At 41.1% G+C, this 511,418-nt stretch overlaps 3 protein-coding genes, 4 long non-coding RNA genes and 1 pseudogene across 23 annotated transcripts; 4 read left to right on the top strand and 4 right to left on the bottom strand.

Annotated features, from left to right (window-relative positions):
• Positions 1-33,383: 33,383 nt before the first annotated feature.
• On the bottom strand, positions 33,384-34,168 carry LOC105470150 (MAF1 homolog, negative regulator of RNA polymerase III). Its single transcript, XM_071089728.1, is given in 6 exon segments — positions 33,384-33,421; positions 33,424-33,573; positions 33,576-33,840; positions 33,842-33,900; positions 33,903-33,985; positions 33,987-34,168. Coding segments are annotated over 6 exon segments (777 nt in total).
• Positions 34,169-43,659: 9,491 nt separating this feature from the next.
• LOC105469872 (uncharacterized) lies at positions 43,660-48,733 on the top strand. Of its 2 annotated transcripts, XR_980106.2 has the most exons (4): positions 43,660-43,792; positions 44,518-44,681; positions 46,533-46,668; positions 46,823-48,733. It is a non-coding gene; the product is annotated as an uncharacterized lncRNA (long non-coding RNA). The 2 variants fall into 2 exon arrangements; XR_980107.2 differs by lacking the exon at positions 44,518-44,681.
• A 245-nt stretch (positions 48,734-48,978) lies between these two features.
• LOC105469874 (beaded filament structural protein 2) lies at positions 48,979-116,033 on the bottom strand. Its single transcript, XM_011721428.3, has 7 exons — positions 115,316-116,033; positions 77,834-77,916; positions 76,505-76,661; positions 74,585-74,746; positions 57,147-57,278; positions 51,569-51,789; positions 48,979-49,217 (listed from the first exon to the last, which is right to left on the bottom strand). Exons 1-7 carry the CDS (start codon positions 115,802-115,804, stop codon positions 49,214-49,216), a joined length of 1,248 nt encoding a protein of 415 aa, XP_011719730.1. The 5' UTR covers positions 115,805-116,033; the 3' UTR covers positions 48,979-49,213.
• Positions 68,328-92,668, top strand: LOC105469873 (uncharacterized). Its single transcript, XR_011619696.1, has 7 exons — positions 68,328-68,992; positions 69,279-69,413; positions 74,520-74,771; positions 79,634-79,802; positions 91,568-91,650; positions 92,089-92,269; positions 92,489-92,668. It is a non-coding gene; the product is annotated as an uncharacterized lncRNA (long non-coding RNA).
• On the bottom strand, positions 104,963-112,252 carry LOC139360782 (AF4/FMR2 family member 4 pseudogene; annotated as a pseudogene).
• Positions 116,034-118,111: 2,078 nt separating the features above from the next.
• On the bottom strand, positions 118,112-461,187 carry LOC105469876 (transmembrane protein 108). 14 transcript variants are annotated; one of them, XM_071090926.1, is made up of 8 exons: positions 461,035-461,187; positions 453,108-453,226; positions 322,980-323,051; positions 269,112-269,197; positions 147,097-147,174; positions 130,912-132,321; positions 124,981-125,135; positions 118,112-120,005 (listed from the first exon to the last, which is right to left on the bottom strand). In XM_071090926.1, exons 4-8 carry the CDS (start codon positions 269,149-269,151, stop codon positions 119,883-119,885), a joined length of 1,806 nt encoding a protein of 601 aa, XP_070947027.1. In that variant the 5' UTR covers positions 269,152-269,197; positions 322,980-323,051; positions 453,108-453,226; positions 461,035-461,187; the 3' UTR covers positions 118,112-119,882. The 14 variants fall into 14 exon arrangements, with proteins under 14 accessions (XP_070947027.1, XP_070947028.1, XP_070947026.1 ...); XM_071090927.1 differs by having other exon boundaries at positions 269,112-269,193; XM_071090925.1 differs by lacking the exon at positions 322,980-323,051 and adding an exon at positions 271,627-271,704 and having other exon boundaries at positions 269,112-269,193.
• Positions 130,221-167,879, top strand: LOC105469875 (uncharacterized). 3 transcript variants are annotated; one of them, XR_011619698.1, is made up of 3 exons: positions 130,221-130,413; positions 152,248-152,322; positions 167,810-167,879. It is a non-coding gene; the product is annotated as an uncharacterized lncRNA (long non-coding RNA). The 3 variants fall into 3 exon arrangements; XR_011619700.1 differs by lacking the exon at positions 167,810-167,879 and adding an exon at positions 167,266-167,330; XR_011619699.1 differs by lacking the exons at positions 152,248-152,322; positions 167,810-167,879 and adding exons at positions 143,395-143,485; positions 145,360-146,230.
• On the top strand, positions 355,726-370,405 carry LOC139361871 (uncharacterized). Its single transcript, XR_011619697.1, has 4 exons — positions 355,726-355,867; positions 361,648-361,757; positions 369,969-370,055; positions 370,274-370,405. It is a non-coding gene; the product is annotated as an uncharacterized lncRNA (long non-coding RNA).
• Positions 461,188-511,418: the final 50,231 nt, after the last annotated feature.

Raw genomic sequence — 511,418 nt, 5'->3', positions numbered from 1 at the left:
AAGTAATGTCACCAGGCCTGTTTACTCCCAAGCTCTAGAGATTCTGACAACATTGACCAGCTCAGATCATATTCTAGGTCCGCTTTTCCAGGAAGTATCTGGGGGCAGTTTGAAATAGTGGGAAATCCGTAGCTTTTGGAGTGAGACAGACTTAAATTGAGAGTTTAGTTTTGCCATTCACTAGCTGTGAAGCTAGGGCAAGTTCCGAAAATTCTGTGAACTCTACTTTCCTCATTCAAAAAATGAGGATAATGAGACTACTTCACAGTGCTCTTGGGATGTTTAAATGAGATAATAGCACATGTCAAATTTGAGTGGATCTCAAAGTGTGGTCCTTGGACCAGCAGTATTACCATCACCTGGAAACTTATCAGAAATGCAAATTCTTTTTTTTGAGATAGGTTCTCGTTCTGTTGCCAGGGCTAGAGTGTAGTGATGAGATCACGACTTACTGCAACCTGGACCTCCTGGGTTCAAACAATCCTCCCACTTCAGCCTCTTAAGTAGCTGGGACTACATATGCATACCACCATACCCAGCTTATTTACTTATTTTTTTTTTTTTGTAGAAACAAGGTCTCACTACATTCCCAGGCTGGTCTTGAACTCCTGGGCTCAAGCAATCATCCTGCTTTGGCCTCCCAAAGTGCTGGGATTACAGGTGTGAGCCTCCACACCTAGTTAAAATGTAAATTCTTAAGGTCTACTCTAGACCTACTGAATCATAAATGTTGAGGGTAGGAGGCTAACAATCTATGTTTTGTTTATTTTGTTTTTGTTGTTTTATTTTTGGGGGACAGGGTTTTACTTTGTTGCTCAGGCTGGAGTGCAGTGGCACAATCAGAGCTCACTGCAACCTCAAACTCCTGGGTTCGAGTGATCCTTCCACCTCAGCCTTCACAGTAGCTGGAACCACAGGTGCGCACCACCACGCCTGGCTAATTTAAAAAAAATTTTAAAATTCAGATGAGGTCTCGCTGTGTTGCCTGGGTTGGTCTTAAATTCCTGGGCTCAAGCAATCTTCTCACCTCGGCCTCACAGCATGCTGAGATTACAGGCATGAGCCACTGCACCAGGCCAACAATCTATGTTTTAACAAGGCTGCTAGGTGATTCTGATGGTTGGTTAAGTTTGAGAACCAGTGGGTTAATATGTTTGGTTTTTGTTTTTGAGAGGGAGTCTTGCTGTGTCGCCAAGGCTGGAGTGCAGTGGCATGATCTTGGCTCACTGCAACCTCCGTCTCCCTGGTTCAAGCAATTCTCGTGCCTCAGCCTCCTGAGTAGCTGGAATTACAGGTGTGTGCCACCATGCCCAGCTAATTTTTGTATTTCTAGTAGAGATGGGGTTTCACCATGTTGCCCAGACTGGTCTCAAACTCCTGACCTCAAGTGATCCACCCACCTCATCCTTCCAAAGTGCTGGGATCTGGGATTATAGGCGTGAGCCACTGCGCCCAGGCAGGTATTTATATATATATTTTGATATCTATTCTTCCAGCTCGTTTTGACTCTTAAACTAATTACACTTTTCAAGAGTCAAGACCGTCTATCTCTCTCTTTCTTTCTCTGGCTAATCCTCTGTTTCCTGCCTTTTCCAAAGTTCTTGGGGAGTGTTAGCATTCAATAGGAACTCAGAAAAAGTTAACTACATTTCCATCTGCGAAATAAGGACAGAATTGCCCTTGGCTTTCCAGCGTTTTACTTATTTATTTGCCTTATATAGCACCTTGGCTCAGTTGGGCATCTGGAAGATGAAGTGTTCAGTGTGCACCTGGAGTGAATACCAATCTTGCTGTGACACCAGGGATGTTGGGAGTGTAATGTCTTCCTCCCGGTGTCAGCCAGGCACCACTTCAACCCCAATAAACATAAAAGCTTGAGCAAAGTCATAGACCATTTGGTCCTCAGTAGAGAAGAGATGCAATAAAACCTCATCAATTCGCAGCAACTGGAGTGAGTGAGAGGGGAGAGGGAAGGCCAATAAATAAATGAAAAACTTGAGTTGTATAGAAAAATCTTTGTTTGATAAAAATATAGTCTTACTTGCATAGCCCTTTATGGTTTAAGGAGCACCTAAAACAGGGACCAGTTAATAGTTACCTTACAGGACTCTTGTGAGAAATGAGTACGATTACCAGTAATAGTCTAAGCGTGGTGACCTTAACATTTATTTATTTATTTATTTATTTGAAATGGGTCTTGCTGTGTTGCCCAGGTTAAACTTGAACTCCTGGGCTCAAGCAATTCTCCCACTTCAACCTCCCATGCAGCAGGGGCCATAGATATGAGCCACCATGCCTGACATCATTTATTAAGCATTCCATAAATAATATTACTGAATTATTACTGGTATTAATAGCAGATGATAGGCAAATATTTAATTGATAAATGGCGAACTGAATGACTGATTGGTTGAATGAATGAATAATCAATTTGTTTAATCACAGAGCTTTTTTTTGCTTAGTGCAAAAGCAAACTTCAGGAAAAATTATTCATTCAGTAGTAAGTGAGCCCCATAACAGCTGTTGAGGCCTGAATAAGTACAGTTGAAACTCAAAAAAAAAAGCTCTATGATAATGGAATACTATTAAGCAATAAAAAGGATTTTTTTTTTTTTTTTTTTTTTTGAGACAGAATACCCAGGCTGGAGTACAGCTCACTGCAGCCTCTGCCCGCTGGGTTCAAGTGATTCTCATGCCTCAGCCTCCCGAGTAGCTGGGATTACAGGCATGCACCACCATGCCCAGCTAAGTTTTGTATTTTTAGTAGAGACAGGGTTTTACCATGTTGGCCAGGCTGGTCTTGAACTCCTGACCTCAAGTGATCCACCTGCCTCAGTCTCCCAAAGTGCTGGGATTACAGGCTTGAGCCACTGCATCTGGCCAAGCATGAGATTTTGATACACAAAACAACTTGAATAAATCTCAAAATCATCATGCTGAACAAAAGAAACCAACCACAAAAGGGTATATACTATATGATTTCATTTACATAATGTTTTAGAAAAGGCAAATCTAATCTATAGTGAGGCAGCACATTGGCAGTAACCTAAAACCAGGAGTGAGGGTTGGGATTAACTGCACGGAGACCTGTCGAAACATTTCAGGGGTATGAAGACGTTCTGTATATTGATTATGATGGCAGTTACAAGAGCATATACATTTATAAAACTCATTGAGCTGTACATTTTAAATGAATGAATTTTATTTTCTATAAATTATACATCAATAAAATTCATTTAAAAAATAAAATAGCCACAGTCTCTTCTACGAAGACCTGGAAGCCACTTGTGGTGGCAGTCTGGATTCTGAATCCAGAGGGAGATGGAGTGAAGGCCGTATGGTTTAGACTGCCTTTGCTGAAGACGCCAAGCCTTATCCACGCAGGTTCCATTTACTAGGACTGGTCACACAGAGGAAGCCAACGCATGGCTGGAATATTGCAGACTAAAATGAAATCACTGCTGCAAGCAGAGGAGATATTTCAGACTTGTTGCTCAGGTTCTCTCCTGTTTTGCTCTTAAACTAAATGTAACATCTAATTTCTGCACTGACCTGGCATGTGCCCAAATTGCATTTAAATTCCATGTTCCAGGACCCACAGGAACCCATCAGAGGGCTCCAAGGAATCTTCACACGTTATATCACCTTGAAAGGCTATCTTACACATTGCTTTCTGGACTCTGACAGTCGCAGACATTCTGTGTTGCCTCCAAGCCCACTGTAGTGCTTGTTGTAGTGAAGATTCACCACCAGACAATCTGGACCAAAGTCAGGGATGTGAGACCAAAGTTGGGGATGTGCTTCTACCTACCTGGCCACCTTTGGCGATTCATTCATCTACATATCTTCTCAAATAATATTTCACAATCTAGTTACAAAATCAAAATATGGCCATGTGGCTCGTTTGAAGCATAGAAAAAGATAAACAAAAATTAAAAATTACAATCAACAGGGATAACTACTGAATAACATTTTGGTCTATATTTTTTCAGGGGATACATCACACATACACACACGCACAGGTGTGCATTTATTTAAAACAGAAATATGATCTTATTGTGCAAATTGGTTTGTTATTTGGTCTTCTACCACTTAATAATTTGTTGGGAACATTTCACCTCGTCATTAAGTAGCCTCAATCAACCTTCTATTAGTCAGTTATTGCTGCATAACAAACAACCTCAAAGTCTCGGAATATAAAACAATAAGCATGGAGGCCAGGCGCGGTGGCTCACACCTGTAATCCCAGCACTTTGGGAGGCCGAGGCGGGCGGATCACGAGGTCAGGAGATTGAAACCATCTTGGCTAACACGGTGAATCCCCGTCTCTACTAAAAATACAAAAAATTAGCCAGGCATGGTGGCGGGCGCCTGTAATCTCAGCTACTGGGGAGGCTGAGGCAGGAGAATGGTGTGAACCCTGGAGGCAGAGCTTGCAGTGAACTGAGATAGCACCACTGCACTCCAGCCTGAGCGATAGAGTGAGACTCCATCTCAAAAAAAAAAAAAAAAAAACAATAAGCATGGAGTTCTCACTTAGGTGTTTGTGGATCAGCTGCGGTGACTCTGGTCCCCATGTCTCTGTCCTGCTGCTAGGATCAGCAAGCTAGTTCTAGCATGATCCTAGGATGGTGAGGGAAGCACGAGGAGACACACCCAGCTACCACACCTCATACCTCTACTTATTTCACAGCTGCTAACAATCCACTGGCCAGAGCATGTCACATGGTGAGCTTAAAGTCAAGGGACAAAGAAGTAGACTTCACTATCTGTGGAGGAACTGCAGAGTTACACAGCAGAGGGCCTGGATACAGGGAGAGGTGACACTGGGGCCAATATTTCAAGCTACAGCAAACCTCATTTTCAGTGCCAGATTCACATGAATATTTGCAAATTTATTTATTTACCACTCATATAGGGCTATGTGCCAGCTACTGTTCCTAAAGCTTTACAAAAAATAGGTCTATGAGGTGAGTACTAGTATTAACCCCATTTTACAAATGAGGAAACTGAGGCACAGAGGTTAAATATCTTGCCCTTGATCACCCAGCTGGTAGGTGGGGGAGCGAGGAAGTCTGCCTCCAGAGTCCATGCCTACAAGCACCATGCTAGGCTGCCTCACTTATAATCTGTCCCCACTGCCACCACTAGACTGTGGAGAGGGACTCTGCATCCAGTGTAGTAGCTGGCCCTGTGAGTACACAGTATATATTTGTTGAATGAACTCAATCGTTATCCTATCATTAGATATCTAGGTTGGGTCTAGTGTGTTTGGCTATTATATACTGTTACAGGCTGAATGCTTTCCAGATTCATATGCTGAAGCCTTAACCCCCAGTACCTCAGAATGTGACTGTATCTGGAGATAGCATTTATATATGTTTTTTATTTCTTACAGGGACAGGGTCTTGCTTTATCGTCCAGGCTAGTCTCCAACTCTTAGGCCTTGAAAGAGGTGATTAGGTTAAAATGAGGCCATTAGAATGGGTCCTAATCCAATATGACTGGTGTCCTTATTAGAAGAGGAGATTAGGACATGCAGAGAGACATGAGGGAAGCCCACGAAAAGACAGATGACTTTGTGAAGAGGCAGCAAGAAGCCAGCCATTGGCAAGCCCAGGACAGGGACCTCAGAAGAGATCAACCCTGATGGCACCCTGATCTCAGACTTAGCCTCCAGAACTGGGAGGAAATAGTTTCTGTTGTTTAAGCCACTCCACCAGTGATACTTTGTTATGGCAGCCCTAGCAGTTTAATATATACACCATGTCATTACCAGCATCCTAGTTTTGTCTAAATTTATCTAATCTGTACATATATCCACCAGTACTTGGGGGATCTTTTAAAAATTCCATTTAGCCACCCCTCCTTTGTGGGGAAAGTATTGTTCTTAATTCAGTGGAAGTTGAATATCTGTTTTCTCCTTAAAACTATAATTCAGTGGAAGTCGAATATCTGTTTTCTCCTTAAAACTAAGTCATATGAAAACAAGGACTGTGGAATCCAAGGTTATCTTTCCAACAACTCCTGAATATGGGAGGCGCAGTGAGCATTCAGCAAACATCTACTATAGGAATTAATAGAATCATACTTTCTTCTTCCTTCTGCCTCAACCAGAGCCAAGGCAAAGAATTTACCAGGGGCTCCTGGTCAGAATGGATGGTGAGAGGTGGGACAAGAGAGGGTCAGGGCCCAGACTTGTCAGAAGGAAGAAGTGCAGGGGGAGAGAAAGAGAAGAAAAAGAGAGAAGACTTCCTCAGCAAGAAAGGCCAGGTACCGTCAGAGAAACAAACTCTTTCCCAAGGTGATGAAAGAAAGAGGAGGCGCAACAGCAGAGCTTCAGGGATGCCCTGCCTTGCTCAGGAGTGCAGTGATGCAAGCGGGAGTAGGACTAACCGGGGCCCCCCCACTATTGCTGAATGGCCACTTGATGTCCTTCTGTAGGTATTTGTAAAAAGGGATGAAGATAGTAGGGTAAGAGTTATGGATAGCATTTAGAAATCACCATCCACGGGCAAGGAGCTTCAGAAGTTTAGGACTTAGTTTTTAGCAGTCCAAACACCTCCTACTCACATATCTACTCCCTAACTCACTCATTCAACCCATGTTTATTGAGTGTCTGCCAGGCTGGGCGCTGTGCTGGGTGCTGCTCTCATGGTGCCTGTGTTCTCATTCTTATAAATAGTAGAAAAAACCGTTAAACCCACAGAGTTGAGTAAGAATCATTAAATAGTAGTCCAGTGATTTCCCAATTCATTAATTTACCATCCTACTGACTTACTCAGTAATATCCGCTTGGCTCCTATTAGGTATGAGGTGATGTTTTGGACATTAGGAGAAGAGGCTTGAATGGGACATTGTCATGTCATCTGAGGGCACAAATATAATAATAAGACAACGCCCTTGGGCCCAAGGGAAGCGAAGGCAGTATAACGGTGATAGTATGGTGTGAATGTGGTAGTCCAGGGTGCCTGTGGAAGAGAGTGGATGGTAATACGATGTGACTGTGGTATATAAGGTGAATGTGTCCCAGAGATTCTGGTATGTTGTGTCTTTGTTCTCATTGGTTTCAAAGAACATCTTTATTTCTGCCTTCATTTCGTTATGTACCCAGTAGTCATTCAGGAGCAGGTTGTTCAGTTTCCATGTAGTTGAGCGGTTTTTAATTGCCACCTCTCAGTTTCATTGATCTTTTCTGTTGTTTATATTGTCTCTCTGTCATTTATTTATGCTTTGGCCGTTATTATTTCCTTCCTTCTAACTTTGGGCTTTGTTTGTTCTTTTATTTCTATTTTGTTGATGTATGATGTTAGTTGGTTTATTTGAGATCTGCTTTTTTGATGAGGCTTTTATTGCTATACATTTTCCTCTTAGAACTGCTTTTGTTTTGTATCCTTTAAGCTTTGGTGTATTATGTGCTCATTTTCATTTGTCTCAAGATAATTTTTATTCTTCCATTTAATTCATTGTTTGGTTGCTCAGGGACATGTTGTTTAATTTCTAGTGTTCATGAATTTTCTGAAATTCTTCCTGTTACTGACTTTTAGTATTATACCATTGTGGTTGGAAAATATATCTCATATGATTTAGATTTCCTTAAACTTAAGACTTGTGTTATGTGTAGTCTGTCCTGGAAAATGTTTTATGTGTGCTCGAGAAGAATGTGTATTCTGCTGCTCTTAGGTGGAATGTTCTATATATGTCTGTCCCATTTGCTCTAAAATGTAGTTTAAGTCAATATTTCTTTCTTAGTCTTCTGTCTGGATAATCTGTCTGTTATTGAAAATGGAGCCTTGAAGTCCCCTGCTATTATTAAGAGTCTATCTATCCTTTCAGATCTATTAATATTTTTCATATATGTAGGTGCTCCAATGTTGGATGCATATGTATTTATAAGTGTTATATCCTCTTGATGAACTGAACCTTTCATCCTTATATAATGATTTTTTTTTTTTTTTTTACGGTTTTTGACTAAAAGTCTTTTTCATCTGACAAAAATATAGTTACCCTGCTCTCTTTTTACTTCTGTTTGCATGGATTATTTTTCCATCCCTTCACTTTCATTTCGTATGTGTCCTTAAAGGTGAAATGAGTCTCTTGTAAGCAGTATATAGTTGAGTCTTTTTTTTAAAATTACTCATTCAGTCATTTTTTTTAAAGAGGTGAAGTCTCACTGTGTTGACAAGGCTGGAGTGCAGCAGCATGATCATAGCTCATTGTAGTCTCAAACTCCTGGGCTCAAGTGATCTCCCTGCCTCAGCCTCCTGACTAGCTAGGACTATAGGCGTGCACCACCACGCCCAGCTTATGTTTCTTGATTTGATAATGTAATCCATTTATAATCAAGGTAATTATTGATAAGTAAGGACTTTTGAGAAGGAAAGAAGTTTATTCACTTCTTCTAGGTTATTCCACTTTTGAATTAAAAAATTATTCAAATAAATACATTTGAATAAATTTGTTTATTTCCCTTTACTCTCATACTACTCAACACTTCTGACACCAAATGTGTGAGGGTATTTCCCTACACATGAAGCAATTCTCCCATGGACACCAGCTGAGTATCCTATAATTCAATTCAATTCTGACAGTAGCTACGTGGAGATGGGATCGGATCCTACAGGTTAAGGGCTCAGTCCCATAAGACTGCTCCCCACTTTAGATGTCTTGCTTCCCAGGGATGAAGCCCACTTGATCATGGTGGATAAGCTTTTTGATGTGCTGCTGGATTCAATTTGCCAGTATTTTATTGAGGATTTTTGCATCGATGTTCATCAGGGATATTGGTCTAAAATTCTCTTTTTTGTTGTGTCTCTGCCAGGCTTTGGTATCGGGATGATGTTGGCCTCATATAATGAGTTAGGGAGGATTCCCTCTTTTTCTATTGATTGGAATAGTTTCAGAAGGAATGGTACCAGCTCCTCCTTGTACCTCTGGTAGAATTCAGCTGTGAATCCACCTGGTCCTGGACTTTTTTTGGTTGGTAGGCTATTAATTATTGCTTCAATTTCAGAGCCTACTAACCTTATGTAAATGACGAGTTAATGGGTGCAGCACACCAACATGGCACATGTATATACATATGTAACAAAGCTGCACATTGTGCACATGTACCCTAGAACTTAAAGTATATTAAAAAAAAGGTGCATGTGGTGGCATAGGATGACTGTGGTAGTACAGGGAAACTGCGATAGTGAGTGAATGGTAGCACAGTGTGATGCAGTAGTACTGGTGACTGTGATAGCATAAGGTGAATGTGGTAGTCTAATTGACTGGGGTAGCCCAGGATGAATGTGGTAACATAGGGTGACTGGTAGCACAGTGTGACTGTGGTAGCATTGGGTGATGACTGTGGTAGCGTAGCATGGAGGTAGTCATATAGGGTGATGGTGGTAGTATGGTGTGAATATGGTAGCATAGGATGAATTTGGTAGTTTTGGGTCTTGGGTAGAAAATGGCTTTTTCTGAAAGTGAGTGAGGGCTTCTCCAAGCAGGGGGCATTTGTGCTTGGACTTGAAGGATACACTTAGTGTACAAGAGGGGCAATGTGGGTCCTAGTGGAATGGGAGCTAGTTTAATAAAAGGAGGAGGTTTGGGCGCATACCAGGTTTTCCTGGAACCAGGCAATAGGGTCTCCTGAGGCCTGGGACCCGGAGCTGGACAGAATATGGGAAGGAAGGCAGAGCTTTCCTCTGACTCTTTGAAGCTGTGACATCTGTCTCTCCTCTGCCTGCGTGTCAGGTTCCTGCCTCTCCTGTAGAGCAGACTTCTAGACTTCCCTACCCCTGTGGAGGAAAGGCTCACTTGCAGCTCTTGAGCTGGCCCATCTATGAGTGAAGCAACCAGCAGAAACTGACTCATTCATTTTAGGACCAAATCCACATTCTTGGGAAAACACATTCTGACCGACCCTCTGGAGTCAGGTGTCCACCTGTTAATCACGCTTCTCCAGAGCACCAGTAGGATATAGGTACGTGGGTAGGTAGGAGGTAGATAGAGATCTATGAGGCGGGATTTATGAGGGAATTTACTCATGTCATCACAAGGCTGAGTAGTCCCATGGTATGCCGTCTGTGAGCTGGTGAACCAAAGAAGCTGATAGCATGGCTTTGTCCCAAGTCAGAGGCTGAGAACAAGGAGACCCAATAGTCTAACTCTCAGTCAGAGGCTGAAGGCCTGAGAACCTGGAAAGCTGCTGGTATAAGGCCTGGAGGCCAAAGGCCAGAGAACCTAGAGTTCTAATATCCAAGGACAAGAGAAGATGGGTGTGCCAGCTCCAGAAGAGAGAGAGCAAATTGTCTTTCCTCTGCCTTTTTGTTCTATTTGGGCCCTCAACCAACTGGTTGGTGCTTGCATATTGGGTGAGGGCTGATCTTCCTTACTCAATCTACTGATTCAAGTGCCAGTCTTTTCCAGAAACATTCTTATAGACAGATTCAGAAATAATGCTTTATTAGCTATCTGGGTATCCCTTAATCCAGTCACATTAACACCTAAAACTAATCATCAAAAGTTCACACCTTGTCAACTTGGCACACTTACCCATCTTTTTTTTTTTCTTTTTTTTTTGAGACAGAGTCTCACTGTCTCCCCCAGGCTGGAGTACAGTGGCATGATTTCAGCTCACTGCAACCTCTGTCTCCTGGGTTCAAGCTATTCTTCTGCCTCAGCCTTCTGAGTAGCCGAGACTACAGGCAAGCACCATCACACCCGGCTAATTTTTGTATTTTTAGTAGAGACAGAGTTTCACCATATTGACCAGGCTGGTCTCGAACTCTTGACCTCGTGATCCACCCGCCTCGGCTTCCCAAAGTGCTGGGATTACAGGCATGAACCACTGCGACTGGCCACACTTACCCATCTTCTTAAACCCATGGTTCCACCTAACATGATACAACTATCCTACATGCAATAAAAGTGTATTAATTCCTTCCCCAGAAGAGAAGGTAAAGTCTTTGAGTGATGTTTACTCTTCTCCCAATATCCCATAAGTTAAATAATGTAAAATTAATGATACTTAACTGCTGATATAAAGTCAATACATCTTATGTTACATGATACAAAAATAAGAGAGGAAATAAAATAAATATGTCTGGGTCCCAGGTCTCAGGAGACCCTACTGCCTGGTTCCAGGAAACCCTGGTATGTGCCCAAACCTCCTCCTTTTATTAAACTAGCTCATATTTGACGAAAGAGGGAGTTCATATTTGACGAGGGAGTTCATAGCTCATATTTGACGAAATACTCATGGCAATTATGGCCCTCATTTCTGTAACTGGTCATACGGTCTTAGATAGTATTTATAACTATCATCTTCTACCACCCATCCTGTATTCTCTTTCCTTCCAGCAAGCACTTCAACTGGTCATGATTCTTTACCTAATGTGATGACTCAAAACTTATTCCTGAAGGCTCTGGGCCATTCATAGTCCTGGCTAGATTGGGTTGTCCTAGTTCCTCATTGACCTTAACCACAGGGCATGGTAATATTAAGAGATAGCCCAAGGACTTGCCTGTATTTCAGAAATACTTACCTCCTTACCTCCACTGTGGAGTAGTAGTCCAATTTCTCCTTGGTAGTTCAGATCAATCACTCCAGCCAACACCATAACTCCTCTGACGCAGAGGTGTGCAGAGCCCAAAGTGGCTAGGTGCGAGTCTCAACTTCCAGTTCAATGGAATCATTGTTGTGTCTTCTAGTAAAAGCATTCTTCCCTCTGGAAATAAGACTTCTATGGCAGCAGAGCATAAAGCTATGGGAACAGGAAGCAACAATTTTGCTAGTAAGTTATTAGGGGTAATGGTGAGTGGTGCCACTCCCATTTCCACCCCTTGATTCTTGGACCTCTACATCCTGGCAATGGGAGAAACAGTACCATGTGTTAGGTGCTGATTCAGAGCTTATACAGTCTTCTGGAGAACCTTGCCCCTACAAAGTATTATCACCTATCATACTATAACTGTGTCTTCAAAAGGCCATCCCACCATTCTATCAAGCCAGCTGCTTCAGGATGGTAGGGAACACGGAAAGACCAGCGAATTCCAGGAGCATGAGCCCATGGCTGTACTTTGGCTGTGAAGTGTGTTCCTTGGTCAAAAGCAATACTGTATGGAATACCATGATGGTAGATAAGACATTCTTTAAGTCTACGGGTGGTAGTTACGGCAGAAGCATTGTGTGCAGAGAAGGTAAAAATCCATATCTAGGCTGGGTGCCATGGCTCACACCTGTAATCCCAGAACTTTGGGAGGCTAAGGCAGGAGGATCACATGAGGTCAGGAGTTTGAGACCAGCCTGGCCAACATGGCAAAACCCCATCTCTACTAAAAATAAAAAACTAGCCAGGCATGGTGGTGTACGTCTGTAATCTTAGATACTTGGGAGGCTGAGGCATGAGAATCATTTGAACCCAGGAGGCAGACATTGCAGTGAGCCAGGATTGTGCCACTGCACTCCAGCCTGGGCAGCAGAGTGAGATCTGTATCCAAAAAAAAAAAAAAAAAAAAAAAAGAAATCCATATCTAGAGTGACTGTTGAAATAAGAAAAAACACGGCCCCTTTCATGATTGGAAGCTGTTAATCAACTTGCCACCCGGTAGCTGGCTGAGCATCCCTGGGAATGATGCCCTATCAGAGGCTCAGTGTTGGTTTCTGCTTCTGGCAGTTTGAGTACTCAGTCTCAAAGTGGCCATGGCCAGGTTGGCCTTGATGAGTGGAAATCCATGTTGCTCAGCCCGTGAATAATCTCCATCCCTGCCACCATGGCCATTTTGTTCATGAGCTTATTTGGTTTATTAAAGCAAACTGCTTCTAGTGGACCTTATGAACAGGTATAGAGGAAAGACATTTGCCATATCAGTAGCTGCATACCAGATACCAGGAGATGTATTGATTTGCTCAAGCAATGAAACCACATCTGATACAGCAGGTGCAATTAGAGTTTCCACTTGGTTAACCTTATGATAATCCATTGTCATTCTCCAAGATCCATCTGTCTTCTGCACAGGACAAATAGGAGAGTTGAATGCAGATGTGGTGGGAATAATTATACCTGCATCTTTCAAGTCCTTGACAGTGGCGCTAATATCTGCAATCCCCTCAGGAATGAAGTATTCCTTTGATGTATTATTTTCCTAGGTAGATGCAGCTCAATGGCATTCATTTGGCCTTTCCTAGAATAATGGCCTTCACTCCAAAGGTTAGGGAACTAGTGTGGGGATTCTGCCGGCTGCTAAGTACATCTATGTCAACTAAGCATTCAGAAGCTGGGGAAGTAACCACAGGATGATTTTAGGGACCCACTGGACCCACTGTAAGTCAGAGCTGAGCTAAAGCTCTGTTGATCACCTAACCTCTAGAAGCCCCTACTCTGGCTGGAGGGCCACAGTGAGGTTTGGGTCTCCTGGAATCAGTGTCAATTAGAGCCAGTATCTAGTAGTCCCTGAAATGTCTGTTTCCTTTTCCCCAATGCACAGTTACCCTGGTAAAATGCTATAGGTCCTTTAGGGGAAGCTGAGAGAAATATTAACAATATAAATTTTTGGTAGTGTACCAGGGTCCTTCCTCGAGGGGACGTGGCCTCGCCTTCATTGAAAGGTTTCTGGGTCTTTAAACTGGCTCAAATCTGGGAATTGATTGAGAGACCATGATTCTGTTTTTATGATTCAAGTTTGACTCTCATTGACTTGACCTGGAAGATTTCTACTTATACAAATCAAATAAGAATTTAGTAGGCAGGCCGGGCGCGGTGGCTCAAACCTGTAATCCCAGCACTTTGGGAGGCCGAGACGGGCGGATCACGAGGTCAGGAGATCGAGACCATCCTGGCTAACACGGTGAAACCCCGTCTCTACTAAAAAATACAAAAAACTAGCCGGGCGAGGTGGCGGGCGCCTGTAGTCCCAGCTACTCGGGAGGCTGAGGCAGGAGAATGGCGTAAGCCCGGGAGGCGGAGCTTGCAGTGAGCCGAGATCGCGCCACTGCACTCCAGCCTGGGTGACAGAGCCAGACTCTGTCTCAAAAAAAAAAAAAAAAAAAAAAAAAAAAAAGAATTTAGTAGGCTTCCTATTTTACTTCTAAAAACTCCTTGATTAACTGGCCAATGTCATAGTCTACACAAGTCAGACCATTCTTTTTTTTTTTTTTGAGACTTGTTGCCCAGTCTGTAGTGCAATGGTGCAATCTTGGCTCACTGCAACCTCTGCCTCCTGGGTTCAAGCGGTTCTCCCGCCTCAGCCTCTCGTGATGCTGGGATTACAGATTACAGGTGCCAACCACCACGCCTGGTTAATTTTTACATTTTTAGTAGAGACAGTGCTTCACCATGTTGGCCAGACTGGTCTTGAACTCCTGACCTCAGGTGATCTGCCCACCTCGGCCTCCCAAAGTGCTGGGATTACAGGCGTGAGCCTCTGCGCCTGGCCAAGCCAGACTATTCCAATTGCTGCTTTGACTTTCTGTCCATTATGGTGACTATGTGCACCTTGCCTTTGGTAGCTGAGTGTCACCACTTGGCTCCTGACATCCTAATTACTCCCACTGCATTTAAGTTTTCCAACTGAGTGACTGTGGTTTCTACTGTAATATCTGGCCTACAGAGAAGAGCAATCATGGCACTTTCAAGGGGTTTGAAAGTTGGGAGTAATCCTAGCACTTTGGGAGGACAAGGCAGGAGGATTACTTGAGCCTAGGAGTTCGAGACCAGCCTGGGCATCATAATGAAACTCTGTCTCTACAAAATAAAAGTAAAATAAATTAAAAAAAGAAATGCCAGTTTCACTTAAGAATATCTTGGATGAGCAGTAAAAATTATTGATGTTATTAAACTACTACTCTTGAATGCCCATGTTTTTGATATTCTGTGAACCAGAATGGGACATATGTACAAAGCACTGCTACTGCACACTGAAGTACTCAGTGGTTGTCTTGGGGGAAAGCACTTATGCAATTGAGGTGTGAGCTGAATGAACTAGATGCTTTTCCATGGAACTTTAGTTTTACTTGAAAGAATGACTGACAGCCCCACTGTCATTACTCAGGCTTGGGTATTGGGCAGACATTTTCTTGAACAAAGTGAGCCTGTCACTTTAAGGAAAACAAATGGACAATGTTTATTGCCAATAATAATATTCAAGCTTTCAGATGAAAATTAGAATTTTGGAAAACTGGTATCTACCATTATGAACTTTCCATCTTTCCACTATTTGAAGACTTCTGATACTGTTGATGGTGATATTAACAAATGTAGGTTTTTCAAATCCATATTGCATAATAAAATGTGTCAACATTCGGGAGATCTGTATAACTTAGTGAACTACTATTTTCCAGATGACCAAAGGATGATGTTACAAAATCATGTATGGGTAAAAGGTCCATTCAAAGTACAAGATAAACCAATGGATTTTGAGGTAATGCAATATGAAAAGTTCACTGATAATGGTTTCAGATTTCACATTGCAAAACTAACATTTAAGAAACCATCACTTGTCCAGTTTAGATGTAGTATCAAAGAAGAATATCCACAATTATCTGGAAAAAGCTTTTAAAATACTCCTCTTTTTCTACTATGTATATATAAGGCTGGAATTTTTTCCATGTACATAAACTAAAATTTATCTCACAGATTGAACATAGAAGCAGATGTGAGAACCTAGCTGTCTTCTATTTTAAGCCAGACATTAAACAGATTTGCAAAAATGTAATTTTTGGGGAAAAATATAGTGATTTTTCATAAAATATGTTATTTATGTCAATGTGTAATGGTTTATTATTCTTCTTTAATAAATTAATAAACATTTTTCAGTTTCATTTCTAGTACAGTAAATATCAATGGATATAGCCTATGTACACAAAACTTCTTAGGATCTCAATATGCTTTAAGAGTGCAAACAGGATATGCAAAGAGTGGTTGAAATTACTAGAAGTTTCTTTCAAGACAGAGTCTTGCTGTGTTGCCCAGGCTAGAGTGCAGCAGAGAGATTTTGGCTTACTGCAACCTCCGCCTTTCAGGCTCAGGCAATTCTCGTGCCTCAGCCTCCTGAGTAGCTGGAATTACAGGCGGGCGCCACCACACTCAGCTAATTTTTGTATTTTTTAGTAGAGACAGGGTATCTTCATGTTGGCCAGGCTGGCCTCAAACTCCTGGCCTCAAGTGAGCCTCCCACCTTGGCCACCCAAAGTGCTGGGATTATAAATGTGAGCCACCGTCCCCGGCCTATTTCTTGCCCATTCAACAGTCCGAGGTGGAAAGGTCACCAGGCAGCTCTCCCTCACACTCTGATCAGGCACTCGAGCTTCTTCGTTGTAGCTCTACCAATTCCTAGAACCTGGCAATCTTTTGTCTTCAGTTAGTGGGAAGGGAAAGAGCATGGAAGAAGGCACTTGAAAGGTTTTTACAGGCTAGGCCTGGAAATAGTACCCATTCACTCCCCACATTCTGTCGGTCAGAACTCAGCTATGTGGCCATTCTCAGTTCAAAGGAGGCTGAAAAATATAATCTAGCTGTGTGCCCAGGAAGAAGGGGAAATAGGTTGGGGTGAGGGGCTCATAGTTTCTGACATGACATCTCAGGTTCCTGGTACAAGTTTATTTGTTACATTATTCCAGATTTCTCAATCTCTGTCTATCTATCTATTTATATACTTTCAAAACTTGTTATTTAAAATAATAATAGACTCATAGAAAGTTGCCATAAATTATTCCATCTCTCCTTAATCTCTATTTATATATTTTTAAAAACTTGTTATTTGAAATAATAATAGACTCAGAGAGCTTCAAAAATAACATGAAAAGTTTCATATACACTAGACCCAGCTTTCCTGCAAAAAGACATCTTATACAGCCATAGTATGATAACAAACTAGGACATTGACATTGGTACATTACTCTTAACTAGACTACGAGTCTCATTTTGGTTTTGTGATTGTTTTAGGCCTACATTCATTTGTGTGTGTGTGTGTGTGTGTGTGTGTGTGTGTGTTTTAAATTTTAAAAACTGTCCTATATTATGAGTTTTAATATTTTCTTTTTCTTTTTTAAAGATGACACCCCACTCTATCGCCCAGGCTGGAGAGCAGTAGTGCAATCATAGCTCACTGCAGCCTCAAAGTTTTGGGTTCAAGCGATCCTCCCACTTTAGCCTCCTGAGTAGCTGTGACTATGGGTTCGTGTCACTACCCTTGGTGAATTTATTTTTATTTTTATTTTTTGTGGAGATGGGGGGTCTCACTATGTTGCTCAGGCTGGTCTCAAACTTCTGGGCTTAAGTGATCCTCCTGCCTTAACCTCCCAAAATGTGGAGATTATAGATGTGATCCACCATGCCCAGCTTGTTTTAATATTTTGAGGTGCCTCAGGTCCATTTTTGAAAGTAAATAGGCTATAAACTATAAAGAAATAAAAAGTGTCAAATGGGATGTATCATTAATCTTCCTGACACTTCTGTAAATGGGCAGGGTGGGAAGGGACTTGTTTTTGCAAACCTTGAGACTTGTGCAACCTGGTGCTATAGCAAGAGTGTGGAAATTGGAGACAAACAGAACTGGGGGTTCGAGTCCAACCTCTACGACTTCCCCACTGAACAATTTAGGATGTGTCACTTAATCTTTCTGAGCCCTCTCTACCCATCTGCAGCATAATACAGCATAATAAAGTATAGTCTACCTTGCAGGCTGCTGTAAGGACAAAATGAGATTACACACATACAGAATGTAGCACAATGCCTGGCACAATTGTAATTACAATTAGGAACATTATAGAAGTACAGAGGATGCTGAGGCTTCTCCTAGGGTAGCTGGCAAATTGGTGCAGGAAGTGGGATTCTGAAACCCAGCTCCAGAAAAGCAGTGCCTTCAGTGAAAATGTAAGGTGCCAACATCTTTGGGCTCGAGAAACCCTTTCTAAAATCAAAATTTCCAAGAGGCCCTCCTCCCTGCCTTCTACCTATAACTGTTGCCCTCATGGCCTGTGAGTTCATGATTCTATGGATTCTGTGATTCCGTGGATTCTGAAATTAAAGACTGAAAGGAGACTTTAATGTCATTGGGTAGACACCTCCATTTACAGTTGAGGAAACTGGGGCTCAGAAAAGTGAAGGCTATTGCCAAAATCACAGCAAGCTAGACATCAAGGTCAACAAAATGTAGGCTCCTGCCTGCTGGCCCTGGGCCCTTCCCATGACACCATGGCCCTTAACCTTTCCTTGCCCTTCCTCTTCTTGCCTTCCCTCCTTTTCTGAGCCCCACTTCAAACACTTGAGTTTTGTGTCTTCTTGGTCTGAACTTCCTTGACTTGAGATCTTCTCGCTAACGTTCATTCATTCCTTCAAGCAGCTCTTTTCCCAACCATCGTTTACCAACCGCCTTTTGGTGCCCAGGGCTAGTTTCAGTGTCAAATGTCCTGCTGGTTGTCAGAAGGTCCTAGTGAATGAAGGCTTTGCGCTACTTTCAGTATCGAGACTGGTCTCCAAACGTAGAAGGAAGTCACTCCCTCAGTGTTGCTTGAGAATAACTAATGATGTGTCAGCATCTTTGTCTAGGACTGTGAAGTCCTACAGACTTCAGAGTGATTTTAAATCAGCCAGAGAGCGTATTTACGTTGCTCGCTCTGCATTTGGGATCTAGTTTAGTAACCATTATTTATCTACCTAGTCAGCTCGAAAGTCACATTTTTCCCTAGGACACAGTTAAAGCAACCCAGTGAAAGGCTCATGTTTGATTAATCACGGAGAAAATACGCATGCACAGACCGAAGACTGAGCTGTGTCATTTTAGCCTCTGGCTTCATAAGTTTTCTTTTTTTTTTTTTTTTTTGAGACGGAGTCTTGCTCTGTCGCCCAGGCTGGAGTGCAGTGGCGCGATCTCGGCTCACTGCAAGCTCCGCCTCCCGGGTTCACGCCATTCTCCTGCCTCAGCCTCCCGAGTAGCTGGGACTACAGGCGCCCACAACCGCGCCCGGCTAATTTTTTGTATTTTTAGTAGAGACGGGGTTTCACCGTGGTCTCGATCTCCTGACCTTGTGATCCGCCCGCCTCGGCCTCCCAAAGTGCTGGGATTACAGGCATGAGCCACCGCGCCCGGCCATAAGTTTTCTTAAGGACCTTTTAATGCCCTGTCTTAAGAACTGCTGGAGAAAGATGGAATGTTAAGACTTCTTCAAGACAAACCAGTATAAAATAAAATCTCTCATCACATTCTTTCTGGGAAGCAGATTCTGTAAAATATTAAATCAACCATTGGCATTGTGTTTCTAAAATAACACACGTTTCCTTTTCATGTTATTTCAGTTGTTAAAGAGACAGATGAAACCGATAGTTATTTGGTTGAAAATATTTGTGTTGGGTGATGTCCCTACCCTGTCCTTGCACCCAAGAACTTTACTCAACAAGTATTTATTAAATGATATTATAGTGGAGTGTAGGATTTCTCAAGCTGTGGGTAACTATATATTGAAGGGTCATGAACTCAATATATTGGGCTGCAAGCAGCATTTTAAAAAATGAAATAGAATCAAATACAATAGAATAGAAAACATCAGTGCAAATTAGTGTAGCAAGGGTAAATATTGTTATACGAAACTTTTGATTGAGTTATCTATGCGTATTGTGTGTGTGCATATGAGTATTGCACTGTGCTGTAAGGTTTATTTTTTTAAATTATGGGTCAACATAAAAAATGTTTGGAAAACACTAAAGTAGCAGTTAAGAGTAGAGGCTCTTAACTGGAGTTAGACAGCATGAATTCAAATTCTAGCTCCATCATTTTCTAGATGAAGGATTATTGGCAGGTTGCTTAAGCTGTGAAATGGGGATTGTGACAGAACTAACACAGGGTCAATTCATCCACACAGGCACAATGACTAGGGCCCAAACTATTTTTAGGATCTATTAAATGATGTGATTTCTTTTAAAATCAGAAAAAAATGAACCTTTAGCATTGAAGAAAATGTTTCAATTTTTTCTCACGTCATACAAAATTAATTTTCTAGGGTACTCAAACATTTATGATGGTGTGAGGGGCTCATGGAGGCAAAAGTGTCTAGGGCTAATAAAAGTCACAATGCAAGCATGAACTAATCTAACAGGTAGGGTGACCAACTTGTCCCAGTTTTCAATGGAAAGTCCAGCATCCCAAAATCCCCACTCAGCCCCAGGCAAACCAGGATGATTAGTCACCCTATTAATAAGGTTGTTATGAGGATGAAATTAGATGATTGTTGACAAAATTAGGGGATTGCTTTGCACATTAGTGTTCAATACATGCATTAATATGTGTCAGGCACTGTGCCAGCCTTTGAGAATTTTAGGATGAATATGGCACAGGGTGACCTCAAAATACAGTGGAGGATGGTGGTTGAGAGTGTGAACTCAGGACCCAGACAAACCTGGTTCAAAGCCCAGTTCTACTACTTACTAGCTTTGTGATTTGGGGCATGTTACTCAACCTTGTCATGCCTCAAATTCCTTATGTATATGATGAGTGTGGTTATAATTGTACCCACTTCACTGGAAAAGTGTGGATTTCAATGAGTTGGTACTTTTAATGTACTTAGAACATGTCTAGCATATGGTAAGCAGTCAGTAAATAGTAGCTACTTAAGTATATACCAATTAGAGTCCGATTTTCATCAGCTTGGACTGCCATAACAAAATATAGACTGAGTGGCTTAAATACCAGAAATTTATTTCTCACAGTTCTGGAGATTGAAGTTCAGCATCAAGATCTGGAGGGTTCAGTTTGTGGTGAGGGCTCTTCTCCTGGCTTGCAGATAGTGGCCTTCTCATTGTGTCCTCACCTGAGAGAGAGAGAGGAAGCATCCTCTCTGGTGTCTCTTCTTATAAGGGTACTAATCCCATCATGAGGCGCCTACTCTTATGACCACATCTAACCCTGATTACCTCACAAAGCTCCATCTCCAGATATCACCACATTGGGGTTTAGGGCTTCAGCATGTGAATTTTTGGGGGATACAGTTCAACTCAAAGCAGGTCCCTTCAGGCTAGTCCTCTAAAGGTAGCATAAACCCTAAGAACATGTTTATATAAAAAAATGTCTAAAGGTATTTGTTTGATTTGCTCAGCTGTTCAAGAACTCAAGCTCTGGCCTGGTGTGGTGGCTCACACCTGTAATTCCAGCACTTTGGGAGGCTGACGCGGGTGGATCACCTAAGGTCAGCAGTTGGAGACCAACCTGGTCAACATGGTGAAACCCTATTTCTACTAAAAATACAAAAAATTAACAGGGCATGGTGGTAGGCACCTTTAATCCCAGCTACTTGGGAGGCTGAGGCAGGAGAATTTCTTGAAGCTGGGAGGCAGAGGTTGCAGTGAGCCAAGATTGTGCCATTGCACTCCAGCCTGGGTGAGAGAGCGCGAGACTCTGTCTTAAAAAAAAAAAGTGGAGCTCAAGTTCTTCCTATCCTTCCCTCTGCTCTACTTCTCTTTGCATAATATTTATCTCCTCATGATCACAAGACGGTTGCCACAACCCCAACCATCATACTACTATGTCCAGAGCAGGCGGCAAGGAATGCAATATTCAAAAGTGTCCTCTTTGATAAGACACTTCTCAAGGTATATTTCTGTTTTTAAGAAGTGAAATATTTCCCAGAAGCTTCTCAGCAGATTTCTCTGAGTCATGTGCTCAGCCTTATCACTCACTGGCAGAGGACAATGAGATTTCCATGACCGGTGTAGACTAGTCATGATTCCTCCAAATAACACTGGTCTTCTGTTAGCAAGGAAGAAGAGGGAATGGGGACGTTTCTGACAATATCTGCCACTGAGATGCTCACAGGTTACCTGGGAAGCCAGACAAAACACTAACAGGTAGTACAGCTTGCAAAGGTTGGCACTACTGGTGGCAATAAAGATTAATGGGGACAGAGGCCAGGCATGATGGCTCACGCCTGGGACGCTAAGGCAGGAGGATTGCTTGAGGCCAGGAGGTTGAGGCTGCAGTGAGCTATGATCATGCCACTGCACTGCAGCCTGGGTGACAGAGCGAGACCCTGTCTTTTAAACAAAATTTGCTTTTATACTAAACAAGCACACATATACTGTATTGCAAGGTAAGAGTCAAGATTTGCAGGACTAATGAAGATGGAACAGAAGACTTCAAAGAGATTACGAGTTCATGGGGGGGCTCCTCTGGCTATGAGCCTAGTCGTCCAGGGTCTACTAAAGGACACTTACTGTCCTCTATAATTAGGAGTTGGGTTTGTTGGTGGAAATGTTGCAAAACTCTGGAGCAAGTAAACTAGGGCACCAGGAAAATAACTCCCTGACCCATATTGGCCTGTCAGTGCCTGAGACCTGTTTGAACTAAAAACCTTCCTCTTTACTAGAAAGTGACCTTCTGAGGGGATTTCACAAAGAATATCATTTATTTGTAACTTAGTAGGAGTGTATCAAAACACACTATGCTGGATTGTTCTATTGTCAACTTGGTTAAACTGGGAACTACATTTCCAGAATCTTCCTTCTTTCTTCCTTTCTTTCTTTCTTTCTTTCTTTCTTTCTTTCTTTCTTTCTTTCTTTCTTTCTTTCTTTCTTTCTTTCTTTCTTTCTTTCTTTCTTTCTTTCTTTCTTTTCTCTTTCTTCCTTTCCTTTCCTTTCCTTTCTTTCCTTCCTTCCTTCCTTCCTTCCTTCCTTCCTTCCTTCCTTCCTTCCTTCCTTCCTTCTTTTTCTTTTCTTTTCTTTCTCTCCTGAGTCTTGTTCTTGTTGCCCAGGCTAGAGTGCAATGGCGTGATCTCAGTTCACTGAGATCCCCGGGTTCAAGCGATTCTGCCTCAGCCTCCTGAGAAGCTGGGATTACAGGTGCCTGCCACCACGCCCAGCTAATTTTTGCATTTATATTATTATTATTATTATTTTTAAGTAGAGATGGGGTTTCACTATGTTGGTCAGGCTGGTCTCGAACTCCTGACCTCAGGTGATCTGCCTGCATTGGCCTCCCAAAGTGCTGGGATTATAAGCATGAGCCACTGCGCCCGGCCCAGAATCCTCTTTTTTATATGGTCTCAGATTAGAGTTTGCTAAAAGAGTAGTTTGCACAAAATTTGGGAGGTGGAGGAGAAGTAGCAGCCACTCCTCTCAGAAGGTCATTGTGGTTAGGTGCAATGGCAGATGCAGAAGTGCCCAGCGGGTTCCAGCTTGTCCTTGCCCTCCACACTCTTTGACCAGCTTTCCTATCAAGCGCTGGCCCTGATAACCAGCAGCAGCCCCAGCCTTATCATGTGATGCTTGGTGTGGACCCATAGCCAATGCAGGCAGGTGCTTTTTGTAGACTTCTCTAGCAGCTTCTTGAATTTGGCAGTGGGATCTACTTCTCAGATCCAGATTGATGACTCTCTGATCTCACTTCTTTCCAGCCTTCACTTCCCAGCTCCCCGCATCATTGTGTAAGGTCTCATTCCAAATCCCTTATCCTAGAGCTCTTTGGTTTTTTATTTTTTTAGACGGAGTTTCACTCTTGTTGCCCAGGCTGGTATGCAATGGCATGATCTGGGCTCACTGAAAACCCCACCTCCCAGGTTCAAGTGATTCTCCTGCCTCAGCCTCCTGAGTAGCTGGGATTACAGGCTAATTTTTTGTATTTTTAGTAGAGATAGGGTTTCACCATGTTGGCCAGACTGGTCTCGAACTCCTGACCTCAGATCATCTGCCCACCTCAGCCTGCCAAAATGCTGGGATTATAGGCATGAGCCACAGCGCCTGGCCCCTTATCCCAGAATTCTTTGTAGTTCTGCTTCTCTGATTGAACTTGGATTGATAGACACAATTTCCTTTTGATGTTTCACTCAACCCAGAGGAAAGAGATTTGATAGAAAATAAAAAGAGGTAATTTTAAAGCTGTGGCAGTGTTTGAGAAGGTGAGCCTGGCTAGGACATGGCAGTGGGAAGTTTTATGCCCAGAGAGCAGTGGGGACCAACAAGTGGTGGCAACATCGAAAGGGCATGGAGAAGCGAAAGAATATCAAAGGGGAAATGGTGTCTGCTTCCTGCCTCCACCAGGACCTGCCTCTGAGGACAGCTCTCTCGTTCTCTTCTCACTGTCAGGATGGTTTGTTGAACGATGACATGTCACAGGTGATGCTTTCAGCCCCAAGAGAGAAGGAGAATCAGAGAAAAAGTACAAAGGCAGGAGCAGTGGAAAATAAAACACCAGGCAAGAGAAAATCACATGATGGATTTATTAATCTAGACAGGACTTTAGAGAATTTCTCTTGTGACACGACTTGATAGAACCACATCTTGTGTTATCATCTTCCTATTTGGGACCGTAGAAGAAACAGTAATAAATAAATAAATCTCTCCTTTTTTTTTTTTTTTTTTTGTTAAAACGATTACCAAGAATGTTGCCTATTCCGTTGTGCATGATCCTAAATATAAGGATTCATGTAAAAATTGTCCTTTCAGAGTTCAAAGGTAGATAGAAATGAGTCTTCCAACACTTTGGAACACAGTCATTTATAAGACAAAAAGAAGTATGACATCTCTTTCATTTTCTTCTCAGCCCTAGCTGCCAGGAAACCTAGAGATATGTTTTCTGCTCAGACGAAGGAATATTATTTAGCTCAAGCTAATATTATTGTTCCTTACCCCATTCCTTTGAGAGTCGGAAACATCCTTGGACAAGTTTCTTTGTGGTTGCCTAAGGCAACTTTGTCTTTAATGAATTAGCTAAAGGTCCTGCCTCTTGCCTTCCCTTTTTGTTTCAGAGACACCCTAGAGAGGAAATATTTTATTTCTGATAATTGACATCATTCCTTTCCATCTCACCCAAGAAACCAAAAAGGTTTTTGACCAAGAAGAAAATAAATGAGAAGGCAGAGGCCACATTTCCAATTTGAATATAAATAAAATTATGCTTGCACATGGGCACAAAAAATGAGATTATTTTTGTTATGAGATACAACTAAGATATGGATCACCTTCAGGATTGCTCGTTGGTGTTGAGCTGTTAGAAAAAGCCCCATAGTTTGCTTCTAAACAGTCAATAAAGAGTTTTCACAGTCATATGATGAATTTTCTTATAGGTTACCATAGAGACTATGGGCTAGCTCTATTGGACTCCTCAGCTTTTTTATTTTTAGATAATAGTCCAGTTACTCAAAAATAAATAAATAAATAAATAAAAACGGCTTTCCAATAGAATCATATATGGGTGATCTTATTCTTTTCCAATTTTTTGAAAATGTAGTTATATTGTTCGTCATCAAAATTAAATTTATAAAGAAAATATTGTTGTGACAACAAACTGAAATTCCATTTGTAAGGTTGAAGTCCATAAATTTAATCATAACAATTCTGTCCTCAGGCTACAGAAAAGTGGGTTAAAATCAACATGTAGAATTTAACCTGAAGCCCTGAAAAGAATTCAAACTGGTTCCAGATACCGTGAACACAGCGTCAAGGAGAATTCAGTCTTCACTTTGTTAGAGAAATGAAAGACCTAGGTAACACTGCCCAGTTTAACTGTGAGCAACGTGGCAAGAAACGTGTAGTAACCATGTAAACATATTATAGCAAACCCAAATACCTCCACAACACACACACTATGTACACACACCAGCATACACACACAGTATAAGCACCATGAAAATGAGGACTTTTTCTATTTTGTGGTATCACCAGAGCCCAAAAACTGTCTTACAGTAGTAGGTACTCAAATACATGTTGAATAAATGATTAGAATGCAAAAGGCATACAAAGATACCAGTACAGAAGAACATACCACTCTCTAACAAGGGCATGTTTTCCACAAATGCTTTGCACTATAACAACACATAGAACAGACCAGGCACGGTGGCTCACGCCTGTAATCCCAGCACTTAGGGTGAGGCGAGTGGATCAGCTGAGGTCAGGAGTTTGAGACCAGCTTGGCCAACATGGTGAAACCCTGTCTCTACTAAAAAATACAAAAATTAGCCAGGCATGGTGGCAGGTGCCTGTAATCCCAGCTACTTGGGAGGCTGAGGCAGGAGAATCGCTTGAACACAGGAGGTGGAGGTTGCAGTGAGCTGAGATTGTGCCACTGCACTCCGGCCTGGGCAATGAGAGCGAGATTCTGTCTCAAACAAAACAAAACAAAACAAAAAACAAAACAAAACAAAACAAAACAAAAACATAAAACAAAAAATCCAAAAAAACCCACACAGAATGTCATTTTAAAATAATAAGATCTATGAGATGATAAGCTAAGACAACAGAATGTGTTCAAGAGGATATTGCAGAGCTAAAGAAAAATTAACATTATTAGTTATGTAATAAACAATATAGTTAGAAACTGAATAGACATGGCTGGAAGTTAAATTTTGGGGGAGATACTTGAGACAACCACTTTTCTTTCCTTCCTTCCTTTTCTTTTCTTTTCCTTTTTTTCTTTTCTTCTCTTCTCTTCTCTTCTCTTCTCTTCTCTTCTCTTCTCTTCTCTTCTCTTCTCTTTTCTTTTCTTTCTGAGACAGGGTCTTGCTCTGTTGCCCAGGCTTGAGTGCAGTGGTGCAATCATAGTTCACTGCAGCCTGCAACTCCTGGGCTCAAGTGATCCTTCCCACTCAGCCTCCTGAGTAGCTGGGACTCTAGGTTGGTGCTACCATGCCTGGCTAATGTTTTTGTATTACTTTTTGTGGAGACAGGATCTTGTTACGTTGCCTAGGCTGGTTTTGAACTTATATCCTCAAGTAATCCTCCCACCTCCGCCTCCCAAAATGTTGAGATTACAGGTGTGAGCCACCATGCCTAGCTGGTAATCACAATTAATACAGAGAAAAGAGAGAGAAAAAAAATTTAATTTAAATTTATTTATTATTTTTTAAAATAGTTCCCTGGTTGGTTAGAAAAATTTATTTATTTATTTATTTATTTACTTATTTATTTGTTTTTTCAGATGGAGTTTTGCTCTTGTTGCCCAGGCTGGAGTGCAATGGCACGATCTCGGCTCACTGCAACCTTCACCTCCCAGGCTCAAGTGAGTCTCCTGCCTCAGCCTCCCAAGTAGCTGGGATTACAGGCGCCCACCACCACACCCAGATAATTTTTTGTATTTTTAGTAAAGATGGGATTTCACCATGTTGGCCAGGCTGGTCTTGAACTCCTGATTCACCCACCTTGGCCTCCCAAAGTGCTGGGATTACAGGCATGAGCCACCGCACCCGGCCAGAAAAAAAATTTTTAATATAGAAAGAAAATGATAGACATAAAAAAGGGCAAAGATAATCCTTTGGTGGCTTTGAAGTAGAGAGTCTGACAAATAAAACTAGAAAAATATATTCAGAGATATAATACAAAATAAGTGCCCCAAGAAGAAAAAAGAAGAGAATTTTCAGGCAGATAAAACATAGCATTTATTTGGAAGAATTGACTAAGAGTGATGCTAATCAGCCAGGCATGGCTGATTTTTGTTTTTTCAGTAGAGACGGGGTTTTCACCATGTTGACCAGGCTGGTCTCGAACTCCTGACCTCAGGTAATCTGCCCACCTCAGCCTCCCAAAGTGCTGAGATTACAGGTGTGAGCCACCACGTCGGGACTATAAAGCTTGATAAAGTAAAAATGATATGAGCAAAAAACAAGAGTGAAAGAGAAGGGAAAAGGAAAGAAATATACCTATGCCAATAATTACATGTTTTATAGTATAGAGACAATTGATACTATGTAAAACTGAAGCATGCACTTAAAAGTAACGTATAACATTCCAACCTCTTAACAGCTTTCTTCTTTTTTTTTTTTTAAAACCTATAGGAACAGAAGAATCCTATAACAACGAATGTTTCCTAAGGTGAAAAAAATGTATTTAATTTCATTTTTTTGTGTTAAATTCAAGTGAAATTAAACTGAAGTCTCAGTTTTCTTAAAAAGCAGCATAAGTTGGGCATGGTGGCTCATTTTCATAATCTCAGAACTTTGGGAGGCTGAGGTGGGAGGATTGCTTGAGCCCAGGACTTCAAGACTAGCCTGGACAACATAGTGAGACTCCGTCTGTGTTTAAAAATTAAGGCCAGATGTGGTGGCTCAAACCTGTAACCCCAGCACTTTGTGGAGCGGAGGTGGGTGGATCACTTAAATGCAGGAATTTGAGACCAGCCTGGGCAACATGGTGAAACTCCACCTCTCCAAAAAAAAAAAAAAAATTAGCCTGGTGTGGTGGGGCATACCTGTAGTCCCTACTTGAGAGTCTGAGATGGGAGGAAAAACTGAGCTGGGGAGGTCAAGGCTGCAGTGAGCTGAAATTGCACCGCTGCACTCTAGCCTGGGTGACAGAGCAAAACTCTGTTTCAGAAAAAAAAAAAAAATCAAAAACAACAACAACAACAAAAACAGCATTTGTAGCATGAGCCTAATCTTTTATACAGTTAGAAGAAAATTAGGAAATAAACATCGATACAATATTATTATCTAACTTACAGACCTTGTTTAAATTCCATCAGTTGTCCAAAATGTATCCTTTATAACAAAAGAAAATCATTTTCTGGTCCAGGATACAATCCAGACTCATGGTTTGCATCTAGTTGTCAGGTCTCTTTAGTTTTCTTTAATCCGCACAGTTCCTCAGTCTTTTCTTGTCTTTTATAAACTTGATGTTTTTTGGGTCGTGTAGGCCAATGATTTTGTAGACTGTCCCTCCGTTTGAGCTTGTCTGATGTTTTCTCAGGATTAGATTTGGATTACGCATTTTTGGTAGAAATATCACAGGAGTGATATTTTTTCCTCGGTTCATCATCAGAACTGGCCTGTGGTGATGCTGCAGGGAGGGGCAGGGCAATAAATACACTGACCTCACTCTCTTTCGCCCCTCATTCTCCTGCTGGTGCTCCCTATTGCTGGAATACACTGGCGTTCAGCAGGAGGAGCGCCCGTTCATAGCCCAGGTACAGAGCAGGTCCCGAAGCCAAGTGCTCAGTCCATGAGGTTTCAGGAGCTGCTTTTTAGTGGAGATTAACTGATAATAGAGGTGGACACAGCCTTTCTCAAATATTCTACGACTGTTATTCTCCTACTGTGGCGTGCCAAGGGTTCTATGTGTTACCTTTGTCTGCAACAGATACTTCCATGATTGTTGGGTATGCTGGTCATAGGTGCAGTGGCAGGCAGCTGGCTCCACACCTCAGCTTGCTACAGATGCCTTTTTGCTCTAGGCCCTGCTCAAAACTTGCAGCCCCTCCATGTGTTCGTGCTGATATAAACACACACACACACACACACACACACACACACACACAAATAGGGGAGAAAGAAAGGAACATTCTTTTTTTTTTTTTTTTTTTGAGATGGAGTTTCACTCTTGTGGCCTAGGCTGGAGTGCAATGATGCAATATCGGCTCACCACAACCTCCACCTCCCAGGTTCAAGCAATTCTCCTGCCTCAGCCTCCCGAGTAGCTGGGATTACAGGCATGTGCCACCATGCCCAGCTAATTTTGTATTTTTAGTAGAGACGGGGTTTCTCCATGTGGATCAGGCTGGTCTCAAACTCCCGACCTCAGGTGATCCTCCCGCCTCACTAGTCACCGTGCCCGGCCAGAACATTTTTTCTTATAGAAGAAAGCCAACTAAAAAATGTAGAAGAAATGATGGATGGAATTCGAAACTCACCATTTGGCAAACATAAAAGTAATAATTGACTTGGGCAGGAATCATCAATTGATGCTAAAACTAAAACTCCTGGGAGAGAAAGTTTGAGGAATAACAGTAGTTACTCAAGACAGACTAAAAGTATTTTTTCACAAGGTACTTACTAATTACAAATGGAAAAACAGTAACTCTATAGTGGAGAAGCTTGGCACACGTCACCTTAACCCGGTACACAAAATTAACATCACCAGGAGAGGGACATATTGATAGCACGTGCCTCCTGGTGAGTTTTACGGTATTCCAACCCAAAGTGTGCAACTTGAATCTAACCTGAGGAAATACAAGAACTCAAATTGAGGAGTATTTTATCAAATAACTGCTCTGTTGAGACGGCTTGTGACTCCCAAAAAAGATATGTTGAAGTTCGAATCCCCAGTATGTCAGAACATGACCTGATTTGGAAATAAGAGTTGTTGCAGGTGTAATTAATCTAAGATGAGGCCCTACTAGAGGAGAATGGGCCTTTAATCCAATATGACAGGTATCCTTATTAGAAGAGAAGACAAGACACAGAGACACAGACACACAAAGGGAGAATATCAAGTGAGGACAGAGGCAGGGGCTGCAGGGCTGCAGCTGCAAACCAAGGCACACCAGGGGCTGCCGGCAACCACCAGAAACTGGGAATAGGCAAGAAAAGATACCCCTACACGTTTCCGGGGGAGCACAGCCCTGTGGACACCTTGATTTTAGACTTCTAGCTATCAGAGCAGTGGGAAAATAACTTCGTGCTGTTTAAAGCCATCCAGTTTGTAATCATTTGTTACGGCCGGCCTAGGAAACTAATACGTTTGTGTTTGTCAGAATGCCAATGTCATGAAATGCAGATGGGAAGACTGAGGACTTCTGCAGTATCAAGTAGACTAAAGAGACATGGTAACTGAACGTTACTCGTGATCTAAAATGTTCTTTTGTTCTAAAGGACATTATGGAGCCATCTGGCAAAATCTGAATAGAATATTTAGAGTGGATAATAATATTATCACCAATGGTAATTTCTTGATTTATTTTTTATGTTTTATTTTTAGAGATAGGGTCTTTGTCACCACACAGTAATAGCGGGAGACTATTATAGTGGGAGTGTCTTTTCTTCGCTTCTGATAAGGAGTTCTGTAGTGTCTGTTAGGTCCATTTGGTTGTGTTAGTTCAGGTCCCGAACATCTTTACCAGTTTTCTGCCTTGATGATCTGTCTAATACTGTCAGTGGGGTGTTGAAGTCTCCCACTATTATTGTGTGGTTATCTGAATTTCTTCTTAGGTCTGCAAGAACTTTTTAAATGAATCTGGGTGCTCCTGTGTGGAGTGGATATGTATTTAGCATAGTTAGCTTTTCTTGTTGAATTGAAACCTTTACCATTATAGAATATTATATAAGGGTAACAAATTCCCTTAGTATTTACTTCTCTGAAAAGGACCTTATTTTTCCTTCACTTATGAGGCTTAGTTGGCTGAATATGAATTCTTGGTTGGAATTTCTTTTTTATTTTATTTATTTATGTTTTTTGAGATGGAGTCTCACTCTGTCACTCAGGCTGGAGTGCAATGGCGCTATCTTGGCTCACAGCAACCTCCACCTCGGGTTCAAGTAATTCTCCTGCCTCAGCCTCCCGAGTAGCTGGGATTACAGATGCCCACCACCATGCTTGGCTAATATTTGTATTTTTAGTAGAGATGGGGTTTTACTGTGTTAGTCAGGCGGTCTCAAACTCCTGACCTCAGGTGATCCACCTGCCTTGGCCTCCCAAAGTGCTGGGATTACAGGTGTGAATCACTGTGCCTGGCTGGAATTTCTTTAAAAAAAAAATGCTGAATATAGACCCCCCCATCTTTTCTGGCTGTACGGTTTCTACTGAAAGGCCTACTGTTAGCCTAATGGTGTTTCCTTTGTAGGTGACCTGCTATTTCTCTCCAGCTGCCTTTAAAACTTTTTCTTTCATTTTGACCTTAGAGAATCTGATGACTATGTGTCTTGGGGATAGTCATCTCGTTGAGTGTCTTGCAGGGGTTCTCTGCATTTCCTGCATTTAAATGTTGGCCTCTAGCAAGGTTAGGGAAATTTTCATGAGCAATATCCTCAGATATGTTTTCCGAGTAGCTTGCTTTCTCTCCTTCTCTTTCAGGGATGCCAGTGAACTGTAGATCTGGTCTCTTTACATAACCTATATTTCTTGGAGGTTTTGTTCATACTTTTAAATTCTTTTTTCTTTATTTTTGTCTGACTGAGTTATTTTGGAGAACTGGTCTTCAAGCTCTGAGAGTCTTTCCTCAGTTTGATCTATTCTGCTATTAATACTTGAGATTGTATTACTAAATTCTTGAAGTGAGTTTTTTAGGTCCATTAGATCAGTTTACTTTTTTCTTAAAATAACCATTTCATCTTTCATCTCCTGTAGCATCTTATTGGATTCCTTAGATTCCTTGGATGGGGTTTCAACTTTCTCCTGAATCTCAATGATCTTCATTCCTATCCATTTTCTGAATTCTATGTCTGTCATTTCAGCCATTTCAGCCTGGCTAGGGACGATTGCGAGGGAATTGGTGTGGTGCTTTGGAGGTAAGAAGATACTCTGGTTTTTGAGTTACCAGAGTTCTTGCACTAGTTCTTTCTCATCTGTGTGGGCTGATGTTCCTTCAATTTTTGAAGTTGTGTTTTGAATACATTTTCTGCTTTTATCTTCTTTGATGATCTTGGTTTGATTGTGGTTATATGGTGGGTTTGGTTGACTTGCTTCATTTCTGGAAGATTTTAGGGGGCCCAGGCTCCGCTCAGCACTCCTAGGCTGCGTGCTCTAACTCTGGGGGGCTGGTGCTGGGCACCTGGCTGTGTTCTCTGAACCCTCAAGGTTAGGAATCTGTTCTACTGGAGGGGCCGAGTTGTTCCCAGTCTGCTGGCCACAGCACTCTGATGGAAGGTGCTAGCCAAAGCGCTTGGTCAGGGTGGTGTCAGTGGGATCTGTGCTTACTGATGTCTGGCAGCAGCTGTAGCAGCATGGCGGGTGCACACGTGTTAGCTGGGGCGGGGTTCCAGCAGAACTGGAGAGGCGGTGTTCCTGTACGTGCTCATGCCGGTGGTGGCGGCGGTGCATTGGTGGGGGGGAAATGGGGGCTGGGGCACTGGCAACCGTGGGGTTGCTGGTGTTGTGTTTGCACTTGTACTGGCGGTGGTGGCAGCTGGGGTGGGGTGCTGGTGGAGGTGAGGTTGCCAGCATTCATGACCATGTTATAAAATTTTTAAATTTTTGTCTCAATTGTTTTTAAGTCACAGACATTTTTATTGGAAAGCAATGAGCTGCAGCGAAGTGACACTCACTGCATGCAACCAAGTGGGTGAGGTGGGGTACAGGTGGGCGCCGAGAGCTGGCCCAAGACTAGAGCTCATGACCTCTGGGGCCTCTGGTCATAAGCCCTTTGGGCTGGAGTGTGCAGGCCCAGCAGAAATACAAAAATAAACTCTGTGGTCTAGCTGTCCCCGCCTGTGGCAGTTTGTTTGGGCAAGGAGGTTACTCTTTGCAGGAGGTCCTGCACTGTCTAGTCCAGCCACAGCGTGGGCAGCAGAAGCCTATGGGGTTAAGTGGACACCAACAGGCTGGAGCCAAAGGGCTAGGCAGGTGTGGCCTTGGGCAGTGCTGAGACTCTGGCAGCACCAGGGTCTGGCCTGCAGCTGGGGAGGCCTCAGGGTCTCTCAGGTGGGCAGGTCCAGGCACTGGTTGAAGCTGGATGAAGCTGGATGAAGCTGGGGCCTGGGCTCCTCCTCATCACATACAAATCACTGGGACCCTGTCCTCCATGGTCTGGTCTCTTCAGCCCTACCCTCACTGCCTCTGCCTCCGCTTTCTTTCTCTTCCTCCTCCTGCCCCAGTTCCATGTCCATCTTGTTGCCTGCCTCTGAGGGTGTGTAGGTGGAGCTGCTAATGGAGTGGTGGCTGAAGAAGACAATTTGCTCCCTTTGTTGTAGAAGAAGTTGTCGAAGGACCAGAGGATATCTTCTTCCTTAAAGGGGTCTGGGTCTAAGTCTGGGTTATAGCTGTAGGTGTCCCATTAAGCCAGGCAGATCTCCTCATCCTATGTTCCACAGCTGTGTCTTAGGACCTTGATGTCCCCCCATGCAGCTGAGAACAGACTGCAGCTGACTGCATTCACCACCCAGCTGAAGCTGGGCTTCCAGCTGAACCCATGGCTGTGGGCTGTGCTGAGGTCATAGTCAGGCCTGAAAGGACTCACTGAGCATGACAATCAAGTGGAAGAGGATCTTGCAATTGCACTTGTCCCTGAGGGGCCCTCGTCCTTGCCACGTTGGTTCTTGCTCAGGCTGCTGGGGCTGAGGCCCGAGGTCTGGGATGGGGAGAGAGCCTTCAGTATGCAGGCTGCCCTCCTATCAGAACAGCTTGCACCAGTGTTTGTAGTCTCCTGCTATCTTACGTGAGTAGCTCTCAATCCTGCCGATAATGTGGGTATCTTTGCTCTCTACAGTTAGCTGCGAATTGATGGCTTCAAAGCTCCAGTTCTCCAACAGCTTCCTGTATGGGGGAGGGAGCTCCATGCTTGAGATGGGCCATTGCTGCCTGCCTGGTGGGGCTAAATCAGGCCTGGCTGGGTCATTGGCACCGGTGCATAGGCAGGGCAGGCTCTGCAAGTGTGGGCTCCTCAGTACCAGAGGGTTGCACCATGGCCTCCACCCAGGCCACACTGTATCTGGGGGAAGAAACTCCATGGCAGTGTCCCATTACACCTGGCCCTGCTGGCCCATCCAGGTGGTCACTATGACACACCCTTGCCCCACTGCACATCGCCTGCTTTAGCCACCACAGATCACCTTGGTCAGCCAGCAGTCAATGTCTATCAGTCAAAATTCCTAGAACTAAATAAGTAGAAAAGAAACTTAACTTCTTCAACTTAAAAAATTTGCTTCTATCTGCCTATGAAAATGTTAACATTTGTGGAAGGTATATGGCAATTCTTCAACTATTCTTTCAACTGTAAACCTGAAATTATGTCAAAATAAAAATTCAAAAACAAAAGCCAAAAACCTTGTACACTTAAGGGTTACTTGAGTTAGTGGTTTACAGCAACAGATACTCAAATCTGGTTTGTGTTACTTCTGAAAATCAAGCTTTGTATCTCTTTCTTCATGGCTCTTTCTGGTGTAAAGTACAACTTGAATCTCATGTTAGAAGCTCTATCCCAACAAAGCCCAGACCACTGGACTCTAGAGGCTTCACGCATGTGGCAGACTCCTGAATATTGTCAGGCTTTATCTCCCGTTTTCTGGCACGCAGGTACTTTACTAAGGCATTTAGGTGCTAGCTCTTTGGGGCTGTCCTGGTCCAATTAGCATGATAAAGACATGTAATGGATCAGTTTGGGCTTCTGGGTCCCTCCAGATTACATTCTGACCAAGTGCAGGCCAGCCGACATAGCCTGGAGGCAGGACAGGAAAAGTATACTGCTGTCCCTGCCACAACAGGGCAGGAGAGGATTAAGGTGGGGGTGGGCAGGATAAAGCAGTTGCCAGGTCAGTAGTGGCACACCAGCTGCCAGGGGCTGTGTGGATTTGCTCCAGTAAAAATACCACCTCTGCAATTCTGGTTGTGATTCACCTCACCACTGGATTAGTCTGTGATAATCTGTGGTCATTTTCCATGACCTACTTGATTTGTACTCTGATCAAACAAGTGAGTTAATTGTGGATTTGGTAGGAATCACCACCTTACATCTTTCAAGTCTTTGGTGGTGGCATTAAGCTCATGTGAGGAAAAGAAAAAAAGTTTGTGAGAAGGCAGGCACACTGTAGGAGCTTGATAAATGATAGCTATCATCGTTGTCGTTGTTGTTATTGTCTTAGCCAAGTCAGGGTCAGAATTTACATTATCTTTTTTCTTTTTGAAGTACCGTATTTCATTGCTCCTAAGAAGCATACTGTTGTGTACTTTAACACCTCTGAAGCCAGCATAAGATAATAGTTGATGGTATGTTATGATTCCTGTTGTCTAGATTAAAATTGTCTTCATTTTTAGAGGACTTTTCTTTGCTTCTGCCTGTCACTTGGGGCACAGACTGATTTACCAATGAGAGTAAAGCTTCAGGGCCTCTCATTTGCATGACCCTTCCAAGGCCCTGAAAGGGTTCTTCCTCACAGCTTCATGGGATCAAATTACATATATTTTTTTCTGAGACAGTCTCACTCTGTTGCCCAGGTTGGAGTGCAGTGTTGCTATCTCAGCTCGCTGCAACCTCTGCCTCCCAGGTTGAAGTGATTCTCATGCTTCAGACTCCAGAGTAGCTGGGATTACAGGCACACACCACCACACCCAGCTAATTTTTTTTGTATTTTTAGTAGAGAGATGCAGTTTAGCCATGTTGGCCAGGCTGGTCTCAAATTCCTGGCCTCAAGTGATCTGCCTGCCTCAGCCTCCCAAAGCACTGGGATCACAGATGTGAGCCAACACACTCAGCCTCATCATAGGTTTTTATAAAATTTGCAAGAGTAAGATATTTTGTATTTCTTTTTTAAAACAGGGCATCAAATTATATAAGCTTTGTGTTCTACCCTTGCCAAGGAACTCATAATAATGTGAAACTACAGATGGTCCCTGACTTACGATGTTTCAACTTATGATTTTCCAACTTCGTGATAGTGTGAAAACAATATGCATTCAGTGTGTGCCTCAACTTACAACTGGATAAAGTTCACTTATGATATAGTCACCTTCTGATGGTTTATCAGGACATAACATCATCATAAGCTGAGGTGCATTTGTACATTAAATAATATTCTCTGAGGTTTTTTTGATGGCACAAGTAGTACCAGAAAACTGCATGAGAACCAACTTTTGATTCAAATTATGAGGGCAGATATTTCACTTCCTCCGTCTATGGCAAAATTGAAACATGCAGCTTCTCTTGCTGTCCTACTGTGCATGTCCCTTTCTGTCTCTCTTTTTTCTGTATATTTCTCATGGACCCCCTCCACAGAGGCCTTTAGTGTCTCAGCTTTATCTGGGGTCTAATAGACTTCTATCTGGAGCAGTTTCATTTTTAGTGGCACATCCAGTAATGGTATCTCTTTTAATCAATGATGTCTTAGGTTCCATGAACATAGTACATAATAGGGTACTCAAGATGGGTCCCCCTGAGACCAGCAGGCTGGCCCGTGGAGTTTGGACAACACTGCCCCCTAGAGGTCTTTCTTGTAACCTGTGGAGATTAGCTCCCTAACAACTACTGACAGGGAGTTTCTTAAAAATCAGGAAGGATGCTCACTTTTATTTATTATTTATTTATTTATTATTATTATTTTTGAGACAGAGTCTCACTCTGTTGCCCAGGCTGGAATGCAGTGGTGCAATCTTGGCTCACTGCAACCTCCATCTCCAGGGTTCAAGCAATTCTCCTGCCTCAGCCTCCTGAGTAGCTGGAATGACAGGCGCCTGCCACCAAACCTGGCTAATTTTTGTATTTTAAGTAGAGATGGGGTTTTACCATGTTGGCCAGGCTGGTCTTGAACTCCTGACCTTGTGATCCACCCACTTCAGCCTCCCAAAGTGCTGGGATTACAGGCATGAGCCACTGTGCCTGGCCTTATTTATTTAAAAAAAACCAGGATTTCTCTCTGTCACCCAGGCTGGAGTGTAATGGCATGATCACGGCTCACTACAGTCCCCACCGCCGGGGCTCAAGCAATCTCTCCCACCTCAACCTTCCAAGTGATAACAGTGACAGCTTATCTGGTGCAGCCGCTGCAAAGATGCTGGCTGCAGTAGGGGAGGCGCACCAGGGCTGTGTACTCCAGGAAGCTGGCAGGAGCTGGTGGAAGTTGGGAACAGGAGGAAGCCAGGACTTATTCCTAGTTGGAGAGACAGGAGCCCCACCCTCACAAGTGCAGCTGCAACCACCCAGCTGCCCTGCGGACCTAGGCATTCCTGCACTCTCGGGGACTGGGAAGTCCCCCATGGCCCCACAGGCTTGGAAATGCCTGCTCCTGCTGCCTGGCCTCTCTCTGCTCCTGGCATCCACTCTGATTGTGGAGCAAAGTTGAGGCTGCCCAGCCGTGGCTGCAGACCTGGGCATTCCAGCAGTCTTGGGGACCAGGGAAGCCCCCATAGGCTTGGAAATGCCTGCTTCTGCTGCCTGGCCTCTCCCTACCCATGGTCACCCATGGACCAATCAGCATGCATTGCTGATCATTCCTCCCCTCTGAAGACCATAAGAACCCTGGACTCAGCCAGACTTGGGCAGACGTCAAGATGACCTGCCTGTGGAGAGGAGCTACCCACTGTGGGTCTCCTCTCTGCTAAGAGCTGGACTCTCATCAGGGTGACCTGTCTTCAGAGAAGAGCTACCCACTGTGGGTCTCCTCTGAGCTGTTCTGTGGCTCAGTAAAACACCATTTTGCCTTGCTCACCCTCCACTTACCCATGTACCTCATTCTTCCTGGACATGGCACAGAACTTGGGGTACTAGGGCTGAAAGAGCTGTAACACAAACAGGGCTGAAACACACCCATTGCTCACCACATTGCAGGTGATGAGAAGGAGAAAAGAGAGAAGGAGAGAAGAGCTGTGGCCCTTTGAGGAGCCCAGACCTAGGAGCTCCACGAACCGGGGCTGTGACACCCTATTTGGGGCTCTGCAGTTTCTGGCATCTCCAAGCTTCTGGGCACCACAGCGTTCCCTGGTGCCAGCTGTGGAAGCTGCTTGCAGTATGCCTGGTCCATCTGAAGACTCACAGGGAGCCAGCACCCGTGCCAGCACGTGGAACTGCCCACCCCACCACAGCCAATGTGCCTGGCTGTGAGCAGTGGCCAGATCCCACACTTGCTCACTCACACACCCCTTGACACTCCACGCCTGGCTCACCCTTGGCAGGCATGGGATTCAGGCCAGTAGTGTGAACTGAGCACAGCCTGCCAGGCTGAGTAGGTGGAATGAGCCCAGTGGGCCTGAGCAAAACTTGAGCAAAGGTGCCACTGACCGCAGAGATTTCTGGCCAGGAACGTGACACCCCATCTATGTGCATACCACCCTGAAGGGGCCTGATCTTGTCTGATCTTGGAAGCTAAGCAGAGTCAGGCCTGGTTAATACTTGGATGGGAGAAAAGCGATGCCCCAAGGATCCTGTGACACACAAGTAGCTGGAATCACAGGTGTGATCCACCACATCCAGTTAATTTTTTAAAATTTTATTTTATAGAGATGGGGTCTCCTTATGTTGCCCAGGCTGGTCTCAAACTCCTGTGCTCAAGCGATCCTCCTGCCTCAGCCTCCCAAAGTGCTGGTATTATAGGTGTGAGCCACTGTGCCTGGCTAGATGCCCACTTTTACTATGATTATTCACTGGAAATCCTGGCCAGAGCAGTTAGGTAAGAACATAAACTAAATGGCATCCAAACTGGAAAGAAATAAATAAAATTAGTCTTGTTCGTAGACGACTTGATTTTATACATAGAAATACCTAAAGGCCCTACCAAAAAAACTATTAGAACTGATAAACAAATTCAGTAAAGTTGCAGGATACAGAATTAACACACAAAAATCAGTACCATTTATATACACCAACAGCAAACAATCTGAAACAGAAATCAAGAAAGCAATCCCATTTACAAGGTACAAAAATATAAAATATCTAGAAATCAGTCTAACCAAAGTAAAAGATCTATATAAGGAAAACTATAAAACTCTGAAAAAAATAGAAGAGGACACAAAAAAAATGGAAAGATATTCCATGCTCATGGATTGGAAGAATTAATATCGTTAAAATAACAGTACTACCCAAAGCAATTTATAGGTTCAATGCAATCCCTATCAGAATAGTAATAACATTCTTCACAGAAATAGAAAAAAAGCTTAAAATATATATGAAACCACAAAAGACCCCAAATAACCAAGGCAATAGTGACCGAAAAGAACAAAGCTGGAGGCATCACACTACCTGACTTCAAAATTCACTACAAAGCTATAGTAATCAAAACAGCATGGCACTGGCAAAAAAAAAAAAAAAAAAGCAGACACACAAGTCAATAGAACAGAATAGAGAAACAAGGTATAAATTATTTACAACCAACTCATCTTTAAGAAAGGCACTAAGAATATACAATAGAGAGAGGACAGCCTCTTCAATAAATGGTGCTGAGAAAACTGGCTAACTATATGCCGAAGAATGAAACTAGACCACTGTCTCTTACCATAAGCAAAAATAAAATCAGATGGTTTAACAACTTAAATGAAAGACCTAAAACTATGAAAGTACTAGAAGAAAACACTGGGAAATGTTCCAGGACATTGATCTGGGCAAATATTTTTTGTGTAAGACTTCCAAAGCACAAGCATCCAAAGCAAAAATAAGACAATTGGGATTTCATGAAGCTAAAAGGCACAGCAAAGGAAACAATTAACAAAGTGAAGAGATAGCCCACAGAATGGGAGAAAATATTTGCAAACCATCCATCTGACAAGGGATTAACAACAAGAATATATAAGGAACTCAACTCAATAGCAGAAATACAAATCATCCAATTTAAAAATGGGCAAAAGATCTGAATAGATATTTCTCAAACGAATACATACAAATAGGTAACAGGTATATGAAAAAATACTCAACATCGCTAATCATCAGGGAAATGCAAATCAAAACCACAATGAGATATCACCTTAACCCAGTTAAAAGCTTGTATCTAAAGACAGGCAATAGCAAATACTGGAGAGGATGTGGACGCAAGGGAACCTGGTACACTGCTTGTGGGAATGTAAATTAGTACAGTCATTATGGAGAACAGTATGAAAGTTCTTCAAAAAACTAAAACTTGATCCGGCAATTCCACTGCTAGAGATATATACCCCAAAGGAAGGAAATCAGTGTATCAAAGAGATATATGCACTCTGTTTATTACAGTATCATTCACATTAGTCAAAATATGTAGTCAGGCTGGGTGTGGTGGCTCATGCCTGTAATCTCAGCACTTTGGGAGGCCAAGGAGGGTGGTTCACTTGAGATCAGGAGTTCGAGACCAGCCTGGCCAGCATGGTGAAAACCCATCTCCACTAAAAATACAAAAATTAGCTGGGCATGGTGGCACATGCCTGCCAGCTACATGGGAGGCTCAGGCAGGAGAATTGCTTGGACCTGGGAGGTAGAGGTTGCAGTGAGCTGAGATCACACCACTGCACTCCAGCCTGGGCAACAAAGTGCCACTCTGTCTCAAAAACAAACAAACAAACAAACAAAACCCAAAAAACCAAAAACCCTCCAAAAGATGTAGTCAACCTAAGTGTCCATCAGTGGATGAATGGATAAAGAAAATGTGATATATATGCAATGGAATATTATTCAGCCATAATAAGAATGAAATTTGCAACAGCATGGTTGGAAGTGGAAGATATTATGTTAAGTGAAATAAGCTAGGCACAGAAAGACAGACATGTCATGTTCTCACTCATATGTGGGAGCTAACAAGATGGGTCTCATGAAGATAGAGAATAGACTGGGGTTACCAGAGACCAAGAAGGGTACAGGAGAAGGGGAATGAAAGGAAAAAAGAGAATGCAAATGTATTTATTACCACTGAAGTGTACACTTAGAAATTGTAAAGATGGTAAATTATGTATGTGTATTTTATCTCAATTAAAACAATTTTTAAAAAATTATTTAAGTTCTAAAGTACATGTGCACAATGTGCAGGTTTGTTACATAGGTATACAAACATGGTGGTTTGCTGCACCCATCAACTCGTCATTTACATTAGGTATTTCTCCTAATGCTATCCCTCTCCCATTCCCCCATCCCCCAACAGGCCCTGGTGTGTGATGTTTCCTGCCCTGTGCCCAAGTGTTCTTATTGTTCAATTCCCACCTATGAGTGAGAACATGCAGTGTTTGGTTTTCTGTCCTTGTCATAGTTTGCTGAGAATGATGTCCCTGCAAAGGACATGAAGTCATCCTTTTTTATGGCTGCATAGTATTCCATAGTGTATATGTGCCACATTTTCTTAATCCAGTCTATCACTGATAGACATTTGGGTTGGTTCCAAGTCTTTGCTATTGTGAATAGTGCCACAATAAACATAAGTGTGCATGTGTCTTTATAATAGCATGATTTATAATCCTTTGGGTATATACCCAGTAATGGAATCACTGGGTCAAATGGTATTTCTAGTTCTAGATCCTTGAGGAATTGCCACACTGTCTTCCACAATGGTTGAACCAATTTACACTCCCACCAACAGTGTAAAAGCATTGCTATTTCTCCACATCCTCTCCAGCTTCTGTTGTTTCCTGACTTTTTAATGATCCCCATTCTAACTCGCGTGATATGGTATCTCATTGTGGTTTTGATTTGCATTTCTCTGATGACCAGTGATGATGGGCATTTTTTCATATGTCTGTTGGCCGCATAAATGTCTTCTTTTGAGAAATGTCTGTTCATATCCTTTGCCCACTTTTTGATGGGGTTTTTTTGTTTTTTGTTTTTTGTTTTTTTGTAAATTTGTTTAAGTTCTTTGTAGATTCTGGATATTAGCCCTTTGTCAGATGGGTAGATTGCAAAAATTTTCTCCCATTCTGTAGGTTGCCTGTTCACTCTGGTGGTAGTTTCTTTTGCCATGCAGAAGCTCTTTAGTTTAATTAGATCCCATTTGTCAATTTTGTTGCCATTGCGTTTGGTGTTTTAGTCATGAAGTCCTTGCCCATGCCTATGTCCTGAATGGTATTGTGTAGGTGTTCTTCTAGAGTTTTTATGGTTTTAGGCCTAACATTTAAGTCTTTAGTCCATTTTGAATTAATTTTTGTATAAGGTGTAAGGAAGGGATCTAGTTTCAGCTTTCTGCATACAGCTAGCCAGTTTGCCCAGCACCATTTATTAAACAGGGAATCCTTTCCTCATTTCTTGTTTGTCAGGTTTGTCAAAGGTCAGATGGTTGTAGATGTGTGGTGTTACTTCTGAGGCCTTTGTTCTGTTCCATTGGTCTATATCTCTGTTTTGGTACCAGTACCATGCTGTTTTGGTTACTGTAGCCTTGTAGTATAGTTTGAAGTCAGGTAGCGTGATGCCTCCAGCTTTGTTCTTTTGGCTTAGGATTGTCTTGGCAATGTGGGCTCTTTTTTGGTTCCATATGAGCTTCAAAGTAGGTTTTTGCAATGCTGTGAAGAAAGTCATTGGTAGCTTGATGGGGATGGCATTGAATCTATAAATTACCTTGGGCAGCATGGCCATTTTCATGATATTGATTCTTCCTATCTGTGAGCATGGAATGTTCTTCCATTTGTTTGTGTCCTCTTTTATTTCGTTGAGCAGTGGTTTGTAGTTCTCCTTGAAGAAGTCCTTCACATCCCTTATAAGTTTTATTCCTAGGTATTTTATTCTCTTTGAAGCAATTGTGAATGGGAGTTAACTCATGATTTGGCTCTCTGTTTGTCCGTTATTGGTGTATAGGAATGCTTGTGATTTTTGCACATTCATTTTGTATCCTGAGACTTTGCTGAAGTTGCTTATCAGCTTAAGGACATTTTGGGCTGAGATGATGGGGTCTTCTAAATATACAATCATGTCATCTGCAAACAGGGACAATTTGACTTCTTCTTTTCCTAATTGGATACCCTTTATTTCTTTCTCTTGCCTGACTTCCCTGGCCAGAACTTCCAACCCTATGTTGAGTAGGAGTGGTGAGAGAGGGCATCCTTGTCTTGTGCTGGTTTTCAAAGGGAATGCTTCCAGTTTTGGCCCGTTCAGTATGATGTTGGCTGTGGATTTGTCATAAATAGCTCTTATTATTTTGAGATACATTCCATCAATACCTAGTTTATTGAGAGTTTTTATCATGAAGGGCTGTTGAATTTTGTCTAAGGCCTTTTCTACATCGATTGAGATAATCATGTGGTTTTTGTCGTTGGTTCCGTTTATGTGATGGATTACATTTATTGATTTGTGTATGTTTTTTAAAAAAGCTCAGAAAGTGTCTGGGGATGTTGAAACAGATGCTTGGTCACTTGCCTTGATTTGCATGGGGCTGAAACAGGAACGAGAATTCAGTCCAGAGACAGGGTTCAGAGCTGTCAGAAGAACTGAAGTAATTTGAGGTGGGTCCTGAAGCTAGATGAGAAACAGGCTATGAGACCTTGGAGAGAAAATCACCATGAGGGAGAGAAGAGAACAGCAAAGCGGTCTGACTGAGCAGGTGGGGGCTGACTGTTCGGCCATGCTAGCCTCTTTGATTCAGCTCACTCCTCCCAGGGCTCATGTGGTTAGGGGATTAAGGAAAGGAGAGGGGTATGGAAGAAAACAGATGGCCTGTGTCCGGGGAGGCTCAAGATCCTGGTAGAGGAAACTCCCTCCAAAAGACCTAGTTATGAGAAGCAGTGCAGTGCAGTAGAAGGATTACTTGGGCCAAGTAGGAGGCCAACATTCCAACTGTTGGAATGTAGCCACTCTGTTTCTAGGTGGGACACTCACCTGCCAGGAATTTCTGATGTATTTGGTGAGGTAAATTTGTGAGAAAGCAGGACTTCTCACAAATTATCGTGCAAATATGACCTGGATTGTTTTCACAAACTGGTCAAATCCATTGTAGATCCCACCCACCTCTACTCAACTTTAATCTGTGCTGTCCAATGTGGTAGCCACTGGCCACATGTGGCTATTGAGCTCTTGAAATATGACTAGTGTGACTGAAGAGCTGAATTTTAAATGTTATTTAATTTTAATTAATTAAAAATTTAATTTAAAAACTTAAGCTGTGTAAAATATTTGTCCTGTAAAACTTATAAGAAAAATTTGAAACGGGATTTTTTTATGTTGATAAATTTCGACTTGATTCTTAATATATGTAATACCTCCTTGAACATGATGTTAATAAATACTGAATGAGATGGAAGAGTTAATGAATTTACTTAACTTGGACAGGTGGGATTTTGAAACTGATGTGCTTTTGCTTCAAAGTCACATTAACTCTTCTGAAAAAGATGAACCATTTATGTCAAGGTGGATGTGAAGATCAAAGGAAAACAAATTTTGTGATCTTAAATTCAGTTATTGGAAAACTTTTAAGTGTGTTTGGAACAGCTTGGGTACGTCAATCTACTTTTTCAACTATCAATTTTATGAAATCTAAATATAGCTCAAGTATTTCTGATGAAGATTTAATATCTGAATTGAGATGGGCTATCAAGGTAAAACATAAGCCAGATTTCAAACTTAGTACCAAAAATATAAAACTCTCATTAATAATTTAAAATATGATTACATTATGAAATAATAGAATTTTGGACATAACAAGATATTAAGATATATTAAAATTAATTTTACCTGTTTATTTTTCCCTGTTTAAAATATGGCTATTAGAAAAATTAACATTACATATGTAGCTTGCATTCTGTTTCTATTGGACAGTGCTAATCTAGATTATTTAAGGGCAGGTTCACATTTTGTACGTCTTCATATTCTTGGCACCTAACATGGCATTGACATATAACAGGGGCTGAATAAATATTTATTGAGGAAGAGGATTTAGTTTTGGAGGGAGCTTTCCACTACTCAGCATGATTGTTGCTCTGGTGAACTGCTAAGACTGAATTCCCAAAATAATGTGTAAACCCACTATTTCACTTCCTCAGGACAATTTATTACCCTACATGTTTCTCTTGCTTCTTTTCTTTTGGTTGCTGGTACTAAACAATGAGGGGCTGAACCTACCACTAGTCTATTGATTTCCTGTCCCCTCTCCTTTTGTTTTCTTCTCAAAGCAACCACAACACCATTAATTATCATTCAGGAAGTTAGTGACAACTTGTCTTAATCATCTTGTCAGGTTTGCCTTTGTCTTTTTAGTTTAAAGTTGTGAACCCCATTTATACATCTTTCCTGTCTAGGATATCGATAAGAACTTTAGCTGCAGATAAAAACAAAACAAAAACAAAGTAGCCATGACTTGTCCAAAGAAATTTAGTAGCTTGTTGCTCATCCATTTTGCAAAGCCCTTTCTTTAAGCTGCAACGTGGTTTTTTGTCCAGTCCCAGAATTGCACTGAAAACTGGACTCCCTGTGGTGCAAATTACCTTCCGCTCTCAGGAGGAGCAGGAGAAAATGGAGTATTTTCTCTTGGGCATGATAGTGAACATTCTGTCGACTCTGCAGCACTGCATGTCTATGCTGGGATCTATTCTGTTCCTGCTCAACCTTTTGTCCAAAATAACCAGTCGATATGATCCAGTCAAACCAGTTACTTCAGCTGAGAAAACAGTTTGCTGTATTTCTTCACTAAACTAGCAGACTAATTTCTCAAACACAATGGTGCTTTTGTGTCAGGGGACTGAGTTTCCAATCAAGAATGGGTAAAGACACAGCCTGGGCCATCCTTTCCCCTTCTTGTGTATTGGGGTGTCCCAACTGGAAGTGCTAGGCAAACCTTTATGAATGGCTTGAGGTCAGATAACTATGTGGGGAATACGAAGTATGGAGTGCTTCTGTCTGATATTATTAGAGCTGTCAGATAATGTTTTAGCATAAGTATGTCTCATGCAACATGTGGGACATACTTATACTAAAAACTTATTCATTTTTTTATCTGAAATTTAAATTAAACTGGGCATTCTATATATTTTTATTTGCTAAGTCTGGCAATCCCAGATAAGATTCTAGATTTGTCTCCAAAGAAACAACCCATCCTTTTCTCAAAACAAGCAAGACAATGTAAGGGTTTATAAAATAATATCTATGGGGTGTGTGGAGACAATCAGAGACAGGCATGGTGCTTGATGGTTCTTGCTAAATCATCTTGCTGAAAACCAAGTGCGGTCAGACTCAGATGTCTATTTTCATACCTTTGATGACAAAATGAATCTATGAAGGGGCTGTGAAAACTGTGACGTGCTGCTCTGTCTGCTTTGCTTTACTTATCCTTTGCATTGTTGATCCTCCAGGGAGCACACCTGCACTCACCAAGGCTGTAAACCCATGAGGGCAGAAACTGGGTCTTCTTTTTATTGGTATCCCCAAAATGCACCGAAATGTCTGGGCACCAGTACATGCTAAGAAGTGTTACAGATGATCATGAAGGTAAGATTTAAGGATCTTGATCTAAAAGAATGTTGAATCTGAAAGCCAATGGATCCTCTAGCAATCCCATTGGGAGTTAACACAGCCCTCCAGAAGCCAGGCCAGAGGCCAGTGGAGTTGCCTGGTGTGGAAATAGCGCTCGGTTGTGTTTCAGGAGGTGTCTATTGGGAGCCCTGCTGTGGTCTGCTCCAGAACAAATGCTCTGTCCTTGACACCAATACAAGCAGCAGCCTCCCCTGCCACCTGTCAGTGAACCACCGCCAAAGCATAATTGTACCGGGATGTCGTGAGAGGAAGCCTGATTTAAACAAGGCCCTGGCAGAGTTGGGGGGCCAGCAGCGCCTTCTCATACCTGTTAATGAAGCCTCATTAGAAACAGCAAGAGCCTGTGCTGGGAACTGGAAGCACCAGTCTGCCATGGCTCTCCCTGCCAAAGGGTGATTAACTGAATGATTTACGGCAGCTGCTCTTTCAGATGATGGTGTGGAGGAGACCGAGCGTGTGCAACCCTGCACAGTGTGCTGTCTGGTGGAAACTCAGGAGTATGCGCAGATTCCTTCTCCCCTCTTTCCAGCGGCCGAAACGACTTCCAGGTTCTAAAAACTGCATGGCCATTCAGTCATAGAAGTACCTCCCTTTGATAGCTGACCTTTCGGGGACTCTCACCTTTGAAGCCTCCAGCTACCTTTAGGTTAGGAATTTAGGTCTTGCCTGAGGGGCCAAAAATTAATAGTAACGAGAAAGAAAGCAAAGAAACAGACCTCAGTGTCTTGTGCATCCAACATAGCAAGGCCAGCCACACACTTTGTTTTCTGGCAGGACTCTTGTATCAAGGTGGTTCAATTATGGGCAGCCCCATAGTGTGCAGCTATGGAGGAGATGGATACTTTGCTAAAATGTAGTTTTAGGGCGTCTTGCCTATTTCCATGTCTCGAACAACAAACTGACCTATGTCAAGGTTCTATGCACATTGTAAATAGCTGTTCTGCTCATGTGATCTTTAATACAATTCCTTTGCTCCTGTAGGCCAAAAAGGAAAACCAGTTGTAGCAATTCCAACAAGGATACCACATATCTTGCCTTTTTTTTTTCTTTTTTGAGACAGTCTTGCTCTGTTGCCTAGGTTGGAGTGTAGTGGCGCAATCTCGGCTCACTGCAACCTCCGCCTCCAGGGTTCAAGCAATTCTCCTGCTTCAGCTTCCTGAGTAGCTGGGACTACAGGTGCCCGCCACCCAAGCCTGGCTAATTTCTGTATTTTCAGTAGAGACGGGGTTTCACCATATTGGCCAGGCTGGTCTCGAACTCCTGACCTTGTGATCTGCCCACCTTGGCCTCCCAAAGTGCTGGGATTACAGGCATGAGCCACCGCACCCAGCCACCTTGCTTCTCTTATAAGCAATCCTTAAGGATAAATAAATGTTCTTTTGTTTGTGTGGGCCTTGGCTATTCGGACCCTCAGGTATGGGGGTTTTCAAATGTACCCGTGTTGGATACACTCCCCTGTCTGGATTAGCAGCTCAGAAACACAAAGACTCAGCTTGGATATTTTGGTCCGTAATTCTGTGTGATAGGTAGACCGACAGAAGTTTGAGGGAAGAATGATGAAATTAAGGTTGGGTTTTTTTTTTTTTTTTTTTTTTGGTTGTTTGGTTTTTTTTTTTCCTTTCAGTTTTAGAGACACTGAGAACCTGTGGTAGGACACAGGTGGTGGTTTCAATTTTAATCAGAAGGCAAGAGAGTCTTGGCTGGGTAGGTGGCAGATGCATGAACTATATTTGGCCGGCTTAGGCCCTGAGAGAACTGGGGAAAGGACCCTGGAAGAAAATTCTGAGGCTGTAAGTGGGGTGAGCAACCACAGTGTAATTAATCCCCCACTTAGATTGAATGGGTTTAGATTGGGCTGAGACTGAAGTTCCCTTTTAACTGATTGAGAGGTGCTCTGCCAATAGCAAGTGAAATGTGTGTGTCTGCACATGAATATGCATGCAGAGTATATTAAAGAGGTCTGAATGCTCCATGATGCCTGTAATTATGAAACATGCAATAAAGCACCACATTAATCCCCTCTCGAGCAAGAGCGTTGTTTTTTGTCCCAGACTGCGGCAATCCTGCATGCCACGAGCACTGCTTTTGCCTCCACAGCACTTTTATGTTGACAAACCCAAGAGCAGGTGACCCTAGGGAGGCAGATGGCGTCACACTCAAGGGAATCCTTCCAGAAGCCTTCAAGCATAGCTCTGCGAGCAAAGGCCAGGCAGGTAAAGTGATATCCATCTTGAACCTATAGTGAGTTGAACAAGGTGGGCAAACTGGACGCTGCGCACAAAGCATTTATTTGAAGGAGGACAAGGGAGGCTGCTCAAGCTACAGACTACTCAGATTAAAGCAGAAGGACCCTCTCCACTTCCAAGAAGCTTTTCAGCTCAAGCTGAATTAACCAGGGAATCCAGCAGGGACTGGAACTCAGGAGAAAGCTCCTCAAGCAACTTCACGGGTCAGCTGATGAGGAAGGGTGTTTTCTTCATGAAAGGAGGAAGTTTCTCCATCAGCTGAAAGGAAACACATAGGAGTCAGAGGCCATGGGCGAGGAAAATGGGTCATTCTGTCACAACAGGATTACGAGAAAGGGGGCTGTCTCATGAAAGCATCTGGCCTTTGGAACAAGATAGTTTTGGATTTTAAATCATTACTCCATGGTTATTTGCTGTGAGACCCTGGGCCATGACTTAAGCTCTCTGAGGCTTTGTTTCCTGTCTGTAAAAGAGGGATCACGATGTTGTTTTGGCAGGGTTTGGGGGATAAATGAAAATAATCAAGAGTCAGGTCTGCGCTGGCACTCACTAAATGAATGTAGCACATAAATTCTTAGCAAGTAACGCAGCCTAACTCACTGCTCTTGGTGTTTGTTTAAACTGACTTTGTGTGTTTATTCAGATGCTCATAGGCATCTGAAAAAAAATTAGGAACATCTGGCTTTTATAATCAACAAAAATCAATTCAATAAAAGACAGTTGGAGAGGAGCTGGATGACATATTTTCCATTTGAAAGCAGGGCGTGGTTAGGTCGCTTCCTTGAGTCTCTCCCGCCTGCTGAATAAAGAGAGATTACACTGTTGGAGAGAGCAGGAGACCTGGGCTCCCGTCCCAGTGCTGTCTCCGCCTCCTGTGTGATCATGTGCAAATCTTTTTCTGTTCTGGGTCTTTGTGTTCTCTCTTGAATCAGGAGGGATTGAATGATACGATCACCAAGCTGTCTCTATTCCTTACTCAACATATGTCAGAGAAGGGGCCTTGGAGGGAAATAAGAAGGCAGAGAACTATGATACAAAATCAGGGCCTGGGTTTCTGGAAAGAGTTGGCAAGGCAACTAAGGCCCAAGGCTGATGTACATGCCTCCAGAATCCTTATCTATTAAAAAAAGAGTGAGTGCAAGTGTGTGTGTGTAATTATGGCAGACTAACTCAACTGCTATTCCCAACCCCTTGCCTGCCTCCACTATGGAGTCTGGAAAAGCTAAAGAGTTGCTTTCTCAGCCTCCCTTGAAGATGGATATGGCCAGTATAAGCAGGTTCTGGTCTATGAGATATAAGGGACAGTCCACTGCAAGCCTCCAAATGTCTTTCCTTCACTGATTAAAGGAGAGGGCCACTCAAGAAAAAGCCTTTTTTTTTTTTTTTTGCTGCTGCCTCTTCTCTCCCACTTCTGGCCATGAATGAGGATGTGATATTTGGATCTGTGGCTGGCATGTGGTAACAAAGATAAAAAGCCAATGTTATCATGGTATGTTAGAAAGATGAAAAAAGCTTGAGTCCTTACCGAAATCTTTGAACAGCCTAGATCACCTATATCTGGGACTCTTAAATAAATGGTTTACACATCTTTGCTAGTCAGAGTGTGGTCTGTGGAGCAGCAGTATAGTCACCCCCTGGGAGCTTGTTAGAAAGGAAGACTCTCAAGGCCGGGCGCGGTGGCTCAAGCCTGTAATCCCAGCACTTTGGGAGGCCGAGACGGGCGGATCACGAGGTCAGGAGATCGAGACCATCCTGGTTAACACGGTGAAACCCCGTCTCTACTAAAAAATACAAAAAAAAAAAAAAAATTAGCCGGGCGCGGTGGTGGGCGCCTGTAGTCCCAGCTACTCGGGAGGCTGAGGCAGGAGAATGGCGTGAACCCGGGAGGCGGAGCTTGCAGTGAGCTGAGATCCGGCCACTGCACTCCAGCCCGGGCGACAGAGCGAGACTCTGTCTCAAAAAAAAAAAAAAAAAAAAAAAAAAAAAGAAAGGAAGACTCTCAGACCCCACCGCAGATGTACTGAAGCAGAATCTGCATTTTAAAAAGATGCCCAGCCGGGGTGTCACGGCTCACACCTGTAATCCCAGCTATTCTGGAGGCTTAGGTGAGAGGATCACTTGAGCCCAGGGGTTTGAGTCGAGACCAGCCTGGGCAACACAGCGAGACGAGACCCTGTATCCCCGCACCCCACCCCCCCAAAAAAAAAGATGCCCAGGGTTTTGAGTGCACATTAGTTTCAGGAGCACTGGTTTATAGCCTCATTAATTAGGTTCTATTACAAACAACTGAAACATTCCTAACAGCTATTATGTACATCCTAGGTATACACATGTGTGTGAATGTATGTGTGTATATATGTACGCATACGTGTGTATATATACATACATAAATATGCATACATATAGAAAATGTATTAGTATGTGAATATATATTATATATATAATTTGTATGTGGATAGGAAAGGAAGGACACAGCTAGGCTGTGGGAATGGGTGCCTATGTGAGAGGAAGTCTGGGGTGATTTCTTAAATACTTCTACAGTGTTTGGAAAATAATTATTTTTAAAGCCATGAATATGCATCCCTTATTGACGCAGAAGCGAGGCTTACCCGCTCTCCTCCCTGTCCAGCAGGGCGTGGTAGGACGCCACGTCCTTCTGCAGCTGGCACTTGCGGGCCAGCAGATGCGCGCGCTCCTGTTGCTGCTGCTCCGCCTCCGCGCGGATCTCGCTGAGCTCCGCCTCCAGCCTGCCGACCACAGCGCCCAGGTTCTGGAGCTCCATGTCATGCCAGTGCTTGGCATCGTGCAAGGTGTTCTCCAGGCCTCGTTTCTGCAAAAGAGCGAACCTGGTCCAAACCCGAGGACGACAGGCCGGGCCCTTGAAGAGAGAGGTGTGCAGAGCAGTGGCAGGGGCTGGTGGTAGCCTGGACTATTCCCCCTGTGGCAGGGACCTTGCCAGTTACGGAGGCTGACGGGGGTTATTATTCTTAGTGGCTCCGTGGGAAAAATAAGGAATCCCACTCAGGTCAGACTGTCGATTAGTCTGATTGAATGACCTTTTTGATGGGAGAGAGGGAGGCGAAAAAGAGAAGGAGAGAGGGAGGGAGAAAAGAAAGGGGGTGTGAGAGAGGAGTGGAGCAAGAGGGAGAGGGATTGAGAAAGACAAATGGGAGGCAGCTTGCAGGTGTTTCTTCAAAGAAATCTTGTTCTCCGGGGCTTTTTCTTCTGATTTTTTCACTCCCCGGGGGACCCCTTCTCCCTGTGCTGCGGAAACCCCATCCATCATTTGGCTAGAATCTCCTCCAGCATTCTTTCCCAGATCACTGTCCTCAGAATGAATGTCTCTGGCCTTTATATACTCAGCATTTTCCCCTTTGGTGTTTTAGTAGCACATTTTTGCCTATCCCTTTTCCTCTGCCGTCCCCTCACTGTGGGCTCCCCAGTGCCCATCCTGAGCCTGCTTTTTTTCCAAGCAGTGCGTCCTGGGTCTATGTTGGTCTCCATCATACTCATGATTTGAACAGTCGTCTCCAGGCCACGTCCTGCGTTGGTAATTCCACCACCAATCTTTCCTTCAGTAGCTATGGACCTGCCACTGAACTTCTTACTGGAAATATATATTCAGACTTCACATCAAGGTGTCCAAAATGAAGCCACTGGCTGCCTCCTGAACCTGCTGGCTCCTCCTAGTCTAAGCTTCAACTGGTGAACCCATGTGAGCTAGAAACTGGGGAAAGATGTGTTCCTGCTTTCCTTCGTTCTCTTCTTCCAAATGCAACCATCACGGCTTCCTGTATATTATGAGTCCTGCTTCTTGTACCTCTTGAGAAGTTTTCACATTATGCAGCCACCATGGCCTGGGATTGGAAGCTTGTCACCTCTCACCTGTGGTACCCTCAGTGGCCTCTTAGCTCATCTCCCCACCTCTAGTTCCTCCTCTTCCTGAGTTCCACACACAAATAGCCACAGTGCTCTGTCGAAAGCCTAAACCTGGGCCTGTATCTCCTCTGCTTAAACTCCATTGATGGCTCCCCAGGGCCCCTAATACGGCTCACACAGCTGGCCCAGTATCTTTCCATCTTTATCCCCACCCTACGGCAGCATCAACACTTCCAGTCTTGGAGTTTATTTGGTCTGTGTTGTTTCCTCCACCTGCACCATGCTCCTCCATTCCTTCCAGCATCCTCACCTCACTCACTCCTACTCATCCCCAAGTCCAAGCTCAGAGGTAATCTGCCCCAGGAAGCTGTCTTTGAAACTCCTCTGCTGCTACCATCACCAAGCTAGGTTAGGAGACCCTCTGTATTTCCATGGCTCCCCAAGCTCATGCATGCTCTTAAACTTACCACAGTGGGCTAAGCTTGCTTATGGGCATGTCTCTTCCACCAGATGGTGAGACTTGGAAGGAACCAAGTCTCTTTAGTCCCAGCACACAAGTCAGGGCCTGGCACAGAATAGGTTCTTGGTATGTGTAGGTTGCCCTGGATGATAGCACTTGTATTATGGTTACACTTATTGCAATACCTGTGTCTCCCCATTAGACTGGAAACTTCGCTCTTCTCATCTTCCCATGCACCATGTCCTGAAGACTACAGAGCTGATCAATAAACCCCTTTAAAAAGCTATGTCTGTGTTTAACATTTTCTAATAGTTTCATTTATGGTTCGCCTATCCTTTAGCATCTGGCTTTTTAATATAACACACACAAAAAAAACTTTCTAAATTGGATTGAATTAAATTTTGATGAAACGAGATTCTGTACCCTGCCCTCCAGGAGGAGATTTTTTATACCCTTATGACCACTGTGGATGAAATAGAAAATTCTTTGTCATGACACCATCTTAAATCATGACTGCTATTAGCAGGTATCACCATATTACCTTATTTAAATCTTCTTAATTCCACAGGATATGAGAATGTTGAGTCAGATTCTCATCTACCTGAGGCATATTTGTAAGAGGCAAAATGTGATCACTAGAGAATAAATCTAGATCAGTGTCTGGTCTAGGGTTATTATTTAATAGAATCTGAAAACCTTTCTATAGCAGTGAGGATGCAGAAATGGCCACCTTCACTTTGAGCATCATTTGTTCCAACCTCCCTGGGTTTTCTTTCTTTGTTTATACATGAAAGTACTTAATTTGTGACTAGTTATTGTTGACATTGGATTTGTAACATCTGTGATTTGGGAACATGCTTCACAGAATCATGGTTGGATCATCTGTCTGTAGTTTTTCTCCATCTTCTAGATGAGTTCTTCATGTGGCCTGAGGTTTTTCCTTGGTGACTTAGGACCCACTGCCAACAGGGCATTCACTGGAACCCCAGCCAAAGGTTATATGTGTCTTCCATCTTAACCTTAAAGTCCAAATCCAGCTTCCCTACCTAAGTCCCTGATACTCTGGCAGAAAGAGAATGCCTGGTTCTCCCGGAGATGCTTGAGCTTGAGCGACTATGACCAGGCTACTGCTGCAGGCAGCACGCGGGCTCGGTCAGCCACACAGACAGCACCAGCAAACAAACTGAGGTCACAGAAGCACGCTTACTCTGCAGGTCTCTAGAGATTTGAAGGACTTTCTAGAATTGCAAAACCCTCCAGAAAGTAAAAGAGTGACCTTCTGTGATTTCTGGCCTTGAATTTCATTCCTGATTTGAGTTGACTGGACACAGAGTTCAGCAGGTCTCAAGTACCATTATTCGTGCCTAGCTTCCAATGCAAATAGTGCCTTATCGGCAAAGGGGGCCGAAAGTCTCGCCAGCTTGGCTGTCTGAAGTTTATATAAGCTGTGGGGGCCTTTTGTGTGCACAGATCGCTCTGACTGAGAATAACAGGAATGGCTGGATGAACTTCCTGTATCTGAAAACTGTAGGAGAGTTTGTTACCTATTTTGTCCCAGTGTGTGCTCCTCACCGTGGCTGCAAGGCCCTGTGACCAGAACAGTAATCTACCAGAACCAGCAGGGAACAGAGCAGCCTGTTCTGGGCCATGGGCATAGAAAGAATGCCACTACTCTGAAGCTTTCTGGTTGAGAGTGTAAATTCTTTTTCCATTTTTTCCCAATAGTTAGGACCATGGGTTTAAGTGAGGTGACCAGGTGGCTGGTGATGCCAACTTGGAGTTACTATTCTAGTAGTTAGTATAGCAATTTTATATGATAATTAATAATAGATGGCATTTATTGACTGCTCACTAAGTGCCAGGCACTGTGCTGAGGGCTTGACATACATTATCAATCATCTCAATGACATTATGAGGTAAATTCTATTACTGTCCTGACGTGGCTCACACTTGCATTGGCAGCTGCAACAATTATCTCCACTCCACAATCGCTTTCTCAATGTGACCTTGCCATTGTCTCATCAAGAGGTTGAGTTTATTTCTCTCCCCGTTGAATCTAGGATAGTCTGGTGACGCTTTGACCACTAGAATGTGGTGTAAGTGATGTGCAGAGACTTTCAAGCCCAGGTGTTAAGAGGCCTGGTAGCTTCTGTGCTCACTCAGGTGCTATATCAGAAGTTTGACTATGTCAGGCTGTCATGGTATGAGGAGGTCTAAGCCGGCTACATGGAGTGGTCACAGGGAGAGAGAAAGGAGATGCACAATGGAGTCACCAGACAAGCTAAGTGAAGAAGTCATTTTTGGGTGTCCAGCCCCAGCAGAGGCCACATGATACAGAGGAGTTATCCCTGCTGAACTCTGCCTAAATCACAGAATGAGAGAAGAAGTGATTCACTGTCGTTTTAAGCTACTGAGACAGTAAAAGGTATGACAGTCAAAATAGATCCTCACTTTACAAGTGAGAAAATGAAAGCTCTGCTCGGTCACACAGCTAGTGAGTGAGTAGAGCACCCACCACGAAGTCTACCCCCTGACTCCCTGACACCCACAGCAGGGGTGCTGTCTCCCACCTGCCACGCCCTCACATTTATATCAGCTCCTCCCCGGAAGCCACATTAACTCCTTGGAGGCAGGGACCATATCTAATTCATTTCATGTTCCCAAAGCACTTGGCACAGTTCCAGGAACTAGCAAGTTCTCAAAGTAATGCCAAAAGTCAGAAGAGTGTGCTCATGTGCATCCACACCTTGGATCCTCCTAGAATCACTGAGAAGTGGGCTGGGCTGTGACTGTCATACCCATTTTGCAGAAGAGTAAACTGTGGTTCAGGGATTTGCCTATTTACCCAAGGGATAAATGGAGGAGCTGAGCCCTTCTGACTCTATTACTCTTGATTTTCCTCCCCTCAAATCCCCAGATCTATTTCTCCTACATGCTTGCGCTGACCTACATCCTATCATGCGCCTCATTGACTCCAGGCCATCTCAGCTGCACAAGGATTACATGGGCCAACCTTTGATTTGCACCAACAAAGCTGTAGTTAGAATAGTGCAAATGACCTCCTGGAGGGGACATCTAAGAAGAGCTGTGTTTAACACCCAAATAGAACTTCAGTCCATCCCAGAGGTCAGAGGGTGGATTGCTTCATTATTAATACATTTTATTGATTATTTTAACAATATTTTAATCAATAATAATTAATGATAAAAGAGATGTGCTTGCAAATCACAGTGAGTCTGAGAGCTTACTAGCTGTCTCAGGTTGGGTTCTCCAGAAGCAGAGCCTGAGTTAGGGATCCTGGAACTCGCAAATCATTAAGGAGTACTCTCAGGAAAAGGGGGAGTGAGGAAAGCAGGACAGGGCAGAGGAAGGCACTAAGCGAGGATGTGGTCTCCAGAATCTGGCTACAGGCTGGTCCTATGGAGAGCTCTACAGAATGGAGCTAGTTCCATGTTGAAGCAAGAGGGCTGGGCTTTTAAAACCCCCTCTCAGTCAGAGCTGAGGGCTGTGGGGGCAGGGCCTAACTTCCTGGGCCAGGTGTCCTCAGTGTGGGTAAGGGCAGGTCTCTGGAGCAGTGGGGCAGCTGAAAAGGGGCGGCTGTGGATGTTAACAGCCAACATTTATAGCAGCAGCCTGGTAAGAGAGATTTCAGGGGGGCACTACAGTGTCTATTGCACGTGCTGTGGTTCAGTATCTGATGATCCTTGAGAGTCAGAAGACATTTCAGGCCTCAAAACTCATGCTGTGAGATGGGAATCCCCTGGAAACTATGGTCCATAATACTGGAATTTGACAGTAGAGAGTTAAAATTAGCACAGGGATGCCAGGTCTTTCCTTGGCCCACTTACCAGGGCACGTAAGGATTCTGTCTCAGCCTGGAGGCTCTGGACTTGGCACGAAGTGTTGTGTAACTCCACCCTGAGGGCAGCTGCCAGCTTCTCTTCCTGGGTCTGGGACATGTGGGCCACCTCCGCCTGTTGCTGTGGAGAGTCAGGTCTCAGTATGAGCGGGGAAGATCAGGAGCTGAGCCCATCCTTCCTTCCTAGCCTTTCTAATCACCACTCCACTGCCTCAAACCAGAGGAAACACAGCTGTCACATGGAAACATCTTTTTTTTTTTTTTTTTTTTTTTGAGATGAAGTCTCGCTCTATAGCCCAGGCTGGAGTGCAGTGGTGCGATCTCAGCTCACCGCAACTTCCTCCTTCTGGGTTCAAGCAATTCTCCAGCCTCGAGTAGCTGGGATTACAGGTGCCTGCCACCATGCCTGGCTAATTTTTTTTTTTTTTTAAATATTTTTAGTAGAGACAGGTTTCACCATGTTGGCCAGGGTGGTCCTGAACGCCTGACCTCAGGTAATCCGCCCGCCTTGGCCTCCCAAAGTGCTAGGATCACAGGCATGAGCCACTGCGCCTAGCTGGAAACATCTTTTTTTTTAAACAGGTCCCTTCACCAACTTGTATACAAAAATGCATTTATTTTGAACATACGATGCGTGCAAATGAAATACAATTCAAAAGATTTCCTACAGACTATATAGAAAGTCTCCTTTTCTCCCATGTCCTAATTACCCAGTTCTCTTATTTCTAGTTTCTTATTCCTCTTTCCAGAAATAGTTTATATGTTTATAAATATGTATTATCCCCTCTTGCTTTGGTACTTAATATATCTTAGAAATTATTCTATATCAGTATATATTAGGTTGGTGCAAAAGTGATTGCAGTTTTTGCCACTACTTTCAATGGCTGAGACGGCAATTAATTTTGCACCAACCTAATAGAAATCGAGTACATTGTTTTTAGTGGCTGCACAGTGTTGTCTTGTTTGGAAGGGCTGCAATTTATTTAGAAGTCTCTGCTGGTGGACACTCAGATTGTTTCTAGTCTTTCTTTCCCTATTACAAACAATGGTGCAAAGAAACAGCTTAGATCCCTTATTTTTCATACAAGAGCATGTCTTTGAGAAAGTAGTTCTTGTAGTAGAGCTGCTGATTAGAAAGGGTATATGTTTTTAATTTCGGTGAATAGTGGCAAGTTTCCCTTCGGAAAACTTGAAATCCGTTTCAGCATTGTAAGACAGTGCCAGTTGTCCCATACCGCCCTCCAACAAGGAGCTATCCGACTTGATCTCTGTCAATCTGACAGTCCCTGTTTCCTTGTGAAAACCATACGTCTAGCCACAACTGTGAAACTGTGACCCAGACATAGGGAAGCTCTGTGCTTTTAACCTTCTCCCCAGAGCAAGATGGACAGAGTCAGATCCCTTCCTATATATTCAGGGGAGCAGGTCATTGTCACTCCTCTTTTGTGGGGAAAAGATGAAAAATAGGAGATCATCCCCAGTTTCTTTGATGCAGTCTGATGGAATGCCACCTAGCCAAGAATGTAGGAGGGAAAAAACTCTACTTTCCTAGGTTATGGTTTTCTGGAATTACCATTTTTACCACATATGAATATTTATTTACAGAATAATCCAAAGATAATCCAATCTAATGAACTGGCTAGAAACCCCAAGTCAAGGCGGGGTACAGTGGCTCACGCCTGTAATCCCAGCACTTTGGGAGGCCGAGGTGGGTGGATCACCTGAGGTCAGGAGTTTGAGACCAGACTGACCAATATGTTGAAAACCCATCCCTACTAAAAATACAAAAATCAGCCGGGTGTGGTAGCGTGAGCCTATAGTCCCAGCTACTCGGGAGGCTGAGACAGAGAATTCTTGAACCCAGGAGGCAGAGGTTGCAGTGAGCCGAGATGGCACCACTGCACTCCAGCCTGGGTGACAGTGAGACTCTGTCTCAAAAAAAAAAAAAAAAGAAACCCCAAGTCAAGAGGCTCATAGCTTAGTAGTAGCACCTCCAATTCTTACTGTTTGAAGTCTTTACAGAGCCCATAGAATGACCATTAAAGGCTTTGAAGCAGCTGAAGGAGAACAGAAGCCTTGGACCCAGCTCTGACTGGTTAGCCAACAGCTTGTGGCCCTAGGCCATCATTCAGCCTCTCAGAGTCTCAGTTTTGCCCACGGAACACAGACCACAATGAATGGAGAATCATACTCATAATCATATAATGACTCTGTCCTGTGGTCACTATGAGGCTTCCAGCAGATTAAGCATGCTGAAGCCTTTAGAACCCTAAAAGCATGAAAACACTGGCTGTATATATTTTCCAAATGTAAAAAGTAATAGTAGCCAACAAACGACGTTTATTATTTAATAGTTAAATAACAAAATGGTAATAGTTAAATGCTACTATGAAGAGTTAAATATTTAGTAACAGTTAAATAGTAATAAATACGACTACTAATAACGAATATGTATTAGGCACTTACTCTGTGCCAAGCACCATGTTAAAAGTTTTAATCGATTATCTAATTTAATGTTTACAACCCTATGAAGCAGATGTCATTATTATCCTCATAGGAAACTGAGGCACAGGGAGATTGAGTTGTTTGCTGAAGATTATATGGCCAATGAGAGACAGAAACAGGATTCAAGCCCAGCAGCAGACCCAGAAATGTGCTCCCAACCAGTATTTAATGCTGTCATCTCCACCAATCTACCAATTTAAGATCCCTAAAATTGGAGGTATCTTCCCCCAAACTCAGGTGGATCATTCTGAAGTATACTCCTTATCTTCCACATTCTTAAGATCAGTACCCCAGTTTTTCTCCCCTGTTTGGGGTTGGGGTCCTGGTCACATGGGCTGTGTAGGTGGGTGGGAGGCAGGAGGTGGGGCATCCTGGAAGGCAAATGGAGTCAGGTAATGTAGCTACAGAGGGTGGCGGGGAGCAGTAGTGAACTCGAACTGGCTCCTAACAGCTCACAGGAGCTGATTTTTAAATTTCCAGGCATGTTGTAAGCTGACGGCTAAACACAGCCATCATTAGAAATTAAATTATATTGCTACTGGCCAGGCGCGGTGGCTCACGCCTGTAATCCTAGCACTTTGGGAGGCTGAGGCGGGCGGATCACGAGGTCAGGAGATCGAGACCATCCTGGCTAACCCGGTGAAACCCCGTCTCTACTAAAAATACAAAAAATTAGCCGGGCGTGGTGGCAGGCGCCTGTGGTCCCAGCTACTCGGGAGGCTGAGGCAAGAGAATGGCGTGAACCTGGGAGGCGGAGGTTGCGGTGAGCCGAGATCGGGCCACTGCACTCCAGCCTGGGCGACAGAGCGAGACTCCGTCTCGGGGGAAAGAAAAATTATATTATTACTGGTAACTGTAACATAGGTGGCTAATAGGTAGCCAGTCAGACATGAACAGGGCAGGAGAGGCACCCCCGCAACCAACTAAGAATGTCAGGCGACCATCAGGTGATGGTCAGGTGGTTGTTAACTGTCTCTCTAAAATAGTAACTTGTCACAGCTGGCAGGGAAAAGCAGTCTCCCTAAAGATAGAAAAAAACCTGAAACTGGTGATCAGCAATTTCCTGATAAGATCTCAGGAGCTAGGCAAGTGAGCTCAAGCATGCACACTAAGAGGCAAAATGGCAGAGTTAAACTGGTATATGACCTCCTAGGGGCATTCAGCTGGTAAGAGAAGAATGCCTCAAATGAGCATGTGTACAACTCCAGTAAACACACTGCGCATGCTCCCCTCCAAAGTGCTAGCAGGCCATCGCCCATGCGGACACCCCGCCCCAAGGGTGGAATCAGGGGAGAAGGTACACAAGATCCCAGAAGCATGCCAACGTTTAAATCCCCAAGTCAAAAGGTCAAACCGCACACTTGTCTTTCAAGTTGCCTGCTGGGCCCTCTTCCAAGTGTATTTCCTTCCTTTGGTTTCTGCTCTAGAGTTTTTTGTTTTGTTTTGTTTTGTTTTGAGACGAAGTCTTGCTCTTGTCCCCCAGGCTGGAGTGGGATGGCGTGATCTCAGCTCACTGCAACCTCTGCCTCCCAGGTTTAAGCAATTCTCCTGCCTCAGCCTTCCGAGTAGCTGAGATTACAGGCGCCTGCCACCGCACCTGGCTGATTTTTGTATTTTTAGTAGAGAAAGGGTTTCTCCATGTTGGCCAGGCTGGTCTCGAACTCCTTAACTCAGGTGATCCTCCGGCTTCAGCTTCCCAAAGTGCTGGGATTACAGGTGTGAGCCACCGTGCCCAGTCTCTGCTCTAGAGTTTTTAAATAAACTTTCACACCTGTTCTAAAACTTGCCTCAGTCTCTTCTGCTTTATGCCCCTCAGTCGAATTCTTTCTTCTGAGGAGGCAAGAATTGAGGTTGCTGCAGACCCCCTACAGATTTGCCACCGGTAACAAATAAGTGAGTGACTTTTTGCTTAATCGGAAATTAGTAATCAAGCTTTTTTTTTTTTTTTTTTTTTTTTTTTTTTTTTTTTTTTGAGACAGAGTCTCGCTCTGTCACCCAGGCTGGAGTGCTGTGGCCGGATCTCAGCTCACTGCAAGCTCCGCCTCCCGGGTTCCCGCCATTCTCCTGCCTCAGCCTCCCGAGTAGCCGGGACTACAGGCGCCCGCCACCTCGCCCGGCTAGTTTTTTTTTGTATTTTTTAGTAGAGACGGGGTTTCACCGTGTTAGCCAGGATGGTCTCGATCTCCTGACCTCGTGATCCGCCCGTCTCGGCCTCCCAAAGTGCTGGGATTACAGGCTTGAGCCACCGCGCCCGGCCTCAAGCATTTTTTGTAGTCTGATTTTGTGATACTATTGTTGATGATAGAATTATAAAAAAATGGTTGGTGATTTTTCCAAGAAATAGCAAGTCATGCTGAAGTTATGGGTGTAATTGAAATAGCAAAGTATTTTGTCTTAAAATTTGTGTTACCTCTAAAATTATATATAAAAAAATCAACGGAAATTGTTACATTACCCTTTAGTAGTACTGTGAATTTGATTGGCACATATATACATATACATATATTTCACCCAGAAAGCAGCTGTGAAACATTTACCATCACTCCATGGGGAAGAGCCAGGGAAGGAATGGAGGCAACTTTCAAAGCCTTGGTGGGCAGGTCTGGTGTAAAGCTGCTGGCCAAGGCTATAGCCACAGTCCCTCACATGATTTGTCCCCTCTCAATCCAGTGAATGGCTTCCGTGATACTTACTGATCTCTTGGCTGAAACACTATGTCTTAGTTTCATTAGCAAAAATACTGTATTTAAGTGTTTCTCAAATGTTCTTGGACCACCGACCGACATGGTTTTTCACACTATCTTAATACTCATTCATGCTATTTTTATTTAAACCAATTCACTCTTTCTTTACAAATAAATGTGTTTAAAATGGAAACGGTAGGTTAGTTATCTGCAAAATGTAGGTTAGTTTAAAATGGAAACTGTAGTTTAAATGAGCATCAGCATCACCTGAGGATCTTGTGAAAATGTGGGCTGTGATGCAGGGGATCCTGAGTACGGCTCAGAAATCTGCACTCCCAGGTGATGCCTGGTCCATGGAAGCAAAATTCTAGATCTCTACAGAAACCAATGAAACAGTATCCCTTGCAGTGCGTAGAGGATAACTAAAAAATTAACAAAATTATAACAAACCACTGTTATTAAATTCCAGCTACTATTGATTGCCAAGCTGCTAAGTCCTGAGTCCTGTTTTCTCTTTGTGGAAAGGGGAGATAAATAAGTACAACAGAGGTGTTAAAGACCTTCCAGCACCTAACAAAGGCTTTCTTCTAGTTTAAGACTGAAAGGGCAAAAGAATGTAATTTGATCACTACAAGTTTTAATGTCACTGTGTTCCTTCTCAAATCATCTCACCGCAAGAGATACTTCCCACTTAATTGCTTTAACACACCTCGAGTAACCACTACTAAAAGTAATTCACCTAAAAGTATTACACATTTTCATCCAATGGCTTTTTAGATTTGTGCTTTCTGGTTATTATAATTCTATTTCTGTTTCCATTTCAACCCTGTGCCTCCAGATTTCTTCTCATAGACCAAATAGTAGGTGTGTCATCCAGCCCCTGAGGATAGGAAGGTGGGGCTGTGTTTTGTTGCCCAGTGTAGTTGTTAGGGGGTGTGATGAAATTCAGATATGTTGATCCCCAGGCTTTGAAACTGCACAGGACCTGAGCTGCCCATGTTTGCACTCCAGCTGCGTGGGAGTGCAATTACTTCTGGGGCAGGACAGCATGTCCACATTTTGAAACATAATAAAGATTTTCAAATTTCAAAAATTTCAAATTAAATTAGCATGTTTTTGCACATGAAGGATGTAAGAAGAGAAAAGCAATGTGTTCTGAGTAAGTAATAATTAACTATTTGAGGGTCTGACTCTTGAAGATAGAAATGAGGACTGGGAAAGAGGAAAAGGACCATCTTCAAGTCCAAGCCTGACCCACTTTGCTGATTAGGATGGCCATTCCTAAACACGCCCTTGGCAATGACCCAGAACTGAGAGAAAGGCTACCTTGCAATGTGAGGGGAAGGTGAGTGTTTAGGAGAGAGAGTGAGGGGAGAGGATGATGATACTTCCTGGTCTTTGAAATTGCAAGTGCATTCTCAGCAGATCATGGATCCAAATGAGCTGTCTGCCTCGTGTGTCTTCTGCCTTTCACTGAGCAGTTGCTGTGCAGGTTTGAGCAAGTCACTCCAGCACTCTGGTTTTTGCAACTGGTAATCAATTGCTTTATATGAGCCTTGTTCTACTGCAGAATGCAGCTACCTGCCTTGGCTCTTAAGCACTTTTCAGATTTCATGAGATCATGCTAATCTCATCGTGCTGTTCATGGAGAAAGGTCAACAATGGTCCCGTGGGAATACAGAGGTTCCCTATCTTGTTTCATAGAATAATCCCGCAAGGAGGGCACAGACCCTTGGTTTGAAAAGCTCCCAACAGAAGTCTGGCATAACTTTTAGCCCCTCAGGACAAAGGCCTCTCCAACCTCACATTCCACAAGATGTCACTTATTTATTCTTGAAAAAGAAATCAGCTGGGCATGGTGGCTCACATCTGCAATCCCAGCACTTTGGGAGGCCAAAGCAGAAGGATCGATTGAGGCCGGTAGTTCAAGACCAGCCTGGGCAACATAGTGAAACCCTGTTTCTGCAAAAAAATCTTTTTAAAAAACCAAATTAAGGTCTCCCCATTCATGTGGTCTGTCCAGTTCAAACTGGCAGTTAAGAGTGTGGATTCTGGAGTCAGATGTGTAATTTGAATCCCGGTGTTGCCACTTTCTAAGTGTGTAATTTTGGGCAAATTACCTAACCTCTCTGTGCTTCAGTTTCCTCCTCTATAAAATGCTAAAATCACAATACCTCTCTCATGTTGGGAAGATTAAATGAGAACATACTTGTCAGGTGCTTAGAACCCTTGGTAGGTGCTCCATAAAAGCTTGGCTGGCTCTGCTTTTGTGGAAAATTTCATCCTGCCTTGTAGAAGAGTAGCCTTTCTACCCATTTCTTGCCTCCCACAGGTACACCAGCCAACATCCACACTGGACTGTGGGTTCCTTGTTTACAGGAACAACTTCTTACACACCCCTCTGCCCCTTTTGGGGACCTAACATAGCTTTTTACACCTAGAACGTGCTCAATAATATTTATTGAAGGTCTACAATATAGGCCAGGCACATGCTAGGAACTAGGGAAGAAGAGAAGGATCTACCAGGAATAGAAAGAGATCAAATCTCCTTTTCATTAAGAGGATCAGCTATCGTTATTATAACAGTTGTAAGTCATTTTACAGTTATGTGGTGTCATTTGTTATTTAGCTAAGGCTAGCTTTTGACAGGCAGCACACACTCCCGAACTTCCTCAGCCAGATGTAGGATTTATTTGGGAGAAGGCTGGATGCCATCCAATCTACACTAGCGACATGGGCTCTCCTCAGCAGGGATTAAAAAGAAGTGCACGCCTCACTCAATGAAACTTCAACACTGGCAGAGAAGCTGGCCCGGCTAGGCTGCAACAAGTTTCTCCGTGAGTTTATACAAGAACTGCCCAGCTATTGAAGCTGCTGTTTGAGTGTAGGACCAATTCCCAGCCTCTGTTGAAGCTGCCAAACAAAACACAGAGGAGCAAATGGCTTTGTGACCTTGCTGCCTCCTTGGTAATAAGTAAACTCATCCTCTTGATAAAATCAGCCGAAAAGGCTCAGCAATGAGTCTAATTCTAAAGAGAAAAATAGATTTTTCTATTATTTTATTTTGAGACAGGGTCTCACTCTGTTGCCCAGGTTGGAGTGCAGTGATAAGATCATAGCTCACTGCAGCCTTGACCTCCTGAGTTCAAGCAATTCTCCTGCCTCAGCCTCCTGAGTAGCTAGGACTATAGTTGCATGCTTTCACACCTGACCAATTAAGAAATTTTTTTTTTTTACAGATGGCGTGTTGATGTGCTGCCCAGGCTGGTCTCAAGCTCCTGACCTCAAGGGATCCTCCTGCCTCAGCCTTCCAAAGCAGCAGGATTACAGGCATAAGCCACTGTGCCTGGCCAGTCCTTACACTTTTTATGGGAAAGATCTATTTAAAAATATCTAAGATATACTTTGAGATCAGCACAATCTGGTAGCCTGGGATGAGCGTTCTTAGAAGTCAGGGACTTCAGGAACCATAGCATCAAGTCAGGGCCTTGTACCTGGTTTGTCCTTGACAAATGGATTTTGAATGAATGAGTGAGTAGAGATTCCTTGGTAGAAGATGTAAGAAAGAGGTTGCAATGTTGGGTGATCCCCTATGTAGGTACCCAGATACTGGTAGTCAACCTGTTGTGAGTTTAAACACACTCTATAAGAAGATAAGGGCCTGGGAGAACCCTCTACAATGTCTGTGTTTTTTTGTTTGTTGTTTTGAGACAGAGTCTCACTCTGTCACCCAGGCTGGAGTGCAGTGGAGTGTTCTCAGCTCACTGCAATCCTCCACCTCCCGGGTTCAAGTGATTCTCATGCCTCAGCCTCCCCAGTGGCTGGGATTACATGTGTGCCCCACCACACCCGGTTAATTTTTTGTATTTTTAGTGGAGACGCAGTTTCACCATGTTGGCCAGGCTGGTCTTGAACTCCTGACCTTAAGTGATCTGCCTGCCTTGGCTTCCCAAAGTGCTGGGATTACAGGAGTGAGTCACCACACCCAGCCTGTGTGTTGTCTTAACTAGAGAAAAGAATAGGCAGAGTAGGCAGTACCTACCTCAACGAGACAGTCTTTTGGTTTTTCCTTTTAAAATCTACTCTGATTCTTGATTCTCCCCATTCTCTTTGCAGCCGCACCAACTGGTATATGCAACTATAGCATACAACTACAGTAACCAAAATGGGCAAAAGATATGATCTGCTAGTACACACAAAAGCAATTTGTAAGAAATGCATTTTAACCCGTAGTATTAGCAAAGATCACAAAGTATTGGTGAAGATATGGGGAAATGGACACTGTCAAATATTTCTGATAGAAATGTAAATTGTTATAATCTTTGTAGAGAGTAATTGGCAGTATTTATCAAAACTACCAATGCACACACTTTTGGGGCCAGCAATTCCATGTCTGTAAGTTCATTTAACAGATACAGATACATTTCTATGTTTGGAAATGAGAGGTATACCATGTTAGTGACTAATTTCTTCTAATAGCAAAAGATTGGAAGCCACCCTCAATGCCCAGCAGCAGGGAACAGGCTAAACAAATTCTGAGGCATCTGTTAGCTAGAACAGAGGTTACAACTTTTTCTGTGACTAGCTAGATAGTAAATGTTTTAGGCTCAGCAGGCCATATGGTCTCTGTTGCAACTATTGAACCCCGCTGGTGTAGTGCAAATGCAGCCATAGACCATATGTAAATGAATGTGATGGTCATGTTCCAATAAAACTTTATTTGTAAACAGAGGCAATGGGTCAGATTTGACTTGTGGGCCAGAGTTTGCTGCCCCCTGTGGTATGATATCATACAGTCATAAAGCAGTATGTTCTGAATACTACTTGTGTAAAAAGACAGGAAAGAATAGGTACATATTTCTTTGTATACGGGTAAAATGTTTCTGAAACGATATACAAGAAAAGGATAACATTGATTGACTCCCATAGAAAAAAATGGTGGCTAGCACATGGGTTGGGTAGAACTTTTCATTGTATATCATTTTGTATGTTTTGAATTTTGAACTAAGTGAGTATATTATCTATTATACATGTTGAAATAAAAGTAAATTTAAAAAGACATAAAAGCAAACAGGGACGCTTTTGTGAAGCTCTCTGTGAGATACAGAGATATAAAGATGCTTGGGGATCCCCGTTCAGTGTTTGCCTCCAGCACACTGGGCTACAGCCATGGCTTATTTCACTGAAGAGGCCTCAGGGAGTCCAGCCAGCTCAGCACCCAGGAGCCTCTGGATCACAGATGCTGTCAGGCATCCTGCTTTTGCTGTTCCCCTGGAAAGGAACTTCCCCAGGTGGTTAACATGGCAATATCACAACAGGTCATCTTATAGTCTAGAGTCAGAGTGGCAGTGCCTGTTTTAATCCAGCTTCGTATATCTTAGAAAATATTGACTCTTGTTGGCAAAAGCAAGAATAGAAAAAGTCTAGACAGAGTAGCCTGTATAAAATGTCTGTTTACAGGGAAAATTATTGTTTGTAGGTGTAGATGACATGGAGACATGCTATTCAAGCTTTCCAGTCTCCTCGTGGGTAAATCTAGACCTATGCTGTGTCATAGAGTAGTCACTAGTCATCTGTAGCTGCTTAAATAAAAATGAAATAGAATTAAAAGTTAGTTCCTCAGCCTTATTTATTTATTTATTTTTGAGACAGAGTCTCATTCTGTTGTCCAGACTGGAGTGCAGTGGTGCAATCATAGCTCATTGTAACCTCGACCTCCTAGGCTCAGGTGATCCTCCCATGTCAGCTTCCCAAGTAGTTCCCGTGGGACTACAGGCACATGTCACCATACCTGGCTAATTTTTGTATTTTTGTGAAGACAGCGTTTTGTCATGTTGTTTAGGCTGATCTTGAACTCCTAGGCCCAAGCGATCTGCCCACCTTGACCTCCCAAAGTGCTGGGAATATAGGCATGAGCCACTGCTCCTGTATAACCCCTTGTGGCCAGTAGCTACCATACCGGATTGCTGCGTGGATCATAGAATATGCCCATCATGGCGCTATTTCAGTTAGATGGCTCTGCGTTAGACGATCTTGAATGTTTCTTTTGGCCCTAAGACTATCAACAACCAGAAACCTCACAATTCATTTCAATCTATTCACTTCTCTTCATTCTTAATAGTTTGCACAATCTGTCATCCTGACTGTTGAAGGCATGATGGTTACAGCTCAGATAAAGTTCCTGACCGCAGATGCCTCAGACTGACCTGCGGCAAGTGCAGACCTACTGTCAGAGAAGATAGCATGGGTGCAGTCCATTTGTTCCTGGCCCTGGGGACTGTTAAGACAGACTGAGTTCTCTCACATCCGGGCAACCATCAGCTTGTGCTGGTGATTGATTAAGCCTTTGGATATGGTATACATCATCCAGTGGCAGCAGGCAAGGGATGGAGAAAGGAGGCCTCTGGGAATGAGCGTGTGGAGTCAGCTTTGGGCAAATAGAAATTGAATGGAAGGAGCATCTCGGGAAGAAGGCTAAGAAGGCAAAGCAGAGCTTGCATTGCAGGAGGCAGACTTCAGATCAGGCTTAGGGTATGGGAACAAAGACGTCTCAGTGCCCCGGCTGAGAAATTGGACAAGAAAGATGGGACCTGTGTTCCCCCAGAGGAGGTGGACTGAGGGCAGAGCTGTTTGCCTGGCAGAGGAGGTGAGATGGCGGAGGTTTGGGGAGGGGCACAGTTTTAGTTCTCTGCTCAACCCTCAGGGGCCCGGTGCAGCAGGCAGAATTCTAAGATGGCCTCCACGACCTCTGCTCTCTGCTGTTATACCCAATGATTAAATTATGTTAGATGACAAGGATGAAGGGATTTTGACACGTAATTATGGTTCCAAATCAGTTAAATTTGAGCTAATCAAAAGAGGAGTATCTGAGTGGGCCAGACTTAATCAGATTAAAGGCTTAACATGGTAATGCTTTTCTTTTGGCCCTGAAGGAGCAAACAGCCACGTTGTAAATGGCCTCTGAGGAGGACTGGCCTCTAGGAGTTGAGGACCTCAATCTGACATCTGCAAGGGATTGAATCGTGCCAAGAACCCAAATAAACTCTGAAGATGAGAATGCAGCCCTGGTGGGTACCTTGACTGCAGCTTTGTGAGACCTTGTGGTGATGCAGTGTAAACAAACCTATTGCACTGCCAGTCATATAAAAGTCTAGCACATACAATTATGTGCAGTGCATCGCACTTGGCAATAATAGTAAATGTTATTGGTTTATGTATTGACTATATCTATACTTTTTATCATTAGTATACTCCTACTTATTAAAAAATTAAAGTAGTTAACTGTAAAACAGCCTCAGGCAGGTCCTTCAGGAGGAATTCCAGAAGAAGGCATTGTTGTTACAGAAGATGACAGCTCCATGCGTGTTACTGCCCCTGAAGACCTTTCAGTGGGACAAGATGTGGAGGTGGAAGATAGTGATATTGACGATCCTGACCCTGTGGAGGTCTAGGCTAATGTGTATGTATGTGTCTCAGTTTTGAACAAAATAATGTTTAAAAGGTTAAAAAAACCCTCTTAAAAATAGAAAACAACCTTATAGAATAAGGATAAAAGAAAAAATATTTTTGTATAGCTGTATGACATGCTTGCATTTTAAGCCAAGTGTTATTATAATAGAGTCATAAAACTGGAATTGGGGGCTCTGTGCCTCTTCTCACATACATTGCCTTAAGCATCTCTTCCATTTGACTGTTCCTTTATAATAAGCTGGCAAAAATATGTAAAGTGTTTCCCTGAGTTCTGGGCACTGTTCTAACAAACTATCTACTTATCCCTCTGCAGAGGAGGTCGTGGGAACCCCTAATTTATAGCAGTTCATCAGTAGTATGGGAAGGCCAGACTTGTCATCTGAAGTGAGGGCCATCTTATGGGACTGAGTCCTTACCCTGTGGGATCGGATGCTAATTCCAGGCAGGTAGTGTCAGGATTGAATTGAATTATAGGACACCCAGTTGGTGTTTGGAGGGCTGCTTGGTGTGGAACAAACCTACATATTTGGTGTCAGAAGCATTTTGTGAGAGTATAGGGGACAAAAAGGATTTTTTTAAAAAAGAGATGGGGTCTCACCATGTTGCCCAGGCTGAAGTACAGTGGCTATTCATAGGAATGATCATAGTGTACTTCTCCTTTGAACTCTTGGCCTCAAGCAATCCTCCTGCCTCAGCCTCTAGAATAGCTAGGACTACAGGCACATGCCACAGTGCCCAACTTAAAAAAAAAAGTTGTTTTATTTTACATGACTAATTAGGAGGTCTGGAGTGTGGTATGGCATGTTGTCTGAGGTTCCTGAAGCATCCCTGAATACCTTGCATTAGGTAACCACAGCAAATAGACAAAGAAGAGCCAGACTTTGAGACCTTCCAGAAATTCTCTGGACCAATCTGATTCTGTCATCACTAAATCATACAACTTCAGAAGCTCCAAAAACTGGACCATGAGGTTCCTGACATTCATAACACCATGGCTGGAAAGAATATGATTACTGCACTGACCTTAGCAAGAACCCCTTAATAAGTTTTTTTATGTCTCTATTTTATTAAGCTTTTAATGACTGAAAAAATAAACAGAATTGGCAGATAAGTTCTAGCAGATGCTGATGGTTCCGCCTTTATCCCTTAGGCTTTCACAGTTTAGTGCTCTCCTGTTCTCCCTGCCAGATTTTGCGTCTTTTTCCCTGAGAGTTTCTCTGAAGCCTTTGGAAGTCCACTCTGATAGCAGATGGCAGAAGACTGTTGGGAGATGGTATTAACATCTCAGCTCCCTCGCCTTTCCCCTCTCCCGTATTCTATACCATTTCTCACAATTCTTCTTGGTTTACACATCAGTGTCCCACAGTGGTAACTGGTTTGATTATGCATTCTTTGTTGGTTCCCTTCTTTGCTTCTCCTCTACTGGTATCTTGTTGGTTTTTAACTCTCCAATTTCCAAGTAAACTACCTTAACTCCAATATTTGTTTCGGGATCTGCTTCTGAAGGAACTTAAACTAAGATATAAATTAATCATGTTAATTAATTTTCAGCCTCTCTAGTCTAATGAAATGCATGCTTGCATTTTCTTTACAAAAGCTTTTGAAAGCTGTGTGTGTTAAGCCATTTCACATTTATGCTTTGCCGCCAAGAAACGGACAAGAGATGCTCACGATGGGCAAATGTCAGCCCCCGAGGGCACAACTGCAACTGACAAAACTATTTATTGGAGGAATTCTGGCTGTCAGTTCAGATCTCTGTTGATGATCAGAGGAATTCACTCATTCTGCAAATATTTTCTGAGCTCTGCCTCTCTGTAAGAGGCCCAGGCAGCATTGGCCAAGCTAAAACAAATACTGTCTGTTTTCTCTGAGACGTAGCTTTCAGATTACTCTATTAAAAAAAACACTAATGAATCTGTTCGGAATTAATGTTTGAGTTACTGTTGGGCTAGTGATGATTCTCCAAGGGGTGAGGAGGAGATAATAATGACCTTTTTTTTTTTCTTTTTTAAACTATGAAGGATTTATTTCTGATAATTATAATGGTCTGTCCTTTCCCAAAGAAACAGTCACCACAGTGTGGTGCACATCCCAGGAGGACTGGCACAGAAGCAAAGTTTGCAAACTGCTAGGCCTCTGAGGTTTAGCTTTGGGAGCAGAGCCAGGGGAGAAACGATGCAGCCCAATGCAGAGATAAGGTCCCTGGACCAAGAACAGGAGAGCTGAACTATGGAGCTCTCAACCAGCCGTGTGATCTCGGGAAGTCACCTGCACTCTCTGGGTCGCAGTTTCCTCACCCCTAAAATTAGGGACTGGGATCAGATGGTCTCTAGGACCATTAATGATCTGTTATCAGTCATGAGTCTGTTAAAAAAGGCAATGGACCCAAGTCAAATCTATGGCTTCACTTTACCTCTGTGTTGCTCCACTTCTCATCAGGTTGGGTGGGGTGAGGGGAAGTCGTTTTTTGAATAACTAGGCACTATTTGCCCTAAAAAGTGTTTGTAGTGACCTGGCTCAAGGATTGGTGGTTAGAAAGAAAGGAAGCTACTGAGACGGGGTAGGAGTTGGAGAAATGGGTGAGTGAAAGGATGTTTTCCAGGCTGGAGAACATTTGGGGGTTCCAGAATTGATGAAGACCCTGCTGGAAAGGTTCCTGTTGATACTTGGGGGATAGAGGGAGTATGGTGGGAGGAAGCACAGAAAAGGCTCTCCCATTTTTCTTTTTTTTTTGTTTGTTTGTTTGTTTTTGAGACGGAGTCTCGCGCTGTCGCTCAGGCTGGAGTGCAGTGGCCGGATCTCAGCTCACTGCAAGCTCCGCCTCCCGGGTTTGCGCCATTCTCCTGCCTCAGCCTCCCGAGTAGCTGGGACTACAGGCGCCCGCCACCTCGCCCAGCTAGTTTTTTGTATTTTTTAGTAGAGACGGGGTTTCACTGCGTTAGCCAGGATGGTCTCGATCTCCTGACCTCATGATCCGCCCGCCTCGGCCTCCCAAAGTGCTGGGATTACAGGCTTGAGCCACCGCGCCCGGCCCCATTTTTCTTTTCATAGCTTTTTATAATTCTTATGGTTCTCAAATCTGGCTGCATATTAGAATCATTCAGAGGGCTTTAAAAATCACAAAGTCCCTCTCCTCCTTCTGATTTAATTGGTCTGGGATGGCAAGTTTTGAAAATGCTCTGAAATAATTCAGCTGCATAGCCAGGATCAAGAACTACTAAATGGTAACCAAGAGCTCAGACATAGCCTTTGTCTTCGCTCAGACATCTACCTTATTTTCTCTACCTTTTCACATTTTCCTTCCTCTTCACCTTTCATCCTCTGTCTCAAGATTACAAAGTCAGAAACAGGTGGGAGACGGAGAAGGGAAGAACAAATCCTATGCATCCTATTTTCTGGTTAATTCCTGTATTATTTATGAGGTTTAATAAAAGTTGTTTTTCTTCCATGAATATAATGTATACTATTTAGCAAAAACTTGAGAAATACTCAAAAACAAAAAAGAAAAAACATCTCAAAGTGTCAGACTGATCCATCACTCAAAGGCAAATACTGCTAATGCCATTTTAGTCTTTTCTTTCTAAAATTTTTTTCTCAATGCCTAGTTTCTTTGTTTGAATGCTTTACCCTATTGTATATACCAGGAAGTGGCAAACTGCAGTCCACAGGCCAAATCCATCTCACCTCTTATTTTTGTAAATAAAGTTTTATTGGAACATAGTTATGCTCATTTGCTACCTATTGGGTACAGCTGCTTTCACACTGCAGTGGCAGAGCTGAGGAGTTGCAACAGAGACCATCTGACCCATGAAGCCTGAAATATTTACTGTCTGGTCCTTTACAGAAAATATTTTTTGGCTTCTGGCATATACTATTCTGTACTCTCATTTTCTCCTCATTGTACCTTATATTATGAGCATGTTCCTATTTTATAAATGCTTCATAAGCATTAATTCTAATAACTGCCTGATATTTTACGGCACACAGGTAGGTTGTGGCTTACACTTTCTTCTATTAGTACATGTGTATGTTTTTTCACTCTTATAATGCTTCAGTGAGTATATTTGGACATAGATGATTTGTTTTTTCAATTATTCCTTTTTTTTTTTTTTTTTTTTTTGAGACAGAGTCTCACTCTGTTGCCCAGGCTGGAATGCAGTGGCCCAATCTCGCTCACTGCAACCTCCGCCTCCCAGGTTCACGCCATTCCCCTGCCTCAGCCTCCCGAGTAGCTGGGACTACAGGCGCCCGCCACCACGCCCGGCTAATTTTTTGTATTTTTAGTAGAGACAGGGTTTCACCGTGTTAGCCAGGATAGTCTCAATCTCCTGACCTTGTGATCCACCTGCCTCGACCTCCCAAAGTGCTGGGATTACAGGCGTGAGGCACCGCGCCCGGCCTCAATTATTCTTTTGGGATTGTATTCAGATTATTCAGTTGGTAGCTAGGGGCATTTTAACACCCCTCCTGGTACATATTACTATATTTCTTATTCAAAGGCAGTGCGCTAGTTTGTACTTTTCAGTAATACAGTAGAGAAACTACTTCTCCACATGCTTGCCAGCATTATTACCATTTTAAACATTTTCTACTTTTAGATAGGTAAACAAAAAGCTATTATTTTAATTTTCATTTCTCCTGTTTCTAATGCGGTTGAACTTGTTACTAAACCATTGTTATTTCTTCTTCTGCACATCGACCAGTTTTCAGCTCAGCGTGGCCTCCTTCTGCGCAGGGCAGAGTGGAGGATGCTGGTCTTGCGTCTCACCTTAGCTTGGAGCAGGGCTCCTGCCTCCACCCGGTTCTTTTCAACATCTCTCTCCCACTGAATTCTGATCATCTCAAGGATGTCGTCCAGACCAGTGCCAATGGGCACATCCATGTGTTCCAGCTCACACCCTGCCAACTGTTTGTGCAGCACCTTCACATCCTGAAAACGACAAGATACATCTTAGGTGAGTTACAGGGGGAGATAAATGGCATAGCACTCTAGCCAGCGAAAACCAGCTCTGTGGGCAATTCTGTCATCTTTCCACAACTGCCAGACACAGGCTTCACAGAGACTGGGAAAGTCCCTGACCTTCTTCCCAGCATAAGTGTAATTTCTCTTTTCCCAAGGATGCATTTCTCTCTCTTTCTTTCTTTCTTTCCTTCCTTCCTTCCTTCCTTCCTTCCTTCCTTCCTTCCTTCCTTCCTTCCTTCCTTCCTTCCTTCCTTCCTTCCTTCTTTCTTTCTTTCTTTCTTTCTTTCTTTCTTTCTTTCTTTCTTTCTTTCTCTTTCTTTCTTTCTCTCTTTCTTTTTCTCTCTTTCTCTCTTTCTTTCTTTCTTTTTCTTTCCTTCCTTCCTTCCTTCCTCCCTCCTCCCTCCCTTTTCTCTCTCTTTCTTTCTTTCTTTCTTTCTTTCTTTCTTTCTTTCTTTCTTTCTTTCTTTCTTTCTTTCTTTCTTTCTTTCTCTTTTTCTTTCTCTCTCCCTCCCTCCCTCCCTCCCTCTTTTTCTCTTTCTTCTCTTTCTTTCTCTCTCTCTCTTTTTTCTCTCTCTCTCTCTCTCTTTCTTTTGACAGGGTCTCACTCTGTCACCCAGGTTGGAGTACAGTGACATGATCTCAGCTCATTGCAGCCTCCACCTCTTGGGCTCAAACAATCCTCCTACCTGAGCCTCCTGAGTAGCTGAGACTACAGGCACGGCACACACCACCACGCTCGGCTAATTTTTGTTTTTAGTGGATACAGGGTTTCACCATGTTGCCCAGGCTGATCTTGAACTCCTGGGCTCAAGTGATCTGCCTGCCTTGGCCTCTCAAAGTGCTGGGATTATAGGCTTGAGCCACCATGCCTAGCACCAAGGATGCATTTCTTAGGTTGGTCTCCCCAAGCCCAGGCCCAACGCAGAAATAAAAATAAATAAACAAAAACAAAGTAAGCAACAACAGCAAAGCGAATTTAGGCGAATTTAGGCGTAAAGTCAGAAAGAGACTTAAAAGATAACTTTGGCATCTCTAAAGGGTTACTGTTGGAGAGTAGTCTTAAATCACTGAGCTAAGAACAAGAAGAAATGGGCTTGCAGTTGCTGGTTAGCTTAAGTTGGACTCAAGAAAGAACTTCCCAATGTGAGCATTGTTAAGTGGGTTTTGACTCTTCCAACTTGACGCAGCCTAAATCTCGGATCAGACAATAATATGTGTGAGGTGGTTTGGAATCACTGAAGTCTTGCAGGGAACTAGACCCCATAACTGTTGGAGGTCCTCTTCAGTTCTGTCATTCAATGATCTGACCCAATTTTGTTAATGAGTAGATGTCAACCACAGCTTGGATCTACCTTCAGAGTTATTTTGTTTGTATAATAGGGTGTTAAAAAAAAAAACAAAAAACAAAACCTGACATAGAATGTATTGAGGGGGGTTGCTCCCTCTAATTTAACCCAAGTTCCCTCATTTGCTAGTGCCAAGACCGGCTGCCTTCCCCTGTTTCTGCACCACACTGGTTCCTGAAGCTATTTGAGTCTGAGACTGCTGGGGTAATCTGACGCACTAGAAGGATCTGAAAGTATTTTACAGGCATGTTCCCTGCAGTCCTGGGCACGCAATGCAGAGGGTCAGAGATGAGCTACTGTGGCCTTGTTTTGAAGCACAGGCAGACAGGTCTGCACTTCTGGTCTTGTGGCCAACCCAGCAACCCCAGTCCCTTCCTACCTCTTCATAGTTTCTTGATAGAGAGCCAAGTTCTTCTTTCAGACTTTCTATTTGACTCTCCAGGTCCATTTTAGTCAAATTAGCTTCATCAATGACTTTATACAGAGAGTTAATTTCCTCTTCTGCCGCCTTTCGAAATGGCAGCTCATTTTCATATCTGCAGATAAAGGAACTTAATCAGCATAACTGGGTAGCCCAAAAGGAAAAGAATAGGATTATAAATGTTACCAACAGGCCAATTATGTGATGGTTAGACAATGAATGGTACAAGTCACTGTTTCAATAGATTTGAGGGCACTGTTAGTGCAATTGTCATACATTGATTTATTAAAATGATGGCAACTGTAGCCAACTTCTGATAACCTGGCTTCACGGGCTACCAGCCTCATGGGAGTGTTGAAGCACAGAGCTCCAGGGAAAACTCAGGAGTTCAGATCCAGGTTAGGGGATCCGGCATCTTCATCGCTATCCTGATGGTCCTCCTTTTCAACCAAGGCTCCTTTAACAAACATTACTGACAACCTGTTAAGCACCAGGCTGGGGACCCAAAGCACCCATGTTAAAAGTGTCCATCTGCAGGACAGTGGCTGCCAATCCAGATGCCTTCAGGGACTGAGTGGGAGGTGTAGCGGAGCATGGTTCTCAAGCCTGGATGCACATTAAGTCACCTAGTGAGCTCTAAAACTGCTGAAGCCTGGATCCCACCCCTGGGGACTCTGATTTAATTAGTCTATAGCTTGTGCACTGCACTGACGTTTTTCTGATATTAGTCTATATCTGATATCTATATCTATATCTATATCTGATATATCTGATATATATATCTATATCTGACATACGTTTTTCTGATATTAGTCTATAGCTTGTGCACTACACTGATGTAATTCTGATCTGCAGCCAGGATTGAGAATCATTACTCTAAACTAGTAGTTCTCAAGGTATTTGAGTCCCAGGACCAGCAGGATCAGCATCCCTGGGAACTTGCTAGGAATATAAATTTGGGGCCCCTCTCCAGACCCATTAAATCAGAAACTCAACAGGGTGGGGCGCAGCAATCTGTGTTTTCTATATGGCCCCTGGGTGATTCTGAGCATTGCAGAGTTTGAGAACCCTGCTCTAAACCAACTGACAGTGGGCACAATCTTTGAGCCCTTGGGGCCTAGTTTGTGTCTACAAGGAGGGGTGTGAGCTGGATAATCATGGCGCTGTTATCCTGCCAGCCTCCCCTGAGGTAGAAGGTGGATGATGCAGGCTCCAGAGCAGCATTATCCACATTGCCCAGGAGCCTAGGGACGTGGAGGGACGGTCCCCTCTGCTGTAAGGCATTACCTCTCTTTAAAGTCATCTGCTCCCGCCTGGATAGTTTCTGTCTGTAGCATGAGCCGGGCATTTTCCAAGACTGCCTCGCCTACCTGGAGCGATCACAGACACCAAAGGAGACAAAGTCACTGACAGCATCAAGATCACTCACCACCATGACTTGTCTTAGGCACAGAGGCTCTGGGGGACCTCAGAGAACCTTTCTTACAGCAAATATTTGTGGAATTAAGGTGTCCCTCTCTTTGGGACAATGGTCAAGGTGGTGGGATATAAATAATACGGTATAAAATCTGGATATGTTCTAAGAGTTTTCAGAGTGGGGTTTTTGGCATAAAAAGACTATTCGAAGGCAGACTTGTTCACAGCCTCTGTCACAGAGACGAGCTTTCATATCTCCAGGGCAGAGTCTGGCTCCTTAGATGAAGTTTCACTGGCTTTGCCTAGCAGCTCTTAAAATTTCTGGTCATGGATGCCTTTGGAGGGCTGGTGAAAGCTCTAGATGAGTGCCGAGAGAGCTTCCTGTGATGGTGGAAATGTGTCTGCACTGTCCAGTGTCTGCACTGTCCAGCACGGTGGCCGCCCGTGGCTACTGTATTGGGCAGTGTGGCTCTAGAGTTTCATCTCCCCCAAAATGGACACATCAACATAAACATTGTGCATATAGTTTAGGGGTTCATGGAGTCTTGAGGAGTGGTTTTTCAAACTTGAATCCCTAAGCCTCTCAGGATTTCCCACAGGTAGGGATTGGGGGATGTCCTGCCTTCAACCTGAGAAACTCCTTTATGTATATATACATGGTGAGCTGAAGGCTTTGATAGGGGAAGCCCGTGGGGTGGAGCCAAGTCCCAGCTATGGGAAGAAAGTAACTGCGCTCTCCCTTTGCTCCAGTGTGACTGTCTTATTTTGTTTCATTTCATTGAATTTCTTTTTTCTTTCTTTCTTTTTTTTTTTTTTGAGACAGTGTCTTCTTGCTTTATTGCCCAGGCTTGAGTGCAGTGGTACAATATCTGCTCACTGCAAGCTCCGCCTCCCAGGTTCAAGCAATTCTCGTGCCTCAGCCTCCTGAGTAGCTGGGATTACAGGCATGTGCCACTGTGCCCGGCTAATTTTTGTATTTTTAATAGAGACAGGGTTTCACCATGTTGGCGAGGCTGGTCTCGAACTCCTGACCTCAAATGATCCACCCACCTCGGCCTCCCAGAGTGCTGGGGTTACAGGTGTGAGCCACCACACCCTGCCATTTTCATTGAATTTCCCACTAGCAAAGCTAATCTTTTCTGTTCCAGCCTGGCCCTGGGGCACACTGGGGAGCAGGCAGACTAGGGTCTCTCCCTTTCCTAGTTCTTAATCACTCCTGTCTCTCACCTCTGGTGCCTGGAGTTCTCCTTCTGGTTGATAAAGAATTTGCAACTCATTCACATTTAAGTATCAAAGGACTAATAATGACTTAAAATAGCGATTTATATCCTTCTTTTAAGGTAATAATTCCCACCCTCAAAAATTACAGCTTATAGAAAACCCATATATATGTACAGATGTCCTTTGGTATCTGTGGGGGCTTGGTTCCAGTGCCCCATGGATGCTCAAGTCCCTTATATAAAATGATGTAGTATTTGCATATAACCTACACACATATCCTTCCATATACTTTAAATCATCTCACGATTACTTGTGATACCCAATACAATGGAAATGCTATGTACATAGTTGTTATTTACTGTGTTATTTAGAAAATAATGACAAGAAAAAAGCCCACATGTTCAGTAGAAATGCAGTCATCTATTTTTTAAAAAACATTTTGATCCACAGTTGGTTGAATTCATGGATGTGGAACCCATGGATGTGAAGGACCAACTGTACTTTGCACCAGTGGTTCTCAGTGTGGGCCCTGGACCAGCGGCAGCAGCATCACCTGGGAACTTGTGAGAAATGCACATTTCAGCCCCTGTTTCAGATGGACCTATCAGAATCTCTGGAGGTGGGTCCTAACAATTTGCATCTCAGCAAACTTTCCAGGGGCTTACGATGCATACTCAACCTTGAGAACCCTGGTTTCACGTGGCCCTGCCCCCAGGCCTGCTCAGGCTGCTTCCCTGCTGCACCCAGAATCCCTCTGTGCCTTTGCACCTGCTGCCTCCATGGAGAACAACTTGTTTCACTGCCTCCCCCCTCCCAGCCCTCACTGTCTGAGAAAGCCTGCTCCGGTATAATGCTCATTTCAAACACGGCTTCCCCACGGAGCTTTTCTATTTCTTTACTCATTGATTCTTGCCTTAATTTCTTCAGCACATAATTACTGTTTATGCCAGGCTCTGTCCTGTTTGTTGAGAAACCAGCAGCTATTGTAGGAGATGAGGTTAAAAAGGTAGACAAGACCAGATCATAGAGGGAAGGCCTTGGACAAAATGGAAAGGAGTTGAGATTTCCTGGGAAGCCTTTGACAGGGTTTAAGCAGGGTACAGAGGTGATCTGTGTACTAAGCGGAACCTCTGACTACTGTGGGAAGGGAGGATTGGAGGAGGATTGGAGGAGGCAGGAGAAGATGCCAAAGGACCAGTCGGGAGGCTCTTGCAATGGTCCAGGGAGCCCATCTTATTAATGATGGTGGCCTTGATGAATGATGTAATCATAGGATAGGTGGAGAAAGGTGGACTGGTTTAAGATGCATTTGGGGGATAGAACAGTCGGTTCTTGGTGGTGCAGTAGTTGTGGGGAGAGTGAGGGAAAACAATCAGGGGTGACCCCTCCGTTGCATCCTGAGCCGTCGAGAGCATGGTGGGGCCTTTGCTGATTCTCTTCCTCCCTGCTTGGCTGGTTCCTGCATCAGAGTCACAGCCCACCCCTGTGGCACATTATCCCTCTCTTACCACATTTCGTACAAACACTTTGTAGACAATGATAGTGTTTTCTTATTCTGGAACCTGGCTCCTCCATTCACTAGCATGGGCCAATTGCTTAGAGTAAGTAACTCTAAGATTTGGTTTCCGCCCCCATAAAATGAAGATAATAATACTCCCCTCCCCCTGGGAGAATGAAATGAGCCAAGGTGTGTGAGACTTAATGTATGTGTGACTCAGCAGACTGCCTGGCACAGAGTAAGTATTGCATGAATTGTAGCCATTATCATCATTGTTACTTGTCTTTGTACAAAGCAGTTGTTCAATGAATGTCGAATGAATTTGATGGGTTTGTGCAGTCTGGCACTGATCCCGCTTTACTTTTCTGAATATGCACAGGCAGTTGAATGAAGACTTCCATCTAGTGGCTTGATACATATATATATATATATTTTTTTTTCTTTTGTTTTTCCTGTCCATAGTCATTTGAAAAGTCCTAGTCATTTGTACTATGATGGTGAGGACTTTATCCCTTTCTATAATACTACTCCTGTTTTCATTGTGGATGTAGTTATTAAAATAAACGAGCTGGTGGTGGTAGATGAGAGATTCGACCATCATCGTGTTAAAGAAAAGGCAAAGACAAGCAGCGTTTTTAAAAAGGTTGTCATTTGGGTCCAAGGGTACAATTAATGGTTTGTTTGGAGTTAAAGATATTGGCATCCTGGCAGCCAGAGCTGCAGGCATGGGGAGGAGGTGGGTAAGACTGGGCTCCTGGGAAATTAAACTCAGCTGGTGCAGTGGCAAGGTGCAAGATTCCCTTGGAAACCCTTCTCACATTTATTTGACTTTCAAGTTTAGGATGGATGTTCAGCATAACTTGCTTCTAGCAATCAAGGAATGAGAAATAATTCTCAGTCCCTAGCACCCCAGTGATACTGCTCCTAATAACAAGGCACAGGCCGCTGCATTACCAAGCCCGGCAGATGCTTCTCTGCACTCATCTCGACCTGCCGCTTGCATTTGTCACAGATGTACTTTCCTGACTCAGCTTCCATGACACCACTCTCTCTGGGCTTCCTCCTACTTCATTGACCATTCTTTCTCATTATTCTCTGCTTCACCAGGTTTTTCGTCCTTATCTGACCTCTAAATGTTAAAGTTTTTCAGGATTGGGTCTTGGTGCTTCTTTTTTTTTTAATCACTAAGTGGTCTGATCTGTCCACATAGATTTAAATGGTATTGTATGTGCTAATGATTTCACATTTAAATGTCTATCTCAGAACTTCCTGCTCAGCTCCAGACTTGCATACTCACCCTGTCTTTGAGGTCTTCACTTGGCTATTTCTCAGACATCTCAAACTTAACATGTCTCCAAATGAAAATCTAGATAATTTCGGCCGGGCACGGTGGCTCACACCTGGAATCCCAGCACTTTGGGAGGCTGAGGTGGGTGGATCACCTGAGGTCAGTTGTTCAAGACCAGCCTGGCCAACATGGTGAAACCCCTGTCTCTACTAAAAATACAAAAAAGTAGCCAGGCGTGGTGGCATGCACCTGTAATTCCAGCTACTTGGCAGGCTGAGGCAGGACAATCGCTTGAACCCAGGAGGCGGAGGTAGCAGTGAGCTGAGATCGTGCCACTGCACTCCAGCCTGGGCCACAAGAGCGAAAACCCATCCAAAAGAAAGAAAGAAAGAAAGAAAATCTAGACAATTTCCCCTCTGATCTTCCCTTTCCCCACTGCCCCTTGATCCTCTTCATCTCAGTAAACAACCCCAGTGTCTACCTGGAAACCAAGAGGTCATCTTGATCTCTCACTTTTTGTCGTTTCCACATCTCATTTATTCTGAGTCTAGTCAATTCTACCCCCACAATGTATCTCAAATCCGTTTACTTCTCTCTACCTCTCTTGACATCACCCCAGTGCAAGTCACCATCATGCTATCCTATCCCATTCATTGTAATATCCTTCCAAATCCCTGATCTCTCCTCCAATGCATTCTACATCCTGCTCCCAGAGTGGGCTTTTTAAACTCTTAAAATCATATCATGTCACTCTGATTAAACTAAATTAAAACTCTTCAGAGGGGCTAGGTGTGGTGGTTCATGCCTGTAATCCCAGCACTTTGGGAGGACAAGGGGGGTGGATTGCTTGAGCCTAGGAGCTTGAGACCAGCCTGGGCAACATAGCAAAATCCTAGCTCTCAAAAAACAACAACAACAACAAAACAACAACAACAACAAACAGAATTTATCCAGGTGTCGTGATGTGCACCCACAGTCCCAGCTACTTGGGAGACTGATGTGGGAGGATCTCTTGAGGCCAGCAGGTCGAGGCTGCAGCCTGAGAGACAGAGTGAAAGCGAAAGCCTGTCTCAAAACAAAAACAACACATAAAACAAAACAAAACCCTTTAGAATTGTCTCTTATACTTGGAGTAAAACCCAATCTTCTGAAGTGGCCTTCAAGGCCCTGCATGCTTGTCACTCTTCCATCGCTCCCAAGGCTCCCGCCATGTGGGTCTTGGTCTTTCTGGACCATACCAGTTCCTTTTCTGCTCGAGGCCCTAGCACTCGCCGACTCCTCTGCCTGGCCCACTCCTCCCCTCCTCTTTGCATGAATAGCTCCCTCGTTCTGGTCACCTGACTGCAAGCAGTGCTTCCCTTTACTCAGCCCCTTTCTGCTTGTTAGTTTTCTTTAAAACACTTACCACAGCTTGTGTTATCAACGTTATGGTTTTTAAATTATTTTCTCTGTATTTTCTGCTAAAATAGAACCTCCTCGAGGTCAGGCACTGCCTTTTTGTCCTGTTTGCTGTTCCATCCCTAGCACAGTGTCTGGCACAGCGGGTATTAGTTGAATTAATGAACCCAGCAGTAGTGCTGCCTCTTTATGGAGAACCCAAGCAGGGAAGACCCAGTGCCTACGCTCAGGGAACAGCCAGGTTCTTACCCAGTTCCAACCTGAGAATCACCTTAAACATCTCTCCCTTCCGCATTTCCCAAGTCAAAAACCGTCAATTCCCCATGTAGATGTGCCCAAATCCATTCCCACTCCATTATCCAGCTTGTTTCAAGTCCTAATCATCTCTTTTCTGGTTTAACCTGATAGTTGTTACCCAGGGACAAAACCTAAGAAGCCCACGCACAGTGAGTTAAGATTGCATCTGAGGCCAGGTGCAGTGGCTCACGCCCGTGGCTCACGCCCGTGGCTCACGGGGATTACAAAGTGTAATCCCAGCACTGTGGGAGGCCCTGACAGATGGATCACCTGAGGTCAGGAGTTCGAGACCAGCCTGGCCAACATGGTAAAACCCTGTCTCTACTAAAAATACAAAAATTAGCCCAGCATGGTGGTGCATGTCTGTAATCTCAGCTACTCAGGAGGCTGAGGCAGGAGAATTGCTTGAACCCACCGCCTCCTTTCCCCACCGCGGGGGAGGAGGAGGTTGCAGTGAGCCGAGATGGCGCCATTGCACTCTAGTTTGTGCAACAAGAGCAAAACTCCATCAAAAAAAAAAAGATTGCATCTGAAAGTGAACTTAGGGGGAAATGTCAACAAGTAATGGAGAAGTCCAGCCATCTCTTGAGACAGTTCACCCCCAAGCACAGTCACAGCCATTGGGTGTCCAAGGAGAATGAGCGACATCTGAGGGCTAAGGTTGAATTTCACTCTGGAAGCCACAATACACTTCTGAGCCTGTATTGCAAATGAACGCTGACTTCATCAGACTCTGCTCTGGCTGGAATGTCTAAAGGAATGTCATTGTAGAGGGGCCAGATGAGCATGCAGTGAGAAGCTAGAACTGGTGGCCAGGGTTTATTTGCCATTATTGGGCAAACAGGATCACCTTGGCCACTAGAAGTTGCCCTCTGTCATGCTGAGCACAAAGTTCTTTAGGCTACTCTTTCCCTGGAAGCCTCTCTGTCCCTCCAAGTTCTGGTTCTGGACCCACCTAGACTTCCACCTCCAGCAACCTCAGAAATCTGAGGGCTTGCTTTGGATAGTAGGCACGCGTGCTGGTCACTAAAGAGGTTTAACTCCTACCATATATAGGGTTTAGCCCCTACCACTTATAACACAGTCCTGGGTGTTTATGTCAGATGAGTTTGTTGTGAGACAACAAACTCATTTCTCCAGATGCCCCAACGAAATTGAATTTTGAGCCCCAGGCACATCTAGATACAGTGATTCTGAGGGGCTCTATTTAGACAGCCAGCATCTCCTGCTGCTGATACGGTTTGGCTGTGTCCCCACCCAAATCTCGTCTTGAATTGTAGCTCCCATAATCCCCACGTGTTGTGGGAGGGATCTGGTGGGAGGTAATTGAATCATGGGGGTAGGTTTTCCTATGCTATTCTCATGATAGTAAGATAGTCTCACGAGAGCTGATGGCTCTATAAAGGGAAGCTCCCCTGCACACGGTTTCTTGCCTGCCACATGTAAGATGTGCCTTTGCTCCTCCTTCACCTTCTGCCATGATTGTGAGGCCTCCCCAGCCATGGGGAACTGTGAGTTCATTAAACCTCTTTTCTTTATGAATTACCCAGTCTCAGATATTTCCTCATAGCAGTATGAAAATGAACTTACACATCCTCTGTGATATTGCTCGCGTGCTCTCTTTCTCTCTGTCTCTCTCTCTGCTTTCTAACCTCCCACCCTCCCCCTTTCTACTGGAATGAACTTATTCAGATGCAGATTGGAACTCACGTTTTATTTGAAGGTGTGCTCAGGAATGAACCCTGCCATGTCCCCTTGTCCTGTGAAGTCTGTAGCCTGGGGCACAATTTGGACCTTGCTCTTCAGTCTAGTTTTATTTTTCCCTCACTCCCCAACCATGAACCGAGGTATTTTTCTGAACAGACTCAGGCCTTTCCAGCTTCCAGACCTTGACTCCTGCTGCTACCTCTGCATGTCACGGCAGACTGCCTCATACTTTCCTTTGTCTGGTGAACTTCTATCCATCCTTCAAAACCTGGCTCAAGCTGTGCTAGGTATCCTTAGTACGCCCCGTACCCACTGTGGTGTATCAATCTCTGCAGTTGTCATGCTGCATGTGATTCTGGTTTTTTCCTGCCTTTCTTCACTGATTTGTGTGGCCTTGGATCAGGGAGAGTCTCTTGTCTCTGCTTCCTTAGCTCCCAGTTCAGTGCCTGGCACATAGGTGCTCAATAAATGTTTGTTAACAGAATAGACTAAGGAAGCTAGCTAAGGAGAGAAGTCTAACACAAAACAACAGCAAACACATAAGGCAGAAAATATTAGAGGTACAGAACAAATGTAAGATGCCTGAGAAGCAGAATTCACATTTTGGAGACAAAGCCTTCTTTATAAAACCCCCACATAGAAGCAACAAAACAGACCAAACCAAAATATTTTTTAAAGCACTTACTACACTTTATGCCACAGTCAGCCCTTCACAGGCCTAATCTCATTTCATCCCTCTGATGTGAGTGGCCACACAAAGTGGGTGAACAGCAGTTGTTTCCATTATGTGATGAGGAAACTCAGGCCCAGAGAGTTTAAGTAAATTGCCGACATGGCTAAGTGGCTCAGCTAGAACTTAATTCACAGACTGTGTTTGTTTTTAAAAACATCCTTTTTACTGTGGGAAATTTCAACTATGTACAACTATATATAAAGGTAGAAAGAGTCTCGAATAATGACCCCCCATCCCTCCACTTCAGCAATTGAAATATCATGGCTAAATTTTACAATCTCTACCCACCAACTTCCACCCCATCTCGGAGGCTATTATACACATATCACTTGGAATATCTGTAAATATTTCAGTAGTCCTTGCTCTATTTCATATTTATTGTATTTTAATTTTAAAATTATTCAAGTGATAATTTAATTGTCACCTGATTTAAAAAGTTAAACAGCACTGAAGACCTTCTAGAGACCAACATTTCCCTGTCCTGCACTTTCCTCTCCCCACACCCTGCTTGCAGCACTTTCACCTTTTCTTTTTTCTTTTTTTTTTTGAGATGGAGTCCCCCTCTGTCACCCAGGCTGGAGTGCAGTGGTGTGATCTCGGCTCACTGCAACCTCTGCCTCAGCAGGTTGCAGAGATTCTCCTGCCTCAGCCTCTTGAGTAGCTGGGATTAAAGGCATGCACCACCACACCTGGCTAATTTTTGTGATTTTTTATTTTTAGTAGAGATGGGGTTTCACCATGTTGGCCAGGCTGGTCTCAAACTCCCGACCTCAGGTGATCCACCTGCCTCGGCCTCCCAAAGTGCTGGGATTACAGGCATCAGCCACCATGCCTGGCCTCACTGTTTCTTTCATCCAGAGCCTGCCCCCATGTTTCTTGATTGCTCAAGTTATCAGCCACAGACATCGTTCACTGACTTCTAGCTGACAAATGAATATTTAACTTACTCATCCTCCACCTCCCTTTCCCTTTACTGGCTGTTTTGACCACTTTAAATAATAAAGCTCTATTTCTTGTATCAACTATAGACAGTTTCCTCCTCATACTCACACTTTCTCTCTTATAATTTGAGATGTTTTATTTTCGAAGGTCAAAAGGGAAGACAAAGAATCAGTTTAATTACTCAGCTACCCCACTGACGCCTCTGTGAATTACAGGTCCTTTCTGTGAAGAATTACGATGTAGGTGCCCTGGCTGTCAGAAGCTATGGGCGGGTAGCCAAATCATTGTTTTACTTCCCCACTGAGCATTCTCAGGCCTGCAGAATAATGCCAGCTATTTGATTTTTTTTCATGGGGCTCCCTCTCCAGGGCAGGCCTGTAAAACCCATGCTCAGCCATCTTGCGTTACTCCCATGTTTGAATCATGGTTCTAATGTTAAATAGTTCAGTTCTCTTTCTTCCCTTTCTTTCTTTCCTTCCTTTTATTTCTTTCCTTCCTTTTCTTTCCCTTCCTTCCTTCCTACCTTCCTTCCTACCTTCCTTCCTTCCTTTTCTTTCTTTCTTTCTTTCTTTCTTTCTTTCTTTCTTTCTTTCTTTCTTTCTTTCTTTCTTTCTTTCTTTCTTTCTTTTCCTTCCTTCCTTCTTTCATTTTTTCTTTCTTTTCTTCTTTCTTTCCTTTCTTTCCTTCCTTCCTTCCCTCCCTCCTTCCTTCCTTCCTTCCTTCCTTCCTTCCTTCCTTCCTTCCTTCCTTCCTTTCTTTCTTTCTTTCTTTCTTTCTTTCTTTTCCTTCCTTCTTTCATTTTTTCTTTCTTTTCTTCTTTCTTTCCTTTCTTTCCTTCCTTCCTTCCCTCCTTCCTTCCTTCCTTCCTTCCTTCCTTCCTTCCTTCCTTCCTTCCTTCCTTCCTTCCTTCCTTCCTTTCTTTCTTTCTTTCTTTCTTTCTTTCTTTCTTTCTTTCTTTCTTTCTTTCTTTCTCTCTCTCGGTCTTCCTTCCTTCCATCCTTCTTTCCTTCCTTCCTTCCTTCTTTCTTTTGTTTGTTCATTTTTATTTTTATTTTATTTTATTTTGAGACTGAGTTTTGCTCTTTTTGCCCAGGCTGGAGTGTAATGGTATGGTCTCGGCTCACCACAACCTCCACCTCCTGGGTTCAAGTGATTCTCCTGCCTCAGCCTCCTGAGTAGCTGGGATTACAGGCATGTGCCACCACACCTGGCTAATTTTGTATTTTTAGTAGAGATGAGGTTTCTCCATGTTGGTCAGGTTGGTCTCGAACTTCCAACCTCAGGTGATCTGCCGCCTTGGCCTCCTAAAGTGCTGGGATTACAGGTGTGAGCCACCGTGCCCAGCCCTCAGTTCCTTTTCTTATAAAATTGAGCTGCTTTGTCTTCACAGTACCAGGTACATAGTAAGCCAAACAAGTCAAACCCAAACACTTTTTAAGCACTTGCTATGTATTATGCCATGGCAGTTCCTTACTCGAGAGAGTTTATGCTCTCTCCTGTTTGTGATACAAAAATTGGAAGCAACCTATGCCTATCAACAGAAAAAGTCATAACCTATCATATAGACAAGGAGCCTTAAACAAATTCATGGAAAAATATGTATTATGAGAAAACAATGCATATATATATATATATTTTTATTTTGAGACAGAGTCTTTCTCTGTCACTCTGGCTGGAGTGCAGTGAAGAGATCTCGGCTCACTGCCACCTCCACCTCCTGGGTTCAAGGTATTGTCATGCTTCAGTCTCCCAGTAGCTGGGACTACAGGCAAATGACACTGCGCCCAGCAAATTTTTTGTATTTTTTGTAGAGATGGCCTCAAGTGATCCACCTGCCTCAGCCTCCAAAAGTGCTGGGATTACAGGCATGAGCCACCGTGCCCAGCCTAAATTTCAAATTTTTTTGCACCAAAACAAACTCATACTAAGTTCTTATATCTGAACAGAATCAGATATAAGAGGCACTAAGAAGTATAAGACATCAGTTTGCAAAGAGCCCGTATCATAGCAACATGAATTCTGGAAAAATTAAAGCAAGAGAAAACATAAAATTTATGGTGAAGCTTGGGTGGAAAAATAATGAAATCATTGGAGCTTTAAGAAAAGTTTATGGGGACAATGCCCTAAAGAAATCAGCAGTTTACAAATGGATCATTTGTTTAAGAAGGAATAAAATGATGTTGAAGATGAAGGCCACAGCAGCAGACAATTTGCAAGGAAAAAATTCATCTTGTACATGCCCTAATTGATTGCAGAAAGAATAGCTGACACCGTAGACATCTCCATTGGTTCAGCTTACACAATTCTGACTGAAAAATTAAAGTTCAGCAAACTTTCCACTCAATGGGTGCCAAAACTGTTTTGCCCAGATCAGCTGCAGACAAGAGCAGAGTTTCAATGAAAATTTTAAAAATGTGAGACCAAGATCCTGAAGCATTTCTTCAAGGAATTGTAATAGGAGGTGACACATGGCTTTACCAGTACAATCCTGAAGACAAAGCACAATCAAAGCAATGGCTAGCAAGTGGTCACAGCAAAGGGAAATGGGTCAAGAGCAAAGGTCATGGCAACAGTTTGTGATGCTTAAGGCATTTTGCTTGTGGACTTTCTGGAAGGCAAAGAATGACAACCTCTGCTTATTAGAAGAGTGTTTTGAGAAACTTAGTTAAAACATTAGCAGAAAAATACCTGAAAAAGTTTCACTAGAGAGTCCTTCTCCAGCATGACAAATGCTCCTGCCCATTCCTCTTATTGAATAATGGCAATTTGGCAAGAGTTTCAGTGGGAAATCATTGGACAGCCACCTCACAGTCCTGATTTGGCTCCTTCTGGCTTCTTTTTGTTTCCTCCTCTTAAAACATCTTTAAAGGGCACCGAGTTTTCTTCAGTTAATAATGTAAAAAGACTGCACTAACATTGCTAAATTCCCAGGATCCTCGGTTCTTTAGGGAGGAACTAAATGGCTGGTATCATTGCTTACAAAAGTGTCTTGAACTTGATGGAGCTGCTATTCAGGAATAAAGTTTACATTTTGTATTTTTATCTCTTAATTCCATTTTTTTTCTAGGAACATTTTGAAGTCCTTTCATATACAATGAAATGATAGATTTATCAACACAGATAAATCTCAAAAACACAATAACTGAAGAAAGCAAGTGACAGATGGAAATAGTATGTGATGGTCAAACAATCTAGATGTTTCTCTGAAGGTGTTTTTGGATGAGACTAACATTGACATTGGTGGACTTTGAGTAAAGCAGGTTGCCTGCGCTCCATAATGTGGGTATTCTCATCCAATCAGTTGCAGGATTTGATAGAGCAAAGACTGAGGTCCCCTGAGAAAATGGGGTTCCACCAGCAGACAGCCTTCAGCCTTGAACTGCAGCATCACCTCTTCCCTAGGTCTCCAACCTGCTGGCACTTTGATCTTGGACTTCTAGCCTCCATAACTGTGTGAGCCAATTCCCTCAAATCTCTCTCTCTCTGTACACATTCTACTGGTTATGTTTCCCTGCAGAACCCTGACCAGTACACAGCATAACACAATTTAACATAGAGTTTAAAATAATGCGAAATAGTCCTCTGAAAGGTTTTACACATGTGTAGTCAAACTTTCATGGGAGTGGTAAGAACCAAATTTAGGGCAGCAGTGGCCTCTGGGGGGAGTGGGGGTAGAATTCAATCAGGACAGAGTATAAGCAGAATTTCAGTTGTATCTAAAATCTTTGATTTCACGTTTTAAAAAAGGTTTTTAACAAATAACACTGAGTTGACAATGCTGAGTATTAGGTGCCTTTTTGTGTGTTAAAAATATTTCATTATTAAGAACAAAGTGAGATGGTATAAATAAAATCACCTTGGAAAAGAAGACGAGCGCAGTGGCTGACACGTCCTGGGTCCCTGACAGACACAGGGAGAAACTGGCTGGGGCAGGTTTGATGGAGAAGGCAGGTCAGAGCGAGGGCAGGCGGTGTGCAAGTGTGGCCTCAGGGAACAGTGGGCGGGGTGACTGCAGAGGTCAAGTGAAGGCAGTCACAGTCACCCGGGGGGCTCTCCAACAGGCCCTGCGTGTTTACCTGAAGGTGGCCCTGCACAGACAGTTATCCCCGACTTTCCTCTGACAAGATGTTTCCTGGGCACTTGCCAACAACAGAGGAATCTAAGTTCTTCAGAAATTCGCTTGAGACTTGTTGAGGCTTAGGGCAGATCACAGGCGCTCCTTTCCTATCCCAGGCGTGGCTGCTGCGGCAGGCACTGTCACTGCTCTGACAGATCCTCTTTTGTTTTTTTTTTTCTGGAACCATTTTTTTTTGTCCCCATGTTCCTGTGCATTCACTCCCCACAGCCAGGCCCTGTGGCTCATTTGTGGAGCAGTGCCCTAGGGCCCCAGTGCCTGGCTTTCTGGCTCTGCCTGACAGCTGGGGGCATGAAAGCCCAGTCCCTGGCTTGGGGGTGGGGCAGTCCTGAGGTGGCTCCCTTGCTTGCTCCTCCCTCCGTGTCCTGCCTCCCTGCCTCTTGCAGGTTTCTCCAGGAGCACTTCCATAGTACGTGGCCCACAAGAGAATCCCGGACTTGGGCTTTGCTTCTCAGGAATCCAATCTAACGTAAGTGTTCTCCTCAGTCTCATGCTTTTCCTTCTGGAAAACCTCAAGGTCAGATTAGCATGAGCTTTAGTCTGTCGAGAGTGGATCTGGGCACACAGACTCTGGAATCCGACTACCCAAGTTAAAGGTTTTGTCTCGATCACTTCTAGCTGTGAACCTTGGAAAAGTTATTTAACTGGTGCTGTGCATCAGTTTCCTCATCTATAAAAAGGAATCATACAAGGAATGGCCTCATAGGGTTGTTGAGAGGTTGAATGAATCAAGATGAGCAAAACCCTCAGAACAAATTCTGGCATGTAGTATATGCTCAATAAATGTCAGTTTTCTTAATCTCCACTGGAACTAAGGGACACTTATGGGCAATAAAGAGATAGATATGCTTTACCCCTTGGCCCAGGCTAATGTAATGAAGGGAACAAACCATTCTCTGTCATGCAGAAACATAACCTCAGTTGACTCCAGTGGGACATAATGGACAGTTTAGTGTGCTGTTGCCAGGATGGATGTGGCTGATGTCCTTTTGGAAGAATCATGGAAGAATCCTCACCCTTACACTGCCTGAGATGCCACCCCATTCTCCAACCCCAGGCCGGCTGAGGAGCAGGGCGGTGGGATTCTGGTAAGTAGAAGATTAGGAACGGCAGGGAAATGCTTACTCGATCTTGTGTGAACATCAGCAAAAAGAAGGTACAGGACTCAAAGTGTTAGACTTGGATTGGGAAACCAAGGTTCAAGTTCTGGCTCTGCTTTTCACCAGACGTCATAGTTATCACTTCTGAGCTTCAGTTTCTTTATCTGTAAAAAGGAGGTAATGACACCTGTTCTGCTTATTCTGCAGGGAGGCTGTGAGGATCTAGAGGATACAGCCATGGAGAACATGCTGGCTTCCTTGAGCTGCTAAGCATTGAAGTCCCACCAATGGTGGCGAGGGTTTAAGGAGAACATTGCAATTGCACAGTCAGAATGATCCTTGGAAATTCTTTAGAAGGGTGCCATCTTGGAGACCCACAGTCAATAAAACCAGCCCGGCTGGGAGTTTTCTCCAGCATTTGAATAACTTGTTGTTTCTTTGGTTGAACCATGATGAGATAATTGGCTTAAACCAGGAGTCATGCATGGTGTCTGGAAACTGCCTCATTGAAACACCAGTATCATGCTCTGCATGCATAATCCTCTCATCATGAGAGGCACACGGGAAACGAGCCAGCCTGTCTGGAAAGGAAGCAAATGCATGCCTTCCATCTCCCGCTCCGTACTGGGCATATCCTCCTGGAGGAGCAGAAATGCCAGCACCACTTAAATGATGTTTCTCTCTCTCTGCCCTGTACTTGCTGGAGGCACATGCCCACATCATGTAGAGTGTCAGGGCAGAGAGCTCTTGGGAAGAGCTGAGCTGTGGGGACCTCCTCCCGCGCGGAAGAGGGAGGCCTCTGCAGAATTCTCTGCCATGTGCTTCTAGGCTTCCTCAACTCAGAAATTTTATTATAGCGTTTTAGAATGTGAAGAGCTCTTGGGAATCATGAAAGATGAAGAATCAAGATGGAGGTTTGATGGCTTGTCCCAGGCCCCAGAGTGAGCCCTTTGCTTTTTGGAATCCAACAGCAAGGACTCATGGGAATATCGTGGGCTTTGACTTGGAGAGACAGGGCTCAAACCTCGTCTTTGTCACTTAGTGATTGTGTAATTCTCTAAAAGTCTCCCTATTTGTAGAAAGGGGATAAGGGAACTTTCTCTCCTGGATTGCAAGGTGATTAGAAGAGATGTATGTGTAACGGGATGTTCAGCTGTCTGAGCTGAGATGACTGCAAAGTCACTGCACTCCTTTTACAATGCCTGACAGCTGCTTCCATCTCTGGGAGACGTGGAGCCCTTGGCAAGCATGTCAGCGGGGGGTCATTTGGGAGGGCGGCCTGCGAGGGTGAGGGGATGCCAGTGGGCCATACTGCAGGGGCAGAAGTTTGGGAGGAGGGGTCACAGGCCGTCAGCTGAAGAAGGGGCTTGTGCCTGCAGATGCTCCAGCAGGGGAGTCTCAGAGGAATCCAGAAAAGTGTCCCCAAGAGAAAGAATCTTACTTAAACGTTAGCCAGACCCAGACACTGTGACACCAACTTACAACAACATCTGACAAGGAAGAGCTTTCCCCCTTCCCTTCGCTTCCCTTCCCTTATTTCCCCTCCCTTCATCCTGCTTAGATTTCAACTGGGCTAGAAACAGCCACAGGGAAGTGGGAGTGAGGAGAATCGCAGGAAAGAGAGACAAAGCTGACCTCAGCACCCCCACTAGGTGCTTGGCCCTACCTGGGCAGGGGAGAAAATGAAGGTTGATGTGTTGAATAATATATCAATTAGACATTCTGTTTCCTGAGTTGAGACTGTTTTGTGGCTTAAAACGAGTATGGTATTTTTAGTTTCCTGCAAGTGATCAGAAAAATCATGGGACCGTCCATGTTTTCGCCCAGGGGCTGGGAAGAATGTCTACCACCCACTGAGCAAATTGAAAGGGATCTTGGGCGGGTCCCTATCAAACCAAAGCTGCGTTTGTAACTGTACTTCATGAGTCCTTCCTGTTCGATCTACAGTTGACATTCATCACGTGCCCAGCACAGTGCTTGGCACATAACAGGGATGGACCAATGTGTGGATTTGTTTACACTTCATCCCTCCTAGACCTCCAGGTCCCAAAGTCCAAGAATGTTGGCTCTAATATTTGAATTCCCATAATGCCTGGTGCATAGTAAGCCCTCATTAAATATCTCATGAATGACCATAATAAAACTGAAACCTGTACCAGCCTTATAGTAGCTACCATGACAATGTCACACTAAGAGGCTGCTGGTGAGGAAGAAGTCAAGGCCAATGCAGGAAACCATCACCCAAGATTCTGTATTTACACGTGACACTAGTTACACCCACAGGCTAAGAAGTTGTAGCCTTATCTGTGACACTGACAAAGCCTTTTCCCACTGATTTCATTCTCCTTTAAGTTTCAAAAGGATCAGGACCAGGCCAGGCACAGTGGCTCATACCTGTAATCCCAGCACTTTAGGGGACTGAGCCAGGCGGATCACCTGAGGTCAGGAGTTTGAGACCAGCCTGGCCAACATGGCGAAAAGCAGTCTCTACTAAAAATACAAAAATTAGTGGGGTGTGGTGATGTGCACCTGTAATCCTAGCTACTTGAGAAGCTGAGGCATGAGAATTGCTTGAATCCGGGAGGCAGAGGTTGCACTGAGCCGAGATTGTGCCACTGCACTCCAGCCTGGGTGACAGAGTGAGACTCTGTCTCAAAAACAATAACAACAACAACAATAAAAAGACAAATGAACAAAAAACACCAAAGGATCAGGACCATGATGGCAGGTGGAATGATAACCCTCCTTTTCCAGATAAAGCAGCTGGAGGTGGGAGAGATTAGGGACCTGGGCAAAAGTGTTTGGTGGGCTGAGACTGGAACTTCAGACCCTTGACTCTAAACTAAAGGTTGACCTAAGCTCCAAAACAACCCAGAATGCACCTGAAAAAGGAAAGAAAGGAGGTTTCTTCTGCCATGAATAGAAGCAGAAGAGAAGGCTGGGCGCTGTGGCTCACGCCTGTAATCCCAGCACTTTGAGAGGCCGAGGCGGGTGGATCACGAGGTCAGGAGTTCGAGACCAGACTGACCAAGATGGCAAAACCCCGTCTGTACTAAAAATACAAAGAAAAAAAAAATTAGCCGGACGCAGTGGCAGGCGCCTGTAATCCCAGCTACTTCTGAGGCAGGAGAATCGCTTGAACCTGGGTGGCGGAGGTTGCAGGGAGCCGAGATCGCGCCACTGCACTCCAGCCTGGGAGACAAGGTGAGACTCCATTCCTTGCCGCACCCCGCCCTGGCAAAAAAAAAAAAAAGCAGAAGAGAATAGAAACAGACTAGCTGGTTAATATATGCAAAGTCTCAGGGCAAAATGAAATTTTATGGGGTTGATTTGTAATCCTCAGGAAATCGGGAGTTGTCCTGGAAATTCTGTCATGACCCGGATGACTGCAGGACAGTATGAATTGCGTGACTGGCTTCCCAGGATCAAGGTTGCTTTGGCAGTCAGGAGGTGATTATAGGAATCCAGGACTTAACACAAATAACATTTTGCAGTTGGGTGACTAGGTATGCAAGACAGTTCCTGGAGCAGCCAGCAGGTGGCGCCACTTGCCAAGAGAACGAGGTCAGAGGCGGTAGCCCGGGACACCCCCATCTCAAAGGGGCTCTGGCAACTCTGATTTGGCCTCCAGGTCACTCCGAGATCGCTGCCATAAAGTGGAATGCTCCTGAGTCAGCGCGGCCGTCCCTGTGTACCGCTGCAAATGCTCATTCCTCCCCCGGCCCCCGCTCCCTCCAGGTACGGAAAAGTTGGCTGGGCAGATGATGTCAGAGGGCTATGCAGTCTATGTGGTTATTGTTGTTTTAACTACTAGAAATGATGACACAAATTACTACTACAGTTTGCCGAATGCTTACCATGGCCAAGCACTACGCTAAGTGTTCTAAGTGAGTTATGTAATTCCCACAACGACCCTGTGGAGTGAATAGTACCCTCATTTTCCAAATCAGGACGCTGGAATTCAGCAAGGTTAAACGATTTGCCTTGGGTCACAAAGCCAGTCAATGGCAAAACCAGAGTTTGAACTCAGTTCTTTTGCACTCTACAGCTTGCACCATTAGCCACTGTGATATTCTGTTGCAGTCTCCCTCTTTCCCTCTCTCCCTTTCTTCCTTCCTCTTCCATCCTTCCTACTTTCCTTATTGCCTTCCTGACTTCCTTGTCTTCTTTCTTTGTGCCTGGCATTGTGCTAGGTTTTAGGTTCAGAAATAATCAGACTATACCTCTGCTCTTAGGATTTTTGGTGTAACAAGGAAGCTCAGAATCACAGCAGTGGTTGTCTGGAACCATGACGGGGTGTGTCTGAGAAGGAGCAAGAAGGTTCACGTATTCAGTACCAGGTATAGGCAGGCACAATCCTGGGGGCTGTCCAAGTTAGAAATTCCAGCTGTTCATTGGTTTAATCTGGGCTTTTGTGAACTTGGGTGAGGTGTTGGCTTTGCTGTCTCTTGGCAACCCCCCTGTCCGGACAGTTTCTCCCTACACAGCCGTTTGGCAACACCTGGGCTATATTCTGGCAGGTGTTGGGCTGGGGGTAATATAACTGCTGCTTCATCAATGTTGGGGCATAGGCTACCACCTGAGCCTCAGGAATGCAGGAGGTGCCCAAATGTACTGAACGTTCTCATTTCCGGCCAGCCAACCAAAGGATGGAGGCAGTGAGCTCATCGGAGGCTGCCTCTCTTCTATAGGCTTCATCCACTGCTCAGAGATGATGGAGCAGTGACAGCCTCCTCTATGGCTGCTGGCTTGGGAGATCAGAACATTCTACCCTCTGATTTTACAGATGGGAAAGGGCTTCATCTCAGGGTACACAGAAGTGAAGAGAGAGGTAGGAGTCAGTGGCACCCGATCTCTGCATGTCCAGGGAAAGGATCCATCTCATCTGCCTACCGGAGTTCTAAAAGGGAATCTGGCCTATTCCCTGTGTGTCTTCAGGGAGATGTCAGTGAGATCCAGTGCCTTTACCTAACAGTTAAGAAAACTGAGGCTCAAAGAGGTGGAGTAACTTGTCCAAGGTCACACAGTAGCTTAGTGGCATTTACCGTGTTTCTACCATATGAATAGCATTCTCTTGGACTCTCTGTACAGCTTTCCTTTCTGGACCCTAGTAGCCCCCAAGTAGTTTGATAGGATGTGGTGGATTTTTTTTTTTTTTTTTTTTTTTTTGACAGAGTCTCGCTTTGTTGCTAGGCTGGAACAAAGTGGTTGGATCATGCAGTGGCGCAATCTTGGCTCACTGCAACCTCTGCCTCCCGGGTTCAAGCAGTTCTCCTGCCTCAGCCTCCCGAGTAGCTGGGGGTATAGGTGCGCACCACCATGCCCAGCTAATTTTTGTATTTTTAGTAGAGGTGGGTTTTCACCATGTTGGCCAGGATGGTCTCGATCTCTTGACCTTGTGATCCAGACCTTGGCCTCCCAAAGTGCTGGGATTACAGGCGTGAGCCACCACGCCTGGCCAGGATGTGGAATTTAATTTCAAGTACAAAAGGAAGAGAGGATGAAATGGGTTAGGTGCAGAAATACTGATATTTCTGGAACCTTTTTAAATGACAGTTGACAGGACAGGACAAAATGTTGGGAATCAGGACTATAATGTGAAAGGAACAATAGCCGGTGTTATGGATTTAATTGTGTACCATCCAAAAGATCAGTTGCAGTCCTGACCCCCAGTACCTGTGAAGGTGACTTTTTTTTTTTTGGAAATAAAGATGTCATCAAGTTGAGGTCATTAGGGTAGGCTCTCATCTAATGTAACTGGCATCCTTATGAAAAGAGGAAAATTTGGACACAGACATATGGGAGAATGAAGGTAGAGATGGGGGTGATGCACCTACGGGCCAAGGAAGGCTAAGGATTGCCCGCCATCACCAGAGCTGGGAGAGCAGCCTGGGACTGATTCTCTCTCACAGTCCTCACAAGGAGCTACCCCTGCTGACACCTTGGTTTTCAACCTCTAGTCTCCAGGTCTGTGAGAGAATAGCTTTCTGTTATTTTAAGCCACCCAGTTTGTAATACTTTGTTATGGCAGCTCTGGGAAACCAACATAGCTGCCTCTTATTAACTGATTACTTTGTGGGGCACTTCCATCTGTTGATTTAACCAATATTTATCATGCGTCTATGTGCTGGCCACCATCCTGGGTGATAGAAAAACAGCAGGAGCCAGAGAGGACAGGTTCCTCCCTTCCCGACGCATACTTTCTAGTTCACATGCATTATCTCCAGCCAGCATCCCCACAGCAATCCTGTGAAACAGGGATTATTTCCCTCAATGTACAGATAGGGAAATGGACTCTCAGGGGTTAGTAATGGGGCCAGGGCCTCTCTTGTGGGAAGGAGTCAGCTGGACTTGCTATGTTCTAACTCGGTTGATTGCGCAGATGCAGGACTGCGAAGATAGACTCTCGGGGAGAGATGGGTGAGATAGGCAGGAGCATGGGTTCTGCAGACACACCCTGCTCAGCATGTGGGAGGCAGAGTGGGCCCTGCTCCTAAAGTCACAGCACAGCCCAAGCAATTACCTCTCAGCCCCCAGCCTCATGGGGGCTACACAAGACACGTGAGACGAGAGGTCACTCGCACCTCGGTTCTGCCTCCGGGGTCCTTCCACCACTGTGGAGGAGGAGGCCGAGGCTGCCTTCTTGCTGTAAGGAAGTAAAACCATGGCCCTGACTGTTGGCAGCTGACAGCTAGACCACAGTATTCTCACTTATACGCACGAACATTTACAGAATATCAGCGATAATCAGACTAGCTCACTCTGTGATCATGGTGGAAGGAGATGGAGACAAGGGCACGCGGTGATTCTATCTGGACAGAGAGGCAAGGATGCTCTGCAGCCACAAAAACTCAACATCCCCTCTTCCAGCTGACTCGAGTGATGACTGCTGCTTCTTTACTAACAGCAGCTCTGTGCCTGCTTCATTCCTTCCACCTCCTGTGTAAAGATTATTAAGATCCCCAATCATCAAACTGCCCCTACGTCCTGACAGCATCAAATGCAGAACAAGCCTTTCTTAAACCTTTCCCCAACAACCTAACACGGGCCTAAACCTCATAACAAGCCCCTCCCAACGCCCTCTTCCTGAGATGTCCCGGGTTCTCCCGGTACATTTTTCTGTTGCTGCGGCATGCTAACACACCGTTTCCACCTAGGAGTATGTGCTCAGGGGTCTTTGGCTGGTGGGATTTAACAGAGCCATGCCTCACTCCATGGAGATTGGCATCTTGGCCCCTACCACTGGGCTAGGTGGTGGTGAGAGGTGATCACCCCTGTCGGGGGCAGGGGTCCCAGTCCAGCAGTCTGTGGAAACCCCTCATGCCAGGCCTCTCCCACCCGAGCAGGTGCTCACCTCCTGTGCTGGAGTGGCTTAGGGGAGCGGGAGTCACACACCGTGGGGAGTCTCTGAACTCTACTCAGATAAAGTCGTTCTGCCTTGAGTACTGACTGCTCAGCACATTTTTCTGAGTATTAAAATCACTGAAAAAGAAAACGAGAATCCCGAGGAGGGCTGGGCTATTCCCCAGCAGCAAAGCTATTAAACTTGCAAGCCTCAGTTCTGAGCTGTCTGATGGGTTGGAAGCCGCCCAGCTTCGTACGTCCTGGTTAAAGCAGTTAGTTCCAGTTAGAGATGGGCTTGCGGAAGGATCAATCACCCTTTCTGACAGTTTCTTCCAAATTAAAAGAGGCAGAGAAAGGCAGAAAAAGGAGGCACATCCCAGAGCCTGAACTCCTCACAGAGTGGGGCCTGTGCCGACTACAGCTCTATCTTATCAAACAGGGGCACTCTATGTAGACTGTGGGCCCGCCTACCCTTCAGGGTCCTGGGACAGGACTAACTCCGGTCTTATAAATGAATGTGACAGGAAGTTTTTAAACAGTATTTTAGGGGTAGAAGCAACACTGAATTGATCCTGGCTGGAATACTAACTGTGGCCTCAGTTTCTTTATCTGTAAAATGGGTATTACAGGCTGAATCGTGTTCTTCCTCCCCTGAATTCCTATGCTGAAATCCTAACCCCCAGTACCTCAGAATGTGACTGTATTTGGAGACAGGGTCTTTAAAGAGGAAATTTGGTTGAAATGAGGTCCTGACGGTGGCCCTACTCCAAGACGCCTGGTGCCCTTCTGAGAAGAGGAAGTTTGGACACAGATGTACAGAGGGAAGCCTGCGTGAGGACACAGGGTGAAGATGCCCTTCCATGAGCCAAGGAGAGAGGCCTCAGAAGAAACAGTCCTGCTGACAGCTTGATCTTGGACTTCTGGCCTCCAGAATAGGGAGAAAATGCATTTCTGTTGTTGAAGACACTTGGTCTATGGGCCTTTGTTCTGGCAGCCCAAGGCGATGAATACACTGCACACAATCCCATCTTCCTGGGTAGCCCCATATGTTATGGAGAGGCCCAAATTAAGACGGAGTAAAAGTTCTTGTTAAAGTTTGCAGATGTCATGCAAACACAAGGGTCATATCGGCGGCCCGCAGTTCAGTGAAGACTGTGGATGGTTTTATCCTCGTGAGTCTTGCGGAAGTAAATGATTTTGTTAGGGTAGGAACATGATTTTCTTAGGAAAATCACAGGTCTGTTCTCAGTGGTCTTTGGCTGGTGGGATTGAGCAGGTACATGCCTCACAGAAGGTGAACCCAGAGAACTCCCAGAGTACCTGTGCCCACTCCGGGGGTGGCTGGATCTAGGCCAACTGCACCCAGGAATTCAGGGGCCCACCCAAGGCTGTCCCCGGAGATGTTCCTGGCTGGGTGGGCTGGATGCCGCCATGAGCGCCTCATTTCCCAGGCAGTCTTCTCAGGGACGCTGGGTACCCACACCAAGTGAACTCCCATGACCTCCCGGGGCTTCTCCTCCTTGTCCCCGTTACTCCTCACGTGAGAGTGATGGTTTCATTGTCACTGGGCAGATGAACAAAACAAGGCCCATGTTTCCATGGTGGGTGAGTGACAATAAATCCCTCCATCACATAACCTTTCTCCTCAGAGCTGGAGAAAGGTTACCTGGTGGGTGGGAATGAAGATGATGAAAATGAAGTTGAAAGCTGGGAATGACACCTGGAAGCTCTGGGAATGACACCTGGAAGTTCTGTGGGCAGTAGGGCTAGGAGTAGGAGCTGGGGAGGCAGGAGGAGAGAGGAGAGAACAGAGGTGAGTAGAGGGGAGAGGACGGGGTGAGTAGAGGGGAGAGGGCAGGGGTGAGTAGAGGGGAGAGGGCAGGGGGTGACTACAGGGGTGAGTAGAGGGGAGAGGATAGGAGTGAGTAGAGGGGAGAGGACAGGAGTGAGTAGAAGGGAGAGGATAGGGTTGAGTAGAGGGGTGAGTAGAGGGGACATGACAGAGGTGAGTAGAGGGGAGAGGACAGGTGAGTAGAGGGGAGATGGCAGGAGTGAGTAGAGGGGAGAGGGTAGGGGTGACTAAAGGGGTGAGTAGAGGGGAGATGGCAGGGGTGAGTAGAGGGGAGAGGACGGGGGCGAGTAGAGGGGAGAGGACGGGGTGAGTGGACAGGGTGAGTAGACGGGAGAGGACAGGGATGAGTAGGGCGTGAGTAGAGGGACCAGGCAGGTGTGGGCAGTTACATTCAGTAGGGGACTTTGTCTTCTGCATAATTTTGCCCAGAGCCTGCTGAAAGTCGAGGGGGGTGGGGGGATGGAGGGGTGGTTTCTAACTTCACTATTTCTGTCTCCACACTGTAGTGTTATTTAGATAGCGCTTATTTAGATGGTTATTCATTGGTCCTGAAATAAACATGTAACTATAAAGGACAATTTGTTTTCCAGTGGTGGTCAGTTTGGTGGTGATTTCCACTCCTGTGCCCTGCGTTCACTGCCTCCTGAGGACTGCTGAAATCACTTCTCATTTCTGCTGAATAATGCATTTGTGACAGCCGGCTCTACTAGCTCGTTTACAACCAGATAAATGAGTCTTTATGTGCTTTTCCCCAGCCAGACGACAATAAACTAGGTTTTATTTGCCTAAATTGAGTCCTCAACTTCGGTGGATCAGCATAAACCCTCTGGGAGAGCGCTGGGGACGCCGCCTAACATTCTGCTTGGTTCAGCCATTCTTTCACTAATTCCCCGTAAAAAGCCACCACATTTGTCCTCAGCACTTGTGCCAGCTGCCTGGATTAGTTTTAATTTAGCTCTTCTGGAGAGTGTAGCCCTTTAGAACATCTTTCCTATCGCTCTTCTGTACGGATGTTTAATTTAGTTGGGTTTGTTTTGAGAGGAGCTGCGGAGATGGGTCTTCTGTCCCACCGGGACACGTCCCTAGAAGGGTTCTCTTGCTTCCGTGGAGTTCTGAAGGCTTCCCCTGCCCCAAGACCTGATAGGAATTACTGCTTCCCCCACCCCAAAAGCCACTGACAGGAGTTTTATTTATTACTGCATATTTTATTTAAGGTAAAACCTCCAAACAGTGCCAGAGTATGCACCCCAAAGTAAGCCTGCTCCTGCCCTGTCTCCAGCCCCAGCCCTCTCACCAGAAGCCCCCACTGTCCGCAGCCCCTGTGTGTGCTTCCTGAGAGGGTCTCCCCTCCACTTTGTAAGAAACACAAGTAGTAGCAGAGCACAGACGTGGTTACTCAGCGATACATCTTGGCGCCAGCTCCACGTCAGTATCTAACCAGCATCCTGGTTCTCTTCTCACAGCTGCAGAGGATTCCGCTGCGTTGTTTTGCTGTGTCAGACATTGCAGCCGCTTCCTGTCTCACTGCTGGTCGGGAATTTTAGAGAACCCTGATCTGGAGCTCTGATTTGAAGCCTGGAGCCTGTCTGGTTCCATATTCAACTTTCACTACCAGCCGTTTCTTGAACACCCGCTGTGTGTTGAGGTATGCCTCTCTGTGCCGGGCTCTGGAAGTGGAGAGGGAGGGAGACAGAGCAGTGGCCCCAGCAGAGCTGGCACTTGGTGGGAGGCCCGCCCCGCACCCAGACTGCCCTGCCCGGCTCCTATCTGGGTCCACGCTGGGTCCCGCTCTGAAGCGCCATCTTCTGGCATCTTCCGGGGGACCCACACTCAGTCCTCACTTCCTGGGGCACCCTCGCTGAGAACTAACCAATACCCTGATCTTTCCGGAAACTCCCACGGCATATGTCGGTGGATCAACGCGCACATGTAAGCAGCTGTTTGTGTTACTGCTCACTTAAGGTATGTCTTCAAGTTTATTCAATTCCACGAACTTAAATAAGGCATTGATTATGTGCCAGGCGATTTACACACATCATCTCATTTACATTCCTGCACCAACCCGATGAGGTAGGTCGTCTAGCTGCGTTTTTATGAAAATTTCAAACATAAGTCAAAAGAAACCTGCTATAATGGACCCCCATATATGCATCACCCAGCTTCCTTGATTGATTATAAGCACGTGGCCTATTTTGTTTTACTTGTATCCACACATCTTGCCACTCTGCCTGAGATTTTTTCCAACAAATCCCAGACATCATATTATTCTTCTTCAAATATTTCAGCCTGTATTGGCAAATTATAAGAATGCTTTAAAAAGAACACATGACTTCGCAACCATGATCACGTCTAAAAATTAGTAATACTTTCGTTATACTTTCTCAATTATCAAATATCTAGTCTTTTCTCAAGTGTCTAATATATTTTTTAATAGTTTGTTTGAATAGTGATCCAAATAAAGCCCATTTTGATGGGCTGATATGTCAATTTAGTCTCTTTTAATGTGTATGTTTCTCTTACCATCTTGCTTCTTTCCCTTGCAATTTTTATTTGTTAAAAAATTGGGCCTTTTGTCCTATAGTTTCCCAGAGTCTGGATTTTGCTGATTTAATAATTTATTTTCCTTATGACTATCTAGTTGTCTAAATATCACTTATTAAAAAGTCCACCCTTCCCTCTATTGGTTTCAAGTGCTGCCTTTATCAAAACTAAATTTCCAAACATAGTAGAGCTTACTACAGAATTAACCTGTTCATCTGACCCTTGTCTTTTCTGTAAATTAGTAGTTTTATCTTGAGGCTTAATCATATTCAGTTTTTTTGTTTATTTGCAAGACTACTTCATAGGTGGTGATGTGAACTCCACCAGGAGATACAGAATGGCTGCTGGTCGCATTTTGTGATGGTCATAGCCATTTAATTATTGTTATTGCCTAGAGTCATTGTTTTATTATAGATATAAATAAAATTAATAATAATTCTATTATTTTTCTTTATTAGCTGGAATACATCTATAAAAAGATAATTTCTCTCTTTAATTATTTATTTTTCTTACCGGATATACATATAGGTCTTACAAAAAAGGCAGGAAAATGCTTTATTTTCTCTCATTATTTACCAGTTTTAAAAATAATGAGTTGGTTCCTCAGTGGGCTCCAAAGATGATTAATTAGTGGGGTTTTTTTTGGTGTTATGCTGATATATTTGATGGGTTTCAATCTATTTCCGTTAATGTTCTTAATAATATTCTTTTAAAAATTGAGGGATCATGCTTTTATCCTATAACTGACTAATCATTTTAATATATGAAAACTGTAAATGACACTTTCTCTATTTCCCAAGAGGGGAGCTAACAGGTCTCTATGGATTCACTTGGGAGTCGCTCACAAGTCTTTAAACTTTTAAAACATCTCTAAACTTTTACATTCTTTACGATTAAGGCAAAAAGGCAGTTCAAGTTCAATCAGAATTTCATGTTCAATTGCTTCACATAGTCACAGTGTTAAAAACTCTGAATGTGTGACTTAGGTCTAGCGGTTGGAAAGGTATTTTCAGCCTGGCGAGATGTGCTTTGCTGCTGGGCTGCAGCTCATTTGTGCTGTCACCATGGGATTGACCACTGTAGCACTCAGAGGACAGCTTTGGTTCCACGGACTCCTGTCCACCCACAGACTCCTGTCCACCCATGGACTCCTGTCCACCCACAGATTCCTGTCCACCCACGGACTCCTGTCCACTCACAGACTCCTGTCCACCCACGGGCTGCACACATGCAGCAGGTTTCTGTAACATTGAACTGAACTTTAACATCAACGAAGGTGGGAAAGGCGTATTTGAGTGCTGCCCACTTGGAAACAGTACATGAGAGGGAGAATCCCTGTTTGCATTAGGGTCCCCAGGTGATTTGGTGCGCTGATACTCCTTGCTATGCTGATCACTCTCATGAGAGCTGGAACTACTGGAGCTTAATGAAGAGACAGCCTTGGGTTTTCCAAGGTTGTAAGAGCACGGCTTGGAGTGCTGTGATCCATGCTGGCATTTTTCTCTGGTCTTCTGCTCCCACTACTGCTATGTGAGTCACAGTCATGTCTCTGGCCACCACTGTTAGTGCCACTGCTGCCACCTGCACTGGTCTACTGGCTACTGTGTCCACTCTGTAAGCCTGAGGACTGTTTCTGAGACTGAGAAATGCTGGGTGCAGAGGTCCTACTGGGGTCCATTTTCATATGTTATAGATGGTACTGTAGGCTTGGAAATTGCAATAAGCCTTGATATAGATTTGTCTCCTATAAAATCCTTCATTTCACCATAGTTTCCAAGCCTACTCTGGATACAACTTGATAACTTATCTTCCTGGCTGGTAGCTTTGTATGGCTCAGCAAAGAGAAGAGAGCTAGGTGGGAAGGTGACTTCACCCTGTTGAATTTCCTGATCCCTCCTTTCTTGTTTTTTCACACACCGCACGCTCCTGTCATGGTTTGTGTTGCTTATCTTGACTTCTTTTTGTCCCCAGTGCAGCCTCGTTGGTGTCCATCCTTATGGCAGCTGGACCTCAGCTTTGCTGTTGCTTTAGATTCCACAGAATGAGGTGCAGAAGAGTCCTGAGCACAGGAGTTCTGTCCCCATGGAGTTGGGGTAGCCACCCTCCCAGCACGTGGATGTCTTCTTGTTCACCTTACTAGAAGCCCTGATAATATTCTTATTGATTCCAAACCATCTTTGGTTAGTGGGAGCTTATTTGAATTGACTCCTAAGTCTTCTGACATGACAGTAGTAGTTTTTCATAGCATCCTTGCTTTCTGGTATGACAAGGTGTTTCAGACTCATTTTGTATATTTCCTATCCTCAAACCTGGATTCAGCCATTTCTACAAGAAGCCCCCATTCTTTTAGCGAAAGATGGTTGTTAGAGACCCAAATCTGAAGCTAAAAATGTTCATTGTCACTAAGTTGGCCATTGCTTCTAGATCTTTTCAGTGGTCAGACTTGGAGATAGGCATATATTTATTTTTATGATCACATATATCATGACTTTATACTGATAATTCCAATTTAAATTCAAGACTAAAGAATTGTCACTAAATCTCATGCATCTTACAAGTGTATCTCCTTTCACTCATACTCAAGTCTCAGTTTTCAGTAACACAAATATAGTTACTCTCTTACTTACCCATGGTACACACACACACACACACACACACACACACACACCACTGTCAGAATAACAGTGTCAGTGCTACCACCACTAATATGATTACTGAAAACTTGTTGGTTTTTTTTTGTTATCTTTTGCATCTCCACTAGGAATGTACAGTTAAATTCCTGTGGTTTAAAGTCACTTGGAATAGTTCTTCTTTGTGTGACTATGCTATCAACTTGATACATAGTTGAATTCATTTGTTTCTTTTTATATTTGATTCTTAGAATTGGCTTTTTGAAATCTATTTTTTTTATACAATTCTGTAAAATATTTTCATGGTTCCAAAGTCATCTCCATATAACAAGATAAATTAAAAGAACTCTAGTGTCCTACCTTTCCCTGCTACTTTTTCCCTTCCACCCTCCTATAAGTAACATGTGAAAACACTTATGGTTTGTTTTATTCCATTGTTTTCAATGTAAACAGATATGTATGTATATATTCATATCCTTCCCTTTTCTTAGCTAGATGGTAGAATGAAATACACACTCTTTCCATCTTGCCTTTTAGCTCAATGACATATCCTGGAGATCATCACTCCATAGTAGTTATAGAGCTGTTCCTTGTTCCTTTGCAGATGCATCATCGTTTATTCAACTAGTCTCCTACTGGGAGGTATTTAGATTGTTTCCAGTACTTTGTATTACAGATAGGATTGCAGGGAACAGCTTTCTACATACTTCTTGTTCATATTCTTGGCAATGTGTCATTGGGAGTGAGTCCTAGAAACAGGACTGCTGGGTCAGATTATATGTATATAAATGCCTGTATAATTTGTCTAGATGTTGCCAAATTCTTCTCCACAGGGGTTATAACATTTTCTATTCCCATCAACACTGTATAAACTTGCCTGTTTCCCTAGAGCTTCACCAACAAAATAGTTTGACATACTTTAGAGTTTTGCTAATTGGATAGGTAAAAATGGTATCTCAGGTGGATTTTAAAAATTTCTCTTAGTATGAGTGCAGTTGAGACATTAGGAGCCATTTTCATCTTTTTTTTGTGTCAACTGTCTGTGCTTATCTCTAACATATTTAAAAATAAAAGAGTGCTATCGGCTTTTTTTTAACCTCAAATTTTAAATGCTGTGTATAGAATAGGGCTATTTTAACCTTTTGTGTCCTACATTGCAATTTTTTTTTCTTGTTTATCATTTATCTTTTAATTTTCCTCATGGCGATATTTCGAAATACAAAAATTTAAAATTTTTCTTAATCAAATTTATCAATATTTTCCTTTGTTGCTTTTGGATTTTGAATTGTAACAAGGAAAATTTTTCCCACATCCAGGTTATAAAGGAATTCACCTATATTTTCTACTTGTATGGTTTCATTTTTGACTTTATATCTAGGATACATTTAGAATTGACCCTAGGGTACAGCAAGAAATGGATCCAATTCTATTATTTTCCTTATGACTGTCTAGTTGTCTGAATATCACTTATTAAAAAGTCCAGCCTTCCCTCTATTGGTTTCAAATGCTGCCTTCATCAATACTCAATTTCCAAACACAGTAGAGCTTACTATAGGATTTTCTATTCTGTTCCATGGTTGTCTGATCTTTTTTGTGCCAACGCTAAACTATTTTAATTACAGAGACTTTATAATATGTTAATGTCTGGTGGGGCTGCTGGTCCCCTCCCCAACCTCCCCACCTCCACTCTTTCTTAGTTTTTCTCTCCCGGCCATTCTTGTCTTTCTGTTCTTACAAAGGGAATTTAAAAATCAACTCATCTAACTCTAGAAAAAAAAGATGGAATTTTAAAAATTAGGATTGCGTTAAACTGATACATTGACTTGGGAGAAGAGACATTTTTATGCTATTGAGTCTATTTGAGTGCATGGTGTTTCTTTCCATTTGTTCAAGACTATTTTGTGTGTTTCGGAAAGATTTGATTATTGTCTAACACAGATTTTGGATATTTCTGAAGTTTAGAGCTAATTCATCTTATGCTATCATGAATGAGATTTTCTCATCTCTTGTATCTTTTTTCTTTATACATAAATAGCATTGTTTGTTGTTGGTTCTGAGATGGCCCTTGCTTTGTTGCCCAGACTAGTCTTGAACTCCTGGGCTCAAGCAATCCTCCTGCCTCACCCTTTTGAATACCTGGGACTACAGGTTTGTACCATCATACCCAGCAGCATTTATTTATTTATTTTTCTTTTAGAGACAGGGTCTTGCTCTGTCACCCAGGCTGGAGTGCAGTGGTAGAATCATGGCTCACTGCAGCCTCAACCTCCCAGGCTCAAGTGATCCTCCTGCCTTGGCCTCACAATGTTCTTGGATTATAGGCATTCGCCCCCAAGCCCGGCCTCAGCATTGCTTTTTGATGTTGTTTTATAACGTGCTACTTCACTAAATCATCTTATTGTTTGTTGTATAGTTTTTACATGGTTCTTTCTGGGATTTCCAGAAAGATCAAAATTTTCCCTTTTTCTTTCCAATTCTTATACCAAGTACTTTCTCTTGTCTAATCACATTGACTGCTGCCTCTGACCAATGTTACAGAACAGTAGACAGCGGACATCTTTTTCTCATTCTTAATTTCTGTGGAAGGCCTAGTGTTTCCTTCTTAGAGATATTTTGTCATGTCAGAGGAAGTCTCTAATCATTCTCATTATTCAGATGAGAAACTGAGATGTAGAGATCAATGAAGACCTTGCTCAAGGTCATGCAGTTGGTAAGTGGCAAGTGGTAAGGCTAGGGGCTGTCTGGCTTCAAAATCCCCAGTCTGTGTATCACATCTAGTTTTCCCTAGTTTCCATGGAAAACTGACCCCACCCCCTGTCTTCCATTTCTCAACATGGAACTCACATTTTAAGAGATCTTAAGAGATTTAAGAGTGGCCGAGTGTGGTGTATGAGAGGGGCATGGAAAGAGGCCCTGAGTGCCAAGCCCTAGTCTCCCTCCGTTTTCTTCAGCAGTTCTCTTGCTTTCCAGACACATTCGACTTAGAAAATAGCCTCCCGGAAACCAGAAACCACCTTTCTTAGAAAGCAGCTTAGTGACTGGCCGGGCGCGGTGGCTCATGCCTGTAATCCCAATACTTTGGCAGGGCAAGGCGGGTGGATCAAGAGGTCAGGAGTTCGAGACCAGCCTGGCCAACATGGTGAAACCCTGTCTCTACTAAAAATACAAAAAAATTAGCTGGGTATGGTGGTGGGCACCTGTAATCCCAGTTACTTGGGAGGCTGAGGCAGGAGAATTGCTTGAACCCGGGAGGCGGAGGTTGCAGTGAGCCGAGATTGTGCCACAACCTGGGCAACAGAGTGAGACTCCATCTCAAAAAAACAAAACAAAACAAAACAACAAAGCAGCTTAGTGGCCACCTGTGTTATATGAACAAGACCCTTGAGAAGCAGGCTCATGCCTCCTTCTCCCCGTGTCCCATCAAAATACTTCTTCCGATCATCTACCTCACTCTTCCTAAGAGGAATGAATCTCTCTAATGGACTTTTCTCTGGTAGCTACATTTCTAACCATACTGTAGTGTCCCTTATAGCTTGGCTGACAGAGAAAATGCCCCACTAGCCCGCTCTGACCAAACAAATTGCATTTATTAAAAAACAGGCTGAGTGACTTTGTCTTGGGGAAATGTGTTCAGGCCTTTGCAGATTATGATTCTGCCCCCATTGCCTACTTTCAGGGATACCAGCTTGTGAATCATGAACGACAAACCCTGTTGCCTTTCTTTATACTCAGTGGAGAAGGATTAGTTCTTGTTTCTCTTTCTAAAAAGAAAGCCTTCTAGGACCACAAGTTCTGTGGGAGAGAAACCTGGCCCAGATCTGGATTGCCTGAGTTTCCAGCATGTTCTTCAAATAGGCAGATTCCCTGAGTGTGGGCTCTCTCTATGCAAGGGACAGAAAGAGGGGCTGTGAACAGCAGGAAAAAGAGTCAAATCAGGTCCATTTTAAACTCTAATCCTGTTGCCTTTCAACAATTTTGATTTCCCATTTCCTCCAGCTGACAGCCTTATCCTTTGGAGGTGTAAGCTGCAGTTTTCTCCCATGGAGACCTAGACTAATGTCCTGGCTCCTTAACTTAGAACCTCTGCGCTCCCCTTTCTTTCTTCCTCAGGCAGCTCCATTCTCCCCCTGGACTCAGCTGTTCCTTTTGTTTTGACACCCGGTCTCTGAGGGCTGCTCCTCTGTCCCCACTCTCCTTTCATCTGCAGCTCCGAGGCACAAGGCTGCCTCATCCCAAGCTTGTGTTTACCCTATCTGAGGATGAAAGGGCCTGATGTTGCCACCAGAGCCTACTGTCAGCATCCTTCACTTGGTAAGAAAAGTCAGGAGCACAGAGCAAGGCTGGAGAGGGAAATGGCCCAGGTCTTCCTCAGCCTCTGTAGTTGCCACCGGTTTTTCTGTCTGTTTTCACCACTTAGCAGAAGAGGCTTGGAGGTTCTAACCCAACCAAGGAGTGGGAAGAGAGAGGTTTGGAATTGAAATGGAACTTCATGTGCATGAACGCTAACCAGGACCAGCTGTATCATTTGTGGATCCCAGTGCAAAATGTGGGGCCCCCTGTTCAAAGAGCAGGAACAAAATGCGATTTAGGTTACTCAAATATAATGCTTTTTCCTTTCTTCTGTCATGTTTCAACTTGTTATGGTAATTTTTATCTGCTATTTAATTTTCCACTCCCTGGGGCATGGGGATGCTCATACAGATCTTTATAGGTATCCAGAGGCCTCGCGCCATGATTCTGGGCATGTGCGCACCCCACCAATGGCTGCGGCACCTTTCTTACTGGCCACTGGGCCGATGTGCCATGTCCTGCTGGTAGGGATGGGGTGATAACCCCCAAGGATATTACGACTTCAGTGCCACCTGAGGCTTGTCCTCTCCCTCCAGTTGCTGCCACCCAGGGGCATGGAGCAGGTGTCAGAAGGGCATCCCAGGGGCAGAAGGGTGGGCCAAAAACACGTTGTAGGGAGACAGAGGGAGGTAGGACCATTCAAGAGCCCCTGGTCCATGCTCCATTGTCCCACCAGACTTCACTTTCAAAACACAAATTCAAAGATAAAACTATTGGCTGGGCATGGTGCCTCATACCTATAATCCCAGCCCTTTGGAAGGCCCAGGCAGGAGGATCTCTTGAGGCCAGGAGCTTGAGGTTGCAGTGATCTCTGATGGCGTCGCTGCACTCCAGTGCAGGGCCCGATGAGACTTCACTGGTGGTGCACCCGTGGAGCCAACCCTGGCCGCAAACTTACATAGTGATAAGGATGGAGAAGATCCCCCTCCCCGGGACGGCCTTCCTGCTTCTGCCGTGGTGTGAGCCCTAGTTTTGTGTTGCTTTCCATGATGCGGCTCTCTGCACAGTGACAGCAATGGTTTACCTCCCCCGGGTTCTCTTCCTGGTTTTTCTGAAAACCTGTCTTTGTCTCCTCTTGGTGGGGATAAGACAGTCTGTGGGGAGATTCCAGGGGACAGGGGGCCCCCACTCCCCAGAATGGCCCCAGGAGCTTTCTGTGTCAGCTGGGGTGGTGGCGGTGGGGAGGAGAGCCCATCTCCTTTCCAACTCTTTCATCCGCCTCTGAAAAGCAGGGAAATGATGTTTCCCAAACATTTGTGGAAATTGTTGCTCTGAACCTTCCCCACTGCTTGCTCCAGCCTGATCCAAGAAAGTGCCACCGAAATGGACATACCCACCCTGCTCTTGAGTGACTGAGACCTCTCTTGGATTCTCTGTTTGGGGCCCAGGCTAAGGAAGTTGAATTTCTCTCTAGGTGCCAACTCGGGGCTCAGTTGCTGAGAGCTTGCTCTGAGGCCTCAGGCCCTGCATGAGGGCACCTGAGCATGGAAATGGGCTTCTGGACGAGGAGGAGTTCTACGGACAAGGTGGGGAAGAGGCGGCTGCAGGTGGAGAAACGGGAGGGATAAGGGGTGCTGTGAGGAGCACGGAACACCAGAGCCCAGAGTCTGGAAAGGTGGGCATGAAGCCCCAGCCAGAGAGGCCTAAGTGAGGGCAGAGGGAGAGAGCTCTGGATTTCTGGAGCCCAGGACCGCAGAGTGGCTGCCTCTGACCCCAGGTGAGACGAAGGCAGCACTTTGTGAAACGACTGGGCTGGGAGGTGGCATTTCCTCTAGGCCTGGAAAGGGGTGGGGGCCTAGTGGGGGCCTCCTGCAGTTCCGCGAGGCCAGATTGACTGAAAAAATAACTAGTGTTTCTCAATTATGGAGTTTTCTTTTGTTCTTCTTAATGGAATAGAGCTTAATATGGTTGAAAGGCTGGGCTGTGCAATATAGAAATAGTAACTCCAGGCCGGGCGTGGTGACTCACTCCTGTAATCCCAGCACTCTGGGAGGCAGAGGCGGGTGGATCACCTGAGGTCAGGAGTTCGAAACCAGCCTGGTCAACATGGTGCAACCCCATCTCCATTAAACGTTCACAAAAATTAGCTGGGCATGGTGGCATGCGCCTGTAATCCCAGCTACTTGGGAGGCTGAGGCAGGAGAATCGCTTGAACCTGGGAGGTGGAGGTTACAGTGAGTCAAGATCACACCACAGCACTCCAGCCTGGGTGACAGAACGAGACTCCATCTCAAAAAAAAAAAAAAAAAAAAAAAAAGAAAAAAAAAGAAATAATAACTCCATTTTATCAATTGGTCTAATTTCAAGGCCATGAATTTTTTAAAAAAGAAGAAAAAGAGAACTTTATTAATACCCAGGACCTCATTTACAATCACTGAAGAGGAAAGTGAGCCCATGTGGGACCCTGGCCCTCAGCTACAGAGGTCGCATGTCTTGGTGTGTGGCTGCGGCACTCACAGGATTTTAGAGCTTCCTAGTCTGTACTCTACCTGTAGGCAGGAGCCAGTCATCTTATTTGTCTGTGGATTTGCAGGAATATCTAAGCATTATTATACCCATTTTGTAGATAATGAAACTGAGGCCCAGAGAAGTCAGTACGTTGCAAGGGCTCTTGTAGCTATCTGGAGCCAGAGCAAGTCGGTATCTATTGAGTATAAACTAAGTTTTGTGGCCCTACTTTTTAACCTAGCCATTGGGACACCTGATTTCTCCTGACAAGTCTGTGTGGCATCTGAGTGCAAGCGATTGTCCAGCAGATGCTGACATATTGGAGTATCTAGGGATGTTCTGGTGGTTGTTATGGCACAATATTTGGACAGTTGTGAAGAATCCTGGAGGAATGGCTGCCTCTTAGATTTGACAGGCATTAAGGCCCTGGACTATTCTAAGATGGCTCTCCCTCGCAGCCCGGATGGATGCAAGCAGAACAGCAGCACCAGGGGGAGAGCCTGAGAGGATGGTGCTGCTCATCATGCACTCTGTGCTGTCAGTGGGCACTGAGAGCAGTGCAGGAGAAGCATCCTGGGACGAAATGGGAGGCAGGAAGGGCAAATGGGGAGTCCCTGTGTGCACCTGCTTAGCATCCCCCGGCTACACACAAATAAAATTTTGTGACTTCCTCTTGGGAGGCTGCATACTGGACTCCAGGGGGCCAAGGGTCTGAGTTGGCAGTCCCTGGTGGGTTAGAGACTGATTTTGCTCAGAGTGATCCCAAGACCAGCGTCTGGAGAGAAAGAGGAGGAGAGAAGCCAACCATCCACAGAGAGACCAGCTGAGAGGTGCAATGCTGGCTGGAGTCCCAGCATTAGAACTACAGGCTGCAGGCCAGACATGATGGATGAGCTCCAGACTCTGCAGAAATCACCCTGGAGAGTGGGAAACGCAGGGCTGACCAAGCAAGGGAGAAAGATGAAACCTCTGCATCCTTCCCTGTCCAATAAGACGGCCATTAGCTACCCATGGCTGTTTACATTTAAATTAATGAAAATTAGATAAAACAAAAACGCAATTCCTCAGTCTCATTAACCACATTTCAAGTGCTTGATAGCTATATCTGGCTAGTGGCTGCCAGATTGGACAGTGTAGATATAAGATATTAATATTTCCATCATGCAGAAAGTTCTACTTGAATGTAAATTATCTCATTCATATATTTTGTATTGATTATATGTTGAAATAACATTCTGGACATATAGAGTTAAGTAAGCTATACTATTAACTTCACCTGCTTCTTTTTACTTGTTTTACTGTGGGTAATAGAAACTTGTTGATTACCAATGTACCTCACATTTCTATTGAACAGGGTGATTATAGGTGGATACAGGAACACACCTCCATTTATTCATTGTTCTTAATACCACATCCATCCAATGGTATTTGACTGGATAATAACTGTAAAAATCCCTTCTCAACAGTAAAGGTGACTGAGGCAGCTCAGGGTAATGGGGCACATGCAACTTTGAAGGCACAAAAATTCAGATTCAAATCTCATCTTCATCCCTCTACTAGCTTTGAAGTCTTGGGAAAATTACATGCCTCAGTTTCTCATCTCAAAAGTGCAATCAATGAATGATCCGCTGCATAGCATGTCTTCGAATTGTAAAGAAGACAGTGGATAGTGCACGTATGGGGGCTAGCGTGGGCTCCTGGTAAACCTTGGTAAAAAGGAGCATTGTTGTTATCATGAACATTTTAAGTGTGAAAGTGTAGGGCATTATGGTCAGTTTCTCTGGCCTCAGCCTACTCACAACCTTACTCCTGCCCTCAGCAGCCCCTCCCAGCCCTCTGCAAAGCCCTTGGCACAGCCTGGACACTTACCTGCTGGCAGCTGCTGGCCCAGGAAGCCCGTAGGGCACCCCAATTTCCCGAGCGCGTGGCCTTGCTCTCCAGGTGCATCCGCAGTTGTGTTTCCAGCTCCTGACTGACTTGTTCAAGGGCATGCACTTTGGCCATATATTCCACCAGGCAGCCCCCTAGGTCCTCAACAGCACCATGGTCCCTCTCCAAACCTGGAGCCGGCACTGTGGCCAGGCCTGAGCTCCGCAGGCCCTGAAGGAAGACACTGCTGATGCCGAGGGCCCGGCGGGTCACACGGGCACCCAGGCCACCTATGCACCCACTGGGTGCTGTTCCTACATAGACCCCAGGTGCTCGGACAAGGCCACTCATGGCATTGGTCCTGGAGGCTGGGGGGCTATCCAGGGAGGATGATGACCGTGGCCCCCTGAAGGATGCCCTGCGCCTCTGGAGGGGCATGCTGGAGCTGGCACTGGGGGGCAAGTCCACTACTACTCGCCTCTCGCTCATCACCCCTTCTGCCTCTGTGGCGCCCAGTGGGTTTACAGAGTCCAGTGGCTTTTGGTTTACAGCCCCAGCATCCCTGTGGCCTGGTCACGGGCCTCTCTGGAATCTCCCCTATCCCCGGGGCTGCTTTGTCTGCTGTCTTCCATGAGTTTCCATCATTCACTGAGCTGAAAGAGAAGAGGGCACTGCCCAGGGCTGTGTGCAGAGAGGCACTCATGCATTCTTTGATGCAGGGTCATGTGCCCAACCTCCCAGATTATTCTGCTGGTGGTGGGGGAGGCTGGATCAGTGCAGGCTGTGGGGGTAGACCATTTGGGTTTGTACATTTTACTACCTAAGAGTGGGCAAGGCAGGCATCAGGCAACCCCATTTTACAGACGAGTAAACTGAGGCTCAAGGACCTCAGATCACAAGTGTGGTGATCACTTGCCCCAGACCTCAAATTACAAGCTAGGACTCAATCTAGCTATTTTGGGGCTTTCTACATCCCTATGTGTACTGGCACATGTGAATGTGAACACATGTCCACACAGGCAATGGAAGATGAAAAGTGTCAGGAGGCAGCTCCAGGGACCCAAGAGAAAAGACTTGCCTACGGTTTCCTCTCTCAGTCCTGACAGCAGCTTCAGGTCCTTGCCTCGCCTCTCTCCTTTCCTTCTCATCTCTGTCCTCTAATGCTCTGCTGTTCATCAGCTGCTTGCTGTTGGCCAGGATGCTTCCTCCCTCTGGACCTCACTGTTTGAACATTGGCATGAGCCTCCAACTCTCTGATGCACCAGATAAGGACGTTGGGCAGATTCAGGTCCCACACATTATGTTCCAGCCATTCCCTACACCTCTGCTTCTCCATCTGTTGGAAAACTGAGAAAAACAACAAAGACGGTGCTTTCTGGTAAGCTCTCCAAGGGTGCCCCAAGTTAGGATATGATGACACCCCTGGGTTTTAATTACTGACCTTGGCATCCACTAAACCATCAAGGGTCACACCTCAATCCATTCTCTAGGGTCAGAAAGGTTCCTCCAGTTCCAGGATGACAACATGGACCTAAAAACCGCTGTACATAAGTTTTACCCTGGAGAAACCAGGTCACCAAACCCCAGAGCTGGATATTTTTCCAAATGCTGTAATGTAGGAATGTACCTCAGGTGAGAGAAGGAGAAGGGAGCCAACCTCTAGTGAATGCCTGATCCAGCCTGGTGTGTGGATGAATCGTATAGTTTATTTCATGGAATTCTCAACTCAGCCTCAGGAGGAAGGAGGTCCAGGGTTGACAGGTACTGCCATATGGGCTGTGAACCTCACAGTTCCAAAAGTACCATATCATATGTTCTACAGTTGGCCACTATCCTCTTACGTGAGGAGGACCCTGAGAACTGCAATGACTTGCCCAAGGTCCCGTGTCCAGAAAGTAGCAGAGCTGGGAGCAGACACCCTCTTCCAACCTCTGGGCCAGTGACTTACTTAGGAGCCTCCTTGTTGCCCACCACCCAGAGAGCAGGGTACCTACCCGAGGTCACACAGGTAAAGGTAAAAAACCTGGTCGCCTACTAGAAGACTCTGTGTGCACTTCCTTCCTGCTGACCAGGACACTCCAACCCTTCCTTTCTTTATTGTCTTCCACTTTGTCTGTCTGAGATGGCCGGGAAGGTATTTTATAAATATCAGTGTTGGCTATTTGAGGAACAGATGAAGAACCAATCAGATTAAGTAAAGGACAGTAGTGTCCTTGTTTATTCAGACATAGCATTAATGCTGTGAACACCACCCGATGCACCCAGAAGGGGCAAGCGAGCCTGTGTTACAGTAACAGCCTCCTATACAGGTGACACTGACTTGGTTCTGAGGATCTGCATTATTGTGAATTCCAAGATGTATTGTCCAAGGCTGAATGAAAAGTTCAAGCTACTGATTAAGTTGTGCACAAATGTGTCATGTTTAGGTATTGTTATTCTCTACAGAATGGTGACACTCAATGGCCAGGTTAGCTTCAGACTTCTCTGGACTAAAGATATTTATATATAAATCCACTCAGCCCTGGAGGCGGGGAGAGTGAGGGGGGGATGTACTTTGACACCCTGCCTCCAAAGACCTGATGAAAGATGAGTCTACTTTGGAGAAACTGCAAACATGTTCAAAAAGATTTTATCAAATGATAAATTGCTAATCCTATTAGCTCGTCACATACATAAAACTCACCTTACTGTTAAATCAGATTGAAAAATACGGATGGATATAAAGTGGTGTTGGTACTGCTCAAGGAAGGCTTAGAGCTTATCTTGAAAAGAATGCAAAATGTATTAGCAACGGAATCCTCTGGCTAATAAAATAAGTTTATTTATATATACATGGTAGCTGAAATCTGTGGATAAGGAAAAATAAATCATACATCCACATATGTATATATAACATATGTATCTTTGATTACATATATTATATATAAATTTTACTTTACAGATTTTTCTCTGTATGCTCACACACATTGGTATATTAAATGTAACAGTTGACAGAAATATTATGGTAAGGTTAAAAAGGTAAGACAACAACACGCTAGAAAATTAACTTAGAGAAACATTTAGTTGCTTCTTTGTGGGCTGAAGAGTCTTTGAAGAGAGACAACAACCGAACTCATGTGAAGTAGGTTCATACAACATTGAGAACACACTTTCGAAGGCCATCTTTTTTTCTTTTTTCTTTTTTTAAGGAAAACGTAGAAAGAAAAAAGTCATGATAGACCACAGCAACAACACAAACATATGACCCAACATTCAAGTTCAATTCCCAATCCGACTATAAGAGCATCTATATTCAAAATATACTATCAAACTATTTTTCTTTTAGAGAAAGGAAGTGTCAAAGCAGTAATCATCTCTCTCAGCCACAATCAGGAAAAAAGAGAGAAGCAGCCACCTCTGGAAGCCCCTTGGGCATCTCTGAGGGTCTGACCCTGTTGGCCGTGCTGGACACAGCACGGGGAGGCAGCCAGCCAGCTGGGAACAAGGGGAGCAGTGGAAGCCGAGAGCTGGATGGCAAGTCCCCCGGCTGGTGCTGCGAGCAGGTTTGCAGTGCCAAGTAGGAGTATAATAATGTCTTCTCCCAAACAATTTGCTTGGATATTTTTTTTTTAAAGATTGCAGGAGGAAGGTTTCAAAAATTATCGCTCGACTACCTCAAAGCTTCTTAGATAAACGTATTCCTCAGGGGCACAATACCATGGCGTTTTGAGAAAACAAAGCTGAACCCCAATAAACATTTGATCCTTGAAGAAGGGCAAGCATTTTAAAGCTCCAGGGCCGGGATCAATCCTCTCCAAGAGAAAGGCACGGGTGTTTAATGCAGATGTGGGTGTTGGAGGGGATACAGGAATGGCCATAAAGGGAGCATTTTCCCACCAGGGAAAGGCAGTCCTGTTGTTAGCAGCGGAAGTAATGTTAGGGGGACACGGCCTTGGGATACCTTGATGTCCTCCATGGATTCCTGAGGGCTCCAAGCTCCTGCCTGCCGTCCACAACTTGGATGGAATTAAACATGACATCCAATGGTGCCGTCATAAGGCTCCAGGGCACTCATCCTCAGAGGTGATGAGATGTTCCCTTTTCCTGCTCTGTGCATGAGTCTGCCGTCTTCCCCGCAGGTGGCCCAGTTCCCTTTACAGGTGTGCATATGAGAAGGGAGGAAATGGGGTCATACCACATCAAGAAGAACCAGAGCTTTAAGAATCACTCAAAGAATCATGCGCTTGACCACTGTAACATTCAGCTTCTACAGGAGGTCAGTCTCTCACCTCACTTGACCAGGGTTCCTGGGATCCCCAAGTGCTCAAGAATGGTTATTAAGAGAAGCAATCGATGCAACTGCTTTGCTTAGAAATACCTTTATTTTATAAAGCCACAGATCATTCTGTAAAGTTTTTTTTTTTTAAACCACACTTGTAAAAAAGATGTTGACAATTCATAGGAAAAAAAGCTCAAAATGTTTCTCATTAAGTCAGGGTTACACAAAGGTTATATTTATAATATATATATTTGTATATTTATAATTTAGAGACGAAAAATAGGAATGGCAAAGCGATGCCTGCTGTAGTTAGATCTCAGATACTTGATCGTTTCCCACAAACAGTGTTTCTTGACAGAAGGGGTTAACAAGAACCATCCCAGTGTCTCTATAGTCGCCATTGGCTGGGGAGCGGGGCTCTGAGAGCTGGTCCTGGGAAGAGAGAGGGAGGAGATGGAGTGAGCTGGAGAAGGCTTAAGAGGTGGCCGTTCTTAAAGAAATGTACACATGGGAACATTTATTTCAGCATTGATGGCTTGGTGCACATTTTCATCATCCCTACTGCTAATGCTGAGGTGCAGAGCCCTCTGTGCCATTCTTTTAATTTGCGTGTGTGTGTGTGTGCACGCGTGTGTGTGTGTATGTATATGTGTATATTTTAATTTTTGTGCTGCTCCTTCAGATTTTTATAGCAGCTTTCAAAAAATGTTTCCTGCTTCTGGAATCACCCCAATCCCAGGCTGCCAGAGATGGTACTGCTTTCCTTGTCAAAGTCTGAGGGGGCTTGCCATGCATGACACACATACAGTGCATGGTTCACTGCATGGCAAAACTTGGTCCACTTGGACCCCAGACTACTTCCTGCCTCTTTCTCACAGACTTCTGGGAAACTCCTCCATTTTTCCTTCCTGAGTGCACCTAGATTCACTCACCTTTTTCCTGCTACCCACCTGTCAGGATCTAACAGACCTCTCGAGAGGCTTCAAGGGCCAGTTCCTTCCCCCTCTGAGTCCTTCCAGAGCCTGGTCAGAATTATTGCCCCATTTCTTATAGCACTAGCGATGCTGAGCTGAATGGATCTGCACTTCTGTGTGACTGCATAATAAGTGATGGATGAAAATTTCAGTCTGTATGTTGAGTTGCAGGAGCAGAAAAGCCTAGAAATAGGCAATCCACTGCCCAGAAGGTAATCTGTATGGCTTTGGCAGGGTTTTGGTTTCACTTACCAAGGAGAGCTAACATTTATGGGCTACTGAATGGCTGTACTTGGATTTGGGCCCTGGTACTAATTGAGAGAGAGAAAAAAGAAAGTCATAGCTTGTTCCAATTTAAAACAGCTAATGTCTCAGAACCTTCAAGCCATTTCCGGGCAAACACTCAACTATAGGCCTAGGTATACTGGCTCATACCAGATTTGCTTAGAAATATCTTCATTTTAAGTAGCCATAATTAAATCTCTGAAGTTTATTTTTAAACAAAACATATGTAACAGATACTTTCTGAGGAGTACTTACTGCTCTATGAATCATAAGGTAAGAAAGGAAGAAATGCCATTGTTGATAAAATGTCTTTTCAGAAGACAATAATTTCCTTCAGTGTCTGGAATTAGTTCAACACCTATCTAAGGGTGGATAGGCGGCCAGCTATTTAAGGAAAATAGTGGAGCACCTCAAAGACGAGACAAAAATCCTTTTCCTCCACCATGCTTTTGGGTTCAACTGTGGAGACTGAGCTTTGGCTTGTCATTTTATAGCTTTCACAAAGCAAGTATTCACCAAAGGCAAAACCATGTGGGTATGCTTTGCTGCATAAAAAAGAGAGAGTTATTCAGGAAACAACCAAAGGAGAAGAAAAAAGAGAGAAGGAGAGAAGGAGGGAGAAAAGAAGGAAGAAGAGAAAACAGGGAGAAGGAGAAGGAAGAGGAGGGAAAATAAAAAAGAATGGAAGTTTCCAAGCACCTTTTGGGCATCACAATTTTGTCTGTACAGCCCTGGATCTGAGTTTTGCTGCTTGCATCAACAGAGAAGTGGGGGCAGGACAACTGAGGAACTTGCTTAGGCAAAGCATGTGGCAGTCTCCAAAGGTAGCAGCTAAAGGGCAGGTGGTGAGTACATGTCCCGAGGACACGGAACATGGTGGAATATGAACTGGGACCTTACGATTGCTCTAGAGGTGGTTGGCAGTGTGTGTGTACTTGGCTGGCTTCATCCTGGCCCTAGGCTGCCTGCATTTGCCCTCAAATAGTGTGAGCCCAGAGAACCGGGACAAGTTGTAATATTACTCTAAATAAAGTAGAATAAGAGGAACTGCTTGCTGGGAGGGAAACAGCAAAATCCAATCCACTCTGAAGCCAAGCTGAGCTTTGTGCTGCAGGTCCTGTGGCGCCCTCCTGGTCTGGAGACCATGACTGGCTGGGCAGCCCTTTCTGCCAGAGCCTCTGGCTTGTGTTGGACGGCGGCCCTCGTGCTCTGTGCCAAATGACTAACTGGGATGTTCGAAAAGCAAGGGCCTTTTCTATAGTGCGTTCACGAGTATTGTCCTTTGGCTTTGGTTTTCATTTACCAATTTGCAAAAAGAATATGAGAAATTTAAAGTTCAGGGCTTCACAGCCCATACCTAAAGTAGGTCCAGCCCCTTTGTCAAGTTACACATTTTTTTCCACTTCCTGTAACAGATCTCAGGAACACCTTTTCCATGCAAAATGTACACAGGCCACACTAAAGGCCAATGCTGCAATGAAGCTGGCCCCTTGTTTGTCCTCTGGCTAAAAATTTCTCTTGGGCATTTACTGTGTGTTAGGCTCTGACTGGGTGATGGGTAAATTGTGGTGAACAACATTTATAGTTCATTAGCTTGATAAACATTTACTAAGAACCTACTGTGTGCCAGGCAGTGCTCTAGATGCTGGGAATAGAGCAGTGAGCACAACAAACAATGCTCCTGCCTCAGGCAGCAGGACAGCAAGACCACAAACCAATCAACAGGGAGAGAATGATGCAATGTCAACTCTGAAGGCAAATAAAGTAAGGAAGAGGGAACAGAATGAGGCTGGGGATTTAATTAATATAGAGTGGTCAGGGAGGGAGGGCCTCCCAGAGGAGGTGGCATTTGAATAGAGACCTGAAGGAATTCAGGGTTCAAGGTATCCAGGAGAAAAGCATTTCAGATAGGGTGCAACAGCAAAGCTCTAAGGTGGGGGCAAGCTTCCTCTGCAGGAGGAAGAGCAAAGAGGCCACTGAAGCTGGTGTGTGATCAATGGGAAGTGTGGTAGGGCTTCAGGTGGTGGGCAGGGGCCAACTTGTGAAGGGCATGGGAACAGGAGTCTGGATTTTATTCAAAATGTGGAGAAGAGCCACTTGAAAGTGGACGCTGTGGCGGACACGGGATCCTGCCTTGAAAAGATCATCTGGCTCTTGTGTGGAGGGCAGACTGCAGAAGGCAAGATGGTAGTGGGGATCCTAATTTAGAGGCCACTGCAGCACTCATGATGTGAGGGAGGAGAATGGCTTGGACCAGGGGCAGAGGTGCAGGCAATGAGAAGTCCTGGTGCTTAGGGAGAACCAATGGAATTTTCTGACAGATTAGAAGTGCGGTGTGCAGGAAGGAAAGGCAGCTGGCAGTACCATTTACGTAATGAGGAGCTGCAGGTGAGGTTTGGGTTTTGGGGTTGGGAGGGGGAAATCAAGGGTTCAATCTTGGGTATGTTGAGTTTGAGGTGCCTATTAGACATGTGCAGCAGGTAAATGGGTATGTGAGTCTGGGGCCGGGGGAGACATCAAGGTTACAGGTAGAAATTTGGACTCTATAGTGCAGAGATGGTATTTAAGTCATAGGACTAAGTAGAAACAGAAGAGAAGTGACTGGGTGCAGTGGCTCACACCTGTAATCCCAGCATGTTGGAAGGCTGAGGCAGCAGATCACTTGAGGTGAGGAGTTTGAGACCAGCCTGACCAACATGGTGAAACCCTGTCTCTACTAAAAATACAAAAATTAGCCGGGTGTGGTTGCATGTGCTTGTAGTCCCAGCTACTTGGGAGGCTGAGGCAGGAGAATCACTTGAACCTGGGAGGCGGAGGTTGCAGTGAGCTGAGATCACACCACTGCACTCCAGCCTGGGCAACAGAGTTGAGACTTCATCTCAAAAACAAAAGCAAAACAAAAAAACAAAAAACAAACAAACAAAAACAAAGAGAAGAGAAGTGGTGGCAGGACTGAGATGGGGTCCTATACAAGACTTTGAACTTTAACTTGAGAGAAATGGGAAGGTTTTAAGCATGTGAGCGATGTGACCACAGTTATGTTTACAAAAGCTCACCCTGGCTGCTCTGGGGAATGGACCCACACGGGAAGGAGGCGTGGGGTTGTACCTCCACAAGAACTCTTCTCAGCTCTCATTACCTTACTCAGATGTCTGTTATCTTTCTCCTGGCCATCTCAATTGCATCCTAGTTGAGCTACCTATTTTTAGCCTGTCTTTTTGTGTCATTCCATCCATTTACTCATCCACCAAGCCATTTTTTTCTTTCCTTATCCATTCACTGATCACATATAGGGTGTTTTCACCAGGCCATCGGCATAATCCTTCTAAAACTGGGTCACCCAAAGATCAAAACTTTCAGTGACTCTCTGTTGCCCCAAACTAAAGTCCCAATACCATAATACCCCATCAAGGCTGTGTCTAATTGGTCCTTTATCCTTCTTTCCTGTTATACTCTGGCCTCTACTCCACCCTCTGTGTGAGGATGGAAAGAGCATGGATTCTGCAGTTCAAGTCCTGGGTTCAAAACTCGGCTCTCTCACTGACCAGCCAGGTGTCTTGGGCAAATACCCTGACACAGTGTATTCTTCTCTCCCTTCAGATCCAGCACGTATCCCCACCTTTCCTCAGGCTACCTCCCCTGCTGGAATGCCTGTTGAAATCCATTGATCCTTCCTAGCATCTCCACTGGGAAGGCTTTCCTCCTTGGGCTCCCACAGCTCTTTGTCTATAACTCGTCTTGTTTCCCCTAATTGGCTTTGTTTTTGGGTGATGCTGGGGTTTGTCCCCCAGTCACATCTCAGAACCTGAGCCCCTTTGGGAGCAAGCTCTCATCTTCATAGTCCCCTGGGGGTGCTTGGCACAAAACAGGTCCTCACTGAGTATTTGTTCACTTGTTCCCAGAAACCAAAAGTCCCAGGAACAGTGCTTCCAAAATTTAATGTGCAGAAAGCACCTGGGGATTCTTGCTAAAACACTGATCCTGGCTCAGTAGGGCCGGGGTAGGGCCCACAACCTCTTGGGTGTTACTGATACTGCTGGTCCATGGGCCATACATTAAGGAGCAAGGCACTCAGAAATAAGCAGATGCCACGGCTCTCTTTGGGCCTGGTTTCCCTGCAGTGGGGCCAGCACTTTCAAGCTCATTACCTCAGAGGTTTCAAGGGACTGGATCTCCCTGGGCAGCTCCACTGCATGCCTGTTGAAGTAGTCCATGGTGATGGCGTTGTTCCAGTAGCTCAGGTTGTTCTCTGGGTTGGCGGTCTTCTTCTTCCTCTTCATGCAGCACACCGTCAGCAGGACAGCTGTGGAGAGAGTGCAAGTCAGAGAGGAGAGGGAGGCAGCAAGGATGGTGCCTGGGTGGCACCACCAAACTGATGAGGAGAGTTCCCAGCTGGAGGAAGTGTATGGTGGGAAAAGGGGCAGGGCACGGCGAACTGTACAAAGTGAGCCTTAATTCCTCAGAAGACCCTGACAGCAGAAGTTCACGGAGCAAATTCACGGGGCAGAAGTCTTGAATGCTGATAAAATAGCTTTTCTGGCACTATCATCATCATCATCATCAAAAAAAAACCTGTGCTAATAGTTATACAGGACTTATGGTTCCAAGCACATTAGAAATATTTATTAATTTAATCTTCCATTTAGCCCCATAAAGTCAGTACTATTAGGGTCCCCATTTTACAGATAGGAAAACTGAAGCTCAGAGAGATAAAGTGATAGGCCCAGGAGCAAACCCAGACATCTGGACTCCAAAGTCTATGTTTTTTTTTTTTTTTTTTTAAGATGGAGTCTAGCTCTGTTGCCCAGGCTGGAGTGCAGTGGTACAATCTTCGGCTCACTGCAACCTCTGTCTCCTGGGATCAAGTGATTCTCCTGCCTCAGCCTCCCAAGAAGCTGGGATTATAGGTGCCTGCCACCATGTCTGGCTAATTTTTGTATTTTCAGTAGAGACAGGGTTTTGCCATGTTGGTCAGCCTGGTCTTGATCTCCTGACCTCAGGTAATCCGCCTGCCTCAGCCTTCCAAAGTGCTGGGATTACAGGGGTGAGCCACCGCACCTGGCCAGTCTATGCTCTTAACCAGCTGATTCCTGCCTTAGACTGACGCAAAAGCCCACCTGCACAGATGGCCTGAGGTGGGCTCCACGCAGCTTGACTGAGCACAGTGTGACATGTGATCCTGTCTGTTCATCCCTGAGACTCCCAGGGCCCAGGAGGAAGAATTATGTCTGGATTTTGTTGATTAACCAGGTGTGAATTGAGTGGTTTGTGAGCAGGGAAGGCTTCTGAGGTCGGAGAGGTGGGATGGCCTGTCCAGATTCATTTACAGGTGTTTCCCCCAGTAATTCTCTTATATGCCTAAACCGATCTTGGTGCCTGCATCTTGAAGGAACTAACATAGTAGACAGGAGTCCCATTTTGCAGACAGGAAGACACTGGATCATGATTAAGTCATTTGTGTAAGTCCTACAGCCAACCAATGTTAAGAGCTGGGGTTGTGTGCAGGTATGTTGGATTCCATAAGCCAAGTCTTACAAGCACACCAGGCTTCCTCTCTAATGATCCATGCAGGCTTAAATGTGAGGACAGGGAGTGATGATACATTTCAGTTTGGCCCCTTTGTTTTGTAGATGAGAAACCCGAGACCAGTGAGGGAAAGGATTTGCCCACGGGTGCCAGTGGGAGGGGTGCACCTGGGCTGTGCACAGCCATTTCCCTCCTTTGGATGCTGAGGGAGAAGGTCACAGGGAGGCCTCAGGGTATGGAGGGAGGCCAGGTTGGGGGGCTTAGTGTCTGACCCACCAGCCTGGCAGGCGGGAATGTGCCTGTAGAAGCCCATGGCCCTCTTGTGGAGAAGCCATGAAGTGAGGACTGAGTGCTGGCTGGAGGTGCTGGCTGGGACGCACAGGGAAGAGCTGTCAGAGTGTGGGCCTAACACTGGAACAGCTGGAGGACATCCCCTGGTCATCCCTGCTTTGCCTTGAGGCTCTGCCATCCCTGTTTGATCCGTAAGCTCCAAGGAGACACGTTTCCCAGCCATAATGCCTTCTGATCCCAATCTCTTCTACTCTTTTCATTGGCAAGAGTCATTCTCACCTGGGTTTTCTTATATAACAATTATAAACTAATTTGGGGCCTGTGAGTGGAAAGGCACACATATACATCCAGGTCTACTATTCACTGAGCAACCATCGGCACAGTGTTATGTGATCTCTTTGAATGCTGCACTAATGCTCCAGTGTCTGGAAGGAGGCCAGACTGCTCTGGGGCCCAGGTGCAGAGGGTGCCCTCAAGTGTCTAGCATCAGAGAGAGGGGCTACTCCACTTTGGCCAGGGTGAACTTGAGTTGGTGATGACAAACATCTGCAGCTAGTCTTTTTTTCTAATCTCACCCTCCAAATGGCCCCATCTTCTTGCAGAGAGGATGGGTGAAGACATTCTCAAAAACGGACATCGCATGTGACAAATAGGCAAAGGACCCTGCCAGAGCCACAAAACTGACATGCTCATGAAAACTCAGGCACTGACAATGGTGAGCGCCGACCAATTCAGCGCCAGGCGTGGAGGCTTCTGGCGAGGGTGGTGGGCTCTGTGCGTCCTGATGGTGGCAGCAGAGACCAGCTCGGGAGCCACCTGGCTCCTCTGCCCTAGCCCATCATGGCCTGAATCCAATCAAATTCAGTTCTCAGCACTTCTGAAAATGTGCGTGGCTGAGAGTGTCTGGCAGGGCTCAGGAGAGAAAAGCATTTCTCAGCCCCAGGACACATGTATCCTTCCAGGCACTGGCTGCGACTTGCAATCTGGGAGGGCAGATGAACTGACACCCTCCCTCCTTGGGCAGGCCTGGGATCTGCCTTGCTTAACCCCCACTTCTACCAGGAGCAGAGGATCACCCCTGCCCAGCACCCAGCCCATCTGAATTCTGACTCTGGTGGCTTCAGAGAAGCAGGGCAGGGGCCAGTGCTGGTATGATAAGCCAGATGAGAGGAAGCTGATGCATGCACTTTGCTACTGACTCAGAGTGCCTGAAATATCTGGCAAACTGGCAAAGGATGAAACCCTTCTTTGAGGTCTGTAGAGTAGCTTTAGGATAAATGAAGCACCTGACAAGGTCCAAAACAAGGGGCCCTTAGACCTGGAAGAGGTCTGCTTTCCTGATAACTAGAGTGGTGCTGGGCTATGAAAACAGCCTAAATAGACGAGGATAGTACCTGAGAGCACAGGGTTCTGAAGCTGGACAAATATTCTTCCATCGTAATGTCCATCTCATTGGAGCCTTCACAGGGTTAATGATGGTCCCGTAGGAGTCGGGGCCATGACTGACGACATGGAGCTGATGTGGAGGCAGTCAGGGCCGAGGCAAGAGCCTCCTTGTGTATAGTGGAAATGCAAGACAAACATCAAAGGGAGTGGAGTGTGCGGTTCCCAACGGGCTACCAGAGTCCACTTTTATTAAAAGTTTGTGTCTTTCTTTAGAAAGTAATATGTTCCATCTCAAGCACCTGAAGGCTCCTTTCAGGGTGCCAGAAGAATCCTCAAGGGACAGTTCCAGGCTGTGTCCTTGCTCCTGTCTTGACTGACATTTTTATGCATGGTTTAGGCAGCCCATGGGCTTTCCAGCTTCGCAGCAAGATCTGATTTAATTTCAAGCTTATACATAATAGAAGGGCTGGGGGAGAAGTAGGAGTCCTTTTAGAATTGCAAAATCTAGGTGGGTGTAGCCTGTGGGGTTCAGGCTATCCAGCTCAAAGAGGGAGGCCCACATCTCAGATTCCCTAATGTTTGGCACAGTGTCTGGCACACAATGGGCACACAGGAAATCCTGCATTGAATAAAACAGATTTTGTACTACCAGATCTAGTCTGACTCACTGTGTGATCGGGACCTTGGGTCAATCACTTCACCTGGTGACTCACTCCCTACCTATAAGGTGTGGAGGATGGCTGGAGCCACTGTGGCACCTGTGTGTTTAGCAGTGTGTTTGCTTGTTTCTGCTTTTATTTCTCTGGCTGGTCTAAGAATGGAATGATAAAAAAAAAATAACGGAATGCACTTTGTAAACGAGAGCATCCTAGACACATGTAAAGACTGGAAAATCAGAAAGCTGTCCCTACTGTATTTACTTCTCAGATATGACCAACCATTATTAAGAATTCATTGGCTAATAGTGCTACATTTTCTCATAATCATTCTTCTGTTTTAGGAGTGGGCAACCACAGTTTTAAGAATAAATGTGTAAATGTGTGTTTCCAGGAGAGACAATAAAGCTGTTTTCATTAAGAATGAAATATGCAACTTGCAAACACTTTTGCTCTTCTTGAATTGGGTCCTTCAGCAGAAGCAGGTTGCCAGCCCTGACATGGAAAGTTTACTTTGCTCATCAACCTGAAGGAGACAGAAAGCTAGGAGAGGCAGCTCCTGAAAAGAATCTAGACTCCAGATATAAAAAGATCTTGCAACACAAGGCCAAGTGGAAATCATGGTTCACATTAAAGGCACAGACCTCCTGCACTAACCACCAGGGCGGGAGGAAAAGCTGGGAGACCTGGCTCAGCAGCCTTCCCTGAGGGAAGCCTTCGGGGCTTTGCTCCTCTTGAGATCAGGGCAAGCCTGGGTATGACCTGAAGCCAATACAACCAGTAGAGCTGATGCCCGTGCTGGCTGCCTGAGTGCTGCTAAAGGAAGAGTCCACCATTGGCTCCCTCTTCTGTAGCCAGACACAGGTGGAATGCTGTGCTTCCTTTTGGGAGACAAAGCAGAAGCCACCCCAGAGGGGCGGATGGGACACAGGCCCAGGCAATGCAGCCTACAAAGAAGACTTGCAGGGCCGGGGCTAAGCAGCTGGGATGAAGAGCAGCTGTCTCTCAGAGCTGTTTCAAATGCTTCAGGCGTTGCTAGACAAACTAGAGTTGTATGGCTTCAGATGGCATGGCTTAGGGCCATAGAGTGCGAACCACAAGAAGGCAAACTTCAGGCCCCCAGGAGAGCTGGGCAACAACCTGGAGGGTCAGAGGAGAGTGGGTTGTCTGAGGAGCGGGGATACGAGGGTGGGGCAGTGTGGCCATGCCTGAAAGGCGTCAGGGAGTGGCAGATGGTAACCATTTGGGGTGGGGTGTGGCTGAGGATTCCTGCAAGGCTATCCGAGAAACTCTAAGAATCGAAGCTCAAGTACACGAGGGAAGACATAATGAAATCCCTAAAGTTCTGAGAGGTTGTATCAGATTCTTTATGGAGATAGCAGAGAGAATACCTCCTGACTCCTCATTCACAGAGTGCCAGGCAGCAGCTAGGAGGAGCTGGTGGCCTTGGGAGGGCAAAAAATAAGGACAAGGTCCACACTGCAATCAGCTCACATCACCTACGAACAAATAAAGTGGGGTGGGGGTGGAGAGTTGCTAGAATTTACGTAACTCTCAAGCCTTAATTTAGCTGCAAGAACTAGGTTTTTGCCAAGGCTATAGAACTTCCCACCAGATGAAAGCTTTATCTCTTTTTCTTTCTTGGGAGAAGAGAGACAGAAGGAGAGGAGAGGGGCGAGAGGAGAGAAAACACAAGAAAGAGGATGGAAGATGAAGAAGAAGGTGAGGGGTTTGCTAGTTGGAGGCTGTACATTTTGAAGCATCAGCATTGACCAATGGTGTCTTGGTGCCAGGTTGCTAGGGGCATTGGCAGGCTACCTTGAGGCAGAGTGGTGTCATGACAAGGGCACTGGGCTGGAAGACAGCTGCTATAAGCTCTCAGCCCAGCCCTGCCTCTCCCTAATTCTGGGATCCTGGGTGAGTCACGTCACTGCTACTTGGCATTTTTTCTGTGGAGTGCGGGGTTGGATTAGACTGCCTGTGAGGTCCTCCGCCAGCTCCTGGGAGTTGTGGCTTTATGACCAGCGGGCATTCAAGCCATGGCCTGGCAGAGCTGAGGACTAGGGTCAGGGATAACCTGTCCTGCTCTCTAGTTTCCTGAGATTCTGGGAATTTTTGTAGTCCACTTGGCAAGGATGCCAAATCAGGGACAAACGAATGCTGGGGATGAGCTAGTGATGTGGGAGAGGGAGAGGATGGGTGGGAGAGGGCGGCACTTACAGCAGGAGGAGATGGGCACGCTGATGGCCAGGATCACCCAGGCGATATCCATCTTGCTCAGGCAGATGGTGGCTCTGTGCTGGGGTTTATCCCCCTCGGCCACATGGGAGATGTTCCCTGCTGTCCCAGGCTTCCAGGTCCCGGCGGGGACCAGGCGGTTGAGGAAGTTGCCTGTGGCTGTGGATACCACCGTGGAGAGAGGACTGGGCACCCTGTTGGTCATGGTGAGGGTGGCCGCAGTCTCCTCCTTGGCTCCAGAAATAGTGCTTTCTGAGACCCTGGGGGGATGGGTTGGAGCTTGTGGGGTTGTGGATGCTCCCTGAGGAATCCCCTGGGAAGGGGCTGAGACACTGGTATTGAAGGCAGCTGGGGTGGGCCCCGTGGCAGCTGTGAAGACCCCAGAGCTGGCAGACAGAGGTCTGTTGGTACCAGGAGTGACAGTAAGCCAAGAGTCACTATGGCTGGGGCCGTCCTGTGGGTCACCGCGGTGGGGGCGCTGAGAAGGCACTGGGGCAGGTTGTGGACTGACAAGGGCACCTGAGGCTGCTGTGGCATCTGGTGTCCCTCCTTGGCTGGTGAAGGTAGAACCACCCCCCTGGGCTGCTCTGCGAAGGCCTGGCTTGTCCTCTGCAGGCCCCAGGGAGGTGGTAGGGGGTGCCCATGAGGTATTGCTGGGCACTGTGGTCGCAGCCACTGTGTGGGGCTGTGGTGAAGTGGAGTTGCCCCAGAGTGGGGTCCTGGGGGTGAGGGTAGAGGGGTTTGGTTCCACAGACGCTGTGAAGTTGCCCTTGTATATCTGAAAGATTTTCCCCAGGGGCCGCTTCTGCCCCAGAGGTGTGGAACTTGGATTTCGTCCCCGCTGTCCTTCTTTACTCCTGGAGTGGCCACCAGGTACAGGCGGGACAGGGCGTGATGAATTACCAGCCCCTTTTCGGGAAGAGCCTGGGGGCCTGGGGGGCCTGCGTGTGGTAGTGCGGGCGGGCGCTGTGGTGGGGCGGCTGGTGGCCCCTGGAGGCTTTGTCAGCAGGATGGTGGGGGCAGCCTGGCCTGGAGAGCGGCCCTCCGGGTTGGAGGATGTGGTTGTCGTGGCCGCTGGAGCGGGCCTTGTGGACAGGGAGCTTTCAGAATGGGGGGCGGTTACTGTCGCAGCGATGCTGGAGATGGTGTGTGCAGGAGGGTGCCCCTCTGTCCGGGGTGTCGGTGTTGCCATGGGAGCTGCAGCCTGTGAGGGGGGTCCATCAGGATTGGGGGTCAGCATCACCACAGAAGTACGTCTGGTAGAGCTGTGGGGTGCTGTCACCATGGTTCCCGGGGGAGTGCCTGAAGGGAGGACCTGAAGAGATTCCCTGGGAGATGGCTCCTGGACGGCAAATGCCAGCGCTTCGGTCAGTGCCAAAATCAGCAGGAAACCTTGAGAGGGAGACAGAGAGAAGAGGTAAAATGCTTGGGGAGCAGCATATAGCCTGGGCCTTTCTTACCCGTGGCCTAGGACAGTGCTGGGAACTCAGGAAACATCAGGAGCATTCCCGAGCCCACACTAGTGCCCCAACACTGACAGAACTGTCTGTGGAGCTGGGGCAGGTCTATTAGGTAGGCGCTGCCTGGCACCTGCTGGAAAGAGAGACCAGCACCAGGGGAAGCAGAGCAGCTACCCTGGCCAGGCTCCTCCTTTCCCATATGCCTCGGAAACGCCATCAGCCCTCCCGACAAGGGCAACTTTTCAGAACAGGCTGGGGCTGGAGGGGCAGAAGGCTTGTGGCCTCCACATCTGCCTCTTCCTCTGCAGCCAGGAGTGGTCAAGGCCAGCTTGCCTATGGGGAAGCCTGTGTGAACTCTGTGTGAGCCACCCCAAACCAAATGAGGAAGGTCTGGGTGGCAGCATGCACCAAATCCTATGCCCTTTTCTGAATCTTCCACTTATAAACTATACAAAAGTATAAGCAAACAGACCTCTGTCCCTTCAGGACCATTCACCAAACAATTATGGAGGCTCAACCCTCTCCCTGACCCTGGAGGACACAAAAATGAACAGGGTAGTCTCTGACCCTGGATAAGCTCGCACATATCCACAAACAATCCTAAAATAAGACAAAGATGTCTCAGTGCCATAGAGGAGTGACAGGCAGAAGAGGACTGGGGTCTAGAGAAGGGCAACCAGACCTGGAGCCCATAAAAGCACTTAGCACAGCCTGGAACAGAAGGTGCCTTCTACAAATGCCAGCTGGTGTCATGGTTGTTATTAACTGCTTTTCCTATGGCATTCATGTGGCTGAACTCTGGAAAATTGTCATTGGTGATGCCCAGCCTTTTTGAGTAGAAGGAGCCCTTTTGAACATTAAAAAAAAAAAAAAAAAAAAAAAAAAAAGGATTTTGTATGATAGTGAATGTGCATACTTGCAGTTTGAGAAAATGCACAAGGACAAAAACGTATACATTTAAAACATTTCTAGTTATGTGTGGATTTTATTACTCACAATAGCATGTGTCTATTTTTAAAACCGGTGCCTCATGCAAGCATGAGATGTAGGAGCTGTTCCCTGACAACACATGGGTTGGGAAGAGCCTGTCTCTACGGCTGAGGAATGGCCAACAGTCCTCTGAGGCCTGATTCTGACCTGTTAGCATCTCCTGGTCCTGTTAGCACCTCCTTGTTCACGGATCCCCTTCTTTGTCACCCTCAGGCAGTTCCTTCAGCCCCTGCTAGGCTCTCCTGACTATGGAGGGAGATCTCTGTCTGTGTCTAATTACTCTCTCAGAGCCTCTATCCCCTATCAGATTCCGGCAGGACAAATGGCCGAAGCAGGGGCCCCAGCTGTGATTCCCAGGTGTCTGATGGAGAAGGCAGGGCCCTGGCGAGAAGCAGACATGGGGAGGAGATCTCCAGGCATGCCTTTGACACAAGGCCCAGGATCACCATTTGGTGTGTGGTGGAGCCTTGGTGTGGACCAGTGTCCTCCTCACCCTGCACTTCTAAATTGGTGGGGAGTGGAAGGCTGCAGGGGACTTTAGATTGCACTGAGACTCTAGCATCCACTAACTCTAGGGCCAAAAATTTGCCCTAAACAATCTATTTTTTTTCTAAACTTTCTTTCACAATCTAGACTAGTGGTCCCCAACCTTTTTGGCACCAGGGACAAATTGTCTTCCACTTGGTTTTGTGGAAGACAAGTTTTCCATGGATTGGAGTTGGTGGCGGGGGAGTATGGTTTTGGGATGAAACTCTTCCACCTCAGATCAGCAGGCATTCAATTCTCATAAGGAGCACGCAACCCAGATCCATTGCTTGCATGTGCAGTTCACAACAGGGTTTGTGCTCCTATGAGAATCTAATGGTGCCGCTGATCTGACAGGAGGCAGAGCTCTGGCGTTAATGCTGGCTCACCGGCCTCTCACCTCCTGCGGTGCAGCCTGGTTCCTAACAGGCCACGGATTGGTACTGGTCTGTGGCCCAGTGGTGACCACACACCAACAGTACATTCTGTGTATTCGAGTCAAACCTAAAACCTGTTTACTGAACATCTGCCCTGGCCCAGGCTTTCATGCTTTAATCCATATGACCACTCGGTGGGGCATGAAATTGAGGTTTGGGGAGAATAGGCAACATGTGGGAAGTCACACAGTAGCAGAAGTATGTGAAACAAGGGTTGTCTTTAAAGTGCATGCTTATCCTGGTCAACCACTATCAATGATGCAGAAGGAGGAAGAAGAGGACAGTATGTTGCATCCCAGAGGAACTAATGTGCTGTTATGCTCTGACCTGCTCAGGGTTATTCTGGGGCCCCTATCTTGCCCATGGCTTACCACCAGAGAGACAATCTATTCCTAGGGTAGTGGTGGTGACCTCCATGTTTTGATGGACATTCCCTTTCAAGCCTCTGTTTAGCTCACAAGGGTTAAGTGTTGTTAAGGACTGACTTATGCACCCCCAAAATCCCTATGTTGAATCCCTAACTCCCAGTACCTCAGAATGTGACTATATTTGGAGATGACGCCTTCAAAGAGGTAATTAAAGTAAAATGAGGCCAACAGAGTGGGCCCTAATTCGATCTGACTGGTGTCCTTCTTAAGAGGAGATTAGGACACACAGACATCTGGAGCACGTGTGCACAGAGGGATGACCATGTGAGAACACGGCAGCTAGAGGGCGCCATCTGCAAGCCAAGGAGAGAGGCCTCCCGGGACTCCAACCCTACTGGCACCTTGAGCTTGGACTTCCATCCTCCTCAACTGTGAGGAAATACATTTCTGTCTGTGGTACTGTGTTATGGAAGCCCTAGCAAACTAATATACATGCCTTATGTTAGAGATCCTCTGAAAAATGAGAGACAGAGACAGGGCTTTTGTGCAGGAAGTTTATACTGGAAAATGATCTGTGGGGTCAGCTGTGGGGGTCTGAGATGAGTGAAACAGGGAAAACCAATCTGAGGGCAGGTTATGAGCTGGTCCAAGTGGGCACCTCAAACTCACTGGGGACTTCCGTAGAGCTGACTAGGCTGCACCTCAAATTGTCTGCCTGAAAAGAACACTCACCCAGAGGCTCCCATATTCACTGATTAAGGGCTGTTCCTGGGGTGCTCATTGCTGCACTTCCTGACTGATGCCAGGTCTCCATTAGCTGGGTCAGAGAAACTCTGGGCCATGGGGCTCTCAGGTTCTGCCTGCACCCAGCTGGTGTTTGCTGCAACAGCTGGAGTTAAAATTAAGGGCCCGGGGAATCTCTGGGGCCAGGCACCAGATGTGTCAGATACAATAAAAGACCAGAGACCAAGGACACAGCAGTCTTTTGGAAGCAACACTGGCCGACCCCAGGGACTGGCCAGGTGGGAGAGGAGCCACCATGGCCTCTAGGAGAACTTTTGCAGCACTCCAGAGGCAGAGAGAGGGGTTAATACAGACTGGTCTTTAAAATACTCAGGGGAAAAAATTCCCGACTTTCCTGTTATTGGCACTCCAAGAACTTACATCCTCCTACCTGGGAAGCCTATGACTGGAATCCTTGGTGCTGTAAGATACACAGTCTAAGTAAATATGTTTGTCCTTGTTGTTGCTGCTGCCTATTTCCCCCACTCAGCTATCAGCATCCCCTGAAGTTGTTGCTCTCTCTAGAAGAACTGTAGAGTTACCTCTTAGCCCTTTCTTTGGACTTTAGAGTACATCCTTGGCACAATGAATGGATACTGCCACCCTAGGTGCCAAAGGATTTTTACCTGGAGGATGATGTTTAGATGTTACAGTGAGAGGGGATCTGGTGTTTCATCTAATCCAATCCCCTCATTTCACAGAGTGGGCAACAGAGGGAGGGAAGTGACTTGCCCAAGAACACATTGCTGGTTGGGGACACAGCCTGGACCACAACCATTATTTCAAAGTAACTTTTCATTTGTATAATAAAAATACCTACAATGTTGCGCTAGCCAAACACCACCTCCAACCTCTACTGTCACCTTCAATATGGAAATCAGATAAGCATTTACCTCTCTTCTTTGGCACAAAAGGTTAACAACTGAATGCTATGCATACTGTCACAATAAACATCTAAGGCCTTCAACCCAGGGCTTCCCTAACACATGCAAATTTTCATTCAAGGCCCTTTGTGCTGGACTACACACTCCCCCTCCCCACAATCTGGGGCTACTGCCTCTTTGCATATTATTTGCATGGATTTGCATAATGGACTCTAGAGGCTTTAATTCCAAATACGTAGTAGAGACTAAAGCTAAAACCTAGCTTGACATGCTTGAAATGTGGAACCGATTTTTAAAACGTGTCCGAATATGGACAAGTGTTGCAGGGTGGAATCTACATATTGATGGATGTCCAGATATCGCAAGAAGGTCTTCTCCTACTGAAAATTCCAATGCATACATGAGCTCAGGACCCAAGGGAAGGAAAGGCCCTCCTCCTTCTGTTTATTTGGTTGGCTGCCTGCAGTCCATATTGGGTATGACATTTGCATCTGGCAAAGGCAACAAGGGAACTGGTGAAAAGAGAAACGGCTAATATATACTATACACTGCTCAAAGGGCTAAGCCTGTACTGACACATTTAATTCTCACACAACCTGATGAAGCAGGTATTATTAGCTCCCTGTTGCAACTGAGGAAAAGAAGCACAGAGAGGTACAGGAACTTGCCCATAGCTGGGGAATGGCAAGCTGCAATTTGTTCCTAGGCAGCTTGGCTGCAGAGTCTACACTCTTAACTACTTTCATTTATTGTTCTGCTCTACCCATCTCCCCAGGGTGCTCTGCCATTCAAAGGCAATGATTCACATCTTTGGAGAACTGATTTTCTATTGTTGGTCTCTTGACTTCTCTTCCGTCTTGTTTTTTTTCCTATCTCTATTCCAGGGCTCTGTATGACACATTTGGTGTTCTTTTAGCAACCCAGTAAATTAACTTCATTTTGCAAGTAACTGGGGGAGCTTGTAGTACAATAAAAGGACTGGAAGCTCCTGATTTAATTCTCTCCTCTTCCCCAATCCTAACATCTCATACACTCCATCGTTTGGTGGAATAAAAATTATATATATAAAACCCACAAAATTATATATATATGTGTGTGTGTATATATATATATATAACAAAAAATTATATATACACACATATATACATACACATTTTTTCTTAAAATTGCTTATATACACACAAGGCATATTTGTTACACAGAAAATTCATAAAAATAGAATTTTGTCTTTTTTTTCATAATTTTAAGTTTCTTGTTTCTAAGTAGATCTTCCTTCCCCATTAAACTAGGTTTTCTACTGCAAGATATTTTGTGCACTGCTGTTTCAAACCCTTTTAACAGAGAATCACAGCAGTCTGAGAAATCTTCTGAACCATCCTGGACGCTTGATGTGATTTTAAATTGTGGCTACAAGTTCTCTGACATTCTTCCCACCAAGAGGTAGAGTCTGTTTCCCCTCCCCTTGAACCTAGGTATGCCTTTGTGACTGCCTTGATGAATATAATGAGGCAGAAGTGGCACCCTACATCCCTTCTGAGGCCAGAGCCAAAATGCTCATGCAACTTTTACAGGTTTCTCTTGGGGGCTTTGGCCCACTGTAAGAACTCCAGCTCCCTGGAGGTGGCCACATAAAGAAACCTTGCAGAGAGCGACAGGAATGCCTGAGGAGCCCAAGCTGTCCCAGCCCCAGCCAGGCATGGGACATGAAAGTGAAGAGCTTGCAAGATGACCCTGGCTACTGCTGGACTGCAGTCACCCAAGAGATCCCAAATGAGAGCTGCCTAGCTGAGCCCAGTCAACCCTAAGATTTTTGAATAAAATAAATGATTGTATTACTGCTTTAAGCCACTGTTTTGGTTTCTATTATCAATAGAAAACTGGAACACTTGGCAATTTAGCTTCTGCAATTGATGCTTCAACAACAAAAGAAAAGAGCATCTGAGCACACCAAGTCTGACCATCAGGGAGTTTGTTTTCTGCATGAGCAATAGCATACAACCTTGCCAGGAAATGGGCTTTTCTAATTTCAAGATTATTGTTCTTTAATTGGAAGGGATGTTGGGACTCTGGTATCAGCCCCTCCACTTTACAGATGAGAAAGCTGAGGACCAACAAAGTGAAATGATTTACCCTTTACCCTGGCCACACAGCCACACAGCCACACACAGGGTGAGGGGCAGGGAGGGACTCAGGTCAACTCATTGCCTGCCAATCCCATGAATGCGCCAAACTCACACTGTTTCTATCTCTCTCTCTCTCTCTCCCTCTTTCTCTCTTCATTTCTTTTCCCTTTTTTTTTTGAGACAAGGTCTCACTCTGTCACCCAGGCTGGAGTGCAGTGGTGTGATCACAGCTCACTGCAGCCTTGACTTCCTGGGCTCAAGTGATCCTTCCACCTCAGCCTCCCGAGTAGCTGGGACTACAGGCATACACCACTATGTCCAGCTAATTTTTGAAATGGGGTCTTGCCATGTTGCTGGTCTCCAACTCCTGGGCTCAAGCAATCTGCCTGCCTTGGCCTCTCAAAATTTTGGGATTACAGGCGTGAACCACTGTGCCTGGCCAGTGTTCTTTTTATACTCACTGTGGTTCCAGTGTTCTAGTATGGTCCATCTCTGAACTCCAATGATTCCTTTTATTAAAGATCAAATATAAACTTCTAATTCCTTGGAGCATGGTTTCCCTTAACCAAAAATAAATATGTATCACTGATTTCAGGGTGAGCTAGGTGACTGATCTTAAGAGGTAATCCATGCCTGTGACTTCACTTCTTTATGAAACCAAGGACTTTTGGGTGCAAATCTTTTCTGCTTCCCTCACTCTAGGTTGCCACATTTAAAATGTTCCCTCCTATAAAATTCTGCTGGGAACATGCCTCAGATAACAAGGCTGAAGAACAGAAAGTTCTGCTTAGAGCTAACTGGGACCAGTGTCTGGTAGATTACAGACATCTCTGAGATTACTGGTTCAACAGCTAGATTGATCAGGTCCATGACTTGTACTTTGGGAAACTACTTCCCAGAGTACAATCTCTTGAATACGTTCCAGCAAGAAAGCCATGTGAGACAGGACCTGTGTGCCCCAGACACACCTTTGGCCTCCAGCCAACATGAATTCACCTTGCGCTGAAGCTCTAGGGGGCTGACAGATCATGGCCTCCTAAAAAACATATGAATAAACACATGTGAACACACACTCACACAGAGTAAGCATAGGCCTTTTCCCAGGGGCGAGAAACAGGGAAGAATGACAAGTTTTCAGCTCAAGTCCCCCATCATCTCCACACTCACATATGGTTAAGTCATTTGTCTGAGGTCAAAACGACCACCATGTAGCAGTACCAGGATTTAAACCCAGGTTTCTCTGATCCTGACTGCCCAAGAAATCCTGAGAAATTTCTGATCCAGGAAAATGTCCTACGTGAGTAGAGGAATGCTTGATGAAGATAATAGTAACAGCTGTGATGACCATGACAAATCTTTCCCCAAGTGCAGCAACACTTGGGGGCAACTGTGCTGCCTTTAATCTTCAGCTTTAGCTTTTTTGCCTTAGTCATTTGATTCAACTTGGTACAAACATTTCTCACCTAGAACTCATCTGAGAATTCTTCTTGGGCCTTGAAACTGTTGTTAGGAATCCCTCCTTGTGTGCTGGTAACCTATAAGCTTATCTCTACTCCAGCTCTCACCTCTCTGAATGGAAATGGCCAGTGTTTTGTCTGTTTCCTTGTCTGAAGTGGAAGCTGCCAGGGCTGGGACCATGTCTGATTCAATGTTATATGCCCATGTCTAGTCCAGCACCTAGGCTACAACACATATTTGCTGAAGAATAAGAAACTCTCCTAAATCACTTACTAGCCACCTGTGGCAGCTGGTGTTTCCCGAGAATGACCAGTACATTGCAATCTGCTTACCCTTCCTAAATGTGACTTTGGCTCACCTGTTGAGAGGTAAGGTCTATGTTCCTTCCCTCAAATCTGGGTGGGTTTGTGACTGTGGCTGCAGTGATGCTACCTGACTTCTAAGGTCAGGTTTTAAAAGGTGGTATGGCTACTTCTTGGTTTTCTTGTGGTGCTTATTCCTGGGAGCCAGCTGCCATGCTGTGAGGAAGCCTGAGCAGCCCAGAGAGGGGCCCATGTGGAAAGGAACCGAGGTTCACGGCCTTCTGCCTCAGCCTCACTTCCAGATGATAGCAGTACAACTCGGCTGGCCATGTGAATGAGCCATCTTGAAAGTGGACCTTCCAGCCCATCAAGTTGACTTAGATTCAGCCCATGCAGCTGAGTCAGGGGAGAGCAGAGACAAGCGACTCCTCCCCAGCTACAGACTTATGAGCAAAATGAATGATTACTATTGATCTAAGCCACTAAGTTTCGGGTGGTTTGTTAGGCAGCAGCAGTAACTAGAATACCATCCATGTAGAAGTGAAATCAAAGCTCTTTCAGTGAGCATTCTGGATTTAGACATCAACGGCTTTTAAGTGCTGGAGCTCAACGGGCTGATTTTAACTTGGGTTTCCTTACTGTCCCACTTTCCTGACCAGGCTCAGAGAAAGGGAAACATCTCAATGCCAGGCTCTTTCTACAGCATCATGATTTCTCTGATCAACAGCCACAGGTTCCCTCAGGGAAGTAAGGAACAAATGCATACTAGGAGGGCCATGAAGCTTCCTGGTGCGCACACACACTGTGGGCTGGGGAAACAGATGGAATAAAGCTGGAGACTGTTATATGGTGTCTGCATATTGAGGACATAGCCATTTCCTGCAAGGAGCTAATAGTATAGAAGGAAATAAAATTTGCGGTGACAGGAGCATAAACTCACATACCAAAGGTGTTCTCTCAAAGACTTGCCTCAAATAAACAAAAATGAGAATCAAATCAGATGGATGAAAAGGTCAACTCAGCTTCTAATAAAATAACAAGATCATTAATATTCATGGAACATCTCTCTGACATCATGGGAAAGAACACAAATGCATCAGTCCAGACTGCCTTGTACTCTTCCAAACTAAAAGGAAGAAGTTCATAAAAACTGCTCCCTGCTTTACAGTAGAGAACCTGAGAAACACGACCTCAGCCAGGTGATCAAGGCGAACATCCACAGTGATAATGTCATGATGACAATATGTACCCTTGATATGAAAGAGGTGCTTTATATCTGTAGTTTTCCCCTCCCAAACCTATAATCCCAGTATAGTTATAAGAAAAACATCAGACAAATCCCAATTGAGGGAGTCTACGAAATAGCTGACCAGTACTCAAAACTGCAAAGGGCATCAGAAGCAAAGAAGGTCTGAGTAGCTGTCACAGCCAAAGGGAGCCTAAGGGGACATGAAGACTGAATGTAATGTGGTATCCCAGATGACATCCTGGAAGAGAAAAAGGACATTAGGCAAAAAAAAAGGGAGTCTGAACAAAGTGCTACCTCAGTTAATAATAATGTATCCATATAACTAACTGTGACAAATGTACTACAGTAATACAAGATGCTAATCACAGAGGAAAGTGCAAACAAGGCATCTAGGAACTCCGTACTACTGTTGCAACTTTTCTGTATATTTAAAACTATTCTAAATTTTAAAAATATATATTTTAAAATGGTGCATGGATGGCAGACAGCAGGGACAATGCAATGTGAAGGTTACCCCATGGGGTGGGCTCTAGAAGGGGACATAACTGAAGGGAGGCTTGTAGGCAACTTCCCCAGCACCCTGGTGTGAGATCATGCACCCACAGATGCGGGCATGTGGGTGGCGGAGTAGGCGCGGGGTGCTGAGATGCTCCCTGCCTTAATGCCAGCTTCTGGATCCTCGGATCTCTTTTAGCCTAGTTGATAGATTCTAGTCAAATGTATCTACTGATGTGCTTTGGAGTCCACTTAGAGAGAGGAGGGAAAATTCTAAGACTTTTGCTGTATCTGTCTGTATTGCCTGATTCTTACTTTTTAAAACATTCTAATTCAAAGTATGGAGTTAGGTGAAATGGTCAGGGAGACAACAACCTGAACATACAGTTTTTAACGTGTTCAAATTCCAACTGTGGAATCAGGGTAAACACCACCCATGTAATATAAACAGTCACTACTTTCCTGACCAAGCAGGCTGAATGAAAATCAAAGCTTATTTGTCAGTATCATGGGGCTAGGTTACCCTGTTGCTTAAATGTGGAAGCCACATAAGGTGCTGGACGTGGATATGTCCAGTCTCATTCACAATTTCTGCCCATACTCCCTTCCTGCTCGGTGATGATGTATTCGTCTCCAAAACCCAACTAGACTGTCATTTTGTCTTGGCAAGGTCAAGGTCCCTCAACTCTACAGGCAGAAATGGTGGCTCCCTGCCCAGTGCTCCCAGACACTCTGTTCCTGTTCCTATTGTGACTTTTCTCTGCAAAGAGACCTTCAGTAAAGGACATAGTGGGAAGGCCATGGGCATGGGGTCAGTGGGATTTGGGTTCAATGTTGACTTTGTAACTTTCTAGTTGTAGACTTCAGGCAAATTAGTTAAGCTTCATTTTTCTCAGCTGTATGACGAGGAAAATAACGCCTATCTGCAGGGTGCTTTTAGGGTGGGAATATGCGATTAAGATGCTTGGAAGGCCCCACACAGTGCCTCACATTAAATAGGTAGTAACTCTTGTTTTAGTTTCTAAACTAAACTTACACCCCTCCCCTGGGGCTGTGAGTTCTTGACCTGAGTCATCTGGAGCCTGAGAACTTAGTTCACTATCTGATACATAATAAGAGCACAATAATGCTTTTGAAACCATGTGAGAATGAAAGAATAATTCCACACATTTGAGTTATTTGCAGCTGAATGCTTACTACAAAATCATAGATGTTTATTTCTTTGAAGACAGTGTCAATGAAAGCAAGCAGTAAATAACATCAGTCCTGTGACACGCCAGTTCAGGGTGTGTGTGTGTGTGTGTGTGTGTGTGAGTGCATGTATTTATCTTTTTACTTTGCTTGCTTCTGTGATTAACATTAACTGCATCAAATGCACACACATCCCACAGGCCAGAGTGAGGCAGGAGAAGGCTGAGCTGGGACCTAACTCCTGTCGATCTGCTGCAGAGACTCTCTCGTCCCACCGTTGCTCCCCCCATGGTAAGCTCCATTCCTAATTACCTAGGCAAATTGGCCTGCATTTCTCTCCAGACTTCTAAAGGATGGTGTGAGAGTGTTTGTCAAGATTTGGATTTTACAGAGACAAGTCCCAGCCTTTGCTTTCTGGTTCAAGGCTTATGCTTTTGGAAGGCTGTGATGACAGCAGCAGGAAATAGGACAAATAGAAGTTTTTGTTAGAGGGGGCAGCTAATAGAACAGCCTCACGAAGAGCCTAGGCACTCCCTAGAGATGCAAGGGACAGGCCTGCAGTGATGTCTCCAGAACACTTGGCTCCTATAAACCCAGTGCACTGAATCCCCAGAGCTTGCAGCCCATGGCTTGGGGTCTGGTTCAGTGCACTCATCAGAGAGCATAACAGGACCTTTGGGACTCCTAGGGAACCTCTTGGAGAGTCCTGGGACCTGCCTAAAGGACCTGACTTGAGCACACCAGCATCTGTGTACCCTTAGCTTCAAATTCTCCAAAGCCAGAAAAGGAAAAAGATACAATGTCCTGGTCTGATCATGCCTGAGAATCACCTACCTAAAAAGAGCATTGGGGCTTTTGACCTGACATCCTCCCGGGCATGCTGATATCTCTCAGCACTTCTTCTCCCCTCACAAAAGAGCTTGTTGAGGAGGAAGGAGAAGAGACAGTGACTAGTGGTTAGCAGAGACAGTGGCCAAGTGTCCAGGAAGAGGGGATGGACAGGCCCACCCGAGGAGGGACTGATGTCTAAGAAGGGGGTCTGCCTCCTCTGCACGCAGCTTGCCTGCTCCTGAGCCCCTGTGGCTTCTCCTGGAGCCCTGTGCACAGCTGCTTGGTATTCTCACTGGGTTCTGTTGGATGGCTGCAAAGCTGTCTGGCCCTGCTCTCCTCAGTTGCCAAAGGTTCACTGCCTGCTCCAGTTTGCCTGGAACAAAACAGCTCAGGCAACACAGCTGTGCATCCTTGTGAGACTGCCCAATTTCCCATTTCAAGGCAGGATGCCATACCCCAAGGTGTAATTTGGGTTTTGGGCATAAGCTGAATTTCACAACTGAATTCCGAAACTCAGCCCTCCAGGCTGTGCATGTGTGGGAATTAAAAAGCTTTCTTCTCCTCTTCCCTCCTCCATTATCTACCACCCTCCCCAATACCAATACTGATACCATCACTAATGCTAAATTTCCATTTATTGAGTATCTACTATGTGCTAGGCACTTGTATGGCTGCACCTGACAGCCATGGCTTACCTTAAGCCTATCCTGAGAATGACCCTATGGTCTAAGAAGAATGTACGCTTAGAATTCCAAGCTAAGAAATCTGGGAGTGACCGATTAGGAGATTCATTCCTTACTTATGAGAAACATCTGAATCTGTGGCCCATTTCATGGAATGTAGGTCTACAGGGGACTGAAGCCGTTTATTTTGGGTTAAATGAAAGTTGACAGGTGGAGGTTGTTAAGGGTAGGGCGCTAAGTGCAAATGCTATATCAACTGCATGCTTTTTACCAGCAGATGCAGTTCTGTCCAGCTCATCACCACTGGACTCCTCCATATGTGAGTCCCCTCAATAAACCTCATGTCTCATTTGCTGGCTCCAGGTCTCTTTTTCAGCCTCTTGAACATGGTACCATCACTACTGAAGTCAACAAGGGTCCAGCATGACAACACTGTACGAATCAATTTCCATATATCATCTCAATCTTCACAAAACCCTATGAGGTAGAAAAGGACAAATCTTAACCCATGTGCTGTGTGATTATAAGGGTACTCACCCTCCACTTTTTTATTATTCTCTTTTGGGCTACAAATCTGTGGATTTGCATACCTGAATGATTCACTGTGGCTTTCTGGTGGAAAAACTAAAAACACCATTTGTCCATATCAAGCCAAGGAGACAAGCTCAACATACAAAGAACAAGGAGAGAATAATGGAAGATGGTCTATAATTCAGAAGCACATTGGATGGAGCATATTGTACATGTAGAAGCTTTTCAGGAACCCAAGAAAGCTGGAGGAACCTGGGAAGACTTCCTGGAAGAAGGGAAAGCTGAGTTCTCTTATCACCACTCCACTGTTTGTTCATTTCTTCATTTACATATCCAACAAACATTTATTGAGGGCTGAGTGTGGCTTTGTGTATCCCAGATAAACTAGTATCCTGATCATAGCCATGGATCTCAGCTGCTACTATCTCATTCCCCACCATGGGCAATAAGACGCATATTGGTAGGGAAAATTCCGGCAAATTATGTAAAGTTTATCCATAGGTAGAAACGCTTTACCCTGTGTTACGTTCAGAAGAGGAACACACATTTATTAAGCACCTACCACATCTGCAAATAACTTTACTCCCGAAAACCGATTTGATACTTAAGCAGCTTCTGTAAGGTGTGTTTCATTCCCTAAAACTAAAGTTCAGAGAGGTTAAAAGATTTATCCAAGGTCACACATTCAGGGTGGAGCCAAGATGCACAGCTAAGTCTATTACTGTTTTTTTCATACTCCCCCCCCCCCCACCCTGTTCTCTGTCTCCCTCTATTCTCAGCTGTAGACACTGCCAGCTGCAAACTTCTTTAGTAGTTATTCCTGATTACTTCTGCTCCTGGTGAGCTCACCACCTGATTAAAGGGCTCCTAGCTTCACCAGACCTTGGAGATGATAGGCAGATGACCCTGCAGAGTCAGGCTCTCTAGGGCTGTTCCATTTTGGTCTGGCCCCCATTCCAGCTAGGGATATAGTTCAAACCCTGCCTCTGAGTTGAACCCAAGAAAATAAGACCAAGATGAAAGCTTAAGTGCATCCCCTGAAAGGCTCTTATCTCCAGGCTAAGCTTGGAAGTGGGGAGACAGACTACCACAACCCAACCTGGGGATGTTGTCTCTTGTAGAAACACCCTCCTCAGTAACAGAAGGGTAGCTGCCCCATGTCCTAGGCAGGGGGAATAGGAGAAAGTGGCTCCTTGTCTCTGAGATTTGCTTAGCTGATCCTCTCTCACCCCAACCATAGCTCCTAACAAACCCAGGTACCCAGACACATAAATACCACCCTACGTGTATTTCCTGTGTCCTCCCTTTTCTTTTTCCTGAGGAGGTGTGGAGACAAACACCAGAATCACACAAAACTAGGTATAAATTTACTCACTAGCTTTATGGCCTTGCCTCAATTTCCCAGATAAGCTGGCAGGGTTGGGATTCTGTCTGGCTCTTTCCATTTATCATGATGTCCTCTTTTGGGTTCTTTCAGATTTTGCATTGGGTTGATGTAGTGGATGCTGTAGTCCACTACCCAGATTCCTCCCCCAACCCACAACAATGAGGTTCTCATTCCGGAGCTGCTAGGAGGGGTGCCAGATGACAGCACACAGCTGAACTTCTCTTCAGCTATTGCCCTTGGATTAAGAGAGCTGCCTTGCTCAAGGTTACACCCCTTTCCTGGGAAACCAGTATCCAATGACTGGTTCCCGTAAAAGGAATGGAGCTGCCTTAAAAGAGCGGCCTTGCTCCAATGTGGGAAGACTACGAAGAGCCATCCCAGCTCTGGAATTCCCCGTAGGGTTGGCTAAGGACTTGGCGTGGTTGTGTTGCAGCCCAACATCCCCCCTTGCTTGATCCGGCTTCTCTTACTTTCCTGAAGGTGTTGATTCTGGGAGTACTTCTGGAATACCTCCGGTATGCAAATTTCCTGCTTCCTGGGAACCAGATCTGCCACAGATGATACTCAATTAATGTTCATGATGAGGGAGACAATTCTTCCTTCTTGTCAATCATTTCCCATGTCTTTCTCCACAATATTCCTTTCATCCCATTTAACATCCCTTTAAGGATTCACCCCTTTCAGGTAGGCTTCCTTCATGTACTCCTTCCAGGTTCTGGTCATTCTAATCATGACTGCCACTCTAATAGATGGTATATAAGCCTTTTATTCCTGTCATTATGTATTTTCTCACATCTTTCCATTATCGTGGAAGCTCATTATGACTAGGTGATTTCAAATTTAATTTTAAAATATTTCCTCTCACTCAGTCATACACAGTGATGGTTGGAGGCATTTAATCCTGTTGGCAGAACATGTTTGACAAATCCCTTGTCAGTGCTTCACCTTCCTCTCACTCATTTAATTCATCCAGCACACACTTACTGGCCGTCCTGTCTGAGCTAAGCATTGCCTGTGCTATGGGACACACAAAGAAATAATGTTTCCTTTCTACTGTCCAGGGAGTTGCAGTTGAGCAGGAGAGGTTTGTGGTAAAGTGGCTGACCCTGAGGCCAGACTGCCAAGGTTCAAACTTCTCTCTCCCAATTTCTAGCTCAGTGGCCTGGGACAAGCTATTTAAGCTCTTTGTGCCTGTTTCCCCACCAGTAAAATGAGAATTACAACAGTAGCCACATCATTGGATTATTGTGAGGACGAAAAGAGTTAACATGTAAGGAGTCTGTGTCACTGTCTGGTACACAGTAAGCATTATTTAAGTCTGCCTTGCCCAATATGGTAGACACTAGTCACATGTGGCTATTAAGCACTCTAAATGTAGTTGTGTACTGTAAGTATAAAATAATATACATGCAGTTTTGAAGACTTAGTATGAAACAAGGTAGAATATTCCATTAATTTTTGTATTGACTACACGTTGAAATATTTTCGATATATTGGGTGAATTATTAATTTTCCACTTTAATTCATGTGATTGCTATACAAATTAAAATTATATATGTGGCTCGTATTATATTTCTATTGGACAGTACTGACCTAAATCTTTGCTATAAAAATAATAATGGGTTGGGAGCAGTGGCTTATGCTTATAACCCCAGCACTGTGGAAGGCCAAGGCAGACAGATTGCTTGAGCCCACTAGTTCAAGACAAGCTTGGGCAACATAGCAAAACCCTGTCTCTAAAAAAATACAAAAAATTAGCTGGGTGTGGTGGTGCGCACCTGTCGTCCCAGCTACTCAGGTGGCTGAGGTGGGAGGATTGCTTGAGCCTAAGAGGCTGCAGTGAACTGTGATCACGCTACTGCACTTCAGCTTGGATGACAGAGCAAGACCCTGTCTCAAGAAAAAAAAAAAAAAGAAAAGCAGAAATAAATACCATCATAAAGGTATATGTACTGCCAGAAAAACTATTCTAAGAGTGAACAACCAGCATCAGTATCACCTGGGAATTTGTTGGAACTACAGACTGTTGGGTCCCTGTTCCAGATGGACTGAATTAGAAACCCTGGGGAGAGGTCCAGCCAGCTATGTGTCCAGGTGATTCTGATCTGACCAAAGTATAAGAGGTACTTCTCTAAGGCAGTACAGAGGAATCAGTAACCAATTCAATTAGAGGGGAAGACCAAGTTGTTCATCACAATAGTATTGGAGAAAAGGCAGGGCAGGGAAGGCCACACAGAAATGGTCCACGCATGTAGTAAGTTTGACATAAAAGTAGGTGGCCTCTAGCAAATCTCTATCCCATTCTGCTTGGCTCCTTTAGATGCTGGTTTTTCTGGAAACAACACCCTCTGGCCTGGTTGGGTCCCCTGCCCTCTGCACCTTTTTAATCTAAAGAGAGCCAAGAACAAATTGGATCTAAACTGCGTGCCCTTAGTGAAAATAATTTGCATTTGTAAAGCATGACCCCAAAAGGTGTGTTTATTATTTCCTGTATTGTGCTAGCACCAGCTGGATGTGGGGCAGATGGACAACCCAGGTTCAGAGAGAGAGAGAGCAAGAGAGAAGCAGCAAGAGCTCAGGAGCCAGCTTGTGACAAGCGGGTCAGCCTCTAAATAGAGCTGCTTCCTGAGAGCACCATAAGCCAGGGGAGGATTAGAGGTGGCTGCAGAGATCCTTTTCCATTAGGAAAAGATTCTACACTAACTCCATGATTTTGCACTATGTATTTATAGCTTTTATTTTATTTTGGGCTCCTACCAAATGAATGCCTTACAGCTGATAAAGCCCACAATTTGTCCTTGGTCTTCAGTAGGGTCACAGACAGGGACATGAGTCCAAAGAAGCCCCTGCACCGTGGTGTGGGTATGACACATTGTGAATTAAAGGACTTGGTAAGCTCTGGCCACATTTGTTTCCCTGGGGGAGTGGGAGTGGAGGGCTGGAAAGAAGGGGCTCCGTGGGACATCATCACTGTGGAGGAGGCTGCAGGTTCAGAACAAACTCATCTTTCTACAAAAGCCTTTTTCACCCCACCTACAACCAGTTTCCTTTTTATTTTCAGCTTGTGTATTTGCAGCCATCTTTGCTCATAACAATGATATCATCTTCATGCACAGTGAATTAATGTTGTGGAACTTTCGGGCCAGCAGCAAAGTTTCTGTTACACCATTTCCTGGAAGTACCCTTGGGTCTGTGACCCTCATCTCCCCACAGCAGGAAGAGCAAGCATCACATCATCAGAACTGAAAGGTGCATCAGGTTTACTAGCAGTAGCACTAATAATGTTAATTATAGAAGTGATAGCGAGGTGGGGGTGGTGATAGGAATGGGCAAATACATATCATTTATTTGGTCCTACTTTTTCCAGGTGTTAAGCAGTTTGCTACTATGCCAGGTTATATTTTCCAAACATGACTGCACCAAAATATCTCATCCCACAGGTTCTTACAATGTGATTTGCTATGTACTGAGAAGTGGGGTCTGCATTCCCTCCTCTTTCATATGGGCAGCTTTTTGTGACTATGGCAGAAATGATTCCATAAGTTCCAAGCCCAGGTCAGGAAAGATAACGTGTAATAAATCTGGCTATCCTGAAGCTGCCATGCTCGAGAGACCACACACAGATGGAGAGAGATGCTTAGGAGTCCCAGGTGTCCAAGCCTCCAGCTATGTAAATCTTCCCAGCAGCAACTGCCAGACATGTGAGTGGGCAAACCTTCAGGTGATTTCAGCCCAGCTGATGCCAAGGGAAGCTGAGACAAGCTGTCCCCACTAAGTATTTTCCAGATTGCACACTTTCAAACAAAATGAATGGTGTCATTCTTTTAAGACGCTGATTTTTGGGGTGATTTTGTTGCTCAGCATTCGTAAATGGAACTCCTCTGCTACCTCATTAAACCCACATAATAACCTTTTAAACTAGGTATTATTATCACAGTTATCGTACAGATGAGGAAACATACAGATTAAGTAATTTGCCTAACACTTCACAGCTGGTATGTAGCAGAGCTGACCCACAGTCCAGGGCTGTCTTGCTTTCAGTGCAGGCTCTTTGAGTCACAGCTTACCTGGCTTGGCCACACTCTAATGCATGTGCTACAGTCCCTAGTGGGTCTGTTGCAATGCCTAGAAATGTCTGCTAGATTACACATGACTCTACATAGACAGCTAGTAAGCAGAAATAATTGCAAGGTTTAAAACTGTGTCATAGGAAAGACGACTTATCCTTAAAGGTCTGCAGGTAAGGTTGATTCCCATGTCCAGTATGAAGAGACACAACCTTGAAGTGGGAATAGGAACAAAGGATACAGGTGGTCTTGAGGTTACATGAGGGCTGTGATGTCCTAAAACTCTAGTGGCCTTTTAGAGATCAGCCTATTTTTTTGTTTGTTTTTACCATTCATAATAGTATTTTAATCAGGAAATGTGTTCTAAGAGTCAAATAGCTTCTTCACTGTCTCTTACTTTGGAGTTCGGTTGGTTTGTAAACTGGAGATAGCCCACTGGGGATAATCTTTCAAGGCTGCAGTGAGGTCCGATGCGCTGCTGACATTTTCACCACGTGGTAGACCCAAAATGACTTTGGGGCTACACTTGGAATTGGCAAGTTTCCAGAAAATGGAGGGACTATCATCAGAGACAGCGCACAAGTGGGAGAAAGGTCACCAGCCTCACTCATGGTGAGTGGGAACCTTCAATCAGGTGAAGCAGGTTTGCTTCTGCAGAACTGGTTTTCAGACCAGATCCCTCAGCTGGCTTGGACAAGAACAAATGCAGCCAGTTACGGGCTGCTCATTTCTATTTCTCTAGGGGTTCCAGAGAACGATCACCTAGAGAGTGACAGTAACCTTTTGCAATCAACTGCAGGGCTGCTTGACCCTATTTTAAAATTATTGAATATCCCTTACTCCTTCATTGCTCCCTTTTAAGAGACATTTCTTTTTAAAATTAACTTTATTGAGGTATGATTTACATACAATAAAATTCACCATTTTAAGTGTACAGACTGGCAAGTTTTGGCAAAAGTATACACATGTGTAGCCACTACCATAATCAAGACACAGAATGCTTCCATGTCTCCAAAAAGTTCCCTTGTGTCCCTTTCCAGTTAAATCTCCTCCCCAACCCTCACCCCAAGCAAATGATCTGCTTTCTATCACTGTAGGTTTCTTTTGTGTGTTCTAGATTTTTACAAAATTGAAATTAAACAGAATCTTTTGTGTCTGGCTTTCACCAAGCTTAACATCTGTGAAATTTCTCCATTTGCTGCAGGTATCCGTGGTTTGCTCCTTTTTTTGTTTTTAACGTTGAGTAGTATTCCATTACAGGGATATGACCAATTCGTGTATTTGTTCATCTGATGATACACAGCTGAATTGTTTCCAGTTTAGGGCTATTATGAATAAAGCTGCTATGAACATTTGTTTACAAATTCTTTGTAAGGACATATGTTTTCATTTATCTTGGGAAAATACCTAGAGATGGAACTCTGGGACATATGGTAAGTGTCTATTGAACTTGATTAAAAACTGCCAAACTGTTTTCCAAGTGCTTTACCATTTTACCTTTTGGTTTAAAAATTTAATTATGCTGACTGACAGATGGATTAATTGATTGTTTAGGTAATAAAGTATACTGGCATGATGCGGAAAATAACTACTGTGTGACGTCTCTCTCCCAGCTTTAACCCACCGAAGGTGAGTAGCATTACCAGTTCCTCATGGACCTTTCCAGAAACAATTAAAACGTCATAAGCAAACACTTACCTACATTTTCCCTCTCCCACTTTTCATACAGTTGAGTGTGTCCTGGACACACCTTGTTTTTCTCACTTAACAATATATCTTGGCTATTGTTAAAGAGCCATCTCATCTCCCAAAGTGTGTTCTCAGGAGCTCTATGCATCACTCTGTATTTGTAAGAAAAGGGTTCCCAAATAAACTTGGGAAAATGCTGCAAACTATGGCGACCTCTTAGAAATTCATAATGCACATTAACTTAATAAAAGCTCTAAGAAGTCCTGGGATTAAAAAGCAGGGTTTCCAAAATGATTTGACTGTAGAATTTTCTTGCCAGCAATACCTACTTAACATTTTGCAGAATGAGAATTCTGTAGAAGACTCTCAGCGAAGCACTTACGAAGACTAGGAGTCAACTTTACTTTCTGTAAATGATCAGATAGTAAACATTATAGGCTTGATGGATATGGTCCTGACCAAAATTACAGTACTCAATTTTGCCACTGTTGGGTGAAACCACAGACCTGATGTAAATGAACGGGTGTGGCTGTTTCAATATAACATTATTTATAAGAAGAGATGGCAGGCTGTAGTTTGCCAACTCCTGATCTAGAGACGGCAGGAGTTGAGTTGGGGAAGGTTCCCAGCAAGTTTTTAAAGTGTTTCCCCAAGGCCTGTTTGTGTTGCTTTCTCCCTACATGCTCCCATATCGTTCTCCACCCCAACTAATCTGCCACCACAAAGTTTAGAAGAGGGATGGGAAGGGAGGAGATGAGTGAACAGAAGCAAAAGAAGTAGCTGTGGGTTGGGGAAGAAGGGACAGGAGAGAGTGAACTGGAGGGAAGGTGTCCTGGAGCAGACGCTGGAGAAAATAAAAACTTCCCAAGAGCAGAATGAATAACTGCTCAAAGAGAAACCACTTCCCTACCCTCTTTTCCTCTTCTTCCTCTCTATTCCCCTTTATGCCCAGAGAGTCCACCTGGAGTACTGGACAAGGACGTCCACACAGCACATTCTCACGCTCTATGTGAATAAATAAATAATGAAGGCTTTTGGGCTTGGGCTTCAGCATCTCCATCTGTAAGACCATACACTTGGACAGGCGCGGTGACTCACATCTGTAATCCCAGGACTTTGGGAGGCTGAGGCGGGCAGATCATGAGGTCAGGAGTTCGAGACCAGTCTGGCCAACATGGTGAAACCCTGTCTCTACTAAAAATACAAAAATTAGCCAGGCTTGGTGGCGCATGCTTGTAATCTCAGCTATTTGGGAGGCTAAGGCAGGAGAACCACTTGAACCTGGGAGGCAGAGGTTGTAGTGAGTTGAGATCACACCACTGCACTCCAGCCTGGGTGACAGAGCAAGACTTCATCTCGAAAGGAAAAAAAAAAAAAAAAAAAAAAAAGACCATAGACTCCTGAATAGCTTCCTTCTTCAAGGATGCCATGAAATTTTTGTGAGCTTGTGGCCAGATAAGTGGTAGACATACGTGATTCTGGGAGTAAATTTTATGAGTTTTTTCATCTAACTGGGCAATAGGTATAACAGTTATCTAAGGAAACTATAGCTTGTCTTTTTTTCACTTTTCTATTATTAAGCTTTATTTTTTATTTCAATATTTTTGGGGTACAGGTGGTTTTTGGTTACATGGATGAGTTCTACAGTGGTGAATTCTCAGATTTTAGTGCACCTGCCACCTGAGAAGTGTACACTGCACCCACTATGTAGTCTTTTATCCCTCACCAGCCTCCCAATGCCCACCTACACTCTGAGTTCCCAAAGTCGATTATATCACTCTGTATGTCTCTGCATCATCATAGCTTAGCTGCCACTTATAAGTGATAACATACAGTGTTTGGTTTTGCATTCCTAAGTTATTTCACTTAGAATAATGGACTCCAGCTCCATCCAAGTTGCTGCAAATTATTTTGTTTCTTTTTATGGCTGAGTAGTATTCCATAGTGTATGTATACCACATTTTCTTTATCCATTCGTTGGTTGGTGGGCACTTAGGTTGGTTCCATATCTCTGTAATTGTGAATTGTGCTGCTATAAACATGCATGTGCTTGTATCTTTTTCATATAATGACTTCTTATTCTTTGATAGATACCCAGTAGTGGGATTGCTGGATCGAATGGTAGATCTACTTTTAGTTCTTTAAGGAATCTCCATACTGTTTTCCATAGTGGTTGTACTAATTTACATTTCCACCAACAGTGTAACAGTGTTCCCTTTTCACCACATCCATGCCAACGACTATTGATTTTTGACTTTTAAATTACGGCCGTTCTTGCAGGAGTAAGGTGGTATCTCATTGCAGTTTTAATTAGCATTTCCCTGATGATTGGTAATGTTGAACTTTTTTTCATTTTTAATGGCCATTTGTATATCTTCTTTTGAGAAATGTCTATTTATGTCCATTGCCCACTTTTTGATGGGATTGGTTTTGTCTTGCTGATTTAAGTTCCTTGTAGATTCTGGACACTAGTCCTGTGTTGGATGCACAGTTTGCAAATATTGTCTGTTTACACTGCCAATTTTACTATGTAGAAGCTTTTTAGTTTAATTAGGTCCCATTTATTTATTTTTATTTTTGTTGCATTTGCTTTTAGGTTCTTGGTCATAAATTCTTTGCCTAGGCCAATGTCCAGAGGAGTTTTTCCAATGTTATCTTCTAGAATTTTTATGGTTTCAGGTCTTAGATTTAAGTCTTTGATCCATCTTGAATTTATTTTTGTATAAGGTGAGGGATAGGGATTCAGTTTCATTCTTCTACATGTGGCTTGCCAGTTTTCCCAGTACCATTTATTAAATAGGGTGTCCTTTCCCCAGTTTATGTTTTTGCATGGTTTGTAGATCAGTTAGCTGTAGGTATTTGGTTTTATTTCTGGGTTCTCCATTCTGTCCCATTGGTCTAAGTGCCTATTTTTATATGAGTACCATGCTGTTTTGGTAACTATAGCCTTGTAGTATAATTTGAAGATTGGTAATGTGATGTCTCCAGATCTGTTCTGTTTGCTTACTATTTCTTTGGCTATGTGGGCTCTTTTTTGGTTCCATATGAATTTTAGAATTGTTTTTTTCTAGTTCTGTGAAAAATTATAATGGTATTTTGATAGGAATTGCATTGAATCTGTAGATTGCTTTTGGCAGTCTGGTCATTTTCACAATATTGATTCTTCCCATCCATGAGCAAAGGATGTGAATCCATTTGTTTGTGTTACCTATTATTTCTTTCAGCAGTGTTTTGTAGTTTTCCTTGTAGAGATCTTTCACCTGCTTGGTTAAGTATATTCCTAGGGTTTTCTTTTTTTTTCCCAGCTGTTGTAAAAGTGATCGAGTTCTTGATTTGATTCTCAGCTTGGTTGTTGTTGGTGTATAGCAGTACTACTGATTTGTGTACACTGATTTTGTAACTTGAGACTCTGCTGAATTTGTTTATCAGATCTAGGAGCCTTTTGGATAAGTCTTTAGGGTGTTCTATGTATATGATCGTATCATTGGAGAACATTGATTGTTTGATTTCCTGTTTTCCAATTTGGATGCCCTATATTTCTTTCTCTTGCCTGATTGCTCTGGGTAGGGCTTCCTAGTTCTTTTTTTTTAGGTCCCATATTTCATCAAATATAAGAAGCAATACACATTTTTTTGTGCCAGTTAGAAAGAAAAAAGCTGGCAATTAAACTATGTCACAATGGTTTCTTCCATTTACAATCTTTATTCTTTCCTTATTGAAAGAACTCCTTTAGACTTATCTAACCAGTTTATCATACATCCCTGCTACCTTCAGTTACAGTAAGTCGTGTGTAACTGCCAATCTTTTCGCAAGCATCTTAGCAACAAAATACCTAGTTTCAACTGCTTTGTGAGTGTCTTCTTTCCTTTGGTCCCATGTAGAACTCGGTTGTTGCTTTGTAACATGGAATGGAGAGCATTCTCACAATGATGACATTTGTTCCATGAATATCAAATTCCTGGCGTGCTGCTCTGCTTTGCCCTTCTGCACACAGAACAACTTTTTGTTTCAATTCTAAATCACAGTAAATTGTTGTGAAGGCTTTTAAAACAGCTGTTAAATACACATAGCACCAACGATGCATTTGCCTCAAATGGAGAGATGATGAGGTGAACAACTACAACCAACATTCACCCATCACGGGCAGTGGTAACTACATCATGAGTCCGGCTGACAGAGACCATAAGATGCATCCTGGTTTCAGAGATATTAAGATAAACAGGAGTTTCTTTAACATCATAAGCCTAGATGAAGATGTGTATTTAATTAAACGAAGTTCTAATTTTGAATTTTAGGAGGTAAAAACAAAAAAAGGAAAAAACCAGTGGCCTCAAAGCAGCATGTTGTATCATTTTTCTTCTTTATAACCATTCACAAATGCTCTGCAGTGACATTTAGATACATTCAGCTGAATATCTGTGCACTGGAAGTCATGTGGGTGGAAACAGGTCTCACTATGGAATTCTTGTAGGTGCGAACTCAGTATGACCCACAAAACTGTATCTTTACACTTGCCTACCCTTCCTCCCATGAGTTCAAAAAGGATCTTATGGTTTACATAATGAAATATGCATGAGTATGAAGTGACGATCATTTTAAAGTAAGAAAATCAGAAGTGAATTACAGCTAGTTTTTTTTTTTTTTTCCTAAACATGTGCTTAGTACATATGCCAAAGGAATGTGTAAAGGAAAAAGCCAAATTAGGAATTTATATCCATTTGAAAAAATGGTTTTATGACATTTAAAGTAGAATGTGACAAGCGCCTGCTACCAGTGAAAAAGTCTGCCTGGCTCCTTATGCCCCTCTCTGAGCTGGGCTTGAGGGGTTCTGTTTAATGCGGGAGGGGGGGCATGATGGGGTGGCAGGGAAAGTACCCTGCTATATGGCAGACCTCTTCTGTCACAGACCTTGTGTCCTTCTCCTGCTCGAGGTTCAGGTCTGTCTTACTCCAAACCTCTGTTCTTTCTATCTTATGCTAATTCACAGAGGTGCTGCAAGAATCAATGCCAATATTTCTGTTCTGTACAACTCACTGTAGCAAACAAGCTTCCTTGCAAAGCTCCCGTGGAGATGAGGCTGAGCGATTCAATGTTCTAGATGCCAGCTCACCATTCTGTGCCCCTGTAATGGGGCCAGAGTCTCAGATGCCTGACCATGTCTCTTGGGTGGCTCCACATGATCTGAATCTCCAATGTGCCCCAGCCAGGCAACATCCCCAGCTGACAGCTTTAGCAGCAGTCCCCTGATGTGGTGTACATCGTGCTCTCACCACAGACATGGAGGTCTGAGATGACACAGTAGGTCTGTGATGTATGTCTTTCACTTTTTCTAAAAGGCTTCAAGGTGGTTTACAACAGAACAGGCACAGACATAAGTTTTATAACATAAAAACTGACGTCAAGACTTAATAGAGAAATAGGAGTCTAAAATGAGCTGAAGCAGAGGTGGAATAAACTCAGCAGGAAGAAACAAGAGCCACGTGTGAAAGTCCATGCTGCTCACCCTGCCTCCTGCAGCCTTACTGCTAAGCAAGCTTAAAGGACACAAGCAAATCAATGGACACAAGCAAACTAATGCTTCTCCAGAATGTCAAGAAACAAAGTTTGGAAGAGATCATGTGCCTGCCTGGTGCTTATGAAGCAAAATTTGGGCAAATAGGCTGTATGATTAAATTGAACAGTAGGCAAGACACACTGTTCGTTTTCTGAAAGGGAGAGCCTGAACAAAGACTGGAAGATAAAAAGGTTCTTGGCAGGCTCCTAAACCATCTCTATGTGTAAGTTTAAGAAGTAATTACTTCCTCCCACTCGTACCACCTTTCTTTCCCCCAACTCAAATCTCAAATCCAGGACTTTCTTTGCCAGTCTACAAGCATACAGGTGATAGAGTTGAGGCAGACCATACACCCACTTCAAGTTAGAGTAAGATCCTAATTTATTGGGTCAGAGACATGTGACCACACAGGCAAAGGCAGATACAGCAATCCCTGGCATGGGGCCCCTCCTGGCATTCATTTCCCTGGTGGATAAGATGTTTAAGGTATATGAAGTCACAGTGGATTCTTGTTATGCCACTGCTCTTGCAGGCTTGAACTTAAATCTCCATTTTGGAAGAAGACCAGTCATATACTGCATATGCTTCCATTTAAGGAATTCTTACAAAGAAGGCTCTCCTGATGCTTAAGACAGAATCAACATTAGATTGTGCTCCATAGCTTCAACTTCATGGAGGTTGGAATGTGTGGGTAAGGGTGGCATTATTAATACCCTGACTGCCCTGAAAACATCTTTGTCTCTAGCTTTCCAGTATTCAGGAAAGGTTCTCCTGCACCCCCAGCATGTCATTCTTCTGTTCAAACATCACGCTGGCTTCTTTCAGTTTCAGGAGAAATTTCAAGGTCAAGATCACAAAGGTGGTTAAGCGGTTGTGACATAATAAGAAATATATATTTGGTCTCTGCCTGGTTTCCTGGCACACAGCTTCTTTTTGTATGCTAATGAGATGACTGGTGGCTGGGGGCTCCTGGAAAGCTTCCAGATGGGGGCTCGTTGCCAGGGGAACCAACCAAGTGATTAGAGGGTTAGAACTTTCAGCCGGAACCCCTGACCTTTGGGGAGGGGAGGAGAGGGGCTAGAAGTTGAGTTCATTGCTAATGGCCAGTGATTTAACCAAGCATGCCTTTGTAATGAAGCCTCCATAAAAACCCAGAATGATAGGGTTCAGAGAACCTCTGGATTGCTGAACACATGACAGTGCTAGGAGGGTGGGATGCCCAGAAAGGGCATGGAAGCTTTGCGCCCCTCCCATACACCTTGCCCTATGCATGTCTTCTTTCTGGCTGTTCTGTGTTGTATTCTTTTCTAATAAAGCAGTAAGCTACTAAGCATATGGTTTTCCTGAATTCTGCAAGCTGTTCAAACAAATTAGTAAACCAGAGGAAGGGGTTGTGGGAACCTCTGATTTACTGCCACTCAGTCAAAAGCAGAGGTGGTAACCTGGACTTAATGACTGGCATCTAAAGTGGGAGCAGTCTTGTGGGGCTGAGCTCTTGACTTGTGGGATCTGACGCTATTGCCAGGTAGATAGTATAAAAATGGAGTTAAATTGTAGAACACCCGGTTGGTATCTGGAAAGTTGGAGAATTGGCTAGTGTAGGAACCCACTGTCCCCCACATTTGATGTCAGAAGAGTTCTGTGTTGAGTGTGAGCACAAAGAAAAGCAGTTTGGTTTTTCCTATCTAGTAAAAGAGTTGAAACTTGAACCTGCGTTTTCCAACTCTTCGGAATTATGACTCCCTGCCACACATGGGCATGTATGGCAGCAGCTAGAATTCCCAAGTCCAATGAAGCTGCTATGTTCTGTGTTTTTGTTTAGTTACAATGCCTGTTAGCTTCATATGAAAATAAATTTGTAAATAAGATGCTCAGAGTAGTCATGAGATTACCCAATGGTGCAATCTTAAAGTTTAAGAATGAGGTTAACATTAGCTTTTAAGATGATACCAATTTTGTATTCTAGGGTTATGTGTGTGTATATGATAAGTAGTTCTCAATCTTGCTTCTCAATGGAATCAATGGGGTTTTAAAACTCCCCAAGTGGACATAATGTGAAGCCAAGACTGAAAGTTACTGATCTAACAACAGCTGTACACTAAGTCCTCTGCTGATGAGCTGCATAGCCTGTGAGGAACTAGAGGTGGTAGGGAGAGTGATGTCCTTGGAATGAGACAGACTTCGTTCACATCCAGGTGGCTCAGGAGAGGGCTTTCAGCTGTGTGATCTTGATCACTTTGCGCCTCTCTTTCCTCATTCATTAAATAGAGGCTTATGAAGACTTGGTGCGATAACATAGGAAAGTGCATCTCACAGTGTCTGGTACAGCCATCATGGCTGCTATGATCACGATTATTACTAATCCTGAGGGTGTCTTCCTCCTTCCTAGAGTATCATCATCTCATCCTCCCTCAGCCTTCCCAAGGGCTCAGAGCAATGTAGCAAGTGAGAACCTGGGACACCAAGAGAGCACCTCCAGAAAAAGCCTGTGCTTCATGTTCCGCAGCCCCTATGGCCTCAACTTTTTAAAACAGGCAAACAAAAGTGGGGAGAGGCCACCAGTATGTGCAAGTTGCAAGGAGAGGAAGGAGCTGGCGGGAGAATATTCCCTGGAGGCCATGCTCTCTTTACCACATGCTGGGTTTGAAGTAAGCAGGGCCATCAGGGTGATTGAAGATCAGCCTCTTCCCACCAGACACACAGGTGAAATAAATTTGAGGGTCTCACAAGAGCAAAGATCTCAGGCTGAAAACCTGAAAACCAAGACTGACATAGCCTGCTTTTAGGGCTTTGAGAAAAGCAGTGCTGGAATGAAAAGCCAGTCCTCAAAGGCAAGCAAGGTGACACTAGGACCACAGTGATGCTGGTGGCTTTTTTTTACTGTTTTCTTCTCCCAACTCAATAAAACCAATTGTCAAGATTCTTGTTTTACAACTCTTTAAATCTGATTTGGAGAATGTCACAACCTGGTGTGGTTGGAAAGAAACAGGCTTTGTAATATAACTTAGGGAATCTTGGATGTCAATGTCATGAGATCTTTCCTTTTAGTCTCCTGCCTGGAGGGTGTGGCTCTGGCTACTAATATTCTGCGAGTAAGCTAGGAAGAGGGCCAGGGTCTCAGCATTCAGTGTGTAAAGCTGCCTTCATACCCTATTTTTGTATACAATGCTTGGTGTTTCTGTGTGCCTGTGTTTTATGCCTGCAGAGAGTGGGGATTCTGCCGGGGTAAGACAAAGGCAGACCCCGAGCCGCATGGAATCTGGGAAGGCTCTGGAGCTTTAACTGCTTCTTATGTGGTCATTCAGTCAATTCTCTGACCTGTAGTTCCACCTCCACCTCTATTCCCAGGGGTTCCTGGAATTACTGCCAATTTTTAAGGTTTTGGGAGGTTCTACAGTTGGTTCTAGGTCTTCCTGACTCCTAGTTTAGGATTCAACTTCATCAGGTTTCTAAGAAGTTACCCTTTCTCCATTTGTTTTCTAGATTTTGTTTATTTTTTAATTGACACATTGGAATTGTACATATTTATAGACAACAATTTGATGTTTTGGTTAATATACACATTGTATAATGATCAAATCAGGGTATTTAGCATATCTATTACCTCATGCCTTTGTCATCTTTTTTTTGTGGTGAGAACCTTCACAAGCCTCTCTCTAGTATTAGTAATATACCATGTTTTACTATTAACCACAGTCACCCTACTGTTCAATAGAACACTAGAACCTATTTCTCCTAGTTGTAACCTTTCACCTATTAACCAACCTCTCCCCATTCTCTCCTTACTCCCCTCCCAGTCTCTAGTAATCACTGTTCTACTCTTTGCTTCTATATCACCTCTTTTTCTTTTCTTAGATTCCACATATGAGTGGTGAGATCACATAGTATTTGTCTTTCTGTGGCTGCCTTATTTCACTTAATGAAATGTCCTCCAGGCTCATCTGTGTTGTTGCAAATGACAGGATTTCCTTCATTTTTATGGCTGAATAATATTCCATTGTGTACATATACCACATTGTCTTTATTCATCCATTGTTGGATACTTAGGTTGATTCCATGTCTTCACTATCGTGAAGAGTGCTGCAATAAACATAATAGTGCAGATATCTTTTGACATACTGATTCCATTTCCTTTGGATATATATACAGTAATGGGATTGGTGGATTATGTGGCAGCTCTATTTTTAATTTTTTGAGGAACTTCCATACTGTTTTCCATAATGGCTGTACTAGTTTACAATCCTACCAAGAGTGTGCAAGTGTTTTCTTTTCTCCACATCCTCACCAGCACTTGTTTTCTTTTGTCTCTTTTAAAATAACAGTCACTCTAACTGGGCGAGATGGTATCTCATTGTGGTTTTGATTTGTATTTCCCTCACGGTTAGTAATGAGCATTTTTTCATGTATCTGTTGGCCATTTGTTTATCTTGAGAAATGTCTGTGAAGGTCTTTTGTTCATTTAAAAATCAGGTTAGTTTTTTTTTGCTATTAAGTTCCTTATAGATTCTGGATATTAACTCCTCATCAGATGTATAATTTGCAAATATTTTCTCCCATTCTTTAGGCCATCTCTTCACTCTGCTGTTTCCTTTGCTGTGCAAATGTTTATTAGTTTCATGTAATCCCATTTGTCTATTTTTGCTTTTGTTGCCTGTGCTTTTAACTTCTTAAATTATATTGCTGTGTTTGGTCTCCTGTTTTCTTTGTTCTTACGGTCTACTATTTTAAATAATCCCTTTACTATTTAATGAAGCTTTGATTACATGTGTTTATATTGTGCCACATTAAACTAGCATTCAACCCTAGATTTGAATGCCTCCTCTGTTATGTTCCTGTGGTGGGACTTTGAGGAAGTTACTGAAACTCTACAGGCCTCAGTTTTGGTCAATTTAAAGGGGGAAAAATAGTATTAAATTTGTATTCCTTTGGCTACTAATGAAATTGAACACTTTTCCAGAAGTTTATTGCTCACCTGTGTATTTTTTTTTTGCTCAAGAGCATTATCTGCTTCTTTCCTGTAATATTAGTCTTTAAAAATCTATTTGTAAGTATTTTTTAATATGTCAAGGCTATCAACTTGGTAACAATCGTGTTTACTGAAAATATTTTCCCCCAATAATTTGTCTGCCTTTGATTTTGTTGTGTTTTGTCTATGGAGTTTTGTTTTGTTTTTGACCAAAAAAAGTCCTTCCCAATCCTGTTTTGGAAGTATTTGCCAATATTTTCCTCTATTTGTTTTATAATTTCATCTTCTACACACATAGTGGATGTTGTGTGCCACTCGGGTCCCCTCTTGAAGACTTAGGCTCTCATTCCCGAATTTCTTGGAGTATTGGATGCTGATGGCTCATTGTTCAATCTCTCTCCCAGAAATCTCACTGAGCCAAAGGGAGCTGCCTCACCTTAGACTATGCCCCTCCAGGGTGAATCCCACATTCAACACCTGGTTGATGTTAGGGAACACAGGCCCTTGTCTCAATTTGGGACAGCTGTGATGGGCTAGCCCAGCTCCCCAGTTCCCTGTGGAGTCAGTTGAGCTCTTTGTATTAGCATGTATTAGAGGGACTGCCTGACTCCACTCTGCTTCACTCTATCTCCCAGTGCACTCTATACTAAATGCCCTATACTAAGACTTCTCCCCAAAGTTTCCTGAGAAATCAAAGACAAATAATTCAATCCATTTGTAATTTATCTTGATATACTGTGTGTGATGAAGCTCTAACTTATTTTTTCCAAGTAATTAATTCTCCCAATACCATTTGCTGACTTATCCTTTGCCCAGATTTTGAACTACCTTTACTATACTTAAATTTTAAAAACGTAATAAAACTGTTATAAACAAACTCTTTCAGGGTTACCTAATTTGTTACCCTAATCTGTTCTTTTATATTTGTAATACAATATTTTGATTAACATTACTTGATGACATGTTTTGATTTTTGGTAGAGCAAACCTGCCCCCCACCCCATTACTCTTGTTTTTCAAAAATATCTTTACTACTTTTTTTCTGTTTATATTTTTAGATCAATTTTGGACTCATTTTCCATAGGTTAATTAAGAATTCCATTATTAGAATTTTAATTTGGATTTCAATAAGGCTATTTATTATAACTAATTTGGGAAATTCTGGCAATATTAAATCTTCCTTTGAGATAGAATGTGTTCTCTCTCTTCATTAATTCAAATCTTCTTTTATGCTTCTCCTTGCAGTGAGGCTTTATAGTTTTCTTCATGTATTAGTTAAATATTACGTTTTTCTGTTGCAATTATGAAAAAAATTTCTTTACATTATATATTCTACATAGTCACTCCTGGTATACAGAGGAGGTATTAGGTTTTTATTAACTTATTTTAGTGAGGTATAATTTACATATAGATAAAGAACAAGACAAGAATGTTACCTGTCACCACTCCTATTCAATGTCACACTGGAAGCCCTAGCTAATGCAATAAAGCAAGAAAAGGAACTACAAGTGTACAGATTGAGAATTTAAAAATTTTGTTTGCAGATGACATGATTGCCAACATAGAAATTCCCAGAGAATTGACAAAAAAAAAAACAACAAAAATATTGGAACTAATAAGCAATATTAATATACAAAAGTCAGTTGGTTTTCTATATACCATCAATGAACAATTGGAATTTAAATTTAAAAACACAACACTATTTACACCAACACCAAAAAAAAAAAAAAAAAAAAAAGGAAGGAAATAAAACACTTAGGTATAAATTTAACAAAATATTTACAAGATCTGTATGCGGACAATGGCAAAACTCTGATGAAAGAAATCAAAGAAGGTCTAAAGAAATGGAGAGATATTCTATGTTCATGGATGAGAAGACTCAAGATTGTGAAGATGTCAGTTCTTCCCAACTTGATCTACAGATTCAATAAAATCTCAATCAAAATCCCAGAGCAAGTTATTTTGGATACTGACAAAGTGATTATAAAGTTTATATGGAAAGGCAAAAGACCAATGGCCAATGCAATACTGAAGGAGAACAAAATTGAAAGACTGACACTATCCAACTTCAAGACTTACGATAAAGGTTCAGTAATGAAGGCAGTGTAATATTGATGAAAGAACAGAGAAGCTGATCAACAGAACAGAATAGAGTCCAGAGACAGACTCAGGCAGATAAAGTCAACTGATCTTTGACAAAGGAGCTAAGGCATTCAATGGAGAAAGGACTGTTTGTTCAATAAATGGTGCCAGGACAACTGGACATCCACAAACAAAACATGAATCTAGACAAAGAGCTTACCTCATTCACAAAAATTAACTCAACATGGTAATAGACCTAAATGCAAAATGCAATACTATAAAACTTGTAGAAGATAACATAGGAGAAAATTTAGGTGACTTTGGGCTTCATGATGAGTTTTTAGATACAACACAAAAAGCAAAGCCTATGAAAGAAAACAATGATAAGCTGGACTTTATTAAATTTAAAACTTCTGCTCTGATAAATTCAAAGAATAAAAGACAAGCCATCAACTGGGAGAAAATATTTGCATACATTCAATAAAGGACTTGAATCCAAAATATACAAATCTCTCTTAAAATTTAATATAAGAAAACTCAATTAAAATTTGGGCAAAAGATCTGAACAGATACCTCACCAATGAAGATATACAGATAGCCAATAAGCATATGAAAAGATGTTCAATGTCATATGTCATTAGAGAACTGTCAATTAAAACAACAATGGCATACCACTACACACCTATTAGAATGGCTAAAATAAAAAAAAAAAGGCAAACCAAAAAAAACCAAAAACAAACTGATAATATCAAATGCTGTGAGGAAGTGAGGGAACAGGAACTCTCATTCAGTGCTGATAGGAATGCAAAATGGTACAGCCACCACGGGAGAAAGTTTGACAGTTTCTTACAAAGTTAATCATAGTCTTACTATATGATCTGGTAATTTTGCTCCTAGGTATTTACCTAAATGAGTTGAAAATTTAAGTTCACACACAATCCTAAACATGAATGCTTATAGCTACTTTATTCATAATTGTCAAAAACTAGAAGCAACCAAGATGTCTTTCAATAGGTGAATGAACACAGAAACTGTGGTACATCCATATGATGAAATACTATTCAGCAATAAAAAAATGAGTTATCAAAGCACAAAAAGACATGGAAGAGCCTTAAACACATATTGCTGAGTGAAAGAAGCCAGTCTGAAAAGGCTACATACTGTATGACTCCAATTTGCATACAGCAAAATTCATATATCTTAAATGTAGACTATATACCTGTTAATCAGCATTCTTTTAAAAATTTTTTAGTTTTTAATTTATTTTTTATTATACTTTATGTTTTAGGGTACATATGTACAACGTGCAGGTTTGCTACATATGTATACATGTGCCATATTGCTGTGTTGCACCCATTAACTCATCATTTACATTAGGTATATCTCCTAATGCTATCCCTCCCCACTCCCCACACCCCACAACAGGCCCTGGTGTGTGATGTTCCCCTTCCTGTGTCCAAGTGATCTCATTGTTCAGTTCCCACCTATAAGTGAGAACATGCGGTGTTTCGTTTTCTGTTCATGCGATAGTTTGCTGAGAATGATGGTTTCCAGCTTCGTCCATGTCCCTACAAAGGACATGAATTCATCCGTTTTTATGGCTGCATAGCATTTCATGGTGTATATGTGCCACATTTTCTTAATCCAGTCTATGATTGATGGACATTTGTGTCGGTTCCAAGTCTTTGCTATTGTGAATAGTGCCACAATAAACATACGTGTGCATGTGTCTTTATAGCAGCATGATTTATAATCCTTTGGGTGTATACCCAGTAATGGGATGGCTGGGTCAAATGGTATTTCTAGTTCTAGATCCTTGAAGAATCGTTGTATTGTTTTTATTTTGATGCTTCCTTATTTCTTCATTTTTAAAGTATATGTACTGCTATTTTCCTACCATAATTACATTTCTCTAATTACACATATGAAACTCTGAATCTCTTCCTTACCCTTACCAATTCTATACAACATAAGAAATTTATCAAGGTAGTGGGCTTGATAAAGGGCTTACCCATTCCTGCTTCTAAACAAACAATTATGCTTATTGAAACAATCTGTTCCAAACAACTACCAGCAAAAACGTGAACTGTTCTTCATAAGTCTACTAATTGAATTTTCTAACTATCCTGATGCCAGGAACACCATGTATCAGTTACACCTAAAATGTCATTTAAAAATAAAATTGCTTGAGGACAAATCAGAAATTAGTGTGTTTAACTATTTAATTACTATAAGGGCTCCTGGTCATAGTTTCCACATTGTACTTCCCTTCTCTGTTACAGACTTGAAAGCATGTGTCAGATCCCTTCACTATATCTTCAGACCTGCCCCAAGAAGTGAGGAAGGGTAACCACCAAGAACTTCTCTTCAAGGACCATAACCTGTGAACCCCATCTCACCTCCTCCTGCCAGATGGATACACTCATTGTCCTCCTGGCTGATCCCATGTCCATGTCTTGCTCTGGGTACTTTCATATACCCATAATGACATTTTCCATCTACTCAATTTTTTAAAAGCTCTGCTCAAAGCTCATGGATTTTCCTGACAATCTGCTTCTCTCAAAGGCCTTAATCTAAGTGAGGGTTGTCAGTCGGCTTACTGGGTCTCATTTTTTTGTCTTAAATAATAACTATTTATGGGTATCAAGTGTCTCCTCAATTTGGCTATGATCCTTCAGGGCAGAAATACTGTCTTGTCTTGTGATCATGGAGTCATAGGATTTCATGGCTAGGAAGATTCTTAAAATTAATCCTAGATTGAGGATCATCTGTCTGATTCTAACTCAACAACTTTCAGAAACTCACTTCTTTTTTTTTTCCCCCCAGGAGGGGCTACCATATTAACTGATGAAACTCACTTCATTTCTTTGGACCTGCAAAATGAGGATGGACTCTAAACCATCTCTAAAGTTAATATTCTGTGATTCCATGTTAAGGCTATTTGTCGTTGATTAAAAATAAGGAACTTCCACATCGCCCAGGGAAAGGAAATGACTTTTTCAAGTTTACAGAGGCAATTAATGGACAAAATATAATTTGGAATTCAATCTCCTGATCCCCAGTCTGCTGGGAGTTCTTTCAGAATGTGCCTTGACTCTCTTGCAAAGTGACAGCACGTACGAAACCTTAAGGATGGATGCTCAATGAAAATACTTAAACTCTCCAGAAAGATGCAGTTGACCCAAAACTCTGAGTATCTTTTATGTTTAAAACTTTATTTTTTGAACAAAATTGTACAGTTACTTCTCTATTTAAACTCTTAAGCCTTTTATGCCATGCCAAAGGTTAGCTCTCTGTTAATAAAATCTTATTCTTAACTTTGAAACTGTATGCCAAGCTATGGACTCCTTTATTTATATATTTTTTGATTCTCTACTTTTGATTCACACACCTTTTCCACAAGAAAGACAATTTATAGCAGGAGTACATTACTTTCTTTGGGCCTCTGTGTCCTTATCTATAGCCAAAAGGTGTGGAAATAAATGTTTTCTAAAGGTCTTTCTGGCTCTAAGTTTATTTGATTTTTTTTTTTTTTTTTGAAGAGCGGCCTGGGAATGGATAAGCAGAGTAAAGAAGGTGAAAAAAGTAGTCTGAGACATGGTTAAAATGTAGAGTTTATGTTGGAGAGTAATTTCAGAAAACAGGTATGGGGGACTGGAAAGAATGACAAGGTGATGGATAGAAAGAACATCCAAGGGGGTGTTGTCTTCATGAAAATTTAAATTTAATAGCCAGTGTATGCTTACTATACTGGACAGTGCAGGTCTAGAACTTTCATCGTACAACTAGAGGCATGGCTTCCCTCAAAAAATCCATAGGCTCCCACAGAAGAGAACTTCACCTTGCAAGGAAGGGTGCTGCACCCACATAGAGCTTGCTAGGGCCTTGCCACCATGGCCTCAGATGGGGTCATGGTGGATTCGTGTCAGGAACTGAGGAGATGGTCTAATTCTCTGACAAACCCTCAGGGATCTGACACTTGGAGCACTACAAGGGAGAAACTCTCTTTCCGTATGTCAATTTATCTTCCTGAAATAGTTTGTGAAAGTAACACAAATGGTCATTCACTTTCCTCATGGTTTCTTGGTTAAAGGAACATGCTGTGCAGTGTGAATAATCAGCTTAAAGGATAGGATGAAGACTGAATCTCACTGATTGAAAATGACTAAAATAGAATGGCTATAAGGTATAACTTCTGTTTCCCATTTTCAGAAAGGTCTTGAAATATACCAGCACCTGACTCTAGATTTAAGCTTGGGGCTATAAGCATTTTCTAATAAGGCCAATTACCACAGCATCAGAAGGATCTTGTTCTAACACTATTTTATGTACTTGCCTTTTTAAAGCCAGTGTCCACACTGAGATGGATCTCTCTGGTCCCTGTGTGTCACTGTTGGTATCTCCTGCCACATATTACAACTCTCCCAGCTTTCCCTGTTTAGTGAGCATGTTAACTAGCTTTCAGAACCAGACTTTAAGGTAGAAATACATGAAACCACTTTCCTCCCTCATACACTGTCCTTCCTAATATAAGGAGTGGCTGTTCCAGTGGCAAATTGGACACCTCAGGCCACTTTGGATCATGATCTGCCTGGATAAGTCAACTGAGGGACCCTGGGAGCTACAGGGAGCCATCCAGAGATTCACTGCACCATTTATCATCTTCTGCTCCTTGTGCATCCCTCCCCTATATGGCTTCAGATGATATTTTTATCCTCTTGGCTAATTAAATAGGGTGAGGTCCTTAAGCTAAACTTAGAGAGTGTCTAGGTAAGTGTGTGTGTGTGTATGCGTGCGTGCGCACGCATGCACACATGTGCACAAGTTTACTTCCAGCCAATATGTAACTCCATAAAAAGCACAAGAATGTGCTGTAGAAACTCAAGGTTGCAGTCCCCTAAGTGTGACTATGGTCTATATGTTCAGACCTGGCTATATCAGATCTGACTATAAGACCAGATCATGACCCAAACTCTGTAGCCAGAAAATTGAACTCAAAGTTTCAGCACATATTTTTGATGTAAGCTGACTTCTGGTCTGGTCTCTTGGGTCTTGAGGCCTCCCCATCCTCCATCACTAGAATTCCCCTGACAAATACTAATAAGATTGCTTCTTCTGAGTTCTTGAGGATGTGTATCATTGAACACGGAGGGCCATGCCTGGGAAAACCAGATGAGAAATGATAATCAGTATGGGTCCTTGGGGGTCTCAGTAGATATATAGCTTGTAGTCTATAAATGGTACTGTATAGTTGCTCAGGGCAGTTTCTATATGCCTTGTGCTCTACAGAGGGTTCTGATAGGCTAAGAAAGGCAATATTTAGGCTATTCAATCCATATACTGTAGTCTACACTGGATAGTTTGTCATTGGTTTTAGGAAATACAGTCATTTGTCTAGTTTCTCTGCTTCTATTAATGTTCCATCAGAGGAATGTTCTAATAGGATGCTAATGCTACGTTGTGCCATAAAGTAATCAACAATGGGAGAGACCTGTTAAGCCTGGATCAAATCCATATACTCACCCTTGAATATCATTTCCCTGCTGTGTAACCAGCATTTTTTCATTACAAATGAGACATTTGATGACAGCAAGCATCTCCACACCAATCAACCACCCACACCAAACGTCAGTATATTCCCTTTAGTAAAATGTTTTTCTAGCCTGCAGCCTGATTTTGTTGAGGCCTACCATGATTTCTTCCATATTTAAGAGCTGAGAGACACATGGACAACTGCTTCTTTTTACTTTATGACTTTTTGATTTTTTATTAGAGGTTTAAGTAAACCTCTATGTGGTATCATAAGCCTCCCATGCACCAAACATTATCAGCCCCCAGTGAGTCTAGTTTCATCTAAATCCCCATCCACGTCCCTCCTCTCCTATGTTGTTTTAAGGTAAATTCCATCAGATAAGTATAACTATTTTACATATTTTATTTATTTGATCCTCTTTCTCTGCTATGTTATGTTGTCTACTTATAACTTCTGACGCTTTGTTTTGAGGTAAATCTCAAACATCATACTTTTAAGAAATCCCTTTCTTCCTCTTAGCCTGATATACTCTGTTATAAAGTTATTTGTTCAACTAGTTTCTATAGAATTGAACACATTAAAAAAAACAGGTGCACCTTGGTCAGCATCAAAATATGAGTTAGAATCCATGAGTCCAACAAAGCTGGCTCCATTGTCTAGAAAAAGCTAAATATAATTGGAAGACACAAGCACTTTATTTTTGCTAAGCAACAGAACAAAGCAAATACATTATTACCACCACCACCAACAAAAACATAAACATAAGATATACTCTGTGTAATCAGACACTTTCTTGTAAAACCAGATGGTTTTACTAACCAAGACCTTCTCCTATGTCATTCTAGAAAAGGCTTTTCCCAAGAAAACTAACTATAACCCACATATCAAAATAATACATATTCTCATATTCTCTCTCTCTCTTACACTCACATATACACACACCCCACCTCCAAACCCACACCCATCCTTGAATATTGTTTCCTTCCCGCTTAACCTTTGCAGATGGAGAATCTGGATTTAGACAGGAGAGCTTACTCTCCACCTCTTTGCCTCTCCAGGAATCCCCTCCCCTGCAGCTGCTCTCCATAGCAACTGGCAGAGGAGTCTTAGCAGCGGCTACTGCACTGCAGGCTTCCGCAGGGGAAGCATGGGCAGCAGAGAGGAAGCTTCTTATCTATTGAAAGGAAACTTACTTTTTAAAAAGTTGTCTTCATCAAGGGAACTGATATAGCACATTTCAGGGTAGGTAAATAGCTAGAGGTATTTATGGCATTTTTAATGTTCCTTTTCCTCCTGTATGCTGTCACAGATTTTTTTTCCCCAAAAGCAAGAAACTGCCAGATGTAAAGCATAAAAAGACAGGTGGAAACTCATTCCTTAGAGAACCTGTATTGCATCTTTCCCAACATCAAGTTTCTTGATGCAGGAGATTTTAGACTTAATCCTCTCTAGGTAGAGGAAATATAACCACACTATCCTATAACCCTTCTCTTAGGGAATCTATATCACAGCCTAGAAACATGTTTAATCAGCAATTAAGTGTTCACCATGCAGTGCAATTTTGGGTGAAGGCTAAACAGAGGGTGCTGGGTCTTCACTTTGCAATTTGCTTTTTCTCCTGCTCTTGTGTGCCTGCAGGCGATGATAAGAATTGTTGAAACTTTTTCTTTGCCTTAAAAAAAAAATAAATGAAAGGAGGCTTTCTGAGGAAAGGAAAGGATGAGTAAAATCTCTCCCAAAAGACCTTCTTATGTGATTAGCGAATCTGCTCAGAGGTGAACCTGCAGGGAAAAGGAGCCACTGGAGGTTGGATTTCTGCCACTCCCAGGATTTTCTCCTTCCTTTTCACTGGAGCTTTTCTTTGAGGCCTGAAATCTTGACTGCTGAGACAAAACATGGCAAAATTCCGCCAGTCACCTGCCAGGCTGTCATAGGATCTAGGAGGCAATGAACTGAAGTTGTAAGGTGTCACCTGCTTAGGGAAAAATATTTTTCTCAGAAAAGAGACCCAAGCTCTTTCCCCAGATTTCATCTCTGATTCTAGTGAAGGCAACTTGGAAAATGGTCCCAGGCATTAGGCAATTTGGGGTGTTACTGTTTTTTTTAAAGCAGATACCCCCCTTCCCAATTGCAACTACCACACAAACCATATGCCTGAACTGAATAGAAATGTGATTTTCACAAAGTACTAGTGTTGCCACATACAGTCCTAGACATGTACATGTCACAATTTCTCAAACACTTATTATATTCCAGACATCACACTAGATTCTGAAAATGGTTAAAACAGTCCAGACACTCTTAGGCAGCCTGCAGGGGTTGGGGGTGGGTGTGAAGACATACAGATAAATAAATACTATCATGATGTAATAAGGTTTAAAACAGAGGCATGGATTTAGCACAATGAGACTGAAAAGAGAGCAGTGAATAATTACCTCTAACCATCTTCCTCCTTGATTCCTTCCAACCACTCCCAATTATTTGGGGGAACCTGTGGCATAGAAGGTTCAGAAAGCATTGTTCAGGGTTCATTCCTACATTACATCTAGCCTACTGCAAACTTGGAAACTAAAACTAAAATAAACATGTGGTTCCACTATCCACTGGTCTCTGGGGATGGACTCTGTCTGCAGCTGCATGACAGTCTGACAGCATGAGATGAGAGAGGGTGGGATGAGGTTAGGAAAATCCACCTCTGCTATCTGCCTGGAAATGTCTGTAACATTGTTCTCACCCTGCTTGAGTAGAAACAATCAAAGAGTCCCTCTGCTTCTCACAGAGTGATAGAGAGGGAAGAAACCCTGCTGAACCAGGCTGGGGCCACCATACAGTATAAAGGCCACTGAGTGCTCACGTACTTTTGTGACTTGCAGAAACAGAAAAAACTAATCAAATTACCAGGACTTTCATTTGTCATTACTAGGCTTTTTTGGTCTACCACCATGCCATCCTGAACATGCCTGATCTCACAAACCTGACTTTTACACCCAGGTGACAGGCTTAGAGTTTTTTCCAATGATAGCTCATATTCTTGTGATCGGAAGGTCATGATATGGTCTTATACTCAGGCACAAATGATTAATTCCCTATTAGGCGTACACCGTCATCTTAAACAGTTCCTTCTGACCTCATAACATTAGGATACAACATTTAAAATGATAAACAGAAGAGTCTCCTGTTGGGGAAAGCACACATTCAACAACTGTAGTTCTGAATGTAGGTCTGAATTTCCTTGGACCTGCGCTCTTAGACTCCAACACAACACACTGGCATGAGATCAGAGACAGATGAATGGAACTAAATAGTAAGCCCCCAAAAGATGAACAATTAGTCCACAACAAAGGTGGTATTAGAAAACAAGGAGAATAATAATTTCCCAACAAATGGCATTGGGGCTACCAGTTAAGCATACGGGGGAAAAAAAACTGAGATACATATTTCACTCCATACACTTGTTACACCTACCTCCCTCCTGCCTGCACTTTTTCCTTCACTGAATTTCACTGCTGCTTTTCACAACTTTCTTGACTCTTCTTTTGTCTTTGCTTGTCCTGACAGACTTTAGAATCTTTGACCCTGCCCCCCATCCACAGAAATGAGCCTTACCTCTGCTCTTTCCTTTCAGAATGGTGGGATCCCTGCCCCTGAGCCTCTGTAGCCTTGAACTTTTACAATGAAATAGCAAGACTGACAAGGGCAAAGAAGATGTAACTGCGCATCCACTCTGACCTTGACACCAGTCTGAGGTGGCGGCACCTCTTCAAACACTTCAACAGAAGCAATAGCCCTCAGGCCCTCCTGCCAATGGACATTTTCCCGGGGGGCTCCTATCACTATTCAGGATTTGCCTGGCATTAGTATGAACTGATGCTGCTCTGGCTGTGCAGAGTTGACTGGGACCTGAGGGCAGCCTGGGGAAAAGTCTATTTTAACATGCAGTCAGGCCTAGTTGGGTAACTGGTATTTACATACTTCTGTCTTCATAATAACCCTAATACCATGAGGCCCAGGCCAGGGACCTGAATTAACCACAAAGAAACTTTAACATGGTCAAAAAATGTGGCTTTCTTCAAAGAAAGCCCAGTGCTCTGACAATATCAGTTAGAATTATTTTTCCTCTTGACCTTGGCACTAGTCTCAATCATTCATTACAAATTCCTTTCTCTGGGTGACTGGCATTTTTCTTCTGAGCAGGGACGCGCTTGTCCACTCAGCATCCTTTACAAAGTAGACAAAGGCACCCTTCTTGTGGCAAACAGTCACACACACTCACAGCCTGGGGAGTCCACCTAGTTGCCTGTGTTCAGTGAAAAACCTGAATAGCTGTACCTGAAAGGCTTCGGAGGCATTCATGTTTCAAAGAAACATCTGTTAAACTCATTCATCCACCAAGTATCAAGAGAGCACCTAAGGGAGGTGGGAAAATAATACTTCCCAAGCCCCAGCTATACTGTGGGCACTTGAATGCCTTCTTTCATTAAATCCTCTAAGTGGACATTATTATTATTTCACAGATAAGGAGGCCAAAACATGTCAAAGGTTCCACAGTTAATAATCAATGAAGACAGAATTTGAACCCAGGACTTTCTGACACCAAGGCCATGTTTTTCCCATCTCACTATTTTGGGAACACCAAAAGCACAAAGTATGGTTCCTTGCTTTAGGAGATGTAGTCCAGTGGGGAAGATACATGCGATCTAGGAAAATGTCAGTCACTCCCACTATAGAGACCATTTCTTTATCTGATTCATTGTTAGGTCTTAGTAGACCAGTATATTTAGGAGCCTAGATTCTTGGGAAGAACCCTTGTTTATACTTTTCCATTTGATCATCACAACTCATAAAGGCCCAGTAAGGTAAAGGGCTTTACTCAATATTACATAGCTACTAAAGGGAAGGTGAGACTCCCAGTGAAGGTTGTTCTAATTCCAAAGGACTAACTTCTTTCATTATATCAAATTGCCTCCTGGGATCCCTGGGTGACATGTCCTCGGGGCTGGTTGCATAAAAGTCAGAGACCCAGAACAGGCGAGTCTACAGTGAGCAGGAAGTCCAATGTCTAGGTCAGCTCTATAAACCAGGGCAGGAAGGGGCACTAGTACATGTGTTTTGACCATTAGACTGGGGTGCGTGCCCAGGCTTGCCCCCAGTCCAGTGGAAGAGACAGCATTTATGAAAGTGGCAAGTGGTCAGTACAGTTAATTCCACATTCACCATGATGAAAATTTTTTTTTGTTTTGTTTTAATTTTTGTTATGGAAATTCTTACTCATCTATAAAATTGGGAATAAAAGTATAACCACCCTCACGAACCCAGCTACATCAGTGATCAACATGTAGTCAATCTTATTTATTTATACTCCCTTCAATGCATTATTCTAAAATTAATCCCAGACATCATATTTCTTCTGGAAATCTGTTAGTATGTACCTCTAAAATGACTCTCTTTTAAAATATAAACATAATGTTATAACACCTTAAAAACCCCAATTCTTCAATATTATCAAATGTTATTAGTATTCAAATTCCCAGACATATATCATATATTGATTTTACATATATATACACACATATACACACTTAAAAATTATATATATATATTTTTTATTTTTATTTTAAAATTTTTTTTAGAGATAGTCTCTCTGTTGCCCAGATTCACTGCAACCTTGAACTCCTGGGCTCCAGTGATCTTCCTGTCTCAGCCTCCCAAGTAGCTAGGACTACGGGCGCATGCCACTACATTTGGCTAACATGTATTGATTTTAAATAGTTTGTTTGAATCAAGATCCAAATAAGGTCCAAATATTGGTATTTGTTGTCTCTTAAGTAATTTTTATTTTTATTATTTATTTATTTATTTTTTGAGACAGAGTCTCACTCTGTCGCCCAGGCTGGAGTGCGGTGCTGTGATCTCAGCTCACTGCAAGCTCTGCCTCCTGGGTTGAAGCTATTCTCCTACCTCAGCCTCCCAAGCAGCTGGGACTACAAGCGCCCGCTAACACGCCCAGCTAATTTTTTTTTTTTTTTTTTTTTGTATTTTTAGTAGAGATGGGGTTTCACCATGCTAACCAGGATGGTCTTGGTCTCCTGACCTCATGATCCGCCCGCCTCAGCCTCCCAAACTGCTTGGATTACAGGCGTGAGCCACTGCACCCGGCCTATTCTTACTTTTAAAAAATTTCATGAGTTTTGGCAGAATAGACGGTGTTTGGTTGAATGGAAAAGTTCTTTAGTGATGATGTCTGAGATTTTGGTGCACTCATCACCTAAGCAGTGTAGTCAATGCACAGTTTTATCCCTCACCCACCTAACACCCTTTTTCTTGAATCCCCAAAATCCATTATATCATTCTTATGCCTTTACACCCTCATAGCTTAGCTACCGCTTATGAGAACATATGATGTCTAGTTTTCCATTCCTGAGTTACTTCACTTAGAATAATGGTCTCCAAGCTCCATCGAGCGTGCTTTGAATGCCATTATTTCATTCCTTGTTTATGGCTGAGTAGCATTCCGTGGTGTACATATACCACATTTCATCAAGCAACCACTTGTTGGTTGATGGGCATTTAGGCTGGTTCCATATCTTTGCAATTGTGAATTGTGATGCTATAAACATGCATGTGCTTGTATATTTTTCATATAATGACTTTTCTTTTTTTTTCTTTTTTTTCAGAAATGGAGTCTTGCTCTGTTGCCCAGGCTGGCGTGCAGTGGTGCAATCTCAGCTCACTGTAACCTCCATCTCCTAGGTTGAAGCAATTCTCTTGCCTCTGACTCCCAAATAGCTGGGATTACAGGTGCCTGCCACCATGTCCAGCTAATTTTTATATTTTTAGTAGACACAGGGTTTTACCATGTTGGCCAGGCTGGTCTTGATCTTGAACTCCTGATCTCATCATCCACCCACCTTGGCCTCCCAAAGTACTGGGATTACAGGCGTGAGGCACCGCATCCAGTCAATGAATTCTTATTCTTTGGGTAGATACCCAGTAGAGAGATTGCTGGATTAAATGGTAGTTCTACTTTTAGTTCTTTGAGGAATCTCCATCATCCATGTGAAGAATGATGATGGTATTTTGATGGGAGTTGCACTGAATCTGTAGATTGCTTTTGGCAGTATGGCCATTTTCACAATATTGATTGTACTCATCCATGAGCATGAGATATGTTCTCATTTGTTGGTGTCATCTATAATTTCTTTCAGTAATGTTTTGCAGTTTCCTTGTAGAGATCTTTCACCTTCCTGGTTAGATATATTCCTAAGTATTTTATTTTATTTTTTTTGCAGCTGTTGTAAAAGGGCTGAGTTCTTGATTTGACTCTCAGCTTGGTCACTGTTGGGGTATAGCAGTGCTACTGATTTGTGTACATTGATTTTGTATTCTGAAACTTTACTGAATTCATTTATCAGATCCAGGAGCTTTCTGAATGAATCTTTAGGGTTTTCTAGGTATTCAAACATATCATTGGGGAACAGTAACAGTTTGACTTACTTTTTACTGATTTGGATGCCCTTCATTTCTTTCTCTTGTCTGATTGCTCTGGCTGGTACTTTTAGCACTATGTTGAATAGAAGTGGAGAAAGTGGGTATCCTTGTCTTGCTCCAGTTCTCAGGGGGAATGCTTTCAACTTTTCACTATTCAGTATAATATTGGCTGTGGGTTTGTCATAGATGGCTTTTATTATCTTGAGCTATGCCCCATCTATGCTGATTTTGCTGAGGGTTTTAATCATAAAGGGATGCTGGATTTTGTCAAATGCTTTTCCGTGCCTATTGAGATGGTCATACGATATTTGTTTTTAATTCTGTTTATGTGATGTATCACATTTATCGATTTGCATATGTTAAACCATCCCTGCATCCTTGGTATAAAGCCCACTTGATCATGGTTTATTATCTTTTTGATATGTTGTTTGATTTGGTTAGCTAGTATTTTGTTGATGTTTTTTGCATCTATATTCACCAGGGATATTGGTCTGTAGTTTTCTTTTTTGTTATGTCCTTTCCTGGTTTTGGAATTAGGGTGATACTGACTTCACAGAATGATTTAGGGAGGTTTCCCTGTTTCTCTATCTTTTGGAATAGCGTCACTAAGATTGCTACCAATCCTTTGAATGCCTGATGGAATTCAGCTGTGAATCCATCTGGTCCTAGATTGTTTTGCTGTTAATTTTTTAAATTACTTTTTCAATTTCACTATTTGTTATTGGTCTGTTCCGAGTTTCTGTTTCTTCCTGATTTAATCTAAGAGGGTTGTGTATTTCCAGGAATTTATCCACCTCCTCTAGATTTTCTAGTTTGTGCATGTGAAGGTGTTCATAGTAGTGTTGAATGATCTTTTGTATTTCTGTGGTGTCAGTTGTAATATCTCTCGTTTCATTTCTAATTGAGCTTATTTCAATTTTCTCTCTTCTTTTCTTGGTTAATCTTGCTAATGGTCTATCAATTTTATTTATCTTTTCAAAGAACCAGCTTTTTGTTTCATTTATCTTTTGTATTTTTTTTTGTTTCAATTTTATTTAATTCTGCTCTGATCTTTGTTATTTCTTTTCTTCTGCTGGGTTTGGGTTTGGATTGTTCTTGTTTCTCTAGTAACCTTAGATTGTCTCTTTGTGCTCTTTCAGACTTTTTGATGTAGGCATTTAATGCTATGAACTTTCCTCTTAGTACCACTTTTCCTGTGTCCCAGAAGTTTTGATAAGCTGTGTCACAATTATCATTCAGTTCAAAGGATTTTTAATTTCCATCTTGATTTCACTGTTGATCCAAAGATCATTCAGGAGCAGATTATTTAATTTCCATGTATTTCTATAGTTTTGAGGGTTCCATTTGGAATTAATTTCCAGTTTTTTTCCACTGTGGTCTGAGAGGGCACTTGATATGATTTTGACTTTCTTAAATTCATTGAGATTTGTTTTGGGGCCTATCATGTGGTATATCTTGGAGAACATTCCATGTGATGATGAAAAGAAAGTATATTCTGCAGTTTTTGGGTAGAATGTTCTGTAAATATCTGTTAAGTCCATTCGTTCTAGGGCATAGTTTAAGTCCATTGTTTCTTGTTTGACTTCGTGTCTTGATAACCTGTCTGGTGCTGTCAGTGGAGTACTGAAGTCCCCTACTATTTTTGTGCTGCTATCTCATTTCTTATGTCTAGTAATAATTGCTTTATAAATTTGGAAGCTCCAATGTTAGGTGCATATATATTTAGGATTGTGATATTTTCCAGTTGAATTGATCCTTTTATCATTATCCTTATATCATCATATAATGTCTCTCTTTGTCTTTTCTAACTGTTGTTGCTTCACAGTTTGTTTTGTCTAATACAAGAATCACTACTCCTGCTCACTTTTGGTGACCATTTGCATGGAATATCTTTCCCTACCACTTTACCTTAAGTTTCTGTGAGTCACAATGTGTTAGGTGAGTCTCTTGAAGACAGCACATACTTGGTTGGTGGATTTTTATCTATTCTGCCATTCTCTAAAGTGGAACATTTAAGCCATTTTACATTCGATGTTATTGAGATGTGACATACTGTTTTATTCATTGTACTAGCTGTTGTCTGAATACCTTGTTTTTTTTTTTGTGTTATTGTTTTATGGGTCCTGTGAGATTTATGCTTTAAGAAGATTCTATTTTGGTGTATTTTAAGGTTTTGTGTCAAGATTTAGAATTATTTTTAGCATTTCTTGTAGTGCTGGCTTGATAGTGGCAAATTCTCTCACATTTGTTAGTCTGAAAAAGACTTTCTCCTTCATTTATGAAGCTTAGTTTTTGCTCAATACAAAATTCTTTTGCTTGAGGAGGTTAATGATAGAACTCCAATCCCTTCTGGCTTATAGGATTTCTGCTGAGAAATGATGTGCTGTTAATCTAATAGGTTTTCCTTTATAGGTTATCTGATGATTTTGCCTCACAGCTCTTAAGATTCTTTCCTTGTCTTTGGATAACCTGATGATTGTGTGCCTGGGTGATGACCTTTTTGTGTTGCATTTCCCAGGTGTTCTTTGTTGTATTTGGATGTCTAGATCTCTAGCAAGGCCAGGAAAGTTTTCCTTGATTATTCCCCCAAATATGTTTTCCCAACTTCTAGATTTTTATTCTTCCTCAAGAACACCAATTATTCTTACATTTGGGTATATAACATAATCCCAAATTTCTTGGAGGCTTTGTTCATTTTGTTTTGTTTTTGTCTTTTTCTCATTGGGTAACTTGAAAAACTTGTCTTCAAGCTCTGAAGTTCTTTCTTCTACTTGTTTGATTCTACTGTTGAAACTTTCCAGTACATTTTGTATTTCTCTAAGTGTGTCTTTCATTTCCAAAAGTTGTGATTTTTTTTTTTCTTTATGATAGCTATTTCTTTGGAGTATTTTTCATCCATATCCTGTATATATTTTTAAATTTCTTTAACTTGGTTTTTACCTTTCTCTGGTATTTCCTTGAGTCACTTAATAATCAACGTTCTGAATTCTTTATCTGGCAATTTAGATATTTCTTCTTGGTTTGAATCCACTGCTGGGAAGCTAGTATGGTCTTTTTGGAGTGTTATAGAACCTTGTTTTATTTAAATGTGGAGATGGAGTCTATGTTGCCCAGGCTGGTCTTGAACTCCTGGGCTCAAGAGATCTTCCCACCTCAGCCTCCCAAAATGCTGGGATTACAGGCATGAGCCACTGTGCCCAGCCAGAACCTTGTTTTGTCATATCACCTGAATTACTTTTCTGATTCCTTCTCATCTGGGTAGACTATTTCAGTGAAAAAATCTGGAACTCAAGGGCTGCTCTTCAGATTATTTTGTCTCATGAGGTGGCCTCATGAAGGACCCATAAAGGTCCCACGAAGGGTCCCCTTCATCTAGGGATGGGGCTTCCTGTGAACTAGACTGCAGTGATTGTTGTTGTTCTTCTGGGTCTAGCAACTCAGTGGGGCTACCAGGCTCTGGGTTGGTGCTAGGGAATGTCTGCAAAGAGTCCTGTGATGCAATCCATCTTCAGGTCTCCCAACCATGGATACCAGCACCTGCTCTGGTGGAGGTGACAGGGGAGTGAAGTAGACTCTGTTAGAGTCCTTGGTTGTAGATATGTTTAGTGTACTAGCTTTCCTGAATACTAGTTAAGTTAGCAGTGAAGTTGTCATGTGGACAGACTCAGGACCACTGGTTAGCCAGAATGTTGCATGCAATGGAATTAGATGTTTTCTCCTTCTTTGCAGCAGGGTTGTTCTGTCATGAGTTGCTGTAATGTCTTGAGTTGGTTGGCTGACAGCCAGGAGGTCGTGCTTTTAAGAAAGCATCAGCTGCAACAGAACGGGGATATAAGCATGCCCTAAGTTGGCCAGGATAAGTATTCAGGTTTCTGAGGCGATGGTCAGGTTCATAAAGCTCCCAAGAATTTATGTCTTTTGTGATTGGCTACCAGGACAGGTAGAGAAAAATCATCAGGCGGGGGCAGTGTTAGGCAGGTCCCAGCTCAGATTCTTCATGGGCAGGGCTTGCTGTTGCTACCATGGGGGATAAAGGGGTGGTTCTTGGGCCAAAGGGGTTATGTTCCAGAGGGGATTAGGGCGGCCTCTGTCACCAGGGAAGTGGGGGAAAGCCAGTTGTGATGGGCCTCACCCAGCTCCCATGCATTTGGTGAGGCCAGTCTCTCTCCCACTGTGGCCTGCAAACAGTGCTGAGTTTATCTCCAGGCAGCCTGTCCACAGGACTGAGACCTAGCCCCAGGCTATACATTTCCCTGAGGTTATTTATTTATTTATTTATTTACCTATCTCGCAGAATTTGCTGCTTCTTTCAAAGGATCTATTAATTATTTCTGTTTTCCTGGTACGCTCCTACAGCAGTTCCTGGAACAAAATTCCATGGTGTGAGTCTCCACATGCTCTTCTCTCCATCCAAGTGGGAGCTGCATGTCAGTCCTGTCTCCTATTCACCATCTTCCTGGAACTCCCCCTCTTAAGTAATTTTTAATCTATATGTTATTTTCCCTTTCTCTTTTTTTCTTATAATTTATTTGCTGAGAAAAACATTTGTCCTATATGGTGTCCCACTTCAGATTTTGCTGAGTGTACCCTCATCTGGGAGAGATTTTTAGAGTAAAAAATGAGGTACTTCTGAGAACATGGCTGGGTGTCATGGAAAGTTTATTGACTCTGGAATCAGAGAGATCTGGTTTTAAATTCTTGGACTGCAACTAGCTATATGAATTTCAGCAAGATACTTAATTTTTATTTTCCAATTACCCAATCTATAAAATGGGTTTGAAAAATGACAGTGCCTAACAGATGGTAATTCTAAGGGAAAAATGTTAAAAAGAAGCAATTATGAACCTATAATATCCTTGAGATGTAAAGTAGTTACTATCCCCAGTTTTCCTCCCCTATGCTGTCACTGGAATGGAAAATACCAGTGTACGGTCTTACAGGGCATTCACTCCAAGGCAGAAGTCTCCCTCTGGGCAATCTGTGGCTTTGTTTTACTGGCACAAAAGAACCCTACTTGATGTGTCACCTTTAAAGTTTGAAATCCAATGTGTTTCTTAATTTCCCTTGTGTCACACAGCAAAGCACCACCAGCAACCTGAGTTGTAAGAGCTTGTTTGTGACAAAGATCCCACAGTCTGCTCCACTTGATAGATAGGGAAATCCAGAGAGTGAAATGACTGGCCTCCTGCCTCCCACTTTGGAACCCATTTCTATTCCAAAATTAGACTACTGACTGAATTTTTCTCCTTTCCAACTGAAGCACCATCCTTCAATGCATATTCTCCTTTCTGGCTTTACATTTTTTTAATTGCATGTATCCCTATCTAACATACTATACATTTTACTTCTTTATTCCTATTCGCTAGTCTTTCCCCTCTGGAATATCATTACCATGAGGGAAAGAACTTGTTCAACCAGTTTTGTTTGCTGCTGTGTCCCTAACTCCTAGAATGGTGTCTGGAGTATAGAAAGTACTGAATTTGTATCTGCTGGATTGAGTTATATTGAAAATAAACCCTTTCGGTTCTTGTTATTTGGGGCATTCACACCAAATAACATCTCTAGCCAAGATGACATTAAAGGTTGCAAGTAATTACTATTTGTTAATGCTCATCACATTTCTATTCTGCTTATTTTCAAAATCAGGTCTGGTGTTTATGTTCCTGCCTATAATTTAAGTTCTGTTTCCAGTCTGTTATTCTGTAAGCCATCTGAGAAATGTGTAAATCTATTACCCACAATTTGTAGAATCTCATTTCTTATAAAAATCATAGTATTGATATGTGTCAAGGTCTTCAAGATTTGGCAAAAATTTCCCTTTTTCTCCCTTTGATATAGTGCCATTGCTTCCTTAGTAAAGGTGGTAAAAGCTCAGCATTTGCTGAGAGCCCATCAAATATCTTGTATCAAGAGAATGGTATACACAGTTTTTTAAAGGCCATCATAGTAATACAGTAACAGCAAGGCATATATTCCTTGGAGATACAAATCCCTTTCAATGTCCCTATCATTGAATTAGATGGGTAATAATAGGACTGTGGATACACAGAGGATGTTTATCAGTCCAGGAACTTGGAATGCTTTTCAATCACTCACAACAGCTGTAATTCACATTTGAATAAATCCTCACTTTGACAAGCACAAAGGTATCTACAAACCTTCCCATCCTGGCCATACCGGAATTTTCAGTAGCATTCTTCTCCCCATTTATGCTAAAAGAGGTTGCTGCAGATCCCTTTTACTTACAGAGGGAATTTTCTCCCACCCACAATTTGATTTCCCTAGGCTCTATCTTCTGGCTTGGTATCCAGATTTTACTGCTCTGTCAGTCAACTCACTTGGATGGCTGTCTGGCCTTTCAATTTGGCATCACCCAGACCCTGTTCTTCAGCTCACCCTGAGGTCTTGCCCACTGCAAACTGAGGACCAGTATGCTCACCTCGGGTCTGATTTAGCTCCCTGGGGACCTTGCCAGCTGGGATGTTTGGATGGGGGAAAGAATCCGACACTTTGGCTCACTCTTAAAACATTCCAGAGTTACCGATAAGGTATAGAGTTTGGCACACCTCTTTATCCACAAAGAAAAGATGTTTATACGTGTTTTTAAATCTTTCTCCTCTCCTTGCCTTATAACGGGAAGGTCTTCAGTATCTAAGGTTCAGACCTTTTTTGACAAGCACCAGACATAATGATGTTCAAGGGATAGTTCAGCACACTCTCACTGGGATAAACCTAATGACTGCACAGCTCCCTAAGTGATGATGCTAAAGATGTAGCCTCTTCAGTGTATACCCTTACCACTAGTACCCACTGGGTACCAACTTTCTTTTCAAGGTATTTTAAAAATGTACTTTTTTCAGTTTCCATTGTAAAATACGTTCTTATAATATGGAGGGTATCTATACAAAGAAGGGAACCAAACTGAGTGCCCATATTCTCACCACCCAAAGGGAATCACTCAACCTAATGATTTTTTTTTTTGCAAGAATGTGGGGTACATATTTCATTTGTTTTATTTCATTTTTATTTCTCTCCCTCTTCCCCATATGTGTGTTTCTATTTATTCTCCTTATTTTGTGTGATGAATGGAATACCTAATGAAACAGTGACTCCAGACCAGCTAATTACCAGAAGAAATGTTTGTCTTTTTATTAGTCTCTTTTTTCATTTTATTATTTGTGTGTGTTACAAGAAAGACTGCAGGGCTTTAAGTTGTCTCTGGATCTTAGTAGTGTGGAGATCTATTTTGAGGACATGTGCTAGCTAAAGCTGTAGAGTATGTATCCATGCTTTTTTTTGGCTTAATATAAATGTATAACACCAAAGTTTACTCAATTATGTATTCCTCATTCATTTAATGTTAATCTATAATATAAAATAAAGTGATTTTACAAACAAGTACTTGTAGGGGTTGTCCATTGCCAAAGTTGGGTTACCTTCAGTTTTCATTCCCTAAAGATCTAAAGTTACAAAATCCACCTCTCGGCTACTTCCTTGGTCTTTATTTCTGAGACAGACTTAACTACTTTTGCTACAGCCACTGTGGTTGTTGGGTTTGGTGAAACAGGCACATCTGCAAGACTTCCTGCTGGGGTAGCTGTGAGCCTGGAAGAGGCAGAGGCAGTGGAGATTCTGTTATTAGTGTCCCCATCTTGTCTGGCTCTTTATGGAATCTGTTTGGCTGCTACCACAGACCCAAGCTCTCGTGGGCCTGGGGGCTGGGGTGAGGGACCAAGCATTTCTATGGGGACACAGGCTGGTCCAGGCCTCCTTCCATAGATCCAGGTGTGGTCCTCAGGGCTTTCTGTGTTTCAAAGTCATTTAAGGTAATGAAATGTGCAAAAGATTGGAGGGAGGAGGGACCCTCCCCAGGGACCTAAAGCAGGACTCAAAAGCTCTGAGTGACTTCTCTTTGTTGTGGGTCACCTATCAATTACTATGTGATCTTAGACAAGTTATTGAGCCACTGGTTACTTCTTCAACCATAAAAACAGGATATTAATCCATGCCTTTACTTTCTTCAGTAGAATAATAGGATAAGGACAACAATACTTGACCTCTATTAAGCACTTCCTATATGCATTGCTCTAAGCACTTGATTGACATTATCTTTAGTTCTTACAACAACCTATTAACAGGGTTCCACTATTGTCTCCATATTACAGATAGGAAAACTGAGACAAAACAAGATCAAGTAACTTTATTTGAGATTATTCAGTCAGTGGATGGTGATGCCAAGTTTTAAACTAAGGCATTTTGGCTATATTGCCTGAAAAAAGATGTTTCCAAGAGTGTATGAAAAGGGCAAAGAGCTATGCAAATCCAGGTTGTCATTGTCATTGTTATTTCTTTCAGAGAGCTATATCAATAGTAATGACCTTTTGGGGTTGGGATAAGCTATTTCTAAGGACTGGGCCATTTCAAAATCTGAACTAATGCTGCCTGTCCTTGACCCATAGACTTTTGGGCAAAGCTATCCATCCACCAATTATCAGGATGGATTCCATGCTACAAAGCATGAGCAGATCCCAGTCATAGACATCTGAGGGACTAGGTGGAGAAATGGCTTTAGTGTGCACATTACAGCTCTCAGGTGGCCTTGGCTGTAATATATAATGGGAATACTTACACTTTAGAGGCAAAAATGACTTGGAGAATGAGGGTTCTTAATGAGGACCAGCTATACAATCATTCTTTCCCAAAACATGCACGTTCCTAGGAAAATCATCACTCTAAGAATTGGAGTGGATCTGGAAATTGTGTTCCATCATTAAAATCACAGCTAATAACCTGAAAGTGCTTCTGAAGGCAACTGATCCTTCTATTTGGTTGTGCCATCAATTAGCATCTGCATGATTTAATAACAAAGCTGCCATCCTCTCCTATTAACTGGATGAGAGACACTGATGAGAGATTGCATACACTTTAGAATTATCATCATCCTTTTTATTTCCCCAAGCTATTAGAAATATTTTTTCCAAGTATTACTCTTTCCAGTAAAGTCTGAGCTACTTCTTTTCTTTCAAGATGTTCATTTATCTTCATTTGATGAAACAGAAAAAAATAAACTCTTAAAAATTCCTGCAGGAACACAGCTCCATCCATTTATTCATGAACAAGCATGGCAGGAATCAAATCAGAGAAGTTTTTTTGACTAGAGATATTAATAAGACAGCAGAAAGGAGTTATTTTTGTACTAGATTACAGTGGATAAGAAAACTGTCATCCAACTGGTAGCAGCCTTCTCTAATTCTAATCATCCATGCATTAGGGAAAATCCTTAAATACACATTAAAAAGGTCTTCAGGCATTAATGCCATTATAAACGCTCTCTTCACAGGGGTTAGCAATTACTGTGTTGCAAGCAGAAGAGCAGTTCCCCTCTTTGCCAGGGACACTGAGACAAATCTAAATGTGCTGGTCCAAAAAAGAAGTCCAAGCACTTACTAAATGCAAGGGGAAAATAATAATTACACAGTGGGGAAATTGAACAACATCTTGATTGGGTGATGAAAATTAACATCAACTTAACATCAACGAAGGGCAGATGGACATTGTTTGTGCCCAGAAAGGGTACACTAGAAGGATATGTCATCACCTAAGTGGTATTCCAACTTGGGAGACACAGCACGAATGGAATCAGGAGGAAACGTCAGACAAAGAAAAGAGAAATGATATTTATCTAAAAATGTATCTTAAAGCAAATTCTAAATTATTAAAAAATTTGGCCAGGCATGGTGGCTCAAGCCTGTAATCCTAGCACTTTGGGAGGCCGAGGTGGGTAGATCATGAGGTCAGGAGATCGAGACTACGGTGAAACCTTGTCTCTACTAAAAATACAAAAAATTAGCTGGGCGCGGTGGCAGGCATCTGTAGTCCCAGCTACTCGGGAGGCTGAGGCAGAAGAATGGCGTGAACCTGGGAGGCGGAGCTTGCAGTGAGCTGAAATCGCATCACTGCACTCCAGCCTGGGTGACAGAGCAAGATTCCGTCTCAAAAAAAAAAAAAAATAAATAAATTACATATATGTATTTGCTGAAATTATCCAGAAATTTTGAAAATGTTTTCAAAACTGTTAATGTTATAAATGGCAAAGAAAGGCTAGACAAGTGTTCCAGATTAAAGAGAAATGAAAACTAAGTAAATTTCATGGTCCTAGACTGGATCTTGCTCAGGAAGAAAATATGTTATAAAGCACATTCTGATTGATAAAATTAGAATATGGATAATGGATTAGATGAAAGCCTTATAACAATGTTAGATATAGTAAAGATACAGTAAAGTTCGTAATTCTACTGTGGTTATGTAAGAGAACGTCATTCTTAAGACAATAAAATGAAGGAGGGAGGGTTCCATTCCAAGATGGCCCAATAGGAACAGCTCTGGTCTGCAGCCCTCAGCATGATTGACCCAGAAGATGGGTGATTTCTGCATTTCCAAGTGAGGTACTTGGTTCATCTCACTGGGACTGGTTGGACAGTAGGTGTAGCCCACAGAAGGCGAACCGAAGCAGGATGGGGCATTGCCTCACCGGGGAAGTGCAAGGGGTGAGGGATTTCCCTTTCCTAGCCAAGGGAAGCTGTGACAGACTGTAACTGGAAAAACGGGACACTCCACCCAAATACTGTGCTTTTCACACTGTCTTAGCAACCGGCAGACCAGGAGATTCTCTCCCATGGCTGGTGGGTCCAACACCCATGGAGCCTCGCTCACAGCTAGCACAGCAGTCTGAGATTGACCTGCGAGTCTGCAGCCTGGTGGGCAGAGGAGTGTCCTCCATTGCTAAGGCTTGAGTAGGTAAACAAAGTGGCCAGGAAGCTCGAACTGGGTGGAGCCCACCACAGCTCAGCAAGGCCTACTGACTTTAGGACTCCACCTCTGTGGGCAGGGCATAGCTGAATAAAAGGCAGCAGAAACTTCTGCAGACTTAAATGTCCCTGTCTGACGGCTCTGAAGAGAGCAGTGGTTCTGCCAGCACAGCGTTTGAGCACTGAGAATGGACAGACTGCCTCCTCAAATAGGTCCCTGACACTTGTGTAGACTAACTGGGAGATACCTCCCAGTAGGGGCTGACAGACACCTCATACAGGTGGGCACCCCTCTGGGATGAAGCTTCCAGAGGAAGGATCAGGCAGCAATATTTGTTGTTCTGCAATTATTTGCTGTTTTGCAGCCTCTGCTGGTGATACCCAGGCAAACAGGGTCTAGAGTGGACTTCCAGCAAACTTCAACAGACCTGCAGCTGAGGGACCTGACTGTTAAAAGGAAAACTAACAAACAGGAAGGAATAGCATAAACATCAACAAAAAGGACATCCACACCAAAACCCCATCTGTAGGTCACCATCATCAAAGACCAAAGGTAGATAAAACCACAAACATGGGTAGAAACCAGGGTAGAAAAGCTGAAAATTCTAAAAACCGGAGTGCTTCTTCTCCTCCAAAGGATCACAGCCCCTCGCCAGCAATGGAACAAAGCTGGACAGAGAATGACTCTGACAAGTTGACAGAAGTAGGCTTCGGAAGGTTGGTAATAATAAACTTCTCCGAGCTAAAGAAGCATGTTCTAACCCATCAGAAAGAAGCTAAAAACCTTGAAAAAAGGTTAGACGACTGGCTAACTAGAATAAACATTGTAGAGAAGACCCTAAATGACCTGATGGAGCTGAAAACCATGGCATGAGAACTTTGTGACACATGCACAAGCTTCAATAGCTGATTCGATCATGTGCAAGAAAGGGTATCAGTGACTGAGGATCAAATTAATGAAATAAAGCAAGAAGACAAGTTTAGAGAAAAAACAGTAAAAAGAAACGAACAAAGCCTCCAAGAAATATAGGACTAAGTGAAAAGTCTACATTTGATTGGTGTACCTGAAAGTGACAGGGAGAATGGAACCAAGTTGGAAAATACTCTTCAGGGTATTATCCAGGAGAACTTCCCCAACCTAGCAAGGTCAACATTCAAATTCAGGAAATACAGAGAACACCACAAAGATACTCCTCAAGAAGAGCAACCCCAAGACACATAATTGCCAGATTCACCAAGGTGGAAATGAAGGAAAAAATGTGAAGGGCAGCCGGAGAAAGGTCAGGTTACCCACAAAGGGAAGCCCATCAGACTAACAGTGAACCTCCCAGCAGAAACTCTACAAGCCACAAGAGAGTGGGGGCCAATATTCAACATTCTTGAAGAAAAGAATTTTCAACCCAGAATTTCATATCCAGCCAAACTAAGCTTTATAAGTGAAGGAGAACTAAAATGTTTTACAGACAGGCAAATGTTGAGAGATTTTGTCACCACCAGGCCTGCCTTACAAGAGCTCCTAAAGGAAGCCCTAAACATGGAAAGGAACAACCGGTACCAGCCACTGTAAAAACATGCCAAATTGTAAAGACCATCAATGCTATGAAGAAACTGCATCAATTAACAGGAAAAATAACCAGCTAACATCATGACAGCATCAAATTCACACATAACAATATAAACCCTAAGTGTAAATGGGCTAAATGCCCCAATTAAAAGACACAGACTGGCAAATTGGACAAAGAGTCAAGACCCATCAGTCTGCTGTATGCAGGAGACCCATCTCATGTGCAGAGACACACATAGGCTCAAAATAAAGGGATGGAGGTAGATCTATCAAGCAAATGGAAAGAAAAAAAAAAAAAGCAGGGGTTGCAATCCTAGTCTCTGATAAAACAGACTTTAAACCAACAAAGATCAAAAGAGACAAAGAAGGCCATTACATAATGGTAAATGGATCAATTCAACAAGAAGAGCTAACTATCCTAAATATATATGCAACCAACACAAGAGCAGCCGGATTCATAAAGCATGTCCTTAGAGACCTACAAAGAGAATCAGACTCCCACACAATAATAATGGGAGACTTTAACATCCCACTGTCAATATTAGACAGACCAACGAGACAGAAGGTTAACAAGGATATCCAGGACTTGAACTCAGCTTTGCACCAAGCAGACCTAATAGACTTCTACAGAACTCTCACCCCAAATCAACAGACTAAAGATTCTTCTCAGCACCACATTGCACTTATTCTAAAATTGATCACATAATTAGAAGTAAAGCACTCCTCTGCAAATGTAAAAGAACAGAAATCACAACAAACTGTCTCAGACCACAGTGCAATCAAATTAGAACTCAGGATTAAGAAACTCACTCAAACCCGCACAACTACACGGAAACTGAACAACCTGCTCCTGAATGACTACTGGGTAAATAACAAAATTAAAGTAGAAATAAATAATTTCTTTGAAACCAATGAGAACAAAGACATGACGTACCAGAATCTCTGGGGCACATTTAAAGCAGTGTGTAGAGGGAAATTTATAGCACTGAATGCCCACAAGAGAAAGCAAGAAAGATCTAAAATTGACACCCTAACATCACAATTAAAAGAACTGAGAAGCAAGGGTAAACAAATTCAAAAGCTAGCAGAAGGCAAGAAATAACTAAGATCACAGCAGAACTGAAAGAGATAGAGACACAAAAAAACCCTTCAAAAACTCAATGAATCCAGGAGCTGGATGTTTGAAAAGATTAACAAAATTGATAGGCTGCTAGCAAGACTAATAAAGAATAAAAGAGAGAAGGATCAAATAGACGCAATAAAAAATAATAAAGGGGACATCACCACTGATCCCACAGACATACAAACTACCATCAAAGAATACTACCAACACCTCTACATAAATACACTAGAAAATCTAGAAGAAACAGATAAATTCCTGGATACATACACCCTCCCAAGACCAAACCAGGAGGAAGCTGAATCTCTGAATAGACCAATAATAGACTCTGAAATTGAGGCAATAATTAATAGCCTACCAACCAAAAACAGTCCAGGACCAGATGAATTCACAGCCGAATTCTACCAGAGGTACAAACAGGAGCTGGTACCATTCCTTCTGAAACTATTCCAATCAATAGAAAAAGAGAGAATCCTCCCTAACTCATTTTATGAGGCTAGCATCATCCTGATACCAAAGCCTGGCAGAGACATAACAAAAAAAGAGAATTTTACACCAATATCCCTGATGAACACTGATGCGAAAATCCTCAATAAATACTGGCAAACCGAATCCAGCAGCATATCAAAAAGCTTATCCACCACAATCAAGTTGGCTTTGTCCCTGGGATGCAAGGCTGGTTCAACATAAGCAAATCAATAGACGTAATCCATCACATGAACAGAACCAATGACAAAACCACGTGATTATCTCAATAGATCCAGAAAAGGCCTTCGACAAAATTCAACACCCATTCACGCTAAAAACTCTCAATAAACTAGGTATTGATGGAACTTATCTCAAAACAATAAGAGCTATTTATGACAAACCCACAGCCAGTATCATACTGAATGGGCAAAAACTGGATGCATTCCCTTTGAAAACCAGCACAAGACAAGGATGCCCTCTCTCACCACTCCTATTCAACACAGTGTTGGAAGTTCTGGCCAAGGCAATCAGGCAAGAGAAAGAAATAAAGGGTATTCAATTAGGAAAAGAGGAATTCAAATTTTTTCTGCTTGCAGATGACAGGATTGTCTACTTAGAAAACCCCTTCGTCTAAGCCCAAAATCTCCTTAAGCTGATAAGCAACTTCGGCAAAGTCTCAGGATACAAAGTCAATGTGCAAACAACACAAGCGTTCCTAGACACCAAAACCAGACAAACAGAGAGCCAAATCGTGAGTGAACTTCTATTCACAATTGCTACAAAGAGAATAAAATACCTAGGAATCAAACTTACAAGGGCTGTGAAGGACCTCTGCAAGGAGAACTACAAACCACTGCTCAACGAAATAAAAGAAGACACAAACAAATGGGAGAACATTCCATGCTCATGGATAGGAAGAATCAGTATCGTGAAAATGGCCACACTGCCCAAGGTAATTTATAGATTCAATGCCATCCCCATCAAGCTACCAATGACTTTCTTCACAGAATTGGAAAAAACTACTTTAAAGTTCATATGAAACCAAAAAAGGGCCCACCAAGACAATCCTAAGCAAAAAGAACAAAGCTGGAGGCATCAGGCTACCTGACTTCAAACTATACTACAAGGCTATAGTAACCAAAACAGCATAGTACTGGTACCAAAACACAGATATAGACCAATGGAACAGAGCACAGCCCTCAGAAATAATACCACACATCTACAACCATCTGATCTTTGACAAACCTGTCAAAAACAAGAAATGGGGAAAGGATTCCCTATTTAATAAACAGTGCTGTGAAAACTGGCTAGCCATATGTAGAAAGCTGAAATTGGATCTTTTTCTTACACCTTATACAAAAATTAATTCAAGATGGACTAAAGACTTAAATGGTAGACCTAAAACCATAAAAACCCTAGAAGAAAACCTAGGCAATACCATTCAGGACATAGGCATGGGCAAGGACTTCACAACTAAAACACCAAAAGCAATGGCAACAAAAGCCAAAATAGACAAATGGGACATAATTAAACTAAAGAGCTTCTGCATGGCAAAAGAAACTACCCATCAGAGTGAACAGGCAACCTACAGAAAGGGAGAAAATTTTTGCAATCTGCCTATCTGACAAAGGGCTAATATCCAGAATCTAGAAATAACTTAAACAAATTCACAGGAAAGAAACAACCCCACCAAAAAGTGGGCAAAGGATATGAACAGATACTTCTCAAAAGAAGACATTTATGCAGCAAACAGACACATGAAAAAATGGTCACCATCACTGGCCATCAGACAAATGCAAATTGAAACCACAATGAGATACCAACTCACGCCAGTTAGAATGGCAATCATTAAAAAGTCAGGAAACAACAGATGCTGGAGAAGATGTGGAGAAATACGAACGCTTTTACACTGTTGGTGGGAGTGTAAGTTAGTTCAATCATTGTGGAAGACAAAGGGGTGATTCCTCAAGGATCCAGAACTAGAAATACCATTTGACCCAGTGATCTCATTACTGGGTATATACCCAAAGGGTTATAAATCATGCTACTACAAAGACACACACACACACGTATGTTTATTGTGGCACTATTCACAATATCAAAGACTTGGAACCAACCCAAATGTCCATCAATGATAGATTGGATTAAGAAAATGTGGCACATATACACCATGGAATACTATGCAGCCATAAAAATGGATGAGTTCATGTCCTTTGCAGGGACATGGATGAAGTTAGAAACCATCATTCTCAGCAAACTATCACAGGGACAGAAAAACCAAACACTGCATGTTCTCACTCATAGGTGGGAACTGAACAATGACAACACTTGGACACATGGCGGGGAACATCACACACTGGGGCCTGTCACAGGTTGGGGACTGGGGGAGGGATAGCATTAGGAGATATACCTAATGTAAATCATGAGTTGATGGGTGCAGCAAACCAACATGGCACATGTATACCTATGTAACAAACCTGCACGTTGTGCACATGTACCCTAGAACTTAAAGTATAAAAAAAAATGAAGGAGGGAAAAGTCTTTTCAACCAATGATGCTGGGATAACTAGAAAGCCATATGCAAAATTAATGAACTAGATTCTTACCTCACACCATATACCAAAATTAACACAATATGGTACTTATATGTAAGAGTTAAAATTATAAGACTTTTAGAAGTAAACTTGGGAGATAATCTTTGTGACTTTGTATTGGGCAGAGAGTTGTCAAAAATGAGAACAAATGCATAAGCCATTAATGAAAAAAACTCAATAAATCGAACTTCATCAATAAAAATTAAAAAGTTTTGTGCTTCGAAAAATACTATTAAGAAAATAAAGATATAAGCCACAGACAGAAAATATAAGTCACAGGAGAAAATATCTGCATAACATAGGTTTGCTAAACACCTATATCTAGAATATATATAATGAACTGTTACAACTCAATAAAAAATTGGGCTCTTACACCCCAATCAAAAATGGGCAAAATATATGAATAGACATGTCACCAAAGAAGACATATGGATGGCAAATAAATACACTGAAAAATGTTCAATATTATTAGTCATTAGGGAAACGTAAATTAAAACCATAATGAATATCACTTCATATTCACTAGAATGGCTATAACAAAAAAGACAATACAAGTATTGGTGCTGATGGGGAGAAACTGTAATATTTACATATTGTTTATGGGAATGTAAAATGGTACAGCCACTTTGGAAAACAATTTGTCAGTTTTAAAGAGTTAAACATAAACCACCCAACACTGCAAGTTCACTCCTAGGAATCTATTCAAGAGAAGTGAAAACATATGTACACCCAAAGACATGTATACGAACGTTCATCGGCATCTTTCTTTCTCTCTCTTTTCTTTTCTTTCTTTGAATCAAGAGTCTTGCACTGTAGCCTGGGCTGGGGGTACAGTGGTACGATCTTGGCTTACTGCAACCTCTGCCTCCCAGGCTCAAGCGATTCTCATGCCTCAGCCTCCCGAGTAGCTGGGATTACAGGCATATGCCATCACGCCCGGTTGATTTTTGTATGTTTTAGTAGAGACAAGGTTTCTCTATGTTGGCCAAACTGGTCTTGAACTCCTGGCCTCAAGTGATCTGCCTGCCTTGGCCTCCCAAAGTGCTGGGATTACAGGCATGAGCCACTGCACCCAGCCTAACATTACTGTTAACAGACAAAAACTGGACACAATCCAAATTTCCATCGCCTAGTGAATAGGTGAACAAACTGTGTCATATCCTTATGATGGAATATTATTACACAATAAAAAGGAATGAAATTTTGATGCAGGCTATAACATGAATAAACCTCAAAAACATTAATGCATAGTACAAAAGCCAGATGCAAGAGACTATACAGAATGTATAATTTCATCTATATGAATAATCTAGAGAAGGTAAATTTATAGAGAAAAATGCAGCTCAGTGGTTGCCTAGGGCTGGAGGTGGGAGTGAAGTACTATAAATGGGCACAATAAGGAAACTTTTTGGGGTGATAGAAATGTTGTATAACTGGACTATATTGAGGGTTACATAACCCCATACATTTATGAAAAAAATTTAACTGTATACCTACAATGGGTAAATTTGATGATATGCAATATATACTTAACTAAAGCTGTTAAAAATGTCAATATAGCCAAGTTTAGAAGGAACATGTAACATATGAGACTTCTCTGTCAGACCATTCTTTATGATCATGGCTGAATCAGAATGTCATAAACCACTGTCTTAGAGGGAGATGACCACAGCCCTATTACATACATGAGGGAAAAGTAGAGAACTGAGCATATCTTGAACTCTTTTTATGCACTAAGTATTATGCTGGTTCATTTTCTTAACATTGTCCTATTTAAACATCATGACGGATGTTTAAATCTCAACAAAATTGAGAATTATTCCCATTTTGCAGATTTAGGCTCAGAGAAGTTGTTAGCATGGCAGAGCCATGTTACTATGGGTTGGTGAAGCTGGATCTCAAATCGTGAGACTTACTGAAAATAACAGCTACCACATGGCTATGCTGGATTATGTAGCATGGGCCTAGGAAAAGGAAAGCCCCAAGCCAAGAATAAAGTCAGAAGCTACATTCACAGATACAGACTCCAATTTCCTGCTTGGGCAGGAAGGAAACAGCAACCACATTACTATAGAATCATTTGTCTTTCCAATAGAGTTTTAAAAACTACAACAAAGTAATCAATTAAAATTGGATTTGATATCTCATTATTATAGCAGAAAGTTTTCCAAAGTGAATTATGACATTATTACTTGTGATTTGATCAATCGATCTTGGGTAAGTTAACAATATTCATTTTTAAGGGGGTGTGTGTGTGTGTGTTTATGTCTAGGGCATGCTTTCATGTTAATATAACATAATTCATGAATGAATAATGAATAAACAATGACTAGATTCCTTTGGGGCTTAAGATTTTTTACTTTAGAAGGGGGACATTAGGAAGTTATTTTCAGGATACTGAATCAGCAGCTTATTAAATTACACCAATTTTCTACACACAGTGAAATGCTTAGGAAGGTACCAGAAAAGAATTCTCTATGGAAAACCTTGATAAGGTTCATTATCCATGAGATTTGTCATTATTATGAAACACTGCCTTTGAAAGGTCCAAACTTACCCGCTTACCCCATTTGAGTGCCATCTGTTCCCTGTGGGGATCCTGACTGACATGATTGGTGTATGACAGGCTGTGTAGCATGTACATACTCAAAAAATGGTGGTTACTGCTCAAATACACCAAAAGTGCTTCAAAGATAACCCTAAATAATATATAAATATATTAATCACTGTATATATAAATATATATAAATAAATAAATATAATAATCACTGTATTATTGAGGTATGTACCAGTGATTATTATTGAGGTATGTACCACCACTAAAAAATCAGTTAGAGTTATGCAGTAAAGTTGAACATGAGTGTCATGGAAAATTTCCCCATAGAATAGCTTTATTCTCAAACATGTCTTTGGTTCTACCATATTTCCCGGAGCACTTCAGGCTTTACCAGCAGATGGGTTTAAGAACCCATCAAGAGACAGTTTAAAAACAGAGCAGAGGAAATGGGGTCCAGTGTTCAATCTGCAACCTAACTTCAGACTTAGGGTTCACCAAGGCATGAAATAAGAGGAGCATGAGGCTTCAACTACTCTTCTTATACCAGAGAGCAGGCATGGTGCACGTGTGGGGTGGCCCGAAAATACCCAAATGCTGTAGGATAACATTGATCTAAAGGGTCAATGTTACCTAACAATTCGACTAAAAATACTGTGATATTAAACTGAGATTAGAATAGAAAATTCAAGAGATATTGGCTGGGTGTGGTGGCTCACACCTGTAATCCCAGCACTCTGGGAGGCCGAGGCGGGAGGATCACGAGGTCAGGAGATCAAGCCCATCCTGGCTAACATGGTGAAACCCCGTCTCTAATAAAAATACAAAAATGAGTCGGGTGTGGTGGCGGGTGCCTTGTAGTCCCAGCTACTCCGGAGGCAAAGGCAGGAGAATGATGTGAACCCAGGAGGCGGAGCTTGCAGTGAGCTGAGATCACACCACTGCAGTCCAGTGTGGGTGACAGAGTGAGACTCTATCTCAAAAACAGAAAGAAAAAAAAAAAAAAAAAAGAAAATTCGAGAGATACTTGAAATTTAAAATTTTTAAGTGTTTTTGGAATATCTGCAGTTCACCAATGGTGTAAATTCCCTCCTAGGTAAAGTTTGGTAAGCTGTGTGTGTGTGCGCACACGCTCGTGTGGTTCCACTAATGTGTCACAGTTTGAGTTTTAATAAGAAAATGAGCAGTGAGATGCATGGCATCACACTTCCAAGCTTCAGACAAGAGTGGCAAGATCATGGATTCACGAGATTTAAGAGCCAGTTTGAGCTTTAGACAATGATAGTGGCAAGATCACAGATTTGTGAATTTATAGATTCCCCCATTTCCCCTGCATCCTTCCTTCCTCAGCCATTTTACAGGTGGGAGTGCTGAGGCTTAGAGACACAATGAAGTTCTTAGGGTCACCCATTACATCAGAGGCAGAGGAAGGGCAGGGAGCTGGGTTTCCTGTCTCCATGGTAGTTGGGTGGGTGTGTTTGTGGAGGGCTTCCTGAGTTGCACCCATGCTATATGCAAATCAAGACACGAAATGGCAACAAGGAAGAGTGATAATGTAAAGCTTAAACCATGATTTTACCCAGCATTGAGTGTATTTGTGCTGGTCTTTGAAGATTAGGAATATGGGACGAAATGCAATGAAAATGATAAAGTTAGTTGGTACAGGCTTGCAGAGAGTATAAAACTGAAAATGACTGTGTTAAACGCTTTTCTATTACTTGTTTTTTCTCTAATCCCATCCAAATCATCACTTTTATCTCTTAAATGTGCATTGTTAAGAATCCCCGAAAGTAATTATTAACAAGTGAGCCAGCCGGTGCTTGTAAACCATTTTACAAACACAAAAGGCTCTGCAAATGTTTATTTTCATTACTGAGACTAATTCAACTATGGCATAATATAGTATTTCCAGACAATGCTTTTCAGCAATGTTCACTGTGCATGATAGGAAATGACATAGTTCATGCCTGAACTCTAGTTTAACCTGTGAGGTGAGCCGAGAAAACTGCATTTTCCACTTTTCTGCATTGAGACAACCAAAATGACCAGATAGGAGTCCTGAACTTCTTGGAGTTATTCTTTCAAGCCTGTGTCTCATGGACTACATGCTGCTGTTGTATAAAATCCTTTGATGTTCATTAGGTCCTAAGAGCAAATCTTGAAAGAAGAGTGACTTTTCTCATGAAGTGAGGCATCTTGCTTGGCATTAGAACTGACTGCAGACTGCTGGCTATGTACTTGACGTCAAATGGACAGGGAATAGGAGATCTTCCAATAATACTCTTTAAGGTTCCTTACACGCTCTGTGAACATCAGCCCCTAAAATAGAGATGCCTCTTATGTCACAAAACAGAGAGTAGAATTTGTGTGTGTGTGTGTGTACTGCGGTCTGTATTAGTTGTATTTTTTTTTTTTATTCTTATGCTGTGGCATCTGAGGCCTTCTGCATCTGGGTAGGGGTTGACCATTCCAGGGTTAGATAATTCCTGGAGATAGTAAACTTGTCTGCAATCACATCTTTGATGTGCAATTCCACCAAACCAGAGTTCATATATACCTCTGGTTCATATATACCAATCCCCCATCTCCTTTAATCAGCCTCTTGCAGTCCAGGGCACTATCCCTCAGCCCTAATCACCCCAGGGTTAGGTACCTGGCAACTAGGGACAATCCCTATAGCCCAGAGCCCACTAAAATCATTCAAACTAAACCTGTCTACCATGGTTACCCTGCCTTACCCATTTCTTTTTATGAAAACCACAATAAAGGCTCTCTGCATCCTCATTAAACCTGGTGCTTCCCCATGTGGCCCTGCACGGTGTGTAGTACCTCTTCTTTCCAGGGATCTGTGAGTATAAACTTCCTTCATGACAGTCATTTCCATGTCTGCAAGTCTTACCACATCTGATGAAAACAAATCCCAGCTACATTTTTAAAAAGAGGCCCCTCACCCAGTTGCAGCCACAGTAAAAAAAAAAAACAGGGGTGGAGTGATAAACCCAATTCCTTTGAGCACATCCTCAATTCCCTCTTTGTCTGGGACTCTTGCTGCAGGACTGGCTGTAGGTTGCCAGGCAACACCATCAGGTATGCTGCATACTGCCTATGGATGTTAATCCCTCTCTTTCAGGTCTTATTTACTTACTCCTTTTACGTTCTTAAAATGTGGTCAGGCCCACTCCCTACCCCCCCATACCAGCCACAGAGTATTCTTGCTTATTTAAATAAACATTTTAGAGGCTTTCAATGCTTGATAAATGACACAGTGAGCTATGGTGTAAGGGAAGGTGCGGACCAATGAAGCAGTCTACCTATTCTAACTATGCCATTAACACGCTTCACTGAGGCCTCTGTGGCTCACTGCAATTTACCTGAACACTTAGGGGGAGAAATAAGCTTTTTCTATTTTCTTCTTACTCTGACAGTCCACTTTTCTCATCTCTGATTTTTGCATTTATCACTTCTATGTGATAGGAAGACTGTTTTAATAAAATGTGCTAATGGGATATGGTAATTACATTTATAATTGGGAAGAATGGGGAACAGATGTATGATTGTTAAAACTGGGATGGTCCAGGAGAAGAAAGTCCCTCTGCCAGAAGAGTGTGTGTGTTGGGTTGAAGATGTACGATGGCCTGGCTCTCTCAAATGGAAATTATCTTCAGTTTTTGATATTATGATAATATTCTAAGCAAAGAAGAACAGTGGTCCTGTGTCATATATGAGAAAACACAAAGAAATGCCCTGTGAGATATCAAGACCTCTGATAATTTTGGCCCAACATCAGTTGGAAAACCTTAAGCATGACGGGGGCATAATCTCCATGAGCTCCTCTGCTCCAAGTCATCCTCTATATAAACGTACTGCAGAAGGGAAAACCTATGCTTGCTATGCAACCATAGTTTCACAACAAGTCCTCTTAGCAACCCCTTCCAAAAGGACTGCCAACCCCAACTCTGTCTATACAGAAATTCTAGAGAACACAGCTTGACCTCCAAACCAAACTTCTGTCTATAGGATGTCAAAACATCCAGGTTGAAGGAGAAAGACTAAGCTCAACTGGTTGTCTAATCTATTTGCCACTAAAGAGCTATTCTGTTTTTATTTCCCTACTGAAATAAATAAAAACAGCTTTTCTTATTTAAAGAATGGTTTTATGGCTACCAAGTCAACCAGGAGACAGTAATTGAGCACTAGCTGGCTGCAAGGTATCATCCAACATCTGAACCTTTCATCTTCGCCAAACTGTGAGCTTTATAGTTTCCCCTTATTGCTCTTAGACTACACTGGCCATGAATCAAGCACTAACAAACTCATGAGAAAGTGTTCCTTCTCCCCGCAGTTCAGATTTCCCCAATGGGAATTCATGTAAGACTGTCACTCCTATCTATCAGCTCAAAACAGCAAATGTGGCAGGCAGATCTCTTAGAAAACCTATCCTAAACAAATAATCCAGAAGAATAAAAAGCCACAGGCAGTAGGATGGTCTTTGTAGTTTTTTTTATAATTATAAAAAACTATAAGCAGCTAAATATTAAACAGTAGAAAGGTGGTTAAATAAAATGCCAGCATAGCATAGTGGTTATGAGCATAGCTAAGCACATCCCTGTCTCTGTCACTCACAACTGTGTGTCCTTGGGCAGGTAACCTAACCTCTCAGCCTTGGTTTCCTCACCTGGAACATGGGCATAATATGGTCGAGCATGAAATGAATTTATAAATATTATGAGAATGAACTGCATTAATATTTATTATAATATTTATGTACGTGATACACAGGAAGCACTATGTAAGTATTTGATAAACAAAGTGGTACCTTTTCTAGAAGAAGAATTTTACAGCTTTTACAAATGATTATCAAGAAACAAGAAAAATGTCCCATAAAATCACAAGCACTCTAGGTAAAATATGAATATGAAAATTCATCAGGGGACTAGATGAAATAAACATAGTTGTATTGGGCTGAGAGGATCTTCTGCTTTCCAGACATTCTGTATTGCTTTCGTTAGTCAAAGAAGTTTTGATGAGGCTTGGAGAGGGCTAGGGGAAGGAGTTGGAAGAAACATTCTTCCTGGGCCTCTGATTGAAACAAATCACTTGGTCCTTCTGGCAGAGCTGGGAGGGTTGTCTGCTCTACCCAGAGAGTTAATAGAAACCTACTAATAAAACTGTCTTCGAAGAGAAAGACAGATGAAGAGACAGGTTTCAGCAGCCAGAAGCCAGGAAGAGAGTCTAAAGTCAGTGGGGCTGCCACCTCCTTTCTACCTGCTCCGATTCTCTCCAGTAGCGTGGCCCATCAGGGGAGGGCAGGAGCTCAGAGCATCTTGGCAGATTAGACGGCTGGACAAAGAGATCAAAGCATCTGAGACTTACAAGGTAGGGATGCACTACTCCCATTTGTCAGGACTTGTGCACATTTAGTGAAATAAGTATCTCCAGTAATGGAAAAGAGGTGTCAATACCAACATCAACACAAACTACCAACGTCAATGCCAAACATTCCTTCCTTTCCTCATTCTCTGATCTCAGTATCTTATCAGCTTTTGCCTGGAGGAGTGTGTGTTCTGCAGTGTAAAGCAACATGAATACAGCAGTGTGTGCCCTCTGTGTTCATGTGGTCCCCACCACTCCTTTTACTCTCTTCTTACAGTTCTTAAGGCTAGAAAGAAACCTTAGAGATTGCCTCAGCCCATTGGCTCTCAAGACTGACCCCTAGCCTACTGCTGGAGTGACTGAGACTCTCCCAGGGAGCTTAAAAATAAAGTTCTCTGGCCTTATGAAGTAGTAGTTCTGGGGTGGGGCCTAGGATTCTGCATTTTTACCCTCCCCCCACCCCCAGGTAAATCCCAGTGATGTGTGAGAATCAGAAATCATCTAGATCATGTTTAGTGAGAGGAAGTGACAAGCCTGAAGCTTTCCCTCTTTCTTCTTTCAATCACTTTCTATTTTCTTCTCTACTTTCACTGTACTTCCTCCACCTTCCTCTACATCCCTCAAAATATGTCTCTTTTTCTGAGCTTGGATTTGCATTTTAACTACAAAAATGAAAACCCTCCATTGGGGGAAAGAAGGCTGACAATCTATTTTTGCCAATAAACATGTTGGCACTGTGCCAGCATGGTCCAATACCCTAACATCTGTCTCAGGCAGAGGGAAGTGTGCCTGAGCCACGCACACATCTGTCCTGGCAACTACAGTGAAGACACAAATGAAATACTCTGAATTAAATTTGAGTGAGCTATAAGCCTAATGAGCACTATTAGCATATCTGCATGCATTTAAGAAAAAGCTACTGTTAGCCTGATATTGTTTGGACCTCCTTCAGAGACCAAGAGGATCTGAGAATTTAAGCTCAGACCTGGGCCTTGTTCTATTGTCTTAATTGGTTATCTGGGGACTAGACCATCACCATCCCCCCCACCATTAAGAAAGTGGGGATAGTTGATATCACTAGGGGGGCTATCATTCTCAGTGGCTTGTACCCTCTCTCCTTCCTTCTACCTGATGAGAAAGTTGTCTGCAGAGATTCTATACTTGAGAATTAGCTAGACATGCTTTGCATTCTAACCTAATTTCTGACAGTCATCCTTGACATACTCTCTCTGTGTGTTCCTAATCCTTCTGTGCCAGCTCTCAGCCCCATTATCCACCCACAGCCCCAAGTCCCCCCTGTCTACTCTACCACTCACTGATACATGGGTTGCTTTGGCTCAGGCATGTTCCTTCTCCAGCCTGTCCATCTCCCTACAAGGACTGGGACAGAGATCTGAACAAATATAAGGCTCAATGAAGACATCAGACTACCGCTTTATATTAGTGTTTTTTTTTTTTCTGGCAGCCTAGCAACCTGGTATTAATAGCTTAACACTTATGTGATACTTCTTGGTTAGCCTGGCTAGTTGATATTTCAGGTCTGGGAACACAGGCAAAAACATGTGATTTCTTTGTGCATAAATATAAATCTCCATGAGGGTTCTAAGCCCCTTGACTCCTGTGTGTGTGTAATTCCTGTTTTAAGAATGCAAGTGTTATTTTGCTTTTAATGAAATCAAAAAAGCAATGGGTCTGGGGGCAGACACTCTGAGATTTAAATCCTGGCTCCACCAATTTGACAGCTTTAATGATTCTTCTATTACGCCTGCTTTGTTTTTTGCCTGCCTTTGATATATAGGAAAATTCTTTAGAAAACTTAAACATGACTAAGATTAAAAAAAAAAGTGGGGGGGTGCTTTTCCTAATGTTTGAACTAGACATTAAGGGTAGACATGCCCTCGGACATTAGATATGCTAGAAACAGCAGGAATGAAAACAAGACAAAGGATACTTTTTTCGGGGGAAAATAGTCAATTTGGACAAGAGCCCTTTTCAGTTTTAAAATTATCTGTCTAGCTGTTTCATTTTAATAAGAGAGGTTGTTCCCCTATAGACAGTCCTGTTACCCTTTTTTGGCTACAAGTTGTTTTCATTCAGGGGGACTTGGTGAACTGTGTACCCCACATCACGTGGTTTTCTTTTCTTCAGTGGGCCCAGCTGCAATGCTGATGTTGCTCATCCAGCATCATCAGTTCTGGCCTGTAATTATGTTTTCCCATGAAATTACAAGGCAAAGTAATGTAACCAAGTTGCCCAGAACCCAGTGGTGGCCCTAACATTGCACTCACTATCTCCCTCTTGGCTCTCTCAATGTCCCACAGGATCAGGGAGAATCTGGACTGGAGGTTGGAATATCCTGGATTTCAGGCCTAGTTTTACCAAATAATGCTTTTGGGCAAGTCACTGCACACTTCTGCTCTTCTGAAAAGTGAGGAGGGCCTTTCTAGATAACAGTAATAATAACTCACCCTGACACGGGGGTTTATAGTTCACAAAATGCTCTCAGGATGTTTCATTTCATGCTGACTACTTTCCAGGTAGGCATATGAGTCATCAACCTCTCCAGTTACAGAGAAGGAAACAGTGGGCCCAGGAGTTCCCTACTGGGCCTAACACCACATGCTAGATGAGGGTGAGCAGGGGAACTGCAGCTCTAGGTTCTCAGCTCCTTGCTCTGCTTACTTCTCCATCCCTCCCTCCAGAAAAGCTTTGCTCAAAGCCTCCTTCCAGATCTCAAATGCTATGGCTCTCAGGGTTCCCGGCAAACTTTGTCTAGTTTCTGTACAAAAATATTTGGATAACTTACATCAATCTCCAAACTTGCCCTTTTAATGAAACAACCATTAAAAAAGTGCTTATGACCTAAATGCTAATAATATATGACTGCAGCATCTCAAGTTTAAATGAATCATTTTACCATAATTTGTTGTTACAAAAGTACCTAGTGGGGAGGGGATACTTCATAAATCAGTGGCGAAAGACTTTCATTTACTTGATAGATAAACCCCAAGTACTCTTGTCCACAGTAACACTCCCAGGGTCGGTGAAATTTGATTTCAGGCAAAGAAAATACATTATTCAGTTAGCGGTTCTGTTCTCATTAGATTGAAATGGCACATACATTCATTTCTTTATTAAAAATTCTTCAGGAAATAGGACATATGGATACTTTAAATCTCATAAATCTGAAATTACCCCAATTGTGAATCAGCTAACATCATTAAAGGGAATGGGCTGGCCTACAATTTCCTGAACTTCACCATCTCAGTAGCAGCCATTTAATAAAAGCTGATGTGCATTTAGTTTTAATTAGTTTCCATCAATAGTTACAGAAGTTTAAAAAATAATCAAGCAAACCAATAAAAAGACATCTCAATATTGCTACTTGGGAATTAAATTGATTCTATCCTTCTGCAGATAAGAGAATTATCATAGGAGGCAAATCCCCCATCTCCAGAAATAATCATTATACTGGGATTTAAATTAAATTGTCTGGAAACAATCATATTTGAAGGAAGTAGAGAAAACATCCTGAGATGAGTCATCGTGAGGTGATGGCTCTGGGACTTAAGGCTGTGTGTTTTTGTAGTCTTATAGTTTTCTTTAGCTTCTCAACTCTAAACTGCATTTTTTAAAAAGTAAATAAACAACACAAAAATGGTGGCTTCACTTTTTATTACCTCATTCTTCTGAGAAGTTCAGAGAATTTTAGTCCCATGTTGCTATCAGCTCAAAATAACCCTAGGGCTGGAAGATTTCTGCTGTACAATAAAGCTTTCTTCCTTATATTTAACACTATCACTTATTTTCTGCCTGAAGATGCCCTGCATTTTTATAAGGATGAAAAATACAAATCCTTATTATCCAGAAAAGCACTTCTAGTAAATTAAATTCATTCAAACCACATCAAATAAGGCAAAGAGGACCAAACACTTACAGAAAGTGGTACATTAATATTCAGTCATAACAAATCTGAGACTTTCTGCACAGTAGCCCGGTTTATCTTTGGCAAAGGATGGCAGTGTTCCAGTTTGCAACATCTCCCCTTGGTGTACGGAAGCTGATTTCTATGTTGCCAGCTGCCACTGGATGCAATTTTAAAATTCAAGTTGACAACCTCTTAACTCTTCTGTTACACTCTAATTGAGGTGATGGTCTTTGCTTCCAATCTGAACTAGACAAGACACTGTGAGATAAGAGGAATCTTCAATATGTTTTAAAAAAAACAAAAAACCTCACACACAAGATGTAGGCATGTTCTACTTCAATTTCATGTCAGTGGAGAAAAAGAAAATGGACTTAAGCTGCACAAAGAATGCTCATGCTTGATGAGTTAGCCAGCAAAACCACTCAACATCCTTCTTAGGAAGGAACTAAAAATAAAGGGTCCTAGTTATGCTTGAAAGTTGGCACTGGCATAAGGCAGGAAGTTGGTGAGATGAATCCTTAAGATCCACTCGAATTCAGGAATGTGTATTTTGTTAATCTTTGGTCTTGAGTGCATCTAATTCAATACTGGACAGTGTCCAAACCTCATTCATTTAATAGCCAACACTTGTCAAGGGCTTACTATGTGCCAGGCTCTGTATTAGGCTTGGGAACAGATACAAAGAAGGTTTCTACCCTGGAGGAGTGTGATAAAGGCTTTCATGGAGAGAAGTGCTAAATTCGATGAGAATTCAAAGGTAGGCATGATTGATTCATCCGTGGACTCAGTGTTGAAGAAAGTTGGAGGCTGGATCCTTTGATGAAAGGCAGATGGTTTAAATGAATATTCTATCAATGAGAATTAACATTTCCTAAAAGGTACTTACTGGTAAATTGATTCCTCTTTGTATCTCAGAAAAAGCAACTTGTCTTACAAGGTTAAATTAAGCACAATTCTGTTCCCTATTGTTTTTAAGAATATTATGTTTATAGCATGTTACTCTGTTCTCTCAAAGCTCCATTCGCCTAAGAGATCACTTGTTATTCCTGGTCTCAGAAATAAAAGCATGCTAGTATACCAACTTTATCGATAGGGAAACTATGACCTACAGAATGTCTCATTTGGCCAGTTACTTGGCTTAAGTTCGTGTAAGCAAATGGCATATGAAATAGAATTGGAAGCCAAGCATCCTCTATCTCAAGCCCAGAGCTCTCTACAAAGCTTTGCTTGATCAAACTGCTAAGTTCAGAATTTTACAGCAGGGGAGTTGTGGCTAGGGTATCTGTGTCTCTGAGAAAAGGAGAGGACTTTGGTGCTTTAGAGTTTGAAACCAATGCTTTAAAAAAATCTTTATAAAAACTGTCTCCAGGGTCCCCATAGGAGGCAGTCTCCAAAACAAAACCACGCGTGCCTACCACCTAATTGTAGAACACTTGGGTGGGCTGTTCATGCCTGACACATTCTATAAGCAGCAGAATTCCAAGTTCCAGGCATGTTGTTTATTTCTCTTATGATGACAATCAGTGCCAAAGCTAACAACAAGCAAGAGGCAGACAAAGGTAGGATCAAAGGAAAGCTTGAGATCAACCCAGACCCTGGCAATGGGCCTAATGAGGACTGGGCAAGGAAACCATCACTTTGTGAGGTTAAAACAATAGAACTAGAGGGGAGCTTAGCAGTGAAACCTTTATTTGAAGAAATCTTATGAAGAATCTTGATATTTATAAAACAACTTCCTTCCTACCTGAGCAGTTTTTTGGAGCACAGTTTGAAAACCTTGAACTTGCCACACATATTTCCTCATCCATACTTGCACACATGGCATTTTATATCCCATGTATAAAAACATTCTCTTCTTCCCTTTACCAATCTGGTAAACTTCTACTCAACCATCAAGAGTCCTACAAAGTGTTTTCTAACAGACTCATCTGAGGCACTTGTTAAGAATACAAATTCATGGGGCCTCATCCCAAATGTACTAAATCTAGATTTCTCTTGTTATCAAGCTCCTAGGGGGATGGATTCAGATGTGCAGTCAGGGTTGGAAACCACTGCAGATCCTGCTCAGCCAAATGATTTTTAACAAGACATGACTTACAGTGGGATTAACTCTGAACATTTTGGGAAGGGAGGAAGGCAGTAGAGAGATTGTGTATGCTTGTACTTTGCCAAGAGTCTGAAGCTGAGAAAGGCCAAGATAGAAGGGAAAGGAGTTGAAATGGCTCCAGGTACCCTGAGGAACCCTGCCTTCTGCATCATAGGCAGTATAATATAACGAGTTTGATGGCTTCATTAAGGACATAGAAGTGGGAAAACAAACAAGTTCAGGGGCATAGGACATCTAAGGGGCTTATAATAATAAAAAAAATCCAAAGTTCTCTTGGGTGAGGCTCAGAGAAATTCCATAGCGCCATGAAGGTTGCAGTTGTCCCATTAAAAAAAAAAAAAACAACCTAGTGGTACGCCTGGTGTGTTGGCTCACGCCTGTAATTCCAGCACTTTGGGAGCCCCAGATGGGAGGATCACTTGAGCCCAGGAGTTTGAGACCAGCCTGGACAACACAGGGAGACCCTGTCTCTACAAAAAATAAAATTAGCTGGGTGTGGTGGTACATGCCTATGAGCCCAGCTACACAGGCGGCTGAGATGGGAGAACTGCTTGAGCCTGGAAGGTTGAGGCTGCAGTAAGCTGTGATGGTGCCACTGCACTCCAGCCTGGGCAACAGAATGAGACCCTGTCTCAAAAACAGACAAACAAACAAACAACAACAACAGAAACAAAAAACTCCATGGTGGTAATTTCAACTTGTTTTTTCTTCTGGTATTTCCATTTATATGGGCTTTACAGGGTGACAGAAAGAAAACAACCCACTGCTTGTTTTGACTGATGGTTCTAATTGCTATTAGAACAACATTTTTGGGATTGAACTCTCTGTGTTATACATGGTTTGATTAAAAAATTCTCCTTATGACCCTTTGCTCCCATCTTCATAAAATATCTCCATACAAAAGCAAAATAAGAAGTTATTATATGAGCAGCTGGTGTTAATACAGTGTTGATCCCATTTAAAATGTCTAAGCATTATAGTTAGTGTCATTTACCATCTGAAATCATAACATGACTTATTTGCATAAAATCTCTGGGCCCTTCTTCATTTCTCATTGCAAATGAGGTATAGGGCTGAGCTGGTGTGATTTTTACTACCTTTGTTTCCTCATGCTCCAAGTTCAGGTTCCACTGGAAAAAGTGAAGGTAATCCACAGAGAAGAAAAAAAGTTACATGCCATTTTCTTTTGCTTTTGCTTTTTCATTAATCTGATGCAGGCTAGTTTTTGTCAGTTTCCTATTTGTTGTATAATTTAACTTCAGAGTTCTGTTTCTGAATCGGTCATTTTTTTTTTTTTTTTTTTTTTGAGATGCAATTTCACTCTGTTGCCCAGGCTGGAGTGTAGTGGCACTAACTTGTCTCATTGCAACCTCCGCCTTCTGGGTTCAAGTGATTCTCCTGCCTCAGCCTTCCGAGTAGCTGGAATTACAGGAGTGCACCACCATGCCTGGCTAAGTTTTGTATTTTTAGTAGAGCTGGGGTTTGCCTTGTTGGCCAGGCTGCTCTCAAACTCCTGACCTGAGGTGATCCACTCAGCTTGGGCTCCCAAAGTGCTGGGATTACAGGCGTGAGCCACTGCACTTGGCTGAATCGGTTTATTTTTTGCATGAAGAGAGAACTAAGTCTCACAGAAAAGGGTCAGAAAACAAAAAAGAGAGTGATAACTAAGTGGCTGATAGTTATCTTACCTCTTTCAGGTCTTTACCATATTGTCAGCTTAGGGATGCCTTCCCTGGTCACCTTGTCTAGAATTTCACCTCCTCTCTGCCCTCCACATTTCCTATTCCCTGGCCTGCTCTATCTCCCCCTTCTTAGCGCTTACCACAGTCTAATAGAATGCATGCTTACTGTTAATCCTGTTTATTGTTTGTCTTTCCTTCCAGCAGGCTCATCAGGGCAGGGACTCTGTCTTTTTCACTGCTATATGCCCCCATCTGCACAGTGCTTGGAACATAGTAAGAGTTCAACATGTATTGGTTGAATGGATAAGTGAATAAACACACATTGCTTCTAATGAGGGGGCTGAACCAGCTTAGGGAACAAATATTTGGATGGTCCATGTTTTAGCTTCCATATCTTAGGCAGTATAATATAATGCAGGGATTCCCAAATGTTTTTGATTCACATAGCCTTTGGTTAGGTCCAAAAAACTTAAAAATTTATATCCTAACAACTTAGTAGCCATTTGAAAAAAATTACACATAAACTGACAGAAAAATTATTTCATTCCTAAATCTGTGCTTACTTCCTAATGGGATGCCTAATGGGCACTACACGACTTTTCAAACCTCACAGTCAGATTGTACACTATTACCCACAGTTCCTGTTCCACACTGATTTTCACATGGTGCTTGCTCTCAATGACAAGTGCTGAAAACCCAGATTCCCAAAGAAATGACGTCATCAAAAGGAAGGTAGTGAGTTCTAATGTGGAAACTGTGAACTTGAGCTAGTATGGTAGTTCACGTGGTATCTGACTGATGTCGAGTACTGCTGTGCTTCCATCCACAGTCAGTTCACTGTAGTACCCTGGGGCACCTTGGTGCAGTTTCACAACCTTGAGTACAGTGGCTGAATGCAGATTCTTTGAAATTGTGTGAACTTGGGCAAATTTTCCCATCTATAAGAAAGAGAAAAGAATAATATCTACCTCAATGTTGTGGTTATTCTTTTTATTATGGAGAAATTTCAAATGTACATAAAAGTGTGCAGGATAAGTCGATGGACCCCCAAATCCCATCCCCAAGCCCCAAGAACCATTAAGTCATGGCCAACCCTGTTCCAGACATACCTCCATGCTCCACTCCCCACAGTTGGGACGTAAATTCCAGATCTCATCTGGAAATATTTCTATATTTAAAATATGTAAAAATTACTATTACTATATGGGGACTGGCATGGTGCCTCATGGCTGTAATCCCAGACAGGCCAAGGCAGGCAGATCACTTGAGGTCAGGAGTTTCAGACCAGCCTGGCCAACATAGTGAAACCCCATCTCTACTAAAAACACAAAAATTAGCCAGGTGTGGTGGCACACACCTGTAGTCCCAGCAACTTGGGAGGCTGAGACAGGAAAATTGCTTAAAGCCAGGAGGTAGAGGATGGAGAGCTGGGATCGCACCACTGTACTCCAGCCTGGATAACAGAGCAAGATTCCATCTCAAAAGAACCCCAAATTATTATATGTAAAATACCTCTTAATGAATTAATATATGTAAAGCATTAAGCACAGTGCTGAGCATCCTAAAGTGTTAGGTACTGTATATAAACACTCACTGCCTCCTCTGCAGGGAAGCGTCATCAGACAGGTGGGAGGTGGAGTGTTTCATGTGATTTTCCCCAACATAAAGGTACACTCATGATCACAGGGAATAGGACTGCTGCAAATGCATGTACCACTAGTGTATCTGAGCAAACATTCTCTCCACAAGGAACTTCTATTCACCCCCCATAGAGAACACATGATGTTCTAAAGGCATCCGATTTAAAGAATACATATAAACAACCAAGCTACATCAAGTTTAGTCTGATTTCTTTGTTCTGGGTAGAAATGTTCTCTGGGTGGGGGGAAAGCTTAAGGCCATATTCATCTATCTTACCTCCTGCTGCTGTGGATGCAGTGAGGTTTTACTTAATTAACTGCATCAGAATGCTGCTCATCTGTTATAGCACAAATTCAGAAGTATTAGGAAAAATCAGTTTAGGGCAGGAGGTCGAACTTTCCTGAAACTGTCCTGCATACACATTTGATTGTGAGGAAGGCGCAGCTACTAATTTATCCAGTTGTTCAGGCATGAGGTGTATAAATGACCACGGGGGCAAGAAACAATTGCTCTTTTCTATTAACAATTTCACATAATTCTCCCTTCTATCCTTGGGCTTGATTAAAATGCAACTGAAATTGTCCCTCTTTTGGGATGTCCAGGTCCATCATGCTGAACCCAGCCTAAGGGTCACGGTGAGCGAGGGATGATGTTGGGAACATAAAGTACATCTTTGATTTTTATGCTACAGCAGCAAAATTCTCCATTCGGTGCTTCTGAATTTGTTTGCTCTTGAACCTAAGTGATTATCTGTGTTCAACAAAGTTGAACAAATTATTGATCTGTATATTTTTATTTTGAGAGTGTTTGGTAACCAATCTGAAAGATGCTCTAACTAAAAATTTTTGGGTTTCATTTAGTTGAAGGGCAAATTTTAAAATTAAACCATCTATAGCAAACATCTATTTGTTTTAGGTGATAAGTATATCTTAGAAGATGTTTTGAAATCTTATCAACATATCTTCTCTCAGTGTTCATTTTATCATCTACCATCATTATATCGTAATTTCTATCTAGCACTTCCCCGAGACAACTGACAATCCCATACAAAGCAGCAAGGAAAAACATTCTTTGGCAAACAGAATGAACTGGCTAGAAGTAACTTTAACCTCCATGACAACTTACAGAGGGTCGGGATTCAATAAAATCACATTTGTCAGTAGCTTGTTCAGGGAGTAGATATGCATGAGATACTGTATTAGATACTTGACTAATACAGTTGGTTCTTTGTTTAAACCCAGTTTTTACTGGGTTAATAGAATCATTAACTGAGGTCACTCACACCCATAGATATACTCAACCTTGATCCATTTTTTAAAAGGTTTTACAAGTAAGGTTTGGGAAGAATTTTAATCCATATTCTTTATGAGTGATCTGCTCATTAGCCCTAAACCTTACTACATAAAAATGTCTGGAGCAGGTGAGTTATTAAAAATAACAAACATCATCTTGCCAGCCAGCCACAGCCTCAATTCCAGTAGCACCAAGGCAGGTCTTTGAGGGACCTGAGCCTCCTACTTTTCCAAGTTCCCTGCCTGTTTTTAAAGCAAAGAGGAGCATGGGATTCAACTGTTGGAAGCGGAAAAATAGAGAATACTCACATGTACATATAAACTAATGGCAAATCTAAGAAAATAGGGTTAGAGAAGCAGATAGCAGAAACAGACTACCTAAGAAAATCAAACCAATCCAACTCACATTGGTCTGTTTTCTGTTTTCCTGATAAGAGAAGTTTTTTTGGTTACTACGGCAGTGGGGATCTAGAGATAGGATCTGTGTAAGTGTTCAGTGGATACACAGGTGTGCTCAGGACCGTTTAGTGACCAACGGACCAGATATTTCACTGCTGTTTTGTTCCCCTTGCTATTATCCTATGTAGCCCAAGGTTCATAGAGGTAAGAACATGTAAGTCACATTTGAGAATCCTTTTCAGAACTGTTGAAAAGCTGAGTGTGGGCCTGGTACACACTCATACTGCTCATAGCTGTAATCCCAGCAATCTGGGAGGCCAAGGCAGGAAGATTGCTTGAGCCTAGGAGTTTGAGGCCCGCCTAGGCAACATAGTGAGAGTACCATCTCTACAAAAAATTTTTTTAATTAGCTGAGTGTGATGGCATGTGCCTGTAGTCCTAGCTACTTGGGAGGCTGAGGTGGGAGGGTCCCTTGGGCCCAGGAGTTCAAGGTTCCAGTGAGCTATGAACACACTACTTTACACCAGCTGGGCAGCAGAGTGAGACTCTGTTTCTAAAAAATAAATAAATAAAAGTTGGGTGTGGTAAATTAGAGATGACCACAGATTCTTTGCTGCTCCTCCCAATTATGTGTTTGTTCTATTTCTAGGGGTTTGTGTGGCTCAGAAGAAGAGAGTTTTATCACTTTACCTCATCCCATTGAGATACTATAGGAGTAGTTTATTGAAAATTTATGGGGTTCCACTCTGAGGGTAATGTTTGTCTTGAGATTTGATATTTCATTTATTCATCCAACACACATTTAATGAGAACCTATTGTGTTCTGTCACACAAGTGACCAAATGCTTAGGGAATGATGAAGTGGTGGTGGAAGTCTTCACGTGTGCACTATAACTGGAAATATTATTGGAGGGGACACCATTGGGTCAAGATAACTTTGTAAGTTCATGTCATGATGTTCCCCCTCCACCTCAAACACATAGCAATGCCAGTTATAATACAAAAATAGAAAACTAAAAAGATATGACTGGACTCCAAAACAAGATAAACACATCCAAGAGCCAGAATGGAACAGAAAGGCAAAAGCAGTGAGTGGGGGGCTGAAGCAGCTGGGCACCCAGTCTGGAGGCAGGGAGGCAGTGATGGTGGTCTAGCTCTTGCAGGAAAAAGGGACTAAAATGACTCATAAAAACTAGGGAATTAGGCTCATGGCCTCAAGTTTGGGGCTAAGACAGAGCTCTTTTGCTTGACAAAGTAGTGTGGATAAAATGTGCCATTGCTTGCTACTACTAGGGGCTATAGCAGTAGCAAGTGGTAGGTCTACAAAAGAAGAACAAAGACATGGTCTGATCAGAAACTGAACCAAGCTGCCTGTGGGTGCTTCAATATTAACAACATCTCTCTGAGGCAAGAGCTTCAAAACACCATTTAAATACATAATTCTAGACTGCTGTCCCAGTGGAGAATACTGAAAACCACTAAATAGGAAGGGTGGACTTCCTTCCCAACTCTGCTTCCCCCAGCTACAGAAAAGATAAATTATCTTCCGCTTAAAATGAGCTTGAAAATCAAAATTCTAAAACACAGGAGGAAACCTAATACTAACAAAATCAGTGATTGCTTTTAAAATTTATTCTACATCTGTGTTATCTAATATGGTAGCCACTAGCCATATGGATGATTTACATTTAAATAAAAATCAATTAAGATCAAATGAAATTCAAGGGCTCAATAGCCACCATATTGGACAGTGCAGATATAATTTGTTTTATTGCACAGCACTGTAGATGAAATATATTTTATAAAACAATTCAGCAAGGATTTTAAAACAAATTTATGATGCTCAAAAGATAAATGAAGAAATGTCTTCCACTTTAAAAAAGAAATTATAAAACAAAGATTGCCAAAATGAGGCAAGAACAAATAAATAAGAAAGCGTTGGCAAATATACTCATCAACCAAAAAAAAAAAAAAAAACTTGAAACATGGAATAAGCCTTAGGTAATGATTCAATAGAATATGAAACTGATGAATTAATCTAGGATGTAGCACAAAAAGAAAAACTGAAATGATCTTGCAAAAACTAGTTGAGGAGGGTTGTAGATAATTCTTGGCTTGAATAAGATAGGGTTTTGTCATTAATCTGGGATGGTCTGAACAATAGAGGCAGCAATTCAGAAAAATAATATGCAAAGAAGAAAAGAAAGCCATTTTTTGGAGAAGGTAAACTCAAAACAGCTGGCTGATCACTAAACAGTCCTTAGTCGCAGCAGCCATGGGAGCTGGGATTCAGCATTTCCAGGGATGTGCTGGCTGTGACCTTTCAGGTTCCTATCCCATGAGAAGAGGACAAGGTAGGAATGTCATTGTGTAGTGAAGGTGGCCATTTGAAGACAGACTGAAGGAACAAGAAGAATCTGTTGTTGGTGCTTAGAAGCTAGTTTGTCTGAGAGAGGTAGGCCCCAAGTGGGGGGCCTAACCACTGCTGGCCCCTTGAACAAACGGCCCTTTCTATGCATAAATTACTTAGGACTCTGGGAAGTATAAGACTCTCAACATAGGGTGTGAAGGTGGAGGAAAGGGCCAACCCTGCAGAATCCAGCATCATTCCACCTCACTGACAGAGGATGAAGGTAGTGTCAAGAGCTGAGCAATAGAAATGGCTGCAACATGACATGAGCTCCTGGGGGATATATGCTGCCTCTTCCTGCTGTCTTGGAGCTGGTGACTAAATAGAGGAGCCCAAATGGAAGGATGAGAAAGACATGGTGGCTGCAGGAAGACTTCTTGTCAGAATGCTTTAGAACTGTGCTTTCCAGTATGGTAGCCACTAGGTACATGTGGCCTCTGAGTGCTTAAAATGTGGCTTGTCCATGTCTGCTACCTGGAAACATTCTGCTCAAGTCTTGCCTCTTACATCTCTTGGTTCAGAAATGCTATTGCTGAGTTTTCTGAGTATCTGAGAGACACTAAATACGTGGCATATGAATTATAATTTTCAAAAACACAGAAAGCAACACCAGACACCACCTACAATTTTATCTTTCCTTGAAATTTCCAAGTTCGCATGCACTATCTCACTGCCATTGTTAGAAACATCAGTTATCAGCACATAGTACTATAATTGCTGAAAGTGTAAGAAATTAAGCTTCGTCTGGACTGACCCTATGACAGAGCTTGAAAGGTGTTTTTTGGAAGAGTTCCCTGATTCAGTCTCTTATTTGTCTCACTTTCAAAAAGCAGACTACAGAGGAAAGCTGCTGATTGTGTGAACTTTCTGGTTGCTCAGATTCTGAAAAAATAGCACTTTCCTGTAATTAAATTGTAAGGACTTAATTGTAATTAAATCGCACAGCATATGAGAAAATCTGTCACTTCTCAGAATTAGCTCTGAGAATAAAACTGAAATGACATGGTAATTAAGACCTGAAATGCGGAGGTTTTCAGATGGTTCTTGTCTGGGATGGAATACATGGTTATTTCCTGAAATCTTCGTTGTGTTATTTGCCCTCACACTGGTAGATAATCAGAAAGATTACCACACCTCCATGCACAGAATGCTGGGTTATTAATCTGGGGAAGAAATTTTTTCTCTACCTTTTATTTGCTTAAATTCAGAGATAGGTATAAACCATAGCCACCTCACTCTTTACAAAAATCCTATTTAAAAATATTTTTTTAAATGGCACAAATAATTATATTTTTAACATTTAAAATCTAAGTAATGCAGATAAGACAAAAATTCTCACTACTCTTGTTACCCCTCACCTACTCTGCTGCCCACAGTAAACTGCTGCTATCTATTTGTGTGACCTTCCTGAGTTTTCTTGTTTATACACATACATGTCTATACTAAGATAAGCCTTCACATAAATAATACCATATTATATGCATTGGTTTTCATTTATCCATATGTTTTTGAAAATGTTCCATATTAATACCAATAAACCTTGCTCTTTTTAACTGCTCCTTAGTAGTCCCTTAAATAGTGGTTTTTTTTTGTTTTTTGTTTTTTGTTTTTTAATCAAACCATTCATTCCTCTATGAGCATTTACGGGGCATTATGCTCCACTTTTCATTATTACAAACAATACTGCAATGTACTTCACCTTTCATAAAGAGGCGTGGAGACAGGGAGTAAATACATTTTTAACTTTACAAAAAACAGAGGAGGAGAAATAAAATTATGATGGGCAAATGGAGAAGCACAATAGCAAAACAACGGCATGTTTTCAGTTGGTGCCAGGTACAGGGGATTCTTCTTGGGTACCAGAATTAAACATCCATGAATTAAAATGACAAGCTGAAGAAAGTATTCTAAGCTCATCATAGATGAAGAGTTTACACAAGGATGTAAGAAACAAGATGACTGTGTAAAGAAACATGGATATGTTGTGGTGGGAGAAGAATGTAAATGAGACTGTGATCCTGTATCTCTGGAATCCAGCAGGGAGCCCCATGTAGCTTTAAATACAACTAGGAAAACCTGGGAAGGAGAGTCTTGTAAATCCCTTTTAGAGTCCCTTTTGATTCTTATTTGCTTAATTACTCTCTTACCTCAAAGAAAAGCAGCAAAAGTAGGTTTGGCAGAAAGGCCTGTGGCCAAGAAAACTCAGCTGGAGTCCAAAATCAAAAGTTTTCTAAAAATACTCTTTCGTCCTTGTCTATCTTTTGGGATAAGCCGTTATGTGCTGGGATATTCAGTCAATTTAGTCTTACCAGTAGAAGGAGTCATAGGGATGATCGAACACACTCTCCTATGTAGTAGAGAAGGTAACCAAAGCCTAGAGAGGGAAAGTCACTTGGGCAATGTCACAGAGCTCCTTAGCAGCAGAGCCAAGACCAGGAGAAATGCTACTCTGAACCAGTCCTCCGCTGCTCACCGTAGCATGCCTCGCCATCACCACCCAGTGTGCCAGCTGCTGTGGTACTTCTGCCTCAGAGTGCCCCCTCTGCGCATTACTTTCTTAGCCACGTGACATAACATTTTCTGTTTAAACTAAACTTCTCTGTCCTTGGTTACAATGCAACGAAAAAGATGCTGAACAGCTATAATTGTACTTAGCTGTGTGTGGCGTCTACCACAAAGGTTAATTTTTATCTGATGTTATAACTTCGCATACTCTTGGAGCATAGCTCTCTGGCAAAACCACATACACACACCTGTGTGTGCATCCCTTATTTTTTCTAAAGTGGTTATTTATTTTCCCATCAAAACCAAAGTTGTAAATTCCAATAGAATGACCAGGCCCTGGCTCTCATTTTCCCACTTGGATCTGACTACATTTAAACATGTGAATCCTCTGATTCCCATCCTCTCTTTTTGCCCTGCAGTTTAAACATTGTTTAATCATTTCATTCAAGACTGTATTTCTTTCGTTGTGTTTGACTCTGGTAGACTGCAAAAAGGACTGCAGTTCTTCCCTTCATAGTATTTATGCCCCTTACAATGTGACTCTGAAATTCTTTCCCGTCAAGAGGTGAAGTTTATTTTCCCATTCCTTGAATATAGGCTTGCTTTGTGACTTGCTTTGGTCAACAGAATATGGTAGAAGTGACAGTGTGAAAATTTTAAGGTTGGACTTCAAGAAGTCTCATATACTGGCCGGGCGCGGTGGCTCAAGCCTGTAATCCCAGCACTTTGGGAGGCCGAGACGGGCGGATCACGAGGTCAGGAGATGGAGACCATCCTGGTTAACACGGTGAAACCCCGTCTCTACTAAAAAATACAAAAAACTAGCCGGCCGAGGTGGCGGACGCCTGTAGTCCCAGCTACTCGGGAGGCGGAGGCAGGAGAATGGCGTGAACCCGGGAGGCGGAGCTTGCAGTGAGCTGAGATCCGGCCACTGCACTCCAGCCTGGGTGACAGCGCGAGACTCCGTCTCAAAAAAAAAAAAAAAAAAAAAAAAAAAAAAAAAAAAAAAAAAAAAAGAAGTCTCATATACTTCCAGTCTTTGTTCTCTGGGACACCTGCTCAGCCTCCATGTGAATAAGCTTGAGCTAGCCTGCTGGAGCATGTGAAACCATGTGGATAAAGTTAAGTAGTCTCAAATGAGGTCATCTGAGACCAGCCATCCCTGCAATTCACTTGGCAGCTGAACACAGAGGCATGAGTGAACCTAGCCAAAACCAGAAGGACTACCTTGCTGAATCCAGCCCAGGTTGCTGGCTTGTAGAATTGTAAGCCAAATAAATGATGGCTGTTTTAAGCCACTAAGTTTTGGCAGGGCATTGTTATGTAGGAACAACTAACTGATATAGATCCCTTTGTGTCTGCAGGAATGTTAATTAAATCGGGTCTCACAGAGCAAATGGGTTATGTTTCCCGCTTAGTTGTGTATATTATCTACATGAGTAATGAAAATTTAGAACAAAAATTTTCTTGAAAGCAATGGGAAAATGGGAAAAAACTGATGAACATTTGATTTTCACTTTCCCCCTACACTCAGCCCACCCCAACATCTAAAGCCTGTGATTAAGGAAATAAATAGAAATGCACAGGATATAGGGCATGCCATTAATCAATGCTAGGGTAGTAAGACACGAAGCAGAAAATTTTCTCTTTACACAAAACTGTACAAAATATATATTGGGAAAAATCATCTGGGACAGGGTGAAACCCTGTAATTTTTCCTACATCTTGACTTTCCTGATTTTTGCTGCACTGTTTCTTTCCCTGTGTCTTGGGGTCTATCTCAGACAGGCAGCATCTCGTCTGCCCTGCTTCAGACTCCTTAGCAGGGGAGAAGAAACACCACCCCACCTGACTCTTCTGACTGGGGATCTTTTAAATCCTTCTTAAGCTCTAGACACTAACTTTTGGGGCTTCCTTCATGCCACATTTAACAGATTAAAATGTGCCCACGTCTCAAAATGTAATATAATCTACACAGAACTCTTAAGGGGCAACTTGCACTTGACTAGTTGGCATAATATTATATTTTACATCCAGCTAATTACACATTTTATTATCTACTTTGCAGTTTCCTTTTTGGTTCCTGGAGTCATTTTGTTGTTAATGTTCAGGTCTGAAACATTTTCATAGGCCCTGACAAGCTCATAGATTCTATTCTGGGCTCCGTGCCTGTAAGTGCCTAACAGGAAAGTTACCCTGACCTAGTTAATCAAACAATAGGCACTTACTGAGCACCTAATATCTATAAAGTGCTGTGCTGGAGTCTTCAACAGATTCATTCATTAGGCAGCCATTTACCATGTCCAGGCACTGAGTGTGGTACATGGCTGCTGGGAATGATGATAAAGTCCCCTCAATTCCTGCCTTTGAGGGGTCTGCCTTAGCCAACCAAGGGTTGGCCCAAAGTAGAGCAAATTCAAGAAATTGTGGAGTTACGAGATGCCCCAGAATATTTTCCTTTAATCTACCCAAGGGTGAGCAGGGTCATTTGGGGTCATTACTACCTGCCACTTCTGGCAGCAAAGGGAGACTGGACAGGCTGTCCTAATTCTTACTTGCAAATGACCTTGGGTTATGTCTTTACATTCCTTTCTGATTATCAAATCTAGGATGGTCTCATGATAGGCATGGTGGTCTCCAGACCCAGATAGAAAGCAGGACTTGGGAGTAACAGGTATTCCAAAACTCATAGCTGATTGTAGTACACCACAGTGATGATAGTGGAGGTAGCACAGAGGATTTTGTCCACGTGTGTAGACCTGTGCTGAGGCAGAAGTTGTGTTGAAGTGCAAGTGCTCACTTTGACACAGGGTGTTTTAACATCCACTAGAGACTAGGCTGGTTTGCCCAACCCTCACAAGATACACCTGATAGTCTGAATAGGCAAAACACTAGGCCTCGAAAGGCCTGGTTTTAAGTAAACCCCCTTAGGCCTCTTTAAAGGCACCACCTCAAGAATCAACTCAAGGGTAGTGTTTTACCTCAGAGCTCCTCAAACTTTCATGTATGTCCTCAAACTTCTCATGAATGCTCTGGACAATTTACATGTTGTTAAAATGTATATTCTAATTCAGTAGGTCTGGGTGGGGCCTGAGAGTCTGCATTATTCATTTTATCCCTGGTGATGTCAATGCTGAACTACACTTGGGTAGCTAGGCTATACATTACATAGCCCCTTACAGTTTACCAAGAGCTTCCACGTATAGTCACGTGCCACATAAGGACATTTTGGTCAATGAAGGACTGACTGATATATGATGGTGGTAACATAAGATTATAATACTGGTTTTTCATTGTACCTTTTCTATATTTAGATGTGTTTAGACATATAAATATTTACCATTGTGTTATAATTGCCTACATTATTCAGTACAGTAACATGCTGCACAGATTTGTAACCTAGGAGCAATAGGCTATCCCATAGAGCCTAGGTGTGTAGTAGACTGTACCATTTAGGTCTGTGTAAGTACACTCTACGATGTTCACATAATGGTGTTAGCATGATGAAATCACCTACACACATTTCTCAGAACATATCCCTGTTGTGAAGCGGTGCAGCACTGTACTTTATCTCGCTTGTTTAATCCACCAACTATATGGAGCACTAGTGTCCCCATTTTACAAATAAAGCAACAGGCTCGGAATGGCCTGCTTCAAAATCACCAGCTACTAAGTGGCAGAACCAGCATTCTAATTCAAGTCTTTTGATTTCTAGTTCAGCATCATTGCTATTCACTCATAGCCCCAGACATTTTTTTCTTTTTACTTTTACTTCCCATGTCTTGTGAGGTCATTTATCTGAAGGTTAAAGTCCAGAGTTAATTCCATCCTTTTCAAACCTTTTGAGCCAATAACCTGACCTTGCTTCTCATGCTGTGTGGCAGCTGTGGAAGAAAAGATTTTCAAAAGTATTCTTGAAAAGGCTTGCCGTGGTTTTGTTCAAAGTGATTATGCCACTAGGAAACGAATTATGCTTGGAAATACTGCTCGAAGTTGCCAGCTGAATGGGCTTTCCACTGGGGTTTGCAATGAGAAGGCTTCAAATGGGGCAGAGCCTGAGTCTCTGGTCCACAGATTTGGTGACAGATTGCTGCTCCTTGCACTTGATGAAAATACAAGACTCTGGAGCCATCAAGTCATGGTCTTTCCATGGAAACAAAGACATATTTAATTTTTGGGAAATATCTATTACACGCCACTCAGCAAGGTGCCTTGCAAACATCACCTCCAATCTTAGCAGGAAGGCTGTGAGATAAGTTACAGTGCCCCATTTTACAGATTAGGAAACTAAGGCTCAGCAAGGTTAAATAGAACAATGCAGTGCCTAGCTGAACGCCAGGGCTGACTGAGTCTGGTGCATGGGCTCTTACCAATACACCAAATCCTGAAACTGAAACTCAGTGAATCTAACTTGGGCAGCTCCTAATTCAGGGAGTCAGGGATCCTCACCTCTCCCATGACTATCCCTTCGGAACATCTATCTTTGGATGGTGTCATGCTGCTATTCTTTTATTTTTTATTTAAACAGTTCACAGAAAAGTTACAAGAATAGTATAATAAACTTTCGTACTCTTTACAGAGATTTACGAATAGGTAACTTTTTGCCACATTTTAAAGTGGATATGCATGACTGTATTATTTTTTTCTGAATCATTTGAAACCATAAACAAACCTTTAACCCTTAAAAACTAGGAACAAAGGCATTCTCTTACATAATCAGGGTACAATTATGATCAGAAATTTTAACAATTACAAAATTACTGTCTAATAAATGACCTATATTCAAATTTCACCAATTGTCTCAATAATGTCCTTTACAGGAACATTTTTTTTTTCCTGGTCCAGAGTTCAATCTAAGATCACATACTGCATTTGCTTGTCATGTCCTTTTAGTCTCCTTTGATCTGAAACAGTTTCAGTCAGGTCACTGCTCTTGATCCAGCACCTCACAAGTCATTAGAAAGGGTGGCACTAAAGTTTGAGGGACCCTGAGTGGACCCCACTGAATGAACAGATATCATGTCATCCTCTCCGTAGTCTGTCAAATTTGCCACCTGCTTCTGCTGACTCTCTCTGGGATACATAAAGCCCCATCTTGGCAGGGAATGCTGGGAATGACGCTGTTTACAGAAGCTGAAGCCACTTTTGATGCAGGCTCTGAGCCTCCCCAGCCCTGCACCTGGGTGAGCCAGATGGTTCTTAAAGCAGCACTTCCTCTTGGCACCTCTTAATTTTTGAGGCATTTAAAGAGAGAGTTATGCTCTCAACAAACGCCCACCACTTCCCACCCCATATTTTAAAAACAGAGATAGTTCCTAGTTCACTCTCTTCGGTTTTCTTTCTGGAATCCTTGATAGAGATTAAGAAACCCCCAAATTAGGGGCTACATGATTGGTGTGTGGCTATGACCTGACAAGATTCTTAAGGAGTTTAAGACAGTCTATTAAGAACACCTGTTAGATTAGCCTTCTGCCGTGATCAAGGCCCACATCAGGATTGCAAATGCCATACCTGTAACTGAATTCTTTGTCATTCCTAATTTTTTGGATTCTAGAATCAAAACAACCAGATTTCCATTCTCCTTAACCATCCAGGTTTCTTTATATGGTCTGTCTGAGCAAACATGACACAAGATGAGAAAGTCTTCCCTTACATTCCCTTGGCTGACCTCAGAAGAAGCAGTGGTTACTTGCTGAAACAGCTTTTAACATGGTAGAGGTGCCAGAGTTAAAACATAAAATGCAGGACACCCAGTCAAATTTGCATTTTATATGAAATTCAAATATTGTATGGGACATGTTTACACTTAAAATGTGTTTGCTATTTATCGTAACTTCACATTTACCTGGGCATCCTATATTTAATCCAGCAATCCTAAGTCTCCATGGGTCACCCTTTTAGCTTGCTGGAGACAGTTACCACAACTAAGAGTCAAACCAAGGGAGACGATTCAACCAGAATGCCATGTCCATGGCTAGTCAAAGGACAACTGTACTGCCACAGTAATGCTGGGCCAATTTTTGACAAATAAAACAACTAAGCAAATACTGAACCTAATACTGAACAGTTTTTGTGATACAGACTCACAATCCTTTATCTGCAATTTCAAAAGGCAAGTCCTCTGAAAAATGAAAGTTTTCTTCTTGTAACTCACTTGGCAGCAATGCCCAATCTATATAATGCTATTTATTTTCTTTCTTTAGCTCAGTGTGTACTGTCATACTTTTTGCTACAGAAATATTTATTTGTTTGATCATGGAGTGCTGCTCCAGATCCCCCTGGGGTATTAATAAATAATAAATACTGTATTTCATTTTAAAACATAAAAAATTCTAAAGTATCCATCTAACCTCAAGAGTTTCAAGTAAAGGATTGTGACAGACTGAAAAAAAAATTAATAGCCAGAAAAGAGTTAGGGCTGCATTATCCAATTCAGTAGCCATCAGCCACATGTGGCCAAATTGAACCTTTGAAACGTGTCTAGTCTGAACTTAAATGCAATGTAAAGTGTAAAATACACATTGGATTTCAAAAACTTAATATGGAAAAAGTATGTGAAAAATCCAATTACACGTTAAAATAATATTTTGCATATACTGGTTAAATAAAATATATTATTAAAATTAATTTTACTTGCTTTTTATTTTTCATTTTGCTAAAATTCAGAAAATTAAGAATTACATATGTGGTTCCTATTATATTTCTAGTGGACAGTACAGTACTACTTTTAAAGAATGTCTAAGGAAAAAACTCCCATTTCCAGTTGGGGAACTAGATGAGAAAGTTACTGGGGTCATATGGGCAGTTAGTTGTAGAGTAGGAGCTAAACCTTTGGTCTTCTGACTCCTGACCTAGTGCTTTTCCCCTCCCCCATTAAAAGAATTAAGGCCTCTATACCTGGTGTTGGAATTCTAAGACCACTTTCAGAGTTTAATTGAGTATTTATGGTTTTTGCTGATGGAAATAGGAAAATCAAGCACCAACTTGGAACCAACGGTTTTGAGATATTTCTTAGCACATCTAGAGCAGTGGACTCTACTTAGAGACTCTGAGGTAAGCTCCTTCATCAGCTCTGCTGGCAATGGCTCAGGTGTGGAAACACCCAGCAGCGAGGATAGGGAATGTGTCTAACCCCCTGACTGGCAAATGGTACAAAGGTCCATTGCCTGCAGAAATATGACCCCTTGACCCAAGGCATTCACTTAATTAGATACTTGTCACTCAGGGGAATGGTGGTTATTATTGCAGTGGGCAGGTTGTTATTTGTTCAGCAGTAACTATAGCTCTCCTACAGGAGGCAGTGAAAAGGACTTCTTGCCCAACAGCACACCACTGTCTTTAGATAAATTCACAGAGAAACAAATCTATGAGGGGAAAAGAACGAAACACTCTGGGGGACAAAACAAAGTCACCAGCTACTTTGGGGGACAAAACAAAGCCCCCAGCTAAGTGGAAACCATTCTGTGAAAGTTAGGTACAGATTCCCTTTTGACGCCTCCCAGTCAGGCTTGGGAAGATCTCCAGGCACTGTGCATGCAGAAGTACACTTGATCTCTCCCATCAGAAGAGAAAGGAAAGGTTTGAGGCAAGAGCAGGAAAGAAGGGAGTCACCCATCAGCCACAGTTTAAATCACGACATACTGTCCTAACAGGATTCTCTACAGCCTTGACGGAAGCACAGTTTAAGAAAAACAAAACAAAATGAAATCAAAGTCAGAAGGCTTGTCCTCAGCATACTGGAATAACCAAGAACAATCTGGGATGGGTCTTGTAGATGGGAAGGCAAGGGGGCACCTGCTGTGCAGATAATTTTAGCTGTTTGAAAGCATCATTACCTGTGTTCATTCATACAAACTCGCTGGGAAGCATTGGGGTGAAAAGAACTTGGTCTAGGAGTCACATAGGACTGGGTGGGAATTGTGACTCAATTGAAAAAGTTACTTAACCTCTCTCAGCCACAGTTTCTTCATTAGTAAAACAGACAAGAAAATAAGCCCCCAAGGATTGCTGTCAGGAGTAAATGAGATGTAAAACCCTGGAAGAATAGCTATCCTCTAAGACTGCTTGGTCTGACTGTTATGCCTGACCCTAAGTCTTCTCTCACAGAGTGGTAGTGAGTCGTCCATCTCTCCTCTCCTCTATTCTCTTCAACAACACCATGGAGGCATGATTGGCTAATCTGTTTCTCGCATTTGCCATGACTTGTTGCAAATGGACAAAATAGAGCATCTTGAAATGGAGCATTTTGTAATTTAACCAATTTAATGAGTCAGAAATTACTCAGCACATTTTAAAACATAGTATCTGATTTACACCTTGACTAGCATTTAAAGCCTGCAGTTCTTCCACCACTCACCCAGGACTCACACTCCTGAAGAAGGGACTCTCCAAAGCTCAGGGAGAGGGACCCTTTGAAGTCAGTACCCACTCCTACTTCCTACCTCAGTCCTGCTGAGTACTTACTGTGGGGAGAGAAAGGGAAGGAAGGTGCGGGAGGTAGATGTGGTGTTTAGTTTGACTGTCAATAGGAAATAATAGCTATACTTCTTAAGTGATGGATAAAAATCCAAGGCTTCTGTTGAATGAACAAAAGAAAGAGACTAAGAGTCTGGATAGCACTGTGTTCACGTGGTAGGGAAAAAACTCACATTTACTCTTCATTCCATTGGACACATCATAAGACAATTTTTATCCATAAGAAAACACATACCTATCTAATTTTCTCCACCTTTAAGTCTCTTTTTAGACTAGGGTTATTTACCTGTGGTTCATTGACTGGTTAAAGGGGCTCATTGACCCACTAAAATTAAGGGCAAAGTTCTTGTGCATGTGTAGGTTTCTATGAAGAGAAGTTTTTATTTGATTCTCAGAGGGGTTTGTGACTCACCCCTAAATGTACACACAATAACAAACTACTGGGTAAACCACCTCAGAGCCTGGTCCCTTCTTTGTCTGTAATGGGGGCTCTTTTCACGGTTACCAATGGAGATGCTGTTGACATCTGGGGCTCGGTGATTTGTCATTGGTAGGACTGTTACACTCAATATATGCTTAGCATCCCTGGCATCTGCCCATTGAATGCCAATATCATTTCCTAGTCATTGTGACAGCCAAAAATGGTCCCATACATTTCCATACACCTCTTAGAGGGCAATACCTCCCCTGGATGAGAAGATCAGGTTCACCTTCCCCATCTTCTCTTTCTTCATCAGAAAAATGCAGGAGGTGAGTGAGATGACCTCTAGGGGCCCTTCCAGTTCTATGATTCAGTAGTATCTCATACATCACTCCCAGCCCCTACCCCTAGTGTAATGCTTGTTCCTCATCATCCCACTATGCTGACAGATGTGTGCCCCTTGGAGGGACCTGCAAGGTAGCATAAAAATTGCAAAGAACTGAGGCCCTGGTCCTAGACTTGGCTCTGCCTGTGGTTAGCTGCGTGACTTTGGGTAGTACTTTAGCATACCTGGCTTTAACCTCCATCAACTGTAAAAAGGGTGAGTTGATTTAGAAGGTCAATGTCAGCTCTAAAATGGGATGATTCTTTGCAGTAATCACTGCAGGGTCTATGAGATTTCTGTACATCAAGAAGTTCCTACAAGTCTACTCTCAGATATTAAAATAAGTCCTCCTTTAGGAAACACACACACACATACACGTACGGTGTTCTTATAAGGCTGAGACAGAGGCAAGATTCTCCACATGCCCCTCCGCCCCAATACCCTAAGTGTTAGACTACACAAATGAGATGCCTAAGAGAAAAAGTCCTATGGGAGGGAATATCCTATTTGGCCTTATTGATGAGAATCCAAGAATCTGCACAGCCTTAAGGAAACCGTGAGGCAGAAAGCTCAGCTGTTAACTCCTCTAAGAGGCCTTCTTTAGCTCCTACAGCAGAGTTAGGCACTCAAAACATCATTTAAATGCATTTTTATTGATTCATTAATTTTGCCAATAGCTGTTATTTGCTAATCTATTTACCTCTGTATCAAGTACATGAGGTCTTTGAAGACAGAGATCATGTAGGATTCCTCTTTGCCTTGTTGGTACAAGACCAGCACAGAGGCTGACACATAGTGGGGATCCAAATGAATACAAGAAAGCAGGAATAAGGCTGGCCCATGGGCTAGAGAGAAATGAGATGATTAAAACAAGCTTCGTGTGCTTCTAGGTGGGGCTGGCTCAGGATAGTTTGTAAATGTAGCCTTCAAGCTTTGTCTCCTCTGACTCCTACAGGAGAGTCAGAGCAGCGTCTGGTGTGTTAATCATTCTCTCCCTGCAAACGAGACACTTCCTGAACTCACACACTATCTGGGCAATCCTGTGAAGCCACCATACTGTTAATTCCTGCTGTTTCTCTCTCTTGTGAACAGCATCTAATGGGCAGAAAGACTTTCTGCATTTTTCTCCAGAGACTTGATACCACTTAAGAAATTACTTCCAAGACATCACTTTTGAAATACTGAATTCAAATTTTCCTATTCAAAAATGACAGCCATGTAGTAGGAAAGTCTGTGGGTCTTGTGAGAGAGGTTTTGAACACAGTATTGAAAAGGTAAAAAAATTAATATTTTTCTAACGACAAATGTGAAGTGGTTTTTTCAACTCTGCAGACAATTTGCCTCCACAGGGTTGTCAAGCACTGCCTATTCTCTGGTCCTCCTCCTGTTTCCTGATTTTTTCCCTTCTACAGCAGAACTCTTGACCTCCTCTCTCAACCAGTGAGCTGAGTCTTGCCCGGTCTCTACAATTATCCATTTTGGTCCCTTGGGGATAGTGAGGAGGGCATGGTGTAGGGGGAAGGGCATGGCAAGATTGGCCAGATATTGGGGTAGAGTTTGTGGATCCAAAGCGGGATAGCATGTTCATTTGAGGTAACTAGGAGTAGCAAAAACCAAAGAATAACAGAAGATAGTGCCAAAATAGTGGCTGTGTCAAGAGGATGGCCTGGGGGCTTTGGAACTTCAATAATTTCATCAGCAATCCCTCTGCCCAAGCTGCACCAGACAGCATGATGGGTGAGATTATGATCTTTCCTGACAGAGCTGTATGTTGCTTTGGTGAGCCTGGAGGGGTAGGGGTGTGTGTGTGTGTGTGTGTGTGTGTGTGTGTGTGTGTGAGTGTGTGTGTGTGTACCTTCTTCAAACAGGCAGCCTTATTAAAAAAAAAACAGGGAGAAAATCCTGGCAGCAGAAGCTGGCGATTATGACCAAGGAATGGAACAAGGCTGCAGCCATATTTGACTGCCAAGATCCTCTCGAGGGCGGAAGATGCTCCTGATACCTGCCTCCTTCTGGGCAGCACTCAGAAAATCCCTTCTCTGGATTAGGACCAGTAGCCTCCAGTTTTCTTCGCAGCTCCATCCAGTAGCCAAAAGCAGCGGCAGGTGGTAGGAAGGACACAGGGTTAGGAGAGAGATCTGGATTCACCTTCTGGACTTGCCTCTGCAGACTAGCTATGTGACCTTGGGAAAGTCATGAACTCTTAGGGTTTTAATTGGTTTATCTCCAAACAAAGATACTAAACAGGTTTCAAGTTCCTTTAGAATCTTAAATTTATTCCAATAATATTTACTGAGTGCCTACTATGTGCCAGGTACTTTCTAGGTGCTGGGGATACAGCAGCAAACACAAAAGACTAAAATACTTGTCCTCAGTGTGCATTCTAGTGGAGGGAGGCAGAGGGTAAAGATAATAATAACCTATACTGTAGTTTAGAAGGTGACCAGTATTATGGGATGAAATAGAGCACAGTAAGGAAAGGAGGACCTTGACTGGGGGAGGAGAGAATTGCAAAATCTGTAATATCTTATTTTCTGGAGTCTCAGGAATGCTTTCAAAGGTAAACCTCTGAGAAATGGGGCTATGATGCCTATTAAGCTGAGATAACCAAAAATAGGAAACATATAAACCTCTTTTTCCTATTTTTCATAAGGTTTGGGAATATTCTTTTTTTTTTTTTATTTGTAAGCTTCTGCTTTCTTTTTTCTTTTCTTTTTTTATTATTATACTTTAAGTTCTAGGGTACATGTGCATAACGTGCAGGTTTGTTACATATGTATACTTGTGCCATGTTGGCATGCTGCACCCATCAACTCGTCAGCACCCAATATTCTTAATTAGCATTCCTTCCCCCAACACTAGCTCACTCCAGGAGGAGGAAGTAGATCTTATTTTTAACGCTCACTCAAGGTTTGGTGTGGGAGTATTGACATGAAAGTCCTTGAAGTTCAGGAGGGGGTGGTACTATTGAAAACTTCCCTACCCACTCCTTGGGAACCCCAGAGGAGGAGGTGTTTATAGGTGACAAGCAGCTTTGAGCTCTTCTCCCTAAGGCTCTATAATTACTGGTAATCTCAGATTTACTAGTCAGAAATGTGTCTAACCACTCTAAATAGCAATAACTTCATATCAGGTGAGAGTCCAATTAAAAACTGACTCAATAAGTGAGCAATAACTCATTGGAAAAAACTAAACTCTGAGGGGCTGGAACACAGGAGGGAGTCAGGCAGAAGGGCCAAGGAAAAGGTGCCAGTTTCCCTTTCACTTTTCCTCTATCTGGACACATGCCAATGAAGCCATTTAATCTCTAGCAGCTCCTGGAGCCAGTGACCCCAGTGCTCTTTGATGAGTTTACGTAAAGTACCTCCTGATTAGTAGTAGGAACAACAGTTCATGCCTGGAGAAGAATGGGACTAAGGCTCTGGGAGGTCTGAAATCATTAGCCACCAAAGTATTTGAACATGCTGCAAGAGGAAACTCTCCCGCCTCCATCAGTAAAGTATTTTCATTGTGTCAGTGCTCATTTATCAGTTTTTAAAAGGTAGATCTGCTTCTTCCTGCTTCCCTCCCTCCCCTTCTTTCTCTATTTCTCCTTGCAGAACTAGGAGCATATTCGTCTGAGTTCTGAGATCCAGCACTAGTTGATTTATATAATTTTCTTAATTGTAAAGAGGTAGGTGGAAGAATGGAGGGGGAAAAACAAAGATTGACACATGGCCAATGTTGGCAGATGGCACTTGCCAGCCGGCAGACCAGGAGAACGTCACGAGATGCACTTTTGCTTAACAAGTTAAAAAAAAAACTACTGGATAGTGGTTCCTGTTGACCATATGCAAGTAATGAATTTCCTGGCAGACATTTACCGTGTGAGGCCGAGTAGTTAATTGGCTCCCACATCTAATCCCAGAAAAGACAATGCTTGGAAAGGTCATCTGGAAATCAGGACATTTTCCAGAATGTGCATTATCTTGTAGCTTTCCAAATCTCTGTTTATCACATTATTCCATTCCTCATGGCTCCTTTTCTGAAAATTCAGCTATCTTGCTCTTCAGACTCTGAGACAAAAGAAATAAGCTGGTTGGAAAATGATGTAAAGCTTTAGAGCAGAGAAGTATTCAGTAGGTTTCCTCTGCTGGCAACATTTATTTACGTGGTTGCCATTTATAACAACAGAGAAAGCCCTTCTGCTATTAGATCATACCGTATCATTACTGATGCTGTGAATGCCCAAAGCTCTTTAGATCTATTATGCAGATTTCAGTAAAAATTTACAATATGCATTCTAGTTTTGAAGTAGAATAAACATGACTTCAGAGTCACTCTTCTCCCCTCTGTGTTCCTAATTATTTCTACAACGCCCTCTACAATAGCACTTCTCAAACTTTTAGGTCCACATGAATCAGATTCTATTATGTCTAAGCTGATGCCTGGGAGTCTGCATTTCTACAGACTCCCAGGTAATGTCAAAGCTGTTTGTCCATATACCACATTTTGAGCAATAAATGACTATTCTAGGCCACAACTGTCCTGATATGGGCCCACATGATCTTGCTGGACTTCTGTGACAACTAACTGGCCCTTCTGTTCCAAGGACCTTTCTTCATACTGTCCAAGAAGCCTTTCTAAAATGTAAATCTGACATCATCAATTCTCTTCTTACTGCCTCTGCAGTGGCTTCACGTTGCCCACATATGAAGTCTCAGCTCCTTATTGACAGTCTTTGGGCTCCTTCAGGACAGGGCTCTGCACCTAGCCAGCTTCTTCTGCCATGCCAGATCATAAGCCTGATGGCTTTGTGTGGTAGCCAGCTTCGAGATCTCCTCAATGATCCCTGTTTCGTGCTTTTGTGTAGTCCCCTCCCATGCTGAATAGGGCTGATCTGTGTAACCTCTAGGATTCTGTATGACTTTCAAGGTTATTACATAAAAGATAGTTTGGCTTTCACCTTGCCCTCTCTTCAATCATTCACTCTGGGAGAAGACAGCTGTCATGTCACAAGGACACCTAAGTAGGTCTATCAAGACACACACATGGTAAAGAACTGAGGAGGAATCCTGTCCATTGCAACAGGAGTAGAAGATTTTAGAAGCAGATTCTCTAGCCCCAGTCAAGCCTTCAGATAACTGTAGCTCCTGCTGACCCCTTGACCATAACCATAAACACATGAGAGACATTTCATTAGAATCTCCAATCAAGCCACTCCTGAATTTCTGGTCTATAGAGATTGTGAGGTAATAACTTTTTATTGTTTTAAACCACTAAGTTTTGGGGTAATTTGTTATGCGCAATAGCTGACTTCTCCTATACAGAGTATATCGTTTCCCACATAATGCTGGCCCTTCTTCTTGGAATATCCTTCATCTAGGAAAACTCCTATTCATCCTTTGAGATCCACTCTCTGGTTGCTTTCTCCAGGAAGCCTTAATTGACCTTTTCTTGCAAGATTTGAGCAGACACCTCTCCACTGGGCTGCCATGATGCCCTGGGCATGTCTCCATTCTTGTATTTGCTATAATGTGTAGTTATTATCTCTATGTCTGACAGTCCCACTAGACTCTGTGAGCTCCTTAGAAGCAGGGAACTATATCATTTTGGTATCCTCAGTGCCAGAGTACCTGGTATATAGTAGGCACTCACTACATGTTGGAATAAATAAATGAATGAAGTCAACTGCACTGGAATGGTGGCTTCACAGCAACTATATCTCTTTACCTTGGGAGATCTTTTTTTTTTTTTTTTTTTTTTTTTTAAATGGAGTCTTGCTCTGTCGCCCAGGCTGGAGTGCAGTGGTACGATCTTGGCTTCACTGAAAACTCCTCCTCCTAGGTTCACACCATTATCCTGCCTCAGCATCCCGAGTAGCTGGGACTACAGGCACCAACTACCACATCCGGCTTTTTTTTTTTTTTGTATTTTTAGTAGAGACAGGGTTTCACCATGTTAGCCAGGATGGTCTTGATCTCCTGACCTCATGATCTACCCACCTCAGCCTCCCAAAGTTCTGGGATTACACGCGTGAGCCACCGTGCCCGGCCACATTGGGAGTTCTTTAAACAACTGCCACTACTCGCCTGACCAGCCATGTCACATGTGTCAGCCAATATGCAATCCACTGACTGTTTAATTTCCAGTTCTTGCTCACACCACTCATGACTGACTGACTTTAGTGCACTTAATCAGGAGAACATATCAGAATTACCTGTGGAGATTTAAAAACTATACAGTAAACCTTCATTTAATGTCATCCACAGGTTCTTTGAAGCTGAGACTTCAAGCAAAACAACTTACAACAAAACCAATTTCATTTTCTCTTCTACACTATGATGAAACAACACTGAACGTGTCCTTTGAGGACCTGCTGTATGTTGTTTTGCTTAAAGTCACAGTCGCCAAAAACCTATGGACAATGTTACGTGAGGGCTTCCTATATTCTTATCTCAGTCCTGATCCCAAAGATTCTGTCACTAGTCATGTGGTAAGCTTCAGACACACATATTTTAATTCTATAGATGACTTTTCATTCCAAAGGTGATATTCATGAATTTGATATCTAATCTATGCCCCAAAGGAGATAGGTGGTTTATAAGAATACAATTAGTAAACAAACAAACAAAAAACCCAATAGAAACCCCCAAAACTCTTCAATAAGGAAGTACATTAACAAGCACAAGTGATGATAAGGCCAGGTGGGGAAGAATATTATCCCAGAAAATCTAGGCTAGGGAAACTACTGCAAGTGAACTAATTTTTTTAGAGCTTTCTTGGAGTCAATGCAAAAAGAGATCTGAATGTATTACACAATTCTCAATATTTGCAAGGAGTAGCATACAAGTTTGTCAGTAAAGACAACCTTTGTCATAGTATTGAATTATAAGGGGAATTTATCTCACAGGTCTTGATATAAGAGGCACTGGACAACACAATGAATGTTATCTTTGGTAAACTTTTTTTTTTAAAAAAAGGATAGGAATGTTTCACATACAGTCATTTTCAAGAAAAAGTCAAAAGCATAATGTTAAATTCCAGGTTGGTGAAGGTATTTCTACAGAGAGCCAAATAATAAAGTATGTAGCTTCTCTGTTATCTGCCTTGATATAAGAGAACTAGGGAACCTGGAGGGGAAAAAGCATGCATATTCCATTTATTTTCAATGATCTCATTCAGGCTTTTTGCAGAAGCCCAATAGCAGACACCTCTTCATTCCACCTCCTTACTTGGAAGTCCAAACTTGGGATATTCTCTCACTGCAGCTCTGCTTGTCAAGGATGACAGGTTGAGATGGAAAGGTTAGAGGTGTGGATTAAATGCGAGCACATTGGTTCACAAAGGCTCCCACACATTGGGTTCAGAATCACTGCACTGCAGCCTCAGCAAATCTAGTGCCGAGAGTGCTGCACTGTAGTGCAGGTTACAGTGATCACATTCAACCCAAAGTATGTCTTCTGTCTACCAACAGGTTGGGAGCTCAAGGACCCATTTTTAAATGAATTATTTCAAAACTTCAAGGCATAACATCAAACCTCAAGGACATACAAAATGTTAGAGACAGGAACAAAAAGCTGTCTGGAGGAAGTAAGTTAACAGAACACATAACCAAAGGATCCTGTCTTGCCCATGTCTGGCTATGATGATTCCCAGCAGATCTATGCTAATCGGATCCATCTGGGTATATGTAATCTTTGATTAATGTGAGTGTTCAGAATGATCAGCAGTGAGGCAGCTGTACTCAGCATTTCAGTATCTTGGTCACCATTTTGTTAGTGTTTTAGAGATGACTGGTGAGGGCTGGTGCCCAGCAAGAGTCATTTCTGACCTCTGGTCTGCTGCTACAGTGGAGTGTGTCCTTGGACGCCACAGTTCCCAACACCTACTGCCTTAGCCTTCCCAGTGATTTTGGAAGCATATAATTCCTTATATGCAATCCCTTTCTGCTTGAAATACCTAGAGTGATTTCTCTTTCCTGCACTGTTTTCCTGACTGACATGCCTGCATTATTTCATTTGGTCCCTTCAGTAAGCCTATACGGTAGGTAACTTCACCATTGCTTGTTTTACGAATGACCTTCAAACCCTATTCTTTCTATGGTAAGTGCTTTGCATATTCATGAACTCATCTTTTCTCCACAAATTTATACTTGCTTCATGGACTGTTCCAAAAGCCAGTACATGCACTTAGACTATCACTACTTTTTTTTTTTTTGTGATGAATTTGTATCCAAAGCAGACAGAAACAATATAATGACAACTTGCAGAGGAATGATGCTATCTTTGCTACAAAATGGTGTTACCCCTGTGGACATTAGTTCAATCCCAAGTTAGCTGGCTTCCTGCTGAGAATATCACAGTTTCAAGTTAATAGAATAAACCTCTAAGCACAGATCTGCAGCTGCAAATGTGCTCCTGCTCATGAGCAATCTGGACAAGAGAACATCGATGGCTGAAGTAATCTATTACTAACTGGGAAAATAGCATGATGGATAGCTTTCTTTGGGTGAATCAGTACTTTTATTTACCTAATTTTTTTTTTTTTTTGAAACTGAGTCTTGCTCTGTTGCCTAAGCCAAAATATAGTGGCATGATTATAGTTGACTGCAGCCTCAAACTCATGGAGTTTGAGCAGCTGGGACTAGATATGTGCCACCACACTCAGCTAAATTTTTTTTTAAGTTTTTTTTTTTTCTTCTAGAGATGAGTTCTCACTATGCTTCTCAGACTGGTCTTGAACTCTTAGCCTCAAGTGATCCTCCTGCCTTGATCTCCCAAAGTGCCTGGATTACAGGTATGCATCACCACACTTGGCCTGTTATTTACTTCTTGAAAGTAGAATATCTAAAAATTTTCACTTCCACTTCCCTGATACTCCATAATTCACCTCTGAGCTGGACAATGATTATTTCCTTTGCAGGATGAAATAATGACTATTCCATAAACAGACAAAATAACTGCTCTGAAATAAGCTCAAGTTAAAGGAAGAAAGCAATTATTTTTGAACTGAATGTGCCTTTTGCAGTAGCTCTCCTATCCCCTGTCCTCTCACCGCAGCTGTGTGGTCTGGAAAAAGACAGCATGGCCGACTGACTTCTCCACCCCGCCCAAATGCTGCCTGCAAGTTTTGATTACATAGTTTTGGGATTATCTGTGTCCTTCTCTCTCTTCCATTGCTAATTTTGGACCACTTCATTGTTTAGAAGTCTGTCCTTCCTGGGGTTGACATGAATGGTAAAATTCAAACTTAACAACAAATTTGACTTTTTAGTGCTATTAGAATCCCCAAGTATTATCACTCCAGAGCTTCTTTTCACCCTTCCAACAGGTCAGGGAACAAGGATACAGTGTTCATAGATTTGGGGAAAAATTTCATTGCTATATTTATGGGATTCTCCAAGCACTGAAATGCTTTATTTTACTTTAATTGTGATCAGGATAGAATAGAAATGTAGCAAACAGTTCCAAACAAAGCATACTAGAAGAACTGATATAGCTTGTAAAGGCAGCAAACACTCAGGTAATAACTTAGCTTCAGATGGCAAGTTCTTTGCTACTTACTTGCTTACGCAGAAAATGGAATTCGGCTAATTTCTCACTTGCCACTCCAGTTCCTTCCCTTTAATTTACCACTATAGTATTTCAATTATTTTTCTCTAAGAAAGTAGAAGCATTTCCATTTCACCACACAAGGCTGTCTAGACTCTTACAACACATATGGTCTCTACCTCACCTGGGGCATTCTCAATAGGTCAGGATTTTTGCACGGGAACACAGCAATTGGTTTATAAAGTGTTATAAACCATTGCCCATGATCTACAGCAATGGAGAGCTTCCAAAAATACATAAATTTTAAGTATTTAAATACAGGTTCCCATTTTCACTCCATTAGCAGGGTATTCAGGACAAAAATTTGATTTATAATCATATACTTCAAGAATCTATTCTCAAGAGATTTGGAAAAGATATCTGTCAGAAAAGGGAATGTATTTGGAATTGTCAAGATTTTTGCAAAAGCAACTCTTTTGCGTAAAAGGGGTGCAATTACTAGACTGTAAGTTCTTTGAAGGGAGCAACTGTATCTTTTATTGTGTGTATCCCCCACCTAGTGGGGCTTGGCACACAGTGGAGGCTTAATAACTAGCTAATGAAATGACTTCTCGGGAAATCACAAGTATTACAACACCCTCATCTCTAATGACAGTTGGTAGCCTCTAGGATACGGCTCTCTGCTTTTCCACACACTGTATCTTGGTTGGTGGGTGCACAGCAACCCAAAGCAGTGAAGATAAAAGCTCAGTGCTATGTCTCTCCCATTTTTGTTTGAGCAATCTTTCTATGTTACTATGGTAACATCTGGTACCAGGATGCTCTATAAATGAAAGTAGAGAGGAGGAGGAAATAATGAGATTGATGTAGTTCATAGAAAAATCTGCCCAGAGGGCAACCTCCTTGGCAATCTGCAAAACTTGTACATGTCCTATTTTATAATAAATACATTTAAATAATACATGACACTATACAGAATAGATACAATATGTTGAAACAGATCTACTGAGCCCAGGAAAACTGAATTAAGTATGAAATTATAAGCAAGTGAATATTTTAAGACATTTGAAAAAATACCAGTGAGAATTTAGTCCACAGGCAGATAAGACATTCACTCGTTTCAACACATAAAGGTAATAGCCGCAGAATCCCAAAGATGAGCGTATGAGACTATGCTGAGTGGAGGCAGAATATTAAACTGAGATATAACCTGAATGGTGAAGTACATTGGTAACTGCAGTTACAAAGGGCAGGGATAACGTAAGGAAACAAATACATATGTTAATGACACTTGCCCTCTGATATGTGCAACTTCAAGGCTGTTTATGACCAATGCTAGAATTTGAGACAGGTGAAGGAGAAGGGGCACGAAGTAGCTGACAATTGAACCATGAACTCATGGTTTTCCACACCAGCTTTACACTGTGCTAACTAAAACATATTAACATCGAAGCTGGGAATGCATCTGTCTGCCTGAAGCAGCCGCTATAACACCATAGAAAACCTTCCATCCTGCAGATCATTTTGTGTGAGGACATTTGAAGAAAGCCACCATGGCTTCTTGATTTACGGCTTCGTTAAAATGTTTGGGCTTCAAACCTCCATCAACATTTATTGGAATTAACAGCTTCTTAAAATGGAAATATTCAATGATAAATTAATGCAGTTTGGATCTTGTGAGAGGGAGAAATAGAGTGCTTTCAGACACCCTTTACAATCCTCCAGGAAAACAGTAATACTTTCAGCTACTATATGCCAGTAAGTCTCAGGAGTGGGCAGGTGAGAAGAGGTAAGAGTATGAGGAGCACAATCACTGATGCACAGTCAGGAAGAGTGAAGATGTCTGCTTTCTTTTCAGAAATGCATTTTAAAAAGTGTCTTAAGTTATTACTGCTGTAGAAAAACCACAACCAATCCAGAAATTAAAGGGCTGCTTTGTTGATTACAGACATTAACCAACTTGATGTCCACAGAGGTCTCAATCCAAAGGTGTGACTTCATGGTGGGCTGTTTCTGAAAATTCCCATGAGGAATAAGAGTGTGAGCATCTGAGGTAGAAATCTAATTTATCTTTTTTATATTCAGAACACTTCTCTATGCCTAGCAGACATTACATATTTGATGAATGAATAAATGAATGAATGAAACAGGTACCACTTCCAGAGACAGCCCCAGTTTTGTCCTTGTGATTTCTCACTGTCCATGTGTTCTAACCACAACAGGATCTACATATGATGCTGTCATTGCCATCAGCACTGAGGTCACCAAAAGCTCATTATCTCTTTCTTTATAATGAGCAATTTTTGCCCTAAAACCTATCTGGTTAGGACATCTTTTACTCTGTTGACTGTCCGGGTTGACTGAACTTGCCTCCCTCACTCTGTATCATCCAATTCATGAACAAGTCCTTTTGACTTTACTTCCAAGATGTTTCCTGACTCTCATACTGCCCCATATCCATGACTGTCACCTTAGTCCAATCTGTCACCATCTCTTCTTGCCTGACTATAGTAATCAACTCCTAACTGGAAACACTGCCTCCACTCCTAAACTCCTACAATCAATTCTCCACAAAGCAGTCAGTTATCTTTTCAAGGCATAAAGAATATCATGTTATTTATCTGTTCAGAATTTTCCAATGGCGCCTCGTTACACTTAAGATAAAACCCAAACTTCCTACTCTTGCTCCCCACCTGCATGCGTACCTCATCTCATTCCACTGGTTCTCTGTTACTACTATGCTCTGGCCACAATTGACCCTCTTTCTATTCCTCAACAAACTCAAGCAGGTCCCTGCTTCAGGGCCTTTACCTCTGCTGTTCTTCTATCTGCAAATTCTCTCCTATTCACCTTGGCAGGTGTCATTCACAAAGCAACCTAATGTCATCGATTCTGAGATGCTTTCTTGACCACCCAATCAAACTAGCTAGTAGTCACAGGCCATCATAATAACCCCATTAATTCTCTGCTTAGTAGGGATCTCATGCTGATATTTTAAAAAAAATTATTATTATCTCGGTTCCCTAACTAGTCTATATGCTCCAGGAGGGAAGATATCTTATTTGTCTTATTAACTACCTAGAATGATGACTGGCACACAGTAGGTATCCAATATTCTTGGTGAAAAAATGAAAAGAAGACCCAAACAGTCACAGGTGAGTAGCTTTACAAGCAAGAAAATATTAATGCTTTACTGAAGCAAAGATGCTTAACACCTGGCTCAAGGTGCAGATGAACTGGTGTAGTTGTTTCCACACCTGGCAGGAGCCTCACTAATCTCTTTGTGCTTACAAAACCAGTTCTTACTCTTCTTGGCTCTGGGCCCTGCAGATGCTTTCCTGGGCTCTGTCACCAAGGCCTTCACCTATCTGGACTCTGAAGAGCCTTCTGTTCTGAATTCTGAAGAGCACCCGCCTGTTCTGCACTGACACAGGAACTGCCTCCTTGGCGCTTTAGGCCAATTAAAGAACTGATCTCCTGAGAGACCCATTCCTCCAAGGTCTGTCCTGTTTTTAAGAATCACACCCATACTCCAGGTATTAGTAAACTTTCCTTGCCTCTGTGGTAAGGTATCATCATTAGTGGCCACTGGGTCCTGCATCGGGACTCAAAGGTACTCTTGTCCTCCTATTGAAAAACTCTATTTCCTTGCACCCATTATTTCTCCTAACTGGCAATACCAAATAGCTGAAAGAACACCGGGCTTGGAGTCAGAGGCCAGGAATTAAAATCTTAATTCAATTATTTATTTGCAGCCAATTTAACCCTGAGTATTATTCAACCTTATTGAGTCTTGGTTTTCTCATCTGTATAATAGTGATAACACCACCTACCTCTTAAGCAAATATGCGAAAGCAGTGTGGCATGCACTTTGTAGGCACTCCACATCTGAGCCAAGGAGGGAGGCTAGTCCAGAACCTGTGGTCTTGCCCACTTCTCAATGGCTTCCTCTAGTGGTTCCTCAACCATTCATAGGAAAGAGATAATTTCAGAACTCCAGAAGAATTTCACAACACCAAAAACCCTTCTTCGGTCATCAAAACACAATTCTCATAAAGGAAAGAATGACATCTCACCACAGGCTACAGAAGCAAGCATTAGAAGCAAAATGAACTAATCAGTCAAGGTTTATTAAAGTACGAAGTGAAACAGATGACAACACTTAATTATGTAAGACTTCTGACTTAGTGGTGGTAACATATTAAGGCCAATAAGGTCTCCTTGGTAACTGGGAGAAATGTTAGTGGACTTGCTACCCTATGTTACAAAAGCTACCCATCAGGACAGTCTGAGACCGAAGAATAAACCAAGGGAAAAATGAAAGGATTATTGCATATGAGCCTGCAAATACTAAAACAAAAGCAATTATTTTCAAATCATTCTCTCGATCTTACATTTCACTTTTCTACATCTTGTCAGTGAATTTTAAGCCACTTGGAGGCAGAGATCAGTGAATTGTTTCCTATATAACAGTTCTAAGAATAAACCTCTTCTCTTGGAAAACGTTCTTCAGGCCATGAGGTATGTTCACCTGGTTCCCTCTCGAACTCTCTCTCTGTCTGAATGAAGAGTTCCTTTTGCTTCATGCAAAGTCTTGGGGATGACCACTGAGTCAGAGTGGATACAGTCTGAAGAGGATGAAGAATAGCAGTACGAGGCAGTGGTGATACCAAACAACTCTGAATGCTGACTCGTTCTAGGGAATGCACCTCTCTGCCCTCTGAGCTGCAGGGACAGGGAGATGAGGTGGCAGCAGCTGCCTCAGAGATAAGGATGTGAGACACAAACAACTAAGGAATTCCTTTGGACTTCCATCACCCCCCTGCCATCCAACTTTATCAAAAGGGAGGCAGTGTGGGCAGCTGGCTCCTTTCAGCCTGGGCCCACCACATGGTATGCTTTCCTGCCTTCACAACATGCCCTTTTTGTAGCTTGATGGAAACAATGGTGAGGATCTTAGTCTGTTAGGGTTGCTATTACAAAATACCAAATACCAAGACTGAATGGTTTATAAACAACAGCAATTTACTTCTCATAGTTTTGGAAGCTGGGAAGTCCAAGATCAAGGTGCCAGCAGATTCAGTTTCTGGTGAGGGCCCGTTCACTGGTTCATAGACCATACCTTCTTACTGTGTCTTCACATGGAGGAAGGGGTGAGAAAGCTCTTTAGGGTCTCTTTTATAAGGGCAATAATCCCATTAACGAGGGATCCACCCTCATGACCTAATCACCTCCCAAAGGCCCCACCTCTAAATACCATCACATTGGGCTTCAAATTTCAACATATAAATTTGGGGGGATCATAAACATACAGTCTATGGTGGGTTATAAATGGTATTTTCACCATGGGACTCAGGAGCATCTGAATCCTGTCCTACCCATCTCCCTTTAAGGGAGATACAGAAAGTAACTCCTCCTAGAGCCTTTCATATTGGGGATCCTTCCCTTTAGCAAAAATTGTCTGGGTCTCTGACTTCTTCCAAACAGGGATAGCTCAGTGTTATGCACTAAGTAGGTCACTGCTTGAAGGAAAAAAAAAACAAAAAAAAAAAAACAAGCCCCTGTACCTGTCTTTCTCAACACAGAAGTGGCTGAAGTTTACAACCAGGCAGTATCTACTCCACTTAGTTTAGATACACTACTTAATTCTACCAGAGAGTTTCATCCCTTTTCATTTGCTCCTTTACTCAATAACAGCTCAAAGATGGGGAAGGAAGAGAGGCATAGCTAAGTTTTTAATATTAGTCTAATTTGCCAACTGAAGATTTCAAATACCACCAAATAAATGACAAGTAGATTCACTGAATTTAGAGGGAGAAACACAATACTTCTTTAGGTTTTGTTTCAGGGGGATCAAGTTTTAAGAGGCAGTGAAATGAAGTCAGGGTCAACTATTCCAAATTTCTAGACAGAAGCAAAGCTTAAGCCATGCAACAATGTATTGCTTTTCTAAGGATTATTAATAATGCATTTGTAACTACTCAGAGACTGGCAATGAACTTTCAGAGACTGAATAAGAATGTAATCTGTCCATAGCAACATAGATAAATTACTTTGATAAATTCTTTATGAGGGTGCCTCATCTCCTGCAATTCTTGGATTGGTTACGAGTCTACAGTTAATCCTTCAATAACTCCCACAAGCACCTCATTACTCATAATACTGTGACATCCTGAGTTGTAAAAGAGGTGCTGTTATATAACACAGGAACTATGTAGCAGCCTCAGGTCATGAATATTAAGAGACAATTTCAAATGAGATAATATCAATAAAGACCTCCTGTCGTCTCTACCCAAGAAATAAACTAAAAGAAGGCAGTGTCCTTGCAGGCATTTTGACATCAGGGATGATAAGTGCAGGCAATGTTTCCTTTTCAGTTTCATGATTGTCATCCCTCTCACCAAGCCATGACTTTAGAACTATGTTCATGGGTAAGACTGACTCAGTAATTTTACTTTCTCATATTATAATTTTCTGACTTTTGCATTAAAGTTATAGTAATTTCATAAAGTGAGTTGTGGAGCACTTAACTGGCTAGTTTGGTCCGTTTACATTTACTGTGCTTACCGACATTTGGATTTATTTCTGCCTTGTCCTACTTATTCGGATTTCTCTATATCTATTTTCCCCTTCTTGATTGCCCTACTTTGGACTGAGTTTTTTCTTTCTTATTCTAATAGTTCTGTTTTACTGCTTTGGAAGTTATGAATTCTATATCTTTTAGTAGTTCCCTTGAAATTTTGCCATGCCTACTAAAACTTGACTATGTCTAAGTTAATTGATATATTTCCATCCTAACAATACAAGGAATTTATAAGACTTTGATTCTCTTCATCCTCTCCCAACGTAACTGCTGTTATTGTCTAGTATATTTATTCCGTGTTGTTTTTCATTAACCCCACATATTAGACATTATTATATGTTTCATACAGAAAATGTTTGCTTGGGTTGACTTCTATGTTTGCCAATTTCTTTACTAGCTATTCCTTCTTATCTTTAAGACCTTGTTTCTCAGAAGAAATGTTATTTTTCCTGAGGCATATCTTTTAGAAGTTCTGTAAATGATTGTCCATCTGTGAAAATCCTGTACTCTAAAAAATATCTGAAAATATCTTTATTTTACCCTCATGCTCTAATGATTATTTAACCAGATCTTTAATTCCAAGTTGCTGGTTGTTTTCTATCAGCATTTGAAAGATATTATTTCACTGTCTCCTTGATTCTGTGGTGGCTGTTGAGAAGTCAACCATCAGTTTAAATATTATTCCTTTATAAGGAACCTTTTCCTCTGGCTGCTTTTAGGATTATCTCTTTATTTGCAGTTTTTATAACCAGACATGCATGCAGTTCTTGTTGTTTGTTTGTTTATTTTTGAGAAGGAGATTCGCTCTGTCAGCCAGTGCAGTGGCTGGAGTGCAGTGGCACGATCTCGGCTCACTGCAAGCTCCGTCTTCTAGGTTCAAGTAATTCTCCTGCCTCAGGAGTAGCTGGGATGACAGGCGTGCACCACCATGCCCTGCTAATTTTTATATTTTTAGTAGAGACGGGGTTTCACCATGTTGGCCAGGCTGGTCTCGAACTCCTGACCTCAGGTGATCCATCCACCTCAGCCTCCCAAAGTGCTGGGATTACGGGCATGAGCCACCACACCCAGTCCTTGGTATTTATTTTTGAGACTCACAGTATTCCCAGAATCTGAGTATGCCTAGCTTTCATACATTCTATGAAATATTCTAAACCATTATGTCTTCTTCTCCCCCATTGTCTCTATTCTCTCCTCCTTGAACCCCCCACCTGTACTTATGTTAGGCCTTCTCATACTATCTTCCATGTCTCCGTTACCCTTTCTCATTTTTTTACTTTCTTATTTCTCCATAGTATATTCCAAGTAATTTCTTAAGCTCTGTGTTTTAGTACATTGATATTTTAAAAGAAGATGTTTAATCTGCTAGTTAAGCCATTCACTGAGTATTAAATTCCAATAATTACATGTTTTTAATTTTGTAAGTTGCAGCTGGTTCTTTTTTCAAGTTGAATAGTCTATCATCTCATAATCCTCCTCCCCTATTTCCATCTTTTGTTTCAGTATTTTTATATAGTGTAACAGACTGTCTCTTTCTAAAATGGATGCAACAATACTCTGGCTCCAAATGCCTTCTCAGAACCTTGCCAATCCTCATCAAGAAATGAAGTATATTCTTCCTTCCCTCAAGCCTGGCTAGGCTGTGTAATTTCCTTAATGAGTAAAATATTGTGGAAGTGATGCTGCATGACTCTGAAGGTAGGTTAGAAAAGATTATACGACTTCTGTCTGGTTCTCTCTGCACACACCCTGGAAATCAAGTACCATACTGTGAAGAAGTCAAGGCCACATGGAGAGGCCACATTTGGGTGTGTGGTTGGTAATTCCAACTAAGGACCCATTCACAGCCAGCATGAACCACCAGAAATATGAATGAATGAGCCCTCAGAGTATTGCAGCAGTTAGCTGTCAAGTCACTTCAGCCTTCAAGCCATCTAGCTGAGGACCCAGACAACACGGAACAGAGACAAATCATTATTCCTATATCCTAAGTTCCTGACCCACAGACTCCATGAGCATAATACATGGTTGTTTTATGCCATGAAGGTCTGGGGTAATTTGTTAAACATTAATAGATTACGAGAATATCAATTAATTCATATTCAGTATTTGATAATTCTAAGTTTTTGGCAATCTTAATCAATCAATCAATCATCAGTCTCTTTTTTTCTCCTCTCCCTTTTGCTGATTCTTGCTTATCATAGATTGTTTTCTTATATATTTGGTAACTTTTTATTGAGATCACATATTCGACTGATGTTAATATGCAAGTATCTTGAGGCACCTGGGTTGAGAACTTTTTCCTACCAAGAGAATTTCCACTTGTTTTAGATGGGTCCCAGAAGGTGTTACCAACTGGAACTATTTTTATTTACATGGCCTCTTATTCATATTGCATATTTAATAGGAATCAAAACCTAAACCACAAGAGGGCAGGCCTATGGTTTCCAATTCTCAAGGGAAGCCTTTGTTGTTACTATTTTTTTCTCCACTAAGAGCCACTACTGACCAATAGGTTTGTTCATTGGCTGCCTTTGTTGTAGATGAAATTTTCCTAGGTACATTCATTCAACCTACAAACATTTATTTAATAATTTTATTTATTTTGTTAGAGATGAGATCTTGCTATGTTGCCCAAGTCGGTCTTGAACTCCTGGCCTCAAGTGATCCATCTGCCTTAGCCTCCTAAAGCACAGGGATTGCAGGTGTGACCCACTGTGCCTGGCTTGAATACTTTTTAATGTTCTTTTATAGGAATATGACATATGTTCGTTTATATGACATATTTAGGAACCCCAGTAGTGCTGCATCCAGGTTGACAATTTAGCTTTTAAAATTATCTAATTAGTTACCTCCCAAATTTATTGGAATTATTCTGAAGCTATGTGAGATCAGGCATGTTATCTTTTTCCTTTTATTTTCTTTAAAATTCATAATGACTACAACAGTGCAATATGCCCAAGAGATGCTCAGAACACATTTTTTAAGATGGCTGTCAGCCAATCAAGGGAAACCTGGTAAACAATGAAAACAGGTAAAATTAAATTAACCACTGGCAACACGAAATCTTCCCACAGATTTAGAATTCAAAAACCCTATCAGAAAGGGTGGTATGTTTCCATTTTCTGTACAAATCTAATAATACCTAAAGAGTTAAAGAATTTGATAAATTCAGTAAGCAGTAACAACTGGGATGGACTAACTTGAAAAGACCACATACTGTCATAATTTATGTTTCTTCTTTGGCCTTTGGTGGGCTTTTCCCATGTTACATGACTCCAGTGTGCAGATCTGATGACATTCTGGGCTAATTTTTGTTGTTGTTTTTTCAGGGAAAAAACATACATCCATTTAAAAATTCTAGAATCAGAGACTAGGAAAAGTCAAAACAACCTTTTAGATCACTTGATGTACTTTGTACAGGTGGGTAAACTGAGACTCCTTATAAATGGGTAAACTGAGGTTCAGAAAGGTGAAATGATCAAGTTGGTAGGAGAGCCAGTATTAGAATCTATCTTTTCTGAATCTCAAACAAATGTTTCTGCCACCAAACCACTCTTCTTGTCTTGTATGATATTTCTTGAGTAAAACAACAACTGTAATAGGTTTCTCTGTATAGTCAACCCTTGGTATACTTGAGGGATTGGTCCCAGGACCCTTGAAGAAAACAAAATCCACAGATGCTCAAGTTCCTTGTAATAAAATGCCATAGTATTTGCATGTAACCTACACACATCCTCTTGCATACTTTAAAAAGTTTCTTGATTACTTATAACACCTAATATAGTTGGCCTTCTGTACCCAGAAGGGATTGGTTCCAGGATCCCCTCTGGATATCAAAGTTTATGAATGCTCAGGTCTTTTATTATAAAATTGGGTAGTACAGTCAGCCCTACATATCCACAGATTCCACATCTGCACATTCAACCAACTGCGATGGAAAATACATATGGTGTTTTATGTTTCTTTGAACACTGTATGCAGGAATAGAGATCACCTAGTCTAAGCCTCCCACTTTACAGATAAGTGATCAGAGGTTCAGAGGTTCAGAAAAGTCTCCAGATCTATTCATTTAGTTCTCAAAATGTCATAACTCCTTGACCCCTTCATCTTTTCTTTTTTGTTTCTCTACTTTTCATTATACTCTCAACTCTCTTCCTCTTGATTTTTGTTTCCTCTTCTCTATAGAAACATGAAATACCTGCTTAAGAAACAACTTTCTTACATACTGTTTTAAGAAATGCTGATCAGAACTTGAATTAGCAAAACCTAAAGAGCAAGTTATCAGTTAGATTCCAATGTGAATGTATAGTTGCAGCCTCATTAATTGTGATTAAAATGCTATTGTTTCCCTAATTACTCCATTGCTAAAATTTTCATTCAGATTCTCTACATATTAGCCACACAACACCTGGAGGATGCAATTTATACAGCTTACAATGTGAATGGTGCCCCCACAATTGTGCAGTAAACAACCTGAATAACCTTAGGTGGAAGTCCTGTTTTCATTCATCTCACATACCCAGAATTTTTCAGTTATTTTAATACTATCATAGCAGAGAGTTGAAATGAATCATGTTTTTCTTTCTCTTTCAGTCTTTTCAATCTGTGAATAGCAATATTTACTCTCATGAGTCTATCAAAACTTGAAATTAAGGTGGTTCTAGTCAGTCATTCATTATTTCAAGGGCACCCACATCAACAGATATATCTATAGTGACAGTAACAACAGAATTCCATAAGAGAAAACTATTAATAACACAATGCTGTAGGCATTTCATAGCAACAGTGATTAGAATTAGTTATGTCTGAAAAATATGCCTATTACCTTTATTTTACTACATACTATAGGCTGTCAGAAAAATCTAATGCTTGTCAGTCTGTCTTATTTCATTAGTTTTCTTTGCACCTAGAGTTTTAAGCTTAGAGCTAAGAACAGAAATGACTAGTTGACTATCCAAGATTCACGTTTCCATCCCACAGTGTAGATTTGTTCTTGGGAAGTGGCTGCCCAAATCTAGATAACATTTCCTAGCCCTCTTGCATCTAGATAGGACCATGTGACTAGACAGTAGGATAGGAGCAAAAATTTATACGTATCACTTCTAGTCAGAGGAGGATACCTATCCAATATCTATTCCCCTCCCATGATAATCTTGAAGGCCGGCACTGAAGATAATGGGATTCTAAGTGGGAGAAGCTTGGGTCCCTGATTACATCTTGGAGGAAGCCCAGACAACCAGAAATGTTTGTTTTGAAATGTCCTATGAGTGGGAAACAAACTTTTCTTATGTTACGTCATAGCAATCTTTGAGTTGTTACAGCAGATGGCCTATACTGACGAAAACAATAAATATCTGTTGGTTGGCTGTATGAAACTCTTTAGACACCTTATCTTAGTATATTATAACCTCTGCAGTGTCTTGTATAGTAAGTGCTTAATAAATGTCCACAAAAATTTGCTTTGGAGAAGGATAATCTTTTAAAGCCATCCTTCTTGAGAGTTTAAAATTTTGTTTGTTTTATTTGACTTTTAAGGGATATACCCAGGATATATCACAGTACTTGCACATATAGCAGACATTGAAATATTTGTTGAATAAATGAAACTAAAGCTTATCTTTGTCTATCAATCTCATTCCATGTCCCTTTGGGTTACAGAATGGCTGATCATGGACTGACTGAGATCCTAGGAAAGTTCACCAGCCCAGACTACCCAGCAAAGCTATATGAGTCAAAGACTAGACCTCAAATCAAGTGAAACAAACAAGTAAGCAAACAAAATTCAAGAGATTCTTGTCTTGGTAATATGTTATACAATTTTAAGGCAAGTAGCTCAACACCAAAGAATTCTGCTTTAAGAGATTAGAGAGAAAGAGAAAGAAAAAATGGGAGGCAAAGTAAATTTAGAGTTGAAAGGATGGATAAATAAAAAAAAACACACCCTCACCCCTATGGTTAGAGATCATAGTTATGTTGTAAATTATTATATTTGCTACTCAGTATTATTTCCATACCAGAACAGAAATCCCCCAAAATCATATAGTAGCCTGAAAAACACAATTGTTGAGCATTTCATGATTTGCAAATATAGCACAAAATCCTATGGAAAAGCTACTGAGGCGACTTCTGCTAACTGTACAAGTGGACTTGCTAACATCAAGAATAGAGTTGACCCTTGAACAATGCAGGAATTAGGGGTGCAAACCCCCTGCACAGTTGAAAATCCACAAAAAACTTTTGACTCCCCCCAAAATTAACTACTAATATAGCCTACTGTTGACCAGAAACCTTACTAACAAAAGTTATTAGCACGTATTTTGTATGTTATATATACTGTATTCTTATAATAAAGTAAGCTAGAGAAAAGAAAATGTTATTAAGAAAATCATAAGAAAGAAGGAATATATTTACTATTCACAAAGTGGAAGTGGGTGATCATAAAGGTCTTCATCCTTGTTGTCTTCACATTGGCTTCACGTAGGCTGAGGTAGAGGGGAAGAGGAGGGGTTGGTCTTGTTGTCTTAGGGGTGGCAGAGATGGAAGAAAATTCACATATAAGCGGACCCACATTGTTCAAGGGCCAACTGTATAATGCATGAGAAGTCTATCTCCTAGCATAGTCCTATCTAGAACTAAGCCAGAGTCCTATATTTCTAGATCATTTGATGTTACTCTACTGACACCTCAAGAGCATAATTGTTTGAAGTTTAAAAAGTACACATAACTACTCTGGAGGCTAAGTTGTGAGGATTGCTTGAGCCTAGAAGTTCAAGGCCAGCCTGTGCAACATAGTGAGACCCTGTCTCTTAAAAAAATTACAAACACATAATGATTTTCATAAACTGAAATTTCCTTTTCTTATTAAAAATGTTTCTATTGTATGCATGATAATCACTTAAATTACCATATTACTCAAATAATGTAAAAGCTCTTTATTCCTTAATGTAGTGAAAATTTATTCACCACAAAAGTTAATTTAAAATTATGGTGCTTTATATGTTCACCTCAGCACTATTCACCATAGCAGAGACATGGAATCAACCTAGGTGGCCCATCAACAGTGTACTGGATAAAGAAAATGTGGTACATCTACACCATGGAATACTACGCAGCCATGAAAAAGAATAAAACCATGTCCTTTGCAGCAACATGGATGGAGCTAGAGGCCATTATACTAAGTGGATGAATGTAGAAACAGAAAACCAAATGCCACATGTTCTCACTTATAAGTGGGAGCTAAGTATTGGGTACTCACGTACATAAAGATGGCAACAATAGACACTGGAGACTACTGGAAGGCGGAGGGAAGGAGGGGCAGTAAAACATCAGTTTACATCCCTCATGCTCAGAGTGTTCCCTACCCTAGTTTTTTCCCCTCAACCCCTTCATAGCTTTTCTATAATTAACCACAGTGTGACAGAAATAGTTTAAGGGCTAACATTCTCTGCCCTTCACTGCACTGATGCAGCCCGATAGTTTTCTGTACTTATTTATTTCCTCAGTTCCATTTCACCCTCTGAAACACAGTGGGGCTGGCTGTCCCATTACTGTCTCTTCCTCCTATCATATCAGCTTGAATGAGGAGGCTTAAGTTCCACAACTAAGAGTATCAGACTTGAAGCAAATTGTGAATATTTCATTTGGCACTGTGAAGGGGATGTCATGATTATACATGCTTCCTTTGTGGCCCTTCCTACCTCTACCCTCCCAGGCCCAGCTGGTACCTAGAATAAACTGGATGAGGAGGAGGCCCACCAGCACCCTGAAATACCTCTTTCATCATCTGGTACCTCCCTTAGTGACCATGCAAAGGTAGCAGCTTTTAATCAGCAGCAGGAGTGAGTGCAGCATTCTCTGAGGGTTAGATGAAGATTAATTTAATTCAAGAAACAATTAAGCGGATGTATATTAGGAGCCAGATTTCTTTCCCCATCCTTTTTCACAGTTGCTATAATAATCTAAGACTTCTAAAAATATAGCCATAAGGATGGCACAACCAGAGCCTGCTAACCAAAAAATAATGAGGCTAAATGAGCTACAGATTCCTCAGCTTATAAAAGGAATAACCCACTGCCACAATGGGTTGCAACATTTCTTTTCCTAAATATTACCCAGCCAATATCTGATTTGAGAGCCAATACCTCTATCCTGCTACTGTTTGTTTTATTTCTTTAAACAGACCCAGGGGAGAAACAAAAAGACCAACCACTAAAGCTGCTAAAACAAGATAAGGCATACTGCAAGGGAAAGGCTGGAGCAGTTCACTGGCTGAAGTTGTAAAAACTCCATCAAGAGACACACAATCAGATGGCACAACCGTCTTCAGTGGGCCGCAGTTTTCCAAGTACAAGGGCGGTGCCTACATGAAACATGGAAAGCTGTGGGATTCTGGAAAATATACTGGACTTGGAGTAAGACAACCTCAGTCCATGTTCCTAGTTCTAGGATTTTAGGCATAACACTTGGCTTTTGGGAGATTGCATTTTCTTTATAGTAACATGGTATTAAAATAATGCCTATCAACAGGCTTGTCAGAATGAGTCAACGGCTTATTGGATGGGAAAACACTATAAAATACAAAAGGCTTGTTATCGTCAGTCTCTTTTGGTTGTTATATTGGTTAAGGGGACTAATTGTTGCCTCTCTCCAAGTTCAGAACTAATTCAAACATACATAGAGGAGTCAGAGGTGGATCAAACATTATCTTTATTACTAGTTAAGTTGGACTTAAGAACATGGCTTGACTTATAGCTTCCTACCATATCCTGTAACACAATATTTTTTCATATTCTGCCCTTTCTCCTTGATTATACTATAAGCTTTTGGAGAGAAGAAATTATGTTTTATATCTCTCTGCATCCCTAGAGTTTTTCACAGAGCCATACCCCAGCAGGTGTGCTATCTGATAAAGGAGACCAAATTTGTACCACAGTTTTCTGCGTGACGCCTTTTTCTCCACTGGCCTGGGAGCTCTTGGAGGGCAGGGTTCGTGTCTTTTCATTCCCAGTGCTTAGCATGATACCTAGCACGCAGTAGATTCTTTATAAAAGTGTGTTGAAAGATCATGAAAACAGAAGGGTACCAAATGATCTGGTGCCACCCAGGGGTTGCAGAGAGGGATTTATTTATTTTTTATTTTATTTTTTAAGGACAAAGTTTATTATGAATAACAGTGAATATAAATACAGATTGCAAATAGTCCTTTCGGTGATTTCAAAATTTTTTGGTTGGCCTCTGAGACAGGTGGCATCTTAATGGAAGAGGGGAAGCTCCCCATGTGGGAAGGCTCAGGAGTGGGGTCTATCCTATTTCCCTAACACTCAGGACACTAGGGAGCCTTGCAGTTCACTTGTATCCAAGTAAACTGAGGGGATTTGCTTATTCTGTTATTTACTTTGAAATGTTAGCTCCTAAAACATAGGCAGGTAGAAAAAGATGTCTGAAATAAACACTGGATTGAAGGCAATGCTAATAATGGAAGCACAAGTGAACAACAAGCAAAAGGCAGGCTGACACTTCTATTATTCTTGATATAAACTTTTCTTCAACGATGTTATAAAGTAAAAAACAATGATGGACTAAGCAGAGAGGGATTTAAAGGAGGGCTGTCTTCGAAGGATCCCATTCTTGACAGTTTGTTCTTTTGGAAAATAGCACTACCTGCAAATTATTGTGATTCAAGGTTTTATTTGAGACAGTTTTCCCCATGAGAAACTTCAGCTTCTGTTTACTTGTTAGGCACCCTGGCTATCTGGGCATCTGAGCCCTGGACATCTTAATTGGAGTTGGTCTGCTAATGTCCATAGCAGAGAGGAACTGTCACTTGGTAATTAACTTAGAGCCATGACAGAAACCTGTGACATCTGATGTTTCAGGATATAACAACCCTTGTTCTTCTCCCAAGAGATGTATACACCATGAAACAATTTCCTTTGGAGTTGCTGGTAGAATCTGCTGACATAATATCTAGGATGAGGTGGCATGCAGAGGTCTCTGTAAGGGATGAGGACCTCAAAACACTCTTGTGAAGTGTGCTGCTCCTCAGTTCAGGGCCTTGCAGAGGATCTGAGATAGCAAATCTTCCTGTACAGATAAACTCTCGGTTCCTCAGTGGGGTGAATGCATGAGATATGGCTTACTCAGCTGTGGCCGCCTGGGCAGGGTTGTTGTGGAGTCAGGTCCTCTGCTTTATGTGATTCTCTCTGTGTTTTTTAAGCCCTGATCTGTGCCTCCGAGAGGTCTGCACCCGTGCACTGCATTTTGGACTACATGCTCTGCGGACGCCGTGAGAATCCCCTAACTTTGCTCTTTTCTAGGACAAATCAGAACAAAACAATTCAACTTTCCAGGTATTAAAAGGATTCACCAACTCCTCTCTCTTAACACAATGGCCAAAAAACTGCTGGGCTCAAGGCGCAGTCATGTACTCCTGGCATAAGGCCTGCCTGGGTGTTCTAACTCAATGGGTCCCACATGCCAGACTGTTTCCACAGAGCTGATACGGGACAGGAAGGGTTAAGGAACTTCAAAACTAATAGTTCGGTGCAACTGATATGGACCTGTGCAGTCACTGACCACATGTGGCACTGAGAACTTGACATGTTGCAAGTGTGACTGAGGAACTGAATTTTAAAAATTTATTTTTAACTAAATTTAAAAGGTGATAGCTAATTCAGTCACTAGAAACATTTTAAGTATGTAAATCTACTTTTCCAATTGTCAGTTTTAGGAAATCTAAATGCCAGCTATTTATGAAAAAAATGCAGTGTCTAAATTGCAGATGTGCTGTAAATGCACATTAGAGATTTAAAAGACCTGATCTGAAAAAAAAAGAAAGCAAAATATCTCACTAGATTTTTTAAATTGATTATATGTTGAAATAATGTTTTGAATATATTGGTTTAAATAAAAATATTATTTAAATTACTTTTGCCTATTTCTTTTCACTTTTTCTATTGTGGCTACTAGAAGATTTGAAATTACATATGTGCCTTGTGTTCTATGTCCATTGAACGGGGCCAACCTAGACCATAATTCTCATTCTCTCTAATGAAGTTTCACCCAACAATATGGACCACTTGAGAAACCTGCTCACTGTTCCTCTGTCCAGTTCATGCCACTTTAATGCCATGTTCTTCCATGGTCTTCCATGTGCCAGGCATTGTTCTAGGCTAAGAATACAGCATGTGGGCTCTTAACTGACTGTAGGCAATAAACAAAGAACCAAAAAAAAAAAAAATTGTATAATTCCAAGTGCTGTGCAGAACTTAAACTAGGGAAAAGTAATGAAGAGACTGGGTGAAGTATTTATGCTGAGTGGTGAGGGGAACTGCTGTGGGGAGGTCCTGGGGCCTCCCTGAACAGCAGGGAGCCACCCATGCCAGGCTGGGACAAACAACTGGTCAAAGGCCTTTGCAAATAAGTTGAAGTGCTTGAAGAAGGAAAAGAACATCAGTGTGACTGGAGTACTGCTGTGCAGAGGGATGTAGGAGAGGACATCCTAGCATGCGCACTGCACTGAGAATCTGGACTCATGCTTAAGCCTCTTCCCTCACATCAGCTAGGCTTGGATCCTGGGTAAGTCACTTCTCCACTCAGGATGGCCTCCATTTCCTCATGTGCTAAACACAGTGGCAATTACTAAAGGATCTTTCAGCTCTGAGAGCATAGACTTTCGTGACTCTTCTATATATTCTAAGGAATAAAAGTCCTGTCTTAGAAAATTAAAGAAAAAGGAAACAAACAGAAACACTCTGACCCTTTAAAGATTAGCAACTGCTTATCTGATGCCTACCTTTCTCTTCCTCTCCCTCTTCTTTAAGAAAATGAAACTTACATGACATCTAGCCAACCCACTCTCATACAGCATCAAAGGGTAAACTTCTCAATTCCCTGTTGTATACACAAGAATGTTTTCCTCCAAAATCTGGACCATCTTCCTCACAAATACAGTCAGATGTCCTGCACAGAGACTGCCCTCCTTTATAATTAGACTACAATTTCCATGCAAGTCGATATTTTCTAGTTTTCAGAACTTTATGTTTTCAAAGTATCCCTTGAACTTTGGGAAATTTGGATTGTTAGGCTAGCAATGATTCTGCCAAAAGTTTCATCTGTGGCAAAATAGTATCAAGGAGACCATATCTATAAAAGCCACACCTCCAGGGGAAGAATAAAATACCTGGTCATATTCATTTATCATTATGATTTAATAATGCAAAAGAGAGGCCCACGGGACTATATCCAGGGGGAATTTCAATTACATCTCCAACCCCGGGGCATATGACAAATCTTTAATCATCAGCCCTTCACCAGCCATCTCCAGCTCTTACGGGAAACCTCCATACTGGTTCTCAGAGAATGAGACTTAGGACAGGGGTTCATAGAGGTGAGGAGGAAGATGCAATAAGTTGTATTTGTAACATGATATATGAGAACAAGGAACAAGGTCCTAGCAATGGAAGGGAGATGAGGTTTTACTTTATGTTCAGAGAGATGGGAGGAATAGGGGAGCAAATGATGATGATGGTAGGAATAACATCGGCCCAACATTTATAGCACTGTTTAAAATGCTTTGTGTATATTAAATGAATTAAACATGTTTACATGTAGGTCACTAATTTAAAATATTTAAGCAGAGCTTGGTACATCTTTAGTGCCCTTAACCAATGACTGAGAGGTCTGGGATTATAATACTCTGTCACCTGATGAGGACAAGTCCAAGGTGTGACCTATCATGTCACCAGAACTCTCAAGACAGACTGCAACAAAGTCAGTCTCTGTGGAGTTTTGCTTGATACTCATCCTTGCTGGGCTTTCTTCCCTTTTCAGGCCCACTATCCTTTTCCCCTATCAGTTATTCCTGAGAAACCTTCCTAATAAGTCACTCCACAGGACTCTTGGTCTCAGGGTTCGAGGTCTGCTTCTAGGGACCACCCAACTTACGACACTCATTTGAAAAAAGACATGAGGCTAGGCACAGTGCCTCATGCCTGTAATCACTTTGGGAGGCCGAGGCAGGCAGATCATGAGGTCAGGAGATCGAGACCATCCTGGCTAATACAGTGAAACCCCGTCTCTACTAAAAAAAATACAAATAATTAGCCAGGTGTGGTGGCGGGTGCCTTTAGTCCCAGTTACTCGGGAGGCTGAGGCAGGAGAATGGCATGAACCCGGGAGGTGGAGCTTGCAGTGAGCCAAGATTGCACCACTGCACTCCAGCCTGGGCAACAGAGCGACACTCCGTTCCCCTGCCTCCGCCAAAAAAAAAAAAAAAAAAAAAAAAAAGACATGAATATTTCCCCAATCAGACCAATTTTAGTGTGAAATATGGGACATTTTTCCTTATGAAATGTCTATAGCTAGGTTATTTAAACGATAATTATATTTTATTTTTTAGCTCAATTATTTTACACTTAACTGCAGGTCAAAATAACAATAACATCAATTAAAGAATGTAACTATATTTGTCTGAGCCTCCTTTTCCTCCTTCAGGGATTCTCCTATGTCATAGTGAGAACTGGTTAGATGTGACCCCATATGTTTATACAAGCAAGCTGCCCAGCCACTCTCGCTTGCTTTTAAACAGCACTCTCTCAGGCTCAGGGGCTGTCCCCACCTCATAGTGATCCCCAGGCCAGCAACTGGAATCAATTACCATCCCTTCTCAAGTGGCCCACTCTAGAGCTTCCAACCCTTCCATCTCATTCATCTTCCACTGCTTCCAGGGATGCCCAGGCATGACCAGGTACTTGGGGTACAATATTGCTTCCCTGGGTGATTCTAGGACCCTTGTTTCTCTGCCTTTTGGGTAAAGTGGGCACATTGTAATTTCTTCATCTAACCAAGGAATTTCAAAGCAAACTGCTGCATTTTTTTTTCCATCTCAGAGGGTTCTAGGGCTCCCTCCTGAGCTACTGTATAATTAGCTGACCTCAAGCTGCCAGCACAGAGCCTGGGCTCTGTTCTGTGGAGAAATAGTTGTGTGACTTTGAGAGAACAGTGTAAGATGTTACTGTTAACAGTAACACTGTTAACATCTTACACTGTTCTCTCAAAGCATTTACACTCAGTGTTAATTTGACTCACTGATCACAGGACAGGGGATTCTCATTCTTGCCTCTTCTCATCAAACACAGCACAGTCATGCATCTAGCACTAGCACTGGTTGGCAAGGGCAGGAAAGAGACCCTGTGAACCAGTGCAACATGTGAGCATGAGAATCATGTGTAGAGCAGTTCCTGCCCATCAGTGTGCATCTCACCTTATCTGAAGCTCACATGCCTATAGCACTTAGTCCTCGCACACCCTCCCTGGGAGTTTTAGACCAGCTCAGCACATTGGTTTTTAAAACACTCTGCTCTCTATATACCTGCCAGTTGCAACCTTCTCTTGCTCTCACTTTATAGTTAAACTTCTCCAAAAAACAAGAGAGAGCAGCCTTCTCTTGCTCTCACTTTATAGTTAAACTTCTCACTTTATAAACTCATGGTTCCATCTCCTCACCTTCTACTTACTTCTTGGCCTGTACCCTCTACTTACTGAGCACCTATACTGAACTCAGCACTATGCTAAGTGTGCCATATATTAATAATTCTATGAAGAATAGCAATATCACAGTGTAGATGATTGAATGGTGGGTTGAATAAGGACATATCCACATCTTAACCCTGAAACCTCTGAATGTAATCTTACTGGGAAAAATGGTCTTTGCAGATATAATTAAGCATCTTGGGATGAGCTTATGATAGATTATCCAAGTGTGCCTTAAATCCAATGACAGAGGAGAGATACATGGAAAATAGGAGAAGGCCATGTAAAACGGAGGCAGAGATTGGAGCCTTAGAGCCTTCAGAGAGAGTGTGCCCCCCTCCCTCCCTGCTGCCACACACACACCCTGATTTTGGACTTTTGGCCTCCAGAACTGTGAAAAAAAATTCTGCTATTTTAAGCCACAAAGTTTGTGGTAATTTGTTATAGAAGCCACAGGAGGCCGGGGGCAGTGGCTCACGCCTGTAATCCCAGCACTTTGAGAGGCTGTGGCAGGTGAATTACTGAAGGTCAGGAGTTTGAGACCAGCCTGGCCAACATGGTAAAACTCCATCTCTACTAAAAATACAAAATTAGCCGGGGTGGTGGCGTGCACCTGTAATCCCAGCTACTTGGGAGGCTGAGGCAGAAGAATTACTTGAACCTGGGAGACAGAGATTGCAGTGAGTCAAGATCGTGCCATTGCACTCCAGCCTGGACAAAAAGAGCGAAATTCTGTCTAAAAAAAAAACAAAAAGCAAGCCACAGGAAACTAATACAAACACCCATTTTACAGACAGGGAAACTGATGAAGATGCTCTGGAGGAAATGAGCAATGAGGTTGCCCACAGCTCACAGCTGAGTGATATCCTGGTACAGTCAGAACAAAGGCAAATGATTCATCTTCAAGGAGCTACTAGGACGCTTGCAGCAGATAATTGATTCCCTTGAGGAGAAAGGCTGGAAAACTTCTGAGGGGAGGAGCAAAGACATGAGAAAGCTTGGTGATGCAAATGACCCAAAGGAAGGGAAGGGAAATGGATGCCACAAGCTGGGAGAGGGAGCTAGGGAGATAAGAAAGAAGATGTTGCAAAGGCAATGTATCTTAGGTTTGGGGGGCTTTTGGGGTTTAGCTTGAAGAATCTCCAGTGTCCATCACATATATAAAGGCAATGATTAAATGTTTCAAAAATGTTTCAGAGATTTATTACAAAGACAATATGAAATTGCTGGGGGAAAAAAACCCCTGTTTTCATTTAAAAAATTCTGTTTGAATTTTCCTCCTTCAGAAGAATCTCCCAGAATTATATCAGATTTTAACAAAGAAGACAGTTCTCTGTTTGTTAAAAATAGCCCCAATTCATGAGGTTTATGTGTATTAATGAGCATTCTACTGAATTCAAATCTGGGTGAGGACATAAAGACTACCTTTCACATTTCTTTCTTTTTTAAATAAGATTTGCCAAACAAAAATAAGATTTGCTTACAATATTACAACAAAAGTAATGTTATTTAAGGATAGTAATACAGCAACAACCCATGTTTGAAAGGCATTTTCAACACATGAAATGTTTTTATACCCTACCCATTTAACTCTTGCAACAATTCTCAAGGTAGACATTATACTGGTCATCTGTGCATTGTACTTGAGGACAATGAGGGAGCTCTGGGAGCTGAAGCACTCTGTGCAGTCATATAACTAGTAAAAGACAACATGAGAGCTTGAAATTCTACGCTTTCTCCCACCATATATTTTAGCAAAAATACTTTCCTAGAGAAAATTGGATTTACTCATTAAGGGTTAACATTTGAATTTACATAAGTCAACAGCTCTACTAAGTATGAGCATAACTTCCCTCACCTACATTCTTCTGCCAACAGTGTAATGGAATGTACTCAAATTCATAAAATTGAATTTCTTTAAAATATTTATTCTTAGTCCCCATTGGCATTGTTTAAAATGAGAATGTCTTATTAAAGTTTTGTTTTATCTGCAGAAAAGAATTGTTGACTTGTGCAAATGTAAAATCACAACCTAAACCATAAAAAATATTAAATCAACATGACACTTTTAAGGACCTGGTATGCCTAAACTTCCTGGGTTAATATCACCTTGGAAAGAGTCACTTCCTCAAATTTTCTATGTGAATGACTTACTCTTCAGAAGTAAAGAGATCTATTCTCCCTAGAGAACATTTGGAAATCTTTTCACAATCAAGCTCCCCCAAAAACAGCCTCTAATTTTTGATTTGCAAATGAATTACACAGCATAAGAAAAAAATAGTCTTACAAAATCAAGTTCTAAAATCAGACAGCTGCAATAAACAGTCAAGACCAACAGTTACTCAAAAGGTGTTTCCCTTTTGCTTTATAACCCTAGCCAGCCCATTCCTTGTGCTCTTCTCATTCTTAAAACAGAGTAAAAACTAACTTCCAGTACATCCTGAAGAATAATATGAAACTTCAAGTTTTAACGGAATTCTGCTAGTTGCTTCCCTGACACCTTCCCTCCATTCTCCTTCCTAACTGATCCTGGTTTTATTCCAGAACTAATTTCTCCATCATGTAGCCCAAGTGAGGTAGGGAAGCTAAAAGCGTCTCCTGCTCCTGGGTAGCCCTTCATAAGTCTACAACAGTGATTCTCAAAGTTCTGGACCAAAGCTTCAGCATTACTAGAGACTTAGACATGTAATTCTTGGCCCAACCCCAGATCTACTGAATGAGAAACTCTGGGGGTGGGCCCAGTGGTCAGTGTTTAAATAAGCCCTTAAGGTGATTCTGTTGTGCACTAAAGTTTAAGAACCAGAGATCATAGCCAGTGATTCCAGCCCTGGTTGCCCATCAAAATCACTGGATGCCCCAGTCCCATGCCCAAAGATTCTGATTTAATTGCTCTGGGATGGGGTCTGGGAAAGGGGATTTGTTAAAAAGTTCCCCAGGTGATTCTAGTGTACAGTCAGATTTGGGAAACACTGATCAAAGCCAATCAAACTAATCTAGTCTAAAATACTGAATTTTAGTGTCAATGAAGTGGATGCCCTCCAATATCCATGAGGCCAACTGATGACCAGAAGTGTCATTACTGTTACTGCAGCCACTGCTGGTAGCACAAGGGAACTGTAGGCTGATGAACTGGTCTATGCCACTAAATGAACCATGCTGTTTTATTTCCTCAAGAGCAATGAGTCTTCGACAGCTCAGGAATGATGAATTTGTAAGGGGTGGAGGACACAAAGCCCAGCAGCTATTTAGCAGTGGTATGTTTTGGATGGAAAAGGACGAAAATAATTTGTGGTATGCCAGGACTTGAACTCAAGCAGTCTTAATCACGTCCATGAAGGTTGTGACCAAGCAGTGTAAAACACAAGGGAAGATAACTTCACTGGGAAAGGTGGAGGAGGAAATGAAGACCTCATAAAGAATGGTGAAGTTCCATTTATCTCCTCAGACTAGGGAAATGACTCTTATGTATACAGAATGGCAATATCTGTATGATTGCCTAAAACATCTAAAAGGTCATATATTTCTGGAGTCAAAATTTGTTTGGACCTAAATACTATGTCATTTATAATTCATATAAACTTTCCTTCCTTAATTGTAGGAAAAATTTCCTCTCATTTATGAGGAGAAACAAGCCATGAAGACAAAATACATGAGCCAACTTCAGCTAGAGATGGCCCAGCTCCTTGAATCTCTCTCTAGTTTCTGAAGGGAAATGCTTTTGTTCCATGAGGCCCACCTAGGGTGAGAGCTAGAACTACAGATGGGTTTGCTGAGACCTGATACTAAAGGAGAATTTAGTCGCAGAGGCTCAGAAAGTACATTTCTCAGTTAGCCACAATCCAACTTAATAATTCTGTATTTTATCTATACATGTGTTTCCATATTGTGAGGTGTAATTGATAGTGTGTGATTGTTTAAGCAACATTTTGTCTTTTTTAGTGGTTCATAAAATAACAGTGGATCTTACAACTAATAGCATCTTAGATTTGATGAATTATGCTAATTAAATCAAACATTTATGACTCCCATTATGAATCAAGCTCCCGATTAGACTGGAAACAAAGGAACAGATGATGAAATAGAATTCCCACGCCTAAGAAGCTAGACGAAAAGAAAAAAAACACAGGTATAACCAGAGCTACATATTTTGTGGTAGACAGAGTATGTGTTATGATGGCTGGAGCACACTGCGGTTGTCTATTGGGTAGAATTGTGTGGTGTATGTGTGTGAGTGAGGGAGGAGGATATAAAAGGGAGAAGGGATAAGAGATGAGGCTGGAAAGGTAGTCTGGGACCAGACTATTAATGACTCTGACACTAACCTAAGGAATTTAGGATTTATCCTTTAGGTCGGAGGTTCTCAAACATTTTGGTCTCATGACCCCTTCATACTCTTAAAATCTATTGAGGACTCCCCAAAGAGCTTTTCAAAATATGGGTTATATCTATTGATATTTACTATATTAAAAGTTAAAGCTGTAAAACAAAAATTATTAACTCATAACAAACTCATTACTCTTAACAAATAGCATTTTTAATGAAAAAACATTTTCTAACACAAAAAATTAGAAGGATGGCATTGTTTTACAATTTTGTAAATCTCTTTAGTGTCTGGCTTATGAAAGACAGCTGGTTCTCTTATCAGCTTCTGCACTCAATCTGTTGCGATATGTTATTTTGGTTGAAGTACAGTATATGGAAAAAAATCTGGCTTTATAAATATGTATAGTTGGAAAAAGAAGGGCCTCATAGACTTCCTGTAAAGGCCTCAGCGGTCCCCAGGGATTCTTGGACCACATTATGAGAACTGCTGCTTTTGGTAATGCAAAGCCATGGAAAGATGATCAGATGACAAGCAGCTAATTTGGCAGTAATGTGAAGAGGAATTAGAAGGAGAAGACCTGAGAATAGGACAATAAGCAGAGGACTATTAAAATGGTCCAGGAAAGAACATAGGAAGCTGTTCTCTAAAGCTGAGACAATGGGGATGCAGAGACATGAATGGAGTCATGTGTTAAGTTCAACAGGAGCTAGTATCGCTAGTATACAAATGCATCCAGGGTAGGGTGGGAGGCAAGTCAAGGATGGCTTCATGTATTTGGGGTTGCAAAATCTGGTTGGATGGTGATGATACAAAAGGTGTAGATACAGCATAAGAAGATCATTCCTGGTGTAAGCTGGATGAAAAAAAAAAAAGAGAGAAGCAGCAGCAGCAGCAGCAGAAGAAGAGGAAGAGGAGGAGGAGGAGGAGAAGGAAGAAGAGGAGGAGGAGGAAAAGGAGGAGGAAGAGGAGAAGGAGGAGGAAGAGGAGAAGGAGGAGGAGGAGGAGAAGGAGGAGGAAGAGGAGAAGGAGGAGGAGGAGAAGGAGGAGGAGGAGAAGGAGAAAGAAGAAAGAAGAAAGAAGAAAGAAGAAGAAGAAGAAGAAGAAATAATAATGAGCCAGCAAGGGAAACATGCAGATTCCTGACCCATGACTCTGGGAGATACAGACAAATATGCAGATCCTGGGAAGCTTATGTCTTTAAATTAGTGTACTCAATGCTGTTTAAAACAATACCAAGTCTTTTCAAAACACATCTTTAGAGCTAAGGAGAGGGAGTTCCTTAACTCTCCTTAACCAGTAAGCACATCTTGGTATTACTTAGTTTAGTCAAATTGCTTTCCATCTTAATGGAATACATGAGAACTTCAGATCACAGACCACAGGAGGACATCTGAGATGAGAAGGTAGCATGTTGGGGGCTTTGTGTCTAATATGGGACAAAAATAAGCATGGAAGAAGAAAAAGAGAGGGAAATGTCAATCTCTTGAAGAAGATATAATTATGTGGATACTTCTAGTTTAAGAAGTAACTGGAAGAAAGAATAGTCACTGGGTAGCTGGTAGGCAAGAAGGAATGGTTAGAGCTGAAAAGGCACCAAAGAGAGTTCTCTCACTTTAAAGTGTTTTCAAGGGTTCTGCTCAGTTCCAGAGATCACATGAGAAGAAGATCATCCCATCAGAAAATAGGTTTCAAGTGGAAATGAACTACCAAGTAGCTTCTCATTAGGCCCAGAAAAATCCACAGACAGGAAATATGGATTTGTGTGTGTGTTTGTGTGTATACATATATATAATTCAAATCTGAGACTGAGACATGATCTCCATGCCCCAGGTAAAGATGGCAGAAAAGGGGGTGTATTTTCCTTCAAATTCTATAGGGTAAGGGTCCAAATCCACACCAGCAGTTCTTTTTTTTCCTTTTTCCCCTCCTTTTCCTAATATAGGGACCTACAGACAGTTCTCTAAGTTGAACAAAAATTACTTTGAGTGATTTGACACAGACCAGTAGATGCAAAGGGTGCATGAACGAGCGAGCAGGGTGTACTAGAGTAACAATACAGAGCATGATTTAAGAAATTCAAATGTCTGGATGTATAGCAAACACTGAAGTTACAAAACATAATCACTGCTTAATTTTACATATTTAAACCACTCTGATTTGAATAGACATTTATATGTAAAAACATCATATTGTCATAAAATAATAATTGCCTTAGTCTTCTTAACAAAGTAGCACAACAATTTTCCAGTACACAGTACCCAAGCAAACACACATCTGCTAAATCAAGACTCAGATTCAGACCCTCCTCAGCAGTGGCCATGGTCTTAAGGGGTTGTGATGATGCTCTTTACCTTCCATTATTAAAAACTTTTTCAAAAAATTGTGATGTCGCTTGGCAAAAGCAGCCTTGATCATGTCAATTCCTTTCTCTGTAGAATATGGTCAATAATAATGCCCCACTTGCCTTATAAGGTTGTTGTGAGGACCAAATTATGGGAAAATGCTTTGCGAACCAGAAGGTTCCACACAAATGTTAGTTACAGTAGAGGTCCTGGTTAGGTTATCCTTATGTTTTCCAGGCAGGAAGGCAGTAAGAAAGCTGGCATTTATGTAGGACTTCTATATGGTATGTCATCTCACTCAATACCATCTCAGGTAGTGAGTGATCACATCCCATTTTACATCTAAAGCTCACTGAGGCTTAAGTAACTTACCTAAGGTAAGTCACCTAGAAAGTGGTAAAACTAGGATTTGAACCTGTCTGCTGTCTCAAAAACCCAGGTATTCTTAGCACGAGCTTTAACACCTAATTGATTACTTAGGTCTTGGAAAGAAAAATGAATGAGAGTATCCGGTTTTTTATAACCATAAAGACTCTTATCACCACCCTCATACTCAAGCTTTCCGCTGTTCCAATATATCATATAAAATGTGTTAAACCTTCTGAAAGGGCTAAAGCCAGTGGGATGAAACACTCAGTACTGCATTGTGGAGTAGAGCTCAGGTAATGAAAACAAAGGCAGAGATAGTCAGTTGTAACAAAAGTAAACCATTAAAACCTCAATAGCATTGCCTGCCAAAGACTGCATTCCTTAGCCCCAACTGGGCACATGCAAGCCTCAATGACTATCAATTATGATTCAGTGATCTAAAGAGCATCTTTTTATTTTGGTCTTACTGTCTTAGTCTGTTTAGCGTTGCTATAAAGAAATACCTGAGGCTCTGTAATTCATAAAGAAAAGAGGTTGATTTGGCTCACGGTTCTGCAGGCTAAACAAGAAGCACGGCACCAGCATCTGCATCTCATGAGGGCCTTAAGCTGCTTCCACTGGTGGTGGAAGGTAAAGGGGAGCCAGCATGTGCAGAGATCACATGGTGAGAGAGTGGATGCAAGGTAGAGGGAGGTGCCAGATTCTTTTAAACAACCAGTTCTTGGGGCATCTCTCAAGGTAACAAAAGAGCTAGAACTTGCTCACTTCCCTTCTCCTGGAGAGGGCACTAATCTATTAATGAGAGATCCACCTCCATGACCCAAACACCTCTCATTTATCCCCACCTCCAAAACGGGATAAAATTTCAACATTAGACTTGGAGGGATCAAATATCCAAACCCCAGCACTCATCTAATATCACTCGCAAGATGCAAACTTCACTGCTTGTGGGCTTGAACTGTCCCTATCTTAGCTATAAGGGCAGCAGAGGGACCACATTGCTGGTTTTTCCTGTGTGTGGTAGGGCATCAGGGCAGAAAGAAAAGGGCACATATGCAGGGGTCAGAGAGATATGGCTGTGAACTGAACTCACTGGGCACCCTGGGCCAGTCCTTGCTTATCCATCTGTAACGCTGCTTCATCTTGAAGCATTTTCCTCTGGAATAATTGAGGAGATTTAGGTAAACCGTCAGCAAATCCTTGTGAACACAGTAGACACTCAGTAGGGTATAGCTTCTATATTAATGACTTATGAATTGGCTAATGTCCACTAGTAAGTGTTTTTGTTTTTTTAAACAAATAGATATTCTCTGTAATAGACTAAAGATAACTGCTACGAACTGTTACTCCTCTTTTCTTTGAAAAGTGAAGCCTAATTCCTCTTCCCCTGAGTTACTGTTGGTCTTACTTCCTCAGATAGTACAATGTGGCATGAGTATTATTCTGGGACTTCCAAGGCTAATTCATAATAAGTCTTCTAAGCCTTGCCCAAGTCTCATACTGGTAGCTGCCATATAAGAAATCTGATAACTCTGAAGCCACCATGTTGTGGGGGAGCCCAAACTGTCCATGTGAGAAGGCCTCAGGGAGCCCTCGGCCGTTGGAGTCATTCCAGCCTAGGTCCCAAACACTCTGCAGTGGAGGCATAGGTTCTGCTAAGTCCTGCTCAAATTACAGACTTATGAGCGAAATAAATAACTGTTATTGCTTTAAGCCACAAGGTTTTAGACTAGTTTGTTATGTAACAATGAAAAACCAGAATACTCAATCATGATTTTTTAATCCAAATTAAAAATATATTTTCATATATTTTTATCATGAGTTATATAAAATATATGAGTTATATAAAATAACATATTGTGTGTTGATGCTAGTTCTCAAGTCTATTTTAGACACAGACTAAATGTCTTAAAAACATTTTATTTGTGGACAATGTTAACATACACATAACTTAATAACTGGCTGACCAGTGACAAATACGATCTATTGTGTGTATATGCATGTCAGTAATCAGGGTGGTTTAGTGAGGGCCACTGTCTACCTCCTAACCAGCAGGAAACTACATATTCTGGACTGTCTGCATTTCCCAGCAAGCTTTGCAAACAACAAGGTGTTAAGACACAGTTGTTTTCTGTAGTTAGCCAGATGATGTTTGAACTCCCTTCAGCATTCAGAGTTGCTCAGTATAGGAGGATGGACCTCATCATAGGATAAGTCTTATCTCTCTGGACTGCAGGGTAATTTACTGATGCCTTTCAAATAACATACGACCCTAAAATATTATGCAAACTTTGGGGCATAGAGTCGGCATGGGTGAACTCAGCAAACATTTTGCTATTCCAAAATCTACTCTGTTGTTCTTTATTTCCCATTTTTCTGGCTACAAAGCCTTCCTCCCCTTCTCTGAGGGGTATGTGTGCATGTGTGTTTGTAAAATCCTATTTATCCTTCATATGTCTACTCTCTCATCAAGGCAGAGTTAATCATTCCTTGATGACATTGCTTCTTCAATCTTTAAAGCCTATTCTTTAGCAAACAAGCTTATCATTTTTTAAAAAAGCAACAAACTGACAGTCCCATAGAACACATGGAAAAGGAACATGAGAAAGTCCCTATAACTCTTGGCGACTTTCCACCAGGCTGAAACAGCCTGACGTGATATGTGTTTTAGGGATTAGAATTCAGCAGAAGAAATGAGTCAATTAAAACACCCAGCCAGAATGCTGTCTGTAGATAAAGTGCTTTGCACTGGGGGTACAACATAAACTGAATTACTAAATTACTAAATTCTAAGGGCTGACTACTGGTGATTTGCATCTCAATATCTTTTCCTTTTATTCTCTCAACAAAAGTTAACAAGGAGCCACTCAGCCTAGGAAAGACAGGTACTTCATTTACCTTAGCAAGAACAAGATAAACAACTAACTCACAATTTTCCAACTCACTGGCTTTGGTTTGACCTGGAGTGGGTAATGCCTATTGTCTTAAGTGGGTTAACTGGAACATCAAACCCACCAATTGGTTTTGGCTTTTACATTCATTCAGTAGCAATTCTAATCCCAAAGAAAGTACAATCACTACATGGCAATTGGTGCTTTGTGGCAGTATACACAAAACACATGAGTGATGTGCAGAAAGTCATAATTGAACACTCTTTATTCCACCATAAAACCAAGAAGTCATATTTTCACCACTTCTTATTTGAGAACCATGTATAACTATGCATAACACTTTAAGCCAAAGGCTGTATGGCAACAAGTTCCATGTGTTAAAAAACAGAAAACACAACACACCATTTCCTCTTCATGAGGAATCTACAGCAGGTCATCCTGGAAGAACACTAAACCAAAGGCAATAATGTTTTTGGACACTCATTCCCAGATTAACTATGCTTAACACATCAATTTAGAATTATTATAATGGAGTTTAAGTTATAACTGATGTCCAAGTTACAACTATAACGGATATTAAAACTTTCCTTTGTAATTCAGGAAAAACTGACAAGCATTAACATTAAAACAGAGATCTTAGAATGAATTAATGCTTGATACTTCATCTGGATGAAGCAGAGTGAAACTTTACTGTCCTCTTTCACTGATCCAACCCTGGTCTTCATCCAGAAAGTAAGTTCTGGGCATCCAGCAAATAATGACATTGGTATATTTTAAGAAAGAAGAAATGCAGTGTCAACTTACTTAACAGCTGGCAATAGAGGGCCTGTAAACTTCTCTTCATGGTATCATCTGGTCCTGCTTATCCTCCAGTTTATTCATGATTCTGTCTAGGAAATGGGGAGAAGAAAATTGTTACATCTGAGGAACATAATTTAAAAATCAGAAAGAACTCCGCTCAATAGGATCTTGGTTGTAAATCCTAACTTACCCAATTTCGAAGAGAAAAAATCTTGGGATAAATACACCACAAACAGTTTAATTTACAATGGTGTATGTTATAAAATTACCAACTAATCAACTGGTCGAACCCTGAAACTATACACCCCACTGAAGAAAGCTCATAGGGGCAGCTAGTGAGAATCTGGGTTCAGAAATGAAGACTTTTTTTCATGAATCTCTATAATCACACGAGAAACAAAAAATTTCTTTTCTCATCTCATTTCTGCTAAGGCGCTCACAAAACAAGCAAACACCCAAATAAAACAAACAAAAAACAAGCTAGAAAGCTTTGCCACACTTGAAACTGTATTATTTTAAATAGTTTTTCTATTATTTTCTGATTTCAAGGATACTTCTGGTATGGACTATTTAGAAAAAGTAAATAGAAAATACAGATAAAAATAAGCAAGAAAATATATATTATCCATAATCCCACGAATAAGAGGTGATTAGCACCCACATTTTAGAGTGTATCTCTTTAGCCTTTTGAATGTGCACTTCTATTGGTCTGTTTAATTTTATATTTAATTTTTAATTTAATTTTTCTCCCTAGCAGCAGAAATATCTTTGTGTTGTTACTATTACTTTACAATTTTATTTTACATGGCAAACTGTGTTTCTTTAAGATAAATTCCTAGAAATTGAAACGCATTATGGAAGGACATAAAGTAAGGCTTTTTGAAATAAATATATTACCAAATTCCTCCTCATCAATACTAGCATATTAGAACAACCATTAGACTATACTCTACCCAAGAAAGAAATTAACAGTTTCATCTCTGCCAGTAGGCAAATATTTGGTCTCAATGTTTTAATTTGCTTTTTATGTTTATTGGCCATTTGTATATAAAATTTTTAAAATGTATATTATTTAACAATTCTCTACTAGCATGCCAGGTTTTTTGTTTTCTCATGACATCCCAAGTAGAACTACCTATCTTTAAATTTTTTAATTGAGATATAACTCATATATAAAATTCAGCCTTTAAGGTATACAATTCAGTGATTGGGAATATATTCAAAAGTTGTCCAACCATCACCACTACCTAATTCCGGAATGTTTTCATCACTCAGAAATGAAATCACCATGTTTGCTGTAAGTCACTCCCCATTTTCCCCTCCTTTGGCAACCACTAATCTATTGTCTCTATGGATTTGGCCATTCTGGACATTTTATATAAACAGAATCATATGTGTCTGGCTCTTCCACTCAGCATAATGTTTTTATTTTATTTTACGGTGTTTTTTGAGATGGAGTCTCACTCTGTTGCCAGGCTGGAGTGCAGTGGCGTGATCTCAGTTCACTGCAACCTCCACCTCCTGGGTTCAAGCGATTCTCATGCCTCAGCCTCCTGAGTAACTGGGATTACAGGCACACGCCACCACACCCAGCTAATTTATAGTTTTAGTAGATATTTTTAGTAGATACAGGGTTTCACCATGTTGGCCAGGATGGTCTTGATCTCCTGACCTCATGATCTGCCCGTCTCAGCCTCCCAAGGTGCTGGGATTACAGGCGTGAGCCACTGCGCCTGGCCTCAGCATAATGTTTTTAAGGCTCATCAATGTTATATAACATTCTAGGTTTTCAAGTGTTTTTTTAATAAGAATTCTACCTACCTCACAGACATTCTACCATGGTTAGAAAGGCCTTCCTTAGTCCAAGATTATATAAATACTTGCCCATATTTTCTTCCTGATATGGTTTGGCCATGTCCCTACCCAAACCTCATCTTGAATTCTCATGTATTGTGGGAGTGACCTGGCGGCAGGTAATTGAATCATAGGGGTGGGTCATTCCCATGCTGTTCTCGTGATGGTGAATAAGTCTCACAAGATCTGATGGTTTTAAAAATGGGAGATTCCCTGTACAAGCTCTCTCTCTCTGCCTGCCGCCATCCACATAAGATGTGACTTGCTCCTCCCTTGACTCCCACCATGATTGTGAGGCCTCCCCAGCCATGTGGAACTGTAAGTCCATTAAACCTCTTTCTTTTCTAAATTGCCCAGTCTCGGGTATGTCTTTATTAGTAGCGTGAAAACAAACTAACACACTTCCAGTAATTTTTATTTCATTTATTACATTCTAAATGCTTTTGTATTCTTAGATATTATCAACCAAAAATAAAATTCTAAGCACCCCAACTGACTGAATGGCTCCCTCCTCTCAGTCAAGGGAATTCCAAAGAAACCTGAAAAACTAGCTCAGGCCATGATGGGAAGTGGGGGTCAGACATGCCTCATTATACTTTCTTCCCTTTGGATTTGAGGCAAAACTGACCAGCATTAACATTAAAACAGTGATCTTAGAACTCACCGAACAGATTGTTTGTAGTAACAAGATACCAAAATCCAACCTGACTCTACTTTAGCATCACAAGACAGATAGCAGGCCCTGAAAAATATCAAAGTATTTTATCCAAAAACATATTTCTTTGACATATTTTAAATGGTCCTGCAAAGCTATCTCTTGTGGAGGAAAATTTACACACTGTAGAGAATCCCCTTGCCTTTCCAGGTCTTTTTCTGATCCTGGAGAGATTAGCTGAGAGTCTAGCACCTTTTAAATGTCTGAATAGGAAACATTAGCCACATATTACCTCTAAGGGCAGTCATTTTATGTGCATAATGAGAACCTTGGTTTCTACTACCCATTAGCTTAACCCAGACCCTCCTTTCTATTGATTCCAGGTCTTCAAATAATATTAATAACTCCTTCAGCCAACTGCCAACCAGAAAATCTTTGAATCCACCTATGATCTTTAAGCCCTTACTTTGAGTTGTCCCACCTTTCTAGACTGAAACAATGTATACCTCAATGTACTGGATGTCTTATAAAACCAGATTGTAACCCAACCACCTTGGGCACCTGTTCTCAAGACCTCCAGAGGCTGTTGCAGGTCATGGTCCTCACATTTGGCTCAGAAGAAATCTCTTCAAATATTTTATGGAGTTTGGTTTTTTCATCAACAATCTGTTTCTGGACTTTGTATTAAGTTTTACATTTTTCTGTTTGCTCATTCTTCAACTAGAACAATAAGTGTTCAAATTAAACCACTGGTACATTGAGTTCTCTATTATTACTCTTTTAAAAAATATTTTTTTGTTACTTGAGCTTGTTTTTTTACCTCACTCCAAAATTAACTTTAAGATCACTTTATTAAAATCCAGAAAAGGTACACTAGGATTATAGTCAGAATTATCTTCTATTTGCTTTATTAATTTGGGAGAGACTGACTTGGTATCTCATCAAAATCTAGCTGGGGTGAGGAAGAACCTAAGTATTCCAAAACATATTGCTCTGGAAATCAGAAGAATTCCTTTCTGGGGCTGGGAAGTGCTCTTTTTGGGGGGCATGGGGTACAACAGATCAATGACTTTTTTGGTTAGGCAAATTCGTCCCCCACCACCAGTGTGATTTGTATGAGGAAGGAAAAGAAAGAGATAGATAAAGTGCTCTACATTATACAAAAATTAATTAGGGGCTGGGCGCAGTGGCTCACGCCTGTAATCCCAGCACTTTGGGAGGCCGAGGCAGGTGGATCACAAGGTCAGGAGATTGAGACCATCCTGGCTAACACAGTGAAACCCCATCTCTACTAAAAATACAAAAAATTAGCCGGGCGTGGTGGCAGGTGCCTGTAGTCCCACCTACTCACGGGGCTGAGGCAGGAGAATTGCTTGACCCCAGGAAGCGGAGACTGCAGTGAGCCGAGATCGTGCCATTGCATCCCAGCCTAGGCGACAGAGTGGAACTCTGTCTCAAAAAAAAAAAAAAAAAAAAAAAAAAATTAAGAGGTTTGAGTTTCCAGAGGCTATGGCTAGGAAAAAAGAGTTAAAGGGTATAGAAATTAGAGAGGCTGAGGAGATGATACACAAGAAATATTGAGACAGGAAGAGGCAACTCCAAAAGATGGTAGCAGGTGGGACCTAAGGATGAAGGATAAAGTGAGAAATTCTCCACAGGAGATGCCCATGAATGTTAAGATGTCTAATACTTAATTTTTCATTGCGTCTTGTTTTATGCACATATACACTATATATGTATTAGTCTGTTTTCATGCTGCTGATAAAGACATACCCAAGACTGGGTAATTTATAAAGAAAAAGAGGTTTAATGGACTCACAGCTCCACATGGCTGGGGAGGAGTCACAATCATGGTAGAAGGCAAAAAGCACATCTTACATGGCAGCAGGCAAGAGAGAAAAGAGCCAAGCAAAAGGGATTTCCCCTTATAAAACCATAGGATCTCATGACACTTACTCACTACTATGAGAAAATTATGGGGAAAACCACCCCCATGATTCAATTATCTTCCACTGAGCCTCCCCTCCCATAACACGTGGGAATTATGGGAGCTACAATTTAAGATGAGATTTGGGTGGGAACACAGCCAAACCATATCAATATGCTCCATCTGTATTCCTTCTCCACAATGCTCATCCACCACTAGTATTGTCAAAACTTCAGTAAAAGTCTGACACAAAACAGCCTTGTATTAGTGATGCTTGGCAGGGGCAATAAAAGAGAAGAGATCGTCCCAAGTCAAGGGTGACCCAGGAGCAGTCAGAGGCAGCAGCCCTAGGAGCCACAACAATGGTTAGTGGGTATATGTGGAGCGTTTAGAATGTGGTAAGCATTCAATAAATGGATGCTTAGTAATAATAGTAAATAAATAATGGATGAATGAATAAATAAATGATCAATAACAAGAGAACAGAGAAACAGTTGTGGTTGAATATATTGATCAAGGGGATCATAAGTCCTTCAATAGTCTCTGGAAATTCTTAAAGATTTTTGAAAAAGTGACAGACTTCCCATAATACATGGAACAGGTTCACCTTATTCAGTTATCAAAAACAACTGAGTCTATAAATCTGGGAGATTTGGGATCAACTGAGTTACACAGGGTTATCCCAACTAGAAGCTGTATTTGGCTATTTATTAAAAATTAATCTTAATTAGGTCCTCTTTTAGAGTTTCAGTGTTTTTCTTTCATTTAAGTTCTACAGTCCTGTCAAGTTTTATAGCTTTTAGACATTTTATGTTTATTTTTTCACAGTGATAGAATTTGTTTCCATTATATTTCCTAATTGCCTCTACATAAAAATGACTGACATTCATTTTGTGACCTAACTGAACTAACTTACTATTCTAATGATGGTTTCTCAGCTGAGTCTCTTGGGTCAATTGTGCTGCTTTGGATAGATGGCAAGCCACAATTAGATTCCATCAAAAGCCTCTTTTAACCATATAGTAGAAAATATTAATCACATCTGTCTGGTCCCTCAGGGAATAATTCAGGAGGATGATAACTAATTTGGGGGATGAAATCCTAAAAAAGTACAGAGTTACATCTAAAAGGATTGCATAAAGGAAAAACAACCCACCCTTGCAACCCATGCTCCAGGCCCATGCCTACAGACCCAATAACAGGCCTACTACAGTAGTTTTAGGCTCCAGGTTCAATTCCATACACTCAGGCACCAGGCTGACCACCTGCTGACCCAGACATGAAGCCAGGCTGCCCGAGGACTCCAACAGCACACCTGCTCATGGACCATACCAGATGACCTGCTCAGAATCTCTGGACAGGTTGACTGGTAAAGGGCTTTCCCAAACAAAGCAAGTCTGCAAATACTAAAATAAGTCCCTATTTCTTCAAATGCACAGACACTGACGCATGGCAACAAGGATGAAGAACAATCAAAGAAACATGACACTACCAAAGAACAAAATTAAGCACCAGTGACCAACCCCAAAGAAATGGAGACTTATAAACTGTCTAACAAAGATTTAAATAATTGTATAACCAGCCTGGGCAACAAGGCAAGAACCCATTTCTACAAAAAAAAATTTAAAAATTAGCTGGGCATGGTGATGTGTGCCTATGGTCTCAGCTACTTGAGAGGCTGAGGTAGAAGGATTGCTTGAGTCTGGGAAGTTGAAGCTGTAGTGAGCCATAATCATGCTCCAGCCTGGGTGACAAAGTGAGAGAAAAAAAAGTACAAATAATTGTATGAAAGAAGCTAACTGCAGAGAAACAATTCAACGAAATCAGGAGAATAATATATCCAGAACCTACAAAGAACTCAAACAAATTTACAAGAAAAAAACAACCCCATCAAAAAGTGGGCAAAGGATATGAACAGACACTTCTCAAAAGAAGACATTTATGCAGCCAACAGACATGAAAAAATGCTCATCATCACTGGCCATCAGAGAAATGCAAATCAAAACCATAATGAGATACCATCTCACACCAGTTAGAATGGCGATCATTAAAAAGTTAGGAAACAACAGGTGCTGGAGAGGATGTGGAGAAATAGGAACACTTTTACACTGTTGGTGGGACTGTAAACTAGTTCAACCATTGTGGAAGGCAGTGTGGTGATTCCTCAAGGATCTAGAACTAGAAATACCATTTGACCAGCCATCCCATCACTGGGTATATACCCAAAGGATTATAAATCATGCTGCTATAAAGACACATGCACACATATGTTTATTGTGGCACTATTCACAATAGCAAAGACTTGGAACCAACCCAAATGTCCATCAATAACAGACTGAATTAAGAAAATGTGGCATATATACACCACGGAATACTATGCAGCCACAAAAAAAGGATGAGTTCTTGTCCTTTGTAGGGACATGGATGCAGCTGGAAACCATCATTCTCAGCAAACTATCTCAAGAACAGAAAACCAAACACTGCATGTTCTCACTCATAGGTGGGAACTGAACAATGAAAACACTTGGACACAGGAAGGGGAACATCACACACCAGGGCCTGTCATGGGGTGTGACTGGGGGGAGGGATAGCATTAGGAGATATACCTAATGTAAATGACGAGTTAATGGGTACAGCGCACCAACATGGCACATGTATACATATGTAACAAACCTGCACGTTGTGTACATGTACCCTAGAACTTAAAGTATAATATAAAAATAAAAAATAAAAAAAAGACCAAAATGAGAAATGTAATAGAAATTGAAATTATTTAAAAACAAGACAACAAAGTAGACAATTCTGTAGATGAAAAATATAATACAATGAAAGAAATGAAAAATGCAATAGAAGCCATCAACAACAGAAATGGTCAAGCAGAAGAAAAATTTGTGAACTTGAAGACAAGTTATTTGAAAATATGTGGTCAGAGGAGAAAAAAATAATAAAAAGGAATTATAGGAGGTTTAAGAAAAAAGGCAAAGGAACAAAAGTTTAAAAATAAATAATAGAAAAGTTTTCAAATCAGGAAAAGATATAAATATCCAGGTACAGGAAGGTCAAAGGCCTCCAATAAGAGTCCATTGAAACAACACAGATGATATATTATAATTGAACTGTTAAAAATGAAAGACAAAGAGAGGGTCCTGAAAGCAGCAAGAGAAAAGAAGCAAATAACATAAAATGGGAGTTCCTAAGGCTGCAGTTTCTCAGCAGAAACCTTCTAGGTGAAGAGAGAGTGGGACGATATATTCAAAGTGCTGAAGGAAAAAAAAAAATGCCAAAAAAACCCCTGAAACCAGCAAAGCTGTCTTTCTGAAATAAAGAAGATATAAAGACTTTTCCAGGCAAACAAAAGCTGAAGGAGTTCATCACCACCAGGCGTGTCTTACAAGAAGTGCTAAAGGGAGTTCTCTGAGCTAAAAGAACAGAACACTAATTAATACAAGAAAACATATGAAAGCATAAAACTTACTGGTAAAAATAAGTGGATAGTCAAATTCAGAATACTCTAATACTATAATGGTGGCAGGTAAATCACCTTTATCTTTAGTATGGAGGTTAAAATATAAAACTATTAAAATAATAAGAGCTATGGTAATTTGTTAAAGGATACACAATATAAAAGATGTAAACTGTAACATCAAAAATATAAAATATAGAGAAGTGGAGTAAAATTGCAGAGGTTTTTTTTGCAATCAAAGTTAAGTTGTTATCAGCTTGAAAAAAGGCTTTTATAAGTTGCTTTATGTAAGCCTCATGGTGGTCACAAAGCAAAACACTATAGTAGACCCACAAAAGTAAAAAAAAGTAAACAAAAATAAGGAAATACCCTCACACATATGGTGTTAGAAGTGTTGAGTAATATGAGAGTAAAGGAAAATAAACAAATTTATTCAAATGTATTTATTTGAATAATTTTTTAATTCAAAAGTGGAATAACCTAGAAGAAATGAATAAACTTCTTTCCTTCTCAAAAGTCCTTACTTATCAATAATTATCTTGATTATAAATGGATTACATTATCAAATCAAGAAACATAAGCTGGGCGTGGTGGTGCACGCCTATAGTCCTAGCTAGTCAGGAGGCTGAGGCAGGAGGATCACTTGAGCCCAGGAGTTTGAGACTACAATGAGCTATGATCATGCTGCTGCACTCCAACCTTGTCAACACAGTGAGACTTCACCTCTTTAAAAAAATGACTGAATGAGTAATTAAAAAAAAAAAAGACTCAACTATATACTGCCTATAAGAGACTCATTTCACCTTTAAGGACACATACAAAATGAAAGTGAAGGGATGGAAAAATAATCCATGCAAACAGAAATAAAAAGAGAGCAGGGTAACTATATTTTTATTGGATAAAAAAGACTTTTAGTCAAACACTGTAAAAAAAAAAAAAAACAAAACTCATCATTATATAAGGATGAAAGCTTCAATTCATCAAGAGGATATAACAACTATAAATACATATGCATGCAACATTGGAGCACCTACATATATAAAAAATATTAATAGATCTGAAAGGATAGATAGACTCTTAATAATAGCAGGGGACTTCAAGGCTCCACTTTCAATCACGGACAGATTATCCAGACAGAAGACTAAGAAAGAAATATTGACTTAAACTACATTTTAGAGCAAATGGGACAGACATATATAGAACATTCCACCTAAGAGCAGCAGAATACACATTCTTCTCGAGCACACATAAAACATTTTCCAGGACAGACTACACATAACACAAGTCTTAAGTTTAAGGAGATCTAAATCATATGAAATGTATTTTCCAGCCACAATGGTATAATGCTAAAAGTCAATAACAGGAGGAATTTCAGAAAATTCACAAACACTGGAAATTAAACAGCATGCCCCTGAGCAACCAAACAATGAATTAAATGGAAGAATAAAAATTATCTTGAGACAAATGAAAATGAGCACATAATACACCAAAGCTTAAAGGATGCAAAACAAAAGCAGTTCTAAGAGGAAAATGTATAGCAATAAAAGCCTACATCAAAAAAGCAGATTTCAAATAGACAAACTAACATCATACATCAACAAAATAGGAATAAAAGAACAAACAAAGCCCAAAGTTAGAAGGAAGGAAATAATAAAGGCCAAAGCGTAAATAAATGACAGAGAGACAATATAAACAATAGAAAAGATCAGTGAAACTGAGAGGTGGTAATCAATAAACTTTTAGCTAGACTAAGAAAAAAAGAGAATACTCAAAGTTTGACATGAAAGAAAAGACATTACAATGAATACTGCGAAAATACAAAGGATCATAACAGACTACCATGGACAATTATATGCCAACAAATTGAATAATCTAGAATAAATGAATAAACTTCTAGAGACGTACAACCTACTAAGAGCGAATCATGAAGAAATAGAAATTCTGAACAGACCAGTAACAAGTAAGGAAATTGAATCAGTAATTAAAAGTCTCCCATTAGAGAAAAGCCCAGGGCCTGATGACTTAACTGCTTAACTCTACCAAACATTTAAAGAAGAACTAATACCAATCCTTTTCAAACTCTTCAGAAAAAAAAAAAAAGAAGAAGAAGAAGAAGAAGAGGGAATAATTACAAACTCATTTTTAGAAGGCTAGCCTTATCCTGATACCCAAGCCAGACAGGGATACTACAGGAAAAGAAAACTATAGGTCAGTATCCCTGATGAATATAGGACACAAAAATCCTCAACAAAATGCTTGCAAACCAAGTTCAACAGCACATCAAAAAGATTATTCACCAAGATTAAGTGAAATTTATCCCAAAGATGCAAGGATGCTTCAACATACACAAGTCTACTAATTAAAGAATGAAGAACAAAAATCGTATTAGCATTTCAAAAGTCAAAGCGTTTGAAAAAATTCAACATCCTAACATGATTTAAAAAAAAAACTCTCAATAAATTAAGTACACAATAAAAGTAATTCAATGCAACAAAGTCCATATACGACAAACCCACAGCTAACATATGCAACAATGTAAAATTGAAAGCTTTTTCTTTAAGATCAGGAACAAGACAAAGAAGCCATCACTGTCACTTTTATTCAAAATAGTACTAGAAGTCCTAGTCACAGCAGTTAGGCAAGAGAAAGAAATAAAAGGCATTCAAACTGGAAAGAAAAAAATTAAATGTTTCTGTCTGCAGATGACATATTATATATAGAAAACGTTAAAGAATCTACCAAAACACTGTTAAAACTGACAAATCCAGTAAAGTTGCAGCATACAAGAAACAAACACACAGAATTAGTTGCATGTCTATATACTAACAACAAACTATCTAAAGAGAGCAATAAAACAATCCTATTTGCAATAGTTACAAAAAAATACTTAGAAATAAATTTAATGAAGAAGATGGAAGACCTGTACACTGAAAACTACAAACTATTAATAAAAGAAATTGAAGACATAAATAAATGGAAAGATATCCTATGTTCACAGATTGGAAAAATTAATGTTAAAATGTCCATACTAACTAAAATTCCAATAACTTTTTTTTTTTTACAGAAAGAGAGAAAACAATCTTGAAATTGGTAATGAACCACAAAGACTCCAAATAGCCAAAGTAATCTTGAGCAAAAAGAACAAATATGGAGGCATCACACTACCTGACTTCAAAATACACTACAAAACTATAGTAATCAAAACTGTTTGGTACTGACATAAAAACAGACCAATGGAACAGAACAGAGAGCCCAGAAATAAATCCATGCATTCATGGCCAATTGATTTTTGACAAAGATGCCAAGAACACATAATAGGGAAAGGACAATCTCTTCAATAAATGGCATTGGGAAAATTGAGTATCAACATGCAGATACAATGAAATTAGACTCCTATGTCACCCAATATATAAAACTCAATTCCAAGTAGATTAAAGACATAAATATAGGACTGAAACTGTAAATCTACTACTAGAAGAAGACATGGGAAAATCTCCACGACATTGGTCTGGGCAATGATTTTTTGGATATGACCCCAAAGCACAGGCAACAAAAGCAAAAACAAACAAATGAGATTACATTAAACAAACAAGCTTTTACACAGCAAAAGAAACAATCAACGGAGTTATGAGACAATCTATGGAATGGGAAAATGTATTTGAAAACTGTGCATATGATAAAGGATTGATATACAAAATATATAAAAAACTCAACTAAATAGTAAGAAAACAACCAGATTAAAAAATGAGCAACAAAACTGAATAGACATTTCTCAAAAGAGGACATACCCATGGTCAAGAGGTTCACGAAAAAATGCTCAACATCACTGTACACTAACAAAAGAGAGATACAAATCAAAACCACAATGAGATATCAACTCACATCTGTTAGAATGGCTATTATCAAAAAGATGCAAGATAAATTTTGGCAAAGATGTGAAGAAAAGGGAACCCTTGCACGCTGTTGATCGGAAGGTAAATTAGCACAACTATTACGGAATACAGTAGGGAGGCTCCTGAAAAAACAAGAACTAAAACTACCACATAATTCATCAATCCCACTACTGGGTATATATTCAAGGAAAATGAAATCAGTATGTAGAGATAATGCATGTTCATGTTCATTGTAGCAATATTCACAACAGTCAAGATATGTAATCAACCTAAGTATCTGTCAATAGATGAATGGATAAAGAAAGTGTGGTATACATATGCACAATGGAATACCATTCAGCATCATAAAGGAAGCAATTCCCGTCATTAGCAACATGGATAAACTTGGAAGATAGTAAGTGAAATAAGCCTGGCACAGAAAAACAACTACCATATGATCTCACTTATATGTGTAATCTAAAAAAGTTGAACTAATAGAAGCAGAGTAGAATGGTGGTTACCAAGGGCTTGGGGAGACGGAGTTGGGGAGATGTTATTTGAAGGATACAAAGTTTCAGTTAGGAGAAATAAATTCAAAAGATTTATTGTACAACATGGTGACAATTGTTAATAACAATGTATTGTATTCTTGGAAATCACTAAGAGTAGATTTTAAATGTTCTCACCATAAAAAATACATGAGGGAAAGCATTTGACCAAACATATGAGATGGTGGCAAAGGTGGGGACCTCACTGATTATTAGCACAAGAGAAACACAAGGGATGTAAGTAACCTGGACCATACCGTACTTAAGGAGAGTGAGCCTAATAGAACTCTGCTTCTCAAGCTTAAGTGGGACAGTCATATCACTTGCACTGAGTCAGGAGGAATACTTCTCAATTTTATAGAACACTAAAACTGTTCTAATTAGAAATGTCTATGGTGTCAGAAAACAGCAATAAAGAGCCAAATGAAAAGCTCTGATATTTGATATGCAAATTGACTTGAAATGACAAGTACATGAAGAGCAACTAAGGAAGAACAGCCAGGAAATCTCTGGGGGGGGGGAAAAAGCAAGATGGTGTCAGGGGAACTGCCGGCCTTATCAGACATTAAAACATACTCTAAAGCCTCTATAATTAAAAGCATTTGATATTGACACACGAGTAGGTCCAATGATATATGAAAATTTAGGACTGATAAAGGCAGCATATCAAATCAGTTGGAGAAAATATAAGCATTTAACACATGTTGAGATACTGGTTGAGCAATATGGAAACCGGTAAAACTACACTCATTCCAAACACCATACCCCAATATAAATTCCAAATCTATCAGATATTTAAATGTAAAAAAGCATAGAAGTACTAGGAAAAAAATACAGGTAAATTCTACTATAACTTGTGAGTACAGAAGCTTTGCTAACTCTGACTCAAAATCTAAAGCAATAAGGAAAAAGATTGATAAACTTTATTACACATATAAATTCAGTAAAAAAAAGTAAAAACAAAACTGAAAAAAACAAAAACTCTTCAACTTATAACAGGCAAGGGGTTACTATACCTAAAATTTCTTTGTAATCCCAAAATAAATACTTGCAATGCTTTTTTGGTCATTAGTGGACACGCACAGAGTGGCAAAAAATTTCAGTCAATCAATGCACACATTTCCAGTTGAAGATGAGCAAGGTGATGCTCTGTCTTTCATGTTTCAGCTCTTTCCTGGAAATAAATGTCCTCTCCATGGACTATTTAGTGTCTTTTTTTTTTTTTTTTTTTTACATTTTTATGCTTTTGTGTTGGTGATTTTACTATTAAATATGGTTTGCGAGCAAAGTGCTGAGGTGCTGTCTAGTGTTTCTAAGCAAAATAAGTTGCGATGTAGCTTTTACAGAAAATGCTGTAGATTAGCTTCATTCAGACATAAGTTACAGTGCTGTTGGCCATAAGCTCAATGTTAGATAAGGTGTCTTTAATCAGAAACACACAAAAGAAGGGTACATACTGATCAGTTGATATAAGTTTGTGAGAGGTTCACAGAAACCTAACCTTCTATTTCTTTTATGAGAAATGGTTCTGAATTAGATAATTCAACGTTTATGGAGACTGTAGACAATAGCAGTCCCCAACCTTTTTGGCACCAGGGACCAGTTTTGAGAAAGACAATTTTTCTACAGACCTGGGGTGGGGGACATGGTTTTGGGATGAAACTGCCCCACCTCAGATCATCTGGCATTAGATTCTCATAAGGAACATGCGACCTAGATCCCTCACACGTGCAGTTCACAATAGAGTTCCTGCTCCTATGAGAATGTAATGCCACCGCTGATCCGACAGGAGGTGGAACTCAGCTGGTAATGCTCCCTCAGCTGCAGCTCACCTCCTGCTAATGCAGCCTGGTTCTTAACAGGCCATGGACTGGTACCGCCTGTGGCCCAGGGGTTGGGGGATGCTAGTTATCTAACATAACTACCAAATAGAAATAATTGATTGTATTTGAATTGAGATTTAAAATATTTTGTGAGACAAAGAGTGATGACAACCAACAACCCAGGCCAATAGTAGAGTTTCGACAAAACAGAACAATAGATTTCCCTCTCCCTAGGAAAAGAGAAAATTTGATTAAGTCAGTGGTCAACATGCCTTAGAAAGCCCTCAGGGAAAATAAAAGACTAGGAAGATTGAGATACAGAATATAACCCTTCCTTTGGATCTAGTTCCTTGCAGTGGGGGAGGGGAGGACAGAAGTGACTAACATCACAGATTTGTGAGGAGGTTGGGAAAGGAGCATATGCCTGTTTTACAGGTGGGGACATGGACACCAAGAAGTCAAGATCTTTGCTCAAGATCAAACCTATTATCTACGTGCCTGTGAACTAGTTTCTTGAGCTCTGATCCTTAAATTTCCTGTTATAGGGGTAAGAATGGTTCTAGATATACTTGCTGCAAAGATGGAGACAAGGCATGTCAAGTACTTGGCCCACGGCCAGGTAAGTTCTCTGTGCAAGTTAGCAACTATCACCCAGTAGCAGAATGCAAGACAAATTGGGCCAGAGCTCAATTTGAGAGAGTTGTCTCTGTTAATTGTGATTCCCCTAAGCCAGAAATGACCCAAAGGCTTTGGGGCCATTCCCCAAATAGCCCCTTTTGTTAAATCTAGTGTCATATTAAAATTGGATTTATTAATTACTCTTAGGGGTATAAATTGAATTTTAAGGATCTTATTTATAAGTTATACTTCTGCCTTCTTTAAAAGGAATCTGAGCAAGCTTACAACTAGATGCAACTTGTATAATAGAATTATTAACACACCAAAGCACAATAATGACTCCAGAAAGAAAGGTCCAAAATAATGTAGCAAAAGGGAGGATTAATTTTACCATAAGATGGAATGGGCCAATACATTTCCCTTGGAGCTTCCTGGAAATGAAGGCCAAAAGGATAGCTAGTATCATTTATTTCCGGCTACATAAACAGAAGTACATTTTTATTTTGTTCAGAAACACAAACTTCATCTGTCACTAATTGCTAAGAAAAGATCATCAGACAGATGTTTTGATAAACATTAGCATCCTCAATAGCAGTTTTATAGAATATGAACAGAATACTCTTGTTATGGCTACTCCTTATGATCAACCCACAATAAAAACTAAAGTCATTGTGCTAAGTAGTAATTCAGGGAAAGCATTTCAATGAGTAGTGCAAGCACAATGGTAGAAGGGAAAGAACCAGGCAGGCCTGCCACTTAGTAGCTTTGCTCTGTGACCTTGGGTGAGTTACTTAATTTATCTGGAGTCTCAGCTTTCTCATCTTCAAATGGGGCTGATACCTAATCAGAGGACAGTTAGGGTAATTAAATGTACTAAAACACCTACCATGTGTCTTGCACATCATATGTCTCTCTTGTTCTCCTGAGCTAATAATGGTGTACAGACATGCTGCTTTTGGTTATTTGGGACAGAGAGAACTGGGAAAACAGAAGGAATGAATATTCAGCATGTTATCTCAGGGCCTCAGCATCTTGTTGTTCCATGAGCAGCAGATTACTTCAGGACGGCAAATATGAAGGTCTCTCAGGCTTACTTACAGCATAAGTCACAAATGAATGCATGTGTCCACAGGGCTGGGTTTGGGCTATAATGGCATTTTTAGTCAAATTCTGTTGATACAGATGCTTTGCATATTAAACGCAGGAATATCCTTCACTTCCATAAACAGATGTTCTCTCTCTTCTTTCTTTCCTTCCTTTCCTTTTTTTTTTTTCCTTTGTTTTGACAGAGTCTCCCTCTGTCACCCAGGCTGGAGTGCAGTGGTGCAATCTTGGCCCTACTGCAACCTCCGCCGCCCGAGTTCAAGCCATTCTCATGCCTCAGCCTCTCGAATACCTGGGATTTCCGGCATTTGCCACAACATCTGACTAATTTTTGTACTTCTGGCAGAAACAGGGTTTTGCCATGTTGCCCAAGCTGATCTTGAATTACTGACCTCAGGTGATCCACCTGCCTTGGCCTCCCAAAGTGCTGGGATTACAGGCATAAGACACCGTGCCTAGCCGTTCTCTCTCATTTTCCTTGAAATCTGTGCTACTCCTAGTCTATCTTTTAAATTTTTGTATTTTGCACAAAAAATATTTCACTGTCCTCTGAACTTATGATCAACAGTGTGGGCACAATTACAGTAAGTGTCACTTTGTGGCAGCTCTGTGAGATTACAGGGAGTATAATGAACTAGACAGCAAATGGGTATAGTGGTCTTTTGACATACCAACTGTCAACAGGAAAACAGATCTTTTCCCTCGTTTTTCTTAAGAAAATAGAAAATTCTCTCAAAAATTTTCTCCTAAGTTTTTAAGAAAAGTCAGAAATCTGAATATTTAGATGGAATTTCCCTATTTTAAAGTGCTGGCAATTAATTCACGTAGGCCAGGACTACAAGCCAGATGAAAGAGGACTGTGTAATTCCTGATTCAGAGAGGCTTTCATAATGCAGAATCTACATGGGCACTTTTCTAGAAAACTGAGGAGCAGAGTGCCTGTCCCTGGAGGGATTTGTACTGAGGGAGGAGGCAGAGCAGATCCCTGCATTCTGCAAGTCCTCCAGCCAGCCTGGAGTCCAGGCTATCACTCAGGATAATTTCAAGGGGGAAAAAAAACCCCACCTGTAATGGAACTCCTTTCTGCTCTTTTCTTTCATATTTCCCTTTCTAAAAAATAAAAGAAAATACAGGAGGTTGTCAGTTCTACCAAGATGCTGAATTCCAAACAAAAAGGCAAAAACTGTTAATCTCCTGCTAAGGAAAAGCCTACAAAAGGGAATCAATTAATGTGAATTCTACTTGAGGACTCAGAAGTAATTGCTTGAGTGCTCCTCAAGAATGGCTGCTGGAGTCTATTTGCATTTGTTGAGGGAGGGTGTTCAACTCTCCACAGCCACTGAGGTCAGCAATGGGGTAAAAATAGTACCGGGAGTTTGAGGCTTATCAGAATGACACAGAACCTCCTTCTTCCGGCATTAAAGGGAATTAGGACCATTTAGCTCCTTTGAGGAGACAGAAGGTGCTTGTGCAGGGTGAAGAATACGTATCATACTTCCCTTTTTATGGTTTTGGTGTTCAAGACTGAATATTGAGGTCACGGAATTAAATGACATTGTAGAGATGCCAAATACTAAAGGAGCATGTTCTATCATTTTGACTACACTGCTTATGAAAATGATTATTTCTTGTACACAGCAAACTCATTCATTTTTCTTTTCTCTTTTGCAATGCCTGAAAAACATCTTCAGAAATTGAATTCAGGGACCTAAAAATTATGTGTATTTCCTTTGGGCAGCCGTCAGTTTTCCTGAAACATGTGCTGATGTTTTTACGTAGAAAGGTAGGTAAGGTCATAGAAAGGAGGCACAGTTCTTACCAGAACTTTTTACATGTCAAAAGAAAACTTAAACCCAAGAGGCATGCTTTGAAGAGGCAATACACTTCAGCATGTGAAATTATTCATAATATGGCCGGGCGCGGTGGCTCAAGCCTGTAATCCCAGCACTTTGGGAGGCCGAGGTGGGCGGATCACAAGGTCAGGAGATCGAGACCACAGTGAAACCCCGTCTCTACTAAAAATACAAAAAATTAGCCGGGCGCGATGGCGGGCGCCTGTAGTCCCAGCTACTCAGGAGGCTGAGGCAGGAGAATGGCGTGAACCCAGGAGGCGGAGCTTGCAGTGAACCGAGATCGCGCCACTGCACTCCAGCCTGGGCGACAAAGCGAGACTCCGTCTCAAAAAAAAAAAAAAAGAAATTATTCATAATATCATAGTCATTAATAAATTTTAATTTTTTGCTACCGAGTGACATGTGGATTAAAAATCAGTTAATTTTAATCTTGACCTTTAACCTCAAATTCGCTTTTTTGGGGCCTCATTCCCCTTCTTTAGTTCCTCTCATTCCACTTGAATCCACATAAAAACTTCTTTAAGTCTTAAGCTAGTATAAAGATGTGTTTCTGGTTTAATCTTTCAAAATACATCATTTATGTCAAGTGGTTCCTACAGGGTTGGCAGGCAGTCTGTTGAATATACAGCTGGAATAAAAATTATAGTGAAACGAAAAATACGTGGGCAAGAGTAGGTTGGGCCAATATTAAACAGACACAGCTATCATCTGAAGAGTATGGATTAAGTTATCTGTTTGGACTTGTGCAGGAAAGCTTAGTCCCACAGTGAAGTTCATGATATTCCAAACATTTCAAATGAGTTTCATTTTTATGTCTTGCTCCAGGAAGCATGGATAAAATAATACATTCGACTTCACCTGTGAGGAACTTAAATAGCTTTATATCATTATGTTGATAATTCTACCTTGCTTTGATGACTGGAAGGCTAGAAGAAATATCTGAAAGTTCCAAGATTGGTAATTTCCCACACTAGCTGATGGCCAGGATCTATTTCAAATATATATCCCCAGGTCTTTCCCTTAGGAATTCTGACTCCCAGGTTATGGGATGGAGAAATTTTAAAAGGCTCCCAATATGGCTATTATGATCAGTCAGGCTTGGAATCCAAAAACCTAATCTAGCAGTTCTTAATGCTGACTGAACACTAGGACAGTGACTGAACACTAGAACAATGGAGGAACACAGCAATGCTTGTGCCATGCTACATCCCAGATTAAGGAAATCAGACTCCCTGAAGGAATGTGGGAAGCTTCAAGGTGATCCTGCTGTACAGTTGGGTTGACAACCACGAATCCTTACTCCAGCCTCAGAGAGTACTAGAGCCACAGTGAGGCCAGGCCCACTTATTCTCTTCCCTGAAAGTGACAGTTTTATGAGAGATGAAGGAAGTGGGATGATAAATGAAACCACATTTGCAAGTTATATTCAAAACAGCAAAGGAGTGAGTCAGTGTTTCTTAAACATTTGGATCCAATGCCTTTCATGCAATTCAAGTTTTAAGCAACATGAGCTTTTGGTGATCTTTCACCCAATCTCTGACTCTGGTAAGCCTCTCACTTGTCCCTACTGCTTGATTCACAGGGATGTCTGGAAGAATAAGGAGATAGTAACTGAAAAGGAGAGATGGGGTTCAGGGAAGGGAAGAGGGTGTGGGAAGCCACCCCCGGACTGTGAGCTTGTCATGAAGCTGAAACCACGCTCATCTCTAAATCATTCATTCCCAGGGGGGAAAAGTGCTCCTCTTCCTGAAGATGGCATTCATAGAGAAGACAGACTGAGAGAAAACAGTTGAGGCTGCAAATTCTGAGTGGGGGCAATGGAGGAGAGACTACACCAAAGGAACCTCCTTCCCTGCTGGGGACCACAGTCAACTGCACAGAGAGAAACAGGGCAGGAAGATGCAGTACACACAGCAGTGAGCCAGGAGATCCATTTCCTTGGAAAATACTGAGTGCCACAACTTAACATGCACTGTGCTAATAGGAGGGGCTGGGGCTGAGAATAAAAACAAATGAGACATGCTCCTCGTCTTTAAGAGCTTGCAGCTTGGCATGGGGAGAGACTACCTTGTCAAAAATCACTCTATAGACAGTTTTGCCTATGTATTTGTCTAATGCACTTGTATTAGGCAAGGTATATCATAGCAAATTATATTCTAACAAATTAGAAAATGGGGCAGGCATGGTGGCTCACGCCTATAATCCCAGGTCTTTGGAAGGCCAAGGCAGGAAGGCTGCTTGAGGCTGGGAGTTTGAGACCAGCTTGGCAAAATAGCAAAACCCCATATCTTAAAAAAAAAAAAAAAAAAAAATTAGCCAGATGTGGTGGCCTGCATCTATAGTCAGAGCTGCTTGGAAGGGGCTGGGGCAGCAGGATCCCTTGAGCTAGTCTGAAGTTGCAGTGAGCTATGATTGTGCCACTGCACTTCTGCCTGGGCAACAGCGAGACCCTGTCTCTTAAAAGCCTTTTCCTTCTTGAGTCTCAGCGTTCCTATCAATAAAACAGGTATAACGTCTATACTGCAAGGTAGTTTTGAGAATAAAATGACATGAAACATCCACACAGAGTCTGGAACACAGAAGTACCAGAATCATGCCCTATTTTTCCTTTAAAAGAAAAATTGTTATCTTCTGGAGTAGCAAGACAAGGTTTCTGAAGGAGGTGGAAATTCAGCTAAACCTTGAAGGTTAAGAGTGATGGAAAATGCAAAGGCACAGAGGTAAGACAGTGAAGCAGGAGTTTGGGAATGAGTACATTAAACAACAGGAGATCTACCATTGGCTGCTGTAAAATCCTTCCCCAGTACAGTTTTGGATATAATGTGACTGGCTCTCCAGCTTCTGAAACAGAGTTGGGTCAATGTTCTTTTCTTCGAGGGGAGGGGAGAATATATTCCGGAGAGGACAAGACTGACAGGGAAGTAGCTGGCAGTAGTTGGAAATCAGGAAGATGGGAGCTGGGTCCCCAAAGCACAATCTTCCCAAATCAATATAAGAAATAAATGCCTACTAACCACGGGATAGCTGGAAGCCCCAGCCAGCTACAGGATCCAGAATCATCCCCATCAATGTTTACACAGCAATAGATGACTAACACTAGGTGGTGGCAAACCCAGGTTTACACCTGGATAGATCTGGCTCCTGCAGCTAGATCCTCAGAACTGGAGGACAGCTAACTATGTAGGCTGGCTTTCATCACTCCATCAACTTCACAGTAATGTCACCACGTGGTCTACACAAGTGGTTCTCAAAGTTTGGTCCTCAGACCACTAGCAGCACCCAGGAGCTTGTTAGAAATGAAAATGATCAGGTTCTACTTCAGAATCACTGAATCAGAAACTCTGGGGGTGGGGCCCAGTAACCTGTACTTCAACAAGCTCTCCAGGATATATACTGAAGTTTGGGAACGCCTGCTTTACACACAGGAATTTCTGGGCCCATTATGCTATGGCAGGGTTTTACTGTACAACGGTGACCTTGGATAAATAATATACCTCTTTAGAGGACCAATAAAATGAAGAAAGAGGTAGCTGGAGCAGAAAGATCTATCTCCAAGGTCCCTTTCAATTGTAACATGCTATAATTTATTAGTTCACCAGTGGGGGAAATGTTTACAGCTCATTAGTTCAAACAGATGGGCAGTGTTGGCATTTGTGGATCTTACGCATTGAGTGTGGTGTGCTTGAATTCTAATGGCTAATTTTAACATGCTACACATCTTCATTATTAGACTTATTAGGCTATTAATGTTAATGCTATATGATTGACCCCCATATGGAGGGGAGCATTAAAACATGAGTTTTGTATGAGGAAAACCAACAATTTAATTGCAATGAATTTCTCGTCTCTGTTGTGGTTACATATAATCACTAAGAACTAGACCTTCACTGAATTAAAATTCTAAACACAGGCAGTCAGAATTGATTTAAATAATTAAATCCTGGAACACCTACTTTCAAATAAACCTCTCATCCAGCACCTAAAAAACTTTACGATGATAGCCAATACTTACAGGTAAATCAAACATGTAAGCCACTTCTGCCTGACAAATCAGTTCAAATCAGAGGTCTAGGGGAGGGCTAGCAAGATGGCCAAACAGGTACAGCTCTGGTCTGCAGCTCCCAATGAGATCAATGCAGAAGGCAGGTAACTTCTGCATTTCCAACTGAAGTACCCGGCTCACCTCACTGGGACTGGTTAGACAGTGGGTGCAGCCCACAGAGGGCGAGCAGAAGCAGGGTGGGGTGTCACCTCACCTGGGAAGTGCAAGGAGTCAGGGAATTCCCTCCCATAGCTAAGGGAAGCCTTGAGGGACTGTATCTTGAGGAACGGTGCATTCCAGTGCAGATACTATGCGTTTCCCACGGTCTTCGCAACACCAGGGCCCGGAGTTTCAAGCACAAAAGTGGGCAGCCATTTGGGCAGACACCGAGCTAGCTGAGAGTTGTTTTGTTTGTTTGTTTTTGTTTGTTTCATATCCCAGTGGCACCTGGAATGCCAGTAAGACACAACTGTTCACTCCCATGGAAAGGGGGCTGAAGCCGGGGAGACAAGTGGTCTAGCTCAGCGGATCTGACCCCCATGGAGCCCAGCAAACTAAGATCCACTGGCTTGAAATTCTTGCTGCCACCACAGAAGTTTGAAGTCAACTTGGGACACTCGAGCTTGGTGGTGGATGGCGTCTGCCATTACTGAGGCTTGAGTAGGCGGTTTTCCCCTCACAGTGTAAACAAAGCCACTGGGAAGTCTGAACTGGGCAGAACCCACCACAGCTCTGCAAACCCTCTGTAGCCAGACTGCCTCTCTAGATTCCTCCTCTCTGGGCAGGGCATCTCTGAAGGAAAGGCAGAAGTCCCAGTCAGGGACTTATAGATAAAACTCCCATCTCCCTGGGACACAGCATCTGAGGGAAGGGGCAGCTGCGGGTACAGCTTCAGCAGACTTAAATGTTCCCGCCTGCCAGCTCCAAAGGGAGCAGTGGATCACCCAGCACAGTGCTTAAGCTCTGCTAAGGGACAGACTGCCTCCTCAAGTGGGTCCCTGACCCCTATGCTTCCTGACTAGGAGACACGTCCCAGCAGGGATCGACAGACACCTCATACAGGAGAGCTCTAGCTGGCATCTGGTGGGTGCCCTTCTGGGACGGAACTTCCAGAGGAAGGAACAGGCAGCAATCTTTGCTGTTCTGTAGCCTCCACTGGTGACCCCCAGGCAAACAGGGTCTGGAGTGGACCTCCAGCAAACTCCAATGGTCCTGCAGCAAAGGGGCCTGACTCTTAGAAGGAAAACTAACAAACGGAAAGGAACAGCATCAACATCAACAAAAAGGACATCCACACAACAATCCCATCCAAAGGTCACCAACATCAAAGACCAAAGGCAGATAAATCCACGAAGATGAGGAAAAACCTGCACAAAAAGGCTGAACATTCCAAAAACCAGAACACCTCTTCTCCCCCAAAGGATCACAACTCCTCGCCAGCAAGGGAACAAAACTGGATGGAGAATGAGTTTGACAAATTGACAGAAGTAGGCTTCAGAAGGTGGGTAATAACAAACTCCTCTGAGCTAAAGGAGCATGTTCTAACCCAATGCAAGGAAGCTAAGAACATAAAAGGTTAGAGGAATTGTTAACTGGAATAATCAGTTTAGAGAAGAACATAAATGACCTGATGGAGCTGAAAACACAGCTTGAGAACTTCGTGGAGCATACAGAAGTATCAATAGCTGAATTGATCAGGCAGCAGAAAGGATATCAGAGATTGAAGATCAACTTAATGAAATAAAGCATGAAGACAAGATTAGAGAACAAAAGAATGAAAAGGAATGAACAAAGCCTCCAAGAAATATGGGACTATGTGAAAAGACCAACCTACATTTGATTGGTGTACCTGAAAGTGATGGGGAGAATGGAACCAAGCTGGAAAACACTCTTCAGGATATTATCCAGGAGAACTTCTCCAGTCTAGCAAGACAGGCCAACATTCAAATTCAGGAAATACAGAGAACATCACAAAGATACTTGTTGAGAAGAGCAACCCCAAGACATACAGTCATCAGATTCACCAAGGTTGAAATGAAGGAAAAAATGTGAAGGGCAGCCAGAAAGAAAGACCGGGTTACCCACAAAAGGAAGCAAATCAGACTAACAGCAATCTCTTGGCAGAGACCCTACAAGAGAGTGGGGACCAATATTCAACATTCTTAAAGAAAAGAACTTTCAACCCAGAATTTCATATCTAACCAAACTAAGCTTCATAAGCAAAGGAGAAATAAAATCCTTTACAGACAAGCAAATGCTGAGAGATTTCATCACCACCAGGCCTGCCTTACAAGAGCTCCTGAAGGAAGCACTAAATATGGAAAGGAAAAACCAGTACCAGCCACTGCAAAAACATACCAAATTGTAAAGACCATCCACTCCATGAAGAAACTGCATCAACTAATGGGCAAAATAACCAGCCAACATCAAAATGGGAGGATCAAATTCACCCATAACAATATTAACCTTACATGTAAACTAGCTAAATGCCCCAATTAAAAGACACAGACTGGCCAATAGGATAAAGAGTCAAGACCCACTGGTGTGCTGTATTCAGGAGACCCATCTCACACGCAAAGACACACATAGGCTCAAAATAAAGGGATGGAGGAAGATTTACCAAGTAAATGGAAAGCAAAAAAAGAAAAAAAAAAAAAGCAGGGGTTGCAATCCCAGTCTCTGATAAAACAGACTTTAAACCAACAAAGATCAAAAAAGACAAAAAAGGGCATTACATAATGGTAACACCTCTACACAAATAAACTAGAAAATCTAGAAGGAATGGATAAATTCCTGTACACATACACCCTCCCAAAACTAAACCAGGAAGAAATAAAATCCCTCAGTAGACCAATAACAAGGTCTGAAATTGAGGTAGTAATTAATAGCCTACCAACCAAAAGAAGCCCATGACCAGATGGAGTCACAGCTGAATTTTACCACAGGTACAAAGAGGAGCTGCTTCCATTCAGGACACAACAAAAAAAGAACACTTCAGGCCAATATTCCTGATGAAGATCGATGCGAATATCCTCAATAAAATACTGGCAAACCTAATCAAGCAGCACATCAAATAGCTTATCCACCACAATCAAGTCGGCTTCATCCCTGGGATGCAAGGCTGGTTCAACACACACAAAATAATAAATGTAATCCATCACATAAACAGAACCAATGACAAAAACCACATGATTGGCCGGGCGCGGTGGCTCAAGCCTGTAATCCCAGCACTTTGGGAGGCCGAGACGGGCGGATCACGAGGTCAGGAGATCGAGACCATCCTGGCTAACATGGTGAAACCCCATCTCTACTAAAAATACAAAAAAAAATAAGCCGGGCGAGGTGGCGGGCGCCTGTAGTCCCATCTGCTCGGGAGGCTGAGGCAGGAGAATTGCGCAAACCCGGGAGGCGGAGTTTGCAGTGAGCGGAGATCTGGCCACTGCACTCCAGCCTGGGAGACAGAGCCAGACTCTGTCTCAAAAAAAAAAAAAAAAAACCACATGATTATCTCAATAGATGCAGAAAATGTCTTTGACAAAATTCAACACCCATTCATGCTAAAAACCCTCAATAAACTCGGAATTGACGAAATGTATCTCAAAATAGTAAGAGCTATTTATGATAAACCCACAGCCAATATCACACTGCATGGGCCAAAGCTGGAAGCATTCCCTTTGAAAACCAGCAGAAGACAAGGGTGCCCTTTCTCACCACTCCTATTCAACATAGTATTGGACGCTCTGGCCAGGGCAATCAGGCAAGAGAAAGAAATAGAGGGTATTCAAATAGGCAAATAGGAAGAGAGGAAGTCAAATTCTCTCTGTTGGCAGATGACACGATTGTCTATTTAGAAAACCCCCTCAACTCAGCCCCAAATCTCCTTAAGCTGATAAGCAACTTCAGCAAAGTCTCAGGATACAAAAGCAATGTGCAAAAATCACAAGCATTCCTATACACCAAAAATGGACAAACAAAAAGCCAAATCATGAGTGAACACCCATTCACAATTGCTACAAAGAGAATAAAATACCTAGGAATACAACTTACAAGGGATGTGAAGGACCTCTTCAAGGAGAACTACAAACCACTGCTCAAGGAAATAAGAGAAGACACAAACAAATGGAAAAACATTCCATGCTCATGGATAGGAAGAATCAAGATCATGAAAATGGCCATACTGCCAAAAGTGATTTATAGATTCAATGCCATACCTGTCAAGCTACCATTGACTTTCTTCACAGAATAAGAGAAAACTACTTTAAATTTCACATAGAATCAAAAAAGAGCCTGTATAGCCAAGACAATCCTAAGCAAAAAGAATAAAGCTGGAGGCATCATGCTACCTGACTTCAAACTATGCTACAAGGCTACAGTAACGAAAACAGCATGGTACTGGTACCAAAACCAATATACAGACCAATGGAACAGAGCAGAGCCTCAGAAATAACACCACACATCTATAACCACTGATCTTTGACAAACCTGACAAAAACTAACAATAGGGAAAGGATTCCCTATTTAATAAATGGTGGTGTGAAGACTACCTAGCCACATGCAGAAAACTGAAACTGGACCCCTTCCTTATACCGTATACAAAAATTAACTCAAGATGAATTATAGACTTAAGTGTTAGACCTAAAACCATAAAAACCTTAGAAGAAAACCTAGGCAATACCATTCAGGACATAGCATGGGCAAAGACTTCGTGACTAAAACACCAAAAGCAATGGCAACATAAGCCAAATTTGACAAATGGGGCCTAATTAAACTAAAGCTCTTCTGCACAGCAAAAGAAACTATCATCAGAGTGAACAGGCAACCTACAGAATGGGAGAAAATTTTTGCAATATATCCATCTAACAAAGGGCTAATATCCAGAATCTACAAGGAATTAAACAAACTTATAAGAAAATAAAAACTGCATCAAAAAGTAGGCAAAGGATATGAATAGACACTTCTTAGAAGAAGACATTTATGTAGCCAACAAATATATGATAAAAAGTTCATCATCACTGGTCAGTTGAGAAATGCAAATCAAAACCACAATGAGATACCATTTCATGCTAGTTAGAATGGTGATCATTAAAAAGTCAGGAAACAACAGATGCTGGAGAGGATGTGGAAAAATAGGAACGCTTTTAAACCATTGGTGGGAGTGTTGATTGGTTCAACCACTGTGGAAGATGGTGTGGCGATTCCTCAAAGATCTAGAACCAGGTATACCATTTGACCCAGCAATCCCATTACTGGGTATATACCCAAAGGATTATAAATCATGCTGCTATAAAGACACATGCACACGTATGTTTATTGTGGCACTATTCACAATAGCAAAGACTTGGAACCAACCCAAATACCTATCAATGATAGAGTGGATAAAGAAAATGTGGCACATATACACCATGGAATACTATGCAGGCATTAAAAAAGGATGAGTTTATGTCCTTTGCAGGGGCATGGATGAAGCTATAAACCATCATTCTCAGCAAACTAATGCAGGAACAGAAAACCAAACACCATATGTTCTCAACTCAAGTGGGAGTTGAACAATGAGAACACATGGGCATGGGGAGGGGAACATCACACACTGGGGTCTGTCAGGGGGTGGTGGGGGGGCTAGGGGAGGGATAACATTAGGAGGAATACCTACTGTAGATGACTGGTTGATGGGTGCAGCAAACCACCATGGCACATGTATACCTATGTAACAAATCTGCACATTCTGCACATGTATCCCAGAACTTAAAGTACAGAATTTTTTTTTTTAATTAGAGGTTTAAAATTCAGATCTAAAAGTTGAAGAAAATTGGGCTATACCGCAAAGAAATCAGAGTGGGGATAAGCCTAAAATTTAGTAAACAACTAGCCATCTGTTTTCCAGTGCTACCCTAGCTTAAGCTGTGGATATACACAGACACTTTTACACAGGCTTTGTAAATTAAAATGTAAGTTCTGGGAAGGCAGAAATTTTGTGTGTCTTGACTGCTACAGTATCCTTTGTACTTAGTATAAGTTTAGGCACACAGTGGTTTTTCAGTATATTGGTTAAATAAATGCCTGAATGATCCTCCAAAATTAACATAGGGGGTGCTGTCCAAGTGAATTTTCTGTGATGATAGAAATGTTCTATAAATTCTACTGTCCAATATAGTAGCTACTAGCTACATGTGGTCACTAAGCATTTAAAACAAACATGTCTAGTTTAACGAGGGAACCAAATTTTAAATTTCAATTCATTTACATTTAAACAGCTACATGTGGCTAATGATTACCAAATTGGGCAACATAGTTAATAAAGGCTGGGACAAATGTGGGGGCGAGGGAGGAAACAACAACATAAGGCAAAAACAACGAGTGTGTAATGCAGAAAACATATTATCTACAATTTCTGACCCTGGGAAGTCATTCATATGAGAGCAGATTGGGTGGGCAATGCTTCTTAGGCTCTGGATTCTTTTTGCATTCCTTTAAATCCACTGAAAGTTGTGGCGGCAGCTGCTGAGGCAGGGAGGACTGGATTTCAGATTCAAGGAGAAGTGTCTGTATTCTTCTCCCACCAGGGACAAAGTGGTGTTTAATCCATGGACAACATGGCCACTGTGAGAACAACTGCTGGATGGCTAGGGACAGCAAGTGCCTGCAGAAGCATAAGCAGTGAGGAGCTTGGAACTTCTCTCTTGGTTGAGCTCGCTTTCTGGTTCAGGTGTGCATTCATTCAAATATTTGCCAATGCAAAGGGTCATTCCTGTTTTATTTTCCCTTCTTAGGGGACACTATGCCAAAGACAGCCTTAGGATTCAGTTGGACCCTGAAGTTCTTCAGCTTATGACAGAATACAGGAAATCTTGAGGAGAAAGGATTGCTTTGCAAAATGAGCTAATTAAATGAGAGTCATTTAATTTTAATTTTTACAAAGGATGTGCCCTTTTTTTTTTTACCCAAACTAGTAAAGACTGTTTGCTGTTCACATGACGTGAGGTCTAAAAAGTTGAGGCTTCAGTTCACATGCAAGATTCCCCAGCCAAACTGCCCTCCTTATCCAAAGGACCAGGTGCAGTTCCTGTTTATCCCTGAGTAGTGGTTTGCAGTTACTTGTCAGCCAGCAGAATTACTCAAACAAACCAATTGCATCCTCTTGAGGGAAGCAGGGGTACCCCATCCTCTTGATCCTACAAAATGGCCTCTGGTTGTTCACGCTGTTACCATATGCAACTCCCATGTGGCCCTGCATGGTGTGCAGTGTCTTTCTCCCAAAGTTATGCGTATATACGACTACTAAATGTCTATTGACCTCATCTATCCAGTGTTAGGAGTTGTGCGTTTTGCCATTCTCACAATCCCCATAACCCTAAGGTGGGAATCCCTCTCTCACCAGTGGGTTTAACAAGAGGTGATTAAAACAAGTTATACGAAAATTCTTCATAAATAATTTATCAGTTGCTGATGAGCCAGATATCATTTATCAATACTCAGGACAATGCTCAGCCTTCTGAGCTCTCTCTTGTACCTCAGGGGCATGATGCCTGGAAACTACATCTCTCAGAGACTTCTCTCTCAGGATTTCCATTAAGCCCACCATTTGAACACACCTGCATGTTATTAGAAAGATGAAAGAGAAGGAGAAGCCATTATTCTCCAGTGTCAGCTATGGGGTAGTGGTAGACAAAAGATGGATGGTTTTGTCAGGGCTTCTAAGTATCCACCAGAGAATGACTCATTAGATTACAGAAAGGAAGTAAGACTCTTGGTGGTCACTTCCTTATGACTCTCATGTCTGAATTTCTGAAATTTGCTGTAGCAGATACCTCTGTACCCTGGCTCATATTTTCTTGGCTTCACCTCTGATTTCAGCCATGACTGCACAGTTCCACACAGGTTTCAACTCATATCATGCTGCAAGTATCCTGCCTTGGGTGCAGGCTCCGCATTTCTACTTTCTGTTGTAGAGTTCCTCCAACAGTGCAGATGCCATGGGAGTTAGTTGGGCCCACATACGTGTGTACAGCTCAGAAATACAGGGAGTTAATATCCCTGGGGGCAAGTCCTAGGAGCCAACAGAGAAATCCTCCTACCTTCCATACTTTGGGTGGACAATTCTGGAAGGTACTCTGTGTGCTTCTCATTAGATTTTGATAGAATCAAGTTCCTACCTCCCAAATGGAATTTTGTAACACACCCCTATGTTGACCACTCCTTTTTCCTCACTCTGCCACTGCAAATCCCTGGTATCACCTCCAAATAAACCGCCTGCTCATAACTCCTTGCCTTAGGCTGTGCTTTGAAAGGATACAAGCTATGATGATAGTCCTTTCTGATCTCCACTCCTCCAGCCCTCCAAAGGTTGTACAAACCTTTAATTACCTGTACTAAAATATTTCCTATTCCTCAGAGAGTGGCTTGTTTTCCTGAACAAACTATGACTAATATACTGCAGTTACATAATAGTCTATGTTATATCATTTTATCTGTTACCCTCTGAATGGATATTGTGTGCCTTCATCGTTTTACTTTTGTCATCATCTGCACGTTGATTTCCAGAGAAGACATTACTAAGACATTGTTTTACTAACAGTCATTCTCTCAATTTCCTAATTTTGTCTAACCTGACAATGTACCTGACCCAAATCTTAATTTCCCAGCCTCCCTTACTGGTAGCCGGGACACAGTTCTGGCTAATGAGAAATGAAAAGAAGTCTACCTGGGATTTCTAGGTAAGTTTTGCCTGTTCTCCTTGCCTTTTTCTCTTCCCACCTGGAACAATGACATGTGATACACTTGCCATCCTACAATCACAAAAGCACAATGAGGACAAAAGTCACTGAAGGAGCCTTGGGATGTCAGTGGCATCATGGAGGTGACTCAGCAGCCCTGAATGCTGGTCTACTCACTTCTTGTTACTTGAGATGGATAAATGTCTATTGTGTTAAACCACGGTGATGGTTTCTCTGACACAGCTGAATGCAACCCCCTACCTGAAGCACCGTATTTATACTGTTAACTTTAGATCTCCTTTGACTAGACTCCCAGAAGAAAATTGTCATGTCAAAAGAGGTATAAACACATAAATTTATGATACAGTTGCCAAATGACTTTCCAAAAGGACTACATCAAGCTACATGGCCACCATCATCATTTGAAACTATCTATTCTGGAAAGAAATATTGTACTTGTTTTCTAATTGTCTTGCTAACTGGTTTCCATTTTGATTAGCAATCTCGTATACCACTGGTAGGCTCCAAGCTCACAGGCTACGTGGTGATAACAAGCTCTGTGGGAGCCCTATGCAAAACATCTTGGTATCTTTCCTACTCAAAAAAGCAGCACCTATAATATTCCTACAGTGATTGCATCACAGGGTATCAGGACAGCCAGTCTGACCTCCTTCAGAAAGAATTTCCTTGCTGCTCCAATTAGAACACAATGGTCAAAGAGGCCATAGAGATGCGAAGATTAAAAGCAATGACAAGATGACAAGGACACCAGTGTGGCCAATGGCTCACTGACAGCTAAAGGATTTGCTATATCTGTAAAAGGTGGATAAAGGTTGAAAAGTCTCTTCAGCATTCCAAATGAAAGGAAAACTGTCAGATCGCAAAAGAAAAAGGTGAGACATATTTATCTGATTGCTCTAGAGCTATTGTGGCCTGCAAGGAGTACTAGCATGGAAAGGGAAATTAAAGAAACACTGGTAAAGAGAAGACCACAGTGAAACAGGGGTGCTCACCATGTATAGGTTTGTCATGTACTGTTTGTATTCAAAGCACCACTTCGGATTATATCTGAGCTCATTTTCCCACTTTATTAGCAACTCTAAGAGGAAAGATCCTTCGCTGTGTCACCACAACACTGCTTCATGGCAGAGACTCTTGGAATATCACTGGTTCATTTGTTCATATTAATCCATTCATTCACTCATTCACACTTTTCCTGCATGTCTACTACCAATAAGTGGTACAATATACCCCCTGGACTCAAGGAGCTTACCCATCTGGGAGTGGTAATTGACACATACAGTAATAATGACACCACAAAGGCACTGTAGGTTAAGAGCCACAACAGAAATACCGTATGCTGCGTTACAAGAGAATAGGAAAAATTTCCTCCAGATGGGATGACTAGAGGGAAACCCACATAAAGAAGTTGGTAGCTGAGCTGAACCATGAAGGGTGGAAAGGACGTCAAAAAGAATGTTTGGAAGAGAAGAGCAATAAATATGACAGGAAAAAAGTAGGGTACAAAATTATGAGATATTGCATCTTGTCTAAGTCTCTCTCTTAGGATGAGATATTACACGTTACTTAAATTTTGTGAACCTCAGTTTGCTTACCTTTAAAAATGAGACACAGTATTATTCTTCAGGGATTGCTTATTACAAGTATTACATTAGATAATACATGTGGAAGTATCCTATAAATTATAAAGAAGTATAAATAGTTGTCTATTCTTATTACGATTATTTTTATTATTCTTCCACAAATAGCAAACAGGATTAACAAGTTCAAATGTGAAAAAATTCAAGACATGAACTTTTTGTTTATAAGAAATATTTGATAAATAATAACAAGGTTATTTCCAGATTTAAGATCATACATGATTTACATAATAGATGTTTAAATAGTCATCTGTCATCTATTGTCCTTTGAGAGACATGCACACGTGCACACACGTGTCAAGTGTTAGTGCCCGGGGGCAGACACTCTATCTCATTATGTCAGTATACATGGTAACTATTATGCCATATCTGAACAGATCTCTGTATTTAAAATTTTTACATTCTTATGATTTTGGGATTTGCTGTATAGGATTTAAATAGTTACAATTTCATGAGACTGAATTTAAAACCAGGAAGGCGATCTAAAGCCTTTAACATAAGAAAGCTGGTCCTTATTAGAAAGGAAATCGGTCCCAACCCATGTTGGTAGCCTCTCTGGTCAGTAGAGATGGTGGAACTTAAAGTGAATTTGTTTCCCTGCTGATGAGGGAAAAAAAAACAAAAAAACATGGAATTTCACACTGGAAACACATCATAGGGCTTTTATTTTCATTTTTGATTCTGGTAAGTTTGAACATTCAGGAAAGTTAATTTTTAAAAAAACCACCAGAAAAGGCAACTTATTTTTCATTGTTAGGATGAATCTAGTTTCTAGAGAAGAGATGCAATTTGAAAAAACAGTATTAACAAATTCAGAAAACTGCCCACAGAAAAACTGGCATAAACACACCCTAGAAAAGTCAGAATCTCAAGGAAGTATCCAGGGAAATTGCTTATATTACTAATTTGTGGGAAAAGTGATAAGGTTAAATTAAGTAGAAGTTGATATGATTTAGGAATTAATGTTCAGCTGGGCGTGGTGGATCATGCCTGTAATCCCAGCATTGGGAGGCTGAGGCAGGCAGATCGCGAGGTCAGGAGTTCAAGACCAGTCTGACCAATATGGTGAAACCCCATCTCTACTAAAAATTAAAAAATTAGCAGGGTGTGGTAGCACACGCCTGTAGTCCCAGCTACTCAGGAGGCTGAGGCAGGATGACCACTTGAACCTGGGAGGCAGTGGTTGCAGTGAGCCAAGATCGTACCACTGTACTCCAGCCTGGGTGACAAAGTGAGACTCCGACTCAAAAAAAAAGAGAATGCTCCTACTATTCCTAAGCATTTGTATTTCATTAAACCTTACAATTAAACATTTTATAAATAAGATTGATTTCAGCTAATGCATATATTTAATCAGTTTAATAGTAAACTCAATTTTTAAACAAAAAGCCTAATTACATAAAAAAAAGCCTATCTCCTTATTCCAGTTGATCAGTAATATGAGAAAGAGACCTGAAAGTATACCTAAAGTCCCGCCATTTATCTGGGTACTATGTTGGAATTGTAAGTAAAAGCAAAGGAAATGAACATTTATTGTGCAGTGACTGTGTGCCCAGCAACATGCCAGATGGGACTGTTTCACTGACGGCTTCACACTGGCCTCATAAAAAAGGCATTGGCAATTACATTTTTTTGGAGTGCTAAGAAAGTTTGGGTTACTCATGGTTATAAAGCTTGGCAGAGCTTTATTTATGCCAGTCATGGCAGAGCCATGATTCCAACTCAGGACTTTGCTAAGCTCACTGTCCTTCTATCAAACCATGCTGCTTCCTACAAGATAAAAAAAAACTGTAGAGTTTCTTAAAAACTAGCCTTGAAAACCCAAACCTACCAAATGCCCACATCATCAGTAACCACACAGGCTCCTCATAAATGCTTTTCATTCACTGAATTATCTCTGAACATTTATTTCTTTAGGCTCTCTAAAAAGTGACCAAAAGGAACATCTTTTATCTTTGATTTTTATAGATTTTTTTTTTTTAATTCAGGGGAAAGTGCAACTGTTAGAAAGCCTTTTTATCTTGACTTAACGACAAAGTTTTGCCTCTTGTTTAGTCCCCCACACTGAAGATTAGATCCACACATTTCTGCTCCCTTAGTCATAAAAAAGGAAATGTTGCTTTGCAAAGCAATGCTCAAATTCTTTCTAGAGCCTTCTCTCCTAGTTTAAGAATGTACTGTGACCTAGGCTAAGAAAAACTTCAGGTATGGATTCTTGAAAAAGATTTCTCATGGCTTTTTCTACCTTTCTGCTGAAGCTACTGGCTTCTTTTTCTACACACACACACACACACACACACACACACACACACACACACACACACACACACACAGAGTAAACTTCTTTTTCAGGAATCCATACAGGCCTCCTCTTGACTAGTATATGAAGTTTCCTCAGCATTGCCCCATCTCACCTTTTCTTGCTTCCCAATGCATTCTCCTTCTTCATGAAGCTGGCCTCCTCACCCACTTTCTCCTGTGCATACTCACAAAGAAGCCTGGAGCTGCTCATTTCCACCTCAGTATTAACTCCGCACAGGAAATGTCCTCTCTCCTTCCCTCTGGCGATTCAAACATATTTCCTTCAAGACTTTCCTCCTCCAAAACCCCTTCCTGCTGTAATTCCTCCCGAGCTAGCTACTGAAATGGTAGCTTCCTGGGCATTCCACTTTCCTGATGCATTTCTCCTCGCTTAACATTCTTCTCAGTTCATTATTCTGTCTCCTCCTCTGCCTCCTCTTAAATGGACATTCCTGCCTATCCTAGCCTCCACACTCTTTTCTTCCTCTAAATGCTCTCCCAGGCAATTCCTTCAAAACTCTCAAATCTTAGTTACCTCTGCATTAGTGATGCCTCTAACTACAGACACCTCCCTGAGCTTCCCACATGCCTGCCGGACAACTCCTCGGAAAAGTACTGCTCAAACCTCCTACTCAATGTGTCCAAAATAAAAGGAGTAAACTAGTTTCAATACATATTTCAACCGCCTCCCTGAGTTCTCTATATCTCGGTAATGGACTTACTCTTTCAATAACCCAAGCTGAAACTCCTGCCCTCTACATCTTACCAGGAAATAAACCTCAATGTATCCTTCCCTTGCGATTGTAATGGCTTCCTAACTCTTCCGCCTGCATTCAAACACTGGTTCTTCAAACTGTCCGAGCTTGTGCAGCTTTGCCCATGGGACATACGTGGATCTCAGCAAAATAGCCAGCTGGAGCTATTTTGGGACAGAGTGGGATAGGGGCAGAGCTGGGAAACTAATCTGATCGGAAAGACTGGTCTTGAGAAGTTGGGCCACTCTGGCATGTTAGCACCACAGAGACATATTCAAGCAGTCTGGTTTATCAGTAATCAGGTTTTAAATAACAGGGTGGCAGCATCATGATTTTACCCCATTAATTCATTCACAGCAGGGTCCACGTCCAGTAGCAAGCACTTGTAATAGCCTCCCACTGGTTTCCTGCCCTCTACCTCCTAGCTTCTAAAAATCCAATCTGATTCCTGCACTACTACACCTCAAATTATTCAGTAGCTTTCCACCAGGCAATGACAACATATGAATCTTGACTAGACAGAAGCAGGAAGTTGGGAAGGAGACTTTAATGGCCAGTGCAAGATTAACAAGAGAATATTTTCTTTCCCTGTACCACAAAACTGGCAGAGTTCCAGATAGAGGTGACATCATCTGCCTGGGTCTCAGAGTGAAGATGACATTAAACAGAGCTGAAGCCCATCCCTGATAGCATGTGGCATGAGTGAAAAATATACTAGTATGATTGTCACCTACTGTTATTTTGTGGTTGACTGTTACCATAGAATAAACCAGCCTACTCTGCCAGATATAGTGACTTTCATAAACATTTCTCAAAACTTCAGAGGAGAAGGGGCTTATTTCATACTAACATAGGTGAAAGTTTGCTTACTAAGCTAAAACAAAGAATAGTGAGAGAAAAAACTTGGTGAATTGAAGACCTGGCATTAAGGCTCTAGAGGGGACTGTGATTTGCTAAAACTGATCGTCTAACTCTGAGTCTGCCTCCTTTTATGTATTTTTCTTAAAAGAACCACCTCTGCTTGGTTGTATTGCTTACAGATCCTCCCACCCCAATCCTTGAGTCCTATTCATAATAGTACTACTCAAAAATATAGTCTGTCACTTGCTCCAATTAACTTTAAATGAAAAATGATTTAATGTTTTTAATCATTAAGAATAAAAACGAACCACATTGATACTTTGGGGACTTTTTTTTCCTTTGCTAAGAACTACCATTTAATTAAAATACCAGCTCTTCAATAACTCTGACCAAATCATGACATATCTGGCACCAATGGCTAAAGAATATGTTGAACTATTAGTTTAGACCCTCATATAGAAGTGATGGCCTCTAGTAACATTCTGTATTTTTTCCACTTTATTCATAAGAGCAAGGAAGAAAAACAAACTATATGGTCTGAATACTTCAAGCAACTAGCACAGAGCCCAGCACAGAGTGTGTGACCAATAAATGCCAGGTCTCTTCTTGTACCCAGTCCCTGACCTGCTGCTTTACTGAAGCGACATGGCTGATCAGACTTACTGTCATTTTGAGGTTTTAAAACAGGAAGGCAAGTGATTTCTCCACAGCTCTGTTCTAAAAGAAGCTCAGTTTTCTCAACCAGAGTAATCAAATGTCCTTTATAGGACTGGTTCCACCATCTTAAGGGGTTTAATGACAGCAGAAGGGGGTCACTGACTTATCAGGAAAAGAGGATAGTAACATCCAATATAGATTAATTTAATTACCTCCTCCTTCACCCCATTTCTGGGGGGTCTGGCAATATCCAGGAAAGTTCAGCAAATGAAATTTCCTATTCTTCTACCCTTGAGATATCTGTGGCATAAAAATAAGGTCATTTTCTTGGTAGGAAAATGGTATCTTGCATGGTCTAAGTATTGCTTCTTCCCCTGATATAAATAAAATCAGGATTGCCATATTAAAAGTCCTAAAGGCCTTCACCCTGGACATTAGCCCTCTGGCTCAGATGCTCTAAGAAAACACTATTACCAAAGGTCACTTCCACATTCACAAAATTGCAATTCTTAAAAACAGAGAAAAAATAATTTCCTTTTTATATGATATCAAAGTTAAGATTTCTGTTGCCATGGTAATGAGATTTTTTTTTTTTCTTGCAGTGCCAGCCTTTTCCTGGCAGATGAAGTCAGTACTACAATCAATAAGAAAGCAATACTTCATTTTCTACATCCCTCTTGAGGTACGGGCTTCCAACCAAAAGCATAGAGAGCCATATTTGATAGTCCCAAAATGTCCATGGATAGAAATTCGCATACCCAGTAATGCCAAACTTTGCCTTTATCATGCTTTGCTGAAGGATTTGATGAAAGTTTATGTATGCAAGCCAAAAACTCACATGCATGTAAAACAATCCTTAGCTCATATTAGTTCCTTGTCAATTTGCTTCCCTACTTTTGGCCTCCTCTAATAAGTCCTTCATGTGTCTAAATGGTTCATTAATCAAAAACCAACTTGAGTTGAGAATTTCTTAGATCCTGAATTTTGGAATACAGTCAAGGGGCATAAACCAATCTCTTTAGAACACTGTGTCTCAAATTGTCAAGTAAACTTCTGTTACTAGACATCTTGGTGATACTTTGTTCCATTATTGTTTAACCTAAAATCTCTCTAGCTTTTTAAAAATCATGTGGTTATCTTCGGGTCATCTTGAAGCCCTAGAATTCTCTCTTCTTCCACACAGAGGAAAAACTTGGTAGACAGGAACAATCATTCAAAGCTTTTCCAAATGTAATAGATGAATGGATGATATCCCCTCTTCCCATGTGTATATAATGAACAATTGGCATTTACTCCTTGTACAACTCCACTTTAAAAATATGGTGATTTAAAGAGCGTCCATGTTTATACATGTTTACCCTTCATAGCAGGAAAGTCCTCCTCTCTATGTAAAGGTCATCTCCTTCCAAAGAAGAGCAAATAGAATAATACAGAAGCAGATGGATATTTGCCTAAACACTAGATCAGTTAAATTAAATGCCTGGGTGACATCACAGGTAGATTTATCTGGGACTAGGAGTACATACGCAGGTACAGGTAGTAAGAGGAAAGAGGGAGAGTCAACATGATGTGTTTACCAAACTTGTTTCTTCCTTCTTCAGGTCACAGAGCTAAACTACATTTCCAAAGTTCCCTTGCAGTTCCATGTGACTGAGTTCCAGTCAATGGCCTGGATCCATACCCACCCACTCGTACCCTGCATGATGCTCCATCCACTAGCTTTCTCACTTTCCTGCAAGTGGACACTGAACTCTGCAGAGAAATGCTGATTTCAGAAGATGGCAGACCTAACATTATAGATGAGTTCTGGGTCCCTAAATGACTATATAGAATATGAACCCTCTCCAGCTCACCTCCTAACCTGCATTGGGCCCAGATGTTAACAATAAATAAATTTTTATTATGTCAAACCACAGAGATTTTGGCTTTTTATTAAAGCAACTAGCATAATCCAGCCTGACTAAAACAGGAAGCTAAATGGATACTCAAATATGGTTTCTTCTGTGAGCTTAGCCTACCCTAAGAAGCCAATAGTATCCTGAACTAATCCTAAATTAGTTCATATTAGGATTTTGAAGCAACTCTTGATAGATAGACAGCGTTTATTGCCCTTTGGGCTCATGGTCGAAGAAAGCAATATTCTTAATAGTACAAACCTGGAACTGGTGGCCAAAAACATAAATAAAAATTATCTGTATTCACTTCCCCAAACCCTCCATTCCTAGGGAAAAAAAAAAAAAGGAACAAAATAGAACTTAACATATCACCTCTAAAAGCTGGAACCCGCCCACAAATGTCATTTCAGGGTAGGATGGGCGAGGACAAGAGAAGGAGAAAGCACCCTCTATAATATCCAATCTCTTTCAAATTATTCATTCATCATTTATATGAGGAGATTATCCTACTACAACACCACTTTTCATTTTGCAAATGTGTAGTGTGCAGACTCGCCTAGTTCAATGGGAAAGGTTTCCAAGAAAATTAAATGTCAGAGCTGCTTGGCTTATTGGTTTTGCTCTCTATAAATTCCCTTTTTAACTCAGCTTTGAATAATAACATTCCTCAGTGTCAAAGTGACAAATTAGCTTCAATCTTAACGGTGTGTGAGAATCAAGAAAGCAGGCAAAGACTAGCTATGGTTCTCATCTTAGCAAGGCAGCAATAAAAAAATTAACTCTAAAAGACAGCCTTTAGTGACTCTAGGAAGTAGAAGTACATGAGGTATCAGATTTTTTTTAAAAGCCTATTGATTATTTGTTCCTGTCTTTTTTTGCAGCAACTGGTACTCTGATATATATAAAGTTTAAAGCAAGCTAAAAGGAAACTCTCCTGAAAGTGGATGGGAACCAGGAAACCAGTTATATTGTCCTGTTAGTTCACACTCCCTTCTCTCCCTCCCTCCCTCACAGAGTCTCGCTGTGATGCCCAGGTTGGAGTGCAATGGCATGACCTCGGCTCACTACAACCTCCACCTCCCCGGTTCGAGCAGTTCTCCTACTTCAGCCTCCCACGTAGCTGGGATTACAGGCATCCGCCAACACGCCTGGCTAATTTTTGTATTTTTAGTAGAAATGGGGTTTTACTATGTTGGCCAGGCTGGTCTTGAACTCCTGACCTCAAGTGATCTGCCCGCCTTGGCCTCCGAAAGAGCTGGGATTACAGGCATGAGCCACTGTGCCTGGCCCAAGACCACTTCTTATGCTAATCGGTTAGTGACAGTCTTGGAGACTCAGGCTGAGAGTTTCTCCCTGCTACTTCTCAACCCTGCAAGAGCTCCATGTAACACCAATTTATTACATAACTTCTTTCTCATGATTTCTAAACACTAAAGTTGGTAGTGGAAGGGTGATGGTGAAGATTGAGTTTAGGTGTAGATGCAATATTTTGTCAAAAAGATTTTAATCTTTTAAAAATCTCTCCCTCTAGTTTACATATTAAAATATAAAAGTTAAGAAAATAGTTCTGCATATGTGAATCATATTATTTTAGGTTCTCAGAGATAAAGCCTAGCCTATGTTATCTACATATGGAGGACACACATAAGCATGTGGACTCAAAATTCTTTTCCAGTAGAATAAAAGAATGTCACAACTGTGAAGGGCTTACAATAAAATATAGTACAATTCCTTCATGTTACAGTGTGAGAAAACAGGCCTGTAAAGGTTTAAGTGACTTGCCCAAGGTCTGGTTTTCTGTCAGTCAGAAAACCAGTGTGTTTCATATGACAGAAAACACACACACACGCACACACACACACACTCACATATGTGTAGGGAAGGAGAGGGGAAATGATATATACTAATTTGCATGCTAAACCCTCAGATGTCTGGAAGCAATATTATATTTAAAATATCATATCCTCAAAGCATACATCATCCAAAAAAATTATTCTTAAAGGCTTGAAACCCAGGATTAGAAAAGCTTTTGCCAAGGTTTTATCAAAAGGAAATTTGGATTGGGAAGACTTATTTCCTCACATGCTCTTTCCAGGGATAACGACACAAATCAATAGAGGACACACTTCCCAGAGATATGTCACAATATGCTCTCAGACTGACATTTCTGTTTCCACTTACAATTAGACTGGGCTAAGTTTTAAACTGGGTTTTGATTCCTAAGCCTTTTCAGGATATTAAACATTGACCTCAGCACAGTAGCTGATGCTATGCCTTTTAAAATCAGTTTACATTATGCAGCTTTGTAGGCACGTTTCAGAGATAGGACAGTAAGGAATAAATTGTAAGTTGCGTTTATAATAGAACAGTAGTATCAGCTTAAATGGTTTGTAGGAAATTAAGCAACCCTTCTCTCTGTTAAGCAACTGTTCTCTCTTCCGTACTTTGAAAGTAAGATTCAAGAATGTGCCACAAATGGATCACAAATAGTAATCAATACTGTGAAGCCACTTTTAACGGTTCCTAATGAAGTGAATAGTGTTAGTTCTAGAGAAAACAACAACACAATGAAACAAAAGAAAATGGGTTATTTACCTTGATCACCCAGTCTGGAAAAAATGTCAACTCTGTTTTTGAGACTGCATCCTCTGACTGATTAGAAATGCAAGGCCCCAGCTGGGCACGGTGGTTCATGCCTGTAATCCCAGCATTTTGGAAGGCTGAGATAGGTGGATCACTTGAAGTCAGGAGTTCAAGACCAGCCTGGCCAACATGGTGAAAGCTTGTTTCTACTAAAAATACAAAAATTAGCCAGGTGTGCTGGCATGTGCCTGTGATCCCAGCTACTGGGTAGGCTGAGGCAGGAGAATCACTTGAACCTGGCAGGTTCCAGTTGCAGTGAGCTGAGATCATGCCACTGCACTCCAGCCTTGGCAACAGAGCAAGACTCTGTCTAAAAAAAAAAAAAAAAAAAAAGAAAAGAAAAGAAAAAAGAAAAGAAATGCAAGGTTCCCAATTCATTGGCCAAAGGCAGTGGAGGCACCTGCTCATTCCTGGGTGCAAGTTTTCTGACAGCTGGAGAAATCAATGAGCATTCACTGAAGTCCTGCTCCCTGCTCCACGGCCGGGGGTTGGCCTGTAGAATTTTTGGCACTATAAACCTGACAGTGAACAAACACAGGCAAAATGTCAAGAAGCTTACAAACTCTCCCTTCAGCCTGCTCCACTGCAGACTCAGGTGGCCACAGAGAGTTGGGATTAGGCTATTAGATGGGTAAATGATATCTGAGCATAGAGCGGGAGAAGCCTGCATGGTACTGGACATGAAATAGTTAAACAACAGCATCTTTGGAGATAGGCAAAAGTGAAGGCAGGGTAAGGGGCAGAGAGAACTGCAGTAGTTAAACCAAAAGCATCCACGTGTCCATTCAATGGGAAAACAACTGTTTCTAGCTTGGACCCCAATTAGGAAGTTACTTTTCCCACCAAAAGTAGCTTAAAACACCTTCTCCTATTTAGTTTATTTTCAGAGCAGAGATACTTCTGGAGAATTTGTGGCAGGAAACAAGCTTTCTAACAAATATGATAATAAAGATAATATTTTAAAAGATCTTTAATGAGGTGTATAAGTAGAATCTAGGATAAATTCTACAGACAAGAAAGAAAAATCTTATTGTTTACCATCATGGGATCAGGAATATAATGGAAAATGATTAGCAGAAAAATCAGTGTTCCACTAAACATCCCAGTAAAATTAGCTATATAATTTATGGTTTGATTTATTTATTACAGAATATATGTGGAGGGTTTGCAAAGTTAACCTACAATACATGCAACTAAATACAATTTAAAAAATGTCAACTGCAAGTGGAAGTGGACTTTCCTTTTGAGCCTTCATCTGCTGTTAGAGAGATCAATCTGCATTTAACTGTCTTGCTGAATTAACTCATTTCTTTTCTACATCATACTGACTGATTCTACCCGCAACACTGAGAACGCAAAGGTAACAGGGTTTCTCTCTGGGATGTCTCCACACTGTCTGCTTTCAAGAGTCAGTTTTGTCTCCAAGTCTATTTACATCCATTTCTTTTGTTCTTTTAATTACATAATATAATTTAAAAATACTGCAAAATTAGAAAAAAATGACTGACGGGAGTTGTCTGTATGAAAACTAAGTTGAATGATTTGAATAGACTTAATTAAGGCAAGTTTTTTTTAACAACACTTTCAATTAGGTGTCAAGGCAATAGTAAAAAAATATTTTTAACGTAGAAATCTAAGATTCTGCACTCAAATTTCTTTGCAAGTATCTTAAAGAGTTCTTTGCCCAGTAAAGAAAATGCAAGTAGAAATGTAGCTGATGCATTAAAGGATGATTTATGCAAGAAATAAGAAGCAAAACTCTAATTGGAAAACCAACATGAAACGAAAAAGTCTCAGCCCTGAATTAAAATATTGCTAATGTACATTTACATTAAATTAAAATGTTATATACATAAATTATTTCTGATTCTGTCTTAATTTTTTAAAAATTGGTTCTGATCACATCTGATGTAACAGCTTTTACTCTAAGTAAATATCCAAGCCAGCTTCAAATTTAGTCTAATAATTTAAATAGTCCCTTTAGAAAATATTCAGACTCCTGATAGCATCCCCTCTTCCCATAATGGTATCTTGGTCCTCCCAAGGAGCTGGGAGTTATGTTGGCTGTGCCAGTTCTTTTGTCTGTACTGCCTAGCATCCACTGGTCTGCAGTAATGTCCTTGTTCCCTTGTCATCATGTGCCCTTTTAGCCTCTGATGGTAAAATACCAGGCTGGCCCTTTCTTTCACTTCCTGCAATGCCCCCAAGTAGGTATGGCCATCTCCCATCTGCTGGTTCAGCTTCCCTCAGCTGTGGCTGGCTGCAGACCCTAGAGTCTGTGCCACAGCACCATTCAGCCCTAACATCTGTTATGATGCTGCTGCTCACCTTAGCATCCCAGCTCTATGGTAACTGAACTGCTTCAGCTAGGCTTGAAGGGCCTTGCACAGGGTTCCTGTCCACTCTCTGTCTTAACAAGAATGTAGGGTAGAATCTTGTGCCTGGGCCTGTGGTGGTTTCCTGAATTCCTCAGTTTCCCAACATCAAAGCTCACAGAGAACTCTGGAGATGCTACTTGTGCTCACTTCTGTCTTCTACTCCCTTTTCATTCTTCCTCTTCATCCTGACCCTGGCCAGGACAGAGGCAAGGCTTTCTAATTTTCTTTTACATCATATCATCCTTCATTCCTGACTCCAAACTTCTTCACACTGCAAGAGAAGCCTGTGAACTGATCTCTCCAGGCTTATCTTCTCTGTATCTAAGGAGAAGATAAATATACCAAGACTTCTCACACCCCAGTGCCACTGTCTCCTACACTGGAGTACTAAGGCCACTGTGACTTAGGAATCATATGCCTTAGGAATAAGATAAGACTTTAAGAGGAGGAGGGAAATATATTGGTTTAATATTTTTGAAAACACATTTGTTATTTGTTTTCATTTATATATTTACTTATCATTTCACAGTGATGGTACAAACATTCCCAACTATAGGTTGAGCATCCCTAATTTGAAAGTCGGACATCCAAAATGTTCCAAAATCTGCGATTTTTTTGAATGTCAACATGGCACTCAAAGATCATGCTCAAAGGAAATGCTCCTTGGAGCATTTTGGATTTCAGATTTTGGATTAGGGATGCTCTACTGGTTGTGTATATGTAAATATTTCAAAATCTAAAAAAAGTCCAAAGTGTGAAACACTTCTGGCCCCCAAAATTTCAGATAAGAGATACTCAACTTGTAATACTTTTGTAATTATAAAATCTCCTCTACCTTCAGTTAAGAACTAATATCTGTTATTATATATAGATGTCTGGACTGGACAATACAGTGAGAATGCTGGCACCAGAGAGGAAAAAACTGAGTTAGATGCACCATTAGCTGAGTACTATCTTCTCAAGACATATTTTGACCTGGGTGCTATTATTACACAAGCGGTGTCTTCCTTGAATTCCAGAAGGCTTCCCCGAAAAGAGAGGTGGATACCACCAGGCTGTAGCTGGGCCTTATGTTTCTGGGATGAAGGAAAAATGAGGTCTGCTTGCTGTAGCAGTTTTTCCAGCACACAATGGTCAAATAAAGACATAAGCCAATGTTTAAGGTTACTAAAACAAGAAAGGAAATTGCCTTATCATGAACCTTCAAACCAGCAGACATAAAGACCTCAACGTGACATCAGTATGCTATCACCTAATGACCAGGGGATTTCCAGGATTCCCTTCTCATGTTTTGCTAATGCTTAGGTGCACCCAGTGATAAACCCATACTGCAATCTCAGGCGGCTTTCTCTAAAGGGTGATACTCAGCAGGTTTTTTAAAAGAGCCTACTCACATTTAAACTCAGAGCAGTTCTCCAGGGAGAAATCAAACCAATGTATTTTCCTAGATCAAAGCAAAATTTCATCTTTTACATTCGACTTAGGACTATTGGTCCTGAAGGGAAAAGTTAACCTTCCTTGCCTTCAATGCAGTGTGGTTAATCCATCTACCACTGGGAAAAAAGGACTCTGCTTCCATTAAAATTGGAATGAAAAGCCAGCATGTAGAAACCATTAATCTTGACACATCTGACAGATAAATGGCAGCTTGGTGGCAGATCAAGCCAGGTGGGGTTTCCCAGACAGGTTGAGGTCTACAGGACAGACTATTGCATAGGGAAGATCTGGGGCTTACTGGCAAAGACTATTGCCAAAGGCCCATCTTGGCTTAAAATATCTGTGACTCCATACTCTGGGCAAAGAGACCTCTCTGAATATTTACTATGTTTCAATGTCAACCATCTTCAAATTTTCAGGGACTAAAGCATAAAAGCTGAAGTTTAATTTTAATCAGATTAAGCTATTTGGTAACAGAATTTCTCCAGCCTGGCCTCAGTACTACTTTCAGTTGACTAGCTGGTTAATCTCTGTTCCAATTACCAAAGTCCAAGCTTAACATGATGATAATGAATAACGTCTCCTCGGTTTAACTAAAATTTGTGCTTCTGAATCTAGTCTGCTGAACTTTTAATTTTACTGAAGCATAATCACTTTTTCTCATTCCTTGACAACCCCCCTATATGTCCCATCTAAATGCGCCTGAAAATCTCTTTGCAACGGGATTTCTTCATAAGAGGGCAATCAATCTCTATCTGGGTCTGGGCTGTGGGAAGGGAAACCTTAGTGATGAAGTGACTCTAAACATTACATATAATTTAAAAACCATGTAGATTCTGTCCTCAAAAGGCATAGAACTAAGGAAGAAAGATGTCAACTAGAGGGAAATTAAACACACACACACACACACACACACACACACACACACACACACACACACACACTTTCCTGATATGGAAAAGAAGTTCATGGTAGTCACAAGGAATAAATGTAGGCCCTAGTGATTGCTGGAGAAGAGTTCTCTCTTTTCCTATGATGAAGATAAATGTAGAAATCTGGAGTAATGGGGCATAGGTAAGACCACTCAGGTTCTTCTTTTCTGGGACAGGATGATGGTTCACAGATGAACCTCCTCTATACTTTTACTGACATGGCATTATCATCTTCCTATGCTGCCCAGCTTCCTGTGTCAATAACAAGGCTGATGATGACTTTCAAGCATACAATTTATCTAATATGGATTATCTTTATCGAAAGACAATTGAGAAAAGGTCACTAATTCTCCAGATAATAATAAATCAAGTGCTTTGGGAGTGTTGGTTTTGTTTTTATAACTAAACTGCCCAATAGTCAGTACAACATGAAAGATTAGGGAAAGCATTAATGATGTATGGGTGAAAAGCTTGTTAAAAATCTGAGAGTGAAGTTTGAGTTAAAAGTTCTTTGAAATTGGAATTTACTGGGAGGCCAAAGATTGAAAGAAGTAGAAGATTCTTCTCTCAGGACATGAGGAGTAAGTTGTATGATGATGTTGTGTGCTTTGTGTGCGTGAATGGGAATTTATAAATGTTGAATTCTAGGCTCCAACAATCACTACCAACAGAAGATCAAGCTGCAAATATTTATGTTTTAAAACTTAAATTATAAAGCTAGTCAAATCTTTCTAACAACTCATGGGAACATTTAACCTAAGTCACCATTTACATTGTATAGAAAAAGATTCATTTAAGCACAAATTAGATATTAGGAATTAGTTTGGGGAAGAAGTTTTTTTGTGAATTCTCTCATATTGCAAAAGGAAAGCTATTTGCCTTCTGGGGAATTGAACTAAATTCTAATCTAGTCTTTAAGACTAGAATGCTAAAAACAAAAATATGAAGGAAATTAAAACCACTTATTATTACACTGATTTGTAAAAACATTGTTACTGGAAATTGATTGGGGCTTGAGGCCTTCTTCCAGAAAAAAGGACTTGTCAGGCATATATTAGGTTCTAAACCTCAATGCCATGTATCTGTACTTATTAAAAATTGTTTCAATGAAAAGTATGTTAGCAGTATGAACTTCTGGTCCATTGGAAGTTCTTCCATTTGAAAAATGTGATATTTCCATAGAACTGTTTGAATTTTTTTATTTTCTAGTCCCTCTCCCCCACACTAGATAGAATTGAAACTAGAATTTTTCCCTTTTGACAAAAGAACAAAAAAAGAACATGTTATTTATAAATTGATGTTTAGTAACTAGTGATAAACTTGAAATACTAGAATATATTATAAGCCTTAATCCAAGGGAGTCTTATGACAATGAATTTCTTAGCTATCTTTTGAACCTATATTCATAATGGTTTTCAAGATATTTTAAGTTATATGTTCTGCTCTTTTTTTCAAAGCTGCTTCTTACATTGAGGCTACTTTTTAAAATTGAGGTGTAATTCACAAGGGGCTGCATTTTTTTTTTTTTTTGATAAGGCTTGTAAGTATGGCTAGATGCGTTGCTCTATTCTTCTAAGAAGGGCCATTTTATTTTTTAGAGTCACTTCTAAAGTCATGTGGTCATTAACTTTGGAGACCATTTTGCATACGAGTGCTGATACAAATTAAGACCCAAGTAGACCACATTGCATGCTAGCCCATGAATGTTGACAATGGAATGAATACCTTGTCTGTAATATACCTTCACTTCTGAACTGAAAAGTTAAAGAAGAAATTTAATTTTCTTTTTTGCATAAGTCAAAAAAACTTAACAGCTAGTGTGCCCAGTTTTCTGGTTGACCTCAGCAGATGAACAGATAGTGTTAATTCAGATTGAAGAAATGATCTGAGTCTTGGTTTGTGTAGATTTACAACCTATATGCAATATTATCTAAATCAGATAGCTTTTACAAATTTCACATGTGTACATAGGCTCCCTCCCACCCTATTCCATATCCGTTAGTTACTGAACTTTCTAAACTGTCATTGAAATATTACAATGTTTTGTTGCACCAATTTTATAAACTTATGCAGTACAACACATGTTATTTTTCTGAGGCAAACCAAAGCTAAGTTTCTCAAGGTTCTTGCTGCCTTCTTTTCGCTGCCTTCTTGAGCAGCATTTGATGAAGGATCTTATCTTTTTTACATCGGTGTGGTAGACTGTTTTCATGCTGCTGATAAAGATATACCTGAGACTGGGCAATTTACAAAAGAGGTTTAATGGACTTGCAGTTCCACATGGTTAGGGAGGCCTCACAATCATGGTGGAAGGCAAGAAGGAGCAAGTCACCTCTTACAAGAATGGCAGCAGGCAAAGAGAGAGAGCTTGTGGAGGGAAACTCCCCCTTATAAAACCATCAGATCTCATGAGACTTACTCACTATCACGAGAACAGCATGGGAAAGACCTGCCCCCATGATTCAATTACCTCCCACTGGGTCCCTCCCACAATCCATGGGAATTCAAGATGAAATTTGGGTGGTGACACAGCCAAACCATATCAATTGGTAATAGATAAAAATACATCAGATTGCATGTCCTTTTTTAAAATCTTAAACCATGTACCAAGTTTTTGGTCCACATTGTGTATTGTAAGTTAAACCTAAGTTGTATTCTATTAACCAATATGAGTGTATTTCTGTAAGCATAGTTGTGTTGACATAAAGTTTTAAAAAGCACACACAAAAAAACCCTGCCCAAGAGCACGAAGCAGCATCCTTTACTTCACACAAGATGTGCATGGCACAACCATAATGAAAGTAATTTTAAAAATCTATTTCAGGGCTTCATTTTATTTTCTTTATTAGCCAAATGGCACCTACCATGTCATTATTGTCAAATTCTACTAGATCCTCATTTGTTAGTAGCTACTTATGTGATTCAAAGCAGTTTTCCAACATCATTTCTAATGACTTCATAAATATTAGCCTTGTAAACAGTAAACATCTAATATTTTCTATGATAAGAAGCAGGAAAAGGTAATGTTTAAGAACAGGAGTCTGGAACCAGATTGTCCAGGGTCCAATCTTTGTTCTACTATTTGTAAGCTACATGCCCTTGAAAAAATTACTTAACTCTCTCTGAGTCAGTTTCCTCATCTGTAAAATGAAAACACGAGGACAACTGCATCTCACAGGGTTGCTGTGAGGGTTAAATGCAAAAACCTTAGAGCAGTGTCTGGCATGCAGTAAACATTATGGATGGGTTATCATTATAATCATTATCATCAAAGCATGTAGAGAATCTTTAGCAGCAAGGGTCTAGGTATGTATAAATCATGGGAACTTTTCACATCAAAAGTGGTAAATGAGACACTAAAGTAGATAAATGAGAGACTCGTGGTTCTTTATCAGGAAATCATGAGAAGGTAGCCATTGGTGCTTCTTTATTCTCTAAACGCTGAATCCTCATAAATAGAATAATTAGTGATTTATGCTTGGCTCATTTAAGAGTTAGGTTTTTTCAAAAAATATGTAACTTAATGGAGTCCTCTCATAACTGTAACTGAGTAGACATCTATTTAAGTAAATTTTATGGTCTTTTTCTTCCTGCCCCATGCAGTGCTTCTCAAATCTTTTTATAGAAGAGTCTCTAATAAAAGATGTGAGTGAACTAATATATATCACCTTAATCCCACATTCTGGAGTCCTGAGGTACAGTGGAAAGTGACTTCTCTAAGCAGGAAATGTCCTTGAAATCTCTTGTTTCATCTTTACAAAAATGTGTATTTTGAGCCCATGGTGGTGTGCACCTGTATTCAGCTATTTGGGACACTGGGGCAGGAGAATTAATTGAGTCCAGGAGTTTGAGGTTGTAGTGAGCTATGATTGCACCACTGCACTCCAGCATAGGTGACAGAGCAAGACTCCATCTCTTAAAGATACATGCATATTTTGTTTTATATTCCACAATAGGTAACATGACTTTAATATAAATATAATTTTAAAATTATATACTAGCAATAAAACTTGTTTATATTATTGTTCCCCTAACATCCTTAAGCAAAACTGATACTCTCTGAAAGCACATCACATGCATCCATTTCTACTATAGCTTTGCTAACTTCTTTCATGTACCTATTATGGGTAGACAAACTACAATGTCAATACACAGATTAACAGAAAGCCAGTCATCACCATCACCATCACCATCTATCTGGTGGTGAATTATCTAAATGTCAGAGAGAGAAGTTAGGTAGAACCAATGACCTCAGGCTCACAAAAGAGTAAATAAAACAATGAAAAAATATCTACTCATGACCAGCTTGCCTTTCAGTGATACATCTTGCTAATGATAACTGCTTTTAGTTGCCTCATCTTCATCACATGTCTGAATGTTAGGAACATAGGCTGGGTGATATGGGGTTTAACTATTGATCCTCAGAGGGGTAGGCAAATCAAACTGACCACGCCTAAGATAATGCATTTGTCAAAAAATTAAACCACCACAATTCAGCAACAATATCTGTATTTTTGAAGGCATCTATTCCTAGAAATATATATTAGCTGATATATACTGATATATCTCCTATCACACCTTGGAGATATGTTTCTTCTTTCATTAAAAAAAGCAGTATATTTTAACAGATTTTGATCTTTTTAAAACTCTGGCTTTAATATTTTGACCATTTCTTTCTTGAAGTAAAATGATGGTTAGTGCTTGTACACCACCAATATCTAAATGCTTTTTTTTGGATGATGTCTTAGAGTATGTTAATGTGTTTCTAAATATTGGCTACATTTGAAACAAAGTATTTTTACAATTAAAATTTTGGTACCACATTTTACTAGTTTTGGTTTAACCATGCTTTAAACCTGTGATTTTTCTTCTCTTCACTCATACCTTAGCTGAGAGTTGGGAGATCCTAGAGTTTACAGCAGGGTTTTGAATAGGTAGCATCTTAGAAAATTTATTTTTTTTTTTAACTGAACAGAACCAGAAAGATGGCCTAAAACATTTGGGTGGCCTCCATTGTCTTTTCTGTTTTATACAACTTAGTCCTGTGTTTTCATACATGGACAATATGAATATTATTGGAATATTAGTTTTTCTATAACAGTTACATAAATTGAGCTAAAAACGCTTAGTTTGGAATTTTCGTTTTTTTTTTTTTTTTTTAATATCCCAGGAAGCACACATTACTATTCTTTACAACCAGATGGAAAACAACATTAAGTCATCTCTTACCATGAAGTTTTAAGGAAATGTTATTTTAATAAAAATGAGAAAGCTGTGGTGTAAAAGTTATCCCCCTCTCCTTATCTCTCTGTTAACATCAGAGCAGTATTGAAATAATGAATGCATTGTTAATGAACCCAAGAAAACAAAAACGATAGTATCTGATCCCGCCCTTGTTTCCAGTACATCTGCGCCGAGATGGTCTGTTGTTATTCAACCAGCTAATCACCATCTTTTGTTCGCATCACTGTGTTTTTACTCATTGGGGCTAATCTACACAGCCATCTGGTATTTGATAGATAATTGCTTTTTCTAAGTCCCACAGAGCCTGAAAAGCATCTCAGGGGAAACTGAACTAGATACATTCTTCTCAGGTAGGGTAACAACTGGAGCTAAGATGAAGGGAAGGCTATAGTGATAATTTTCAACTGGGGTACACATTTTGTCCCAGGTTATAATAAACCTGGAGTTATATGGGAAATGACAGCTTTGATAATATTCCGTAGTATGACTTGTTCTAGAATCTGCCTCCATTTTCCCTGGCAGCCTCATCTTTCAGAACAACTGAATCAGCCAGCATCTCTAGTGCTGAGGCTCAGAAATCTGCAGCGTTCACAAGCTCTCTCATGTGATTCCATGCATAGTCCGGACACCAGGAATTAAATAATGAACAACATAGTCCCTTTCCCATATAGATAATATTTTAGGGTTCTGTTTATAATAGGATTTTGTTTACAATAATTACTTTTCTGACTACAAAAGAAATACACGCTTACTGCACAAAGCTTAGAAAATACAGAAAGTCCAAAGATGAGTACAGAACTATATCATCCAACGATAAACAAAGTTAATATTGCATACTGCTATGGTTTGAACGTGACCCCTAAGTTCATGCGTTGGAAACTTAATCACCAACGCAACAGTGTTGAGAGGTGGGAACTTTAAGAGGTGATTAGGTCATGAGGGCATGAATGGATTAATGCTGTTATCTCAGGAGTAGGTTCCTAATAAAAGGATGGGTTCAATCCCCTTCTCCCAGCTCTCTCTCCCCTGCTCTCTTGCCCTTCAACCTTCCACCATGTGAAGATGTAGCAAGAAGGCCTTTGCTAGATGTGGGCCCTTTAACTTTAGACTTCTCAGCTTCCAGAATTGTAAGAAACACATTTTTCCTTATAAATGACCCAGTCTGTGGTATTCTGTTATAGTGTGTAAACCAAAAATAAAATCCTACCTGCCCCCACAACGAACTGAATAGGCCCCCTTGTGGCCAAGGCAACCCCATAAAAATCTTAAAACTGAGTTCCCAGCCAGGATGGGATGGGAAGCCAGACATGCCTCATGACATCCCTTCCCTTTTGCAGTTTAGACACAACTGACCAGCATTAATGTCACAATAGGGATCATAAGACTGACAAAACAGACTCTCTGTGGCACTAAGATACCAAATTATAAACAAGATGTAAGGCTATGCCAGGAAAGGGTTAAGTCACACACTCCTACCCTTGGAATAAATAAACTATGTTTATTTATGAGTAAAATAAATGATTTTTTTCCAACTTTTATTTTTAGTTCAGGGGTGCAGGTGCAGGTTTGTTACATAGGTAAATGTGTGCCACGGTTGTTTGTGCACAGATCATCCCATCACCTAGGTATGAAGCCCAGCATCCATTAGCTATTCTTCCTGATGCTCTCCCTCCTCCCAACCCCACCCTCCAACATGAACTATGTTTTAATTGTCACAAGGTTTTCCTTTTTCCCTAGCAGCTACACAAACACTGGCCTTGGTATAAACAATTACAACTCATCCAGCTCACAGATGCTAACTGAACCCCTCTTCTATCAGCCATAAATACAGCTTTAATGGACAAGACTGATTTCAGTAACTTTCTCCTGATGAGAAGACCACCAACCATGGACTGATTCTGCTGGTTCACAGATGTTGCCCACTTGGGTGCCTTCATGCCTCGAAAAGACCTTTTGATATATAGGGCCTAATTGTAATTACATTTAAATGTTAAGTGTCTACCCCAAAGTGAACATAGGTGTATGTTATATGCATGTTTGTCCAATACACATGTGTTAGGACCACATATTCACCTATGAATATTCATAGCCCCTTCTGTAACCTGTTCAACATGTATGTTTAGCCAACCTGTTCAGCACAAAGCTCCCATCCCAAACCCACCTCTTTCGAAGTGGGTCTTTGTCAGAGGCAGGCTTCTCAGCCTGTGAGAGGGCCACCTTGCAGGCTATAATTCTTAAGAAGAAATAAAGTCTCTTCTCCTTTTCTAAATTTATAAATTGTGTGTTTATTAAAGTGACAAAACAGACTGAGATACATATAAACCTGCAAATACTTCCTTTTTCAAAAAAGTGAGATTTGCACAAAACAGTCTATAGTCTCTCTTTTTTTTTCCTCCACTTACCAATACATCATGAGGAGGTTTTAACAGGACATTGTCTTTTTACAGATCTGTAATCTGTCTTACAGTATATAATTTTAAAATGCTCTTCTCTGTCACTTTGAATCATCCAATGTGTAGTGCATTTAAGTCTGCCCAGGCCTAATCTCCCTTTGGCATTTAGTCCCTCAGGAGGATATTGAGGGCTGCCTTTTAGGTTCCAAAGGAGAACATAAGCCTTCACAAAGCCCCTCCTCACCAGGAAAGGGTGGTCTGAAGATTGTCCTCAATCCATGCCTTACAGCCACTCTGCTCTGCTTCTCTTTTGACCCTGAAGAGTGATACAGATATACACCATGTAAATAGAGATGTTTCTTTATAAGCCTGTAGTCTTTCTGGGTGTTCAATGATGACACAGAAGAATAGCTTCTAAGAGAATCAAATGGTGTTTCATATAATTTATTTTTAATAAGTACTTATATTCCTTGGATCAAAGGCAGTAGTGTTTATACTTTGTTACTGTAAGTGTACAAATGTGTGAAAAATATTTTGCCACTATTCTCCATCTGTGCAGCTATGCACTTTTTTCAATACGGTGCTCTGGTTGGATACATTAGTGCTTTCCCATGTGGACTTTAAATTATGTATATTATTAATGTTTTTTCCAGTAAAAATGAGACCTCTCTTGTGAACATTTAAAGTTCACAAAAGAAGTGACTCTTCTATCATTTAAGGTACACGAGAATCCCCTAACATTATCTCATTCAAGGGTCACAAGAGCCCCCTAATATAGCCAGGGTTGTCACATTTAGCTGCAAGATCTTGCCACAGTCACCATTGTGTCAGCAGTGCCAAACACAGTGTCTGGTACACAGGATTCATGAACAGCTGAACATTAGGTTAAATGTTTTGACCACATCATGTGGACAGTAAGACGGCAGAGTAAGGACACTCCCAAACCTAAGATTCTCACTACAAGTTCAGTGTTCCTTCTACTATATCACACTGTCTCCTGCCATTCCAGCTCCAATATAAACATTTTCATTCAGACCCACCAATCATATACACAGGGTGTTCGGTGTCCAGCTTAGAGACTCCCCACTTATTCAAATTATCAGGCTCAGGAGATAGGCTAGGCTAGAAACTGTGTTAAAGCTACCTGAAGAACTATCCTTAGTCAGAGGTGTTCAGTCGAGTCAGTAAGAAATCCTGGCTCCCATCACCCTTGCTGTGACTTGACACTTGGTCTTGTCTGCTGAGATTAATAAAAGTATTCTTGTCATATAGTAGAAAATGGCACTAAACATAGTCCATGCAAAGGCAGACACAGAGATGGCTGTGATGGCTGTTCTATAAATTGATCTGATTTAAGAGTTCAATTCTACTGCTTACAAAGAGAAAACAATATTATGAAGGGTTAATCAGACTTTGTATCTTGACAGGAAGTTATAAAATGGAAACCTAGGTAAAGGCAACTAGAAATAGGCAAGATCCCATCTCAGAATATTGTGAAAACTGAAAATCAGGAACTTGAGACTGAGATAAGTAGCTGTCAGAGAACAACCAAGTGTGGAACAAACTGGGGCCTTTACCAGCAGCCTAAGCTGTGGGAAACTCAGTGGCTAGGGATGATTTCAATGCAGAGGGAGGAGAAAGATGACAATAAGAAGAGGATGCTACATCCAGTGGCAATATTATCAGAAGACTCAGATTCAGGCCCCTGAGCATCAACTCTCCCAGCTCTCAGTGAGGCACAGAGGTCTAAAATATCCTCCCTCTCTCCATAGTCTTTAAGGCTGCAGCTGTAGTTCATTTACATCTGATTTTCTGGTACAGAAAGGTTTAGGGGGTTAGAGGAAGGAGTATGAGCCCCTGTATAACTGTCTCCAAGTCACAGTCCCCACTAGCCTGGCTAGGGCAAACAAGAGCATCTCTCCTTCCTCTGCCCCTCTGCTGTCCACCAGAACAGCTATTATGACTTGTGATTCTCTGCTCTCCTCATTACACCCTCCTTGACCCCTATGGTATATAAGGACTATTTGGACAATGCACCCTTCAGTGGCATAAGTTGGCTGGACAACACCACGCCAGTTCCCACACTTCTCTTGGCTGTTGCCTTCCACACTGTCCTACCCCTTCCCCACTGGACAGGGAAGACAATGGCCAGTGTATAAGTTAATTTACTCTAGGGGGGATGGAGAGAGGTAAAAGAAAGTAAGGCAAGAAGCCAGTAGCCCATCTTGGAATAAAGGGTTCCCCAACCTGTCCTCTGCTTTCTGAGTCTCTTTCCCTCATGAATATTTATGTGGAGCTCTTTATCTTGGCACTCTCTGGGAGATGGCAGCTGAGAGGATCAAGACTGTGGCCAGTAAAAGCAAGGGAGAACTGACAGGCATGCAGTTAGAAAGCAAGCAACAGACATTAAACTCAAATTCCTTAGATGCAGACTTCCTACTAAAATCTATATGCGGTGGAAGAAGACGCCAGCCCCAGATGTTACTCTTATGCCCATGTTACCTTTTGGAAACCACATACCCAGCAAACTGTTTCATATGTTGCCAAAAATAAACAGACAGAATGCAGCTGGGAACTCTGAGCTGTGCTACTCTGCAAATCATTTTACTGCATACAAATGACAGCTATTATACAACTGGGATCCCCCAGGGAAATAATTTCTATTCCCAAGTCCGTTTATAACCTGATGAGTCAGTTGAGGTCAGCAGGTTGGAGCAGTGTATTAATGAAGCCAAGGTCTCAGAAAAGATGCTCTGGCAGACCTGGATATTTTGCACAGTAAAGATCTGCTTTCCCAAGACCACATCCTTTAATCTTAAAGGTCTGTCTTGCAAATGTGTGCTGGACAGAAGAAGGCTGAACAGAGGGCACTGATGGCTCTGGAAGCCAGAACCCGCTACTGGAGAAACAATTCAGAGATAAAAAGTGACCAGGACATACTCCTGTCTTTAATCTGACTCCCACCTTAGGAATCAGGGTCACTGTTATCACTGTGTAGTGAGATCATTTTTCATCTTGGTCTGCTCACTCAGGCTGACTAGTATCATGTTCTTTTCCTTGTCTCTAATAGTTCCCCTTCCCTTTGAGGTCCAGTTTCTAACCTACAGTAGTTACAAACAAAATAATAGAGCATGTCATGTCAATAAGGTTCCAAGGGAGGACCTATAGAGTAAACAAATGGTTTTAATGCACAAGCTTTGTGATAGTAGAGATCTCCTTCTATTCTGGGTTCAAAGCTTTGTAGCAGGAAACCAAGATTAAAGAGATCTAACTTTTATATATCTGAAAAAAAAAATCTATGATTCAATGCTCCATAAGTACAGCTGTTTAGGATAGTCTTAAGTACTATTCAGTTTAGAATACACTCAGATCTTTAATCAGTTTCCCTTTTTATTTTTATTTTTTTTTTGCTATATGCCTAGCAGGTTAAAAAACTATCAACCTGAGTATTCCCAACCTCACTTTCACTACCCGCAACTTCACTCTAGGTTCCAATGTGCCTAATGTGACTCCTAACCTTTTCTGAATGCTGATTTAGAAACTGGGGCCAAAAAAGAGGTAACAACAGCACCTGAAGGCACTTAGCCAGGTTTTCGAGGAGCTCTTTGGTTGGGGGTTGGCAAACAGACAGAAAGACAGAGTTGGCAGAGCTGCCATGTGTGTTGAATACTGTATCAGAAATGGCGAGACAAGATTTCAGCAAGTTCTGTTATAGGTGAAAAATACACCCTCTCACTGTGGGCATTTTTTTTTTTTGAGGGGATGAGTAAAGATGTTAGTTGCTTTTAGTCATATTTTTCTGCCACACAGTCGTTTCTTTGAACATATCACTGCAAAGAATCAGGACTCAATGGAACCCCAGTTATATTTTCACATTTTTGTTTTTATCTAACATAATAATAATAGCTAACATTTATTGAGCACTTACCATATATCATTTATTCATTCAATAGCTATTAATTGAACACCTACCTACTATGTTCCAGGCACTATTCTAGGCATTGGAGATACAACAGAATAGGACATGAAAGGTTCCCGCCTCATGGAGCTTATTTTCTAAGGAGAGTAGAGAGACAATAGACAAATATACAAGAGGCAGAAAGAGTGACAGGGTGGCTACTTTAGACTGAGTGATGAAAGAATGCCTCTCGAGGATGTTAAGATGAGAGCTGATGGTATGAAGAGGCCAGCCCTGTAAGATTAATGGACAAGCATTCCAGGAAGCAGAAACTGCGTGTACACAAGGGCCAATGCAAGTACCTGAAGTATGAAAACAGAACCTCGGTATGGCTGAATCAAAAGGGCCTGGTACAAAATGGTGCCTAAGGTAGAGGTGGGACCAGATCATGTGGGGTTATGCAGGCTTGGGTTTTATTCAATATGCCAAAAATTGAGAAGTCACTGGAGGATTTTAAGTAAGAAACTGATATGATGGAATGTTCATTTTTAAAAGATCGTGTTGGCAATAGGTAGAAAACTGCTTTTGGAGGTTGTGGGGAGGGGTGTGTAAGCAGGAGGGCCAGTTAGGAGGCCATTACAGGAGCTCAGGTGACAGTGTAATATCAATGTCAGACATCATGCTTTGCATCAAATCCTTAAACTACCCCCCAAAGAAGTCTACAGAATTGCACAAGGACAAAAGTTTGGCACCAAAGGTGATGCTGGACTGATCCAGCTACCAGATACATAAGAAGTGGAGCAGGATGGCTAGGCTAAGTGACTTGCAGAAAGTAGGCAGATAGGTCCTCAAAGTCAACAGAGGTTTGAAGGCACACACAGGTTAGCAGTGACAGCAAGGAATTGCCAACTGATTAGATCTACCCTGGGAGAAGCTCCATCAATTTTTATGTAAATGGAAAGCATTTGAAAGTGGCAGCCCAAGGTGGCCAGGCCAGCCTGGCTATGCCCTATTGCAATAAATCTGGCTCTAGCATCCAAGGCTAAATTTAACCTTTATTTAACCTAAACCTAGAGAAGCAGCATTCAATCTGAATGAGTCCTAGGACTCAGTGATTTCACAAACACAGAGTGGAACTTAGGCCTTGTCTGGTTCCTGATAGAGGAACAGAGAACATCATTTAGACCCAAGGCCAACTCCTTAGGTGTGGCTATGTTGAGGACTGGGAACACACATGTTCTCACAGTCTCACACCCAGACCCACTAACCAAGGAAACATTGCTATTGGTTCCTCATGTGATTCCACTGAGCAGCATCAGTTCCTCTTCTCCCACCAGCGCCGCTTTCTAGACCCAGCTCTGAGGACTTTAACTGAGTCTGAGTGATCCACAAGAGAAGCAGCAGCCCTAAAGGAAGCCCGCCTAACCTGGAGGGTGCCTTATGCCTCCGACGGGCTAGAAAGTCAGTCTCCTCTTAAGCACACCACAGGAAAACCCTGTAGCCCTCCACAGAGAAGGCGTCTGTCAACAAAGAAGGTGACTGTGAACCTAGCATGTTCTGTTTGATTCTGGCCTCTCCCCATGCTTCTCAACATGGATTCTTACTTGCAGTGACATCAGGAGCAAAGCCATTACATTCTCTCTGCATCTTTGCTGGGTTCTCTTAAACAAAGTAGGACAAAACAGAAAGAGATTTCACATAGTTTCTGAAGAAAAGTTCAGAAAAAAAAAGTGAAAATGAAAACAGAATGAAGGGATATGGGATGGGCACAGAGGAGCAGTTAAAGGAGAGAGGTCCTAGAGCCACACTGCCCGGCTTCAAGTCCCAGATCTGCCACTAACAGTTGTGTGACCTTGTATAAGTCATTTAACGTCTCTGTGACTCAGCTCCCTCATCTGAAAAATGCAGGTAACAACAATATCCGCTCACAGGGCTATGAGAAGTAAGTTAACACGAACATATGGAACAGTCCCTGGCCCAGAGTTAGAGGTACGTACGGGTTATCATCATCATAGTGGGCTTCTTAAATCTGAACGCAAACCTGTAGTGCTGCTCCTGGAAAAAATTATACCAGAAAGACACTGAGTAAGGTGTGGGAGCCCTCAAAGATCAGGTCATCAAAGGGGTGGATCCTTTGGAGTGAACGGAGGAAAATAAGTTAGCTACTTAGAGCATGGATAAATGCAGCCAAAGAGAAGAAAGAGAAATACACAGATGACAGATGTACTAATGTTTTAAAATAGCTAAATTCCAGGGGAATGGGCCATGGAGACTTACCTAACTAGATTAGCAAAACTAGACTAAAAACTAGTTTATAGGTGGAAAACCATGAAGTACATCATAGTGATAAATTCCTACTCATCATATCGACTGGTGTGATAAGGGACACACAGAGCAGCTCACATACTTCCTTACAACAGTGGGGAATCATAGAGGATGATCTATCAGAAACCATGGATGTCACGAGTGAAGATCTGGGGAGACAATGAATGTAATGTTCTCCATTTTTATATGGAAAGCCTGCATTATTGCTGTCCTTCTCTGGGTGATTCATCACATTCACCAACAGATATAGCAAGCTTGTGACACTTTCCCTGAATGGGAAAGGGTGGGAATTTTTACAGCCTGCTAAACATACATACGGCCTGAGCTATTATTCTGCTGTGTTAGCCACCTATTCACAAACCTTGATTGGCAGGTGGATGACATTAGCCAGCTGTGGGAAAGGCCAAAGGAGACAGTAACCATGGACATTAAACTTTGTGATAGCTCCTCTCATGACTGACTATTTAACTAAATTAAATCTCCTGTCCCTCATCCTTGAGATACTGGGTTCTCCAAGTAGTGCTGGAAGATGGACAGTGCTCCTTCACATCTTCGGCCACAAACACTGCACAAACTTAGGCTCAGGAAGGGGACTGCATGCCAAAGTTCAATCACATTTCACCATGCATGGCAGAATGATGGGCAGTTTCTCTTTGACTCTGGCATTTTTTGGTTTTCTATGAAACAAATGTCAAAGATGTCAAAGAACTAAAAGGTTTGCTTCCTTAAGTCAATCTATTTCACACCAATTTCTCCTTTTTTTTTTTTTTTGACAGAGTCTTGCTCTGTCACCACGCTAGAGTGCAGTGGCACGATCTTGGCTCACTGTGAGCTCCGCCACCCGAGATCAAGCGATTCTCCTGCCTCAACCTCTCAAGTAGCCGGGACTACAGGCGCATGCCACCATGCCTAGCTAATTTTTCTATTTTTAGTAGAGATGGGGTTTCACTATGTTGGCCAGGATGGTCTCGATTTTTTCACCTCGTGACCCACCTGCCTTGGACTCCAAAAGTGCTGGGATTACAGGCGTGAGCCACCACACCCAGCCCATCTAACCAGTTTCTAAGATACGTGAGACACCACGGAGATAAATATGGAGGGCAGAATCCACCTCTGTTTTTTTGTGTTTGTTGCTGTCTGAATCTGTTATATAAAAAGGAGTTAACAGGACTCACAGGATTGAAAAGAGGCTTAAAGGAGATAACCCACTTGTCTAGTACCTGGCATATGGCAATGTAGGCTTTACTCCAAAGAGAAGGGTTAATCTGTTCAGTCTAAAGAGACTAAGCACTCAAAAGGCCATGTTGTAGTCTGCAGTGCTGGCACTAACCAGCCTTTCAACAGGGTCACACTGGGCTAATTGTTATCCAGAACCGGGGGAGCTCATTCCCCTGGTTCACACACACCCTGAGAGACCTGTATTCAACAGGATACACGTAAATCCTCATTACAACTGACGGCTTGGATCATCAGAGTTAGCAACTGTTACACTGAATGCTTACTATGTTCTTTAATGCAGACAAGAGTTTAATATAAAGTAGCTCTGTTTTAGGCACCCTCCAAGAGAACTTGATATCCTTAACCTGTTAAAAGTATGCTTAAACAGAATGCCTCTCCTTCCGTAGCTCTCAAGCACCAGTTTATGGCCACATGTTCTAAAATGGGTCCAATTTTCTCTAAGTGAGCAAAGGGTGTCAAGGAGAGTAAGAACTTAAAATCTGAGCAAGAGTTTACTTTCCCCAAACTTATAAGACTTAGGTTTAATTTTGTGGTAATAACTACAGATTTGTTAAATACATATACATATTATATATATGTACACCCACACACACACACACACACACACATATATATAAAGATAGCTTGTCTTTAATTATATTCAACCACTTTTCCAAATATTGTTATGATCTGCACAGAAACTTTGTCTTGACCAATAACTTTTCCCTTCAATTAAAACTTTTGAAAAACAGAAGTAGACAGAAAAGCCCAGTTCTAGTACTGGTCTGTAGATATCTTAAATACTTAATAGAAAAGACGAGAAAAAGACATGACTGGATTGAGGCCAACATCTTTTTTGGAAAACTGGAGTTAACGGTAGCACAGATATTAACAAATCTAACATGCAGCAGACACATGTATAACATATCTAAAACCTGGATATCCAGGTACTCAAGTAATATTAAGAATGATTGGTGCGCATCTCCCCCGGCAAAGGAGCGCAGCTCATCGCCAGCAATGGATCAAAGCTGGACGGAGAATGACTTTGACGAGATGAGAGAAGAAGGCTTCAGTCCATCAAATTTCTCAGAGCTAAAGGAGGAATTACGTACCCAGCGCAAAGAAACTAAAAATCTTGAAAAAAAAGTGGAAGAATTGATGGCTAGAGTAATTAATGCAGAGAAGGTCCTAAACGAAATGAAAGAGATGAAAACCATGACACGAGAAATACGTGACAAATGCACAAGCTTCAGTAACCGACTCGATCAACTGGAAGAAAGAGTATCAGCGATTGAGGATCAAATGAATGAAATGAAGCGAGAAGAGAAACCAAAAGAAAAAAGAAGAAAAAGAAATGAACAAAGCCTGCAAGAAGTATGGGATTATGTAAAAAGACCAAATCTACGTCTGATTGGGGTGCCTGAAAGTGAGGGGACCAAGTTGGAAAACATTCTTCAGGATATCATCCAGGAGAACTTCCCCAACCTAGTAGGGCAGGCCAACATTCAAATCCAGGAAATACAGAGAACGCCACAAAGATACTCCTCGAGAAGAGCAACTCCAAGACACATAATTGCCAGATTCACCAAAGTTGAAATGAAGGAAAAAATCTTAAGGGCAGCCAGAGAGAAAGGTCGGGTTACCCACAAAGGGAAGCCCATCAGACTAACAGCAGATCTCTCAGCAGAAACGCTACAAGCCAGAAGAGAGTGGGGGCCAATATTCAACATTCTTAAAGAAAAGAATTTCAAACCCAGAATTTCATATCCAGCCAAACTAAGTTTCATAAGTGAAGGAGAAATAAAATCCTTTACAGATAAGCAAATGCTTAGAGATTTTGTCACCACTAGGCCTGCCTTACAAGAGACCCTGAAGGAAGCACTAAACATGGAAAGGAACAACCGGTACCAGCCACTGCAAAAACATGCCAAAATGTAAAGACCATTGATGCTAGGAAGAAACTGCATCAACTAACGAGCAAAATAACCAGTTAATATCATAATGGCAGGATCAAGTTCACACATAACAATCTTAACCTGAAATGTAAATGGACTAAATGCTCCAATTAAAAGACACAGACTGGCAAACTGGATAAAGAGTCAAGACCCATCAGTCTGCTGTATTCAGGAGACCCATCTCACACGCAGAGACATACATAGGCTCAAAATAAAGGGATGGAGGAAGATTTACCAAGCAAATGGAGAACAAAAAAAAGCAGGGGTTGCAATACTAGTCTCTGATAAAACAGACTTTAAACCATCAAAGATCAAAAGAGACAAAGAAGGCCATTACATAATGGTAAAGGGATCAATTCAACAGGAAGAGCTAACTATCCTAAATATATATGCACCCAATACAGGAGCACCCAGATTCATAAAGCAAGTCCTTAGAGACTTACAAAGAGACTTAGACTCCCACACAATAATAATGGGAGACTTCAACACTCCACTGTCAACATTAGACAGATCAACGAGACAGAAAGTTAACAAGGATATCCAGGAATTGAACTCATCTCTGCAGCAAGCAGACCTAATAGACACCTATAGAACTCTCCACCCCAAATCAACAGAATATACATTCTTCTCAGCACCACATCGTACTTACTCCAAAATTGACCACGTAATTGGAAGTAAAGTACTCCTCAGCAAATGTACAAGAACAGAAATTATAACAAACTGTCTCTCAGACCACAGTGCAATCAAACTAGAACTCAGGACTAAGAAACTCAATCAAAACCGCTCAACTACATGGAAACTGAACAACCTGCTCCTGAATGACTACTGGGTACATAACGAAATGAAGGCAGAAATAAAGATGTTCTTTGAAACCAATGAGAACAAAGATACAACATACCAGAATCTCTGGGACACATTTAAAGCAGTGTGTAGAGGGAAATTTATAGCACTAAATGCCCACAAGAGAAAGCAGGAAAGATCTAAAATTGACACTCTAACATCGCAATTAAAAGAACTAGAGAAGCAAGAGCAAACACATTCGAAAGCTAGCAGAAGGCAAGAAATAACTAAGATCAGAGCAGAACTGAAGGAGATAGAGACACAAAAAACCCTCCAAAAAATCAATGAATCCAGGAGTTGGTTTTTTGAAAAGATCAACAAAATTGACAGACCACTAGCAAGACTAATAAAGAAGAAAAGAGAGAAGAATCAAATCGACACAATTAAAAGTGATAAAGGGGATATCACCACCGACCCCACAGAAATACAAACTACCATCAGAGAATACTATAAACACCTCTACGCAAATAAACTGGAAAATCTAGAAGAAATGGATAATTTCCTGGACACTTACACTCTTCCAAGACTAAACCAGGAAGAAGTTGAATCCCTGAATAGACCAATAGCAGGCTCTGAAATTGAGGCAACAATTAATAGCCTACCAACCAAAAAAAGTCCAGGACCAGATGGATTCACAGCTGAATTCTACCAGAGGTACAAGGAGGAGTTGGTATCATTCCTTCTGAAACTATTCCAATCAATAGAAAAAGAGGGAATCCTCCCTAACTCATTTTATGAGGCCAACATCATCCTGATACCAAAGCCTGGCAGAGACACAACAAAAAAAGAGAATTTTAGACCAATATCCCTGATGAACATCGATGCAAAATTCCTCAATAAAATACTGGCAAACCGGATTCAGCAACACATCAAAAAGCTTATCCACCATGATCAAGTGGGCTTCATCCCTGGGATGCAAGGCTGGTTCAACATTCACAAATCAATAAACATAATCCAGCATATAAACAGAACCAAAGACAAGAACCACATGATTATCTCAATTGATGCAGAAAAGGCTTTTGACAAAATTCAACAGCCCTTCATGCTAAAAACGCTCAATAAATTCGGTATTGATGGAACGTACCTCAAAATAATAAGAGCTATTTATGACAAACCACAGCCAATATCATACTGAATGGGCAAAAACTGGAAAAATTCCCTTTGAAAACTGGCACAAGACAGGGATGCCCTCTCTCACCACTCCTATTCAACATAGTGTTGGAAGTTCTGGCTAGGGCAATTAGGCAAGAGAAAGAAATCAAGGGTATTCAGTTAGGAAAAGATGAAGTCAAATTGTCCCTGTTTGCAGATGACATGATTGTATATTTAGAAAACCCCATTGTCTCAGCCCAAAATCTCCTTAAGCTGATAAGCAACTTCAGCAAAGTCTCAGGATACAAAATTAATCTGCAAAAATCACAAGCATTCCTATACACCAGTAACAGACAAACAGAGAGCCAAATCAGGAATGAACTTCCATTCACAATTGCTTCAAAGAGAATAAAATACCTAGGAATCCAACTGACAAGGGATGTAAAGGACCTCTTCAAGGAGAACTACAAACCACTGCTCAGTGAAATAAAAGAGGACACAAACAAATGGAAGAACATACCATGCTCATGGATAGGAAGAATCAATGTCGTGAAAATGGCCATACTGCCCAAGGTAATTTATAGATTCAATGCCATCCCCATCAAGCTACCAATGAGTTTCTTCACAGAATTGGAAAAAACTGCTTTAAAGTTCATATGGAACCAAAAAAGAGCCCACATCTCCAAGACAATCCTAAGTCAAAAGAACAAAGCTGGAGGCATCACGCTACCTGACTTCAAACTATACTACAAGGCTACAGTAACCAAAACAGCATGGTACTGGTACCAAAACAGAGATATAGACCAATGGAACAGAACAGAGTCCTCAGAAATAATACCACACATCTACAGCCATTTGATCTTTGACAAACCTGAGAGAAACAAGAAATGGGGAAAGGATTCCTTATTTAATAAATGGTGCTGGGAAAATTGGCTAGCCATAAGTAGAAAGCTGAAACTGGATCCTTTCCTTACTCCTTATACGAAAATTAATTCAAGATGGATTAGAGACTTAAATGTTAGACCTAATACCATAAAAACCCTAGAGGAAAACCTAGGTAGTACCATTCAGGACATAGGCATGGGCAAAGACTTCATGTCTAAAACACCAAAAGCAATGGCAGCAAAAGCCAAAATTGACAAATGGGATCTCATTAAACTAAAGAGCTTCTGCACAGCAAAAGAAACTACCATCAGAGTAAACAGGCAACCTACAGAATGGGAGAAAATTTTTGCAATCTACTCATCTGACAAAGGGCTAATATCCAGAACCTACAAAGAACTCAAACAAATTTACAAGAAAAAAACAAACAACCCCATCAAAAAGTGGGCAAAGGATATGAACAGACATTTCTCAAAAGAAGACATTCATACAGCCAACAGACACATGAAAAAATGCTCATCATCACTGGCCATCAGAGAAATGCAAATCAAAACCACAATGAGATACCATCTCACACCAGTTAGAATGGCGATCATTAAAAAGTCAGGAAACAACAGGTGCTGGAGAGGATGTGGAGAAATAGGAACACTTTTACACTGTTGGTGGGATTGTAAACTAGTTCAACCATTATGGAAAACAGTATGGCGATTCCTCAAGGATCTAAAACTAGATGTACCATATGACCCAGCCATCCCATTACTGGGTATATACCCAAAGGATTATAAATTATGCTGCTATAAAGACACATGCACACGTATGTTTATTGCGGCACTATTCACAATAGCAAAGACTTGGAATCAACCCAAATGTCCATCAGTGACAGATTGGATTAAGAAAATGTGGCACATATACACCATGGAATACTATGCAGCCATAAAAAAGGATGAGTTTGAGTCCTTTGTAGGGACTTGGATGCAGCTGGAATCCATCATTCTTAGCAAACTATCACAAGAACAGAAAACCAAACACCGCATGTTCTCACTCATAGGTGGGAACTGAACAATGAGATCACTCGTACTCAGGAAGGGGAACATCACACACCGGGGCCTATCATGGGGAGGGGGGAGGGGGGAGGGATTGCACTGGGAGTTATACCTGATGTAAATGACGAGTTGATGGGTGCAGCACAGCAACATGGCACAAGTATACATATGTAACAAACCTGCACGTTATGCACATGTACCCTACAACTTAAAGTACAATAATAATAAATAAATTAAAAAAAAAAAAAGAATGATTGGTATACATTCTAGCCAGACTGTTCTAGGAAATTGTGTTGCAGTAACAACCCCAATATCTCATTACTTTAACATGACCATCAGGTACCTGGGGGCTTTGCTCATCATGGCAACTCAAGGGACCCCAGGTCCATTAAGGCTTCACATTGCTTCCACAATCCCAGTGGCAGAGAATAAAAGGGGAAAACAGTGATTCACACACAGGCTCTTAAAAGCTTCCACCTAGAAGTGGCATATATCCACTTGGGCCCACATTTCATTGGCCAGAGTAAGATACATGGCCATACCTAACTACAAAGGAGGCAAGGCAGTACAGTTCTGCCACAAGCTTAAAAGGCACAGAGGTGGATATTTCTGTATATCACAAATGACAATCTTATGTAAGAATCTTGCATTGTTCTTTCTCATCTGTTACCTCATTTGATTTCTACTCCACCCTTGTAGTTTGGGTTCTATCTGCATCCCATTTTACAAACAAAAATAGCCAAGCCTCAGAGAGATTAAGTGACTTGCTTAAATCACATAAATAGTAAGTCAAACAGCTTTTGGAATTCCATATTATAATATTCTAGTTAAAAGGCTATTGTGGTACAAATCTTTGCACCCACAATTTGAAGTACATTCTAACTTGTTATTTGTACTATTCATTAAATGTTATCTGATGCTACTCATCTCTTCATATATACTACACATGTACTCTATCTCTAAATTCTGTGCTTCCTGAAGATATATTGTCACATAATTCCTTGCATTCCCCACAGTATCTCAGTTACTGCAGAGACATAAAAGGCAAATATTTTTAAGTTTGTCTTGGTTGATTTGTAAAACACCTACAGAATCACTATTTTCTGAACACCAAGCCTGTACTTTGAGTGTCTCAGGAGAAAGAAGTAAACTAGAAAAATTAAGTGTAGGCCTGGGCAACATAGCAAAACTTTGTCCCTACCAAAAAGAAAAAATAAATAAATAAATAAAAGAAAAAATAAAAACAAGATTGAAACTGGACCCTCACCTTACGTATTAGACAAAAAATCAACTCAAGATGAATTAAAGACCTAAATGTGAAACATAAAGCTATAAAAACCCTGTAAGATTACCTAGGAAATAATATTTTGGATATAGGATCTGGCAAAGATTTCCTAACAAAAATGCCAAAAGCAATTTCAGCGAAAGCAAAAATTGATAAATGGGACCTAATTAAACTAAAGAGCTTCTGCACAGCAAAAGAAACCATCAACAGAGTAAACAGACAACCCACAGAATGGGAGAAAATATCTGCAAACTATACATCAGACAATGGTCTAGTATCCAGAATCTGCTTAAACAAATGTACAAGCAAAAAACAACCCCACTGAAAAGGAGGCAAAGGTTATGAACAGACCCTTTTCAAAAGAAGATATACATGTGGCAAACAAGCATATGAAGAAATGCTCAATATCACTAATCAGTAGAGAAATGCAAATCAAAATCAAAATGAGATACCATCTCATATCAGTCAGAATGGCTATTATTAAAAACTCAAACAATAACAGATGCTGGTGAGGCTGCCAAGAAAAGGAAACACTTGTATGCTAGCAGGAGTATAAATTAGTTCAGCCACTGTGGAAAACAGTGTGGTGATTCCTCAAAAAACTAAAAACAGAACTACCATTCAACCCAGCAATTCCACTACTGGGTATATACCCAGAGGAATACAAAACATTCTACCATTAAAAAACACATGCACACATTATGTTTATTGCAGCACTACTCACAATAGCAAAGACATGGAATCAACCTAGATAGCCAACAACAATAGACTGGATAAAGGAAATGTGGTATATATACACCACGGAATACTATGCAGCCTTAGAAAAGAATAAGATCACTTCTTTTCCACGAACACGGATGAAACTGGAGGCCATTATCCTTACCAAACTAACTCAAGATCGGAAAACCAAATACCACGTGTTCTCACTTATAAACAGGAGCTACATAATAAGAACACATGGACACAAGGAGGGGAACAACAGACACTAGGGCCTACTTGAGAGGAAAGTGGAAGTGGGGAGAGGTTCAGGAAAAAAGTACCCAGGTGATGAAATAGTCTCTATACCAAACCTCCTAGTCATGAGTTTACTTATATAACAAACCTGCACATGTACCTCCAAACCTAAAATAAAAGTTAAAATATTTTTTTTTAAAAGAAAAGAAAAGTCTACTACTTTATTGTTATGGAGAACTTAAGACTACTCCATTTGGAGATGTTCTTCATATACCACCTTTGTTTGCAAATACAAAACTTTTGCTTTTGTAAATACATGGTGCATGTAAAGTACATGTAAAGTGTGACTATATATGTATGTGCTTCCCTTTTTCATCACATCAAATCACGTCACACACTACAGACAACACATCATTCTTACTACATACAGTCACTGCCCATTTGCAGACTTGTTTGCCTTTGTTTTGACACTGAAAGTTCTTCTTTGTGAATTCACTAAAAATAATTTTTCCATCATTAAGTCATTTCCATAATTTCCCCAAAGGCAGAAATTTTCTGAAAACACTGGAATAAATGCAGTGCTCCTGCACAGGGCAAGATTGGAAGGATCAAAAGCCAAGTGCTTAATTAGCACCAGAGTCTGAATAAAAAGGAGAAGTGATAATGGTGAAACCAGTTTCCTGATAGCTTGTCTGATCTGTCTTAATCTAACCACAGACTAAAACTCACCTGGGCATGCTACTTAATTTCTCACTTTCCTCACTGTAAAAGTGGGATAATAACAGTACTTATTTCATAGGGGTGTTGTGGGGATTAAATGAGAATGCATAAGACACAGAAAATGTCTAATACATGGTAAGCACTCACTAAATGTTATAGCTATTACTTTCCTTTGAATTTTGCCAAATGCTTCCACTTGAGCCAACTGAACTCAGATATTAACATATAAAGAAATTTTAGGGCTGGAAGGGGCTTTAGGGTCTACCTGCTCCAAAGAAATTTAGGGCATTTGCCTGGAATCAAACAGTTTATGAGGAAGCCAAGATGAAATCTGAGTTTCCTGACTGGTAGCCTCATGTAATTTTATGTATAGAAGGAACATCTTTTTTTTTTTTTTTTTTTTTTTTTGAGACGGAGTCTCGCTCTGCTACCCAGACTGGAGGGCAGTGGCGCTATCTCCGCTCACTGCAAGCTCCGCCTCCCGGGTTCCCGCCATTCTCCTGCCTCAGCCTCCCGAGTAGCTGGGACTACAGGTGCCTCCACCACGCCCAGCTAATTTTTTGTATTTTTAGTACAGACGGGGTTTCACCATGTTCGCCAGGATGGTCTCGATCTCCTCACCTCGTGACCGCCCGCCTCGGCCTCCCAAAGTGCTGGGATTACAGGCGTGAGCCACCGCGCCCGGCAGAACATCTTATTTAGAACAGTGTTTGACATAATGGTCTACTTGATTCTGCACAAATCCAAGTTGATTTTCTTTGGTTAGTGTTCATTTCCTCTGAAAATCCATCTATTTAAGCACAGAGAACACAACCAACCCCCATCATTGTTAAATTGTGGCCTGAGTACAAAATGAAACAGGCCCAAATATTGAATCAAAGCTCTTTGCAGCCCAGAGGTAGGACTCCAGTCTGAAATTAGTTCTATTTTGCTCACCAGCTTAATGATATTGTCAGTTGTTTTTTAATTAAGTCACCCTTAACTGCTACACTGAATGAATTTTAAGAGCTGGCAGAAATGCTTGCTGGGTTCCAACGCACTTTAAAAGTGAAAAAATTTAAATTGGTTCTCTTTTAAAAGGCTTAGATAAGGGCATTTCAGAAAGCAGCTTAAACATGTTTTTCCAGGTAATAGGGGTCTGGAAATTCCAGCAAGTTTCCATGTTCTCCAGGCTCTAAGAGTTATATTCTCATTCCTCCAAAGTAAGCCTTTGAATTGCCTTATCTGTGAAACAGAAATCATGACCCTGGTAACCCAGGGGAGGTATACAAGGGTCCTGTGACAAAGGCATAACCCAAATAGATGACGGCAATTTCTAAAACAACTATAAAGATGGATTTCCTCTTTTTATTCTTTCCTTCCAAAATCATATCACTATACAACAGAGAGCAGTGTGCCATCTAGCTTCTCTTCTGTCCTTATGAAGGTTCAACTGAGATACCTCTTGAACAAAATAGATGAAGTGAAGTCAGCATATGTTGCCATTACACTGGCAAATGAAGAAAGAGATATTGCGTCCTTTTAAGAGAGCCCGTTGAAACAGTAATGTGAATTCCCAGCAGACCAATTGTTTGCAGAAGAATATGCTATTGCTGTTCCTTAGCAACAATGCCATTCTTCAAAGGCACTGTGAATGAAGAGTTAAATACCTTCTTCTGTCCTTTGTATCTAAAGTATGACTTGAGATTCTGATTAAAGTGAATGTTCTACTGGCATTTTGGAAGCACTCAAATGATGAAGCTCGCTTGTGGAGTTGAGTCAGATGCTGTTTTGGTCAACGGAAATCTCAGACAACCAAATAAATACGTTATCACCCGATATGTGCAGGTCAACTGTAGATGCATACAGTAGCATATGGACTACTCTGGTTGGCATCAACCATGACATTCAACTCTCCATTCTCTTACTCAGCTCTCTTAGGCACTCAGGATACGGAGATGCTGTGAAATGTTTAACAAATAAGCCTCTACTTAATTTAAAGTGACAAGATATCACAAATTTAATGACAATCTGCAATTAAAATATTTAGCAACTCTATATAATGGTTCTATTGCTATTTGAATATAAGCACAAAAGAAAGATCTGTCAATAAAATAATTCATTAAATTAGGTTATAAACCATTAAGCCTGGTTTGTTACAATAGGCTCTTTGTTACTATTATTTATTTCTAGCATTAAAATCCTAGTTTAATGTCAATGATTTTCCCCTCGAGTTTCTATTAGACTCTTCTTACTGTTCAGAGGGCTTCTCAGAATATAAGAGATAAAATAGCTCTACAAAGAAAATTTATGCTTCATAGCAAAGGTGACTTGTAATTTGATTTCCATGATGGTTTTGCCATTAAAGATCTTTGGAGTGGACTTCGGAAAGTCTTCTCAGTAAGCTAGCTCAGATTTAATACTGCTCAGTTGTTCATTCATTCATAGTTTGTCCATCCATTTGACAAGTATTTGTTGGGCATCTTGGTGCCATAAACTGGGTTAGGGGCTAGGGATACAACAAAACAAACATGTTCCCTTCCCTCAGGATTACAGTCCTAAGGGGGGTAACAGAAATTAACAGCCAAATACAATGCAGCATGTCAAGTGCCAATGTCAGGAAAGGATCAATGCTAAAGGAGCACCTAGCAAGGTCCCCTTACCAAGATGGGGTTCATAAAAGATATCCTGGAAAAATGGTGGTGAAATAGGGGAGCTAAAGGAATAAAAAAGGGTTCTTGGAAGAGTGGGCAGCAGGTACACAGGCCAGGAAAAGAAGGCATGGCAAGAGAAAGAAATGGAAACTCGTGACTGATATACTCACATTGGGATAATGAGATCAAAGGAGGTAAACTGGGGACTGACCAGGAAATATTGTATAAGCCAAACGAAGGTGTCTGAGTTTACCTTAAAAGTATGGGGGGAGGCATTAAAGGTGTTTGGAAAGGAAGGTGGGAGTGTTCTTGACTGTGGCCTACTCTTCCTGCCATCTTGTACTTGTTGGATCGATGTTCACTGTGCCATCAGACTACTTCTCTCGTAAGATCTCTGATCTCACCCCAGTTTAGAAACTTCTATAGATGTTTTATAACCACAGAATGGCTTTTTTTTTTAAGCTAAGCTATCCATCATGTTCTTGATCTGGGGATCACACACTCTAATTCTCTAATTCTTCTTACTATTCAAGTAGATAAATACATGTTTAAAAAAGGTTAACTACAAGTTTATGACTGACTTCAAAAGCACAGGCAACAAAAGAAAAATTATCAAATGGGGCTACATCAAACTAAAAGGCTTCTGCATAGCAAGGGAAACAATCAACAAATGGAAAGGCAACTTAGAGAATGGGAGAAAATATTTGCTATTTCATCTTATATCATATATCTAATAGGTGACTAATATCCAAAATATATAAGAAATTCAAACAACTCAGTTGCAAAAACAAAAAACAAAAACAAAAACCAAATAACCTGATTTTTTTAAATGGGCAAAGTACCTGAGTAGATATTTTTCCAAGGAAGACAAACAAATGTCCAAAAGTATGTGAAAAGGTACTCAACATCACTAATCATCATAGAAATGCAAACCAAAACCATAATCAAATATCACTTCATATCTGTTAGAAAGGCTATTGTCAAAAAGTCAAACGATAACAAGTGATGATGAAGGTGTGGAGAAAAGGGAACCCTTGTACGCTGTTGTTGGGATTGTAAATTGGTACAACCACTGTGGAAAACAGTATGGCTATTCCCTCAAAAAACTAATAGAGCTACCATATGATCCTGCACTCCCACTTCTGGGTATATATCCAAAAGAACTGAAATCAGTATGTCAAAGAGATATGTGCACTCCCATGTTTATTGCAGCACTATTTATAATAGCCAAGATATGAAAACCTAAGTGTCCACTGAGAGATGAATGAGTAAAAAATAGCATTCCCTTATGTATATGTACCAGATGCATATATATATTCCCTTATTTATATGTATCTGGTACATATACATGAATGAGTAAAAAATAGTATTCCCTTATGTATATGTGCCAGATACATATATATATTCCCTTATGTATGTGTATCTGGTACGTATACATAAGGGAATACCATTCAGCCTTAAAAAAGAAGAAAATCCTGCCATTTGCAGAAACATAGATGAACCTAGAGGACGTTATGTTAAGTGAAATAAGCCAGTGCAGAAAGAAAAATACTGTATGATCTCACTTACATGTGGAGTCTAAAGCAGTTGAACTCATAGAAACAGAGTAGAATGGTGGTTGTCAGTGGCTGGGAAAAATGTGGGGATTTGGATCAAAGGATACAAACTTTCAGTTATAAGATGGGTTCTGGTGATCAAATATATAGCATAGTAACTATAGTTAATTATAATGTATTGTATACTTAAAATTTGCTAAGAGATCTTTAGTGTTCTCACCATACATTAAAGAAATGGTGAGCATATGAGGTGATGGATGTTAATTTGCTTGATTTGGTAATCACTTCACAATGTATCCACGTTTTGAAACATTACAGTGTACACCTTAAATGCATACATTTTTTACTTGTCCATTATTTTTCAGGAAAGCTGATGCGGGGAGACAAGAAAGGTGAACTGTTTCATCTGAGGGTCTGTGGGGTGCTGAGTCAACTGAGTAAGGCCTAAAACCTAAGCTCCTATTGGTCATTCTTCTATGTAGCAGTATCAGGTAGTGAAGTCCAACTTGACTGATATAGGTGTTTTCTTCTCTTATTATATAAGCTAGGTTAAATATTTGTGTTTTCTTGTTGTTTTTGTTTTGTTTTGTTTGAGACAGGGTCTCCCTCTGTCACCCAGGCTGGAGTGCAGTGGCATAATTTTGGCTCACTGCAGCCTCAGCCTCCCAGGGTCAAGTGGTCCCCCAACCTCAGCCTCCTGAGTAGCTGGGACCACAGGCACGCATCACCACGGCTGACTAATTTTATTTATTTTTTGTAGAGAGGGGGTCTCACTATGTTGCCTAGGCTGGTCACAAACTCCTGGGCTCCAGTGATCCTCCCACCTCAGCCTCCCAAAGTGTTGGGATTACAGATATGCGCCACCATACCTGACCAATGTTTGCATTTTCTTTTTTAACCTTACTGGCACATTTAAAAGCTGAGAGGCTCTCTTGAATGACTGCTATCAAGAACATAATTTAAGAAATATCATGATGAAGCCCTGTTAATATGGATTTATATTCTGGACACATAGAAGACTTTTCAGTGAAATCTTGGACTTCTTCCAGTGTTAGCATCACCTAACTGAAAGCATAATGATACGATGTAAGCAGTCCATATCCTCATGGAAGATTTATTATTATTATTAGTCAATGCTCCTAGAAATGAAAGTGCAATACTACCACAACAAAATCAGACTCTCTGGCTCCTCGGTTATTCTGCACATTTTCCAACTGCCCCAAGAAAAGCAGCTATTTTATTTGCCTACTTTTGGCCATTAGAGGTTCTTTCAGATTGGCTTCTGTGTCCTTTTAGTGTACTTTTTTATTCTTGAGCATTTCCTTACTTTCTGGCACCAAAAGATGCTCTCAGTTCCTCTTGTATTTTCCTCTCCCAGTCTTAGAATCAGCCATTTCTCCAAGAAGCCCTGGGCTATTTTATCAGGAAATGATATTTAGAAACCAAAATCTGGGTACTAGGTATGTTCATTGCTCTTCATGGATACAGCTAGAAAATATTTGTATGTATATTAATGCAGGTATACAGAGATATCTGTATTTCTGTAGCTAGCTATCCAAATATGCATTATAATAAACAGGAGTTCATACTGATATTTCTAACTTTAATCCAGTACCATAGGATTTATATAGGATTTGTCACAGCATTCAGAGAAGGGGAGTTTTTAATCAGAGAAAGATTTTAAGGAAAGAAAAGATTTCTCAAAGCAGTTATGTCTTAGGCCAGACTGAGAGGGGAAAATACTGATGTGGTCATTGAGTTTCTTTAAATAAAATCTTCTCAGCAGTAGGTAGTAGATTGTACTGACTATGTTTTACAGGTGAGAAAACTGAGGCTCCAGAGAGATTAAGAAAGTTGCCAATATTTTTGCTACAAGCAAAAAACAACCCCATGAAAAAGTGGGCAAAGGACATGAATAGACATTTTTCAAAAGAAAACATGTATGTGGCCAAGAAGTATATGGACAAATGCTCAACATTACTAATCATTAGAGAAACGCAAATCAAAACCACAATGAGATACCATCTCATACCAGTCAGAATGGCTTTTGTTAAAAAAATCAAAAAATAACAGATGCTGGAGAGGTTTCAGAGAAAAGGGAACACATAAGCAAACGCAAAAGAACAAAAATCATAACAGTCTCTCAGACCACAGTGCAATCAAATTAGAACTCAGGATTAAGAAACTCACTCAGACCCACACAACTACATGGAAACTGAAAACCTGCTCCTGAATGACTACTGAGTAAATAACAAAATTAAGGCAGAAATAAATAAATTCTTTGAAACCTATGAGAACAAAGACACAACATACCAGAATCTCTGGGACACAGCTAAAGCAGTGTTTAGAGGAAAATGTATAGTATTAAATGCCCATAGGAGAAAGCAAGAAAGATCTACAGTCGACACCCTAATATCACAATTAAAAGAACTAGAGAAGCAAGAGCAAACGAATTCAAAAGCTAGCAGAAGACAAGAAATAACTAAGATCAGAGCAGAACCGAAGGAGATAGAGACATGAAAAACCCTTCAAAAAATCAGTGAATCCAGGAGCTAGTTTTTTCAAAAGATTAACAAAATAGATAGACCACTAGCCAGATTAATAAAGAAGAAAAGAGAGAAGAATCAAATAGACACATTAAAACATGCTAAAAGGGATATCAACACTGATCCCACAGAAATGCAAACTACCATCAGAAAATACTATAAACACCTCTATGCAAATAAACTAGAAAATCTAGAAGAAATGGATAAATTCCTGGACACATGCACCCTACCAAGACTAAATCAGGAAGAAGTCGAATCCCTGAATAGACGAATAACAAGTTCTGAAATTGAAGCAGTAATTAATAGCCTACCAACTAAAAAAAGCCCATGACCAGACAGATTCATAGCCGAATTCTACCAGAGGTACAAAGAGGAGCTGGTACCATTCCTTCTGAAAGTTTCCCAAACAATAGAAAAAGAAGGACTCCTCCCTAACTCATGAGTCCAGCATCATGCTGATACCAAAACCTGTTGGAGACAAAACAAAAAAAGAAAACTTCAGGCCAATACCCCTGATGAACACTGATGCGAAAATTCTCAATAAAATACTTGCAAATCTAATCCAGCAGTACATCAAATAGCTCATCCACCACGATCAAATCAGCTTCATCCTGGGGATGCAAGGCTGGTTCAACATACGTAAATCAATAAACATAATCCATCACATAAAGAGAACCAACGACAAAAACCACATAATTATCTCAATAGATGCAGAAAATGCCTTCAATAAAACTCAACATCCCTTCATGCTAAAAACGCTCAATAAACTAGGTATTGATGGAACGTATCTCAAAATAATAAGAGCTATTTATGACAAACCCACAGCCAGTATCATACTGAATGGGCCAAAGCTGGAAGCATTCCCTTTGAAAACCAGCACAAGACAAGGATGCCCTCTCTCACCACTCCTATTCAACATAGTATTGGAAGTTCTGGCCAGGGCAATCAGGCAAGAGAAAGAAATAAAGTGTGTTCAAATAGGAAGAGAAGAAGTCAAGCTGTCTCTGTTTGCAGATGACATGACTGTCTATTTAAAAAGCCCCATCGTCTCAGCCCAAAATCTCCTTAAGCTGATAAGCAACTTCAGCAAAGTCTCAAGGTACAAAATCAGTGTGCAAAAATCACAAGCATTCCTATACACCAATAACAGACAGAGAGCCAAATCATGAGTGAACTCCTATTCACAATTGCTACAAAGAGAATAAAAATACCTAGGAATACAACTAACAAGGGATGTGAAGGACCTCTTCAAGGAGAACTACAAACTACTGCTCAAGGAAATAAGAGAGGACACAAACAAATGGAAAAACATTCCATGCTCACGGATAGGAAGAATCAATATCATGAAAATGGCCATGCTGCCCAAAGTAATTTATAGATTCAATGCTATCCCCATCAAGCTTCCATTGACTTTCTTCACAGAATTAGAAAAAAAACTACTTTAAATTTCATATGGAACCAAAACAGAGCCCATATGGACAAGATAATCCTAAGCAAAAAGAATAAAGCTGGAGGCATCATGCTACCTGACTACAAACTATACTACAAGGCTACAGTAACCAAAACAGCATTGTACTGGTACCAAAAGAGAGATATAGACCAATGGAATAGAACAGAGGCCTCAGAAATAACACCACACCATCTACAACCATCTGATCTTTGACAAACCTGACAAAAACAAGAAATGGGGAAAGTATTTCCTATTTAATAAATGGTGCTGGGGAAACTGGCTAGTGATATGCAGAAAACTGAAACTGGACCCCTTCTTTACACGTTATACAAAAATTAATTCAAGATGGATTAAAGACTTAAATGAAAGACCTAAAACCATAAAAACCTTAGAAGAAAACCTAGGCAATACCATTCAGGACATGGGCATGGGCAAAGAATTCGTGACTAAAACACCAAAAGCAATGGCAACAAAAGCCAACATTGACAAACGGGATCTAATTAAACTAAAGAGCTTCTGCACAGCAAAAGAAACTATCATCAGAGTGAACAGGCAACCTACAGAATGGGAGAAAAACTTTGCAATCTATCCATCTGACAAAAGGCTAGTATTCAGAATCTACAAGGAACTTAAACAAATTTACAGGGAAAAAACAAACAATCCCATCAAAAAGTGGGTGAAGGATATGAACAGACACTTCTCAAAAGAAGACATTTTTGCAGCCCACAAACATGAAAAAAAGCTCTTCATCACTGGTCATTAGGGAAATGCAAATCAAAACCACAATGAGATACCATCTCACACCAGTTAGAATGGCAATCATTAAAAAGTCAGGAAACAACAGATGCTGGAGAGGATGTGGAGAAACAGGAACACTTTTACACTGTTGGTAGGAGTGTAAATTAGTTCAACCATTGTGGAAGACAGTATGGCAATTCCTCAAGGATCTAGAACTAGAAATACTACTTGACCCAGTAATCCCATTACTGGGTACATACCCAAAGGATTATAAATCATTCTACTATAAAGACACATGCACACGTATGTTTATTGTGGCACTATTCACGATAGGAAAGACTTGGAACCAACCCAAATGCCCATCAATGATAGACTGGATTAAGAAAATGTGGCACATATACACCATGGAATACTATGCAGCCATTAAAAAGGATGAGTTCCTGTCCTTTGCAGGGACATGGATGAAGCTGGAAACCATCATTCTCAGCAAACTAACACAGCAACAGAAAATCAAACACCGCATGTTCTTACTCATAAGTGGAAGGACATGGACACAGCGAGGGGAACATCACACATTGGGGCCTGTCAGGGTGTGGGGAGCTAGGGGAGAGAAAGCATTAGGAGAAATACCTAATGTAGACGACAAGTTGATGGGTGCAGCAAACCACCATGGCATGTGTATACCTATGTAACGAATCTGCACATTCTGCACATGTACCCCAGAACTTAAAGCAAAAAAAAATTTTAAAAAGTGAGCCTTCCTTTCCCTTGTAGAATGTTCATAACTTAGAGTATCAGAGAAGAGAGGAAGCAATGCAGGTCAGGGAAGTACTATGAGTGAAAGCAGAGAAGGGCATGTGATGGGGCTGGCAAGACACCAGACTGGTCAAGGCTGAGCATGGAGTCTTTGTGCAGGAAGAAACCATATTGGCTGTCTGGCCTCCCCTGCAGTTCATTTCAGTGCAGCAGATTTAGGATCTACCCAGGGGACTTAGGAGAATTACACACCTAAATCTGTTTCTGCTTTCTTGGGTAATTGGCTTCATCTCTCTGTACCTCTGTTTCCTCATCTGTAAAACAGAATTATGCTACCTTTTTGCCATACAAGGCAATAATAAAAGGTAAAGGAATGAAAAGATTAATGCAAACTCTTATGCCTCATAAGCAGTTTTGCTTCTGGAGCTGTTATGAGGATAAAATTAAATGATGCAATTGAAAATGACCTATATAAACATAAGGCACTCTTTTTTTTTTTTCTTTTTTAAACAGCTCCAGATGAATGCACTATACTTTAATATCCTGGGGAGTATGAATTGAATACATTAATCTATGAAATCTGGAAATAAGATAGATCCAAGCATTCCCATTTTAAAAGATTCAGATTAGGTACAGCAATATTCCTAATACTGAATATATCCAAGTAATTTATGTGATATTAATTCCAAACCCAGAGCTTCTTTTCAATTCACCCCTGGAATGTAAACTCCCTGAAGATAAGCCCATGCCTCAAGGACAGTTTTGGATTTTTCAGAGGCCAGAGCTGTGGGTATGAACCAGTAATTCCTTCAGCACCATACACTTGTTTCTTTTTTCTATGTAGTTTTTTTGCTATCTATGTCACATACACAATTTTATCAGCATGGATAGAGAGGGGGTATAATATGGGTTAAAAGTACACTGGAGCCAGATCATCTGGATTCAAATGCTGTTTATGCCACTTATTAGGTGCATAATCTTGGGCACACTCAAGGTATAACCTCTTCACACCTCAGTTTCCTCATTCTAAAAACTGAGAAAATGACAACATACTACAACGAGGGCTGTTGGGAAAATAATTAAGACATGTAAAGCATTTAGAACACTGCTTGGAACATGGTGAGAACTTAATAAGTGGTAGTTATAATTCTACTACACTAACAACCTTATCAAATAGAATCCCTAATGAGGGGGCACAGATTGTGAGTTAAAGTATTAGCAGGTATTTTATTATCACACTTAATCACATGGGGAGAGGAGAAAAGTAGAATCACCAATACTTGTAAGGCCTAACTTTATGCCTGGGATGTAATGTTTTAGGGAACAGGGGCATGTGGAGTGTGGAACTGTGCTCCAGGACAGCAGCAGCCTGGTGCAGCCTCCTGCCTCTGCTTCCCAGCACACACGTCCACCTTGAGCAGGGAATGTTCTCATGGACCTTGACAAACACTTGCTCTTGTTCCTCTAGCTGAGCTGCCCTCCTTATCTCCTCTAAATATGTTGAATGCTGTCCATCCTTAAATGCTGTTTCTATCCCTGGCTCCTCAGCACCCTTCCTGACAGTAGCTAGTCTCATATTCTGCTTTTAACTCTTTTTACGTGTAAGTTGAAAAATTCACTGTTCCAAATTTTAACTTTTACCACATTATCCATGTATATGAATTATATTACATTAGGTGTGTTCACCTAATAGGTTTGTGAATTCCTTAAAGACAAAGCCATATCTTACACAGGCTTCTTTTGTATCTTTTCAGCAGTGGTTCTTAACTTGGGACAATTTTGCCCCCCAGAATATATATGACAATGTCTGGGGACATTTTTGGTTGTCATGATGGGGAAGGGGAGTGCTACTGAGATCTGGCGGGTCAAGACTAGAGATGTTCCCAAACATTCAACACACAGGACAGCCTGCCCCTCTTTTCCCCATAACAAAGAATTATCTGGTCCAAAATGTTCATTGTATTAGGGTTGAGAAATCCTGTCCAATAATACGAAGGACAGTGGGAAAATGAGATTCATTCCAATTATATGATTTTTTTTCTGTAATGTCTTAATGGGTCAAGCACTAGATTTCAACTTTCATTCCAGCATCATGCCCATTAGCCCAAAGTCCTTTCTTTTTAATAATAGCAATAATGATAATGATGAAAATAAAAGGGGATATTTTGCCTTTATATTGTTTGGGCCTTGTGGTATTTGTGCCAGCAGCAGGGATTGTTCAATTGTCATTATAAATACAGACAATGACATATCTTTGGCACAGGGTAGACCACACAGGTCAGTCCCTGGCTTACACCTCATCCAGTTGCATGCTCTGAAAGCCTTTTACCAGCAGGCTCATCCCACCTTACTTATCTGAATATTAATACAGCCCATCCCATGGACAGGTAGGGTCTGAGGTTACTTTTGCTGCTCTTGCCCAGGTATATCTAAGGTAACTAAAGTGGACTCCTGCACACCCACCTGCCTACCTCCTTGCAGTTTTCTTTTGCCAATCCTGCCACACCTGCCTCATCCCTGGGAATGAGGTTTAGGTTTAGGTTCCCAAATGAGTTCTAGTACAGCCCTATAGTTCAGGCCCTCATCCTTTAACTCTGGCTCTCAGCAAACTTCACTGACCTGGAGATGAGTCTTGCTCTCAGTATCCAAGGCATCAGCTGCGGGCCTGCTTCAACCACAATGGCCCTGCTGGCCCCACAGCTCTGGAAACGACCTAATCATTACAGAGATCTGTGCCCAAAAGAGGTTGAGACTATTTGGCCTCAAGGATCTCCTGGATATTAACTTTACCCCTTAAATGGTATGATTTTAACCTTTATTTTAAATAATTTAGATTCACAAAAGATATGAGCAACATTACTATGATTTGGTAGGCTGGATCCTTTTGGAGTGAACCCCTATAGTCAGTACCTTTCCCCCAGTCTACTGTGGCAGGCACAGCCATTTCACTGCTGAAATGGAGCCCATGATTGGCATACATAAAATTTCAAGGAGAGGGGCATGTGCACATATTTTAAAATTTTTAAAATCACAATATATAATTATTAAAAATTAGAAAATAAAATAACTTTTTATTAGAATTATGACTAGTGTCTATCCCATTCTTAGAGCCAGACTTCATTTAAATTTCTGTCTTCTGGTACTGTGATATGTTTCTATCACTCAAATGTGATTAAGGCTTAAGACTTCTCATGGAGTACAGAAAATAGAAGGGAATAAATGACTACTTTGAGATCACAGCAACCAATTTGGTACTTAATTTCTGTTTTGTGAGGATGCTTTTGGAAGACTCTTTACCACAACTGTATCCTGCCTAGACTTTTTCTCAAAAAAAGATTTTATAAATTTGCCAGATTTGTTGAAGTACAAAATTATCCAGCAGAATATCTTCTTTCTAATCAATCTGTCCTCCGAACTGCAAAATTCACAGGACACAATTCTTCACAACTCTACCATTCAGGATAATGTCTGCTGATATGAGCTTTCAAATTACCGACAGATCATCAGGGAATATACATAGCTAACTGTGTTCATTAAATCAGTATGGTTTAGGGCCAAGTTATGGTAAATTGCACCTGCAGGACTCGTAGGAGATAACTGAAGAGACTCAAGATGTTTACAACTATAATGTCCATGCGCTAATCTGAAGTCAGAATTGTAAAATAAGTTTTAAAGAAAACTTATAAATATATGAAGAAGGGGTGGGATTTCTGGAATGGCTGAGTGAGGAGCTCGGTAAATCTTTTCCCCAAAGGGCAATGATAAAACTGGGCACAGTTGTCAAAAACAATCAAATTAAGATTCTAAAAACTGACCAATGGCATATAACAAATTGAAAAGGATTTATCAAGAAAACCTACTGAATCTTAGTAACAACAGTGGTATCTGTGACATCTTCCCCAGGGACTGCTCCTATCCTCTTCCCCCTCACACCTTAGCTCCATTACCTGAAAGTCCTACCCCGGCCTCAGCAGATGAGGAAGACTATGTGGGCTGGCAGCTCCACTGCCCTGCGGGAGGGGGCTGACTATATTTGGAACGGGACATGGAAAACAGCGCCCACGATACTATCAGAAATAAGAGATGTCACAGTGGCAAACAATAAGGACAGCCTAACATCAAGGCTAGCCTAGGTTTGGATACTGGTTGGAACAAGCAAACACAAAATGGCAGAGCAGTCAGAAATATAATAAGAAAATCCAGGGAAGGAAACAACTAAAGATAACCTTTTAAAGATCCCCTTATCTCTAAAGGTAAACAAGGCTGTGCAAATGCTTAAAGCTGTGTGTGCACAGGAAAGACCAGACAGGGCTCTAGAGAACTACCTGTCCTTGGCTGATTTTCCCCTAGTCATTGGGTGTCTACTACATTAACTGATAACTGAATTCACTTCTAACTATTTTCTGGCGTCACAAATCATACACTATGGGTCATCTATATCACCTCCTTTATTACACAGATGAGAAACACAAGGCCTCTGAACACTTTAAGCATGTGAGTTTCTAAAAAGTTAGTAGAAAATCAACAGAAGTTTTTGTTTTCTTGTAAATTTGTTTAAGTTCTTTGTAGATTCTGGATATTAGCCCTTTCTCAGATAGATAGATTGACCCAGCAATCCCACTGCTGGGTATATACCCAAAGGATTATAAATTATCCTACTATAAAGACACATGCACACAGTATGTTTACTGCTGCACTGTTCACAATAGCAAAGACTTGGGACCAACCCAAATGCCCATCAATGATAGACTGGATAAAGAAAATGTGGCACATACATACCATGGAATACTATGCAGCCATTAAAAAGGATGAGTTCATGTCCTTTGCAGGGACATGAAGATGGAAACCATCATTCTCAGCAAACTAACACAAGAACAGAAAACCAAACACTGCATGTTTTCACTTACAAGTAGGAGTTGAACAATGAGAACATTTGGACACAGGGAGGGGAACATCACACACTGGGGCCTGTTGAGGGGTGGGGGGTTAGGGGAGGGATAGCATTAGGAGAAATCCCTAATGTAGATGATGGGTTGATGGGTGCAGCAAACCACCACAGCACGTGTATACCTATGTAACAAACCTGCACGTGATACACATGTACCCCAGAACTTAAAGTAAAAAGAAAAAAGAAAAAAAAAAAAAAAACAAAGAAAATCAACAGAGGTTAGTACATATGGCCCCTACAACTATGCCAAAATCCACTTAACTACAAAATGGTGGCATAAAATTAACAAACAAGAATTGGTCAGGTAAGTTAGAACTTACCCGAATATACAAATATACATAAACTTCTTCAGTCTTTGGCTGGGATGTCCAATCTTTTGACTTCCCTGGGCCACAGGGAATACGACGAATTATCTTGGGCCACACATAAAATATGCTAACAATAGCTGATGAGCTTAGAAAAAAAAAATCACACACAAAAAATCTCATAATGTTTTAAGAAAGTTTATGGATTTGTGTTGGGCCACATTCAAAGCCGTCCTGGGCTGCTGCATGCAGCCCACAGGCCCTGGGTTGGACAAGCCTGATAGTCTGTCTTCCTTTTCATTCCTTTTTCTCCTGTGAAGTCTTATAAAGGAAGAGACTAATAGGGCTTCTCCAGAAAGTCATTCCTTGTGGGGTAAGGTGATAAACTCTACCTTGGAGAATGAGTCACACCTGTTCTGTAAATGGTCCTTGCTTGTAACTGATCCTCTCACTTTCTGTTCCTCTTTTTCTCAACTCCAGATTCCTAGTTCTAGATCTTCATTTTATTTTCTTTGTGGGTAACAACCTGGCTAAAAATACTCTACTCTTTTGGTTGGGTATCTACAAGTCCCAGGGAAAACAACCACACATAGATATAAGCTCCAGTTCCAATTGCCATCCAAAACTATTAACATTTTCATCTGTACAACACAACTTGTTTCCATAACAAAAGGCTATCCATTCATGTTCTCAAGCCCTCTTATTGTAAATTCTGCTTGTCCAAGCAAGTGATTTTAAGTTCTCTTGGAGACAACGAACACTCCATGTAAATTAAATGCTGTTTTCCCCTAAGCTTTGTAGAACGCAGGAAGCCACTTTGGGTGGGCACCAAGGAAACCTGCTCCCAAGACAACCATTATATGTTCCTGCCTTTCCTGACAGCTTGACATTTGGCCCATCCTAGGCCTTTAGTCAATTTTATACCACTAGGAAAAACAAGGACCAAATCCTTATATTTGTACAGCTGACATCTTTGCTGCTCAGAACCTTGTGTAATCTATCTTTGTGACAAGGACAGCCAGAAACTGTAATAGTTTAAAAACATATCTGACAAATGGTCTAACGAGCAGTCAAGAAACAGTTCAAAGCAAAGAATGAAGTAGGACTGGCTGCTGCACTGTGGAGTGAGCCCCTTCAGATGTTTTCCTTCCTTTGTTACTTGAAGATAGCATCTGGGAATAGAAGTCTGGGAATCTGGGGCAGGTGTGAAAGGATGGCGTTTCTATCAAGGGAAAACACCTGGATGAAACTAATTCATCATGGAAACCACATCTGGTCTTTCAAATTTTAAAAAATACTGAAAGATGACTGACGGCAGTGAGGTACAGATTTTGCCAACAATTACACTGGGTTTGAACTGTAGTTGCCATGTGGCTGCCCAGTGACCTCGGATGGTATCTTTAGTCTCTGAGCATCTCTGAGTTTCCTTTATTGCACAATAGATTAAATGAGATAATTTAGGTACAATGCCTAGCATTGTTCACACGTTCACATATGTCACCACTTCTCACTTTCTGCCTTACTGATGCCAACCAGAGACAGGTGCTAGTGATAAACACTGTCTCTATGCAGATGTAGGAACACAACTTCTTATCAAAACTAATTTCTAACAACAACAACAACAACAACAACAACTCCAGGACTAACTCTGCAATTTAACAACTCAAATTCTATCTTTCAGCAAGGATCAAATGATTAACTTTTACTTGACACTTTTCCTCCTGAGTCATTTCTTTGATCCAATATTTTAACAGCAGCTGAGCGACATAGCAGGATTCCATGGATCAGCCACCACCAACCACATAAAAGGCTAGGAATTATTTCAGATCAGGATGCTGCCAGAGCACAGCTCTCCAAATAAAAGATTTTACAGTCCATTTTTTGTTTTCAAAACTCCCTGACCAGCTCGCTTTCCTCTGTCAAGAGACGCCTGGATGTGATGGGATCCTCTTCCTACCCAAATCTGGAGACCTCTGTGATGGCACCAGGTAAAAGGTGATGCCCCGTTCAGGTTTCAGACTGACACACCACACCTGCTGTCAAAACTACTTCACACCCTGGTGGGAAGAAGCTCCCCTCAATTCTCAGTAGTGCCCACTGCAGTTATTACATGTGAGTGAATAATAAGTCACTGAAATACTGTGATGACTCACGCATCAAAAAGAAAGCCCTAGTCTGGGCTTATAGGCCAGGAGGCAATCTCCAGGGGAGAATCTGATCTTGCTAGCTAAAAACAGCAGGTAGGAGGCATAAGCCCTGCAAATACTTTTTTAATTAAATGAAGTATGTTTTTCCCTCCCCTCTTCTCTTGCTCTGTCTTCCTTCTCTCCTGTCTTGACAAATGCTCTTAGACAATCTGGGTCACATTTGTCAGCCTGAAAACAGTGCTAAGATAAAAAACAGATCCAAAACAAGAGGTCCTACCAGTCAAGAGCAATCCGTGCTTAGAAGCAATAATTTTGCAAAACACAGTGAAGGCAGGACTACATTTCAAGTTTCTGACTTAAAATGTACCTGAACTCCAACTATTATTTAATTATACTTTATTGCGGAAAATAGACCCTTTGCATCCTGAAACCCAGATGTGTATTCCAATTCAGAAAGTAAAAGAAAAATAGTAATGACCACAACAGTCCAATATAATCAGAAAATGTTGCAGAGTTCTCAGCACATAGATATCCCCCCTAATATCTCAAATATTAATTCTTCTAAAACCAACACACCATTTGTCCTGAAGACGCATAAAATGTTTTATGCTACACACTAAACTCATTCTCTCTAATGCCACCCTCCCTCCACTCCCAAACATGAGCACTCCTTCCTGTGCTTTCAAGCGTGCTGGTCCTCTAAATTAGAGTCCCTGGAGTACATCCTCCAGTGCTGTCTGCTTTGAATCTGTTAAGATTTTACGTCATGAATATCTTTTAAAATTTCTTTTCTTCTCTTCATTATCCTTGCTTTGCCTTGCTTTAGTTAATCAGCTTCCTCTCAGGTGACTATTGCAGCTCATGGCTCTCCATGCAGTCACACAGTTTACCTCTAAATAATGCATCTAATCATGCCACTCCCCAGCCTAAAGCCTCTCCCAATTCCCTGTTGCATTCAATTTGGCATTTAAGGCTCTTCACAGACCACCATCTAGCTAATTCACCTCTCTAGCTCCATCTGGCACCAACCCGTGCCTAAGCTCCAGCCCACTGAGCTGATGAATGTTCCATGAATATACTCATAGCCTTCCACAATTCCGTATACACTTACTGTTCCTGAGATGCTCTTTTCACTTTCTAGAGTTAGTCTCTATTCTCTGTGCTCTCAACACTTTGTCCTAACCTCTAATTTTGTACTCAGTTTACATTGCAATTACATATTGTATGGGAGTGAGCCTTACTTATCTCTATATGACTGATGTCTACTATGGAGTTTGCTATTAGAAGAGAGAAAGACCCAAAGGAAATTCTAAAGTACGTACTGCAGAAAGAAAAAAAAAAAAATGATAGCAGATGAAAACCTCAAAATGGAGGAAAGTAACAATGAGAGAAGATATTGATAATAGATGGGAAAAGGAAAACATTGTTTCAAACTATAAGAAACACGTGTAATTTGTGGAGGAAAAATAGAAAAGCCAGAGAGATATGTCTTCAAATTTTGGAGCATGAGTGGTAACATATTCAAACAGAGATTTTTTTTTTAAGGATGCCTGTTAAAATAGCAGGAGCAGCTACTAAGGAAGTAGATAGACATAGAGCAAACAACCTCTGAACAGGCAGAGGGGACTTGGAGTGGGGAAGAAAGACTATCAATTCAAAAGACAGCAAGATGGGTACGCAAAGGCAGACAGAGTGGTATAATGGATACTAGAGACTCAGAAGAGGGGAGGTTCGGACGGGGCTGAGGGATGAAAAAATACCTGCTGAGTACAATGCACACTATTCAGGTGACAGTTACACTAAATCCAGACTTCACCACACTACAACTCATCCATGTAGCCAAAAATAGCACTTGTACTCCTAAAGCTGTTGAAATAAAAAAAATCTTTTATCATAAAAATAATAATAATTTTAAAAAGGCAAGAGACAGCAAGAAGAGACAGGGGAAAGAAAAAACATTGATAAGCACCCCTATTACTCAGGAAATTACAAGCATTTTAGGAGCTCTATGTCAGAAACTGAGGGCAGTGACCAAATATATATTTCTTATTATGTCACATATGGAATTAAGAGAAATAAACAAATCCATCACCAGAGGGACAAACTGCAATACAACTCTCCTAGTAATTGATAGCTTCAGCAGATTAAAAAAGTCAGTAAAGATAAAAAGATTTAAATAGCATAATTAACTTTTAGATGTATAGAACATATATAGAATATTGAATACAATAAGTAGTGAAATATTAACTCTGAAAACTGACTAAGCTATAAAGAAAACCTCAATAAATTGCAAAGGACTGGTATACCAACATTCACTTACAATGCAATATTAGAAATATATTTTTAAAAGGTAACTTGAATGCTCAAATAAAATGTGAGTATGTATATATATAAGGGAATGTATATATATAAGGGAATAGTATTCAGCCTTAAAAAAGAAAACTCTGCCACTTTACAACATGGATGAACATGAACATGGAGGGCATTATGTTAAGTGAACAGGCCAGGTACAGAAAGATAAACGGCATATGATCTCCCTTATAGGCGTACCACAGGGATGTTGCAGGTCCAGTTTCACACTACCACAATAAAGTGAGTATCACAATAAAGTGAGTCAAACAGATTTTCTGGTTCCCCAGTACCTATAAAAGTTATGTTTACACTACTGTAGTCTATTAAGTGTGCAATAACATGTCTAAAACACTACATATCTTAATTAAATACAATTTATTGCTAAAAATGCTTATGATCATCTGAGCCTTCAGTGAGTTGTAACCTTTTTGCTGGTAGAGGATCCTCGATGTTGATGACTGCTGACTGATCAGGGTGGTGGCTGAAGTTTGGGGTGGCTGTGGCAATTTCTTAAAACAATGAAGTCTGCCACATCGATTGATTCTTCCTTTCATAAAAGATTTCTCTGTAGCATGTGATGCTATTTGATAGCATTTTACCCACAGAACTTCTTTCAAAATTGGAGTCGACACTCTCAAACCCTGCTGCTGCTGCATCAACTAAGTTTATGCAATATTTTAAATCCTTTGTTGTCATTTCAACAATGTTCACAGCACCTTCACCAACGTAGATTCCATCTCAAGAAACCAGTTTCTTTGCTTATCCATAAGCAGCAACTCTTCATTCCTTCAAGTTTTATCATGAGATTGCAGAAATTCAGTCATATTTTCAGTCTCTACTTTTAATTCCAGTTTTCCTGCTATTTCCACTACATCCACAGTGACTTCCTCCACTGAAATCTTAAACCGTTCCAAGTCATCCATGAAGATTGGAATCTTCTTACAATCTCCTGTTAATGTTGATATTTTGACCTCTTCCCATAAATCATGAATGTTCTTAATGGCATCTAGAATGCTGAATCCTTTCCAGAAGGATTTCAATTTACTTTGCTCAGATCCATCAGAATAATCACCATGCATGGCAATTACAGCCTTATGAAATGAATTTCTTAAATAATAAGACTTAAAAGTTGAAATTATTCCTTGATCCAAGAGCTGCAGAATGAATGCTGCATAAGCAGACATGAAAACAACAAGAATCTCCTTGAACATCCCCCTCAGAGCTCTCGGGTGACCATGTGTATTGTCAATGAGCAATAATATTTTGAAAGGAATCTTCTTTTTCTGAGCAGTGAGTCTCCACAGTGGGGTTAAGACATTCAGTAAACCATGCTATAAACAGATGTGTTGTCATCCAGGCTATGTTGTTCCATTTATAAAGCACAAGCAATAATAGTTTACCATCATTCTTAAGGGCCTTAGAACTTTTAGAATGGTACATGAGTACCGGCTTCAACTTAAAGTCATCAGTTGCATTAGCCCCTAACAAGAGAGTCACCCTGCCCTGTGAAGCATTGACTTCTGTTCTCTAGCTATGAAAGCCCTAGATGGCATCTTCTTTCAACAGAAGCCTGTTTCATCTACACTGAAAATTTGTTGTTTAGTGTAGCCATCTTCATTAATGATCTTAGCTAGATCTTCTGGATAACTTGTTGCAGCTTCTCCATGAGCACTTGCTGCTTCACTTGGTACTTTTATGTTATGGAGATGGTTTCTTTCCTCTCACCTAATGAACCAACCTCTGCTAGCTTTCCATTTTTCTTCTGCAGCTTCTTTGCCTTTCTCAGCCTTCAGAGAGTTGAAGAGTTAGTACCTTACTCTGGATTAGGCTTTGGCTTAAGGGAATGTTGTGACTGATTTAATCTTCTCTCAATATATTATCTATCTGTCTGTCTATCTTCTATAAATTCTCACTCTCTCTATATATATATCTGGACCACTAAAACTTTCTCCCTATCAGCAGTAAGGCTATTTTGCTTTCTTATCATTCATGTGTTAACTGGAGTAGCACTTTTAATTTCCTTCAAGAACTTTTGCTTTGCATTCCTAACTTGTCTAGCTGATGCAAGAGGCCTAGCTTTTGTTTTGGCCTGTAGGCTTTCAACAAGCCTTCCAACACTTAGAGGCCATTTTAGGGTTATTAATTGGTCGAATTTAATATTGTTGTGTCTCAGGGAATAGGGAAGCCCAATGAGAGGGACAGAAGTAGAACAGTTGGTTGGTGGCGTAGTCAGAACACACATAACATTTATCAATTTGCTGTCTTATATGGGCATGGTTCATGGTGCCCCAAAACAATTACAGTGGTAACATCAAAGATCACTGATCACCATACTAGATATAATAAAATTTAAAAGTTTGAAATATTTTATTACCAAAATGTGACACAGAGACATGAATCAAACACATGCTGTTGGAAATATGGTGTTGATAGACTAGCTCAATGCAGGGTTGCCACAAACCTTCAATTTACAAAAATTGCAAAACACAATAAAGTGAAGCATAATAAAATAAGGTGTGCTTGTACTAATTTTGTAAACTTTGAGAAATGTGTCTTGAATAATAATTTCATCTCCATAAGAGGAGGCAGCAGCTGCTGTAAAATGCTGAAACAACCCCTTCAGGAAACATTCAATCTAAGTGCAACTGCCTTCCCTTTTTAGTTTTAAATGGAAAAGTTTCTACACAAAGCTGTTTACACAAATATTCAGCTGTTTACCTCTGCACACAAGGTAGAAAAGCAGAAATCTGATGACAGTTCAGGAACACTAAACAGATACCAGCTCAAAAATGATGAAAAATTTAGGGACTCAGCTATCTACCTCATTAGCCTAATCCATTGGTGTTCCACAAGTAATTTCTTTTTAATAGTAGACAGTCATAAATTTTCAGATGATTTTCTTGAAAAGTATAAATTATGTCGGTTAAATTATAATGGATAGATTATATTCCATTTTAATGCCAATATACTCCCTTGGTCAGGAGACAAAGGCCCAGAGATGCATCTGGTTTGGACACCAGCACATTACCTGCAGTCTCATATATCTGTGTAGCAGTCTGTATTTTCCAATAGTGGCCACTGCAAGACTCCTTGAGAAACTTTTCACTTCCCTATCAAGAGATGGAATCTATTTCTACTCCCATGGAACTTAAGTGGCCTTTGTAACTGCGTCAGTTTAATAGAACATAGTGGAGTGATGCTGTCTGATTTCCTAAGGTAGATCATGAAAAGTTCCTGCTTTTCTTTCTCTTGGGTCATGTGCTGAGCAGTGAACTGGTACAGAAGTCTGTCTACCCTGAAGCTATCATGCTGGAGAGACCACAAACAGAGATGCCTGAGGATCCCAGCTGTTATGTCTTCCCAGCTAGGCTCCAGACATGTAAGTGAGCTAGCTTCAGATGATTCCAACCCCCAGCCTCTAGGCCAACCCAGCTGATGTGAGTGGAGCAGAGATGAGCTGTCCCTGCTGAGCCCCAGCCAGATTGCAGATTCATGAGTCAAATTCACATGGTTGTTGCTGACATTAAGTTTTGGAGTGGTTTGTTATGCAGCACCAATTAACTGGAACAGGAGGGACACTGAATGCAAATATCATCCCCTCATTTACCCAAAGGATAAAAGACAGAACCACAAGCCCAAACAGCAGGATTTCTTAAAAATCAAAATGATGGCACTGTGTTTTACCCAAAAAGCGCAAGTACCACTTCTGAAAGTTAAATTTGACTTAGGATTCACACACCTTTTGCCACTTGCCAACAATGCCGATTAGTGGATATCTATGCAAATGTATTATCTGAAAAAAAAATCCTTTTATTTTTGCTTTTAATGTCTTCAAAAGATCACTGATGCAGGTTAACAGCCTCTGCTTGTTAACAAAATTTACTCAATTGCTGTATCCACCTTTCATTGTAATTTATGTTGGTGCCGACAGAGTGATATCAGGTGTCCTCAAATTCAGTAGAACCAAAATGAAATCACTGGGCTCTACATATTATCTGCTATTGGCTATTAGTAGAAAGTAATCAGATTTTAGAGCTAAATAAAATCCCTGATCACTTAGTGTTTAACCCTAGACAAGCTACACAACTTTTATTGATCTGCGAAATGGAAATAATACCTATTTATTGACAGGGTGGCTACAGAATTAAATGAGTCACTATATATAAAATACTTAGCATGCCTGGTATATAATAGATAATCAACAAGTTTCCTTTCCTTGGCACTCTTAACCTGTTTCATTGAATGACAGGCTAAAGGAGAATGAAAGTCCCAGGGTTTGCTCCAGGTAAAAGAAGCCTTCCCAAGAAATTCAGGCTCTGCTTCCTGCCCATGAGTGATGCTCCAACACCTGAAAGTGGGCCTCCAACCAGAGCAGCTACTGGGGCCCTCTCTGGGTTTCTTTGTTTATTGTAGTCATTATTTTAACGGAAAATATTTGAGCAAATTTAACTCTGCATCCCAGCTACTGCTTTTTCTTTTGTTACCATGCATTGTCACTAGCAAAGAACTAATTTAGTGTTTCGTGGGGTTTTTTTTTTTTGGCAGTGGGGTTGCAGAGTCTTGCTGTGTCACCCAGGCTGGAGTGCACTGGTGTGATCTCAGCTCACTGCAGCCCCTGTCTCCCAGATTGAAGCGATTTTTGTGCCTCAGCCTCCTGAATAGCTGGGATTACAGGTGCACGATGGCACACCCAATTAATTTTTGTATTTTTGGTAGAGATGGGGTTTCACCATGTTGGCCAGGCTGTTCTCGAACTCCTGGCTTCAAGTGACCCATCCACCTCAGCCTCCCAAAGTGCTGGAATTACAGGCGTGAGCCACTGTGCCCAACCTGTTTTGTTTTAAATAGGAGGTCACTGGGGACTTTATGCCAGAGAGGTATCTGACCTGAATTACTAGCCGGCTAGATTAAGGAGGCAAAAAATTAACAGGTAACCTACGGATTTTAGATGTTTGGCCAACAACCTCAATATATGAGCAGACAAAATGACATTATGGGAAGAACAGAGAATCAGCTATCCCTCCAGGTATTTTTATTTGGTTCAAGCTTAACCTCTAAGTGAACAACGAAGCTTCCTGAAGTAGACAGAGCATGTGCCTCACACTTGCTGTGGGATCTTAGGAAGTAACTTTGCAGGCCTTTGTTTCTTCACCCAAGAAACCATGGGATTAGAGTAGATGATCAAACTATGTGATGACCAAAAGGACTTAAGATCATCTTGTGTAATGTTCTCACTTGACAGGTGAGAAGTGAGGCCAAGAACAATTCGGTGGCTTTCTTGATGTCACAGTCCTTGCAGCCAACAGACTTGGGACTGGCATCCAAGGTTTACAGGCAATAAAGATCCTCTTTCCACAAAGCCTTAGCTGTCTCTAAAATGACTTGATTCTGATGGCAAAGAGGAAGGAGCACAATATGCATTTCTATTCACGTTAATTTAAAATGATTTGACAGGTCAAATATTTATTTCCTAATTTCCAAGCTAACTTTCTTGCTAAGGGAGGACTTGCAACTGTCTTGAACAAGGGCCCATTCCTAGGTCATCATTCTCCAGACCTGAAAAAGCAATGTAAGTGCTTTTCACCTGATATATTCAAAACAGAGCAGGATGAATTTTATCAGTGATGTCCCTTGCAAGTGCCAGGTACCCAACAGAAAATGACAGACTTCTGTGCTCTTTAACCTATGAGTGATAGAGTTACTGTTATACTATGTGCCAACCAAGTTTCAGACCCAAGGAAGGTGTGGGGCAAAACTACTGACAAGGCTAAATCTTTATCCATCCACCTGATATTTCTTAATTCTTCCTCTCTAGGGAACAGATAAGTTCTTTAAGGTTCACAGGTCTGATTCACCACAGAGTGATTATATTCAAGAACCCTGATTTGCCCAAAGCAAGATACCCACCTAGGTGAACAGGAAGTAAAGTTTCTCAGCCCAGCCACTCTAGAAATCTGGAGCAAGGGGCAAAGGAAATGTTTCTTATTCAAATTAACATAAATCAACAACATTGACCTTGATATACATGATCTTAATTAAGAACTAAACTGGAATTTAAACATTTGAATGCTGCACTAAGGTATCCTAGAAATTAAGGCCAAATGTGGAAATTGAAACAATGAGAAAGATAAAGGGGGCCTATAACCAGGAAATACACTGACGTAATGGAAATGAGCCAGCCTGGAGTGGAGGACAAGGGGAGCCTGAGGGAGGCAGACTGTCAAGGTTGGCATGACTTTATCTGTTGGGGAGACAATGAGGGGTGTATTTAGGAACAAGGGTGGAGATAGTGTGGTCTACCAGACAGATAACTCCTTGCCAGGCAGGTTCTAATATAGCCTGAATGGAAACTTCCTTTTAAGAACGTCAACTCTTTGTCTGTGGTTCCACACTTACAAAAAGAGATTCTCTTCCCATCAAAGTTCTCACACAGGTCTTCCAATCTGAGACATGTGGGAGTGAAGGAAAAGGCTAGAGAAAGCAGTCCTTTCTGTGCTGTCCAACATGGCAGCCACTCCACAGGTGGTTACTGAGTACTTAAAACATGGCTAGCGTGAATAAGAAACTGAATTTTATTTTAAATTTTATTTAATTTTAATTAAAGTTAAATTTAAATTTAGAAATGGACACTGATTCATTTACTGGACAAAACAACTGATATGCATGTTTGGAATGACTTGGGTATGTGAATCTACTTTCTCTACTGTAAGTTTTAATCTAAGTACAGATCGAGTATTGTCCATGAAATTTCAGTGTCCCAATTGAGATATGCTGTTAAGTGTAAAATATGCTTACAGCACATCTCAATAGGACTTTCAAGACTTTGTATTTTAAAAATGCAAAATATCTCATTAATAGTTATATTAATTACAGTCAATCCTCCATATCCATGGTTCTACATATGCAACCAACTGTCCAGTAAGAATATTTTTAAATAAATAAAAAATACAACAAAAAATACAGATAATACAGCACAACAATTATTTACATAGCATTTACATTGTATTAAGTATTTTAAGTAATCTAAAGATGATTTAAAATACATGGGAGGGTGTGTACGGGTTATATACAAATACTTCATTTTATATAAGGGACTTGGGCATCCATAGATTTCGGTATCTGTGGGGAGTCCTGGAACCAGTCCTCCATGGACACCAAGGGACAACTGTACATGTTGAAATAATATCTTGAATATATTAAGCAACGCAAAAATATATTGTTAAAATTAATTTCATATTTCCTTTTATTTTTAATGTGGCTACTAGAAAATTTAAAATTACATATAAAGCTCATACTTGAGGTTTATATTACATTTTCACTGGACAATGCTACTCTAGATTCTGGAAGGTCTAGATAAGACCACATTTTTTGTGTTTTTGTTTTTTTTCTTGAGACAAAGTATCACTCTGTCACCCAGGCTGGAGTGCAGTGGCACTATCTCGGCTCATTGCAACCTCCGCCTCCCAAGTTCAAGTGATTCTCCTGCCTCAGCCTCCCAAGTAGCTGGGACTACAGGCGCATGCCACCACACCCGGCTAATTTTTGTATTTTTTTTTTAGGAGAAACGGGGTTTCACCATATTGGCCCAGCTGGTCTTGAACTCCTGATCTCATGATCCACCTGCCTTGGCCTCCCAAAGTGCTGCGATTACAGGCATGAGCCACTGTGCCCGGCCAGAACACCACTTTTTTTTTTTTTCCCTTTTTCTTAGAAAAGATTGTAGTAGTATATTCTTGGGCTTCTTTGTCAAAATCACACTAGGGTTCACCATGTGAAGAACCCAAGGATAGTCTTTCTTATTAGATTATAATCTCTCAGTAAATTAAAATTAGACATTTGGTTTTAAAATTTGCCTCAGATTATTTAATTGATGTCAATCAGCCAGCATGTGGTCAATTGTAAAGTAAAAACGACATCGGAGTTCCAGATCAAAGGAACTGATAGAGGGAAACAGCCCTGAAACAAAACAGTGACTATAATTCAAATATTTGACACTAAATATCAAATCCCTTTAGTCTTCTTTTACATGACCACAAAAAGAAACCACATAAAAAGGAAAGAAACAGCAATATATAATCCCAATATATACATTCTGAAGAAGATACTATTTTAAATACCCTCTGAACATGAATCAAATATACAGCAAATGATAAATTTATATATACACTTCATATGCACAAGTAAAACTTTATCCGCTAAAGAAAGGTTCCTTAAGATTGTGATCTAAAAGAAAACCTTTGTTCTAAACCATATTGACTGACTGATAATTAAGCCTGTCGTTATCATAGCATGTACCCTATAATCTGATACCCACCCACCCCCAAAATTGTATTCAAATGAGAACAGCATCCATGCTCACACCATTTAAATGAGATAGGGGATAGCTACATCCCCTCTCATTTTCGGAGCTCGGTAATCAATTAATCAGAGAGGTTAAATAGCACATTCAAGGTTCAACGTTTGCTAAAAGTCACTTATTTCCATTCAAACCCTCAGCTGTCATTCTGGAAGCTGCCACCAGATGCACAGGGTGCTTGTTAATGCGGCAGTAAGCCCACATCAGAGGGACTCTTCAAGGTCCAAGGTTTCACACAAATTGATCAACTGTGCTTTTTCCCCCTATAAATCAGAACTTGATAAATATAGCACTATAATTCATGAACAAATATTTAATTACTACATTTAAGAGCTAAAAGACATACTCTGACATAATATTTACATAAATACAAAATACCTACCTTCAAATTAAGTATCTTTTCCCACTAAATTGCCCTATTTTAAATCTCCATCTAATTCATTTCAGAGTCTAGTTGGAATTCTCCCTGAGTTAATTCGGGATTGTAAATTCTCCAACAAGTCTCAGATCTTCAGAGTAGCATAAGAGCTCCCCACATAATTGTCCTGAGTTAATCTGCTCTTTCTTTTCCCCACATGTTTAGCTTCACATGGCATCTAGGGTCTCATCTGCTCCTGCCTCTGCACGGCTTGCCTCCGCTCTACTGCCCACTCTGGGTTCCCATTCCCAAGCAGAAAGAACCGTAGATGCTGCCGTCTTGCTCTCCCCACTCTGTGGTCTTGTTCCAATCAGGGAAACATTCCTATGGCAACCAACACACACCACCATCTCACTCCTCTTCCCTGAAAGTTCCCTATTTGCCTGGCAGACGTTTGGCAAGGACACTGAATTACTTTAACTTGCCTAGCAACTACTAGCCTGTTCCAGTCCCTCTAAAAGCGGTTGGCTTTTTGTCGCTTATCTTTTAAAACACACTCAGGGGCTGGCTGGCTGGCTGGCTGGCTGGCTGGCCGTGGAAAGGGCAGCTGCCAAGTCAGCCTCATTGGACACTGGCCTGGAACACACACAGCAGTTGGGCAAACTGGAGCCTCTTCTTGCCCCAGGATGAAAAAATGTCCACAGGCTTGAGGCAATGGCATGAGTAGACAGCTCTCAGGGTCCCACCCTGGGCTAACTCCAGAGGAATTTTAATTCTCAGAGAACCTCAAATCTCCTTCTTCAGCTATAAGAAAAGTAAAATTATCAATAGCTGCCTCCACTCAGAAAACCAGGTTTATCTCATTTTGCCATGTACTTCAACCCTTCTGGTTTTTATTTAACAGGCTGGAAACCAGATATTTTAACTTACAGATTGTAGTTTATTCATTTAGGTTATTTTGGTATCAGGAACCAACACGGTCCCAAATGACTGATGCTGCTTTCCATATTTTTTCCCCTCAGTGAATTCTAAAGAAATACTTGAAGTGTCTATAATCTAATCTGGGTACCCTAAGATGAAATACTTCTTCTAATAATCCATATAGGTGGAGAAGCTTGAACAATGAATAAATAGTTTATTGAGCTCTTGGCTTGCTCTGCTGATGGATTCCATGCTTGCGTTGTGTCCTTTCAGAACAGAAGCCAACAGCAGGTGCTTTCTCCCAAAAACAACCAGTGAGATACTCAAGTCAGGTCCTGGAGAAAAACTAAAGCTACTAGATAGGCATTTCTACTCCTTCCTGCCACCAACTGTCTTCCAAAATGAAAGCAAGGCCACTGTTGCAGAAGCAGAGAGTTGCCAATTTAGGCCAGCAACAGACCTGAAAGTTGACATGGGTGGACACTATCTTTTATTAGACAACTATTTCCTGCTGGTAGGATGCAAAAGACCCATTTTTCTATCTTTGCAACCTTTGAATTTCTTCCAAAAAGAGGCTTCTTATTCACTTCCATGGCCCTTCGAGAACAAGGACAATTTTTGATTGCCATTTCCTATTTCAGTGATGACACACAGTAAGTGCTCAGTAAGCATTTGCTGAAATGAACCTTAAATACAGCAGCAATAGAATGTCAATTAAAATAAGATACTATTTTCACTGATTATATTTACAAACTAAAATTTTTGTCATATTCAGTGTTGACAAGGGTGTGGAGAAACACGACATTCTTCTACACTGTTGATGGAAGTATAAATTAGGGCAGCCATTTTGGAGGACAATTTGCCAATATTTAGTGATGCTAAAAATGGACACCCTCTTTTACCAGCAATTCCCTGGCTTTGTATGCTACAAATATATTGACAAAAATGCAAAAAGATATATACAAGAATGTTTATTGCAGCATTGTTTGCAACAAGATAAAACTGGAAAAATCTAAATGTTGATAAACAGTAGGCAAGCTAAATTATGGCAAACTGATGCAATGGAATACAATATAGCCATTAAAAATGAAATGGATTTATACATACTGATGTGAACAGATGTCTAAGATATATCACTAACCTATCCACAACAGAATCCATATATTTATCCATACATACACATATAAGCATAGATGTGTGTTATATATGTATAGGTATTTATGTATATGTGTATGTGAGACTGTATACAAACAGAACATTAGGTCATTTCTGGTAGAATGTGCAGAGATTTAACAGTGGTTACCTTTAAGGAATGATATTTAGGACTGAAACAATAGGAAGGAAGACTTTTATTTCCACTGTATAGCATCTTAAAATGTTGACCAATTTTTAAAACAAGGAATGTTCGTATTTTAAAAACTCGTATTTTAAAAACATGTTAACAATTCATAATTGCCTTTGTATTATTAGATTTTCAAAAAAAAAGAAAGATAGCAGGTTATTTTTACCATTCAGGTATCCCTGCGTAACTAATATGGGGGTCTTTAAAACCATCCACAGCTCTAGCAGAAAGCAAGAAACTACAGAAATGAAAACAGCAGGTCCCATAAATTGTTTATGAAGTTTATACTTTTAATGTGTTAGACATTAGTACCTCAAAAACTTAATTAAAAATTAGAAATCATATTAGGGCTACGTAAATTAAGATTAAAAATTGTACAAATCCAAATACACATTGAATTATACAATAAGCCAAAAAATGTATTCCTAATGCTTGAGTCATCTTTTTTTTTGGAGGTAGAGTGAAAAGAGAAGTAACTCCTGCTGCTAAATTAGAAACCACAAGCCCCAGAAGCACTGTACATATATAACAAGAGTTAAAAACCTGGATCCAAAAATTCTAATTGATGTTTAATCAAAGAAAAGTACAGAAAGCTGCAAATGTGTCTTTTCAGGGGCTGATCTGACCTACAGAGAGGAACAACCCAAGAGAAACGTCTCTTCCTCACTGGCAACTCAATAACAAGAACATGGAAACCATGGTATAAAATTTTTTTCAGCTTACAAAGGTTAGAAGGAACGCTCCATTAAAAAAATAGAGCATTGCCCTTCATTTCCACATTATCCCCAGCTTCCCAAATATTCCTCCTGCTTTTTTCTTACAAACTCAAGAGAAAAAATTTCCCTTGGTACTCATTATAAAACCCCAGAATGCTGTTGACATTGCCATTTTAACTGTCTATTGTTCTCCTAACTCCAGGAAATCGCTGAAAGCCAGACATAATGACTGTTGTGACAGTTTTCAGTAACAAGAAGTGAAGTTTCCTGTCAAAAGAAGTGCTCTCTCCATTTTCATCATATGTAAAACAAGATGCTTCCATGAGCACCTTCACAGATAGATGAGCTTCTTTGAGACCCTGAAAATGTACTAAAAGGATGAAAGAACAAATCAAAATGACAGATAAATTTGTGGGAGTTTTTCCCTTTTAGCTGTAGCAAACTGTGATTTATTTCCCAATTAGTACTGATTCTTTTGTGAGAGACCTGACTTTTTGCTCTAGAGATGTCAAGACCATATTCTAGATATAAATTCAACACAGGAGCAAAAAATAAATTAGGAGTTGGTGTTTATTTGGAATACTCTAGATCCTAGACTACATGGACTGGCTATGAAGCATGTTCTATTATAACACTCCTCCATTAACTGTTTCAGGTCCCCATAATTCCAAATCTCCCATTCAGTTTAAGAGGTCTGCATCTTTAGTACAGATCTACTGGCCTGACCAGCAAAAGAAAGGCAGCTTGTTTCTGAGGGAAGAGGCCAAGACCAGGATTCAGAAGTCCTGGGTTCAAGTGCTTATACAGTCCCTAACCTGCAGAGCTGCTGAAAGCAGAGACTCACCTTCATCTGTCTCACTTCTTCCATGTGAGCAAATAGGGAGGGATGTATCAGATCAAATGAGATCATATATCAATATAGTTCACAAATATGGAATGCCAAAAAGGCCTTACCATTAACAAGAGCAAGCGTTTGCTTTTTGAAATTGTGTTACACAAATATATCCTTGTGTGACTCCGTTTTCTTACCTGTAAAATGGGAATAATAAAAATACTCATTTCACAGATGCTCTTAGATGCATGCATCCATGCTTTTTATCATTTGCTCTATCTATGCTAGGCACTCTTCTAAGAGCTCTATGCTAGGCACTCTTCTAACAGCTAACATATGCTAAACATATGTAATATAAATAATAAAATGTAACATGTATATGTAACATAAATAATAAAAATATTAGCTGTTACCTTTGGTACAAAGCTACTTTATTTACTTAGAAGTGTAGATCCCTAGTACCGCAGATATTCAAAATGTGACAGAAGTACATCAAAGTGAAAAATTAGACACAAACATAAAGAGGGATGAGCTATGCCCAGAGCATCTGCTTTGTTGTAACTAGTGGTCTAGTTAGGCATAAAGCAATAACCATAGGAGGATGACTGGGAAAGGATTTGAACCAGGCACATAGCAACTCAAAGTATAGTAAGAGGCAAAGACTGTAGAATGTATCAATCTCAGTTTTAAAGATTAAGTGGCTTGAACACTAAATGTGAGATGTACAGAGGCATAGACTTCCTCTGACCTTTAGGTCTGGTTGGTCCATAAGTGTCCCTCAAAATATTTGAAAAATGAGTGGATGGATGGGTTGAACACACCGCTTTCAATATGATCTTCTTGCAGAGTTCCTATTATAATACAGACTGCTTGATATTAAAAGGTGTCTACATGAAAGACAAAGGAAAACCCAAAAGATGTGCACTCATGCCTTAATTCATTAAATACTTAGTATTCACTATATCTGAAGCATGGTACAGAAGTTGTTTTATGAATAAGGTCTAGTTTATGCAATTACAGAAATCTAAGAAGAAGTTGGCCTCTATCTTGGGCTGGAAACTAGTCATAGTGGAAATAACTAATTACATTCCTTCCCAGTTGGTTTCTTACAGGCAGCTCTTCTCTAAGTTCAAGCCTTAGTGATGCCATTTATGTGTCAGGACACTTTAATCTTAAGAAACTAAAGGAAAATGGAAAATATTTTTCAAAAGGATGTAATTGTACCAGATGATATGCAAGGGAGTTGGGGGCATGCAATTAATTACAATAATGCCTTACAACAAATTTATACCGATGGAAGGAAGATGTGTGACAATATTGAATTATGGGTGAGTTTTTAAAAATGGAGTTTTATTAGAGTTCAAATTAAATGCTAATAAAACATCACCAAGAAGAAATCCTCCTAGGGCTGCTTTAATGACTAGAATCACTCATAATCAGTAGATAGTTAAGATGCAAATAGATGCAAGTAAGGCATTCGAAAATGGCCCTTCCTCTCAAGCAGGCTAAATGTGTCCTAGCAAACGTATTTATACTATTCATTTGCTCTGTGGGTCCTTTCTTCATAGATAAAACAAAGTAAACTTCAGACTTACCCTGGAGAAATTATTAAGAACCCTGAATTAATGTGGTACAAATGAACGGCATTATTGAAGAGAGAATCAGGGTTCTGTCAGATGGCTGCAGCCAACTACATCTGGATTTATTTTTAAATGAGTGTTTATACTCCACTGTTCATCCAAGTTCTCATAAGAGGCTCTGTCTTTGCATACAGAGCAGGAAAAAAACTGCTGAATGAAGTCAGTGTGCTGAATGGAACCAGAGAGTGGGTGGAGGGGAGTGCCTACTCTTTTTTTCCCTTTTTTTTTTTTTTTTAAGCTATTATTTTTCTTTCTCCTCCTATCTGGTATTCTTTGATACACTCTGACAGCTTGTTCAAACTGAGGAGCCTAAGAAATATCCACCTGACAACCTAGACTCAGGAAAAGCACATGTGAAAATGCCATTTCCAGCCAGTGTACGATCAGGCCTCGGAGAATGGAGATAGTGTGTTTCCAAAGTACTTCAGAGGCTGCAAAAAATGTTAAACATTACCTCATTTGATACAACCACCTGTGGCATAGGAAAGGCAGGTGTCTTCATTTTACAGGTAAGAGAGGTTAATGATGTGATCAAGTCCGCACTATTAGAAAAAGAGCCCAGCATCAAGACCAACCTTCTTACTATTGGTCTGTGGTTTTGTCCCCACACTACACTTCCTAAGTAAATAATCTTATGTCTGTTTACACACCCCCTACAGTAAACTGAAACCCCCTGGCATCTGATTCACTTATGTCTGCATGAAGCAGAGCCCCGGGTAGGAGAACCACCAGTGGTTCAGCCCTCAGCCTCACTGTGATTTCACAAAGGACTTAGTAGCTTCTGGGACAGCGATTTTTCAGGTGTTAAGTGCAGTTTTAAATACATCTGCTTCTCCACTGGGGAAAAACACAATCTGGTAGCAATATCCAAGGCAAATCACCTGTACTCAATTTTTATTTCTTAGTAAATTTGAGATGTTCACTGGGGGCAGGTGTGGCTAGGCTCGTAAGGATAAATGAGAGCCAAATGAAGAGTATTTTGCAAACATGAAACTTAAGACAAATGCTTAAACTACCTTGAAAACTTTGGGTGTTATATTTCCTTTCTTCTTGGAAAGAATAATTCCATAAGTAATACATTAACATGAAGGAGATTATTTTTTCAATGAACACATGGCAAAAATCTGACAAGACTATTAATATCAGTTTAGGTTTGGGGAAATCTCAGGATTGGAAAATCTTAAGATGATTTTAAGACTATTACCACGGAGTAGCTTCCACACCTGGATGGGCATAAAAATCCCAAAGAAGGGCCCCAGAAACCAGACAACCTAAAGTAATTACTCTGCCAGTACCCAGAAATCACAGAACCTAGAGTTAGTACTCTACCAGCTCCTAGAAATCAGAGAACCTAGAGTTAGTACTCTACCAACTCCCCAAAACCAGACAACCTAATAGAATGAGTACTCAGAAGCCTGTTAAGTCCATGCTGTTCCTCCCCCAAAAAGGCCTCATAATAGATTCTAAAGAAGGACAGTTTCCCCTCTCTGGCCACCTACAGAACTTTGTGGATTGGAGAGTTGCAAACCTTACCCATTTGCTGATTACTCCAAAAAGCAATTGGAACTGTTCAAGAGAAACAGCAGCCAACAACGGGGGCTTCACGGAGATTTTGAGAATAGTGACTGACACCTCTGATTTTTTTTCCAAACCCGATGCACCCAATCCAACCCCAAAAATCTTCATTTAACATTTTTTATGTGCACAACATTGGTGGCTCCTGTCTTCTTACTTTGTATTTAGAGTAAAACATGACAACTTTGCCACAAGCAAACAGAGACACACACCTCACACCTTAGCAGTAGAAGTGAACCTGTTGAGAAGGCTATCATGAGGAAGAACCTGCAGGGTCAGCAGTGATTACCATGGCAACAACAGCCAATGGCACTCTGATTTTCAGCTCCTAATGCAACGATCTGAGGTCTGACTCTCCCTTGGGAGGTTTCAGTTGGCTTTTATAAGAAGCCTAGATAAACTTGCTGTCTTCCATTGGGCAGTTCTGGCAGAAAGGAATGCACTCTTTATTAAGGGTTGTTCACAGTCCAGATACAAAACAGAGAATAAAGATTCTGAACTCTATTACTCACTGATTGACTTGCTTTTGAGCAAGCAGTCATCAGAAACTGTTCAGCTTTAGCCTATTAAAAGCCACTATATCACTCACATGGGATGGTTTCCTGGTACATTAGATCGAGTTTCAACCTCACTTGTTCCGTTGAGGACTAATATTTGTTAGATGCTGTATTCTATTTTTAGAGTAAACTATCAGCCTATGAAATGGTCTGAATACACGAAAACGATTTCAGCATACCAAGTCAAAACGTGTACTGTTTGAATTAAATGCAGATAAATCAGGCCAGGTGTGGCAGCTCATACCTGTAATCCCAGCACTTTGGAAGGCTGAGGTGGGTGGATCACCTGAGGCTGGAGTTGGAGACCAGCCTAGTCAACATGGTGAAACCCTGTCTCTACTAAAAATACAAAAATTAGCCAGGTGTGGTGGTGCATACCTGTAGTCTCAGCTACTCAGGAGACTGAGGTAGGAGAATCGCTTGAACTCAGGAGGTTGCAGTGAGCAGAGATTGCACCATTGCGCTCCAGCCTGGGTGACAAGAGTGAGACTCTGTCTCAAAAAATAAACAAATAAATAACTGCAGATAAATCAAAATACAGATATATTTTCCTTTGAATGCACTGGTACACTGGTATCTCATATAGCTGATAACAAGAGTACTTAGCAAAATATGTTTTGGATTATGCTGAAGCCAAGCCAATTTATAACTTGACAGGATTTGATGAACTGATATTTGCCTTGAGGGGAGAGTGTCTTCAAAGTTGAAGGCATCTTACAGATGACTTAGCCCATCTTCATAGCCAGGATACAAAAAAAGCATATGTAATATGCCTCCTCCATTTTATTCATTTATTTATGTAAATAAATACAAGAAGTCTTCAAAAAGTTCATGAAAAATGAATATTAAGAAAAACCTATACATGGATTTCAAATTCTTTTTTGCACCAAAATAAACTCATACTAAGTTGTTATAACATATCTAAACAGGATCTAGTTTAAGGCACTAAGAAGTATAAGACATCAGTTTGCAAAGTGCTCCTATCCAAGCAACAAAAATTCTGCTAAAATTGAAGCACAAACATCAAATTTACTGTGATTCTTGGGTGGAAGAATGCTGAAATTATTGATGCTTCACAAAATGTTTACGAAGGCAATGTCCCAAAGAAATCAGCAATTTACAAATGGATAACTCGTTTTAAGAAGAGATGAGATGATGTTGAAGATGAAGCCCACAGAGGCAGACCATCTATTTACATTTCTCTCATTATTAAAGACTTGGAGTATCTTTTCCAGTGTTTGATGGCCTGTGAAGTTTCCTCCTATGTAAACTGCCTGTTAAAATTCTTTGCTCAAGTTTTCTACTAATAATATGTATTGCTTTAAAAATAACTCCCCACCCCCACTGGAATCAGTTGAATAAGACAGGCAACAAGAAAAACTCACACAGAGAACAGATGGCAATGATTCCATCCTTTGAAAATGGCAGTGACTCTACAGTCAAAAGTGAATTTGAGACCTGCACAATAACAGGGACAGCAATAGCTGATGATGTTATGTGAAATACTTGATATAGTGCCTGCATATAGCAGGTATTCATTAAACACCACTTCCTCTCCCATCTTCAAAGATTATCACAACAAATCTGTGAGAAATAAAAAAAACATGTATTATTTTTATTTCTCTTTAATGGATAACAAAACTGCCTGGAGGCATGCCCTTTCTTGCCTGATCAGTGAGAAAGGCATGGCTAACTCAAGGCTACTGGTTCCTCCCTTTATTTCTACTAGGAGTGTAAGCTTGGAAGTAGACAACCTGGCTTTGCATTCCAGCTCCTCAACTTAGTAGCTGACTAGCTTTATGAAAGTAGTCACCTCTTTGAATCTCAGTTTCCTCCCATCAAATGGGGTAAATAATGATGGTATTTTCCTTTTGGGGTTAAGGATTAAATAGTTCCATGTAATCCATGAAGAATGATGCCAGGCACTTAGTAAGTGCTCAGTGAGTTTTAGCTGCTGCTATTAATATTATTATTAGTCAGCTTATCCTTGGTGTGTGGGAATTGCACAAATGACACTGTAAACAGTCTTTTATGAATGTCCTCCAATTGTGTGGTTTTTAGAATTCATTTTGAAAGGTTAAAGATTATACAATAGCATATGAACACTTAACATATCTTAAATATTGGATTTAATTCTAAGCATTTTTCATAATCCATATTTTTCCCCAATTTGGCTTAAGAAAAATCTTGAAAGATAAACATTCAAGATTTTCATTATCAAGATTATCATTTGTTCTAGGTCCCAAGGCAGTTCCAGGGTCTTGTTTGTTGATTTCAAGATGTGGCTGCATGTACTGGACATTTCTCAGCAGACCCTGCATACAGAATGATTGATTCTGGGACTTCCTGGATGTTCTAGTCTTCTTAGGTCCACTTTGGGAAAAAAAGGGAAGCTACTACTTTTCTAGGGCATTTTTCCCAATGTATTCCTTGCATCTCAAGTAACACATCTGAGGACTTCACTGACTAGATAAAACAAAACTATTGGAAAATGGGCCTCCATACAAAGTAGGCTTGCACTTTTGTTTTCTTTGTACAAGGATTATTCTTATTCATATTTCTATCCATGGAAGAGAGGATATCGACCAAAGAAATAAAGCCAACTGGTGGTAACCATGGCCTGAATACAAGCAACCCTCATTTTTCTCAGCTTTAAAAAATAAAATAAAATGAAGGCAGGAGGCAGGGAATCAAATCAAGTAGGTGTGACAAATGCTAGCATAAAGGAGAGCGGCAGCAACAACAACAACAGGAGGGCTATCTGGAATCTTAAATAAGTGGTCAAAACTCACCGAATTACAAAAATCAATACTATGGTACTAAAAGAACAGTTGGGAATTCTAGCGTTTATTTTACTGTTCAGTTACATTATGACTCATCAGCATCTCCTGGCTAGTCATTGTTGCTTCTGCAGGCCTCACCTCACTGTAAGATAAGGTGTAGGATAAAACATACTTTCCTCATTTCCTACTTGCCATAGATTCTAGGGTTTTATAGTTGATACCTAAATCTAGATTTACAACAAAATGTCCTATATGCTTACATTGATGCTATCATACTTACATAAGTGGTGTAATTTATTACTTTACATCATCCCAGCAGTTCTGTTAGTGGTGGCTCATCTAATAGTGGCTCATCTTTTTGCAACCTGAATGCACACATGAGACTCCAGCTGCCCCTCTAATTGGAAGACAAGGATTTCATTTGTTATAAACAGCCAGGTGCTCCCTCCAAGGGCATCATTTTGATTATGCTTTTTCTAGACACGGTTTCCTTGCAAATGTAGGCTCAAAGATATAGAGCTACTTCTTTCTTCATGTGAAAGTAGTAGCTTCCCTTTTTTTCCCCAAAGTGGACTTAAAAAGAGCAGAACATCCAGAAAGCCCCAGAATCAATCATTCTGAATGCAGGATCTGCGGAGAAATGGGCAGTACCTGCAGCCACATCCTGAAAATCAACAAACAAGACCCTGGGAACTGCCTTGGGACCCAGAACCAATGATTATATATATATACACTTCATCAAACACTACAGAGCCAGTTCAACAGCTGCCACCTTAGTCAAGGAAAATAATCAGTGAGAAAATGAATAACATCCAGTCGTCAGTGACTCAGCCTCTATTTGGCTCAACTCAAGGGTAGGGGTGGGGTGGGGTAAGGACATGTCATCTTGACAAGGCCATTTTGATACATGGGATATTTTGATTTGGCCTAAAATTATTATTATTTGTGTTGTGGGGCTGGAAGGAAGACTTGACATGTTTATGTTTCTTAATATTATTTAACATTTTATAAGAGATATGATATAAACATGCACAAAAAAGTCATCCTCGTATGGCTGATTGCTCACAGATGACCATCACTATTTAAAAAATGAGAAGGTGGGTGGAGGGTTCCACTCATCCTCTGAGGATTGACTTGTAAATTCAATTCTTCTATAATGCTTATTTTGAAAACACGAATTTGTTTCAACACAACTGATATATCAGGGAACACTTTAAGTATAATGCAAATGTTGGGTTTATGCCTGATTTTGTCCATGAGAAACACTAGGTGACTGCAGAAAACCAAAGCAGGTGCACATGCCTCTAACAGCTATCGGATACCTAAGTCACTGAGTGTTATGAGCCACCCATCCATCCATATTGCTGTTAAAACCTTCCTTCCTTACTTCCTTGGGGAACGGAGTAAGGTTCACTGATACATTTTGCCATAATATTTGATAATGTAAAAACAAAAACAAGCAATTTTATATCTTCCCAGAGTCATTTTGTTCCTGGAGGAGTATCTATGACCATCATTTTTTCCTTCTTATTACCATTCCTCCTGCAATCCAGCTCCTTGCCTCCTTACAGCCTTCAACAAGAGATGCCAGAATTTCTTTCTTTTTTGTTTCCCCCACAATGGAAAAAGAACTGTTTTCTTCAGGAAAGAAAAAAAAAACTGTATTGCTCTTAATGTGGATAAAGCATATAAACTCTCACTGCAGAACATACTTTAAAAGCCCTCAGGGTTTGTTCTTGTTTTCCAACAGACGAATGTGTCAATACAGACCTGCCACCTCTCTCCCCACAGAACTAAGTGATGCCCTGATCTCCTTTCTAGAGCATTACTGGGTAGAAGCAAGGTAAGCAAAGCCAGTTTCAACTCCATTTACTGATGACAGTCAAGGGTATGCTGGAACCTAGTACAAGTTCTTAGCTACCACAGAGACATTTTCTTAGACTGTAAGATATGAAGAACAAGCCAGCTTGTAGGTGGATAAATAATGTGTGTGTGTATGTGTTGACTACACCTGGGGGTCTACATGTATTCTCTGCCCTGTTTCTAACTGCTGAAGGGCAGCCTACAAAGATGCATATTATATGGTATGATAAAATTCATGCAAAATATTAAAAATGAAGCAATGTATGTGTGCATATATATTTATATATGAATACACACACATCTGAGGACTTCACTGGCTAGATAAAACTGTTGGAAAATGGGCCTCCATACAGACATATATATACACACATATATCTATATCTATATTAAAGTCATACTTCACACTCTAATTAAAGAGGCTCATGATGAGAAGAAAGGATGAAGAAAATCTTCAGTTCAAAAGGAGCCCAAGAGAAAGAGAAGCTTAGGTGAAGGAAAATCACCACTGAAGCCAGAATCCTGGGTTCAAATATCAACTCTGCCATTTACTTCCTGAGCAAGTAATTTAAACTCTGAGTTTCAATTCCTCATAGATAAAAATGAGAATTCTCTCCACCTAAGACTGTTTTTTCAAGATTAATGTTCCTAAGGCAATAGGAGACATAAATTCTGCCCTAAATCTCTGGCTTTTATACTACATTTAAAAATTCGGACTAGATGGCTACCACAGTTCAGACACAATCTTAGTTGTCTGGGCACTATGGATCTGAAAGACAGGATATGAGCACACATCTATGGCCCCCACACCCAAGGGGCAGTAGGTCGGAGACAAGCTGGGTCAACAGAGTGAAAGGATTGAGAAATCTCAGAAGGACTATGGTCTGACTTCAAATCTTTCCATGTTAAGAAGCCCCTTAGGACAATGGCTCTCAAAAGTGGTCCCTGGACCCGGTCCACAGCATTAGCATCACCTGAGAACTTGGTAGAAATGCAAAATATTTGCCCCTACTGTACTCTTACTGAATCAGAAATTCTGGGAGTGAGGACACAACAAATGGACTTTAACAAAGCCTCTAGGAGATTCTGATGCTCACATCATTTTGAGAACCACAGCCTCAGGAGATAGTCTCACTTCAGTGGGTTCAGGAGTTTGTATCTGTTTCAAGTCAGAGTTTAGAAAATGTCTGATTTAGTTCAAGAAATCTCAGTATCCCTCTGGCCCTATGATATAACACAGATCAGCAATGGATTCACAATACTATCTGGCTATGTGACAACAAGATGCAGGTCACCCAGCAACTCGAAATTTCCTCAGACCAGTACAGGTCAAGGTCAATTCCTGATCCAACTAGAAATGTCACAAACATGCCTTTCAGATGGAATTGGAGGATTCCTGGACAGAAAGCAATGGAGGATGTAATCCTCTCAGAATGAAAGGAGTGTAGAAAATAACCTACTGGTGTAAACATGGTCGACAGTGGGAGGACTGATGTAGAACCACCTGGTGCACATAGCCAGCACCAACTTTTTATTTCTGTCTATTCAGTCTTGGAAGCTGTGGCTGAATGCTCAAATAAGACAAGCTTCCGTACCTGGTGACCTTTTCTTCCTCCCACTCCCCCACACTCAAATCAACTCCAGAAGCAACAGAGTTTATGTAGCTCTCTCAGAGAATATTTAGGCTCTTTGATTTTCCTCCTTTTTACTTGTCTGCTTGCTCATCTGATTGCATTTTCACTGATCCTCTGAGGAAAGAGAAAAAAACAGGCAAAACAGGCTTGGTGAAGAAGAGATGCAATTACAGTGGAAGCTAAAATAGAGGATTTCTGATTAATTGGTAGATCTCAGTTATCCTGTAACGGTTTCATATGGGGGCCCTGTCTGCACTTACCAATCCTAAGAAGAAAATCTGTCATAGCTACAAATCACAATTCCTAAGTACCCTATTATATACTAATGTTGCACCAAAACTAAGGTCACACTGATTATTAGGCAGGAGGCTGCACCCCCTGCATGATGTTAAGTATATGCTACAAATCATAATTGACTAAAATTGCAGCTATTAAACAATATAAAACACACTGAACAATATAGCACAGATTTGTTTACTTATGCACTGTCAATGCATGCAATGGCAGCCTTTCTCATGTTTTTCATACCTTTATGAGTCTCAGGAATTAAATGCTTCTTACAATTACAAAGGAACACTCATCTTACACAAAAACCTTGGAAAACTAACGAATAGGTATTTGTGTCTACTAACAGTGCATAAAGTTTCCAAGGAATATATCTGGTTGTAATGTTTGCCCTATTCTCTTTAGAAATAGAATCAGTTTATTACTCTGAACTCTCCCTAGAGATTATATAGTACCTCAATTTTTTTTTCTTTTTGTGGAGAACGGGGTCTCACTATGTTGACCAAGCTGGTCTCCAACTCCTGAGCTCAAGCTATTCTCCCACTTCTGTCTCCCTGAGTGCTGAGATTACAGGTGTGAGCCACCATGCCTAGCAGTACCTCAATTTTGATGAAGATAGTTCATAAAAGGAATCACAAGTTACGGAGTACTGTAATTAGAATGAACCTTCGAGTATCTATTCCAACCCTCCCTCACTTTATGGGCAAGAAAGCTGTGTGACCCAGGAGAATTCAGTGACTTGCCCAAGATTACACAGCTAGTTAGGAGCACCATAAGAACCAGCACTTTCATTTCTGGACTCTCCAACCTACTATTCTTTCCACTGTATCATTCTGCCTATGAACTCCAAGCAAAGCAAAACAGGCATGACAGTCTCTGAGGTCACCTGCAAGGCCAAGTGCACCCATGATACAGAAAGGTCATCTTCACAAACAACCTTTTTTTTTTTTTAGATGAAGTGTCACTCTGTTGCCCAGGCTGGAGTGCAGTGGTGCAATCTCAGCTTACTGCAACCTCTGCCTCCAGAGTTTAAGCCATTCTCCTGCCTCAGCCTCCTGAGTAGCTGGGATTACAGGCACGCACCACCACGCCTGGCTAACTTTTGTATTTTTAGTAGAGACGGGGTTTCACCATGTTGGCCAGGCTGATCTTGAACTCCTGACCTCAGGTGATCCACCTGTCTCAGTCTCCCAAAGTGCTGGGATTACAGGTGTGAGCCACTATGCCCGGCTATAAACAACATTTTTATAGGAGATTTGTCAGTCCTTACAAGGTTCAAGCAAAATCCAAAGATGTGGAGCCACTTTAGACTACCTCCTATAAACCTGGATTTAGGAAATCTACTTAAAAAGAAAGTATTCATCATACCCAGATCACTCTTCCAAAAAGGTTGTGGCTTAGAGGCCATAGTGGTTCAGTGACCAGGATCAGGTAAAGGCCTTCCAAGACCTAAAGGTCTTAGAGACTCAGGATGTGTCACCCAATTTCTCCTGGGTAGCCTGGTGAATCATGAGCAATCCCTTTTTTGGCAGCTGAATTAACATCAAGGTCTTGCTGGCAATTAAATCCCCCTTGTAATCTGACTCCACTAGAAGGCTAGAGAACAGAGGCTCAAGATCAGAATTTTTCTACTACACACTTTTCCTTGCTATGTCTGTGTTTGGCTGAAATGTAATCATCATACATATACACCATATACACTTCATCCTGGTGGTAACCCACAGATTTGCCCCGGCATACTCTTGGAACAAGTTGTTTTATCTTTCATGGACTCTAATCTTGTATGAATGCTAGAAGTAGGAAAATCTCCACTAATTAGAAAAAGATTTAAAATGAAACACAATTCCTAGAATTGCAAAAGAAGGCAGATACATATTTTAAGATTTTCAGACCAAAAAAGATGAAGCAGAAGTATTTGGGGGGTATTTAATTTCTTAGTGACTCCTCTCCAGGCCCAAATGACATGGAATTCACTTAATTTGTAAATATTCTATATGCAAGAGACTCTCCAATAGTCTATTTTTCCAAGTACTCTACTGTTCAAAACCCTTCAGTGGTTCCCTCATGCCATCAGAATAAAAAATGTGGTTTTTAGTCTGGCAGGCAAGTTATTTACAATCTGTTCAACATTATTTAAATAAAATTACTCTTTTAAACCCCATACTGTATTAGCTATCTATTACTGTGAAACAAATTGGCCCAGAACACAATGGCTTAAAACAATAATAAACACTGATTATTTCACATAGTTTCTGAGGGTCAGGATTCTGAGTGCAGCTTCACTGGGGTGGTTCTAGCTCTGAGGCTCCCATGAACTTATAGTCATGTTGCTGCCTTGGACTGTAATCATTTGAAGACTTGACTGAAACTGGAATATCTGCTTTCATGATGGCTCTTACATAGTCCTGTCACATGGAACTCCCCAAAAAGATGTTTAAATGTCCTCACAACATGGTGGCTATTTTCCCTCGGAATGATAGATCCAGTAAAGCAAGCTGCAATATCTGTTATAACCTAGCCTCAGACCCACACATCATTATTTCTACATCTTATTGGTTATGCAGGCCATTCCTATTCAGTTTGGGAGGAAACCACACAAAGGTGTGAGTACCATAGCTGGGGATCATGGTCAGCCACCCTGGAGGCTAGCTCTGCATGATACACTAGCCTACCTCACTGTCTTCACTCATGCAGTTCTCTCTGCATGGTTTTGATTTAGAGTTGGTGAAGCTGGGTTCAATCTGTGTCAGTCAATGACCGGAATCTGATTTTGAGCCAAGTCTCTCAGGCTTAGCTCCCACATCTGTAACACAAACTGTATAATCCCTGCCACAAAAAGGAACTGTGAGTACTAAGTGAAAGCCAGTATAGAAGTACATAGTAGATCGCAAATATGTAAAATTATTTCTTGAAACCCACCCATTCTTCAAAGCTTGTCTTTAAGCCAAAAAAACAAAAACAAAAACAAAAACAAAACAAAACAAAACAAAAAACAAAACAAAACAAAAAAAAGATTTAACCTCTCAATTGGAAGTCCCAGCCTCCTCCTATAGGCTCTGACAACACTGCGTATTCCCCAGTCTTCCCATATTCTGCACTTATTATAAGTATGTATTTAAATGACATTCACCCCTATTAGGTTACAAATTCAGTGAGGGCAGGATCTCCCACAGCACTGCCAACAGAATAATCAATAAACATTTGATTAACCAAACTGGCATGCCTTCAGAAGGCCCTTTACCCTTTAGCCACCACCCTAAGAGATGGGGAGACCTCTTTGTACCCATTGCCCATGGGGTACACAGGCTATAACAGAGAAAAATATTGGTTTTATTTCTAGATATCCGATGCATCTTCAGGTTTGCTGTAGAGGAAATAGTTTGACACTTTTAAAAGTGCTTAGGTTCAAAAACTGAAGTTCTAGCAGAAGCAATCGTTTTCAAGGAATATATGCCAAGCCAGTTTATCCCTCTACTTGTGGATGAGAGAAAGTTGTGGAAGTTTGGGAGTAAGAGTGTGTTAGGCAGAATTCTAAAGAAATACACACATGTGCACGCACACACATACCCCCAAGGTTTCCTGTTCCTTAGTTATTCAGTCAACCACTAACCCAGGTACTGCAGTGAAGGAACTTTGCAGAATGAATCAAGATTACTAATGAGCTGACTTTAAGACAGGGAAATTATGAGGGTAGGCCTAATGTAATCACCTGAGTCCTTAAAAGCAGAAGAGGAAGGCCAGAAGAGTCACTGAGAGATGCATTGGAAGACGAAGGCAAAAAAGACGAGGTAGAAGGGAAGGTTGGAGAGATTCAAACCATAAGAAAGACTCAACCCACCATTGCTAGCTTTGCAGATGGAGGAAGAGCGCCATGGACCAAGGAACATGAACAGCCTCTAGAAGCTGAGAATGACCTGCCGCTGACAGCCAGCTAACAGATCTCAGTCCCACAATGGCAAGAAACTGCCAACCACCTGATGAGCTTCGAAGTAGGCCTGGGTTTTGACCCTGTGCCACCTGATACAGAGATGTCAGCAGAGTCAAGCTGGACGTTTGACCTAGAGAACTGTGAGATAATAAACTTGTGCTATTTTGTGCTGCAAAATGTGTGGTAATTTGTTATGGAAGTGATAGAAAACTAACACAAAGAGTAACAGTTATATGCTCTTGTGGGTTTCTAAGAAGGAAACAGCACTCTTCGTTCCCAATCCACACTAAGTCAAGCCCAGGTGGAAAAGGGATGAATCCTCAGGTGACAAACACCAGGTAAGTTCAGGCAGATGCCTGTGCCTGGGAAATCCAGGAAAGTAGCAGCTCTGAGAAAATCTCAGCACCCAGCAGGGGCCTGAGGGATGGAGGAGCTATGGCTGCACAGTGTGGGCAACAAAATGAATGGAGGCTGTCTTACATCTTCTTGGCTCTCCTGCGAGGTGCTAGAGAACACTGAGAGTTTCCCCCAAAGTGTCAGTGATTAGGCGGGTGAACCAGACTTCAGGGAACCAAAGGGATCTGTAGGACCCTGAAGGATCCCAGGAGACAGGAGAGAAATGAAAACTTTCAGCTGTGCACACAGCAGGGCCAAAGACCATTAGGAGCCCTACATCTGAACAGAAGCATATGGATATCAGAAAAACACCTGCTCCCCAGGACCTCACCCTTTGGGAGAAAGCAAAAGGAAAGAATCCAAAATCAACTGAGTATTTACTCAAACTAGAGATTAAGAAAAAAAGTCTGAAAGTTGCTGAATTTATCATAAATTGGCAAGACTTAGTTTTCTGTCATCAGTGGAAATGGAAATTCAAGAGGTGAGAAACATTCAGTTACAGACAAATAAAACTCTATTTTGCATACCCAAGTCTGTGACTGTGAATTATAATTGCCAGAGATAACTAACATTTACTGAGTAGTTATTATCTGCCAGGAGCTGTACTTTACATGTATCCTATAATTTGCTATGCTTAATAACCCCCCAAGTTTTGCATTATTATTATACCATTTTATTGGTACAGAAATCAAGGCTAAATGAAGAAAATATCCCAGACATATTACAGTTGTTAAATGGTAGATTCCAGAATCAACATCTACCCACTAGTACTTTCTCCTTGAATTCTTTGCAATGAGTGTCTGACAGAAATGATATTATTTATAGAAGCACCTTATGAATCCTTCTTTGATTATATTATTTACAGGATCACTTCTATGAACTCTTTGGTTTCACAATAGCAACAGCAACTGCTAGAATATATTGAAGGTATACTGCATGCCAAGCAGCTCTAAGTGGTTTCATGCATCATCCCAAAGTCATGACTTTCTCCATTTTCTAGATGAGAAAACTGAGGACCTGACTTGCCTAAGAGGCAGGGCCTACATCTGACCTCCAGTCCTCATGCTCATAACCATGGGGCTACACAACCTCCCTACTCGGAGCCACCCTTAGGAATTAGAAATCAAGGAATGCTGCACTGGTTACTGAAGGCCCAGAAAGCAGATTCTGACAGAAACATGGAGAGGTGTTTATGGAAGAACACTGCCACATCAGCAACTATGCTCACTAAAGTTTAGTTGTCCCTGAGGTGATCTAACATTTTTTTTTTTAACTTCTATTTTAACTAAAGGGGTACAAGTACAGATTACACAGGTAAACTTGTGTCATGGGGGGTTGTTGTACAGATTATTTCATCACCCAGGTATTAAGCCTAGTACTTATTACTTTCCTGATCCTCTCCCTCCTCCCACCCTCCACCCTCTGAAAGGTCCCAGTGTGTGCTCTTTCCCTATATGTGTCCATGTGTTCTCATCATTTAGTTCTCACTTATAAGTGAGAACATGTGGTATTTGGTTTTCTGTTCCTGCATTAGCTTGCTAAGGATAATGTCATCCAGCTCCATCCATGTCCCTGCAAAGGACATGGTCTCATTCTTTTTTATAGCTGCATAGTATTTCACGGTGTATATGTACACACTTTCTTTATCCAGTCCGCCACTGATGGGCATTTCAGTTGATTCCATGTCTTTGCTATTGTGAATAGTGCTGCAATGAACATAGGCATGCGTGTGTCTTTATAACAGAATAATTTATATTCCTTTGGGCATATACCCAGTAATGGAATTGCTGGGTTGAACAGTATTTCTGTCTTTAGGTCTCCAAGGAATTGCCACACCGTCTCCCACAATTGCTGAACTAATTTACACTATCACCAACAGTGTTTAAGTGTTCCTTTTTCTCCACAACCTTGCCAGCATCTGTTATTTTTTGACTTTTTAATAATAGCCATTCTGACTGGTGTGAGATGGTATCTCACTGGAGGTTTGAATGGAAGTTTTCTAATGATCAGTGATGTTGAGCTTTTTTTCACATGCCCTCTCATTCCTTTGATTTTTAAGACCTACCATCAATTGAGTAACAGCTGCTAAGAAACTGAACACATTTACTGTAAGTCCTGTTCTAATTTCAGGGACACTGAATGTGTCTTAGAATTAGGATATGTGATATGTATATTTTTAGCTTATACCACTTGCTAAAGAAATTCATTTTCATTTACCCATATTTTCTAAGAGCCAAGACTGTGCCAGAAGCTAGGGAGTCAGAGGTAAAGGACAAGGCCCTTTGTCTCACTGGACTCACAGTCTAATCTAGGGAGACTTTAAGCAAATAAATTACAATAGGCACTTAAACAGAGAAAAGCATGTGGTGGTACACGAGCACACAAGAGGAGCAGCTAGCTGGAAGGGGAGGGTCTGTGAAAGAGAAAACTTCCTGCATTAATTTAGGATGCTGGAGTTCAGTTTGCAAGGATCTCAGAGCAAGCAGCAGGCTGAAGATAAAGAAGCGAGAGACCACAACATATTTAGGGTACTGTAAACACAACAGAAACTTCTTTCACTGGCCTCCACTGAACCAACTCCTACATTGACAAATATTCTCCACTCCTTCTGAAAGATGCACTCACCAGTACCCATGCCAAGTGAAGTGTCCTCAACCTGAAGGCGTCTCTACAGTATGCTGGGGGGATTTCTGCTTTCCCAGCTGAGAGGCATGCGTGCCAAAGGTGATTTATGTTGGTTCTCAATATGTTTGTGCTAGTTGTGCTTGGTATTATAATCACATAACTTAATCATATTATAGAAACCAATGGAATATGAATGTGAACCAAAAGACTTACTACTTCTATAAAACTAGATAGAATAGCCCCAAAAAGACTAGGTCCCAAAAAATTACTGTCAAATTAGGAGTGAGGCAGCCATACAAGACTGGAAAATAAATCATAACAACCTGGAAAAATTTTGCCCTTGTATTCACTCTGTTTAAAAGAATCCCAAACTGGAACTTACAAGTGACATATTATAGGTGTGGTTATGCAAGAAAAATGACATGGGATTCCAATGAGTAGATTCCAATGGGTGGAACCACATCCAAAGGAAAGGTCTTGCTCCTACATCAAAAGATTGGTGAACAATGTCCAGCTATATGTTTTAAGTTAAAATAAACATTTTAAGAGATGTATGTAAAATAAACATTTTAAGACAATAATCTCTCATTATTTTAGCCAATATTTCTAAATTAAAAAATCTTGCCTCAGATTAGAGGGCTTCTACTATATTTTAACAGGAATGAAGCCCAGACTGTAGGCAGGCAATTATCTCCAGATGAGGTTGGGGAGGTCAGGACTATTCAAATCCCCAAAAGTTCTACATATATGCTAGGATATGTGGGTTAATGTAAAGGCTACAGAGGAGCCACTGATGTGATGAATTCCTATGTAAGAAGGATCACACTGGAAACATGGAAAGTGCTTGGAGACAGTCAAGCCTAGAGGCTGTTGATGCAAACCAGTGAAGAAATGTTAAAGCTTTAACCAAAGCAGGGATGGTGAAGGGAACATCATTTGTAGAGTAAAATGCCTGATATACACGGCACTGGGCAAGCTGGTAAGACAATGATGATGTGGGAAGACCATGGTGATATGGGAAGACAATGGGAGCTCTTCTGGAGGACAATCTGGCAATGTGTTTCAAAAATCCTTAAAACTATCAGGAGCTTTCACCCAAAAATTCCAGTTTTAGGCATTGTCCATAATAAAATAACTAGAAATTTTCACATAAATGTTTACATAACAGGCTCTTTTCATTGCTCTATTACGTATAGAAGGAAAAACTGGGAGATAACCTTAAATAATCAAAAATAGGACACAGAAATTTATGGTTCATCTAAATGATGGATATTTCACAGGTGTATGTGACAATGAGGAAATGTTCTTAATGTAGGTATAAAAACAATACAATTTCAATTCTAAAAATCAATTATTGTATACACAACTAGAAATAAATATCTAGATATATAAACACACAAAGTTTGATTCACCATGATTACAGTTATGATTATTGTAACAATTATCTCTCTGATATAGGATTACAGGTTATTTTCTTTACTGTGCTCAACAATGTTTTCTACAATTAACATATTACTTCTATAATCAGAAAAAATTTTTAGAAAAAATTGCTTCCAGGTTTCAGACTTCATGGAATGGATGGATAGTGGAATCAAAGTCCTCATGCTTACTTCAAGTTGTAAAGAATATTCTTTTGGAGGTACTGAACAAATCCTCAACTCTTCACCATCCTTTGAATTATTTATGAAACAGGGTCTTGCTTTGTCACCCAGGCTGGTGTTCAGTGGCATGATCATGGCTCACTTCAGCCTCAACCTCCTGGGCTCAAGCAATACTCCCACCTCAGCCTCCCAAGCAGCTGTAACTACAGAAGTGCACTACTATGCCCAGCTAATTTTCAGAAATATTTTTTGTAGAGACTGCATTTCACCATATTGCCAGAGCTGGTCTCAAATTTGTGGGCTCAAGCAATCTGCACACCTCAGCCTCCCAAAATGCTAGGATTATAGGCATGAGCCATGATATGGTTTGACTGTGTCCCCACCCAAATCTCAACTAAAATTTTATCTCCCAGAATTCCCATGTGTTGTGGGTGGGACCCATGAATCATGGGGGCCAGTCTTTCCCCTGGTATTCTCGTGATAGTGAATAAGTCTCACAAGATTTGACGGGTTTATCAGAGGTTTCCACTTTTGCTTCCTCCTCATTTTTCTCTTGCCGCTGCCATGTGAGAAGTGCCTTTCGCCTCCCACCATGATTCTGAGGCCTCATCAGCCATGTGAAACTGTAAATCCAATTAAACCTCTTTTTGTTCCCAGTTTGTGGTATGTCTTTATCAGCAGCATTAAAATGAACTAATACAGTAAATTAGTACCAGGAGTAGGTGTTGCTGAAAAGATACCTGAAAATGTGGAAGTGACTTTGGAACTGGGTAACAGGCAGAAGCTGGAACACTCTGGAGCGCTCAGAAGAATACAGAAAAATGTGAGAAAGTTTGGAGCCTCCTTGAGACTTGTTAGATGGCTTTGACAAAAATGCTGATAGTGATATGAACAATAAGGTCCAAGCTGAGGTGGTCTCAGATGGGGACAAGGAACCTGTTGGGAACTGGAGTAAAGGTGACTCTTATTATGTTTTAGCAAAGAGACTGGTGGCATACTTCCCTTGCCCTAGAGATTTGTGGAACTTTGAACTTGAGAGAGATGATTTAGGGTATCTAGGGGAAGAAATTTCTAAGCAGCAAAGCATTCAAAAGGTGACTTGTGTGCTATTAAGAGCATTCTGTTTTAAAAGGGAAACAGCATAAAAGTTCAGAAAATTTGCAGCCTGATGATGCAGTAGAAAAGAAAAACCCATTTTTTGAGAAGAAATTCAAGCTGGCTGCCAGAATTTGCATAAGTAACAAGGAGCCTAATGTTAATCCCCAAGACCAAGGGGAAAATGTCTCCAGACCATGTCAAAGACCTTCACAGCAGCCCCTTCCATCACAGGCCTGGAGGCCCAGGAGGAAAAAGTGGTTTCGTGGGCCAGGTCCAGGGTCCCTGTGCTGGGCGCAGCCTAGGTACTTGGTGCCCTGTGTCCCAGCAGCTCCAGCCATGGCTGAAAGGAGCCATTGTAGAACTCAGGTGTGGCTTCAGAGGGTGGATGCCCCAAGCCTTGTCAGCTTCCATGTGGTGTTGAGCCTACAGGTGCACTGAAGTCAAGAATTAAGGTTTGGGAACCTCTGCCTAGATTTCAGAAGATGTATGGAAATGCCTAAATGCCCAGGCAAAAGTTTGCTGCAGGGGTGGGGCCCTCATGGGGAACCTTTGCTAGGGCAGTGCTGAAGGGAAATGTGGGGTCTAAGCCCCCACACAGAGTCCCTACTTGGTCACTGCCTAGTGGCACTGTGAGAAGAGGGCCACTATCCTCCAGACCCTAGAACGGTAGATCCACTGACAGCTTGCACTGTGTGGCTGGAAAAGCCGCACTCAACGCCAGCCCATGAAAGCATCCAGGAGGGAGGCTGTACCCTGCAAAGCCATAGAGGCAGAGCTGTCCAAGACCATGGGAACGCACCTTTTGCATCAGCGAGACCTGGAGTCAAAGGAGATCATTTTGGAGCTGTCCCACTGGATTTCAGATTTGCATGGACCCTGTAACCCCTTTGTTTTTCTTTTAACCCCTTAAAAGAAGCCATGAGAAATCTACTTCTTTTACTTTTGTTTTGGCCAATTTCTCCCATTTGGAATGGCTGTATTTACCCAATACCTGCACCCCCATTGTATCTAGGAAATAACTAGCCTGCTTTTGATTTTACAGGCTTATAGGTAGAAGGGACTTGTCTTGTCTCAGATGAAAAAGAACTAATACAAGCTGCTACACCTGGCCTCTTTTGGACTGTGGACTTTTGGGTTAATGCTGAAATAAGACTTTGGGGGACGGTTGGGAAGGCATAATTGGTTTTGAAATGTGAGGACATGAGATTTAGAGAGGCCAAGGGCAGAACGATAAGGTTTGGCTGTGTCCCCACCCACATCTCAACTTGAATTTTGTCTCCCAGAATTCCCACATGTTGTGGGAAGGACCCAGGGGAAGGTAATTGAGTCATGGGGCCGGTCTTTCCCATGCTCCTCTCGTGACAGTAAGTCTCACGTGATCTGATTGGTTTATCTGGAATTTCCACTTTTGCTTCTTCCTCATTTTTCTCTTGCTGCTGCCATGTAAGAAGTGCCTTCTGCCTCTCACCATGATTCTGAGGCCTCCCCAGTCATGTGGAACTGTAAGTCCAATTAAACCTCTTTTTGTTCCCAGTTTTGGGTGTGTCTTTATCAGCAGTGTGAAAAAGAACTAATACAAGCTGCTACACCTGGCCTCTTTTGGATTTCAGTAATATATCCTACTGGTAAGTATCTATCCAAGCTGAGCAACTTTCATTTTTGTAATATAGCCTCACAAGGCAGCCCTTCTCTTTCCTTGATTTACTAGGCCTTTCTCAGACTGAACCAAACTGAAACTTAGAAGGCTGAGGTGTAAAACCTAAAGCAAATTTTCATACACTTTGCATTCTGTTAGTTCTTTATGTAAAGTGATGGATGAGTGTATTGCAGGTTCCACATAGACAGTAATGGGTTATAATGGGCCACATATTTCTTTACTAATAGACCTCATCCTCAAAAGTAACAGTAAACCACATTTCTACGTCTCTCTGGATAAAAACTAAACCAAGCCAAACTACAAATGAATTCTACATGGAAGACTAACATTCAGACAGCAGAACAATAAAATAGGTAGTAGGCAATATAATAGATATTACATAACAACAGATAATTTTCTAATGTTATCCTTTCAAATGCCACTAATGTTATTTTTCAAGTTCCTTCAAAAATGATAGTCTGTGGGGGTAGGGAGTGATGAACATGCGCAGAGAATCTGTAACCATAAATCAACTTACAGGCTAGGAAATGTGCCCAGGTTAGGTTATTATCAACAACTCCTTTGTGCCGGCACCTAATGGCACAGAACCACAATGAATGCATTCTGAAATTACCACAGGAAGAACATTAAAATATTAGAAAGCAGTTATGTTTTCATCACCAGACATCTAAGCCATGAGAAATCTACTTCTTATTTTTTTTATTATTATACTTTAAGTTCTACGGTACATGTGCATAACGTGCAGGTTTGTTACATATGTATACTTGTGCCATGTTGGTGTGCTGCACCCATCAACATTCACAATTACTTCAAAGAGAATAAAATACCTAGGAATCCAACTGACAAGGGATGTAAAGGACCCCTTCAAGGAGAACTACAAACCACTGCTCAGTGAAATCAAAGAGGACACAAACAAATGGAAGAACATACCATGCTCATGGATAGGAAGAATCAATATCGTGAAAATGGCCATACTGCCCAACGTAATTTATAGATTCAATGCCATCCCCATCAAGCTACCAATGAGTTTCTTCACAGAATTGGAAAAAACTGCTTTAAAGTTCATATGGAACCAAAAAAGAGCCCACATCGCCAAGACAATCCTAAGTCAAAAGAACAAAGCTGGAGGCATCACGCTACCTGACTTCAAACTATACTACAAGGCTACAGTAAACAAAACAGCATGGTACTGGTACCAAAACAGACATATAGACCAATGGAACAGAACAGAGTCCTCAGAAATAATACCACACATCTACAGCCATCTGATCTTTGACAAACCTGAGAGAAACAAGAAATGGGAAAAGGATTCCCTATTTAATAAATGGTGCTGGGAAAATTGGCTAGCCATAAGTAGAAAGCTGAAACTGGATCCTTTCCTTACTCCTTATACGAAAATTAATTCAAGATGGATTAGAGACTTAAATATTAGACCTAATACCATAAAAACCCTAGAGGAAAACCTAGGTAGTACCATTCAGGACATAGGCATGGGCAAAGACTTCATGTCTAAAACACCAAAAGCAACGGCAGCAAAAGCCAAAATTGACAAATGGGATCTCATTAAACTGAAGAGCTTCTGCACAGCAAAAGAAACTACCATCAGAGTGAACAGGCAACCTACAGAATGGGAGAAAATTTTTGTAATCTACTCATCTGACAAAGGGCTAATATCCAGAACCTACAAAGAACTCAAACAAATTTACAAGAAAAAAACAAACAACCCCATCAAAAAGTGGGCAAAGGATATGAACAGACATTTCTCAAAAGAAGACATTCATACAGCCAACAGACACATGAAAAAATGCTCATCATCACTGGCCATCAGAGAAATGCAAATCAAAACCACAATGAGATACCATCTCACACCAGTTAGAATGGCGATCATTAAAAAGTCAGGAAACAACAGGTGCTGGAGAGGATGTGGAGAAATAGGAACACTTTTACACTGTTGGTGGGACTGTAAACTAGTTCAACCATTATGGAAAAGAGTATGGCGATTCCTCAAGGATCTAGAACTAGATGTACCATATGACCCAGCCATCCCATTACTGGGTATATACCCAAAGGATTATAAATCATGCTGCTATAAAGACACATGCACACGTATGTTTATTGCGGCACTATTCACAATAGCAAAGACTTGGAATCAACCCAAATGTCCATCAGTGACAGACTGGATTAAGAAAATGTGGCACATATACACCATGGAATACTATGCAGCCATAAAAAAGGATGAGTTCGTGTCCTTTGTAGGGACATGGATGCAGCTGGAAACCATCATTCTTAGCAAACTATCACAAGAAGAGAAAACCAAACACCGCATGTTCTCACTCATAGGTGGGAACTGAACAATGAGATCACTTGGACTCAGGAAGGGGAACATCACACACCGGGGCCTATCATGGGGAGGGGGGAGCGGGGAGGGATTGCATTGGGAGTTATACCTGATGTAAATGACGAGTTGATGGGTGCTGACGAGTTGATGGGTGCAGCACAGCAACATGGCACAAGTATACATATGTAACAAACCTGCATGTTATGCCCATGTACCCTAGAACTTAAAGTATAATAATAATAAAAAAATAAATAAATTTAAAAATAAATAAATGGTGCTGGGAAAATTGGCTAGCCATAAGTAGAAAGCTGAAACTGGATCCTTTCCTTACTCCTTATATGAGAAATCTACTTCTTTTACTTTTTGTCTACTTCTTAAATCCCAAGTATACTTGAAATTCATTAACCTCCAAAGAACATTAAGATTTTTCTTTGAATAAAAGGTGTTTAAATTAATTCTTTAAATACCAAACACCACAGATGCAAAGATACTAACCTTGAGTGACTGCATATCTAAGCACACCGCATTCTAGAAACAGATTAAAAAGACTGCTATCTGTTTCTACAATGACCCAGGTCATGACCTCTATAGAACTTAACAACATGATCTGGAATGGCCAATCTCACCATGTTTTAGCCCTTCGCATGACATGCAAGAGTGCGGACAGAAGAGAAAAGAAGGAAGGAGATAGTTGTGGTACCAACACAGACCACTGGCTCCCTTCTGCTAGGACACCAAGAAACTTCCTCTTGGGGCCGACTGCTCAAGTTAACTGTTGCCCTGGTTCCTTGGCTGTCATATTTGTAAATCTCCATTCTCTCATTGTAAATCATTTATTCAGTGTCAGTTCACCCACAGTCTTCTGTTGGGCATTATACCAAATTATTTAGATATACTTGGTCTTCTAGAATACGAGAAACATAATGCACAGAAAACTGCACAGTGACTGAAATAAAAGATCAAGCACTCACAAAACAAGGCTTACAGAATCGGCTTTGCTCTTTACCATCTGTCATCTATTTTAATATACATTATAGGAAAGGCACGGTGCATGGTAGTAGGCGAGGCAGAGGTATCAGCATTGTGTGTTTGGATGAGGTGAGGCCATTCAGCATATAACCTGAAGAGACAAGAAAGCCTGTGCTGATCCATTAGTAGAGACATCCTACGAGTCTCTCTCATCTCCATTTCTCACTTTACAATACCACAACTACTGAGCACCATGGCTCACAGTTGTAATTCCAGCACCCTGGGAAGCCAAGGCAGGATTGCTTGAGGTGAGGAGTTTGAAACCAGCCTGGGCAACATGGCAAGACCCCATCTCTACAAAAATTTTTTAAAAATTAGCTGCATGTGGTCGTGAATGCCTGTAGTCCCAGCTACTTGGGAGGCTGAAGTGGGAGGATCATTTGAACCCAGGAATTCAAGGCTGCAGTGAGCCATGATTGTGCCATTGCACTCCAGCCTGAGTGACAGAGTGAGACTCTGTCTGTAAAAAAACAAACAAAAACCATCACTGCATCCTCAGGAGTAAACACGGGGAGGCTCTGAACATTGCTCACCTGTGCTATAGGAAGATTCTGTGTAAGAGGTTAAGATGACCCAATTATCATTTTTTAGGAGAACCTCAGTCTTCTGCCTTGAGTGTAGCTTACGGATTGATGATCCACACAGCAAAAGTTAAAACACTGCTGTTGAATGGAAAGAATATTTGCAAGGCAAGAAAGAGATGGCAGCTGACTGTCAACTTTGCCACAATTATTTTTGTGTGTGTGTGTGTGTCTTTTTTATTTCTTTTTATTTTTTATTTTTCTTATTATTTATTATTATTATTATACTTTAAGTTCTAGGGTACATGTGCATAATGTGCAGGTTTGTTACATATGTATACTTGTGCCATGTTGCTGTGCTGCACCCATCAACTCGTCAGCACCCATCAACTCGTCATTTACATCAGGTATAACTCCCAATGCAATCCCTCCCCCCTGCCCCCTCCCCATGATAGGCCCCGGTGTGTGATGTTCCCCTTCCCGAGTCCAAGTGATCTCATTGTTCAGTTCCCACCTATGAGTGAGAACATGCGGTGTTTGGTTTTCTCTTCTTGTGATAGTTTGCTAAGAATGATGGTTTCCAGCTGCATCCATGCCCCTACAAAGGACACGAACTCATCCTTTTTTATGGCTGCATAGTATTCCATGGTGTATATGTGCCACATTTTCTTAATCCAGTCTGTCACTGATGGACATTTGGGTTGATTCCAAGTCTTTGCTATTGTGAATAGTGCCACAATAAACATACGTGTGCATGTGTCTTTATAGCAGCATGATTTATAATCCTTTGGGTATATACCCAGTAATGGGATGGCTGGGTCATATGGTACATCTAGTTCTAGATCCTTGAGGAATCGCCATCCTCTTTTCCATAATGGTTGAACTAGTTTACAATCCCACCAACAATGTAAAAGTGTTCCTATTTCTCCACATCCTCTCCAGCACCTGTTGTTTCCTGACTTTTTAATGATCGCCATTCTAACTGGTGTGAGATGGTATCTCATTGTGGTTTTGATTTGCATTTCTCTGATGGCCAGTGATGATGAGCATTTTTTCATGTGTCTGTTGGCTGTATGAATGTCTTCTTTTGAGAAATGTCTGTTCATATCCTTTGCCCACTTTTTGATGGGGTTGTTTGTTTTTTTCTTGTAAATTTGTTTGAGTTCTTTGTAGGTTCTGGATATTAGCCCTTTGTCAGATGAGTAGATTGCAAAAATTTTCTCCCATTCTGTAGGTTGCCTGTTCACTCTGATGGTAGTTTCTTTTGCTGTGCAGAAGCTCTTCAGTTTAATGAGATCCCATTTGTCAATTTTGGCTTTTGCTGCCGTTGCTTTTGGTGTTTTAGACATGAAGTCTTTGCCCATGCCTATGTCCTGAATGGTACTACCTAGGTTTTCCTCTAGGGTTTTTATGGTATTAGGTCTAATATTTAAGTCTCTAATCCATCTTGAATTAATTTCGTATAAGGAGTAAGGAAAGGATCCAGTTTCAGCTTTCTACTTATGGCTAGCCAATTTTCCCAGCACCATTTATTAAATAGGGAATCCTTTCCCCATTTCTTGTTTCTCTCAGGTTTGTCAAAGATCAGATGGCTGTAGATGTGTGGTATTATTTCTGAGGACTCTGTTCTGTTCCATTGGTCTATATGTCTGTTTTGGTACCAGTACCATGCTGTTTTGTTTACTGTAGCCTTGTAGTATAGTTTGAAGTCAGGTAGCGTGATGCCTCCAGCTTTGTTCTTTTGACTTAGGATTGTCTTGGCGATGTGGGCTCTTTTCTGGTTCCATATGAACTTTAAAGCACTTTTTTCCAATTCTGTGAAGAAACTCATTGGTAGCTTGATGGGGATGGCATTGAATCTATAAATAACCTTGGGCAGTATGGCCATTTTCACGATATTGATTCTTCCTATCCATGAGCATGGTATGTTCTTCCATTTGTTTGTGTCCTCTTTGATTTCTTTTTTTTTTTTTTTTTTTTTTTTTTTTTTTGAGACGGAGTCATGCTCTGTCGCCCAGGCTGGAGTGCAGTGGCCGGATCTCAGCTCACTGCAAGCTCCGCCTCCTGGGTTCACGCCATTCTCCCGCCTCAGCCTCCCAAGTAGCTGGGACTACAGGCGCCCGCCACTTCGCCCGGCTAGTTTTTTGTATTTTTTAGTAGAGACGGGGTTTCACCGTGTTAGCTAGGATGGTCTCGATCTCCTGACCTCGTGATCCGCCCGTCTCAGCCTCCCAAAGTGCTGGGATTACAGGCTTGAGCCACCGCGCCCGGCCTTCTTTGATTTCACTGAGCAGTGGTTTGTAGTTCTCCTTGAAGAGGTCCTTTACATCCCTTGTCAGTTGGATTCCTAGGTATTTTATTCTCTTTGAAGCAATTGTGAATGGAAGTTCATTCATGATTTGGCTCTCTGTTTGTCTGTTACTGGTGTATAAGAATGCTTGTGATTTTTGCACATCGATTTTGTATCCTGAGACTTTGCTGAAGTTGCTTATCAGCTTAAGGAGATTTTGGGCTGAGACAATGGGGTTTTCTAAATATACAATCATGTCATCTGCAAACAGGGACAATTTGACTTCTTCTTTTCCTAACTGAACACCCTTGATTTCTTTCTCTTGCCTGATTATCCTAGCCAGAACTTCCAACACTATGTTGAATAGGAGTGGTGAGACAGGGCATCCCTGTCTTGTGCCAGTTTTCAAAGGGAATTTTTCCAGTTTTTGCCCATTCAGTATGATATTGGCTGTGGGTCTGTCATAAATAGCTCTTATTATTTTGAGGTACGTTCCATCAATACCGAATTTATTGAGTGTTTATAGCATGAAGCGCTGTTGAATCTTGACAAAAGCCTTTTCTGCATCTATTGAGATAATCATGTGGTTCTTGTCTTTGGTTCTGTTTATATGCTGGATTATGTTTATTGATTTGTGAATGTTGAACCAGCCTTGCATCCCAGGGATGAAGCCCACTTGATCATGGTGGATAAGCTTTTTGATGTGCTGCTGAATCCGGTTTGCCAGTATTTTATTGAGGATTTTTGCATCGATGTTCATCAGGGATATTGGTCTAAAATTCTCTTTTTTTGTTGTGTCTCTGCCAGGCTTTGGTATCAGGATGATGTTGGCCTCATAAAATGAGTTAGGGAGGATTCCCTCTTTTTCTATTGATTGGAATAGTTTCAGAAGGAATGGTACCAGCTCCTCCTTGTACCTCTGGTAGAATTCAGCTGTGAATCCATCTGGTCCTGGACTTTTTTTGGTTGGTAGGCTATTAATTATTGCCTCAATTTCAGAGCCTGCTATTGGTCTATTCAGGGATTCAACTTCTTCCTGGTTTAGTCTTGGAAGAGTGTAAGTGTCCAGGAAATTATCCATTTCTTCTAGATTTTCTAGTTTATTTGCATAGAGGTGTTTATAGTATTCTCTGATGGTAGTTTGTATTTCTGTGGGGTCGGTGGTGATATCCCCTTTATCATTTTTTATTGCGTCGATTTGATTCTTCTCTCTTTTCTTCTTTATTAATCTTGCTAGTGGTCTGTCAATTTTGTTGATCTTTTCAAAAGACCATCTCCTGGATTCATTGATTTTTTGGAGGGTTTTTTGTGTCTCTATCTCCTTCAGTTCTGCTCTGATCTTAGTTATTTCTTGCCTTCTGCTAGCTTTCGAATGTGTTTGCTCTTGCTTCTCTAGTTCTTTTAATTGCGATGTTAGAGTGTCAATTTTAGATCTTTCCTGCTTTCTCTTGTGGGCATTTAGTGCTATAAATTTCCCTCTACACACTGCTTTAAATGTGTCCCAGAGATTCTGGTATGTTGTATCTTTGTTCTCATTGGTTTCAAAGAACATCTTTATTTCTGCCTTCATTTTGTTATGTACCCAGTAGTCATTCAGGAGCAGGTTGTTCAGTTTCCATGTAATTGAGCGGTTTTGATTGAGTTTCTTAGTCCTGAGTTCTAGTTTGATTGTACTGTGGTCTGACAGACAGTTTGTTATAATTTCTGTTCTTGTACATTTGCTGAGGAGTGCTTTACTTCCAACTATGTGGTCAATTTTGGAGTAAGTACGATGTGGTGCTGAGAAGAATGTATATTCTGTTGATTTGGGGTGGAGAGTTCTATAGATGTCTATTAGGTCTGCTTGCTTCAGAGATGAGTTCAATTCCTGGATATCCTTGTTAACTTTCTGTCTCGTTGATCTGTCTAATGTTGACAGTGGAGTGTTGAAGTCTCCCATTATTATTGTATGGGAGTCTAAGTCTCTTTGTAAGTCTCTAAGGACTTGCTTTATGAATCTGGGTGCTCCTGTATTGGGTGCATATATATTTAGGATAGTTAGCTCTTCCTGTTGAATTGATCCCTTTACCATTATGTAATGGCCTTCTTTGTCTCTTTTGATCTTTCATGGTTTAAAGTCTGTTTTATCAGAGACTAGTATTGCAACCCCTGCTTTTTTTTGTTCTCCATTTGCTTGGTAAATCTTCCTCCATCCCTTTATTTTGAGCCTATGTATGTCTCTGCGTGTGAGATGGGTCTCCTGAATACAGCAGACTGATGGGTCTTGACTCTTTATCCAGTTTGCCAGTCTGTGTCTTTTAATTGGAGCATTTAGTCCATTTACATTTCAGGTTAAGATTGTTATGTGTGAACTTGATCCTGCCATTATGATATTAACTGGTTATTTTGCTCGTTAGTTGATGCAGTTTCTTCCTAGCATCAATGGTCTTTACATTTTGGCATGTTTTTGCAATGGCTGGTACCGGTTGTTCCTTTCCATGTTTAGTGCTTCCTTCAGGGTCTCTTGTAAGGCAGGCCTAGTGGTGACAAAATCTCTAAGCATTTGCTTATCTGTAAAGGATTTTATTTCTCCTTCACTTATGAAACTTCGTTTGGCTGGATATGAAATTCTGGGTTTGAAATTCTTTTCTTTAAGAATGTTGAATATTGGCCCCCACTCTCTTCTGGCTTGTAGAGTTTCTGCTGAGAGATCTGCTGTTAGTCTGATGGGCTTCCCTTTGTGGGTAACCCCACCTTTCTCTCTGGCTGCCCTTAAGATTTTTTCCTTCATTTCAGCTTTGGTGAATCTGGCAATTATGTGTCTTGGAGTTGCTCTTCTCGAGGAGTATCTTTGTGGCATTCTCTGTATTTCCTGGATTTGAATGTTGGCCTGCCCTACTAGGTTGGGGAAGTTCTTCTGGATGATATCCTGAAGAGTGTTTTCCAACTTGGTTCCATTTTCCCCCTCACTTTCAGGCACCCCAATCAGACGTAGATTTGGTCTTTTTACATAATCCCATACTTCTTGCAGGCTTTGTTCATTTTTTTTTTTTTTTTTTTTTTTTTTTTTGAGACAGAGTCTCGCTCTTTCGCCCAGGCTGGAGTGCAGTGGCCGGATCTCAGCTCACTGCAAGCTCCGCCTCCCAGGTTCACGCCATTCTCCTGCCTCAGCCTCCGGAGTAGCTGGGACTACAGGTGCCCGCCACCTCGCCCGGCTAGTTTTTTGTATTTTTTAGTAGAGACGGGGTTTCACCGTGTTAGCCAGGATGGTCTCGATCTCCTGACCTCGTGATCCACCCGTCTCGGCCTCCCAATGTGCTGGGATTACAGGCTTGAGCCACCGCGCCCGGCTGTTCATTTCTTTTTCTTCTTTTTTCTTTTGGTTTCTCTTCTTGCTTCATTTCGTTCATTTGATCCTCAATCGCTGATACTCTTTCTTCCAGTTGATCGAGTCGGTTACTGAAGCTTGTGCATTTGTCACGTATTTCTTGAGTCATGGTTCTCATCTCTTTCATTTCGTTTATGACCTTCTCTGCATTAATTACTCTAGCTATCAATTCTTCCACTTTTTTTTCAAGATTTTTAGTTTCTTTGCGCTGGGTACGTAATTCCTCCTTTAGCTCTGAGAAGTTTGATGGACTGAAGCCTTCTTCTCTCATCTTGTCAAAGTCACTCTCCATCCAGCTTTGATCCGTTGCTGGCGATGAGCTGCGCTCCTTTGCCGGGGGAGATGTGCTCTTATTTTTTGAATTTCCAGCTTTTCTGCCCTGCTTTTTCCCCATCTTTGTGGTTTTATCTGCCTCTGGTCTTTGATGATGGTGACGTACTGATGGGGTTTTGGTGTAGGTGTCCTTCCTGTTTGATAGTTTTCCTTCTAACAGTCAGGACCCTCAGCTGTAGGTCTGTTGGAGATTGCTTGAGGTCCACTCCAGACCCTGTTTGCCTGGGTATCAGCAGCAGAGGCTGCAGAAGATAGAATATTGCTGAACAGCGAGTGTACCTGTCTGATTCTTGCTTTGGAAGCTTCCTCTCAGGGGTGTACTCCACCCTGTGAGGTGTGGGGTGTCAGACTGCCCCTAGTGGGGGATGTCTCCCAGTTAGGCTACTCAGGGGTCAGGGACCCACTTGAGCAGGCAGTCTGTCCCTTCTCAGATCTCAACCTCCGTGTTGGGAGATCCACTGCTCTCTTCAAAGCTGTCAGACAGAGTCTTTTGCGTCTGCAGAGGTTTCTGCTGCTTTTGTTGTTGTTTACTGTGCCCTGTCCCCAGAGGTGGAGTCTACAGAGACAGGCAGGTTTCCTTGAGCTGCTGTGAGCTCCACCCAGTTCGAGCTTCCCAGAGGCTTTGTTTACCTACTTAAGCCTCAGCAATGGCGGGCGCCCCTCCCCCAGCCTCGCTCTGCCTTTCAGTTAGATCGCAGACTGCTGTGCTAGCAATGAGGGAGGCTCCATGGGCGTGGGACCCTCCCGGCCAGGTGTGGGATATAATCTCCTGGTGTGCCTGTTTGCTTAAAGCGCAGTATTGGGGTGGGAGTTACCCGATTTTCCAGGCGTTGTGTGTCTCAGTTCCCCTGGGTAGGAAAAGGGACTCCCTTCCCCCTTGCGCTTCCCAGGTGAGGCGATGCCTCGCCCTGCTTCAGCTCTCGCTGGTCGGGCTGCAGCAGCTGACCAGCACCGATTGTCCGGCACTCCCTAGTGAGATGAACCCAGTACCTCAGTTGAAAATGCAGAAATCACCGGTCTTCTGTGTCCCTCACGCTGGGAGCTGGAGACTGGAGCTGTTCCTATTTGGCCATCTTGCTCCGCCCCCGCCACAATTATTAAGTGTTCTATGGCAGGAGTCCCAAACCCCTGGGCCACGGACTGAAACTGGTCTGTGGACTGCCAGGAACTGGGCCACACAGTAGGAGGTGAGCACTGGGTGAGCAAACAAGCAAAACTTCATCTGTACTTACAGCTGCTCCCCATCACTCTCATTATCACCTGAGCTCCACCTCCTGTTAGATCAGTGGCAACATTGGATTCCCATAGAAGCACAAACCCTATTACAAATTGTGCATGCAAGGTATCGAGGTCGCATGCTCCTTATGAGAATCTAATGCCTGATGATCTGTCACTGTCCCCCATTAACCCCAGAGGAGACCATCTAGTTGCAGAAAAACAAGCTTAGGGCCCCCACCAAGTCTATATGATGGTGAGTTATATAATTATAATATTTGGTTATATATTACAATGTAACAATAATAGAAACAAAGTACACAATAAATGTAATGTGCTTGAATCATCCTGAAACCATCCACCCCTCAAGTCCATGGAAAAGCTGGCTTCCATGAAACCAATTCCTGGTTCCAAAAGGGCTAGGGCTTGCTGTTCTATGGAGAATTTTTGTTTTGCATTATAAATTAAAAGTTAATACATGTAACTTGGACTAGCTTTCTACACAGGCTGAGACCATCACCTTTGGTAGATGGAACCCCCCTATCCCTGACTACATCCACACATCCCATAATCCTCTTCTAGTCCATTATCTGAACTAAAGAGTCATCTCTTTGGATCTGCTATTAAGACACAAATTTTTAAAGCAGCAACATATCAGTGTATCAGCCATTAACAATCTCTTCATTAATTAACCTGAAATTAAGAAGCTAGTTATCTAAAGAAGGCCTAAGGGAATGATGAGAAAAGCAGAACTCGGAGGGTCTACTAGTGAATGGCATAGTACCGAGTGGGAATACAATTAACTAATTCACTTAGTCAATTACTAACTCCCCACTCATTCATTTGTTCATTCATTCAACAAATATACCAGGCATTGGGATACAAATTAAACCCTCAGAGGAACTACAATCCAGTAGAGGAAATATTTGTATCCACAAAAGAGGAAGTAATAAATAACCTGAATTTAAGAAATAAGATAAAGTGCTATGGAATAGTAGGTGGAAGAGATTAAGGCTAGATGAGGGGATCTATGTGGCTTCATGGAGAAGCCGTTTAACCTGCACATTGAAAGATGGCTAGAATACAAACAAGTGGAAGAGGTGGCTGAGAAACTGCTATCTATTCCTGCAAGGCACCAGGCCAGCAGTGGCAGCAGAAGTCTACTGGGTGCCATATGCTGGGGATATGGAAGGAGCGAGAGCAAATGATGAGGTGTGCAGAAAGGGACAAGAGACAAGAAAGTTCCACAAACAAGCAGCATGTCTTGTTTTATCGGTATGCCTGGGGCCAGGCATGTATTTATTTATGCGTCAGGTCTTACTCTTCTGAAAGTATAATTTTTTGATTCTTGGAGATTCTCTGGCCAAAGTCCTCATTTTTCAGAAGTGAAAACAGAGGGATTTGCTAACTTATCCAAGGCCACAGGGCTGGTAAGTGGTTGATCTGAAACTACAGTTGAGTAGCCCTGAAATGAATGAATCTAGTATTCCTTCCATTTGTATAAAGGATTATCAACCTGGTCACCAGCATCTCGTGTGTGTGGGAGGGGAGAGGGGGTGGTGGGAGGTGGGAAGGGGAGAAAGAAAGAATGACTGACATTGAGGTTCATCAGAAGGGACACAGGTACTGAGAGGGTTAAGAAACAGACCTGCATATCTTCACATCATGAGAGGAATTTCCTTTGGAAACAAGGACTAAACTGGAAACTTTGGGTATAATATGACTATCTATACAATAGTTGGTCTATTAACTATAACAACTCAAGTTCCTCATGCCTTGTTAATCTACCCAGGTGTCTGCTTCACATGTCAACACACCTAACTGTCATGACCGATGTTATAAATGCAAGTGGCAGGTTCCTAGGTGGTCAGGGGTTGAATTAGCAGAAAAGTCGCAGCCATCCACCAAGACATCATTTGTGCTTTCAATGAATGAAAAACATCTCTACTTACAGCTAGATTTCTAATTCAGAAAGATATGCTGACTTAACAGTAAAAATGAAATATCAAGAAAGGCATAAAACTGTTTTAAAGCAACATTAAATGTTGGAGCCTTCTGCCCATCTCTGTCCCCATCAGAATTAAGTTTCTTCCACCCAGTAAGTCATATTAATTCCCCATAATTCCAGACCATTCAGAGCAGTTTTGAGCTGATGGGCTGTCTACAAGTCACAGAAGTGAGAATATTGCCAAGTATTTTAGATCTGATGTGATGCCTCTGTTTTTATGGAAGATGGAACTAGCCCAGAGAAATACAGTGACTTGGCAAAGATCATATACATAATAAAGATGGAGAACCAGTCCTAGTAGCAAATCTTCCTCTGACCTTTCTGTTTGTACACCTCAGGCCTGAGGAACAAGCCAGGTGGGAGGAAGTTCCTACTGCCCTTACCAAGAGTGTGGTGTCCCAAGAGTTCTAACTTCAAACAGCATCAGTTCCAGCTCTCCACCCCAAGTGGGACTTCAGTTCTAACTCTTCAAATCCTTACCTATGGCCAGGCGCAGTGGCTCACACCTGTAATCCCAGCACTTTGGGAGGCCAAGGCAGGTGGATTGCTTGAGGTCAGGAGTTCGAGACCAGCCTGGCCAACATGGTGAAACCTCATCTCTACTAAAAATACAAAAAATTAGCCAGGTGTGGTGGCACACTCCTGTAGCCCTAGCTACTAAAGAGGCTGAAACAGGAGAATAGCTTGAACCCAGGAGGGAGAGGTTGCAGTGAGCTGAGATCACACCACTGCACTCAAGCCTGGGTGACAGAGCAAGACTCCATCTCAAAAAAAAAAAAAAAAAAAAAAAACCAAAAAAACTTTACCTACAAATATAAAACATGGGATTTGTTTTTTCCTCTCAAGTCACAGACATGGCAGAGGAACTTTTTCAGCTATGACTAAGTGAACTATTTTACATGATTACACAGCTTTGTTCTGTTTCCTTCTACTTAAATCTGCTTTTCACTTGCAAATACTTGATGGCTCTATGAATGCATGTATTATAACATAAACATAGCTTCAATGAATACTATGATACAATGAGTTAGAAGCTATGGACATGCCCTACAATGGGCAATGGTTAAGGAGTTATGTTCACTTAATGGAAAATGATTTTGCTGCTATTAACATTATCAAGACTATACCACAAGTTAGGAAAATATTTTAGGATTTAATGTTAAGTGAAAAAAATCTGAGTTACAATACAGAGTATAACCTATGATCATACTACGTAAAAACCATTTCTTCTAACAATAGCGTTAACAATCAAAGTAATAATAATGGCCATTGTGTCAGCTGTAGAGTTACAAGGAATAAAAACATTCTAAAAGTCTAAAAGTGAGTTATAATATTTTAATATACTTAAAACTGTTCAACTAAAAAATTATAAATTTAAAATTTGACAGAAAGAAAACTTTTAAATACGACTTGGGTAAAAGAGGGCAGGAGAAAATACGAGCTGCATTTATTAGACCCTGGAGTTTGGGAAACACTTGAGATGTTTCACATAACTCTGGGTATACCAACTAATCAACATACAAGAAAGTTCTAGACATCTGCTATCTTTTTCATAGCTGGTTCCTTGTCAGGCTGTATCTGGAATGAAGTTGACTTGTATGTATTACTAAACTGTTTATAAAATCGAGGCTCAAACGATGGGTTGTTTCCCTTGACTACCATCTCTACCATTTCAACAGGTATCAGAGAAGAGTGCCTCTGTTTGGCAGAAGAGGAAAAGCTGTCGTCTTCCTCCCAAGACACGCCTTGCAATTTGGAAGCTCCAAGTACTACTGAAGTCACCATACTTTATAGACTCAGCATCTTATTAGACAGGGACAAACTAGTTGATGACTAGCAACAGCAGATACCAAATAATGCGTTTTCTCTGAGAGGCTCAAAACAATCATGATACATTCATGCTCTTATGCTACCATGATGGCGTTGGTTTTTTTTCTTTTTTTTTTTTTTTAATAAGAAGTCTCTCAAATCAGAGAAATATTTCTTCATCTGTTCATTTTCTGCCCTTAGTCAAAGCCTAATCAAATGAGGCTGGGAGAGGCAATACTTTACATTTCTCTACTGCCTCTTCCAGCCTCGTTTGATTAGGTTTTGCCTAATGGCAGAAAAATGAACTTGATAACCTCTCACAGTCTTCCCTAGGCCAAAGTATTTGAACAAGGAGCTGGTGAATAAGTGGAGTAGTATTTAACTTCTTTAATGACAAACGCAAAGTTTTCAAGTATGATACTAATGAATTTGTAATTCCTGATAATAAAAATTATCCCACCCATCACATGGTTTCCTTAGCAGCTTACTAAACCGTATTATGCATCATAATCAGTAGATGTCAGGGGAAGAATAAATAAGAAACAGAAAGTTATGACAGATGTGCATTAAGTAGACATAAAAGCCACTGATCTGATCAACAAGTCCATAGGAATAGCTGTCCCTCGGCCTGGTTTGTGGTTAGTTATAAGCTATTATTGCCCCATAATTCACACTCATTAGGGAAGCCTACCTATCTGTACAGAAGATCCCTGTAAACAGGATCTAGAGTACAGAATAAGCCAGGGCAATAATAAATACAAGTAACAAATACATGGAAAAGTTCAATTTCTGCTGTGAGCCAATTACACCTCTTCTTTATAAATTACCCAGTATTGTGTATTTCCTGATAGCAATGCAAGAATGGACTAACACACCAGGTCTCCATAGATCAGACAATTGCTCACAGCATTTGTGGCTACAGCACAGTCAATCTTAATGACAGAGGTCCCAAACATTGGTCCCAAACAACAATGCCAAGGGCTGTCATAATGCCACAGCTCTTGGAGTCAATCTAGCAAGCAGCAATTCAAATGTCTATTATCAATCAGAAACATCCTTAAAAACTGTTATTAATGTCAATATTTATTCCAAGTCAAGTATTCAAATACAGTGTGAATATACTGCTTAGCACCATGAATCATTTAAAAAATCCTTCTTTGTGGATGAACTGCTAGCACAGATCTATAAAAATGAATCAGAAGTAGTTTAGGAGCAGAATACAATGACTCAAAAAGCCAGCCCCAGTAGCAATCTTCCCTCTCAATGACTTTCTTCTCAGCATTGCTCTATTCCTACCGCCCCACATGCCCTTTCAAGGCTAATGTTACATTACTTTCACTCAGTTTTCTCAAACACACCCTGTGTATTAGCTTTGCTCAGGCCATGGTCTCCTCTAAAGCACCCTTCTCTACCCTATGACTCCTCCCATTCGTGAAGGTCTAACTCAACGCCTTCATGTTCTGCCATCTCTATGGGCCTTTCCTGCCCTCCTGTCAATCTGCAGCCCACAATGCCTATCCCAGCATGCACTTCTCAGGCTCCCTACCACTGCTGGATAGCTGTTTTAGGCCTTGTCCCTTTATCAGCACCACAGATATCATAACAACAAGGACCACAGTCATCTTTCTTTTTACTTCTCCAAAGGCCTATAACAGGCTAAAATGTTTGGGTCCCACTGATAAAGAACACGCTAAAGTCAATTTCAACACTCTAGATACAGTAACAATCTTCTTTTTTTCTCTTTGCTAAAAAGAGTGTAACACCCAGATTACAGTATTCATCTGCATCTCTCCCTAAAGTTCCTTTATGATAGTGGGCTCTCTCAAAGGCACCATGTAGTTGGGCCTCGACTCTAATGACACAACAGAGGCTGCCCTCCTGGATGATGACCAGGCAACAAAACAGGCAAACCCACAGCCCTTCTCTGGTTGCTGCTGCCACACACAGTGGAAAGGTGACAACGCTCAGTGCTCAGGTTCCAGGGAAGAAAGATGGCCACAGTCCTTGCTCTCGATAGCCGAAGCCCTGTTAGGCAGACAAGGTCCAGAGCAAACTAACCAACAATGCCAGGGAGCCCAAGAAGGATACTGAGACAGGTAGTATGGTCCTTGCATAACCAATCTTAATGTCAGAAACTTCCCTTATCTGGTCCCAAACAGCAGTGCTAAGGGCTAATTGTCATAATGTCACAGTTTCATGACATTTTTTAAGGATCAGCAAAAAAACAAGCCAGGAAACAATAACAGAGAAGATAAAAAGACATCGCTATGGGCCGGGCGCGGTGGCTCAAGCCTGTAATCCCAGCACTTTGGGAGGCCGAGGCGGGCGGATCACAAGGTCAGGAGATCGAGACCACAGTGAAACCCCGTCTCTACTAAAAATACAAAAAATTAGCCGGGCGCGGTGGCGGGCGCCTGTAGTCCTAGCTACTCAGGAGGCTGAGGCAGGAGAATGGCGTGAACCCGGGAGGCGGAGCTTGCAGTGAGCCGAGATCGCGCCACTGCACTCCAGCCTGGGCAACAGCGTGAGACTCCATCTCAAAAAAAAAAAAAAAAAAAAAAGACATCGCTATGGTTAACCCCAAGCCAGTGGAAACCACTGTCTGATCTCCCAGACTGGGGCTATACAACAAAGCATGTTAGCATCTCCTTTGGTTATAAGGCATGGAGCCTGGGAGATAGTTCCAGAAGATTTATCCTGCAGCGTTACCACATCTAAATAGGACAGAACAAGAGAAGTGAATGGGAGTGGGGTGGTAAGGTTCAAAGGAACTCCCAGAGGGAGCAGTTAGAACTCACCAAGGCTATCAAGTCCAGAGACCCAGAGAGTGGGGAGCAGGTCAAGAAGATACACAGTAGAGTCACAGTCAGAGGACATGACAAGGGAGGAGCCCAGAGAGGAAGAAGTCTAGGCTGAGTTACGTTAATCTCTATCAGGGCTGCACCCAACTGCTGGTGGCTACCCCTGAGAGTCAAGCAGGGCCAAGATCCTGAGTTGAAGTTCCTCCCCAGGGATTCCTGACATTTTGAATTTCCTTTTCAAGTGGGAGTTTAAGGTTTCTGGGACAAGTATAGGATTTGTAAACATCTGCATTTTTCTGAATCATTTTGTGACGTAAAACTACAAAGCATGCGGGTCCTTCCATAACCATGGAAGTGAGACATGGAATCTCATGTTATCTCACGGTTGTATGGCCAACCCCATACATCCATGTAATGCCCAAACGACACCATAGTGGACAAAGAGCTCTACCTTCTGCTAACAAGGTCTTTTGCTGGATTTGAGCCAATGTTAATTTAGCCAAATTAAATGTATTCTCTCATTCCTATGTCTGATCTCTGGCAGTACCAGATGCTACAGAGTCATCAGCTCTGTGAAAGCAGGACCCTTGTCTTGTTCATCAGAGTGTACCTCACCTAATAAAGGCAGGGCCTGTTTCACATGGATAATGTTTTAAAAAATATTCATCTCATAATAGTTCATTAAACTGTACAATTATTTTAGGAGGTTTTTGTATTTGTCTTATACTTAACAATGAAAATGTTTATAGAAATGAAGCAGACACATATCCCGCATGTGTAAGTAAATATAACATAAGGAAGAAGGAATTCAACAGGTACAAAACCCTCACTATGCCTCAAGTCCCTTATTTATAGTGTATAGTATTGTTCATTTAATGCTTACCTCAAAATTACAGTTTTGCTTCACTTTACAGATGAAAAAAAAAAAACACAACAATAACAGCTCAAATGCTCAAGAGATTAAGTAAGAAGAGAACTAAGGTGGACTCCAGACACATCTGGCACTGAAATGAATAAGCTAATTTCCCCCTAGTCAATGTTGGATAGGTCAGAAGGTACAGAGGGAGAGCCTCTGGACTCCAGGAGCACAGAAGGCCACAAAGGACAGCTAACATTTGGGATGCCATCCCTTTCACCACTCCTTGGACAAGGTCAGGATCTGAAAATTCTTTCCATATGATATCTCCTTAGTAAGCAATAATAGTGCTTTCTTTTTTTAATGTGGCTCAGCAGTCAAAGACAGAAATTAGAAGAGCTGAACAAGAGAAAAGATGAAATTAGTGAAAAATAGAAACCTCTGATTTAGAAACTTTATAGATTCCATTTCCAAAATAAGACTCACACTAAAAATATTGCTCTTGAAGGCTGAAATACTTTTTAAAAAATCTCAAATGGTACATTGATCTTACTAATGGCTTTCAATTCTTTTCAAGAGTTTCTAAAATCCATACAATCTTCACAAAAGAAAAAAAAATAAAAGTAATTATTACAAAAAAGAATAGCAAGAAAAAGAATTATTACAAAAAAGTCTAGCAAGAAAGTACAACATGACACCTTAATGGGACATCTTATTATCACTGAATACAAGAAAGGATTCAAAGACTAATGGGTTTATGCCAAAAGGACAAAGGAGGCTTTCAGTGGCCAAATTTGGTCCAAATAATAATGACTATAATTGATTGTAACATACTGAATAGATGAAAACCCATGAGTACACAGTAACATGCATTAAAAAATTAAAAGTGAAAGGGGAAATCCTTATAACGCAATTATTTCCCATCTCTTGCTGTAGCCTCTGATTGAGAATCAGTGATGTTTCAGTGCTCAGTTTTTGCTTTGCATAAACTTTTTCCATTATAAAAGTAAAACAAAGTGAATAAGCACCATAGTGGGCAAGGCCTTTGGTGGCAGAGAAAGAAATTATCCTTCAGATATCTGTCAATTTTTTGAGACCATATGGCAGAGGAAATGGGGGAAACATGAAAACATTCATTTTATATTTGGAATTTCAAATAAAGAGGCAAGAGACCCTTCCCCTAACTTTACATTGTCTTTGGAACATGTTTTGAACAGGCAGTATTCTCTAAACGTTAGCTAAGTTCAATAATTTGCAGAGCTGAGATTAAAAAATATAAAAGGCAAGAACTATTCCTAGAAGAAAGAAATAGTAAAAGAAGAGTCAATCCTAACAAAAGCTAAAAGGTAGAGAACTGACATCATGAGGCCTCGTGAGGTGCTTTTGTTAGTGAAGACGACTGTCTGGTATAACTGAAACACACCACACTCAAATCTAGGTTCCCGGAAAAGAGTCTCAAACCCACCACCCACTCACTGTGTGTCCTGGAGAAACTCCTTTACCCCTTGCACTGTGGTTTCCTTAATAAAAGAGCTGGTCTTGATATTCACTCCTACTCTATGATCTCATGAATATTTGAACTTCTATCTCCCTGTGCTGTGCGCCCTTGAAGGAACTAGCTTCCTTGTGCCCCAGGTTCCAACCCATTTGTAAATGGGATGTTAATAGTTTTTTACCTCACCTTCACATATAGTAATGATGTAATATATGTGAAGCACTTGGAACAGTGCCTGGACCATAGTAAACAAGTCAAAATGTGAGCTATTGTTGTCATTACAATTAACAATTTTTATTTCCATCACCCATCCAAAAGCTAATAATCCTTCAAGGAGCAGCTCTGGTACCTTCATCATTTCAGCACATGGATCACCTCTCTTTGCCTCCTTTTCTCCCCTATGAACTATCTTTAGATAGCACCTGAATATCTACGCCATTTCCTAATGAGATACGTGCACAGCACCCTATTCCAAACTAAATGTGAGGGCCATTTCTTCTCTAGAGTGGGAGAGAGAAGGGAAGAGTGGCTGGAATAAGTCTAATACTGATTGTTCTAGTGAGAGTAATAGAAGTCTGTTTGAAGGGAAAAATCAAGCATTGAAGAAAATCTAGTTGACCAGAGGGCCTAGCATTCATGATTCAGATAGGCAAGTCTGGTAGGAGGATTAAAAGAATGTGGGTAAATGTTGAAGCTGAATACACATGGATCATGATGCTGTTCTTTGGTTTCGTCTAGTTGAAAATTTCCTAATCACGGTTTTTTTTTTTAATTCAAGAAAAAGAATAGTTGAAAATAAAATCTTATCATTTATGATACTGGGGTATGCATTGTACAGATGACCGAAAACTTCTACCTGAAAAGCAACCCCTTGGATGCCTTATCTCTGCTCCCTATAACCATGTCAAGACGTTCATCTTCAGTGTCTTAAGAAATAGTTTATGGAAGGTCTCAACTATGAACACTAAGGGGGATATGACATATTCAGAATGGATTACTATATGCTTTTTTTTTTTTTAACATTACCTCAGGACTAGCCCCTATGGAGGAGAAAGGGGAAAACAATAGTGAACAGAATCACCTTCACCCCCCAATTACCCGACTGTCCTGTCCCTTACCAAAATGTGCTTTTAAAAAATTATATATTCCTTTATTTAAAAAAAAACAAACAGAAATATCATTGTCTTTGGAATGTCCTCAGGGTTAGAACTATCTAAAAATAAAACATTACTTCAGGGACATGAAAATAAATATAAATTGCGCAATGAATGTGACACCACAAAATGAATTAGACAAAACAAAGAAAAAGAACTTATGAGATACACTTCTTTCAAAGCTGCCCCTTTTCAGTCCACAGTCCTTATAATTCAGTAGGTCTAAGGACAGTATTAAACCAGAGAGGAAGTAAACTTCTGAAGGTTGGACAAGGGAAAAACATCTAAAAAGGAGAAAATAACTTACCCAACGTCCTGTTCCAGTTTAACAGTCCATGTGCCATGTATGGGCAACTCTCTCATCTGTCTCAATCCATGTATTCAACAGATTGACTGAGCACTCAGCATGTGTGAGGTGCTGGGAAGGGGAAGAGGAGTGAGGGACAGTTTCCAGTGCCATCACAATGTGCTGTAACAGAGGCATGTACAGGATACAGAGGGATCACATGGGAAACAGCCAAGCCAGGCTGAGGAGTGGGGCAGGGCAGGGGGCTTTCCAAGTAATGTCTCCTGAGAGGCAAAACAGCTTGATAGTTGAAAGCACAGGTTCAGGAACAGACTTCCTGGGCTGAAATCCCAGCACCACTGGCTCAGTGACTTTTAGTGGGTTGTTTCACCTCACTTCTCCCACTACAAAATTGCAACTTTTTGAAAAAGTTACTGTTTTAGAGGTATAGTGGGCATTAAATGAATATTCTGTACAAAAAGTTTAGGGGCCAAGTATGGTGGCTCATGCCTGTAATCCCAGAACTTTGGGAGGCCAAGGTAGGAGGGTTGCTTGAACCTAGGAGTTCGAGACCAGCCTGGACAACAGAGGGAAACCTTGTTTCTATAAAAAAATTTTAAAAATTAGCCAAGCACAGTGGTGCTTGCCTGTAGTCCTAGCTGCTTGGGAAGCTGAGGCCAAAGAATCCCTTAAGCCCAGGAGGTTGAGGCTGCAGTGAGCTATGGTTACACCACTGTACTCCAGCCTGGGAGACAGGGTGAGACCCTGTCTCAAAACAATAAAAATAATAATAGTAAATAAAAAGGTTAAAATAGTGTTTGGCAAACAAGTGACTATATAATATACTGTCTAAACTGGGACATTTTTAACAGGAAAGAGGGCAATACTAATTACTACACTAGGACAAAAGGAGTCAACCAGAAGTGTCCAAGGCAAATTAGGACATTTGGTCACCCTCAATATGTGCTCATGGTTGTTATTACTGAAGAATGTTGGCCAAGCAAAGAAGCAGGGAAAGGACGTTATGGCAGACGTGACAATGCATACAATGACAGACAGTCAAGAAACTGGGATGAGTTCAAGGAATTCAGGTTCCTTTGCCACCCACTCCTATAGGATAGACTTCCTTTGCAGAGCATTCAGTCCAGCTGGCAGTTATGCACCATCTTTGTGAATATTTGACTAGCATTTATTTCCCCCAGTAGACTGCAAACTCCAGAGAAGCCTGGTTTTGCTCAGCAAGCTTGGTTATGGGCACAAAGCGGGCACTCAATATTTGTTGAATGGTTGTTGAAGGAACTTGGCATGGCAAAGGAGAGAGCACAAAGCAGACTGCAGAGGTCATGAGGTATGCTGCTCAGATTTATTTTCAAGACAGAATCCGCCACAAGGAATACAGTCAGCTGACAACTCCTAGCTGTGGGTGTCTTTAGGATCTGCCTCAGCTTTGAAGCTGAGGTCATGCTCTACTAAGGTAGCTCCAGCCAATAACCAAGCAAGGCTTGCCACTCCTGACCAATGGGGACTCAGCACGAAAGTTCCTTGTTGCTGAGTTACACTGCAGTCCAACGCTCTTCCTACCTGATTGTACTTGATTCCTCCTTTCTTTTCATGTGCTGCACTTGGCATTGCAGTCTAAAGTTTCCCTACCTACTCTTTTCCCCTTCCCCTATTATTTTTCACAGATGTTTTCCCCAATTGATCTTTTGCGTTTCTAATCCCATGTTGGTGTCTGCTTCCTGGAAGAACCAACCAACATGAAGGCAGAGAGATACAATGCTGAAGAGTCAGAGTTGCAAGTGTTACGCAAAGAAATGTGAATTTTATTCTGGCCTGTAGGGAAATGGTGACCGATCTATATTCCATATAGCAAGAATGGACTGAAGGAATGGCGCAATCATTGCTGTGAACTGGAATGGCACAATCATTCCCCCAAAATTCATATGTTGAAGCCCTAAGGTGATGGTATTTGTAGATGGAGTCTTTGGGAGGTAATTAGATTTAGATGAGGTCATGAGGGTGAGGCCCTTATGATGAGATTAGTGCCTTTATAAGAAGAGATACCAGAGTGCTTATTCTTTCTCTTTCTGCCATGTGAGAACATGTCCAGGAGGTGGCCATCTGCAAACTGGGAAGAAAACCCTCAGCATATTCTGACCATACTGGTACCCTGATCTCAAATTTCCAGCATTCAGAACTGTGAGAAAACAAATTTCTCTTGTCAAACCACCCAGTCTATGGTATTTTGTGATGGCAGCCTGAGCTAGGACGGTCATCTTCCAGTGAAACATCCAGATGAGAAATGATGAAGGTATGGATGAAGGCATGAAAAGTGACAACACTGTGCTATGGAACTGTTCAAGGAAACTGTAATTATCCACATTTTATATCCGAGAAATTGGTATGTGGAAAGATAAGAATAACTTATCCAAGATCACCTATCTGATCAGCTTAAAGTTCATGTTCCTTTCATCAAACCACTCTGCCACCCAGAGGAGAAGCTTTAAGGAGCTAAAGGGAAGAGGATGAGTTCCTTTTCAGGTGAAGAGACCCTACTTGTGTCTGTCTAGAGACTAAGCTTTCATTCACACAGGTCCTAGTATTTTTTTAAAAAATGGAGAAAATATCCAAATATTAAGTACTAGGATGATAGTACTTCACTCTGGGTACATTGAACTGTACTGTCTTTCCTCTAGATAGACACTTTACAATCATAGCACTGACTGCCTAATAATTTTAGCTTCTGAGTGTAAAAAAACAATATATGAGTTGAATGAAGGAAATGGACACACATGTGAATAACCAAATACGTGAAGACATATGAACAAAGAGCTATGGATATACAAGATCATTAATTTTCACTAAAGAGCTCTGGGAAGGATTCCAGGGGAGAAAGCGTTTGAGTTGGGCCTTGAAGAAGGAGCAAGGATTAGACAAAGCATTCCTTCCTTGAAGTTATTGCCAAGTACCAAAGGTAACCAACTTGACATGTAGAAAATATGGTGAAGATGAAAATGAGTGGCTTAGTTTCCGCATCATACTTCACATAAATCAGTTATTTTGAAGCCTCTGGAAGTTAATCACAACCCAAAGAGTTTGAAATCCACCTTCACATAGCCATCAGTTCCTTATTCCTATTTATACCCTCTATTCCTATTTATACAGTAATGAATGTGTATGGCCAGGGCAGGGGCAGCAGACCATGAACATCTGCCATTATCCCTGTCACAGCTCTTGGGAATGCAGTTGAACGGTCCCCCATCTTTGCTCTCCTCTAGGCTTCTTTTTCCTGTGCAGGGAATCTTAGGCAGCTCACTTTAGCATAGAGCACTATTTTGTCAACCAGACACCTACCTTAGATGAGATGACAAGTAAGTATGTGGAAAGAGTCCATTCCCCCAATTGTTTGTGGCCTTGGCAAGTAGCAAGAAAACATCTGTGCAAAACTTAGATCTCACATCCCAAGCATTGGAGTGAGGCCTCTGGCTATATAGAGAAAGCACTCAGCCTCCACCCAGAAGCTTCTTTACATGATGAGGTCCTGCCTTGAAGAGAAGGCATACCTAGCACCTCTCCCTCAGCAAGTGAGTAAGACGGTCACGGGCAAGACACACTCTCATTCCTTGCTTTCAAGCTTCGTGCCTGTCCCATCTGTCATTCAATTCATAATGATACTTTGCTGGGGCCCTTCTGACCTGCAGTTCCTTACCTGCCGCTATAACCAGAATGTTTGTGTCCTCCCAAAATTCACATGCTGAAAGCTAATCCTAACGTGACAGTATCTGGATATAGGGCCTTTCAGACATGATTAGATCACGAACTCTCAAGAATGGGATGAGTGCGCTTGTAAGAGGGACTCCAGAGAGCACCTTTGCTCCTTTCTGCCATGTGAGGACAAAGAAAGCAGACGGCCATCTGTAAACCAGAAGCGGACCCTCATCAGATATTCAATCAGCTTGCCACCTTGATCTTGGACTTCCAGCCTACACAACTGTAAGAAATCCATTTCTGTTGTTTATAAGCCACCTAGTCTATATTATTCTGGTATAGCAACCCAAACAGACTAAGGCACCTGCAAAATAAAGACAATGATGAACATCTCAACAATCCCCAAAGAATCACTGAGAGGATTTATGTAACTCTGTTTTTGGAAAGATGCATTCTCTGGACAAAGTTCCAGATAAATGTATATGCACTGCATATTCCATCTCACCTGACCAGGGTTGAAGGCCCCTCTTTACACACAGGGAACAAATCCAGGCGGAAATAAATGATTTGGTAAAATGCAGTCACCAATTATGTCTTCCCCCTTCATAAGTCACAGCTATCTGATCCATTCTTCTAGAACCTAATTATATACCACTGGCACTCTCGCTGAATTCAATATTTATATAACTATTATTTTATTTTGCAAGTTTGTCTTATCTTCTCAATTTAATGGCTGACAGTTTCTGAAAGGCAACAATCATGTTTTAAGCATCTTAACACCCTTACAGTTTTGAGCAGAGGATAACATACAAAATAATATTTCAATATCTATTCACTGGATAAATGATTTGAAAATGATCAGTCCCTTCACAGTCTTTTTCCTACAAGATCCAAGTATGATAAAATACATGTGTGTGAGCATCAGAGAGGGAAAGAGAAAGAAAAAAAATTTCATACTTGGTAAATGAATAATTTGGTATTTAGTGCAATTATTCTGACTGAATAGATAACTTCTAATCTTAAAACCCCTCCAGTTAAACATCTCAATTTTTTAATTACTTCCTGCTAAGTTGTATTTATTCTTGAGTTGATTAACTACTTAAATTATTGAGTTGCCATCAATAATTAAAACTGAAAATATCCTAATAATTCTGTGGCTTTTCAGAGGGTTACAGCTTTGTAACTTGCTAATTTTTCTTGGACCTCTCCAAGCCTTAATCTAACCCTAGCCACTCAGCTCATCTCTACAAAGACCCTAGCCACTCAGCTCAGCTCTGCAAAGCAGCTTTGTAGAGCATCACTTGATTGCCACAAGGGTATCAGACACTGCCTAGTTGTTTGGGAGTAACTTGTCTACTAATACTTCAGAATTAGGTAGGAAGGCTGGAACCATCCCTAAGGTAATATAAAATGAGTGGATGTCCAAAAGGACTGAGAAGAATAGGGAGGTATACGCCATGTCGTCCACAAAAAGCAACTCAGGAGCACATATGTGAGTCACTAAAAACAAAGATCTGAGATACATACGCACGCACGCATACACACACACACACACACACACACACACACAGAGCTCCAATAAACTCTACCATTTTTAGCCAAAACATGCAGGTGAGACAGCCTTGCCCCACTTTGCCATCCCTCCATCCACTGTGCTACATGTTTCCATTTAGGGAGTTCTCTATCCTCAAAGGGTGATTTTAGTTTGTATAAAAGTCTTAGTTTGGAAGACACACAAAAACCTGGCAGCATCCGGGGTGATCACTCTGAATGTCCCTGGGCTGTCCTGGGAAGAGACACTCTGCCTGTTTCCTCAGAACACAGGCAAATGAGTTAGCCTGGGAGCAAGAGCTCAGGGAATCCTGGCCAAGTACCTATTTACTCCATAAACAGAAGACAAGGATTAGAGTCCCTTCTCGATGGGCCATCTCTCCTGTAACCCTAAGCAGCAGGCAGAGGAAGCTGGGCCAACCCAAAAGGAAGTTACCTGGCCAAAGGAAGACTGAAGGTGCAGGGGAATTTAGGGGCACAAACAGAAAAGGGAAAGGGCTTTTTTTTTCCCCTTATTCAAGTTTATGCTATTTTTTTTTATTATTATACTTTAAGTTCTAGGGTACATGTGCACAACATGCAGGTTTGTTACATATGTATACATGTGCCATGTTGGTGTGCTGCACCCATTAACTCATCATTTACACTAGGTATATCTCCTAATGCTATCCTTCCTGCCTCCCCCCACCCCACGACAGGCCCCGGTGTGTGATGTTCCCCTTCTTGTGTCCAAGTGATCCCCTTGTTCAATTCCCACCTATGAGTGAGAACATGCAGTGTTTTCTGGTTTTCTGTCCTTGTGATATTTTGCTGAGAATGATGGTTTCCAGCTGCATCTACGTCCCTACAAAGGACATGAACTCATCCGTTTTTATGGCTGCATAGTATTCCATGGTGTATATGTGCCATATCTTCTTAATCCAGTCTATCATTGATGGACATTTGAGTTGGTTCCAAGTCTTTGTCATTGTGAACAATGCTGCAATAAACATACATGTGCATGTGTCTTTATAGCAACATGATTTATAATCCTTTGGATATATATTCAGTAATGGGAATGGCTGGGTCAAATGGTATTTCTAATTTTAGATCCTTGAGGAATCGCTACATTGTCTTCCACAACGGTTGAACTTAGTTTATAGTCCCACCAACAGTGTAAAAGTGTTCCTATTTCTCCACATCCTCTCCAGCACCTGTTGTTTCCTGACTTTTTAATGATCACCATTCTAACTGGTGTGAGATGGTATCTCATTGTGGCTTTGATTTGCATTTCTCTGATGTCCAGTGATGATGAGAATTTTTTCATGCATCTGTTGGCTGCATAAATGTCTTCTTTTGAGAAGTGTCTGTTCATATCCTTTGCCCACTTTTTGATGGGGTTGTTTTTTTGTGTGTGTGTAAGTTTGAGTTCTTTGTAGATTCTCAATATTAGCCCTTTGTCAGATGAGTAGATTGCAAAAATGTTCTCCCATTCTGTAGGTTGCCTGTTCACTCTGATGGTAAGTTTCTTTTGCTGTGCAGAAGCTCTTTAGTTTAATTAGAACCCATTTGTCAATTTTGGCTTTTGTTGCCACTGCTTTTGGTGTCTTAGACATGAAGTCCTTGCCCATACCTATGTCCTGAATGGTATTGCCTAGGTTTTCTTCTAGGGTTTTTATGGTTTTAGGTCTAACATTTAAGTCTTTAATCCATCTTTAATTAATTTTTGTATAAGGTGTAAGGAGGGATCCAGTTTCACCTTTCTACATATGGCTAGCCAGTTTTCTCAGCACCATTTATTAAATAGGGAATCCTTTCCCCATTTCTTGTTTTTGTCAGGTTTGTCAAAGATCAGATGCTTGTAGATGTGTGGTATTATTTCTGAGGACTCTGTTCTGTTCCATTGGTCTATATCTCTGTTTTGGTACCAGTACCATGATGTTGTGGTTACTGTAGCCTTGTAGTATAGTTTGAAGTCAGGTAGCATGATGCCTCCAGCTTTGTTCTTTTGGCTTACTATTGTCTTGGCAATGCAGACTCTTTTTTGGTTCCATATGAACTTTAAAGTAGTTTTTCCCAATTCTGTGAAGAAAGTCATTGGTAGCTTGATGGGGATGGCACTGAATCTATAAATTACCTAGACATTTACAGATTCTATGGAAAGTGCTTTCATTTCTGCCTTCTCACTTTGAGAACTGTGGAAGTAGTCTTCCAAGAGGAAATGTGACCTAAACATTCCTCCAAGGGATAGAGTTAGCCTTTGTTTTTGCTCAAGATTTTACAAGATCCATCCTTCAACCCAAGAACAAACTGGGGAGAGCAGACTGCTGACCTTCTTGGGTCAGACAACTCACTGAAATGGGTGTTCCAGGGTGCTCTGCAGACACCCAGGTAGCCTATCTCACCGCCTGCCCCTGGCACCTCCCCTAGGCAGAACCCTACCTCATATAACTCGCTCCTGGCTGAACACCACTGCCATCACTACAATAAAAAAGAAAAAAAAATGAGTAGGAGAATAACAAAGCACAATCAAATGGGCCCTTTTTCCCCTCTGCAAAAACAAAGCCCAAGACCTTAGGAGTGTTGTTTGCAACAATTTATAAAACATCAGCTGCCTCCCCTACTCACCGCCAGCACAGTCCCAAATGGCCAGGTACCCACTTGCTCACTTGTCTTGCCCTTTGTCTGAGTCTTTGACTGGCTCAGTCAGGCAAAGAATGAGAAACCACTGGAGCCTTGGCCCCGCCCCCACCAAGTCCTTGTCTCTTTGCCTTGGATCTATCTGCTTCTTGGGCTCTAGCACAACTATCTCATGTGAGGAATTGAGGCAGTGCCCCCAGCCCTCCCAGCTCAGAGTGCTGTCATTCTGGCTTTGATGTGGTGACCTGATTCTTATTTCTTGGCCTTGCACTTGATTTATCTTCCTTTCATTGGCTTATCTGTAGATCTGGATCCCTGTATATGACCTAAGCCTGACTCCAGCTAACCTGTAAAGGTGGCGCAACCCAAAGAGACTGTGCTCCACGGCAAAGATGGGCTAAGAAGGACTGCTGCCCACTGCCAAAGCCTTCCTACATCTCAACCCAGAAAACTGTTGGCCTTTGGCCAATGAGGATGACTGGGCTAGAGAACTGAAAAGGTAATCAGCTCTAATATTCTCAACCTATTTACACTAGAAAAATCTGAGGGAACAATTTAAAGTGGAAGATTAGAGGACATAAACTTTAAGGGCAGAGTAACTTATTTTTTATTACACACACTGCATCTGCAGTTTTTCTCTTCCTTTTATCTCCTTTCTGCCACTCTATTAAGTCCATTGCTTCTCCCAAGCACTGCCCAATCTCCAACATCACGTTACAGAAATAAGCAGTAAGTTACTTGGGCTTTGAGACCCAGGTTCCAATCTCAACTTCCAAAAGACCTTGAGGAAGTCCTTTTTCCCATCTATATCATGGTCTCTTTACATGCATAATGAGGCAGTGGCATCCTTGACTCCTTAAACTGCAAGCAGAATGCTAAACTGTGAAACAGACACACAGAAGGGGTTATTACTATTATTAGTGTCACTACCTACTTTTATGGAAAAGTTCCTTATTTTTTAGTTTTATCAAAGCATAACTGATAAAACAAAATTGCCCACATTTAATGTATATATTTTGATGAGTTTGGGCTTATCAAAAGTACATGTATTTAAAAATCTAGGCCCTTAAATCCTCCTCCTGCCTTCCTCCTTTCCCAAATCTCAAGGGTCCCCACATTACTCAGTACCCTATTCCTTTGTGAATCATCTCCTCCTTCCTTTGGACCTTGGTGGTCTCCAGATACCACCTGACCCCTTTCCTAACAATCTTTCCTCACTCAGCCTCACTCACTTGCTTCTCCTTGAATATTGTCTTTTAAAGGAACATCACTTGCATGTGGCCTTGTGCCTTTGTCCTCACCCTTCAAATCATCTATTACTTCTTCTTTGATTCACTGCTGGTACAAAGCAGGAGAATCTCATTTCCCACAGCAACAAAAACACAAGATGGGCTAAATAGCTTCTGATCTTTCTCCAGGGATCTTTTCTGATCTTTTCCCAGGGAAGGCAGATCAAAACCACAATGAGATATCACCTCACACCTGTCAGAATGGATATTATCAAAAAGATAAAAAGGATAGGTGCAAGGGAGGAGGGTTTACAGCAGAGAAGGAAAAACCATGAGGATATGCTAAGGAGGCGGAGTGACGAAGGACAACAGCAGAAAACTAGTGATGATCTGGACTTCTTGTGGGTTAGGATTACTATTCAGTAGGGTTGTTTCCACTTGCAAGAAATCACAGCTAAATAGCAAGAAATGTCAAATCACTGGTGATCAAAGAAATGGCCAAAAAATCCCCCAAGATTTCATTTTATGCTATTTGCCTAGCAAAAATTAGGAAGCTGGATAATGCCAAGTATTGGTGTAGTGTTGGGGAAACAGCAACCCCCAAGAACCGCTAGTAGAGGGAAGTCTGGTGGAGCTATTCTGGAGAGCAATCCAATACTACTTCAACAAATTAAGTATGACCCAGCAATCTGACTCCCTTGTATATATCCCAGAGGAATGTTCATGTGCAATCAAAAGCAGCTGCTGACAGCAGTATTGTTTGTGGGGAAGGGGAGCTTGAGGGAATCAAGTGAGCATCCCTGGCCGAATAGATGGGTAAAAATGTAGTGGATGCTCTGTGGAGAAGCATAGCAAAGAGACGCAGCAGGTTTGATGTACCCATAGCAACATGGATAGATCCTAAAATTGCAAGGCTCAGTGGGAAAAGAGAGATAAGATTTGTTATAATTCATGAATACAACACCATACATATTTTATAATACACTCAAAAAGATGTACGGATGGTCCCTGGCTTATGATGGATCTCCTTATTATTTTTTGACTTTACAATGGTGCAAAAGCAATACACATTCAATAGAAAATGTACTCTGAATTTTGGATTTTGATTCAAAATTATTTATAAAATCTTTATTATAAAATAGGCTTTGTGGCCGGGTGTGGTGGCTCACGCCTGTAATCCCAGTACTGTGGGAGGCCAAGGCAGGCCAATCATCTGAGGTCAGGAGTTCAAGACCAGCCTGGCCAACATGGCAAAACCCCGTCTCAATTAAAAATACAGAAATTAGCCGGGTGTGGTGGCACATGCCTGTAATCACAGCTACTCGGGAGGTTGAGGTGGGAGAATCGCTTGAACCTGGGAGGGGGAGGTTGCAGTGAGCTGAGATTGCGCCACTGCACTCCAGCCTGGGCAACAGAGCAAGACTTCGTCTCAAAAAACAAACAAATAAAAAAATAGGCTTTGTGTTAGATGATTTTTCCCAACTGTAGGCTACTGTAAGTGTTCTGAACACATTTAAGGTAGGTTAAGCTATGATGGTCAGTAGATTAGGTATATTAAACACATTATCAACATTTTTAACTTATATTGTGTTTATCAGGATGTAACAACACCATAAGTTGAAAAGCATCTGTACATGAAAACAAATTAAAATCATTGCTTGTGGAGGGGGCATCAAATGAAATATGAAGATAAAAGGAAATAAATATTTAAGTAAAGAATCAAGATGGAACTGAATAAAATCCTATTTCTTGTTTCCATGTACCAAGAAATAGGATTCACTCAACTCTCCGTGCCTGTGATTTTAAACAAAATAAAACAAAAAATCTGCCTCAACTTTGGAGACAGGTACAAGTAAGTTGAAACTCCAACTCTACTACTTTCTAATTATATAACTTGGGAAAAGTTGACTAACCTCTACGAATCTCAGTGAATGACCTGATTAAAAAGTGGGGAGCAAAGGACCTGAAGAGCTATTTCCCAAAAGAAGACATACAAATGACCATATTTTTCAAATATGAAAAAATATTCTACATTACTAATCATCAAGGAACTACAGATCAAAACCACAATGACATATCATCTTGCACCTGTTAGAATGAAGAATATTATCAAAAGGATAAAAGATAAGTGTTGGTAAGGATGTGGGAAAAAAGGAACTCTTGTACACTGTTGATGGGAATGTAAATTAATACAGTGACTATGGAAAACAATATGGAAGTTCCTCAAAAAATTAAAATAGAACTACCATATGATCCTACAATACTACTACTGGGTATATATCCAAAGGAAAGGAAATCAGTATGTAGAAGAGATATCTGCACTCCCATACTCATTGCACCATTATTCACAATAGCCAAGATATGAGATCAACGTAAGTGACCATCAACAGAAAAATGGATAAAGAAAATGTGATACATATATAGAGAGACAATAGAAAAAAAAAAAAAAAAAAGAAGAGAATCCTGTCATTTGCAACAACATGGACAAGGCACTATTTTAACTGAAATAAGCCAGGCACAGAAAGACAAATGCCACATAATCTCACTTACATGTGGAATCTACAATAAAAGAGGAGAACTCATAGAAGCAGAGAGTAAAACGGTGGACACTAGGGACTTGGGAAAAGGGGGAACTGGGGAGATGCTCGTCAAAGGACACAAAATTTCAATAAGACAGGACTAATAAGTCCAAAAGACCTAAAATACAACAACATGATTATAGTTAACAACAATATACTGTATACTTCAAAATTGATGAGAGTAGATTTTAAGTGTTCTTACCACAAATATGTGAGACAACTCATATTTTAATTAGCTTAAATCATAATTTAGCCATTCCACAATGTATACATATTTCAAAACATATTTTATAAAATAATATATATAATGTCCATCTGTCAATTTAAATAAATAAATAGGAATGAAGTACCAACACATGCTACAACATGAATGAACCTTGGAAACATCTGCTAAGTAAAAGAAGCCAGAAACAAAAGACTGAGTATAGAATGATTCCATTTATAGGAATTGTCCAGAATAAGCAAATCCAGAGATATAAAGTAGATTAGTGTCTGTCAGGGACTTAGGGGAAACGGGGTAGGGCATGACAGCTAATGGGTATGAGATTTCTTTTGGGGTGACAAAAATGTTCTGAAATATAGTGGTGATAGTTGCACAACATTCTACATATACTAAAAAAATCGCTGAATTGCACATTTTTAAGGTGCATTTTATAATATGTAAATTATAACTCAATAAAGCTATTATTTTAAAAAGAAAGCCTGCTTTAAAAAGTACCATTGGGTATGTGGTAAAGAGCAAAACCAAATAACTTCCTTGGGGTATTCTTTGGCCACGTGTATTCTGTGTTTCCCCTTATTCTACATTAAACGTGGTAATTGACATGAGAGTTATGATCCCATGATCTTGTGAAATCCTTAATCATTTATATTATAATACCCTTAATAACTTTATGTTAATGAAGGTTTAAAACTAAAGCACTTTTGGCTAAATCCTGAGATAAATAGATTTTCCTTAACCAGAATAAGCCATTGTCTGATTATCCTGAGGCTTTATTATATATTTTACTTGACAGATTTTAGCAGTGTCATATTCATCATAATAAGTACTTCTTAATTCTAGAATCTGTCCTTAATCATTATTTTTACCTCATTGACCTCACTGTTGTGTGAATATCTTTAGATGCTATTTGCGGGGATCCCTTTCCTAAATGTCATCAGGATTCTCCTAATGATCTGGTAAGCTTAGAAAACATGTGTCTATAATGGAATAGAAAGCCCAGAAATAAACTCCTTGTATATGGTCAAATGATTCTCAACAAGGGTACCAATACCAAAGGACTGTCTTTTCAATAAATGGTGCTAAGAAAACTGGACATCCACATGCAAAAGAATGAAGTTGGACCCTTGTCTTACACCATATACAGAAATCAACTCAAAATGGATTAAAGACCTAAATGTTAGATCTAAAACTACAGACCTCCCAGAAGAAAACATAACATTGGAATTTGACTTGGTGATTTATTGGATATGACATCAAAAGCACCAGCAACAAAAGCAAAAGTAGACAAATGGGACTACATCAAATGTTAAAACCTTTGTACATCAAACAACAATATCAGTAGAGTGAAAAAAATAACCTATAGAATGAGATAAAATATTTGAAAATTATATGTCTGATAAGGGGGTAATATCCAGAACATATAAAGAACTCCCACAACTCAACAAAAAAAGTCAACACAATTTTTTAAAAATGGGCAAAGGACTTTGTGTATTATTTCCAAAGATAATATAGAAATGGCTAACAAGAATATGAACAGATGTTTAACACACAAATCATCATGCAAGTGAGGAAAAATATTAAGTGAATCTGAGTGTTATGGGCTGAACTATGATCCTCTTGCAACAATTTACATGTTACAGTCCTAACCTCAGAATGTGATTATATTTGAAGATAGGGTCTTTAAAGAGGTAATTACGTTAAAATGATTTTATTAGAGTGGGCCCTAAACCAATATGACTGGTGTTCTTATAAGAGGAAGACATTTCAATACAGACATGTATAGAGAGAAGTCCATGTGAAGACACATGGAGAAAAGAGCCATCTATAAGATGAGGAGGGAGGGCTCAGAAGAAACCAACCCTGCTGACACCCTGATCTTGGACTTCTAGCCTCTAGAATCATAGCAAAATACATTTTTATTGTTGAAGCCACTCGGCCTGTGATATACTGTTATGGCAGCCCTAGCAAACTAAAACACTGAGTAAAGAGACGTGGGTGTACTCTATAGCCTATATTGCAACTTATTTAAAATTCTGAAATTATTTCCAAACAAAAAAGTGAATTCCTACTGAACACCTTTTGCACACCAGGCAGTGTACAATATTCTGGTAACATAGAGAGGGGATAAACAAAAATTCCTGAGCTCCTACCTTAAATGAGATCAGAGCTGCATTAGTTAGCTGTCTGGTGTCCCCATCTCTTCAATGGGAGTTCCCTGAAGACAGCAAATGTTCAATTTTTTTTTAAAGGCAACATAACATTCAGAGCAGCTGCAGTACCCTAGCACCCTCATACCCATCTTCAATTCAGAATGTGATTCTTTTTTAATGACAAGAGACTGTTAAACACACTCACACAAACACACACAGACACACAGACACACACAGACATATCAGAGAAAGCATTCAGTGCAAAGAGTTTACTGTACTCAGAGAAACAAAATGGTTTTTCTGTGGGTTGTCTACCAGGACAGGGATATTGCTTTGTTATAAAGAATGAGTCCTTGGTATGAAATGCTGCAATGAGATTTAAATCATGCTCTCTTCTTAATAAACACTCTTCAGGGATTATTACGTGTTTCCTTTATATCTGTATTTGCAGCACTTGCTTATAGGTTGCATTAGAGGTCTAAGCCTTTTCCAGTGGAGAATCCACCTTTAAAACGTCCTCAGTTTGTTTAGCTCACTGCCCACAAGTTAAGGGGAGAGAAGGGCAGCGGCAGCAGGTACACCACAGCCCTGCAACTGCCAAAGTTGAACTGCCTTATGTCAGAGATAACTTGGTAAAGCCAGTCTTGTACTCCTCTCTTGTCCTCACCTGTGTAAGCCCTCCTCTTCCAAGACCAGAACCCTTCCAGAAGACAGGCACACCATCTCACACTTGGCATTTTGAGGGTCTCTCTAACTCTGTGACTGTGGCAGGCTATCAAAATGTTTGAATTATCTGAAAAAAACCTGTGGTAAGGCTGGCAATGACCAAGGATGGTTATTATACTGGTGATGTCACTCAGTGCTTCCAGAGGGAGCAGGAAAAGAATCAAGTGCTCTGTACTGATTAGGGTCTTCATGGACATTTCCTCACCATTGAATGAGGTATGATGTATGGTATTGAGCCATGAGAGAAGACTGGGCAAATATGCAGCACTGGGCTCTGATAGGAAGACGAGAACTTTAGAAAGACATTTAGGGAGTAAAAATAGTGAATAAAAATAGGATATATTAAATAAACACATTCAAAGAATATGTAAATGTACAAAATACTGTGGAAAAGCAGACAAGGAGACTGAACAATGTACACATTCTTGGAAGCATAAGAGTGAGGTAAGTCAATTATACAGCTGGACTTTGGCCAAACAAAGCCTGGACAGACCATGCACCAATCCTGATTACGGGCATGATGGGTAAATATAAAGTCTTAAGAAATGAAGGAAGCTGGAAGCCAGAAGCCAGAATGGAGTATCACAAGATGCCACTAATTCTACTTAACGGCAGGCCAAGGGAGGAGTTTGGGTATTAAATAAAGGATCAAATACAGATGAGAATGGCTTGGGTTTTAAATAAAAGGACTTATACTGAACTGGACCTTACATTCCTGTAAGACCTTAAAAGATGTGACTTTATCCTAGTTAATCTAAATAAGTAAGTCCCCCAGATGCATGCTGCCTCAACCATTTCCTTGCACTACTGCTGAAATGAAGAAGTCCTGAGGGAGTAAAGTGAGTGCCCTTATTTTATTAGCTAGACATGCATTTGTCTAATTACTTCTTAGGTTATTTTAAAAAAGAACTGGTTCTCTTATGTAAAGACCCAATGCCAGACCAAAATCAACCATGTGACCCAGCAAAGACCTATAAGATACTAATCCAGGACCAATAAAATAAGTCTGTAATCATAAATGCAATGGTATTGTTTGTAAAGAAATTGCATTCCCAAGTAAAGTCTTCTAAACCAGAGCCATCGGCTCCATCCTCATGAAAATGTGAAGTGTGTCAGTTCACTACTCTACTGGTGGTGCCATCTTTAGGGAAGAGAGGTCATTCAAGGGCTCTCACAACCTGTTAACAGCTTTCTCTCTCTCTCTAAATTCATTTCCCAGCCTTCCTTTGTTCTATCCAAACACAGATGCACGCCATTTTGTCCTGCTTGGGATGCCTTCTCTACTCCCTACTATTTAACTTCTACTCATCCTTCCCTGTCTGTATTGAGCCTCATAGCTGCCCCCAGGAAGCCTCTCCTGATGGCTTCTGGCCAGTTATTTCTTCCTTTTCTAATCCTGCAACACGTCTTTGTACAGCTCACTTGGCATTTAGTACTAACAGTTTTCTTATGTGCTTCACCACCCTAAATGATTATGAGCAATTTCTAGAGGGCAAGGACCCCACTTTATATCCTCACAGGTAACAGGTGCTGCAAATGTTTAAAATTTTGTGATTTTTTTGAACACACACAAAAAAATTCAATCATAATCCTCAATCGAATCTTCACATATCAGCAAAAGTTATCTTAAAACTTCAACTAGATCCTATCATTCTCCCTCCCCCATCCACATTTTGAACCCTTCATCAGCTTTCTCTTGCACTTAAGTATAAATCTATACTCCTTACCCTGCCTAGGAGGTGCTATAAGACTTCTCTCTTTCTTAATTTCTTGCCACAGTCCTCCAAACAAGCATCTGCCTCCCAGCCATATCTGCCTTCTTACAACTACTAAACATGCCAGTTTTAACCCGCCTCAAGTTCCTCGCACTTCAACCTCTTGGCCTGAAGTGCTGCCTCTGTTTCCTTCTCTCCCTCCAACCTGCCCCATACATAGTAGTCACAACATCTGGCTAACATTTTCCCATTGGTCATGTCTCAGCTAAGTTCACCTGCCTGAGAGGCCTTCCTTGGCCACACGATCTGCTATGATTTGAGTATGTTCCCCCAAGTTCATGTGGGAAACTTAATCCCCAATACAACAGTGTTGGGAGGCGGGACCTTTAAGAGATAACATTAATATAACAATGTTATCATCTCAGGGACTGGTTAATTACCACGAGAATGTGCTCCTGATAAGAGGATGAGTTTAGTCTGATTACCCCTCTGTCTTATGTGCTCATTTCTGCCTTCCACCATGAGATGACCCACACCAGATGCTGGAACCATGCTCTTAGACTTTCCAGTTTCTATTTTTTTTTCTATTGCTGCTGTACAAATTAGCTTCCTAGCTTTTAGAACTGTGAGACAAATAAACTTCTGTTCCTTATAAATTACCCAGCTTATTTTGTTACAGCAGCACAAAACTGAGACACCAGCTAAAGTTCATTTCCATGTTATTCATCTCAGCACCTGATGTTTCCTTCATAGCACTTTAATTTATCACATAATTGTTTACAGTCCTATTGGCCCTCACCACCCTAGACAAAAGCCTCTGAGAGCAAAGTACTTACCTTAACATATACCAGGTCCAATGTCAATGAATTACTCAACTTATGGGTTGAGCTAATTAATAGAGAACCATGACTGAAGACACTTGAAATGTGTTCTAAATGTTTAATGTAAGCAATAGTAGCATATGAACATTCATAATTCAGAGAGCTAAAGCAGTGAGATGTAGTCAAGCTTTAGATGGATGGCATGAAGGAAAACTTCAGGGACAAGAGAGAAGTTGGGAAGGAAGGTCTGGTGAATAAGATGAGCAGACACATATAACTCATCTCTGGCGCTAGGCTTCTGGCCTAGCAATACCTTTATAAAGAATGTTTCAATTACCTACTAGATGGGCAAATATCAAAAAGCCACACAGTGCCAAGTATCAGAAGGTTGTGAAGCACAAGAGCTCTTCTTACACTAGTGGGAGGAGAAATCTCTTTGGAAAACAATTTGACATTATCTAGTAAAGCTTAATATGCACAGTTGATTATCCCTATGACAACAAATTGGTAATTCTAAAACCCAGAGAAAGTCTCACACATATATACCTATGTAAGACATACAAAACGGAGATACAAATAAGAATATTGATAGCACTGTTTGTTGTTCATAAGGAAATGGATAAGTAGCACATGTTTACCCAAGTGAAAATGAATGAATTATAGGTACAAATTTCAACATGGGTGAATCTCAGTGCTGAGCACAAGAAGCAAAGATCACAGAAAAGACATGCATATTATTGTTCCATTTTTACTTAAGTATTTGTAAAGAGATGTTAAAATATAAGAAAAGTAAAGAATAACTGCAAATTTTAGTGTACTAATTACATCCAGTAGGGAAGAGAGGGGAGAATGCAATTGGTAAAGAGCACATTGGGGGCTTCAAAGGCAGTGGTTATGTTTTATTTTTAAGCTAGGCAGAGGGTATGCATTTTATTCTTCATAAGTAACACACACATTATAACTGCTCTTCTATATATAATAAATTAACTTTTTAAAGATTAACAAACACTGATCAAACTATAGAAGAGGAAAGGTAAATGGTTTGTTCCTATACTAAGGATATTATATAATGGAGTAGAGATCTTTTTTAAATGGTTTCTATGATGCCCAACACTTCATATATATGTCCATGCAAAAGCATGAATATCAGCCCTAAAAACCAGAAATTTTCTCAGCCCCTTTCAAGTTCTATTCTTATTATCCTGCCTTTTTTCTTATTTCTTCTATTGCTTACACTCTTAAATTTTAAGTTATTATTTTTTATGCATCTTTGTAAACCATCCTAAATCCTTTCTAGAATAAGTTATAAAATAAATGAGATGTACATTATAAGTAACAATATAGTAATACAAAACAGACTGAAGAGATCACCGTGCAACCAGGCACACACAACGCTAAAGAGGCTCATACCAGATGGCAATGGGAATGAACTTGGTAGTTATCCCAGCATAACACCAATTAAATTCCAAGCTCCAAGAAAGTCTTTACTACACAGAAAAGATGAGTCTAAGTAAAACAATAGGAATCTAGTAAGGAATGTCATGTTTGGGCCACCAAATATAGTAAAGTAATTGGAATATAAGTACATGTGAAGAATTATGACAATAAAATCCTCAAAGAAACCACACTAGTGAAGCAAAAGAGAGTAGCTTTACATAGCTATTGTGGGTGCTCTGAATCCTTACACTTAAGTTAGAGAGTATATTTACCCATTACAGAAGAAACTCCAGCACAGTGTATTTCCTTGTTCACAGAACCAAAATTGCCATGCGTTGATAACCCCACGATTACACTGAAAAATTCAGATGTGTGGTCCTGCCCACTTTAAGCCTTGAAAATGGCTGAACTATGTAGAAATAGGCACATGCTGGTATTGTAATTTCCATTTTAAAATGATATTTTCATTCCTAGAATGCTATGTACAAATGCGCATACCACTAGAATGCCATATGGACATAAATTTTTTAAAATTTAATAAGAATTGGCCCAGTTATGAATAAAACAACTTGTTGGAAATAAGGTTGAGATGCTATCAATTAAATGCAGCATAGATGCTCTTAATTAGAAAATATGCACCTTATGTCGAGGTCCTTTCATTTATTTTTACGAAGAAAGAGCCTGTTTCTGGAACATGAAAAAAAATTGGGTTTCTTTTGTAGAACTACAAAATGTCAAAACTAGGTCAGAGGTGGAGAGATCAGACTTGAGCCACAAGGAGAAAACAACATCCCCCTTCAAGAGAACTGTGACTTAATGATGATTTCCTAAGATGAATTTCATTGTTTCCTCTATGAGGCAAAATATAAAGAACTGGCCAAATACAACTACATTATATAACCGCACTTATTTACCATAGCTGGGAAAGGCAACATTCTGTAATGGAAAACTGTGTGAACCAAGAGTCAGTTGTCTCTCTGCATATGGGAATATCTCTGCGCGTGTATGTGTGCGTCTGTGTGTCTACCTATGTAAGTGTATATTTGTACACATCCTTACACACAACCACACTTTTGGAGTCCACAGAATTAAAAAAGAATACATAGTGCTAAAAAAATGCAGTGACAAATTAATCCATCCAACAAATACACATTGAGTAGCTCTATATTCAAGGATCACATCATTGTGACTTTAGCATCTATGCCTTCCCAAATGGTAAGAACTTCACCACTTAAGGCATAAAAGGCCTGGCTGTGCCTTGTAAAAGTTTACAGCCTGGAAGGGGTCCGATTTCACCCTGCTATCTCAGGACTTTCCAGATCTTCCAAGGGACTGATAATCAGGACTCTATCACAGAGGAGAGGAAGTATCAGTGTAAAGTTCTGGTTGGAAAAATGCCAGTAAACCAACTTTGACTGTGTTTATTATTTACATACTGCATAAGTGATCTCTAGGATAGGTTTCTTTGTAAGGAAGGAAGGGACATCCGTGAAATCGTGATTTCATCAGCATTATCTTCCCCTACTTCAAGCTACCTTTGGAACCTCCATCACATTCTTAACTGTCCATTAAAAACAAAACAAAACAAAACAAAAACACACACACACACACACACACACACATTTATTTCTCTAACCAACCTTTATATTCCCATTTGGTCCTTCACTATGTTTTGAAAATTATGACCCAAATCTGAGAAGTCCTCTTACATACAAAGTGGACCTTTAAAAGCAAAGTATTAAAACAATTTAAGTATTTCATAAAATCACATTTCTGTACAATATCCTTGTAAAGGAAGTAGGATTCCAGAAAGAGAAATTAGAAATAAAATTAAGTCCTTTTGGCAAACCTTTCCTGAATCTCTTTATTTATACAAGTATGTTTAGAGCTCAACAGACTGTGACATAAAAAATAAAGATATTAAAGACCCTGGCATCTGTCCACAAGGAGACAGTAGGGACTTATTAAGGAGTTCATTTTGAATTTTAAATCTAGTGCTTCCAAAGAGTTAAACACAAATTAATTTCCCTAATATAGATTATTTAAAGGTCACTTCATGTATTTAATTTCTTTTGGCTTATACTATGGAATCTCTTCTGGAGTGACCAGAAGATAGAACTGAATGCTTTTTAGGTCAGCAGAAGTGATCATTGGTTTTAGACAAAATGGCCTTCCTGCAGACAGTATCTCAATTCAGTAGAGTCTTATAGGGCACCATCACACACGCTCTGTCCTCAGACTGCCAGACATTACAGCTTTCTTCTGTCCAGACAAAAGGAATACAAGTAACTGGGAAGGAAAGAAGCAATAAATGAATGAAGGATCCTCATTGGGCACAAAGTAATCAGAAATATGGCACAAGGGAATGCTGTCTATGTGGTGAAATACGTAAAGTGATCCACAAAGTTGAATAAAGCAAGAGAACGTTCCATGACCTCTACTGTTCATTATACTTCCCTGGACAGGGGTAATGAATGCTTGGTCTCAAGGCAGCCCCTCCTCTGGCTGGGGTTAAATGGGAGCCCTATGTGCTCTGTATAAGACCACCCCCTCAAGCAGGAGTCCAGTGGGAGACCCAAAACCCTGGGTGCCCTCTCTCGCATTCCACTCTATAAATCAATAGCCTTGGGAATATCAGGACTAACTTAATCACATCTTTTATCCCTGTTAAGAATATAAGGAGAAGCCCTCAAGGACTCACAAGTCATTTCCCAACCTTACACTTTTATCACCATATGGCTCTTTCCATTCCTTTTCCTGACCCTATCACCCACCCTTCCCATGTGCTCTCTGGAACTTATGATCATCAGCAAGATCCCACTGTTCACCCTACCTCTAGCCCTGCTATGTGGTGACTATTTTCTCCCCACATTCCCTAAACCTCAAGGCTTAGAGGTGGAGTGAGTTATCTTTATCACGTCTATACCATTGTCCTTCCTTTCTTCTTCAGTAAAATCCTGAGCTTTGAATCACACAAAATCAAATTATATTGCCCGCTCTCCCTCATTCTGGGAAGATCTGGGTTCCTGGTTCCCTATCACTCTTCATCACTCCTGTGGCCATGACTCTGAGTGAATTCAGTGTCCACACAGATGATCATTCCAATACCCTGGCTTTTCAGTCCCTGTCCTCTGCCCTAACTCCAATGTCACAGACCAGTCCTTAGCTGAAATTCCTCCATGTTGCTCTCCCACCACCACCATCTCCTGTCAGCTTCCCACCTCTGATACAACTTCAGCAAGTCTCTGACCCCAGGGAGACCTCCAATCCATTGGATACTATACCTTTTCACTGTCCCTCACCCTCCTCATGTCCAACTTCATCTCCTTAGTCAATTTAAATTCCATAGTCAAATGTCATAACCACTCCCTTCCAAACATGCTAAACTCTATCCCCACTGTAGTGTGGACCTGCTCACTTGGCAAAAACATGGCCTGGTTAACTTCAACACTCCACTCATACACATGAAGGCCCAGAGGGAGAAAAACACATAACACCTTTGAATAATCACACTCAAAAGCCACAATATGGAACCTCACATCGCTTAGGTGATTGGCAAAAGTCCTCAGAAGTGTTGTCTCCAAATTTTCTCCTTCCATTCTCACTTGAATCCACAGAAGCTTGATAAATCTTTGTGGAAATGAACTGATATTAAATAACATCACCAGATTTTAGACTAAAAGAAATTTAATTATGTGTAAGTAAATTTCATGTGAGATTTACTTCAGATTTCTAAGGCAGTTTGTGTGTCCTGGGTTAGAATGTTTCCAGAGATTCCTCTTAGCACAAATTTTTATGGTAAGACTATAAAAGAGGAGAATGTGTGGCAGAGAACATTAAAGATTCAAGATGACTAACCAAATTCCCTTAAATCTATCCTGATTCTTCAGACCACAGGCTCATATCCTACTGGCTCCAAAGACTATCCTACTGGTCCACTAGCTAGAGACAGATGCTTTTATTCTCTGAGCCTAAAGAAAATTACAATAAAGAATGAGATATTAGTAGAAAATTGATAAAATTATCAAAAACTCTAAAAAGCATTGCTAGCTTTTTTTTTTTTTTTTTTTTTTTTTGAAACGGAGTCTCGCTCTGTAGCCCAGGCAGGAGTGCAGTGGCCGGATCTCAGCTCACTGCAAGCTCCGCCTCCCAGGTTTTCGCCATTCTCCTGCCTCAGCCTCCTGAGTAACTGGGACTACAGGCGCCCGCCACCTCGCCCGGCTAGTTTTTTGTTTTTTTTTGTTTTTTTTGTTTTTTTTGTTTTTTTAGTAGAGACGGGGTTTCACCATGTTAGCCAGGATGGTCTCGATACCTGACCTCGTGATCCGCCCGTCTCGGCCTCCCAAAGTGCTGGGATTACAGGCTTGAGCCACCGCGCCCGGCCGCTAGCTATTTTTTATGCATTGGGTTAACAGGTTATGATTTTCCAATGTCAAAAAATAGTATGATGCTGCTAAAGGAACATCAGAAAAGAAAAACCGAATGAAGGAATGACTAAGCATAGGTTTTACTTGCAAAGCTAATAAGTGACCTTTTCTCCTAGAAAATGCACTCTTGGACTTTCTCTCCAACACTGCCATCCAGAAGACTCACCGTCCATGCTATTAGATTTAAATTGCAGGTTTTTAGGATACCTGATTAATTGCCAATGACGGAAACTACTAGTTCCTTTTGAAAAATACATGCCCAAACTGGTAGCAACACTCAGTTAAATGGTACTGGAGGTCTACACATTGTGCCCAAACCCCTTCCCTTTAGTGTGAAGCAATCACTGATATTCCTTTCATATTTGGATAAACCCTCAAAGTAAAGTGATAAATCTGAATCCAAATGCCATTATAAAATTTCTACTTGGTGGGTACTTACATATTCCACACACCAGTGTAGTATGCCTACTTAGTAACATATTACCTTGAAATTATTCTAAACTGTAAACTCCTAGGAAACAAGGACAGCTCTCTGTATTCATATCCCCTAGTATTATAGGGTATATACAGTTAATAGATGCTCTATGAAAGCAATGTCCAATCCTCTGTACCCATTTAATGCTCTGACTTAATTAGATAATGCTGGAAACACTTGGTCAATAGGGCAATGTTTGTTTTAAATACTGTTGTGACTTTTAAGAACAAGACATGCCCATTGTACAAACATTCAAACAACACAGCAAAATGCCAAAGTAAAACTAAAAATCACTTGGAAAAAACACTGATAAGATTTTGTTGAACACGCCTTGCATGTTCATATACATGCATACATTTACAAACAATTTTACATAAACGGGCTCATATTATTTATGTTATCTATGATCAGAATTGTTTTAAATAATATGTCAGGGATACCCTTCCATTAAAAACAAATAAAGAACTACTATATCATTTTAAAAAATCATATGTAAATCTTTGTTTACTAAAAAATAAAAAAAATAAAAATTAAAAATCATACGGTATTCCACAGTTAACATGTATAAGTATCTAGTTTCCTAATAATAAATTAGTTAACAAGTCTCCCACTAATAGGTATTTAGGTTATTTCTAGATTTTTTCGTACAAACACAAACTGTAGTGGGTATCTCTGTGCATATATTGTTTCATGGCTATACAGTTAGACAAATACTAGAAGTTGAATTGCTGGGTCAAAGTGTACATACATTTTACACTTTTATATATCTTGCCAAACTGCCTTCCAGAAAGATAATAGCATAGACAAATACTAGAAGTTGGACAAATACTAGAAGTTGAATTGGTGGACAAATTCTAGAAGGTATTTTCAACCTCATGACCTAATTAGCTCTCAAAAACTCCACCTGGAAATACTATCACATTGGAGATTAGATTAAAACATGAATTTGGGGGATATACAAACAGTCCATAAAATTATCAAAATGTAAGCTATTCATAGAATAGCTAAGCCATGGGCCCCAGTGAAATGCAAAATCAAATTACTTGAACAATGAATGTTTTCTCAGCACCCCCACAAAACTCATAGGGATAAGCCCAGGGCAGGGGAGAAATCTGTGCTACAGGCCACGCTCTGCTACACGTGAGCTACTGACTGACTTTGGGCAAGTCACTTCCTTTCTCTGGGTTGATAATCCTTAGCTTAAACATCATGCCCTCACAAAAGCCTTCTCAGACCACAAGGCAGCTCCCCATCATGGGCTTTTGTAGCTTTTGGTACTTAAATCTCTCCTCAGACTTTTAATTACTTGCTCAATGTCTATCCTCTCCAACTGATGGAAGCTCTATGTCTATCCTCACCTCATATCCCCTGCTCCTTACACAGTGCCTGGCACAAAAGGGATGAAGAAAGGAAGGAAGGAATAATAGAATGAATAAATTGATGATCAAAAAATGAGGTGGTAAATCAGATGACCTCTAGAATGTGCTTAAATGCTAATGTATTTAGGGAATTTCTTCCTCTTGAATTCTAAAAATGCTTGTGTCTAATTAGGTTAAAACATTTATGGATCACCTACTTTGAATGGAATCTCATGCTTGGTCTACAGGGAGAAAAAGGGTAGCCAAGGATATGTGAGAATTAGGTCTTCTCCTTGCCCCTCAAAAAAATTGATCTGGCCAGGGGAAAAATGCATTAAACAACTAGAACAAAACAACAGAACAACTTTAACAAAAACAATGATTTTGCATGTAATGGAGAACCTAAGTAACAGAGAGAATAATCTGAGTTAGAGGAGCTACACTAACCTTTCCAATTATGAGCCTAACTCACATTATCTGAGAATACACCATACAGAGAGGTGACCTAACCCTTCTGCAGCCGCCCAGCCAATTTATGTGAGATCTGAAAGACGAAAACGTAGCCCTCTCCCATTTCCTAGTAGTAAAGCCCTTTCAGTCAAAAGTGAAGCTCATGTTTCCTGAGATTGCAGGTTCTTCAGAGAGTTACGGGAAAGAGAAAGTTTAAGATTCAACTCAACGAATAAAGGCAGACATGGACAAATCAATCTTAGGCAGACTGCTTTGGAGGTATGCAGAATCTGGACCCTTCTAAAAAAAAGTCACTCCAGCAAGAACCAGGCAAAGTAGTCACTAAATATATGTTTAACAAAAAATAAAAGAATGGTAAGTAAGTGAAGGTAAAGGGAATGAATAAGACAAATTACTGCAACAGACTGAATGTGTTACCCCCAAATTCATATGTTGAAAACCTAACCCCCACTGTGAAGCATTTAGGAGGTAAGGTCTTTGGGAGATGATTCAGTTATGAGGGTAGAGACCTCACAATGGGATTAACGCCCTTATAATCCAAGGCCAGAAAGCCAGTCCGCTGTCTTTTCACTATGTGAGGGGGACACAACGAGAAGCTGGCAGTCAGCAACCCAGAAGAGAGTCCTCACCAGAACTTAAGCATGCTGATTTCAGACTTCCAGTCTCCAGAACAGTGAGAAATAAATTTCTGTTGTTTATAAGCCACCCAGTCTTCGTTGTAAGAGCCCTAAGACAACTACAAAGAGACACTGTTAATGCAATGAAACCCCCATATCTGCGCTCCTGCTATGTGCCTCCCACATTGCAGGCAACACAAAGAATGCAAGAGAAGCACATGGCAGGATCCTTGCCTGTAGAGGCCTCCTTATCTAATTGGGGAAACAAAATATGTAATTGAGGGAAAAAAGTTCTAATAAGTAACAAAGTGCCCCAGCCTAAGAAGCAAAGCCAGGTAAACATGGAAGCCTGGAACAGAATTGTGAAATGGGGCTTTGCCCTTGGTACCTCTTGGTCTCCTCTCTGGGAGCCTCTCACCCCTCAGGTGTATTCTTACCCCATCCCTTCCAACCAGGGCAAGAGGGTCTGTAGGTACAGGAGTAGCCAAAGGGCTTAACCACATGTCTCACAGACAAACAAAACACAGGGAGGGAACCCCAGACAGAAAAGGTGGACAGAGAGAGCACAACTGACTGCAGCAGCAATGCTAACTGCTAGGCTGGGGGTGAGCTCCCGTCTGAGGCTTGAAGAGGAGCAGGAGGCAAGTTATTCTCCTCTCCTCAGGAGCAAACCCTTAGAGGTGCTGTCAATCCTTCCAAGGCCCAGCCCAATCCCATCAGCTGTTTTCCTAAATCCTAAGAGAGCAGGGGAGAGCAGGAGAAAAGTTCTGATTAGCTGAGACAGCAAGAAACAGAGAGGTTTATTTAAAAATGAAGGTGGAGTGGGATATCTGATACTACACAAGTCAACAAGGCAGCCACATATTTGATCTGCTATACATCTCTCTTCTCATCTACTTTTTTTCCCTGGTACTCATAATTACAAAAACAAGTTTTTTTAAAAATCGAGAGTTAAAAAAAAAATCCAACTTACTCAAAGGCTGCATTTCTTGCTTCCTCCAACTACGAATATTTTTAGCATGGAAGGATGCATGGCAGAGGCCCTGGTATCTCTCCTTCAGAAGGATTAACAAGTAACTTAGTACAACCAGTCTCACAGTTTGTTGTTACCAGGCACCCTTTCTTCTACCTAAAATGCACTCAAACACAGTCACTCCCTCCATCATCAGTACTCACGAAGAAGAAAGGTCAGAAGCTCCTGTTGCCAGCCTATAAAATCTCCCCATTCAAAAGAGTTAAACTAGATATTTCTGATTATGAATCTTCTTCAAAGTATCTTAATTTTTCTCGAAAAGGGTATCTGAGAAGAATATACTGATAGATTTTTTTCATACCACCAATTTTCCCATGGCCTTTTATATATTTCCCTCAAGAGCCTGTGGTAAAAACATACATGACCACAAAATTTAAACAACCAGTAAAGGTTCAATTAGCAATATACATGAATAACGAAAGAATGCAGAAGAATCCCAACAGTTATACTTGTGTCTTCTCACCAATAAACTCATGGCAAAAGGAGATAAAGTTAATTCCATGAAAACCCACATACATATACAACTAACAGCCCATATTTAATACGAAAAAATAGATCAAACTAGAAAAATATAAGCATTAAGTTATTCTCACTTTGAGTAGAAAAAAAATTTAAAGTCTTATTTTAGTACATGAGACAATGAGGAAAATAGAGAAAAGGGAGTAAGAAACAGTAAGAAGGGACGGAAGGTGGTAGTTTGAGAAACCAAAATTTATAGACCTCACATATGGCTTAAATCATTTGAGCAAGAGGTTGAGACTTACGTTTTAAACAGAATGAACAATGAAACCCTGACACTCTTGTAGCTGACAGACAAGGGCAGAATTGCAGGGAGAGCATCACATTGTCTGAGAACACTGGCAGGTTTAATTCATGCTAAACATGTTATAATTGGGAATCAATATGGGGCAGAGTCTACTTAAATAAACTCCGAGGGCTTGTCTAAGCAACCTTGTTAACGTCATGTTGCATTTTATTAAATGATATTCAGAATAAAAAGCTGTTGGAAAACTTGGTTTTAAAGAGGTATTCTTTAAATCACAGCATTTGATGTTCATGATAAATGTCACTTTACATGAAAGGAAACAAATGCCGAGAAAATGAATTAGTGCTCAAGGCAGCAGACAATGGCTATGAAATTGCTGTCAGTTTCTGATATGGGCAGATATACCAGGACATTCTGAATGTCCATGAACAATGTTTTCGCAATCACAGGTAGGAGGAGGAGAATGTATCTTTAGGTGCTCACTGATAGGATTAGGTCCTATCAAAGGACGATGTGGTTAGGGAAGGTATGAAACTGGCAGGTAGAGGATGGCTAACCACGAATTGTGATGCAGACCAGCTCTGGAATTCTGATGTTCAGTAACTTTATCAGAAAGCACATATGCATACTGTTGGGATGAACAGGCAGAAAATAGAACCTGGGCAGGACAGTTCCCTAGCACCATGCCCATAAGCATCCTATAAGGTAGTCATGATTCCCATTCTGAAAGTAAAAACATTGAGGCGAAATTAAATATTCTGCCCAAAGTCACATTTCTAAAAAATGATAGGGACAGGATAGAAATGCAGATCTATCTGGCTACAGGACCCAAAGCCTATCAATGCTACCAAGTGGTCACTGAAAAGAAACAGGAGCATTCTACACAGGGAGGAGAGAATGGGACCAAGGACCAGTTTGGGTAAAAAAAGAAGTTTGTGCATAGGAAGAGCAGAAAGAAATTCAGACAGGGAAGTTGGAATCAGCCTGTGTCTTTATGCCTACTTACAAAGCACCTTGTCCTGCAGCCAGGTGAGAACCATATAACTCTGGAAATAAAATAAAGATGTAAGAAGAAAGGCAAAGAGACTAAAGAACTTAAGGTAACAGGGTTAATGGAAGGAAAAAATGGAGGATTATGTGTAGAAACACCAGAGGAAACCAAAAGTTAAAATCCAGGACTGTACTAATATGGGATTTTGCTCTCTCAAAGTAAAAATGTTATTTTCTAAGTTGAGAATCTCTAAATAATGTCTAACATTTAATGCCTAGTAAATACTGTTCTAATGACAATAATTAATTTCAGAAGTGATCCAGTAAGTTCTTTCCAGTGGAAAAGAAACAGCTTTTGATAGTCAGGGGAAGCATGCTCCTCCCTGTCTGCCTTCTTCCTTGTCTGTGATGGGCCCTCTAAACGGGTGTGCTGATAGGGATGGGTCACGTTTGAGGACAAGGCATCAGTCACAGCTTTGCTTGTTTGAAAAGCGAAGGCGAAGATTCAACAGTGGGCATGGAAAGAAAAAGGCTGAGAGGAGCTGCCTTCTCCTGTGGTTCATAGGAAGAATAGGGCAATTCAGGGCTGAGGGTTTCAGTCCTAGGCCCTCAGGGATCTGCATCCAAAGTCCTGCCTCCACCACCCCTGTGCACATTTATCCTGCAGGAACCTCATGGGGAGTAGCCAATGGCAGGATGGGAATAAAGGATCCCTGGCTCTTGGCCATTGTTCGGAATCTCTTTACACCCTGGAGAGAGCAGATATCTTTACTGTTGCTAAAGAATCTTCAACAAGGCTGCAAATTAATTCCTGATTCTATGAGAACAAACATAATTTTGTTTTATTTTTGTAGAAAAATTGTATATGCACAAATTTGAGTCACTTAATCTTTCACTTATACTGTAAGATTAATGCTTCTTTAAAATTAAAATTGAAGATTTTAATCTTCTGGCAACATGTGGTTATCCACATACAAATCTTCCTGTTCAGAAGAAACATGGATATATGTTAAGACCAATTAGATACGATTCTATATTTTTCCTTTTTATTTTTAAAAATTCAATACAGGGGATGGGGATCTTCACAGAGTCAGAAGAGAAACTGGAGCAAATGTTTTATCTCTACTCTTTTCACCTCAGCAGTCAGCAGCTGGGTTGAGAAAGTTGATTCCAATCCCCATCACCCTTCAATAACAAACCACATTCTTTCCTCAACCAGCAATTGAAGAAGCCCTGCTGAACCTCTTCTCTTCAGACTCCCTTTCAACAAAAGTTGCATATCTCTAAGGAAATACTAACTTATTCTCTGTATTTGGTGCCACCATGATCCAGCTACTTGAAGGGAAGTTTAAGAGCCTTAAATGAATTCAATGAAATGATGAGCTGTTTGTGCTGCCATGGGTCACTCCACTCACAGCTGTGCAAGTCCAAATAGAGCCAGGACCATCATTCTTACCCTGACACAGAATCATAAAGAAAGACAGAGCCTTCTGCAGTATTAGAATGCATTCCCTTATAAGTCACACTCAATCACTGGCTCAAATGAAACTAATGCTCCAAGATCGGGGGAAAGTGAACAAAACACACTGTGTGAGGTAGTAATCCCCAAATGTCAACATTTGTATGGAACTTATTTTTAGAGTAATAAGCCAAGTTATTTTCCTTTATCACAACTGGAGTCTTACAAACCCAGCTGTTGAACAACATTTGTCAAAGATGTCAAAATGTCTTTCAGCATTTAGAAAGTCACCTAGTCATTATTCCTGTGCAACACATGGGTGGCCAAAAGAATCAAATTTGACAGATAGAAAAAATAAGATAACTGTTTGGGAAATACAACTCCCCACTTCCCAATCATCCAGTCCAACAATTTCCCTACTACTCAGCACCAGGATAGAATCAGACTTCTCAAAAAAACCAGGTGCATGCTTTTTCACAATTGCTACTAAACATGTATGCTTTCTGAATAATCTTCCAGTTCTCTGTTGTCCATATAACCCACACATACTATTTATAATGATTCAACGAATTAAGAATTCAGGGTCGTTATACTAGACTGAGGTTTCATGTTCTACTCCAGCACTGCTCTACCCCAGTGGGGTCTCAGTCGACCCCATCATTACTTTCTTCTAAAGAAACTGCCAGGCCCATAGCCCTTACTAAAGCAAATATCCCTAAATCACAGCTGTTTGGACCAGAAGAGAGCATCAGCAGCTCTAAAATTGCATGGTATAAAGCTTTAACCGTCAGGATGATAGTTACTACAAAACCTATCATACTCCTTTTTTTCTTTTGGAGTTTGGTCTATACGCAGATCATTGGTTAGGTTGTGGGAACAATAAATGGAAGCAGGAACATGAGGAACAAGAGAGAATCTAAAACGGAAATGCTGAACCACATTAATCATCTAAAAGTAGAATATGGACTGACCAACATTGTTAGTGCAGACATACCCTTGAGCTACAACAGATCAGAACAATCTTCCTGCTCCTGAGTTAAGTCCTGACTCCACGAGGTCCAGTCAGACTATTCGCTCATCCTAAAAGGCCCCTGAGATTCTTCACAGACTTGCCACATGACTGAAATTCTGTTTTCCTTATTTTCTCGTGCATCTTTAGTTAAGCCTTCCATTTTTAAAAGTAACTTGAGTTTCCATTCTTGTAATCAAAATAATCTATGTAGGCCCCTTGGCAAGACGTCTAAAAGTGTTCTCCTTTTCTTTGCTAATTGCAGAACAATTCTCAGATCTCCCAATAGTCTACACATAGCCTCACAAATTTAGGGGCTACTTTGCCAATATGTGCAATCACAGAAAAAGAAAGCAAATGGCTGGAAAAGCCTTTCTCCCTTGGATTGTCTGTAAACTGCTCTTATTGCATTTTTCCCTCAGTAGATCACTGTCGTGTAGAGCACAATCTACTTTCAAGTAGATGTAGGAGATTTAGCTGCAGTGAATCAAAATAAAAATGCAGCATCTTGTGGGAGCCTCAGGAGTTCCTCTACTCTCTGTGGCACGGACAACCCCCTATGGTTTCTGGGTTGGTATCAAGCCTCTGAAAGCAAGTCTTGCAGTAGCAGACCCTGATTTTCCTGATCCCAATAGAATAATATTGGCTACCAACAGCGCTGCCAGCACCAGGGAAAGATTAGGTGATATTAGAAATTAATGAACCAGACACTCAGAGCACCTGCATCTTCCCCGACTCTAATTACTCCTCCCTCTCCCCATCAAAAAAGAAATAAACAAACCATCAAACTCATCTCTTTCTAGCAGTCAGTGATTCTCAATCAGAGTTGTAGGGGGACATCTTGATTGACACAATGACTTGGTTAGAATAATATGGGCATTTTGTGACTAGAGAGCCCAAATATCCTATAATAGACAGGAAAATTCTACATAACAATGATTCATTTCATCAAAATGCTAATAGCACCCACCTTGAGAAAACTGAGCCCCTTCCAACATTTAGGGCAGAAAAAAATGAGTGAGAAAGGCAAACTAAAGGGGAAAGAACATTTTAAAAATCTATAGCTAACATCATATTAAATGGTGAGAAAATAGAAAGTAGAAGTTTTCCTACTAAGATCAGGAACAAAGCACGGAAGTGCCCTGTCACTACTTTTTTTTTTTTCAAACATTGTACTAGAAGTCCTAGGTAATGCAATAAAACAATAAAATAATATAAAAGGAATACAGATTGGGAAGGAAGAAATAAAAATATCTTTGTTCAGATGATATAATATGATCACCTATGTAGAAAATCTGAAGGAATCAACAACAACAAAAAAAAACCTCTGGGACTAGTAAAGCAATTATAACAAGGTGGCAGGATACTAGAATAATATATAAAGGTCAACTGTTTTCCTACATACCAGCAATAAACAAATGAAATTTGAAATAAAAAACACAATACCATTTATTTTAATATCTCCTAAAATGAAATACTTAGGTGTAAATCTAACAAAATGTATACAAGATCTATATGAGGAAAACCAAAACTCTGGTAAAAGAACTCAATGAAGGACTAAATAGATATTCCATGATCATTGATAGAAAGACTCAATATTGTAAAGATGTCAGTTCTTCTCAATTTGATCTACAGAATCAACAAAATCCCAATCAAAATCCCAGCAAGTTATTTTGTGGCTACCAACAAATTGATTCTAATGTGTATATGGAGAGGCAAAACACCCAGAATAGCCAACACAATATTAAAGCAGAACAGAGTTGAAAGACTGACACTACCTGACCTCAAGACTTAACATAAAGTGCCATAATCAAGACAGTGTGGTATTGGTAAAATAACAGACCTATAGACCAACAGAACAGAATAGAGAGCCTAGAAATATACCTACATCAAGATAGTCAGCTAATCTTTGACAAAGGAGTAAAGGCAGTACAACAAAGCAACAAATGATGCTGGTAAAACTGAACATCCAATGCAAAAAAATTAATCTAGACATAGAACTTATACTCCTTACAAAAATTAACTCAAAATGGATCACAGGCCTAAATGTAAAAGACAAAACTGTAAAACTCGTAGAAGATAACATAGGAAAAAACTTAAATGACCTTGGGTGTGGCAATGACTTTTTAGATACAACACCAAAGGCATGATCCGTGAAGGAAATAATTTATAAACTGGGCTTCTTTATAATTCAAAATGTCTGTTCTCTGAAACATCAGGTCAAGAGAATGAGAAGACAATCCACAGATTGGGAAAAAATATTTTCAAAAGACATATTTGACAAAGGATATTATCCAAAATATATTTAAAAACTTAAAAGTCAACAATAAGAAAACAATCTGAGTAAAAACTAGTCCGAAGACCTTAACAGATACCTCATCAAAGAAGACATACAGATGGCAAGTATGCATATCAAAAGATGTTCTACATCATATGTTATCAGGGAAATGCAAATTAAAACAACACAACACTGAGCTATCATTACACATTTATTAGAATGGCCAAAATCTGAAACACTGACAATACCAAATGCTTGTAAGGATGTAGTGCAACAAGAACTCTCATTCATCGCTGGTGAGAATGCAAAATGCTAGTCATTTTGAATGACAGTTTGGCAGTTTCTTACAAAATAAAACATACTCTTACCATATAAGGCAGCGATCATGGTCCTTGGAATGTTCCCAGAGGAGTTAAAAATTTATGTCCACAAAAAAAAAAAAAAAAAAAAAACCTTGCACACAGATGTTTATATCAGCTTTATTCATGATTGCCAAAACATGGAAGCAACCAAGATATCCTTCAGTAGGTGAATGGATAAACTGTGGTATATCCAGATAATGGAATATTATTCAGTGCTAAAAGGAAATGAGCTATCAAACCATGAGACATGGAGAAAACTTAAATGTTGGTTATTAAGTAAAATAAGCCAATCTGAAAAGGCTACATATTACATGATTTCAACTACATGACATTCTAGAGAATGCAAAACTGTGGAGATAGTAAAAGAAAAAATAATAGTGGTTCCTGGGGTTTAGTGAAGGGCAAAGGGGTGGGAAGTATGAAAAAGCAGAGCATGAAGGATTTTTAGGGCAGTGAAAATACCTATATACTATAATGATGGATACCTGTGATTATACATTGGTCTAAAACCAAATAATGTACAACACCAAGAATATACCCTAATGTAAACTATAAACTTTGGGTGATTATGATGTGTGAATGTAGGTTCATCAGTTCTAACAAATGTGCCATTCTGGTGGGTGATGCTGACATTGGGGGAGGCTATGCATGTACAGGGAGTAGGAGTAGGAGTAGGAGGAATATAGGAAATCTGTATCTTCCTCTCAATTTTGCTTCAACTTGAAACTGTTCAAATAAAATAAATGAGTGAATAAAGTATTTTTAAAGAGAGAAAGAAAAGCAGGAAGAGAACAAGCAATGCATCCATCAAAAGTAAAACAGTAGGGTTAAGACTATTCAGGGATCAAGTCCAGGCTCTATCCACCTCCTTCCCCTCAACTCCAGCAATACTACTAATTGCCACAAACTCCTTATTCCCATTCCCTCTCCTATGCACAAGAATCTTGGACTCAGGAAACTTTAAATTATAGCTTTTAAAAATTGTGTGACTATATTTCCACATCTTTTCATTTGTTCTAATTATAATTTCTGAGCAACTAATATTGGTAATATTAATACATAATATAAACTGAAAATTCTTCCATGTTGCCAAAGGGCTTAATTACTAAATCTGTGCTGTAATATGTCTGTTGGAAAACTTGTTTAGAGACTAATTCTTCAGGGGATAATTCCTCAGCGATGAAGTTTGAGTATTAATACCCTCTTATGAAACACTTTTATTGAGCCAAGCTGAGAATTAGAAGTAGGGGAGGTGAAAATTCTCTTGCCACCTCTTCCAGACTCTTTGGAAAGCTCTAGGCAGTATCAAAAGAGACATCTTGCACAAACAAGCCTCACCATGAAGGGTCAGGGCATAGAGAGACCAAATGGAAAAAGACAGCTCAGCAGCCTTGGATTAAAGGGCAAATATTTCAGTGGCTGTGGATTTAATTATGTCAGAGACGTACCCATGGCACTTTCTGTAGCAGACAGATGTCTCAGTAAGGTAAAAAGTTCAGCAAGATACACTCACAGACTGAAAGTTTCCCCAGGATGGAGAAGCCCAAAACTTAATCCTGTTTTAAATGAGTTGAGGTCTTATTACAACAAGAGCATACTATCATTCTAAATGTAAGTTTCTGACAAATAGGGGTCTTCACAGGCTAAAGCAGTGCTAACAGATTTCTCTGATGATGGACATGCTCCCTATCTGCAATGTCCAATATGGTAGCCACTAACCACATGTGGCTATAGAGCACTTGAAATGTGGCTAGTGCGAGGAAGAACTGAATTTCAATTTAATTTTAATTAATTTAAGCAAGAAAAAGCCACATGTGGCTAGTGGCTACTGTATTAGACAATGCAGGAAAAGGCTTAAGGCATCATTTGAGAAAATGATCCAAGAGGTTATCACAAGAAAATCTTATATATGTTCTGACCACCTGAAAAAATACTTTCTCTGCGCCCTCCCCATTGTAAACACACACAGACACCATTTGTAAGAAGTAACTACATCAGAAACCACTAATAAAGCAATGCTTCTCAAATTTTAGCATCCATCAGGATCAATGGGAGTCTTGTTAAAACACAGATTATTACGCCTACTCCCAGAAATTCTGATTTAATAGTTCCGTACATTTCTAACAAGTATAAATTATTCTCATGCAGCAGGTTCAGAGGCCACACTTTTGAGTAGTACTAGAATAAAAACTTCAACACTCAAACACAAGCCTACTCCTAACAAAGCGCAGCTTCTTTCACTTTTCACCTCTCTTCCACACCAAAGTGCCTCTTTCTTCAAGGTACATGGAATCCTTCTTAAACATTCTTATAAGTTTTGCTTAACACTTAGGACTAAAAATGTATGAAGAATGCAAATAAACAAGGCTATCCATGATGGCTTCTCTACACAGTAGATTCAAAATATAGTATATTTGTTGGAAACTTTGTAAGAAAGTCTAATAAATCACAGGGACCAGAAACACAGCAAGGAGGAATGCAAACCTGCCGAGACAGTTTACATCTAATCCCTGCACTGGCCCTGTTTTAGAGTTAAACTGAGCCTTTCTATTAAAATAATGTAGGTTACTTCAGGTCGAGGTCAGAGTTATAGCCTCTTTGACCATTCCAACACATAGTACTAGAAGACTATCAAAAGAACATGTCATATTAAAACATTTATATTTATAATTCAAATGACATATATTAAAGATAACCCCTTTCCATATTCCTAAAGAAGAGAAAAAATAGAAATGTAAAAGTTTCTAGAATAAACACTGATCTCCAAACATTCTCTGGTCTTTATTGTATTGTCTGCAAAAACTGATCTGGACCAGCAGTCATTTGGGAGGATAGTTTTCCTTTGGAGGCTATTTCTTTACATCCTTTGGTCTAATAATACATGAGTCACTTTAACATTAGCAGATCACCTTGTCAAATGCAATTTCCTTGACTGCTCTTTTGAACAGCCTTCTTTCTGCCTCATCCACTCTTCCATTTTTTAACTTTGCAAAGGAAAGTATTCATCCAGAATATATTATCACAATGAACCAGAACATGAAGCCCTTGAATAAACTCAGAATCCAGAACTCTTCATTATTTCCCATACCACACACCTTTGCCCTTCTTCAAACTCCCACAGTTACTCAGTTAGTGCCATCAAAAGAATTAAGAATTACCCTTGGGTCCTAGAAATTAGGGAAGACGAGTATCGCTTCTTAGAATTGACAGAGTCCCCAAGGAGTCACACAGTACTATGTACATTACTTCATTAGACTATTTAGCTATTTATGTGTGTATATTTTACAGATAGGGAAAGTGAAACAAAATGAAGTTAAATGATTAAAATTTGATACCACAGAACTTCAGAGCAAGATTAAATCACTCTATCCCTTCAGCAGTGTTTCTCAACCAGGGGCAATTCTGCTCTCCAGGGGACAATGTCTGGAGACATTTCTGATTGTCACAATCAGGGAGGGAGATTCCGGCATTTTGTGGGTGGAGGTCAAAAACACTGCTGAACATTCTACAATGCACAGGACACTCCACACAAGAATTGCCTGGCTCAAAGTGTCAATAAATAGTGCAAGGTTGAGAAACTAAATCTGGTCCACTGGCATCTCTAGCATTACTTTATTTGGCCCCAAATCAATAATTAAAGAATGGCACCCTCCACAATGTAGTCCTTGTATAGTATTTACACAGAAACATACCAGCCAAGTGCTATTTCTGACATGCTACACTTTCTAATTACCTTTAAAATAGAGGATATACAGGATATAGTTTTAAAATAGAGGATATACAGGATATAGAGGAAATTGAGCAAAGTTAGCAAAGACCAGCTCCTTTCTTTTAATGAGAAAATCTAACTAAAACCAGCTCCTTTTCTTAGCAACCTCCAGGTGCTGAGTTATAGTCGGCATCTGGCTGCTCACCTGGACTCTTCTCCTGACGTACTTTGCAGCTGCCCTTTCTTTGCTTTATCTCCAAGCATGTGCATCACTTTAAAGCAATAATGATGTACATTTATTAGAATCTCCAGAGATCTCCATCCTCTAATTGTCTATTTTGTTCAGTAAATTGTACTCATTACTGAGCCACATGAGGCACCTAAAGATAACAGCCTTTTCTGGGTGCCCTCTGTCTGAGCCTGGATAATGGGACACTATCTAGCAAATGTTCAGCAGTATTGAGCCAACTTGCTTAAAAGAACCCTTCAGTTTTCAGCTAAGTATGTTTCTTTAACCTCCTATCCCTCGTTCCTAACCATCCTCAGCTTTTCTTCAATTTATATGAATCATAATTTTCTCTTCAAGGAGTCTGGTTTTAGTTTAAGCTCTAGAAGTTGGAGAGCTCAGAAAGGATGTGATGTCCTTTCCACATCAAACAGTGAATTTCTCCTTCTGGTCTCAAAAATCTACAGCACAAGTGAAAATTCAAAGCCAGTTTTGGTTATAACGTTGCCAGTGACCACACGCATTGTATGAGGGACTGCAAATAGATGAGGCATGAATGGGCATGTGACTTCCAGTGATGCTGGATAAAATAAAATGGAACAGGCAAAACCATGTGCTTTGCCAGTGCTCAATTTGCCACCAAATCTGGAATTTTCAACACTTTGAGAAGTTATTTCCTTCACTAAAAAAGTGATTAATGAAGAAAAAGTTAAGCAGAGTAATCAATGAAGAAGGAAGGTGGTAGGTGAGGGAAACAGAAGCTACCAGACCTAACATATGACGTGGCTATAAGGAAATGATAATCAGGCCTGGTTCCCATCTCTACAGTGCATTTCAAGAGGGCTCAACAGCCCCTCCCATATAAATCACACCCTATACGAACTCACTAAAAATTCCTGTTTTGAAATATTTCCTTGCATAGATTCCATCCCATCACCATTGTCATGGTTTTCTCTTCATAACTGTTGCTTTGCATGGTACCTATGAGTTGAATCAATAAAGGCTTTTAGGAGCCTTTCACAGACAGGGCGTCATATTGCACTGACTCCAAGAGACAGGTGAGACAAGAGCCTCTATGAATTGGAAAAACAAGAAGAACAATGGCAGAGAATGCCTTTGCCTTACCCTGGAGTAGAGGGTGTGGAAGCCTTCAAACGCACTTACATCCTCATGACCCATCGGCTCTGCTGCTTTTCACTGCCCATTCATTTCTGCATGTTGGATGACCACCAATCTATCACCAACTGGCAAAGATGAAAATGAAAAAATGCATTAGGCCAAAGGATCCACAACTTCAAGTCCCAAGTCACTGCTGAAGTGAATATGAGAGTACACTAAGTGCTTACCACATAGACTCAAACATGTATAATAGCTCAAGTTCAATAAAAGTTTATTTCTGATTCATGTATGCATACTGGACAGTTGAACATGTCAGTGGGGTGGACCTAATGCAGTGATCCAGGTACCCAGGCTGAGAAAAGTCCTGCCATGTTTAAAACATAATTTCCAAGGTTGCCCTATGGGTTCTCTCCATTCCAGTCAGCTAAGAATGGAAAACAGTATGAAGAAACTTGCATACGCATTCTCTGTGCTTTTTTTCCTAGAAGTGGATCACAATACTTTTCCACTTCCATCACATTCTGTTGGTTGGCTAAAACTCAATTACACAGTCACACTTAACCTTATGGGCTGCAGGGCAGTGACCAGACTCCATCATACAAAAGTGACTCCAGCCCAATCACGAAGACAGCATTAAGTTTAGAGTAGAGGGTTCTGAATGAGACACTAGCACAGTAACCTTGACTTAGTTACTTAACTACTCTGAGTCTCAGTTTCCTCAGCTGTAAAATACTGTTCCTCTCTCATAGACTCAAAATCGGCCGGGCACGGGGGCTCACGCCTGTAATCCCAGCACTTTGGGAGTCCGAGGTGGGCAGATCATGAGGTCAGGAGATCAAGACCATCCTGGCTAACAAGGTGAAACCCCATCTCTATTAAAAAATACAAAAAATTAGCCAGGCATGGTGGCGGGTGCCTGTAGTTCCAGCTATTTGGGAGGCTGAGGCAGGAGAATGATGTGAACCCAGGAGGCAGAGCTTGCGGTGAGCTGAGATCGCACCACTGCACTTTAGCCTGGGCGACAGAGTGAGATTCCGTCTCAAAAAAAAAAAAAAAAAAAAAAAAAAAAAAAAAAAGACTTGAAATGAAACAAAGCAGCACTTCAGAATTTTTTTTTAAGAGATAGGGTCTCACTCTGTTGCCCAGGCTAGAGTACACTGTGTGATGACAGCTCACTGCAGCCTTAAACTCCTCAGCTCCAGTGTTCCTCACACCTCAGCCTCCTGGGTAGTTAGAGCTATAGAAATGTGCCACCATGCCCAGCTAATCGCTTCTTAAATGTATATAGTGATGGAGTCTCACTATGTTATCCAGGGTGGTCTCAGACTCCTGGCCTCAAGCAATCCCCCTGCCTCAGCCTCCCAAAGCACCAGTTGTACAGGCACGAGCCACCAACTTCTTGGAATTTAAGGTGCATGTGCATCCTCTAGGCATCTTGATAAAACGCAGGTTCGGATTTAGTAGGTCATGGGTGAAGCCCGAGATTCTGTATTTCTAACCAGCTCCCACATAATACTCATGCTGCTGTCCTTTGGCATTTTGAGTAGAAAATAGATAAAGGATTAGAGAATATTTTTGAAAACCATAAAATGATTTGCAGATATAAAGAACTATTATCCTGGCACTAATTGATTATAAATAAATACCCAATTAGGCAGCATTTTTTTTTTTTTGAGACGGAGTCTCGCTCTATCACCCAGGCTGGAGTGCAGTGGCGTGATCTCGGCTCACTGCAAGCTCCGCCTCCTGGGTTTACGCCATTCTCCTGCCTCAGCCTCCCAAGTAGCTGGGACTACAGGCGCCCGCCACCACACCCAGCTAATTTTTTGTATTTTTAGCGGAGATGGAGTTTTACCATATTAGCCAGGATGGTCTCGATCTCCTGACCTCATGATCCGCCGGCCTTGGCCTCCCAAAGTGCTGGGATTACAGGCGTGAGCCACCATGCCCAGCCCCTAGGCAGCATTTTTTAGGATATGTTTAGTCTGGGTACCAGGTACAATTTCTTAGAGTCACAGGATTTTGGAACAGGAAACAAAGTAGTCACTACTCTCTCCCCTTATTTTCCAAACAAGGAAACAAGCTCAGAGAAATCAACCATGCCCCCAAAATCTCACAATAACTCAGCAATATACTGAGATTAGAATGCAGAAATTTGACATTACATAACATAATTAGGTTATTACATAAACCCAATTATCACCTTCTAAAGAAGGAAAGGTAATTTTTATTCTTCTACTAAAGCAAGAACAAATATTACTTTGGCCAAAAAGATACATAGCCAAAAAGGTGCCAGCAGGTGAATTCACCAACATAGGTCACTATGGTACCAAAAGCAGGCAAGGTGTCACAAGACACAAAGCAAGAGATTTTCAAGCAAATGTTTTTCAAAATTCAAAAAATTTGCATTTTTAAACAAGGATTTTTATTTCCAATTTATACAAACTCCCAGTCACTCCTATTCGGAAACAATTAGGAAAAGAGAGAATTTGGGATTGCAAATAGAAAAGGAAAACGATTAGACGAGGAGGAGCAGCAATTTCTGTGGTAAACCCCGGGTACAAATAAAGGAACCTAAAGAGTTTTTAAAATTCCTAGCATGTAAATTATTTTGCATCTCTGGGATCATGGTGGGTCCTAGGAGCCTAGAGTTGAACATGAGGTGTAGTACCTCAGAAGTCAAAAACTCCAAGTCATGAATTAGAAAGGAACTGAACATCTGGAAATCAAGTCAGATTGGGGAGAAGGAAACCTCTTAGTATGGGTGTCATTGTCAATAAAGCAACATGAATTTGAAAGTGCTTTGTTAAAATTAGGAGAGAGTACTTATTGAGGAAGGAATGATAAATGGAAATCAATACTCACATATACATTATTAAGATGGGTAAAATGCTATTAGCATCATTTAGTGAGCAATTTGTTAAAAGGTAAAAATGTTCCTACAAACTTCAATAAGTTTACCCCATACCTTACCCCTAACACTCTTCCACCCTAATGTTTTTCAGCTCCTCAGACAAGAACTCAGAATTCTTACCCTATTTTTTTTGTGTGTGTCACAGACCTCTTTTGTAGTCTCTTGAAGCCTAAGGACCCCCTTCTCAGAATTATGTGTGAAATGTATAAGATAAAATACATAAGATTACAAAGGAAGTGAATTATACGAAAGATTCTCCTATCCAGAGAGATGCTGGGGAGTCCATGAACCCAACTTAAGAACATCTGATTGAGGAATGATTCTTCTAGGATGATGAAAGTTTTTCCTTACAAGAAACAGCATATGCAGAAAAGTTTTAAAGCCTAAAGATGCGCAGTAAAAAATCCTGCTCGCAATCAATCAGTGAAGAAAAGAATGCGCTGCAAAGAGAAGCCTGACCTTGAATTTCTGCCAAAACTCAAAGCTATTCATGTTGTTGCTTTAAAGCCCTACATTAAGGAATTACTCAGAAAATTTTCTTGGCCCCAGCCTTGTAGACACAGCATATTCTGTGGCCTGATGGCAGATGAAATAAAGCAGCATTGGAGAAGGGAAAACTATATTGAGTCCTGGGCTTGCATCCTAGTCCTCTAACTAGTTCTCTGCCACTAACTAGCTCTGTTACCTTAGTCAAGTCACTCATCTCTGAATTGAACTCTCTATAAACTGAGAAGGTTAAGTTAAATAATCTTCAAGGGTTTCTTCCTACTCTGAACAGTTAGGATCCGAACATAATGCACAACCATTTCTCTGGAAAGAAACATTAGCAAGACGTCTTTTTGCCCTAAGCTCACAGTATGAATATATTTTCTAAATAATTTTTAGAGTCTTCAGAAATACCTTATGAGAATCACCTAACCATAGAACTTTAGACTTGGAAGAGATTTTAAGAGACATCCACTATCTCATCAATCTCAGTGAACAAGTGAGAAAAGTAAGGTTCAGAAAGGTGAATAGATTGATTTTTAGTCACATAATAAAGTGGCATTAATGGACTGTTGGGCCTACTGCTATCTAGCACAAGCAGGATTTTAGTATTCAGCATTGGTAGTAAAGATAAGCTCATCAGTTCACTTGGAGAGAGAGAAAGAAACCTCAGATAACCTAAGCCATAGGATGGGAGCCACATAAAGCAGCAGGTGACTGGGGTAATGGCACCTAGAAGCAGTATCCTATACCTCAGGCAGAGTCAAAGCTGGGGCCCTCATTACACACTATAACCTTCCCATCTCAAAGAACAGTAAACAACAGCTAGAGAACAAAGAACAGTTATTTCAAAATAGGTGGATGGATGAATTAACCCTGACTAATAACATCATTAAAACCAAAGCACAAGTTTGGGGCTGCTAATGTAATATTGAAAGGTCAGCATTAACTAAGAAAATCTAAAAACATCTGTTAGGAATTTTCAAGTTTTAGAAGAAATGAATTAAGAATTATTTTGACCTATCTTCTGTGGACAGCCCTGAAATACAGTGACTACTTTATCAGCATTATTTTTACTGATACTCTCACTGCTATCTTCAGAGCATGCACTTACCAGCTACTGTTCAGGTTTAAAATTCACATGTACATTTCCATAGTCCCATCCATGTGTGTAGACTAGTTTCACATGCAAGTAATTAGAAACGATGAAGTTGTTGGAAACTTTCATGAAATCGTGATTATTATGTTTAACTAACCAACGATATGTATGCTGGGTGCATTTAAAGCCTATGCTATGATGCTTGTCAGTTTACTCTCTGCCTTTTCCCTTCAGAAACATGCAAGTACAGTCAGTGTAATCACAGCCATTCCTCAATCCCCATGACACACATTATTCCTACCTTATGTAAACAGTTACGGCTTTCAGAACTATTTTCTTTGAGATTTTGTTTGAGGGCTGACATAGCCTTTCAAAATTTTCTGACTAGAGGCTACACACACTGCTGATTTGCCAGCTCCATAGTTCAGCTCCTCCAGGAATTCCCAGAGGCAGCAGTGCCATCTACTGGTAAGGAGGGTACAACTTGGTTTCCGGGAGCCTTGGGGGTGACACCAGCCAAGAACCTGAAGGAACGGCAGCCTAGATTTAGGTCTTTGAGAGCCCTTCTTTTCTCAAGCACATTACAAGCATAACTGATGCTTACAACCTGAGACACGTAACTACCACAGGAGCTTTCATCGTGTGAATGGTAGGTCCTCTGGAAGCCACATAAAGCCAGCCAGGCTAGCCAATGAGGCAGCTCTGCCTTGAAATGTCTCCTCAAGGATCCAAAAGCAGGCAGCAGAGCCCTACTGAATTAAACATTTCCTGGCTCTCCTCTTTCCCCAATGCTTCCCTATGAGATGATCTCACCCAGTGCCTCCACCTGTGGCACTGTTAGCCAGCTGTATCTTACAGTATCTGTCCTAAGGAAGGTGCTCAGATCCCTCTCAATATGAAGGCTCTTATACTTACACAACGTGACACAGATCCTCCTCAAAGGACACTACTGCTTAGGCATGCAGGTCGGACTCTAATCTCTCTCATTCACTCTCTGTCCTTCCCGTCCCTGACCCAGGGGACAGAAACGACAGAAAGGAAAAGATTTTGTTGTTGCTTTGAAAGCAACACTAGTGGGCTTTTATTGAATCAGAGAATAAAACCTTGTCCTATAGGTCACTGAAGTATGTTGCTAGATGGACTAAGCCTGTCAATCTTTTTGTTATCCCCTGCATAACCTAATCAGTGTTTCCCAACCTTTTCAAAATCCCTGCCTCCCTTCCACAGGCCAAACAAACAATGCATACCCTCTGTGGTTTATGGAACAAAGATAAGTTTCTTTCCTCTGAAAATAGAAGGGCATACTATGCCACCTACCTTACCCTCAGCATTCTTTTCTCCCCTCTACTCCATGCCACTTAAAAAAAAAAAATCTCTGGCCGGGCATGGTGGCTCACTCCTGTAATCCTAGCACTCTTAGAGGCTGAGGCAGGTGGATCACGAGGTCAGGAGTTCGAGACCAACCTGGCCAATCTGTTGAAACCCAGTCTTTACTAAAAAATACAAAAATTAGCAGGGCATGGTGCCGCACACCTGTAATCGCAGCTACTCGGGAGGCTGAGGCAGGAGAATCGTTCGAATCCAGGAGGTAGAGGTTACAGTGAGCCGAGATCGCACCACTGCACTCCAGCCTGGGTGACAGAGTGAGACTTTGTCTCTAAAAAAAAAAGAAAACTCTGATAACGTTTTAAATTATTCCCACTAATTTGGTTTGTGTGACAGTCTATCAGGTGATAACCTATATTTCACTTTACTAGGGTCATTTGTGATATTCTGAATGAGCTTTGCAACAACTTGTTCTTTTACTTTCATTCATCTCAGAAAACCGACAAAAGTTGATTTGCTGTGGCTGATAAACCTGAATTTGATCCCCTTAACAAATTTAGATGTTTCCTCTTAAAAAAATATTTATCTTGCCTAGTAAACTGATTTATTAGCAAGTGTAGACATTTCACAGGCATGGGGTGTGTTTTAGAGGTTTGAAATCAGGTCGTTTCCTAAAGAAACATGATGTTGTACAGGAAATGTTAAGAGCTATAAAGGGCTTTGAAGGTATCAGGATGTCCCCAAGGGACAAGGTAGTGAGACCCTTGCCCATCTCATACCAGAAAGAGATCTGAATGAATTACATGGAAACTCTAGAACACAGTAATATCTTCATAATGAGTTAGTTGAACCATTTCTTACGGAGTCGATTACCAGGTGTATTCAACAAATCAAGAAGTTAACCCGTGGAAAATTGAAGGGAGTTTTTATGTTTGCCTATGAGCTGTCTGGGAAAATGGAGGAGAGGCAGGGAATACCTTGCACAGCTCAACCTGCTCTTAAGTTCCTGGACACACCTTCCCCTTTTTAAAGTATGATTTAAAGGCAACAATCCATCTCCCCCGGACTCCCATACAAACCTCTTTTGGCAGCCAAATGGTCTTCATCAAGCACACACTTTTCAAAGAATTAAGGAGGTCTGAGTAGGTGTAGTTTAGACCCTGCCTTCCCTCTCCCCACAACCCAGTAACATGCTGAAAATAAGTAATTACCCTCCTGGGCACCCCCAGGAAAACCTGTTTACAGAAACTACAACTCTTCCTCTGAAAAAAACCTTATCTTCTTAAGGAAGAATCTCAGTGTGATGGTCTGGTCTGCAGTTCACTGCAGGCATTTCCCTCCTCACCATTTACCAGTCATCAGTTACGCTGTATCTGAAATTCCTTTTTGTAGCCTCTCATTTAGACCGGCTCCACCGGTGCCCAACTGCTTAGAAAAAAAAAAGAAAAAAAAATAGCCTCTGAACGAATCTCTGGATTCCTCCAGCAGGCTCAAAGCGTTCAATTTCGCTGAAACTCTGGGGTGAAAACCGCCAGGTCCAGCGGGCAGAGCAACCTCCCGGGCAGCACCGGGGTTCCGTTCCCGGCGAGGCCGCCCGCACCTAGGCAGGAGGGCTCTTCGCACAGCTGCGCTAGAAATTCGGTTTCGCTCGCGGCCGCGGGATTAGTTCGAGTCCCACGGGCTGGCCAAAGTGACACTACATTTCTTCTTCGTTCTCCCATGTGACAAGTCCCCCTGCATTAAAGCCGCCTCCTCCTCGGCCCCAATCCAGGTCCAGCGCCCCTGACGCCCGCGCCCCATCACCCGCACCCTCCACCTAGGGAGGGGGTTCATGCCAGCAACCCTCCGGGCGGGAAACAAAGGCGGAGGCAGGGCTGCCAGGTGGGCAACTACCCTCGGGCAGACCCGTCACCGCAGTGGGGTGGATGGGAAGGTGCCTGAGAGGATAGAAAAAGGGAAACCAAGGCAACTGGGACTGCATCCTCCCCGAAGCTGGGCTCCCGGGGCAAGCTGACCCCACACCTCCCCGCGCCCCGCCCAGCCCTGCCTAACCCGCTTGCCGGGACCCAGCATGGGAGGGACTGGGGGCCGCCCGCAGCGCCGCTTACCTCGGGAGAAGCGCTCCGGCTCCCTCCGACGGCTCAGGAGAAAGCCCCACCACTCGCGCACGCGCTCTCGCGCACTCGCGCCTTAGCCCCTCGGGCCCCCGCGCGCGCCTCTCCGACTGGGCTCTAGCCCGCCCCGGCCTTGTCCGTCAGCGTCTGCAACAGCCAATCCGGTCGCACAGAAGGCTCAGCTCCAGTCACGTGGTGAGACCAGCCAATCACCAAATTGCCCTCGGCAGCGCCCGCTCCGATGTCCCTGGGGGTTCGGTTGCTACCTAGCAGAGCGGGTGTGAGGTGGCATAAAGGGTTGAGTCTCTGTTTTGGGGGGCTGAGTGGCAGTCAGTTGATCAATTACCAGATCAATTGACTTCTCAAATTATAATATAAATAAGAATCACTTGACTATCTTGTTAAAATGCGGATTTTGATCCAGAAAGTCTGGGATGGGGACCTGAGATCCTGCATTTCTAATAAGCTCCTAGGTGGCGATGACGATGTTCTTGATCGGAGGATCACGCTTTGAATTGCACCTGTCCGAAAGTAATGGCTGTAGCCCCAGTTCCAAGTAATTTGAAAGTTGCACCTTTCTTGTCCTTCCACTGATGAGAAGCATTCCTGTGACTGGCTACTTGGGTTGTCCTGGTTATGCTTACAGTTTGGGCACCAGCTGACGGAAGGTGTGTTTAATCCCCCCCCCCCCCCCCACATTACCCACCCTTGGGCTATGGAGCAGCAATCATGCCAACTTGGTGACTGGAGTGTGGAGCCGGAAGTGGAGACGGAATGGCCATGGAAGAGAACACTGTGTCTACGTTAATCCTAAAGGGTTGGGTGTGTATGTCTGAGTGGCGCGGTGCCAGACTCTTGGCCAGAGAAGTGTTATAAGTGGTCCCTGCTTCTCAAAATGTAACAGTCTGTTGTAGAACTACACAGGCTAGCTCAGAAAGAAGCATGTGTGGTAAACATCCAGGCAGCTAACGGTCACAGCACAAATTCAAGCATAAGCTAAAGAGGTTGTAAAATAATATGCTTTGGGGATCTTAAAAACTGTCCAAATATTCTTCTGTCAGTAATTCCAGAGTCAAGAAGTTAGGACTCCCACTGGCTCTGTCATCTTCTCTCAAATTTGACCTAAAGACTCAGTGTTTTCGGACTGGTCAGCTAGAACCTTTGTCGTTCAGCATAGCCAAGCTCTTATTACCCAATAGTGTACCGCCGTGGTTCAAGATTCTTAAGTGCTGAACTCTCCAAAACCTTCATCTCTCATCTCTTCAAACCAGGTGGTATAACCCTGCTTCAGCTTTTCTTTCTCGCTATTTATCAAGGTGATCAAACTATCTCTTAGAGAAAACTTCACCTTTGTCAGTGTGTCTTGGACTTCTCTGGCTTCTCGAGCCTGGTTAGACGGTAAAAGATTGTGGGGCCCTGTGCCTGGAGATTCTGATTGGGATGAGAAGTGGGGCTTGGACAGCTATAGGTTTAAAAAGTTCCACTGGCAATTTGATGTCCAGCCATGCTTGAGAACACTTGCAGAAGCTGCTAGATCGATAGACTCATTTGTTAACAGGGAAAACTAAACTCTGCAACACACATCACTAATGACATACACACTCTCTAAACAGAAGAAAGTTTCCACATAATTTTTGAGAACTGATTTTTAAAGGCCAAAAATAATTCATAGGTAACAAATACTCCAAAGACTAGTCAATGGGATAAAATGAAAAGTTAGGTGCACAACTAGGTTTAATTTCAATTGATGAACTAAATATTTCCAAAAGAATGTATTGCCTTTTGTTAACCATGCCAAACTGATAAACTCTCTGGTGATAGCTTTACTTGTTTTATGCCCTTCTTAACTAAAACAATTTCCATTTGAGCATTTATTTTTATTTTTTATTTTAAGTGCCAGGGTACATGTGCAGGATGTGCAGGTTTGTTACAAAGGTAAACGTCTGCCATAGTGGTTTGCTGCACCTAGCAACCCATCACCTAGGTGAGTCTATTTCAAATATTCCAAGGATTTCCAATTCTCTTTCCTGGCGTTTTACCACATTCTATTACTTTTTAAAAGTGATTAGTGCCTGCACCTTGGAAAACTGTTGCACAGAGCTTTTTTATGGAGTGATATTCAATGTACTGGAATATGATCTACTTAGATTTTAACTAAATTAGTGATACCCCTCAGAACATTCTACCAACACCAGCTATCTTACTCAAAAGTGACTTTATTTGTGACACCAGAAATATGGAAGCCCAATGTGTGAGCCTGCAAACCAGCTTCCCTCCTTCTGTGACACTTTTAAAAATATATTTCACAGCATTCAAATGGCGGAGAAATTTTTCTCACCTTGTAAACTTGCTTTATCTATTGAGTAAAACAAGGACAGTTTTCACTGCTACTTAACTAGTAGGAGTAACATAAATTTTTAAGTAGGAAAAAAAGCATTTATTTTTCTCTTTGTGGGTGTCATCATTACAGAAAGAAGCAACAAGAAACAAAGACTCTCGCTTGAGGATATAAATTTGAAAAAAAAAAAATCCAGGCTGTCATTCATTCTCTGTTTTCCGGTCTACTTCCCTCATATATATAACCTAATTTTCCTGTCTCAGGAAGTGGATATATTACTAACCTGATATGAGTTAGCTCAAAGCAGGTTTCCTACCCCTTAGTCCAGAAATTGCTCAGCAAGAGATTTAGGTATATTTGAAAAGAAAGAAAAAGATAAGATATAAGCCATCCACCATTTTGCCAAGTCCCAGAAATCCACCCATTGCTGTATTATAACCAGAACCCCCATAGACTGCTTTCTAATTGCTAATTACCTTTTTATCTCTCAGACAATAAATAGCTTCTCTAAACTTAATTGATTTCATTCATGAAGACCCATAGACTACCTAAGGTTCTAGTCTCCATCTGTCATATAAATCCTGCCAGGATAACATTTTGTATCTATGTATCTGTGTTTTAATAACTGATACTTTATCCCTTTTCTGTGACTGTGTACAGATTTAACCCAACCACAAGGCATTTTTGTAGAAAACTTAGTTTTCTTTATATTCTCTATAACGAATGTTAAGAATATAAATACTCACTTTTATATTTTGACAAAACAATTTAAACTTAAAATATGTATAGATAACATATACCCCTCTGTACCTCCCCCAACTTAAGAAATCAAGCATTATACATACAGTTGAAGACCCCATGTGCCCCTCTCAACAGCTGATTTTTTTTTAAATGGAGATTTCATAATTAGCAAGCTTACTCACCAAGGAGAGATAATGGTTTATGGAAGGAACACTATTTCATGCATGTAATAGGCAATACAAGTGTAAATGGGCAAAAGTCTTACTGAATAAAATATTTGGACATTCCAAACTGATATAAGAAAAAGCCAAGGAAAACTAGAAATCACCTGTCGTTCAAAACCTGTGTCTTACAATTACAAAGGACATGGAAAGCAAGTAAGCCTCAGAAAACAGCAGTCTGGAGCAGAGGTGAGGTGAGGATTCAGGTTTCATTCATTCAATCAACACACTACATCAGCCTTGTTTTTTAGCTCATTTTAAAAGAAGTAAGCTATCACAATTCAAAATAAAAAGTTTTATGTTACAAGTGAGGCGCATAACACTGTAAGATCGCGTGGAGATGGAGTACTAATTCTGACTGATGAAATCAGGGAAAGCTTTCTGCAAGAAATTATACGTGAACTGAATTCCGGAGTTGTAGGAGTTAACCAGCTGTTACGGACTGTTTCTTCCCAAAATTCATGTATTGAAACCTCCCATCCCCAGTGGAATGATGTTGGGAGGCAGGACCTTTGGGACGTAATTAGGATTAGATGAGGTTGTAACGGTAGAGTCCTCATGAATAGGATTAATGCCCTTTTTAAAGGGCAGAGCAAAGACTTGCTTCTGCTCTCTGCCACGTGAGGATACAATACGAAGTCAGCAGACTGTCATCCAGAAGAAGGCCCTCACCAGAACTTGTCCATGCTGGTACCCTGATCTCCAGCCTCTTGACCTGTGAAAATAAATTTCTGTTGCTTATAAACCATCCAGCTTATGGCACTTTGTTATAGCAGCCCAAATGGACTAAGACACCAGCAAACGGCAAAAGAAAGCGTGTTCTGGGCCTAGAGAACAGCCCATATGAAAGCTTAAGAGCATAGAACATTTGGAAAGAGAAAGTAGTGTAATTTAACTGGGTTTAACAGGAGAAGGAGGAAAAATGATGATTGAAAGATAGGGCAAAGATCAGAATTGAAAACTTGCAAATGCATGATATGCCATTCCTCCCTCCTCCTGTACATATGGCAGATAATCAATCATACTATTCAACTCTGTTACAGTGATTATGAGTAGAATCTAGGGCTATATGGTATGGGTTGAAATCCCAGCTCCTCCAGCTGTGTAAACCCAGACAATTTGGCCCTTGGAAGATACTGGATAAATGGTTCACAAAGTTATCTCACCTGTAAAATGGAAATAATGGCAATACAAGTAAAGTGGTCCCTCCTTATCTTAGGGGATATGTTCCACAAACCCCAGTGGATGCCTGAAACCCTGGATAGTACCAAATCCTATATATGTATATGACTTTTTTTTCCCTACACATATACACCTGTGATAAAGTTTAATTTTTATATTAGGTACAGCAAAAGATTAACAACAATAATAAGATAGAACAATTATAACAATACACAAAAATAAGAAGTTATGTCAATGTGGTCTTTCTCTCAAAATGTCTTATTTTGCTATACCTAGGGTAACTGAAACCGTGGAAAGCAAAACCACAGATAAAGGGGGACTACTATATTTGTCTCTTATAGTTGTTTTCGCTTGTTTGTTTTTGAGGCAGAGTCTTACTCTGTTGCCCAGGCTGGAGTTCAGTGGTACTATTGGCTCATTGCAACCTCCTCCTCTGGGTTCAGGAGATTCTCCTGCCTCAGCCTCCCCAGTAGCTTGGATTACATGTGTGCACCACCATGCCCAGCTAATTTTTATAATTTTTTAGTAAAAATGGGGTTTTGCCATGTTGGCCAGGCTGGTCTCGAACTCCTGGCCTCAAACAGTCCACCCACTTTGGCCTCCCAAAGTGCTGGGATTATAGGCGTGAGTCACTACACCATCTTATAGTAGTTAATGAGCTAATTAAATAATACAAAGTGCTAAAGTAGTATTTTGCATGTAGGCAGTGCTAAATAAATGATAGGTATTATTAATATTGTTCTCCTAAACCTGAATGTAGCTTCATACTCATCAACACATTGTTATTGGCATCCCACTTCAACCAATCAGAATGGGCACCCAGGGAGAACCTTCCTGCCATCATGGTTCCTGACATGACTCTGACTTAGAGCTCATCGTAATGCCCCTCATGTATGACAATTCTTATTCACATTTAAGAAGTTCTTACGATAAAATGTTTCTCTCATTCCAAAACAAGTCGTAAAACCTAGCAGCTCACATACCTGAGTATTTTCTTGGAAACTTAGACATTATTTTTACTGATTTTCTTATTTATAATTTTTAAATAAAACACATCATACTCTAAGTAGTTTGGACTTTTTGTTCCTTAAATGCATTACTTCTCACATTACTTCTCACTTGCTCAGAGTCACATTTACATACCATTGTATGGCTATGCCTCCTGAATTTCCGAACTCTATTCTCATCAGCTTATAATTCTTACGCAGAGGATCTTAGCATTTCTACAAAGATGTAATATTGGGGCACATGGCTTCTACCAAGTGATTCCTAAAAATTATCATGACTAATTGCTGGGCCTGGGATGTCTTTTATGCATGCATTCATTCCCATTCAGAAACGCCTCTAGGATTCTCTATGGTATGACTCAGACTAGGTGCTGAGGCTACAGGACCAAGCAGACAGGCATGGTTTTCAACTAGGGAAAGTTTAATATCTTCTGCCTGTCCCTTAAGCACCACCGTTCAGACTCAGAAGCTCTGTGAGCCCTATGGTGGCACCTCTGATGCCCCACCAAGATCTCCTTGGGTCCCTTTTACCAGCTCTGTGCACCCATTTCTGAGCCTCTGCTCTCTTGGCTGAGTTCTTCAGAGAACTACCTGGCACCACTTCAACTGTATGAAGAACCAAACATGCCTAACAGAGTGTACCACCATTAGCAATGATTAACAGGTGCACATTCAAAAACCCAGCTTCTTTCCTTCAAGGTGTGACAATCTCTAAGGTGTCATTTATACTACAGAGCTTCCTGCATGGCCAGGCTGTCTCTTGCTTGATATCCCATCCCTACTTGACTCTTATGAGTCCTCCTGGATGTTATTTCTTTATAAATCACCTATACTTGAATACTTGGCTCAGGATCTCCTCCTGGGAAAATTCAGCTTATGGTCATCCCTAATTATTAAGATATAGCATTTATGACATTGTATTTTCTTAGTCTAAGTTATGTTGTATACTCTATATTGCAAGATGCATGAGGACAGAGACCATGATTCATTCATCTTTGAAACTCCCCAAGCTATGACCCATAGCTGGAGCCCAGTCAATCTGTTTAATTAGCTTGAGTTGAAATGTCTCTGGTATGTTTTCCACACCATTTCTACCCCTCACTATGCACTTCTATGACCTTATCCCCACTTCTCTGCCCCATGATAACAGAGCTCTGGCCACCTTGGCCTTTTTAATTACTTCTCTAATATACCAAGCCCACTCTTGTTTCTGGCTGTAATACTTTGTCCTTCACCACCACCACCTTGCAGCTGTTGCATCTTCAGGACCCTCCCTCACTTGCTAAATTTAGGTCTCTGCTCTGAGGATTCCTTGTCAGAGAGGCTTTCCCTGGTCAAATGATCCAAAGTATCATTCTCTCCCACAACTGTTACCCTCTAACTCAAGCCTTTCTCAACTTAGGGTTCCTTGAGAAAATTAAGCCCTGTAGAAAATTATTTGAATGAGTGCTTTCTTTAGTCTCCAAAGTACACAGCTGGTATCATTCTATCTGCATAGGAGAGAAGTTAATTCATTCTATACAAAGTATGCGTTAGGGCATTAAGAGTTTGATTCTCTGGTAGAACTGGTGGAAAAGGGCTACTCTAAATTATTATCTTACTTTTTTCTTCCTACCTCTCATCAACATCTGATGAATTATTTCTTTGATGTCTCCCAACCCTGCTCTTTTTAGAATATAAGCACATGAACTTTGATTCTTATCCCTGCTTATTCCCAGGGTCTAGAACTGGTACACAGCAAGCACTCAAAAAGTATCTGTTCAATGAACTTCACAGGATCCATTTCTGTTATAACTTTTAATAACTTTTATGTTAAAACAGTTCATGTTAAAACTTCTCCATCAGAAAAAGTTTATATTATAGATTACCTGAGAGGAATGATGACAGAAAATTCTAAATAGAATCAGGAAAGCAAAAAATATTTGTCCAGATAATAATAATGAAAGGCTTTAATTATCCAAACACAGAGCAGCCAACTGCTCAGTCAGGATGAGAGGTGCGAGAGGCAATGGGAATAGATGTCAACAAACTGAGAACTGCTTTCTAAATCCCACAAGAGAAGGAATGAGGGAACTTTCATCCTAAACAGGATCAGAAATGGACCCAAGAGATTATGTTGGGTGAACAGCTAAGTAAAAACTAATGAAGTAATTAAATTCTACATCCTCATGGGACAGGTGAAAACCATGAAACAAATTGCACACACTTTAGATTTTTTAAAGAGAAATACGATAAGTATAGTCTCTATTTAGGAGACATTTGAAATAAAAAACTTTTAAAAAGTCAGTAACCCACAAGAAAAGCCTAATTACCTTGTTATTGTTTTTTGCTTTCCACGAAAAGCATATACCAAGGAATAAAAATAATAAGCATTAGAGGTAGGAACTAAAAAGAGAACTATTCGAGCCATGTAAATTAGCAGAGAAAAGAGGGCATTTCCCTGCAAAATGGTAGTTCATGTGAAGAGAAGAAAGAAACCCAATCAATTATAAAGAAGGAGAATAATAACTACAAAAAAAAAAAACTTTTAAAGCGCCTTGCAAATGTCTCCAAAACCAATAAAAAGGATTATTTTAACATGCCAGAGGAAAGAAGTTGCTCAAAGAATAAGTGGAATACTTTGATCTTGGTGAGATAAAGGATTTGCTCAAGAATGGAAAAGGGCATGTTTCACAGGCTGAATTATTTGCCCCAAATTAAGATATTGAAAAATGATATAGAGACTTCCTTTTCTATGATATCCCCAAATATGCACTGGTTAGAATTACTTTAGTGATTCAGGATACCTTGCAAGGCTGAACAAAATCCATATGGACAAGCCATCAGGACCAAGAGATGGGGAATCTGCTGGCTCAAATGAATGACTTGTATCACAAATGTGTAGCTGTTCCCCATTCATATGAAGGGGTTCTGAGGGGCCTGAAAAAATTTTCAAAGATTATTTTTGTTGGCCAGGCACAGTGCCTCACACCTGTAATCCCAGCACTTTGGGAGGCTGAGGCGGGTGGGTCACGAGGTCAGGAGATCGAGACCATCCTGGCTAACACGGTGAAACCCCGTCTCTACTAAAAAAAAAAATTACAAAAAATTAGCCAGGCGTGATGGTGGGCGCCTGTAGTCCCAGCTACTCGGGAGGCTGAGGCAGGAGAATGGCATGAACCCGGGAGGTGGAGCTTGCAGTGAGCAGAGACTGTGCCACTGCACTCCAGCCTGGGCGACAGAGCGAGACTCCGTCTCAAAAAAAAAAAAATTATTTTTGTTTAAATATTCAATGATTTTTAGCTTCCATTACAGGCTCTATGACTTCACCGAACTTGAAATTAAATTGATTTAATGAAATGGATATTTGACTGGACCTGATAAAAATTGTATGTGGCCATGTTCTTTCTGTTTCCTCTCATCTCTCTTGACATTAACTATCACTTGTGAATTTACTGACCAATTACACTTAAAGTTACAGGTTTAAAACAAACTGAAAGCTGGCACATAATAACATTCAATAACTGTTACCTGCTTTAAAATAGATTTTTTAGTAAATAAATAAAAATACCAAAACCAAAAAATTAAAATAAAATCCAAGCTATCTTCCCTTCCCCCTTTATTTTCTTTCTTTTATGTGCTTATCTCTCTGTTGGAATTCTATCTGCCATCTGCAGCTACACCAATAATGGCCCACTGATGAAAGTTTCTACTAACAAGGGGTCCCAAAACATGGTCCTAATATATTCTCATAGCTATTGATGCTTAAGAATTCATCCTAAGAGAATCTCAAAGTACCAAAAGCTATTGCATTAGAAAGAGTATTCAGGTTTTCTGTTTTCAAAGATTTAAAAAAATTTATTTTCTTTTAGCTAGATCCCTCTCCCCAGTGTTGTGATTGCTTGTGCTTCCTAAGATTCGAAATTTAGTTTCAAAGCGGGATCTAGACCCAGTCCTGTGCTTCTGCCAGGAATTTGGATTTCCATAGCCCAAGATCACTCCCCTCTGTTGTATGGCCTCATCACACACACATTTTCTGTCAAAACCCCAAACTGAGACTAATGCTTCCCACCTCAGAGATATAATTAGAAATGAGCCCCAGAGAAGTAGTTTACTAATTTCTTCCAGTTTTCTTCTACAATAGATCTCTACTCTAAACATTGTAATGGCCATTACCAAGATTCCCATCTCCCAAGTCTCAGTTCAGCATCCGGCATCTCTCCTCTCAGCTTCCACAGCTACCTTGCTCCTCCCCTAATGTGGTTTCCATCACACTGTATTGCCATTGGCTGTTCAACAGTTTATGACCTCCACTAGACTAAGTTCTGTCTTGTCCATCATTGTATCCTGGCCCTTAGAACAATATCTGGTGCAGAGTAGGTGCTCAGTAGTCACTTATTAAATGAATAAGAGCACTCATTCTCAGAATCCACCCACTACTTCTGCTGGCATCTCTGCTGACTTACCTTTGAACTGGAGAATTATCCTCACCTGTGAATAGGGTCTACATCAATATTCTGTTACGTTTCTCTTCCTTTGGGGGCTCTTTCCTCTTTCTGCTAATACATGCATGTATAAATATTTACATTTCTTCTCATATTAAATTACTTCTCCATTCTCATATTTATTTCTTTCCCCTTGCTAATTTTACTTAGATCATCAAGCCTAGATAACATAATTTTAAATGTGAGCAATTGACCCCTTGTACAAATTGCCAGTGATTGCATGAATAGCCATATATCCAAACAAACAAAAGGAAATATAAGATATTCTTGATATTCCATTCCTTTACATTCCATTTTTTTCTAATTCTAAGTAAAAACTTTCCTTTCTATGAATTTTTCTATCACTACATCTTATTCACTTACAAAACACTATGTCAGTAGGTTTCAAACTTGAGTGTGTACCAGAATCATCTACATCAAAAACAAAATTCTTAGACCCTACCCATAGGGTTTCTGATTAAGTAGATCTGGGGTGGGGACTAAGAATGTACATTTTTAACAAGTTTCTAAATACTGCTAATGCTTTTGCATGAGACGTGCAGTTTAGAATCACTATACTATGTCAGTGACACAGTGTTTAAACGACAAATAAACAATATTAAAAGTTAATAAATAATCAAAAATCTATGCACAAAAGGAATTGCTCTGTATGATTGGTTATGACCAAAGGAGGGACTGGAGCCATTCCAGGATGCTACTCCAATATGGCACCACAGCTCAAATGGCCAGCCAGATGTTGAACATCATTCAAAAGAAATAAAGATTTCTGCAATAAAACTGTGTGTATCTCTGGTTATTGAAATTCAAGAAAGCTACAGCAGCCCTGGAAAAAGTGTCAGGAAGGGCATCTAGGCTGATGGAAAGCAAGAGTTCCATTGGACAGAGGCTACCCTATAATGAAAGGAGGTGGCAGGTTTTCTCATTTCAAGATGGTAAAGGTTAAGAAGTGGGACAGTAGAATTTTCTAAGATCATGAACATTACAGGTAGACTAATGGCCCGATTCTGAAACCCTAGAATGCACAGCTTGGGTAGTGGGATCCTTTAAAACTCAACTTAGGGAAGTTTATGAAGCAGGTACTATTTTATTCAATGGAAATACTTTGTGGCACTCATAATCTCCAAGAATGATGTGAGTAAGAAAAATAAAGATAATGAAGATATATTTTATCAAGTAGATAAGTGATAAAATCATAAACTTAGAATGAAAAAGTGAATTGGCCTATAACATAAAAGTGAGGACAACCTATCTCCCTATTACATGCCCCCTAGCACTGCCTTTGACAAAATAATGTAGTAAATACTCCTTGAGTTTTGCCTCATTACACTGTTCTAACTTCTTCCTTTTTAAAAAGTTGAAATAGGGTCTTGCTCTGTCACCCAGGCTGGAGTGCAGTGATGTGATCATAGCTCATTGTAGCCTCAAGCTCCTAGGCTCTAGTGATCTGCTTTAGCTTCCTGAGTAGCTAGGCCTACGGGTACATACCAGCATACCCAGCTAATTGTTTTTTATTTTTTTATTTTTTTATTTTTTAGAGTCAGGGTCTCACTATGTCACCAAGGCTTGTCTCGAACTCCTGGGCTCAAGTAATCCTCCCACCTTGGCTTCCCAAAGTGCTGGAATTACAGGCATGAGCCACTGCAATGCGCCCAGTTCTAACCCTCAAGACCAGATGAACAATATAATACCTTTAGACTTCACGTTGCCCACCTCACCTTGAAATATGACCTGTGATCCAAATTTAGCACCAGTAACAAAAAAAATTAAAGTTAATGAATAATAATCTATCCATTTACTGACACGTGCTCTAGCTTTGAGAGCCTTTCTGGGAATGGTAATTTATGCAGCTCTGATAACTGTGTGAGTTTGGGAACCCTTCCATCACCCAGGGCTGAATCACGGACAGATAAAACATGATATATGACACAGTAAAGGAAAGAAGAGTGAGAGAGACACAGATTATGGTTTAAGGTAGGGTTTGCAATACAAATGCTTATGGGGTGAAGCAGGTGAAGCAAAAAAGTGAAGCAGGCTAGGATAAGACAATAGGTAGAGGCTGGAAGTTATGGCGCACACCTGCAATCCCAGCACTTTGGGAGGCCGAGGCGGGCAGATCACCTGAGGTCAGGAGTTCGAGACCAGCCTGGCCAACATGGTGAAACCTCGTCTCTACTAAAAATACAAAAATTAGCTCGATGTGGTGGCGCATGCCTGTAATTCCAGGTATTAGGGAGGCTGAGGCAGGAGAATCACTTGAATCCAGGAGGCAGAAGTTGCAGTGAGCTGAGATCACACCACTGCACTCCAGCCTGGGCAACAAGAGCAAAATTTCATCTCAAGAAATAATAACAATAATAAGACAATAGGAAGAAGCAGAAACTGTGTTGTTAGTGAGTTTCAGCATGTTGTTGCAACATAAGAGTGCAAAACCACTCATATCTCATGACTTTTTCAGAAATCTAGAAACCTGAACTTTTTATGGGAATTTATCCGGTTGTTTTTTTTTTGTTGTTGTTGTTTTGTTTTAAGTCTATGGGCCAAACGAAACACATCTGCAAATCAGATATAGATATGGCCCTTGGCTAAAAGGGTCAATTCCCCATCCTAAAATCTCCCAAACTCCTTCTTAGAACTGCATCACGTGATCATTGCTGGGTCGAAGGGAAACCAAGAAGTATATCTGTTGTTTTGTTGTTGTTGTTGTTGTTGTTTGCATTGTTGGCATGAATAAAATCTGGATTCTATTACTAAGCACAAAAGGAAGTCACACATCCTAAGGAGGGAAGATGCCCCATGCTTTGGAACACTAGACCTAAGAGATTCCACAAATATCTAACTTTTCAGCAATCTCCTTCCTTTCTGCCCTTGAACGATCTTTGAAGGTCTCTGGATCAACATATTGGCCTGAGCATAATGTGATTTATACTTTTAATTACAAAACCATAATGAATTGAAGGACTACTGTCACTGTGCCAAATGTGGCCATTTTCAATATAGTGCAGGTCTGTATAAAGCAAACACATGAAAGAAAAGATAGCTAAAAATTCCAGGTACACAAATTAAAACTTGATTTACTCCTTTTTCTAGGACTTTCATGATATGACAGATGTACTTCTCCTGTCATTGCCCTAGTCTCAAGACAAGCAAATGATTGAGAAGTCATTAGATTTAAATTACTTTGGGAAATATCATTGAAGTCAAAAGCTATATGGAACAAGTACACATTTCTCATTTTCATGTCAATGACTGTTTTATTTGAAGAGTCGACTGTACTCATTTTAAAACCCAGAAAAAGAAGGCAATAATCTACCAGTAATGATGCAATAGTCATTGGTGAATATTGATTAAACCTTCAGGACTGCCTTATCATTTACCTGATTTTACATTTGCTGGGCTTTGCCTTAAACAACGTGGGTATAATGCATCTGAGACACTAGGCAGAATGCTAGTTTCAGGTGTTCTATATAGTCTATATATAGACTATATAGTTCTATAGTCTATATAGTTCTATATGTTCTATATAGTTCTATAGTCTCAAGAGACCCGAATTCACTACTAATTTCACCTAGGATTTATTTTCCTCAAATTTTATGATAATCAAGCATGTACTTAACCACCGTTTCCATTCACTGGGAAGAAAAGGAAACTATTTGTTTCCATTTTTGCATTTGATTCATTTCAAGGTTTTTTGTTTTTTTTTTTTCCATTTGCTTTTTAGTTTTGTGGGGTTGACCTTTTGGGAGGGTACCAATGATGAAGTACTCTTGATACAACATCTCTAGTCATTAAGATGTTCTAAAACTAATGATGTCTGAGGAGTCTGATAATAGCAACACAAATTCACATTTGAACATTAAATCCCCAGTGCTGGAGTGGCTTACTCTGGGTCATGCTAACCAACTCTCATGTGCCTTCATCTAACCATTGAAGAAGGCTTCCAGCCTTGGTAGAGCCAATATTTGTGTTTCAATCTAGCCAAGTCTCATTGTAGTTCATCATTACCCTTTCAGTGAGAAATGTCAAGGCCCTGCCCTTTCTTGCAGCTTTAGGGAATGGTTTTTCTGTATCTTCATATTCCAAAGCAGGAATCAGATGGGAATTAGTATTTTCCTTGTCAACCCAGAAGTTTCACTTATATCACATTTGCCCTCAGCAACCCATGTTAAGTCTTGTGAATCAATCCTTAATTCAGACTTTTAAACTCACAGTTCATGATATAAAATACCTCTCTCTATTATACAGACATTGCTTTGGACTACATATATAAGAAATCCAGCTCTGTAGCTTATCCAAAATTTATTTTAATCTTTTCATGTAGCAAGAAATCAAGAGTTAGGATGGTATAGAGGCTGTGCAAGGTGGTCGTTGCAGGTCAAGTTTCCCTAGAAAGCAGACTTTGTCATGGAAACTGCATGTATGAAGTTTATTGGGGAGAGCACTGGGGATCAACAACCTGTAGAGTAAGGGCAGGCAGCAGGATTGCATAAGAGGAAGAATTTTGGCTGTGGTATGGTCAGAAGACCTCAGCCAAACCTGCAAGGAGCTGTGAAGCAGGTCCTTCAGAATCTTTCAGTGTTGGACCAAGGTGGCAGGCCCTTGTACTCCTCATTAACTCGTCACTGGATGTGGGCTGGCTGCCAGGAAGGGGCATGACCTGGAGTGGGGTGTCTTTCTTCAGCTGAGGGCAATTCTCAGAGAGGGCTCATAGCAGAGGGACACCAGCTATCAACAGACCCACTGGCGGAGATTAGTGGTGGATTCCTGAAGGAGGATCAGGCAGCATAGCACAGTACCCAGCACAGCTCTCCATGTCCCAGACTCCTTCTACCTTCCTGATCTGCCATTCTTAGCATGTGGCTTTCATGCTCATGGATGATTCATGATCTCAAGATCACTTCCACCCCCAGCTTTATTTCTGCACTCTGGACAGGAACAAGAAGGAGCACCTGTATCAGGAAAGCAACTGTTACCCAGAAATGTTCAGCAATCTTCTACTTATGTCTCATTGGCCAGAGCTTGTCAGATGACTTCTCTAGCTGCAAGAGATAATGGGAAATGTGTGTTTCAGTCAGAAAAATTGCTGCCTTGACCAAAATCAGAGTTCAGATTTTTTAATGAAAAAGAAGAAATGCATATGACATTAGCAACTAGTAGTTCTCTCAAACCATCTGATTTTCAAAAAGAGTTAACTGTCTTTGGCAAGGAGTTAGTGGCCCTATAAACCTCAAGGATTTTTTTCTATTTTGTTCCCAGGAGTCAAATAGTAATTCTTAAACTTCTTTCTGAGTGATTTCTCTCTTTTGCCTTTCTCTCTCACATTCATGTACATATACAGACACACAGAATTTCACTATTTCTGTGACGTTGAATGTCAGTGATGATAAACAATTATTATTAGATATTCATCTGTGCTGGATCAAACTAAGATACATCTAGAGATAAAGGAGAAGAAAGACCTTTGTCAAAAGGATCACAAAGAGAACAGAGGTATAACAAGTTCTAGGTGGGGAATCCTGCTAAAGTAGAATTGGCCAGGAGTACAGTTGTCAGATTTAGCTAATCAAAATACAGGACGCTCAGTTAAATTTGAATCTCATCTACTTTTATTTTGTTTTGAGCCAGGGTCTCATTCTGTCACCTAGGCTGGAAGGGAGTGGTGTGATCATGGCTCAACGCAGCCTCAACTCATTAGGCTTATGCGATTCTCCCACCTCAGCCTTCCCAGTAGCTGGGACTGCAGGTATGTGCTACGACACCATGCTAATTTTAAAATTTTTTGTAGACATGGGGTCTTGCTGTGTTTGCCCAGGCTGTTCTTGAACTCCTGGGCCCAGGCGATTGTCCCATCTTGGCCTCCCAAAGTGCTGAAATTATAGGCATGAGCCACCATGCCCAGCTCTAAATCTGAATTTCAGACAAATAACAAATAATGCCAATATATCCCAAATACACTTCTACAAATTGCATAGGACATAATGTACTAAAATTTACTTGTTGTTTATCTGAATTTCAAATTTCACTGGGTATCCTGTATTTTATCTGGCCACCCTAACCAGAAGGAATAACGTTCACACTGTCACAGGGTTATTATATACTGCCATTGTGCCCATTTCTATAGCTATTAACAGCAACCACTGCCTTGGAACTTTTCCACCAACCTCTAGTCTGAGAACGGCTGTCCAATATTTCTGGAAATGAATTAATTGATGCAGCTAAAGCTAAATAATTTCTTACAGCAAATTACGTTTTTAATGTTTACTGGAGCACAGATTCCCCTAGGGTACATGGATAGGTTTCATGTACCTTAATGGGTCTCTGAATCCACCAAGATTGTGTAGAAAACTGTGTGTATGGACATTTTTCTGGAGAGGAAGGTCATAGCTCTTATCACTTCCTTTCTTTTGCTTTTTTTTTTTTTTTGAGACAGAATCTCACTCTGTCACCCAGGCTGGAGTGCAGTGGCATGATCTCGGCTCACTGCAACCTAGGTTCAAGCCATTCTCCTGCCTCAGCTTCCTGAGTAGCTGGGATTACAGGCATGTGCCACCACGCCCAACTAATTTTTTATTTTTAGTGAAGACATGTTGGTCAGGCTGATCTCGAACTCCTGACCTCAGGCAATCCACCTGCCTCGGCCTCCCAAAGTGTTGGGATTACAGGCGTGAGCCACCACGCCTGGCCTCATCCCATTCTAAAAGGAGTAATGACTCAAAAAAATGTTCATTCCCAGGCATGGAGCAGCTCGTTAACCTATCTTGGCATTTTATATGGGGACAGAAGTAGAAATATCAGTCATAGAACAAATGCTTTAGAATTCTTCTCTTAGGGAAATTTGGAGCAAATATGAGAATAAACTCTTTTCTTTGCCAGTCCAAAGTCAATTGTAGAGTTAGACATTAGTCAGAAGTATTATTAAGCAATACCTCTTAATCTTAAAAATCATTCACACTGTTTGCTTAGCACCTATGTAAGTGAGGTTTCTCTTCTTTAACTATTGAGCTGTTTCAAAAGAGGGAGACCGCCATACTCCCTCTCTCACCCTCTGTTTTTGGCGGGGCAGATTGACAGGTTTGGCTACACTCAAGACCTGTAGACCTGGCCTTGTCACTATTTTTCTTAAGAGTCTTGTTCATTCATGGAGCTTGATGGTGAAGACCTCCAATTAGAATTCTTTGCTTCTCATTTGGGATTCTGTTCTCTTATAGGAAATACTACAAAATAGCAAGCATAGAAATAATCTCATGTAAGAAAGTGGAATTCTTTTTTGTGCTCTCTTCTGTTCCCAGTGCAAAGTAATGGTCTAACCCTTGAAGCATCATGCTGTCCTACTGATAGTTTTCTGAATTCATGTGCTCATAAATGATGCACTCATTGTACCATGGCAAATTTTCAGGAAAGCTTCCAGCCACATCTACAGGTTTCTCCAACAGTCTCTGGCATACCACCATTAACTACGTCTCAGAATGAGTTATGCCCAGTAGACTATGAGCATTTTGAAGGAATCACATCTTATTTGACTTTTTTCCTTCTGGATCTAGTTTGTTGTCTAGAATACAATAAAGAGTCATAAATGTTTGTTGAATGATTGAAAGGACGGATGAATGAATAAATTAACGAATGAATAAAAGTTGCATAAGACCACAAGGAGCAGACTTAAGATAGCTTGGTCAGAGGCTAATATCAGCCTTTCCTCTTCTGTATGCACACGTCTCCTCTGAGAATTCAGAATGCAGAATTATCCATACCTCTCCAGCCTCTAGAAAGGCGGAAACAGATTTAGAATTTTTATTCTACTCCAGAGGGATTTTATCTTTTATCTTGAATATTCTGTTGAATTGAACTGGGAAAGAGAAAACAGATTCCAAGATTCTAGATTCATCTTTAAATGTAGCCTATCAGGATCAAAAACAAGAACTCAGGGGCAGAGAAATCTTCTAGAAGGAATTGTTTTCTAAGCGGAGACTTCTTAGATGAATGGGGATTAGTTAAGTAAATGGAGCAATGAATGTTGAGGCAATGAGGGAAACATGTGTTCTGAATAGAGAAACCATATCTGAATGCCATAGTCCAGGTGTGGGAAGTTCCTGGGCATATTTGAGACAAATCAGACAGGGTTTATAAACTAAATCAAGAAGTGCCACCCTTCAACATGGGCAAGTTCCTACATCCTCCCTGTTGGGCCCATGCCTCAGGGGGACCTGTGCTTTGGAGAGCCTTCCTCAAAATTTCCTAAGTTTCCCTCCCGTGTTTCAGACCATTTGGCTATGGCAGTGCCATTTGGGCAGGGCACCCAGAGCTCAGACTGGGATTTGCATGGAACCTCTATTTCTCTCCCTCAGAGTACTCTCTAACCTACCTCATGTGTGGGGTTGAACAGATGACCCAAGGAGCTCTGGGACTCTTAGAGCTGCAGCGTCAGGCCCTGTTCCTAGGATAGTAGTCTGGCACACAGATTGCTCCTTCTGGCAGGTGCAGTATTTTTTGCATATAATCTCATGAGATTGGGCCACTGGAATGATGCTGACACGCTGGTTTGGGATGGCTCAAACTGTTTCTATAGACAGAGGCCCCACCAAAAATATCTTCCCAGAACATGCATACCCTATGGGTGGCTTTGGTAAGGAATTTGGACTTTATCTCAAGAGTAAGAGAAAAAATCAAACTACATTACCCCCAAATCCATTTTGTCTAAATCTTTTTCATTAAAATTTTTATTATAGTAAAATGTAAATACCATAAAATTTACCATTTTAGCCATTTCTATACAGTTCAGTGGCATCAACATCTTTAACGTAACCATTAAATCTCTCATTTGATACGGTAAGAAACCAAAGCCCAGAGAGGCCAACTGAATGATCAAGGTCACACATGTTACTAGCAGAAGAGCTCTGCATTGTGCAGTCAGTGCTGTTTCCACCTTTCCAATTCATTCATTTAATGGTTAAGTAAACTGAATCCTGAAAGGCAAAGTGACCTCGACCAAGCCAAGAGTAGGACTAACAAAATCTCTTGACCTCAGGCCAGTGCTCTACTTTCTCCATCTCACTACTCCAGACTGCCCTGACCTCCCTCCCGCATTATCTCCCTTCCCTAGTTCTTTCTACCAGAAATTCTGAGCTTTCTTGCACCAAAATGTGAGTTTCACACAGCCAATTAGCACCTAAAAATGATTTTCTAAATCAGTACTTGGGGAGTGTCAAATCCACTGGTTGCAATATGTCTTCACACCAAACTTCAGTAATTTGTCAGTTATGGGTGAAAAAAACTACTTGCCGCCATTTCCCATCACTACTAAAGTTTTTCATGCAGAATTTTTGGCTGTAAATCAAGTTTAAGGAATCCATAGAGTAATTTAGATTATTTCCAATGCATTATATACTTTGGGATTAGGTTCGCTTAAATATATGACCATTTAAGAGTATCTGGTGTATAGTAAGTGATCAATAAATATTTGTTGAATAAATAAATGCAGGTATTATTCATTGAATTGAATTTTTCATTCAAAAAGACTAAGGTATAATTTACATGCAGTACAATTCACCCTTTTAGGTGTACAGTTCTGACAAATGTTTTTGATCATGTCACCACTACCACAACCAAGATATAGAATAGTTCTTTTATCCCCAAAATTACTCTGTGCCCCATTGTAGTCAAGCTCCTCCCCTACCTTCAGCCCCTGGGAACCACTGATCTGTTTTCTGTCTCTATATGTTTGCCTTTTTGAGTGTGTTATATAAATGAATTCATACAGTATGCAGCCTTTTGAGCCTGTTTTTTTTTTCACTCAGCGTTATGTTTTTGGGGGGCTTCTATGTTGATGCATGCATCAGTAGTTCATTCCTGTATTCCACTGTATGCAGCAAGTCTGCAAATAACATTGTTTCATTGTAACATTGATGAAAATAAAAAATATTGATTCCTCCACTATCTATGTGGAGTTTGCATTTTCTCCCCATGTCTGTGTAAGTTTCCTTTGGGTATTCCACTTTCCTCCCACATCCCAAAGCTGTCCATCTTAGGTTCATTGGCATACCTAAATGGTCCCAGTCCAAGTGAGGCTGGCGGCATGTGTGAGTGTGTCCTGCAAAGGAATGGCATCCTGTCCAGGGCTGGTTCCCATCTTTCACCCTGTGCTGATGTAATAGGCTCTAGCCATCCATGACCTGAACTGGAATGAGCCAGTAAAGGATGATCTTATTTGTTTTTATTAATTTTTCTTTTTTTCTTTATTTCTTTCTTTTTTTTTTGAGACAGAGTCTTGCTCTGTCCCAGGCTGGAGTGCAGTGGCACAATCTTGGCTCACTGCAAGCTCCACGTTCCGGGTTCATGCCATTCTCCTGCCTCAGCCTCCCTAATTTTTCTTAATGTATTATAGTTCACATTTATTTCAATGCCTAATATTGGAAGTGTTTTGGTTCTTATTCAAAAGTTTGGTGATGTTTTTGTGACCAGAAATATACTGTAGGAACTTCACTCTTGTTTATATCAATTAGCACATGGTAAAATTGGTTTTTGTTATATGTCATTTTTCTGAAAGTTGCAGTTTCCGACAACCCGTTGTACCATAGTTTTTGCCTGTTTCCCAGTTGAAAGGTATTTGGGCTGTTTCCAGATTTTATTGTGCATTGGATTTTAACTTTAGTGTTTCTTTGTTTAAAGGCCTGTTGGCATCTGAGACTGTAGGAAGAAAGTGTCTTCAAAATCCCTATTAGTTGTATGATCTGTGTTAGAAGTGATAGAATACTAGAGTTAAGGCAAAGTGTAAGTCTAACTTCCTGCCAGCAAAGCAAGAGGTATAATGCAAAGCATGAACGTAGATCCTGAGTGGTGTTGGATGTATTAGAACCTGGGTCTGGACCCTCATCCTGGCTCTGCTTTGGAATCTTGGTGGATGGGTGTTTGACCTTTTCCTGGCTAATGTGTATCTTGAGAATATTTTGTCCACATGCTGGGGCAAACATACCATATTATGAGATGTGTTCCCTTTTCCCAATATTTTTGCAGCTACAGCAGTCACTTCACCTTGACCTCACTAGTCAAATACAGTTACAGGAGACTGATTTTTATGAGAACAAGGGAGATCCATTTTCTGGGAAGGGTGGCAGTGAGGGTGTCTGGCTTAAGACAACAGCAAGAGGAGGAAGTCACAGTTTAGCATTGTCAATCCAGTTTATGATGTCTGTGATCAGTAGCAACGTTAGCTGAAAAGGGATCATTTGTTGTAGCTAAGAACACTATTATCTCAGCAGAAAGGGGCCAGAAATTGAGCCTTCTGATGTTGTTTTCTTATCTGATTATTCTTCTCTGGCTATTTTGATCTGTAAAATAGATCATAAAATAAATCAAAATTCTTGACATTTTTATGGGTAACTCTGGGTATTTTTCCCTGTATTAGACGTAGTGGTCTCTTTTGTGGATCCACCAAAGAAATTACACTCAGCTTTCATGAAATGTTGGGCTTTCCCTACAAAAGCATTTGTATCTTACAGATATAATGAATTACATATGTGATGGTGTTTCCTTATTTTATTGGCTGCTAGAGAAATCAGAGCCAAATCTGTGGCACATCTTCAGCAGTTTCATAGACTTTCAGACATTCATTTTGTATTTCAAATTTACTATACTTTCATCTTATTTTTTGACTTTTTAAAAATCTTTATTCACAGTTCCCTCACTTTAAAAAGTTTATATTATAAAGAAAAAATGGAACATTATCTTACTACCCAGATAACTCCAGGATATGTATAATTGGTTAGAAAATTCAAACTCTACAGAAAGCACAAAAGAAAAATAAAAGTTTCTCATCCCTTCTAACATCCATTTTCCCAAAGACAACCACATTTCCTTCCAGGAAAAAAAAAAAACATAATTCTGTGAACATTTATTTAAAATTAAATTACAATTTAAAGGGTAAAGAACTTCCTCACTCTTATAGTTAGAGATCATAATGATCTTCTAAATCATTACATTTGCTATCTCAGTATAATTTTTATAATAGGGTAAAAGTCCCCCAAAGCATATAGTAGTCTGAAAACCACAATTATTTGACATTTGACGATTTGCAAATACAGTGCAAAATCTTGTTGAATAATTACTGAGGCTATCTCTACTAACTGCACAAGTAGACTTGCTAACATTGAGAATATAGTTGACCCTTGAACAATGCAGGGGTTGGGGTGCTGACCCCTGTGCAGTAGAAAACTTAGGTATAAATTTCAGCTCCTTTAAATTGTAACTACTAATAACCTACTGTTGACTGGAAGCCTTCCCAATAATATAAACAGTCTCCTAACACATATTTTGTATCTTAGATGTATTATATACTATATTCTTACAATAAAGCCAGCTAGAGAGAAGAAAATATTATTAATCCCACTACTGAGAAATCAGGATATTGAAGAGATAACTGCACTACTCTTGTTTGTTGCAGCACTGTTTACAACAGCTAACTTGATTCAGAAGCAACCTAAGTGTCCATCAACAGATGAATGGATAAAGAAAATGTGATACATATGCATAATAAAGTACTATTCAGCCATAAAAGAAGAATGAGACCCAGTCACTCACAATAACATGGGTGGAACTGGAGATCATTATGTTAAGTGAAATAAGCCAGGCACAGAAAGAAACATCGCATGTTCTCACTTATTTATAGGATCTAAAAATCGAAAACAATGAAACTCATGAACGTAGAGGGTAGAAGGATGGTTACGAGAGGCTGAGAATTGTAGTGGGGGGTTATGGGGAGGTAGAGGAGAGTTAATGGGCACAAAAGATGAATGAATAAGACCTACTATTTGATATCACAATAGGGTGACTATAGTCAATAATAATTTAATAGTATATTTTTAAAATAACTTAAAGAATGTGATTGGATTGTTTGTAACTCAAAGGATAAATGGTTGAGGGGATGGATATTCCATTCTCCATGATGGTATTATTTTACATTGCATGCCTGTATCAAAATGTTTCATGTCCTTCATAAATATGTACAACTACTATGCACTCTCAAAAATTTAACAAATAATATTTTTTAAAGTAATAAAAAAGAAAGCATTATTCAAAACATCATAAGGAAGAGGAAATATACTTACTGTTCATTAAGTGGAAGTGCATCATCATAAAGGTATTCATCTTTATCATCTTCATAATAAATAGGAAGAAGAGGAGAGGTTGGTCTTGCTGTCTTAGGGGTGGCAGAAGCAGAGGATAATCCATGCATAAATGGACCTGCACAGTCCAAAGCTGTGTTCGTCAAGGGTCAACTGTATATTTATTTAAATTTACATAAAAGAGATCATATTCTACATAATTTTCTGTATCTTCTTTTTCTTTTCAACTAATGATATATCTTAGAGACTTTTTTTCTGGCAGCATATATAGAAGGCACTTCTTTTAAAAAGGTATCCATAGTATTCTACCTTATTAATGCAACACAATTGACTTAATTGGCCTCCTGAACAGCGAATCCTTTCATTTTCTCCATTTTTTCACCATTACAAAAAATTTTCAATGAATATTCCTTATGTTAATCTGTTCTCACACTGCTATAAAGAAATGCCTGAGACTGGGTAATTTATAAGAAAGAGACTGAATTGACTCATGGTTCTGCAGGCTGTATAGGAAGCATAGTGGCTTCTGCTTCTAGTGAGGCCTCAGGAAGCTTCCAATCATGATGGAAGGTGAAGGGAAAGCAGACACATCTTATGTAGCCAGAGCAGAAGCAAGGGTTGTGGGGAGGTGCCACACACCTTTAAACAACCAGAACTCACAAGAGCTCACTATTGCAACACCACCACCAAGGGGGATGGGGCTAAACCATTCAGGATAAACCACTCCCATGATCCAATCACCTCTCACCAGGATCCACCTTCCAACATGGGGGATTACAATTCAACATGACATCTGAGCAGGGACACAGATTGAAACCATATTATTCCACACCTGGCCCCTCCCAAATATGATGTTCTTCTCACATTTCAAAATACAATCATGCATTCCCAACAGTTCCTTAAAGTCAGGAGGTGAAAGGCACTTCTTACATGGTGGTGGCAAGAAAAAAAAAATGAGGAGGAAGCAAAAGTGGAAATCCTTGATAAACCCATCAGCTCTCATGAGACTTATTCACTATCACGAGAATAGCATGGGAAAAACTGGCCCCCATGATTCGATTACCTCCCCCTGAGTCCTTCATACAACAAGTGGGGATTCTGCGAGATACAATTCAAGTTGAGATTTGGTTGAGTCAATTTGAGTTCCAGCATTAACTCAAAAGCTTTAAGTCTAAAGTCTCATCTGAGACAAGGCTAGTACCTTTGGCCTGTGAACCTGTAAAATAAAAACAAGTTAGTTACACCCAGATACAACGTGGGTATAGGCATTGGATAAATACTCCCATTCCAAAAAGGAGAAATTGGCCAAAAAAGGGGAGCTACAGGCCCCACGCAAGTCTGAAACCCAGTAAGGCAGTCATTAATTTTTTTTTTTTTGGATGGAGTCTCACTCTGTCACCCAGTCTGGAGTGCAGTCAGCAACCTCTGCCTGCTGGGTTCAAGCAATTCTCTGCCTCAGCCTCCTGAGTAGCTGGGACCACAGGCACATGCCACCATGCCTGGCTAATTTTTTGTATTTTTAGTAGAGATGAGGTTTCAACATGCTGGCCAGGCTGGTCTCAAACTTCTGACCTTGTGATCCACCTGCCTCGGCCTTCCAAAGTGCTGGGATTACAGGCATGAGCCACTGCACCTGACCACAGTCATTAAATTTTAAAGCTCCAAAATAATCTCCTTAGACTCCATGTCTTACATCCAGGACACACTGATGCAAAACGTGGGCTCCTAAGGACTTGGGCAGCTCCACCCCTCTCTCTTTGCAGGGTGCAACCCCCATGGCTGCTCTCATGTGTTGGTGATGAGTACCTCTGGCTTTTCCAGGTGGAGGATGCAAGCTGTCAATGAATCTACTATTCTGGGGTCTGGAGGACAGTGGCCCTCTTCTCACAGCTCCACTAGGCAGTGCCCCAGTGGGGACTCTGTGTGGTGGCTGCAACCCCTCATTTCCCCTCTGCACTTGCCTAATAGAGGTTCTCCATGAGGGCCCCACCCTTACAACAGGCTCCTGCCTATATATCTAGACTTTTCCATACATCCTCTGACATCTAGGTGGAGGCTCCCAAGCCTCAAGTATTGCACTCTGTGTACCCACAGGCTTAACACTGTAAGCCACCAAGGTTTATGCTTGCACCTTTTGAAGCAGCTAGAGCTGGAGCAACTGGGATGTTGGGTGTATCTAGGCCCCTTTGAACCATGGCTGGAGCTGGAGCAGCTGGGATGCAAGGTGACGTGTTCTGAGGATGCACAGATCAGCAGGGCCCTGGGCCTGGCCCAGTGATATGGATTGGCTGTGTCCCCACCACCCAAATCTCAACTTGAATTGTATCTCCCAGAATCCCCACTTGTTGTGGGAGGGACCCAGGGGGAGGTAATTGAATCTTGAGGGTTGGTCTTTCCTTTGCTATTCTCATGATAGTGAATAAGTCTCATGAGATCTGATGGGTTCATCAGAGGTTTCCGCTTTTGCTTCCTCCTCATTTTTTTTCTTGCCACCACCATGTAAGAAGTGCCTTTTGGCCGGGCGCAGTGGCTCAAGGCTGTAATCCCAGCACTTTGGGAGGCCGAGAAGGCAGATCACGAGGTCAGGAGATCAAGACCGTCTCGGCTAACACGGTGAAACCTCGTCTCTACTAAAAAATACAAAAAAACTAGCGGGACGAGGTGGTGGGCACCTGTAGTCCCAGCTACTTGGGAAGCTGAGGCAGGAGAATGGCGTAAACCTGGGAGGCGGAGTTTGCAGTGAGCTGAGATCTGGCCACTGCACTCCAGCCTGGGCAACAGAGCAAGATTCCGTCTCAAAAAAAAAAAAAAAAAAAATGTGCCTTTCGCCTCTTGCCGTGATTCTGAGACCTCCCCAGCCGTGTGGAAGTGTAATTCTAATTAAACCTCTTTTTGTTCCCAGTTTCAGGTATGTCTTTATCAGCAGTGTGAAAATGAACTAATACACCCAGGAAACTATTCTTCCCTCCTAGCCCTCTGGGCCTGTGATGGGAGGGGCTGCCACAAAAGTCTGTGAAATGCCTTTGAGGCCTTTTTCCTATTGTCTTGGCTAATCACATTTGGCTCCTCTTTACTTACGAAACTTTCTGCACTTAGCTTGAATTCCTCCCCAGAAAATAGATTTATCTTTTCTTTTTCTTTTTGAGACACAGTCTCACTCGATCACCCAGGCTGGAGTGCAATGGCGTGGTCTCCTGAGTAGCTGGGACTACAGGTGGCCCCCACCAAGCCTGGCTAATTTTTTGTATTTTTAGTAGAGATGGAGTTTCATCGTGTTAGCCAGGATGGTCTCGATTTCCTGACCTCATGATCTGCCTATCTCAGCCTCCCACAGTGCTGGGATTACAGGCGTGAGCCACCATGCCTGGCCAAAAATAGGTTTATCTTTTCTAATGCATGGCCAGGCTGCAAATTTTCCAAACTTTCACTCTGCTTACCCTTTAAATGTAAGTTTTGTTTTAGATCATTTTTTTTGCTCACACATATGAGCATAGATTATGAGAAGCAGCCAGGTCACTTTAAAGGCTTTGCTGCTTAGAAATTTCTTCCACCAGATACCCAGAATCATCACTCTCACATTCAAAGTTCCACAGATCCTTAGAGCAGGGGAACCATGCCTCCAAGTTCTTTGCTAATGCATAACAAATATGACTTTTGCTTCAGCTCCCAATAAGTTCCTCATTTCCATCTGAGACCTCCTCAATCTGACCTTCACTGTTCACATTGCTATCATTATTTCAGTCACAACCATTTAACAAGTCTCTAAGTTCTAAATTTTCCTTCATATTCCTGTCTTCTTCTAGCCTTCCACACTCTTCCAATTTCTGTCCATTACCCAGTTCCAAAGCTTCTTCCACATTTTTCAGGTATCTTTACAGCAATGCCCCACTCCTTGGTACCAATTGTCTATATTAATTCATTCTTGCACTGCTATAAAAAAATCTGAGACTGCATAATTTATAAAGAAAAGAGGTTTAATTGGCTCATGGCTCCACAGGCTATACAGGAAGCAGAGCAACTTCTGCTTCTGGTGAGGCCTCAGGAAATTTACAATCATGGAAGAAAGCAAAGGAAAAGCAGGCACATCTTACATGGCCAGAGTAGGAGCAAGAGAAAGAGGGGAAGGTGCTACATACATTTAAACAAACAGATCTCACAAGAACTTGCTATTGCAACACCACCAAGGGAGCTGGGGCTAAACCATTCATGATAAACCACTCCCATGATCCAGTCACCTCCCACCAGGTCCCACCTCCAACACTGAGGATTACAATTTGACAGGAGATTTGGGCAGGGACACAGATCCACACCTTAATTCCTTAACCTATATTTTGGTGAAAATTTGCATGTATATTCCTAGCAGTGAAATTGCTAGACCAATACATACCATATTTGATAGATATTGCTAAATTGCCCTGTAAGAAACTGGTACCAATTTCCTCTTCTATGTGTATTGTATCAGCATTACCATTTCCACATATTCTCATTATCACCGGATATAATCAATTTATAAAATTGTTACCAGTCGGGAAAATGACATCTCACTCTTGTTTTAATTTTCATTTATTTAATTAGAATTTTCAAGTTTAAAAAAATCTTTGGATTGAATAAATTTTTGGAACTTATTTCAAAGTCTTTTTGAATTAATGTGAACTATAAAAAATTCTATATATTGCATTTACTTAAAACACATAAAAAGCAGCTATCCTGCCTCTAAATCAGTAGTTCTCCATCCTGGCTGCATATTTAAAACACCTGGAGTACATTTTAAAAATATCTTTGCCTGAGCCTTATCCCAGACCAATTAAGTCAGAATCTCTGAGGGTAGGGCATGGCCTTCATATTTTTAAAAAGCTCCCGAGGTGATTCAAAAATGCAGCCAAGGTTGAGAACCACTGCTTTAAATGCATTATAATGGATGCTACAAATAGTACATTTAAGAGGTATAAGGTGCTCTAGTGCTGGATGGTACCAGCTGAATGTATAAAAGCACATTTTCCAAGTTGCTTTTTTCTTCAAACAAGGGTCTGACATATTCATGATGGTGCAATAATGGCCCTCTTTCTCAGCCACCATCTTCTTTCTCCTCTGCTCTGCTGTATCCCAATCTGTGTAGCCAAAATTTCAGTAAGAGATGACAAACTCACACTTTACAAATTAATAACTTATATGCCCAAACCAAAGAGAGTCACTAACAGAATAGTGATTAATCTGTTTATTATCAAAGGTATAAGAGCCTCTTCCTGTTGAGCTTATGACTGTTGGCTCATCCTCCAGTGGCAAAAAGGAAAATATTATCATAAAGAAGGAAAGCCACTGCCACCCCCTATGGAGGAGGCTCTTTAAGGTTTGCCTGTCATTCTTCAGTTTCTCTGGTTCCTGTGACAAGTGTGTCACAAGCTGTCATTTCATTTGCTGGAGCTAAACCATGATGGATTTTTTATGCTGACTCAGCAAAATCTAATAGGTGAAAAGCTAGCTGGGGAAATGATCCAGTTTATTGATTCAATTTTAATTTTCTATGATACCAGGAAAAGATCAGATAATCACAATAACTTCCTGGTTCAGGGTTTCTGAGTGCATTTGCATTGTAAAACACAAAATCAGGTAGAGTCTGAAAATAATTTTTTAATTTTTATAATTCAATTGCTTTTGATTTCCAGGTTCATACTAATCTTTATTTTCTACCATTCTCTAATGAAGTTGATTACATTTTCAAGCAAAATTTGTTAATAGGCAATAATTAGAACATAGAAACCTTTTAAGAATACACTGAAGGACTAAAAACTGTAATGTTACCATTAATAAGTAAACTATAACAATATAATTTTTGAAAGAGAATATTTGGAATTTTCATTTCTCTCATTAATTGAATTTATTGTGGTATGATTTATGTACAGTAAGCTGCACAGATTTAAAATGTACAATTTGGTGAGCTTTTTTCAGCTACGTACACTTTTGAAGCCACCATAATTAAGATAAATAACTTTTTGTCACTCCTAAAAGTTTCCTCTCACACCTGTGCAGTCCTTCCTTCTATCCTCGGCATCCAAGCAGCTTCTGATCTGCTTTCTGTCTCTATAGATTAGTATGCATTTTACTTTTAGATAAATGGAATCATACAGCATGCACTCTTTTTGTATGGCTTCTGTTGCTCAGTAGAACGTCTATGAAATACATCCAGGTTGTGGCATCTATCAGCATTTCATATCTTTTTGTTGCAAAGTACTATTCCACTTTATGGATGCATTCCAGCTTGTTGTCCATTCACCTCATGATGACTTTTGGGTAGTTTCTAGTCTTGAGCTATTATGAATAATGCTACTATAGGCATTCTTGTTCAAGTGTTTGTGTGGCCATAATAAAACATACGTTTAAGATGTTCACGTTAGTGGATATATAGTTTAAATACTAATGTACATATATAGTTTTAGTGATTTTGGGGGGCATTTTATAAAAATCAAGCTATGATTTCCATGGCAGATAAGATGATTCTTTATTTACCCGATTGTCTCAGTCCACAAACAAAACAACTTTCATGTTGTACCTGCACAGTTACTGGATGTAACTTACATCACAACGCACCGTCTGCTCAAGTGAATGTGGCAACAGAAGTCCTTAGCTAATTCTCTTTCAATGAGGCCAGGATAGTCCCCCTTGCCTGTCTCACCTGTGATATTAATTGTGATGGGTTAATCTTTCTAGAAGTCACTCCTGTTATTATTCTGTCATTATGCTCAGTGGGCTATATGATTCAGCAATCCCACTACTGGGTATATATCCAAAGTAAATGAAATCAATATTCTGAAGAGCCTGCTGCACTCCTATGTTCATTGCAGCATTATTTATAAAGGCCAAGATATACAATCAACCTAAGGGTCCATCAATGGATGAATGGATAAAGAAATTGTGGTATATATACCCAGTGGAATACTATCCTGCCTTTAAAAAAGGAGAAAATTCCATCACTGGCAACAAGTGGACAGACCTGGAGGATATTCTGTTAAGTGAAACAAGGTAGACACAGAAAGACAAATATTGAATGATCTCACTTTTAAGGGAAATCTTTAAAAAGTAAACTCATAGGAGCAGAGAATAGAATGGTGATTACCTGGGACTGTGGCAGTGGGGTGGATCAAGGGAGTAGTTGGGGAGACGGTGAAAAGGCACAAAATTTGAGTTAGACAAGAGAAGTAAGTTTAAGAGGTCTATTGTACAATGAGGTGACTATAGTTAATAACAATCTATTGTATTCTTGAAAATTGCTAAGGAAGTAGATTTTATGTTTACTCAGCACAATAAATTAAAAGTATATGAGGTAATATACATGTTAATTAGTTTGATATACCCATTCCACAGCGTGCACATATTTTAAAACATCATCTTTCACATCATGAATATACGCACTTTTGTCAATTAAAATAAAAAATTTTTAAAAACATGTTACTACATGCAAACCCCCCCCCGCAAAAAAAAAAACAAAACTACAAAAAGAATGCTCAATAGCATCTCTGTGCCACTTCTCTATCTGGTATGTAAAACCCTCCATGGATGGATCTCCATACCTAGGTAGCCAGCATCATTTCTTCTAGCTCCCAAACATGACCCAGCCATGTCAGGCCAGTCTCTCTGCCATTCTTATATGCAGTCATCATGTTTCACAAGTGCTTTTCCTGACCCTGTTCTTTCTCTTCCTGTCCGACTTCCTTCAAACCCTCTGCCAGTTCTTACTTTAGTCCCTGACTTTGTGGACTTGGTTATTCTCTAAACTCCTAAAATCTTGTTATACTTGTTATACTGTGCTGTATACCCTATCACTTACTCTTTAGTTATTTCCATATGTATGTAAAGAATTCCATATGTATGTATATAATCTCCTGAATTGAATTTCAATCTCCCTAAAGTTGGGGACTGTATCATTTATATTATATAAATACAAAATGACTGACTGCCTTAGTCCATTTTGTGCTGCTATAAAAGGATACCACAGACTGGGCAATTTGTAATGAACAGAAATTTCTTGGCTTACAGTTCTGGAGACTGGGAATTCCAATATCAAGGTGCTGGCAGGTTCGTTGATTCTGGCTCCAAGAGAGTGCCTTGAATGCTCTGTCTTCCAGAGGAAATAAAGGCTTTGTCCTCACATGGTGGAAGGTGGAAGGACAAAGAGGCAAAGGTGGGGCAGACTCATTCTTTTATAATAGCATTAACCGACCCATGAGAATGGAGCCCTGTGGCCTAATCACCTCTTAAAGCTCCCACCTCTTAGTTCTATTACAACGGCAATTAAATTCTAACATGAGTTTTCGATGGGACAAACATCTAAACCATAGCAATGACCAACTTGCAAAATACATTGGTGTCTGTGTACTCCCCCAAACTTTTAATACCATATAATTGTCACAACAGACATCAACCAGACTGTCTTAAACTTTACTTTGAGCAAGTAAATATTTACTTCTTTTGATGTGAGATCCCCTTATTGCCTAGTACTTAGGTAAGCTGAACCAAAATTTAGCGACAGGACCCTAGTTCCTAATTTTGAATGATTGGAGCCTATACTTGGATAGAAAAATGAAGTGATTGTTATTGTGAGGGTACTGCAGAAGCAAAGGCCAGTAACAGTTAAATCTTTGGAGACCTTTGATGGCCCTGAATCAAACACAGGTGTAGCCATTATTCAGAGAAAAGCCAGCAAGGGGGAAGGAGATGCTGCTATCAACAACTCATTTTAGCAGAGTGGATCAAGCCTGAAGAGATTTCGAAGGCTATTTTTAAAAGCCCTGCATTTTGTGCCTGATTTATAAGGCAGGCACTAAAAATACTAATAAGTATAAATGGTGCTGATCCATGAACATGATGAGCTTTCAAATTCTGGAGCCACAAGGTGACAGACTGCCATGAAGATGCTTGCATCTTCATAATATCCTGGAGGGATCCAACTTTAAAGAAGAAAACATTGGTATTTTAAATCCCAGTTTGGCATTTAACTGTGTTAAGTCATTCTGTTACATTGGCATCACTTAAATAGCCTTAAAAATAAAAAATAAAATAAACCAGATTGTACTACACATCATAGAAGCTTAATATAGATGTTTTAAACCCAAGTGAAATTATGTCCTATGTAAATTATTTTCCCGATATTGGCTTTCTAAGTTCCGTAATTGCAACTTGCATATAGCTATATTGAAACAGGTCATAGGCTGATATAAAAACAAAGATGATTGTATTATCAGGGCAAAGGCAAGAGATTTATCTGAAGTAGTGTATCACTGGGGGTAAGTTAATCAAGGGAAACAAGAGTTGGCAGACAGAGTAGTTTCCAAACCAATTTGCCAACCTATTCTTGCCAGGAAAATCAGGTGCAGTCCTTAACCACATGACGTGGGTACACATTTATAATAACTAAAAGTAGAAAGGCCTAAGCATGGTATAGCTACTTTGGAAGAAGTTTGGCAGTGTTTAATAAAGCCGAAGATGCACATACATTAATTAACCAGTTTTTCCATTCTTAGGTATATACCTTACAGAAACACATACTTATGTGCACCGAAAGACTTGTATAGGAATGTTCATTGAAACATTCTTTGTAAATAGCCTCTAACTGGAAACAACCCAGTGTCCGTGAACTGAAAATTGGATAAACAAACTGTGGTATAGTTGCACAATGGAATACCACACAATAATGAAAACTCACAAACTGCAGTAACAAGAGTGAATCTTAAAGACATATTGAGTAAAAATGTTAAATTAGACATGCCAGAGTATATTGCATGATTCCAAATATTATGAATTAAACTACATTGTTTAGTAATGCATACTGAGGTAGTGAAACAATAAAGAAAAGCAAAGATGTGAATGGCATAGTAGTAAGCATGGTGCATTTCCTCAAAAAAAAGAAGAGCTTGTGATAAGGAGGGGCAAAAAAGAGGCTTATCTTGCTTGACCTGAATGGATAACATGAATCCATTTTCCTACCATTTGTTAAGTTGTAAATTGATGTTTTGTGCACATTTCAGTATACTTGTTAACATTTCAAATTTTTTTAAAAGGAGGAAAAATGGGAATAAAGTATTTTGGGTTTCTTGACAAAATTATTTTTGACTCACATATTGTCAAGAGAATTTAAGAATAAATTCATTATTGTGTATCTATGTGAGTGTGTTTTAAAGTTGTACCATTGCCTACTTTTTAACTCCTCCTTGAAATTATCTATTTACTCCTGTTTTCTAAACAAAGTGATATGTTTTTCAAACAAAGATTAATAGGCAAGAATTAGAACATGAAAACCTTGTAAACAATGAAGAGAAATAGAATCTTTGAAGCCATCACTTAAAAGCTTTCTAAAGATTTACATTTCTAGACTATAACAAGGACCAACCTGTGAGACTATGAACGCTCCTATGTGCTCTTTTCCTTTTAGATAATCATTCATTTCAAATCACTTCTTCCATCACTATGGGAACTCCCTCTGATGGACACTGAGCATGAAGATGGCATGGGTCATTGATTTAACCATAGGCCTCAGAGAGGAACACTCCCAGACTCTCCAGGGCTACCATCTTACTGATTCCATGTTTTAATTTCCTCATTATTAAATTGGGGTCATAACCTTCTTAACCTCCTTTGCTGCCTCAGCATATGGATTCATTATTCAAGGCCAAACGAAATTTTATTTCAGTTAAAAATGTCTACTTTTATGGGTAAATTTTAACACATTCCTGAGAGAAAGTTTTATTTTTCAGCTTGTGTGGTTTTGGCATCTTCATAGAAATTCATTCTTGTATTCATTTTTAAACATGACTTCACTAGCTGTCTCCCCTCTCCTTATGCGTAGATTTCAACACTATCAAGAGACAGTTTTGCTTTTTACCTTCTGCTGGTTTTTTTTTCTTCCGGCATTTTCAAGGATTCTCATTTTTTAATGCATTATTAAAGTGACTTCATTAGCTGTCCCCTTTTCTTTATACATGCCCTGGAATTGGGAATTATATTTGGTGAGTTTGAGAGACAGCAAGAGAGAAAGAGGGAAGGAGATAGATAGGACAAGCACAGAGATGTGGATGGTTTTGTAAATGGATGTACTTTCAACTTGAAAGCCTTGGCATGAGACACTATGAGGCCAGAAAAATATGTCACTTTAAAACTTTAAATAAGATTTTGACTCTGTGAACATTTTTTCTGTGCTATTTATTTATGCATCAAATAGAAACAGAGACACTTCTACTCCCTGTCTTTTAAGATAAAAGTAGTAATATCAAGCTGTGGGGGATCCAAAGGAAATAAAACTTAGTTACGCAAAATGGATTCAGAGAAATTATCAAAAAAAAAAAAAAACTCTAACACTTTAGTATAGAAAGTCAAGATATTTGATCTATAGAAAAAGCACATGGATCAAAAACAAACAGGCCTAAATTTTCCTTTCTATCTATAACTGTTTTTGAGTCAGGCATCTTTGAGGGTCTAGAGAAAGTTTTAAATGATACCTCACCCTGAAAAATGTACATAGGCAAAAAAATTACCTACATTATTAGAGGATTCACAGATACGCTGAAGTCCATCCACCTATAGTAACCCTTAGGCTAAAAATCTGAAGCTCTATAATAATTCCCGAGGTATGTCCAGCTGATGAGACACAGAAATCAGGAAGCATCTTTTTTCCCTCCTGGGCACATGGGATGGGTGTTTTATTAAGGCAGCAGTAAGAAGGAAAGTCAGTCACTGTTTTTCCAGCTGTGTTTTCTACCTGTACTCTTCTCGTTTTGAAGAAAGTCTTATTCAGTATTGTTCAAGGTGAGCTCATCATGAAACAAGATGCAAAACAAGAATCTCAACCCTGTGACCAGCCTCACTCAGGAAAAGTGCACAGCCAGGCCTCCTGGCAACGTGGCAATGGGACTCATGGCCTGGGGCCCTGAAGGTGAGAAAGGCTCCAAACATGGGTTCCTATATTTTACCTTAGGACTATACCTACTTGTGTGACTGCCACTCTCTCTATCTCTATTTTGCTCTCTGGGTCCACTCTTATCATCAACTCACTGACTCTCTGAATCATAGTCTAGCTCTCTAGATTTTATTGTTTCAGGTGATCACTATTCCCTATAGATAGACTGTCTCAGGGTCGGATTATCCTCCCAGAACTAATTGGCTTTAACCACCTTTGACTTGGAAGAAGTGTCTCAGAACGGGGCTATGAATGGCCAGCCTACTGAAGTTTGGTCTGTCCACTATCTGCCCAAAGGTCCCATGATACTATATAAAACTAACTCCAAGTATATACCTGTGAAGCTAAGACTTTGAGGCAGTTCCAGACAAAATGAAAATTAAATTCTGTTGCACCATGGCCCACTATGCATCACCAATGATTAGGCAGCAAGTTTGAGATTGGAGTTCATCATATGGAAAGAATATTCTCACTGTAGACTCTCAAGGACATTCTTGTATACAGAATAAGCCTTTTATTTAAGGAGCTAAACAGTGTTTAGCAAGCTTTATTGAAAAATATTAAAATCTTACTCTAATATCAAAGAATGTTCACATTGGTTATTTTCCCCCAGTGGACCATCTATTTTCAACCAATAATATATTACCACTGTTTTCCTTAGAGTTAAACGTTAGTTGTTGAATTATTCTGATTAAAGTAAAACAATATTAAATGTAATGACAAGGAAGTTCAGTTATATTTCTTCCAAGCAATACATTTGCAGCAACACTTAAAAAAGTTCTTCAGAAATGGGAAAGTTGTATCTTAAAGGTCCATAAGAAATGCAAAGGTTCAGTTTCAGGTCCTAATGATTTTGGCTTGTGTCTCCCAGGGTGTGTGGTGGATCAAAAGTTTTATGAGATTCTTAGAGGAGAAAAGAATTTTGTGGTTCAACAAGTTGGGAAACACTAAGTGCTCTAGTCTTTATTATGAGGATTTGTAATACCCATCAACATATTGAAGATGCTATATGTATCTTTATATCATGTATGTAGGATACGATAGTGATACTCTCATATGAAGAAATGTATAGTATCTTCATATATATTATCTTCATACATATTAAAGATGTTAAATGTCTAAAGATACATATTAAAGATAACCCCTTAGAACCCCTGAGACAAAGAAGCCTGTTTAACTGTATCTAACCCAGCATTTCACATTTGCCACATGTATTTGACCATAACTCTCCTCTCATTTTTTCCAAAAGCCTATTAACTACCCACAGAAATAGTGTTCTGTGGAACGAACTTTGGGGAGTATCAATTAAGGCCAAATTGCATTTAAACTATCACTGGAAAATCACTACATTTAGTGAAAAAAATTATATTTTGAAGCAGTATCCATAAATCGAACTAATTTTTATTAGATGTACATTAAAATACCTTAAAGACAAACAACATACCAGTTGCTATTATTTCCACATGGTGGGGTAAGGATATTTCTTCTTCCCCCCCGCTTCGCTGTCTCTTTCAAAATCTTTCCCGTGAATATGTGTTGCTTTTGAAATCAGAAAAACAGATGTTTAAAAAGCTCAAATGACTACTGAACTTTTGGGGAAAATGCCATTTAAACTATTTGCCTTTGGGTAGAGATGGAAGTAAGTTCAGGGGGTGAAATGTTTCTCTGCATTTCTCATCCTCAACCCTATTAAGCCTGTACTTTGGCAAATGAAGCATCGATGGGAAAATGATGAGAGTGTGGAAATACTTATTAATTGAAGTATTTCCTAGTTTTTATACCCATTCCATTAGAAGGGATGGAAATTATGGCTAACAGAAAACTCATTTTGTTTCAAACATTGCCTTGAGATAAATGAATGGTATTTACAGTGCGATAACCCAAAGATCCTTAAGAGAAAGTCAAAATATGTGCTTCACGTCTAGAAGGGAATTTGATAGGAGAGATTAGGGTTTATCAAGGAACAAGAAGGCAAGTGAGGGTTGACAAAGTTTCTTCAGACAAGAGTCAATGAGCCACCTTGCAACCACTGTTTGGGGCATTGTTTGCCTGACAGCAGTATTGTGAGTTTACTCCAAACCTTGCTGCCACAGGTAAGTGGCCCAGCTACATATAAGAAGCTGAGATAAACTGAAGTTCTCACAAAATTACACTTTACAGCAGTGCCCAGCCCTGGGCTGAATTCTGAGGGCAGTAAAGCCAGCATTCACCACTATCCTCGTTCTTTCCCAAACCACAAATGTCTTTGACCTCATGTCTATCTGTGCATTCCTCCCACCCTGAGGCCAGTCCCTTCCAACAGAGTGCCCTAAAATCTATAATCCAACCTGCGGGCTGTTTTTGTACAGCTAAGAACTAAGAATAAATTTTATACTTTAAAAAGGTTGGAAAACAATCAAAAGAAGAATATTTTCAGACACATGAAAATTATATGAAATTTAAATTTCAATGTTACTAAGGTTTTATTGGAACGCAGTCATGCTTGCTTTTTAAACCTATTCTCTAATTTCATGTTACAGTGGCAGAGGTGAGTAGGTGCAACAATGACCAAGCAAAATTCATCTTATTGAGCCTTAACAAATTCTGAGAGATGCCCTTGAAGACAGAGTCCTACGTCAAAAAAGTATGGGAGATTCTTTATGTTACATGCCCGATTAGAAACAGTTAACGCTCATTAGCTTTGTTAAACTTATAAATAGCACTAGGTTAAAAAAATATGTGGAAAGCAGTATAGTGATTCCTCAAAGAACTCAAAACAGAACTACCACTCAACCTAGCAATCCCATTACTGAGTATATACCCAAAGGAATAGAAATCTTTCTATGATGCCATAAAGATACATGCATGCATATGTTCATTACAGCACTATCCACAATAGCAAAGACATGGAATCAACCTAGATGCTCATCAATGGTAGACAGGATAAAGAAAATGTGGTACATATACACCATGGAATGCTATGCAGCCATAAAGAAGAATGAGATCATGTCCTTTGCAGGAACATGGACGTAGCTGGAGGCCATTATACTTAGTAAACTAAAGCAGGAACAGAAAACCAAATACCACATGTTCTCCCTTATAAGTGAGAGCTAAATGATGAGAACACAAGGACATAAAGAGGGGAACAACAGACACTAAGGCCTACTTGAGGGTAGAAGGTGGGAGGAGAGAGAGGATCAGAAAAAAAAAAATTAATGAGTACTGGGCTTAATAACTGGGTGATGAAGTAATCTGTACAACAAACCCACATGACACGAGTTTACCTATACAACAAACCACACATGTACATCCGAGCCTAAAATAAAGTTTAAAAAACCACCACCACCACAATTTTTTTTTTTTTTTTTTTTTTTTTTTTTTTTTTTTTTGAGACGGAGTCTCACTCTGTCGCCCAGGCTGGAGTGCAGTGGAGTGATCTCGGCTCACTGCAAGCTCCGCCTCCCGGGTTCACGCCATTCTCCTGCCTCAGCCTCCCGAGTAGCTGGAACTACAGGCGCCCGCCACCACGTCGGGCTAATTTTTTGTATTTTTAGTAGAGACGGGGTTTCACCGTGTTAGCCAGGTTGGTCTCCATCTCCTGACCTCGTGATGCGCCTGCCTCGGCCTCCCAAAGTGCTGGGATTACAGGCGTGAGCCACAGCACCGAGCCCAATTCTCTTTTCTTTGTAGAAAGACATCTATCCTGTGTCCATTTCCTCAGGTCCACACCTGAAAGCTAGTACCTTGGAAAGAAGAGAAGGATCTTATCTTACAATCTGAACTATATTTCTTAGTTTACACAATGTTGTATGGTTCTTATGAATGAGTAATCCTCAAATATGTAATGAAGGTCACGTCAGTCCCCTCACATACCATACAGCAGTGATGTGAGGGCGAATGAAATAATGTACATAAATTTCTATTTTGAACATACTATGCAAATTAAAAGCATTATAATCATCTCAAATTAAAAAATCAACAACAATCTGCTAGAATCTCAGCTCCATTTTTCCTTTCAACTATTCCTGTATATTACTGCAAAACTAGTTTCCTAAAACTACATTTTTAAAAATGTCAATTCTCTATTCAATTGTCCACAATTGCTTCTTATGGCTCAATGCAGTGTTTAAATTTGAATTATATATAATTATATGGTTCCATAGAGGTGACTTGGGTCCCCTAAAGTTGAGAAAGGTAGTCTTAGATTCTTCATGAGTCTTTAACTGTCTTATATAGTAAGATTTCCAAATAATATTTTATTTACAAAAGGATTCAGCTGCTAAAAATATGTTAGAAAAACTAGCATGGCCAAGCTTATCTCTTCTGTGTGATTTTGAAATCTCCAGACTGAATTTTATTTTCCATATCTTTGCAATAGGTATTTTTCTTTCTAGCTGGATATTGATAAGATTGGTTTTCTGATAGAATTGATCAATGCTGCATCCATGCATTATGCTGGGAAGTTCAAGCAAGGAGACAGCAGGGAGTGAGGGAATTGTGCAGGACACACAGAGGCAGAAGCAGAGTCCTAAGATGCGGTCAGCAATCATAACTGTAGACCAAACCAATATGCTGCTCAACTCCTCATCTAAATACGGGTCAGGTTGCAAGGAGAAGCTGATGGGGCTGGGTGGATTTGTGTGTGTGAAGTTGGGGAAAAAAGAGCAAGACAGTTGGGTAACAGCTAACAGCAGCTCTTAAGTTCTAGTGCAATCCAGGCCATTAACCAATACCATGTTAAATGAGCTAACATATGAAAACCACTTACAAAAGTGCCTGGGACATGGTCAGTTCTATATAAGTGTTAAGAATTGTTATTATTAGTAGTACTATTGTTATTATTATTCAGCATTGGGCATGAGGAAAGTAGGAATAAAGTTCTCCAAAAATGTAAGCTAGAATAGGACAAAATGCTAGGCCTATTTTAGTTGATACCTCATCTCTTTATCTTACCTTGTACCCTGTTTAGTTCTTTCAAAGTACTTACCACAATTTGCAATTATATATTAGTTAGGCTTGGGGGTCTGTTTATGGTTTATAGTCTGCTTCTCCCATTTGCTTTTTAAGTTGTATGATGCCAAGGACTAGATCTGTTTTATTCCCAACCCTTTAGCCAGTATACAGCACAGTGCCTGGAAAAGTGGGCAGTCAATGCAGAATGATGAGTGACTGTCTGAATGAATGCCAATGAGGTATAGAGCAGCCTTCCTCCAAGGGCAACAACCTCAGTGGGAAAATTAGGAAAAATCTTTGATGCCCAATGTCCCAGATAAAAGGGAAACAGAGTGTCAGGCTGAATTCCCTGGGTGCTTCAATCCTGGACTGCGGATCGGGACAATGTATAGCCTAAGGACAGGTGGAGCTAGTACCCTGGACATCTAGCACAGGAAGCCTGTTGAGATACCTGGGAAACAGTGGCAGCACCATCTTCCAAATTCTGCACCAATATCTGGGTAAGTAAGTTTGGGTTCTGTGGATCCCTAGATCAGAAAGGAGGAGGGAGAGATAAGCATTTGCCATGTTCTTTAATCCAACCTTATGGGTAATAAGGCAATTATTATTCAGTGCCTTGGAGGTCCCTGAGGTCTCCTTGTCAATAGATGGGCTGCGGCTAGGAGAGAGGCTAAAACTGACCAATTTCCTCAAGATCTCCAGACAAACGCTGAGCTACTCTTTCTAATATGCCCTCCTGCATTTTCAATACCAAGCTCAAGCAGTACAGAATTTGCCTTAGCCTATTTCAAACTCCATTGCCTTTGTATGAGAAAATAATTTTGAGCCATAGATTGAACTTCAGTTACACATATATTGAGAGTTTAGGGATGCTAATTATACCCTTTCTGTGACCTGGGTTCTTAATCAGTTGATAAATAACAGCAAGGAACCAACTGAGACATGGAATAATAGCTGCCTTATTACTCATAAGGTTGGTTTAAAGAACAGGGCAGGTCCTCATCTGCCCCTCCCTCCTTCTGATCTCAGGATCCACAGACCCCTAACTTACCCACCCAGTGGAGAATTTGAAAGATGGTGAACCTGATGACCCAGACTTCACTCAGTCTTGTTTCCACAGGAACACAAAAAGGACAATTTCCAACTACCCATTGTACAGACTTTTCCTCAGCCTTTCTTGCAAGGGAGAAAAACAGCCTTGTCTGAGTTTCAATGCAGTAGATCCAGCAATTAGCCCTACTTCGTTCCTTGGGAGAAAAGGACAAGGGAGTATAGAGTGAGAGATCAGAAGGATCCTTGGATATTTCCTTTTTCTGATGATGGGCATGGACATTCTCTCATGAATATATGAGGAGAGGAAACCAACAGCTCTTCTCTAGGCTATTCTACACACACACACACACACACACACACACACACACACACACATTTGTTCTGGTGAATGTTAGCTGCTGTTTTAACATCTATGGCAGGCTGTATTTTCCAAAATGGCTGCAACAATAACCCCCATCCCACAGGCTCATTTAGAACTTGACATTACTTCTTCAAGAAATGGGGTCTATGTCTCCTCTTTTAATTTGATTAGGCCTTTGACTACTTCAACCAATGGAGTATGGCAGAAGTGACATTTTGACCTCCAAAGCTAGACCATAAAAATGTCATGAACTTCTATCTTATTCTTTTGAGACACTCTCTCTTGAAATCCCAAGAGCAAAGCTCAAGGAGCTCCTGGAGAGGACATGCGGAGAGGAACTGAGTTCCCTGACCCACAGCCCTGGCTGAATTCCCACCTAACAGACAACATCAACTTGCCTGTCATATGAGTGGGTCATCTTGAAAGGGTGCCATTTAGTCCCCCATCAAGATGCCCCAGGTGATTTTACATGAGGCAGAGGTGAGCCATCCCTGCCAAGCTCTGCCCAAATTTCAGATTTGTGAGCAAAATGAATGATTGTTACTGTTTTTGGTTATTACATTTTGGGTGTTTTGTTATGCAGCAGTAGATAACTGTTACAACATCTAATCAATATAAATCTTAAAGACAGGAGCACCAAAGATAAGCTGTGAAAATTAGGGTGAGTCATCTTATGAAACAACATTAATGAATTTGCATAGGGAAGAATACTTTTTCTTTTCATAAAGCAGACCAACCACAGTGCTTCCCCCAAGTTTCAATAATAAAAGAAAGGTGGGAGAAACTGCTGCAATTAGCTTCTTTACCTTGGAACTTTGCAAAAAGAATTTCTCTCTGCTAGGGATAATAAGTGAGGTGCAGAATGTCAGACCTGAGCTTAAAACAATTTTTTCAGAGTGCCACAGTGGGGAATAAAACCACCTTCTTCAAACACCTCACTCTTAGTCACCAAATCCTACCCGGACAATTGATTCAAAAGACTAGCTGTAGTATAGTTTGAAGTCAGGTAGCGTGATGCCTCCAGCTTTGTTCTTTTGACTTAGGATTGTCTTGGAGATGCAGGCTCTTTTTTGGTTCCATATGAACTTTAAAGCAGTTTTTTCCAATTCTGTGAAGAAACTCATTGGTAGCTTGATGGGGATGGCATTGAATCTATAAATTACCTTGGGCAGTATGGCCATTTTCACGATATTGATTCTTCCTATCCATGAGCATGGTATGTTCTTCCATTTGTTTGTGTCCTCTTTGATTTCACTGAGCAGTGGTTTGTAGTTCTCCTTGAAGAGGTCCTTTACATCCCTTGTAAGTTGGATTCCTAGGTATTTTATTCTCTTTGAAGCAATTGTGAATGGAAGTTCATTCCTGATTTGGCTCTCTGTTTGTCTGTTACTGATGTATAAGAATGCTTGTGATTTTTGCACATAAATTTTGTATCCTGAGACTTTGCTGAAGTTGCTTATCAGCTACAGTAACCAAAACAGCATGGTACTGGTACCAAAACAGAGATATAGACCAATGGAACAGAACAGAGTCCTCAGAAATAATACCACACATCTACAGCCATCTGATCTTTGACAAACCTGAGAGAAACAGGAAATGGGGAAAGGATTCCCTATTTAATAAATGGTGCTGGGAAAATTGGCTAGCCATAAGTAGAAAGCTGAAACTAGATCCTTTCCTTACTCCTTATACGAAAATTAATTCAAGGTGGATTAGAGACTTAAATGTTAGACCTAATACCATAAAAATCCTAGAGGAAAACCTAGGTAGTACCATTCAGGACATAGGCATGGGCAAAGACTTCATGTCTAAAACACCAAAAGCAACGGCAGCAAAAGCCAAAATTGACAAATGGGATCTCATTAAACTGAAGAGCTTCTGCACAGCAAAAGAAACTACCATCAGAGTGAACAGGCAACCTACAGAATGGGAGAAAATTTTTGCAATCTACTCATCTGACAAAGGGCTAATATCCAGAACCTACAAAGAACTCAAACAAATTTACAAGAAAAAAACAAACAACCCCATCAAAAAGTGGGCAAAGGATATGAACAGACATTTCTCAAAAGAAGACATTCATACAGCCAACAGACACATGAAAAAAATGCTCATCATCACTGGCCATCAGAGAAATGCAAATCAAAACCACAATGAGATACCATCTCACACCAGTTAGAATGGCGATCATTAAAAAGTCAGGAAACAACAGGTGCTGGGGAGGATGTGGAGAAAGAGGAACACTTTTACACTGTTGCTGGGATTGTAAACTAGTTCAACCATTATGGAAAACAGTATGGCAATTCCTCAAGGATCTAGAACTAGATGTACCATATGACCCAGCCATCCCATTACTGGGTATATACCCAAAGGATTATAAATTATGCTGCTATAAAGACACATGCACACGTATGTTTATTGCAGCACTATTCACAATAGCAAAGACTTGGAATCAACCCAAATGTCCATCAGTGACAGACTGGATTAAGAAAATGTGGCACATATACACCATGGAATACTATGCAGCCATCAAAAAGGATGAGTTCGTGTCCTTTGTAGGGACATGGATGCAGCTGGAAACCATCATTCTTAGCAAACTATCACAAGAACAGAAAACCAAACACCGCATGTTCTCACTCATAGGTGGGAACTGAACAATGAGATCACTTGGACTCAGGAAGGGGAACATCACACACAGGGGCCTATCATGGGGAGGGGGGAGGGGGAAGGGATTGCATTGGGAGTTATACCTGATGTAAATGACAAGTTGATGGGTGCAGCACACCAGCATGGCACAAGTATACATATGTAACAAACCTGCACGTTATGCACATGTACCCTACAACTTAAAGTATAATAATAATAAATAAATTAAAAAAAAAAAGAAAATGTATGTCCAATCATAGACCTAAAAAAAAAAAAAAAAAAAAAAAAGACTAGCTGTAATTTTCAACTTGTGGGACTTCTTCTGAAAGGTCTACAGCCTCACTCCTGGATGATCATTTGTACATCTCTCTCCTTTGCTTTTCAAATGGCCTTTTAGAGTCATAAAGGCTTTTGACAGATCAAAAGAGTCACAGAAATAGACTGTGAAAGCACCTCCAGGGTAGAATTGGAAATAATGTTGTGAGTGATTAGAACGAGGATGAGTCCAGTGATTTACTGGGAATTCTAGGAGCATCCCAGGTACAGCCCCCTGCATAGACGAGAGTTGAGGAGTCTTAGAAAAGTCAAGAAGAGAAGAATAGTCCACATTTAGGAGCAAAAGCTCCTCTGCATCACATTTTAACCACTGTGAGGCTTGTCATCATAATTTTGTCTCAGTGAGAACTGAGCTGAGAACTCCCTGTGCCAATTCTTCCCACTTAAATCATCTTTTAAAATATCTCATTTTTATTCAGATCATTAGTCAGGTATAATGTCAAAATTCTTCTCCTTAATAAATATCAACAGAAAAGGTTTTTCCGTGTGTGTGCATGGGTGTGTGTGTGGGTCTGTCTATGTGTCTGTGTGTTCTGCTCTGGGTTGAAACTTCTCGGTAAACTTTCAAATTTAAGTATAACAAACACATAGAAAAGTGTATCTAAAGAATATATGGAAGTTCGTAGAAGAACACACCCATATAACCACAACTGAGATTTTTTAAAAGTAGCATTTCCAGTACCCTGAAAACATCCTTCATGCCACCTCTAAATTATACTCAATATATTACCCCACAGGATAATCAATATTATGATTCCATTGAAGGTTAGAATTTTATTCCCAATACTATTCTCTTTGTGAAACATTTTTTGTGCACTACATGTTTTATTTTGCTCAGGATTACACTGAACCCTTGGTTTACCTTCTCTCTCTTCCTAATTTCTTTTCTTTATTCCCAGTTCATGGGATGCCATCCTTAGATTAGCAATGGAATTCAATGGCAAATGAGCTGGTGAGCAGAGATAAATAATTAAATTTCAGGGCTTGAAGGGAACTTAGAGATAGATCGTCTAGTTCAAATACAATTTCTCTCAATTTATAGAAGAGAAATCTGTGACCCAGGGAGAAGAATTGGGTTACCTTTGATCATACAACTAGTAAATGGAAGTTCAGGTCTATGTGTCTCTCTCTGCAATACAACAATGCCTCCAAAACACTCTTCCAACACGTGTTTCTAAGAAGGAGGAGAAAAACCAACTACAGTAACTTACGTTAAGCTGGGCCATTATCCTATGAAAGGAAAGCAGACCACTCATACTTTCTCAGTGGAGTTGAAGCCTTTCTCTTTATGAGTCTCTTTGAAACATTTTACCATATCAGAACAGTTTTTGAGCAGTGTGTCAGAGTTTACCCTTCTCTTTCATACACTTACTCTCTCATTAATTTAAACTTCATTCACTTACCAAATATCTGTCGCGTATCTATTATGTGTCAAGTATAGATGTGAAAAAACAGCAGGGGATAAAAGGGACAAACATCCTTGTCCTCATGCAGCTTACATTCCAACAGGGTAGACAGTCAAGAAATAAGACAAATAAGAAAACACATTGTGTGTTAGGTGATGATTGGTGTTATGGAAAAAACAAAGCAGAGGAGTGAATGCTGGGGGTAAAGGTGAGGTGAGACATTCTTTTGAAATAGGTGAGCAAATGTCGCACTGAGGTGGCATATAATTCAATTCCTGAAGGAAGTGAAGGAGTAAACTGAACCATGCAGATATCTGGGGGAAAAGCATTCTAGGCAGAGGAAACAGCAAATGTAAAGGCCCTGAGGTGTGACTATGTTCAATGTGTTCTAGGAACAGCAAAGAGGCCAGTTTGGCTATTAGAGAGGGGGCAATGGGGAGAGCAGTAGGAAAGGAGGAAAGAGAGGTGACAGGGAGCCAGATTGTACTGACCTTTGTGTGCCACCAGAAGAACTTATTCTTCTCCTCTGAGAACAATGGGGAATGATTGAGGGTTTGAGCCAAAGAATGGCATCATATGACCAATGACTAAATAGGATCACTCCTGTAGTTTTGTTGAAAATAGTTTTGGGGAAGGTGAGGTGAAAGCAGGGATTCTTGTTAACAGGTTATTGCAATAACTAGAGGTAAAAATCTTGGGGCCAGTGTGATGACAATGGAGGTAGTGAGAAGTGGTTGGATTTGGGATACATTTTGAAGGTAGGATCAAGAGAATTTGGTTACCATAAACATGAGTAAATTTAAATGTGGTGGTTTAAAAAAGTCAGCTGGAAATCCTTTGCTACACCACTCATCTTGAGGGTCTACGTCTCCTCTCCTTGTGCTCAGTGTGATCCAAGTGAGCTTATGACTGTTTAGACCAATAGAGTGATAGCAGTCATATTAGGTGACCTCTGAGGCTAAGTCATAAAGGTCACTCATTTTCTTCTCAGTCTTTGGAATGCCTGCGTCATTCTCAAAACCCCAATTTCATGCTGTAAGAAATCCAAGCAAAATGACAGGTCAAGGTATAGGTCCTCCACTTGATAGTCCCAGTTGAGTCCAGTTTTTGTGTGATTCCAGCCCAAGCAGCAAGCATGAGAGTAAAGAAGCTTCCAGATTATTCCAGCCCTGAGCCGTTTAAGTCATCTTAGCTAAGTCCTCAGACATCAGGGAGAAAAGACAAGCGATTCCATCATGCCCTTCTGAATTTAGCACCCACAGAATCTATTAGCATAACGAAATGTTTGTGGTTTAAGTTATTAAGTTTAGCATGTTTGTTACACGGCAATAGATAACTAAAACACAGACTCCAAGTAGGGGTACGCCTGATTACATTGACATAGAAAACCTACTGGGCAGCTGTCCAAAGTTTAGGGACAGAAATTGTGCCATTATTATCCATGTGTAAGTGCACTAGGAGTAGGAAATAGCCCTGGTTCACTATCTCCCACTTAACCAATAATAAACCCCTTGCTAACTACTCAAAAAGCCAGGTTGAACAGATGCACTCAGCAATCTGGTTCTAACCTTTATTAGCATTAATTACAGTCATTTTCTTTTTATTGGTTTTGTTTTTATTAATATCTCCTCAAACAAGCCAACAAAAAAGAAAGAAAGAAGGAAAAGGACAAATGCCTTCATACATGGGCAATCTTCCCCAGACTCAATGAGCCAGTCAAGCTTAGGCATGTCTCAAGACAGGCATGACCCACTCTCCACATATCCAGCACTTGTGCCAGAAACTGGGAGGGACCAAGGATTCACATCAATATGAGAAGGAAAGGACTTCATGTGGGATCTCAACATTGTCTACCAGACTCTGTCACATTTTGGGGTCATGATTCTTGGCTTTGATCAATAGAGTAATAGAAGTGATATGAGGCTATTAGGCTAGGCCATAAAAGCCATTCATTTTCTCACTGACCTGTGGAAGCAAGCCACTCACCAACTTCTTTGTGTCTAGTTCCTAATGCTGAAAGAAAAGAAAAACTGGCCGGGCGTGGTGGCTCACACCTGTAATCCCAGCACCTTGGGAGGCCTAGGTGGGAGGATCACGAGGTCAGGAGATCAAGACCATCCTGGCTAACATGGTGAAACCCCATCTATACTAAAAATATTTTTAAAATTAGCCAGGCATGGTGGCGGGCGCCTGTAGTCCCAGCTACTCGGGAGGCTGAGGCAGGAGAATGGCGTGAACCCGGGAGGCGGAGCTTTCTGTGAGTCGACATTGTGCCACTGCACTCCAGCCTGGGCGACAGACCGAGACTCCATCTCAAAAAAAAAAAAGGAAAAGAAAAGGAAACTGTACTGAGTGGTGGCAATCAGCTTTATCTTATATTCTCAGAACCTAAAAGAAGACACCAGACGATAGTTCTGCTAGACATAGAATATATTGGTTCTCTTTCTCTTTTTTTTTTTTTTTTTTTTTTTTGAGACAGAGTCTCGCTCTGTCGCCCAGCCTGGAGTGCAGTGGCGCGATCTCGGCTCACTGCAAGCTCCGCCTCCCGGGTTTACGCCATTCTCCTGCCTCAGCCTCCCGAGTAGCTGGGACTACAGACGCTCGCCACCTCGCCCGGCTATTTTTTTTTTTGTATTTTTTTACTAGAGACGGGGTTTCACCGGGTTAGCCAGGATGGTCTCGATCTCCTGACCTCGTGATCCGCCCGTCTCGGCCTCCCAAAGTGCTGGGATTACAGGCTTGAGCTACCGCGCCCGGCCTGGTTCTCTTTCTCTAGACACTTTGTAGTTTGGTGGTTACAGAAAGCCATGTTTTGATTCATCCATCCATCATCCAAGAGATGCTCGGATCAAGAAACTATGTTAGACCCTTTGGTAAAGGCAAGAAATACAGAGATGAAGATAGGACATGACTCATTTTTCAAGGCTCATCCTAAATACCACTCTCCTTCATTAAAGTTGTAGTAACAATGCTGTATGCTCACCCAACTCATTTTATTTTTCACCTGATCTCTCAGGAAAACTTTCCAACTTCCTGTACAGCTAAATTTGGGTCATGTAACTAAGTTCTGGCCAATGGAAAATCTGGCAAATGTGATGTCTGCATATCCAGCCTGGCCATAAATCCTCTGGGCAGTGTTCCTTCTGTGGTAACCTTAGAGGCCATGTGTTGAAGGTGGTGAGCTCATGCAAAGCTGAGTCCCTGAATGACCCTGTGGAGCAAACTGTCCTTCTGGCCACATTGACTGTGGCAGGGTCAGACAGCTTTTTATTTTTTGAAGCCACTAAGATCTAAGTTGTTTATTACATTATTCACTTCCTCTCCCCCACCTTTACCAAGACTAATACTAAAATTTCTTTAATTGCCACACTATTCAAGGTCCACTCAAAAGATAGAATTCATGCCAGATTTTCTTTTAATTGTGGTAAAATACAAATAAAATTTACCATTTTAAGCATACAGTTCAGTAATATTGAGTCTATTCACATTGTTGCACAACCAATCTGCAGAACCTTTTCACTTGCAAAACTGAAATATATACCTATTAAGCAACAACTTTCCATTTTCCCCTGCCTCAGCCTCTGGAAACACCATTCTACTTTCTGTCTCTGAGTTTGACTACTCAAGATTCCTATAAGTGGAATTATGCAGTATTTGTCTTTTTGTGACTAGTTTATTTCATAGCATAATGTCCTGAAGATTCATTCATGTGGTAGCATTTGTCAGAATTTCCTCCCTTTTTAAGGCCAATTAATATCCCATTGTAGGTATATACCACGTTTTGTTTATTTGTCTAATAATGGACGCTTGGTAGCTTTTACCTCTTGGCTATTGTGAGCCCTACTATCAATATGGCTGTACAAATATCTCTTTGAGATCCTCTCTTTCAATTCTTTTGGCTATATACCCAGAAGTGGAATTGCTAGATCATATGATAACTCTATTTTTAGTTTTTTGAGGAATCATCATACTGTTTTCTACAGTGGCTGCCATTTTACATTCCCACCAACAGTGCAAAAGGATCCAATTTCTCCACATTCTTGCCAAGATCACACTAGTTATTTTGAACACAGAATTTAATATACAGAATTTTTAACTAGGTAACTGAAAGAGTAAAAAGGGAATACTAAGGTTTCAAGATCATAGCAAATGTGGGAGGCAGCTACCACCCCTAGGGCTGAGAGAACAAAGGGAAAAGGTTGGAATTATTAAAACATAGAGACTTAGGGGAGAATCCTGTCGGCTGGGCTCCAGAGCTCTGAGGAATGGACACAAGCTGGTGCAGGTATCTCTGACAGGTAACAATGAGGCTGGTTCTGTGATATTGGAGAGACTGCAAACGGGATTCAGCTGCTGCTACAGGAACGAACTACCATTGTCAAAATGTCACTACCAAGGTGAAGAAGACTTGCTAGGGCAATGCTCACAGGAACAGAAAGCAAACCAGTGAAGCAAATTCCTTTTTCCTTTTCCAGCCTTGCAGTCAGTCTCTAGTGCCCACTATTGGCAAAGCCTACAAGGGAGCAGTTCAAAAGCAAAAATGAAGTTTGCAGAGTCCCAGTCTTAGCATTAGCAAGTGGAGTGTGGAAGGGTGGGTTGGAGCTAAGAGGCAATAACT

The sequence above is a fragment of the Macaca nemestrina genome, chromosome 2 (genome assembly GCF_043159975.1).
Source record: "Macaca nemestrina isolate mMacNem1 chromosome 2, mMacNem.hap1, whole genome shotgun sequence".
Taxonomy (NCBI): domain Eukaryota; kingdom Metazoa; phylum Chordata; class Mammalia; order Primates; family Cercopithecidae; genus Macaca; species Macaca nemestrina.
This window is presented reverse-complemented; position numbering and strand designations above follow the sequence as displayed.

Bases quoted from the DNA above. Each gene is read 5' to 3' on its own strand.
- LOC105469874 (XM_011721428.3), bottom strand. From the start codon at position 115,804: ATGAGCGAGAGGCGAGTAGTAGTGGACTTGCCCCCCAGTGCCAGCTCC. The intron at 77,917-115,315 runs GTAAGTGTCCAG...TGATCGCTCCAG, and splicing joins GGGCCAGCAGCTGCCAGCAG to GTAGGCGAGGCAGTCTTGGA. The intron at 76,662-77,833 runs GTAATGCCTTAC...CTTTATCTGCAG, and splicing joins GCAGATGACTTTAAAGAGAG to ATATGAAAATGAGCTGCCAT.
- LOC105469876 (XM_071090926.1), bottom strand. From the start codon at position 269,151: ATGAAGAGAAGTTTACAGGCCCTCTATTGCCAGCTGTTAA. The intron at 125,136-130,911 runs GTAAGTGCCGCC...CTCTCTCCACAG, and splicing joins CGTGCCCATCTCCTCCTGCT to CTGTCCTGCTGACGGTGTGC. The intron at 120,006-124,980 runs GTAATGAGCTTG...CTCTCTTCCCAG, and splicing joins AGTCCCTTGAAACCTCTGAG to GACCAGCTCTCAGAGCCCCG.